This window comes from Chamaea fasciata, unplaced genomic scaffold (assembly GCF_029207755.1).
Source record: "Chamaea fasciata isolate MVZ Bird 193981 ecotype frontalis unplaced genomic scaffold, bChaFas1.0.hap1 SCAF_11, whole genome shotgun sequence".
Taxonomy (NCBI): domain Eukaryota; kingdom Metazoa; phylum Chordata; class Aves; order Passeriformes; family Sylviidae; genus Chamaea; species Chamaea fasciata.
The window spans coordinates 19791804-20368519 of NW_027094096.1; the positions used below are offsets into that span (position 1 = coordinate 19791804).

The window sequence follows — 576716 nt, forward strand, 5'->3', positions numbered from 1 at the left end:
TTATCCAATGCTGCCTCCCACAAACAGTCTGCAAAAGCTAGCAGGCACAAATCCTAGACAGGAAATTCCTGGAAGTTCTGAGCAGAGCTCGTTGGCTTGTACAGGAAGCCACTCTCCCACCTCTTCCAGTCGCCACAAGGGGTGTGAACAGCGTGGCTTGAGTTGCCATGGTCACAAAGGATATCTGTGATACAGGAGAAACCACAACCAAAGACCATTAATTAAATTTAGACTTCAGAAGCTCAACCATCTCTACATTTCTTATCACTCAACATGTCATATGTCCTCTACTTCTATGTCTAGGAGTGTCACTGAGCCCAGCAGATTTACCTCTTACCTCTCCTCCAGTTGCTGGACCCATGATCCTATAAAAAGTTGTCACCCCTCAGTCTTCTTTTTCAGCCTGTTGCATCTACCAGAATCCCAAAAGTCACATTTCTATGTAAAGTCCATACATAGAATGTGAGGGAAACAGACTTTTCCTTTACTGAGCAGCAGAGGAAATTTCTATATATATGAGGAATTACAGACAAATAAAGCAAAAATTTGGGGTTAAACGACAGCACTATTCCACACAAACATTGCCAAATCTTGTGTGATCAAAGAACATCAACAGGCCTAAAAGTTAAAAACAAACAATCTAATTTAAAACCTGCTTTCTATTTTTTTTTTCCCCATGTTGTATATCCACTCAGGGCATGGAGATTTTACTTTTTTAATACACAGAAATGCCAGGAGTCACAGGAAATCAAGACCCTCACAAACCTCTCTGTTCCCTATGCAGGGTTTTCTTAAGTAAAACACCAAATGTGACCACAAAGAGTGAGGGGCAGCATCAAAACACATTCTGTCTATTCCTCTTCAGCTGGGACAGGAATAAAGAAGCAAGAATCCACACAGTCACCAGATGTGAGAATATTTCTTTTTAATTTAAAACAGTTGCAACAATGTCATTCACAGCCTTTCTCATCTCAGACAAATACTCTCCAGAAAGTTAACAGTGCTTCAAACAAACAACTCTGAATGGTGCAAAATAAACCAGGACAGACAATTCCAGGATACAACAGTAAAACCACTGAAGAGTGAGTAGAAATCAGACACCAGTCTCAGCCATTATGGTAGGAAGGGCGACAGGGAAAACAATAAAATGTCCAGTTACATATTTTGCATAGACTTCCAATGCATGGAAACAGCAAAGAGGATAAAAATGGCTGCTGCCAGGATGGAGAACAAAAGGAATCAGTTGGAGAGGTTTCTAAAGAAATCTAATGAGTTCTGGATGCATCCACATTCTGAATGTGTGTTGTGACCTGGTGGGGGCTGCCTGAATCAAAGAACTGGGCTGATGTTGGTTTCACTTACACCAAAGTCAGCCAGGGGTAATGGCACTGAACTCAGTAGAGTTACAAGTGATTGGAGTTCAGAAACAACTACACTTGTTTTAAAACCACAGCTCTGAATAAATTAATTTTTATCCTAACGAAATTTTAGCTAGGAAGATTAAATAGGAGTTTGTGTCTACATGTGTTTTGGAGACTCAAGATTGTGACTCAGAATGAGGAGTCTGTGGATCCAGCATGCTGCTAGGAATGAGAGGAGATGAGGAAATCAAGGAAAAGTTACTGAGTTTGTCTTCCTTCCTATCTCCTAATGTAAATGGATCATACAGAAAAGTAAAAATAAGTCTGAGAAATAAGAGCATTATTTACCACCAGGTCCTGGCTTGCCATGATTCTCAGGGTAGATTGTCTCGAACAGCTCACAGTGATTTTTCTTCCTCCATTATTTTTGGCCAAGAAGCTCCCAGCTCTCTGAGCCCCCAGCAGCTCCTCCAGCACCTGACACAGGGAGTGGGCCCAGGCTGTGCCCCTGGCACAATTCAGCACACTCAGACTGCAGCAGGCACAGCCTGGCAGACCAGTCTGTTTGAGTGGGGCTTCTGCAGCGCTGGAGTTTAAAAAAACCCTAAGCCCACCGAAACTCCTCTGCGCCCCATCAGGCTGAGGATCAGCAGTTTACATCCTGCTCCTCCAGGTTCATGATGTTCTTCACACAAAACCCAGCACAAAAGGGAGATGACTTCACCTGACTTGAGAAAAGGAGGGAGGCCACTGTTTCGGGAGAGAATAAAGTAATTCCTCAAGCACCTGACTGAAGAACTTCTAACATATTTTTAAGTGCTACATTTTAGAAAACCTTCAATCCTTTCCCCCTAAACTGCTCCCTGCACTCCTGACTAACTTTAGCTTGGGCAGGTAAAACACAAAAGTGATGAACTGAAAAGAACTCCAGGATCTGAGCTGCTCCAATTCATTTACCACAGCCAGCCCAAAAGGGCCCTCCCCTTTCAAGCACCATTTCCAGTTTATCACCTTCCAAGTGTGCCTCCTGAGACCAGGCAGTTCCACAGCCATCACAGTTCTGGGATGCACCAAACAGTTTGCAAGATTCCAGCTCCATCCTTGACCCTACAAGACCAGCCATGCTTCCAGCTGGGCAATGAACATGGGAGTTACTCAGCTGGCCATTATTTAGCCAACATTTCTAAATAAAAAGGCAGTAGCCACCAGAACTTGGTAGTTTCTAAATAGCCCTTTAAGTTCATGAGGCAAGAGGGAAGCTGCTGTGTTGAACTTCCTTGGAATATACATGGGAATTTAAAAAAAAAAAAAAATTAAAGGAAGAGGGGGAAAAAAGGCCTTTTCTCCTTTTTCTACTGCCAGAATGAAATAAACCACACAGATATACAGAAGTTTTGCTCTTTCACTTTAAATAGATGTATCACTGCATAATTTGCTGATCCCATTTTCAAACCTGTCACTTTCTGGTGAAGTCCTCAAATATCCAAAATCTGGAAGAAGGAAAGAAATTCCTGGCAGCTTTTATTTCATCCAGAACTGGTGGCTCAATAAGCACAAGGCAGATGAATCTCTCGGGGGCCTCTCATTAATGTGCAGGACACTGCACTAACATGTCCATAAGAGATCTAAGTGCAGGCAGCTTTCCCAGCAATTAGACACCTTTACACTCTACAGAATTATTGCACTGGAATTTCTCTCACAATCTCTTAAGATCAACACCTGAATAAAATACCAACAGTGTTTTTTGGCTCTATGTGAGGTTTTATGACAAGAGGGAGAATTATTTTCCCCAAGACACTGCAAAAACTAAAATGCCCTTCTCATAACCAGATATTTGATTTGAATTCTCTTCTGTAGTGTGTAGCTGCCTGAATTTTGCTATTAAAACTTGCAGGCACTAACTGCAGAGAAAATGTAATGACATCTCTCTGGCTTTCTTGCAATCTGCAAAAAAGGAATTTCGTTGTTTTTTTTTTTTTTTTTGACTGCTGCAATTTATTTTGAGGGCTTGGGGTAACATTGTACAAAGCAACTCCAGCAACAGCCTCTAAGCAGTGTCCAACACTGTGACCCTATGGGCTTCTTTTTTTCAAAATCATGAAAGATTTTGCACTCACCATTGTAATTTTTCTAGAATGAGTGTTTTCAAATATAATTTTAAAACCCACATTTGTATTCTCACCTGTGAAAAACACTTAAATAACACAAAAAAAAAAAAAAAAGAAAAAAAGACAGAAAGGCCAGCCCCTGCCTACCCACCCCATCATCCCTGCCAGAGATATCAAACCCCTTTTAGAAGGTGTCTGTGGAAGAGATCAGATTACTGATGCATTTGGAAGTTTAAAGAAAGCAAAAATATCAGTTCAAGGGCGTTTTCTGTTGTTGTTTTGTTCTTGTTGGTGGTTGTTGTTTTGGTTTTTTAAGGGAGGGAGAGAGGGGTAAATCCATAAATCAGCAAACTTACTAAGCAATTTCCCCCACTCAGATATGAAAGTCAATGTCAAAGAAATCTTTAGCAGAAAGCAGGATTGCACTGCAAGTACTTTGTCAGGGAGTTGATTTCAGATGGAATATGAGTGGTCTAGATACAAATTTCCCTGACATAAATATAATGGAACATTAAACTGTTCTTTACCTCCTCCATAAGAAAACAAAATTTAAATAACAGCCTTGCCTTTCCTGAGGGTGTGTATTTAATTTCATAGTCAGAAAGTCTGCTGCTTTTAGCCAACTGTAATCCTGAATCTATTGGAAGACCTTACAAAATGAACATTCAAGTGAAGATGAAGAAACCTATGTCTGCAAAAATAAAATTCCTCTTTGGCAAAAAATGTACAGGGCACTGACAGGAGATTGCTCCTGTCTCCAATAGTCTCTTAGGTTTATGCATGGAAAAGTCAAATCAAGATACTGTACCACTGAATTCCAACAGATATAACTTCAGCTGACTTTTCTCACTGCACTGAAAATAATCTCTGAAAGAAGACATTCTGCTTTGAAGAACAGCCACAAACCCCCTCCCTCCAAATGATTTCTCTACATGATCTGGACTCTGGATGAAAACACAGGCTCCCAGTCACCAAAGACACAAACATTTGTTTGTGGTCTTCAAAGGATGCACGGACAGGACAGGCAGGAGCTGGGCTGAACTGTTCTTGCTCAACACTGAAGCTTCCATATTCTCCACACACTAGCTGCAAACTCCACCAGAAATCCACATGGCCTGTAAGGTGTATAAATTTAAAACAATGTCCTATACAGCACCTAATAGAAATCTTCCGTCTAACACTTAAGGCGGCATCAAATGATTGGTTTTAAATACATTATAAACATCCCATGTTTTCCTTTGCTTTTTGGCAGTCCAAGGGTTAAGGGGTCTTTTGTTGGTTTTAGATTTTTATTGTACGCTTTTTTTTTGGGCAGATTAAAAAGGCTTATGGCTTCTTAAGGCCAGGTGATAGATTTGAGGCCTAACTTGGTATCCTGTGGTAGAAATAAATGTAGCCCAGGTCTTTGGGAGGTCGTTCTGAGGCACAGACTCTAAGGTCGTTGTAGATCACCCATCTGAAAGGAAAACAAGATTAATTATATTTCATGAGTATAAAAATCACCACAGGTTTGCCAGGGACTTTTCAGACCAAAACCTCAAAGAGTTTAAAATCTAAAATTAGGCATTGCAATGAGAACAAAGGATCAGAGAAATGGCCAAACCAGCTGGCAGAGTCAGGAAGTGAAAAGGAGGGATGTGCAGAGGTATGTGTAGTTCCAGCTCAAATGAAGGAAAATCAGGGATTCCCAATGCCAAAAAATGGGAGCATATCAAAATCCCAGCCATGATCAGCACCACAGTACCAGCAACACTGGTTCAGCCCATAGCTCCATGGGTTCCTATTGATGGGCAGCAAAAGGAAGTTGGGGACAGCTCAGATAAACTAAGCCAGATACAGAACCAGTGGCCTAAACTGAGCAGAGATTTGGAATGGCAGCACAGGAGAGCCAATGGCACATTTCACCACAGACTTCAGTGGGACCAGAACTGACATCACATCTGTGACAATTTTCATTAGTGGGAAACCCACAGATGGTAACAGCCTGTGTAGTCTGCCATGAGCATGCCCTGCTCTGTACAGATGCTTCAAATCAAACATTTGCTCATCCCATGTGTCTCTCCCAGCCGCACTCACCTTCCTTCCTTTCTGAGGTGACAAACGTAGTGGCCACTCATTGTGGATGTTCCCATGTGGCTGATGAACCCGAACAGCTCATACCCTGTTTTAAGAAATAGAAATGGCACCCTAAGCCTTTTACTGCTACCACTGCAATATGACTCCAGGGAGAATGTTCTTTCTAATATTGAAGAAGCATCTAAGCACTCCCAACTCAGACCCTGCATCCCCAAACTCAGTTTCTGTTAACACTGCAGCATGTTCCCAGCTCAACTAGTGGCTCAGATCCACTGTCAAACATCAAACCAATCCAAATCAAACCCACAGAGACCTGTGTACATACAGCAGGGCTGTGACCACAGCCCCTACTAGGAAAGAAAACAGCAGATTCATTCCCAGTTCACAGAGAGCACCACAGAAAGTGCCAAACAGGGAGTTCACTCTGCACACAAATTAGCTAAGTCTATATGAGTGATCACTGATCTGTTATATATCAAAAAATAAAGAAGTTTGTTTTTCAGCAGACCATAGAAGAGAGGACAGAAAAGAAAGCTCTTCCTTTAAAACAAGGACAATTTTTAATGCTTAAAGTCTCTGGAGAACTCAGCACTGGTTCTTGATCCTCACCCATTCATGCCATTCACCTGAATTACCACTAAAAGTAAAAGGGTACCTTCTTTCAGGATATTGCATAAGGACATGGGCCTGGATTTTGCTGGAGAGGGCTTTCTGGAGCCATTTTACAGAATCATGTTGGTTATCAGGATTTCAGGCATTCTGTAAAGGGTCTCAGTCTACAGAGGGCAAGTACCCCAAAAAATAATTATTCCAAGTTTGGATTGTTTTTTTTTAAACCTTGCGATAATCAATGTTTCCCACGTCTCCAAAAGACTTAAAGTTGATATTTATAACGTTAATATAAGAGTAGCAACCACAGACACAAAAATCAAATTGTCTGGTTTGTTTTTTTTCATAGGTCCTTTACATTCAAGATCAGAGGTAGAAGTTTAGAACAGTTATTAGAATTGGTCACTAAAGACCCTTCAAAAAACTTTCCGTGACATCCTTAGCACCGCCACTGGGCTTGTGTACTCCAGCGCTGTGGCACTTCCAGGGGGTTCTTCTCAACTTTGCCTGCTGTACATTAGCCCCACCTTGTGGCTCATTTAGCAGAAGTATGACAGAGAATCTCAACCAAAAGAAAACAAAACATGCAGGACACCAACTATACCTGTGGTATTGTGAATAAGGGACTCGGTTGGAGGGATTACCAAATCGCCCAGCAGACCACAGGAGGACAGAAACTTGGGTGGTCTGTAACAGCAGTGTTGTCTTTAGGATGCTCAGCCTTTGCAGATTTAAACATTCTAGCTTTTCTTTATCTTATAGCAACAGAACAGAAAGTAAACCTAGGCCAAGACAGATTTGTGTGCTCTGGTAGCAAAAAACTTTGGGCTCGGGTTATTCAGTGAGTCCAAGGAGAGAGTTTTCTGAGAAAACACAGCCCACGGAACTCAGCGTCCCACAGAGCTGGATCCAGCCCCAGAAACAAGACTGGAAGTAAATTGTCTGGACTGAGTCCAAAAACACCCACAATAACTACTTTTAAAACAGGAAGGAGCTCTATGAATGGGGCGGGGGGGGGGTGACACAACAAAATGACATCCAGGTCTAAGCTGAAGCAGAACTTACTTCCAGGGCCATCTTTGATCCTGGGTCCCTCTGAGCCTGTCTCTGCAAGGATATTGGCATTAGCATTGTTCTCCATATCCATGGTGTCCAAAGAAGGGTCACTTTCTTCCTCAGGTTCAGGGTGGCTGAAGATCCACTCCAGTGCACGCTCCAAGTTATTGTTCTGCCAGTCAAACAATCAAAAGAGCAGCCTTTAATACACTCTCTTAACATCACGCTGCCACTCATCAGCCTTTGAACAGAGCAAGGATCATGCATACAGCACTTAAAAATTGTAAGACACCTCCACCTCCCTGGAAAACAGTATTCAGCAAGCACTCTGCAAAAGCTTGGTATATGGAAAAGAAATAATCCCACGAATAAGACCCACTGCCCCAGGTTCTTGTCTTGCAGACACACAGTCTCCAAGCATCCAGGTTATTTTTCAACGGGTATTAAAAGCAGGTAAGTTTTCCTCACTGCCTTCCACACTTTACCATTCCAGTGAAACACACAAAGCACCTTCCCCACTCCAGAGAAGTCAGGCATCCCACACTTTGCCAGGATAACTCCAGGGTCATCATCCACTAACTGGATTTTTGTACAGATTTCAAAGGCATCTGAGCATGAACATGCACAAAGCACAGAACACGAAACAAAACCCCAGTGCTACCAATAACCCATGAACTCACTGTTGCCTTCAGCGCCTGAATGGCTAGATTCCTTTGGAATCCCATGGAAATGATAATTGCAACCATCTCTTCAGGAGGCTGGTTATCTAGCCCTACAGCTCCCAAAGCAGCTGCCCCACTGGAAGCAACTTCTCCAAACGCAGGTATGACCAATGGCTCAGCAAAGTCTGGAACAAACAAACATTCATCAGTTCCTTCTTTTGCCTCACTTAACTGGAAAGTCAACAACAAACACAAACAAACAACACACAGGACCTCAAAAGCAGTCCTGAAATCAATGTAAGTTTATCTCACTAGCATCTAAATTCAGACTTACATGAGTGGAAAGCCTTAAAAACAACAAGATGAATGTGCACATTACAAAATATCTAGGTGCACATGCTCATACTGAGCAGACTGGAACAACTCGGCACATTGCAGAAGTGAAACAACTGGAGGAAAGCAGCAAAGATTGGTATGGAAGCAGTGATGGCATCAGGATCATAGACAACCCAGTGCATAGATGTAAAATGAACTGATCCCATATCTGAAAATGTCTGCTAAGCCCAAGTGAAACTCATTCCCCATTTACAGAAGCAACACAAAAGCTCATGGTGAAGCGTGAACTCAACCAAATCTGGAGTTTCCTGGCAAGGGAGTACTCAGATGCACTCAGTGCTGAATCATGAGTCCAAACTTTGCATGGATGAAACACAGGAAGTGGAGAACATCTAGCAGCCCTGTCCATCACTAGACAGCCCAAGTATGGCATGAATGCTCCAGCCTGAGCTAGAGAAGGCTGATATGGAAGAAAAGCATCCAGACCACAGGATTCTTTGTACTTACACTTGGTCACAAGTCAGCTTCCCCCTTAGCAGCACGGACCTAAGCCAAAGGGTGGAAACAGAGCTGGCCCACACCAGTGGTGAGGACAGGACTTCTGGTGTAGCTTAGTTTGTTGTCTTCTTCTAGGCAGAGGATACCACATAATGGTCAAGATCTGCACATCCCAGGAGCAGCTTAGGAAAATTCGCTCACACCTCCAGGTTTCCCAGGTGGGGAAGGGGGGCCGTAGTTTCTCTGTCACACATTATAAAATTTCTACTGACTGCCAAAATCCACAACCGGGAGCTGAGTTTAACTTACACCCTCCAGTCACTGACCTGGCTCCTCCATGTGTGCAATGATCCAGTTGAAAGCAACTTCAGCACCCAGGTTGCCTGTATAGTACACAGCTTTCCGACATGCCTCCAGAGGAAATCCCATCTCTGCCAGCTGCATGACTGAAGACTCATCAATATCTAGGGCTACAAGAAAGGACCTTCTAAAATATAAAAGCCTAATTTCATTCATTGTAGAATATTTCTTATTGTTACTCACGGTGCCATATATTACAATGCATATTGCTTGGATTTGGTTTAGTACTTCAATAAACCCACAGCCATCAGAAAACAGCCTTGCACAAAGCATTACAGTAGTTGTTATGGACTTACTGATAATCTTTTGTCTCAGTAGGGATCCCCGTAGATCATTAAATCTTGAGGAATTCCTACAGGACTTTTATTTATTTTATAACACCTCAGCCCTGGATTTCAAGGGGGGAGGAAGTCAAGTGATGAGCTCAGCTAGAGATGGCAGCCAAAGCCAAGCACCTCTCAAAGGCAGGATCTTGCAGGTTAGAGAAATAACAGCTGCCAGGTCTGGCAGCCTCTGAATGACAGGGTCAGACAGTTTTATGTGAGATCAGAGTGCAGAGGGAGCCAGGCTGTGACCCCCCCAGAACTTCCAGATCCCCCTGAGGAGCAGCAGACAGAGGAGCAGCTGATATTCTGGCTGTACTAACTCTCAAAGAGAGTCCTGCACACATGGAAGTAAACACTGAGCAAGCACAGAAATCAGCTTTTACTTGGAAGCATGCAGGGCAAGGCTTCATGCATCTCTATGAGGAGAGAGAAGCCATTAGCTGAGTAGAAGCATAACAATATTTTGAGCAGTAGAAAAGTGAGATACATACACTCCACGAAATGGTTCATCATGCGATCTGAAAATTAACAATGGGGAAAGAAACAGAGAAAAGTACTTATATGAAGACTAAGTAGATCCATATGGGTAAAACAATTCCATATTTTTAAACTCATAGAAATAGTTGACCTCATGGAGACAGGGCAGTTTCATCCTTACTTCCCTGATGTTTTTGCCATGAATTAGAGCAGGGATATTTCTCTAACTCAGTTCAGAGAAAAGTGTCACTGATACTATACACTAGTAGGAAATAAAGCCGATGGCTGATCTAAGCAAGAATCTTAAAAATAAAGTACCATCACCCATGCATTTACACTAAAACTAGGTCAGTCCATTCAGCAAGAGGGTAAGAAGGTACAGGCCTTTGTGAGGAACTTACACAGATAAGGGATGGAATTAAAACCTTGAAAAAATTGAAGTTTGTCATATCCTTGCTCTGCACACAGTATCAGGTAATAGCTTTCTTTCACATACATACAGCATGGTATTATGCCACCATTATTATAAATATCCAAGCAGATGGGGGCACTTGTGTCACGAGAGCAGTTGCATTACTGCCTTTGTATTAAATACTGAGGCACTCAAGCTTCAGTCATCTGGGGAAAACTGCAACCACCTGGGTCTAAGGTCACACCATAAAAACGTGATTTTACTTGCTATAAACCATTTTATTCTCCAGAGAAATCCAGGAAATAAAGAAGGAGGATATTTAATATTCTTGTTTCTGAACTTTAGCATAAAAGAAAGAGCATTTAAGAAAAAAAAACCATCACAGCATTTTAATCACTCCTCTTTCTTTCTGCTCCACAAACATTATAGTCAGCTGTTTGCCATCTTCACCTTGAGACAGAGCTTTTTTTAATGGGCTGTGCAGCCCATGTACATCCAGACAAGAGGATTGTGCATGCAGGCACAGCCGCGAGGACCTAACAATTCTTGTATTTTTAAAATGAATAACATCTAGAGTTTTAATCTATGCCTGGAAAGCTGTTCTCCTGAACTGTAGTCCTTTGTGTGTTAAGTATTGTGCTGGAGCTGGGAAGTACACAGTCGCTTTACTCCAAGGGAGTCGTGGACATGCAGTGAAGCTTCTCTGGAGAGAGTCAAGAGCAGCAACATCAATTATCAAACCTTCTAGGGAAAGCTGTCCCTACCCATGGCAAGGAGGTTGGAACTAGATGATCTTTAAGATCCCTTCCAACCCAAAACACTCTGTGATTCTATAATAAATCCTCAAAACAGAGAAGCTGGAAGAACTAAGGTTGCCCCAGGAGGGAGGCAAAAAGGCTGTGGGGTGTTGTAACAGCCTTCAGTTGCAGAAGTACAGAGCTGGGGTTTTGTTTATAGTTCCAAATGGTGAAGATTAAAGAGAATCCCTGTGCGCTAGAAGGAAAGGGGAATACAGGGGAGAATAAGACAGTAAATACCTTTTGGGTCATCAGGAATGACAATGGGAGGAGCAATGTCTGGGAGCTCCTCTTCTCCTGGCTGGAGCCCCCTGGCCCGAAGGTGACTGATATCCAGGAAATCTGGCATGTCTATAGACACATCTACAAAAGCAGAGAAATGGGCTAAGCTTCTGCAGCCACCAAAATGACCTTATGGTGCAACCTACCCCTTCAGAGAGGGGACTGGTACTCAAGGTACAGGAACAGCCAGGATTCTTCTTCTGAAAAGAGTTCTTAGAGAAATTTGGAATGCCAAAGCACAATTCAACTAGCTCAGATCACATGAAACCGTGTTTTAACTCCACAGATCTGATGGATTGGTTAAATTTGTTGGAACAGAGAAGAAAATTCAATTAGGATCTTCACAGTACAAACTTAAGACTTGAGTCAGGTCCTCACTATAGTGTGCAAGTCTTATTATTATCTGGGATAGAAAGGTAAATAAAAAAGCACATACCAAGCTTTTTGGGTATCCAGTCAAGGCCAAAGGTGAATTTCTTTATCTGCACCACTAAATACTCAGGAAAGGAAGCAAAACGGGAAGTCCTGGGAAGAACAAGAAACGCAATTCATTGAAATCAGAAACAGAATCCCCATCAGCACAGATCTCAGCACCTCATGCACACTGAGATGAGCTATTGATGGTGGATACAAAGGATCCAACCCTACAAGCATTTAAAGTTCAAGCTCTCAACAACCAGACTGCATCACCTCTTGGAGTCTGACCACTGAGAACAATTAACTTCCTGCTCTGTTCATCGTTACAACTCTTGCAAGGCTCGATCTGCACATCACATTGATGAGCTCCAACACTAATGTGAGGCCAGAGCTCACTGTGCATTTGTGTGTTTCTCTCTGCACCATGTCCAGGTAGCAAGATAAGCACAGGGCACAGTTTTTAACAGGCAGCCAGACACACACTTACTTAACTCCTGCAGATTTTGCTTGAAGGGCACTGCTCCAGAAATCCTCCACGTTGCTTGGTTCAGAAAAGGCCTGGAAACATGCACTAAATGGGATCTTGGCACGGACCAGCTCTGGCAGAGGTCTCCTTGCAGCTTCTGCTTCTCGCCTCTTCAATTCATAGGCAATTAATTCATCTGAGAAATACACACAACACTAGAAGCTAATGAACATTGTCATGGCTATGTGTTCCTCATCAGGCTTATGTTCGCGAGTTTTAGAAATGCAAAAAACTACTTAGCAATGAAAGTTTTACATGCTTTTAACTAGACATCAAGTCTTTTTGTCTGTCAGAAATTCGGGTCAGGAGTTACACTTACAGCCACATCTCTAAGGTTTCTGTTCACGGTGAAAACACAGAATTGGAAATACCAGGACACAGGCAATGAAAACTTTGCTGTGACAGGCAAAATCCTGTGGGAACATTAACACCACACACCCACTTAATCAGAGCTCAATCTGAGTTGGAAAGTTATTGCTGCCTATCTGTGTCATCTGACTTTTTAGACAGGCCAGGATTATGTATGATCTAGAAAAAGTCTTGACACTGGTAAGCTGAGCAGTGCCATATGGTAAATTCACAAACTAATCTGTCTCCTGAGTCATTACCTGGAAATAACATGTTCTTTTATAAGCAACAGAGTCATCACTGAAACCGATGAACAAAGAATGCAAAGTTCTCCTAAACTTCTTGTCCAGTGCAAGGAGTTGTGGGCTAGGTAAAAAGTAGGTAGAATTGTCTGCCTTGTGGTATTTCATAGGATCTCATCAAACAATCTAAAGAGAACCTTCTGGTTTTAAAATATTTTAAATATTCAGATTATGCAGGAAATCAGAGGCACATCTCCCTTCATGGTCCTGTGATGTCCCCTTCACTTCTACCTCAAGCATACACTTATTATGTTATTCTGCAAGGCTCTTCACCACTGACTGCAGATGCAACAACAACGTGTCAGTTCCTCCCTCCTGCTCTGGGGTCTTCAAGCCTCCTCAGCCATTTTCTGCTTTAAAAACAAGGGTGCTTTTCATAGGCACGAGAAAAAACACTCCTGCTTATTAAATCAACATCCAGTACTTCATCCTCCTTCCCACCCTCCAGAACATTCAAATTGTGTATTTTAGATTTATAGATGACAAACTACCTTATACCCCTGTTCTCTATTACCATATTATAATCTTATAATCTGCTGCTAAAGAACAGAAAGCCGATTTGGGTTTTTGGTTGTTTTGGTCTGGGTTTTTTAGGTGAGTGTGTGTTTTTAGAAGATATTCATTAGTATATTCAGTTCCTCTTTTGTAACGAAGAAGTTTTCACAAACTGTTTCTCTGTCCAGGACAAAGGAGATCCAGTGCTGGTGGGGGTCTCTGGGCACACTGTGGCACATCCCTGGGTCAGACAGAGCAGTTTTCTCCTTTACCTTTGTTAGTTGCTGCCTCCATGGCCACAGGTAACTGCATGATGTAGTCCACCCTCTCCGTGTAGCGCACCTTCCTGGACTGGCAGCACTGCGTGCGCTCCTCCACCAGGAACCGGAAAACGTCGCTGGGGTTTTCCGAACCCACAGGGTTCCTCTGGAAGGAATATTGCACCAAATCACTTCTGTGGAGATCACTGAACTGACCAGAAAACCCAAAGGCTGCAGGTTGTTTTAAGGCAAGCACAAAGACACTGATCTGGCAGCTCAGCTCACGCTGGATTGCATGCAGAGCTCGGGCACCTACAGAGAAAACCAAAATCTCTGCACCCACAGCAGCATCTCTCTAAACACAGGAGCTTGCAGGGTATGCACCCCAAGAACCTGACTGAGTCAAGGTGAACAGAAGGTAGGAAGGTGGCAAGTTATAGTAAAGACAGAAAGCTCAGATAAATAACATGGGGCATCCTCTCAGCAAAAAGAATTGCTGCTACCACTCTGAATACGCACTGAAACAGAACAAGCAACTTGTAGTTCATTATCCAGATGGGAATGTCATGCAAATAATATACCTCCTCTTTGTTGTTCATGTTAATGTCTGTTATCAGGCAAGAAACAGAAAAGTCTCTTCTAACCACCCTATAATCAGTACATGCATTTAGGAATGTGGAACATTATGCATACAAATGCGAGTAACTTCATCTAGAGACTGAACACACAAATAAATAGCCTCAATTCTTGGGGAAAATGGGAAAACGAGGGAGGAAGGGTAGACAAGAAATGCTTTACATCAAAACTGCATGTATTTATAAATTCCTTTTCAGAAAGACAGCATTAAAATTCACAGTATGATTCCTTCACACACAGCACTGAGCTGGAGCTTGGTGGAAATAAAGCTTCATACAGAAATATTCAACTGACAAACAGCTACTGCTTTCAGTGGGGGAATCCTTCCTCCCATGATTCAATAACATACAGCTGGGATTTGTAGAACAGCTGGACAGGGTAATTAATTTGCTCCCAACAATTATATGAATTTGGAACAATAACAATAATAATCATAATAATACCCGATTCATTAATATTCCATGACAGACTTCAATATGGTAAACAGGAACAGCAATTTAAAAGGTCACATATGTTTATGAATCTTATAGCCTGTACAGTGATGCTTGACCTCTTCGTATTTATTAGCAGCATCACTGGCCCTGTTCATGGCCATGCAAGAGTCTGAAGTAAAGAAGAGGAAGAATTAAGGAAGCAAATGTTTCTAAAACAAAACACGTTTTAATTAGTCCCACCTTCTACATATCCAAGGCTAAAAATAATATAACTATAAAATTAGCCACTCATGTAACAGTTTTGCATTCACTGTCTAATATAACCAGAAAAAGAAGCAGCAATTCAGATTTTCTCACCTCTACTAGATTTATAAGATGTAGGAAAAATTCCTGTGCGTCTTGTTGTCTATTAGAGGAAAATTCTGGGTGGCCTTTACTTATAAAAGCCTTGAACATTCGAGGAGATATTCCATTGTGTTGAGGCTAAATAAAGAGAGAAAAACCTTTTTAAAAGGGATTTTTATTCAATCACAGACCAAATATCTCAAAGTTACTCCACTAAATCTCTCTATGGCCCACTTCTGGCACTGGAGGAATGATAGTTTCCATTTCACCTATTTTTCCATTTTAATAAAAATGGGAAGGGTCCTGAAACAAGAGTTACAGTATGTTTTATGGCTTAGTTCCTACACCATTCACTCTACCTGTCCTTTGGCAACTGGCATTTTGAAGAGATTATTGTGGGATTTTAAAGGTTAGTAGTTTTCAGAAAGGCTGAAAGCCTACATTGTTATATAACATTACATACTGCTTTCAGAACCCTGTGCCAGAGCATTGAAGCCCTTTGGTGTATCAGCTGGCAGCTTTCCTCAATAAAACCTTTCCAGACAGCTGTGCAGAACCAAGCAGAGAACAACTAATGTGTGCAGCATGCATTCCCAGGTGGGTTGTTAAGAGCAGACATGAATTTGCAATTTGCAGGTGTTGTTCATGTTGAAAACCTTAACTTACTGCCTTTGGGCATCCTGCTACATCAGGAGGAAACTGCCCTAAATTAGAAAATCTCTGGCTTCCAAGATAGTCCTGGCTTTGACTTTCTAATCCTTTACACTGTTTTAAGAACCTCTCACACCATTCCAGATCCTCACGACAAAACCAGCTATTATGCCCTTCAAATAACACTTTTGAAGGGGTCAGAATCTATCACTCAGATTTGCCCTCAGCATCCATGAAACCAAATAATTTTCTAGACAATCCAAGCAGAAGTATAACCTTTAGGAGCTCTCAGAGGCTGTCATCCAATCTCATTCCTTACTACACTTGAGCTGTCATATAAACATAAAAATAGAAAAAGCAGCATGAAGTGGAGGCCATATAAAACACACACTGGAAGAGTAATTTTTTCTTTGTTTTACCAGGGTGCAGTATTCCTAGACCTGAAATCAGAAGCAGATTCTCATTTTTAAATGGTTGATCAATTTTTGGCAGTACACCACCAACCACATCAGGCCAAGATGATCCATAAAGGTTCCCATCAAGAGAGAGCCTCAGTATTGCTTGGACAGAGAGATGTTCTAGGGATTTCTGCATCCTGGATTATGTATTGCTTCAGTGTCCTCAACTGCCTTCCACCAAAACCAGGGCTGGGGAGAGAAGTGCATAAAGCAGCTCCCATTACAACATCTCAGGCTTCTTCCTGTGCCAGAAGCAAGAATGTGGCGCACTTGCCCTGCTGTAAAATGCAGTGAGTTTGGAATCAAGCCTTCCTTCCACCTATGCACTTTGTACTCAGCCACTTGAGGAGAGAGAAGAGAAACATGCCTTGTGTGACAGTCTGCAAAAAAAGGATTGAATCTTGCAATCTCACCTCAAGGACAATAAAAGGGAAAAAAAAAAAAAAACAACCAAAAAAACCAACAGAAGAAATGTTAAAGCTCTAAGCAGAAAATCAAGCCCTGGCTGATGACCCTTTAGGCATTTTTAGCCTCTTTTTAATCCTAAAGCGGGTCCAAGAAAAATGCTGCCACTTCCAGGCTAAACTTCTGTGGTGAAAAATTTCAACTCCACAGCACCAGAAATATTTACAGAATACCTGGCATACTTTCCCCATCAACAGTTGCAAAACAGTTTAGCTAAATATAGATTGTGCTGGACCACTGCAGATCTCATATAAATGCTTTTACAGACAACAACTCCCCAAAGGCTCAGAAATATTGAGAACTTCTTTGCATGTAGGAGAAAAAAAAAGCAAAGGAATAAAAGTAAAATGAATAATTGATATTATAGACACAAAGCAGAAGCACTTAAAAACATTTAAGGCCTAAAATGCTATGCAAACAAACAAAAAGTCATTCTCAATCTGAAAAGACCATAGATTTGTATTCCAAGAGTGAAGGAATAGAGAAAATATCTGCACCTGACCTTTTCTGTAAATAAATCATCAATACCACAAGCAACAAAAGCCATAAATGCTGTTTCAAATCCTAATGAATGCTATGAGTTGCTTGATAAGGAAGTAACTTCATGCATGTAACTTTAGGCTCATTAAACTGAACTAATGAACATAAGTTAAATGTCAGTAGATGCCTACTACAACCTGACAGAGTTTTATACCATCTGTCATTAAAGTGTTCTCAGTATCTCATCTAATAGTGGCTGCTGAGCTAAACATGGAGGTGTAGCTTTAATCCAAGGATTCAGATCCCTGAACTTCCAGCACAGTATTTTTCAGCCACATCCTGTATATGTTCAGGAAAGCAGGTCAGTCAGTGCATTAATTCAGTGTATGGAGTTTGCTGAAATCTGTCCCACTATTCCTTTTTCCCAGTGGAATGTGGATTAGTCTCGAACTTTATTTAATGGGAACAAAACAGGATTCATGTGCTGTTCCAAAACAACAAATTGCCACTGTATAAAGCAATCACTTGGGAGACACACGACTTCCAGATCATGCAAACTACTCTGTACCAGATGCTGTCTGTCCAAAATCTTACTGGCATTCTGATTTCAGGAGAAAATCCTTTGTTAATAATTGGCAGATGAAGGTAGAGGAAAATATCTATTTCTATGGCAACCACCACCATCCCTCTGTGGCAGAAGCATGCCTTACTCCTGTGGCTCTGCACGGCCCCTCCAGCACCACCTAATCTTCCATTACCTAGACAGCTTCTCCTGAAATCAAGTGGAGTATTGTCAGACACCCCCTGGAAAGAATTCTTTAGCTCTTTATACTTCTTTCAGAAATTTAAAGAGGGTTTAGCTGTTTGCTTCCAGGTTCTCTGCACAACACTGTTGTTGTTGTTGTTGTTGTTCCTCAGAGAAGATAAACAATGGTTGCAAGTTCTGTGAACGTTTGCACTCATCACTGGAGCAGCAGAGCACTTTATCAGCAGGACCAGTGCCTGCTCTGATGCGCTGCACAAATAGTGCCTGACTAATTTATCCCTGACTTAGTAATCTGCACATTCCACCTTGCTAAGCATCCCATCCATGCTGGACCCACACGTGTTCCTCAATGCCCAGCACCTGTTCCCTTTTCTCAGGATATCACTTGTACCTAGTTACCAGGCTGTACAAACTCAGGCAAATACCTTGTGTTCTTCTTTCATCACCTGCTCAATGAGCTCAGATTTCATGGGTGGCTTAGAGTATTGGCCTGAAAGGAGGCCGTGTCCCAGTTTAGCCCTGTAAGGAAGAAAGTGGTGAGGTGGAAACAAACATGTGAGAAAAACAGAATAGAAGACTCACTTTGAGCAAAAAAAATGAAGTTTGGTGCTTTTGACCCCTTAAAGAACCATCATTACCTGCAACTAAGGGGTCAAACCTTCTCATTCTCCTTGTGCCATATCTCACTTGTGAGCTCATGAAAAGGTATTCTTTTGCTCTGCCATTAAATCACTTAGATTCTATTTAACCTGACCAAGTAAATAAGCGAGAAATGTCACTTACATCTGAGTGTTGAAATCTTGTGTTGGATCAAGAGGGGAGTAGTCAAATATTCGTGGAAGGTTTCCCACATACCTGGGAAGAAAGAACAAAGCAGAAACACCCAAATATTGCAGCTTAATGATTCAATCTATCCCCGATGAGTGCTTCTGTCATGGAAAAATAATAGTAAAGAAATTAAGAAATGGACATTGAGGTTTTACTTGGAAGCTTCTAGCTATAAAGAATATGGCTGTGTTGTTCACCTGGAAATTACACTCTATCCCTCAATCTTGCAAAAGCTGCAGGATGGGGTTGGTCAAAAGCTCAGAGCTGAGTTGAGAACCAGTGTCCTTTCTACTCCCAACCAACGTAGCCAAATAAATTCAGGTCCGCATCAGGACCAAAATATGTAAAAAGAACATTTCTATTGAGTTTCACAAAAGAAGCAATCCTGAGAACACTGAGGGAAATGTTGTTCTAGCCAGCCTGGTGGAAAGTGAAGCACTCAGCAGCACTCTCTGAGCATTGCTGCCCTTGATCACAGGAAAGATCAGGCTGGGTAGGTATGGTCAGGGTGCTGGTCCCTCTCTCGTCAAAGAGCTCCATTATTTTGATGACACTAAGTCCTCCAGGTAACTCCCAGGACCATGGTGTGGAAAATGATCTTCCTTAATAAAGTCCATGTTGATATTTTTCAACAGTGGAGGTAGAAGAGCTGGCACTTAGTGAATTTACAGGCTGTACTGCACATGGCTAACAAAGAAAATAAACATAAGTTTTCTACCTCTTCTCCAACACAAAAACCTGAGAGGGTTTCCAAAATCTAAAAGCTTCACTTCCAGCACATACACTACTGCTGCTTTGGAAGGAAAGGGCACTCTTAAATTTTATTTCAAACCACAGACTGTCCTTTATAAAAAAGCATTCTCCTCGGAGTGAGGTTTTGAACAGTCGGGACTATTTCATATTTTTCTATTCTGCTTTTGTCCTTTTACTCTCTTAATAATTCAGTGGAAGAATACATTTACACGATTCTTATTTTTTAAAATTTTTAATTAAAATGTGCCTCTGATAGCTCCCCACCTTAACCAGACCCGCATGCAACAGGTGCAGTGTTTTTTACCAGCATGGATCAATATCAACATTTTGTGCCAGTTTTTGGCACAAATCACACTGGAGCACAGAAAGACTCCTGCAGTGATTCTGCACAGGCCAGCATAAACCCCCTAAGGTGATACTGATCATACCCTGGTAAACAGAGATATGTGCATCTGTATATAAAGAGCAGAGACTGGGACATCACATTTAAAAGGTGACACATGATTTCCCAGCACTGAAGTTGAGACAGTAAGTTTTTATTTCGAAGACAGATTGTGTTTTTTGTTCCAGCCTGTTCCAGAACAGACCAAAATAGTCACTAAATCCTCCAAGCATCCACTGAACTGACTGAAATAGACCTGTTTGCAGGTGAGACAAAAACTAAAATAACATTTTTTCAGAAAAACAACGGATTGATGCACACAGCAGCTGGTGACAAGAAGTAGTATGGAGCTACTTACGCTCGCTGGAACTCTGGGATGCTGAAAATGGCTTGCATGACAGCATTGAGGTAGCAGCTGTTTCCCAGGTTCTTCATGCCAGTGTATCCTGGGCCATACATGGGCTTGAGTTTTACACCAGCTTCCTGAATCACTTCCCATTCCGAGACTCTTGGCTTTATGTCATTATCTCTTAGCCCATTCTCTGTCTGAAAGCAACAAGATTTTCATCTTAGTCTCTTTAGCTTCTGCCATAATTATGCTGCTGCCATCATCACCACCAACTTTGTGAGCTATACTCCAAGAAATGAAGAGCCAAATCAATGGGCAAGGGGAGGTAAATCCTGCATGTAGGGGAAGGTGAGGGTCAGGAAGCCAGCAGTTTGTTCCTCCAACACACCCTTGTCTCTTTAGCACAGCCACTGGCTCTTCGAGTGCTCCCAGTCGTGACCCCAGTCCCAGCTGGGAGCTTCACTTCTCTCAGCCCTGTGACCTCCAGTCTCAGCATCAAACACTGCACTTGTTCAGGTTTCCTATTCCGTTTGTAATGGCCAGGAATAGCTGCTGCTGTAGAAGCTGCTCATAACAAACAAACCACATGTAGAGCTGCAGATCCAAGAACTCTTCCCTTCTTTCAAATGGTAAAAGCCAATAACTTGTGACACTGAAGTTTCTCCCCTTTACACTCAGCCTTCAGCCTGTAGGTGCAGGTCACTACAGTGTCATTTACTGCTGGCACTACTCTGTCACTTCTCAAAGAATTGTACAGACCAAAGACCACAAGTGAAACCTTTGCAACAGTTAAGACTAGGCTTTCAAGGCTTCTGAGTAAAACAGGCTTTCCAGAATGATTTGGATAAAAGAAACTTTTTATTCACGATCCTGGCAAGGACATTAGTATACCAAAATTACTATTAGTATCATAAAGACTTTTGAAAACAGTTTAACTCTTCTCTATCATTTCAATTATGTTATTTTTTTCACCCACTTGGACAATGAAATACACTTAACCAGTGGTTTCATCCTTTTTAACATTTTCATGTTCTCCAGGTAGTGATACTAGGTTGTATGCTTGGGTTAAAAAAATAAAACTAAAAAACAACAAACCACACCAAACAAAAAACCAACACAACCACAAAAACCACACCTGCCCTTACAAGCATAACCTATTCTGATTTCTTACATCATTTAAAGAGAACTTGCATCAACATCTACTAAGACACAAGTGATTAAAAGTACTTCTTCACTAAAACAAACACACACAGAGAATCCTTTCTTCCCCAGTCCCTTTCTACCATGCCACACCTTTGACCATGCTGTTTTCTAGACTTGAGAGAATGTATTTTTCTCATTTTCTAATGTATTTATTGACAAAATCCAAACTGAAATTTACATTAAGACCTTTCTGCCACTTTTTAGCTTATCTGTTGCTTAGCTTCTTTTGGCTTGTGAACTGTATCTGTTTACACATGCAATAGGCTTTCCTTCACTCACTGTCATTAAATATCCTAGACATTTTTCTCTAACTGAATGAGGTTTTTCCTCTTGAAGACAAATGGTACGTCACAGGAAAAGTGAAAAATGTAAACTAGAGACCACAAGGTACCTCTTTCAGAAGGCAACTTCTGGATTTGAGAGCAATGATTGACTCAGAACTCAGACAATAACCCCCAAATTAGCTGGCTGAACTTTACAGAGCTGAATACGGTCATAACAGTCTGAAGGAATCACAAATAATCTACAGGTGTCATTCTTCTCCTGTTTCTCTCCCACCCCCAAGTGAACAAACAAGTGAACAACAAGCTAAATAAAAGATGGATTTCCTACCACTTGCATCTGCAGCATATCAATCCCAAAGTGTGCCAAATGTTTTGCTATATGCGGATCTAAAACCGGCTCCTCTTCATCAAAGGAATAGACATCTGCAAAAGCAGAGAGAAACCAGTGAGCCCCAGGATCAAATGTTATCCCTTCTCTCTGTTTACCAACACAGCATTCTCAGCACTGGGCTGCCTGGACAAAATGCTTTGTTTATATTCTCCAAGTTTGGTTCTGGCCAGCAGAGAAGTGCACGGACAAGCACACAGCTCGGTAAATATTTTAACACTATTCTCAAAGGAAATTATTTGCTTCCACAGTATTAAAACCTAATGACATTTATAGAGATCATAGTATTTCCTCTCCCCAAAATAAGAAATTTGTAGGGAAAGCAAGGAACAGGGCACACAGAGTTCTCAGATACGTAGCTAGCCCACATCTTAAACATGACAAAAAGAGATTATGAATTTTTGTAGAGCCACTAGACAAAGACAGACCCATTAAAGCTGTGAGTATATCACACCAACTCACTATTGACAATAGTGTTTCAATTTTTAGTTCATTTTAAGAAATTCACTTTTGACCTTTTCACACAGAGATGCAGGAAGAAGAGAGAAATTCTTTATTAGAATAAAGAGGGATTTTTGGATTACACACCACTGGATTGGACTTCCAAGATTAATCTAACCTTGTGTTTAGGGTGAAAGGCTGATATTTTGAGTGAGGTGTCTTGCTTTATTGTATGGGAGATTTAGATTCCATTTCTCTGTGATAGGCCTTTACAGCCTTAAGTAAAAGCCCATAAACATTCTGGCAGGGCAAAGTTCAGACTGTGAAGGGAAGCAGTATGTCTACTGATGACATTTTCAATATGAAACCAAGTTTAATAAATGCAAAAGAAGGACAAAAAATTGAAAGTAAAAACATTCTTTTTTAGAGTTTACCTAGCAAGTCCTATAATGACACTGAGATCAGAGCAGGTTTACCTACTTGAACAAATAATAATAAAGCTGCAGGCATCATACAAGGCTAGAAGTGATAAGACATGCACTTGTAAGACTTGAACAGGCCTTCCATCTTTTCTCTGATCAGGTCTCCACCTCTGTAGTCAATGACTGCTTTGGTGTCTCCGTATACCAAAATCCAGAGCCCCTGTGCCAGTCTCCCTGCATTTCCCTCAGGCAAGTTTCCTTCATGCCCAGAAGTTTCTCACAATGACCTTGCTCCTTAAGACCAGACCTAGGCTGACAGAGAAAGCTTAGCCAGGAGAAAGGAAGAGAAACAAACTCAGGAGGAGACACCAGGAGCACAGATAAAGGCTGTTCACAGCACAAATATCACTTCTGGAAAATCCTTACCCTGGCCTCTCCTGGCAGCTGCAGACCCGGGCTCTGACTCAGCCCATCCCCTTAAACAAAAGGCATTCTCCTTGAGGTCTGCTAGTCCCAAACCCACGCTGAAATGATAGATTGAAGCTTAGCCAAGAACTCAAAGACTAACTTCTAACATTGACCAGCCCTGTGGAAAAGCAGGGAGCTGTGCTTTGAGCAGTGCTGCCAGCTGCAGACCAGCCAGCAGATGCCCCACTAACACTGGTGCCCATGACCTTTCTGGCATGTGCGTGGCTGTAGCTGCCCATCTGCTGGAATTCCACTGTGTGGTAGCAAATGCACCCAGAAGACACGACTGTTCAACCACACACATGGCATCACAACATTCCCATAGTGTTCTGGTGAGCTCACTGCACAGCCAGAGGATCCCGAAAAGTTCAAACACCTGATGGAGTGAGATTACACAGCAACTGAGCTTGGGTGACTGCTTTCAGTGTGGAAGCTTTCGACATTGTTTTCCCTCTGCTCTGACAACTGCAGAGAGCAAATCACCTGGGACTACTGGCCCAGAGCAGCAGAAGTGGAACACAAGACTCATGTTCTGCTCAAGCCCAGCTCGTGTTTTACTTCAGTGCTTCCTGCTGAGCAGCTTAAGTTAATGGGAGAAAGACAGAATTCACTTGTTCCAAAAAATCAGAGACAGAAGATAAGAGCTGCCAAACACAGGTCTGCAGTGCTGTCATACAGATTCTGGTAGATGAGGAATGTGGACAAGTCAGCAAATGTGACACACAAGGACCTGGTGTCATTAGAGTGAGAAAGGGGGAAAAGGCAGTGGAAGGGGAGAAAAAACCCACCAAGATAAATCTAAGATAACAGGCAACACAGAATGTTATTAAACAAAGAAAAAAAATCATAGAATATGCTAAGTTGGAACAGACCCATGAGTATCATCCAGTCAAACTCCCGGCCCTGTGCAGGATGCACAAAGAATCCCACCACAGGCCTGAGAGTGTTGCCCAAATAGATTTTGAACTCAGGCTTGGTGCTGTGACCACTTCTCTGGGGATATTTTTCAAGTGCCAAACCATGCCCTGGGTGGAAAGCTTTTTCCTGATAATAATCATTATGATTCATATTATTTTAAGAAAGTAAAAATGTCAATGCTACTCGACTTCATTTTCTCCCACAGCTCAAGACTTACACCTGTTCTGACTGCGCAGACATCTCTCCTGCCTACTTAGATGGTGACAGGCAATGGTAACACTGTCTCTAAAAAGGAAGTGGCTGAGGATTCCCCTAAAAGTATCTGACAACTGCTAAGATTAGCATCCACAAAGCAGCTCCTTCAAGCACCCATCACAGGGGGTTTCCCACTGCCAGCGCCCAATTCCATGCCTCAATCTATTCCAAACAAGCAACCTCACAGTGACTGGAAATAAAATCAGGCGGCACTGTCAAAAGAGGCAGCAGGTAGCACAGTCTGCCCAGCGCTCAAGCCCACTGAGGCAAACAACTTCTCTGACTCCCTGGTGCCTCCTGTCCAAGGTACAAGAGTGGAAGAGAAGCTCGGTTCAGTTTCTGCCCTGATTCCAGATGTGTCTGCTGACAGAATGCCACAAAATGGGCCCAATGCCTCAGAAACCTTTCACAGTGTACACAGCACAGATTTCTCAGGACAAAGAGCTCTTTCCTCTGTGTACACGTAGGGTGAGTGTCAGTGGAATAGTGGCACCACCTCCTTCTCCTTCGCACTGATGTGAAAAAGGAATAAATTATGTCAGGACCATCACCTCTTCACCCTTAACCCAGGGAAGCAGCAAACAGACAGGTTTTGTGTCACCATCAGTCACAGAGCCTCCTTCTGAAGCTCATCTATCACCCAGCCCCATCGAGGGGTTATGAGTACTGCAGAAATATACATCAGAGACAGAATAATTACTGAAAAGGAACAAGGAAGGTTGGGGGAGGGAAGACTTTTCTAAAGGGAAACCAAGTAAACATCATCCAGAAGAACAAAGGTCTGTGGAGAACAGCTGGTGCCTCTCATTCAGAGGGGAGGATGACAGCCTGTCCTTTGTTATCCCAAAGGCCACATAAGAGAGGAAGCAGCTGATCAGTGGGAGGCACAAGGACAGAAGCCATAAGGAAATAAGTATTGCTGCTAAAGATGGGAAAGAAAAGAAAAAATTCTGAAAAAAGCCCACTACAGAATATCCTGTTTGTTTTGTAGATGCAGTTGAAACCTACAGCTGGGCAAATCCTAAACACCTTCAGTAATTGAGAGATTTGGACAGAAATCATCCAAGACCAGGCTCATGCAAGGAAATAACATTCCATCTGGGAGAGAAAAAAAAAGGTTTTTTGCTTAGTGTTTCTGTGGCACAGCTGGTTGAATCTGACAACAGTCGCCTTTCCTCAACACTGAATAGGACTTTGAAAAGCTCTCAAGTGATGCTTGTTAAAAAAAGGGGCTGCTCTAAACAGCAATTTTTCATCTCTGTAGTCATAAGCACTAAAGCCAAAATATAATCATGCAACGCGTTTTTCCATTTTTATTTCTCCATGCAGCTGCAACAAAAGATCTCTCTGCTTATGACTTTTTCAGCTCCTCATGTTTTTATTCCATCTAATCCTCACACATCATAATCCCCTCCACAGCAACACTGCAGAACATCACACTTGGAGAATATGCAAACAAGGATACAGCTACAGCTTTCTTCCCCTCTCAAGATCATCACACATTTTACAAATGAGCATCACAGCAGCCCCATGAAGATGAGTGTTCATTAGACTGTTTCAGCAACATTTTTTTTCAACAAGGAAAAAGAGGAGTTATGATTACTATGATTAAAAAAACCCATACATGCTGTTACAAACAGACTTTGAAATTTAAAAAGCTCATTACCCTCTTCCTTCTTTGCAGAAAGTTGAACCATTTGTCCTAGGAAATGCAGCAGAACTAAAAAATATTGTTTCTCTGGATTCTGTTGTTTCAGACAAGTACCATTCTCATGTTATAAGCCCAGTATTATGCAAACACTCAAAAAATATTTATAGAAAATACAAAATGAGCAGATAAAACAGGTATAGGCTTTCTCTGAATGGAGTGTGTGTCGTTCCCCTCAACCCTGATCACCATTCACAGTTTCCTTTCACACTCTCAAACACTTTGCACTAGAAGCACAAACCCAGATGGTAGGAGATACACAGTCAGTCTCATGCGCAGGAGGTACTTCTTGTCAGAACATGCCACGGGGCTGACCTGCTCCATCAGGAGTGATGGTTCCCAGCTTCACCGCCAGGGGATAACCTGTCTCCTTGTAGTGCTCCATGGCATGCCCATTGCCCCCACTGCCATCAAAGAACCACTTCCCACAGAGCACAGAGCCATCGGTCAGGTTCAGCCACAGGTTCTCCCGCAGGTCACACTTGGAGCATTTCCAACCACTGCCAGGCAAAACAGGAAGAGACAGCAGGAGCATGTGAGGCAGGAGCCAGTTCTGTGCTTCCCAACTGGGAATACAAGCATCAGTTGGGAATACAAGCATCATAAAGTCACCCCAGGACACCAACCCACACTCCCAGCCCAGAGCCACACACGGGGATCGTGGGCTGAGCTCCTTTAGTTCAGTTACCCTGGACTGAATTAGAGACCCCACAATGAGCAAACCTTATTGCCCTCACCTGGGGGGAATTCTAACACCATTGTCTAACTGCACAAGTGTCTTCGCATGTTTAGATGCCTGCAGCTCTTCTTCCCAGGAGTCAGGTTCCTGTTTCCTGTAGGGTGATTTTGCACTGAGGAGTGCATCACAAGCTATCGTCACCTGGAAGACAAATGGATGTCAGTCAAAGCCTCACACGACTCAGTGACTGCACAGGACCTGGCATTCAGCCTATTGCTAACCACATACAGAACTGCTTATCAGTAAGACTATTTATATACTCAAATATGCATCTAATCTTTTAGACTGTCGTCATTATTTTAGCAGGAGAGTAAGCATGTGTACTATGTGAGCTTTCCTAGGACAAGCTGGCACCATAATAAGGGAAGGAATACAGGAGACAGAAGGAAATCCAAGAAACAAAGATCACTTTTAAAAATGACTGACACTCTGTTATAGCTGCCAAAGAAAGATCTTGTCCAAACAAGCCCTGCACATAAGAAAACAAGGCACCATCTTGATAGAAACAGACACAGGAGACAATTCCTATGGCCACTTCCACACACTCACTGACCAGTGCTGGTAGCTCTTCTATGTTGGGTAATGAGATTTCATAGTGATCAGGAAAGATAACAAGTTTTGCTTCATCCTCATATTCAAAGTCATCACTGTTGAGATCACTGCTTACCTCCAGATCTGGAAAACAAGACAGGGAATGTTAGGAGAGATTGTCCCATGATCAAGGTTCCAAAACTGTGACAGGGGTACCACTATAACCATTGCTTGCCTGGCATCAGCCAGTGGTTTCTCTGGCTAGAAATATTTGTGAAATCCTGATCTAAACTGATATCTCACCATCCTGCATGAGACTGTTCTGAGGCCCAAACTCTCCACTTAATGCCATCCCCAATCACAGATACAGTACATTTGGCCTCTCTGCAAGCAGTGCACTGTTGCAGACATCACATTCTGCAAAGCAGCAAACAAAATTCTGCTCCTTTGGGACAAAATCAGGATGCAGTACTGCTGTGCCTTTTACCCAGAATCTTGAAATGCTATAAAGCATGGAGACCAGGTTGCACTGTGCATGCCCAAATTGCAGAGGACAAATAAAATGAGCACCCCGTATTTTCCAGATCACAGACCTGGCTGAAACGTGCTGTGGCTCCCATCCATCTTGAACCTGTGTACAGCAAGTACAGTAACACCAACAATATCCCTCTCTTGCTAACTCCACTCTTTAACCAGAGTATCCATCGATTTAAAAAGTACTCATTAGCAACTAAAGCTTTCCTTTGAAGATCAAGCCTTCCACAGTGTTTGTGTACATTTTTCTTCCAGTGTAAGAATGATTTATTTTCTTAAATATGAGCCTTGACCAAGCAACATCAGCTTAAATGTTTTCCCAGAAATATGTGGACCCAGAAAGAAGCAGGAGGATATATTGGGAATTAAATGGCTAGTGTTTGTGTCTCTAGCTCCATGAAAAAATATAATTATTGATTAATTATCACATAATGACAAGACTGAGTTAAAATTTTGTTCTGTTCTTCCTTAGACAATTGAAGAAGTTAAGACCAAACATGCATGTGTCAGAAATTTTACAAGATTCAACTTCAAGAATTGCCCAGGCAACAATGGGATTTTCTGGATCCTTCTCCCATCTGGACATGTGGGATCCACTGCATTCTGATGTACCAGTCACTGACAGAATAAGGTTCAACCAAAACAAGAGATGTGTTAGCAGTAGCCAAAGCTGGCTCTTAATTTTCCCCGCCAGTACAAGCAGATGCTTAATGAGTCACTTGATCCTAAATGAGCATTGGCAGCAACCACTGCACCCTGGGAATGCCTGAAATCTCAAATGTATGTATGGGAGAGAGGTGAGGATGACAGAAGCCAGACTCAGAAAACTGAGCTCTCTATTTACCCAGCGAGCAGTAACAGACTGAGCAACACAAATGATAAAACAAGTTTCAAAATAAATCTTAACTTGACCTGGAAAGAACAGCTCTTGAGAGGAACAGCAACTCTTGGCTCACCTGCTGCACCAGCCAGCCCTGAGGTGACAACACCCACTGCCAGTGACTTCCAGCAACATGAACTCTCTCTCACCAGCAACCAAAAAAAAAGCCCTTTCTCATCAGCTCAACATGGACACAAAAGCAAGAACATTTCTCATACTGAAAGCATGACATTTTAAGAGAAGGTATTAATTCATTACTAATTCCCCAAATCACACTGTTTTCATAATGATCCCTTCCCTTATTGCAGCATAATAGAGACGACCAGAGACCTCACTTTACTCCAGGTTTCTTTCTCAGTTTGTATTACAGTCCTGGGTTTGATACAGGAGTGCATCTCCCCAGACGCAGTTTTTAAGAGCTCTCCTGCTCTACGGAACAAGGAGACTGAGTATCTCCAAGCTGATGGAGCACATGGCAACGCATCACAGGGAATTGTCACTTAACGCCAGAAATTTGATGGTGGCCAGCATAACAAAGCCGAAAGCACTGATCACCTCCTAAACAGGAGAGAGGTTCCTCAGAGAGGATAAAAGCTCAGCTGGGCTTGGAGGCAGTGAAGGCTCCCGCAGGGCTGTGGTCACACAGTGCCTCTGCCACCAGAGGGAACCTGGCACCAGCTCACAGCGGCCACCGGGGACGCGTGAGACCCGCTGGTCTGCACCGCCTTGTGCCACGGACATCGACTTGCAGCACCTGCAATCCCCTGGCAGAAACAGCAGAGGTACGGCTGCCTGTGTTCAAAATTCAGACACACACTGCAGCTCATCTCCCCAGCCAGACAGCAGCCGAGCAGTTCAGACTTTAGTGCTGCTGGCCTGACCTGCGTCTGAACCAGGGATCCAGGGATGAAAGAGTATCCTATTAGCAATCATCTGCTGTCACCTAAGGACTTCACACGCTTAGGAGCACCAGCCTCCTGTGTGCAATGGGCAGGGAAGGGAATTTCCTTTTGATCTCCTCAGGCTTCGTGCCATTCGTTCAGCAGAAAAGCAGAAAATAGCGTCCCATCAGCACAGGGCTCCGTCTGCCTGACACACCACCATGGCAGCGTCCCACTTTGCTGTTTTAAAGGATGCACAAAGCTTCATAACAGTCTTGGGAAACACCATGAGGATTTAAAATTCCCCTTTTGAAGGTGACCACCTAAAACTGGTACGCTTCCACCCACCACTGAGTCCCTCTGACCAGGAATGACAAGGCACTGACTTATCCCTCTGAAGACAGTTTCTCAGGGTCTGGACCCAGTACACAAGAGTGGAATGGACTTCTAAGGTCACAGACTGAAGTCCCCCCATACAGAGCAGGTGACCATATGAACTAATCCCTTTTAGGGACACTCAGAGAGACTCCTTAACAATGTCAGTTGAAAACACCCAGATCATCACTCATATTTTTAAATCTGGGCTTGTGTGTGCTGAGAGACATAGCTGGTAAGTTTAGTAAGAAATTGTACCTGCATTATATTCTCTGTGCCTGTGCGAGGGCCAGCAAGGCTGAGAAGGCATGAGGGCAGAAATAATAAAAACAGACGACTGTGACTTTAGAAGGCAATGGAGCCCACACTAAATGTGGACAGAATCTGACCCTGAAGCCACTGAGCCTCATGTGCAATCTGCAGGTAGTTCCTAGTGCAGAATTTTAGGAAGGACTAAGAGTAACTACATGAAAGAGGAGTAGTGTGAAATCTACATGCAAAGGGAACATACTTGATTAAAAATTACCACTAAAGACACTGAAAAGCATGAACTTTAAAGAACTATACTTTATCCAAAATTGCTTCCTGATCAAGGATGTTCTTCCAAGGTCCACGGTGAGTAGAAGGCAAAAAAAAAAAAAAAAAAGGCTTTACTCAGTTATGAGACTGTGCCACAACCAGCCAGTCTGTAATCCTTCCAAGGAGTTACAGCTTTTGATGGTCAACGTCCATAGGACATTGTTTCCCTTCCAGTGGAGTAACACCTTTCTGGTGCCTCCTGAGAGCCTCAGTTCAGCTCTTTGACCACCAAAACAGGCTGTAAGTGCTGTGTTGGGAGGCCAGGAGGCCAGGCAAAGCAAAGCAGCAGACACCTCAAAGCAGAGGCTCAACTGACGCTGTTATTTTGGGCGAGTGGTCAGTAGAGTAAATTTACTGCACCTCCCAAGGCATCACTGAGTGAGGGTGAGAATGCACTGCTGCTGAACTGACTGAAAACAGCAGCTGGGAGAGACACTACTGTAATGCAAACCAACCCAGCAGAGGGGAAGAGCAGGAGTGGATGTGTCCAGATCAGATTTAGACAAGTTACCAACTGACTGCACTAATAATAGGGGCATAAAAGACTCCAGACGGGACCCCCAAGCAGGATTTCCTGCACATATGGATGCGTCTGCATGCGTGTGAAAGGGAATACAAACATGAAAATTGAATGAGGATGTTGACTAGCAAGTCTACAACTAATTTGGAAACCCTAGAAAGACATCTTAGGAATCTGGGCTTGATCCTGTCCTCGCTGAAAGCAACAGACAAATTCATATTGACTTGGAAGTGGAGACCTGGGTCTTTAAGTCTAATTATTTCTTCCTGAATCCCCTAAACAATAGTGAATTACAGCAGCAGCACTGTGCAAACTAGAAGCTACTCAGTTAATTTGTTTTCAGGCACATACAAAATATTAACTTCATCAGATAAATTATAAAACAGTAATTTTTAAAAAATAGAACTACTTTCCAGTCATAACATTTTCTTTTGCAGAAAAAATGAAAAGTAAAACTTTCTACAAGGATCATTTGGCTGATTCACTACTTGTAAAAGAACATTCAAATTGCTTGCTACATCTCCAAAGCATTTTTATGTTGTTCCTATTGCTAGGTAAGATTTCATCCCTTGCATTTCTGGCACAGTCACATGTTAAGCAAACAAAACTAAACGACAAAATTTCAAATTCAGAACTGTTTTGACAGCAGCATTAGCCTGAGTTAACCTAGTCTAATTTTCACAGTTCTACCCAAACCAGCAAATCACTAAGACTCTGTTAACATAAGGTTTCTGCTCACCATCCCATACTCAATTCAAGCATACACGGCAAAGCTAAAAAGCAACAGCTCATCAGTTCTACTGCTGCTGCTGGGAAATAAGCACAGTTTTACTGGGTAAATTGGAAAATTATTGTCAGGAAATGCTTAAATTCTCCTGCATCACAACTTTTCATTCATAGATACACATACTCCATTTCTGCTTACTCACATAAATATAAACTTTAACCACTCACAGTAAAAACCCTCTTCAGAAGCTCTCCAAACAAAAACATCCTTACTGCAAGCAGGGTTCTGCTCCTGCCTAGGAGACCCGGGAGAACAAAGAGAAGCTGTGGTCAAATGCAGTAGAGACCACTCTTAGGAGTGGTCTTTACACTTGGAAACAGTAGCCATGAGTCCCTCCACTGCCATCAGCAGGGAGGTGCCATCCAGGAAAAGCTCAGCAAGTTTACAAGTTCTCCCAGACTCCTCAAGTGGAAGTTTTCCTTTCCAAGGTCTCCTGAGACCTGCTGTGTGTCACAGATACTCAGCAGCAGCCACAGACCTGCTGACAGAGCTGTTCATCTGAGGACTTCAAAACACTTTTAACTGATGGTCTGAGTTAGTCCTGACTTTGCTCAGAACAGAACTGCCACAGCTTGCTGCACTGATGATGCTCTGGTAACCAATCTGAGACAGGACATCTGTCCAGAGACAAGTTTTATGACAGTCACTCTGCCAGCTCTGTAGAGCTGAGAGTCCAGGCTCTGGCATGGATCAAGAGATGCTGAGGAAGAGGGAACCAGAACAAGGCAAAAATGGGGCGATTCCTCCCTCAATGCAGAGTTCAAATATCAACCTGAGGTGTTTTGTTTGCTGGGGGTGAGGGGGAATGGTGCTTGCTAGTTGGTTTAGGAGAAGAAATAAGGGGAGATACTGTGTGTAGATGCAGTTTCACTGTTCAAAAGAGAGGTTTGCTTCCTATTTATAAAGCAAAATGATAGAGAACAAAATATAAAGTGTTGCTTTACTGGTGTTCCACTTAAATCTCCCACTGCTGCTGACAACTGAGCTGACATTTCAGAGAACCATTTGTATCATCTCTCTCTCAGAACCAACTGTCCGATCAGCAACAGGTAACTTGGACCACATCCCTGTGCACATAGTCCAAGCACCTCTCTTGTATTCTTTGTCTCTTTCAGCTACTTCATCTATTGCTTAGTTACTCAGTAACACCTTAAAAATCACGTTCAGATTTATTCTCTTTGTTAATTTTAAATCAACCAGGAAACTCAGTTTCTTCAGCTTTCAATCCCTTTCCAGACCATTTACATTGCATTAATTCTTCATAATTAGAATATCATGAAAGACTCTGCCGATAACTCCTGGGGTAACATGTTCAGGGAGACTCTGCTGGTAACTATGATAACAACTGGACCTCCAACTCCTTCAGCACAAGAATCTTCCCTCTAACTCTGCTACTCCTTTTAACTGGAAGCTCACAAGGATGACCACAATACACTCCATAAACCGAGTTTTTCTTATTCACACATAAGGGCACTGAATAAGACAGACAGTCTGCTTTAAGTATCACCCCAAATTCACTGAAACATTGCACAGCCTGAGCTGAAGCTGTCATGTCCACACTGTCCCACAACACCTAAACCAGCCAGATTAAAGGCAGTTCATGCATTTCAACAGAAAATGCTGTTATGCTTCCTGATCACACAGAACACTCACAGCCAACACCGTCCACCCTTCTCCACAGAAAACCAAACCAAAACGTGCCCACAACCTGATGCACATGTGAACATGCACACACACTTTGCTGTGAATTTTTCCATGTTTAGGAAAAGATAAATATTGTAGTTGACTGGCCCAAGCAGCCTGTATTTCTATTACATTTACTAGATAGCAGCAGTGCTAGAAAGTAATCAGTGAGCATCCAAAAGATGTTTTCCTAATACTAAGGAGATTGAAAAGGGCTTAGTATCTTTAATAGTTTTACATCAAAGAGGATTATAACAAGCAATGTAACAAATGCCCAAACTGGATTGCCTTGGTACACAAAGCTTAAATCTCCTTCAGGGAATTATTGATACGCACATAGAAACACAGGGATTCTGGAAAGGGCCACTGATCCTTGTCTAGTTTTGTACGCCAGGCAAGCCGTGCCTGGCAGGTCACATACCTTGGCTGTATCAGCCAGGATAAATTAACCATGAGCCGGCAATGTGCCCTTGTGTCCTCCAAGAAGGCCAGTGGTGTCCTGGGGGCATTAAGAACAGTGTGGCCAGCAGATCAAGGGAGATCATCCTTCTCCTCACTTGATCTGCCCTGGTGGGGCTGCACCTGGAGTAGTGCATCCAGTTCTGGGCTCCCCAGTCCCAGAAAGACAAGGGACTGATGGAGAGGGTCCCCTGGAGGGCTGCAAAGACAATTAGGGACTGAAGCATCTCTCTTATGGGGATGAGCTGGGCCTGTTCAGCCTGGAAAAGAGACTGAGAGGGGATCTTATCAGTGCACACAAATATCTTAAGGGCAGGTGTCAAGAGGATGGGGCCAGATTCTCTCCAGCAGTGCCCAGTGACAGGACAAGGCACAACAGGCACAAAAATGAAACACAGGATTTCAACGTGGCACATCAGAGACACTCTGCCAGTGCCCTGAGTGATGGCACACCTCAGTGACAGGAGCCTAAAGGTGTATGCAGAAGACCAGCAAGGACAAAATTTGAACGTGCTTTTGTACTTTGTATTTTACATGCACATTGCTAACGTTGTACAAGCACTGCTGCACTGCAGCCAGCTTTGTTTCTGAACCAATTATTTTATAATCATCCAGTGACAATCATGATTTTCAATGTAAACTGGCAGTAAAGGGCATTTACATCTGCGATGTAACAGTCTCTTCCTACAAGTTTAACTTTTTGATGACTCATTTTCAGTCTTCTTTCTTTCTCAGTCCTCCTTGCAAGACTTACTTACATTAACAACAACAATTTAATCAATCACAGTCTGCAGAGGCCTCTTAGGGACACATTCCACAGATCAAAGCAATTCCAGCAGAAGGTCATTCTATCGTTTCTCTTTAACCATAAGAGCCAGCAATCGCAAAGAAAACATTTCACCTTTTCGTTACCTGAAGAAAAATTCACTATTCACTATTAATACAGAGACAATAAATAATAGATGAATTGGAGAAATACCACAAGCTGTGGGAGAAGAGAGAATACAGGCTTTTCATCACATTCTCCTCATCCATATTTATGAGTCCCTCAGGTTTACTGGGTAATCTGAATAAATGGATTTTGGATGATATGGGCATGGCAAGAAAACTGCTTTCCATGAAGCAAGGGAATAGAACTGTGGACATAACAGAATCAGAGATGCTCATGATGTATGTGCAGTTGCATTCATTACAAGAGAGACCACAACATCACTGAAGAACATTTGCCTGCGTAACAACTTTAAAATGGTAACAACCCTTCCTATGACCAGCTGCTGAGCAGAACTGAGCCACACTGAGGCCTTAAACATTAAGTATGGGTCAGTTTTCCAATAAAAGAGTGTTTTGTGGAAATTACAGAGAGGGAATGGACAGAATTAGTAAAAAAGTGCCTTTCAAAGCCTAGGCTGTTTCAGAGTAGTTGAGGATCTATTGTACATTAAAATGTTTCATGCATATGTACACACATCTCTCAATATGCACCAAAATAGTTAAGAATTACTTATTTGCCTGGAAAAAAACTTTAAAATCTAGAACCAAAAGTTAAAAAGAAACCAAAACAAACAGCAGGAAAAGAAAACCGAAAAGGAGCCCCAAAGCCAGACACAATGGTGGGCAGAACCCAAGTACACAGGCAGACAGGGTCAGAAAAGGACTGTGTGAAAGCAGCTGCTCACAGTACCTAAAAATAGCTTAGCATTCCTCCTTTTTGGTAAAGCTCCGCCAGATGCTCCTGGTACCTTCTGGAAAGAGAGAAAGAGACAATTAAAAATCCATCAAGTGAGACAACAGTAAATCTGCACTAACCCCTCCTATCAAATCACAGCCCTTGATGAGCAAGAATGTAAATGCTCTTTGCTCACCTCTGGCATGGGGACTCGACACTGCCCACCACCTCCCACTCCACCTGAGTCCTTCACTCTTGGCTTGTTGGCCAAGGATCAGAGGGTGGCCCTCAGCCACCACAGGTGACAGCTGCTCTGTCACCAAGACAGGGCCACCCAGCACCTCCCAAACCTCTCTCCACTAGACCCCCAACAGTATTTCTTAATGACTAAAGCTGAATTAGAGAGAAGAAAAGGCTTTATCTGCATAAACAATTCAATCCTTCATAACTAACTCCAGTAGGAACACTTTGCTTTGATCTGTTAGTTCGTTTCATTTTCTTCTATCCAGGGAAAAAAAATGCCCTTTCCATCAAGATCTACACCTGCTTCCATTAATCCAAATTACCACCATGTTTTCTAAATATTAGAAAATGCAGGGGATACTCGACAACACCCAAGCAGTTGTTTAGTGGGGGATTTTATTGTAATTTTGAATTTAAGCACCATAGCAGAAAACAGTAACTTCCAAATGAGATTAAGTTTCACTACTTTTCCAGTTCAGAACACTTCAGACTACAGGGGAAAACACAACTCACTGAGGAAATGTCAAAGTCAATGCACTTACTCCTTAAGCTTTTATTAAACAGCCCCATTAAATCAAATTAAATCAAAAAGGCCTCTGTGGCTACTTGGTGCCAACATGATGCATGATGTAGTGTGTAATGTTGGTGTAACTGGTGAGGTTGTTAGGCAACTTTTTTTTTTTTTTTAATAATAATATTGGGATACAACAGGTGGGGAGAAACCAGCCAAGAAGCTGTCAGCCTACAGGGAAAGTTCATGTTCGCCTCTGCCCCTTCGCAGGCAAAAGGGTCACATATTTTGGGTGGTTCCCTTCACCATGTAAATAAAGCTTTGGCCTAAGCAAACTGCTTTAATCATCACTGAGGTCTTATACATCATAGGAAAGTTTTCCATTCTTAGAAAGAGCAGATGCTGACAAACACCCCTTGGCTGCATATGAGAACAGAATCCATTATCCACGTAGAAAAGCCCTAGGGAAAAGTCAGGGTTGCAACTCCAGCAGTTAAAATAAAATAAAAATTCCTCAATGAACTGAAAATAACATGCAGAACATTTCTTTCTTTAATTCTACGGGAATTTAACAAGTGGGAAGGAGGTAGCCAAGAATCTATTTTAAATCTTTTTTAAAAAGCAGTAGCAAGAAACAACATAACCCAGTTGCAAATACATTATGAATAAATTACACATTCTCCAAGGACTATATTTCCAGAACTGAAAAACAAAAATGTTTTTTCTCATTCTAGGAAGCTCCAATTGAATTCTTATGTCACCAAGTGCAATATTGTAAAAGTCATTAAGGCTAGAGACCTCAAAGCGAAAGAATTCACATGGAGTGTTTATATTAAACTCAGGCTGGCAATTACTTCAGTTTGACTTTTCCAAACACAAATACATCAGAAATGAAGATGCTCAATACTCCTGAAACACCCACAACCTGACAGTATCTTCTCACCTTGCCAGAAATCACTGAAAACATTCTCCATTTACAAACCCATTTTTGTTTCTAGCAGACGTGACACACCCAGCAAATGAGAGTGACATGAGGCATCAACAGTGGCATTAAATTCCATTCGTGATGCTCCTTGGACAAGGTGACAGTGCAGCCTGTTCTGCTGTCTCTCACTTTTTATAATACCATCATCCCTGGATAACATCCAGAAACCTATCCCTGTAGGAAATCTTTGTGTTTCTCTGCCCAGTGTTTTCAACAGGGCTGAGGTATCACTACAGCACCAAGCTAAAGCTCTGCCTGGAAAAGAACAGCAACTGTATAAAAGTCATACACTGAAGGAAAGAGGCGGATGTAAAAATTCTGAAGAATGTAACTGTGGAAAAGGAAAAATAAAAAAAAAATCAATTTCCTTTCTTTAACTAAGAATTTTACCAGAGGGTGCTCCATAACTTGCAATTATGCCCATCTCTGATGATTCAGCAGATGCCTCTGCCATGGGCAGATGCTCCAGCTCTACTGGAGCCAGCAGGCTGAAGATGTGACCCTTGTTTCTAATTGAATTGGGACAAGATACACAACTGACATTTATTCCAAACATCTTGGGAAGCAACCCAGGATTTCTGCAGCAATGTAGTGCATTCTGCAAGGATGATGCCAAGGGAACCACGGGCAGGAATAACAGCTTCACTATAAGAATCTTAAGATAGCATACCCAATGCCTTTGGCTTTACTGTATCCTACACCATTAAAAACTTGGCTTCCAAAACCAAAACCACAATGGAGCATGTGCCAGACACTTCATAAAACACTTGATGCTTCACATTGCTCAAAGGGAAACATGGATAGCACTTAAGAAGCAAATCGTCATGGCGAAAAAAAGAAATCCACTGCTAACATAAGAGGAATCCTGGCTATGAGCCCTATTAGATGATGCAATATTCACCTGCACTGTGTAGTCAAACCCTGTTTCCTGCCACATGACCCAGAGAACCAGTGTCTTGGCACCTTCCAGCACAGAGCCAGCCCCTCTGCCACATCATGATTCACCCAGAGAAAAACAGGAACCACTGAACTTCTTCAGTCAAAGGGGCTTCCAACACCAAACAGCAATTGGGATATTTGTTTCTCCATTTTGGAGCTCTTCAGCCTAATCTTTACCAGGAAAGGAAATTTTGAGGCCTCATTTTAACCCCAGTTTACCTTAACTTACTGGAAGAAAGCTATATACAAGGAAAGCTGACAGGATTTCTGCCCACCTGTCTCTAGATAGCATCTTTCCGGAGTGTTAAATTCAGTCAGAAGAACCATTGCCAAGACCTGAGCAGGCTCTGCAAAACCTCACTGAACAGAGTGAAGGAAAATGTTGGTATTGCCTTTAGAAGAAAGGCAATTCTAAAGTATAACAAACATAATTTACCATCTCATCTTGGAAGTCATGCAATCCACCTCACTGTAATTTTGATAAAATATGAACAGTCCTCTACTGGAAATAAGGCAAGTGGTCAGGACACTTTACATAACTCAAGGCCTTCATCACCCAGGGGAAGCATTGCTGTAGAATGAGAAACAAGGATCCTAACCCACTCCAAACAGCTATTTTAAGCCCTTTAACTTGCCAGTAGAGACAGAGCTTATGGGACAGTGAGCTATAAGCCAACCCAGTGCCTTCCATATAGCTCAGAGGTAATCAAGAGTCTTAAAGATGCCAGACAAACCACAGACAGAGGTTATAAAGCACAGGTTACAAGTGACTGCTGACATGCAGTGATGGTAGGGAAGAGCAGTGAACATGAGGCTGGATGTGCACACCCATGTGTGGGGAAAGGCTGAATGAAGGGCAGTGTGTGTCTCTAGAATCCAGCATGAATTTAAGCTAAGCTTAAGATCCCAGGCCAAGTTAGGGTTTAACTGTACAGGAATCTTAGGATGAAAAGCAGTCCTGGCACCCTGAGATGAAACCTCATATGAAAAATAGATCTCAGCAGCTTCCAGCCAAATCTAAGCCAAACCTAGAAATTGCACACTTGAAAGGCAGGTTTCAGAAAAAGTATTTAGCTATGCACAGTGTGCACATAACATGGAGACAAAATGTATGTGATACAAAGAAATGGTAAGTGAAAAACATCAGTGGAAGTCAGGAGGGAGCTTCCTTTAAGGTCTGACTCTTTAGGGCTTTTGATTCACCTCAGAACTGAAGCTATAGGATTGGTTGGGATCCAAGCACTTGGATTTGATATCCAGCCCCAAACCTGAATGTGTGCATTTCAGTCACTCAGGACTTGGTCTGTGTCTGAAATGCATGACCCAAATGAGCACAAGAGACACGAGACTTGCTGGGGTGGTTCTTTGGGAAGCCTCACCTGTACCACGTGGCGTTTGAGGTGCAGGTAGACACACTGTCCTGTTTTCCGGTAATGCCTCTCGATGTGTTCCCTTCCAAATCCCAGAAACGTGTTCATGCACACATAGAGACCTCCTTCTGAATCCTGCAAGGAACGACACAAACAGTTACAGCAGGGAAAGAACTGAAAAGGACAGGAGGGGCCCAGCACACAGGAAAAAAACCCCAAGAATTGCAGACCCTTTCTGTTACAAGGCACGCGCTTAAAATATGGTTTTCATAGCATATTATGGTCTTTACACTAGCAGTCCTCTAAGAAACTTTCCCATCATATCACATATCAGAACACATCATCCCACAGCCTATAGAAACTCTTTGAAATGAGTTACCTTGCAACTACAGATTAGTGAATGTCCAAATTGAAAGTCTAGAGGTTAGTCTCGAAAAATTCCACTTGAGTGCCCAATCCACACAGGTTCATAGGCACAGAAATTTGTAAAGCATAGAAATGAGCATGAGCACTTGAAATAGCAGAATTTCTTGTGGGCATTTGACTGCAGGAACATCACTCCAAACCAGAAGCACAGCAGAGCTGATGGTCCAGGGACTCTGCCACAGCTTCTACAATTGATCACAAGCTTGTCTGAGAAAAAAAGACCTCAAGTGACCTCACAGTCCTTAAAACTGCGTAACAAAAACTTGGCAAGTGTCTCGTGTGCATTCTTCAGTATCTATCAGGGATCCTCTCCATTCATGCAACTACAGAGTTTGGAGACAAGTGCATTACAAAGGGAATATTAAGATATATACTCCTGGTGCTGATCACAAATGATGATATTTCAGTAACATAACTGGCATCACTTTTTGCTCTCCCTAAAACTGGGTGTTGATGCTGGCTGTTACCAGGGTCTTGTTCAATTTTAGCACTGCTCTAAGATCTCTCCTACATCACACTGCCAGGAAGACTTTCAGACATCTGCTCATTGGTGTTGCATCAATTTTTTCAAGCCCTCTAACATGTATTGTTTTGAGTAGGTGGTGCATAACAAAGATTGAGCCTTTCAGAAGCTCTGGGACCTTCCTTCTATTGTGAGCATGTTTGTGCTATTGGATAGCACAGAACATCTTGTGTCAAATCCCCCAAAGAACAACATGAACTACACTCATTCATAGACACCCCAGAAGTAAATTATTATAAATATATATTATGAAAGTAAGGATCATTATCTTCAGAAACAAGTCATATTAGACACATGGATGCTGCCTGCTCTTCTACCCTGCATTCCAAATCCAAATCCTTCTGCGTTACCTCTTTCTGTGAGAAAGTCATGGATGTGTCCTCTACAAGAGGATCCTAGACGCACCCAGTCTAAATAAAAACACACAGGGTCACTCTAGGGGCTCAGGAACTTTGTTTAAAGTTTTGTTTTCTTGGAGATCATTCTGTCTTTTTCTGGAGGGAATCCAAGAGACCACTGAACCATTTCTCAGGCAGCCTATGACAACAATCTGACACTTTCAGTATAGGAGCTAAATGTAGAGTCTGCGTAAGTTGGTTGTGGTTACTAACAAAACAGTTGTTACTCCAAGAGAACACAGGAAGAGTGTTGGAAAGAAGTGGACAGACTGTTCAAAAGCCCAAAAGGTCAAAGTAAAACAGAAGCCTGTGTGAAAAAGACACCTTTGTAGATGGCTGAGCAAAGGATTAGGCCTCTGTTTGGTGCACAAAAAACACTCGACTGTGATCTAAGACAAACTTTGTGCTGGTTAATTAAACCCCACTGAGCAGACAAACAGTTCTGGAAGGAATGATATTTTACATCGTCTGTGGCATGTAAATCTTTGTATTGGACATTCATTTTAGATATGTGTGAAAGTTTATGCTGGAGGAAGGCAGCTTTTCCAAAGAACTGGAGACACTATTCTACACCAGGAAAGTGTCATGACAGACAAACCCAGGAACTTTAGCTGGGGATTCCCCCCCCCCCATTCTTGCTTGAGGATGGACCAGACATGTAGTGTGAAGTTTAGGATAAAGTAATGTATAAACATTCCCTTCCCTTATCACTCTAATCTAGAGTGGCACTGGTGGGGCAGAAGCTTGTAGGTGCTCAGGCTCCATCACTGCCCAGAAGGCCAGTCAAGAGCAGATTAGTCTTCTCATCTTCTAAGCAGAAGGAAAAGGGATTGCCCCTCACTGTTTTTCATCCTCTTCTTTGCTGCTAAGGTGCTCCTGGTATGCCAGGTGCTTTATTCAGAGAGGGGAACACACACAGCCCACACCAGGGAGAAAAGTATTTTAAAAAAGAAAAAAGAGCTGCTCCTACTTATTTGGACACCAATTCATGTTTGGAGGAAGGAAAGAGGCAGAGAATCCACAGAGAAAGAGAGGTAAAATGCACCAGATCTTCCCTCTCAGACTCAAAAGCAGAGCAAAAGCTGGTGGGTGAGAGGCAAACACAAGCACCAGCCTGTGAGGACAGAGAGAGAGAGATCACCCCCTCATTCCACACTGCTCATGGCACCAGACACCAACAGCTTTCAAACACCACTAACCTGATCAGGATTTGAACTAATGACCTCCATCCCATTACCAGCGCTCACGAACCATTTAGATCCCTCAGGGAAATTGAGGGTTTAGCAATTTCAGCCCCTGCAGTGGCTCAGACAACAATGACTTTGTACAAACACAAGGGCTGTGGTGATCTCCTAACATGGAAAACAGCTCCAGACTCAGGGACAGTGTCTCATGCACAGGTGTTTGCTTTAGATCCTCTGGAACAATGACAAAATTTGCTACGACAGTATCGCACAAGAGAGTAAAATGGCACCTTGAGTCTCCACAAGTCTCCACACCCAAACATGAAGAACGAAGAGCTCATCCATCCTGTCATATATAAAGTAAAATGTGCCAGTTACAACACAGAGTCACTGTCTTTGTGCATTCTGTTGTGGTTTCCACAAGAGTGTTTCCCTACAAAATTCATGCCCTTACAGAACTGCTGCAGGCTCTGCTGAGGGTGTCTGTTCAGAAGGAACCACCATTAATTAATCAGACTCTGGTCATAAAAGTCTTGCTGTATTACTGCAATCCAATCTTTAACATATTTGGAAAAGTTACAGGACCATTCCTAACATACACACATTGCACTGAATCCAACAGCAGTCTAACTAAATGACACATATTTCAGGACAGGCTTAAAAAGAACAACAGATGTTCTGGCACTTAATATTCATCTCAACAACACACAATAATTTACAATGAGGAACAAAAAGAAAGCCTGTCTCTCTGTCAGGTACCAGTACTACCTACATTGAAATAAGGAGAAAAAGAAAACCCACAGCAAACCACAAACAACTGAACACAACAGGACGTAGAGATGGCTCCTGCAAACAAATAGTTCATTTTTAAGTTTCCACTGCAGTAAATGTAGTTACTTCTGTGGTGGGGTGGGGGAACCAACACAAAAAATGTGTGCTGAGGCCAAGGATATATCTAGTCACATTCAAAAGAAACACGGGACATGAACAGTGGCATAAGTCTGTCTTTTAGACAAGTGCCCTCTGTCAGCCAAAGGTGACAAGAAAGTAATGGTGACTAAAGGAAAGCAGAAAAGGAATAATGAGAGGGTAAAATTGGGCAGCAGGTAAAAAAGGATAAGAGCGAGAAGCAACAGAATCAGAATAAGGAATGGAAGGACACTGACATACACAAACATTGATGTTAAAATACATACAAGCAGTGAAAAGTGCCCTGTACTACTGTGAAAGACGAGGGATGGGAAAAGAAGAGCTGGGCTGGGCAGACAAAGAAAGGACAAAGGATGTGGAAGTAGGAAATAAATTACAGGCCTTCCAGTAACTGGACTGTTGACATGAAGTGCAAAAGAAATCCTCCCCCTGCTCTTCCTTTACAAAAGCACTGTATGGCCCTGGATAGCACTGGATACTTCCCTACAACCAAATTAATTCACAATTGCTTAACAATTTTTCTGGTACGTCCGTTGTAGCTCCTAAATGGGCACGTGGACAAGGCCAATCCAGTACAACACTTAGAACATTTCTTGGGAAGAAAAAAGCTGTGTGGGCCAGTCAGCCCAAAACCAAACCTCCACTGCAAGATGTGGACTGACCACTCACACCCACATATAAATCACAGTTGGACTCCAGAGCAGCATATATGAATTCCAAAGCAGTGTCTTGGACAAGTCACATGCACAGGGCAGGATCAAAGGCTCACAGTTAGTGAGCAAATACAATGGCAAAACTAATGCTGGGTCAAGAGTACCACTAACCTGCAACCAGCAATAGAGAACTTCCACCCACCCATCAGCACTGTTTGGGGCCAGCTCATCCAGGTGCAGACTGTGTGAGACTTGAGATTGCCAAGCTCCAGCCCAGCACTGCAGCCCCAGCAGAGCCACCTGCACTGCTTCCACAGCACCTTAGATGTGGGGATTTTGCTTGGTGCAGAGACCTGGCTGTACAGCTCTGCTGGTCACAAAAACAGTGCTGTACTTCCAGAAAAGAAAAGCTGGGCAGAAGAGTTGAGAGGAAAATGTATGGTTCCACAGCATTTCAGCAGAGCTCCAGCACTGACATTCATCTGCATCTCTGTATTTATCCACTGACACTCTGGGTACCTCAGAATTCAAGTCTCTCTGCTACCCAAAATATTCCAGTCCGTCACTCTGGACAACAGGATGGTCAGTGGCACATAAAGAGGAAAAGGCTAGTAAGATCCAAATTTAAATCAACCCAAGGAAATGCACACTGCTTGTTCTCCCAAGCACCAGTTATTTCTCATGTGCCAACCACTGCAGGCACAACTTCTGCTGATGGTACCATTCTCCAGCTCCAGAAGACCAGTGGGTCAACTGATATGAAGCAGTTGAGTGTCCTGGTGCACTTCCAGCCAGCAAAACACCTGCCCATGTGACAGCTTTGGTATGACCCTGTCAAGCACCAGTACCACACTGCTCTGACTTTTCAGGTGATCACCCACCACCAAGCAATTTACTGCCTCACTAACTGGAGGACATTTTGCAGCAAGGCCAAAATCCTCATATGGAGTATTCCCTTTGTCTTGGTGTGTTCAGTCCTCTTGTTTCTTCTCTGCTGCTCTCATTCCATCAACAGAAACAAGATCCAAGCCTAACCCTCACTATCACAGGCCTCAGTGACTTCCTGATTTTCCTCAAGAAATATTTACCAAAGGAACCACCAGACAGGAGGTGCTTATTTCTAGAATGTTTTCTGCAACACAATCACCAATATCCATTACACACTCTAGTCTCTCAAGGATTTCAGTCTCAACTGCACAACAAACAGCAGAGCACCAGCTCAGCTCAGACTTTGGGACTTGTCCCAACATAACCATTACAGAGTTCCCGAGCCACAAAAATGAAGTCAGCAAGATTCACAAAGGAAGCTGTTGTCAGCAGCAAGGTTTTCCAGCAGAGCAAAGCCAAACTTCCAGCTGCTCAAACAAACACAGCCCTGCACTCCACAGAGCCAGCCTGCCTGGTCCTGTCACCATGTCGGGCTCATGAGCAGTGCTGGGGTTGTCACCAATGCCCTTTGTGGGGAAGGTTTCAGAGCACATCCATGTGCAGCATCCATAGCTCACATAAAAGCCCATCCTATACTCCAGTTTGTATCCCTTTTTCACCTTTTACCTTTTCCAGCTGTTGTCTCTCCCCCAGATGTGTCAGACTCACCACCAGTGACAGGACTGAGGGAACGGCGTGGAGCTGTGTCAGGGGAGGTTTAGGTTGGATATTAGGGAAAGGTTTTTCACCCAGAGGGTGGTTGGGCACTGGAACAGGCTCCCCAGGGAAATGGCCCCAGCACCAAGCCTGACAGAGCTCAAGAAGTGTTTGGACAAGGCTCCCAGGCTCAGGGTGGGATTGTTGGAGTGTCCTGTGCAGGACCAGGAGTGGGACAGGGTCTCTTCCAACTCAGCACATTATATGACTCTACAGTTCTGTGATAAATGATCAGAGGTTTTTGAGACCAGGATCACAGCAAAAGGTGGTATTTCCAAAGGTGAGTATTATCCTTCTAAAAAAAATCACAGTACAACAAAAGATTATTTAATACAACCTTCGTATCTTCTGCATTCTACTGAACACAAAGTCAAGTTTATCCATCCAAAGAGGAGGAGAAGTCACAGTGGACAAAATAGGAGAGAAGAAACCTACAGCACAGTGTTGGATATGTGGAAAAAGTCAGCAGGAGGCATGACTGCACCTCAGATCTGAATAATGAGGGGTGCAGGACTTTGTCAGCCAAACTGCAGGGAAGTGGTTGGCTCCCACAGCTGCTGGGTCAGTCCCTGGAAGAAGCAATACTCAACACTAGGCCAGGCTTGTGTTTTGTAGGCGACCTGCCTTCCCTCCTCAATTCCTGTACAAAGGAATGGCTAGTGGTAGGAGCCCTCATCATAAAAACACAGTTTTTCTAGAAGACATCAAAAAATCTCAAGAAAGTAATTAAAATGTAAACCATAAACAGCATATTTTTCTCATCTTATGAGCCAAGCAAACTAAAAAGTGTCACTAGGTCTCTTAAGTGCAAAGAAATTTGCCTCCTGTTCCTGCCAGCTTTCCAGGGACCAACCCTAGCATGTTCTGTTGGAAGTAGGCCAAATCTAAGGACATGAATTTCTCATCTGTTTATATTTCTAACAATACCACCTTTCTGACAAGATCACCATGATACAGTTAATCCACAGGGGAAAAAATACACTAAACAGCCACTTGTACTTCCAGCTCCCACTTCTGAAGTCTCTCAGCTAATGACTCTCCCTGTAGCACAACAGTGACATTGTTCTCAGATCTTCATCCAAGGAAGATTTAAAGCTCATGGAAAAGGAACCTCAACCAGTTTTGAGAACAATCAGTGAAGCTGCCTATATCCACTGGGACATGCACTACTCAAACCCAGACAAGATGAAAAAACTGACAGTGATCAACAGGGCTGCAAAAGTCACATCTCACTGCCACGTTCAGCTTTGCACAGCTGGAAGTAGAAGAGGGAGCTACTCACTCCCAATACCTCATTTTCTTTGGCACCCCCTGACAGGAAAAGCTCTGCTTTTGACCCTTCCACTCTGCTTGGTCCTTGCAAATTCGCTGCAGCATCTTTGTCTACAATAATAACATTACTCTGTACCCTAACACTCACAGGTCTGATGGTTTTCAGTATATTTTAAAGATCACAACACACCCTTACAGGAAAAGGATTAATATAAAATTAATATAGCTAAAGAAATTTGAAGGTAGAGCTGCTGCATGACCAGGTATGAAGTGACATGCTGAAGTTAAACTGTAGCAAGGAGCATATTTTAAAATGGCAAAATGAGAAGATGTGAGGAAATACCGAGAAATATTCATACGAGGGAAAAAACCTCCTCCAGCAAAAAAACAATCTGGAATTTTAGTATGGCTAACAAAACCAAGAGTGTGGGTTTTTTAAATTCTTGAACATTATAACAGGGCCAACATCTTTCAAAAAGAGGCAGGTACCTCAAGAGGAAGGGGCTCACTTAGGTAATACATCGATAACCTAAGAAACAAAGTCACCAAATCAACCTCCTACAAAACATAAATATCTCCCTTTAGCCTAGAAACAACCTGTCTGTATCCTTTCACTTTCCTCCTGAATGAAAAACTGCAAAACCACAGCTTCACTATTTTCAATTTGTAAATGACAGTGTTTGACCCTAGAAAGCACACATTACATATGCCCCTTAGAATCTCCATCCTACAAACAATATCCAAGTATCTATTAGATTATATGGGAATTTAAGATAAAATCTGAGGCAAATCTTTCACTCAGCTAAGCAGAGGAGTGGTATGGGCTGAAAAGCTTTGGGTAACAACAGAAACTGAGACTGCTTTATTTTCACTGGTACTGCATAAGTTCAGTCAAGCCTTTTGCCTGGTGAATGCCCATAACACAATTTAAATGTGAAGTTTTTACATTGGAGGGCAACATTTTCCTAAATCTGAAATCTCTTCCTGATAATGTCAAAAGGATGACATTTTTTTATAGTCAAAAGAAAAAATCACACATTCTGCTTCCCACTCCTTTTGCTACTTTTATCCATAGTTTCTGTTAAGTTTGGCTCAAATGTTTTACGTTTTGTTCAAACATATTGTTTAGCTAAACACAGCTTTTGCTGTGTTCAATTGAGGTTCATTGCAGGGGGTGATGATTGATTGTTTTTTAATCTGTAGCAGTATTTTATATCCCTTCCTACTTGTTAAGAGAAATTTTTTATAAATCATAATATCCAAGAAGCCTGAAAGTGTTACTAAAAACATCAACCATGCACTCAGCCAAGCAGAAATCTGAAGGAAAGAATGTGGTATATTGATTTTCCCCCGCCAAAACCTTCTTAAGTATATAATGCAATTATCGCCTCTGTGGTGGAGTCCGATTTGGCAGTTCTAATCAGCCCAGCTCCCAGTACAGTCAGGGCTGCTGGGTGACACTTGAGATCCGAAGAGTGTGGGTAAAAATAACCTCTGTTCAACAAGACATGACGAACACCAGACAGCTGAGTCACCTTTAAAACCAAGTCTGATTTTCTGTATTAAAAGGAATTATCAAAGAGAGGGGGAATTTTCAAATAGAAGGGGATAAAGGATTCCAAAAACGTGTCTGAAATGTAACTTTCAAGGAATATTCCGTAATGTTCAGCTTCCTTCTGATTGCTGCCACTGACATTAACATCAACATATAGTACTCAATCACCTTTGGGAAACCTCAGTCTCCTGTGGAGAAGCAACTTTTAATAAAATTTTCAACCTCTTTTGAAAATGTCTAATTCTTAGGCACCTGTTTCTTACAAAGCACTGCCCATTGATGAAGGCTTCCAATATTAGCAGTGGGGTTAAAAATTGAGTCAGGCCCCAAATCTGCCATGGAACACATGCAATCTGTGGAGCTGGGGGACGTTTTGCAAGACACCACAGAAATCACACCACAGAAAGTCTCCTGCACGTGAAACACTCATCTAACAGCAAACGAACCAAGCTAGAGGGGAAATACTACGAGTTCATTGAAGTTCAGCGATGTAACTGAAACCCTGGGGGAGAAAGTGTTTCAGGGGAACTTTCACGCTGATTTTCAGGATCAGCCTTTACCTTGGAAGTTTTTTCTGAAGATTTTTGAATAGAACGAACACCGAGGCAGTAGGAAAGCAAAATAATTGGCATCTGCTCGCCAAGATACACCATCGAGAAAGCCATTACTCTCCCTTTTTTTACTGCCTCGGTGTGAAAGCAAAGCAGGGCTGCGGGTGGAGCAGACAGATCCCGACAACCAGAGCGAGCAGGGAAGTTTCCCCAAAACCACAAGATCCCCGCGTCCAAGCAAGCACTTCAGAGCGCCTCGAAGGAGGAAAATAAACAAACAAACGCAGGAAGGAACGGCGCTGCCGCGGGCGAGCCGGCAGCGATGTGCGGGGAGCGCCGCCACCGCAGCCGCGACCCCGGGCGTGCGGGGCACCGGGAGGGCGAGGGGGCCGCGGCAGGTGGAGGGAGGGATATCGGGAGGATTCTGAAGCCTGAGGGGGAGGCAGCGGCCCGGGGAGGGGGCGAGGGGCTGCGGCGGGGAGGGGAAGGGGCCGCGGCGGGCGGGGGGCGCGGAGGCAGCCGGGGGTGGTTCGCTGCACTCACGGGCGAGTCGTAGGAGAAGGCACATTCCGTCTTGTAGACCCGGTCCCCTGACTTGGGCACCCGGATCGTGGGCATGTAGGGGACCAGCAGCTCGCCCAGGTCCCCGGCGGCCATCTGCGCATCGCCGCCGCGGAAGAGCGCGGCCCGCTGCATCCTCCTTCCCTCCCTTCCCTCCCTGCTCCCCTCCCGCCCTCGCTCCCGCCCGCCCTCCCGGCCGAGCCGCTCTGCGCGGGCGATGGAGGCGGCGGGCGGCCGGGCCCCGGGCAGGGCGGCGGCGGGAGCCGGGCCCGAGGGAGGGCAGGGGGAGGGAAGATGCTATTTTTAATCCAATGGCAGCGGCGGCGGCACCAGCTGCGGCGGCGGCGGCACTCGGGGGTCCCGGCGGGGGCGGGCGAGGGGCAGGGCAGCGGGGCGGGATTCCCGCCGAGCCCCCGCCGTTCACCCGAAAACCTCCGTGCCCGGAGGGGGAGCACGGAGACTCCGCTCCTGGTCTCCCCGGGTAGCCCGGGGCAGGTTTCCCTCTGACCGGTAATACTCTTTTATTACGTTATTTATTTTTAAGCTTTTAAAGACTACATCTATATATATATATGTGTATGTGTATGTATATGTATATAGGTATCTGTATTATGTATAGGTATACGTATATGTGTGTGTGTAAATATATGTATGTATATGTGTGTATATATGTCTGTATAAAATACACACGGTAAAAAATCTCCTCTCTGTTTTCATTCTCAGCCCCTCGCTGCCCAGTGCCGCGGTGCAGGTGTCACACGGCTCTGTCACGGTCCCGCCGGGGCGGTGCTGGCGGGTGGGATGTCCCCGGTCAAGAGGAGCAGGTCGGTGTGGGAGGATTCAGGGCGGGAATGCCCAGCCTGGGATGGTCGAGAAGCCTGTGGCAGTGCCAGGAGCCAGCCCCCGATTTCATGTCTTCAGGGGCAGTACCTTTACCTTTAAATGCTCTTTTTTGGCCTTTGCTGTGTTTCTCTCTGCTCTTCACTTTGAAAAAATAATGTCAGAGAAGGAAGAAGTAAGAGTGAACTTTGTAGAAAAAAATATTGCTATTGTTTTAAAGCAGTACCTAATAACTACTACACTAACTGCCGTTGCCTGGCAGCAACAGCATTAAAGAAATGACCAGTCCACTTAAAACGAAGATGCATAGAGCAGATGAATTGCCTTCCACCCATCATCCACAATATATCCAAGGAATTCATTGAGCACTTCCAAAGAGGTGATGTGACCTTTGCTAGAACCACTTTTTGCCTCAAAAATAGAAGTTTCAAAAGGTGGTTCTAGGAAAACCTCAAAAAAAAAGAATTGAAAAATGTTTGTACCCAGTTATGAGCAGGCTGGGAGGGTGAGCAGAGTAGCACAGTCTGTTCTCAGCAATTTTTACTACTGAAAAATCAAATGTTGGGAACAATGTGAAACACTGAGGGCAGAATGTGATGTCCATGGAGTGGTTTTATACTTACTGAAAAAGAGACATTACATCAGACTTGTGAGCATCATTGGATGCTGGATAAAAAACACTGATTAGAGGGTCTGACAGATTTATTTTACCTGAGGAGACTTTGTGCTTTTTTAATGGCTTCTCTTATGAGTAGCTCAGCATTTATAAACAATGAGAGCCATAAGACATATGAGCCATCTAACCTGAAAGATTGATTCTAACAAAAAGGACAAGTAAAGCACTGATAGAAAATCAATGTCTTTCTAATGTTTGGCAGTGCCAGGAAACAGCAAACAAGGCAGTTTTTGCTTAAAAGTCCATGCAGTGTTGCCTAACGTAAAAAAAAAATATAGAGAGAGAGCTTTAAGTTTCAAATCACTAGATGACACGGGTTTAGTAAATGGTTTGGGCTTATTTCCATTAAAAAGTGAGGATTTTGAATATGGACAGATAATTTAGAGTCACAAACTGTAAGAGGCACTTTCCTTCACTCTTGAGAAATTTAAAACGAGTACCATGGCCTGTAGAATCTGAGGAAACACATCCCTCTAGTGGCAAAAACCTGCCAGGTGATGAGAGAACTCTTCCTATTCCCTACAGTTGCCAAAAGTGGCGTAGAAAAACAGCTGCACAGTTCTGAAAATGCATGGCACGTGTGTGTGAAGGTACTTTTCTTACTTAGTTCATCTCCCACCAATTACCGGACACAAAGCACTAAGAAAAAACCCTTAGCTTCTTGTATCTTTCACTTAAAACTATAAATACTAGAAATCACAAAATGAAAACTAATGGTATCAGCTTGTTTCGTGCACATATGTTCTGAAGGAAAGGAGTGATTGTTGGCAATTGACATAAAGCATCTTCACTGATTAACAGCTTTAATAGATGTATGAGCTTAACTGCCACATAGTTCCTTTCAAGATACTGGAATCAACACAAACACTGTTTATTCATTTATGTATTTCAGCAAACAGCAGAATGTCTGTTCCACAGCACAGTCATAATTTGTCAGTATGCATTTAAGACCTTGCACACTGCCCTAAAATTATTTAATTGTCAGGTGTAGATTTCATAGAATTGTCAACAAGATTTTTGTCAGGTGTTTCATAATGGTACCAAGGTCCATCTCCCCGGTGTCTCATCAGTCTGCGTGCCTCCAACTCCACCATCCTAAAAAACACCAACAGACACCCTCAGCATGAAGTTTGTTGATGTTGAGCATTACTGACAAAGCAATGACTTTAGCATCAGTAATTTATAAATACTGCTGAAACATAGGTAGGACCAAAATATGAAGGGTTCAACTATGACATGAGCTATTAAATCTTTCTGTTTTGTTTTTGTTTTCTTTTCTTCCTCAGCAAGTCATTCCACAAAGGAGTAATAAAAAATACTGGCAGTTTTATCACAGGTTCTTCTCTAAGCTGTGAGCATGAGCATAGCATTAGCAGGGGCAAAAAGAGCTCCATTTGCTGACTCAGGAAGACAGAGCTATTATACCTTTAAAAATACCAAGTGTTTTGAAGACCCCTTGCCCTTGGATTGTTCTGGTAACCTGAATCCTGAGAGGGCAGCGACAACTGATACTGTGACTCCCACTCTGGCAGCAGCCAGTGCAGGCAGCACTCAGGGGATACATGAAAGCACTTTATGTCAGCATCCAGCTCAGTATGTCATGCAAAATCAAAGAGTCAGCTACAGCATGGATCAGGATTTTAACCCCCCAACTACAGAACATACCTCAGTTCAGATTTCCTTGCTTCCACATCAAGCATGGCCATGTCCTTCTCATAGTTCTTCTCAGGGGGGTCAAGTATGTAACGAGCTATCCAGCGGGTTATGGGGTGCTGGAAAACATAACAGCAGAGATTACTTGTGCAATTTCCAGGCAGGAATGTCATCATAACTGAATCACTTTGTATATCCACAGTGCTGAAAAGATGTCATGGACACCATGAGTGCTGCCATTCAAATCGTAACAGTAAAGTTACAAACATGCACAACTGCTTGTGAGATCAGAATCCTAAAAAGTCTTATTTCTTTTGCAATTCTTAATGCCAAGATAACCTGCAGATGACTGTTCTGTAGCAAAACTAAAATTTAACGGAAGATATAATTTGTTTTCTTTCAGTTAAAGTTCCTTAAACTGCCACAGTAATCACACAAGTGGACTCCAAACCTTACTGTAATCAGCAACATTTCAAAATTTTGCTTCACATAGAGGGCATTTCACTAGGAACAATAGTCTAAATGAGTTGAAACAGTCACAATAATGTTGCTGAATTCAATTACTTCCTATCATAAATAAAACAGTGCTTGCAGCAAGAAGCCAGGGACTAATTTTAAGAAAATACAATTAAATTGAAACCATATAACCTTGAGTTTGTGACTACAAAAATCTTCAATTCTAGATCCAAAAGTGTGTGTGATATTGGACTTTAAAACAATACTGGCGAACAACACAAAAGAAATGTCACTTTAAACTCCAGTTTCTTAAGACATTGTAGAAAAAAATTAAAGACAAAATCTGCATCCTATGAATGCAGAGGACTCTTCTTACTCATTAGGAATATTACAGAAAAATTCTTGGCATACAGCTTCAGCAGTTTACTGCATACAGAGCATTTGCATCTGCTCGTGTCAATAAACAGATTTCCTACAGCCTTTTAAACGTTCCATAAAGCCACAAAAAAGTTTACTAAAATCACAACTGCACTATTTGAGTTTTACTACACTGACAGACATCATCATAGTCCATACATTTTACTCCCAAAAGTATCCTCAAGAGAAAGGCTGTCCATAATATACCCACACTTTTACATGTTGCACTCACTTTGTAGTATTCCCAGTGCTCTGGAACATAACCTTCAGGAATCTCTGCAAGTTCAGCTTCACCTGACAAGGGAAGGAGGGGAGGAATATTTAACTGTCATTATTTTCCAAAGCTACCTTATATTCTGCCTTTCAGATAAGGAAAAGATCATTATTCCACATAGAGAACACCAGAGCTCTCAGCGTGAGCTCTATTCAGAAAAATGGAACTTGCAATTTTTGCAGACACATCACACTGCAAGTATCTACTCACAGATTTTAAGTTACACAACAAAAGGGTAAAATTAGCAGCTCTACAGAAGAAACAACTTGGATCAAGTCCACAGAAATGCCCTTTAAAGTACAGGAGCTGAAAGCATGGACTTTTATTGATTTCTCTATTAAATTAATTATATATCATTACAGCAGTAGATTTAACACACATATTGCCAAGCAGAATTTTGGCATCTTTGCCAGATAAAAATCCAGAGTTGCAGTCTTATTAAAGCAAGTTACTAAACTTCACTGATGTTTGAAAGACTGCCAAAAGAGGGAATGTATATTTTTTTAAATGTGAGAAACTTTTGTTTTAAAAAAGCACCAACTAAAGCAAATACACTGGGAACATTTTCTATGTACTTATACAATATCACTGTATTTGTTACACCTATTCCATGATCTTCCAAAGAGAGAGCCCTAAAAGAGTCCTTTTTCTCTATGCAGCGTGCTTAATTCCCATTTCACAACTCTGACTGTGCTTTGCTTAGCCCTGACAGAGCACTCACCAATAAAGACGTTGATATATGTTAAGAACACGGCCACTGGTATTCCAGTCAGGAATATATAGAATCTCTGTAGAGGGGATAAAAACAGTCAGTGTGGGCAAATCAGAGCCCTGACAAAATTTACATGAGATCTGAAAATAACTGAAAATAGTGGAACAGCCAGTAACTCTTAGATTTGCATTCCTAGGTTGGAAAGGGATGTTGTACATGAACACTGCTGATTGCAGTGACTTAACTGATGAACCAGAACTACAAAAGTGAGGCTGTGAGCAGGCTCATGAGCCTGCTCAGGTCAGTTCCCACTCCCAGCAAGGTCAGTCTGTGCAGCAGCAAACAGCAACACCTCCCTGAAATCTGCTTCAGCATCTTGGCATGACTGGCTCCAGCACTCAGCTGCAACGAGGCACTGACAGCAAAGCAATAATCCAACACCAGTGCAACCACTGTGGGCTCTGTAGCTGTGGAAGGCAGATAAAGGAGTCCTGATCACATGAAGAGAATTGTATCAAATTGGCTGTTGCTGCTTATAATAGCATTTACCCAAAACCTGACTTTGGAGGGGTCAAACTCAGGCCAGGCTTCCTAAATCTCACTTATGTTGTTAGTGGTGTAGATGAGTGAAGGCAAACCCTGCAGAACAGTAACTGATATGATTCAAAAAGGAGGATGAAGCAGAAAGCATTTGTGGGTCATGCTCATATGAACTCAGACATGTAATTTAAGACTTCTACTACAGCAGTAATTTAAGTACCTATCACAACCTTTGCTATATAGCCAGTCTTTGAACTTCATCTGGCCCTGATTTTACAGCACATGACCAAAAAATTCTTAAAGAGGACCTGAAATTCTTGTTTATGTAAATAGTGCCAGCCACGTTTTAGATGCTATCAAATAAACAACAAAGGAAATTGTGTTTTAGACACATTTGCAACTCTTACACCATTTGCAACTGATGCGTTACACTGAATGCAATACATTTATTTTTAACTCACCAGCAAGCTCAGAAACCGAGAATCATAAAAACTTGTTGCCTTGATGATAAACATTCTCTTCCCATGGTCACCACTGTGTCGTACAGGAACTGAAAATTGAACCACAGCATTATGGCTTTATACCCCATTGGTGCTTATGCCAGGACAAGGTCAAACATACATGGGGACAGAAAAAAAAAAAAAAAAAAAAAAAAAAAAAGTGTACAACAGCGGCTGAGTTTTCTGCAGTTCGCCTGAAGTAGTTTCGTATTTTGTCAGCATGAACCTATCTTTCTTCTAACTACAGACAGAGATCTGTGTCTACCTGTAAGCACCAACACGTGAATCAGTGAATGTCACCACACAGGGCCAAATAAATGGACAATCGGAATGCCAGGAGGGTCGGCCTCCCGCCCTTTTCCATCCGTTTTTCCCCAAACCCGGCAGTTTTTCATAGGAACGGGGCCACAACACTGCACCTGCTCGGGTGCCCGCGGCCCTGCCGCGGCCTCCGGGAGGGCACCTCTGCCCCGCTCCGCAAGGTCACCTGGCCCCCGCCGCCCCCGGCCCGCCGCTCCCCCGCCGGGGCCGTACCGAGGGTGCCGGGGAGGCGGGGGCCGATGCCGGTGATGCCGGTGATGCCGGTGGTGCCGGTGGTGCCGGTGGTGCCGGTGGTGCCCGCCCGCCGCGCCGCCCAGGCCGCGGCCGCCCGCAGCACCCGGCTCATGGCCGCCATGGCTGGGACTGGCACGGGGCGGGGCCGGCGGCGCCGCTTCCCGCCGCGGGGTGAAGCCGGGGCCGCCATCTTGGGAAAGGGCAAAGCCTTCCCAGAGCCCCCGGCGCAGCGGGAGGGCATGGGGGGGGGGGGGGGGCGAAGCCGCGCGGGCGCCATCTCTGAAAAGGGCAGAGCCTTCCCTGAGCTCAATGTGCCGCGGGAGAGCGCGGGCTGAGGCCGGGCCGGCGCCATCTTGGGAAAGGGCAGCTCCCGCCCCGTGCCCCCGGCGCTGTGGGAGGGCGCGGGGCGATGGCGGCGGCCGCGGCCATGGCTGCGCTGGGCCGGAGGCTCACGGCCGCGCTCCGGCTGCCCCGGGCTCGGCCGGCACTCCCCGGGTACGCACTGCGCCGCGGGAACTCGGGCTCAGGCACGGAGGGGCGGGCGCGGTTCCCGGGAGGAAGGAGAGCCTTTGGCGGGAGGCGGGTGTCCGTGTGTCCCGGGCTCCGTGTGTCCCGGCTCCGCCAGCCTGAGGGCTGCAGGGTGGTGCGTGGCTGCAGGCGGCGTGTAAGGGCAGCACGAAGCGGTTCCCGGTGCCTGTACAATCCTGCAGCCATTGTGCTGGTGCTTCCACCGTGGGTGGGTTTTGTGCTTTCCCGTGTCCACAGCTTTTGCCAGTAAGGCCACGGGGGAGGGCGTGGATTCTCCCCGTCTGGAGACGCCCCAAACCCACCTGGGTGTGTTCCTGTGTCACCTTCTCTAGGTGACCCTGCTTTGGAACAGGTGTTGGACTGAATGATCTCCAGAGGTCCTTTCCAGTGCTAAAAGTTCTGTGATTCTATGGTGTACTCTTGTACAGCACAACTCAAATTTATTCCTCAATTTTTTAATTGTTATCTATCTTTAAGTCTAGAAAATTGATAAATAGATGAGATGAGGGGGAGGAGAAAACACTTAGATGACGTTTTTGTGACCAACCAAACCCCTGCTCTTTCCCTATGGGTTATGGTCTGTTTGTAGGACCTGCACCTTTGTTAAAGAAACAAACGTTCTCATTTAGCAGAATATTCTTTTTCTTATTATACACAGTTTTCTTTTTAACTTTTATGCAGGATGGTACTGACTCTGTACCACAAGGACCTACCAAAAATTGAGACCCTCCATCAGGTGAAGTTCCTGCACACAACTCTTTCTCGGAGAGGTCTGGAGGAGTTTTTTGATGATCCAGGAAACTGGGGGGAAAAAAGTGTGAAGTCTGGTGAGTTATATTTAGCATTTCTGATAGTGATCTTTGAGCTGAAATCTGACCTGGTATTTTTTCATCATAGGGAGCATTCATAGCTGCATGAAACTTATTTTTCTAGGTACATGTACATACATCCACCCACTTCTCTGTCTTTATGCCTGTTAATTTGTGCTGTGTGTATTCAGTGTTTATGAAAGCAAATAGCGGTTGTGCAGCAAAATGTTCTGCTGTAAATCCTCTGCCTTGCTCTGAAGTGAGAGTGTGTCACAGAAGAGACGTGCTTTGATGAAATAAAAGTACCATGGAAGAAAACTAGTTCAGTGTAAAGATTCATCTGGCAGCTTTCTGCATTCCCAGCCTTTTACAAACACAGATAAACACTATGTGTCATTGCTTTTCTGTATTTTGTTTAAAAAGCAAAGCTGAATAGCCTCAAGGATGGCTGTCCAAGCAGTAGTATTTTAAAAGTGGTCTTTATACTGTTGTGTCATCTGGGCCTAATAGAAGCACTTTTTTTTTTTTTCCAGATTAAGAGAACTTTGTTCCATTAAATTAATGATGGGTTTTTTTTCTCTTTTACAGGGGATTCATGGAATATAAAGCAGCTCAGGGGCAAGAGTAGTGAAGACTTGCACAAACTTTGGTAAGTAAGTTTTAGTGAAGAGGCTTCTCTTCTTTCAGAGCAGTTCTGCACTTCTTAATAAAATGTGGCTGGTGACCTTATGATGCAGTAACTTCAGTCTGCCACAGAGCTGTGCAGGCTCCAACCAGCTTTGGGCTTGGAACAGCCCCAGTCCTGGCCCTGCTCAGAACACAGAAGCTGCACTGCAGGTGGCTGTGGGGACAGCTGTGTCTAGTTCAGAGGGCTCAGGTTTGGTACAAACCCTTCTGGGGGTTGTTTGAGTTGGACAGACTTGGCTGTCAGTGCCTTCTGGTGGGGTGGGCACTTCATTCCATCAGGGTGCTCAGGCCTGCATTAATTCTGATTTTGGAAATCTCTGAAGCTGGAGGTTGCATTGCCACATCAGGCTGAACTTAATCATTACTGTGACCAGCTTTTTCCTTGCTTTGTCTTCTCCTTTTCCTGTGTACATGTAGGAAGATTCTGGCTCTGTCCAGGTAGTAGAAGACAACTTAGTGTTAAACTCTTCCCTCCTAAGCCCTTTTTATTCCAGACTTAACTAAACCTGTCTCCCTCATTCTCCGCTTTTGTTTCTATATGTGAAGCCAGAAGGTGCAGGATTTGGAATTAGAGATAGTAAGTGAATAACTGCTTAGCTATCCCACAGTTAATTCTGAATTACTGTGCTTTCTGCTCCAGGTATGTCCTGCTGAAGGAAAAGAACATGCTCTTAACTTTAGAGCAAGAATCCAAACGACAGCGTAAGCCTATGCCAAGTCCAGAACGATTAGAAAAGGTAACTTGTTCATACTGCATAAAAACTATTACTCTTCAGTAAAATTGCTGAAAGATCAAGTGTTTGTAAACTTGCTAAAGACCTTTTTTAAAAAAAATTATTTCCCTGATTTTAGTGTATGCACTGACTGCTCAAGTCATAATTTGGTCAAGGCAGCTTTCTCATTGTCCGGTGGGCATTACTGGGGCTGTGACCAGACTCCAGTGAAAACTGAAATAACCAACAGCCACTACAAACCATAAGCAAATCTTCTGTTTGCTTCTCCTGCTTCCTTCTGACCTTTGCCTCTGTCCCCTGACTTCTGCATCAGCATTGCATCTGGGTTTATGCATTACCCGGCTGGTCTTTAATCAAATATCAGACTGTCAGTTATTTCATATCTCTCCTGCTCTCAAATTAGGTTTTTTAAGCACCCATTCCTTCCTGTTCTAGTATGCAGGGCCTGCTGAGAGAGAACTCGTGATCAAACTCCAGCATGTTTTACCTTTGTTTTCCCTTTAAATTTTATCTTAAGTCTTTGAGATAATTTAAATTTTCAGCATTGCTTTTTGTTGGTGAAAACTGAAACTTTTTTTTACCATTTCCAGGTAGAAACATCTATGAAAAATATCGACTTGGTTGTCAGAGAAAGAGAAATTGCTCTGAGGCTTTTACAAACAGGCCATGAAAAGCCAGTCCCCGGAGAGTGGAGAAACGACTTCTTGGGACGCACTTTCTGGTATGGAAAACTTTCTTTTTTAATGGGTGGATTTTTCTTGTGGTGTGTCTCTCTCCCAGAAAATCCTTGTCTAATCAAGGAAGCATGCATAGTCTGTACAGAAAACAAGAGAGAGAGTTAGAAACCAAGCCAGCAAGAGCTGGAAAGAAAACCCACATACAAATTCTGTGATCTCCCAGACCGTTTTATCACTGTATTTGGAACCAAGAGAAACGAGTCAAATCCTAGAATTAAAACAATGTGTACATTCTGTAAGCATTTTTATCTCTCTCCAACAGGTACAGTTACAAGGAATGGCCAATACCATGGCACTTGAACAAAAAACACAAAAAGAAGAGATTCTATTACTTACCTCATGTGAATCACTTCATCAGGTAAAAAGATTATTTTGACATTGAAAGTTATCTTTGGATCTGTTTGTATCCTTATTCCACTTCAAAAGGAAAAAAATAGCTGCAATCTTTTTCTTTTTTCAGCTACTAGACTGAAAATGAGGCTTTTTAAAATTATACCTTGCTCTGTTTCTTTTTTTCTGTTCCCACATTAGTTACTAAGGTACAGGGTTATGCAGTAGCACTGTAAAAGTAACTTCAAATGCAGACTTAGGCAAAAATCCTCCCAGAAGCTGAACTTCTGTAGAATTCAGAAGCAGAGTAAAAATGTTACTTGGCAGTGTTACTCTTTTACTTATCAAAAGCAAATGGAAACTGAAGTTGTTAATCACTGAGAGCCACTGTGTGGATTGGGGGGGAGCTCATTCAAGTGCTCACAAGCTGGCTGGAAATGAACCACACCAACTTCTCTGTTTCAGACTCAGACTTGAAAAAGCCTTACGGAAAAGGGCAAGGCAGCAAAACCTGGAGAGGAACAGGCAGAAGATCTTGGAAAGGAAGTTCCCTGACCTTGCTGTGAAATCCCAGAGCCAGTAACATCCTGGAAGAGCACTGCAAGCAATTGGTCAAGTGTCTGTGGAACATGAATCATGTTTGGGAACACAGACAACTCCATGGAGCATTCCAGAGAGTCTCCATCTTTTTTTTTTTGCTTTTAATACCACACTGGACTTTAATAAAACTTGTGATCTGGAATCAAAAAGCAGCTTTGGTGCCTAACTCAAATCATACCATTTCTCATCATTCCAGGAACAAATGTTGGGCTAGCCAGAATTATAAGAGTGAGACAAATATTAGGAACAGTGCAGAGCAGGCACAGAGTGCCAGCTGACAGTAACAAGTGTAGGGGTAATACTCACCTCGTTTAGTTGAACAAATGTGCATTAAAACCAGACAGAAACATGAGAGCATCTGAAGCTCACAGATGAGCCTTTTCCCTGATCAGATTTTTCCTGCTATTTTTCTGATCTCTTTTTCTGAATACTTTCCCTGAGTGTATTTGGTTTTGGCAGCAATGCACTGGGAAATGGGCTCTTTGCTCTGCTCGGAGGAGTTGTTTCCACTGCTTTAAGTCTGGCTTCTTAAATCCTCAGCAGGGGAACTTCTAATCAATTTGTCCTACCTTGATTTCTATGAAAAATTCAAACCTTGGACAATGTTTTTTTGCAGAGTGCAAAATGTTGGAAAGAAGACTGCAATAGTCTTCTAGGAAATTGAAGGAGGTCCTGCTGTTGTGCTCAGTTGATGGAAACACCTTCAGCTCCCACTTCCTGAAAGCTTTTCACCTCCACACGTGGTGGTCTAAAAATCTAGATTCAAGTCACAGAGTGCAGGCTTTCAGGATGTGCTCAGCAGTATCACCTGGTAAAACACTGCAAGGGAACCAGGACTGTCTGCTGGCAGTACCTGTCTCCATCATTAGCGCCTTCACTTCCTCCTCTGCATCACAGAAAATTCCCACACTGTACTCAGAATCTTGACAGTGCAGAGAAAACCTCCAGCAGAGTTTTGCTCTCCCTGTGCTGCTGGACTACTGTACTGCAATCCTTTGGAGAGAAACTGGAGAGAAAAGCTGATTTGGCATCATGAAATCTAAGCATGCCAGAGAAGCGATGTTGTGACAGGTGACTGATAAAAGAAAGGCCTCATTAAATCAGGCCTGCTCTGCTAAATGGCCAAGCCTGTGACTTCTTCTAAGTCATTTTTAAGTTCCCATGCAAAAACAACAATCTTGGTCTGAAAACTCGTTAGCATAACAACTTCTTCCTGGGCTGAAAAGCAAGTGAACCTGCAATAACAAGGGATTTGTCCCAGGAGAATCAGTCAAGATGTAAGCAATCAAAGAATAGATGGATTTGCTGGACAAGTAGAATAGCTTTGACTAATCAACAGAGTAATCGGCAAGCAAGCTATGAACCAGGTTAAGAGTTGCACAGGAGGTCTGTAAAAAGTGTATCGAAGACGTGATGTGAGTAAAGAATTGGCTTTTCCCCCAGGAAGAAAAGGGAGTCTCGGCTGACTGATTGCAATCTCTGATGACCCGAGGCGATGGCGGGAGGCGGCGGCCGAGGCTGCGGCGCAAAAGGAGGCGGGCCGAGCCGGGACCGGAGAGGCGGAATGCACCAAGGGGAGAACGAAGAGCCCGCAGCGAAAGGAGGTGGAAGCAGCGAATGCACAAAGTAGCGAAAGGCTGCGGCTGGAGCGGACGCGCCCAAATGCACAAAGACGAGCGGCGGGCGGCGGAGCGGGAGGCGAGCGGGAAGGGCGCGGAGCGGGCGGGGCGGCGGAGGGCGCGGAACAAAGGCCAGAAACGACCGGAGCTGCCGGGAAGGCGCGACCCGGGGGCAGCGAGCACGGAGCGAAAAACGCGCCGCGGCCACTGAGACGGGGACGGGGGAGAGAGCGGAAAATCCGCCCGCGCCCGATGATACGTGTAATATGAAAACACGTGCGGCGCCCCGTGCTATGGAAACCCGCGCCGCGGCGCGCGGTATGAAATTATGCGCCGCGCTTAATTAAATTATGCTCCGCGCCGCATAGCATGAAAATACGTGCCGCGTAGTATGCAAATTAAGCGCCGTGTAATAGGCAAGTTGTGCAGTTTGCAAAATACATAGTATGCAAATTACACGCCGCGTAGTATGCAAATGACGTTGTATGCAAATGACGCGCCGCGGCGCGTACACGTGCCGAAGGCTGCAGACGTGGGGAGCGTCCCGGGTGTGAGTTTAAAAAAGGTAAAAGACGGGAAATACTAGATCACGACTTTCAGCCGACCAAAAAGCGACCAGACGTGTGCGGGCATTTGTACTGCGCAAACGGGATCAAACGGGAGAAAAGGAAATTGCCAACTTTATTGCTACGGCGCAGAAAACAACGCAGGAGTACATGTACAAAATGCCTTTTCGATCGAAAGCTGGGACGAGTTTTTGTGGGCAGCAGCCATAGGGGAAGATACGGCAGCCACAAAAATCGTTACCTACACGGTATTTTATTAGAAATTCGTTCAAAACTTTACAATCTGCTGAAGGGACCGCGGCCGCTGCGGCAGCCGCCCCTCCCCGCCCCCGCGGGCTCCAGAGACCTCTGGGTCAGTACCTCCTGTGTCTGCAGGTCCCTTTCTGTTCCAACGACGGATAAGTCGCCTTTTAATTCCGTTTTTCATGTGGAAAAGACTATTAAATAATGTTGTGTCCTCTTGGAAACCGCTTTCAGTCTAAGCCATGTGAAGACGCCGGCAGCACCGGGAACCGAACCAAAAAAAAAGCCGGGAGCCGGGATCGGTGTGCGTGCGCCGCCGTCAAATGGTTCAGTGTCCCCGGGACACGGTGTCTGTCCCCGGGCGGCGATGCCGGGTGGCCGCGGCGGGTGAGTTTTACCCTGCAGAAAGCCCCGAGCCCCGGGCACCGCTCGGGTCTCAGCTCCATGCGGAACACGCGAGCTCTGCAGACGGCAGGAGCAGGAGCACATTTCCTGCTCGCAGCTCCTCCCCAGAGCTGACGGTTCCAAAGCCGTTCCCTCGCTCCCTCCCGGGCTCTCCGCGGCCTTTTCAACAGCCCCGGCGGCTCTGCCGGGCCGCGCCGGCCCCGCATCGGCGGCCCCGCTCCGCGGAGCTCCGCCCGCTCCGGGCTGGGAGCCACAAGCGCTTTCTGCCTTTTTAACCCTTGACAGAAAAGGGGGGTTGTTTTCGCTGGTTTCCCCCTTTTCTTACAATAAAGGAAAACTCACAAGCACCACCCACTGCAGTGTGCTGAGGTAGCAGTTCACCTATGTTCCACTTGAATGGAAACTGGACTGAGGCTTTTTCTTCCACAATGACAAGAGCTGGTGACTTGGAGCACTTGGTACAGCTTTGCAGTTTGCCTCATTTTGCAAGAGAAATATGTTTTGTCAATTGCTTTGAAAATCTGATCAAGCAACTTTGCCTGAAGTGCAACTCAAGATTCTCATGAGAAGGCAAAAGCAGATTGGTTTGATAAATTACTTTATTCTTTAGAGGTAATGTGAAAAGTTTTCCAATAGAGGCCTCATAATTATTTCCCCACAAGATCTTTTAGGATACAAAAATGTAGCAGTATTGTTTATTTTTTTTTTTTCAATCAGTTCAATGCTATTTGGTTTTCCACAGCTTTCGAGATAAGGAGCAAAACTTCATTGTGTCCCAAAACACACCATCACACCCTTGTAAATTGAGCTGAAAAGCAACGTTGAGCTCCATCTTGACAGCCCATTCCTGCCCCCCAAAAAAGTCATCCCCATTGCTGTGACCCTGAGTGCATCTTCCCCTGCAAACACAGGCACTTAGACACAAACCCTGCTGGGAGGCACAGGGGGAGCCACAGCAGCCCTGAGCACACAGCACTCGGAGCTTCCCACAGCAGGGTCAAGACAGGCACTGAAAGCTTCTGCCCCTGCTGCCAGCCTTGGAGAGGCACTTCTTTGTCTCAGTTTCCCTGTCTTCAAAAAGTTTTGCTTCTCACCAACATAGCAAAGGCATTCAATACATTCTTAGGCATCAGGTGGAAAACATTGCTTGCTTCCTGAAATGAAACTGCTCCACCATCAAAAAATGAGTAAACCAGTGCTTCATACAACATTCACTCCGTGGAATGTAACCCTTGTGTGACACAGTGAAAGTTGACACTAAAACAGATCACTGAATACAAACTTTCAGCTTTTAAAACAGCATAGTCACTTGATCTGCAAGTACTCACAAGCTTGCTCCAATAGAAAAGACCAACTTTTATTTCTGAAGAGAAAAAGAAGAGCAATTTAAGGCCAAAGTACCAGCAAGGAAGACTAGGATGTGAAAATAGACAAGAAATTAGACAAGAAATAATTAATAAATAAGCATAGGCATTTGCAAGGTTATGCCTCTAGCTATTAGCTAATCTGTCAAGCTGTTCCCAGGAAAAGATACTGGAGAAAATAGACATTTATACAAAATTATAAAAGGCCTGTTACATGAATTATTGCTTTACAAGGGACGTAAACATCCTTCTTCTATAATAGTACCACTTAGGTCTCTCGGAATTTCTAAGGTTTGTTCAAGTGGAACTTGAATGATGCAAAAAACCCAATAGAAACTTTCTACAAAAGAGTCCATCCCATTCCTGAGTATGCTAAAGCTATAAAACAGAAGGAGCACCGAGCAGGCAGCAGTTTTCACAGTGAAGAGCTCTAAGGACATTTTCTTTCTACACACTGTTTCCCTCCTTCTTCATATTCTTGTTTAGAAATCCACATCTGCTGGAAAGTACCCTACAAAAAGAAAGAAACAAAAACAATGCACCATGAAAAAATAGCAGAACACAAATTATGGTTAATTGTAACACCATTAGCTTTCCCTAGGAGGGAAAACCAGCAAGTCCTTACACTAAATGAAGTATTAGGACTTGACCTGCTTAACTCTCTCTTCCTTGAGTTTTATTGCTAAGGGATTCAGCTCAGGACAGGAAGTGCAGCACCAAATGCTGATTCCAGTCTCCCCTTCCCACAGTGATAAATCAACCCCCACAAACCATTTCAGTGCTCAGTAACTTGTAGAATTAACCTCAGGAATATAGTGCACAAACAGGTTTGCTTCTTTCATGGTCTGCTAGGTGAAACAGTCTAGAGAAAGTGCATGTATTTCAAGGCTGCACCTTGCCATTAAAAATGGAAGAACATGGCAGGATATGTTGTCGCTGGAAATGCTCACACCTCTCTTTAAAACGGATTCTCTTCCCCTTCCCATGAGGACAGCCAAGAGGAGGATGATGAAGCACAGGCTCTGCAATGTACACTTCTGGGCAGTCAGATTTCCAGGCGGCAGTGCTGCTCAGCACAGCACCACAGTAAGGCAGGTTTACTCACCAGAGAAGCCAAAATGGAGCCCCCAATCCAGGAGCTGAACCTCCGCTCCACAGTCGTGTTGTTGGCGATCAGCTTCAGGCGCATGCTCTGCACAGAAAAGGAGCCAGCACCAAAGGTCACACAAACTGTCAGCCCTCAGGTGACCTTTAGGGACAAGCAGCACAAGGAACCTGGTGTCTATGCCAATATGCAGCTGAGAAAGGTCCATTCTAGTACATCTGCAATGCTGCTCACCTGCCCTGCAGTTACAATGCAAAACAACCACAGTGGAACAGGAAATGTGGTTTTTACCTTGTCTCCCAACTGCAAATGGTTAAGGCAAGGAATGGGACAGGTGGAGAGCAAGAGTATCACAGTGTAGAGTGTAATCTCCAACACTGCACTGGGACTAAAATGACTTCTGTTGCTACACTTAAGTCATCTAGTCTTTTTTGGACCCATTCATTCCTTTTGCTTTCCAAATGCCTTATCGCAATAAAATCTTTGAATTTCAATGGGCTCCTCCTCAGCTATTTTAAGCAGTGAATACATTTCTCAGTTTCTCCTAACGTTCATCACTGCATAGTTGTCACAAGCAGAACATTTTTGCTTGAATACAAAAATTCAAGAAGTATATCTACTCTCAGATGCAAGGGAGCAATACTTTCTTTGACATCATGTGATTAAAAAATACATAAATATGCTACTCGTAGACAAAACCTGGTGATTTGGGCTGTCTGCAGAATCAAGGAGAAACAACTGTCACAACAAAGTGACCTCAGGCAGAATGAGTGAATGTGCCTCAAGTTAGTGAGCAACACTTCAAAAGAGAGACCAGCAAGGAAAATACTGGCTGTTGCTTGGGGACAATACCAGAACTTAGGATCACAATCTGAAAGCAAGAGTGGAGCAGTAAAATACTCAAGGAATATTGGAACTTATTCTGTAAAAAACTCTTCAAGAATTCTTTCTTTTCTTTAGAGAGGGGAGGTTTCTTAACCCTGCAGAAATCTGTTCAGCTCTCAGGTTCCTAAGAAAGTCAGCACCATGGTATCCTTGTGTACTTATGTGGCACAAAAGTCAAACGTTAAGTACTCAGTGCAGTCATGGAAAGAGATGTTTTACCGGTGGGGTTTTCTGAGACAGCTCTCGGTTCAATCTGTCTGTGAAGCTCTGTATTAGAGTGTTTCCTCCTGCTACAATCACACTGCCATAGAGACCCTAATAAGAGAAAAGAGAAAAAAAATAACCTGGAGCTTTACCTCAGAAATCATTCTGAAAACAGCTTTCTCACAATAGGGAGCAGTGGCACGAGTATGTATAGTCAGCAGCAATAACACATCACTTGATGCCAACAGCATCATTACCTCTCCCAATTCAATTAATTAATTTCATCACTTCAAAATATTGCAAGGAAACTTAATATAAAACTATAATAGAAAGGCAAAAGCCTATGTTCTATATGATTTCACACGATTTCTACTATGGAGAGCCCTCAACCTGCAGATCTCTCCTGTATCCAAACTGTTGGGTTTTTTAGAGCTGAATGCAATCTCAAAAGAAAAGCCCACAGCCCTGCAGCAGATTTCTATCTCACTATTGCTGCACTTGGTGAACACACACCATGGCCCAGCCCACTAAGCCCTCCCAACACACTGGTTAACAGAAAAAAATTTGAAAGAACTCTAATGCAATCTGTATCAAATTGACACCTGAGAAAGATAACACATTCATTTTAAAAAAAGAATGTTTCCCTTTAGAACTTCTCTTCCTTCTGCTCTTTATTAGTTCCATTTATGTTCTAAACATGACGATGCCTAAAAATCTGAAGATAACACTCAAAGTTACAAATAGAAATGCTTATCTGAAGCCAGTCCAATCCAAATTATGCAGTGCCAGCCACAAAATCTGCACATCAGATCTTTAAATACAAGTAAAAACACGAAGTAGAAGGTCCTGATTTAGCATTTTGGAAGACAAAACAGTAATGGTACATATTCCTATCTACAAATATAGAATACTTACAGAATTATTTTAACATATTTATAACGATTCTAGGAAGTGCTAGGAAATTTCTTCACTGTGGCTCTTCTAGTCCCAAAAACACGTATCAGCACCAAAATATCCATGTCTTAAAATCCTGCCTGGCTGACCAACACTTACCGGCCTGATATCTATATCACACATCCCAACGCTTGTTGTGACAACGTGGCTCACACCCAGCATCGTGTTACCAGATAAACCCTGCAGGGAAAATTAGCAATCTACACATCATTGCCTCAAGAGAACAGGGCAGAGAAAAGCCCTGAAGGAGTTCAATTTTACAAGTGTGACTGGAGAGAGAGCTAAGCATTTCGTTAGGGAAGGAAGAAATGTACCCCTATTTTCCCAGTCAGCTCATCACCACCCAACTGGAACATTTTCATCCTTCCGTTCCCCAGCCATAGCTCAAGACATGCAAATTCTACCCCCAGTAAAACCCCACAGTGCAAATCCATCCAAATCACAAAATTAAAAACCTTACACAAAAGAAAGCCATGTGCTGGCCTCATCATGCACAGCCTTCCAATCACAGCTCCCACAGTGGTTTTACCTTTACATTGGAAGGGTCAAACAATCCCTCGGGAATTTTCAGACGCTCAGCACCGAAGTCACAGTTGTAGCCATTGGGGAACTCGTAATGAACTGTTGGCATCTGTGCTGCCACCCTGGAGCATCACACAGAAAAAGCAACACATTCCAGTGCTCTCTAGACAGGATGCAAGTTATCTAAGCACTCTTATCAACTACAGTTCCAATGGCAATACTGTGTGATTCCTAAAACTTACACTTCCAATAATATTTATCATGATCTCATCTTGGAATATTGAACAAAAAAAACTATTGGCTGGGTATATGCAGTACTCCTACTTTCATCAATCAATTTTTAGATAAAACCTTCTTCCATAACAGCAATGAACAGGCTGAGCACCACATGCACAGCTGGAAACTGATTTTACAAGAAAGAAGAAAGTAACATACTGTTCATCATAGGTTGAATCTGATACTTGGAGGACAGAAGCCTGGAAGTCCTGAATGACACACTGTGGAATTAAAAATAACACGAATTTATATGAATTTTAGTACTCAATTTTATAAAATTTATAGAATTCATACTAACTTTTCAAAGATGTTCCCGTTCTTGAAGAGAAAACGGTGATATTCTTGCAAAAAAAGTTATTTATGGAACACTCAGGGGAAGTGAGAGCAGGAGGAATGATCTACTTACATTACACATGTAGTTGTGCCAAGACCTGGTGACCTGGGGCAACTTCTCTTTTCTCTTCCAGTTTGCTGGTGACCCCTCACGAACTGCCTCCTGAGATTGTAGGGTACAAAGTCATCAGGTAAACATTTAAGCTTCCCCCCAAGAAAACACTTACTAAATAAAGTTACTTTCCCACCTTTGAAGCAATCATATATGGAGGAATTATCTCTATGTTCATTTCCTGAAACAACTCCCGGCACTGCATAGTGATAAAGTCTCCTGCAAGTGGTGATTTTACAATACCTAGAAGACAAAGAGGGGATCCAAAATTAAAACCAAAACAACTAACCTGGAAAGTATCCAAATCATGAGCAGACTCTCCCAACTATTTGTCAGTGAATACTATTAGGGTTTTTTTTCCTTTTTAAGGGGGCACACAGAGGTAAAAGCAGTAAAAAAACTCAACCATGACACTGCAGTACTGTTATCCACAAAAGTTTATACCTTGCTGGAGTACATATCCATCATGCACTGGAATAGCAGTGGTGTGTGTTGCTCCGCTATCCAAGATGAGACCTGTAGATCTCCCGTTAGCAAAACTAGTCCAAATGATTAAGGAAAACATTGTAATTTTCACTTTAGAAAAGAAATGCTGCCAACACTATTAGATCATAACTAGGAGTGAGGACCCCAGCATGTTATTCCTTGCCTCTACAAAGTGATTTGTCATTTTCCAGTGTGTATCATCTTTTTGGGAAGTGCACAATCTCATAGAGAGTGCAGCATTTAACTTCCATCTGTGAACTAAGTCAAGCTTTGGATGTACAAGGGTGAGACTTCATGCCACTACTATGCAGCAAGCTCTAAGTACATCCAACTCATTTAGACTTGAAGCTGGAAACCTATTACTAGTTTAAAATAATTACAAATATTCTTCTTAAGGCTATGAAAACTTCAAGCTTTAATTACTGTATTTAGTAGTGTGGACACCACCATTTGAGGTCTGTAACATCCCTATCCACTGTACACAATGGAAAAAAACACATAATAAAAAAAAAATTCTGGGATCCCAAGGACGAAGTCAGATTGGAAGAACTTCAAAAATGAGCTCTAATGCCTCAGAGTTCCAAAACTGAATTTGTTTACTTCTTCCCTGGACCTTTATGGAAAAAAATCAATTTGAACAAACTTAGGCATGCTGTTATACTTGGAGTTGCCTGCAAAAAGTTTACCATCATTTCCTAGCAGGAGGAAAATAAAACCATGCAGTGAAACATTTCAAAGGATACGCTGTCAGAACGGCAGTTTTACACAGGAAAAAGGCCGGGATGTTGTAGTGCTCAAACATCAGTTCCGTCAGTTTTTCACGCTTTGCCCTGGTATTCCACTAAAAAAACAATAAATCCAAACCACAAGTAAGTGACCAAAAGGATGCAGTGTTTGCACACTGACTGCTAACACAATAAAGAAGTGATTAGAAAAACTGCAGCCACAGTTTCAAGTCATACCAAAAATCTACAGAAATGGATTTCTAGTAATTTACTTCTTTAGAACATTTTTTATTCCATTTATACTACAATATGTCCATGCTTATCTATCACAAAAAAGTGCTACACACCTTTTGTGTTACAATAGATTGCTTTACACTGCTAGAGCTCTTCCAGTGTCGGGCTCTCAAAGAACTCTCTAAAGCAAGCACCCTGCTTTTTACAAGGGGAAAGATACATGAAGGAACTTGCCCAGTGGGAAGAAAAATAAATCCAGACTTTCCAGTTCCCAAAGTATCTTTCTACACTTCCACTGCCGTTGTGATTAAGCCATGATATACCTCAAATATTCAGCACATTACTGAAAATGTGAAGTTTTTTCTAAGCCAATACCACAAAGTAAGATGAGGTTTGTAAGGAGAATGTCAACGGGAATGTCTCTATTCAGACACCCACTGAGCCATCAAACATGAAACAGCCATTGCAAATTCATCCCCACTCCCCAAGCTGTGATTCAACACAAGGGAATAATGAAATTCAAGAAAATCCTTTTCACAAGGTTTTATTAAAGAAAGGCATCACTTGTGTATGGCATGTCTGCCTTTTCTACTCTAACTTCAAGATCTGCCCTTCAAATGCTGAGCATTTTAAAACAACAGAAACCTTGTCAGATTTTCCCAGAAAATTTGTATTCATCCCACTTCAGCTGCCTTACAGGACCACTTACAGAAACAAAGACAGAAAAAGTAAAATTTCTCCATTATAAATATTATTCTGTGTCACATAATATCACTTGTAAGGCTGAATGAAACAAGATTTTTTGATGCCATTTTATTAAGTGTAACTTAATATATAAGACATCCAAACATCTTTTCCTTTTTATTCTAGACTGTAAAATTTCTTTTTTTTAACTTCTGGCTTCTTTTCAGTAAGTGAAAAACAATAGCATATTGTAAATACTTCCTAATACAACTCATAAGAGCTATTTCAAATTGAGGGTTTTTTAGACATTTTCCAGAACCTGTCCAAGAATTCCAAAACTGTCATTTCTGTAGCTAAGTTTTAGCACTTGTCACCTACAAGTCCTTGTCAGACTTATCCAGGACTAATGTTTGCAGAGTCAGCAAAAAGACTTATCAAAATGCACAGCTGCTTTTACTCACTGGTGCTTCAGACATAAGGACAGGATGCAAACTTGCTTCAGATTTAATATGCATCTTATAAGTGTGATCCAAAATTGCCTGGAAACTATCCCAGTCTTCAACTGTAACAACATTGAGACAAACAGATTAGTTACTTGTAACTCTTGCTTCATTTCATAAATACACAAAGGCTTTCCAATTTATTTTTTGCATAGAGCTCTTCAGTCAAAAGCTGTTCTCAGCAGACACACACCTCCTTCTAACAGCTCTGCAGGATTCTCTTCCTCCACAACCACCATGACTTCAACAATTACGCTGAAAGTCCACTAACAGTGAAAACCAATGCAATTTGTAAACCACGAATCTGTTCTCACAGCCTCTGTTGCTGTACATAGCATCTGCCACCACAACTATGACTTCCTGCAGCCTGGCAACGCTATTTTTAAATCAGGTAGAAAAAGACAGAGGAGCATACTCATTCCATTTTTTAAAGGTGAAATGGCTTCCATATGCTCCCTTGGAACTCTCAGGGCATTAGTGTCTATGTAGTAAGTCGGGCCCCCTTGTTTGCCTTTGTCACCATCTATCTCCATCAGAGTGCTGCCATTGTCCCTTTCTAGCACCACACCGATGGCTGTTGGAAAATCAACCTGCAAGGCAAGAGGCAAGCAGTACGTGAGGATTAGAAATGTTTTAGAAGTTGGTGTTTTTCTCATAAATTCAGAAGTTTCTTTACACAATACAGTCAGAACAAACCCCAGTGTATTCACAAGGGCTCTAACTTGCAAAGAAGACCTAAGGCATTAATTCATGTTGGACTTCCACCGAGGCAGATTCTCTCACCTTTGGGCAGTCCTCGCCTGCATAGCCTGCTCTCACTGTGTAGGAGCCAATGTCAAAAACCAGAGCCCCAACTTCATCTGAAAAGATTGTTTAAAAAGATAAAGAATGGTTATTACGCTCTTCTGCAACCCTGAGCTTTCCCTGCCCACTGCCTGCTTTACTGGCAAAGGAAGACAAGGTAATCAAGGGATCTTGTAAAAAGCAGGGAGAAACTTCTTTATTCAGAACTCCCGCTACCAGAGAGCAATTGGAAAACTGCAGACAGGCTTTAACTGGGGCAATGCAATCCCTCCGTACGGTGTAAGAAAGAGAACTTTAGCAGAAGAGGGAAAACGTAGCACCAGCGAAACAGATCGCAAGATAAGAGTTTTCAAAAAGTTTTAATTTAACAGTCACATGAAGCCAGGCGAGCCCAGATACCCCCGGGGGTGATGAAGATGAGGAAGGTGGGACTGAAAACATCGACTGTGTGAGGGAAGGCGTCAGAGCACGAAGCGCCCATCCCCACGGGCCCGATCCCCGCTGATCTCTGCACACCCTAAAGAAAACTTGTCGGAAACGAGCAGTGGTCACCGGGGGTGCGCAGAGGGGCTCGCGGGAACCACACCCGGCTCCCGAGGAGCGGGGACCTTCTCCGCACCTCGGTACTGCCCAAGGCCGCGCTGCCAGCGGTCCCCGGCGGAGGCACCTCGGGGCGGCGAAGAACACAAGCAAGGCCCGCGGCCGCCTCCCCACGCCCGGGACACGGCGGGGCCGCGGCGGCGCCGGCCCGGGCTGAGGGAGGCGGGAAGCGCCCGCCGGGGCCGCACGCGCCGCCTCGCGGGGCGGGGGAGGGGAGGGCGGCGCCGGACTCACCTCCCCCGTACACGCCGCCGCTCATGGCTGCCGCTGGGCCCGGCCCCGCCGTCCGCCGTGCCCGCGCCGCGCCGCCCGGCCGCGCTCCCCGCCGGCCCCCGTGTCCGCGGGCCCCGCGCTCCCCGCCCGCTCCTCTCGCCGCCGAGCCGGCAACAAAAGCGCCCCGGCCACGCTCCCCGCCCGCGGCGCGGCCCGACCCGCAGCGCCGTCTCCCGCCCGCCAATGGCAGCGCCGCGCGGGCAGAACCGACCAATGGCGACCGGCGGGAGGCGGGGCATTGCGCGGACAGCCAATCCTGGAGCGGGACGCGGAGGGCGGGCGAGCGAGGGAGTGCAGGGCGGGGGGGGGGGGCGGTGTGAGGGGAGCGGCGGCGGGACGGGACGGGACGGGGTGAGGGCAGAGGACGCGGGGCGTGAGAGGGGTAGGGCAGGTGAGGTGGGGATCGTGAGAGGAGTCATGGAATGGTTCAGACGGGAAGGGTCCGCAGGGATCTGGTTGCACTTCCCAGCGCCAGCAGGGTCGTCCCAGTGCACGTGGCGCAGGATTGCGTTCAGAGGGTCCTGGGGTATCTCCTGTAAGAGGGACTCCGCATCTTCTGTGGGCAGTCCGTTCTAGCGAGCGGTCATTGCCCAGGAAAGTTCTTATGTTCCAGTGGAACTTCCTCTACATCAGTTTCTGCCCGTTGTCTCTTGTTATATTGTTCACCACCACCGAGAAGGGCCTGATCCATCCTCTGACACCTGCCTGCAGACATTGTTGAGGTCACCTCTTCCCGAGGCTGAAGAGGCTCTGCTCCTTCAGCTTTTCCTCATGGAAAACTCCAGTCCCTTAATCATCCTCGTTGCCCTGCGCTGGACCGGCTCCAGGTGCTCCATGTGCCCTTCTATTGAGGAGCCCCGAACGGGACATGGGGAAGGCTGCCGGGTTAGCTGGGGTGGGGACAGGTGGCCTGTGAGTCCTGAGGGCTCGCAGGGTGAGAACTTGCTGCCACATGAGGAGTGGGATGACTCCAGAGCATCGGGACTGTGGAAAGGAGTCTCTGCCCCAAGTCCTACCTGACAGGAGGCTGTAACCCGGTGGGATCAGGCTCTTCCCCTGGACAACTAGCGACAGGACAAGAGGTTATAACCTCAAACTGTGCCAGGCACAGGTTGGAGTCAATGATCTCAGAGATCTTTCCTAACCTAACTGATTCTGTGATTCCCCTGCTGCTGTCACTGCTCTGTTGGACTCTTCCACTGAGAATGAAAAGCTGTTGAAGCCTATCTTGATAGCCCTGCCTCGTGTGGTTCCTTTCTTGCTTGGGGCAGAGCCCTTGGTCTCCTGAGAGAGGCTGGTGTGTCTGCAGAGCTGGGCAGTTCAGCTGCCAGTTTTACAGCTGAACTAGTTGGGATTTCACATCGCCTTGTTTGGTGTTGGAACGCTCAGCCAAACCTGGTGTTCAGCCAGAACAGCCAGAGATGGGTAACTATAAAGCTGTGGGAATTAAAGAAAACAAAAGAAAGACCTCAGGCCTAACCAGCAGTTAGCATGAGAGGAGACTAAAATTTTAACTGGAGAATAGGGGAATTGTCTTAAAGGGCAAGTGTTCCTGGTGTGCACCTTTTTGAATTTTTATGAGGTGGATTTTTTGGAGGGGATGGGAACCTGTGTGCTCTTTTGAAATTTACATAAGATATGTACCTTATTTTTGTAATACTGTCACAAGGATATTCAAGAGATTAGATTTAGCCTGCTTAATATTTTACTTATTACATTTACATTTGACTATAAAGTTTTGGATAGCATAATGAGCAATCTAAATAGCACCTAATTATTGGGCTAGAAATGATAAAAAGATGTGTTTCTTGTATTTTCAACAATAAAAAAAATAATGGCATGAGCTTGCTTTGTCTTACTTGGATATGGAATTCAGAACTTCCTAAAAAACTGAGCTTTTTTCCCAACTTGTGACTTAAGTTTCAGTTATACCTCCCTACTTGCACTGGATTTAATCAGGGAGGTAAGAAGAGAGATAAGACTGACGTTTGGTGCAGCCAGCAGTTTTGTTTTGGAAGCTGAATAAATAAGCTTGGTAAAGCTGTTGAGAATCGAGCGAATCACTGCAAATCCCAGCAAACTTTATGCTGGTGAAGAGGAAAAGCAGCCTAGATGTGTGTTTGTACTGCAGCTCCCAAGATGCTGCAGTTAACACCGGGCTGGTGAGCAGCAATCCCCCTTTAAGGGGGAGGGTGTCAAAACATGGGAAAAGTAGCAAAATCCAACAGTTCCAAGGGACAACCACTTGCGTGGGTTTTCTTTTTAAGCACAGTTATGACAGAACAAGGAGGTGATTTGATTTACTAACTCTCAAGGGCAAGGAACTTAATTTGACACACAGTTTGAGTCTGTTTCTTTAAGGAGTAAACTCCATAATTTTATCATGCAATTAAGAAATTCTTTTATAATTTATAATACAATAAAACTACAACATATAGATGCTAGAATTAGAAAGATAAATCCTGCTGTTTCATTAACTATACATCATAAAGCCGGTGCACCTTCATTTGTGTTATGAAATATTTTCAAGTCAGTGTGTTATCATGACTTCCAGTGTGTGGCACTAATACTCAAGGCAGGGTTCTTTGAGGAGGAGGAATTAATTGCACATGGGAAAAGCGGTTCAGAAAATTTGAAATTACCTTGGACCAGAGGTTCTTCATTTCGCTCCTTCTTTACTTCATTTTGCAGTGATGATTCCTTGTATTCATGTCATAAGTGACACTTCTGGCCAGATCCTGCTCTCTGCACAACAGCTGCTTGTGACTGATCTGCAAGCCAGAAACCAACACAGCATTCTGCTGCTTTAGTTTTCTTCAATATTTCTTCAAGACAATAACATGCCCTGGAAATCATGTCGGTATCTAGAAGCCTCAGGATTTGATAGCCACAAGGAAAAAGCCAAATCCATGCAACTGACAAGAAGTCTGGAGTATAAGGGGAATGAAATATAGACTGACAACTCACTAGGAGCTAGTTTTGTCTTCCTTGTGCTGTTCCAGGTGTTTAAATCAGTGGAAAGTGTGCAGAGCGTCATCACTGTGGTTTGACAGGGTTCTGCAGTGACTTTGCTTTGTAGCAGGTGCATAACCCTACACTGTTCCATGCACAAGAGAAATAGACTTGAGGCATCTGTTTTCAGCAGAGTCCAGCCTGACTTAGAGAGTTGGAAATTTCAGATTATTTCAGTGAACTCCTGCACATCATCCTGTGTTTGCATAAAAGCAGGTGAAATCTCTAATTTCGCTACCACTTTCTGTAGTGAACCCAAATATTTAGGGGTCTTTTAGTAATGTTTGCTTAGTTTCACCTGTAGCAAGGATTATAAAATCAAGGTAGGTAGAAAAAACAACTGTATTTTATCTGGGTTTCCATATTGGTACAAATGGCCATAATATCTTGGCAGGAGCTGTGGATGCAGGTGTAACACCAACCATGTGCTCTTTATGGGAATATCACATACTGATTTACTGTGTGACATTATGAAGTAACTCCAGAGCCAGACACTGGCATAAATTGTTCATGGGAATAAAGAAAAAAATCATTTAAAAGTGAGGCATGAACCAAGACATCTAGTGATGATGCTAAGTCATAAGCAAAAATTAATTCCATCAGTGATAATCTGGAGAAAAACAGAAGTTTCCTAATTATTGCTTTGAGATTTTTAAGACTTCATTGTTTCAAGCAAGTGCATTCACCTTTTGGGTAACATAAAGAAATGTAGAAAGTAATGTACATGTCAAACCAAAACTGTACAGAATGATTTTTTGTTTCTCAACAAGCTGCACTTCCCCATGGGGTGGCTGATGGCCTCTTGCTTTTGAGCTGTGCCCTACAACTGCCAGCCAGTCTCCCAGACTGCAGTGCCAGCAGACTGGCTGTGACAATGGCTTATTCATCATGTCTGGCTTCCTCCTTGTTTCTTGATTGCAAAATGCATGTTAAAGGTTTTATTTTTCCTAGTTTCAGATGAGGTCTTAAATGTTTATGTGGACTAGGAAAGCATCTGTAGATGAAAAAGCAAAATAATCATTACTACTTACTCACTCAAGAACTTTGTATGACCTCTCAGCTTTCCACTTTCTTTGCTAAAGTACCTGGGTGCTTTCTCAATTTAAATATTTCCCTTCATCACAGGGGTGCTGACTGTAAATGTGCTACCATTCTCCTGCAGAAAATGAGCAAGAATAGAAATTAAATCGTGAGCCTCACTAAGGAGCCTCAACATTGGCACAATGACTTTTAGGCTCTTACCTCAGACTGAAGTCCAACCACTGAATTCTATTTCATATAAAATGTACTAAAGACAGACACTCCTTAAACCTGGATAACCACTGTAGAGTCTGTCTGGTATTAGCTATTGAAAATTCTGAGGAAAGGAGATGTGTCTGAAATCTCTCTGTGACTCCAGCAGGGCAGTCCCGAGGCTCTGTGTTCCAGAATCTTCTTTTTGTTTAACTAGTTCTGCAAAAGACCCATGACTCACTCTTATTGTAGAACATGACTGAAGGAAGAGGTGATGGTGCTTGCCATTAATACACAGTCAACCTTCCCTCACCAATGGATGGCCTGACTAGATTTCAGAGAGCATGCTGAGATTCCATCTGACTGGCTGCAATAATAGTGACTAGGATATGCTGGAGAATAGGGGGGAAAACCATGTAATAACAGAACTACTTCATAGTTCTGTACTGTGAATGGTTCCTGGGAAACCACATTAGAGGCCTCCAGACCCTTTCATTGTTTAGAGCAGGCAGAGTAAGGAATCACAGAGCCAGATTTGATCAGTAATGTACAGCAATACTTGCCTGGAACCGGTTCTGAGGTAATTGGTCTTCTGGGCTGAGCTGGCCCTGGCTAGAACTGAAGTGTGCCTGAATTGCTCTTCTCAAATGAGTCTCTTGTGCACATATGTCTCACTTGGCTCAGATCTGGCAGAACTCACTGTTTCAGGCTTAGTGCTTGGTCTGCAGTCACTCTGGATTCTTGCAGGGCTTATTTGCTTGGCAGCTGGGCCAACCCTGACCTGGCTCAGTACCTCTCATCTGCAGAAACAGAGCTCCTTACAGCTGGGAACCAGCTTAGCCTGACAAACAGAGCTTTGTGTCAGCTGAGCCCTGTCATTAATGAGGGCATTGATCCCCTGTGCTTCCCACTGTGACATTGGGAATTTGGTTGTAAGGGCTGAGCAGGTAGCATGGATCACGGCTCTACTTCCTGGCCAGTTGCAGCATGGCAAGGCTCAAATCCTTATTCCCAGCTTTCCAGTGCTGGGGTGCCTCAGTAGCATTTTCTAACTGTGGTGCTGTGCAGCTTAGAACCATGGCTCTGTGCTGAGGTGGGGAATCCAAAAGGGAGCCTTCTCCTCTGAGAGGGAAAAGCCCAAGGCTCTGTGGGTGAAATAAGGGAGTGTGGGGTGCAGAGCTGTGAGGGTGTGCTCGCCGCTGATCTCACAGACCTAGTGACACCTTTTGTGTCACCTTTTTGGAACACCATCAAGCTTGGAATCTTGGTCTGGTCTACTTTAGAGAGCTGTTTGCACTTGGCATCAGGAAATGTTTGCTGCGCAGGGGAGGTTTTGGTGTAACCACATCTGTCCTGTGTGACGTGCTCTGCCACCAGGAGAGGGCACAGGCAAAGCAGGGGCAGAGACACTGGCAATCCACACAGAGCTGCAGGGTTTGGAATACCAGTGAGCACAGCCTTATTTCTGCTGGGCTTCAAAAACCAAAGTATTGGCTTCAGGGGTTTAGATTTATGTATTGCTGCATCACCAAATACATATATATATTGTTGGAAACTAAATTATTAAACAGTAGTGAGGAAAAACAACGGTGTATTTTCTGGATGGGCTTGTTTGCAAAGTGCTTGTCGCTTCTTTCTTGGATTCATTCAGGTCATTACTGTGACAAGTAGGTACTCTGTCATCCAAAATCAGCATGTAGGGCAATGCAATTGCATTGCAGCAAGAAGTCTGATGAGAAAAGGGTGTGTTTCTATTAAGAATTACCAATTTATAGAGGGAAGCTTCGGATTGCAGTGCTTTATCCGAGTATTTATTCACAAAAGACCTGTATTGTAGGGCAGTCATGCTACAGCTGTTCAAAAATCAGCTGCTGAATTACAGCATCAGCACACATCTGTATCATTATGCTCCATTTTAAAAAGTTTTAGGGTGGTATATATAAGATCTTTGCATTTGTTGATGTGTTTTGTTCAATGATACGTTCATGGCATTTTTTATAACTAGTGTAATAATTCTGACTTTTATATCACATGCACATTTGTAATCCCTTTTTCTCTGCTTATGTGGTTATCTTGGAAACTGATTCTTCTCTCTCACCACACTGACACAGTGTCTTTGATTTCAGTACAGCAAAATTGTGTGCATCAGGCCCAAGACATCTTCCTTGCAAGTGAAATGGAGAGGAATGAGTGGTTCCAAGTGTTATCAGAGAAAGATGTGATACAGTGGAGAATCTGATCAGATCTGCTGATGGTGGATTTTCCTTGAGCCCTGAGATGTCAACTCACATGTGTGGGTAGTCTTCATTATTTACTGCTATATATGAGAATTAGGTATGGCATAGAGAATCCTGGCTAGGAGGGTGGTCAGGGATGTTCCTTCTCATGGGGCATAAACAGCATATAAGAGCATCACTCCATGAAAATCTTGGTGTTTTGTATTTACTAATTGCTTGATTTCTTTGAGCAATCAAGGAAAATGGGGATAAAAAACTGTCTAGCACTGTGGGATGCTTATGTTAGGGAGAACTGATGTAAGCAAGTCTCAGGTATTTTTAAACCAGTTTTTTTAAGAAACTGGGCTCGTGCTACCTTTTTGATTGCTTCCACAGATGATAAGGTTGCAGCATAAGCTGCATTATATTAGCTGGCAAGAGATCATCCATGTAGAACACAGACTGCATGAGTATCTTTATCCTAGTAAAAGCTTTGATCAGAAATTTTTGCTTTTTTGAGACACACAAAAGAATCTAAACATGAAACACAACTGGAGGAAGCCAGGCCTTTTAAGCTGTATTTCCCAGAAGCTGCTTATTTTCAATGGCTTCTTTAGATCTGCTCTAATCAAAGCTGCAGACACAGTTTCACTACGTGTGTACAAGTGCTCAGGAGTGCCAGCACAGGGGGAGCCACTCCTGGGCACCTCAGATCTGCTTGAGTTGTAGTCCAAGCTGTGAGGATCCTAAGGCTGTAGCACTTCTCAGGGCTGTGGTTTGGCTGGCTGATGGTCAGTCGGAACCAGCAGCCCTGAGAGTGTCAGCAAAGACTCTGCAGGTGTCCCCTTCACGTGTGACCTTGCCCCTGTTGTGTGTTGGAATGACTGGAGTTGCTGGTGTCCCTCTGGTCAGGACTGCTCCAGTGTTCCTGCCCCAGCATTCCCCATCACAGTGATTGTCACCCACTGGAATGTTTTAGCACAGGGTTTGTAGGGTCAGTAGAGGTCTGGGTCACTAAGGTGCTGGAAGACAAATGCAGGAACTGGGAAAAATAAGGAGTCAGAGAACAAATTCCTGTGTTTGGATACATCTGTGTTAAAATGCAGACTGTGTCTATGGATTTGATTAAAATTGGGTAGTAAAGGATACTGCTACACAGCAGTGTTTCTGTTCAGATGTTTGCATTTTCTGAAAGTTAGTACTTTCTATTCCTTAGCTTATCTCACTGAGTTTCACTGTAATAATGTTCCCAGATAAAGCTAAATTGTGGGAAAGCCAGAGAATGCTAAAAGGCTATAATTTCTCCTCCTAAGGAATGTTGTTATCTTTCAGCATGGACACCCTTGACATCAGCTGGTCTTGCTGCAATATTGCTAATGGAGAAGTGCAAGGACACTAATAATGGATTTGGCATCATCTGGTGAGGCCCGCGTCTGTCCTTCCTCTAGAAGGACAGAGGAGGAGAAAGAATATTTTGTCCTTACTCAACAGGGTATTGTTCAGAATCATATCCATAGCCTGGGAAACAAAAATCATCATTCTTCCTTTGATGTTTACATGATGTGACACTGTAAGGGCTTTTGGAGAGATAATATGTTCTGATAGGTTTGGGATTTTTTCTGTAACTCTGTGGCATAAAAGACATCAGGCCTGCTAAAACGTGAGCTCGATTTCTTTTCAGCTAAAAACCAGATTGGAATAGACACACCTAAGAGAAAAGACACAATTTGGAAAGTGTGAGAAGGTGTGATTTTCCTTTACATCAGGTCACTCCAGGCATAGTTAAGTGAATGGATTCTGCAACTGGATGTGTTTCACAAGCATTTAAATGGTTGAGCCAGAAAAATGCTGAAAACTTTTAATTCCCACTCACTTGAGTGAGCTGATCCTTTTCTGTGATGAATCACTTAAAATCAGTAGTAATTTACTTATTGAGTGATTCCTGTTTCCAGTCTTTTTTAACATACTGATGAATTTTTAATTTAATTTGCTAATGTGTTGGCAAATTATACGAGTGTATAGAAAAGGTCCTTTAAGGACTAGCAACCTTATTTTCCTTTGTGCCTCTTCCTAAGACTCCATTATAAACTTTGTTTCCTGGCTGGAGCTTTGCACCAGTGTCTTCCCCAGCTCCCCACTCATCGACTGGATGTGTCCCTGTTGTGCTTCCCACAACATTCACATGAGTCAATCTCACATGCTCAGACAAAGGTAAGTTGACAGGACTGGGTATGATCTGAAAATAGGAAGGTTTTGTTAAGACCACAAAACACAGAAGTCTCTATGCGATCTGTGTTGCAAAAACACACCAAGTTTTTGTATATTTCAGTACTTTTGGTCTTACATCTACTGACATTTCATACGAAATATTTCCGTGACAGACCACATTTGTTCTTACAAAAGCAACTTTGGGAACACCAGTGGAAGGGGTTTTGTTTAGTTTTAGTAATGAGTGGAGGGTTGGTGGAAAGTTTGTAGTTGGATCTAAATTTCAGCAAAGAGTAATTGTAAAAAAAATTCGGGAAGCTTAGATTTGGAGCATCAGGGAGGAGATTTATGGGAACACAGAGCTTTCATTGGCCATTCACAAATGGCTAAACTTTGCTTTCTGTGGTTTCTAAACACAAAGTAATCCTTGTCCTCCTGTCAGGAAAAAGATGTAATATCAGAGGTAATGTTATACTGAGATTTCACTTTGCTCAGACCAAGATATTTGTCAATTACAACCCAGCAGAACATTTGCTAATATCATGTTGCCAGAGTTTAAATAATTAAAAATGAGTTGTCTTCTGCAAATAAATAAAGTACACCTAATGGAGCATTATAGAATATCCTTTCTGTTCATTACTTCTTTGGTCATAAAACTCAATCATTTCCAATGGCTCATTCAGGCTTTTTGGAAAATTGTTATGGTACGAGTGTAACACCTTCCTCCTGATTGCAATGGAGTAGCAGATTTGGAAAATAAGAAAAATCTGAATTTCACTGAGTGCTAAATTTTACTCCATAAAGCTGTAACTAATTGAATTTAGGCAGCCAGGGACAGAAATGTCCTCGTGGAAGCTGCTGGTTACTTCCATTTCAATTCAGGCTTGGAGTGGGGCAGAGTTCAAATACATCTAACGTGTTTTCATCAGTTCAACAGGAAACTCAGTTGTCATGGTAGAGCCATTTCCATCCAACTTTTACATAATAGCTAAGTGGTTAGAGCAGCCACCTCACCTCACTTACTTCTTCAGTTCTTATTTCAGAGAATTGTGCCCTTTCCTTTAGGTTATAAAATGATCTGAGTGCTAATGCTCTCCAGTACGCTCTTGGCATTTTTTTTAATTTTTTTTTTCACATTTAGGAATCCAGAAATCCTGATGTCTAAAGAAGAGCAAGGAGAGGGATGACTGATCCTGGATTGTAATTGGTGACACATGGAAGCAGGGGTGAAGATGCTTTTTTTTGGGTTTTGAACCCAGAATTCCTTCAGTTTTCCTGAATTGTAGAGTGGTGGCAATGCTAAACAATCGCAAAGCAGATTTCCTTTTTCTCTTACTTGTGCTTTTTAAAATCTAATTGTGGAAGAAGTAACCACACCCAAATTCATCTTGCTCTGTGACAGATCATAGTATGATCAAATTCACTGTGATCATTCTGTGCAGAAATAGCAAAATGCTTTTTATTTTGTCCCCTGGTATTTGGCTAGAGCTACATCTTCTTTAGGGATAATTATCAGTAACACTAAATACAACTGCTAATGTTTTTAATGACATAAACATGAGAACTCTTGCACCATTGGTACAAATGAATTGTTAGGGAAAAATGAGACACAAAGGGAATAAATATAATAATAGGTAACTTTATGTAGCAAAAAATAAGGTGAAAAGGAATAATGAAAAATACATCTACCCTTGCCTGAGTATGACTGTGAGCTATTTTAATGGGAAATTTTAAGAGAATTGGGGGGAAAAAAGAGAATAAACCCAGTGTCTGAATTATTAAAATAATCAACCCCCAATTTGCTTCAATTAAATACTTAGAGATGCTCCCAATGTTTTGATTAAAAAAAAAAAGAAAGTTTCTTATTCACCTCAGCAGGCAGCTCTGCAAAATGGAAGGTCCCTGTGCTCCTCTGAAGCCATTTAATGCATATGTGAGCATGGATTCCCAGAACTATCTATAATGCATATAGTGCTTTCTGCTCCCAGTGGCTTTTTTTCCCACTCTCTTTACGTCATTTGCCATTTGTGAGGGTTGCCAGGGTAATGACCAATCATCCCTGGAGAGATGCCTGCTAGTAAGGACAACATAGGCTTTCTCTTTTTTGGTATTCTGCAGTATGTATTTGAGAGCTATTCTAGCATCGAGATTGCAGAACTTTTGTTTAGTTAGCAGGGAGGGAAAGTTTACAGAGTATGAAATAACAGCTTTGAACTGTTGAGGTAAGTGAGGATTTTTCTATTTTATTAACTGTCCTGTCTGGATTCATTCAAAGCATTGAGCATCATTACTTCTTGTTGTTGTTTTTTTTTATAGTTGTTGTTGTTGTTATAAATGCAGCTGACCTTGAAATTAGAGAGATTTTGCCTAATGTGAACGATGAAATCTTAGTGGTGCTGCATAAATAGGAGAGCAGTATTTTATTCTCTTTGTAATTATGAACCCTACCGCCTCTCTCAGCACTGCAATCACCATATACATCCACTCATCCCCAACATCTTTTCAGAAGAATTAATTTAAAATAAGAAACTCACGGAGTGATGTAATGCAGATTTCAGAGCATGAAGTGTCGTTGCCTCTCAGGCAAATGGGAAGTTCCGAATACTCTTCATTGTGGTGTATGTATATATTAGGCCACATCAACTGGGAACTGAAAATCCAGAAAGGAGTCCTGTCCCATAGGATGCTGAAGATATTGAACTTCTGTTGGTTTTAAATATTGTCTGTTGAGTAGCCACTTGCAGGCTCACGGGTGACTCTTTGCTCACCTATGGACAATGAGAAAATAGAACCTTCAGTCTGCAAACCATTTTTCTGGCACTGGGATCAGTAGTGTAAGCTGGTGGTGGTCATTGCCTCACAGAATGGGCCCAGATTTTGTTCTTTTCCATGAGAGGGCACCTAAATAATACACGAGAAAGGAAGCAAAAAAAATCTATTCAGATGTTCCCAATGACCTCAGAAGTATTTACGTGTAATCTGGGTTATGATGGACGTGACTGAAGTGGTTGGTTTGGGATGGTTTCATTGGGTTTTTGTTGTTGTTTTAAATTACTCCCCTTAGAATAACTCTGGCACAGTTCCTTGCTTGTGATGGCTTCCTGGGAGAGAGGGACAATTGATGAGATGGTTGTACTGTTTTCCTGTAGAATTGCCAATAGATCAAAGTTCTGATTAGTAACTGTCTCATCAGTATCACTGTTTGCTGCTTAATATGTGTGCACCTCCACATGTGCTTCACATCCTGGCAATCTCACCTGTCCTGATGGACATGGTATATATAAACCAGCATAAAGCATATATTTATTTTACTCCGTTTTCTGCTTACTGCAAATATATACAGAGTGTAATCTTGACTTACACTTTTCCCCAGTAGAAAAATATATTGGGGCACTTAATTTAGCATAGTAAGTTCCAGTTGCTAAATCTTAGATGTTGCTATGTGTTCAGATGTGTTTATGATAGCTTTGCATTATCAAAACAACTGGAGTGCAGCAGTGAGTCTGGATGTGTATGTGTGAGAGAGAAGAGAATTCAGAGTGACAGTTTTAAAAGTCTGAGATGAAAATGATCTTTTCATCAGGCTGTTGAGAAAATATGTTTGTTCAGAAAGTTTCCCCTTTCTAAAAATTGTTACTGTTTTTTAATATCTGTGTTCTGAGCATCGCTTTTAAGCAGTTTAGGATATGAATACTTTTAAATGCTTGCACTGTAGAGGAAAAAATCAGTAATGTCCAAGAAAATTTATTGTAATCTAATGTTTGTCAGCATTCCATATGATTCCACTATTTATAGTAATCTGGGAAGAAGAACCTCAAAATGATAGTTTTGTATTATTCTAGGTGGTGTCTTTTGACAGAGAAACAACATGATAATGTTTAGATAGGGCAAATAATTAAGAAAGTAGGTTTTCAAATGAGATATTCAGTGGTAAACCTTCCTGGAGAAGATGGTGGGTAAAAAGCCTCAGTCTTTGTCTTTCTGTCCACCTTTTCCCTGTCCATCTGCTTCACCATTTCTCTTTTCAACTTGAAAATGCTCTGTAGCTGTATTTTTCAGAGAATGGCATTTACTTCCAGACAACTGGGACAGAGGGAGGGAAGCTGCAAGGAGGAAAAAGGAATGAGCTCGCACCATGGATTGTTCACTGTGTAACTGCCAATAATTAGGGCAAGGTATCTGTGGCCCTGAGGAGAGGAATAATTAACAGCACAAACTGATCCACTGACAAAAAGTCAGGCTTCAGACCAGGATAGGAAAGTATGGCACAGGCTGAAAAACAAGGAGATGCTCATGAAGGGGATGTCAGGATGGCCAAACAGAAGCCAAAAGGAGAAGTCTCTCCAGGAGAGACAGGCTGGCTAAGTTCAAGAATGTCTAAAACCATTCAGTAGCCCAAACTCCTCATCCCTTGAGAAACAGAAGGCAAAAAATAAGTGAAGGTGAATAATCATCAAGTGAACAATAATTTCTAAACGTAGTGTATGGCAAAGCAAATCACTATTGATAACAGGGTTAATGCTATCTCTGCACTGGACAGCTCAGCCTGAACTGTGGCCTTTGCTGATGGAGGTCAGTTCTCCTGACCTGATGGATTATTTTATCTGGTAGACGTCATCTGTCCATGATCTGGCATAGATTACTTTTTTTGGTCGGTTGGTTTGTTGGGTTTTTTTAATGAACAGTATCTCTCTGGATCTAGATCTCACAGGAATACTGTGAGTTTTATCTGTGACCATAGTGAAAAGCGAAACCATGAGATGAAAAATTTACTAATTCATTTTTATCAAACCAAAGCCTTATGGTTTTGTATCTTGTTATCACTTGTTTGGAGTCCAGGCTGTTATTTTCTTACCTGGGCCTGACTGTCCACTGCTATGAGTAAGCACAGTTCTGTTACTTCTGGAATCTGGTGATGTAACTCCAAAACTCTGGTGTGAAATCATGGTACATGTGTATTCAGAGCATTAGAGAATAATTTAAATGCATGAACTTAGTTAAAGTGGCCCCCAGAAGGCACAGAATAGTTGCAACATAACTGCCTGGTTTTAAACTGTCAGTTACTGACATTTTTTAAAAAAGAGTGGTGAAAATGTGCTTTATCATCCAAAACTGCAATTCAGGAACACAACAAAGGCGTGCTGAAGGAAAGTGAGTTACTGCTGCTCAACCAGCAACGTGCATAGTTAGGAACGGCTGAAATTTGGAAAGCATTACAGCATTTCCAGTGCCTCTTTTAATGTGTGTGGTAAGGTTCACTTTGAGCAAGTAATTAGAGAGAAAATGTCTTGTGGGTTAAAACAGAAGTGGTTGATAGGAGATGGGCATTTTAGAGCACTTTACTAAAAGCTTCCAATTTATAAATTTAGTTCTACGTATTTCACTTGAGTTCCGTTGCACATCCATAGGCTCTAAGTTTCAAGGAGAGATGCTTTTGAACATTATCTCACTTTTTGCTGAATTGTTATGTAGTTGGTATCTGATGCCAGACAAGTCCATTAAACACTTCAGGGCTTGTTTCTTCCCCTGGGGATTAGTAGTATTTACCTTATAAGCCTATAGGTGTTCCTGGTATTCTTTGTGTAGTGTTTTGAGTAGCCATGTTGTTCAAGGCCTAGTTACTTAGATATGCAAAGTACTGCAGCACACAGCCCTCTGAGACCCCCCAGTTCCATCCTGTTTTTCTGTTGTAGTTACAAGGTCAAGTTGAAATAATCCCCATGGTTATAAGAGCTTGTACGAAAAATTTTCCTGGAGAGCAACATCTGTTATCTGGTGGCAACAGTGATTCAAAGGAGCTCTTTGGGAAGAGAATTCAGTCTGTCTCACATGAACGTGATGACTCAGTAATTCACATTGGGAGAGAGAAACATTCTGCAGGCCTCACAAATGTGATTCTGGAGACTCATTACATGCATTATTGTGGGCTTTTGTGAGGCGCCTGACACGGCGCAGCGCGAGCGGCTTCTGGCAGCCGCGGCCCTGTCTTCCAGCAGCAGGAGTGATCCTCAGCCTTCCTCAGCACCAGGGCTGCACACAAACCCTCCTGCCTCTGCCATTCCTCAGGGGCAGCACGTGGGGCTCTCATTTCTCACAGCTGGGGATAAAGCAGAGTTAGGGTGTAACAGCCAAGGACAGGATGAACGGTTCTGTACCTGGCAGGACTCTGCCACACACCGACCCATTTATTGGTAGGTCATTAACAGCTCTGGGATTCACTTGTTCAGAGAAATGACATTCCTCCTATGGGCTCTGGACACGCACATCAAATTTCATGAGGATTTAATTCTATTTACCCTTTTACTTAAAATTTGAGCCAAATTCAGCCCCCGTCCATACAACTGCCCTTGCTGTTTGAGGCCTTCTCATATTTTCACCTGGATGAGTGAACAGGCACCCTGCCAGAACGTGGTGGAGTTGGTGACTGACACCGCACACCTGACCTTGGTGTGCCTGCTCCAGCCCTGTCTGCTTTCACAGACAAACATTGCCCTGGACAGATGAAAGTACTCCTAGATGCCATGTAGTAACATTATGTAAAAAGCTCAGGACCTGAAATATTTATAGCTTAATTGATTGCAATTCCTATTGACTTCAATGGGTGTTTTATTCAATTAGGGACTGCAGAATTTACATCATTGCCTCTGGCTTACATCATTGCAAATATTATCGATGCTTATAAAGCTTTTGGGGATCTTTCAGGCTTTTAGTCCACAAAGTGACTAATGTGAAAGTCTTGCTCGGGGGTAAGAGGAGTATTTATATCCAGCTCATCTTTCATTTACTTATTCCCGAGTCTCTCTGTGCTATTCCTTTGGGAATGCTCATGGAAAATCTGCAATTTAACAAAGAGGGGGAAAGCAAAATTGTCTCAATACAGGAAGATTCAAGTTTCACTTTGAACATTAAAAGTGCACATTTCTTATTTTCTTGCCTAAAAGGTAAAAGTGAATCTGATTAATTTTAATCTCATGAAACGACGAAATTAAGGCACGGTAAATTTAGAATGAATATTGAGGAAAATTAACAGTTTCCCAGGGGTGAGCATGAATACAGGGACTGGAATTTAAAACCATGCAGATTGGAGCACCAGAAATTCTGACAAAAAGAACTAACTCAAACTGGTGAGAAGGGTCAGACTGGCTTGAAAGAATTTTTCCCCTTCTAATCTACATGTGCTATAAACCAATGTTGGAGTTACTGTGTGAGAAGCACAAACAGGTCCTGTGTAGCTTAATTATGACTCTCAGCTTCTGACTACAGTAGGGAATGTGGATAATATAGAAATCCTTATGCTGGCTCTGTGTTAGGCCTGGAGAGAAAAGGACTACAGCTTCTGCTCCTTTTCATTCAGTGCTTTGGGGAAAAGTGGTGAGTAAAGCATTTCACATATACTGTGTGCAGTTGCATTTCATACTTCAGCCATGAAGCATCTAGAGATATATATGTATATATTTATATGTTTATATATTTATGTGTGTGTGTGTGTGTAAGTAAATGAAAACAAAAGAAGGCACAAGCAGTTTTAGGATGTGTGGTAGAAATCCGATTGTGTTTCAAGCAATATTCTTACTACAGATCTTCCCAGAAAAATCTGCAGGAAGAGCTAGGAAAAGTCACACATATATAACATGCATAGTTTTAGGTCTGTTTTAGCAAAATTGGAGAAATGTATCTGTGGCAAAATTGATACAATTCCCAGGTAGAGCACTGACTTTTTTTAATTCTGTCATGGTATGTGAAGTGAAATTGGACATAAAAGTAAAGGTAGCCTCCTTATAGAAGGCATTTTTTTTGCAGCAGCAGAGAACACAATAAATGTTATCTGTCAGGGAAAGAAGCAGGCTATTTAAATTCAGACAGCATAGCATCTTCAGTTGGAAAGGCTATTTTTAACTTCAGATGTGGCTTAATTTAGAAACTGAGCAGTCCAAGTCTTTTTTTTTCCCACCTCTCCGGCTGGAGATTTTTTATAATGATTATAGATACCCTTGTGTGATGATGCTGAATAGAATAAGAAATACATTATTCTGAGCTTCAAGGTCATGAAAATGCACATCTAAACAAAGCAGCTTTGTGGCAATGCTGGCATACACGTGTAAACACAAAGACCAGATGAGATCCATGCACTGTTTTCTAAGCATAAGGGCCACTTTGGCAATTTGCCAGGAGGTTGCATAGAATTTTCGTATCCATTTATGCAAGATCTTACCCAGATCTGTATTATTTCGTGTAGGAAGTGCTGTAATTGCATATAGTCCTATACAATGTGTGATAAAGAGAGTGTAAATTCCAGTGGTTTCTAAGGCAGAAATATTTATGAGAAATCTGGCAGTGATTTCCTGCATTGATTTTTCTGAGGCAGCTTCTTGTATTTGGCTTTGTTTGCAAGTTAATCACAAGAACTGAGAAGCTCATTTCGTTATAGAAGGTATTCAGAATTAAGAATTGCAGATTTGACTCTATTAAGTGATTACAGGCTTTTTAATGTATTCAGATTCAGAATATGAAAAAATCCTCTCACAAATGGAAGTACTTCCAAGATGGCTTGTTGCAAACACTCTTCTTGCATAATTGCATACTCTATGTCACTCAGCATTCATTGGGTGAATTGCAGTAGCATTTCAGCATAAAGCTCAATTCAAGCTGGATTTTATAGCTTACCTGTTCGAGCTCAGCCAGAAGAGATTCTGAAAGCTGTTCCAGTTGCATAACAATAACAAGGAGTGGAGAGACATGTGCCATTGCGACAGAAATAATGGGGTTATTAATAAGCTGAGTGTGACATGGGAAAGTTGGCTCTATTTCTGAGCATAGTGACACCTTCACCATTAACTCCTGAGCACACACAACTTCGTACAGTTCCTGAGGTTTTGCTTGAAGGGTTGAGCATTTGTGCACATACAGAAAAGAGAACTTTTTCTGTAGACACCTAAAATCCTGCAATTATATGTGAAAGCTTCTGCTGCCATTTATTCTTTAACTTATGACAGCTAAAATTAGAGGCTTTCATTCCATTGTTTTTATACACTGGGTAGTGTGATGTAATGTAGAAAGAACACCATAAAACAAGTTAGAAATGTAGAGTTATAATCATTAATGTTCAATGGAGGCTAAAAGGAAATATCATTTAGAGGCTGAATTGCCTCCTTTGGATAGGGATTCTTCCATCTTCCTCTGAAACATTTGGTTTTGAGGACTGCTCCTTTCCCTGGCTATGTTCTATGTGGAGGCAATATGGGAGTTAGCACAGAGGCTGTTAGAGAGCCACGAGACCCTACTGTGGGGTTTCCTTAATTCTCTGCTGGCCACACAAACCTGAATTAAGGCTGAATTTGGTCTCTGGGAGGCATTTTAGTGCTTCTATCAGACCAGGAAATTCAGACCGTGACGCACAGTTTGGATTGGGAATGTGAATTCACAGCCCTTTCTTAAAGTGGCTTTTCTTTAAAGTAAAGCAGATAAATTGCAGCAGTATTTGCTGACGTGTTTCAGCTTTCAAAAGAGAATGTGTTTTTCTTGTCAAAGACTTGATCTGAAGCTTGTAGCAAAAGAAGCATTCAGCACACACACTTTCTTGTTTTAGGTATGTTGGTATGCTGTCAAGAGGCAGGATTCAGTTTGCCTGTTAAAGAAGTTTAAAAAAAGAGTAAAAACCATCCAAAAGGAACAGGGGGGTTGTCAAGAAAAAGCTGAAATCTTACAGAATTGAGGGCAATATTTTTGGTCTTACAGAAATACAGGGTATACTCAAAATAAATTTCTGAATGGCTTTATAAAATCTAATCAGATAGACAATAAAACTGCCCGTTTGTATCTGCTTTCTTTTCATTCAGTTGGTAGTACAGAGGAAAACAACTGGTGTGAGAGCAAATAGGAATTCTATTTTCAGACATTCAGGCTCTTAAACAGCAAATTTCTTTGAAGAAATATGGTAACACACAGATGATGAGGTGAGTTTTGAGTAAAGCTTGGATTTGTCACAGAGCAGCACTAAAGTACTCTGTGACATAAAAGCTGGGAGGTGGGTGTTGGTCTCTTCTCCCCAATAATAAGTGATAATAAAAGAGGAAATGGCCTCAAGTTGCACCAGGGGAGGTTTAAACTGAATATTGGGAGGAGTTTCTTCATGGAAAGGATTGTCAAGTCCTGGCACAGGTGCCCAAGGCAGTGGATGAGTCACTACTCCTGGAGGTATTTAAAAGATGTGTAGATGTGGCACCCAGGGACACCTGGGTGAGTGGTGGACTTGCAGTGCTAAGTTAAAGGTTGGGCTCAATGATCTTAGAGATCTTTTCCAACCTAAATGATAAGAAGTAGTTTTTATTTTGTAGTTCTCATCCACAGATCTCAATGTGTTTTATAATGAAGGTCAATCATCTGCATTGTGTACTGACTCTTTCATAAGAATTTTATTATAATTTTTCCTTTCAAAAAGTTTCAGCCGCTCTTCTGTGCCACTTGGTACAGGAAAATCTATCAATGTGTTCTATGCCCACAAATCACAGTAGGAAGGACAAGCAGTAAACTGGAGCTTTTATTAATCAGTGTGCTGTCTTCTCAGAAATGGGAAACGATTTTATCAAAGTGTGACAAATTAGAAGAAGTAAATAAATTGATATTCAGGTGAAGCACAGGAGACTAACAGTCCCCGTGTGTCTATAAAAATGCAGTGTGCTATTCCTGTATAAGGATTTCCACAAATTAGGATGAAAGCAGTGCACAAATATCCAGCGGCATCGTCATCCCATGCTCTTTCATCTTGGAGGAGATGGCCACAGACGAGGAACTAAAAATAGTCAAATTTAAGAGCGCATGCTCAGGAGAGGGGATCAAAGACTGAGATGCTGTTTAGGCATGCAAACAACCAGAAGTATCAGGGCAGGAAGAGTGTGGTTGAACCAGTTACTGCTCTGATAAAATCTGCTACTTCAGTTTCAGTGAAATTTGTGATAGTAACAGAATTGTGGTGCAGAGGCACGGGGAAAGAGGTGTAAGGCCAGTCCTATTGCTTAACGTTGCATGCCTAACACAGGTGCCTAAATGAGGAAGACAATTTTTCCTGTACTATTGACAGATTAAATACCAAGGATGTTATTTCGGAAAGTAACTCAGACTCCATAAGTATGGCTTCTGCTCTGAAGTACCTCTGGGAGAGCTGGGCACCCTTCAGTGATTTTGTGGGAAACTTGGGTGAAGCGCCTGCCCTACGCCCCAGAGTTGGTGTTAAACACAGCCCATGCAGGGCCACTGCAAAGGCAACTTTGTGCCCAAAGGAACAATGTTCTTTCCTTGGGAAACTTCCTTTTTCCCCTCAGGCTTCTCTTTCTGATCTTTGTATGAAACACAGGTCTAGTGTGTGGAGGCTGAATTGTTTATCTGAAGGACAGAGTTGATCTTAGGCCTGTGCATTGCACTTTTAACCAAGCCAGAGACTCTCCTCTGTGTTTCTACCTAGACACGGGGGGTTATTTCTCTAATCAGGGTTAACTTTCATAAAAGCCCCTGGCAAAAACATAATTTGTGTTGTTTAGTTCAATAACATCTCTGAAAAACAGAGCAAGGTTCGTAACCAAACCAAGAGCAATAGTTTTTGTGCCATATCTGATTTAATAAGAAAGCAGTATTCATTTGGAAAGGAAGATATGTAAACTTGGCTTTTCATTAAAACAGATAGGTTGGGTTTTTTTACTCTAAAAAGATTTTTTTAAATTTATTGTTAAAAATACAGTTTTCAATTTAATTGCTGAAAATTTTGCATCTAGAGGCTAGCTTTGGAAGTTCTTTGCAGCTGACTTGCAGCACTATTAACACTTCTCATGTTTCTCTGTTGCACTTGTCTTGTTTAATACCAGACAGGGAGCCGTGTGGGTGACAGCTCTATACCAACAAATCCTAACAGACAGATGCTATGATTTGATCCTGATATTCACTGTATGTTTAACTTAGTGCTGCAACCAGGAATTAAAAATATAAGCACGTGCTTTTTTTCCTGTATATATGTCCATTAAAAAGCCTTGATCTGGTGTAACATAATAGTAATAGGAAGCTATTTTTAGACCAAATGAGGCAGGGGAACAATGACAATAATATGTTTCATGGTGCAAGAAAGCTGACATTGGCTGACATTCATCACCAGATCTTGCATCAGCATTCACCATCCCTAAATAAAGCAGTAAGAAGAAATTTCCTCCTCCCATTAAGTGGCCCTTTATGCAGAGGAGATCAGATTCAGCTGATAATGTCACCAGGAAGTGTGTGCAATATTTAAAATCCGGTTGACAGTGTAAATACTCTGTCAATGAGGCAGCTGTGGCAGGGGCACCTCCTGTGCCTGAGCACTGGGTCGAGGTGTGAGGGGGGAATCCCAGAGCCAGGGAAATCCAGGGAGGAGCAGAGAGCTCTGGCAGCTCTCGTGAGCAACCTTGGGAGATTGCAGCTGTGCTGGGAGTGACCAGGAATGCTGTGGACAGGGATGCACGGGGCACTTCGCAGAGTCGGGCACTTCGCAGAGTTGGGCACTTCTTGTAGGGCCCCAGCCCAGGGACTGCTCTGGGTCTCACACAGTGGTGAGCACTTGCCCCACAGTTGAAACCACTGTTCCTTCCGTATGGAGTTCAACAAGGACAAATGTGCGCTCTCACACCTGGGAAAACATAGTCCAGGGTGAGTTTCCTCCATTCATCCAGCAACTGATACCCCATAGGAAGTGGTTCTTCAATTCGGAAGTGAAGGTGATGAACACAAGGACTGTGAGCTGGCTAAAGTTCTATTCCAAAGAAAGTGGCAAGGCTGGAGAAATGTTGCTAGTGGTGTTTCTCTGGGGTTGGTCTTGGGATCTGGTCTATTTAATATATTTACCAGGGTGGTGAGGTGAAATTCCTAGGTAAGACACATTGAGAGGCATTGCCAATGTTGAGGAAGACTGAGTTGATGTTCAAAAAGGATTAGGCTAACTTTTTTTACCAGCTTGCTGGTGATGTCAGATAAATAAGTCTCATACTGTACAAAGCCGATACTCTGGGTTCAATAAAAACCTCACCTGTAACCTGGGGCTTTGTGAACTGGGAGTAGCCAAGGTGGAAACAAACCTGAGTGCACATATCAGTGGAAGGATGAATGTGATAAAACATTGGAATATAACTGAGGTAGAAAACATAATGCAGCCCTGGAAGGTGAGAGGTTTTTAACAATTTGAAGAAAATATTGGTACCATTTTACCAAGAGTTTTAATTTCTCTAGAGTATTTCTACTCTTTTAGAAATAACTGTTTAAAATAGTATTTCTATTTTCAGAAAAACTAGCTTGAACTGTGAGAAGTGTAAAGAAGAGCTGTAGGATAAGCAAGGGAATGGAGTTTCATCTTTTGAAGGGAAATTAGAAATGCCTCATCTACCCAACCAAATGGAGGTTTCTAGAGTGATGAATCATTAAATACACTGGAAGCAAATACTGGTGAGTGGAAAGGTTCAGTGTCCACGATCACTGTAGCCTCTCTGCTGAGACCACTAACAAAGCTGCCATTTGTTGCCTGTTCAGTAGCTTTCTTTGGGATGTGGATAGTGGACTGGTGTTAAGTCCAAAGGTGCACAAAACTTTTGCATGTGACACTGACAAGAGGACGGCCTGTAAGGCTGTGCTTTTATTAGTACTGCAAAAAGTACCCGGCAGCCTCAAGAAACCAAATACCATTTTTCAAATCTTGGCTGCAGATTGCTTACAAGAAAAAAGGATTTCTTTGATTGAGATGAGCTTCCTCCTGTTTGGTGTGTTTGAGCTGGGCTGTGGTGGCGTTAGGCCCTTAGCCCTGCCTGAGGAGCCAGCTCGCCATGCTGAGCTCTGGGTTTGCCTGGGGAGAGCTCCGTAAGTGCGGAGTGTGCTGACATCACGGTCCCCAAGGTGGCAGTTATTAGCTGCTAAGAATAGTTGCAGGCAAACACTGAATAGAAAAATCAAATGTCTGCTTAAAACACCAGTGGATGGGGAGGCAAAGAGCTTGAGCACAGCTGAGGGGCTTTCTGTTTAGATGTGAGGGCAGCAATGCTGGGCATCACCGTGGTGCAGGTGATGCTTTAGGATTTGTGAGCTGGGAGATCTCACAGAGACAAGTTCATCCCTGGTGCAATTCTAGAACTGTCATGGTAAGTGAGCTTTTCATGTTTTTTTCCCACTGTTTAGGTTGTCTGATCTGAGTGGTCTGTGTCTTGCAGTCCTTAATGTAACTATGGGATTCACGAGAGCCATGTCAGTGTTAGTGCCAGTGTAATCTCGGTTCTTTTAAAAGATAATACACAAAGCAGTGCTAATTTTGTGAAATGAAGTGTTCAAAGTTGAGAAATAATGTACAGTAGAAACTACATGAGGGCATAGATGATGCCTCCAGTCTCCAAGTTCAGGAAAGTATCCTGCTCATCCTGCGTTTTGGGGCTATTTGACATAAATGTTACAACGTTTAGGCCTTGATTACAGATTTATGAGCTAGGACAGGCTTGAAGACAGATCACGTTTTCAGGTTTTAACTTACTTCCAGTTTTGTAATGCAAACTTCTGTTTAATGTTTCTGTGGTATCAATAAGGTGCTTCAGATATTGAACAGTTCCAAATAAAAGTTCATCTAATTAAAAGAAAACATATAAATACAGAAGCAATATAAGATGAAAGTTAAGATTAACACAGGACTGGGTGTCTCAAAACTTTTGAAAATCTCGTCTTGGCTTTTTTTATACGAATTAGGCCATGGACAGAAATGTTCAACTAGGTTTATCAGTGCTCTTAGGAGATCTAACCTGAGCTGTTCCTAACAAGATTTTTTACACTTCCTATATTACTGTATAAAGGCAGGCAGGGGTAAAAATATAAAGCTGTGACTCTCCCAGGCAAACGCCAGAGATTCTCATTACAAGTTACAAATTGGCCTGGAGCTCCCTTGGCCAAAGTATAATCCTTGTCCCACCCCTTTGTACTCGCCCACACCAGCTTCATGGTGACTCCAACCCATCAGAAATCACTTGTAACTATCACTGGTTCCCTTAGCAGGGAGAGCAACCTGTTCTCCCTCCAAATTTCGCACCTTGGCCCCAGCTTCCCTGGTTTTGCAGCCAGTTCACAGCAAAACCCACAAGTCTGCTGATCCTACAGAGCCTGATTCACGTCTGTGCCAGCCCCTGGCAGGAGCCTTCCCCAGAGGGGATGAGGAGCTTGATGGATGTGCTGCAGCAGGATGTCAGAGTGTGCTAATGAAGCAACAGATCCATTACAGTATTTAGCCATTTTGCGAGATCCAATTACAGGAACTTTGTGAAGTATAAAATAGCTCGATTTTACCCTGTGCTTAGCCTGTAAAAGATGATGATTCTAAAAGATCCTCCCATCCTATCATTATTTCCGTGTGCTGATTCATCTATGTTCAAATTTGTTTAGAAGTAGGGTTTGATTCTGCCCTATTGCTTATCAGATTTTTGTAAATCTGTTTGATAATTGTTATGGATAAATATGAAGAATCCCTGGGTATTCTGCTTGCAGGGTGTGACATGTAAAGTAGAAGTTTTTCTTGCAGATCAGAAGGCAGGACTGACGTAGGAATTATTGTCTAAAATTACATTGTCTCTGTTATGTAGGAATTCAGACAGTGATTGTGATAGTCCCTTTTGTCCTTTAAAAATGAGAATTTATGACTCAAAAGGTGCTATGCTGTCAGTCAGAAATGTTTCCATTATACTGAATCTTATTTTTAATGGTGTAATATCCTGTTCTTTTAGGTGCAAGTGTGGTGTTTTGAATGCAAACTGATTTACAGTCATTTTCTTCAGTCTGCGAAACAGGCACCAAAAAAAAAAGAAAAAAAAATGTAAGAAATTCTATGTACAGTGTTACTGTCCAGAGGTGTAAAATATAATATTATAATTTAAAAAAATTTTTAGAGGATTTTTCCTTCATTCCAAGGTTTTATGAGTTTTATTTGTTTTAGAAAGAGGACTCTGTTTAGGTCCTGCCTACCTGAAGGAGCAGCATCTTTAAAGAGAATTATAACAAGAAATAGAAATACAGGGAAGCTTTTATGAAATCAAGTGCATGTGGCTCTTAGCATGTGGCCAACTTCTTGTTTAGAAAGATTTCCTGCTGCATTCATTTTTCCTCGCTGTATCCCCCGAGGGCTGAACATCACTATCTCCTGCAGACAATGCAGCAACGCCCTGGTTTTGTACTGCTGAATGATTTTTACATTCACAAGCTGTTTCAGTCTTCCAGAGCATTGCATTGTTCTAGCATGGATTTATCTGGATTTTCTCATAAAAAGATGATTCTCTCTGGTCTGGGGGACGCCATCAGGGATAAAGGCACATGCAGTAGCATGAACAGCTGAGATCTTGTGGCAGAATTGATAATCTGCTTGATACTTTCCCTGATGGCCTTGACACCAATTACAATGTCAGTAGGGTAAAACAGCCTTTGCTGTTTTTGTGATTTTCTGTTGGAATGCTGGCAAAGTAGTGCTGATGTGGCATAAGCTTCCACAGGTGGTGGCACTTTCTCGTATGTTCTGTTTTCAAGGTTAAATCCAGAGGTGTACAGAACACTCTCAGAAAGAGGTAGAAATACCTGAGCCTTGTGGCCTCTGACTTCAGCTGAGCAGTCAGACCCCTGTCCTTAGCTTTTTTGTGTCCAAATGGGCCTGCCATGTGTGGAAATGATCTCAGCTGAAATTGAAGCAGTGTAGAAAACAGAACTGGGTAAATGTCTGTGAATGGATCTACTTGGTTTTTATAAAAAAATATAAGAATGGTGGACCTAAGTAATCAACAGAATAAATCTTTGTAAAACACCTGTGGAAGTACATATTAATCAGTATTACATGTCCCAAACTCTATGCTATTGAAATGATGAACAATTCAACAAAATATATTCCTGGAATGTGCTTAGATCCAATAGCAGGAAGCTGAGTCCAGCTAGAGTCAGACTGGAAATGAGGCATGTGTCCATTAGTGTGGGTCACTGGCATATCTGGAGAAGAAATGTGATGTTTCACATGCACAGTTAAGCTGAACATTTGTCCACGTAAGACTACACATGTGTAATCTGAATTAATATTGGCAGGTCAAGGGATCTGATGCACAAACTTCTCAGGGAACATGGTTGACTGTTGCTGTAAAATGCCAGACTGAGAGATCAGAATAATCCCTCTGGCTGGAAAATCCACTGATCCATAGCAATAAGCTCTGTTCTGTATGTGCACAGCAGACAGAGAGCAAAAAAAAGGTTTTAATTCCACTGCAGAATAAAATATTAATGGTCCTGTCTCACCACAAATTTTCACAAAATTAGATAGTTAGATTGTGTCAAACCTTGGCTCATCACCAAGACTACTTGCCATAAAATTTCTGACATCAGAAGAGGGACACCTGTATTGAAGTGAAATTTGAAGATTCTCCTATATATAGGTTTGTGAGATGGAGCCCTTATCCACAGCAATCATGTTGTCAGCAGTGCTGTTTGTTTGAATTAACGCTGCAGATTGGATCTGGTCGTTGATGCTGATCTCAACTTATATGTAGGACATAAACTGAATACATTACATTTTTTAATGTGCCCAGCCAGAATTCTCTAATGCAAACAGCAAAGCTGAAGTAAATGGGAGCAGGCAGTTCTCAGCCTGAGGTGCCAGGCCATTAGAAATTCCAGGTTCCTAAATGTAAATGAAGTATAGATATCCAAGCTGAAAGGTGTCTCAAAAATATAGCCAAAGATTTATATTATTCTGACAACACACTGGAATCAGCTATTACTGCTGACACTGAGCCAAACCCAGTGAAGGAGTCTTTTGATGTATTTCAAGAAACATGTTTAGTGTCCTGTAACTGCATCTGTCACCACCATCCCCTCAGAAAAAAAAAAAAAACAACCCTGAGAAGGCTGTTTTTGTTTTTTAATCGTTAACTCCGCACTGCTGTGCCTTCCTTCCTCTCCAAGCTTCCCTTTTGTGTGGATGAAACCTGGTGATGCAGTGTTTGCCTATAGGCGTCCTTTTTCCTGCGAACACAGAAAACCCTGAAGAACAAATAAACTGTTTAAGTTGCTGATCCTGCATGTTTGCAAATTCATTGGGAGATTTGGCTCACATGTAAGGACACAAGGATCCGGCTCCTAGGGAATAAACGTCAAAGAACATGAAAAGAAAAGCCCTGGTAGGCACTGGGACTATAAGAACAAAGAGTGCTTCCAAACTGCAGTAGTAAAAACCACTGGGAAATGTGGGATAGTCTGACAGAAGTGGTAAGAATGATGATTCTGAGTCAGGCACTGAAAAAAAGAAAAAGAAAAAGAAAAAGAAAAAGAAAAAGAAAAAGAAAAAGAAAAAGAAAAAGAAAAAGAAAAAGAAAAAGAAAAAGAAAAAGGCTTGATCTAAGTGAATTAAAGCCACTTATACTCCTGGAAATGAATTATTTCCTCTTTATCAAAAAAGGAAAAAAAGACAAAGAGGTTAAGAATGTAATTATATGCCACAGAAAGAATTATGTGGCAATTTCTGTCTCCCATGCTTACATTCAGGGTACAGACCAAAACTCTGGTGCACTGCCTGACTTCTGCAGTGTCTCAGCAGTGTTGCCTGTGCTGCCTATTTATTTTTCAGCACTTCCTCTCAGAGGCTCTCTTTTAGCCCATGTCCTCTGCAGGCTTTCAGAGGAAGCTCTGGGTATTATTCTGTGTCCAGAGTAAACAGAAAGCACAGCACTGTCTTCTGTGCATAACCCCTCTCCTTCCCCTGTGAATTTACAAATACTGCAGAAAACCAGAATGATCACAGAAATAGTTGTTTTAGAAGATCCCTCAGCACTGAGGACTTGGTTCCCTGCTTTGTCAGGGAGTTCAGGCATATCCGTGACATCGTTTACTATTTACGTCGCCAAGGCTCCAAGGAAGTGCCAAAGCCTAGGAACCATCTCCCCTCTTTCCCATCTCAGAATATTTTCATTCCATCCACCTCTGCCTGGACACAGGGTGCCTGGACATTGTGGCAAGGGGTGTTTCCAATGCACACTGATGTTTTGCCCAGTCATATGTCAGGAGGGAGCATCCTCTCGCTGGTATGAACAGCATGACCATGAAGGAAGATGAACAGCAACTGCATTATGTCCTTCAGAAGATGGATGGAAATGAAAGGGAATATGGTTTTGTGAGCTGTGTTTCAGGGCCTTGCTCATCAGTTGCATGACATTGCTGCATTTGTTTCCCACTGTTTACAAACAGAATTAAATCAAGGTTGTAAACCAGAAAACCATATTCACGTTCTTTGTAGATTGATGACAGACAGCATAAAAAGCTAAAGAAGGGATCAGCTCCAATTAGTCTTTAAAGAACCTAATCACCAATATGAAATTGACAACCAAGATTTCAAATAGTTAACCTCCTTCTGTCTTATATGCTCACTGTCTTTTTGGGTTGTGTGGTTTGGTTTTTTTATTTGCAGTTGTAGGGTTTTTTATGGATGGAAGCTGTTTGGAAACCAATATACTAAGATTCAGTTATTCCTAAAACTTTACCATTTAATGACAAAAATCCATTTCCTTATGAATGCATTGAGGTTGGTGCACTGGGCATATCCAGACTCTGCGAATCATCAGAGAGGGGCTCAGTCATTCTTAATTGGCTGAAGGGTAGAAAAGGAGTGGGGCAATTTCCCACAGACTTTCTCCTGGTTCTCCTGGTATAATGCCTCAAAGCAGATGATGCTGCTATATCACAGAGACCACCAGGTTAAATTAAGATTATAAAAACAACCCCGAAAGTTTTATGGAGTTGCAAACATCATTCTCTTATTATCCCAAAGAAAGTTTATTTCCCACCAGTTCCCTTGAGAGAAGAGTTAAAAATTGCCCTTTTATGGGAAGACAACTGCCCAAAAATCCCCAGAAAAAGCAATCTGAGCATGGGCAGGGCTGGCTGGAGCCCAGGCAGTGGGACTGGTGAGCCCCTGAAAAAAAAACAACTGTGCAGCAGAAGCTGCTGCAGAGCTTCTCTGGCAGGTGCTGCTTGGAGAAGCCTGAGACAGCCTGGCCTGTGGGAGTCCAAGATGAAGCAAAGTGAACAGGAATGAAAGAAAAAAAAAAAGGCAGGGGAAGAGTGGGAAAAGGAAATATCCTTTACTTTGTATGCTGGAAAGATAAAACCCCATTGCACTGGTGCAGGGTTTTGAAGGATGTTTTTTCTTAGCCCCTGTCCCCAAGCCAGTTTAAGTCACCAGTTTGATATGCTGTGATGCCAATTGTCACCCACCCCGTGCTTCCCTCCTCACACAGACACACATTTCTGCCAGATTCTTGCTCTTTAGCACAGTGGTGAACCAACACTTCTAAAACACCATCTGTTTTGCCGTGTCAAGGGAACCAGCTACCACTGCAGCCTAGTCATTAAATCACATTACAACCCTCAGTCTAATGACATTTGTATAGATCTCCAGCTCTCTACTATTTGCCACTAATAAGGGTAGTCTGAAGATGATCATGCAGGGACATTATCCCATTTCTGCCTTAGCTACTCATTTCTGCAGTGCACAAATGGGCCAGCATGGCCTGACTTCTCCAATTCCTCTTTCTTTACTTATTTGTCTTTCTTTTAGAAAAAATAATTGAGGATCAATGAGGTTACTGTGCCAGGTCTATTGCTCAGCTCTCCACTACCCTGTTGTGGTGGGATCTTGCAGGAAACTTGGAGAACTTCAAAGAACAGCCAAACCTCTTCTCATACTTCCTCTGAGTAGCCTACCCTGCCTGTGTAATAGGCACTGTTGAACATGATTTAGCCTTAAAAGATTAAATATCTTTTTGTTGCATCCCAATGGAGACAATGCCAGGGTCCATATTAGCACTACTGAGTGCTCATTTGTTCTTTCTGTTTTAGCATTGAAAAAAAAAAATTGGGTAAAGTTTCTTCCCTGTTACAGGTGCTTGAAACTGCAAAAAATTTCATGAAATGAGTGGAATTGTTTTGGATTTTAATCAATAGAGCTGCAGAATTTAACCAGCCTTTTTAAAACCATTGTATTTATTTCCAAGATTGAAAATGTTATATTTTTAATTTAAACAACTGTAGGGAAAATCCTGTTGTATTGACCTTGAAAATGCTGTTAAACATAGTAAATACAAAACATTTGCTTCCTAAAATGAAAAGATAAAATGCTCAGTCACTTAGAGCTTCACATGGAAATCATCAGGAAAACAGCTCCTGTTCTAAATGGAGCTGTCAAACTGACAGGTTGCAAAAGAAACCTATTCCCAGCTGTTCAGTAGTAACAAAAGATCAAGATGATCCAGTTTCATCAGACCATCAAAGAGGGAGACTTGAATTTGTTGAATTCAAATTAGTTTTCTCTGTTTGCTCACTTAGGCTGGTCCTAACTGCAGGATTTAAGAAATTTGTAATAAACTGAGCTGTTACTCATTCCAAGAACATCGAGTAGCTGTCAATTACAAGGTGCAGAGACTTGAATAAAAATGCAACTGCCTTTTTTGAGAAATACTTTGGGTTGAACTCAGCCACTTTGACGTAAGATTCTCTGCATGTGCAATTAGCAACTCATTCTGGCAGTTTCCTTGTGGGATTTTTTCCAGGGATATTTGATGCAAATGTCTCTGAGAATCAGCTGTGGATGCACTATGAGGATCATTTTGAAATCTTCTCTGGAAAAGACACCTTTGTGTCTGCTATAGTTTAAACAAGAATGTACAGCTTTATCAATTCCTGACGCTTTGTCCCTGTCCAGCAGCTCCACTGCTCTACTCCAGCCTTTTCTCCCTTGGAGTAGTGCAAACCTTGGGGTTTTCACTTGCTTGTTAATGGATTTGCCAAGATACTCGGGGCTTCTTTGCAAAGGTGCTGCTGCTCTGCTGCTTGACATTCAGCATGGGCAGGCAGAGCACGCCAAGGAAAGAAGCAACAAGCCAGGAAGGAACAAAACCTTTCAATCTTGAGTCCTTATTCCAAGTGTCTTTGAATCAGCAGCTCTGGGCCCATCCCAGCTCTTGAAGGAATGCCAGTTCAGGGCCGTGAGTGAATAAGGTGTATGCGGGGGCGACTGCTTCCCTGTCATTTGTGAGAAGCCTCATTTTAAAAAGTGCCTCTTCTGCTGCGTTACCGGGGCTTGAATGGCTCAGAGGAGCTGGGAACGGCTCTCAGGCTTTTTGCTCATGGCCTGTTGCCCAGCCCAACCCAGCCCAGGCCACGAGTGACCAGGAGCTGTTCCCGTGTCAGCACAGCCTGATGGATGATGTGAGCTGTTCCAGCAGAAGGAGCATCACAAAAGCCAGCACTGCCCTTGTCCCCAAGTGACTCTCTCACAAGCCAGGGCTGTTTTGGAGAAGGACAGTGCCGAGGCTCCGGGGGAGCAGCTGCCTCCTGCCTCTCATCCTTCCCTGCACTCAGAGGGAACGCCAGCCTTGGAGCTGTCAGGCTGATGCCTTCCCCAGCACTGCGATGACACGCAGTGAAAACAGGCTGGCAACGGGAACAGAAATCAGGAGCATGAGTTAGGAGCACGGATATCTTCTGGTGAAAAATACACACAAGAGCATGAATGGTTTCATTCAGAGTTTTGGACCAAAGCCCTCTGTATATGAGGGAAATCATTAGCACGCCATTAGCTCTCATGCGGTAAAATGGAAATTACTTCTTTATTGTAACCTCTCAGTTTGTTTTATAATGTTTTTACTATTTGCATTTTGCAATTTGCTTGTTTAGTCTCTCATACTGGTCATTTACACTCTGCTTATATTTAATTTCACTCCTTTGTTTGCTCACTTGTTCTTCCATCTGAAAAGCTCACATGTTGGGTAACTTGCTCAGCAGCAAGGATAGAAGGAAACAGGTGGGCAAGCAATCTGAATTCTGATTTTGGCTCTGCCACTGGTTGCTTGGCAAGCTGTTTACACCACTCTGTGCCTTACTTTTCCAGAGAAAGAGATTCATAGTTGAAGAACAGTTCAAAATCTTTGACAAAAAAAGAATGGTGCAAATACTTAGTGCTATTTACTGAAGGCAAACACACGTGAAACTACGTATTTTATTCCATGTGCTCCTTAAAATATCTATCAGTTAAACTCAGTAAGCCTCTGTTCTTTATTTTCCTTTCTGAATTAGTTCTAAACGTTGAGTCACCTTCATTGATGCACACATCCAAACCACTACAGACATCTTAGCCTTCAACCTGCAAAAAATCCCAGACATTCTGGGTTCTTCAGCCCATTTAACAGGTGTGATATGCAAGTAGCAAATCCTAGTAACTATTGAGGCACGGCTACAGTACAGAGCTGCACTGGCACTGCAGAGGATATGAAGTGCTCTCTCCTTAAACTTTAATGTTCTCTCTATTCCCTCCCTCCCCAGTTTAATTTGGATAAAGTGCTCACCAGCAGGGCCCAGCGGTTTGTTAAGGGCACAGTTGTTACATTACTTTATATTACTTACAGCCCTATAAAAGTGTTGCAGATAACACCAGAGACAATGTCATTCCTCTACCTTGTTTCTCCACGGTGCCATTTCCAGTATAATTAATTCCCAGCTGAATCCCTTTTCCCTCAGGAATGGTTGGGGTCAGAGCAACACTGTCAATGCTGATGGAGGGAAAGAGCCAGCAGCAGCATTATGCTGAAAAGCTTCCTAAAAATGGTCTCTGTCTCCTTGCTGACCTGGAAACTCAGGTTTTGTATCAGATTTCCTGATTCATGACCATAAAACTCTTTGGGTAACAGAAGTTTTGTAAGGTAAATGGCAAAACTTCAAAACGACAAGCTTGAGTAGCACTGCTGACAGCTTGGTGTAAGCTCAGCCTCAAAGTCCAGGGGAAGGTGAAATACATCTGTAATTATTCTGAATGCAACCCTTGACTGCAGGGAGTATTTCTTGCTGCACTGCACCCGAGGGTTAGCTTAGATTCCAAAGGTGAATTTGTGAACTTTACTGTAATGCAACTGCAACTCACAGAGTTAAATTCTTGGTTCATTTTACTGATCTTCACCGAAGCATTTGCCAGTGTGGCACTTGGGAGCTTGGTGTTCTTCTGCAGCCTGCAGGAAGCTGCCATGAGCAGGGCTCAAGGGGACAGTGTTGAGGTTATGTGCAGCAGGGCTTCGGATGTGAATGTGTTTGTGGGTGGCACTATGTGGATACACATATTGAAAAATATTACACCTGTGGTTTCCTAAGATTGGGTAGCAGTAGAATGCGAGAATCTTTCATTAAAAATGTGAAAAGCAGTATGGTTTTGTTGTGATTAGAAAGTGGCTTATATTTGTAAGAATTTCTAAAGGTAATTAATGTACCTGATCATGCTTATTCACTTGGCTTCCTGTCTTGTTCCATGAAAAGGCCAAATAATTTCTGAACAGACTGAACAAAATAATACTTCTTTAATACTCCTTTTTTCCTAATTCCACCCTTTTACTACCCATGTCAGTTACTGAATGCTTTGTTAAGCTCCTTTCTTGAGTGTTCATTTTCTCTTTGTCTCCACTCATTACACTGTATACCTGGCACACAACTTTAATGTACATTATACTCTTCCTTTGTTGAGGAAGCAACTGAAAACTCACAAAAAATGATCACTTGCTGTTCTCTGTTCAGCACATTAGTCCTTGTTTGCTCCCTACTGCACACACTGTAAGGTTCTGTGGGGTTGGGATTAGGTTTGGTATATGGTAAAGTGAGTGTAGTTTCCAAAGCAGAATGTAGAAAACGCCATGCTCGGAATAGGTGGGAGAAGACCTACTTGGCAGAAAAAGACTAGGAGGTTTTTCAGACTGAGAGTTTAAAAAGGGATCTTCGTTGTTTCTGCCCCTCCCATCTGCTGTTCTCTGCAGCTGAAAATGGGGCAGAAAGCCAACATCGTGACATTTGAGCGGACAGCACTTTATGGAAGTGTCTCTTACAATTCCACACCCACACCCATGGTGGAAAGGAGCCTTCTCCCTGGCCAGGGCCAGCAAAGGTGCTGCCAGAGTTACAGCTGGTGTCAGGCTTCTTTCCCTGCGTCTGGCATTTGTAGGCAGACTCTTACGGTTTTTTGTGTGGGTTTTAAATAAGATTCCCCTTCCTCTGCTTGCTTACTCCTCTCCCCCTGCAGAAGGAATCGGAGGGTTTCTAAAACACGCTGTGGAGTTTTCTCAGCCCTCACGTGCCATCCCTGCCAGTGGGCTGGGCTGCAGCAGCAGAGAACGTGCAGAGGCACCGTGAATGAGATGAGCTTTGCCTTTGCCTCACCGAGTCATCTCAGACAGCGGTGAAATACCAGGCAAATTACACCACTGAAATACCCTGAAAATTATATCTGTGAAATACCCGGCAAATTACAGCGAGCACGTGAAACCCACGACTGATCCCGGTGTCAAACTGATCTTAGAAGGGAGCACTACAGATCAAAAGGCTTTTTCAGCCCCTTTCATTTCTACCACTGTTCTTTTACAATGAACGCTTTCAGTGGTTCCACGAGTATCCTTCATCATTTTATCTGAAAGAAATAATAATATATCCAGTAATACATGCATATATATAGGCTGCACGTAAAGCATCTATCCACATATCCTCACTCCTCTTTCTTCTATTTAAATAGTGTTCAGTGATTGTTCAGTTCTCTTAAAAGGATGAGTCACCTGCAGCTGCACAATGATCCAGCTGTGTAGCTTGATAAATTATTTTACTGGACCTCAAAAAGTAAATACACTGACATCTACTGTCATTATTTTGGTTTGTGTTTATATTATTTTTTCTTAATTTGAATTAAATATTAGAAAATTAGCATGAGGATATAAAAGGAACTGCTGGATTGGCAGCTCTAGAAATTGAGATTCTCTGTTTCTTGGTAGCACAGAGACACTCGTAAAACACAGCAAGGATGTTCCCCTCCACCTGCCCCATTAAACAGTGATCCGTGAACCAGAGCTGGTGATGAGCAGTCAGTGCAGGTGCCTTACAAATTCCTTCTGGGAATTCTAGAGACACATGGACACAACGTGAACTGAACTCCCACCACAGATGCTTTTCATGTGGAGCATCACCTGGTGTGCAGAGAGCTCACCACTCCCTGGTGCTGTGAAAGGCCACTCTGCATCAGCTGTGGGGTGACAGAAGAGCAGTGGGAGGGGAGAGGATCTGTCCCACTCCAGCTGTGCCCTGAGAAAGCAGAGGGGTCTGGAAGGAAGGAGTGGATGTTAGACTCCTGTGAGAGTAAAACCAGGAGATTGAAGCTAAAGCAGGAAAACCTTTGCTGTCATATTTAGGAATGAACTGAGGAAGGATATCTGAAGGAGGATATGTTTTCCGTCGTGTATATAGAATATAAAGATAATATGTGTAATCCTGCTTAACAGAGTAATTAAATCAGTAAATTAAGTGAACTTTTAAGTCTCGTGCTCTCCATGAGGTTTGAATAAAATGAAGTGAGATTGCTCACTTATTAATAAGGGGTTTAAGTGCCATTTTAGTTCCCAGATCTGGAAAGAAAGATGCAAAGTGAGGGAGAAGAGATTAGCACATCTCACCTGAAGAGCTGCAGACTGCAGTGGCAGAAGAGCTGTCAGACATTAACAAAGAAAGAAGATAAAGCAAAGGCAGTGGTGCAGCTGTGGGGAGGACAGTGACACAAACAACCCTGAAAGGAAACCAGCCTTACCACTGTAGAGGTGTCAGGGAAGCGGACTGCCCTTTCAGTAAATTAATTCTGAAGTCTGAATGAGCAGTTTATTTTTTCTTTTGTTTTCCCGGATCAGTCAAAGGGGTTGTGTGATTCAGCCACACCAGCGCAGGGGATTCCCTCTGGATCTGTCTCTTAGCTATGGCTTGGTTTTTCGGCTTTTTTTTTTTTCCTTTGACTTGTCTCCTGAGCAAACATGACACCTTCATGTGTATCCTGAAGTGTTTTGGGAAGCAATTAGATAATGGGCTAATGAAATGTGGGGGCTTTCTGGTACAGGCAAACTACCAGGATGGCAGTGAACCTTGCATTTCTCTGGAACCAGAGAAAAGACATGCAGAGACTCTGGTGGTATTTTTAGTCATTTAGACTATACTTGTCCCTGTCCATCTTTGTGCCAGTCGGCTTCAGCCCTGCCGAGACTGGGAAGTTCTTCAGAAAATGTCTCATTGCTTCCTCATACCCACTCACTGATCTAACACATTGTTTCACAAATTTCCATCAAGAGGGTGTTTAGGCTGCTGCTGGAGCTGTCCTGCCTGAGGTTTCCAGTTACAGCTGAATCAGCGCAATCTCCAAACAGGCTCCCTTCCTCTGCCTTCCCTTCGGAGGTGTTTCAGACTCATCGGGCAGGAATCCAAGCACCGTAGGCCTCCAGTAGCGTTTAATCTATCAGAAACCAAAGTTGCTGCGTTGGCTGTAGTAGCTCATAATTCAAAGGGAACATGTTAGAGAAACTGATCTGGATATTGATTTAAAAAACTAATCTGGCACTGTGTCCCAAGATTTCTTTTTCACTGCAGAACAAATTGGTGCCTTATATAAATTCTGAAGTAATACAAAGCATATTGCAGAACTGGCGTAAGAATGGCTCCATTAGGGGTAGCTCTGATTTTGCAGAGTGGGGTTTGGCATGTGAAACCAGTGATCAGAAGCCGAACTGGATGAAAGCTGGTGGTAAAACACTGCCAGCAGGAGACCTGGGGATTTCTCTTTCATTAGGAATTTGTAACTTCATCTAATAAATGACTAAACTGACTACCCAGTGGGTGAGTTTTATAGGGAGGGGCAGTTGCTGTTATTTGTATTGGTTGGTCCAAGGCAAGATATTCCTGTTTTCCTTGGACCACCACAGCCACATCAATGCCACCCCTGCAGGATGAGCTCCCCTGTGGAGAACCCTGTCCTGTGTGCTTCATTTTCCCTGCCTGCAACTGAAGAATCTTCCCTGTCTCCCAAATGAGTCATAAGGACAAATTATGTAATTGTAAATGTTTTAGTTAGCACTGGAAGGACAAAACCTGATAATTGAATAATATGTAACTACCCAAATATCATCTGAATTTTTCTAGGGCTTTCCTTGCTGCCTGTTATTTTCCAGAGTTGTTTGAAAACAGAAGATGAGAAATGATGTGCTCATTCTGGGATGGTATCTTGTCAGTAATCACTCCTCAGGGTTCTGGAGATTGTATTAGGAAGAATGCAAGGGAACAAGCATATTTTAAGGGAAAACTCTCCTTGCACCAATTCCTCCCTTTCATAAAAATTTAAGTTACTTATACGGTGATACAGTGACTCTGAGAGAAGTGTATTTCCCTCAAGTATGGTCTAACAAAATCAAACCCATTCCTTGTTGATTTTTGCTGTGTGATCACTCATTAAATGCAAAGTAAACACATCGCTGAATGGCATCTGTCCTTTGGATAAACAGAAGGCAGATGTATTGCAGTGTAGGAAAGCACAACACAGACTTTGCAACCAGGACAGAGCTATTAAAATCATAGGCTTGATTCAGTTAGGGAACGTGCATGTTTTTTAAGACTGATTTAGGGTAAGCAATGAGCTGTTTCATTACAGTATGTACTGTATGTTCCAGCACGTGCTGTCATTAATACTGAGCTATATCGGTAACACGCTAATAGCTCAAAGATTGCTTTACTCACACAAGTTTTGGTACTCATGTAAAATATTTTGCAAAAATTTGACAGTTTGTGTTGCCGAGGGTGTGGCAGACCCGTGCTGAGAAGATGGATGGTGCAAGTGTGTCATGGTTGGTGCTGGAGGGCTGAGCAGGGCTGCCTTACGCTGGCGGTGCTGAGGTTCTGACTTCTGCACTGGTGTCCCTGTGGAATCAGGGTCGGTGGAGCAGGAGAGACTCAGAGGTGTGGTTGGAGCATCCCACAGATCGGCTATCCCATATCTTCCCAGGTCTCTGGTTGGCTCTGGTTGTAGTTTGACAATTTGGTTGCAGTAGGAGCACCAGACGTGGAATGGTCAGACAGATCCACAACAGGACTGACAAACCCCTGGCAGGCAGCCCCTGATGGTCTGTCTGTCTTCCACACCTGGTGTGAGGGGGGCTACACCACTACTGGACGTGGGATTGCAGCTTTGTGAGGAATGCACAGGACTTGAATACCCATTCAACACTTCATATTTTCCCCCCCCACATTAATGATCTGCGAAGTTCAGCGGAGTCAGTCCTTGCTACCAAGCAAAGAGAAACATCACACCTTGCTGCGTGCTGAGGGGGAGACAGGACTTTAATTGATCACAGAATCAATTAGGTTGGAAAAGACCTCTGAGATCATCAAGTTCAGCCTATGACTGAACACCACCGTGTCAACCAGACCATGGCATTGCATGCCATGACCAGTCTTTCCATAAACACCTCCAGGGACGGTGACCCGTCATCACCTTCAATCCCTTTCTTTGAAGAATTTCCTTCTAATGGAAGGAGTGTCCAACCTAAACATCCCGTGGCTTGCGACTGTGTCCCCTCGTCCTGTTACTTGTTCCCTGGGAGCAGAGCCTGACCTGCTGCACCCTCCTGTCAGGGAGTTGTGGAGAGCAATAAGGTGCCCCCCGAGCCTCCTCTTCTCCAGGCTGAGCCCCTCCAGGTCCCTTCCCAGGCCACTCCAGTGGAGCACCAGCCATGGAATACTGGGGCCAGCAGAGGGGCTGCCTGCCTGCAGGTACTCAGGAAATTGAAGGCTTCATGGCAGGCAGTGGTCCCCTTGGCTCCACGGGATCCCCACATCTCACGTCCCCATCCCCACTCCCACTTTGCTCTCCACACGTCTCTCTTGCTCCCTGGACCCCATCTCCATGTCCCTGATGTCCTTCAGTGTCCCCACCCCCAAGTCCTCATTCCCGGGGGCCCTACCCTCAGGTGAAATCTCTGGGTCCCCACATCAGCTCTCCATTCCCTAGTGACCCCATCCTTTCGGTCCTCATGCCCTGGGGTCCCAACACCACGCACGGTTGTCCCCCGCCCCGGGTCCCGTCTCTCTCACGGTTGCGACCCACAGTGTCCCCCTGCCCCGTGTCCCGTCTCTCACGGTTGTCACCCACAGTGTCCCCGTGTCCCCCGCCCCGGGTCCCGTCTCTCTCACGGTTGTCACACGCGGGGTGACAGAAGCGCCGCCCACAGGGGGCGTGGCGCAGGGCGCGCTCTGACGTCACGCGGCGCTGCCATGGCAACGGCCCGTCACGTTGTCCGGTCCATGCGGGCGGGGCGGAGCCGCTCCCGCCCCAGCAGCGCCATGGCGGCGGCTCGGTGACACCGCGCTCCGCGGCCGCCCGGACACCGCAGGTACCTTCGCCCGGGGATGTCCCCGCGGCCGGGCTCGGCCCGCGGGCGGCTCTGCCCGTCCCCCGCGGCTCCGCGCGGCCGCCCCAGGGCGGTGCCCGGTCCCCCCGCGGCTCCGCTTGCCGCGCCGTGACCGGCGAGCCTTGGCCGGGCGGGGCCGCGTGGGGCCGCGGGCCGCGCTTCCCGGCGCGGCGGCAGCGCCGGCCGCTCCCGCGGGACTGCGGGCGGGCGGGAACCTGCAGTGCGCTTCCCGCCCGGCCCGCAGAGCTCGGGGATGGGCTCGGGCTGGCCGGTCCCGGGGAGGTCCCGGTGCCGCGTCCGGCGCTGCCCCCGCGGGGCCGCCCGGGAGCGCCTGGCCCGCCCCGCCCCTTGGGCGGCTCCATCCGCGGCGCTGGGGGGGGGGGCATGGGCGGCACCACCGCAGCGGCGGGGGGGGCAGGAGGGAGGCAGTGCTCGGGCGGCGCCGCCGGCAGCGGCCCCAGCGCCGTGAGAGCCCGGCAGGTGAAGCCCCCGGCAGGGAGAGCCCCGCGGGGCAAGGGCGCGGTCCCGGGGTCCGCCGGCAGCGGCGGGATGGGCGGGCGGCATCAGCCGGTGCCGTCCCGCCCGCCCCGGAGCGCGGGCTCGGCGCCCCGGCTCCGCGGGGAAGGGAGGGGCCGGGGCGGGGCCGCGGAGCGTGCCCCGGGCTGGTGCCGGAGACGGGGGGTGCGGAAGGGAGGGACGGGCTCGGTACCCCGGGCTGGGAGGTGAGGAGCGGGCGGGGCGGGGGGCAGCGACACCCGGTGCCGCCGGTGCGGCTCGGTGCCCCAGCCGGGGTGCCCCAGCCGGGGTTGCGGGGCGCCGCGGGGTCCCTCCGGCCGGGGAGGAGCTGCTGGGGGCCAGGGGCGGCCCGGGCACGGGGCACGGGGTGTGCAGAGCGCTCCGGCCAGCTAGCAGCATCGGCCGGAGCGGCGCTTGGGGTGCAGGATGGACTGCGGGCAGCAACAGGCGGCTCCCGGGCTCGGGGATCAGCTCCGCTGTCGGGTCTGGACCTGACTGGAGCAACCCAACCCACCCTCCTTTGGGTTTCAGCATTCCGTAAATCGGATTCCTGGCCAGGGGCTGAGACTTGCATGCTTTGCGTGGCTGTTGTGGCAAAGGTGATTTGGAAGGTGTTCCCCGTCTTTAGCAAAAGTGCAAAGTCATTAGGGGCTTCGTAGATATTGCTTGTTTCCCCATCCAGATTTATTTTACTTTTTTTTTTTTTATTTTAATCTGCTTTTTTTATTTTTGCACTTGTTGCTGAGATTGTAATCTTTGATTTTTAGTTTGCTTTCTGTTGGGAATTGTGAAAAGCATCCAAGCTCCTACAAGTTATAGGTGTGGTAGACTAGTTTATGCTGTAATACTGTCTCAACTAATGCAAAATGAGCCTCTGATCCGTCCTCTCCTGTTAATTATCCAGTTGAGAATGTTGTCTTTTATTAGACTGGTTATTGTAGCTTGGAAAGTACGTGATTTTCCAGGACGGTTTTCAGTTCTGAAATAGGAGCAGGGTAAGTCCCAAACCTAAGCATGAGCTGAGGAAAAAAGTGCTGAATTTAATTAGATGTAATCAGTTTCTGAAACAACAGAGGAGTAGATGCTCCTCTGCTGGGTGGAGAGTACCGGGGATGGAAGGGGAAAGAATGGCAAAATGGTGCAGAGAGAGGAGACAGGTACCAGCCTCGAAAACCTGCTGTGAAAGCACGGGGAGAGATGAAAACTGTTCCTGTAGGAATAGCAGGGACACGAGTCTGCAAAGTCATTGGAGTGCTCAGAGGAAAACCTGAAGCTGCTTCCTGACTTGTGTTAGAAAAATGGGAAGTGATGTAAAAGGTGGTCACTGACCTGACAATGAAGTGTCAGCTCCAGGAGATGAAATTACTGGTTGGAGCTGGGGGAAGTCTGAAGCTGTGCTAACAGGAGTAATAACTATATCAACAAATTAAGATGAAACAAACCACATGGCAAGCACACACAGTCTTGAAAGTCTCTTAATGGGATGGGAATCTTCAGTGGGTTTTTGCTGTGTTTGTTTGTGATTTTTAAGCAGGATAGCTGTGGTGAAGTTAATTTGTGCTTCCAAAGAACAGACTGATGTTATCTTGGAAGAAGGGGGCTAGGGAAATGAGGGAGATGGTAAGTATATGGATACGTCTCGCTGTGTGTCTGCTCTGGCAAGCTGTATTTTGAATTAATATTTCTCTAAAATGAGCAGTTTTCACAGTGGGTAATGTAGATGGGTTATCCAGATTTAATAGGCTGAGAACTGAGGCTGCTGTAACAGTATATAGTATATACCTTTCACCTGTTAATTGTGAACAGTTGAGGACTAATGCATCTCTTGTTTAATTTGTCCATTTCAATTTTCTAAAGAAAAACGTAGGACTCAAAAACCTCACAAGAAAACCTTGCAAAAATACTTTTGAATACAGAACTGTGTAGTTCTCTCCTGAACCACTATGGAAGTTTAAAAAATGGCACAAAGTTTATGAATATAAAATTTTGAAAGTGAATAAGAGATACAAATAAAAAAATCCCCACAGTATTTAGAAACATGATTTTCTTCAGTTAATCTCTTTTCTGCCAGTCTTTAATTCATGACTGTTGTGTTACTGAAGGCAGCCAGTTATATTTTTTTATATCTCAGAAGTCACTTTGAAATGTCTTATCGAACTAGTAAGAAATTCAGAATCTCTGAGCTTGACGTGCAGTGCATGCTCCTAGAACATAAATACTTCGGGACAGTGATAATGCAGTGATTGTGTTTTGTACTTAACACTGTCTGGAAATATCAATGCGCAGATTAATGCAGCTCCCAAGTGCCTGGAACTGGCTGTTCAGAAAGTATGCATAGTATCGCTAACCAAGAAAACATTTTTTAAGTTCCACCAATTTTTTTCTCTTTTCTAATTGGATGCAGACCTGTCACTTACTTCATCTTCTGAAGTGTGTAATTAAATGTAGTTGTTATTGTTTCATTCTTGTATGAAACTTCTGTGTTTTGCAACCCAAGTTTTGTAATAGAATTTACGTGAAAAATCCGAAGGAGGACTAAAGCAGATGCTCCTGAAAAACACAGAATGTGTTGTGCCGTTCTCTTGGGGCTGTGCTTTGGTACCTGATATTGGTGCAGAGGGCTTCATGGAGCGTTCTGGGTAACAGGAGGCAAGGCTGCCCTGAGCTGCAGCTTTAATTTGAAGGATGGCACTGTTGAGGCTTGGGCGTCACATCTTCAGCAGTGTTTGAACAGCAGGGCTGTCTTTGCAGAGAGCCTGAAACAGAATAGCAAGAGGGGAGCTTCTGACTGCTTTGGGTGAATGTCAGCTTGGATGCCACCAGTGACACTGGATCGTTTTGGATCGCTGGAGTTACTGTGGGGCAATGCCACAGAGAGAGCTGGGCTGAGGCTTTATGAAAGCCAGAATTAACACAAGTGCAGGGGGACGTTGGCTGGCAAATACTTCTGCAGTTCATTGAAGATGCTTTCATTTCCTTTAAGATATCTTGGCTTTGTGAAATGAAAGTTTGAAAGTTTGTGAAATGCTGACACGCACTAAGCCGAATTTTGATTCAGTTACTGTGACTCTTGCAATCTCTTGCCTTCTAAAAGGGTTTAGCCTGGAAAGAAGGGGAAAGATGGAAGTGCTTGATTGTATTGTAGAGCAAAAGGCACTCTCTTGTGCCACCTATTACATGAAATTAGTTCTTTGGGGCAAAACAGATTTGAGTTTGCAGGAACTGTTTTCCCTCTCCTTACGTTAGGTCTCAGACAAATACTAATCATATGGATTTTCAATGTAAGCCAAATGTTTGAGTCATTGTGAATCCCAGTGTTTTGAAACGTTAAAACAGCTGAGTAATGTTAACATTGAAAGTATTTTATAAGGTTTTAATTTTCAAATGGGGTGGGGAGGAGAACAAAATGAAATCATAAAATCAATCCCAGGATTGAATGTGCTTCTTAAATGAGATTGGTCTTGGAGCTGCTTTCAATGACTGTCTTGGCAGCTTTACAAGAACAAATCACCTCATTGCAATCAGCAGCGGGAACTCTTGGACCTGCCTGGTTTGTTTTCATCATGCAGGTATTAATTCAGATGGTCAGCATCTAGCCTAGCACAGAGCATCCAAGCAGTTTCAGGATAACCTGATGATTTAAATTTTTTTTTGTGTATGTTTTTCCTGATATATATATATATATATATATATATATATTTGTAGTAATTATTTCTAACATAAATTGCACTTGTGTAATTTTATGTTTATACATTGAAATGCAGTTCCTGTGGTATATGTATGCATTTGAAGTCTTGCATTAAAATTAAAGATGCTCTTTTATGATCTGTTGTTGAAACATGATATTTAAAATTGGTCTGTTTAAAAGAAATATTTGATCTGAATATTTTTCTGGTGACCCTTTGTTTCATAATGGTTTGCTTTAGGTGAGTGTTCATACAAAACAGTTTAATTCCTAGCTTGAAAAAGGAAGACATTTTTCTTCTTTCAGTTCTTGATTTAAGTGGAGCTTAGTTGTTACTGAGCTGAAAAAAGTATTCAGATTCCATGTATAGATGTTATGCTTGTCAAAATCCGATTTCACACACTAAATTTAGTGTGTACCTAGTGATTTTCATCAGCGTCGATGATTTGACCTAAAGATTTTGACAGTTCAGTGTAATGTCGTGGTACTAAAAATTAGTAAATTGGAGTGCACTAGGTTTTAGGTAGTTAAATTCTATAAAAGCTTTCTCTCCCTCCAAAAAATACGAATTAGGTTTAGGACCATGTATTTATTTATCTTGTATTGCTGCTGGAGAGGCAGAGTGGAGCCCTTCCCTTTGCTTGTGCACCGTGCTGATGGGAAGATCAAGTTTTGTTGTAATCTCAGCATTAACCATGATAAAACAGAGTTAAAAAACCCAGCGCCGCAAAGTTTCCATGACAGCATTAAGTGCAGATGCCCTAGAATTTCAAGAAATTCATCATGACGTTAGTTCCATTTTCCTTCCATTGAATGGTAGGAAGGACGCAGCGGGGGGGTTGGGTGCTCCTGACAGTCTCTGGGGAGAAGAGCAGTGGTCCACAGGGAAGTGTTACAGTTTTTTATAGGACAGTGAATGCCTGTTTTCAATCTCCCTGATTGACACTTGTTGGGCAAGAAACTTCTTAATTGCTTTTTAAAGTAGTTTTAATACAAGGTGTCTAAAAAATTAATTGAAAGTGTGGAGAATGAGATGGCCCAGAAGTAAAACTGTGGCTTTGGTGCTACAAACACAACATTAATTTCTAAGATATGCACCAGAAAAGGAGAAGCTCCTCTTTTGTCTTGAAAGTCTCCCAAAAGAGGGAGCTGGATAATTTATTTTTTTTAATAAAGAAAAAAAAACCTCCAAAAAACCCCTCAAACTCCCCCCCCCTCCCCCCGCCCAAAAAAACCCAACCAAAAAACCCCTAGTCCAGAGTAAATGTTCTGTAAATGAGTATTTGATGATGTGAGCACTTCAGTTGCCTACACTTTGGGAAAAAGCTGCTAATTTGGAAGGTCAGGTGGCTGGAAATGGGAAGTCGTTAAGGCACTTTTTTCCTGCTCATCTATGTTAGACGTTCTTACAAATGCAGACGGATGGGCATCAAAAGCCAAACATGCACTTTGGAAAGGGATGGAGTGAAGAAAGTTGATTTTTCCTGTCGGTGCTGCTTCAGAAGCTCAAGGAATTCTCCGTTCTCAATCTCTACAGAAACCTCATGGCCCTGAATCGTCGAGCTTTGCTAACTGACAGGATTAGAGCTGAAAGGCCGACCACCTCAGCAAACAGCTGAATTGCTGCAGGGTTTCAGAGCTGTGGCTCTGTTTGCCTTTACATCTGTCAGTCACCATTGCTGAGAAGAACTCGGGTGGTGGAATGCAATATCTCAGACATTGAACCCAAAAGACTTGCAAGAGCAGCGTCTGCTCTGTGGTGAGGGCTGGAGCAGACAGGGGTTTAGTGGGCTGATGTCCTGGCTCACCATGCCTGAGACGTGTAGGGTGCACTTACAGCAACAGAAGTCCAGTGCATTGGAGAGACCCTTGAGCAAAGCAGATTGTGGAGCCGTGGGCTCTCTCCTGGCCATGGTGCCTGACTGATTATTCCTGTCTATAACCTTGGGCTTTGTCTCTATTTATAACCTAGTGAGCATCATGTGTTCATAAAAAAGTTATATTTTGTGGAAGACAACTACGGGTGGGAATCAATATTGTACTTCTTTGCAGCAGCAGTTTGTTTCTCTTTTATCCTCTTCCTTCATTTAGGGCCATTTTCTTTCCAGGCAGACAGATAATTTCTGACTTTGGACCAGTTAAAAATTACTGCTACAAAGACAGCCTTTGTTTTGAGAACCCTGCAAGTGTGAAGATAGTTAGGAACACAGTGCTACTGATTTCCTTATTTAACTTCTTCCTTCAATATTGGATGTTGTATCTTCTTTAGTAAGCGATTGTTTGAAAACAGACATTGCTTGAGAAACATCAAAAGCCATTCCCAGGAGTATAGATTAGATATATCAGTCTCATCACAAGTGGTACCAGAACTAGCTGCACAGCCCATGTGCTCTTAATCCCATGTTTGCAGTAATAGGGGTGAGAAAACCAGTACATAGGGTTTTTACTTCCTGGCATTGGATTTCTGATCATTGCGTAGTGGGAGGCTTTTGGTAGATTTTTTTTAAAGTACACACATCTCATACGAAAGTGAATCTCAAAAAACCCCCATTTTTTTTAGAAAAGCCTACCAAGGTAGCCTGAGCTCTAGTCGGGAAGAGAACTTAATTTTCATGGCTTCAAATCACAAGTAATTGACCAGAAATGTATTGAGAACCGAAAGCAAAATTAAAATTACACCTGAGGGCTGTAGTTTTACCTGACCTTTGGATAACTGGTATTAAGAAAAGCCCGTATGTTTATGTTGCCTTGTTTTGGTGTGCAAGGGTGCAGCTGTAAGCTGCGTTCAGCTGTGGGGATGTGCGGCACATAAAGCCTCGCTGTGACTGCCGTACCAAGGGACTGGGGACCGTGGATCCGTCCAGTGCATGGCTTCTCCCGAGCTGATGGCACGTCTGAAAGGATGCAGTGTGTGTGTAACTGGTACTGCTGGGCTTGCTGCTCCTCCAGAGAGTGAGAATGCTCCACTTTCAAAAACGTTCGGCCAGAAATGACTGCAGGCGAGTGAACAGTCACCCGAGCTGAATGGAGGCACTTTTCCTGTCGACACTATAGCTTCTCTTAATGTGTATCTTCTCTGCTGACTTTAAACCTGAAATTTTCTGTGCGCTCGGTGCTTTATATGCAGACTGTGCTGTCTGCTCACTCTCAGATAACAGGAGGCTGCTTCAGTAATCTTTTGTGCCTGTAGGTGCCAGACCAGATTTTATATGCATAGCACTGCTTGGCCCTACATGATGCCGCTTCAGTAAATACCAACGTATTAGCCCCTTAAAAAAATCCAAAGTCAAACTTGCTTAGAGATGGATTTAAATGTAAATGAGGGTCTTTCAAAATGACTTTGAATTGTCACTCTGCAGTAGACTTTTCCTACTAAAATGTTAAAATAGCTTCCGGGTACGGCTGGGCATTTGGAGAGACAAAAGCCCTCAGCTCACTCCATATGTGTGTCCACCTGTCTGTCCCCAAGGAAGAAACTGGACTGGAACCATCTCTGTCTTCTTTCTTAGGGTTATATCTTTCTGCTTCATTAAGATCTTTCTTGCCACTTCTTACATGATTTGAATTGCAAAACCAATAATAATTCGTTCAGTGATGGAGTATCCTGAGGTCAGTTGTTGTAAGCGGGGGGAATATTATCAGTCAGTGAACCAAGTTTTTGGTGGGGAATCATTATTATAGTCAGCAAAGAAAAGATAATTTGAATTTCACATGAAGTTCTGTTTGCAGGGAGTGTGATAAAAATAAATCTGTGCTTATATACACCAAAACATTTTGACCTGGAAATGAACATAATGAATATAAGATGCAAGAACGTTAAATTTGGAAAAATCACTGTTGGACTGTGAAATATTCATGACTAAAAAATTCCTTCCTTCCTGTGCTTTTCTCAGCCTTATGCTTAACGCTGCATTTCTTAAGGCTTTTTTTCTAGAATCTGGTGCATGTGGGGGTTAAGAAGAGTAAGGCCTTTCTGGATGTGTTTTATGAATGTACTTGGCTTAGACTTCAGCTGGGTCTTGGAAATAAACTCTCTTATCTCGGAGCTTAAGACACCAGTCTCATGAGCTGTCAGCCAAACTAAGGGTAACAGTCTCAAGTCAGCAATGTTTTTTTACTCTTAAACTTAAGAATCACTTCACTTTAATTTCTGAACTGATTTCCTTCGTCTGTTTCGTGACTGCTGTCAACAAGGCCGGTGTTTGTCGGTCTGTTTGTCCTCCATGGAAACCATAATCAGACCAGTCAGCAAACCCAGTGTGGGCCGTGCCCTGGTGTGCTGGGGCTGGTCCCTGTGGAACCACAGAGTGGTTTGGGTTGAGGGGACCTTGAAGATGACCCAGTTCCATCCCAGCCGCTGTGGGTTTGCTCTCGGTGAGCCGAGCGAGGCTCCCGGACACGGCAGCACGGTGGGGTGCGCCGGAGCTGCCGCCTCCTCTGCTCCCCTCTGTGCGGAGAAACACTGCAGGGTGATGTTTACACTGCTCAGGCCTGGAGGCGAACGCAGAGGTTTGTATTCCGTTCACAGCTCCAAGCAGTTCTTGTGGCAGATAGAAGTGTTTTGATGTGGCAGGCCTTATTTCAAAGTCCTGTTCGAATCCCTGGCTGAGTGTGTAAAAAGTGTACGTGTGTATCAAATGGTGCCTATTTCTGCTCCTCCTGTGAGCAGGTCTGGGGTGTTCTGGTGGAGGAAGGAGCGATGTTGTTGCTTTGAAACTCTTGTGCCGCCCGGTTGGTGGGTGGGGTTGTGTTCCTGCCGTGGCTGCTCAGGGCGTGTGGGCACCCCAAGAGACCAGACCTGAATCCCACTCACCTGCAGCTTGCTTGAGTTGAGTCTCTCCTGTCACCTCTCCATTCCAGCTGTCCGTGCGGTTTTGAGCACACGCACGCTCACTGGTCCCTTAAAACTGGGGATGGTATCTCTTAGAGGAATGGGTGTTTAAGTGAGCTCTGCTCATACCCTTCCTCTCGAGAGGCGTTGGTTGATTATTTCCTGTTTTTGTACCAAAGCTATAATGGAGACATACCACTTTAAAACACTTCCAAAATGTGCAGAAGTGCAACAATAGCACTGACCTCAGCGAGGGAGGTCACGCCCAGGCTTGCTTCCTGTTTTCTTCTTGGGGAGACCAGAGGCCCTGAGCATGGGAGAGCTCCTTTGCATCTGCCTGGGGATGGGAAATCAGAGTGGCAATGAATTCCTTCTGACAAAATGAACACTTAAAAATCTTAAGGAAAAGATTCAGTTAGGATTTCCAGGCTTATTTTCTAAATTGTAACCATTTTTGAGGGGGGAATGACCATTATTTTCGTACTTAACTGATGTGTGTAAGATGTTCTGCAGTTAGTGCATTCCTCAAAACATACATTAAAGATAAAGAAAGGAGAGAGATGCACTTAAGAGGTTTGGGAGGAGAGATAAAGACCAAGGTACACAATGGGGCAATTACAGCCCTTGTATACTGTTATTTCAACTTATCCCAGCATTATTCTCCTGGGATTCAAGTTGACCAATATAAAAGCTCTTTGCTTTGTTGTCTTTGTGTATTGATGCAGTACTGCTGCAAGTCAGAACAATGAAGGCTTGGCAGAATGGATAGCTGGAAACGTTTCTGAGAAACAAAGGAAAGGCAGCATAGGGCTAAGGTATAGTAAAGAAAAGCCATTAAATATTTCGTTTTCCTCAGTGGAGAGCTGAGTGTATGTGTGGTTCTCAAACAGCTCTGCCGTAGAAAATACATTATGTAAAATTCCACCTGAAATAGTTGCTATATATGAAGGTATGTAACTGCAGCACAGCATTAATGCATTTACTTTAAATGACTGTTGTGCAGGCAGAGATTTCAGTTGGTATAAGGCTTTGTCCACTGTGTCCAGGTTTGTAGATTTTGAATATGTCAAATTCATTCTCTTCTGGCTGTAAGAGATAAAACCTCTTTCCGTTCTTCTCTATTGATGGCTTTGGGGCATAATGGCTGGGCAAAGCTGCCCAAGTCTTGTTTAGTGTCACTAAATGGAGAAATGTTTTATCAAAATCGTCTCTGGCACATCCTGGGTATACAAAGTGTTGGTCTGTGTGTGGTGCCAGGGCTCAGCTTCAGAGCCAGAACCCATTGTCCACAGCCTGGGTGTCTGTGGGTTTCCGGTGTATCTCCCTTGAGAGAGCTGGAGTGTTTCTTGGTGTTTCTCCCCTCTATTTAGTGAAGTGCTATAGTTAGCATTCCTTGTGTTTAGCCACCTGGGTGATCACTAGTAGAGATGTTCACATGGAAGCCACGTGGAACCTCCTTTCTCCTCCTGTCTGATCACTTTGAGATCTTGCTGCATAGGAGTTGAAAACCTGAGGTTGATACGTGTGGGTAAACACTTACTGCGGTTCTGAAGGACTGATTTTTTGATACAAAATAAAATTCTTACTTCAGTGACTTTCTGATAGCTCTTAAGAATCCAGGCAAACAGACTGTTCTTTCTGCAGTCCCTTTAATCTCTATATATTTGGCACGAAAATAGCAAACCTTTCTTGTGGGGAGGGGCATGTTTACACTTCTCTAGTAACTCTTGCAGAGAAAATTATGTTTTTCCAGCCACAAAGTTTTGAGTCCACGGGTTGCAGAGAGAGTACTTTGGAGACAAGACCCTGGGGTAATCTGTCACTGCCTGCCTGTATAATGAAGAATTAAGCTCTCAGCAAATGATGCTGCTACTGAATCAGGAATAGTGTAAGGAGTAATTTATCTGTGGAGCATTCAAGCCTGGCAGTGGCTTTCTTGGCACTAGATATGCTGTGGACTCTGGCTTACTTAATTATTTTGCCTTGGGGAGGCACTTTCTTTTGGTATCAGTAAATTCACTTGTGCAAGTCCACTGAGGAGAAATTGCACAGTGGTGCAGCTCAGCCTGCAAATGGCTGAGGACGAGGATGTGCCTCCCTGGCTGCACAAAGTCAGCCCTCACAACCAGTTCCCTGGGCTGGTGCTTCTGATGGAAGCATCTGGTGTCCTTGACTCCGTTTCCTGCTGGTTTGGGTGTCCTGCGGTGGCTACCAAAGGTACTAAAAGGTTCTTCCCTGTCCTGTTGCTCTTCCCCTCAAGGCCTCAGCAGGTGGAATTGTTCATAGTACATCATGCACATCATGAGTTGTACTTGAAGAGAAGCCTCTGACCTCTTTCATCTGAGGTGCTACCTCTGAATTCTGAAAAGCACATGTCACGAGTATTCTGCATCTGAGAAAACTCAGATTATTTTTTCTCTGATTCAACATTTATTTAAACTATGAATAAGTCAGGGAAGTAGACATCACATTTCCCTCAGTCTCCTGAGATGGCAGGAGGAATCCTCACTCACTCTTTCTGCCCATCCAGGTGCAAGAGCTGATGGCTTTGCTCTATGTATCACTGAGCATGGTTACAGCTGGGCTCCTGGGGAAATTCATATCTGGAATAAGGATTTTTCCAGGCTGTGAAGCTGTGCTCCTTCCAGGCTGTCCTGTTTTGATCTTGGAGGGGAGAGTGAACGGGCATCACGTCCTTTGTAGCCTAGTATGGGTTGGTGATGAATCCACTGAGGTTTTCAGTAACTTGTATGAGGAAAATCCTGCAACACAGAGATCACCTCTGTTCTTGGCAATCCTTGGAAGCCCTGGCAAGGCAGTCCCAGCATCTCATCTGATGAAACCCAGCTTGTTCACCTGATGCCTGGTAGCACGCTTCAAGGTTGTGGTGGTGTCTTGCTTCCCTGCAGCGAGGGCAGCTTTGTTGGATGCAGCCTCTGCTTTGCCAGTGCTGCCAAGCATCTCAGCTCTGTGTTCTTCTGTGCTTCACTGGTCACCTCACTGGTGGGCTTAGAAACAATAGTACAGCAAGTAAATCTAGTCTGGGTAGTGGTCTTCGCACATAACTACCTCTCTTTAACCATACTGCTGGGGCATCGGAAGTGTTCAAACAGACACAGATGCATCCACGGGTTCCAAGCATCCAAGCATGTGCTTATCTTCCTGTGTTGCTGTTGTGAGTCTGGTGACATCAGTAAGATGTTCCCACAGGAGTTTGACAGGAGTTCAGAGATGCTGCTTGCAGAGTTAGTGTGAATCTGGAAATGCATCCGTGAGAGCTTCCTCCCTACCCACTCAGTTTCTGTGGCTTCCTGTGGGCACATGGAAATAGTGCTTGAAAAAAAAAGTAAAAATCCCTAGTGGAAGCATCTTTCTCCCAGTTCTGCTAAATACTTAATGGTGGGTGATGATCTGAACACACGGACCTTTGCATTGGGAGCTGCTGCCAGGCAGTGCAGCGCTGTTGGATACACTTCAGTTTAACAGTTGAACTGCACTTAGTTTGTTTACTGTAGTATCTTGGTGTTTATACATAGCTTAATATCTCAGAGTTAGCTGTTCAAATGCTGCGTACTGGAAAGGAACTTTACTGCTCGATGCCAGAGTGAACCAGTTCTAAAGTGAGCCTGGGTTTTGTGGAAGTGTGTGCTGCTTTGAAGGCAGCTCTGCTCATTGAGGTATAGCTTGACCTTGAACCACTGACACATTTCTACTGAGCAGTAATGCTTAAGGCTTTGCAGATTTAGAACATGCTGGTGCTGCTAGGGCTTTTCCACTACTGAAAAAGTTTCCTTCAAAAATATGAAGGATCATTATCTTTTTTATTCACTTCAGAATTATTTTTAAACTGAAGACATGTGGGTGAGTGAGAAGGCTTCTGGAGTTTGTCCATGTAGGAACTTGGAGAAGTGTAACACGATTTAAAGCTGTGAAGTTTAACAGCTGTGCAGCTGCTGGTGCAGCAGTGGGGTTAGTGGTGAACAGTGCTGGTACAAGTGACAATAATTAACATTATGTGCAGAATTGTCACTGATTGCCAGTGCAGTGCTACTGCTCATTCTCAAATCTGCCCACAGCTTTACCTGTGAATAGAAAACTGCCCAAGCTTTGTGCTTGTGACCGGCCATGCATGCTTCCAGTTGTGAATAATGTCACTTTCTTTATGATCAGTAATTCTCTGTGAGAATTTGGAGTGACTCTCTACAGAGCACTGAAGTGTGTGGCACATCACAGGGCAGAAGCTGACTTCCCTTCTCAGAAAATTAGTGATACATCAACTTCCCTGCTAGGAATCTTTATCTCCTGTTAAAAATAGCACACAAGACTGCTAAACACTGGCAGGCAGCACGCCTGGCTGGCTTTAGACCTTTGAGACCATTGTTTTTTCTGTTACCTTTGTGTAGGCTCTGGAATAAAAGGGAAAATCATACTGAAAAGGTTAATTTGACATTGTCAGAACTGAAAGTGGGGCTCTATTTCATAGAGCTATTCCTATTGAAGGCATTAAGGTTGGCATTAAACTTGATCAATGTATGTGCTAAAGTAATGTTTTTAATGCTTAATCTTTAAAATTGGACACGAGTGTGGATGGCTTGTGTGTTACGCCTGCTGTGCATTCGGCTGCGTTAAACAGTCTGGGCTTCTGAAAAAGGAGCGCAGTAGGAGATGGAGAAGTCTCCTGGCGAATTCCCATATGAATTACAACATCTTTGTAGCTGAACAGAGCACAGGTTTAAGGGAGGGAGATGTGTGAACCTCACAGTTTGTTTACATACAGCTGGAAATACTGGTTAGAGCTGAGTCACCATCCCTGTGACTGATGAGGATGTATTTTGATTTGGAGATGATCCAGCTTAATGTGTGTTTGTGAGTTGGTTCTGGAATGGACTTGGGCCTGTGGGAAGCACAGAGAGTAAAAGGAAGTAGATGGATAATTAGTGGATACTTTTCTTTTTAAGCAGCAATAAACTTTGTAGCTTTCAAACACTTGTATAAACTGTTAGTCCAAGGATGATTATTTTATTGCAAATTGCTTTGAACCAAAACTTCTCACTCTTTTAAATCTACGAGTATGGTGTTTTATAGATGGAAAGAGCCTTTCCAGAGTCAGTCTTTTAGAGCACATCACTACTGAACTGCAGAGAGCCAGTAGCCACACCAAATAAAGGGGTTTCCCCAGAGGTCTACAGCTTACCAGACACACTGTGACCTTTTTTTTCCTCTGTTTTTTGGCCATTTTTCGGTGGACTAAATAGGAAGCGTAGACTAACGTTTTGAATAGGTTCTTCTTCCTGCTTCTTTTCCTTCCTTCCTCAATTTTCATTTTGTGAGTAGTAGTCTGACTTGTCTGTCTTCTGCAGGCTAGAAGTGTTTTGGCTTTTTATATAATGTCATGGGACCACCATCATCACCTTTCTGGTGCACTTTTTCTGTCATGAAAAAATTACAAATAAGTGCCTGGCTTGTCTGTGAGCAATTTACTTGCTAATGTTGCTTTCACTGCAAGGATTTTGAAGTCTCCATGTGTGTGAATAGACTTAAGAGGTCTCTAGTGGTGTTTGGCTGCACTGCTGTGCTGGGGATAAAAAAACCTGAAAATTGATCTGAGGAAACTTTGTTCTACACATTGAAAAAAAAAAAAATCGAATGCAAGAATCTGATTTGAAAAAAAAAAAGTAATTACTAGCCTGGAAGTGTGCCCACATGTGGTCTTACTGTCAGTTCATCTTTTTATTAAGGTTGCTCTGAGTCCTCCTTCAGATGACAGCTGCTTTAGGGGGCTGAGGCTGTATCAGCACAAGGATGCTTTTAGGGAGGGCTTGGTCTCTTTGCTATCCCTTCTCACTCCGTGGGTTTTGCTTTTGAAATGAAAAGATCATTGTGCCTTGCCCAAAAAAAAAAAAAAAAAGAGAGAAGAAAGTGGAGATAATCTGCTTTGTCAGCTGTAGTTTAGGATTCAGAAATTTCATCTTTGAAATTTTTACCTGTGCAGGGTGCCTGTGTCACAGCCCTGTTGAGCCCAGGGGTGAATACTGGGGGCACCTGCAGCCTCTGCTCAGTGTTGCCATTCCGGGGCACACACTGACAGAGGTTTCTGGCTGGGGGAGCAGGGAGCTGCTACAAAACAGGTTTATAAAGTACAGTGGGTGGTTCTGTTGACAGTTGCTTTTATATTCAAAATAGGCTTCACTTAATTCTGCTTTTCGTGGTAATTCAGGAATTGAAATCACTCAGGTCTTGCCACGCTGTACTAAAGGGAATGTCTATTTGGAAGCCTTTTAAAAAGCAGAATAAAAAGATATATATACACACACAGATTCTTACATTTTTTGTAATGTTTTTTAAAGGGGAGAAAAATAACTTTCAGTATCTCTTTCTTCCCTCTTCTTGGCAGGTTTTCTTCACCAGTGGAGCGTGAGAAGCAGAGGCTGAAAAGATGAGTGAGCTGGAGCAGTTACGGCAGGAGGCAGAGCAGCTGCGAAACCAAATCAGAGTAAGAATTGTGAATTGCTTATTTTCTGTGATAAAGTTCCTCCTCCAAGGGAATAAACAGTAAAGATCTATCAGTTGTTCCTGTTTGTAACCCATGCAGAGCTTAAAATATTTTCAGAGTATTTGAGTAAAAATCAGAAAAACCATTGGTATAATGAAGTAAATTGGTAATATTTCTTGAACAAAATGTTTTATTTCCTGTTGAAGTTTGCTGAGTTTTGGTGCTAGGGCTGTATGTGTTTCTGCACGTTTTATGTTTTGGTTTTTTAAAAAACAGAAGGGAGCAGCAAACTTCTAGAACCTAAGCATGACAAGTTTGGCTTAAGGGTCTCAGAAAAGCTTGGTCCTAGGCTAAAATGACCCCTGAGAAGCCTGAGGTTAAAGCAGGGAGTGTGAGAGCCTTCCAGGGTGGATGTCATTTCTACAAGCGCTGTTTCTTGGCTTCCTGTTGAATTTATTTTTATTAAATGCTGATGCCCCCATACAGGCTATTTTTTGGTTGTATTCACTCAGTGAAGACAAATCAAGTATGAGCTGTCATGCCCAAAGTCAGTTTTCCAGGAATCTTTTGCAATGTGCATTTATATGTCAGTGATGCAGTTTTCAGTAAAATATAATAAAGATCCTCAAAGTCTGTTTGTTTTTCATCAAACTTCTCAAAGCATGCAGCATTCGTGGATCTGATTTATATGGGAATGGCCCATTTGCAAGCATTCCTATCAGTGAAGAGTACAGGCTTCCTGGAATCTGTTGCATGCACAGAGGATTTTTTTAGCCTGGCATGTGCTGGCAGCAGTTGTTCTGTGGTGTCTCCTGCGAGGTGTGAGGCTGCTGGGGGCTGTCAGCCACATGCTGAACACACTGCATGTGTCAGGGCTGTGCTGGGGGCAAATTCGTGTTTTGAAAATGCTCATTCAGTGCCATCCAAGGAGAGCTCTGTGGAAAGGCAAGGTGGGCATCAGTCAGTGCTGTGGCCCTGGGTGCCCCTTCCACTAGCTCTGTAAAGGATACAAATTATTTTGAGCTTAAAATACTAACTTTTTTTGGTCCCAGTTTAAGCTTTATTACAGAGTTACACTGCTAAAAGGGGTACATAATTTTTCAGTTCTTCCTCTGCATGCTGTGTGAAGACTTTATCGTTATGTTATCTTGGGGGGAGCCAGTTTAGTCTTCGTTCAGTCTAGGTTAACAGTGAGTCTGCTTTCATGCAAACTTGTGGGAAGAAAGAGCTACCAGGCAAGTTAGAGGGCTTAGACTGTGCTGCAGGGACATTTGCTTGTTTTTTGAATTTTGGAGCATAAAAATCTGATTTGCACTTAGGTAATGACTCCATTTTGGGGCTTTAGGTCGATTTAACATTTCCTTTGTAACTCTACCATCCAAACTTGTCAGTGGATCTATCAGATGGAGCTGAGTAACCATGGATATGTTGCCTTTGGAGTGCCTTGGCTCAGCAGTGGCAATTGGTGATCGCGTCTTGGTATCTGAGTGCAGCCTTGGATACCTTGTGCTTGCTTCTAACTTCAGATTAACAAGCAATTAAAAATGTTCCTGATGACTTAATGTCCATGGAACTTTCCGACCAAATAATTCAATTTCATATTTGTACAGATGTCTACTTCTCTTGCTTATTAAATCATTGCACAGTTTTTGTTTGGGATGGGTAAGAGGATAGGTACAGGATCTGAAAAGTACGGGTTTTTAAGTGTCAAGGGTATCTACTGGGCTGGTTATTTTCAGGAATTCTTTTTGATGCACTCCTAAAAAGAGATGAGGTCACTAACAGCACTGGATGTTTTATGTACAGCTAACATGTTGCTGTCTTAGTTGTTGACAGCTCTTGGGTTTTGTCTGAAATTTCCTCTAACAGTATAATCCCAGAAAATCAGCTTTGTGCCTAGAAGTGAGGTCCAGACAAGATTGTACCCATCAGTGTCCTAAGCTGCAGAAACTGCAGTGCAGAGCTGTTGATTCCCTGATGAACTTCAGTCTGCAATACTTCAGAAGTGTTTCATGGCTTTCAGTTTTAATTTTGCAGTGTCTAGGTGATGTGGGCACCTGTGTCTCCCCAGCAGCTGGAGCTCTGGTCTGTGCACAATGCACAACCTGAGACTGCAGAAGTTTTTAGTGCAGGAAGTTGGAACACTGAACAATGAATTGTCAGATATCTGTCAGATGACTTGATGGTTAAAGTTAATTCTTAGTTCTGTCTGTAGTGAAGTTCCCATGTGATACATGTGTCCTCACTGTGAGAACTGAAATTGAGGATAATGATTTTTAGAACTGTTGCCTACTTGGCACGTTGTCATTTGAACCAGACATTTTTGGGCAAATAACACACTATATTTAAAAAAAATGCATGTAGTTTGGGGAAAAAACTGCAATCTGAAGTGTGTGCTAGGAAAGTCTGGGGGCTGCACACTGATCGAGCAGTTAAATTTTTCTCACAAATTTTACATTGTCTATTGCATGAACTGAGGTAAATGTGCAATTACATAGAAGAGCTTTTTTATGTTTTGACACTAATGATTCTGTTTTGATGATGCATATGTAGAAATACAGTTTCAAGGTAAGAATTAAAATAGCCTGTTGAAACTCTCCTTTTCCTGCAATTTTGCCAATTGTGTGGCAAGTATTAGACAGCCTCAAATACAGGAGTTGCTAATAGCTTGCTCTTAAAGAGAAAAAATGCTTTGTTTCATTCAGAGTTCATTTTATGTTGAACATTTTCAACTATTTCAGGACAACCAAAACAAGTGGTCATTTAAAATCCAGTGTCTTTCTTCCTGTGGATGAAATAGGTCCTGAGTGCTAAGGGATTTACTGCTCTGGTATTTTAAACCCCTCCTGATTCCAGACGTCAACATTTTATAAATATTTCTACAGTTCAGACATTATAAAAATAAGTTGAGATGACTTAATCCACTCTCAGGCTTGCTTCTTGGGAGGAGAGCTATAAAGGGTGGTCAAAATAAACATGCACTTAAGAAATGTTAAAGTTGCAATGTCAAGTAACTCTCAAGCAAGAGCTGGAAAAAAATCGAAGATCCCAGCCCAGAGCGTGTTGAGGCAGTTCCAAAATGTGCGAGCTGATGTTTCTGTTCCTGCTCTCAAAGGGGACGTTGCCATTCCTGCACTGGCTGAACTTTGGAGGGACACACAAAGGGCTGCTGAAGAGGCACCACTGTTTTTGGGTGGCTGCTTCAGTGGTTGCACAAGTTGGAGAAATTGCCAGGAGTTGAGAGGGTTCTGTGGCTGCTCCTTCAATATGGCTGTTGATGGTTTTGACTTCAACTTATGCTGCACAGTTCCTGTCTCATTTTAAGGCAGTTTAAACCACGTTTAACTTGTGCTGCACAGTTTCTGTCTAACTTCAAGCCAGTTTAAACCATTTTCTCAGAAGGAGGTGCTGGCCATGTGCCTGTTTCTGTGTTCTGGGGACGGGCCCTGAGCTGCAGGAGAGCGGTGCAGTCACAGCTGTGACTAAAACCAGGTCTTGCACAATCACTGTTGCAGGTGAGGCTCAGTGGAGCTCACCTGCGTCAGAGGTCCAGTCGGGGAACTCAGAATTCTGCAAACAAAAGTCAAGTCTGTTTTCTAGGTCAGGTTGAATCATATATGCAGGAAACAGGTCCTGTGTCCTAGAGTGTGAGATAAAGAAAGAACCATGGAGTGTGTGTGTGGAGATCTGAACACCACCCATTCCATGAAATGGGTGAGGGTGTTACTGGGCCGTTTTCTTTCCTTGAAGCTGTGTCAAGTACATCATCACTAAGCTTTGGTAATCCTGCTGTCTGTCCTGCTCCCCAGACCCTGCCTTGCTGATTTTCACCCTGCTTCTCCCAGCCAGCAAGGGGATTAATTTGTGCAAGAGCCTCGTGCGGCACAGAGCTTGCTAATCCTGTGTAATATGTGGTTGCTTTTCCAGGTGGATCAGTTCTTCCCTTGTGCTCAGCACACCCTGAGCAAGCACATCCACCCCAGGGAAGGAATACAGGGAACAGGGTAGGCACTGGGACTTCAGGATGGCTCCAAATGCCTTTGAATCCCATAGTCTGTAGAAAGGGAGATTCAAAGGCTGCTGGCGCATGGCCCTTCTTAAGTCCCTCTTCCTCCACTACCCCTCCTTGTGTGCCATTGCTTTTTAGATTCCTTGAACAATAAGACAAGTGAGGGTGACAGAAGGAATATTGGCATGTCAGTTGGTGGTGGTGTGTGGCTTTGAGTGTTGAAATGTAGCTCAAGAGTTACTTTTCCTTTAGACCCTCTCAGTTGATGCTCAGTGTTGCCTTTCCAATTCAGCTGGTTCCATTTTTTGTTTCAGGATGCCAGGAAAGCCTGTAGTGACACAACTCTTGCTCAGGTATGTTTCTGTTCTTTGTGTAGAGAGATCTCTCTTACTTGAGAGATAAAAAATTAAAAATACCAGGTTATGGCTCTAGCATGTTCCTGATCAGTTACTGAAAGAATAAAGTGAAAGAAGCCTTTGGAAATGTACTGTGTTATTTAAAACCAAACAAAGTCCCACCAAAAAAATCCAAATAAACAAAACAGCAAAAAAACCCAACCAGTCAAAATGCCCCCACCATCATAATGGATCCTGCTTCCACTTTACCTTTTAAGTAGGATATGTTTATTGTGTTAAATATATTTAGAAATACTTAAATAAACATTTTTAGCAGTTTTTTGGAAACAGAATTATTTTGCATGTAGAGTTCTGCCATGCTTTAATAAGTAACCGTGCAGTAAATACTGGAGCATTTTCTTCCATTGGTTTAAATTGAAAAGAGATCTTCAGTTTAAACCAAGGAGATTGGTTTGAGATTTGAGATTTTGAGATTTTATAATCTGAAATAGTCTCAGTTTAATGTAGAAGTATTTTAGAAGAGCTTCCTGAAGTTACATTGTAGCCCTTGTGAAGTGTGTTGTGTCTTCTGTGAAATCTGTTTGTGTCAGTGTTGCTGGGTGTACACCAGTGTCCTATTTTTTAAATGGTTTTTGTTGTGTGCCAAGATAGATAATTCTATCAAAGTTCAAATGTATTTTTGTTATCTTGTGCATTAAAAATAGTTCCCAGTATCTCAGGGGTTTTGTTTTGTTTATTTTTAGATCACAACAAGTCTGGACTCGGTGGGTCGGATCCAAATGCGGACGCGGCGCACGCTCCGAGGTCACTTAGCCAAGATCTACGCCATGCACTGGGGATCCGACTCCAGGTGTGTGCAGGGCAGGGCTGCAGGTCACTTTGGCACCTTCAGTTTCATCCCAGCTCCTGGGAGCCTCACGGGGTGGTGTTGTGCCCTTGGCCTTGCCCCGCCACTGCTGGGGGGTCACAGAAGAGGTGCTTTGCCTGCTCTTGCCATAGATATTTTCCATCTTTCAATTTTAACTTAAGTTTTTGAGTATGTTCAAGCAAGAGAGAGTTCGTGACGAAGCATATTTTTTGGAATGTTGAATATTGTACTTTCCAAGATGTTGAATAATTATGTAACTTCTATGGTAGGGATTTAAAAACTTTCTTGACAAGTTTTTATTTCATTGAAAGAAAGATGCTTTTGTACATAGTGGGAAAAGTAACTTAAGCGTTTTGTTTTGCTGCCTTTAGAGCAGCTGATGCTGAGGTGTAAACACTGCCTCGTGGTCTGCTCTGTATCAGCTCCTCCAGAGAGGAATTCATCTAGAATCTGTTTTCAAGATTTATTTTTGCCTAAATTCCTTATTTACTTTTGTATAACTGTGTGGCTATATAAATAATGAAAGCAGTTGTGAAGAGAGTTCATAAAATGTGTTTTCAGTGAGTTTTTCGCTTGTGTTGATTTTTAATCATGAGTCCCCATGGGATTCCTCAGTCAGGTGATACAGAGATCTACATCTGCAGGCTTTTTTCAACAAATGCACCCCTCCAATAAAAGTGAAAAATCAGAGGGTAATAAAGAAATTATGAAACTTCTGAATCACTTGATAATCATGCATGAAATTATGTATGTCTATTTTGAGATTTTTTTTGTTTTATTTTAACGTATTTTATTTTGTGTTCATATTTAGGCTACTAGTCAGCGCTTCCCAAGATGGAAAATTAATTATTTGGGATAGTTATACAACAAATAAGGTAGTTATTTATAATCCTTATCAATAATTCATGTATAAGTTGTGTGTTTGAATGGGCTCATGTGTGTTTTTTACCATGGTTGCAAGTCAGTCTCTTTTGGTTCCTTTCATGGCCAGGCGAGCACTAGTGATGTGTTGTAGGTTGTGTCTCTGAAGCAATAGTTAATTGCGTAGTAATGTGTAACATTTTCACTCTTACTTTCTCGTGCAATAGCTGTAGCTCTCTGCCTGTGTGGTGTTGCTTCTAAAACTGATTTGGTTTTGAATTACAGAAATACCCAACCTCAGAATTTATAAGAGTGCCTTGGGTTTGAGGGCAGAGGAAGGAGAAGGAAGAACAACAGCTGTTAGGAAAAGCTTAGGTAGTGTGGAGTGGAGCTGTGCTTCTGTAAACTCTGCAGTCTCCATGAGGACAACCATCCTGTCTTACACCCTGCAGTTTAAAGATGTAAAAGAGTTGGACAGAGAAATCTTAACTGGAATAGACAAGCATTGTAAATGCTGAAGTTTACGATAGCTTTGCCATGAAATAACGCACTGAATTGTGTAAATCTGCCCTGCAGATCCTGCTGGTATCTGTCAGTGCAGGAGGTGTGGGTGTGTAGAGTGCAGTGGGTTGGATGTGGTGAGCTGTGAACCCAGGCACTGGGGGGTTGTGTGCCCTGACTGGGGGCTTTGTGTGGCTGTGTCTCTGCAGATGCACGCCATCCCGCTGAGGTCCTCCTGGGTGATGACCTGTGCCTACGCTCCCTCGGGGAACTACGTGGCCTGCGGGGGCCTGGACAACATCTGCTCCATCTACAACCTGAAAACGCGGGAGGGCAACGTCCGAGTGAGCCGCGAGCTGCCGGGGCACACAGGTCAGCTCTGCTCCTGCCTCTGCTCTTGCTGCTCCAGGGAAACTGTCCTGCCTGGGGCTGGGCAATGCCTGTGCTGCTTATGGACCAGCTGGGGGAGAGCTTGGATGCTGTCCTTGTGTTTAACCTTCAGTCAATACCCCTGGGTCACAACCTTACACAACTGTTCTGTTTTTAGGATACTTGTCCTGTTGTCGCTTCCTAGATGACAACCAAATTGTCACTAGCTCAGGAGACACCACTTGGTGAGTTTTTGAGCCCTGTTGGCCTTCCCACACTTCCCCTTTCTTCCTTTTTTTTCCTCTCCAGTGCCTTAATTTGTATTTCAAACTCGAACTCTGAAATAATGACAGACGTTGTGTTAACTTGACCTGCAGTGCTTTGTGGGACATTGAAACTGGCCAGCAGACCACCACGTTCACTGGGCACACTGGAGATGTGATGAGCCTCTCCCTGAGCCCAGACATGAGGACTTTTGTCTCGGGCGCCTGCGATGCCTCCTCCAAGCTGTGGGACATCCGCGATGGGATGTGCCGGCAGTCGTTCACGGGGCACGTGTCAGACATCAATGCAGTTTGTGTAAGTGATCCTCCTCTTTCCACGTGGGAAGGAAGGGGGAGGATAAAGGCTACATTTGCATGAATTCAGCTTAGAGTCTACTGAGCTACCTTGATTTAAAATCAATTAGTTAGGGTAGAGAATGGTAAATTGTATGTAACGGAGAAGGTTGTGTAATAACTTACAATCTACTTTGTAACTGAATTATTGCCATTATCTGTGATGCACTGCGCTGTTCCTGGAATAGTTTCACCTGTGTTTTTATTCAGTGACTGAGACATCACTTTTTTTAAGAAGTAAAGAACGGACTAGGGAAACTTTCTGAAGCGTGGCAATGTGTTAAAAACTGAAAATTGTAGATAAATGCAATATACTGAGAGGGTGCAACACAGCCAAGCATCCTCATCTTAAAGTTTTTTTTGTTTAACTAAAAGAGCTTTCAGCGAAATATTCCGGAAGGCAATTAAAACCAGTATTGATGTTCAATATTCCCTATAGATGTTGAATTATTCCTGGAATAATTTGGTAATATTTAGAAACTGGATTATATTTCCCCTCTGTCATAGTAACAGTATGTTCTGATCTGCAAGATCCAGGCTCTGGTAAATAGAGAAAGAAATCTAAGTCGAAACTGCATCTGTTTTTGATAAACATGAAAAATTGTTAAGGCTGAGAAAATACCAAACACATGACCAGTACAAAAATGCAGTTCCTATACTTAGACCTGGACCCTGAGATGTGCTGGGCTCTCTCCATTCCCATTTCAATCAATATTGCTGTTGAGAGAATAACTTGGGTTTGGAGTAGATTTTTTCAGGAAATTGAATTGCTTGTTTGAAGTCTTCTGTCTTGGCTGAGCCAACCTGGCTGACCAGCTCAGCATGGAACACTGTGTTCCACTTCAGCCAGGATGTGCAGAGCTGGGGTTTGCTTCATTTTGTAGGAGTCGGTGGCATCCCCTGTGACTCCTGTTCCAGCACACACAGGAACTGTCTGGCTACAATTCCAGTCACACAGGTGTCCCCAGTACTGTTCCAGAGGTGTCCCCTTGCATAGCTGTGTACAGGCATTTTCAACATGCAGATATTTCTTTAAAATAAAACATTCTGCCTCCGTCCGGTAAAATAATCTGTTGTTTGACTGACACGTTCCCAGTGTATGTTCTGACTGACGCATGCCCGGTGCATGTTTTGGTGCCAATCCCTGTGTCCTGTTGCAGTTTTTCCCCAACGGACACGCCTTTGCCACGGGCTCTGACGACGCCACGTGCCGGCTGTTCGACCTGCGGGCGGACCAGGAGCTGATGATGTATTCCCACGACAACATCATCTGCGGCATCACCTCCGTGGCCTTCTCCAAGAGCGGGCGCCTGCTGCTCGCCGGCTACGACGACTTCAACTGCAACGTGTGGGACACCCTCAAAGGGGAGAGGGCAGGTGAGGACACCGCTGCTGTGGCTGCGTCTGAGCCTCGGCAGCCCTGCACCGCCCGAGTCTGTGCAGAGTGCAGAGCCAGGGCACTGCCAGTGCTGGTGCTGATGGTGTGGGATCTGCTTTCTGTTTTATCTGGAAAGGGCATCCTCTTATTGCATTGGGTTGTGTCTTCCAGAAGTTACACTGCATTTCACTTCCCTCTCCGTGGTGTGAGCAGTGAATGAGTCAGGAGAACAGGCCTGTTCTTGGGCTTCACAGATCTGTGTGCTGGGAGATCCCAGCTCTTGAGGCTAAGGAATGCCCTCCAAAATTGCACCTACAGAAAATGTATTTCACTGAAGTGTATGGAATTAAACAGTGCAAAATGACACCTTTGCATTGACTTTTGCACCCATGAGTGGCAGTAATACAGATGTAGCGACAGGAGTCTTTTTGCTTTGCATTCCCTGCTGTTGGGAGAGAGGGAAAGTGGAAACTTCTGGTCCTTGAATCAGTCACTTTTGTCAGGACACGGAATGTTTATAGCACAGCTATTTCTTTCTCACTTCTTACAGTAACTTAAATGCTTGGGCCTGGTTCAGTTCTGAACATCAGTTCTGCTGTTCAGACTGAAAATAGATCCTTTTCTTTAGTTCTACCACAACTGGATGGGGAACCTTGGGAGAGCAGCCAAGGGGAAGAAGAGGTAGAGAGAAAACAGAACCAAAGCAGGAAAGAGGCAGGCTAGTGCTGCTCTGTGGTTTGTCACAATATATGGGGGATTTGTAGTTCCTAGGGTTTGCAGAACCTAGGAAACTCAAGGTAGTTAATGCATCCAGGGCTTTGTCAGGAGACATCACACTGGATTTTGGAAGTGCTTGCTGGCTGAAATTGTGGACAGCACTGTAGGAAATGGGAAAACCGGCAGAGAGCCTGATTAGGGAGGAGAAGTCATAAGGGCAGAGAGAAAAACGGAGACAATATTGTGCGTAGATATTTTTACATACCTTATGGTTGGGTTTTTTGATAAGGCTGTTACGGTCTGTGTGGTTCCTCAGAGTAAAGAGAGAAAAGGAGAATTAGGATCTTGCATTGCATCTTTTTTAGTACATGTAAGACTTACCTGGGAGAGCAGAGTAACAACCGAAGTCCTTGACATCCTGCAGACTCTAAACTTCCATTGCTTCTTCTTTTGCAGGTGTCCTGGCTGGCCATGACAACCGTGTCAGCTGTTTAGGTGTTACTGATGACGGCATGGCTGTAGCTACAGGGTCTTGGGACAGTTTTCTCAGAATCTGGAATTAACTGGGAGCCAAACATGTACATTCTCCATTTGAGATCTGGAGAGATCAATGCTGCAGCCTATAGCTGTGAAATAACATTTCTACCTTGTATTTGCAGGTGAAGTTTTTCTATTCACTGATTATTACACAAAAAGGCTTTCTGTAAACTAGAAAAAAAAAATCAAGTGAAGAAACAGGGGAGGGGGGAAGAAATCACTGACTTTTTAAAAGGGGCCAGCACACGTAATCATGGTGACCGACAAACTAAGAGCCAGTCTTTTTGTTTTTGGTGGTTTGGTTAGATTGTCCTTGAAGGGTTTTTGCTTGTGCTCAGTCTGCTAATCCTGTACTTTTTTCTTTTTTTGTACATAACAGAATATACACATTATAGCAGTCAATCATGTAACATTTGTCTGTATGTAAAGAAATATGTTTGCATTTTTTAAGGAACTACATTTATAGCTTTGCTTTTAACCCGAGATGTCACTTCTGAGTTTTGTAGTGGGTGAACTAGATTGCTGTTTTAAATGTTTTTGTGAATTTACTGTAGATAAAGTTAAGCCAGTGGTATGTATGTGTTTTTTATAATGGAAGGCATTTGAATTTTTTTTAAAGGCCCTGGAGACTCCCAGTTAATACCTATCGCCTTATTCGCTCCCTTCTTGACCTGCTTGCCTATTTTTGATCAGGGGGGTTCTTCCTTCAAGCCAGTGGTTCCTGGTTCATCCATTGGCAGTCATGACCTCCAAACACCAAGGAGTTAACGCCAGGTAGACTCGCGCCAACAGCAGAAATAATTGGAAAATATAAGAAATCCAGTTTTAGCTTCCTCCCTGCAGGTTTTTGCATCAGTTATTCCATGCAGTCTGTGGGTACAGAAGCCAAGTGGCCAAGTGCTGTGGCTAGCTCTGCTCTGGCCAAATGTGTGGGTTTGGCTCCTCACAAGCTCCAGCTGATCTGCACTCAGTGACTTGGCTGCTGCGCAGAGCCCAGAGCAGTGTCTGCAGAGCTTGCTCGTTCCACACCAGCTGAGAAATTCAGGAGGACTTTGCTTAAATTCCTAAAGAGGATTTAACTGTGCAGTTAATTGCTTGTAATTCCCCTCCAAATTCAAGGGTTGCCAAGGCACACCACAGCCAAAAGTGTTGTCAATTCTGTGCAGTGGGAATTACCAGAGGAATTGTGTAACTGAACTGCACCTGTGTGACCCCTGAAAACTTCCAGGATAACCTTGAGGATATGTGCTTGTTCTCTGTGGTCACTGAGGGCTGTGCCACGGGTGTTTCGAGGTGCCAGATGTTCTGCAGCTCCAGCACGTAAATAGCCATTTCTGCTCCTTTCCTGGTTCTGATTTTGATGTCAGTTGCTTAGAAATACAGTTCAGTGCAGAGGCAGGAAAATCATGTGACTGATGCCCATTTGAAACTGCCCAGGGAGGTTGCTTAACTTTTTGGTGCCTGGCAGCATGTCTGCACTCACAGTGGATGTTCCCTTGGGAATCTGAGCATCTGTGGCTATTTTGGAATGGGGGATTAAGTCTATTGGCTTCTCTTAAGTGACTTATCTTAAAGATAAGGTGAATTTTAAACCACCAGGTTGGAAGATGATGTTAGTCATCATTCATTGGAACTGATGGGGAGTCTGGGTGTCTCTGGGTCAGGTAGGAAAGAGAAGGGCCCAGAATCCTGTAGTATATCCAAATGGGATTTCTGGCTGAGATGACTTCTGTCAAGTTTCTGACATTTTTTTAATCCTAAATTTCAGTACTTCCAGACTGTGCCTGTATACTTGCCATGTCTATAATGGTGAAGGTGCCAATAAATGTACCACTCGATCACGGTAAATTCACTTTTAAAATAAGAAAAAGGCGCTTCTTATACTGGAGAAGGAACATTTCCTAACAGCAGCCTGTGGTGTAGGACCAAAATCCCACTGTATAGTGTCTCACAGGAATTCCTGAGTGTTTTGCTTTGTGATCTGTCTGCATTTACAGAACTACTATGGAATTCTTGTAACTCTCTTAAGTGAGCAGCTCTTTGGGATCTTGCAGACTCAGTTTATTTTTTAGTGGTGCACTTGATTATTTTTTTTTAACTCACAGCTGCCTTGAGTGAATCATTCTGGAAATTTGTTACTAAGGAATTTTAAGAAAATATTCTTTTTCTAAAAAAATTTTTTTTCCATAGAAATGTGTTTTGAACCAATTTCCTAGTCAACACCTTTGCCGAGACAGGTGCCATTTTTACATTCTGGTATTAAAACTGGTTTCTACTTGTGAAACTCCAAAACCAATTTTACAGCTGTATATAACTTTTCTTACCGGTTCAGGTAGCCTGTAACAGTGGTAATGGCTCTTGTACAGGTATTACTGCAAATAACTCCACTGTCACTGTTGGATGGCTGTTGCCTCTTGGATTCAGCTGCTTTTAAAATAAATACTAAGGAATGCCAACTACTTGCTGAGGTGTCCGGCGGCATCAGAGAGCTCTGCCTGCCCCTGCTCCTCGCTCAGCCCAGCTCTGGGGGGCTCCGGTGTCAGCACACGAGGCCTGGGGGAGCCTGAGCACAGCGGGGGAACCGGCGTCTGCGGAGTCTGTGAGAGATCCTGCCCAGGTGACCTTTGCTGTTCCATTCCTGCCCTGCTTGGGGGTTCCTTTTCAAGCCTGCAGATTCCAGTGCCACAGGTACTGTGTGATGCCACAGAACGACTCAGGCTGTGGCATTCCCTTCTTCAAACAGCTGGCAGGGACCTCTGGAGGTTGATGCCCTGGCTGAAGTGGAGGTGGCTTTTGCAGTAAAAGCTCAAACTCCTCCTAAAAGAAGGAAGGTAATAAAATGACCCTTGATAGGTTTTACTTATAAGGTTTTAAGTAAAAAACTGGTGAGTGCCTGCAGTTGATGTGGGTCCAGGTGTGCAGCTTCTGTGACTTCTGACTGCACCATTGCAGTGAACTGGCTCGCAGCAGATGTTGCAGTGTGAGTGGGCACAGCTTCACTGGCTTTAAAAGCTGGTAGTCAGACTAAATCCTTAGCTGAATTTCAAGTTGTGTCATTACAGAACTGGAGTAACCAAGAGCATTGTGCCAAACAGTGGCAGAGTAACTCTAGCCCAGCCTCTCTTCTAAAGGCAATTTGTTACAGCTCGGGAAGCAGAACCATGTGCTCGGCGTAACAAGATTTATTTTCTTCTGGTAGTTTGTCAGCATTTTCTAATGTGATTTAACTTTGCAATAGAGAGTTCTCCCTTCAGGCAAGTACCCAGCCTGGGCTTGTTCCCATGTAGCCTTGGATGGCTGTTTATTGGTGAAGAAAGCAGTTTGAGATTCTGGAAACCACAGAAAGCTGCTGTGGCTTGGTGCTGATGTTTGCTGCAGTACATGAGCAATGTGGCCTGGTTCCATCTGTCTGCAGCCCTTTTCCTTCAGACACTGCTGTGCTCTGCTGCGCTGAACTGCAGCTCCATGGTGGTGCTGGCAGAGCCGACAGCTCCATGTGTGGCAGGATTTGCACCACTCCAAAGGGAAAGTGCATTAGAGAGGCTTTTCCTGCCCCAGGACAGGCCCTGAGCTCACCCTGGCAAAGCTGAGCTGGAGCAGCAGCAGGTCCCAGTGTGGCTGTGCTGTAACTCATGGGGTGGAAGTAGTTGACTCCTTCCTTCAGTTGTGTAACTGCCCGTCCCACGATGAAGTTCACATTAATTACTTTAAGGTGGAATGAAAACGTTGTGAAAACATTCCAAGAGTTGTAGTCTGTCCTCTCTGGGGACACCGTCACCTCCACTAGGTTTAGTGCTGTGCTTTAAGATGTTGGTGAGAGTTTTGGCTAATTGGACTAGTTGGTATCAATGGTTGTGTAGCAGAATGGCTGGTTTTGAGATAGCATTTCCTGTCCAAGTACTTAGCATGGGTTGATGGTGCACTGTGTATCCAGTACTCTGGCATGCATGCTGGTCACACTCCTCCTACACTTCAGAGGCACCAGAGCCTTTTATCCAATTGCTGGTTATGTAAAATACATGCAGAATGTTAATGCAGTGTTGTTATGGTAAATGTGTGAACAGTGTTACTAATTGATATAACCGATAACAGATTACATGTGCCTGACATTCTTATACCACACAGTATGTTTAGGTTTTAACTAATATGGACTTCGGTGGAATAGTCTTAGGTATTTCAAGCCTTTGTTTTACTTACACAATGGTGCTCTCTTTGTGTTTTTTTGGTTTTTTGTTTTTTTTTTTTTTTTAAAAACAAAAGCATCTGAACACTTGTAGTACATATTACATCCAAAGGAGTCCAAAGCAAAGTGCTTCTAAACATGCTTAATTTTACTTTGCCTTTAGTTCCCAGCATCTCTCATCAGCTTTTCTTGTTTTGTTTTTACTTGTTGCTGACTACTTTGGAAAACTTTGGTAATGTTACCAATTATGAAGTGATTCTGCACTGCCTTTGGATTGTGTATGTATTCAGAAACAGTCTTAAAGCTTTTATTTAAGCTATTGAAAAACCAGGGACTTGTGCCATTTGTTCTTTATCAGTGCTGTTGTAAAAAGACTTCCCTGTGACAAAAAAATCACTTGCTATGAACTTTGTTTATAGCTCTTTTTTTTTTTTTTCCACGATGGATCTTTTTCTTTGTATTTGTACAGTGGCTCAGTGAAAGTTGTTGCCATGAGTTGATATTGTAACCAATAAACAAGTGCTTTTAACCAGCCTGGCTCAGCTGTCAGTGTTGTATTAGAGCAGCCCCTGGCCTGGGAGTGGCCCTGGGCTGGGGATGGAGCAGCAGCTGGGCCCCGTCCTAGCTCTGCGTTACCTGTGGGAGCGACGTGCAGGTCCCCACCGGGGACAGAGCTGCCAAAGAACTTACTAGAGCACAGGGGTAGGACTTTTTTTTAATAAATAACTGTAGAACACATGCATTGCAAGTTTTATCTTGATACAATGTCAATACAAATGCTCCACAAACAGAGCATTGATACACAGCTGTGCCCCCACCAACAGCAAGGCTGGGCTGTTACTGCGGGGTGGATGCCACAGGTTCCCTCAAACCCCCAGGACTCCCCATGCACAGTCAGAACAAACACCTGAACACACTGGTGGTGTCTTCCTTCAACACCTTCAGCATTACATCTTACACCTGTTTCCTGATGAGACAGCGTTTAGTTACTGGAAAATAGCAAACTCCTATACCTTAGAGCTCAATCTAACTTAGCCAATGTTAACACTGCCATAAAAATATATAAATACTCTGAAAAGGCTTTTCTTGTAAAATCATTTTAAAAAGTCTAGTTAGGAAAAAGTACATGTTGAATGACTGCAGACAGCAACAGCAGGTGGTTTCTAAAGAGGCTTTGCTGGAGGTGAGCAAAGGCAAAGGTGCCCGGAGTCTGACCTAGAGGAGACCTGTTCTACAGCAGGGGGACTGGGCAGGGAGATGGGGTTTCACCATTTCCTGCTCCCTGGATGCAGCAGCAGGAGCTCCAGGTCCCTCCTGGCACCCTGAGCTTCCCAACCCAGCCTGCACCACTCCTGCCCAGACCATCCCAGCAAACCCTGCTGTGCCTGGCACACACCTGAGCTCCCCTGACCATGGCTCTGGCCCTGTGCTCACAGGCAAAGGAACACTGCACTGCTCTACCAACTGCGGGAAATGGGTTCACTTTCATGTAATCTCTGCCAGAGGAGCCTTGAGCCACTGCATGTCCTTAGTGCAGCTCACCCTCATCTTTTGCTGCCCTTTCAAGGGGAACTGCTGCCCAACACACTGGCACCTGCTTTCCAAACATCTCAAGAGTCCTTTCCCATGCCAGTTTGTACTTCACTAAACAAAATCACACCCACATGCAAAACCAGCACCCTCCATCCCTGGACAATTCCTAAGCAGTAAAGCAGGAGACCGGGTTAAGCTCTTTCCACGCCTAAGGTCCTGGATGCCAGGAAGTGAGACTTGCCACTGCTACATACTCATGAAAACCAGTGAGGATTTGGGGTTTTGTCAAGTGCTCAAAAAAATTTAGTGTTTAAAGGCAATTTTTAACCCAAAATCTGCAAAACGAACATAACACTCAAGAATATCACAGCTCTTCAGTTTGGTTCACCATCCAACTGTCCAAGCTTTACAACTGTCAACAGAGTAATATTAAAAATATAAATAATTTCAAGTGACTCCACAGAATAGAAGTGTCACCTGTAAAATTTCTACTTTGCCCTACAAAGGAGCACCAGGAAGGTTCACAATGATGTTTTATTTACTCTTTTGAAGAAACTGTTTCGTGAAGCGATCTAGTTCGTTCTCAAGGTGGATGGCTTTGTTTCTGTAAAACAAACAAAAGCAATGGATTTACTTCAGTGCCTGAACATCCCAAAGGCAGGATCCACATCAGTGCTTCATTTCTATTCCTCTACTGACACCCCAGCACTAACAAAACGTCAATGCAGGTTTTCAGAAGGGGGGTGTGGGGGCAGATGTTTACCTGCCAGTGGTGGTGGATGTCCCAGGCCAGGAATCAGCAGCCCAGAGCCAGGGCAGCCTTTCAGCAGGTGGAAGGAAGTGGAAACTACAGCCGAGGCTGCTTCCAAATCCCTGAACCAACTGCTGGAAGTTCCTCCTCTGCAAACACCTACCACTGCACTGGGTGACTCAGCACAGCACAGCTGCTCTCCTGCTCTGCTCTGGGGAGGGGGCTTTGCGAAGGTGCCACCCTCAAGCTACCAAGAGGAAACTAAAATTCTGGTCCAAGGCCTGTCTCCCACATGAGGGTAAAGATGATCTAAGAAATAATGTTTTTGGAGGTTAGCTGATTCACTAAGGCATCAGCATGTATTTATTTAACTTACCCAGAGCTGTTCAGGGTTTCTTTGCATCCCCTTCTGCACCTGAACTAACCCAGTTCAACTCCAGAGTAACAGCAAGCACTGATCACTCTGAAGTCAGCAGGGCTAAGAGATGCTTGTGGCCAGTCACACCACGACTTACCTCAGCTGCTTGGAGCTGCTCTGTATGTTCTCCAGCTGATCTATTTCTTTGGAAAGCCTAGCTATTTCTTTTTCCAGATTTTTCTCAGTAATATCCACCTGCTGACAGAGCCGAGCAAATGTAGTGGCCATTTCCCTAAAGTGAAAAGAAGTTTATAATCATCATTTACAGAAGTTTACGCTAAAGAAAAAATAGTAAGAAATAAAATCTCATGGTATTGCAGTGTGCAGAACACAGTGTACAAACCTCCAGCTGTTATGGGATTACAGAATAGCAGAAAGCAAGAGAATCTGGGTGCTTTTTAAATTAAAAAATAAACCCTTAACACACCAGATGCACCTCAGTCTATGCCTACATTGTGCCTGGCCATTTTAATAGAACATTAACAGCTCCAAGTCTGAGAAGGGGCTCTGGCTGTAGCAGGAGGCGCCAGAGCAGCCCCACACTGCCAAGCTCGGCACCCTGTGCCACACTCAGTGCCCTGCTCACAGGAGCAGGAGCCCTGTGCAGGGTGAGGAGTGCTCCAGGCCTGCCCCATCCTACATCCCTCCTTAGCCACGTGCTCCCAACCTGTTCCAAGACTCCTCCTCACACAAAGGGAAAACAAACCCAGTCACCAGCCTGAGCCCAGCACCCAAGCTCTCATTCAGAAGACAAAGCATCCTTTCCTCTCTACTGGAGCACTTATTTGAGTGCAGCTCTTCCATGTTCCCACAGAGCTGCTGGACACAGGGACAGATCTCTTTCTTCTACTGCAGCTTAACTTTCTACCATTCCATTTCTTTGTTTCCTCTTTCCAAAACACTTTCCCACCTGTCTCTGCTAAGTAATGTCTCGCTGATTGTCTTCCTTAGCTGCTTCTTGAAACCATGTGTTTTGATTGAATTATTATTTCAGAGAATTAGGGCTGCTAATGCGCCCTCTAGCCCCCAGGGTGCAGAACACTCTCCTGTGTAGCTCAGGGAATAGAGTAAGGCTAACAAAGTTCATCTCCTGCAGTGCACAAGAGACAGGATTGGCTGCTCAGAACTTGCCCAGAGCAGCCCCTGGGGCAGAGGCTCTGCTCATCCTTCCAGGGACTCCAAGGGCAGTGCAGCTCAGCCTCCACTAGAAGAACCTCTCACGTCTCTACATCACCATCTTCAGAGCACCACACACAGCCACACAGGGATGCGGGTATTGGCCTTTTCAGGTGGGCATTTTAAACTCTCTTCAAACCCCCTCCCAAGGGACACCAGAGTTGCCATCATGCAGGGCAGGTGACAATGGCCTGTCCCAGAGAGGGGCCAGCCCGTGTGACACTTACTGCTGCACCTGGTGGCTGCAGTTGGCGCTGGTGAGGCTGACAATCATCTGCAGCTTCTCGGTGGCATAGTTGACAAACTGCTGCTTGAAGGCTCTTTCCTTGGCCCGGGTGGTCCACGTCAGCCTCTCATACAGGTACAGCAGCCCGTACATGCTCAGCGAGATGGAGATCAGTTTCCAGCCTACGGTTTTCCAAATCTGAAAAACAAGATCTTCATTAGCTTAAATAAGTCGCCCTACAGAATAAAAGTTAATTCCACCCATTTTTAAAAAATCATCTCCACAGCCCTTTCACTGGGCTTAAGAAAATAAATGTTTTCCATATTATGACAGCTACATTCACAGGAGCTGGTCCCCAGTGGCAGAGAGAATGTGCAGGTTACAGAAGCCTTGCTGCTCTTTCAAACTGAAGGAGGTACCATCAGATCACCATTTAATTCAGGCATTGAACACAGATTTATGGCACAGACAATATGCCCAGCTATCCTCACAGTGATTAGCCTGGTTTCTCACTATGAGCTGACTGTGGGTATCCAGGGCACTGCACGTGCTCATCTGGCCCATGGCACACTCTGTGTCACACCCCAGACAGGACAGAGCAGCTCAGCCTCTGCCATCCCTTCCAGCAGGGAAGGGAGTGTTGCCAGTGCTACTTGCCACTCCGCCAGCAACGATGATGCCCATGGAGGTCCGGGATGTCAGCGAGGCCAGACCCAGCACCAAGGGAACCATGAAGTCGTCCTGGGCCGCGCTGTCGGGAGTGCTGCCGGGAAGGCTGGCGGCTGACGGGGTGCTGGCTAAAGGACGAGGGATCTACAACATGGGAACACGGCAGCCTCAGTCAGAAGCATTAAGGAACTACACAGCTGGGGTTTATTTTCATATATTCAGGCTTTGATTTGACTTGAAAGAAAGCCTTCAGCAGAGAGATCTGAACAAGACTCCTGAGGAGCACTGGAGGCTTCGACAGTTCCTCCAACAGAGAAGGAGGGTCTGTGTAGGGTTGGTACCAACCTAAGGGTTCAAATGTTACAAATGGAATAGGCTACTCAATGGCTTCAATCCAAAGGAAAACCAACTTTAAAAGAAGGTTTTAGTTCCATTCTAACCTGAATATAATCCAATAAAAACAACCCCTTGCCACAAATATTTCACACAATGGATCTAGGGAAAGGCAGCAGGAAGCGTGTAAATAGCACTGGCACAGAGTAAAAGTCAATATATTCTCATCAAGGTAAAACAAGGCAGCCCAGGCTCTGAAGGACTCACATGTATGTTTGGATCTGCTAATCCCAGGAGAACTTTCTGAGCTTGTTTAGGACCCAAGAAACGGTTTACAAGAGAAGTCCATCCCAAAGAAAAGTGGAACATGATATCCTCTTGAAAATCTGCACACAGGCTATGACAGTTTAGATCATAGCTAAGGTCGAACTTCCTGCATGGAATTAGCAAGTGGAGCTGATCCTGAACACTAGAAGGCAACAATGGTTTCAGATTTTCTAGAAATAAGAACAAATAGTAAAGATGAGTTAATATTAGAAGAAGAGCATATTCACAAGCAGTATCTCTGCACTGCTGACCAGCTTTGTCAATTTAGGGAATCTATACTGACCAGCTCATTATTTATTTATTTACTTGTAAAATCAGTGGCATTTCAGCAGGATTGACCCTAACAGAGCACAGAATTTACTGCTCTTATACAAGAAAACAGTCATGAAAATCAACTCACCAAGGAAGCACTGCTGGAAAAAAAAAGACTCAAATTAACTGAAAGATCTCTATCAATGGTCAAAAGATAGGGATGGAGTAAGAAAAAAAATTGATTTATCCATCAGTACTGTGGCAGTACTTCTGCCACACAGAAAAGACAATTTTATTACATAGGAGGACAGAGGGGTTCACATAATTTCATGATTGTGCTCTGAATCTTTTATTACCAGGAACAGACTAATAGAGATGGATGTGCAATAAACTTACTACTTATTTAAAAAAAAAAAAAAAAAAGGGGGGGGGGAGTGCACAAATCCTTTGTGAAATGAACTGTTTTGCATTCTGGGCCTGGAGGGACCTAGGAAGAGCATTATACTGCAGAAACATTTTCTATTAATTACTGTATATGGTGTCTCTCTTGTGGAAGCCAAATTTTAAATGGGTTTATAAAAGGATTAGATTCGTTTTCAGAGGACAGGTCCATTACTACTTGCTTAAGCCATTAATCCAGATGCAGTGTATCAGCTCAGAAGTCCCTAAAATGGAGAGGGATTGCTGTATTTACCCTGGTTCATTATTCTTCTCCCCCAGCATCTGTTATTGGTTAGTATCAGGAACAGGGGACTGAGCTAAACACTCAGTCCTGGTCTATCATAGTTTTTCCTTTATCCTTTATAGCATCAATGTTAAACATGATCAGGAAGAAAATTCTTTAAAAACTGAATTTTCTTAGATTGTCCTCCTTTAAATGTGTTCACATTCCTCCTCCCTCCTCCTACCAATCATCTCCTGCTGGGACTGGTGCATTGACTGGTTGACTTCACTGGAGCAGCGCTCAGCCAGGTTCTTTCCCAAACCGTCTTCTATGTGCTTGTTCAGCTCCTGAAGTGTTATAAAGAACACAAGCTCATCAATTTGTGTTTAGCCAACCAGTTACATGATATGGAGCAGGAATATGTTACACACTAAGCACTGTTATTTACAGTGGGAAGAAAAGCATGTTTCCATGGAAATAACACGCTTTTTAACTGGGACTGAAAACCTAACTAAAGTGACACAGGAAAGATTTCCCTAGGACTGTAAACATTAAAATGCATAAGAAGACTTTCATAGGACTTTCAATAACCTGTGACAATGAAAAGCAAACCTACTGCCTTGCAAACCCCTTACTGTATCATTTGATGGGAGCCAATTCCACTGCTCTGCACAGGGATAAACCCAGCCCACCAACTCCCACAGGTCAGATACTCTGTTGAGGTGAAACAGCACAGATTGTCCTGCAAATGCAGCACTCCCAGCCAGGAGTTGGGATCAGCCTGGCTGGAACAGCTTGAGATGAGCTCAGCTGGCTGGAGCATGGTGCTGTTAACACCAAAATTGTGGTTTTGATCCCTGTATGAGCCATTTGCTTAAGAGTTGGACACTGTGATCCTTGTGGGTCCCTTCCGAATCAGAACATTCTGTGACTCCAAGGGGAAGCTGTGGCAGTCATCACTATCAGCAAAGTCTGAGCACAAGAGGCAAACACAGGTATATGTGCTTTAATTTAAAGCACTAAGTTTGAGGAGATATTTATGAAAGTTAAAAAAACCCAAACCAGTTTTTATTAGAAGTGTTTGGTCTTTGCAAGTTCATTTTATTTTTGGATTTATTTGATTTTAGGAGTAGTGAAAATTATTTATGTTAAGTCTTATTTACAGGAAGTGAAGACTTGGAATTAGAAAACACTCTACTACTAAAAAGATGCTGAAAAAAATTAATTTCTTTCTAAAAACAAAGCAGAAAATATTTTCAACCTTTTTCAGTTTTGGGTAGAGATATGCACATGCCAGCAAGCAAAAATCCTGCAATGTTCAGACAAAGTCACATAAAATCTAGGCAAGTTATAAAAATACAGAAGTAGAAATAAAGGGAAAGACAAGGAGTCTGGCTTCAAACCATTCAAAAAACTTACTGTCTTATAGAGCTTCAGTACTTGAGGAGAAGGGTGAAAATCAGAATAAAATTCATCAACTAGAACTGAAAGCCGGCAGATCTCATCAGTCATGGCAGAGGAGACCTGGAAGAACACAGGAAATACATAAAATGTTTCTGCCACCTTTTCCAGACAGAGTGAGAACAGACTACTGCATGAACTGTCCCAAGAAATCATTCCATCACTTGACAGTCAGGAAAGATTGCCATTTTAAGCTTTTGGGCGATTTTTTTTGTATTGAAAAAGGAACATTCTGACACTTCAAACATTATTTCCTGAGATGGGTGGGCTCCAAAAGGAGCTGCCTGAGAGAGGAGGCAACACTTGGATTTGGAGGTTGTTCCCACTGCCTTGACTTACTTTGTTTTCGACTTCCTCAGTAACTCGTCTGATTTTTTCCTTGGTGTCTTCTGTCAAAATGTTCAGCTGATTCCGAACAAAGTCCAGCCTGTCCTTCTGATCTTCTCGCTCTTCCATGGAATGGACTCTACCCCAGCAGAAAGGAAACCACCATCACCACCATGTATTCCCCCAGGAAAGAAACAGGCCCTTAAACAGGCATGGAGCATCCTGCTGCTGGCTTCTGAGCAGCCTGGGGGAATGCCAAGTGACACTGGCTGCCCAAAGCAGAGGCACGAGGGCTGTACATGGCAGCCCCATGTGCACTAGCATTCAAAGGCTGCGCTGGGCAAACACAACTCAAAACCAGCATTTCAAGTCTGAATTGTTATCAACTAAAAAAGGTGTGGGGAATTGGAGGCCTTTAGTAGCTTGTCTACCCCGATTTAAAAAAAAAAAAAGGTAAATCTGATCAAACTGCTGCTCACAAACAACATCAACCACTCCTGAACAGTGATGTGAGTCTGATGACCCTGCAAAGCAAAGGGGCCGGGGCAGAAATCAACCTTGTCACAAACAAGCCTCTTTAGAATTCCTTGACCTATCACCTAAATTCCCCCCAAAAATTCCCAAAAACCTGGAGCAATTTTATCTTGAAGGGCCAGCAGAAACAATAAATAGCAATTCAGACTAAGAGGTGTCATCACAGACATTTTGGTTAAGTCAACTGACAGAGAGAGGTAGACTATTAGAATATTTTCCAACATTTCACAGCATGTTTTCATGGGATCTGACAATGTGAGACAAGTCAGTATGTAAACAGGCAGTCTGTAAAAACTGACATGTTCAGGGGGGTGAGTGCGTTTGACAGCACAGAGAAGTCTGTCGAAACACAGACACATTATTGACAGGCAGGAAGGAGATGGATGGGAAGGATTAATCGTGACAGCAAGTTCACTGTGTACAAGAGACACAAGGTGGCAACAAAAGTGAGGAAAAACCGCACACATACGCAAACCTCAAAGGGTACATGAAGCTACCAGACACAGCAGATGAGCTGCTATCATTAGCACTAAAGGATTACACGAGTGAAGAGAGAATAATGATATTTAAGGATGCAATCTGGAAAGGGCCAGAGGCCAAGCTTCTGTTAGCTTGGGCTCATCTCATTCCTTACAGTGTTCTAATCACTTGCAAATTAAAGCATCTACATACTTCCTTTTTTTTTCTTCACTGTAATTGTTAATGGAAGTAGAGCAGGCATAAACATCACCTCTGAAATGCTGGATACCACTAGAAAAACTTAACATTTTAAATATTTCTGAAAAAAAAAAGTTTGAAAACACACGGATTGCAAGTCAGTAATGAAGAACACCAGTTAAACCAAGATCCCTGTACAGAAGCCACAGACCAAGAACACAACTGAGTGGGCAAGGGAACAATGGTAAGATTGACTTATTGACACACCAGGGAAACTGTCTGTTCCTTACCAATCAGAAAAAGTGAATTTTAAAGTCCATAATGGCCCAAGAAAATCACCAGCACAGAACTGGCTCCTCAGATGATCTGGACAAACCAAATCCGACCAGCCCTCCCACCCACCTACCTTTTCTCTGCTGCTGCCACGTTTATGGTGTCCATTATGTTTTTCACAGTATCTATTATCTGTTTAGCTCTGATAGTGTGCTGTTCAAACTTGGTTTTCACGGCTGACTGCGAGATACACTCCTGCGAGGGGCCCAAGCCACAACACATTACTGCAATTCCATGCCAACACAACCAGGAATTTCACTGTCAGAAAGCACATGCTGCCAATTTTACCATGAACTTAAACCAGTGGGAAGTAAAAAGGGAGAAAGCATAGAGAAATTAAAAGACAACAGAAACTGAAATCTCAAAAGAGTCTATAGCAGCAAATCTGCTTTCCTGTCCATTCACAGTAATGTGCATAGGTTTTCATTCTTTTAAAATAAATGAATAATGTAAAAAAAAAAAAAAAAAAAAAAAAGAAAAAAAAGAAAACTTGGATGAATACATAAGATAAATCTATCTCTTCAGGAAATTTTCAAAGCCATCTATTTGGAATTACAAATGTCAAATATGAATGCTAGCAATATGGCCTGGCTTCAGTTTTCTTCGGTGCACTACACAGTCTTACTTTCAAGAGGCAATTCTGTCAATAAAATTTGACATTCTCATGTCAATACCGACCATCCAGAAACAAAATACTCAATTAGGAGTAAGAAACAAGGCTTTTCTCACAGGATAAGCAAATGTTAAGTAGTCCTTAAAATATCAGCTTGTTTGAATATTATTGAAGCATTAAATGAGTAAGTAGAAAATGCTCTAACAATACAATTTCTAATCAATCTTAAATACTGAACAGCAATTCAGAAATACAGGACAGTGACTGAAGAGCTCTTGTATTTGAGGGTAAGAAAATGAGCAGCTGATTTCCTTAAACAAGCCTGATCGGATTTTTAAATTGCTCTCCATCTGCGGATTCACCTTTCATGGCACAGGTTTAAATTGCTTTTAGAAGACTTGCCTATGACCTTAGCATATGCTGTAATTACAATTTCAGCTATCTAAAAATAATAGATGAAAACAAAATAAACAAAATGGGTAAAACAGTCCCTGTTCCTCGACGAAGCAGATCTAGAAATCAGCAATGAAAGGCCAGAGTTTCTTAAATATCAGCACATTGTAAGAGCTAGACTAGGCACAGAGCAGAGTCTTCCCAACGTTAGTATGTGGCAGATAAAAGGATGACAATCACTCACAACACAATCAGAAAATCCAAGTTAGAGCACTAGGAAAAACACAAAGGTTAGTTAAACAATGGAGAAAGATAAGAGGGGGACAGCAGCAGTTTTGCTGTTAGTCTGTAGTAAGTATTTACTGAAACCAATAAACTGTTTCAGTCTAACCAAAAGCAGGCACCTTCCAGCCCACCGCCAGCAGCACAGGACGGTTGTTAAGTGCCCGGCCTGTTCCCAATTCCATCCCCAGGCAGCGCTGGGGAAGGGCTCTGCAGCAGCTGCCTCATTCCTGCTCTGCCTTCACTGCCCTCTACAGCCAGGAGTACTCTTCCACCCTGCCTCCCTCCTCCACTGCTTCCCACACTACTTCTATTTTTGAGAAACTGGAGAAGCATCCCAATCTAAGGCATAGTGGGCTTGGTTTTATGTAGGAATTCTCTAGGCAGGATACACAGTGCACGGTCCAGGCATTTCTGTGCTGTACCTCACTGTAAAATTCCAGCAAATACACTGACTACTTTCTATTATTCCCCAATATAAAAATTCAGAACTGATCGAAGAATTCAATGCTTTAAGACTGTCTCTCTCCTTTCCTTTGTTGCAATACAGCTGACATACACAGTAGCATCACTTTTTAAAGCTACTACATGAATCTCTAAAATCTTAATTCCCCCACTGCTTACAAGTGTTTCTAGTAATGCCTGCACCATTTTTTTTTTTTTAACAACTTCAACCACCCTGTGCTTTGCAGACAAACATGTTTTATCTAGTTTTGGAATGATTTTTGCCCTCACACAAAAGTCTATATAAATCTTACAAGCCTTTCAAAAATAGTCCAATTTTTTCTTATACCACAAGTAACTAGCACTGGTGGGTTGCTCCGAGATTATTTTTTTCAAAGATTCTATCTATACTGAGCTCATATCAGTCCAGGATTAAACAGGCTTTCCTATCAGGGAACTGATACTAAAATCAGGAATGTGGAAGTACTGGAGAAGTAACAGTTCCTCTTCTCAGCCCATATGGAGAAGAGGGAAAAGCTGTCCAATTTTAGTGAAGACAAAAGCAGGGTAAAGAGAATCCAGGAGGAGCAAACCCAGCAGATACAGCCAGGGGGAGCAAGGCACATGTGGACAGGTCTGGGAGGTGACAGATTACTGGGAGATGTGAAATGGACAGAAAAGTGAGAAGTGTTTGGGAAGTCTGAGGAGGGCACCTGCACAGGACAAGGAGCTAAAGGCAAGACAGACTGAGGCAGGGGAGGAATCAGTGTTTGATGAGGACAGACAGAAGCATCTGTGCTCTCATCCCTTCCTTTTCACACACTGGAATGTAATCCAAGCTGCCGGGACTTGCAGCTCCTGTGTCAGGAAACAGAGTAACTGCAAGTGCTTTAGGCAGAAGGGCTTCAGCTGTATTCAGCATCTGAGTTTGGTCTGGCAGTGCACAAGGCACAGTATCAGCGAGGATTTCAACAGAAAGCTCTCCCTGCAGTCTGAGATTCCTCATTAATACAGAGCCTAGAGCTGGCAAGCAGAACTGATGACAACAGTATGCTGATGGCAGCAACTTTATCAGCTCAGGTGACAGTAATTCGAGTATTAGGTCTGAAGACTTCAGACCTGGTAAATCATTTCAGTCTCAGCCTTGCTTTAAAAGCACAAAAACTGCCACTGTAACTTAGGAAACCGCCAAAAAACCTGAATGTGACAGAGGCTGCAACAGCAAGCACTCAAAATTTAAATTGCTTTGGCAATCTTAATTCAGCACAGTTGTCATTCTCTTTAAATGATGGGATCACACCCCTATTCCAAGCCATTAATAATGACTTTAGGATGAAACACAGCTGAGCAGGGAAAAACACTACAGAATCCACTCTCACTGTTGGAGTCAGGTGTGCAGCAAACGTAACCCATTGTGAAAGAAGAAAAAATGTAGAAATAAGGCCATGCAGTGCTGTCACAGAATTGTTCCTTGTCCCAGCCTCCCCCACAAACTTGTCATGGTTGTGATCCTGTGACAGGTATTTCTCATTGTGGTGGCCAACTTCAGCCTGTGACATCTCATTTACAGATGTGCTGAGCACTCACAGCATCACATCATTTAATAAGTTCATCATCCATCTTCATATTGTAATATTCTAAGCACTGAGTGCCTAACTGTAATTATAAGAAATTTTGTCAAACAAGCTTTGGGTACAGCAGATGGCAAAATCCAATAAAGAACAAAAACTGATTTAGAAGCTCGATTTTCACCTTCTTCCTGCTGGCTCAGAGTTTCCTACTACGGTTCTGAGGATGAAAATTGCAAAAAGCATGCACGTTTGACTAGAGCTAGTGACACAAGAAATGTCATGTCTGATGGAGCCAGGCCTTGCCAGTGCCCTGAACCCACCATTTCAACACTTCAGCCACCTCTCATATGAGTGTGGATAAGGATTACATTTAGTCTGACATTTTCTTCCTCATGCAAGACCGTATCAAGCTATTATTTTAAAACCTCTCTGATATACACACATCACTACATAATTCAGCTTTGCTAAGGTTAAATGAGTGTGTTGTAATGCAAGAACAAATACTTTTCAGAGGAAGTTTGTTTTTTTTTAAAACACTCATATACAAAACCACTGAGGGATACCCAAGAGGCCTCCTTAAGATATCCAAGAATTGCTTTAGTTAATAAAAGTTATCAAATTCAGTAACTCAAATGGATCCTATCACAAAGAAACCACTCAGTCTAGCCAGTCCTACTTCTGTAGAAACCCTGAACTCCAACCATGAAAATGGCTAAACTGAAGTGGAAGGGTGGATTCTGTACAGTACAAAGGACACAAGGAAAGTGTTAATACTCAGAGTAACAGAGCTAAGAGGTACATAATGGTGATAGATTCAAAACTCTGGCTTTAGAAATGAAAGCAAATTCTTAGATTTACATTGATGAAACTGAATTTCTTACTGCAAACATTCACCAGCACATGGCTGTAAATGATACAGATGTTTCAAGACCATAATTTCTTCTTACATAGACTATATTGATCTTAAGATCTCAAAACATGAGCTAAGAGTTTTGGTTCCTTCCTTCCCTGATATAATTCTCCTTTTCAACATCTGCTACTCAAGGTGAGGAGGTTTGAACAGAATCCACAGAAAAGGCAAAGCTGCAGATGGTTTAAATACCTTACACTCCTCCACTTGCTAGTATGGTAATGCTCAGTATAATTAAGCTAAGCATAAGAAAAAGCTACCTCTACAATAAAAAACAGATAGTCTAAAGAGCCCATCATAAATACCTCAAATATCTGCTCAAAGTGTTGAAATTCCTGGAATCTTGTCTGAAACCCTTCAGCAAGTGCTCCACCTGTGAAACAACAGACCATAAGGAAGACAGCAGTACCTCAGAGCAGGGACCGCATCTTAAATACATTGATGGGGTTTTATAGTGTTTTTCTGTATTTGAGGAGAAGCAGGAATTCCTACACACCACCCTCTGGCATTCCTTGGGCCTTTTGTCTCCTGGCACTCAGAACTTCTTTAGCTGAGACGAAGAAGATGCGGTTCCTGGCTTCCACAGGATCAATAACTTTGAGCTCATCGACCAGGAAGGTGAGGCAGCGCTCCATGTGCTGCCGGCGCACCTGCGGGAGAGGGGAAAAGCTCATGAAACTGAGCCAGCAACACCTCACAACAGCAGTCACCCCTCTGACAGCAGATGCCTGCCAACCCTACAGGCAGCAGCTGTTTTTACTCCTTTGAACAGACCTGGGCACAACAATACTTTCTCCTACAACTGTATTTACGTAGGCCAGAGATCTCAGGCAGTTACTGGGGTAAACCCGTCATTCCCCATACATGGAGAAATGATTCTCACTGTCTGAAGATCCAAACTGTTCCCATCTAATGCTGCACTTTCCAAGCTTCTGCATGCACGTATAAATGTATGAACTGTGCCCTCAGGCTGCACTATCACTGCAGAAACAAAAGGTAATACAAATCAGATTAAAACCCAAGCTTAACTGTGGAGGAAAAAGGTGCTAAAGTAGTCTCCCATTTTACTACTTGCCTGCATATATTGTCATTTGAATTTCAAGTTGCTTTTTGGTCATAACGAGGAATAGGTTATTTCCATTTTCTGACCATGTAACTTAGCCTTTTATTAATAAGACAAAGCTGGTGTTTCCATATTAACACATATTAATTGTCAACCCATGTAAGAGCTATCAATTCACTCACATCTTCCATGTATTCTGGTTCTGATGCAGAGGCATCCCATCTATTATTAAGGATGAAGATGTTTGGCTTGGAAAGTCGTTCGTTCACTTTATGGAAAAAATGTTTCTCCTAAAAATTAAAGCACAAACAGAAAGTTCCCTAGACACCCAAATCAGAGCTAAGCATTCTCTAACAGATTCTGAAATTTACGCAGCTTTTTAAAAGATTATTATAAAGAATTCATTGGTATTAAAACCCACAGGTGTTCAGCACATAACAGGCTTGGGGTAGTTCAAAAGTCATCAAATGTCTTAAAACTGATGCCAGTGCTACAAGTCAAAGACAATACAACTCTTTAAAAATTGGTAAAAATACAAACTAAGAAAACTTCCAAAAATAGTTCAAAAAACACTGATGCCTGACTAAAACAATGAAGTCTCCCTTATCTGAAGCACCAAGATGCTCCCCCTAACCTGTAAAATCTGGATTTATATCCAGATAATAAATACCTCATCTAATTATTCTTCAGCTAGGCAACATCAGCTTGAACTACAGAGAAGGAACATTTCCTGCATGAGGAGGTATGGTTGAGACATAGCAAAAAAAAGTCACTGATGAATGTCTTAATTTAACAAAATTAGGCGTATTTAGGTCTCCTGCCTGCACCTACCACCCATTATTGCTGTTTACAGAGTGGTAATGGGTAAGTGGTGATGGAGTGAGTCCCCAAGCAGCAAAGCTGAAACACAAGAGATGTCTGGGCTGCCATAAACTTTCCCAGATTGCAGCAGGACACCACGAAACATCCTGCACACAGCACTGGGGATCCACTGCTCTCCATCAGCTGAGAACAAGCATGTGCAAACCAGATCACTGCTGCAGAAATCAGGATTTTGTCTGAGGAGAATTTATGAGGGAATAGTAGAAGAATCACATTTTCACTAAAAAAAAATCTCTGGTAGAGTGGCAGAATAATGCCAAGTATTCTCAAGGCTGCTATGGTAAGAGGCAAAAACAATGCTTAAGGAGGATGAGAACATAGTTGTCAAAAGCTTTATCTGCAGGATAACTTAAGTTATCTATATAGCAATGAGATCTTCACTGAAATAATTTTTCTTTTTCCTTTAATTAAAATAGCCCAACAACCGTGTTATACACATAACGTAAACAACTTACAGATTCTGTCCATATTAAAAAAACTAAAAATGTCACTCATGTGACATAATAGAGAAGGTCTGGCCACAGTGGTGCCAAATCCTCTTTGCCTTGAATGCTTTAAGAATTTTTTTTTCCTTCTGAATTACATCTCTTGTATTTGACACTTTGTGGACTCAGCTCAGAAGATGAAATGCAATGTTTTTAAACTTATATTCTTCCTCAGCCTTCTGCCAAACTATTCTAATCTGCTAGAATGAAAAGAAATACTGTCTTTGCACTCTCAGTTCTTTATTGTATTAAAAATTGTCTCGACAGAAAGAAAGTTCAGACCTTTCAGGTCAGAACTATGTTCAGAACAACCAGACCGTATTATTTGTCTGCAATAGGCTTAATAAAAATCAAGAATTTTCTCAGTAGCATTACTCTGTATTCAGGTAGTCACACTTGCAACAATTCAGAAACCTTTTATGCTCAGCATCCACAATGCTTAGTTTAGTCAAAACTGGAGATCACTACAAAATTACTCCACAGTTTCTGTGATAATACAAGTGTTTTCAGGTAACAAACACCAACAAATTGCAAGGCAAGACAAGCACTCTGTCACCCATTTATCAAAAAGACAAATGAACTGGAAAGGACAATTATGATGCTCAAGGCAGAGAAAGCCAAGCCAGTAAGAAATTTAAATGTCCTTCTCCTTTTCCTAGTGAGGGATATACATTATTTCTTGCCTCCCACCACCAAATCCGATTCACAAGATCTAAGTGCAGTGATTCACCTTCTGTAAAGGTCTCAGCTATTCTAGTTGTGGAACTGCTGAATATTTAAATGAATAAGTAGCATGAAATCATTGCACATCATACCGTGTTCATGAGAGTTGATTCAGAATTGGCAACCAAAACAAACACATCAGCATCTAAGCAGAACTTGTCAATCCAGCTGTCCAGCTCTGTAGTGACATCTGTGCCAGGGCTGTCGACAATAAAAACCACAAACTCTTATTTACACAGCAAAGAAGTAGTTGATTTTTATAAACTGATAAAAATAGAGTGGAAATGCCTACGGGCCTTGCAAGAACTTACAGAGGTTTGTATCTTGAAGCTGAAGCTTACTTCAAACTGAAGGTAAACATTGCACAAGCCAATTACCATCTAGAATTTATCAGTCACTTGATCATTAGGCTACCTACTCATTCCAAAATGCAATTTCTGATTAGTAAGTATGCACATACAATTAATTGCCAAGTGAAGTGACAGGCAGGCCATCAGAAACCCAGAGAGCCCCACACAGTGGTTCCCCTCCTCAGATCCTAATTTTAATCAGAAGAGATCACAGTTCATAAAATAACTTTTTCATTAATAAAGTCCAAGTTTAAAGCAATATGCTATGCAAGCTGTGCACAGATTTAAGAAGAAACCAAAACAAAATTAAAACTGTAGTGCTATATGCTTTTTAAAAAAAAATCAAGTGGAATATGAGCATTTAGTCATGTTTGCAACACCTAGATTATTGCTGGTTCAGATTTTCTCAGTTTAACAGTAAAAGGATGATCTGCTCTTTTCAAGTACCTGCTCTCTCAGAAAATATGCTCTTTCCCTTTCCCTTTACTTTCTTTCTTTAGCAACAGAGGCTGCGCAGATCCAAAATCATGCACCCAAGAAAACAGTAACAAACTCCCAGTGATTTCAAAGTACAAGACAGAGATGGAACAAAAACCACTGCAATTCATTAGAATACACACTGAGTGCTGTTTTCTTGAAGAAATCATACTTAAAAATTCACTGACACCTGTGTGAATTACTCTCAAATTCAGTATTGATTCACATGTCAGGTACAAATCACCTGAAGGTTTGAAAAGCTACTACCAGGTTACAATGCAGTGGCCAGATATAAGAGCATTTGGCGTGGACAAGCAACCACTTCCAGAATTCTTTAAACACATCAACACACAGGAAGTGTCAGCCTAACACAGGGCACACACAGCTGACACAGTCTCAACTGCATTTTGAGGTCACCATTATGTTGGCAGGTAGGCACTGCAACTCTTATCAGAAGCTTTTAAAAATGAACTCCATGTTGTTTATACTCCACATGATCAGTCTGAAGCGTTTCAAGAAAGGAAATGGGCAAAAGGTTGTTGCTGCACCAATCCTCTTCACACTTCCATACTGTTTGTTTTAGAGTATCCTCAGCCAAAAGCTATTCCCTTTTTCAGCTCAGTCACAAGACACTTGTCTGTTCCAAATGCTACAAGGGCAGAACCAGGAGGGTGATGACAAGCAGTACATACAAAAGAACAAACTCCGTCCTTGCAAACAAAAAAGCCTTTCAAGAATTTTGAATCTAAACCAATCTCTTTTCTAAACATTGCAATGGCTAATATCCTTAAGAAAAAGATCTACTAAAACAGAAGAGATACCTGTCCACTATAACCAGATCATCTCTCAGAAGGGCACACTTTGACTTGGGCCAAAAGACATGGACGAGACAGCCAGCCTTCAAATCTTTATCCATGTGAAGGGCATGAGCCAGCTGATTGACTGTCTAGAGAGAGCATTAAAGAGAAGACAAACGTGAATATGCACCTCAAACAAGTCTGTAGGCCACTCTAATTCAGTTCCCAAGCAAACTTGGACAGGATCTGTCTTGAGGAGGGTAACAGAGTTCATACTTTGTTCTGGTCAACAGCTGTGATTTTTTTTTAAAGCTCTTCAACTCACCAGTATCTAAAGAACAAGCTGTGCCTTGAAACTCAGACAAGAGTTTCTTTTGAGGCACAAATGTTCCCTACAGGGCTGGACTATGTGCTATGGAGCATCATCATGAATTTGCCTCAGAGATGTAACATACCAGTGTAAGCAGTTCAATAAGACGAACACCCTAAGTCCAAATGAAGGGCACATTCCAAATCCTTAATCAGTAACAGGACATAGTCGCATAAAAATAAATCATTCAGCACACGCTATGCTACAATGAGACACACATTAGTTGTTTCTCTGGAACAGCCAAGAAAAACTGCAGAGCAGACCATTTTCATCAGTTCCTTCTTCCCTCCTAAAAAAGATCTTAAAAATGCAGAATGAGTGATCCTTATACTTCTGTTGCACTTGAAACTGCTGTTAAAAAAGAGACCCTTTGAGAAACAATTCCTGTGAAAACTAGCATGAAGTCATCCAAGAAATGTACCTTGACACTCTTCTTTTCATCTGATCCTTCCGTCATAAGATAAGCCTTATCTCCATCAGTCCCTTCCACACTGAGGAAGCAGTTTGTTGTATGGCCAATCCCACTGGGCAGTACCTTATCCCACAGCATTGCATTAATGACTGAACTTTTCCCACTGCTTGTTCTGGAGGGACAGAAAACAAAAGCACTTTGAGCAGAGCACAGCAGCATCAGGCACACCTTTGTGCAGAACTGGAGCCCATGAGCCCCACAGAGCTGGTTTGGGTAAAAAGCTGCAGCCAGGAGAGAGTTCGGAGAGCTAATTCACAAGAATTGGTCACTAACTCCACCTTCTGCAACAACCTGAAGTCCCTGAAGTAGGACAAAGCAGTGTCCTACTTTGCACAGACCCTCTACCCCTCACCCATAAATATTTGACGTTTAACTATTACACAACAGCATGAAGTTACACAGACTGTAACTCGTTTTTGGGCTACTTCCAGAAAAAGTTCAGTGCTCACTGTATAACAGTTCACAAATTTATTCAAAATGCCAGAGGGAGAACTGAGTTCTCTTTTTCCTGCTCAGAACTTTTTCCCTTTGCAAAAGGGAAATTTTTATCACAATCACAGCTTGTATTCAACTTTTAATTTTCAAGGCTGAGAGATAGCTGATTTCCTTATTCCAGAACTTTTTATAGTTTTTCTTTAAATTACTAAACTACTTTTAGCAAAATGAAGGCAAGATCACCATTGTGCACATTTTTTCCAATACTATTACAGAATTTTTAGAACCATGAAGATTCACACTCCAAAAATATGTAACTGTGTGTTTAAATGTAAGCACAGAAAAATCAATTTCCCTGAAGCAAAGTGGACTAGCAGAGCACATTGTTACTGCTATCCTTAAAATCATCACACAGATCTGTCAAACTGATGTCACAACCAACCAGGCAACCATCTGTGTTTCTCTTCAGCTGCTTATAGACAGAAATATGATCAGATCCAAGTTTAGTTCTTCAGCACTTCTGATCAAATACAAAAAAAAAAGTCCTCAGCAGGAACAGTCCAGAACAAAAATAATATATTAAATAAACAAAACCACCAGCCTAAAAAAACCCAAAAAAGCCATTCTGGAGTACACGACAATCTCCAACTTTCCTAAGTTTAAAAAAAAAAAAAAAAAAAAAAAAAAAAAAAAAAAAAAAAAAAAAAAGAGAGAGAGAGAATAAATTAAGTACTGGTAATTTCGTTCATTACCTGCCAAAAAATGCCACTTTCATGTGTCTCCGTGAAAGCACCTCTCCAATGACTGCCAGCTTCTTTTTATATGCTTTTATTTTTGCTAGTTCATCTTCTGTTGCTATCTGATCAAGCTCTGGGTTCTTGTATGTGGCTACACACAGAGAGGAGAAACAAAAAAGCAATCACATACAGAGAATGTGTTCTGTGATACACAACATGTACTGAGTACTTAACGTGCCAAGTGCAAATTTTAATTACAGTGGTTAAACCAAACAAGCAAAACTCCACCACAGACACTGATACCAGCCCTTATCATTTGACAGCTGTCACAAGCACTGGTGAAATCACGACATGAATCACTTCAGATCAATTGCCAATGCAACCACTGATCCTCTAACCCTGTGAACACAGCCTGATGGGCTCACTTGCCCAGCTCCTTGGGACACCTGTTTCCTTCAGAAAGGAAAGCCAGGACCTCTCATGGATGCAGCTAAGCTGGGCTGTCTTCCCCCTGCAGAGCCCACTGGGATGGATGATGAGCAACCAACTCTGTGTGGCCACACATGTCCCCACGCTGCTAAAACTTCCGAGGGTGTGACCAGTGGTTCCCTGCATTGCGTCACTGATGCACCTTTCAGCTGAAAAATGGGAGAATCTGTTTGTCCTTCCTTCCGGGCAAAAGAAACTGCCACAGAACTACAGGACCAGGGTGGTTAAGCTTCTGCCCTCGTGGAAAGGAGAGCAGGCTGCCAGTCCAAGTGACCTAATCAGCTTTTCAGGTATGTAGCCATGCCAGGCATTCCTTCCAGCACAAGCTGAAAAAAACCCCCCTAGTGTCAAATGAAAAATGTGACTATTTCTAAAGGTGCATGTTTATATAAACAGCACAGTAACAGATAAGATAAGGTACATTATGCTGTTGCAAACCACACTCAAAACAAAGGACAACGCTCCGGTGATTGAGGGGAAAGCTCACCTTCCACAAAGGCTGCTCCCTCACTGACATAGTCGAGCAGCTGGTCGAAGATGGCAGTGATGGTCTTTTTGGCCTGCACAAAGTGCTTCAGTGGAGAGACAGAGGCTTCTGCCATGCTGCAGCTGCAAGGAAAGGTGCATAAAGTGACCAAACACTCGGTACGCCCAGCTAATTAAAACTCATACACTGCTCACACAGACATTAAAAAACAAAACAAAAACGCCCGAAGCCCCAAACCAAAGCTCTCAACTCCTGAGGGCAGTAAGCTCAGTTTGCGCTGTTTACTCTGATCTCCTCACCACACGCGCCAAGAGCGGCTGCCGAAACTCAGCGTGAGGTTCGAACCGATCTGGTGCTTTGTGTCCCGGAAACACGAGGCTTTGCCCTCATCAAACACGGCTCCCGCCTCCGCACCGCCCGCGGGGCGGCGAGGACGGGCCCCGCTCGCTGCCGGAGCCCCGGCTCGGCGGGCTCAGGCCGAGGCGGCCGCGGTCCCTCATGGTGCCTCACTCAGCCGCGCTCTCTCACGGACCCGTGGCTCAGCCCCGGTGCCGCACGGAGCCCCGGCTCAGCCCCAGTCTCCGCGGAGCTGTGCCTCGGCCCCGGAGGGAACCCCGACTCAACGCCGGTCCCTTACGAAACCCCCGCTCGCCCCGGTCTCTCACGGTGCCCTGGCACAGCCCCGGTCCCTCACTGAGCCCCCGCTCCCCCCGAGTCTCTCACGGAGCTCCCGGTGCCGGCCCCTGTCCCTCAGGGAGCCCCGCTGGCCCCGGCCGTGCCCGTCACCGCCGCGGACGGGACGGGGGGGGGCGTCACTTCCCCTTCCTCCTCCCATGAGCCCGCTCCGCGCCCGCCCCGGCACCGCCATGTTGAGTGCGGGCGGAGGGCGGCGGGCGCCATCTTGAGCGCGGGCAGGTCGCGAAATGGAGCCGGGCGGGAGCGGCGGGATCGCCAGGCGGGAGCGGCGGGATCGCCGGGCGCGGGTTTGGATAAACCCGCAAAGTGACACCGCTCGGGGCTCTCGGGACTGAAACAGCACCCAGACCTCGTGCGTTTGATATTGGTGCCCTAGGAAACGAGAACCACAATGAAAAGCGGCGACAACAGCATGCTAGAGAACGCGTTATTTGAGGATCACTAATCGGCTGTATTTTGAGATCGTGCGATGATTTGTGGGATGTAAACTTTGTTTTGAATTCAACAATCTTTCACATAAAAAAAAAAAAAGTCTTCTGCTCAATAAGAAACATGATCCAGGAATCTGACACACAGATTTGTTAAGGTTGGAAAATACCCCTAAAATCGAGTCACACATCGAAACTAATTGTTCAAGAGTCTGAAAAGCAAAGAATCAAAACCAGATTTCTTACAGATACAAAACACTACCAAAACCAATGTCATGATTTTGCATAGCTTCTGCTTGGAATGCTGTCCCTGAGACAGCTGAACCTTGCAGGTACCAGTGAACAACCAGAATTTGCTACTTACTGCCTAGGAGAAAAGTAAATCCTGGCACAGTCCTGGTCCCCAGAGTTTATTTCGCTGCTCGGGCTCCGGGGGTGCTCGGGGTGACAGATCCGTGCTGGGGCCAGAGCAGCCGCACTCCGGTCACAACACTCGCCTTCTACCTACGTGCTTCACCCAAATGTCTTCCCTGTCCTCGGCAAGCTCAGCCATGCCTTTCAGCCTTCCAGACTCTAGGCAGACTCATTGCCTATTTTTCCTACTGCTAACTTACTTTCATTAACATGCAGATCACGTGGAAGCTAGCAGTGTGCTTGTGTTCCCTTTAAAAATGAGACATGCTACTCCTGTACACTTCCATTTACTCCCTGACAGATACTAAAAAGAAAATAGTAACGTTAGTCCCTAATTTATAAAATCCAACCTAAGATGACCTTGGATACAATGCCTCTTCAGACCCTGCATTTCAGTTTGGAGTGGTTCGGCTTCACAACATTCCTGTGGGGTATTGTTTTGATTCCCAGTTTAGAGAACAGAAATAACCCAACCCAAAGACAGCCATGAAATTACTGATGTCAACAAGCAAGTTTGCTGTGTCACAGGGCTGGGTGCTGGCACAGGACACCACCTTTCCTGCTGGGGACACAGTGTTGGTCTATGCAAATATACACACTTCTTAAGCTCCCTTATTTATCTTGTGGGATTTTTAAATGCCTTTTTTCTCCTTATTGTCACTGTCTCCCAGAGCAGCTTTCTCTCCAGAGCTCAGCTGTGTCATTCCACCTCTGTGCCATCAGCAGGAGCAGAGTTTTCAGAGAACCAGCAATCCCCCTTTGAGATTTATGAACAAAATTAATTTTCCATATAGAAAATAATTCATCTTAGTGTTTTGTTAAGTGTATTATTGCTATCATTTTAAGCCAGCCAGGAAGAATGTGTTCAAAATAGGAAATCAGCAATTCTACCACAGATACTGTCATTCTCTATACAAGGGAGTAATAAAATACAGCAAGACACCCTCAGGTTGCCCTTTTCAATGACAAACACAAGATCTAGTAGTAAATCAACATTTCAAAGTGACAGAAATGGCCTTGCCTCCCACAACAAAATAAACACTAAGTGGTTCATTGACTTTCCAGAAATACTCCTCTGGAAATCAGAACTTCCATTAATTGATAATGTTCAGCCAAGTTTTATCCGTAGCTTTGAAAGCCAAATCCAAATACCCTTGCATGCCTTGAAGCTGGTAACACCAAATCTCACTGATCAAGAAATGTCTGATACATTAATTATCTCTATACAAAGCTTGCATTAGACAATCTTACATTACAAATTTACAGTCAATGAAGAAAGAAATGTGAAGTCCACCAGTAATTCATGGGTATTTTCACCGTGGTATCTAGCATAATCTAAGTGACCCCACTCTTGTTTTTTTATCTGTCCAAGTATCCACTTTGAAATAGAGCTACAGAATGAACTGTAAAAACTCACTGCCAATGATTATAATGGCAGGATAGTGTATATATAATATCAACAAATGTGTGAAATAATTTCAGAGTGAGTAGTAAAAATTTTGTAATGTACTGGTCTTTTAAGCCCATATATAAAAGTTTAAAATTTACAGAGTTAAAATAACATTCCTCAAGTTACTAGTGGTGGAAAGATAATTATAAACATACAGAATTATTACAATAATATAGACTACTAGAAGTTTGCTCTAGTCAGAGGTTGGTGACACATAATTTCAGTGAGAGCTAAATTAGGATTTTACATTAGAAATTCATTTTGTACATTTTCAGCAGGATCACTGCAATTCCTTTTGCAATTAGAACATGATCCAATCCAAACCCAAGCAATATAGGTCTGCTCAATGCATTAAAAGACAGGAACTGAGGGTAAATGAAGGGAGTATCATGTGGGAGTCGTGTAGTGTGTGTGTGGAAGAGTGTGTTCAACATGTGTTGGGACAGTCCCACAGAAGGGACTTAAACATGGAACAAAGTCAACAGTGAGGTCAGAAAGGTATCCCAAGAGAAAAACAGGACAATTGAAAAAGCTGATCAGGACCATGAGGTGGGAAATGAAGGCTGGTATGGACATGTCCATGCCTGGGAACTTTTGGAACACCCTTATCTTTGGCAGGCCAGTGCTATTGCTGTACACCAGCGCAAAGACCTGCTGCCACACAGGGTAACATCACCTGGATGTGGAACTGAGACCACTGTTGGGTTATTTAAGCATGGAATTAAGTACTTGCTTTGTTTTTGTGCCTTTTTAAACGCAAGAGAGCTGGTCTTGTACACTAGACATGAAAGATCAGGATGACCATCAGAACTGATATCACAACATGCAATTACTCCCACTGCCCCTCCCCCCAAAATCTGATCCATCACACTGTAAATGTGATTATTCCTACTGAAATGCCTAGACAAGGAAATTCACAACACCAAGTGCTATACATGCTTTACTGATATAAAGATGAAAACATTAGAAATGTAAAATTGCTGTTAAAATTGTATTTAATATCACATTCCAGTGACTGGAAATTCATTCCAATTCTAACAAATTGATTACAGGGCAAGAAAGCAATCACACCGTCTCATGTATCTGAAGATGACTTAAAAGATCTTTCTCATTCCCAAACCTCATTAAACAATCAGTACATTTATGAGGCAAATCTGCTGAATGCCTGAAATCCAAATGTGTTTTAAGGTCTTCAATCTGTCCCGTTGAATATTCACAGTACTGACACAAATAAATCCCTTCAGATAAATGAGAGCTTAGGTGCTTGCAATATTCCAACATACCTGAAAATCCCTTCCCACAGTCATCACAAACATGAGGGAATATTTTGGTGTGCTCAATAGCTACGTGCCTGTTGACGTTTGTGTGCAGCCTGCTCCTAAAGCCGCACACCTGGCACACAAAGAAGTTTTTGCATTTGTCAAAACTGATTTTGTTGATGAGGCTGTACTGGCCACGCTCCTTGTTGTTGTAGCTGTCGCTGAGCTCGATGAGGCGGCAGGCGTGCTCGTTCACCACGTGGCTGTGCAGGTCCTCGGGGTCGTTTGTCTCGTGCTCACAGAACTGGCACAGGTACTGCTCGTCACAGCTGTGCTCCTGGAAGTGCAGGTACAGCTCGCTGCTGGAGGAGAACTGCACATCGCACTGCTCACACCAGTACAGGTGGTCGTTGAAGTGGGTGTCTGCTATGTGCTGACTCAGATTCTCAAAAATCACCGTTTTGTAATCGCAGTATTTACAGATGTACGGATCTTCCTCGTGTAGTTTTACGTGTTCAATGAGTTGTACTTTGCTGGAGAAACTTTCTTTACAAACTTTACAGACGTGAGTTTCTGTACATGTCTTATGCTTCAGGATCATGTGCTGCTTCAGATCAGAGAAGTACTTGCTGTTGAATTCACAGAGCTCACACTTGTACAAGCCGCTGCTGTTGGCTCTCAGCAAGGGCCATTTCTGTTGAGCTGTGATATTCAAAGCCTGGTTCTTCTCAAAGATTTTACATGTCTCCAGAGGGATTTCCTCAAGGTCCTCAGCTTCCAGCTTCTCAGGTGACACAGTCTGTGTTTCTATATCATGAACTTCTACAGCATTCACTTCTGTTGTAGAAATTTCTACGGTTTGGATATCTAGAGGTTTCTCTTCTTCTGTGGGGCTGTCACTGAATATAGGTGAGTCACATAAGTCTCTGCACATTCCATTGTTAGTACCTTTATCTGCACAAGAAAATACAGAATAGAAGGTTGGAAAAAACCCACTACAAAACACCTGGGCCCATTTTTAACTTTTCAGCCAGCTGCAGCAGCTTTCAGATCCAAAGACCAGTTACTTTTCCCCTGCCACACTACGCTGTATATTCAGCTAACAAAACAATTCCAGAAACTATAAATCCTTCACCATTTCTGTCAAAACAAGGAAGTCACATGAAAAGCCAGCAGCAGCTGTGCTCTCCAACCTGCCAGCACCTCATCTGCAAACACACTGACCTTTACCTTTATCCTTCCTTTTAGGGTCTGTACAGTGCATGCCAAGGTTGGAGTGTGCCCCGCTCCAGTGAGAGCTCCCGGCGTGCACCGGGCTCCCGTCATCATCCGTGTCCAGGCTCTGCACAGGACTCTGGAATCTACCTGCAAAGGGGAGGGAAGCATCTCCTTGTCATCATCTGTCACATCATCTTGATTCCTTGATTTAGTCATAGATCTGATTTATTTATTTATTTATTTATTTATTCTACTTGCATGAATTTATCGTTATCTACTAAGCACATTATAACCTGCATTTAAAAAAGTAACAAAAAATACCTTGAAAATTATTTCCATACATGCAAAGAAAAACAAATTCAAAAAGTAGCAACTCTGTCTAGAAGATTTCAGCAGAAAAGAGGCAGCTGATTATACAGAAAAAAACTTAAAATCCTTAAATTAAACATTACATTTAAAAGACACAACTTAAAAACATATTCTTTAATATTTCTGAACATTACATTTTAAAATATGATACTTTCTAAAACTTCTGCAGACTTTATGGTTAATTATTAAAGTGAAAATAAACACACTAAAAATCCACCATCTCATTTACTCTAACTTTCCACCCACTACTGGATATTTTATAAAAAAGCCTTTTGTATTGCCAGGTACAATTACAATTCAATGCAACTGTTTCCATCTGAGCTCATCAACTTTGTTACCTAGACGGTAAGTACTTGAGGTACTTTAATCACCATTATAAATGTAAAATTGAAGGGTCTTTTTGTTGTCATTTTTTCTAATTTGAAAACTGTATTTCAATTGTAACAATTGAACAGCCTCCCACCAGTCTAAGGCACAACTGATCACAAGGACGCTCAGAAATCACCAGCTATACATTGTGTATTCTATTTGCTTCTATGAATAGGAACATGACACATTAAAGAACTGCAGAACAAGACCCCAAAACATAGTCTTACCTCTGTTTACATCTGGCTGTCTCATGGAACAGACGCTATAGCAGTGGTCAGAAAAAATGCCACTGTTGTCTATGTATCTGCTTGCACCTGAAGAATCTAAACCAAAACATCAACAAAAAATGTTTAGGTACTCATGTCTTGTTGTAGCTACAGATGTATTTCATGTTCATCAAAATTCTTTTCACATTTTTACTCGTTATTTTGGAAGAATTCCTGTTGTGATAGACACCTTGCAGCTGCTGCCCTGATGTTTGGAGTATCAGGTCTCTGCTCCCACTGAGGACATTGACCAGTGTGTCATCTGTTCAGTCTGAACACTCCTCTCTACCCCTACCCCAACTTTTACAGAATTCCTCCCCTCTGTGGAAGCAGAATCACCTTCATTTGCAGCTAAAGCCAGTTCCCCCACGTGCAGGGAGTACAGAACAAACCCTTCAGGTGCACTGGCTCCAAGTGGCCCAACAAAGGAGCCTGCAGAGTGGGTGCTGCCCCTTCAAGCCACGATTTCTTATCCCACCCTTCAGGTCACTGCTTTGCCATGTGTTGGCACATGTGGACCGTTCTTTTAAAGTTATTCTGAGAAAAAAAGTTCAACTTACTCAAGTGTACAAAACTCAAGCTCTAGACTGACCTGAGTAACGAGAAGGATGCAGAGTCTTCCTTTTCCTCTTTTTAGGATGTTCATTCATTTTGAACAGTCTACATGAACTGTAAAGTAAAAACATTAAAGAACTAGACTTGTTTGTATCTCGTTTATCCTTCAGAACGTTATGGAACAATACAAGCATTTTGAAAATCTGCATATCAAATACAAAAGTTTTTTCCTACTCCCCCCTCTTGCTCCTCAGCCCATTTTGATACAGTTAAGAACCCACCAAATGCACACAACTGCTGAAGTCCAGTTTCACATTCCTGGAGGAAAAGAAAATTCACCCTAAAGACAGACAAGTGAGAACTCCAGGTATTCCAGCACTCAGGGTAATCTACAAGCCTTCCCTGCAGCACCCTTTTTGTCAGGGACAGGACATTCTGAGGCAGAGCCCTTCAGAAACAAGTTTTAGTGTTTAAAATACTAACACATTCATGCTCTCTTACCAAAAAATCCTAGACTCTTCAGTATCAGGAAGCAGAGCAGCTAAGCTAATAGCTGTACAGCTTCCAAATGTAGTGAATGCATCAGCTCAAGAGGATTTCACCTATGGAGTGATAGCATTTTAAACCACTTAAAACTTTAGCACAAAATAGAAAAAAGACAGAATCAGAGACAAGTGATACAAACACTACAAAGAATGAATCTATGGAAATCGAAGCTAGAAAGCAACACAAGAAGTTGATATTAATTTTGATTTAGAGCATCAAAATTAGTAACGTGGATACTGGTCTATTTCTTTTTCTTTTGTCTCAGGTTAGTTGGCTTTTGCTGCACTTGGCAGCTCCTGAGAGCAGAAAAATATTTGGAAACGAAAGACAAATACTTGAGCTATATACGGGACAAACGGCCTTGAAGAAGAAAAGGCTGCGAACAAGGAACGTGATGTGGGTTGCCATAATTGAAGAGCACTTGCGGGCCCAGGATCTTCTGCAGTCAGTGCCATGCACCAGGCGTGAAAGGAGGAAAACAGGGCCCTGATCAAGTCAGCTCTTGTTTTCCTGAGATTAAATATTTTCTGAACTAAAATTTTATTTCAAGGGATGGAAAAATCATAGATTCTAACGTTATATCATGATCTAGAAGTATCAGTACCCTCACCGTTTTCTGTGATTGCAAGGGAAGAACCGACAGCGCACTGCCTCCGCAAGTCTCACCCCAGGTACGCGCTTGAAAAGCTCAACCTTTTCTCCACGGATCGGACCGCGGGGCAGCAAGGCGGGCTCGTCTATTCCAGCGGCTTTCCCTGGCCCTGACGAGCGGGATCCAGGCCCCGAGAACGGGGATCCCGATGCGCCCGGGGGCGGCGCGGCCTGCGCGGAGGCCGCACGGGGGGGAACGTGCGGCGGGAGCGCGGCGGAGGCAGCGCTCCGCCCCGGCGGCACCGCGGGCAGGAGCGAGGCCGCGATCCCGCCCGGGCGGCGGGAGAGGGCCCGGCCCGGGGCCGCACCGGGACAGCCGCGGGCCGGGCCGTGAGCCACAGCTCACCTCCCCGGCGGGGCCGGGGCACGGGCGGCTCCCCGGGCGCTGCCGCCGGGACTCACCTGCCGGCCGCCGGCGCCGCTCCGCTCCTCCCGGGCCCGGCGCGGCCGCTCCGCCCGCCCCGCTCGGCGCGGGCCCGGCCCGGCCCGGCCGCTCCGCGGGCGAGGGGCGGGAAAGCGGCGAGCGGCCGCCGCCCGCAGCGCCCCCTGCCGGCCGCGGGAGCCGCCTCACGGGCGTCGCCACAGCGACGGCGAGGGGCCTAAATAAACCTTTGGTTTATATTTCATCTGGAGCCGAGAGCGTCGGCACAGCCGCGTTTTCATCGACAGGCCTCGTCCAGGGCTTGTAAGGCAGCTGGCAGCATGTAAGCCTGCTTCAGAACAGTGTCAGCGCTCAGGTTTTACACAAATGAGAGGGTCACGTCAAAGCCGGAACCTCATAAAGCTCAACTTCACTTTTTGTGTCAATGTAGAAGCTGTCCCTTAGAGCTACTGTATAGGAGAATCAATATAAAGTGTATCGTAAATATAAACAGTGCAAGAAAGGAATATATACGTACAAGAGAGACAAGGAGTTAGTGGAGAGGATCCAGCAGAGGCACAAAGTGAGGAGGGGTCTGACATCTCTTGAGAGGAGACTGCAGGACCGGCCCTGGTTAGTCTGGAGAAGAGACAGCTGAGAGGGGATCTCATCAAAGCGCGGAAATATTTCAAAGGCAGGGGCCAGAAGATGGGGCCAGACTCTTTTTGGTGGGTCCAAGCAACAGGACGAGGAGCTATGGCCATAAAGTAAAACACAAGAAGTTTCACCTCAACACGAGGAAAAACGTCTTTACACTGAGGGTGGCAGAGCACTGGAACAGCTGCCCTGGGAGATTGTGGATTCTCCCTCTCTGGAGACATTCCAAACCCACCTGCACATGTTCCTGTGTTACCTGCTCCAGGTGCCTTGGACTGGATGATCTCCAGAGGTCCCTTCAAAAACTAACAATTCCAAATGATGCTCTGAAATTTGTATAAATAAGGGGTTGAAAATTAAAGTAAGCAACTCTCCCTTTTCAAAATTTATAATCACATCCCTTTTTGCTGATTTCGTCTTCACTTTTTATCATGCCACAGGAAAAAGCACCAAATTGTACTGGCTCACAAAGCAGAACACTCCAAAGAGCATCTTACTATTAAAAAAAAAAACCACCAAAACCTCATTAATTTTGAAGACATTAGGGAGGCCACTACAGTCCCTTATTTCCATGACTTAAAATAACTTATGGAATTTTGCTAAGCATTTTATTCATTGATATGTTTTGCTCTGGCTTAGCCTGACTACTTCTAAGAAAAACTTTTGAATTAGCAGAGAATCCACAATATCCCTAATGGTGTTGCTCCACTGATTAGTGAAAAAAGAAACTATACCCTGCTTCGGGCCTTAGTTTTATTCATTATCTGGCAGATGAAACTGGACTTACTCTGTCTATAGAATCCTATCTTTAGCCTTTGTCCTGAGGCTGGAAACATGCCTTTAGGGTAATGTCATTTGCTTAGAGCCAGATGGAAAGAGCTTCATCCTCTGATCACACAGGAGTTTTGGTGGTAAGCAGCAAAACAGGACTAAAGGTGTCCTTTTGCTGGCACACTGCTGAGCCCTCAGACATTAAATAAATGTTGTATGTCTATGATTTCCTGCACGGAGTTACCAATCAAACAAGTTCCTGGTCTCCCAGTTCAGTTTGTTCTCTGCTTTTTTTTTCCAGCCATGGTTGCTGAGGTTTCCCCAGGTCAGCTTGTGGTAAAGGTCTCATAAATTGGCTATAGCCACCCAAATGGGCAGATGCCACATACTTCTCCCTCTATTCACCGAAATATTTTCCATACAAGTGTTCCAGGAAAGCACTTTCCCCAGTTCCCAGCGGAGGGCAGTGTTGAGAACCTAAAATCCATACATAGCAAAAGGGAGAGGGGAAAAAAACCCAAACCCAAGCCCAAGCCTTTGCTTTGAATTCAGTCCTGCTTGTGAGGCAAACTCAGGCGGACCAAAGCATCTTCTGTACCTTTTGACTGATTTATTCTCCACCCAAAGCAGCACAGCCCAACACCACTTATGTCAGATAAAAAGACAAGGCTTTAAGTGAAAGAAAAACATCTGAGGAGGATCCCCTTTGAAGCTGCAGATGGAGTTCAAAGTCGCACGCATCAAACAGAGCTATCAATGCTTTAGAGAGAAAAGCCTAAATGAGTCTTGTTTTCTAAACCACCACGTGCTTGGGATGTTGAGAGAGCTCTGAGTGAGGTTTTAATCAGTCAGAACAGATTCCAAATGAAAATACAGAAAAGCCTATGCGATATTCACATTCATGTTTAAAGGGGCAACATAGATGATGCTCATTTCAATTACTGGGGATGTATCCTGACCAAAATAAGCATGGGATAAACCCTTTCTTCAATGAACGCTGTTAGCATAGCTCATGAGGATAATCTTCACTGGAGGTAGATTTGTTAGTGTTTGAAAGGACATGTAGGAGGTTACTTGACATATCTTGTCTAGCATCACGTTCTTTGCTTTTTTGTTACATGGGTTCAGGCTTCAGATTGAGTCCTTCCAAGGCAGGCTGGAAAACAGACTGATTTCTGAGCATAAAATCAGGAGGGTTTACTGAGATTCCCATGCTGAAGCAAACTGCCCACACTGCAAATCCTTCTTGTTTCACCAGCATTATTTTGCAAATTTTCTGTGATTTTTTCATGTTTAGACTTAGAACTACCACAAAAACCACTCCCTGGCACTAAATGGCAGTAGTCTAAAATTTGTATTTGAACAAGAGCTGATGATGCTCTTATCCTGAACCATCCTGTGCAACTAGCACACAGTTGTAACCACTCACAACCATTTCATAGTTATTAGGAAAGGTAAATCTCACCTTATGAATAATAAACACAAGTTTAACCTGTTAGTTCATGTTACTGAAGTAGCTAGTTCCAAACCCCCAGCCATACTTTTCAGATCAGAGCTCCACTGAAGCTTCAAAATAAATATAAGGATGATGATGTCCATCTTTTATTATAAAGTTGATCCAGCATAGACTGGGCACTTGGTGGAACACAGCCCTTCTCAGAGCTGGGCACTGTGACCTGAAACAGAACTGACCACTGTACAAAGTTTAGAGCTGACTGGGAACAAAAATGTTTTGAAGGAGCCTGATTAAAACCCCTGACACTTGCCTCATCCCTCCAAAAAGAAAAAAAAAAAGGTGAAATCCTCACAAGAGAACTCAAATCCTTCCCTTTGTTAGCAACTGGAGTCCAAAGTAGGCCAACATGTCCAGAGGAGTTCCTTTGCAGCCTCATGCTCTTATACTGCCAGTGAGAAATTTCCCCAAATATGTTTGTCACTCTTTCAAAATTAGTATTGGATACAAAAATATAACCTTGTTTGTTTGTTTTTTTAAATTATAATTTTGGTAATGAAAGCATAAAGCATATTTTTCAAAACCAGATGGATTTAGCAGGGACTGTAAACCATCCAGCTGAAACATTTCAGTAACATCATCTCTCTTGTCACAGCTTTTTACAGCCCACGTCTAAAACTAAAATAAAATTACTTATTTTGAGGATCAGCGTTTACAAGAACAAATGCCACATGCATATTGGACTTTTCACCCCTAAATAATGCAAATTCTATTTCTGTTCCCCCCAAATTAACTGAGGTATGCAATTCCCATTTCCTTTCTCCTAGCCTTTTTCAAAGGCAGAGCTGCAACACCAAATCACACACAGAGACTGAATATTCCTTAAATTCTCGCTTCACAATTCACAAGTGTACCAACCATATCATTTTAATTTAGTTGTTAGTATATACATTAACACTCAAAAGTGTGATAAAAACCAAACAAAAGTATTTTTTTTAATAAACAGCATGATACAGACCGCGAAGATAAATAAAAAGCAGACTTTTTACAGTTTCCCATGAATATGAACTACAATACGTATCACAGGCCAAACTTTTATTACTTGAGTAGCACAGCAGAAGGGTTAAAAAAGGGGTTGTGGTATTTTTTATTTAAAGTACTGCAAGACTATTCTCAGTATGACGACACATGCATCTTGCTGCATCTTAAATACTTTTTGGCCCATTATTACTAAAAATGTCTTGCTTTCTACCTACTTTACCACAGACCTTTATCACAGAATGACACACACACGGCAACATCCCCCCCTGCCCCAGTAGTGGTTATTTCAAAGGTAATTGTCTCATTTTTAAAAGATAATTGAAGCACTGGTGGGGGTTTTAACTTTCCCTTTGATGCAGACAGGTAACTGCTCCCAGCTTCAATGAAGTTACACAGAAGCATCAAGAGCTGACACCCTCCTGGGCTCTATTTACCCAAAATGCCAAAAGGATCCTGGGCTGCCTTAGGAAGAGCAGGTCAAGGGAGGGGAGCCTTCCCCCTGCCCCTCTGCTCAGCACTGGTGAGGCCACACCTGGAGCACTGGGGACACAGGACAAACCTGATGTGGATGTACTGGAATGGGTTCATGAAGGGCTATAAAGGACAGGAGAGGAGGCTGAGAGAGCTGGGATTGGTATCCTGGTCAAAGAGGAAGCCCAGGGGGCATCTGGTCAATGTACATAAATACTTGATAGGGAGGAATAAAGACAGGCAAGGCTTTTCTCAGTGACCGCTGAAAGGGCATCAGGCAATGAAAGAGAAGATATTTCATATAAACATTATGAAAAAAAGATTGATTGCCAATTCCTCTTTCTCAGACAGACTCTAAACCCAGCTAGACAATGTCCTGGGCATCCTGTTCTATTCTGACCCTGCTTTGAACAGGGTGTCTGGGCTAAATGAACTCCAAAGGTCTTTGCCAGCCTCAATGGTCTGTGAAAATTCTGCAGTTGTGTTGCCATTTACAATGGCAACAATACTTACAAAATTTCAAGCCCGAGAATTCAGGACTTCAATCTGCAGCCATATATATTTAAAGCCCTTTTCTCCACCAGGGAAGTAGATTTTTAAAGTGTAGTGGATATTCACAGTAAATACTTGAAGAGGTGCCAGGGGCAAAGAGAAAGGATGATACTCCCAGATAATGAATTACACATTTATCTTCACATGAGAAATAAAGAATTTGGACCACAGCTCCTATAAGACAAGAAGAATTATCTATTCCTTTTCTATTCCCAGCCCCAAATAAAACAGTAAGACAATTCTGGACAGCCTGGGACAGCTGATAATTCAGGATATAGAACATTATTAATAAAGCCTGAAAGTAGATTAAAAATAGTTAAAGAAACAAGGCAGAATGAGATTCCAACTATGAATATCCATATTTTGGCTCACAAGAATTAACTAAACTACAACAGACATAAAGGTTCTTGAAAAAAAAAAACCAGCTTCTGTCTGATTTAGGTTTTCAGTAACTTCAGCAATACAATTAAGTCAGGTTTAGCTGTGATTAAATTTATTACTGGAACAGGAGCCTAACAAAATGGATGCAGTTACACTGAACTGAATGGCTCCTGAAGCAGTTTAATAACTACTGGGAATCAGGCACCAGAATTTCAAAAAGAATCAAGACAGAATAGTGTATTTTTTGCCTTCCTTCTGCCGCAGGAATATTGCATCACATACAGAAGTGACAGTAAGGACACTTAAAACACACTTACACAAACCAGTGGGGACACTAACTTCAAAGTACAGGCAGAACATTGCTTCAATTGATCTTCTCATACAAATATTTTATGATGTTCTTATGCTCTGGGCATGTCCCAGAGGGGTGTTGGAGAGAGAAGAGAAGGGACAGAGGGATTCACCTCTGGCTTAGAGTCAGGAGCACTAACACAGCAAGACCTCAGACTTTTCAGAGTCTCTCCCATAAAGCTCAGAAGTCCAGAACACTGAATGGCAAATGAAGAACAATGATTTTTCCTGAGTGTGACTTCAACAAGTCTGTATGCTACAAAAGAGTAGGAAGAGGAAACATTTAAGCTAGCAAGGAACAAAAATACTGAAGTGTCAGGAATGAAACAAACTGTAGACAAGATTACTATAATTTTGGAGAGCTGAAAAGACTACTTTGTTAATAAAGACTATTTCAAAGTAAAATTATTAAGTGTTTAACTGAGCTGCTACTAAACATTCCTCTTGTTATGAGAACCTTTCATAATGAATCACAGGAATAAATAATCTGGAGCTCTGATATACAGAAAGCCTAATTCTGATTTCATATGCTGTTGTGAATCCAGAGCGATTCTGATGAAGTGAGTGTTGTATCAGCATGAAGTGAAATCAGAATTTCTCAAAGAGCAGAGCACCTATAGGTTTGGTTAGTGTATGCAAATGTATTCCCTTCATTAAAACAGATTTTAAAAAACAGTAAAACTAATCAAAGAAAAATCCCAAACCAACACCAGCTGCAGGGGTGGTGAGCTACACATCACTTTGGACAGATAGAGCCTTACCTAAACTGAGACAACTTCCAGCACAAAATAAAAAGATGCAAATCCATTATTTGTATGAAACATGTATTGCAAAATTAAATTGGGATTCAACAATCTGCAACAACATCCACAGCTATATAGTGTTTTTAAAAAACAAGTGTGGTTCTTCCATTCAAGTAAAACTAAAACAAGTGAAAGAAGTTAAAAAAAATCCTAGAAGCAGCAAGTTACAATTCTTTCTGTAATACCACACCATTTTCATTAACTTGAAGTATTTTCAGGATGTCAAAGACATCAACAAAAATAGTAATTTCAAGTGGCTTTTCTGATATTTGTTTTTTGAATGGGTCCAGCCCAGGTCTGCAACCTGTACAGACATGCAAAACAGGAGGAATTCATAATTACTATTAAGAACAGACATTTGAACATGCCAGTTATATGACAAAGCAAAGACAATACCTTCAAATTGTGAACAAACATGGGCTACTGACCACTGAAGGGCATTTAATACTTTACAGAAAAAGGAAAGTTGGCATAAAACCCCACAAACAACTTGCCAAACCACCGACAGCAGGGTAATCATATACAAAATTCTTACAAACCTGGTAATTTCTATATTGTCCTCAATATGTGGGCTCATGTCTTTTCCACAAGATACCAAACCACTTACAATTTTGGTTTTATTTAAAAGCCTTCTTAAAAAAAATTAAAAATTATACTGGAAGTCTGTTTCACCTATGAAAAAACTGCTAATGCACCTTTTCAGATAAAGACATATGCATATATAAAATCAGTACAGGTACTTTTTCTGCTACTCTTTAGGAAAGCAATGAATGTAATTCTAGGTAAAACTAATATGCAGCAGCCTGTTCGGTCATTATATCAAACACAGTTTCACAGCTGAAAAAGTTACTGGTTTTAAATTTTATTTCACTAAAACACCATTTCCTGATGCTTTGTGATAAAATACATGGCCCAGTCCTGGGCTGCTTGCTCTGGCAGTCTTACAAGGAAGTTCTGCAGGAGCAAGGTGCCCAGATTCAATTCAAGCCCACAATAAACTACTTTAGTATTTTGTGCAGCTGATTCCCAGAACAAAGCGAGCATTTTCAAATCCCTGTGAAGTGGGAATAGTTAAAAATAAGCCAAATTCCAAGTTATTTCTGTAAAAATCTAGGACTCAGTTACAAGTGCTTTCATGGTGTGTAAGCAGATCTTCTTTCTGATACTGAGAGCAGATGACATCCTCTCATTTCCACCAGGGTAAGCAAACAGTGCCTCCACTATCCTCAGTGAATTACATCAGCACGGAACTGCCGTGACAGGATACAGTAATTAGGGTTCAACACTTTGAAGCTGAGAAAAGGATTGTTGTTTTCTGTGAAACACTGGCAGAATGTTTTTCAAATGCCCATCCTGGTTATGCAAAGAACTGGTTAAAGCCCAGGATCTTCTCCTACTTTTTAAAAAATCTGTTGAAAGGCTACAATTACTCTGAACTGTATTATGTCTGTACCACTCTGAAGTTTCCTTTCTTTTACTATTTGATTCTCATAATAACTGCTACAGCTTATGCACAATATTTAATTGCAGTAGCTTCTGGAAACAGAGCCTGACTCCTCATACCTCTCTGTCTGGGCAAAAAGGGTGCAGAATACTGTGCTTGAACTGAAAGACATTTATAGTCATATTTACAGAAGGGCTAGGAAGGGGCAAAGTACAAACAAATTTGGCCTCATAACATCTGATAAATTTGAGTTAATCTTTTCACCCAGGCTGGAAAAGGCTGACCATTTCTTGCATAAACGAGGTAAAGCATTGTTTCAACACCAGATAAATATGGATAATATAGCACCTAATGTGATGTCTGTGCAATAGTTTTACTCAGTTAAATTAATAATTATAGCCAACAGGGTTTCAGATTTTGTGAACTAAACTTAAACTGAAACTAACCAATTTTAAGAGCTAAACCATTATTGTGTGTTGACTGCAAAGTAATAGATACAGGGTAGCTTTACTCTAGAAAGTACAACCAAGCTTAGCTGGAGTTAAAATATTCATACGAACAAAAAGGAATATGTAACAGTCAATAAACAGAGCAATGGGATGTCTGTTGGACTACTCCAAAATATTTCAGAGAGCTAAGGAAATAAAACTTCACATTTCCCATAGTATTCTCGGAGCTTCTGTAGTTTTCACAAAACCAGGTTTCCCCCCACAACATCAAGTATCCGTGAGTGCAGTAATCAGCTGCAGGATCCCGACTTTGAAAGTGTCTTGAAACACCAAAGCCTTGGCTTTACAATCCCCGAAGTCTTTCATAACGTACTTGATTGCACATTTTTAATATATTACAATTTGCTAAATGAAGCCAACCACTCATTACCTCATCAGTACAGCCTGCACAAAGTACAGTTTATTTATATGCTTATATTCTAATCTAACACCAACTGTCAGCATATTTTATATTACACGTGGTATTGCACTTTCTGAGTGGCACCTCGGTGCGTGTTTGCAAGTGAACAAGCTGAACCCCCAAAAACCCCAAACCTCTGAAATTCAAGTGCTGCCAATCTAGCAAGTTTAAAATGTCAGGGTGAACGTCACCCGCAGAACTATTATGGGCTTCATTAACTTAAAAAAAACCTGTTTAGGAATTAGAAAAACAGTCCTACCTGAAGTTGTGCATAAGGGCAATCTGAAATCCTCGGTACTCTGAACAGTTTCAAAACATGGTGCCAATTTCATTGATTGCACACATTGTAATTGTGATAAAGGACAAGAACTAGATTTACAAATATATATTACACACACGCACAAAACAGACAAAGCTATAAAATGTTTGGTAACTCCACATGCTTCGAGCTAGCCAACATATCTGTCTGCTGAACTGCTAATTATTGATCATATTGAAAATCTAAATTGCTATTTCTGATGTATCTTACTGGATTCAACAACCACTTCCAAGGGAGGAAGAAAGAGGAGAAATGGTAGACCCAAATTTTGAGGGTTTAAATGAGCATTCTTGGAATAGCCAGCATATCGCTTCAGTAATGTGAAGAGTGATTCCCAAAAATTTTCAGAGACTTAGGCCAAGTTCACCTCTGGCTTTGGTGGGTATATTCCCACTACTTCACTGGTACTTGTGTCCTCTTTCACTAGGGCTGAATTTGGTCCTAGGAGTATGTCTGGTCACCTTCAGTGACGTTAATGAAAACGGGAGTCTTGGACAGATAGAACTGGGTTGCAAAATTAAGAGAGTTAATATTGGACAAATCATGTAAATAAAGAATATATATTAATAATAGTTCCTATTATATAAATAGCCTTTATAAAAAAATAATCTTTCAATAATTTTAATAACTCACCTTTCTTTAGGTTCTGGAAAACATGTATGAAAAAAATCTATTCAGTTCAAGTTAGATTAAAGCAAACCTAAGATGAACACTACAGCTCTCTGTTGCACTAAACCCAATTCTGACCATTCAATTTCCAGGTTAGTCAGTTTTTGGGGATGATAGGGAGTTTCTTTGTGAAAGTATGAATTGCACACCTTGAAATACTGAGCAGAAGAAACACCATACTGAGTGGGCCTATTTCCTACTGCTTTCAGAAACTGTGCAGATGACGGACCCAGAAATCGAAGGGCCACCCAAATCCCAAAAATGTTCATGCCTCTGAGCACATTTAAAAGGCACTGTCCTCTCACTATTGTTTTTAGATCTTTGAGCTTCAAAATCCTTCCCTTTAAACTATGCTGCATTTAAGTATTTGCTTTCACTTGAGTTCTCTTTCCATTCTTCACAATCCAGCATAGTCTACCTGCTGTACCAGATCTAAGGTAAGACGTGATGGACTCTTACGTTCGCACAAGCACTGTTTTCTTTTTCCTTCTAATTTATCCTATCAAATGAGAAAAGGAAGCATTCTTCCAAGTTTACCTTTTTGAGCCTACAGCATAACACGAATCATCGAATCATAGAATGTGCTGAGTTGGAAGAGACCTACAAGGATCATTGAGTCCAACTCCTGGCCCTGCACAGGACACCCCAGGAACCACACGTTTCTGAGAGCCTTGCCCGAACACTCCTTGAACTCTGTCAGGCTTGGGGCTGTGACCACCTTCCTGGGCAGCCTGTTCAGGGTCCAGCCACCCTCTGAGTGAAAAACCTTTTCTTAATATCCAGCCTAAACCTCCCCTGACTCAGCTCCATGCCATTCCCTCAGGTCCTGTCACCGGCCACCAGAGAGAAGAGATCGGTACCTGCCCCTCCACTTCCCCTCGTGAAGAAGCTGCAGAGCCCGATGAGGTCTGAGCTCAGTCTCCTCTTCTCCAGCTGAACAGACCAAGTGACCCCAGCTGCTCCTCATACGGCTTCCCCTCCAGACCCTTCACCATCCTCGTGGCCCTCCTTTGGACACTCTCTAATAGCTTAATTTTTTTTTTTTAGACTGTGGCACCCAAAACTGCCCACAATATTCATGGTGAGGCTGCCCATGTGCCAAGCAGAGTGGCCAATCCCCTCCCTTGTCCAGCTGGCAATGCTGTGCCTGATGCCCCCAGGGCAGGGTTGGCCCTCCTGGCTGCAGGGCATTGCTGGCTCATGTTCAACTTGCCATCAACCAGGACCCCCAGGTCCTTTCTGCAGCTGCTGTCCAGCCTCTCCTTCCCCAGTCCATACAAACAACCAGGATTGCCCCATTGCAGGTACAGAATCTGGCACTTGCCCTTGTTAAACTTCATACACTTGGTGATTGCCCATCTCTCTAATTTGTCGAGGTCCCTGCACACATCGTACTAAAGCTTAAGTTTTGAAGTTTATAATTTTAGTGCTATCTGAAACCCTGCTTTACATTATTTTCCAACAGTTGTCTGAACAATTCGTTTCTTTTCTTGCCATAAATTCTAATGTTGTTCATGGTTTGTGCAATTCCTATGCAACCAGTCTTTGCTGCTAACGGGTATTAACAGTGCAGTACCCACAAAGTGGGGTATCAGTTCTTGTTTTCTTTGCTGTCAGTTCAGTTCAAAGCGTGTTGCTTTATTGTGTGGAAGATCCAGTCCATTTTAGTTGTCCAGCCACCATGGTGAGCATCATTCATTTGCTTCATGAAGTACTCAAGAGCCTCCTGCTCAGTTTTGTCCAATGCAAGGGTCTTTCGAATGTAAGCAATATCATCAAAGGACTGCAGTTCTGGCATTCCTGAGCCAAGCATCATGGAGAAAAGATTGATGAAGAGGTTGGCATGCTGCCGAATTGCTAGGTAAGCCTTATAGCACATCTCCTGAAACCTACAAGAGACCAGGGGAAAAAAGCTCAGTGCATGTCTCTGCTGAATGCATATTACTGCTTCAGCTCCAAAATGGTTTTACAGGTAACCAGACAGTAAAAATGTGAACAGTCTTAGTCTAGTAAGAACACCATAATGTAGCTGAGAAGATGCATTCATTTTCCTACTTAGTTTATCTTCATTTGTGTAAGGATTAATAGTAGTCAGACTAACACAACATCCAAAGACAGGCTTTCTAGCCTTAAACCCCATCTGCAATACATACAACTGTTCAACACGAATTTATGTGAGCTCACAGGGCCATTTTTGTCACTGCTACTGACATTTCAGATTTCAGAAGATATTTCCTGACACTGTGCTAAAATCAGTGCTTCCCTGGCTATCTTCAGAGTTGGATTTCTCCTGCAGTTTTACACGGGCAGCAGCTGTTGGTCCTTAGGTACTCTGAAGAATGTGCTGAAAACAGGGGCATTCCCTGTATCACACTGGATAAGCAATACCCAGGTTAAGGGAAAAAATGCAAAGAAAGCTTCACTGCAGTGTTCAGACTGACAGTATAATTCAAAATCTGTCTTCCACTGCCATCAACATAATGAAATTAAGATTAAAATTGAAACCTCTCAAAGACTGGATTGCTGGAAAGAGATATTAAGAATGACTACAGCAACAGATTTATTTCTTTACTGTTATTATTTTAAAGGTCTTGCTCAGCAGGTTCTGGCCATTGCCACAAACTACACAGGCCAGCTGAAGAGCTGGTATCAGAGCAGCTATAGGAGAGACAAGTATGGCTGAATGACCAGCAAGGCTCTGATGCACACAACACCCAACTGAGAATTAAAGAATTCTCAGTAGCTGCAGTCCTGCCATCTCAAGAGGATTTTAAGTGTAAAGTCAAAGAATTTTCAGGTGTTTGAAAAATTACCATCTTTATCCACATCTATGCTGATCCTGCAAATCTCAAGTGAGATTTCATGGACCAAAGGTCATGTAAGTGCTAGGATTACCCACTGACTTACAAGTGGATGGCTAGCCTACAACTGAAGAATTAGAACCTACCCACTGCAAGTCAATTGGAATACTACTGTTCACTTAAAAGGTCTAATGATTAAAGGTCACCAGTAGTAAAGCACATATTAGGTACAAAACACTGTGGAGGTTAAATGCTTCAAAGCAAGCTCACCTTTCAAACTCCCTCGTTTTGGTACATTCTTGGGCTCCTTTACTAATCACTATTAAGAAGTCTTGTGTTAAGACAAATGGCACACGCTCTCTTTTGTAACCAAATTTTTTCTTCTTGTGATCGAGGAAGTGCCCAAAGTCAATGTGAAACAGCTTGGAAAGACAGAAAGGTATTTTAAGATTAATAATTCCTTGTTTAAATGAAGTTACAGTAAAATTGATCATTTACTTATAGTTCTGATAGAATTTTTTTTTCCCCCAAAACAAACTCATACCAAAGTGAGGATGACCTTAGGGTATGATTTAAGAAAAACATCTCTTACTTGTCCATCATCTTTGACCATGATGTTACTGTTGTGGCGATCACCAATGCCCAGGATAAAGGTGGCAACACAGTAGCCAGCACAAGAACGTGTAAACAGGTCAATAGCTGCATCATACCTATTCCAAGAAAAAAGGAGACACTTTCCTCAGATATTCTAATAACACAGAAGTGCACATTTTTCTTTAGCAAAAGAGCTACCAGGCAAACAAGGACAGGTAAAAAAGAAAACAAAACCAAAACCAGATGGACATAATCATTGACATAATCTCCCACTTGATGAACTTTAGCTCTCTTGACGTTTCCATCAGAAAGAAGCATATGGCCAAGAAAAACAGGTGACAGGGAATCTCACATGTCTCCTTTGTTCTTGTCCTTGAGCCACTGGTGCAATGTATGGCTGTTGAACTGCAGTGCTCCTTTTAAACCTCCTTTGCACTGAATCTGCATGATGGTGTGAGAGCTCCTCACGACCTCAATGAGTCCCACACAGTCACCAATGGACAAACAGCCATAAGGCAACATCCTGAAAGACAAAGGTTCATCAAAGGTTTTTCTTCCTTTATAGAGAATGGCGGCGACAGGTGGGAGAGGATGTATTTTTGCAGATTCCTGGCTACTCTTTAAGACATGGGGAACTGTAACCATTCTGCAAACCATTCTTGGACAAAGGCTTAGTTCTGCCACTCATTACAGTGACCCATGAGAGAGAACACAGACCAACAGGTCTTTTTGTCTAGATAAGGAAATGAAAACTGGGAGTTTCTAGACAGTGCACAGGCAGCTCCTTTGTTCCCACCCAAAAATGTACCGCACAGCAAACACAAATTTGAAGGTGCAACCTGTCTGGGATCAGTTTTCCAGAAGCAGAACATTTATCCTGAATGCCCTGCAGAAGCTGCTGCACCCACAGACTGTCTGGAGGTGGAGAAGCTCACACAGACTGGGCAATATCTACTGTGTGGACTGAAGTGAAGATATCAACTACAAAGAGTCACTGCTCAGCAGAGCTGAGGGTTTGGCACCTCGTTCAAAGCCAAACCTACACACAATCACTTGGCCACAGCATGGCCACTTTCCTTGTACATAGCTCACTCAGACCCACTTGAATGAGAATTAAGTATTTTACAAGTATGATCTTATGTTTATAAAATCAGTGGTTTAGTTAACTGAAAAAATTAAATGTTGTTCTAACATGCACAAAAATGGCTATTTATAGCTTTTCATTTATAACTCTTGGGAAAACAGAAGCAATCTCTGGGAACAAACCAATGCCAAAACCATTAAGATCAGCATTACTTGGGAATGACCTCGAATGCTTACCGAAGATCAAGACCCTGATTTTGCCAGATGTTTTCCATAATTCGAATTATCTGAAGTGTCAGCATGTCCTGACGCAGGTCTGAAATAGTCAAATACATTCAATTTTCAGATTTTGTAACATCAGAACCGTTGGTTAGGTCTTACTTTCCTTTCCCCCCAAAACTATGTCTAAATATATCTAAAGATAATGAGGTTTGCATAGTTTAGTGCAGGTTTTGTTCCCTCAGTAGAGAAAAGCAGGTTTTAAATAGTAAAAAATTAATATAAACTTGTGGTGGTGATTATAAAAACATACACTAAAACCAGGACAATGGAATCACAGATTACACATCTTTTTTATCTTGAAGACATGCACAAGTAAAAAGAACAAATATTAAATAGTATCATGTTCCACCTTGACAGACTGAGCATTTCAGAACATATAAAATTTGTATTTGACTGAGAGAAATACTTATTTGTCTATGCTTAATTTTTCTGGAAAAAAAAATAGCTTTGCTCAGCTGATTTTTTTTTTAATTTATGTAATTTATAAGCTTATAAAACATTAAATAAAAGGTTAGGAAAATAAACAGGTATGTAGCTTTTGAATTACACTTATTTCTTCTTACCATCTCCATTTTTAAATATTATCTCATTGTTCTGAAATAACAACTCAGACATAATATCTGGGTTTTCCCAGTTCAACCACAGCGGCCTTTTTGCAGATGACATTATCCTGCACTCCTCAAGCCTAAAAGAGATAAGATTTCTATGAAATAGGCATGATTTGATTCATATACCATGTTTCTCTAATACTGCTAAGTTTTCCCTAAGTTTTGGTCAAACTCTGAACTAGCACCAAATTCAAGATGCAAAGATAACTGACAATCCACCATTTTCACTTTCAGACTCAAACTTAAATTAGTAAGTGCTATGTGAACCATTTGCTAAGACAACAAAAGAGTTGTATTTTAAGGGAATATTGTAAATATTCCTTTGGAAATATGAGCCCCTGACAACTGGAAAAACGACTGCAGTTCCTGGCACTTTAAAGGAACAACTAAAGGTCACGTTGTTCCCTGATCTGTTAAACCATTAGATTGAAATGACTCTACTCTTTATGGATTACTCTGCTACAAATTCTATTCAGTGCACTTTGAAGATACTGACATTTACTAAGTCAACCTCAACACTGTTATTGTTACCATTATTAAACATTTGCCTAAGTATCTAGACAAACTTCAAAACTGGATACAATACCGAAGGTTTCCCAGTTGATGTGCAGGATTAAGAGGAGAGATAAAACCTTGCAAGGCATCCATGAAATCTGGCCGTCTCATTTGTTCAACAAGAAACTTCATCTGTACCTGATAAATAAACACATTCAGGTCTTGAGAAGGGTATTTATACATAAATGAAGGTATCAGATTTTAGCTTTGGTTTTCAAGCATGGTTTTGCACAGGTCTAATGTGAGTACAGCTCAGCTACATATTAACAAATTGAGACATTTAACTTTAGTCCTATTGCCTTGAGAGCTGGACAATGGCATTGCACAGAAAATACTGCAGCTCCCCAGAAAACATACCACCTACTGAAATTAGCGTTAACGCTTCCCTCAATGATCAAACAGAACTGTTCTAAGTAATTCCTGTGATTCAACAGCAGCAGTTTTAGTGAAAGGACAGCTTTTGATACCTTCTGGGTCTCATCCTTTTTTTCTTGCTTGAGAATATCTGTGAGGTTAATCAACTTCTCCATGGCCTCCACCTGCCTGCTCAGGTGCTTCAGGTACATTCCACAGGCTCGACAGTAGGACTCCAGAAGTAACCCAAACCTCTGACTGACAGTTTTGTTGTGCATTTCAGACCTACACAGGGAGGAAGAACACTTACAGCTTAGAGACAAGACCACTTAGAGGTGCCAAAAATGAAGCTGTACTTGTGACATCTTCATACAGTCCTAAAATACATCCCCTCAAACAATCCTCTCCCTTATCCTTGATGACACCAAGGCAAGTAGAAAACTGAGAGCACAACAAAGATGCCTTGCTTCTATTTCCGTGTCTGATTACACCAGCTTAGAACAGAATTTTTAGGTGACCTCTAGCTACAACCCAGTATGTCGCAGAATGAGCTATCAAGCTCTTAATAAGGAAGTAAAAATAAAGTTTTTTAATAGTGTTTTTCAAAGCTTTACCTTGTTGAATTGGGTGGCTTTCTTTAGGTCTCATACATTTGTAAAGTTTTTCTGGAAAAACTGACAGGGCATCAGGCAGCTAACAATATGGGAGGCTTTCAGCAGTCTGATTATTTAGAATAATCATCATTAGACAGAAAGAAGAGCAAATTTAAATACTATTAAGTAGCTTTTGAAACTGCAAGGCATGATTTTTATCACCAAACTATGTATTCAAACTCTTAACCAATATAACCCAATCTTTATTTTAAGTGGTAATACTTTTCTAAGAAAGGACATTTAGTATGTCGAACCTTTAGAACAACTAATTGTTTACAGTTAACAGGAAGCCCACCACCCCTTGACATGACAATAAGCTTACTTTAAATGCCAAAAGAAGAAGTGTCCTATCCTTTGATTGGTCAGTGCCTTCTTGAGTAAAAATCTCACAAGCTGATTATCTAAATACTGCTCATATTTCAGAACCTAGTTAAGGATAAAGAGAAGATGTTAAAAAATCAGATGCAGTTATTATTTCTATGAACAATATACAGACTAAAGGCAGTTAAACAAAAAGCCATGTATGTTTTGAATTATTTTTTCTGGAATAACTGATCTTGGTATTAATATTTGCATGTGTTAGGCTCTGAACAATAAATGCCAACTGTGCACTGGCTGCCTCTATTTCAGGAATTTACCATCTGATGCTTGCTTTACTGTTACCAAATATTTTAGCCTTAATTTGCTCAAAATTTTGAGAAGATGCTTCTGCTCATCCTTTCCCATATGTTAGGACAGCTGAAATAGCTGCCTGTTCCAGTTGGTGAAACAGTTTTGCATCTCTGCAGAATTCTGACATTTAGTACCAACAAGCAAAACCACAGCACTCCAGAAAAACTAACATGTCATCTCCTCCTAAATAATCCACAAAGCAAATGCACTTTTGATGACCACTTTTTCACAGCAACTAAACTTTTAAGCCTCTGTGATTATTGAATATACACAAGACAACAAACATGCCAACATATGTTCAGTACCTGTACCAGCTGGATTAGGTACTGAGACAATTTGTCATCTGTCAGGGACTTCTCCAGACACCGAACTGCAAAAGCTCGCACCATTGGGTCTGGGTAATTGCAGTCCAGGAGCTCCATGGCTTGCTCTGGTTTGATTGAGGGCCAATCCTTCACCAAACAGTACATCTGTGGGCAACAAGGACAAGCACATTAAACCTTTGCACTGGTTGGGAAGAAGCTGTAACACACAGCCATTAGAGAAGGCAGTGTCAAGCAAAACTACATCTGAGGAGAAGCTGTTTGCTTGCTGGTCCTCTCAATCAACAATCTGGCATTAGTTGACAGTTGACTTTGTTGTTTTATCCACTCTAAAAAGAATGAAAACAAAACCTCACATTTAACTGTAATTGACATTTAACTGTAATTGACAAGTTGGCAAAGTAAGAGGTATTCAAGTAATGCCAGCAAGAGGAAATCTTAAGACCAGACTGAGCTAAAGAACAAGAACTATGGACCAGAGACGCCTGTCAATCATAGTGGCAAGTCCAACTACTCCTTCAATGTATCATGCACACATAATATGTCTTCATATTCCAGAAGTTTTCTCTAAAATAGCATATTTTAAAGGTTCGTTAAAACCTAACACTTCTTCAGTGCTTTATGTTACCTGAGCTACTTCATCTCTAGAATTCCACTTGACAGACAAAAGTAATTTGGGCAGAATTTCTGGAGTATTCACACAATAGTGTCTGCAAAAGAGGAAAAAGTTTCATGTACAAAACAACACTTTCGCTTTGATAACCATCAACTATGCCCCCACAGCCTTGCACCTTTTCCTTCCTTTGTCACCAAAGTGCTGTCAGGATCCATCCATGCAGATAAAAACCACAGTAATAAGGAAAATGGGAACTCATTCAACAACTTACTTTTCTCCACAGGACTATAACCAAACCACATGATGCAGAATGCTTTACAAGCCTTGTCTAAAACACCAACTCCTCAGCATGGAAGAAAGGGGAGCAAAACCCATGACAAATTTCAAATGAATGGGCTGAAATTTGATTATGCCAAGAAGGCTTTTCCTTTGGTTTGGTTTTCGATTTGCAGTACCTGTGTCTCCAGAGGAAGTCCTTCTCTTGCTCAGTGATTTCAGACAAGGGGTCTCGGGTACAAATGGCTCGCAGTTGCTCCTTGTCACTCTCTGTTAATTCACTATCCCGAGCTATTCTGTTACTCTGCAGAGACAGTGGCACATTAGCCCTCCACGCAACTCCTTCTATTGCCAAACCACACACATGAAATGCAGTATTTTAACAGCACAGCAACCACTACAGCCTATGCAATACTGCCTTGTTGTATCCCCTTGTTATAACTGAGAGATTAAAATTTAGAAAGAAGATGAAAGACTACGCCTTTGGTGTCTACAACTGCTTTTAGTCACTGCTGGCACAAGAAGAGGTACGTTTCAACTAAATCAGCTGTGTGGAGAAATAGCAGCAGTTGACATCTGATAAAAGACACAATGCAGCACAAAGTGAGGCTGGTCATTTCTGACCCCACCTTGAGATTGCTGAAGGCTGCTGAAAGGAGTGAAAAGGATTCAAAAGCAGAACATGGGGAATGAAAACAGGTAAATAAGGGGTAGAATGCTGTAGGAAAGCCCAACTAACAGGAAGATGGAAAATACTAAATCACAATTAGTGTAAGACATTCCCCACAGAGCACAGTAAAGAGAACTGCTACAAACAGAAATTACCTACGTTGTCAGTGAAGTGAGTTTATCCTCCTAACCATTTTTCCTTTGTGCCAAATGGAACAAAACAATGAGATGAGAGGACAGAAACCCAGGTAAGAGGCTGGGGAATGCTATTTACCAAGAAGACAACTGTCCTTAATCATTTTTTAAGAGCCCTGCTCAGTCAGCATAAACAGCAGAAATGCTACTCTGTGATGGACATCCTGCTGAGTATCAAGAGAAATGGAATGCCCACAACCTGTTGCTCAGGATACACTGGCACAGGACTGCTACAAATACCCCCAGAAGTTCCAATCTGGAAGCTCCTGCCCCCTCTGTGCTCTCTGGCACAGCCCAACTCCCATCACAGAGCTCCTCTTCACACAGACCATGGAGATCTCTTGGGCAAACCCAAGGCTTTGAACCAGCCTCCAGCAGAAAATGTAAAACACACCAACCAATTCCACAGCCATGGCTTTAAATAAAGAGCATTTTTAGCTTTACTGCTTTTCTGTTTTTACTTCCTTTCATCATCCAAAAAAAGTGCTTTGAAGAAAGCTCCAAACCTCACCAAAAAGCCAATTGTAATGCACAAGTTCTGTTTGTGGAAAAAGTGAGATAAAGGACTACACCCATGTGTATGTCCATCAATTCCCTTAAAATTCCCTGTGCTTGTGGCCATAACCAGACCATAAAACGGACAGGAAAGAGTTCTAAGCACCTTTGGGTTACTCAGGAAAGCCTAACTAGAGACACAAAACTGCAACAAAGAAAAACAGTATCATTGAGGAGAATTGCAACTTTGGAAAAGTTAAACTAAGCAGCTTAACACCTGAATTAGTGATACAAAAATGTCAAAAACACAGCAAAACAGTTTCTTTTTGGAGTGTTTTGGTTGGTCAGTGAAGCATTAGGTCACTTCACTGGTCATATAAGAAAGGATAATATATTGCCCATTTTACCAAACGCACAACAAAAATTTGATTTCTTGATTTTACAGTAAATGAGGATGTAAAAAAAGAAGTTTTGTCACTGACACACTGAGTAAAATAAAGTAGTAAATGATAGTTTAATATTTGAACGGCTAATCCTGGAGGGGGAGTTTGCCTTACCTGCCCTGCGTAGCTGTAGTTGAATCCCAGTTCCCGTGAAATTGTCCAGTTTGCATGTTCTTCAATCACTGTCATATCTGGAAACTTTACAGGGTTGCTAAACCAATCAAATTCCAGCTCCAAGCATGGAGTTTCCTAGGCCAAGGGAATTAAAGTTACTTTTGCTGCTGAACGATAGCAACCGGAACACAGCATATTTTGAAAATGTACTCTTAAGGGGGAAGCTGGCATGCAAATACCTTATTTGGATTTGATCCAGTAACACCAATAGGATTCAACAAATCCTCCAGCCCATGAGGTACTGCCCAAAGATTCAAAGCCATTTTCCCAGATACCAGAGTGTCTGTGTAATCGAACATGTTTATATTTCCCCAAGCCAATGGACAGTGCTCCTTAAAGAGATTAAAATATCATTTTTTCGGTGTCATCTATGGATTACTGCAGAGCGAGTCAGGAGAAACAACATTTTCAACCCAGATCAAGTTGTTACATTCCCAGATTAGCAGAAAGCAAGTTGTGGAAGGTGTACCATGTTTTTCTATGAATGGCTGTCATGACAGTCCTTTAACAAAATGATACTAAAAGAATTCTAAACACATGCACATATCTTCCTCACACCAGAATAAGTCAGGATGATAGAGAAGGTTTTTCTGACAAAGAGATTTTTTACCGAGTACTGTAGTGACAGAAGAAGGGGCAGCATTTTTAAACTTGAGGCTAATATTTTTAGATTGGACAAAAGAAATACGGTTTTTTATGATAAGGGTAGTCAGACACTGGCACAGGCTGCCCCGTTCCTGTAAGTATTCAAGGCCAAGTTGGATGGGGCTTGGAACAACCTGGGCTAGTGGGAGGGGGGTGGAACTGGATGGTATTTAAGGATCCCTTCTAACCCAAATCATTCTGTAAGGTTCACAGACCTGCTCATAGACAAACACCCTATATATTAACTTTGACACACACTCAAACTCACAGTGTAAGGATGCTGCTGCCTAAAAATTAAATGTTGCATGTAGATTCTTAAAAATTACTATTTGAGGTCTTGCATTAAATGCTAAAGGAATACAAAATTTCTTTACTTGAAAATTCAACTCTAAAGGTACAACTAGTACTTTAAAATTAAATGTCCTTTAAAAATAAATAGGTTAGTAACATGGGTTTTGAAAATTAATTTTAAAAGCACCTCTACCTCAAAACACTAACAGTGGTCTTTGTGTCTGGCAGTGAGCACAGGCATGATTTACAGTGCTGAACTGACAAGCTTTTTTCTGTGTTGTTTAATTTCCCAACACAAAAAAATCCCCCAAGAAAAGAAACACCCCTATTTTAATCAGATTCAAATCAAACATTGCACTGAGACTCATTGCCAGGACAGCATTTACCAAATATCTTCCCAAACTTGATTTAAGTAGCTTTGGCTCACAAGTGCAATAAATCCCTGAGGTATTTTACCTCCTTAGCACCCTTCCGGCCTTTGACAGAGCAGATGGAGAGGCAGAGGCGAGCAGCCCGTGGGAGATCAGGAATGTACATGTCATACAACAGCCATTCATTCCATCTGCAAGATCCAAAAGGCAGAATTTAGATCAGGTTAAAGGAGACATCATTCACTCAACCAAAAGGCATCTGTTATATTCCTAAACTGTATTTGCATACAGAGCACACTTCCTTACTGAAAAAGGGTCCCTATTCAAGCATTTGACCACATTCACTGTTTTTGGGAATGGAAACTTCCCCAGTAGCATTTTAACCCCAACACTGTTTAAAAAGCTATGTTAAGTTCAATTCCTGCAACCTAAAGATAATGGATTTGCATATATGCTACACTGATGTAAGGTTTAGCTTGTGAAACCGTTTTCCCTTCAGGGGAAAAAGGCAACTGGAAAAAAGAGCTTTCAAAACCAAACTAAACTTGAACTGTCGGAACATAAAAAGATGTCTGCAAGATGGGAATAGAATGTAGAAATCCAAAGCAATATTCCTAAGTCAAATATTTTTCTATTTACTGTAGTTATAATAGCACAGATTGGTTCTACAGGAATAGTTTGATTTTGTTTTCATGAACTTCTCTAAGCAGAATTTAGCTCTCAGTTGGTAGAGCTGTGCTTTTGAAGAGGAACTTCTGATCCAGTTTCTTCCCCTAAGCAGATTGTCATACAGAATTTTCTCAGTTGAAAGAGACGGCAGCTTCCAAGGACAGCATTAATTTTTCAATGTATCTGTAGCTACTGAAAGCAATTTTACAAAGAAATAGCTGTGAAAGCCCTTCTCAAAGAATAAAGAAATGGGCAGATAAACTTTAATTCACTTTTCTTATGTGTTCATTTCATATAATACAGATCTGTGTGACCATATCCATGATTTCAAGGCATAACCTTCACCACCTTTCCAAGATTTTCTCTCTAAAATAGTTTAAACTATCAGCTCAAGTACAGCAGTATTCGGGGCAACTCAGGAAGAGAGCCTATTTTTCACCAGCTATGTATATTATTAGTCCTTTAATTATAAAACCTAATCATATTCATAGAAAATGTACAGATAAAAGTAAGAGTTTTAAAAATTATTATTTAAGACACAAAGTCAGAAAATGCAAGCAAAAGAATTACTTCTGTACACATCTAATCTTAGCACGTGCTGAAATTTCACACCTCTTCATTTGTCAAAGTTATGAGAACAGGTAGCTAAAAGATTATCCCTAATGTTTATGTATGCTCATATAAAACTTTGTTTTGCACTTGTAAGTTCACGTGATTAATCTTTTCCAGGTAATATTGATGGTTTGTCAAACATCCTGAAAATATATTCTATACTATACTACTATGTGCAAGACAAAATGCTTATGTTTGAATTAAATTTGTGCTATTTTTATATATAGGGTTATGTAATATATTTTTGGAAAACTTAAGGTAAAGGATTTCAGGCAAGGAGCTCTACCTGAGTAATGGCTAAGCTGAGCCTTTACTCCTTCAGTGCTATCATTTATGATGCCCTGAAAGTCAGGTTCTTTGCAGTCACACAGGTATTCATCTTACCTGGGATTAGAACAAGGTACCCTCTGAGTATTCACATTGTCACACAAAGGTTCCCCTCCATGGTAGATACCTGTCCTAACATAGATCTGAAAAAAACATCCGTATTAGTCTTTGAAATGTTACTATAAACAAATTTTTTCATTGCAGTCAACGCATACCATGATTACAACACATAATCCTTTCATTTTCAGCAAGTGAGAAACAAAACCAAAACTGAAAACCAAACAGCCCCACCACTCCTCAAATTGATTCAAGCTCTGTTGGGTGTGAAGCACAGTTTACAAGCATGTCCTTCTAGAGAAAGTGTTTTGGTCTTTCTCCTCATCAATTGCAAAACTAGTTCCCATAAAATACAGTAACAAACTTGAAATGAACACTAAAAAAACACCTCTGGAATTTATTCTCAATTCTTTCTGTGCCAAGGAATTGTGAAAGGAATTCCAAGGAAAGAGAGCCAGGGTTGTAGATGTCTTCAATGGAATTGAACCCTACACCTGCCTTTTGCTCCCCACCACCACACCTTTGTTTTCATAAACAAAGATAGCATCCCCTCATCAAAAGCGCTCTCAGTTACTGTAATATTTCTTAAACACAATTACTTAGAAGACTGATAACAACATTTCTTTTTCTATCCATTGCATACTCTGCTGAAGCTGTTAATCAAACTGAGTCCTGCTCCTACCAGGCAGAATATTTAGCTAACTACCACAACTCACACTTTTAAAGCAGTATAGAAAAGTTTCCAGATGCTAAAACATGGGTGAATACAAACGAATTAAATACTCCAATGTAAGTAAGAGTGGTACTGTTTTCTAACGTGTTAAATAACAGTTCTTTTCCAATGTCAAAACAAAACACTCAGGAGGGAAACCACGAGCTGCTGAGAAGCCACATGTGATGCCATACCTTGTCTATGTCCCTGATGTTCACATTCACATAGGTTGCACAGAGGATCCTTATTCTGAGAGCACTGTTTATGGTCCAGAGGGATTTGGTGGTGGCCTCCCCGTTCATGTAGGGCGTGGCAGTGGAGATGCGCCTGGAGTAGGAGGGCATGGTGAAGGTGTCCAGGGGCAGCTGTGTGTACAGGCTCTCCTTGGCCATCAGCATCAGGTTGGGCATGCGGCCAAGCATGATACAGCTCCTTATGTACTGCAAAGAAACAACCAAAATGTGGACCCCGTATTTTCTGAGCCTGAAAATTGCTAGCTCTTCCCAAGAGAAACTTCTCAACCATTTTCTTTTTCCCAAAACAACCTTGTGTAAACAATATTCCTTTCCTATAACAACTGGTGTTGTTTGCTAATTTTGTTACTTAGCCAATGGGAGAGGTGTCAGTCCTATGGGCCAATAACGTGTCTTCTTAGCACAGCATGTTATAAAAGGGCTGAATGAATTGTAAATAAAGCCTTCTGATTTTTCTACTGCCTTCTGACTGGAGTTGAGCATCTTTATTTCGTGTCCTATTGCGACACTAAAATGTTCTGTCTTTTCAGAGCCTACACTCTTGGTAATGGACACCTAAAGATACTTGGGAAGATGGAAAAGTGAAAGAGCTTATCCTGTCCTGCATGCACACCCTGTACAGTGACGGCAGGTCCAGCACCCAGCAGTCTGAACACGTTGTTGGGTAGGGTCACACAGCCACACTTCATGGTTTTGAGGTGTGAACATCAACAATGGAAGGTTGAACTGGAGAGAAAGATGGGAGCTGAAAAAAACACCAGCTGGGTTTCTTGTAGAGCTCCTTAGCCCCAGCACGGCACAGCACAGAGCAGGTGGATTTTTCCTGGATGCAATTGAGCTGTTTTGGAACAGCAAGGGCTGTACCAGCCTGCAGTGTAGCAGAGGTGACTGATACTGCCAGTCCCAGGCAGAAAGCAGAAGGCAAGCAGCAGACACGCTCATCTTTGGCTCAGTTGTGCTCATTACCCCACGCTCAGCACTGATCCTGACACACTGCACCTGTCCATTCAGGTCTGAGTGCTGGGAGCATTTAGTCTGGCAACACTACCACAAAACACAGTGTGTTAGGACAGGTCCAGCCCGGAGTTAATGAGCACGTTCTGCTGGGGCACAGCAAAGGAAGGCCAGATGCGTCTGAAGAAACCACGCTAGATCAAATAGGTCTGCTGTTTGATCTTCAGATGACTCTGCAAAATTATTCATGTATGCCTGCACTTGTTCCCCAGCTCCCAGAGTACAGAGACACTTTTCCCATTATTCAGGATCCCCCACCCCTCCTTCTCTCCTCCACTGCTCTGAAGATCAGATTGTCAACCATTTTAGCCAAAGGAATGGGAGCAGTTTATTACAACAATACATTCCTCCAAGAGGAAGCAGCAGCAGCCTGTCAGGAAGTCTACAGGGTAATGTTGTTGTCTGCTCCAGAGAGGGCTGCTCAGATGCTCTTCTGTCCCATGTTGTGTCTCACACTCTCAGCACTAAAAAACCCAGGCAGTGAAGGACAGACAGACACAAGGAAGGCTCAGCAATGATTTCTGCAGTGCTGGAAGTCTACGTTTTTAATCTTATTAAAGTAACGATAAAGCTGTAACAGGAAAACAGTTTTCTCTTTTACCACCCCTTCAGGACAGGATTTACAGTAGCAATGGTTGTTAATTTATAATCTGATCAAATTTCCTGTTCTATTACATCAGCACCATTCAAATATGGCTCATCTCTTGCCATTAAAGATCTAGGATATTTCTGAAAGTACTTACCTTTGATTTAGCACTAACATTAGAGGGAAACTTTCAAAGAAAAATTACATGAGTAATATAAATTCTAGTTCAAACCACATTTTCTCCCCCCTCTCCCTTCTGAAGCATATGGATTAGCCAATTTGTGCACACACTGTCGCTTCCCAGGTTTTGGATTAAGTTAATGAAAAAGCCAGACCTAATACTAATCATTTTCCTCCCCACAAATTTGGATTATTTTGGTGTAGTTCAAAAGAAATCCTTTATGTTACTCACCTTATACTGGCTCAGTGGACATTTTTCCAGCAAGTATTCATCACAGCCACAGACTTTTAAAATATATTTGCCCTGGTACTCCAAGACACAAAGCTTCAGTTGTTCAGATGACAGCAACATACTTCGAGTTTTCTTTCTAATTGCTTCAGCAATAACTTGCTCAGGCACACAGTCATGATTGATTTTTAGGGTGTATTTCTGCTTATCATTGTTTGGCGAGACTATTACCCAAATCACCACTATAATTTGCCCTGGAATAAATGCAAAATAATGTCAGGCCTATCATTTTCAATGCAGTTTCCAAACAAAAAGCAGAAACCCAAAATAACCCCCAAACCAAACAACTCCCATGCCTCCCCAACACAGAGATTTGCTTTTAGTATTCAAAGAAGATGTAAACAAGATTCATTGCCCAAACTGAGAGAGTTTATAATTTCTGCAAGGAACTAAATGTATTAAGGTTATTTTTGACTCCAGTGGAAATTCAAACTTTTAGCCCTGAGGTTAATAATATTTTTATTAACTGAATACTAGTATTTGGCCTTCAAGAAAACAGCAGTAACTCTTTCATATTTGAGGACTGTAAGGTAACTCAGTGAATCAACATCATTTAATCCCAGATATCTGAATGCCACAGAAAACTGCAAAGCCAACAAGCTGCTCCCACCCACCAAAAAATTCACCTCTATTTACTGAGTTCTATTTCAAGATTCAGTTAGAATAGCACAATTTTGAATATCCTTTTGAAGGCAGAGTCCACCAAGAAATTACTCTGAATAACTTAAGGTGTAAGATATTGCTGGAGTGTACTAAACACAGCACATAAAACAGTGATCTAAGTCAACACAGAAAACACATTCTGCTTCTGCCGTAAACATTGCCCTTACCTTTGTCTAGTTTGTTGTAGATGTGTTTGGGGAGTTCAGCTGAGGACTCTACATTTGGAGGGTAGACATACAGTGCTCTGCTGTGCGGGGCATTGGCATCTCGCAGATCCACGGCTTCTTTACAGACATTGAGAATGTTTCTTCTGAAGTCCTGGACTTCTGGATCCTTGACCATATCAAACTCACAGACAGGCATGCCAATAGCAAAACCTACAGCATTGGAGCAGCATGAGGATATAATTGTAACTGACAAGTAGAGCTCAAAATTTCTTCAATCGGTCACAAAAAAAAAAGGCAAAACACAGCCTAAAACATGTGCCAGTTTCTACATGCATACATAATTGTTTTATATCTTCAAGAACTACATAGTTCTAAATTGCACTCAGCAGACACAGAAAAGGTTAGAAAACAGGTGTACATTCCCTGAAGATCGTGGAAGCCTTAAATCACTGCTCTCACAGCCAACATTCATCCTGGAGGAAAAGGACCAGGACTCAACTTCCTTTGAAGTCAGCACAGAGTTTCCTAAGGGGACCAGAGGAGCTGTGAAATCTGATTTTTTCTCAAACCCTGGCAGGATTATTGGTAGCTATTAGGACCATAATAAACTTTGCTTTCAACTGAATGACAGCTATTAATTTTTTTTAATGACCTACATTATTCAAGAACTGCAATGAGCACTCCAAGAGACACTGAATTTAAGCTATTTGACACATACTCATATAGTAACAGTGCATTTCTTTCAGGTGCTCAATCTCAGATGCAATTCCATTTACTTTAATGAGATTACTTTGATAAATCATCATTTATGCATGAGAGTGTTCAAATGGAAACTTTCAATTGTTGTGTTGCACGGTTACCTAACCACTGCTCTCCCCAAGTCCTGAACATGTTGAGCTTTACAAAACAGAAGTAATTTACTTATTATGCATTCGTCACAATTAAATCATTTAACAATTAGTAGTACCTCAGAACAAGTATTTCCAGTTGACAAGTCTCTGCCACTGCAGTACACATTTGTTAGCAATGAAGCAGGAGTTGGGTATGTTTGTACTGCCTCAATTTAATACTTAACCAAGATGTTGGAACAAATGCCAGATTCCCTGTGCTTTCTCAATGGATCATGGAAATCATAAACTACTCCAGAGATGATTCAAAACAGCACAGTTCATCTCACCTTTGCATCTCCAACCTCAGGTATTTTTTCCCTCCTCTCCCTATGCTCTTTTGTCAGAAGGGGGAAGAGGAAAGGTGAAAAAAAATCTAATTTCTGAAATCTGACTTTCTAAGCAAGCTAGAGCAGTATTAAAATCTGTGTCCACAAATGTGGTTTAAGATTTGTAGTTAAGTCCAGAATTTACAATTCTGTAAACTTCAAAATAAATTCCCAAACAATATGACAGGTGTTGCTCTGCAATAATATGAAATCACGCTAATAAAAGATGAGCAAAGATACCCTCTAACCCACAGGAAATTAAAAATACATTTTACAAAGCCAAGGTGAACGAAACAGATCAGAAAAAAGAAGTTTAACTCACTGACTATAAATAATGGCTTTACTATGATCAGCATCTTTGGACATTTGATGGAACAACTGGCAGTTATGAAACATGACGGATACAGGTGACAAACACGACCCATTTCAATTCTTTGTATTTTGAAGAGGATAATCAGTTAAACAGATTATGTTTTTTAAAAAAAGATCATCTCACCTATTTCTCTATTAAGAATCTTTTCTTCTCTGTTACCTACTGGTTCAATAACTTTTAGGAAGGGCTGAAACAGTCGCAGGTCACAAAGTCTCCGTGTTTCATCGAAAAACTCTTCTCTCTCTGCTTCCTGTGTAACACTTACAAAAATGTAAGAAGATTCATCCTGAAGGAGCTGATAGAGAGGGTACTTCCTTGCTTCTTTAAAGAGTTCATGTTTAATAGTCAGTAAGGTGGCCTCACGGAGGCATTCTAGAGTCACTATCATTCCATTTGGGAGGAGACACTCCACCAGGATCCTGGGGGGCATCAAGTGGATGCCCCATAATTCACCAGACGACGGCCGCGGAGGCATTTTGAACTCTTGCGGTGACTTTGTACTTCAAGCTTTTCAAGCAGTGATTCGTACGTGTAAACCTGAGTGAAGATCAGAAAGTTAAATGTCAAAAATTTAAAATACAAACACCGTCAAGGATTTCAGATAAAATGGTTCAAACGCTGCTTGTAATTGCAGACGAATATTCAGGGCTGTATTTTACATTCATAAAAAGGACTTGATAAAAATAAGCCTAAGAACTTGTATTTGAATCTAAATATCTACCCAAACAAAACAGTTAATAGAACACACTAGCTTGGGAAAAAAGCCAATATACATATAGTCTTAAGAATAGAGGATATTTTTTTATCTGAACTTTTAATTCATTAATAGAACTTAAATAGCAGGGGGATGAAAATACCTAATACTCAAACTATTATAGAAATTTTTAACCAAAACTCAAGCCAAGTTCTCCAGAGTTTTAATTCGGAAAGTGAAGCATTTATTATAATTAGGAGGATACAAACCATCAGGTCTTTTAAGTTTAGCTAAACCAATGCTTCCACATTTAAGTTGTTTTTTTTTTCTCATCTCAAACCTCTAAAGTATTCAAACAACACTTACATAATCGTTATAAACATTTACTAAAAGCTCTAAACTTGATTTTAAGAATTCATGTACACACAAGACTTGGCCATAGCCGTTTCAGATCAGTATAAGCTACTTACTCCAACAACAAACCCTTTTTTCCATGAATGAGACAGAAGAATTGAGCCCCACTAACACTTTGTAGTTGGGCTTGTTTAATTTAGAGCCAATGCCCTGCTCCAGTTCCCTTTGGCAGCTGCATGAATGTCCCTGCCAAGCCAGAGGAAAGGAGGGGAACACGTGTGACTCTCTAGCTGTGCTGCTCAGGCCATCTTAGAGCAGAGGAAATGAGCATGAAAAAGAGAGAAAATGAGAATGGGACAGAGTATGAGAAAACCAGAATCTGGACAGAGCAGAGATGTTTTATAGCCCAGTGGGTGAGGGGAGAGCCCAAAAAGAGAGCAGAACTACCCAGCAGGCACACAGTGATTCTCCACCAATAAACACTCCTAATCCCTACCTATTTTTAATTTCCTTAACCAGAGGCAATATTTGTGTATTTGCAAAAGAAATCCAGTTTGTTCAGACTGTTTTCACATATAAACTGTTGGCCTCCTGTGACAAGACTGAAGAACACTTCATGGTACAAAAATATTTTGTTTTCTTTACTGGAATCCTGATACTTTCACACAGTATCCTGAGCTTTTCAGCAATGAAACGAAGTTGCCTATCATTACCCTTAATTTTGGAGAGATCCATCACAGAATGTTAAGGGTTGGAAGGAACCCTAAAGACCATCTCATCCCAACTCCCCTGCCATGAGCAGGGACATTTTCCATTATCCCAGGTTGCTCCAAGCCCCACCCAACCCAGCCTTGGACACTTCCAGGGACGGGGCAGCCACAGCTTCTCTGGGCAACCTATGCCAGGGCCTCACCACTTTCAGGGTCAATAATTTCTTTCTAACATCTACCTAGCCTAAATTCACCTTCTTTCAGTTTGTACCCATTCCTCCTTGTCCTATCGCTACAGTCACAAACACTCTTAGGACTGCCCCTGTATCTCAGTTTTCTTAACAACAGAAAGGAAGGGAAACCCACAAGCCAACAGCTTCACATCTCTTCTGCTGGATCAACTTCCTGAAAGCCCTCACTGTGGAAGAGCAACGGTTGCAATGCTCAGCAAATTTTCAAAATATGTATTTATATAAAAATACATTTCTGAATATATTAATTAAATCATGATAATATAAAAATAATATGTAACACTTTATATATATATATTTTAAAAAGTGATCCTCCTTGCTGCAATACCATTTCTTTTCTAAGAAGTTTTCTTCCAAGTACATCCAGTACCTGCTCTTGCCACACTTCAGTTCTTACAAAGAAACATTAGAATGAAAATTATGTTTTCCCAGATCCACTGCTTCCTAAGCAACTCTGAGCAGCAATAGGGTCGTCTTTTTTAATCCCTCCTTTGTAGTTGTAGTTTAGGCTTTTAAAAATATCCATGAAAGTATTGAAGTGCCACTGCAGATTTAGAAAAATGCTTTTCCACTACCATCTCATGCATATTTAGAAACGCTTTGCAACTGACTTCTTTTCAAGAAAGAGCTTAAAGAAGCTGTTTTATTTCCCTCATCATTGTAATAGCCTCAGTGAGCGGATGCTGAAATGGAAAGCTCTCAGCACACATAGTGTATTTACAGAGACCAACTTGGGAAGCTTACCAATTACAAAACATTACCAGTGAACCCAAATAACACCATTCAGAGTAACTTGGAGGGTTCCAAACCACTGATAACTATCCTCAGCTCACAGATAAAATGAAATACTCAAGTTAAATGCCATCTTTTTGATCAGGCAATGCATGAACGGGGTTCCCTCTCCATATCACTGAATCACATGCCTATTTACATTTCTTAACTGCAAACACAGGCAGAAGCACATCACTGTTATGGCACAAACTAGCACAAAGCCCCCAAACAAACAAGGATATGCAGTCATATGAGCTCTCCTGTCCACACACACAATGATAATACAGATGGATGGCAACCAAACTAAATATTCACAACACAGACTGAGTTTATACCAGCAGCCTTTTAATTTCAGTTCCACCGTCCTGCTGAGGCTCTTCTGAACCTTGAGGGCGCATTTTCACCCGGCCCAAGGTGTGTGTTCTCACTCCTTACCCTGCTGGCACTGGGGCTCCCTGAGCCAACTGGATAGAACAGGCAGAGAACAACTCACTTTCCCCTCCTTGTGCTGCCTTCTGTTGCTGTAGCTCCTTCCGGAGACCCCCATGGAGTCAGCCTAATGCAGGTCTGCACTGGGACTGCCTGACTGCAGCACTGCTGGGCAAGAGCAGCTGCAAGGAGGGTGCCTCCTTCCACTGCAAGTCTTCCTCCCTACTAACCAGCAACAAAGAAACAGAGGCAGGAGTGGGGGACACACATACATCAAAAATGTAAATCCTTTTAGCCAAGCAGCTCTTCAAAATAAACATCAGCCTTGGCTTCCTTAAAGAAGTCAAAGCTTAAATGACAACTCAATACCTTTTCTTTAAAAACTTGCAAACGGTCCAAATGTGACATCCCCAAATGTACAATTTTTGGAGCATCTGTACCAAGACAGCAGCTTTTGTTTCAAGCTGGGATACAGGCGTGTGCTGGAGTGGTGCATGCAGTGACTCTGCGGGCACATTCATTTCACTTGCACATGTAAGCACGCCTCCAGGGTTTGGATTTGGAAAGCAAGAATGTAAACAGAAACAGTTTTGAAGTATAGCTGGCAGCTTGTGTTTCTGTGTACACTTTCAAATCTGGAAGGCTGCCTGGAATAAATAGAATCAATTATGTTCTTCGACAGTAAAAGGACTGTAATTTTAAGGGAATTCTAGCGAGATGTTATTCAAATCAAACTAAGGGGACATGCAAACACTTCAAATGAACACTTCATCACACCTGCAACCCCTGACCTTCCTAAAGCACCTTAAACATTCTTCCCCCTGCCAAAAGCTTTGGGACATCTGGACTAGTGCAAAACAATCTCTAGTTTTGAGATTCCATTCGAAAAGGATAAACACACATGAGGGAAGACAGCAGGAAGATAAACATATCCTCCATAATACAGACTCCTACTATGCTTCCAGATACATTAGCATATGAATGCTAATTTATACAACTTCTTTTCTTACAGGATAGAAATCAGCTATCATCTGATATAGATGGAATAGCTCCTTATTAAGAATATGACATTCCAAGTTTAGAAAATTTGGTTTCAGTAAACTATGACAGTTTTATCACTCCACAGATGAAGACACTCTGCAGGTCAGGAGGGGCAATCTAGGGGAAAAAATATTATTGTTCACTTTAGCAGACACAGTTTAGCCTGCCCGTCATCAGTCCAAGTACCTACAGTTACCCTTGAGGCTCTGCAAGTTCTTCCCTCTCTAAAGTACCAAGTAGCAAGAGATGTAGTGAGCATACAAGGAAGCAAGAAGTGCACTGTGCTGTAATATTGTATTGAAGTACAGAGTATGGGATGCTTATGCAAAAAGGTACACACATCCCAGTGCCTGAGCACTGAATAATCTGCACTGCTGTATACATCAGCCAGTGTTTCAAAACCCATTCAAAGGACAGACTAAACACTCGATACAATTTTATCAGCCCACGTTTGAAATTGAATGAGTCATTCAGCAAACTGCTACAATTTAATTGAAGTCCATTAGTTTTTCCAGTCACAAGACAAATCCCATTACACTGTTTCTACAGACAGGATGTAGCAATGTTTTATAACATTTTGTGGCATCTTTGGTATCAGAGAGCTGCCCATTAGGATTTCTGTCTGGATTTGATTTCTTTTCCAGGTAGAAGTTTCCTTTAGACTCCTAGCATTGCCATCTATTCATTCAACAATCCAACAATTTATGATCCTGATTTACTGTGCACTCATGTGTAGGTTAAATGATTTTCCTGATTCTCTAGCACACTGACAGAAGTATCAATTACAGGTACGACCCCCAAATAAGCTTTGATAAAGTACTGTGGAATCCCCAAAACAGAAGCTGTGAGTTTGCGCAAATAAAAGAGTTATTGGAACAAGAAAAACACTTTTCAGAATGCAAGGGACATTTCAACCTTTCTAAATGCCAAAATGTTTTATTCTCACCATCAGACAGACCAGACACTCTAAAACATGAAAAGAACTGGGCGGAGTTGTGTGTCTAATTTTGCTGCTGTCCAAACCTGCTGTGTGGTGACAGTAAGACTGCCCCAGACTAGGTATTTTCAGTACTGTCCTTTTGTTCTTCCTGTTTGCCAAGTTGGCACTCTTCCAGAACCCAGGAAATCTAGAACAAAGATGTCTGAAACTGTCTTCCATGAAAACACTGTCACACACAGATTTAACTGGGAAAAAATATTGCTTTGCTCAGAATAGAAAACAGCAGACTGTTGCATTGCAGGCGTGTCTGATTTCATACGTATTGCTTTCGTCCTTATTTCCCAGAAAACCAGCAGATACCCGGAACTCCTTATCTGATCACAAACAGTAGCCCCAAGGGAGGCAAACAGGAGGATTTAACACTGTCAAAAACATTTTCACATTTAGTTTCCTTCAGGAACAGGCAAATATTTCCAAACACTACCAATTTTATTTGTAGTTACCCATTTCTTCCACCCTTCAAAAAACAGTGCTGAGTACATTTGCCTTATTCTAGACAGAGCTAAAGCCCTTTAAAATTACTGGCAACATCTGTAGAATAGTTGTACTGCTGAAATACATGATTGTTCTTTCCTGTGAATGCAAAACCTCACTAGAAATTAGTGAAAAGCAGTTTCACTTTAGTTAGATATGAGACTATGGGGTGGCTATGTTTCAGAATTGTTCTCTTTAAAGTTATCTTACATCCAGATTTATTTTTTCAGAATACAATATTCTCCTACTGACTTTCAGACTCTATGAATAAAATTTATGGTGAGGTCATCCTGAAAAAAGAAGAACTCATGACAAAGTATTTCCCAGGAGGAACTATGTGTGTTATGTTGCTGCAGGATCAAACAGCTGAAACAAATCCAAGATGATCAGTTTAAAAAGATTTACTATTGCTGGAATATTTTTTCCTCTCCAAGTGAACCAAAAGACCTTTGTGAATTCTTATTCTGAAATCCCCTTGCTCGCCCTCCCCCATCCATGCAGGCATAATGTTTATAGCTTCCCTCACTGTCTGGGAGCCATGAAAACAGGATCACGAGAAAGAAGCATTTTCAAGTTGTTGGTGACCTCCAGAGCTCCCACTACAACTGTGCCTTCTCCCTAGGGATCCCATGACATACCAAAGGCAGAATATCTGTCCTAGAACATTTTCTTCCAGCTAAAGGCAGAACTTTTTCTCCTAGTTAGACAAAGGAAAGTATGGAATTAAATTCTCCTTTTTAGTGCAAAATCATTCAGTAATTCCATCTCTAGCTTCACCTCAAAGGACAGGATTTTGTTACTTATAGAGGACTAGTAGTCATAAAGCACAACAAAGAATTAGAAAAGCAACATTTCATCTATTTACACTTCACATATCTGCTTACTCACTATTTCAACCATTAGCTTGGCTTGCTGTGTAGCAGGATGAGAATTACCTTTCCACTTGGCTCTGCGCTATTCCTCCACAGTAGACTGTGAGCTCTGAAGGTCAGTGAGCAGCAGCCAAATTCTTTCAAGCTGTTTAAATCAAAAACTTTAAAGTTTGGCAACAAAATCAGAGCAACATGCCATTTTGTACCCATAGAAATGAGGTTTTCCTCTGATTACCTATTTTTGTTTAATACTCCCCCTCACATGGCTGACAAACATTGTTTTATGTGAACATCAAGGAGAACACGAAGCCAAAGCACACCACAAAACCTTACTCTGCTGCTTGCTGCAAATATTAATGGTTTCAGTGTCAGCTTTCACATGCAGTTCTGCTTTTAGAAATTAGTGCCAGATGATGTAAACAAAAGTTTGCTCTAGAACGTAACTAATGAAACCAGGTTTGAAAAGTAACAAATGCTAGTTACGTAACTAAATATATCTATCTATCTATCTATATATAGATATAAAATTTCCACCTTAAATAGTGCTGTTTACTTTTCTTTCCATGTTTCTTCCCATCCTCCCACCTTCCTGGGGTATTTGGAATGCAGACAGTAAACAGGATCTTTAAAAACAGGAAGTGCTGGCACATAGACAAGGAACCAGAGCAGAGCTAATCCAGGTGTTCTGCGCTCCGGTCTAGTCTGAATCCCCACCCAACACGAGCAGCTGTGTAGCTGATCTGTAACTCAGATCCAGGACCTTTCCCAGTGCTGATCTCCCCGGATTTGTCACCTTGGCTTTTCGAAGTAACTGCTGCAGCACGACGAACCTCCAGCTGCATTAAGGAAGAGGAAAGATTTCCTCTCCCAACTGTCCCTACCCAGAAAGACAGGGAAAGAACTGTAATAAAACTCCAGAGGTACTGCACACCTCACACGGCTACACACTTGCCTCTCTAGCACAAGCACCCGTGTCAAGAGGGTTCAATTATTAATTTACATTCATCTTTACACAGAACAGTCACCCTGTGTGCCCTTCCTTTACTAAGAAGCAGCTGAAAAAGACATCAGGCTCAGACTGACTTACAGTATCTTGTTTACTTCCCGTGTAACATTTCTTAGGATGCAGTCCGGCAGCAACTTTAAACTGAGATAAAGTCTTTCTGCTGTACTAAGTTACTCCAGACCCTGAAAGTAACCAATGTGTAAAACCAGAAAAAGCTTTTGGAGTGGCAGTGGATAGCATCATTCTTGCATCTTCACAGATTTTTAATAGTAAGCCTAGAACAGTGAGCTGGAAACAGGAGTTTCAGTTCTCTAATCCAAATATAAATTAGCTTTCCATTTATGCTATCTTTACAGACTTCTGTAGCCAAATAGTACTTAACAGGAGCATGGGTTTAGTCTGCATGGACTTACTAAATTCAGTTAGCAGAAATCATTATCTTTTATTTACTGCCAAACAGAGGATAGCATGCAACTTCATTTTTTGTTAGAGGATTTGTAAGGAACCACATGTCTCAGCAAAAGCCATGGAAGTAGGTCGTTTTATTTTTCTCTTTGTTTAAACTCCCCAACTGAAAAACGAAAACAATGCTTTCTCCACTGAGCTACTCCTTAGCTCCCTTTTCAAAACCATTTGTTGAGCAAAGGAAGTTGGTAGCAGAGTTAACACAAAGGATCAGCCACTGTAATGAAAATACTCAATCCTGCAGCTAAATGCACTCGTCCTATAAAGAGCTGAAACTCACACAGTTCTTAGCAAGTTATCCTATACAAAGACACATGGAATAAAACAGCAGCAATCAAATCCAGCTCCGTGCGAACCCTGTCCTGTGGAAGCTGTTGTCTACTTCCACACAAGCTGCAATAACGACAGGAAAATACCACAGCTTTTCAAGGGTCAGTCAGAAATGAAGTCCTACTCCCTATCACTTGTTTCTGACACAGTCAATGGTGATTAACTAAATATTTATTTAGCAGTAGATGATAACCTCGCTGAGAGGTAAACAGCAACAGTTTTCCATAAAATATTTTCAACAGACCAAGACTGTCCTGCCTACCCCCCACACCAAGTGGAGATAATATTCATCTGCAAAGAATTTGGCACCACTAATAGCTCCCATCAGGCTTCATCTCCCTAAAGGTCACAGATCACATTGGTGTATTGCACCTAAGCACACAGGAAAACGGGGCCTTCTGTGTGAAACAACGCTGCAAGACTAAATTCCCATTTTGTAAACTTACCTGACTGCTTCATGAAAGTTAAAAAAACCCCAAAGTTTCTCTGAAACTTCAAGGAGTGTTTATTCTTCTTGCAGCTGTTGACCCTGGTTGAACAGCACTTCTCCCTGATTTACAGGTTGGACATCACAATCCTGATGCTCAAGACATCAATACATTTGCATTTGTGTTCAAGTGCAAACAAACATTTTTTACTGTGACTGTGTGTGTCAGTACACAAGCTGCATGTGGAGCTGCATGCTCCAGACTGAAGCACAAAACCAGCTCTGGTAAATTGGGACATGGTTCTTCAGTGTCCTTAATCAAAAGTTTATCATTCCTGTACATGACTGTTAGAAGCATCTGTTATGATTTGATGTTAAAGTTCCCTGCACAAATTAGGCTGCAAAGGAGACCAAATGCCTGTTCAACAATTTCAACATTATTCTGCCACATTAAGTTTATAAGGGAAAGATGAGAGAGAGAGAGATGGAAGCAGGAGAGAATCACCATCATGGATCCTGTGGTGTCCTATTGGTCCTCCAGTGCCCTGGGCTTCTTTGCAGTGGTGGTAGGATCCCACCTGCTTCACTCCCAGTCAGTTTTAAACCATCTCACTAGCATGAGAAACTTGAGTGGTTTTTGGTTTTTCATTAGCATGAGAGGTGAGAGTGGGTGTGGTTTTTGGTTCTTCATTAGCATGAGAGGTGAGAGTGGGTGTGGTCTCACCACTTCACATGGTCAGGTCTTATTTTGGTGGTCGTTAAGGGCCTGCTCTGCGGGTCATACAAGGCACACGTCCCCCAAAACCAAGTGTCTTCCTTGCGACCCCACTCCTTGGCTTGTGCAGCTACACACCACAGTGGAGCATTGCCGTGAAAAGCACTGCCTTTGGTCAGAAATGAAACTCCCCATTTTTGTCGCTCACGCAGAGGCAGCTCTGGTGTTTCCGCAACAAGTTTCATCACCGAGCAAGTGTTTAAGGCAGATGCTGCAAATGTTATTGTCCCTTTCCTTACAGCATCTGCTTTGCAAACCATGTTGTGCAACACCAGCATGGCAAGCAGGGGCTACTGAGACAGGAAGCTGTGTGCTGTGCATCCCTTTTCTCTACTACAAGCTGCAACCCAAACTGTTTCCCTAACAAGGTCAGTGTATCAGCAATTTGTGGTTGATGCATCAGAAAGAAATGGAGAGTGTTAGTCTAAATAGATACTGTTTATAGTGAACATGAACTTCCACAGAAGTGACATTAACTCATAAGTATTTAAGCAGTGACTATCAGTCACATCTCTGCAGTAATTTAAGGATTTCCCAGCTTCCCAGTTTTTCACTTTCATATCCAGATTAAATGGTTTGAGACTAAGGCACATGCAGCCCACTACTACAGTCAGACCTCTGTAAGAAGGATATATTAAATTGAAAGGCTTTTATTTTAAAAAAGATACTGGTAGTAATCAGTCACCACTGTTGAGAGGATTTTACACATTTGCACGAACAAGGAAGTATTTTTTAAACACATGGATGGTTCTTTGGAAACATTTCATTAATGTTTTTGTAGGTGTGTATATTCAAAAAGATTGAAATCAGTTCTCAGCCTGGTGAAGTTTAACCATGGATTAGAAGAGAAGACCACAGAAGCTCAAGTGTTTCGGATTTAATTTCCATCCACTAAAAAACACCAATTAGGGAAGCGTATCTATCTTGCAAAGCATCTTTTTTGTTGTTTAAATAAATAACCTGCTCACATACCAGGAACACGAGAGAGTGGAATCTATAATCATGGTTACACTTCTCACATCACCCTGAAGCTGTTTGTGATATTGCACTATCTGCTGATGTACCATGAAAAGCTTGGAAAAGAGGTGATGAAAGAAGACTTGAAGAGCTGGATTACAAAGCACTTTGACAACATATTTAAGAAGAGTTTCCAGAGTCAGGAATAGGTTTTGCTATCCTTCTCTTCATGTATAAACTCTGCCGTTTTATTGCCCGTTGGCTTCTGTTTTCATCTTTATCTCTTGGTGGTAGTTTTTGCCATCGCTTCCGAACAGAAAAAACATTCCAAGCTGGAGCTATCTGAGATCAAGGCAGTGCTGTTGAGCAGTGATAACAACATCAGTACTTTATCCTCCATTTCAGAGCTACTTGAAGAGGAAGGCAAGTTATTAGAATTTCAGATGTTCAACCTTGGTTGAGCACAAGCAAAAGAGTTAATCCCTACCTTCTCAAATAAAATGTTAAAATCAATTTAAGCCCTTTCCAATTACAGCATTACAATTTCATACATTACCATTTTACACTAAAATACAAATGCAATTTATCACAAATCAGCCTTTGTAAAAAACCTGCTGGACTGGCAGTGGAACTCACAGGCATATATCCTCCATTTTACACCACAATCAAGACTATTCCAGATGTCTTTAAAAATAGCTCTGAAACACCAGAGGTTTTCTGGGGACAAGTGCTCTTTCACAGTACTTAATACCTTAAAATTGAAGATTTCAGAGGTGTCAGCATCAAACTGCAAGAAGATAAAACACAATATATTTATCACTTCCCTCCCACCAGTGGAGACTGCCTTGATAGACTGGTAAGTGGAACTGGTTGTTCAACATCCACAAAGGCAGAAGAGCAATTTTCAGTGTTATTAGTATCACTTCCACTTTTATTATTAGTCACAGTATTTCCTGATTATTCCGTAAAGAGCTGGGAATATAAATAAAATAAATGAAGACTAAGTGGTATGTTTTAGAGTCTAAGCAGTTTAACGATAACACAGGCATATTTTGGAGTATTTGGAATGATAGCCTTGACTTCCCTTTTCCCAGAGGAAGTTAGCTCTATCTAGAAACTTCTTATGTTAGCACTATTAACTTCCACCTTTCAAACTGTGCCTGTAGTCAGGAGTTAAGCTAAGTGTTTTCCAGATTTAATGAAAAGTCTCCTAATGGCACAAGCACCCAAGCTGGATCATAACATCCCTCCTCACAGTAAGGATATTTATTGAGTTTTGCCAGAACTGAATAGTTTGGGAAATAAACAATTCCTCTCCACTCTGCTTGCCTGGTAAACAAGCCTTTACCCCTCTGCTCATTCTCCCTCTTTCGCACTTGTATTTTCAAGCATTCCACATTTAGTTTGCCAACGTCTTTGCAGAGATCAATCTCCTCACTTTTCCAGCAGGTCAGATGTCAAAGTCCCAAGGTACTGGAAATTTTGTTCTATTAGATTCAGATCACAGAAAAGGCATGTATTTCTACTTATGGCTGATTAGTCTCAGAAGAAATGCTGAATCTTGAATATTTTCCTTTCAGTGATGTTCCAAGTTTCTTGCATTTTGAGGATGTTCGAGAATTTTTTTCTTTGTTGATTGCTGACAGCTAAGAGGAGGAATAAGGTTGCAACAGGGAGCAATTTTTTATTCAACAATTTAGTGTCCTCTGCAAGGATCCACAGCTAAAGAGCTAACAGAGATGGGCACTTTTCCAAGACAAGTGTCATTTCACCAGAAAATTCATGGTTTTGGAAGGAGCAGGACCCAATTTAACAGGAAGAGTTAAAAATCAGGAACAGTCTTGGAACATATTGGGCAAGAGTCATCCATCACCATTAACTGCTAGATTAAGTATTGGCAAAAGACTGACTAATGAGTATGAAAAAAAGAAAAACAGTGAAGTCTTAATGACAGATAAGTTTTTTGACATGTTGTACAATCTAGGAGGCAACCATCCAGCTTTCTCTCTTTCCTGTTGGAGAGAAAGTAACCCAAGGGACGTTTCTCTACATTTCTTTGTCGTAGAAAAGGGTCAGAATATACAGATTTTTCACAATAAATGTGACTCAGCTGTCCCAAAATTCCAGGGAATTTACATCAGTCTTAGTCAATTCAATAAGTCTCCTGTATTCAATAAATATACTTTGCGGTTCACAACCCTCAAAAGCTACATTTGCAAGTGTTCCTTTAATCAGAAGGTACAGGCAAAACTGCCAAAGTTTTTCTGCATAAAAATCCATGAAGGTAAGTTAACTAAAGCAAACGTGTTAACCAGTAGACAAAACCCCCAAACGACAAACCCCAGTCTCTTTGGGATATATCTAACCCTCCACTGGTGAAAAGCAACAGGGCACGAAACCAGAGATCACTGAACCTAAAGTTGTATGTCTGACCCAACAGTTTGTTCTTAAACTTGACTGAAGTAGCCACTTCTACTGCTGCAAGTCAAGGCAAAGCTTCACCAGCGCTCCATCACTTCACCCTGACAAAGGTCAGCTGGCCTCTTAGAATTTCATTTTTACATTTCTGGAGCTCAGCTATGTGAGCACAGTTTTCCAAAGACAGACTATAATCATTCCCAGGCAGTTTACCTAGCAGACACAATTGACCAAGTGCTTTTATCCCCTGTTTTGCTGGCTTTAAAACCACTGGAAATAGAGAACAAGTGATGATGTCCACTGTCTCTCACATTTCTCCTTTGAAATACACAGGTGTCCTAGACTGCCTTGCACAAAATCTGTGCCCAGAATTAACTAGAAAAATACTTTTTTAGAATTCAAGTGTAGATACATGCCATATAAAACAACATATGTGCTGCAAAATCATTAAGTATTGCTTAGACTGAGAAGTCAGATCCAGAATTACATAAACTTTACTCAGTCTGCTGTATTTTCATATGACTACAAGTTAACATACAGGATTTATTAAAAAATGCCTCTTTTTCTTCTTTAAACCAGTTTAATGCCCTCTACCCCCAAGCTGGGCTTGGTTTTGTGCTGGATTTTTTGTTTGTTTGCTTGCTTGATTGATTGCATAGGTTTGTTTGGATTTTGTTAAAATTAATATAGAACTATACCAGTTCTGCAAGAGGAAAAAAAACCCAACAAAACTGAGCAGTTAATACTCAGAGTATTATTTCTGGTTCGTTTAACACTTCATTAACTATTCAAAAATAGATCTGTAGAACAAATTCAGTTGGGAGGAACCTCTGGAGCTTATCCTGACCAACTTTGTGATCAAAACAAATCGCATACATTTGTTGTCCAATTAAATAGAGAGAGAAACAAATGTAATCTCACCACTGCTCCCATTTGGATTAGGATACTACAAAGAGACAATCCTAACAGAATTCTTTGCCATGACACATTCTTCACTTCAAGAGCAAAAAGAATATTCCCATCCAGTTTTAGCATAAATATTTTTGTGGCCTCTTCTAGTCATAGCTACAGACAGGCATCATCCCCCTGGAGCAGCTGGATGTCTGGCTTTTTAAAAGGATGAGACAAAACTCCCACAAGCATGGAATGCAATGTATAACATAAAAAGCTGCAAAAACCCCAAACCTTAGCCCACATCTGTTCTCCAGTTAGTCAAAGTGCAAACTCTTATCCTCCCCCTCCAACTTCATCACACACACACACACACACACACAAATGCAGATATGGCCCACTTTTTCTCAGTGGGGAGGATTTACTAGATCTCACATATTTTTTCAGTAATTACAAACCAGTAAGACAAAACTTAGTTTTATAATGGTGTTTAAAGACTAAACTAGAAAGACGAGTTTTTCAGTATTATTTTTGTCCAGTTATGAATAACACAATCAGTTTCTGCATCAGTACTGAAGTTAAAAGAAAGTACCTTAGCTTCCCCTCACCCAAACACAACACCCCTCAAAAAAGTCCAATTAACTACAATCTTTGTTAACCTTCATTAATGTACTCAACCAGGCAAAGCTACATGACGCCAGTCTAGAGCTGCTATCATTTCTTGTGTGATGTGGAACTAATGTACCATCATCCCAATTTCCTCTTACCCCTAACAGGCAAACAAAACCAATAGCAACAATCTTCCCTTTGGAACCGAGTGAAATTTGCCAGGTGGTCAGGGTAGTCCTGACACCCAGAGAATCCGCACCAGAAATCTCCAAGGTTTCATAGTGAGTTGACATTTTATGTACAAAACATAAGAAAGCAGTTTTTGCTTGTCAGCCTTAGGCTTGTTGTCTAATCATTTATAGACAGCTTTAACTCAGAAAGAAATTAAACTTATGATGATCATCAAGGTTGTTCCAAGCTGTATCACACACAAGCAGGCCATCAAAAAGCACACCACACACAGCAAAATCTGAGGATCTGTGGATCAGGAAGTCCATTCCTCATGCCACAACACCTTTTAAAGGTGTGCTTTTCCTCTAGTGACTGCAAACCTCTTGTGAGGTTACTTAGTTTGTTTTGTGAGACAGCATGAGGGTAAAGCATGAACTCCCTGTTGGTTGCAGAAATTCATATTCTAAAGCTTTGAGCAACTTTTAAAAAAGAGTTATCCAGGGAAAAGTATCCTCCATTTGCTCACAGAAAGCAGGAATAGCCTGATTATCAGAGAAACAGTTAACTAAGTATTGAACCACTTTACGACTTCCAATAAAGCACAATTGCTTTGTAAACAAATCAGCTACACCCCCTTTCCCAAAGAATACTCCAGAAAGAAAAAAAAAAAAAGAAAAAAAAAAAGAAACAAAACCCAAAAAACCCCCTCTCAGAGCCATCATTCAGGCAGTAAATGCAACAACAAACAGAATACACTTGTCATTGACACAGAATGACAATTTGGAGCAGCCAATTAAAACACTTTGGCATGGATTTGTAGGCTGGGATTCGCCTGTCCTGAAAAAACACCTAACACTGTCCTCAGGTTGCTAAGAATGGCACCAAGTTAACACCCAGGAAATGCAGGGCATCTCACCAGTCAAATTCCAGCTGCAGCTCTGGAGCTGCTGCATTTATTGTCCTAATGAAAAAGTGGAATATTTCACAGATCCCATAGGAATTGTGTGGTTTCATAAATTCCTCTGTGAACATTGTGAGCTTGGTTGATGTGTGGTTTCCTTACATCAGCTAAAATATGCTTCCAAATAAGTAACAACTCTGAAAGAAGTTTTCCAATGCTCTTCTTTGAGAATAAAGTTATTTATTATGAAGCTTTAAGTTCACATGGGGCTTTATTTTAGAACAGCTTATCCAGTCAGTTCCTCAGAGCAGAAACACTATTAAATCCCATCACTCAGAAGACTGGAATATTCCCAGGAACTAACAAAGTTTACACACAAGAAGTGGACTTTGATTATTACATCGCATTATAGAATTGCAGCATGGAAGCAACAAGTACGAGTACACCTCTATAAACTAACTGTGAGGTGCAAGAAACTAAAGAATGACTCAGATCACGATGAGAAAGTTTCTAACTTTACCCAATGTGATAGATTTGAATGCCTGGGAGCAGGGATGTGAAAGTACAAACAACTAACAGGACAGAATAGATTTTTTTTTTCTATTAGGTTCTACAAAATCTAGACTCAGAACCCAATTTACCACTCCTTTATAGGTTTGCTGCATAATTAAATCAATAAAAGCATCACACTCCCTACTGTCTACTTTTAAAGTATATATCTTTGCCTCCTGTTTGTCATGAATAGGCACTGCTTATAAAGTAACGTTTGTTCAACCAGATCTTCAGTCAAAAAGAAAAGAAATACAGACAAAAAAATTATAAAAGTTAAACGCATATCCACAACAGCTACAGAAGTAATTGGCCTGATATCTTAATAACTTAAGGAATACTGAAAATAGCCACAAAACCCCCAAAGAAAAACAAACAGGCAGCTTGTGTTAGTTTGGCCAAAGTTTTGCTAATATAGAGTCTACCAGAAAACACACAAATACTGGCAAGAAACAGCAGTTTCCTACGTAACATCAGTCCAAACCGATCTCTGGGCAGCACGAAACAGGGAAGATTTCACAGGGATGAGACACCGCCAGTGTCAGCCGAGCGCATCTGGGAGCAGGAGCTTGTGCGGAGCCAGGATCCGCGCACACACACCCCCACACACCCCCAGGGGAGAGGCTCCGCTCCCGGCGGCATCACCCAGCCCCATCCCCAGCCCCGCCGGAGCACACCTCCAGCACACAGCTCCGCTCCAGGGGTGGAGGCACCCACGCTGCAAAACAACAAGCCGCTATTCTTCCTCTCCCCGGGTCACGTCCCCGCGAGCACCCCGAACGCGGGATGCGGCGGGGCGGCTCTCCCGGCCCCGCGGCCCCTCAGCCCCCTCAGCGCTGCCGCCGGAGCCCCCTCAGCCAGCGGCGCCCCGGGAGCGGCCCCTGACGACCCCGCCGCGCCCGCCTCGCTCACTCACCGCCCGCCGCGGCCTCCCCGGGCCGGCCGCGCCCCGCGCCGCCTCCCGCCGCTGCGGCCGCCCCGCTCGCCTCGGCCGGTGCCTGTGCCCCGGGCGCGGGCGGCAGCGGCGCCGGCAGCCGCTCCCCGACAGCCGCCGCCTCCCGCACGGGAATAACAGGAAGGGAGCGGGGCTGACCCCGGATGGGGAAGGCACCGCCCGCCGGAACGGGAACCGCGGCGGGGGGAGGCGGGCGCGGGGCCCGCGGGGCCGGGGGAACGGGGTGTGCTGGGGGATCGCGGGCTCGTCCTGCCCCCGTTGTTGCCCCAAAGCCACTGACACCCCCGTGCCCTGCACATCGCAGCGTGTCTGACCCGAGTCTTGATCCTTTTCCCCCTTGGATCACCCGCTTCCTTTACAATCAGCTGCCACCGGCATCGAGTCTGTGTGTACGTCTGGCTGTACGTGAGTCCGGTGTTTCGCTGCAAGAGTGGCCCGCCAAGCGAATGGCCGTACAAATTAGAAATCGAGGAGAAATAACACTTTAAATACGCACTCCCGAGTGGCGTGGGTTTTCAGGGTGTGAAATGAGAGCGCCGGGCTGCGGTACCTCGGTGAGAGGCAACAAGATGCAACAAGTGAGGGTGGCACTGAGGTGCTGATAGGGAGGAGGGACAGGGATAACGTGGGTGATTAATTGTCAGGGCGTTTTGGCAAATCGCTCTATTGTCAAGGGATACTTATCCTTTCAACAAGAGAGATGGCATAAGCAAGTTTTGGGGCCAGGTGCGAACATGGCGAGGGCGTTGGTGAATTCTCTTACTTGGAATAGTTCTCTAAGCCCCGGGATTTAGCATGGGACCATATTGGCAGCCGTGGCCAGGCTGCGATGCTGCAGTAGGTGGGAGCAGCAGTCCTGCAGGGCATGGCAGAACGCACCCAGCAAACATGGGGCAGAGCAGGCTCTGTGAGCATTCCTCCTGTTAGACTGCCCCTTTGCTGCTTCTCTTCCACATCGCCACGGCTCCTCATTCCCACCTGCAGCATCGTTCCCAAAAGGAGCCTACAAGAGAGACTGGGACTTTTGACAAGGGCGTGTAGTGATAAGACAAAGGGGAATGGCTTTAAACTGATGGAGGGCAGATTTAGATCAGGTATTAGGAAGAAATTCTTGACTGTGAGGGTGGTGAGGCACAGGTTGCCCAGAGAAGCTGTGACTGCCCCATCCCTGAAATGTCCAAGGCTGGGTTGGAGCAACCTGGACTAGTGGAAGGTGTCCCTGCCCGTGGCAGGGGAGTTGGAACGAGATGATCTTTAAGGGACCTTCCAACCCGAACTGTTCTATGATTCTATGAATCTGGTAAATGGATTTTTTCAAAAGATCTAAGAAAAAATTGTAACAATCATTGGGTCTAACCAATGGATTGCCGAGCGGGTTGGCTGATGGCTACTGTAAAATCTGGGTGATGGTTTCAGCCTGTAGTGACTTCTCAGCACTTTCCTGTTCCAACAAAAGGGGAGGAAAAAATCAACAGAAACTCCATATGCTTTGAAACAGGGTGGCCCAACCACGCGGGGTGAGGCCTTGGTGGCTCGAGGGGAAACCATTACTCATTTTGGCTACGAGCAGCATGAATAAGAAGATGTTTATATATGCAAATCAGCTTCATTGTAACGTCCGCTGTGGGGAAAAAAACAAAAAGATAATTATATTTTAAAAAAAAAAAAAAAAAAAAAAAAAAAAAAGACGAAATGCCCATGTGCAGAACCACGGGTCAGGAGTGAAGACTATCCGAAGCAGCTCCTGGAGGGTATTTTCCCCGGCGATGCCCAGCAGCGGGGCGGTTCGGAGCGGCGGCGGCCCCGCCCCGGCCCGGCCCGGCGGGCGCAGCCCCGTCCCGCCCCCGCCGCCGTCACTTCCCGCAGCTGAGTGCGAGCCCGAGCCCGGGCCCGGCCCTGCTCGCCGCGGCTCCGCGGTAGGTGCGGGCTGTGCGGGCTGTGCGGGCTGTGCGGGCTGTGCGGGCTGTGCGCGGGGATCTGGCAGGGCCGGGGTCGCGGCGGTGCCGGGGGATCTCGCCCCGGTTCCGCTGCCGCCGCGTTCCGAGCCGCTCGGGTGATGCGGATGCCTGTCGCTGCCTCTCGGCTGTGGTCTGTGCCTTCCCGGAACGGTGCGGCGGTGCCGGGAGGTTGCGGTGGTTCCCAGGCAGTAAGGTAGCAGGGCTGGTGTTTTTTCAGTTGTTCTCCATCCCCCAGACTGCGAGGCAAGCGGCTTTGCAGGAATGCCTGCGAGGAGTCGGGATTTACACCCCGGTTTCTGATACCCCCGTTGACGTAAGGGATGGTTCTGAGTTGCTAAATGTGTGTCCTCATCAGCGGAGGGTCAGCGCACCTTGGGGTAGAGCTGTGCATGCTGTGTGTTTGTTTGGTGCTGCCTCCAATCCCTGCGGCGTTATAAAACAACCTGCCTTTCAGGGTGAAGGGTGTAGGCCCAGTCCGTGGCCAAAGGAAACTTTCTGGCACATTTACAGTAAGGAATGTCCATGTATTGATAGACAAGTGAACTCGAGAAGAAACGCTTCCTGTCTTCAAGACGGGGCAGTGAAACTCTCGGCTTGTTCACCATTTCTACAGCTTTCATCTCTGTTGTTAGTTTCCTCAGCTGCATTTAAAAAACAGTTCTGGTGGGAACACGTGGATTTCTCACTGTGGTTTATTCTTTTCAGCAAGGAAAGTCACGCCGCGCCTTCCCCATCCTTAGATTTGAGGCCAGACCAGCTCCTTTCCCAGCGCTGTTGTCAGCTGGGGAGGTTGCTCCCCTTTTCGTGGGCATTGCCAGGCTGTGGCCCTCGGGGCATGGAGGCTGGGTCTCCTCCTTCAGTGCTGCCCTTGGGATGCCCCAAAGGAAAGGAGGGAGAAGGGCTCTGCACCTGTCCCCCTTTCACCTGCTCAAGGACAAGTGGCATGGGGTGGAAATGTGTCCTGGCATGGCTGAGCTCGGAGAGGTGCTGGATGACTCCTCAGCCCAGCCTGGAGAGCTGCAGCTCCTTACCCTGCCTTGGGCTGTGCAGATTGGGGCTCCTGGTGATGGAGTTACCTTGTTCCTTTGCTGTGTTGTAGGGGAAAGATTTAACAGCTTCTCGTGTGATGGGAAAGGAGGAGTTAAAAATGTCCTTTTCCCTTCTCCTGGGCAGGGTAGCTGTAACAACCAGCAGTGGAGGATTAAAGGGACCTGTAAATAAGCTGAATTTCGGTGATTTTTTCTTATAAATAATGCCAGTAAGAGAGAAATGAACGTAACTTGAGCAATTTCAGTGATTAAAGATCACTGTCAGAGGACAATCAGAATTACATATATTGCATAAGCCAGATCAAGAAGTCTTACTATTGAAATTGCTCCTGCAGCCTTAATTTTATCTTCAGACAACTGCTTACTTTCAGAAATGCTAAATGACCTTAAAGATTTTCTAAGAATATTACATTATACCTTTCCCCCCGTAGATACAGATCCTGTAAGCACTGTGTCCTCTTGTATATGACAAATCCCATTTGTGACAGTTGCAAGAAAATGTGATGCAACAAACACTCATGCAAAATTAAGCAGGTGAATCTCAACTGCCATTTACTGTACATCTCTTTATGTAGCTCTCTGAAGTATTTGGCTATAATTTACCCTCATTTTAAGGTAAGAGGCCCATTATACTCATGTAGTAAAACTCTGAAATTAGCTGGCATGCTTACCTGCTTGCATAGTTTTATTTAAACTACCTTGATAGACCTGTGTTATGAATATGAAGTTGCTCCATCTGTAGATCCACAGAAATTAATTTGACTGTCTACAGATTACTAGTTGAGGAAAATAAAAAGTTGTCTCCTGTTCTTTTTAACCAGGGTGATATGTGCTGAAAATAGGAGAGGGGTTAGGTAACACTACAGAATTTACACTGCTGGTGGATGATTTGCAGCACCATTCCTGTGTGTCTTCTTCCTTCTTTGTGGTGAATTCCAGCTCTGAAATTTTGCAGAGCCTTGGTGGTGGAGGAATAGTATAAGAATGAAAATTCATGGTGGCTCTGTTACTGCCTTAACACATTGTCCCCAAGCCAGTGCATGCTGCCCTTTTTTTTTTCAAAATATTTTTTCTTTTCCTTACCTGTTGTTATTAGTCATAAGTGAACTGCTTCCATTCTAGCATTAGAATAAGTCTGGGTTTGAGATAAACGTTTCAGAAATGTTTTTGTCACTTGAATGCTTTAGTCCCATTCATTTAAATTATGGGGGGTTTTTTTCCTAATAGAACATAGATCTCTCTGGGAAGAGAGATCCGAAGATAATACAGTACCTAAAATTGCAGGCATCAACTGGGATTTTCTATAGCTTGAGTGTAGAAGGTATTTATCTTCAGCTAATTTTAGCAGATTGAAAATCCCGGAAGTTATCCCAGATAAATGCTATCTGCTTCTTCAGGTTCCTAAATGCCTTTGAAGTCCCTATTTATAAAAGCAACTCAGGAGCAAAATTCCTTGGTGGCATTTCATTTACTTTTCCCTAATTTTCCACAAGTGTTGTTTTAAAATGCAGATGTGTCTCATTATTTGCTTAAACAAATGAACAAAGCCCAGAGCATAAACATGGTTGGTACCAACGCAGCCCTAGCTGGGAATGATCTGCAAAGGCCAAGATTATGCTTCTCTTGATCCCAGTGTGGCACTGAACAGGATTTGTTATGATAAGAAGCTAATAAGACATTAACAAAAGTCGCTGTGCCTTAATTCATAATGTGACTCCTCTGTATTGTTCTAGGGATGTTCATCTGGGCTGTAGATGTGATTTATAAACTTTAATTAAATAAATCTCTCAGAACCTCTTGTTGGAAATGTGGGGCTAGTTCTAATAACTCGAATTAACTGAGATATAATTGAATAAAGGTTAATATGAGATAAGTTCTCCATTTTGCAGAAGAAGATGTAGCTTTAAATGTTGCATTGCTTGTAGTTAGTACTGGAAACGTGAAAAATAGCTCAAGGTCATTCAAGAAGACCATGGGAGAGAGCCCTTGGGAGCTGACTGTACAACAAGGTGTGCTCCAGCTCATTCTCACTCTTTCTCTTTTGTTGACTTACTGGAGAAAAGCTTTTCCTTGGGAAAATCTTTGTGAGTATTTGAGAGATAGATGTATTTATGCATTTTGCATCTACCTACCTATATACAATGAATCTGCTTTGAAATATTTGGATTCTTTGCAAATGGTCATTGCAGTAGTTCGCTGTAATATTTGTTTAGGTCTTGGGGAGTGAGCTTGTCCTTGGGGCTTCCAAGGGAGGGTGTGGGTAGTGGTTTTATCCCCCCACTGACACAGCTCTGTGTGCTGTGCATGTTGTGTGTCCCCACCTCTCGTGGGCATGGAGCAGTGGGGAGAGTGTGCTGTTGTCAGGTGCTGTGGGTGTTAGGAATCTTCACCTGCCAGGAGGGTGCCAGGGGACCCACTTCTTATACAAGTGTCTTGTCATCTGGCCCTGGTTGTCTGGGATGCTGCCGTTCCCGTGGGCGGTAGTGTTGCAAACTGACTTTATCCTGCTTGGCATTTTGAAAAGCCTGAAGAAGAGGCAGTGGAGTTACAGGAATTGCCCCTGGATCCTCGAGGTTCCTGTTCTTGTTGCTTATTTCAGCATTTGTGTCTTTCTGGTCTAGATCTGAAGAAGACTCCTCCTCCTTCAGCAGTAGCATGCCCGTAGTCTTCCTGGCCAATGATTCTTCTACAGCAAGCAGGACTTCTTCCTCATCCTGAGAAGCCTTCATCCCTTCCTATGTCAGTGGCTACAAGGCCAAGAGCCAGCTCACCACTGTCCCCACCAAAGTCTCTTGGACTGGGGCCTTCCTTTCATCACCCACAAGAGGAGGAACTTGCCAAGGTGGTGGAGCAGGATCCTATGCTGGAGGAACTGTGTAAGCCCCTGTGCTGTAAGCTTTGCAATGTCACTCTGAATTCAGCCCAGCAAGCCCAGGCTCATTACCAGGTAAGGAGAGCAGCAGGAGGCTCAGCTTTTGGGGCTGCTGCATCTGCAGCTTGTGGAGACGTTCCTGTGCCAGCATGAACACTGCCAGCAGCGTTGCTGTGGTAGCACAGAGGGAAGTGTGGGCTAATGCAGGAGGACTCACTCAGCTTCTCGAGGGGGTTTTGAGTGCTGCGCACCAGCAGCAGCATTCAAGTTGCTCGTCTGGAGCTACCTCTGCACCACCTCATGGGCTGAAACTGCTCTGTAGACATATCTTCACCCTGCTTGGATTTGCTGGTTGTCCAGACATGCTGCAGTGCTTTCATTTAAGGTGGTGTTACTATAGCTTTTTGCAAAGACTCTGTCCATGGAGATAGAGAAGTGATGCCAAGATGGCATGGGTGATAAAGCAGACACTTGTGATTTTCCCTTTGTTTTATGCAACCTGTATTTTGCGTCTACACTAATTTAGTAAAATTGACCTTCTGATTCCAGACATGATTTTGTGAGGCCTGGACAGGTGTTTTCTGCTGAATCCAGTTGTGCCATTAGGAAAGGGACTGCTGCCATGTGTTTATCAGAGTCTCTTTTCTGAGGCAATGCACAGCACTGGTCTGCTGAGGCCTTTTATGCAAACACTCTCATCAGCTGGGTTGGCTCAGATCAAATTTGTTTTGTTTGAGCTGGTCTTTGTTGACTTGTCTGAAATAGGGTAAGAACTCTTTGCATATGCTTCTTGCCTTGAATTACCCCATTTTACTACACCCTCTTTGCCTAGTGCTGTGTTTTCATGAGTATTGGAGATAGTGATTTTCTCCACCAGTGAATGCAAAAGGGTGGTTGTCCATAACCTCAGGACACCAGACCCAGATTTCAGATTTGCCGTTGGCCCTGAAAAAGAGTTATCCTGCTAGTGAAGGGGTAGGTTGGATTGATGTTACACTTTTAACATCTTATTTCTGCAGAATTTCTGCCATGAGGGGACAGAAGTGAATTTGTACATAACTTGCATTTGCCTTTCTATGCGTCCACAATGCATGTACATAGTCTCATGTTGTTCTGTCAGCTTTTCAGAACACCAAAAACAACCATGGTATATGTTTGTCAAGAGGAAATAAAATACAAAGTGGGGTTTTATGTTCAGTCTCATGTTTTAACTCAAGCTTGGAGTCTCATGAGTTCTGTGTGTGTTCAGGCTTATCAAAAAACTGCAAAGCAGTTGATAGTTTTAAAACACAAAATACTGGTTTTAAGCGAAATGGAAACAGACTGAGAAACTAATTGTAAACTTCCTGAGAAAATCAGCTGAAGATGAGGCCCAGTCATTCTATGTTGAGCATTTTGGAGAAAGGGAGGAATGCCTGCAATCTGTTAAATTCTGAGCTGTTATTTTCTGGATGACAGCTCCTTTACCTGAGCTGCCACCTTCATGAGCACTTTCTCATTTCAGTCTCTGGATCCTTAGTCTTTCAGAGTAAGATACTATTATTAGGACAGTGATTAATCTGGCTTGTCTTTGCAGGGTAAAAACCACAGTAAGAAACTCCGGAATTACTATGCTGCCAACAGCTGTCCGGCACCTGCCAGGATGAGTAATTCTGTTGAGCCTGCCCCACCTCAGGTTGTCTCCCTTCCAGCTCAGGTAAGGCATGGGAAGAGGACTGAGATCATGCTTGCTTGTCACCTAACCCTCAGTAAGGATAACCAGATCTCAGGCTTTGAGGATTACCATGGGAGTTGGGAAAGAATTTTCCTTGTGGTGGCCCAGGATGGTGGAAATGGCCTGTTGTGAGCTGTTTGCTTTCCTTTGAAGATGCAGATATTGATCTGCCCTTGCAGCACAATGTTGGATTTCAAATGCTCTATTTCTGCCTGGCAAATACTTTCGATTCCTGGTTAAGTCAGATGTGCTGCTGATTATAGCTGTATAAGGGCAGGTATAAAACAGCATTGCTGGAACTGGATTTGGATGTGAGGGTGTGGTATCCACTCGGCACAATCATCCCTCTGTTGTGTGAGGGAAGCCTACATGGAAAAAGTGCTTTGGTGCTCCTACACCCATTGCCCAGGGCTGTTAGCTAATTCCTCTTTTGTTGCTCCTTTTGAAGTGCTCATTCCTGTGTGCAGAGTGAATGGATTGTTCCCTCAGTGATCCAGATTAATTCTGTTTTGGGCACATTAGAGGCAGAAGAGATGGTTTTTGCTTTCTCCTTCTAGAATTCATCCCTTGGGATTGTCATGAGATGTGACAGCTAACCTGGCTTTTGCCTGTGACTGTGCAGGGAAGCACAGCTGGGCCACAGGGATTGAAGCTGTGCCTGTCAGTCCCCGCAATGTAAGCCTGTGTTGTCTGTAGGGAAGCAGAGAGCATTTGCTGAGTGGCAGATTGTTCCCGGCCATGTAAATTGGCTTTGCAGCTCAGGGCTGTGAACTGGGGTGGGTGGGGTCCAGCCTGGGGCATGGGGATGTGGCTGCTGTACCTGCCAGGGTACCTGATGGTGTGTTTTCTAATGGAGGAAACGGCCCATGGCAATAAAAATACCACTCTGGGGCCATGTGAGGGTTCACCTTGTAAGCTAGAAGTCAGAATTGTGTGTTTGTGAGTTTGAGCAGTATCAAAGGAGATGTGAAAGAATGTTGGCTTGCCAAGTGCTGCAGTGACATGGCTGCATGAATCACTGCTGCTGCACTGTTTACAAAACACTTTTCCGTGGATGTTCCGTGCTGAGGAGGCATGGTTCCTGCCTGGATCACTGTATGTGGTCTGGCTCCACAGGCAAGGTGTCCTTCATATAGCAGGAGCTACTCATGTGAGACTGGGTCCTTCCTTTGAAATCTGGATCCAGGTGTCCTCCTACCTGAAGGTTAAGGATCAGAGGTTTGGCAGCTTTGCTACTGTTTTTTTTTTTTGTTTTGTTGTTTTTTTTTTTTTTTCCTCTTGCTGTGGTCAGGGTGCTGTGTAAAGACGGGGTACTGTGCAGAGATTAGGTGGACTGTAAATAGGAGAGAGAAGCGCTTCTGCATTTCAGTGGATCTTCCTCAGTGTGCAAATCACTGTTCATCAGCTCCCAGCAGTTAGGAGGAGTTAAATCCTTGCTGTGATGTAAACAAGCCTCAGTGCCTATTGCAGAGCTGATTGTTCAGATTGCTTTTCTCTCCACCTCAGGCCAGGAATTTGCAGGCTCTCCTGGAGGCTGAGGCAGGAACAATGCATTTCTTGTAAGAACACTTTGGGGAGAACTTGAGAGTGTCCTGATCCATGGGCTTTAATTCCAGCTCTCCTGCTGTCTGATGAGGACAGCAGTGGTCTCAGTCCCTGTGATTGAAATATTTCAGCGGTTTAACCTTCTTGTGTTTCATGTGCTGTCTCTCCCTTTGCTGCTAGATGGGATCCAGTAAACCAGGTGGCCGAGTGATCTTGGCTACAGAGAATGATTACTGCAAGCTCTGTGATGCCTCATTCAGCTCTCCAGCTGTGGCACAGGCTCACTACCAAGGGAAAAACCACGCCAAGCGGCTGCGTCTTGCAGAGGCACAGAATAACTCATTCTCGTAGGTATTGTTCAACCTCATGCTCAGGCTGAAAGCGTGTGGCAGTGTCCCTGGCAGTCCTTTTGTCAGAAAACTCCGAATTGCAGCTGTTCATATTTGTTTAATCTGCAGGGATGCCTCGGAACTAGGCAAACGAAGGGCAAGGAAAGAAGGGAATGAATATAAGATGATGCAGAACAGAAGAAATACATATACGGTTCAGAACAATACAGGTAACTTGGAGCTTGCATCTATTCGTAGTTGGAATAGTAATTAATAATAAACAGACTTCTTTTTCTTCTGTTTCTGAGGTCTGTTTTAGCAGAGTCAGGTCATGAAAGGAGCTGATACAAGCTCTGCTAATCCTTCATGTCTGCAACCTTTTTTTCCTAGCTGCTAAAGTTGCTTTGTTTTGTCAGCCTGCTTGTTAGTTCTTTTTCTCAGTTTGTAACTTAATTTACCATCTGCATGTCTCTAAGGCTGCTCTAAGTGGTGACAGTTTTCCTGCTTTATTTTCTTGGCAGGTGGCCAGGTGCTTTGACTCCTGCTGTGGCACATCAACCTGTACTTGCACTCCCATGACCAGAATGAGAAAGCATGTTAGCCTCCCTCTAGGACCATCTGTTCCTAGCATAGAGTCCTTCCTCAGGTGTTAGATACTAACTTTGCCTCTTTACTATGATTTAAAGAGTGTATTACGGTCTCCAGCCAGGCATCTATTTCTCTTTTTCATTTTAAGTTGTTTTACAAGCACACATTAACTGAAATCCTGATTCCTGGTGAAGCTTGGTTTGTTTAATCGTGTCATTCTAATCACTGCTGTGTGGAAAAGATAAATCTTTTAAAGTTCTATTAAATATAATTTTTTCAGTTTTAAACTGAGGCAGCTTATTTCTAATCAAAAGACTGTTCCAGGTCTGGAATTAGATGGTTAAGAAAAAAAAAAAAAAAGATTCATTACTTAAACGGTTAGACTCTCGATTTTGAATAAGACTAGGGCATTAAGCCCAGTCTACTACTTTATGAAATTCCAAGTGCTGCCCTGCTGTAAATCTGGAAATGAGCAGAGCAGTTAATAAGGCTTGACTCTACTCAGTTAAAGAAGCAAATCTTTGTCTGTTTCTCAGTCGTTCACTGGGCTTGGGCGTTGTCACTGAGCTGCCGCAAGCCCTGATTTCCTCCAGGCCAACCCAGGCTTTTCTGTTGCCTCCCCAGGCCCCTACTTCAACCCGCGCTCCCGGCAGAGGATCCCCCGTGACCTGGCCATGTGTGTGACTCCCAGTGGCCAGTTCTACTGCTCCATGTGCAACGTGGGCGCCAGCGAGGAGATGGAGTTCAGGCAGCACCTGGAGAGCAAACAGCACAAGAGCAAAGTGTCCGAGCAGCGCTACAGGAGCGAGATGGAGAACCTGGGCTACGTCCAATGACCACCCTCGGTAGTAGTTTGCAACTAGAGCAGCTTGTCTCTCGCCTGCTGTTTGCCCACATGCCCTGCTTTGTGCTCCATTGGGTAGGAGTATGCTCTCGAGCTGTACATGTAACACCTGCAAACTTTACTGGTGTGGTTAGATTTTTTTTCTATCATAGTCGGCAGGATGACGCTGTGCAGGACATGAAGTGTTTTTGGTGTTTGTTTGCTAATTATCTAAGGCTCTTCATTGTGTTGAGTGGCAGGGAGGAACTGTGTCTTCTCCCCAGCCTTCTGCATGAGTATGCAAAGCCCAAGAAGTGCTGGGAACTTCTGTGGTTCTACCACATGGGTGGACCATGTGCAAAGCCCGCTCCCCTCTTGGCACGCCACAGAGCAGTGCTCCAGAATGCCTCCCTACAGCAGACTGTATCTCTGGGCAGCTTGTAAAAGAGGGGCAGGAGTAGGGCCTGTGAATGTGTGAATTACGTGGTGTACTTGTCCACACTTTGCTGCTTCTGGCCCCCATTACAGTCCAGAGTAGGTTCTTTCCACATCCTTGTAGAAAGGCTGTGCATACCTCTTCTCCTTGGAGGGTCTTGCCTCCTACTGCTTCCTCTGCGATGCAGATTCCATTCTGAACATCTGACATGGATGTCAGCTGATTAGCCCCATTCAGAAATACTCTTCTACTCTTGATATTGTTGCCTGGACACCTTAATATACCATGGATGTAGATCATCTCCCTGAAGAGAGTCTCTGGGGTTCTCAGTGGCTTAATGAAGTGAACTGGAAAGCAAACCTGCTCAGGTGAGATGTGCTGTGCTCTGATTCTGCCTTAGATTCTGAGTCAGATTGAGAATAGATGGAAGGAGCTGTCAGCTGTAGTTTTGTTGCATGTTGATGTAGAAGAGATCAAGGTCTCTGGCTTGCAGTCCTTGCTCTGGAAGAACAGGGCTGCTTGGGCTCTGGGTAGCAGATACTGGTGTGTCCCACTTCCATGCCATTCCCTGGGCAAAGCCTAATGGGGATTTATAGAGCAAAGATGAAACTTCTAGCTTTGAACTAGAGCTACCAATACTGGTTGACTTTCCCCCCCTCTTTCCATCTAAGGATGGGTTTTAATTCCATTCTTTGATGTGAATTTGACAGTTCTAGGGACCATCAAAAATCCAAAGTTATGTAGGATTTAAATGTCAGGGTGATGATTGTTTGAGTAACGGCTTTTTGGCCTCATGGAAGTATTCAAGAAACTTGTTAAGCAACTTTTTAATTGTAGACAAACTCAAAAGGCGTGTGTGTTTGTTTTGATATTCCTTAGCAAAAGTAGGAAGGGGATTAAGAGCAGAAGTAGGGCTGTCAGTTATTCTTCTGCTTGCTTGGGTAGATGTGAGGAGCTGTGATTGGAGTCCAGTTCACAGTGTCATTAAAACATGGTCTGCAGTGGCAAGTGCAGCATGTAGGTGGCTTTTGTTGGACCTGATCCCCCCACGGTGCTGCTGGAGCTGTGCACTGTTGTGGCTTCACTGACTTCAGTGGCAGGAGCAGGGAGAGGGTCCAGGAAGCACCATGGCTCATCTCTCACCCCTCTTCAGGCAGCTGGAATTAGGTGCAGCTCCATTAGTTTCAGTAGGATTTTACCAGGGATAAATTGTACCTAGTGCATAGTGTTGAAGGTAGCTCTCCCACCTCCTTTTGTTGCCATTCTGATCCTGCCTCTTGCATTCCAGAAGGACTTTCTGCTTGCCTTAAAAAATGAAGAATGAGTAACAAAAAAAATCCAGATAGTCTTTATTCATCTTCCTAGTCGACCTTCAAGAGGTTTGTTGCACTTGGCTGCTCCTCAGAAATTGAGTATTGTATTCTTCAGCTCCCTGAGTGAGTGTCAGGGAGCCATACCCCCTGAATGCAGCCTTCCTAAATCCAGGCAAGGTGAGTGTTTGCAAAGTAGTTGAAAACAACCCCCTAGATCGTTCCATGCTGATCCTTGTCCTGCAGATAGAGGCAGAGGACTAGGTGTCCTCATGACTGGAATTCCTCCCCCTCCTTTGTGCAAAACTCAGTCAAATGGGGTTTGTTCCCTGGAGCACGTGAGAAGGTAGAACAGGTGCCCAGGTTGTAGAGCACTCACTGAATAGTTCTGACAGCTTTGTAAGTCTGTTTCTTCTGTGCTTTCCTGCCCCTGCCTGACCCTCTGTGTAGCCTTGAAGAACACTTGCCTTTCCAAAATCTCTCATCAGCCTTTCCTCCTCTTCATTTGTATTGACAGAAGGGCTCTGGTTTCTCTTTGTGTCCTGTCCTTTGGTTTGCCACTCTGACACCACTGTCCAGAGGGACAGAGGGAGTTAGATGAGCCTTACCACAATGTGCTTCAGCACAGGGATCCCTGCATTTTGGTTAAACATCCCTCTGGCTGTAATTTAAAGCGTGGCATTTCCCACAGACTGCAATTAGTAGCAGAAAAACAGCCCTTTGTGAAATACGAACTGGAGGAGCTGTAGGTGCTGGTGCTGCCTGGCTTATTGCTAGGGATGAGGAGGCATTTTTGCTTGCTTTCAAGTGTCCCAAAAATCAGCTCTTCACCACTTAGCTTTGGTTACTGCTCCTACTCCCAGGCCAGCCATCTGCTTCTCATTTGGCATTTCCAGTGACTGATGGAGATGTCAAAACCTGCTTTGCTCCAGCTTTGCAGATGTGCCACAGCACAGCAGTGTGCTGGTACTTTTGGGAGGGTGCAGGGACGTGCAGGGGGCTGTTCTTGCAGGCTCCTCTCTGCTTGGGGCTGAGTCTGGTTTGGAGTGGTGGCTTCAGACTGCCCTGAACAGAGAAGCCTGAATCTGCTTTGTTCTGTTCAAGGGAGTACAAGTGAATGTGGTTTTCCTGGTGATTTCAGAGTGGTGGCTTGTAGAGCAGGTGTACAGCAGGCAGTGGGGCTCAAGTGACAAGGCAGGACAGATTTCCTCCCTGGAAGGAAAGATGTCTTGCTGGGAGAAGCAGCTGAGACTCACTTTGCCCCGGTGCCCTGTTGTGGCCTTCCTGCAAGCAACCAAAGCTTTCCTCTCCCTTTTCAGGATTGCCTAATGGCTTGTGATCTTCCCACTCTCCTTTCAGCTTAGGAAGTTGCTGACTGCAAAGAGAAAACACCCAACTTCCCCATTATCCTTAGGGTTCAGGACAATCCAAACTCACACATGTCAGCATTAGATACTGACTGGATCCTGATTTTCTTTTTGTGAAAGGTGTTCTCCAAATCACTGTTGAAAAAATACTGAAAACACATTCTGGGCAAACCCTTTTGACATAGGTGGGCTGGGGAGAACACTGTACAGCTGAAGTGCCATTTTCCAGACCCTATTAATCTTCTTCTCATGTTAAACCAAGTACCAAACTCAAGAAACAGGACTTCTGTGAAGCTGTCACATTGGCCAGTAGGTTAATGACCTTTGCTGCTAGACACAAAATGTAAATCAATGTGTTCATATTTATTTTACTGTGCTGACCACTAATTGATTTGTTAATATTTAAGGCATTATGCTGTAGGTTGTTTATAAGTGGAAAAATTCTACATTGCACTTTGCTTTTGGATCAGAACAATTATTTATTGTATTTGTGAAAATGTTTTTCCTCCCACATAGCTATTGTTTTCTTTCCCTTGATGCAAAAACCCAACCAAACCCAAACAGCAAAACCCACCCCAACCCAACCCCCCCCCCCCCACCAAATCCAACCCATGGATCTTTGTTTCTCTACATGCTAAACAAAATGGGGATTTCCTTGCAACGTATTATTAAATGTCCATTTCCAATTTCTTTTTCCTCAAATGATTCCTCTGCTAACTCGGGATGTTATTTTTAGAGACACAAAGTTCATGCTTCATTTAAACATTCATTTCTTTTAAGGCAAGGAAGTAAACCATGTGGAATCCATGAATTTGTGAGGAGTATGAAAGTGATACTATTTTGTTTGTATTAAGCATTAGCTGTTGTTTTGCATTCTGCACTAATGAGTAAATCTGTTATAATCTTGCCTAACATTGGTCTATTTTTGACTTTTTGCTTTCTTCATGCACATTAAAAGGAACCCTGAAAACTTCTGTGGAGTTGCTTAGGATGGTCATCAGTGTAACAAAACGCAGATTTTTTTCTGTAAAGCTGCTCATTTCCTTTCCTAGATGCCCATTATAGGGCATTAGAAGGGAAAGCTATTGCCATAAGCATGGATTCATATTTTAGCTTACTAATGCATGTTGTCCTTTTGCTACATTACTTAAGTGATGCTCTCACTGTAACCTATGGGAATCTTGCCTGGGTCAGGAATAAATGAAATACCCAAGGCAAAGATATTATGTTGGCTGGGGCCAGGTAAGGTACATTGCTAAGTTTGTCTTTTACTCCTCCATTTGGATTACAACACTCTTATGGTTTTGCTTTTTGAGGACCATCTATCTGGTTCTGTAAGGATTTGGTCTTGCTCCAGCTGAAATAGTTTGAAGTACCTTGACTTTAGTTGAGTTAGGAGCAAGGCTGGAAAACATTCAGGAATTTCTCACTGCTGATGTTTTGTATGTGTTTTTGTTTTGTGATTTTTTTTTAAATTCTTTTTTTTTAATTTTACAACAACATATACAAGGGTGCTCTGGATGAGATGGAGATCTGTTGCTGATTATGGAAAAACAAATGCCATGGTTGCCAAAGGATAACAAAAAAGGGAGAAATGTGGACCTGGTTTCTTTGAAGTTAGTGGCTGAGCTTCTTTTATTTTGAGCTGGGCTTACCACCTTCATGAAGTTGGAAGGGAAAATAAAATCCAGTTTGAAATAAATGTGGTCAAATAGTAGTTCTGGGAATCTCTCCTTTGAAAAATGTATCACAGCTAAAATTGTGTCAGTTTACCTGAAATATCTGCAGGTAAAGAGAGAATTGAATTTTTGCGAATAAAATCAGTTTTTCAGTTTGTATTTTGCAGGGGAAAAATTACTTGATTTAATTTCCTTCTGCATCTGTCCAGCAACATCATTTGCAAGTGCTTTGAACATGTTTCATCTGGAGCCTTCTTGTCAGGTTGTTTTGTACATTTTTCCTTATTTCATTTATATTGTACTGACCCCCGTGAGGGAATACTTGATGAAAATGATTTTTTTTTTCTTCTTCATTATATAATAAACCATCTTGCTCTTACCATTGTACAGCCTTGATGTTTGGTATTGCTACTGCTCATGGGTGGACTGGGCATGATTGAGTTAGCCCAGCACTGAGTGCAAATACACAAACATGTTTTCACACACTGATAAAGGAGTAAAATTCAGGGTAGAATTTGTTACTCTGGGGGAGGGTCAGTGTACTTCCAGCTGTTACTGAAAGCCAGGTGAGAGCTCTCTTGGCTTTGGGAGTGCTCAGCATCTGGCAGGACAAGAGTCAGGAGGGGCACAAAAAGCTCTGTTTCTGTCTGTGCTTTCCCCTTGAGTGGACATCACAAGCTCTGCAACAGCCCCAGGCTGAACCACGGACTGACTTTCAACTCTGACTGTGCAAAGATGGGGACAAGCTGAGCCTGACACTTACATTTGCACTTTTTTTTTTTTACCAGAGTGCTGTTTCCCCCTTTCATTACTTGAGGGCTTCAGAAGAGCACATGCTTGTGCAGCATAAATGACTTCCCAAACAGAAAGGACATTCTGAGTGGAGCCAGAGAAAATCTGGTTTTTTTTGAGTTCAGCTCAGGTAAGAGCAAAGCACTGCCCTTCTGTGGTGCTGCAGCCATGCTGTTGGTGCAGTGAGCTGTTGACCTCAAGGTCAGTTTCCTGGGGCCACACCAAAGACATTTGGGGGTGTGACTGCTGTTGGGGCACAGATTTGGGTGTAAAGCAGCTGTGAACAGGGATGTGTCCCTGCACTCCCTGTCCCCTCTTATTCCAGGCATTGGGCCCTTACAGAGAACACTGACACTGGTGGAATTATCCTGATTTACCATTTGGGATGAGAGCTGCCTCTGTGCTTAGGTGACTTCTGTGCTAACAGGGACGTGCTGGAGGCTTTATGTGTTCTCACTTACAGTAAATAGGGTCATAAAAACTTGTTAGTGCAGTTTAATGTTGGATCTCACCCCAGCCCTTCACTGTTTATGTTCATCCAGGCTGTGTTCGGTCATCCTGGAAACCAAACCCCTACAAAGCAGCACATTCCCATGGTCAGATTTCTCTGATAAAGCACTGCCTTTTTAGTACTTACATGTGGTAATTGTATTTTATATCAATTCTACAGCAATTTGGTACAGCCAAAAACCATAATGACACACAGACACCTGGGCGACCTAACTGAAAGTCACAGGCATTTGCTGAATTACTCAGCAAATAAAGTACTATAAAAAAAAGGATGAAAAATCAAAGACTAAATGTATAATTTGAAAGCATAAATAGACCTCTGTCTGCTTGTACAATTACCCTGCTGTCTAAGGATTTCACATAGTTGTCCTGTAACATTTTACAATTGAGGAAGTAAAATTTGGGGGGGAAAAATGATTTGCCCAGAAAGTCCATGGCTAAAAAGGAAGATTGAACTCAATGCTTTTAAATACCAAGCTGCTGTCCCTGCCTCATCTCCATCCAGCCTTCCTGCTCCCAGGATGATGAGAATGACTGGATTTTAAAACCAATTTGATTAATAATGGTTGGATTTTCGTTGTTCGTGTAGTGGCTTTATAATGCATTAGAACTTTAGCATGTGGTTTAAAAATAATGAATCCTGGCAGAGATCTTCCAATATTGCTTCTGCCATTAAACCTTAGTGGACACTTGGACAAACAACAGCTTTTAAGAGGATTGTAAAGGATGCAGGTTTGTAAAGCAGGTTTGGAGACTCTTCTGTATTCATTTATGTCCCCTTCACATAAATTCCCTTTATTCCTACATCTAGTTCTCCTAAAGCATTTGGAGTGAAGGCTGCTTCTCTCTTTTGGAATAGTAATAAGCTGCTGTAACAGATAATATCAAGGATTTATTGGCCTATCCTTCAGGGAATGACGTGCTCTCGACTGGCCTTATTCCACTGGGCTTCCTTCACCTCTCTGCCTGTGTGAAACAGGAGCAGAGCTGTGTAAAATCACTGGAGTTACATGAGGGTAAAGAGAGATGGGAAGATTATCCACAGTGTATTATCTGAGACTAGGGAATGTGGCAGGTGTTTGCAGTACATATAAAGATGTTAAAAAGGTATTAATCTAAGGCTTGTTTCACAGTATAAAGGCACAAAGATAATGTGAGTGAAAGAACAAGGTGTAGGGTTCTAAGAAGAAATGAACACTGTTGCATGAGAAATAAAATAGGCTGTGTTTGGTGTGTCTGGAATTTTGTGCAGGAATCCAGGATTCACCTGAAGAAGCAGACTATGTACTTTGCTAAATGCAACATGAGCAGTAGTGTGAAAAACACAAAAGTTGAAACATAGGTACGAGAACAAAGGCAAGTCAAGTCAAATCCCTGTGCACCAGAAGAGATGATGACATGCAGTTTTAACATCTGATCTTTTGGGGGGTCTGGAAAGAATACTTCTGAATAAAGAGACTTGTAGAAACATTATGATGATGCCCAGAATTTCTTCTTGCAGCTGACTGGAGAGTTTGGGGGCTGAGATGTCATTTATGACAATAGCTCCTTTTGCTCTGTGTGAACCTGTGTAGGTGGGAATTGTTTCAGCAAAGGGGGAGGCTCCTGTGCGAGGCAGGGCTGTGGTCTCATTAGCCTCCAGGGACAAATTCTGCCATATATGTGCTTGCTTGTCCCTTTAAGGACTCCTCCTCCTTGGTCACTAATTATTAAAGATCATTTTCCAGTAGCTCCTAGTTGCAGCTTCCTCTAACACTTCACAGCATCTCAACAGCAGCTTGCTTAGGAAATGGCCAAACCACCCAACACATGAGATCTTGGACAAGCAGCTCCTGTTTGTAAAAGCTGGTGATACTCAGAGCATGTTTGGATTAGCAGGTCTGAGTTCTAACAGAGGAGCAAAGCCATTCATCTGCAGGGTATTGCATTTATTTATGTCAGGTGGGGTTGTGGGCTGCCATACATTCTGCTGGTCTGCAGCTGGCATCAAGGTACCAGGCATGAGAGCTGGATTCTTCTCATGCCTCCTTTTGTGCCTCCTCTCAGTGACTGTGTCTTTGAGGGTCTGTTTTTGACCAGTGTATCTTTGGTTTGCCTTGTCACAGTCACAGAAGTGCAGTTAACAGGACACCTCCTCAATTTAACGTTTACGTGGGTGAGGCACAGATTTTTATTATGCAAACCCCAGTTTCTAGTGGATATTGTTGAAAAGTACAAAGAAAAGGGGTAACAGAAGAAGAATATAAATAAGGTGACTTTCAAGGTTGTGGTGACCCTAGGCACACGAAAGTGAGGACATAGAAATGGCAGGCAGCTGTGGATAGTTCCAATCTGTCTTTTGCCAGTCCCACAGTCCCAAGACACCCTGAGGGTTCAGCTGCTGTACTTGCAATTATACCCTTGAAATAAAGTCTGATAAAATGCGAGCTGCACTGCTGACCACTGGAATTACCCTTTCCTCGAGGCTGATCTGCAGTTGCAGACAAGAGGCAGGGTGCTGGAGGCTCGGGATCGTTCTGCAGAGCCAGGCAGGCTGCTCCTTCCCCTGCACTACCTTCCCACAAGGGCCAAAGGCAGCAGGCTGGGTAAAGCCCATGTCCTTGAGGTGGGCTGTTAGCCTGGTATCAGCACAGAAGACAAGACAACCATTTAATAATGTAAGATTTAGCCACATAACTGGAGCTTTGAAGCATTGGAGGCTGTGGGTGAACGGAACACAGAGAGAGGCACTGGGAGCTCAGGGTGGCTGCATGGAGCAGCATCTCTCCTCTTAACAGAGCTCCTGACAGACAGTTACATCAGCCTGGACTCCTGTCATGCATTGCCCAGTGTCCAGCACATGGCACAGATTTCTGCAGACACCTTGTTCACATAGATTGGCACTGATCTTCACACAGTCCTCACAGCTGCTGGGTAGTGCAAAGGTGGGGCAGAGCACAGCTATGGGTATAAACATACTGGGGATATATTAGGGCATAATAAGCTTTCAAGGGAGGAGTTCTTAATTTGGGTACAGACTGTATATGCTAATTAAATGGCAGCAGTCTTGGCAATTAGCATACATGCTTTCAACTTGTGTTTCTGATCGCTGTAACAAAGCCAGAGCTGCCTTCTCCACTCACTGACTTCAATGGCTTTGTCTTGATTTAAGAAATGCTGTCCTAAAGCTGTTAGGAGAAAATGAAGCTGTGGTACTGCCACTGTCAGGCTGCCCACTTAACAAACAGCGTGGTAAATGGATGAGCAGCCAAGCTCCCTGCAATGGTTCATGAGAGCTTTGAGGCTGGAAAATGCCAGCCAGCATTTATTGTCATTGGCATACAACATAATATTCCCGCAGTGAATACAGCACAGGTCTTCCAAATCAGAGCATGCATCCCTAAAATATCGGCACCCTAAGATACACCTTGGGCCCAGATCACAGGCTGTCATACTTACAAGAGGATATTACATACACATCCCAGAAGGGAAGGTAATAATCAGTGGAAGAAACAAGAACAGAAACAAGAAGAAAATCTGGAGTTCTGTTGGATGATCCTGCCAACCCTGGGGCTCAAGACCAGCTACGTCATAAGTAACATTTAAAAACATTTGGCACCGTAATCTGCTTGGGCATTTTCATCAACCCCAGCAGACATTTTAAATTGCTGTAGCATTTCTGTAAATCTGGTTGCAAGTTATCTTTGAAAACAAGGCTTAAACCCCCAAGCAAGCTGGTCTTTTACAGAATTTAGCCCTAAAAGGAGAGTCATCAGCATGTGGTTTTGCAGCTGCAGTGGGTGAAGTTGCAGCCTTTGAACCTGGCTAGAACTCTCCAGGGCAATTCCCTGCAGAGAGCCGAAATTGCCTGAACTGCCTACAACCAAAATTAAGGATTACAGTCCCCTGTTGCTGCCAGGGTATTATTCTGTGTAGAAGCTCATCGCAATGTTGCAGTGCCACAGTCAAACTGCAAGTATTTGAGTGTCTTTCTAGAGACTGGTCGAGGTCACGCTGTGCTCAGCAGGTGCTGCTGAAGTTGATCTAGATTTCCTCCAGAAGGAGGTGAAGCTGTGTCACATCATGCAGGAGCATCACTTACTGATTGGCATTTGGAATAAAACTTAATGTTACACAATTATAGTGTCAAATGGCTGGAGGCAATTTTGCCAGACAAATACCACGTGTCTTTCCAAGAAGGATTCAATCTTTAATATTGTTTCGATGCTGGAGGCTTTTCCAATTTCTGTTTATTAGAAACGACTTCTCTATGTTGGAAGTGCTGCCTTGAACCCAATACAGCTGGTTCCACCTACAGCACTGTGAAAAAAATCCTGTCAGCAGCATTTTGCTTCCATAGAACTGCTGTACAACCAAAGCAAATTGTCACCTCGCAGAAATTAGGCCTTTGAAGGGCTAAAAGAGTGATAGCTCTTCATCTGCTTTGTGTGCTTTGAGGCTCTTTCCAAAGAGTTTAGCTTTTACACCCTCAAAGCATGGAAATGTATTGCTGGCAGGGAAATGTGGAAAGTTAAGTGGTGCGGATGGAGAGCCCATGGAAGGAAGAACGAAACAGGGGCTCTGAGATGCCAGGGCTGTGCCAGTCCAGAGCCAAGCTGAGGAGGAGTGCAGCCACCTAGCTTCTCTCCCCTTTTCTCTATCTTTCTGCTATTGCCTTTCTGAACCCAAATCACCAGCTGCAGTGGAGGTTCTTGCTATGAACCTAAACTGGTGAGGAAATGCAATATTTTGGGGGGCAGCCTTGTTTATCTGGAGCACATGTACAAGGCCACATGCCTCAAGTCCAGGCAGGCTCCATCACTTGGAAAAGATTTCCACTTGCATAAGAGGAGGACAGTTTTAATCAGCATCCTCATGCCCAGATTTCCTGTAGAGCATAGAACAGGCAACAGCTGTTTGCTCCACCTTCACCTATTTGAGCCGCTGCTTCTTCTTCTTCTTTTTTTTTTTTTTTAAATGGGACGTTGGTGAAGCCATTATGTTTTTCTGTCTCAGTGGAATCTTTCCTGTCCCTCTGGGGAAAGAACAAGTGTGGGATGACTGGATTCATTCCTATTTTAAGGAAAAAGACAGTAGTCAAGGTGTAATCCATAAGTGGCAAATCTGACTGTCCTGAACGTTCATGTAAATGCAGTGATACACTTGAACCTTCTTTACTAGGCAGTAAAGAAGGCATTTTTATTTTATGACGCATTTTATGGGGCCGAGGAGATGAGTGAGCAGTCGTTTTGTGAGGTGAGGAGTCACACTCCTGAAATTCTCTAGCAAGTGTTTAATCTTTGTTCCCTGAGGGGGTGGCTTTGGTAACTGGAAAAGTGAGAACAATAGAGGATTGAGGTCAGTTTTGGCAGAAATGGGTCACAGTAATTCAGAGGTCAAAAATGACTCATATTAGTCGGTATCCACTTTCTCAGCCTCCAGTTCTGCCACCTCCCTGCAGGTCCAGCAGCTTTGCTGTGGGCTGTGGTGTCCTGCTTGGGCAGCACTGACCAGCCTTTCACCCACTGCACATCCAGGCTGTGCTTTTCTAATCGGCTTCCAGAAAATTAAGAGGGAAAAAATTACAAAAGTCTTGTAGCCCCTTAGAAGACTGCACCCTTCCATGTGTTTGAGCCTCCCGGATGCAGAATTCCCATCAGTCCTCTGCAGGGTCAAGGCTCTGAAGTGCTGGCTGCAGCCAGAGAGGTGCAACAGAGGTGGCAGCACCTTGTGGCGACTCTTGCAGGTACCTGGAGCTCTCGGGATGCTGCTGTCCCTGGGAAGGGGCACGTGGGGTGCCTCCCCCCACATCCATGCTCCAGTGTCTGTCCGTCCTGGTGGCTGTCCTGCCTCACCCAGCCGGCTTGGCCTCAGCTCAGCCTTCCTATGCTGTGATCACGCCTCCTGATGGCACTGCAGACATACTTTTAGAAACCCTGAACAACTCCCTCCTTAGACCCATATTTCAAGCTCTTATTTAATATTGCCCCCTTTTCAGAGGTTTTAAGAAAGGTGGCAGTGCTTTATTGAGATTGGGTTGTTGTTTTGAGGCAGGCAGAGCAATGGCATTTTATTTTGATTTCAGCAGCACACCCATTAGGATTTTGAAAGGTAGTAATATTCCCTGGAAACAGAAGAGGGCAGCTGTTTTTTGGGAAATGAAGAGTGCATTGACTATTTTTGAGAATGAAATAGCAGTCACTCAGGTCTAGATGAGAGAGCTTTTTTTTTTTTTTTTTTTTTTTTTTTTTTTTTTTTTTCCCTCCCCCCATGAATGAATAAAAATAGCACAGTATTTCAGGACTCATGCTGGTGTAATTAGTGTGTGAAATAGCTGGACCCCCATCACCTTCCACTGAGTCCCTGGGTTTTGTCTGGCAAAATTAGATTCCTTGCAATTTTATTGCAGTGTAATTAAAAAGTAACCAAGGGAATACAGAACTTGGTCTTCAGAGATGTTCAGCTTCAGACAGAGTAAAAAGCATCTGCAGCTCACTGGATTGAGTCAGTTTCTTTATTTCCTGCCCATGGGGGAAGAAAATGCTGTCAACTGTCTGTATGCATGGAAAAATCAGGTTTAGTAAATGTTTTTCAACCCCCCAAATGCATGGGGGTTTCTTAACTGAAAGAGGTTTTCAGTTTGCATTAAACAACAGATGCATAAATTCCAAACCGAAACATCCTCCTGGAGTGAAACCTTCATTTGTAATTTCTCAGATAAGGCATCTTGATTTTTCAAACTTCCATTTCCAATGTTAACAATTACACAACTTTGACAGGAGATTGCAGTGAGGTTAAGTCCATCCAAATTTTTATTTCCTTAATATTTGGCTGAAGACTACGTAGCTGCTCTAATGTGCAGCCCTAAGCCCTGACTTCAGGCCCAAAGCAGCCCTGCTCTGGCACCAGCCCCAGCCTGTCTTGCCTTCAGCCTGTACAGCTATTTTTCAGTGTATGCAAATAGCACATAGTGCAGCCTTGGAGCACAAGGTGGCCAGGTTTTCCATAAGAAATCTCCCATACCTGATTTTCCACATGATGCCTGTTCCCCATCCAAAACTCACAAGCCTTTCTCCCAGGTCACCGTGGCCAGGGCTGTGCTGGGGGCATGGCTGGATCCAGAGTCTGGGAATTTGGTCGGTTTTTATAGCCAAAATAATTGTACTGAGTCCCATGGAAACACATGTCCTGGATGTGTTTGCCCCCAGGCTATTGTGTGTTTCCTGGATGCCACATTCTGGATGTGACTCTTAATGACAGGGGCAGTTAATGCCCTCGTTGGTCGAGGCAGGTAATTTGGAAAGCTCAAGAATGACTTCTCCCAGAACCTTTCCAGTACCACAGTGACTTCTTCCAGCACCTTCCCAGTGCCACTCTGTCCTTCCAGCTCTGAAAACAAATGGGATTTTTTTGTATTTGGCTGCACCAAGAAGCATGTGAAAACCAAACTGTCTTTTTTTTTAGTAGCTCCGAGGCAGAAATAATTAGAGACCCTCCATAATGAAACAGTACTGACTGAAAGAGTAGCCCAAAAAAGACTGCTCTTTTGATGCAGGAAATAATGAGGGCTGCCCTAAACTTTTAATCAGAGGCTCAAATTTTTATTTTTTTTAATATATTTTTTTTTTAGCTCCTGACAAGGATAGCATCCCTTAATAACGCTCCTGACAGTTCCAAACTCCTGAAATTAATATGAGAGCAACGAGGATTTAATGGAAGTGCTAATTACAGATGCTGGAATTATTCTGCCGCAATTCAAAACCTCTGATGTGGAGAAACTCTTAGCACGGTTGGGCTGTCATCTAATTTCTATGAAGTTTTGCTGTGGAAGGTGACCCTGGCTTTACACACCTTCCTTCTGCGAGGTGTGGGCATCCTTCCCTCACACTGACTTCCACATCTTGCAAAGAACTGGGATGCAAGCAATTAATTCTTCCTGCTCTGGAGACTGTACTGCTCACACTCCTGAGTGTTCTTCCCTCTATTTCCCCCCTCATGATCAGTCATAATGTCCTAGTCGACTCACATCCAGGCTTTTTGTAAAAAGGCTGACTGGTTATGCAGGTGGATAAAAGGCAGATGGCTGTGGCAGTTTGTCCCTGGAGTGCCACCTCTGCAGCAGGGACAGCTGAACCTCACATGGAACAGCTCCTGCTTCTCTGTGCTTCATGGTCTTGTTCATTTGACCAACCGGTACCAACAGATTGCTGCCACTTCACGTGGTCCTTCAGGGGTTGGTGGGACATGGAGGGAAGTGGAGGCCAGGCAGCCTCTAGGTGAGAGAGGACGATCCATGGGGTGAAGCCACCTCAGTCTCTAACCCTGAGTGCACCTCCCAAAAAGCACAGATCTTTGGAAACCATCTGACTTTATCAGCAGATGTACTTATGCCTTGCTCCAGAGCCACTTTTTATCCCAGACTCCAAATCTCGCAGAGCTGCATGAAGGTCCTGCCAGCTCCCAGGGGCTGGTGGGCTGTGGGAGGTGGTCCCTGGCTAGTGAGTCCTTGGCAGGCTGGGCTGGTGGGCTCCACCTTCAGCACCCACCTGGCTCTTTGGAGCCTTCATGATGGCAGAGGATTGCTGCTGGCCTCACAAACTGCTCTGAACACCCTGAAGGACTCTCTCATCCTCTTCCTAAAGGTTTTGTTGGGGTTTTGGAGACTGGCTGTATGGCAGCAAGCCCAAATTGCCCTCCTTGCATCTCCTGAAATTGTTCTCTCTGGATGTTTAGCATTCAGGAGAACAAGAACTAAATTTGAAGGCTTTAAAGGGAGAGCTTCGATTTCCAAGATCAGAGGAAGTCACAGACTGAGGGACTGGAGAGGGACCTTCCCCAAAATATGAACATCTTTTGATCTATGCTACTTTTTCTAGTCTCTCTTACAGCCAGCTGTGGAGCCTGAATCTTGATATTAGTTCCAACTGTTGAATGGCATTAGATGATTCATCTCTGCTATTAACACAAAAAAGTAATACCATTTTCTGCTTTGCACATAATGCCTTTTGAGAAATAGATGAAGACATAAGGGACACGGAAGAATTATTTAATCTAAGCTTTTTTCCTTCAGCCCTGTGTTTTGTCACTCTATTGAATGATTACACTCTAGTTTCTGCCCTTCCCCAGTTACTCTGGAGACAGTGACAAAGGCAGGAGCCATCTCATCCTGCTTCAGTGCCCCTCTCCTAAGGGAGGGGTGTGCATCTTTTATCAAAAAGTAATAAATGTTCTTTGGTATAACAGAGTGAAAAGAAGGAGGGGAAAATCACCAAGCTGGTTTCAATATGCTCTTTTAATAAGCCAGAGCCGCTGTCATAAAAATGCCAGCACCAGCATTGAAAATCGAAGTATAATCTCAACGATTCAGCTGTGAAATCTAATTTGGCCAAAGAGAGGGCTTGGAGATTTTTCCACTCTCTCTGGTCAACATGGAGTCATGTGCATAAATAAAAATATTCCTGGGAAACTTTGCAAGGAATCATATGCTCTGGGGCAATAAAGATGGAGAAGTTTTTATTGTTGTGGTAATTCTTGGCATGGGATATGGATTTTGCAGCTGAAAAATTATGGACAATTTTTATGGATTTTTGAGCTCTTACTTATTTGTTAGGACCTTGACAGACTGGAATTTGAACACCCCATTCCTCTCCCCCTCTGCTATTAAAAAAGGGAGCAATAAATGAAAGAAGAATTGGTAGAAGTAAAAATGACAGGAAAAATCTTACGGTGTTGAATTTTTGGGAAGGATATTTGTAAATCAAATACTTAGTTCCAAATGCCACTGTAAAATAATGCTCTCTCTAAATTTCCCTGAAATTATGGACCATGTGCTGACTTGTGGATGCTGGGTGTTGAGCTGACCTCAGCTCACACTAAACCTATGAAAAGTAAAGAATTTTTGAATCAAAATTCTGTACTAAAAATTGAGAATTTTGAATGCTGTGGGTGGGGAGAGAATGACATTTTACACAAGCATCTTAAAAGCTCCAGTTGTCCATAGTGGTTGGTGGGCTCATAACATCCATAGTTGTGTTTACTGGGGTTTGTAAGCGCTGTTATAACTATGGTAAATTACACAGTATGAAATGAGTTAACTTCCCAGGGCTGGGAACAGAAAATCCTTTCTTCTTTAGTGCCATTCTTGCTGCTGTTAAGGGTTTATTAAGAGGAAGCTGCATTTTTCTCAGCACATTATTATTGTGATTGTTTCCCGGGCACTGACAGCAACCCCAGTACTTTCTCATTATGTGGTAGATGTGCAAGAGCCTGCTCTGTCTCCCATTAAAATCAATAACTATCTCCCTTAATTAGCATTCAAATTACAATCAGTCTTTTAACATTACTATCAATTAGGCACAGCACAGCCATGCCCTGTTGTTTGTCTGAATTCCTCCAAGTGAGCCAGGCTCGCAGAGACTGGGTGGGATCATGGGCAGGAGCCAGACCCCAGGGATTTGGGTCATGGGCTCTCTGTAATATTGCTGCAGGTGGAGGAGGGGGAGCAGGTTCTCCTGAAAGAACAGACACAGCCCAGCTGGGTTGATTGCCCTGTTACAATCAAATGAATAACTTGGAAGTGTCAGAAATGTGATTACATCCACAGAAAAGTGAGCCTTTCCTCCTTTTTTCCTCCGTGCTGGATGCTGAGGGCTGGAGCAACCTTGGCACATGCAGTGAACTTTCCCCAGGAGCTGGGCTGGGGCCCAGAAATCAACACATGCATGTTTCTAAGGCAAATTACAGCACATGGGAGCAAAGGATAACTGGCTGCCAAGCCCCAGGTTGGAAAACCAGGGCATAATAGTGCTGGGCTTATTCTTCTCTGAGTGCTATATATCAAGGAACTGATGTAGATGTTGAGGAGGCACCAAGGGAACTTGAAATGATTGATGTGTCATCATCACTCCTCCAAAGCACCTGCCAAGGGGGGACTTGGGATGGGGCAGTGCAAGTTCCAGGGACTGAAGCTTGTGTTTGCTGTGCAAGATTGTTTCTTCAGATTGGGATCAGAGTATTTGCAGTGCTTCAGTCGAAAGAAGAAAAAAAAATAGAAAGAAAAGGAAAGAACGAAAGTGTTTTGATGATGTTAAAGCACAGAACAAACCTGGTTCCCTGATGGCTCTACCAAGGTTTGCTGAAAATTAGCTGCTCAGCACATGGTAATATTTGCTAGCAAAACAGACTAAATGATCTAAACCAAAGCACATGGGGCTGTTATAAACCTCCTATGCTTTAGATCAGAAAATTGCTTAGCACTGGCAATTTACTCTAACATCCCTCCTCAATCTAATAGAGATTATCCTCTGGAAAGGTCTGTTTTCTACCCCGAAAACTCAGACTGCCACCTATTTCCCCTCTGTCCTCAAAGCTTATATTAAATTTGCGCTATTTAAACTCCTGACTGTTATTTAGACTATTGTGTTTTACAACCACATGGTACATTTGAATTAATTCTGCATGTGAGAAACATGACGGAAAGACAGAAACCTGTTCTTTGGAAGTGAAGAGTATTTCCCCTTGGAGTTCTGTACTTCACCTCCTCTCTCCATTTTCCTTATCTGAGTTGATAGAAGACCCTCTTGGCAAGGATAGCAGTTGTCCACGTGGAAAAGGGACCTTTTAATTTATATTTTTCGCTTTCTTGGATCCAGTGAGCATCTGGAAGAAGGAGTGCAGCTAGTGCTGCTCTGCCAGAGGGCTTTCAAGGGCTGCCAGCAGCTGGGCCATGTAGGTAGGGCAGGCTGCTCCAGACCAGAATGAACCTATTAGCATTAATTAAAACACAGAAGCATCTAAGTGTGATGGAGCTGGCCTGTGTAGCACCTGGAGAGGAATCTCAGTCTTATTTATTAACCTCTTTGCTACACATTGAGGGACACGCTTCAGACATTCCAGCACAGCCTGGTGTGACCACATCAGTGAATATGGACAGAAACCGGGGCTTTTCCTGCAGGATGGAGGGTGTGAGCTGCCACAAAATACAAACCTGGTATCCCAGTGTTCAAGGCCAGGCTGAGCAGGGCCCCGAGGAACTTGGCCTAGTGGGTGCCATGGTTGAGGAATTGTAACTAAATGATCTTTAAGGTCCCTTCTAACCCACACCATTCTGTGGTCCTTGTGGCCATTTAGCCCAGACTGGCTGTCAAAACAGGAGAAGGGGATTCAGGGGCAGGAAGGAGAGAAACAACTTCCCGCCTTCCACCTCTGATGTCTTTATTCATTTACATCTTACAACCAGATTTAATGTATCTAGATGTGCCAGCTCAGTGAAACTTCAGTTTCTTCTCTTAACTGCTGCGATAATCTCACCTCTGCTGCCTTCTGAAAATAGAAAAAGCCATGCAGATAAAATGGCCCATTTCGATGAGTATCGTTGAGATCCTTCGGCTTTCTTTTCTTCACATCACAGAAAACTTCAAACTTCACCTCAGCACCCGAGGCTCTGATTTCAAATTTACATTAATTTCAGACAGCACAAAGTGATTCCCTGATAGCTGAGAGCATCATTAATGCCTCTCCTTTTTGAGGTAAAGAAAGAAGAAAACGGTCTAAAGGAAATTCATATATTGTTCATAATAATAATTTGCAATGAAGCAAAACCCTTTATGTCCCTATGAAAGTTGTTGCAATAAAATACATACACTTTCCTGTTTGGCTCTTAGTTCTTATTTCACGCTTTTTATTTGCTGAGCTTTTCAATTTTCTGAGCAAGATGGGATAAATGAACTCTTGGTGCTCAGTTCAAAGGAGCATCTCATCAAAGTGAAGTGAGTTTCCTCCCCAACCCTGAGTAACTCACCTGCCTTCCACAGGTAAGGTGGGGAATGAGGGGAAATCCTCACTCTGTGTAGGGTTTTCCAGTTACATCACAAGGTGGGATGGGGAGTCTCCAGAGGAGAACTTCAAAGACTGGTCACTCGAAAACCCAAAATCATGATACATATTCCTACAGAAAGATTGTAACTCTTGCTTTAGCTTGAGAAACTGAAAAATGGCTTTATTTAACAGCAGTGCACTTATCCCCCTTGAAATGAGAATGAAGATTAATCCTCGGTCACGCTGGGAAAGACTTTGCTTTGAAATGGCTGTTATAGTGATTTTAAATTAACATACACAGCACGCAGAGTGAATTCTTTTCCTCTGAGTGTGTCCACACTGGGCACTTTTTACCACAATTTAATTGACTGCCAATTAATGTAAAGCAGTCAGACATTTTTAAGGCCAGGGTAGACATTTTCCCACATTAATCTGCAAGCTGGTTGATAATTAATCTGAGACATCTATCCTCCCCAACCCCAGAGATAGGTAAAACTATCAGATACCAGACACTTGTTACTAAAAACCCCACAATTATATCTTCATTTATAACAGCTGAGGAACAATGTTTAATTAGTTATGTGATATTATTTGTGGACAACTGACTTCCATATAGACAATATCTAGGGTGCCTCAAGTCATATATTTGAAAATCATCTCAGGAAAACATTTGCTCCTTTGTGATTCTCTTCTGACCTCCTACTTAACACCAGCAAAAGAGAATGAAAAAATGTTTTATCAAAGGTAAGATGTATTCTTTTTAATAAACAGTTTGTGGATTTTGTTTCCACAAGGAAATCTCAAGAAATTATGCAAAATATTTCTCTGCAAATATTTATTCAGCCTGAAGTTATTTGTGATTTTTTGGGGGGGGGAAAAAAAAAGCATTTTTAGAAGAGACAGGCTTCTACAAAGGATGTTGTATGTGTAGACACCTGTTTCATCTGCCATCCCTTGAATTTGGATGGAGTGAAGGTACAGCTGCCTTTGCATTTACCTGACATTTCCATTCCCTCTGTACACAGACACAGGATAATGTCAGGCTCACTGCAAGCACAGGATCTGTTTGGTCCTTTCACTCTTTGCTTCCCTTGTCTTGCAGAGATACCCCAGCACCCAGGGAAAGAGCAAATCCTCTCTGTACAAGGCTCTTGCCTCTTCACAGAGCCCAGCCCTTGAGAGGAGCTCTGCTGTGCATGGTGGAAGGTACAGGGGAACGAGCAGCTCACAGAAGTGTTAAAACCACTCATTCCACATCTTATCTCATTTCCAAGTGAGCACAACCACCTCCTTACAGCTGCTGGGTGATGAAAACCCTCCACTCTGCTAGCTAATAACAGTGGTTGAGCCAAGCTGGTCCTTGAGAGAGAGAAAGGAGCTGGCATTTCTGCCAGCTTTCTGCTGGTACCCACCCAGCTCCCAAAGTGCCACTGACTCATGCTTAGATAATCCAACAACAGACATACTGCCTGGTGCTGTTCTGACAGATGCTGCCAAAACCTTTGGGGCCACTTTTCTTTGCCAAATCAAGGCAAAATATCTAAGTGAGTGAGACCGAATGGAGTGTTCTGCTCCCTAGACCCCCGTTGAACTCACTGCCTCAGGACTTGCACCAACACTTCATCGAGAAGTTCTGCTGGGCCCTCAAAGCCCCCAAGCCTCAGACAACATCTCAGGGTGCTGCAGGAAAGCTCAGAGGGGTCTGGTGACCACAGCCTGGACTGGGCTGGTCCCTCTTCCTGAGCCTGTCATACCAAATCTATACTGGTCATACTGGGGGCAGTGCAGCCTCTGGAGCTGATGCTGCAACACAGACAACCCTCACGGACACCTCCACCCCCAGCTAAGAACGATAAAACCACTGTCACCTTCACCTGCAGAGATGAGTTTCAGCTTTGTGATTTCTCCCCACACCCCACCAAAGCCCCTCCAATTCTGTAGATACCCCTGCAGCTTAAGGGCTTGAAACTTCTTCCAGGGAGGCTGGTGGAGAGCCCCTGCACAAATATTGGAAGGTTCTTAATCAAAGTCGGTAAGTGCCAGAGCAAAACGAATTGAACTTTGCGGTGAAAAATGGCTTTTCTTTTTAAGAAAGGTGGATATTTTCTATTGATTTTTTTTTCTTTACTTAGGATTTTGCAGCAAATCCATAAAGAAACTTTTACTGCAACATTCTTGGAAATAAATGGTCCACATATTACACACATTCATTTACACCCAGCAGATCTATCTAAAAAGAATAGGAACTGATTGAGTTAGCTTGCTGTAAATGGAAAGGGGCTTGGCTGTACCAGTCTTTTTGCAAAGTAATTTATCTACTTGAAAGTTGGATCATCAGCTGTAGTTAAACCTCATTTTGCTTTCAAGATGCTTGCTTTGTGCTTCCAGTCTAGGCTTTTTCTAAACCATCACGAGCTCAATTTTTAGCTTGGATTTGCACAAACTTCAATGAGTTAGATCTCAACAAGGGATGAGCCTGGCTGCTGGTCCAGCCTAACCACTACGTGACCTGTGACGGCAGATGGTGGGACAACCAAGGCAGCTCCTGGGAAACAGCCCTTGGCAAACAAGTATCACCAACGTGGGCCATAAGCTCTGAGGAATTCTGGTTTTTTAGTGGGGATGCTAATTAGGTAGTCAATTATGCTTCATGAACCTACAGCCTTCCACATCCTCTTTGTTTCCTGTCTCGACAGCTACAAAAACTATGCAAAGAGGACGAGTAGCTTTTGGACTTTGGAAACTCCTCTCTCCTTTTCCCATTGCATCCTTGCAGAGGTGCTTCACTCCCAAATCTTTCACCGCCAGTAGTCATCTGTGTCTCCTTGCTGAGTATTTTCCTCCACCACCACAGGTCTTGGATATTAGCTATCCTACTGCCCACTTGCTTCTCTTTGATATCAGCCCTCTCAGACAGAGGTTAATCCTGAGGAAAAAGCCTCCCACGGGATCCTCTTTCCTTTCTGCCCACTCATATGAATCAGTGAGCGGTTCCGAGAGTGGGATGGGGCAGGTCGGTGCTCAGGGCACATCCCCGGGCCCCGGTACGGGGGAGCTGAGACCTCAGCATTCCAGGGATGCTTTGCTGTCCGGAGAGCAGCAGCCCTTTGTTTTCTCTGCCCTTAGCTCTGGGTGGCTGCCAGGAATGTGGCATCCTCTCCCCCCTGGCTTTAGGCAGACCTGCCCCAGCTCGCAGGGATGTCCATCAGCTCCCCCTGGCTTTAGGCAGCTCTGCCCCCGTGCTGTGACACCGCAGGGAGATCAGGGCACCCCAAGGTGCTCCAGGGCTGCAGCAGTTTGCAGGCATAGCTCAGGCCACAGTCACTCTAGCAGCGCTGGGGACATCTGTGTCGCCCACCCCAGAAAGGAGTTGAGGTGTTGCTGCTCAAGCTTTTCACATCATTTAGTGAATGAGGAAGCAGGAAAAAGGCACTGAAAGAACATCCCCAGCAGCTGGCAGCAGTCCTTTGAGTGAAGTGGATCCAATCCATGATGGATCAGGATGAACAGAACCAAACCAGCAGCTGCTTTGTTAATGTCTCCTTACCTGCAGAAACGTCTGAAAGCCTGGCTGGGAGGTGCAGGAGAGCCCCCAGCCCACATCAGCCATGCTGGGTCCAGGGGCTCTCCCCAGGGTTGGTGGATTCTGGCAGAGGTCTGGAAGAGATGCTGACCACAGGCAGGGGTGTGATGCCAGGCCCTGACAGTGTCTTACCTGATTTGCAGCCCTGGGGGAGGAAAAGCATTCAGAAATCAATATTAGTGGATTTTAAATTAAGTACTAAATTATCTCGCCTTCAGTCACAGTGGATTTACTCCAGAATGTTTCCTAAAAAAATTTACTGTTTTCCATGCAAAAAATTATGTGGCAAGTACAGCAGACCATGTATTCCCCTCTCCCGCTGCAAAAGGAAACAGTAAAACTTCCTACTTCCTCCCTAAATCTATGTAGAGACATCCAGATTTACCTCACAGCAAGCCACTGGTGAAAATATCACGATGTAACACTATTTGGGGAATAAACCCCTCTTACTGTTGCAGGAGGCAAAGATACAACAATGATACAATACATAACTCTGGTGAGCTTATAAATATATGAATAGAAAACAACCTGCAAGTTGTTTTTCCTCCTGGCTGTGAGATCAAGTGCCAGCAGCTCTGATCAGTGTACACTTACATATTACTGCAATGAAGGGAATCTTTTTTTATGCCAGGAAACACCTGTGATGGAAAAACAGCAATATAAATACTTCATCATTTCAGCCACAGCTGCTCTGTGGCTCTTGTGCTGAATTCTAAGAGATAGTAAAACCCGTAATCATTTCCCTCTTCTGCAGTTTGTAGCCAAAACATAATTACAGTAAAACACTAAGCTCTGCAAAACGTAAGAGGTGAAATCATGACCCCCACATTGAGATGTTTTCAGCCTTGTCTGCCACGTGTGCCTTGTTTCCTGTTCCTAGGGGTGCTCCTCAGGTACCCACAACATGCCTGACAGTGGGAAGCGAGTTTGGAGTTCTGGGTGAGCTCCACTTGGAGCTCTTTGTGGTGCTGTGCTGGGGCTGTGGCCAGAGATGGGGCTGCTGGAGGAAAAGCTCTTCTGACAACACATCAGGACAGATGAATTTCTTAATAAATTTTTGTAGCTGTAGGCTCTTGGTTTGACTCCATCAGCCGCTGCTGAAGGCTCTAGATAAGGATGTCCCAGCCAGCCTGGTGGGTGGTCAGGCACCCCAGAGGTTCTCCTGATGCCAAATCTGCCTGTTAATTGATGGCTCACAACCAGTCTGTCAATGCCCTTTTGTTTGGTGTTTTTGGCTGCATCGAACTGCTGTGAGGAGTTATGGTCCTGGGAGAGCTGTGTGGCAGCTCTGGGAATAGGGAGGAGCTCTGTCCCCGCACGACACCAAAGGTTTTTGTGAAGAATGGGGAGCTGTAGGTGCATGGAAATGCTCATGGATGGTCACATTGTCCTAGAGAAAGTGTCTGTGACACTGGGGGTAGTGCCCTAGTGTTGGCCTCATTCGCTCCATTTACACATGGGTCAGGATGGTGTGGACAAACTCACATTTGCAAATAAAGGAGAATTATAAACTCTGAATTCCATCTATGAACTGGGTTCTCTGGTCAGTACTGGGAGGCTCTGGCATCTGCAAACATACTGGGCTTGGGCTGGGTCAGATGCTCATCCCTTCCACTCTCTTTTTTGGATTCCCCTTGCCTTTCATGTGGCAAATAGCTCCCACCAGTGAATGTCAGGATTTTTTACTCATGAGCAGTTACAGACATGTTAATTCTTCCTTAAAGAGACTTAAAGAGTCAAACTCCATACTCTGGTGCACACATTGTATTTAGTAATTAAAAGCTCTTATCACACCAAGTTTTGGTTTAAATAATAGTTCATAATTCCCTCTGGACTACAGGAGGAAAAAAAGTGATTCTAAAGCAATGTATCATAGAGCAGCCTGTGAAATTCATATCCCTTCTGAAAGCTGAGTGGGGAGACTTTCCCAAGGAGAGTTGGAGGGGGGAAACTGGAGAGACAAAGAGAGACAAAGGGAAGAGAACAAGAAGACTCAAAGCAATGAAATATTCACCCCTTTCTAAATAAATACCGAAACTCATCTAACATCCCAACTGGATGGATGTGGAAAGATACCCTGAGGGAGGAGAAGTGTAAAAGTTTCACTCTGAATGAACCCACTGTGAAAGGTGCAGAAAGGCTGGCAGTGCCACCAGGGTCTGACCCTGTCCCTCTGGGCTTTGTGGTGTTTCTGGAGCTCTTTGCTATAGGGACCACTAACATACCTGGATATTATCTTTAGCTCAAAAAAAGAAAATTTGGTATGCTGAATGGGAAAATGAGGGTTTCTACAATAGAAACCTGTCTCACACCTTGCTCTCCACAGCCCAGGGCATCTTCTGGGGATTCCCTGAGTGCTCTCTTGCCCAATGACTGAAAAATATCAGCATTTTTTGGGAGTGTCCGTAATGCTCTGCAGAGAAACCCAATGCAAGAAGATAATCAAAGAATGGAAATGGGTGTTTATTTCTTCACTTTTCTATCCATCCAGCCTGACAATGCACTGAGGGGAAGGTCACCCCCTGTGCTGCTGGTGTCAGGGGGATGAATGGCTGGGGTGGACCAGGTGAGGAAGGAGCACCCTCCTCCTCCTCCTGGGTGTGCTGCTGGAGCCCGTGACACGCTGCAGCATCCCCAAATTACACACACATCTGTTCCAGCACCAATTAGTCATGTGATGTTTGAAACATCAAATATTCTCTCCCTGCTTATCAACACTGCAATTATGGCCTGTCAGGGTTTTATGCTCTACTCAAAATAAACACCCAAATGTTCACATTAACCCTTTAGCTCTCTGGGACTGTGGGGTTGCACAGCAGTTTGTGGGGTGAGAAGGGGACACGGGGCTCCTGCTGGGGGGTAAAAATGGGGGAGAGGGGCAGTGAGATGTACAGGGTGTGTGGTGCCAAGGCCAGGCTTAGAAGAGAAGCTCTCAACTATTTACTGAAAGGCTTTCATAATATTTCACTTTTTTTGCCATGTGATGTTATGAATACAATGCAGCTACCTTGGCTGTGGCAAAATTTTGAAGCATCCTTGGAAGAATTGATGACAATTTTTTTAGAACCTCTTTTTCTCCTGAGTCGTGGGATTTTTTTCTGTGTAACTGAAATTTTTCAGGAAAGAAACACATTTTAAGGGAGTTTTCATTTTCTCTGTTAAAGAACAGTTTGCTTCTGATCTGCCAACCAAAGATGTTTTGTGATTTTATTTTACGAAAATAAATAATAACAATATGCAATATTAAATATAATTTATTCAATAAATTTCTTTAATAATAATAATATTAATATTAAACCCTTATTTTTTTTTTACAAAAAAAGTATTTCTTTCTGCATTTTCACTCAGGAGAACTGGGGTTTTCTTTTTCTCAGCTGCTTGAGCCTATGTTAATGCCAACATGGGACACACTACAAAATCTGCCTGGACAGATTTTGCAGAGGCTTTTCTTCATTTTGGTGGCCAAACAGATCTTGTGTGCTGGTCTGCACCACTCACAGCCTCTGCTGCCCTCCTCAAGCCTTACCCAGTAGCGCTGTGAAGGCAAAGAGGGCTTGAGGCATTTTGGGGCACAGGGAGGAAAGGTCTAGCTGTGCTCTGAGTACATCCAGTAGTTTACCACTGCTGCAACCTGAATTTTTTAGACACAAACAATCTGAGTCATTTTTCCCAGGCCACTTCTGCTCTTTTTGGGATGATCTTGGCAGCCAATGCTCAAGAAAGACCCTTGGCTATGTCAGGTCAGGAGCAAGGGGCAGTGGCAGAGCCAGCCTTGGGAAACCTGCCCTGCTCCTGCCTCTGGAAGTGCTGGGGTCTCTGTCTGCTGTGAATTTGGGCTCTGAATTCCTCACTGAATTCACCCCCAAGTAGCAAATGAGCAGAGAGGCTGCAGGAGGAGTCACATATGTGACCACTGGCTCTGAGGGACAGACCTGACTCTGCTCTTCCTTTCTCCATGACCTTCCCCTCTCCACACTTCCCTTGGCTTCACTGCACAGGTTTTGTTTGGAAACTTGGAACTACACAGCAGACTGCAGGTAATAGTAATGATGTGCAAGCTTTTTTTCTTTTTCTTTTTTTTTTTTTTTAAACTCTCGGCTGCTGCTTAATGACCTAAACATCTTGAATGCTTTTGTTAAGTTGACTGAGGTGTATAAATTAAATTCCTGGAGTTTCTGCTGTGAAGGGCTCCTAGCAATGAGCAATGTCAGAGCTAATCTGCAGCTCTCAGGGACTTGCTGCAGCAACGTGAGGAACCACAGCCCAGCTCATGCAGAAGTCCAGCTTGATGGATGCTGCTCCAACACCTCCCCTGCAGAAAATGCCAATGTCAAAGAGAAAAGTGGTAGGATTGACTTGGACTAAGAGAAGCTCAGCTGTGTCCCAGCCTGGGTCATTCATTATCCAATTTTATCTCTGCCTTGGGATTACTCATTTTTTTAAGGGAGAGCCTGCTTCTGATTTTCATCTTGAATTGCAGTGCTGATCCAGTGCAACATTCCAGCTGTTTAGGTAAAGCTACCCAACTTCTACTTTCGCATCCATCTTTCAAACAAACAAACAAACAAACAAACAAATCCAGTTGTGGTTATAAAAAAGTTATTTATAAGAATACTTCAAGAATTGATATTTCTGAACAGTCCTTTTCCTACTACTTATTATTTTGCCTTTGGAGGATAATGTTTGGAAAGTTTCCTTTCCTCCAGGACGCTGCCTTGCACTGGCTGTTGATGCGATCTGGAAGACAAGCCCTTGCACAGGCTCGGTGCTGTGCTAGACAGGTTAGCTGAGTGGAAACCTCCTTCCGAGGTCCCTCACAGCCTGCCTGCTTTGCTCAGTGGCTCCTCTGGCAGCAGTGCGGCAGATGGAAACACAGCTGGAGTGCAGAGGCTGAGGGATGCTGCTAATGGGGGGTGTCAGCCCGGCACAGAGGGGCAGGGCTGCCCAAACTGCTCGGCTCTTCAGCAAATGGTTCTGTGCTTTGGAAGGGCTTTCAGGGCTGAGTGGCCAAAATGGCCTCAGTGCAGCCTCGAAAAATGCTGCTGTGATATAGCCCTGCTCTTCTGAGCCCTTCAGAGACCTGAGTTTTGCGTGCATCCGATATTTCTAAGGCAATTTAGGGAGTCAGAACAGGCCATAGATGTCCTGTTGCCCAAATCCACGCTGCAGCATGAGCTGGGCAGAGCAGCCAATGTTTTGAAATACTCACAGAATTTTCATCTCCACACAGGCATGGGCAAATTGTGACTGCAAGGGCGCACGCTCAGAACCTGGGTTTGAAAGTGTGCCTCTGTAAGATAAATATGTATTTTCCATGCCTGAGGAGAGCAAGCCTCAGTTTCCCCTCTCAGGCAGGCCAGCTCAGCTCCCTGGCAGGCCCTGGGATGTGCAGCTCTGCCCATCACACCCTTGCTAGCCCTGGCCTGCACACCAGGGACAGCGAGGAAGTGGAAACAACCCAACTCAACTTCAGCTTTCAAGCCCAAGCCATTACCCAGAATCTGAGTGCTTTCCCTGCTGAGCTGTTACTGCTGCAGGTTCTGCTCCACACCAAAACCAACTGCCCCTGACAAAGCCAAACCCCTCAGGTCTCCCAGGCCAAATACAGCAGTCATTTCCCTGCCCCTTCTCTCTCTCTCTCTCTCTCTCTCTCTCTCCTGTGCTCTTGCCCTGTATTTCCCACATTCCCAGAGGCTTCAACTTCCCAAATTTTTCCCTTGTGCCCAACAGCAGATTTGTGTGTTCTGGGGTGTTCAGAGCATGAAATTCCTGCTCTGAGTGCTGTAGCTGGAGTCTGGAATGTGTTTCTCTACAGCACAGTCTGGTTTGTGATTTCTCTCAATGTGATGATTCAGTTTAGTGCAAATGCCACAGTTGGGTGAGATCTCATTTCCGTACCAAAATGACATTTGATTTGTTTATGACAGAGAGTAAATGGAAGTATGAAATATGTTACTTTGAATTTCAAAGGGGAAATCCTCATCTGAAGAGATCAAATACTTTCTTTGTATCTTTTGAGATAAAATGCTTTTGATACTATCACAATCCACCTTTGGAAATTTTGGGATAAGGAACATTATTATCCAGTAGAAAAACATTTTGCTGAGAAGTCGGTTATTCTGCTTTTGAGCGAGATATCTGACACCTGTAGGAAGATGTGTTACTGGGAAAGACTTTCAGTGGTTGTACATGAAGCCACAGCTGCTTCTGGCTTGCCTGAGTCAAATTCCCAGCCCAGCCTGGCAGAGCTGGAGCTTGTGGCTGCTGGTGTGTGCTCAGGCACCCAAGGACAGCAAGGATGCTGTTATCAGCTCTTGTCCCTTGCAAGGCATGGGCGAGCTCACGCTGGCTGCTGCTGGCAGGTACACAATTAACCTTGCTAATCAGCAGCTCTCTGAGGAAGGAAGTGTACTGCTCCTGCAGGGAATTCATTTATTTTTTTTTTGCTTCAGGTTGATTGATATTCATGTGCTTCAATATTTCAGTGCTCCTCTGCTAAAAAGTGTCAGGTCTGGCTGGAGCAGGAGGGATTTTTCCTCTGCTAGGGCAAGGCAGAATTGCTCTGCAGGAGCTGGTACTTCTCTGCAAATCTGATCTGGGCAGGGAGTTGCTGGAATGCTTAATAGCACTTGAGGAAATACAGGGGAAGGAAGATAAGGGATCAAAATCTACAGGGGAAAACATCAAGTGAACTGAAGTACCAGAGGGAAAATAAGGATTTGAGGCGGGATTTGGTGGATCCCAGGAGGCTGGCTGCGTTGTGCTGTCAGCTGGTCCCATGAGCCTGGGTCTAACGTGGGTCTTGCACTCGTGGTTATTTAAAACTTAAAGACAAACTGAGTTGGAGAGTGTTGGTCTGTCCCAAGTGAACAGAGCAGGTTTGGCTGCCAGAACAGGCTGGAAAAGCCTGGATTCCAGCTGTTCACTGTCAAAGACAGTGCCTGAAGGAGTGGATAATTCCTGTGAACCCCTTAGCAGTACCTGGCCCTGGGGTACACTCACTGGCAGCAGGCAGATGTTGTAGTAGGTTTTAAAAGCAAAATTTGTCCCAAACCATGATGTTCTAAGCTTGGATTTTCTCATTACTAATTTTTCCAGACAACACCCTGTGGAAGGAACTTTTATTAGCTGTAAACCCCTTCTACAAGACAGACCAGCATTTTTCTATATGCCATCCTCCAGCAACGAAAGTGAGTCCCCATATTTGGGGAAAGATATTTCGCCCACAAGCACAATCATATACATTAATGGGCTGTATTTATACAAGGAAATGTACTGTAATTTTTAAAGGCTGTTCTTTTGCTAGGCCATCTTATGAAAGACCATCTGAGCATGCAGATGTGGTGCTCCAGCTCTCCAGGGTGCTGATTCAAGGCAATGTAGAAATGCAGTTGGAGAGGAGAGTGGTTCTGTGTCCCAGCACTTGCTCCTCTGGATTGGCTGTGGCCTGAGACATGCTTGTGCTCTCTCTTTATTTAATAAAATCGTCACTCCTTCTCAGATAATTTTCCCCAGTTGAATCTATCAGTTGAAACAATTCAATTAAAAGGCCAAAAAAAAGTCCTTAAGGGCACTGCCTTTCATCACTGGTGAGATGATGAATGCTGCACAAAGAGATTGCAGAGATGTGACATATAGCATTGCAAGTAAACCCTGAAAATAAAAAGAAAAGGAAAAAAAATTCCCAAGCAAATATCTACATCTTCTCTACGTGTTACCCCAACCAGGCCTGGCAAGACAACACAACTCCTTGTACCCTGGGTGTGCTCTTGGCTGATGGGTTGAAATTGCTTCCCTGTGGGTCATACAGGGGTGTTGTGCTTGTACCCTCTGCAGTTCCCATCCTGCAGGGATCCAGTCCAGGGGAAAATTGTCCAGACACCCCACCTGTCTCATGCTCCAGGCCGCAGAGAGGTTTTTTTATTAAAAAAATATTGTTTTTATGGATAATCAGCCATTAAGTTGCCACTGAGACTGGTGGTAACCAAGGCAGTTTCAGCTGTGTGAGTCAAGGCTCAGCTGCGCTCAGCCCTGTAAAACCAGAGCAGAAGATGTGTTTGTGTCCAAAGAGCTCCTGGTCTGTGATGGGACATCCCAGGTGGACACCACTGGGCATGGGGAGCAAGCAGCTGGTACCAGCTAGCTGGGAGAGACAAAAATTTTGCTGTACAACGGTTTTCTGTATCACTGTTCTGTGGAAATGAGGTCCTGGACTCCCAAGAAATTTTGCTGGATTTATTATTTCTGGGATTCTGCCTCCCTTTTTTTACAGCTACGCTCTGAAGCACAAAGCCAGCAATAGGGCTTGTATTTCTGGAACCCCTCAAGGATAATTGAGTCAGGAATGGAAGGTAAGGCTCAGGCCCAGATTGAAACTCACAGTCATGAAGAGACATAGGAATGTCTTGAGCTGCTGCATAGCCCACATCTAGACTGCCTCATCCTCCGTAGAACTGGGAATTATTGAGAAGGTAGATGTAATTAATATTTTTTTCAGTTCAAAAAGCTCAAGCATTTGTAACTTGCGTACACTTTTTTGTTTCCCAAGAAACTGAGGATGCTACACAGTGAAAATATGTTATGCATTGAGGTTGCATTAATTCTTTATATTTCCTGTGCTGGAGATATTCTGTAATCACTGAGCAGGAATTAGCCAGATTCAAAACAAATGTTGAAAAAACCCAAACATGAAGTCATAGAGAGCAAGGACCATTGAGAAAGTCTGTTCCACAGTGATGCTGTCGTCACCATGGGAAAGAAAAAAAAAATTGAAACAACCCAGGTGAGACAGTTAGCTTTGCCTCATTTCTTCCTGATTATTGCTTTGCCTTAGTGTGTTTCACCACATTTGCGTGGAGCATGGTGATGTGCACCAGGGCTGCTGCTGGTTGATAACTGACAGTAAATCCAGGTAGACCCTCATGACTTATTGTGGGTATTGTCTGGGAAGAATCCACTGTGAGAGGAACAGGATTTGGTGTATCTATGGGGCTGATGGCTGGCTTTGCCCAGTTTCAATTTCATTGAGTGCACAAACACCCTGACCTTTGGCCTGGCACATGGGGAGGCCAGGATATACTGGAGGAACGTGGGTTTTGGTGGGTACAGAGTCTCTGTGTCAATAGATTTTAGTTTCATTTGAGGAACAGGCAGAAATAGGCTTTCCCTGAAGTCCCCTCTTTGGCAGTCTGATTCTGGGCTGTCTGCTCAGCCTTGAAACAAGTCAAAAGACCTTTCTGGGGAGAGCAGAGGTAGCATTTGTGGGCTCCTGGAGCAGGGCTGGTGGGGAGCAGCATCCCCCTTTGCTGGGGGGTGGGTGGGTTTGGTGACACTCAGGTACAGCAGCCATCCAGGGCAAAGGGTAAATTGAACCCTGCTGCTAGGGCATGGCAGGGGAGTAAGGGAGGCTCCAGTGGCACTCTCCTGGAGTTTTGGCACAAAGGAGCTCAAAAACTAATAGTAAACTCGCCCTGCTTCCCATGGGTCAAAGACGTCTGAAGATGATCAGTTTGGAGCTGTCAAATTGTTTCCTTCCAGTTGTTTTCAACAGGAAGATGATCTGCTTGAGCTGAGCCCTGCTCAGGGCAGAGCCCCAGTATTTGCTCTGCTCCAGCCTGGTGGTTTCACCAGATCTTGGCAGAGTGGAAAAGGAAAGGGATCCATAGTATTTTGGGGAAAAGAAGGCTGCCCATCAGCCTCCCTTAAGCTAATCTCATCCATCCTCACAGACATCTCAGCAGCGTTTTCCTCTGGGGAACATCAGTCATATCTCCCTGTTCCACCCTTGCTCTGCCCATATGGTACCACGGTTGTGACCCTGCATAAAGATAATTCACTAGGGCAGGGTTGGGGTCCTGTGGAAAATGGTAAATCCCTGGAGAGTTAGAGCCTGTGTCATCATTCATATATATATATATATATATATATATACACTCACACACACACACACATATATATATATAAACTCACACACACACACATATATATATATATATATATACACTCACACACACACACAAGCAGTGCAGCATGGAAGCTATTCAGGCAGCTCTATTTCTGGCATTTTGTAACTTTGGAGTGCCTGCTTTTGCAACCTGAATAATGTTCTTTTAAGTATAGAGTTTAGGAGGGTTTTTTTGGTGGTTTTTTTTTTTTTTTTTAGGATGTAATTATAATCTTGTTCTACATAATTTAACAGCATCAGGGCAGGAGATTTTTATCCAAGGCTGGAAGTAATTGTCAGGCTAGTACTGAGCAGCCAAGCAGCTCGAGGGAAGGACAAAGCTGTGCATTTCCCAGTCACAAAGTGGAGAAGAGGACAAGCCCACCCCTGGGTCTGCTCACAGAGTCTCTGCAGCGGGCAGGATGCCTTGTGAACTTTGAAGTGGCACATTGAGGGGTAAAGATCATCACCAAAATATCTGCACCACAGATGTAGAAGAAATGAGTGACGTTTGGGACTTTGTTCCATGGGCATGGTGGCATGCCCAGAGCTGACTGCCACCTCCTGTCCTGCTCTTGGTGTGAGGTGGGAAAGGTTTGAGGCTTATCTCAGGCATGGGGCAGCAGGGTTTGGGAGCTGGGGGTGTGGGTCAGCTCAGCAGGAGTGTCATTGTCCAGAAACTTCGTGAGAGGGCCCTGGATGCTCCTTCCTCACTGTCCCCTTTGGGACCTTGGGTCATTTGTGGTCATGGGTCCATAACAAGCGGCTGGTGGCAATGGCCAGCACCAAACTCAAAGGGCTGCTGCCATCAAAGTCTCCTTGCCTAACTATCTGAACATGGGTTAGTGCTGATCCAGTTTACATAGCTCTGACAGTGGGAAGTGGATGGAATTTCATCTTGGCTTCTCCTGCTCTCCTGCATGTGTTGATCCACATGGCCAAGGTCTCAGCTGGAGAGAGGCCAGAAGGGGTGGGACAGGACTCTGAAAGGGTATGAGGGAACAAGCGATTTCCTAGATCATTAATTTGCTATTTGCAGCCAGAGTGTTATTGGCCCAAGATGAAGGACTGCCAGGGACAGCAGTGGAAATCTGGGACTGCAGATGATTTCTCTTCTTAAGGTCACTGCTGAGTGGCACAGAGCTAATGGCACGACAGTGGAGAAACGGGAGCAGGGCCTGCCTCCCAAATTCCTGTGCACAGACCATGTCCTCAGAGCTGTGAGTGCTCAGGACAAGGCACGATGTGCCGGTGGTACAGGGACACCTGCAGCTGCCTGGTCTCCCCTGTGCCCTTCTCTGATTTGGGTTGCAGTCCCTCTCTGCTGGCTGCTGTCTCAGGATTCACCTTCTGGTTGAAGTTATCGGGTAAAGCCTCCTGGTTTTGACAGCAGAGGGTCTCGATTCCCTCTAAAGCCAGTTCTAATTTTGGTGCTCTTTAACAGGGGAAAGCCACCTGGATAGCTCTGCCAGCTCTGCTTCTTTGTCTCTCACTGGATGCTTTGAGTTAAAAGAGTCAAAAATGGAGCGTGATGGAGTATTAGCAGAAAATCAGGTTTTTAAATGAGGTTAACCAATTACTTCACTCAGAACCAAGTCCATCACAGCTTCTGACTCAACTCCTGTTCCTTTGGCAAGACCTGTACTTGGGGCACTTGCCTACCAGGTGCTGGGATGTCCAAACCACTGCTCCAGCAGGTTCCCATAGAGCACATTACTCAGGATTGTGTCCTGGTGGTGTTCAAATAATTCTGTTCTGATACTGAATACCCAAAACATTCAGCATCTGGTTCAGTGGGCTTAATACGCAGCTACTCCTTGGGAAGGAGAGATTTGTGAAGGGCCACGTATTGTGCCCATGAAATGAAAACTTGGATGTTATGTCCAAACATGATGTGTCTGCCAACAGAGAATGAGGCCCCTGAACGCCTCCTGCCCTGGGAACCCTGTGTGTGAGCAGATAATCCTCATTTCTCCTGAGAAAAGCAGAATAGCTCATTTACTCATGTTTGCTGTTTATTTTTCCCTCTCCTTCCTGGTGGCTGTTTAATAGAAACCCTGGATCAGTGGCACTTGACATGCTGTGGAAAAACCTGCTCTGGGACAGATTTCTTGGCCTCTGTTTTGCTCTCAGGTGGGAGATCTTGTCTGGTACTTGGAGGATGAGATCCAGAAACTCCTGTGTGAGGCTGGGAGCCAGCATGTGCTGGGGAGGAAAGGGAGCTGCCAGTGATGGAAAACAGGCTGCTGCTGCTGGTACAAACTTGCCTTCCCACTGTCTTTGAGCACATGGTGAAGTGGTGCCGAGCAAGTGGCAAGAAATTACACCTAGACTCCCCCTGTGTTGGGTTTTGCAGCCTCTGCAGTGTTTGCAGCCTCCCGTTGCATTGTTCAGCTGTCTTGCTGTATTAATGGCTTTGAACTCTTGCTTCTGAGGGGAGTGATTAAGGTGCTGGTGCTTAGTCATCAGACTTTGCTTCCTATTTAATTTCTGATGAATATAACAGAGAGCTTAAAGTGCACGGTGATGGAAATCACAAGTGCCTTCCCTGTGGAAAGGTTTCAAGGTGCTCTTCCTTTTTTGCCCCCTGGATTTTGGGACTGAGCTGCTCAGCAGCCTCTGGCGTAACAGAGCCTTGGCTTGTGACCTGGAGTTAGCTGTGCAAGTGGCTGGGTGTTAAAAAGTGCTTGGTAACTGAATACAGAGCAGTACCTGTGGTTATGCCAAAGAATTGCCAAGGTGGAGACTTTAGGAAGAGGAGATGAAACCTCCCACCTTCCTCACACACATTTTCACACGGTGGAATCATAGAATGGTTGGGTTTGGAGGGGACCTTACAGATCATCTAGTTCTACCCCCTGTCACAGGAAAGTACACCTTCCATGTGATGTTTTAGAAAACTTCTCCTAGGAGGCTTGAAGATTTTAGACTGAGCTGAGTGGGAAGCATGTTTTCAATTCCATAATATTTTTTTTTTTAGCTGCGAATGGGAAGAAAATCTTCAAAATATTCTGCAGACTTAAAAACCTGAAAAAAAAAATCAAGTCAGGTCAGAACAAAGAATTAAGTGAGATAGTGATCGATCACTCCAGGATCAGATTTTTGCTTTTGCATTTTTTTCCAAGTTAAAAAAAAAAAAAAAAAAAAAAAAGAAAAAAAGAAAAAAAGAAAAATGTATAGTAGAAATGGTATCTTTAGAAAGGAAGCTAGGTCCTGGGTGCGCTGAATGTCACAGTGTTTCAGCAGTTTTCTAACATTCTTTTGTAAAATATATTGAAAATTGAGTACACTCCTGGACAAAAAAAGCTCTTTTTTTTTTTTTTTGCAACCTATAGCAGTGTCTGATCCTTCTGTGCTATACTGAAGGGTATGAACATAAATTTATATGGTTCCCTAAATCTGACCTGCCTGACTGCCTCTGGAGATGCTTCTAACTCTCACCTGCTTTTCTTGAACTTCCAGATTAAACAAACCTTTTCTAAGTGTTAAGTGAGAGCTGGTCCTCCATCTCTACCCATGTTTTATGAGTCATTTGCTGAGCTTCTGCCTGGAAATGGCCATGTTTCAACAGAGCTTGCAAAGCATTTTATAATGAGCATCTCTCAGCCTCTAAATTACAATAAAATCACTAGGCAATGAAATACACTAAATTCTTACCTAAATAAGTGTAGTGCCATTTAAAATAGATACTCACCTACCAGCTCTTTCTATGAAAATGGAGAACTAGAAAAAATATACAGGCTGTATGGAGGGCTCTGCTAATATTGACACTTTTTTTTCAGTGTTTAGAGAAAACTGATTTATTAAAAAAATCTTGGTGTGAATTCACCAGGCAGCATTGACGATTTATTTTATTTTTGGATCTTATCCAAAGGATAAGATTGTGTCAAATGAAGTTTGTTTTACATTTAGCAGCTGCAGGTCAGGGACAAAAAGTGGCTTGTTGGGGGACCAGCAGTTGGCCAAAGGCAGCATCAACCCCTCCTGGTTCACTGGGATTTATCAAATACAGGAGAGGACAGAGCTGGGGAGAGCCAACTCATAATGGGACAAATGCTGTGCTGACCACACTCCTGGGGATCACAGGACACAGAATCCCCTCACCCAGGGCCTCTGCATGCAGAGTCCTCCCTGAGTTACAACAGCTCAAATAATTGAATCACATGGTCTGACCGTTTTGTGTTTAAAAAAAAAAAATCAAGGTAGCTTGTTTTAACTTAAAGACAGAGCACATCCACAGAAACAGCCCAGTTCAGTTGCTGTTACGCTCTTTGAGGTCGGTGCTGTGCTTTGTTTGCCCATCCTGGTGATCCCTGAGATGATCATCACCCACACGAGCCTGGCTGGGCCCTGGCTGGGGCTGCTGCTGGTGACATCCTTGTGATGGATCCTGCACTTCACTGCTGGGAGATAAAAATGAAAGAACCTTGCCAGTCAACCTCACAAAAACCCCCCACCTCAAAATATTCAGTGAACGGAACAATTGCTGATATATTTTTTTCTACATCAGAGGAGCTTTTATGTTTCTAACTATTATTTTTCAAGATTTCCTATATAAAAAGTTTCCTCATCCCTAGATTTTAAAATGCTTCTTTCGTTCAAACTGAAAAATGGAAGCATTTTCTTTTCAAAGCACTGAGACAAAATAATTGAAGTTTACTCCTGCTTTTCACTCTGTCCTGCACAACAAAAGGAATTTGGCAATGTTTGTATTCAGTTGTGAGATGTTTGGGAACTCCAAAAACTGTGTGTGGTTTTCCTCTCAAAACTGAATGCTGGGAAGTGATGAGTGCTCAGTGGAGCAGAAAAGTGACGGATTTTCCCAAATCTTTGATGGATGATGAACAGTACAGTGGCTTACGGAGAGAAGATGCTCAGAGTCTACGGAAAAATTGTGTTGCTGCAAAGGTATTGGGTAACACCCTTGGATGCCTGGAGCTAATTTAGTACCAGCATGACTGTATGAGAAGGGAAATTAGCTGAAAAATTATGAAGGTGGTATTAAATGGACAAGGTCACTCAAGACAGAGTTTGTACTGCTGTGAGGTCAGAGGTCTGGCAGCCAAATGAGAGCAGGAATCCTCATGGAACAGAATTAACACCAGCTAGTTCTTTCTCAGCAACTCCTTCCATTGAACTGACATTAACCCTAACCCAAACCCCAACCCTTACCCCAACCCTACTTTTCAAACAGAATTAAAAAAAAAAAAAATAATTACCCAAGTTCACTTCTATCCTCTGTACAAAAGAAAAAAAGAAAGTCACAAGGTGGGACTTTATTCCTTATTTGTCCTTCAGGTGGGAAATCGCTGCCTTTGTGTCCCCTTGAGATGTGTCTCCTCCTCTTGCGTTTCCTGAACCCTCTCTCCTTGCTGCATTCACCTAAGCTCACCCTGGAGATGAGTATTCTTCCACTGGGTACATTCTGTGAGATAAATTGACATCTCCTCAATGAAGAAAACGAAATCAAAATAAACTCTCTGTTGTCCTAGCTGGTGACATTTAGTAAATCTGCTGCAAGGTGCCAAATTTCAAAGCATTATAGCAAGGATGTTCACACTTCAGCTTCAGATTTAGATGTTCCAGAATAGGAATAAGACTTGACATATACAATCTAATTAAGAAAATAACTACTAAAAGGCCATGGGAATTTGGGATCTGAAATGCTTATGAATGCTTTAAATCATTTTAAATCACACAAGGGTGCTTGTCATGGGCTTCTGATGCCTGGAAATACTGCACAACCTTTTTCATATCGCACCTCTCCCTCCCAGGGTTTTCCAGGACAAGTTTTTCCCTGCTGTCCCAAATGCCCATCTGGGGCATCAAGAGCTGAAATACTTGATCTTGGAGGAGTCAGAACCAGTGCTAGAAACAGGGTGGCTTTGCCTGGCTGCTGAATTGCATTACATGTTTTTCTCATTCATTTGAGCTGCCTATAGGAACATCAATGCCTTTTGCAAGGGAAAACATGATGTTCAAACAGAGTAGAGAAAGAAATAGGATGGGCTAACATCCCTGCTGAAACACCACCTCTCCTTGGGACAGCGGGAGTTGTCAAAAATCCCATTTGCAGTGCTAAAACTTCAGTAGGGGGTTAACAGTGCCAGGGATCAGATGGATAATTCCCTTCAAAATTATTGTTTTACCTCACTCCATCCAATTACTCAAGTTGTTTTGCTATCCCACAGATCTCTCCCTTAACGTCAACAAAATGATTATAGCCTACAACAGCAGCAAGATGTTTCACCCACAGGAGCTCTGGTGAAATGTTTTATGGCACGATGGGTTGAAAGCAGCGTTTGATGTGCAAATGTCAGGAACAATCAGCTTCCCTGTCCCCGAGGGAAAATAACAAAAAACACAGGCACCAAAAATGTCACCAGGCACGTAAATCAGTGTGCAAATGGGCCAGCACAAGTGTTGGTGATGGTGAGGAAAAGCCGCCACGCCAGAGCTTGATGCTGGTCTGGGAATTGTGATTGGCAGCACCATCCAGTCCCGCTGATGTGGAGGTTCCCAGATCTCCCAGCGCCGGCTTCTGCAATTCCAACGTATTGATCCAAACAGAGCTTCTGCAAATGAACATTTATGAATTCCCTGGTGCACCAGCACTCCTCTTTCCTTGGTAATGGAAGTTACAGAAAGCAGTTTGATGAAACAAGCCAGATCTGAAGGCAGAAGATACTGAAATCTGGAAGATTTAATTGAATATTTTTATTACATATTTTTGGAACCTTCATTATCCCCCCACCCTCCAGGAATTTAATTACCTAAGGAAAATTATACTACTGATTACAAGATTGCAGGTTTATTTTCACTGCTGAGAACTTTTTTTTTCTTTTCTTTTTTTTTTTTTACAGCTCACATTACACTTGCATGACTTGTTTTGTAACATCTTGAAATTTTTAATGCTATGATGCGGAAAGGTACTTATATATATATATAGATGAACCAGGCAGAATACTTGATTTGCAGTCTTTTTGAAGGGAAAATGTTATTTTCTTGGTTTGAGTAGGCCTGTGTACAGTTACTTTGACCTATTGGACAATGATTTCACAGGATTGCTCCCAGGATGTGCCTTGTGTTTGTCCTTCAGGCCGGGTGCAACATGAGGATCTGAGAGAGGTGTCTTTAAAACATAAGAAGGAATGTTTTCTATAGGGGAATAAAAATAAATTATGCAGAAATTGTGACTACAGTGTGTATGAAATTAAACTGGCAAGTATACTGTGGTAAATATTTGAGAGATAGGACGACAATTTAACCAGATTCTCAGTTTTTCCAATAAATCTTTGCACCTGGGTCTCGTAAATCCTAATTCACGTCAGCCAGCACTGCATAGTGAGTTAAGGTCAGGAGAGATTTCCAAATGTGTTATGATGATTATCTAACAGTTCAGTTAATAGAGACATAGAATTGGATGAGATTTTTGTCATTTCCCATGTCACAGCAACAGAGACCTTTGACTGAAACAACATCATGAATATTAGATAAGATCCTGCAGTGCTGCTTCTCCATGTTATGATATTATCCAAGGATGAAGGTTACAAATACATGAGTTGTACTGCTCATTTTCCAGTGGGTAAAAACAAAGAAAAAAACCCCCTAAACAAGTTTCAATACACAACTAGATATAATATAGCTTTTTCTTTCTTTTTATATATATATATATATATATCTGTATATATATCAAGTAAAAAAATCTAAAATAGTTGGAAGTAAAAAATGAAAAAATAGCTGATAGTGTTTTTTTTTTTTTCCTTTACAGTGATATGGTAGCAAATACAAGACAAATGAATAATAAACCTTTACATAAGGAGTTCTGGTCCCACCTCCATCAATAGGGCTCAGACTAGAATACAAAATGGAACAAGGTGTTTTTTTGCTTTTTGGCTACAGCTTCTGCAAGTGACAAAAATCATGTTGATAAGACAGAAGAAGATTATAGCACTACACAAAATAAAACTCCAAAGTGTTTTCCAAAGGACCTTATAAACACCATAGGATACAACTGACTTCTGAACTGAAGGAGTAAACACAAAGCATCACCAAGTCCTACTGAGGCTGAAAATACTCTATGCTTACCTCAAAATACAACCTTTTTGTGCCATCTTACCAATTAAAAACCCCTAATTAATACTTCCCGCCCCCCACCAAATTAATAAAAACCGACATTAAAAAAGCCAAAGCCACAAATCCATAGAATGGACTGAGCCAAGTGTGAGACCTCAATGATGCACGAGTGGTTGGCTGCCCTTTGTCCAGCAGTGAGTTTTCCCAGAATCTTTTACACCAAAAACATCGATTGACTAAAGCTTGGCCGATGGTCACACTGAGCCCTATCTTGGCTGTAGAAAAGAAAGTACTAATCCCAGCATAAAACAAGATCATAGAGACGGTCAACACAAAACAGTGACTTTTTCAGTTGTCTGCATAATAATAACATCATGTTTGCATATAGAACAGCTTTTGCATTATTGCTCTACTTAGAAGAATATAGTAAGGAACTTATACCAGACTTGCACATTACAAACTTAAGGTTCTTTGGTGAAGAATGAGAAAAAACAGTATTTTCACTGTCAGCTGAGTTTCGGGGAAGTCTCCTTTCCTATCTGCTGATCCTTTGGATCCTCTCACAGAGCAGGGAAAGGTACTGAGTCAGCTTTACCATGGCCACGATGGCCACCCCGCCGATCATCATGCAGGTGGGCCAGAACAGGGAGTGGAACAGCACGTTGGAGCTGTACAGTTTGGTGAGGATCACGTTCTTCTGGACGCCCTCGGGGTCGTAGAAGCAGGAGAAGCGTTGGTACTTCCGGAAGTTCTCCATTACCACGTTCACCAGAGACATGGATTCCTCGTAATTCTTCCCGCACTTGGGGATGTACGAACACTGGGAGGAAAACAGAGGGAGAAAAAAGGTCTCCAAACCTGTTACAGTGTCTGTTTTCAGGTGGCAAGTGGGGAAATCTCGAGATGATTATGCTTTTCATAGCAAGAGTGGAATACTATTACGCTAATAATAAATTTATCACAGCAAAACTCAATATTTTGCACATCTACAGAATTTCCCATTGGAGAACCTCCAAGTGCTGTTCAAACATTAATGCTTTAATCTGCACCGTGCCTTGTGAGATAGGTGAATATATTATTATTGCTAATTTACACATGCAAAAATAGAACTGATGAAGTACCTCTTCAGCTTAAGTGGCACACATATGCTCACAGTGAGATGGGTAATTGACTTTCTGTAAATACAAATCTGGTAGTTTAGCTCTCATTGGCTTGGATCAAAGCGATCACAGTGGGCACAGGAGCTCACTCAGAGTGGAGAGGGATGAGGAGAGACCTTTACACAAATATTCTTATTGGGGTAATGCCTCAGTTAGAGACAAATCAGTAGTCTAGGTTTCCCTACTGACAGCCCAGAGGACTTCCATCCATCCTCTAGCTGAAGATCAACCTGTTTTCCAGGGTGGCTCTTAGTGATGCTTTTGCTTTAGACCCCAGCCTAAGTCCAACAGCTCCTGCTCTCTGAAGGTGATCCTGGATTTTCAGTTTTAGTCCCAAAGGATATAAGATTTGGGGGTGGCTCTATCTAGCACAGTTGCAACCTAGATTTCTAGAGAATACTAGAGGCAAGTTATTTTAAAACCTGCCTTTTGGAGTCCATGCATTGAAGATATTCCATGGGAAAGGTAGGACAGTAACCCTGGGCTTGCTGACCACTCCCTGCCAAGAGCTGGTGTGGGCTGGTGAGGTGCTAGGCAGACACAAGGATTGAGGCCACATCTGGACATTTTTTGACCTAGAGCAGAAACCCCTGAACTTGCTGTTGCTCCTGCTGGTCTGGAAGATGATTGATGGGAGCAGCCCACCTGCTCTCACTTTCTTCTCTCTTCTATGCACTTACACCCCACCAAATCTGAAAGTTTTCTACACCTGCACAGGATTTTGATTAACTGCTTCAAGAGGAGTGCAAATCTGCTGTTTGACTTCTCGTTGGACATGCAGCGGGGGGACCCAGCAGGCTGCTTGTCCTGTTGAGGACCTAAAGCAGCCCGGGATAATTTAATGAGAAAGTGAGTTTTGCAAAGGAAAAAAGATGATTTCATTAAAATAATGTGACCCATGGGCTTTGATTATTACTGTTTTAATGTACATGCTTCACAAATGTCCCTCCGTTCTTTTTCGTGACGTGCTCTGACTTCCTTTTTTAACATACTGCAACAAATATCTAGTCCTAATTATGATCAAAGGATTAACCTCATAACAGGATTTGATTTATTCATTGGTAAGTTATTAACACAGAGTATAATTTGAAGCATGGCAGAGAGATTGTCTGTCGTTAGCAGACTGGAGCGTTAATGGTGGAGCGTGGCCGCAGTGCCATTATGAATATTTCATAGGGCTCTAGAAATTAGAGATGAAAAATATCAGGGCATTAATATCTCATCCATCTTGCTGCTGGTGTGTGTCTGCTCCCTATAGGATATTCTCTTGTACTCTGACCAAATTTGTCTTAAATGTCCAAAGTCAGGAGCCCTCTCCCAGTGCCCACGAGTCTTTAATAGATCATAATCTACTAAGTAGGGGAAATTTCTCAGTGGAGCATTCCTCATTTTCCCTTGATAAATTATCCGTTACCACTGTCACAACAGCAGTATTTCCAGTTCAAACGGATTTGTGTTGTGGTTTTCTGGGGGAATTTGGTTTTTTTTTTTCATCTAAGATATCTTGGTCTTAGCTTTGAGAAGGTCCTGAGCACAAGCACATTAAATTTTGGTTATGGGGTGCTCCTGGCCTCCTTCAGCATTTCAGTTTCCCAGTGAGATCCCAGAGACAGCACAGGGCTGTGTTTCATAGGTGTTTGGCAAACAAGTAGGAAGATTCAATAACAGGACGTATTGACTTTTTTTTTGTTTTCCATAGTTTAAATTTTCAGTAGTTTCCTCCAATGCCCGGCAAGGAATTTTATATCCACAACTGTTATGCTGTACCTGTGAATGCAGACAATTAAATCTGTGCTGGTTTTTGGCACTTCTGCATTCTCAAACACTTGGAAATCTGCAAGTAAATGATGTCTGGTACTACCTCTGGTGAAGATTCTGTGATACAGCATGAGAAAGGTGGTTCTTGTGTTCCTTGCAATCTGAGCACAAGAAGGATCTACCCAACAGTTACAAACAGAGGTTATTATTAATGTTTTCATCTCTATTTTCCTAATATAAAGGATTGGGTAAGTATCCTGTCTGAACTACCTCTGGACACATCCAGTCCAGTGCCCTGCTCAGTGTGGAGTTGCTCAGGGACTTGTCCAGTCAGGTTACGAATATCTCCAAGGATGGAGATCACACAACTTCTCCAGGCAAGCTGGAGGCAGTTTCCCTTAAATCAATGAAGATACACTAAAAAAGACTATTGCCAGAAAAGCCCCCAGTTCAGGCTGGGCACTGAAATACACAACTCTCATCATATGTCTGTGGCTGGGTTTGGTGTCCAAGCTGAGCCTGGAAACTTAGACAGGACATATTGTGGCAGTCTTTGTGAGAAAGTGGTCAGGATGTCAATTTACGTCTCTTTTGGAAAGTGCAACAAGTCTGGAGAAGGGTTGAAGGAAGAGTTCTGTGTCTGAGTTGGCCTGAACTGATTCCTCCAGATGGAATTCTCCAGTTCCAGCCTTGAAATAGGTCCACTGGAATCCACAGCTGAACACCTCTGCTTCCCCTCCCTGCACCAGGCAAACTCCTTCCTGGCTTGTAAATACCTGAGATTTCAGTGAGAAACCCTGAGAATCCACATAATTTCTGAGTCTCAGGCAGTTACAGCTGATTTTGGTGATTAAATCCTCCTTGTTATCTCACTAATGGAGAACCGATATAAATCAGCAGTAGTTCCAATGACATGAAAAGAGTCAAAATTACACAATATAAGATCAAAATGGGGTGTCTCTAATTGCTTTAACTACCACAGCCCTTCCTCATGGTGACAGCCTGGCTCTGTGGATGATTTACCTCTTGCAGAGGCTGTTACAGCCTGCGGCAGCTGAGGAAGGGAAGTGCAACCATGGAAGCATTTAAACTGTTTTGTCTGTAGTATTGACAAGGGGATGGGCTTGTCCTAAAGGCTAGAGATAAAGTAGGCACAGCGAGAGCAATGAAAAACCAGAAAAAATCTTCTGTGCTTTTCTTGGAAAGACTTGAGCAGCTTGACAGGCATTCACTGACTTCCCACTGATTCCCACAGGAGACTGGCAGCAGCATGCTGTAGATCTCAGTGTAAATTGTACCTACTCCTTACTCCACCTTCTGAGCTGACAGCCAGGTTAGACAGCAATTCTCCTGGATAAACCATTATTTAAAATCAAAGTGGATTTTGCTCTGTCCATGCTGGCTGGGGAGGAGAAGAGAGAGACAAGCTCCAGATACTTCTCTGTCTGTGTGTGTGGGTGCTCAGCAGAGCAGAGAGGTTGGTGGAGGGGTGCTCACCTTTTGAAGGTCACTGATGTTGGCCTTGGAGTGTCAAGACTGTGCTCTGGGTTTTCCCCAGTAATGTCAGAGCTCAGTGAGCCAGGCACTTTTTTTTTTTTTTTTTTTTTTTTTTTTTCTTTTTTTTGGCAAGAGTGAAGACAGGGAACACAGATCTGAGTAAGCGGATGGAGAGACACAGCTTAGCACCCAGCTGGAGCATCACCACCCAGTACTGCTCAGGACTTCTTTCCTGGTGTATGGGGATGCTCTCTGGCCAGGGAAGAGGGAAAGTACATCTGGAATGCTCTGATTTGAGCTTGGAGTCTCTGCTGATCTGAGCCATGAGCAAGAAGACAGGTTATTTTGTAGACATTGCAAACTTCCTCTCGAAACTGCTTTTGTATTCAGGTCACATAGCAGCATGTCAGGAAAACCTAGGAATCCTCCTGAGAGCAGAGCTTAACCTGTAAAACAACCTTGGGCTGGAGAAGTATTAACTGTGCCTACACTAAATTAAGAGGAGGTGGCATCTCGGAGAATTTCAAAGTCCATTTCAGCAAGCAAAAATGATCAATAGCAGAATGTGGAGATTTATGCTGAATCTCTTGATTTCTTTGAATCAGTGGAGCATAGAGATTTATCTGATCTCTTTTAATCAAATTGAGGCGTGAACAGCACAGTTTTGCTTGTGACCCTGTAGGAAGCGGGGTCTGTCTATCTGTCCTGCCTCAGGCTTCACAGACAGTGAATGCCTCTTCCAGCACTGATGCCAGAGCAGAGGGGAAAAAGGAACTTTTCTCCATTTCACACTTCAGATCCAGAGTACTCCATCTCTCAGCCACAAGAGTTAATTATCCAGCAGAATAAGCAGCCTAGTGCAACCATGCCACGCTTTCACTAATTTTAATATCACTTCATCTTAATATGCAGAAGTAATCTGTTCTACTGAACGGCTGCCATAATTAGAAACACAATAGGTTACATTGTCAGCAGCCTGGTCCGGGGCTCTGCTGTTCCGGGGTGTGCTTTGCCAAGTTTGGGGTTCAGTGACCTTGGATAACCAAGAAGTTCAAGAAAATCTGGCACTTGTAAGGCTAATGATTCCAGTGGGTCCAGCTCACTCCAGTTTGCACTCTGGGAGACACAGGCGCTGTCAATACGAAGAAAGGGAGGTGGGGAGAGGGGCATTTCCCCGTTGCCGTCTCGCGTTCCTGGGTGGAAGCAGCGCGGAGCCGCCCGCAGGGCCGGGCGCTCGCCGGGGAGGGACGCGCGGCAGCGCCGCAGCTGCGCTGCCTGCTCTCGGCATCTGCTGCCTCCTCACGGCGCCCAGGCTGGAGCTCTCTCCGTCCCACCTGCTAGGAGTTACTCTGGAGTTGCAGAAGTTACGCTCCTTGCAGAAGCAGGGAGGGGAATTCTTCAGACTTGCTCCAAATAATTCCGTCAGTTCAATGTCTGGAGTCAGGGGAGTTGTGCTGTAAAGATGGGGTGACTCCTTGTCTTATTCGTGCCCCAGAGGCAGGCCTTTTGTATCTATGCTGCTGCTTTTATCTTGCCATTCCCCACTGAGCAAACTTTCAGGATCTTTGCAGGGTAAACGCAGTGGCTGGAGCCCCGCAGCACCGCTGACCTCAGTGGAGCTGCTCAGGCACAGTCTGTCACCAGAGATGGAGATGGGCTCTTGTGTCTCCCCACCACCTTGCCAGGCCCTACAGAAATGGTGCCATTTCCATTCTCACTGCCACAGGGATGCTCCCTGCACTTTTCTAGGGGTGTTCACTGTCGTGGGGAGCCATCCCTGGGTGGGAAGTGACTTGTCCACAGCTCCACATGAATATCAATGTGACAAGTGCTCAGTGATCCCCTGCTCCTGTAAAGCACTTGAAAAGGATGAGGGAGGCTCCGGCCCTCGGGGCACTGAACCCCCTGTGAAATGGATGGAGGAAGAAAGTTATCCCTCTCCAGACATGTGAGCTGGGTTTGTGCACTGATTTCTGCTTTCTCTGCTCTCTATTTATCAGTGAAGCAGGAGGTGGAAGCCTTATATTGCTTTAAAGCGAGGAATGGATGTAATGAGATGAGAAGCCCTCCAGAAACCCATTTAGGAACAAGTTTTATTCTGTGCTCCTACCTCAGAATTAATTTTCATTGTTTCCTCGGTGTGGTAGAGTAGAAGCTTCTGGCCAGAAGAGGTGAGATTAACATACACCTGCAGGCAGGGATACTGAGAGATTTTCCAGCACTCTGGACCACAGTTAAATGAGCAGTTAAAGGTTTCTGTGATTGATGCATTGAGAAGTGAGCACTGAGTCTCTTCTGTCCAGACACTAAACAGGATAAAAAAAAAAAAAAAAAAAAAAAAAGACATTAGAGCATGGCAAGAATAGGCAAATAAGCACTAAATCCACCTCAGGATTCCCATCAGAGATATACTGGGGGCATCTTGTAGGAGAGGTTGTGTGTTGCAGCAGAGCCTGGGCTGTGTCATGTCACACATCACAGACAGTGTTTTATTCTGTAGTAGTCACAGTTCAGCCTTTGGGCACAAAATTACCTTACTCATTTATGTCTGTGTATAAACGGAAAATGAACTGGAACTCTCACGCTGGAGAAGGTACATTTGAAAGGGTTTCAGCAGAGAGAGAAGAAAACTGAGCAGCCTGCACAGGAGAGAGCACAACACACACAGGGCTGCGTGACAAGACACCCTGAGCTAAACTTGAGGGCTAACTCAAAGTCCAGGTCAATTTAAAGTGAAGGTTGAGGACAATTTTGAGTTAGCAGGGTATGGATTCTCACATACATGAAGACACAGGAACTCTCAAGTGGTACCTCATGCATCTCTACCTTTAGGGAAGCTTTTCCCGGTGGCAGCTTGCTTGGTTTTCTGTAATTCAAGTCAGTGGTTGTAACTTTTCCTGAGGATTTCATCTCATCTCCAATTCACCAGAGGCTAAAACTGCAATGATGGAGCCCGGCTGTGCACTAGCAGTGTTTGCTGGCATGTATTTAAAAATCTACAGCTGTGTTTTCCTTGGGGAAAGGGTACACTGAGGGCTCTGCAAAAAGCCCTTTGTGGTCTGGGAGAAGGTTTCACCCTTTAATTGTGCTCAGCCTCTCAGGTCACCCCCAATGTGGCTCTGTTCCCCTACCACGAAGGGGACGAGGGTCTCCTTGCACCTCAAAACACCTGAAAGGCTTTACATAGTAAGTGATATCAAAGATTTCTGACTAATTCTATTGCTGCTTTACTTTGGCAGTAATTCTGCTTGTATATTCTGTTTTAAATTTATATTACATTATGCTACAGTTTCTGGGGGGAAATTGAATGAAAGGATTTTTTTCCCCCTTCCAGGCAGTATTTGTTGGAGGGGTATTGCTGTAAAGGAGAATAGCCCCCGAGGAGATCTGTCTGTGTGGAAAAGTGACAGCAAAGGCTCCTGGGTTGCCTTTGCCTCATTTTCACCTTTCTGGCTGCTGTTTTATTCATGCAGGGGGGGTAATAAAGTAACACCTACCTACCACAGACTTGTGAAGATGGAATAGTTGATACTTTGGAGGTGCTTTGATATCTTCTGGCAATTTTTTTTTCATATATCTTATAAAATAAATCAACTCTTTCCACATGAGCAATTTTGACCTTAGCAGCCTCTGCAATTGACCCTGATATTGCTGAAAGATCTGGGAGAGCAATTTGAAATAGCAAATGCTCTTGGATACTTGATCTCAATTTTCAAAATCTAAATTTTGCCTTGATTTAAAAAGGGACAAATAACTTTATCGCATAAATAAGAAGCTGAGAATCAGTACAGCTCATCCTCATCTGTATTCCTTATCACTGCAGGGTCAAGAGGGAATATTCTCACGCAGGTGCACCAGTATAATTGAGGATGTTCACACCAGTTAACTGTAGGCACTTCTTGCATGTGCCTAAAGAAGAAGCCTGTGGTGTTTAACCCAAAATGTTCCAGGTATTTGCCCCTGTCTTAGCGTGGTTTGGGCATGGCAGATCAGTACTTTGATCCCCAGTTACACATTTTTCATTCTCTTAACTCCACCAACCAGGGCAGAAAAAACCCCATCACTGACACCCTTATTGCAATCTGCGCTGGATTTTAAATAGGGCTGATGCTTGAAAACTGATTACAGCTGTTGTTAATGAATCACAGGCCAAGCTCTCTGCTCAGTGGCAGAGGAGGAAGCCAGAGAAAGCCTCAGAAAAATTAAGTGCAGTGCAAGAGGGATGAAAGATGGTCTTTCGTTTTCAGCAAATTACTATCTTTCATGAGGATTTCACTTGTTCAAATGAAAGCAGTAACCGACATGGAAAACTACATGCTACAAAGAGCTTGATTTCTTTCCCAAATTAATTCTCCATCCTTCATTTGGAAGTGTACTGTTTCTCAAGGCTGCAAAATATTTTTTTGTCCTGAGTCTGGGCTTTGCAGCGACAGCCTCTGAGAAGCTTATAAGGTACAGCAGGCTGCAGGCCAGCTGATACGGATATTATACTGGTGTAAAACTGTGCCAAGTCTAAAGCCTGTGGATTGAGATTTTGGCAAACAGGGATCTAATTCTTCCCTCACTTTATGCCAGTGTTACTCAAATTGCATTCACTGTGGCTGTGCCTAATTTATACTGGGACGAGGAAGTGCAGAGTTAGGCCTGTGTTGACCAAATGAACAATTATAAAACTTTAATAAAAAGAGTCAAGAGAACGTGCCACATGAAGTCAGCTGGAGCAGGGGGTGTGAGACCAGGGACGACCATGAAATTACCTTTGCATGTAGGAGCGTAGCAGCGTGATTCCCAGCAGGAAGTACATCATGATAGAGCACACCATCATGGCCAGCCCCAGGAGTATGGCCCGGTCTTCTCCAGCTTTTAGGGCTGTCACTGTTTTCCTTTTGTCCAGTAGGTCGTGATCCCTGATTTTTTGGTAAATATTTCTGAGGTTGAAAACAATACATTTTTATGTGAAGTTTGTATTAAATCATCAATTCAACCTCTACAGGGTGGGCACTTCCACCTCCATACCCATCTCACAGGAGAGAAAGGCTTAAAGGTCCTCAGGTGTCCTTTTTCAAGGGATTCACTCTGACCTGGTGGAAACTTATTCATCTCCAAAATAAATTACCGCAATTTCTGAAAAGGTAAAAACACCTTACAGCAAATACAAATATTAGACACTTGTGCCAGCTCAGTAAATCCTTCTTTGGTACAGCCTCGTAGGCCCAGTAGAATTATCCCAGGCGTGCGTTTGATCTGCCAGTGCCATCCTAGGCCACTCGAAGATGTTCAGGTGTATGAGGTGTCTTTTCTCCAGCTCAGTGGGGTAACAGGTCTTATGTTACCACGGGTAGGAAACAACCTGAAGAAAGTCATCATTAACATTATCTGAAAGGACCATGCTCTCTTTGGATTCACTACAGGCTATTGATTTGGGCAACTTTCTGCCCTGAGTGTGACTCAAAGCTCATGAAACCCTATGGGGATTTTGCAATTGATTTCTGTGGGTTTTTTTGATTGGGAGCTTATTTACTTTATTCATAAAACAGCTTTTTGGAAGCCCAGTTACTCATTACAGTGAAAAACCCTCACAGAGAATTATCCACCAGAGCTATTTGTTCTGGGATTTAAAAAAAAAAAAAAAAAAAAAAAAAGATACAACAAACCATTCCCCCTTCAGCAGAGAATCCTTTGCATTTTCTAACCATAAGTCCTTCTTTCATCTCCGAGCCTTTGATGATTCAATGGGTCATGAGGACACAATGGTGGAGAAGGAAATATTTGAGTACATTTCAAACACACTCAAACTTTGTGGGTTTAAAATGTACTTACAGACCTGAGGCTGGTCAAAATCTCCTGTGTTTCCTGTTATGGTTCTTTTGAATCATCCAGGCAGCACCCGAAGCATGTGAACCGCACACCTCTGAGCCCTGGCACCACCATAACATGGACACAGTAGTACACGTGGGAGAAGTTCCTCTTCTACTGTCTGCAAAATGGCAGGTGAGCAACATCAACGTCACTGTGGGCTCTGGCAAACCCACCACTCCTTTAAAGCTGAAGCCACCAAGTTTCACTCACCCGTGGGGAAAAAAATAAATCACTGAGTCAGGTCAACCAGAGAACTTACGTTGACTATTAAGGATAAAGAAATAGAGATAAGACAGATGTGAAATCATACATAAACACAGTAGAGGCAACAGCAAAAAGATATGTTTAATCATAGACTCCCTGAGACTGGAATTGAATTTCTATTTAGGTGATGAGTCATAGTCAGGAAAAGCACATATGGTGTGGGGTTTTTATAGCAAAAATCTTGCTTAGATGGTACTGCAGTCAATAGTCTCCCGTACCTAAGAATCTAAGAGGTTTTTTTATCCAACTGTGGTTTACATCTTTAGGTGTCCATGGTTTCTCTTCAAAACCCTCCTTTAAAGCTTGTCAGTATTTTCCTAGTTGGAAATGAAATGGTAATTCAACCTGTCAAGATTTTCTCTGCTGTTCAGGAGAAAAAAACATCTTGTAAACTGGCAGATGCAATTGCCTTCAAAGAAGTAATGTAGAGTAATCATCTAATGTTAGTTTTCTATTATTATTTATCAAGCTGTATTTAACTGCTGCCATCAGGATTTGCATTGCTCCCAAATGGAAGCAGACAGGAAGGCCGAGATTGTCATGCAGTTCCAGCACATTAAACGATCACACAGCATAACTTGTGTCAACGTGTAGGCATAAAACAGGCCCAGTGCAATCACTCACAAATGTCATAGGACATAAAAGGGATACAAGTGGACGATTTTTAAACAAATGGCTAATTGAGATTGGTTACAAGTGCTTCCCATGTGGCCTTGAGCCAAGGAACATGCCATCAGAGGTAAAAAAAGGATGGACTGAAGGGTGTGTAAGTGAAAATGAGTTACCTGGCAAAGGTGACTGGTCACCACCTGCCAGGTGCATCTTCCAAGCTCCACTACCACAGGAAATAAAACTAAAGAAAGCTCTGCCTCACAGGTCAGGCTTGGAGCACTGCTTCCATTGCTCTTTTGTAAATATTTGTTATCCAAAGCCCTGAGCAACAGCAAAGTGATAGCCTGGTACACCTCACTGAGGGCTTTTTCCCTCTGAATCCCTGCCAGGAGCCAGCCTGGTGACCCTGCTGGGGTGGGTGATGTTGTGGGATGTGCCAGCCCATGACAGCAGTCCTGCCACAGCCCAGGAGACAACACTGAGCAACCCTGCCTCCTCCTCCTCCTCACGCCTGTGCCTGCACTGGGGGGATGCCAGTTCTCTTTGTGTGATACTGGCAACGTCTGCTGTTACAAAACTTCACATTTTTGCCCCTTAGAGCCCTGGTTTGGGGAACACAATGTGTTTTGCCCAGTATTTGGCCATAAAGAGAGCAGTCTCAGCACCTGCCTCACATGAGTGTGCAGCTGTGTCAGGGTGGGCTCATGTACCTGTGAACTTTTGGCCCAGCTCAGGGACCTCTCTCTGCTCGGTCAGCTGGAATAACACCGTGCTTAGCTGGCTGATTTTGGATCCCAGGGCTGCACAGCCACAGTCAGCTGCCTGCTGTGCTGTGTTGAAGTACAGGTCGTTGCATCCCAGGCACTGCTCATCAAGTGACATCTAATACTTGTGATTACCTGTGATAACTCCCTGCACGACATCCAGGGGGGCTGTTGGTTTTTAAAGAAGCCTCAGCTGTCAGAACACGGGGTCTCCCTGACTTGTGCAAAGGCATTTAATGAGAAGCAAGCCCCCAAGCACAAAAGGTCTTTGTGCCCTTGATCATTTCCAAACTGAAGTTCTCCCCTGCTAAGTTTCCATGTCCTTTCTGCCAAGCTGCTCAGAGGATAAAGACTGGCTGCTCTCCTCAGGCTCAGATGCCAGAGTGGAGATCTCAGCTGTGACTGTGCCTGCTGGGGACAGAGCAGAGATTTCCCTCTGCACAGCAGCAGTGCGGGAATGCCTCTGCAACGTGGTCAGCAGGTTCTTCTGTATCTCCTGCTCCAAAATGAGCAACACTAAGAGCTCTGTAAAGACTGCTAAGTGTCCTCATGGGAAAGCTGGAATAACCAGGCACGTGCAATTACTTTATTTATTTCAAATAAACACAGATTAGCTACCTTCAAAGCCCTCCCCTTGCAAACAGACCATGGTGTGACACTGAGGGAGACAGGGCCTCCTCCGGCACCACGCAGTCATGGGGCTTGTCAGACAGGGATGCCTGCCTGAATAATTCAGAATGACTTTGAATCCACATTAATTTCTCTGATATCACAGTTGTTATGCAGATGTCACTCAAATTACCTCATGGTGAGGAGTTTAGTGATATCAGAAATCCTTGAATGCAAGGGTCAGAAACTACTCTTGTATCTTACCTGCAGAATTCCCTGTGTCCAGGGATTTTCTGCTCTGAAGCCACCTTCTTTACATTTTTCTTTACAGGTATATTTGGCTGCACCAGTTTTTGCTAGTAGACCTATGGCAACAGGAAATCTCTCTGGAGCTCTCAGAATAAACTCAGTGATGGTTGTGGGTGGATTCCTACAGATACTAACAGATTTGTTCACTCAATTCCTTCTCTCTTCCTCACCAGGCTGGACAAAACCAAACCAAACCAAACCAAACCAAACCAAACCAAACCAAACCAAACCAAACCACTGCTTTGTTTTTCCAGTGGTTGCAACGGTGTGGGGACCCTTTGACAGCTAAGACAGAATGAGGGCTCAACTAGTTTTCCAAAGCATAAAATGTGGCACCTGTGGAATTGTGGATGGCTAAAACAGCAATGAAATACAGATATTCTGGTGCTGATCCTGCAAAAAGAGATTCCTGAGAGACACCTTCCACTCAGGAGGAGGTGATTCCTTCAGAGCAAGTGGCTCATTGCAGCACAGTTAATATTATGGTGGTTGTAGCATATGTTGGGTGACAAGTTTGCTGATCCATATGATAATCATCCTATCTGAAGTTTAAAGAACAAGGTTCCTGGGAAAGGGTCATTTAAGGTGAGTCACTTCTCTAAAAGGCACCACTTGTTTGATATAATGATGGCACTGGTGACCTTACATGTGTTAAAATCACTGCCAGACACTGGAGGATGAATTTCTCCCACTAACAGCACTTGCTCTGTGTTCACACCTCTCCTCTGCAGTCCTCAGGCTGCCCTCAGCACTCTCTTATTTCCATCTTCTTTTCCTCCCTTTCCCTCCTGCATTTTATTAATCATTCACAAGGTACAAAGAAGTCCTTCAGTACAGCTCTAGAGAACTCTTGGGAAATAAACCCACCCGAAGGCTTGTCAAGATATCTGAATTTACCACGGCTGGTGTGTAGGCATAGAGATACTGCTCCCTATTCCCTGATTCTGCAGGCAGGCAGGGATGAGCTCTGCCTGGATTTATACTGACCAGACTCTGGTGAGCCCTCAGCCCAAGTTAATAAGCCTGCCTTCAAGGCATGGTGAGAGTCAAAGGCTGTGCTAATCAGGAGCTTCCAGCCAGCCCAAAGTGTGGGCAGGTATCTCCTCCAAATGTCTAACCTCGGACCATGACAGCATTCTAATGCGGAAGGACATTAGCCTGGGGAAAATTCAGTTAAAGAAGAGACTGGCAGAAGTACAGGAGCCATTTAGACAACCAGCTCCAACGAATGTTCATGCTGCAAAGCTGGCCTTTTTGTCTTCAAAACATCAGTTTGGGATCAGATAATCCAAAGAGCTGAACACCTATGCAAACTTTGCAGAAACATTCAGCGAATCGGCCAATTCTCCAAAGGATCTCAGGGTCCTGAGGGCAGCTCTGCTGCCTGAATTCAGGAGTGCACATCCCCGAGCAGATGCCAACAGTAATGTCTCATTTGAATTACTGAAGAGACTATTTTGCTAATTGGCACTGTAGATACATTGATATCTGGTTTTGTTTCACTGGAGTGTGATTGTTTGGGATTACATTTAGTAGTGACTGCAAGAGGAACTGAAGGAGATGTGGGAAGGGGCAAAGGAAAGAAAAGAAAGGCAAATGTGTCCTTGTTGTGACAAGACAAGCTGTCCAGCAAATCTTACTACAAAGGAGAGGGATTTTGGAAGGATGAATCTAAGCATTACTGACAATAGTTCTTTCATCATTGATATTTAACTTCTTTTGTTCCCAACTGAGCACTGCCTTTGTCTGTGGACTTCAAAACCCTCCTTCCCTTTCCTTCTCTTTGGCACATTTCCCCGCTCCCCTGGGAGATCCAGTAATTCATTCCCCTGTCTCCTTCAGCCTGTTCCCTGCAGCAACACCACTCAAGCGGGCTGGTGAGCCACCAGCTCACTTTCAAGCAGCTAAACAACCCCCAGCTACCGTGCAATGTATTGCACACACGCTCATCCTCACACGTGCACTTGCATAACCAGAAAACACCTCTGGCAGCTGGATGCATCGTTCAGATGTGCAACAGCTGTGTGGGGCAGTGATCTGGCTGGGGGACAGTGTGACCGATGGCTGGAGGCAGGACACCTGCAAAAAGCATGAAGGCTTCACAGGGCTCAGGGCTGCAAACCTGTGGCTGGGGATTAGTGTGCTTTTAAACATAAATCAGAGATGCCAGTGTGCTGCTGATGTCCTGAGAACAAGGAGGACTTTGGCCATGGCTCTGGCACTGCCCCTCCACTCTGCTTAGGTGTGGTAACCCTGGCACTCCTGCGCCTGCTGGAGCAGCAGCCGGGGCTGTGAGGCACTGGGAGGGAACCCTTTGCATCCCTCCTGCTTCTCCAGCGCCACACTGGGGAGAAGCCGCGGGCCACACTCATGAATATTCAAACCCATACGAGACAATCGGCGCAGGTGCCGTTTACCTTTTCTCATCATGTCTGTAAGATGTAGATCCCCGGCCACTGGTCCAAATAAACATTTTAGAGGGTTGCCCAGGGTTGGTTCTGCTCGCTGCAGTGGGACGATGGAAGGACCTGGGGGAAGAGGGATAACTTTTGTCACTGCCCATCCAACGTGGCAGAGCACACAATATCCAGCGTGCCAGATCCCCTGTGGCCATTCCCAGTGTGCTCTGAAGATGGATCATTTGTTAACTCGAGGTGAGATGTAAAATAATGGGGGTGAGAAACCAGTGTGTTAAAATGGAGAATAAATCCCATTAGCCCCACTGGCAAAAGGTGAGGCTGGCTAATCAGGCTGAGCTCTGCTCCACGCTGCAAAGGATTCATACCATGGGCAAGAAATCATCAGTAGTTTAAGGAAAGGTAATAGCTGTGTCCAATGTTCTTACGGCAGTATTTTTCAGGGACAAAATGGCTATTGTTAAGCATATACACACACTCATTACAGGTTTTTGGTTGTTCTGCAGCTCTCTGTAAGGTAAGGGTATCAGGGAAGGTGTCTGAATGAGGCACAAGTATGAGATGTAAATGCAGCATTTTGTGGAAATGTAACTGATATGAGAAAAAAATCTTTTCCCATGAAGAAATTACTATCCTGGGGCCATTTGGCCAGACCAGTCGGATACCTGCCCAAGGACTTCTTTGTTTTGCTTCAGGGTGTGGGATCTGTTGCCTTCTCTCAGGGTCTCAGGACATGTTGGACCTGCTAGTGGGGCTATGGCTTCCTTTGTAGCCCCGTTTAATTTGTTCTGGTTTTAGTGAGGCTCAGTTAAAAATCGTGCTCTCTGAGAATTAGGCCATTCCTATGAAAGCTGCATTTTGCATTCTTCCACAGCACAACACTTTGTGTTTTTAATGCATTCAGATAAAAGCTTAAAGAAAAAAAATATTCCAGATGCCAAATACTTCATCATGAAGTTTTCATACACTGGGGGCCATTCTTTAGCTCACGGAAAAATAAACCTGATGGCTGATGCTGTCAGCACAGAAGGCACATGATCTGAGAAAGTCTCTAATGTCACTGTCTCCATAATCATGCAAAGGGCTAATTTCAATATTTGCATAGTGGTGAACCAGGAGAATACCTAAATACTGTAGAGGTGGCTGCAGGGGAAGACTGACATGGACAGGAGCCAAAATCCATCTGTGTGCCGACAGGCTGATGGGTGCCAAGGGACTGGGTATTCCACCAGGAGTCAGCCCAGAGCCCCCACCACAGGGTCCGTGACACAGCCCCAGGCCAAGTTCACACTCTGGTTGGGCAGCTGGATGGACAAACTGGCCAAACTGGTGTTCTTGTCACCTCCTCCCTGCTGGGATCCTGCTGCTATGCTCAGATCCTGGCTCCGGACTGGGACTAGCAGACAAGGACCTGGCTTAAAATAAGAGGTGGCAATATTTGATGAAGCTTTTGGCTGCATTTGTGAACAGCAAATTGTGCAAGAAGGTGGTCCAAGAGAAAGGAGGAAGAAGGAGGGTAATCTCCCCCAGCCCTTTCCCTGATTCTGTAGTCATCATTGCAGTCTGAATGCCAAGAACAATCCTGTTCTCTCCTTACAACCACTGTAGGTAAGTACTGGGGAATAAACAAGATGAGGCACTACGTCCCTGAAATAACTACAGTTTAGAAGGTAAAGTAGCATCTGCTGGGATCTAATTAATATAGCCAACAACTAAGTGTTTTGATAGCAATATTGGTCAGAAATTTCACTTCTAAGACCTTGAGACAAATCCTCACACTGCTGGATAAGGTTTTACCCACATTACCACCCAGCTGGTGCTTCTGCCCCAAGCCATGCAGGAGGGGTCACACCAACTACCCAAGGCCCACACTGCATGCTGCACTGAGCCTGTCCCAGGCTGAGTCCCTTAATGCTGGAAAATAAAATTATGTTTTTGCCATTGCACTCTTTAGGAGGTCACACACCCTACAGGAAAGCCTGGCTGGTTGTGCTGCCACAGTCTGAGTGGTCCCAGAGCCATCAGGAAATGGTGATCAAACGCTATTAGAGAGCCTTTTCTTAATTAAGCAAAACTTGGGCACACATTAGAGGTCATCAGCAGCTTCTGCCACCTGTCTGAGCCTACAGGGACACCTGGGCAGGACTCCCTGGGCAGGGAGCCAGATTTATAAGCTCCAGAGCAAATTGCAGGAGCACTGCTGGACTGGCAGCTGGGTGAGGGGGTCATCCCCACTGAGGAGATGCCAGAGAAGGAAAAGGGATGCTTCTCCTCCCCGTGAAGTGGGAGTGATTTCAGACTCCCTTGTAGTGCCAGTGCCCTGGAGCAGTCCATATGTGGCAGCTTTAATGCTGCCTGCTTTGTTAGTTGAGCAATCCAGGCTAACTACCACTATTTAACACACAATTGCACACCTAATTTTGTGTAAAATTGTAACTCTGATGACATCATAACACTACTCCAGAGGTCGACATAAGTGACTGAAGTCCATGGTTCCTTCAGGTAGGGGTTAGATGTTAGGTAAGAACTTTTTGTGCACCAGCAACCATACAAACTCCCCAAGACCCTTCTTTGAAAGCCTTTGGAGGATTCAAAACCTCCAAAGTTTCAACCTTCACGAGCATGGTCTGCCCCAGCAGGTCAGTTAACAAACTTCCATGCCTTTCTCCCCTCCTGGGTAAGTCTCTAGGCGGGACTGTGAACCGTGTTTCTTCACTGCCCCCTCTCTTTTTTTCTGAGAAAACAAATGACACTACTTTCTCTTGGTTTTTTTTCCCCCCCATTGCTTCTCAGAGTCAGCTGCTGGCAACTTATTTTTATCATGCAACAAGTAATCAGCCTGTGAAACTCATTACTGCAGGATGTCAGCCACGCATTCAGAGTGGATTGCTTGAACAGACGGAGCGCCCAAAGTCACAAAAACACCTATTAAAAGCAGTGGAGAAGAGATACTTCAAGCTGCTTCTTTGACTACCAGGACCCCGTGGGGCATATTCCTATAGAGCAAGTTACCCACAGGCTGCTGTAGTTGGTGTGATTTTTGCTAGTCAGGATGCTGGGTGGTACTCTGGGCTTTCTGCCTGACTTTGCCTGAACACCTCTGTCTCCTTCTTCACTATTTTCACAGTGTGGCATCAACGCAGTTGTCTCTTGACACGGTTGCCACAGTGACAGGCAAGGAGGCCAAGCTTTGGTTTTTACAAAACACACCTCATCCTTCATATCTACGTCTATTCTGAGTAAATGCTCAAGGTTAAGGGCAGAAATGCAGAGTAAAGGGTGCACAGTCTGGTACAAATACTTGAGTCTGTGATGCTGTCCCACTCCTCCCATCTTCTTTTGTTCTCACCCTCTTCTTGAACATTACCTGCTGGTGGATTTCATAGAACTCACTAGGAAACCTGTCTACTTTTTCAGCCATTGCAAGGTGAAGATTTGAGATAGCTCTTATAAAATTAGAACTATTCTGCCCTGTCCTAAGGAGTATCAACATGTCCACCCAACAGTAACCACCTGATTGAGGATTTCAGTGTGAAGAAAACACAAAAGGGCAGCATTTGCATCAAATTTCTCCAAAAGAGGATGTAGTTCGGAGGCTAAATCACAAAATCCCTTAGCTGGTACCTTGGGGAGTATATTACATACCCTATATCACCCTGTATTACTCCTTTGTCCTCACTTTCACCCTGGGTTGGCTACTCTCCTTCCTCTGTCTTCAGTCTGTGTCATGGTTGGTATGAAAAGTCCCTTACCTCTATGTCACCACAGCCGTGACCAGCCAAAGAGAGATGTTGCAGACCATGGTTTTAGATGGAAAGCTGGGTTTTATATGTGTGTTGGCTTGTAATTGCCTCTGTCTATGTTTATGTTAATCACAGGGTTTCTGAGACCTTGGAGAACCATTTATGGCACCAAACTAATGAGCTTTTCTCCCCTTATGACATTTCATTTCCTGGGCAATGTGGCCTCTGTAAAAAGAGAAGCACTTGCATTAATTTTGCCTCATAAAAGACACCCTGATTCATCAAAAGGCAACAAAAGATAAACATTCACCTAAAGATACAATCACTGACCCCCTCAGCTCTGTCTGAATACACCCACATCCCCCACTCTCCATGCTGACAAGTGCTGGATGCTTTATCCCAGTACTTCCCAGCCATAAGGTTCATTCAAACCCCAAGGGAAGTCTCTGGAAACCCCAAAGTTTTCCTGCTAGTCCACATGTTAATCTCTCCCCGTGCCAACCCACAGCTGTCAGTGCCAGTTCTTGGACAGACGGGTCAGTTGCTGTCGAGTGATAGGAAATATTTGGTCTCTCTCATGCCTGGACTGACCCTTTTTTTGAGTGGTCCCACCCACCATCACCCATGAGAAAAAGAAGAGACTGTAGCCAGGCACCAAAGACAGCCTGCAAGGAGACAGTCGCTCACTTTGAGGTGAATTTACTGAATATCGACAATTAGACTTTGTGTCCTGGCAGGTCTTACCTGTGCCTCTGTCTGGTGATAGAATGTTCTCCTATGGCTCTGATGAGCCAGAAAACAGGCAAAAGTAGTGTTTGATGAAGGATGGGATAAGAAATAAAACAGCCTGTTGATTTTTTAATGCAAAGTGTAGCCTGACTTGAGGGTAGTCTGGCTTTCAGGTGCCTTAGAGCATGGAAGAATTTCCCAGGCAGAGTGGTGGAAGTAACTACTGTATTAAGATACTCCTATCTGATTCAGGAGATGATCCAGGGCAGTTTTCTAGTCCTGGCATTAAATGAATAAAAGAACTGGACCAAGGACCCTTGTTTGCATTGAAAACAAGACAGCAAGCACACACCAAGAACACAATTAAGCTAACTCACAAAAGAAATGCATCTGCATTAGCAGAAGACAGTCACCAGTTAGGGAACACTTAATGCCCTGGCAGCAGCAGCTCTGAATTGAGGAGCAGCAAAAGCAACATCAAAGGGTGAATTTGCGCCTTGTGACAGAACTTTGCTGCTGCACAGCTGCTGGGCACAGAGCGGGACAGAGGGACACAACTTGCAGCTCTTGTTGCAGTATCTCAGGAGCCCCAGCTGTACCAATCCAAGCAGATGACCTTCAGTCTGGGGTTCCTCATTATGGCAAGGGGAAAATGGACACTGGGCAGCTGGTGCTAATGTACTGACAAGAGTATAGGAAGACTGATGGTTAATGATGCTTCATGAGTGCTTTGCCTCTATTCCTGACCCTGCTCCAAAATCTCCCCAGAGCTCAGAGCTGAGGTCTCCATCTAGATTTTAAGTTGAATGAGGGAAACACCCTGGACACACAGTTGTCCAGTTGGATTCCCATGTCACAGGCATGTCTAGGACATTCCACATCCAAAGGAGGAGAACAGGGTTGCCAGTGACAACTGAAGCCATCAGGTCGAGGTGCAGATTAGCTGTGTGTGGAACGCAATGACACGTGGGTCTGTTTTCTAAGGCAATATTTCTTTATACTTTAAGTCATCCTTGACAATTGGTAGGTAATTCCCTCTTTCCAGTATATGCAGGAGAAAGAGAAGTATTCAGAAAGGCTGAGGTATCTGTATCTCCCTGCTACATAACAATATGTCTACACTTCAAAATTAAATATTCCAATGTAACCTCTGAATCTTCCAGGTTTCCATCTCATGATGTTTTTCTCTCCAGTACTGGCTTTCTTTGTTTTGAAAAAGCTTTCAAGCCTTGCCATTTAATTATGCATTTCATCCCTAGGCTTCGACTTTCCCAAGAGCTACCTTCCTATTCCACCCAGCACGTCTGTAGACTTTATAGCCTTTATTCTTTGTGACCTTTTTACCGTTAACTTCCTTCTGCAATTTTCTTTTCTTGTTTTTTTTTTGTTTTTTTTTTTTTTTTTGTTTTTTTTTTTTTTTTTTCCCAAGTGCCTCCTCTTTTACTATCCCGGTGACCACTTGTTTCACTCACCTTGGCCACACCGTGTTAGTCTCAATTACTCTGATTTAGTTGATTGAAGCAGCAAATTTGAAGAAATTCCTGCGTCTCCAGGTCAGCTGCAAAGGAGGGAGCTACTGTCTGTCACTCCAAGCAAGAGACTCACAACTTCTCTTCTTTGGTGACCTTTTGGTTGCCTTGGAGCAGCCTGGCATTTTGGCTTCAGTTTCATTGTCTGTACAAGAGAATTGCTGGTGCCACCACTGTACCTGGCAGAGGACACCTTCAGACCATCTTCAGGTGACAGAGCATGTAGAGAAGAGCCAACCCTTGTCACCATCCTCATGTTTTGGTGCTGGTGAGTTTGCAATCCAAGCACGAGGCAATGCCTCTCTTGGCACGCTGCAGTCATGAGGATCAACGTTTGTGAGGAGCAGCTGAACATAATTGTCCACTTTGCCTGTCAGGATTCTGCAAACATTTTTAGCTTTCTGTGCTGAATTTGAATTTACGTAGCAAGTGACACATTGGACAAGCACTATATTCATCATCTCAGCTGCTCCCTGGCCTCAGAGAAGGGCACAATCTGCCTGTAAAACGGGGTTGGCTCTGGGAGGGGGTGTAGCAGTGGCAAGTGCAGGGTCACCTGCCTGCAATTTGCTTCCGTCCAGCTGAGCCAGGAGAGTTTTATAGGGAGATCTGCTCTGCCAAAGACCAGGCAGTATTACACTGATGGAGAAGGATCCTGGGGGTAAGGAGGAAGGCAGTGAAAGTGCTGCACTACCTCACTTGATGCTCTCCTTTAAATCTTAGCACAGTCCTCTGCAATTGCAGAGGGATAGATCACCTTGGGTGCTGCACTGCACCACAAGAGCTCTACAGCCCTGGGCCAGGCAGGCTGGATAAGAGCACGTGGGTGGCACTGAAGAGGTTCTGTGGCTCTTGGCTATGCCCTGATAAACCCAGTGGGAAACAGAGATGTGGTGACAGAAAGGAGATGGAGGCATGCTGCTCCATGTTGAGGTCAGTCTCTTTGATGGCCATCAGGAGGGAATGACCTTCTCCCCAGTTGAGTTTTTGTAGACACCTACTTGACCAGATCTTAAGGGATGCTGTTTTGGATACTAATTAATCTATTTTTAAGAGCAATTTGTTGCACAGTGGGAGCTGAATGCCTCTGTTTGTGCTGAAGTGAAGTGGCTTCAGACTTGGCTCCTATGTCCTTTCAGTGCTGCCATTTGAGGGACCTGAGGTTTACACCCCAAAGTGTGAAGTAGCAGGGTGTTAGCAGTGCTGTTTTAGGGGTAATGAACAGAGGCACAGAGGCTGCTGAGATTTGACCAAAGGCTCCCAGGAAGTCTGTGGTGGTTGTAGTTGAATAAACAGCCTAAAAAAATGGTGGACGGCCACCTTCCACCCAGGAGGGAAGAGAGCCAAGACACGTAGATGTTCCTATGTCACAGAGCAAAGGCAGAGCTTTGCTTTGTGGTTGTGCCAAGTCCCATCCACGGGGACATCCCTTCCAGATTTGTGCAACTGTGCCTCAGCTTTACACCCCTCCAGAGAAGCTGATCTGAGAAGGACATGGCTTTAAAATGTCCCTGAAGAGAGTTTCACTTCAGACTAAAATACTGATGGATTTGAGGGTAGGAGCACAGGGAGAGGAAGGGTGATGTGCTGCTGGGGACACTGAGGACACCAGCAGCTTTTAGGGAAACCACAAAGGAGAAGCACATTGCATGAATGATGTGGCTGGGGAGGGAGGTGAGGGCAGAGAAAGACAAAGAGATGCAGAGCAGCACCCAGAGGAGGAAAAGCACAAACAGGCAGGGCAGATATGGCAGGAGTGGCTTTTCTGTCACCTAATTCCTTGAGCAGGTCAATCATCTTTTATCTCCTTTGAGTCAGTCCCTGTGCCATGGAGAGCACCAGCCGGAACAAAGCAAAGGCAGAGGAGAGCTGAAACTACTGCCCAGCGGGAAGTGAATGCTCTGGCACTATTTATTTTTGAGTCTGCATTTGGATTAGCTGCAAAGAGCTATGTGGATAAGCAAGCAGGCAATTACAGCAGGGACGTGCTGCTCATGAATGGAAACAGCTCCAATCTGCTCAGGACATATTGAAATTCTAATTCAGTTAGATTCCTTTAGTTACAGCGCTCATCACAGACACTAAAGGAGATGGGATTAGAAAATAAATACAACTCTTCTGTTGCCTTTGGTCTGTCTTCTGTGCCCCCATTTCCCTCCTCCCCTCCCCAGTTTTTGCTGTTGTTTGACTTTATTTTCTGTGGTAAAATACAGTACTCTGCTCTTAGTCTTGTTGTTAATTTTTATGAGCATCTAGCAGAGCACAGCTGGCTGGACGTATGCGCTGCTGAGGGATGGACAGTGAGCACCAACACAAAGCCACTGCTGCAGCTTCTCATGTCACATCTTACCAAAGCTCACTACCCAGATACATCTGCAAAGGTACAGGGGTGACACAGAGACTCAGAGCAGAGCAAGGACGTGATTTGCAAAAGCTCTTCCCTGGCATCAGCCCTGATCCAGACAAGAGCTCCAGCCTGCACTGCTCACCCAGTAAGCAGGTTGGATCTCTGCTTTGGGTATTGGTGTAAAGCTCCTTCACCACTGCAGGCAAACTTCTGCACTGTTTGTGCAGGCAAATTCCTAAAGATCTGATTAAAAGAAGTGATCAGGGAAGAGGACTGGGAGTGCTGGATCAGCCCTGCCAATGCGACCTGGAAATTCAAGAAAGTTACTTAACTGTGAGCTGCTGGTTTAACTTGTCTGTCTGTCAGTGAAAAATGTTGTGTTGAAGCTGCTGACATGCAAGGAACAGATAATTGAGATCTAAATGCCAGAGACTTCTGGATTGGAGAAACAGGAGGAGCTTGAGTGTGTCTCTGCAGCTGACTGGCAGTTGTGTTCCATCACATGTGGTCTCTTGGACCTGCTGGAGGACCTCTGAAAGCAGAGGAATGTCCACAGGTAGGTTGTGAGTAGTCCAGACACATCAGCTTAGAAACCTGGTTGTGGCAGACACTGGGTAGGAAGTACTTGTCTCCCTTGAAACTAAGGAAAGGACTTTGTGGAGAAAGACAGTTTCATACCCAATATTACTGATACTGAGTCATGGAGCTGTGAAATAAGCAGCTCTCTGGTAAAAACAAACACCCAGCTTGGTTCTCATGAGCATCTTTCCTCTTTGTCTTATTACAAAAGGGTAAAATTGGCATCATAAGCACTCTGCAGTGGCTTGTCATCCTTTCAGAACACAAACTTCACCATCTGTAGCCCTCTTAGTTGAATATGATAAATTGCTCAGATTCGCAAAACAAAATTTGGTGCCCACGTGCTGTAGAAAAGCTCCAGACATTTTTTTTTTTCCTGCACACATTTAGCATACTTTTCACAGAATTTAAAAATTTTATTTCCTTATTTTTTTAAAATGTAATTCTGTAGGTGCAGCTGCTTTTTGGCTCTTGAGTCTAAGTTGTGCAACATGGCTACAGCTCTGTGGACCTCTGAACTCACACATGTGTCCTCTGGAGATCCCTGTTTGCTTTGCCTGATTGCTTTTTGCTGACTAGTGGTGAGGAGCTGTTGTTTTAACAATGAGCTCAATATTAAGATAGTAATTGCGTAGAAGAGAGTTCTCTTCATTGAGTAGTTCTACTATTCACAGCAAAATAGAGCATTTCCTGGGAATAATGTGGTAGAAATATTTCTAATGATCTGTAAACACAGCTAATGCTCACCATTTGTGGACCTGTGCTCATATATGACCAGATATCTTCTGTCATAGTCTGTGGAGTGATAGTAAGGATGTCCAAGCCACATATTAGGGACAGAAGCCAACTGGCTGATTGGAAGAACAATGCACAACCCTAATTTCTCCTGGGCAGCTACATGCCCCAGAGAACCATTTCCAGTGCAAGAAGAAAACCTTTCTAGTGGAGTCATTCGTGGTTAGGACACCATCAAATGCAGCCTGATGAGCAAGGCAAGGGGGAGAGTTAGGAACTAAGTGGGTCACAAGAAGCCAGTGTGTTAGAAAGACAGGGATCACAACCTAAAAGAGAGTAGTGATGTGACTGCACTAGAGAGAGCAGGAACAGCAGCATATGCAGCAAGGTAGTAATGAAATGCACAGGGCAGCTGGGATGAGGTGGATGGAAAACCTGATTGACTGCTGAGAGGAGGCTGATGCACGGGGCTTAGCCCAGCGCTGCACCAGCCATGAGCTGAAAACCCAGTGCAAACTTTAAAGCACCTGCTCTGCAGATGAGTTCAGTGCCTGATATGCTGGATGATGCAGATGCAGATTCAGCCTCTTTGGAAAACAATAGCTGAGGAGTTCATGAATCTCTTTACAGATGTGTTCTTGTAGTATAATTTTTAGCATAAAACCAATTTTTTTCTTGAGAGTCAGGAGAAAAAGATAGGGAGAAAGAACAAAAGCAAAGTCTCTCTAAGACAGAAGAGTGTGCATATGTCTTCCATGCAGTCATGAACCAAAAAAAGAGAACAAAATCTCTGCTGTTCTCTGAGGGCAGTGAAGCATGTTGAACAGTGAAAAGGCCATGTCCATGAAACAAAACCCTGTATATTTTTGGTCTTATAACTGGTCTGGAAATCAAAGCAATGGTAGGAGCAGTCACAGATGTTTCCATTCCCCATGTGACAATAATCTATATTAATTACTGCAAGCATCCAGCTTCAAACAATGTCACTGCAGTGCTATTACTGTTTAAAAGTATTGAGTTTCCAAGAAGGTGAATGTCTTTTTCTCTCCCTAATCATGATTACTTGGCTTAGTACTTGGGCCAAGCTTCTATTTAACCAAGATAAATGGATATTTCCAAAACAAGCAAGTTAACACTATACATCACATTATTACTCTCCTCACAGATTTCTTGCCTCATGTGCTATTTTACTCAGCTGCTAAACACAAATAACAAAAAAGAACAGGAAAGAGGAACTATGCAGGATTCTATATGTATTAATGGTAAAATAATAAATAAATCTGGTTTTGACCATCACTTTGTTCTATTCTGTAACAGCATTTTCCCTTGATCAGTGTAACAATACAACATTATTTTGCCCTATAATTTCTCTTCTGTGAAAAATGGGCTTCCACACCACATTTCTGCAGACACCACCAGCCTATCTGACTAATATTTTGTTACTTCCTGCTTGGAATTCTTATTTATCATTTAAGTTGATGTGCCAGCACTGTAGGTTAGCATTCAGAAGAGAAGATGGGGAATTAGAGACAAAACTTCTGTCAGTGATAAGGGGACTTCCATGCTTCATTTCCCCCAGGGCACAGCGAGTGTTTTCCTTTTCAACAGTGCTGGGCAAAACTGCCTTAAGGAATTGGTGACAGTGAAGCTGTGAGCTGGCAACACACTGGAATTGTCAGAATGCAGGGACAGATTTTGGGTTGCTGGGCTATTTGTGGGAAGTTATATTGTAATAGCTCCTGGGAAGATACCCATCTCAGTACTGCAGTTCTAGTGCAAGGTACCCAGAGAGAATTCACTTTCTGGGAGAGTCAGTGAGAGGCCTGGCACTGAACAACTCCTGCACAAGTGGGTTCACCTGACAGTGTCTGGCTGTGCTGATCAGGGCAGGCTGTAGATCCATGAAAAGCACAAATTCAGGTCTCCAAACTCTCCAAATCCCACTATTTCAGCATCACCCTGATCCCCACTGCTGCTGGGGGGAATCTCAAGGCTGTGCACGGGCAGCTCAGTGAGGGTGGGTTTCCTCCTTCCCACCTCCCGCAGCTTTACACAGGGGCAGTGTCCAGGACAGGCCAGGACTGTCCTTGTGTGCAGGTGTGTGAGGTCCACACAGGTTGTACTTTTCTTCAGGGAAAAAACTCCCACTTTTCTCCAGCAGCTCTGGGCACCACACCCATTTCCAGGCTGAAGGGAAGCCCGTTTGAGTGTTGGGGATCTGCACTCAGAGCAGGAAGGACCTCCCAAACTGAGAAGTGGTTCATGTGTTGCAGGCTCAGAATTCCTCACCACCAAGGCGTCACAGCCAGAGGAACATGTCACCTCTGTCTTGGGGACACTCCCAAGCTGGAGAGCCCCGTGGCACCTCCCTGGGATCAATCACCCCCCCACACTGCTGGCTTTGTCATGGGCTGTGCTGCTGGTGCTGGCCACAGGCCACCCAGCATTGCTGAACGACAGGAACCATCCGGATCAAGGCAGAAATCACTGTCCTAACACACCAAATGTCACAGGGGAGATTAGAACCGGATTCTGGCTGCTAAAATGTGCACTGAGGACACATAGGAGACCTGCCCAGAGAGCAGGAGCTTGCCCCTGTCCTCCAGTGCCGCACAGATGGGATTTCCTCAAATAATTGCCACAGATACAGCCTGCACCATCTCACCTTCCCTGGTTTTTGTCTATTAGGTGTCCATCATTTGGCCAGCCTCACCCACCTTCTTCCAAACAACAAAAGGCTTTTACTAATCATTTGATATTGCCATTAATGAAAAAAGGAAATAGATGTTGAAAATCACAACATGTGTTATGTCTTTATTCTCTGCTCTTTAGGACAGTTTAACAATTACATGTTATTTTTCACCCAAATTGATGTTTCTATGGATATTCTTCCTGCCTTCATCTCTTTTAAGAATCTCTGAGCCTCAGTAATCATGTGAATTAAATTTGAATCAAAATGCAGAAAAGCCGTGTTGTCACGTTGACCTTGAAATCCTGAAGACCATTTCTATTATGAAGGTGCTTTACAGCAGAGCTTGTGACTGAGGAGGCTGCTAAGGGAAGTATAACCAAAAAGGTTTTTCACATGCAGATTTTCTCAGGATACTACCTCTCTCCTAAAAGCTGGTGTTTGAATTCTTCAAATTGTTTGGATCATTTAAGCTGACTTCCAGTCGGGTAACTTGTAAAGGTGTCAGCTAATGCCCTGCTCATGTCTTGAGCTGTCCCTGTTCTAAAGTGTGTGCTTTTCTGCCTAACACGGTACTGTAAGTAAATAAAAGCTGGTAGTCTTCCTCTTAATGTGTTCAGTGGGCTTTTATCCCTTATAGATTTCATAGTAGTAATTCAGTTAGAGAAAATATCATCAGGAACTGAATTTGTATTGTATAGAGTAAAAATTTAAACTTTCATCTATACTTGCTCCACTTCTTTACACTAGAGCTGCTTTTTAAAAATTCTTTTTAAGCTGCTGTACAAGGTTAATGAAGTCCATCATTTCAATTGTCTTTGGTATGTACTCAGAACAGCCTGGGTACTTGATTTTCTTCTTATTTACACCTGTGAGGTCAGCAGCTGAATGCAGAAGCAAGCAAAGGGCCAGAGAAATGTCACAGAGCCTGTCAGCACCACAGCAAAGGCTTTTCTTCAGTGTGCAGTGGTCCCTTGGGAAACCCTGACAGCTGTACTAATGTTGGATGTAATTGAAGAAATACGCTCCTTAAACAGGCAGGAGGTTCAGTATTTAAACGTAATGCCTGTTGAAAGAATGCTTGCAAGCTGATTTTTGACCTTCATGCAAGGCAAAAAAGAGAATTTTATTTTTCAGTGTCTGTACAGATTTCAAAAAATTATGTGGAACATTTTGTCCAATAGTAGCTTTTTTATTTCTTCACAGTGTTTGTATTTATTTTTACATTTTGCCACAATGGAAATTCAATCAAAGTCAAGGATTTTATCACCTTTCCACTCGACTGCCTGAGTCAGATGCTTAAAATGTAACACCAGCAGCCCTGTGAGTAGTCGATTTAAAAAATCAACCTTTTGCACTATAGCTCAGAGAAGTGCCTTTTTGTTTTTTCTGTAGCCTGGTGGAGTAATTTTCTACCAAAACACATTTTCACCCCAAATGTTCTGCTACTGGCACATTACAGGGGCTGGAAATTGTTGCTACTGGAGTGTTTGAGTTAGCAGAGTGCTCCCCAGTCAGACCAGTTTGCTGGTGCAAAGTTCTGGGCTTGTAGCAGGAGTTCTGCTATCAGACACATTTGCTGACTGGGAAGCAGCAATTTGCTTCCTCTCACTCAGTGCAGAGAAAAGCCAAGTTTATTTAATCTGGAAAGTAGAAAGCAGGAGAGGAACAAAAATGACTATTGCTCTGCACCTTCCCAGCTTTCTTTTATGCCTCCAGGAACTTTGGTTCTTTGTCTATCACCACCTCCAAAGCTCTCACTTTCATCACCACAGCTGCAGCAACTTTTGGCAACCGGGTCCTCCTGAGGCTCTGTTGTCCCAGGCTTGTTCTGGTGTGACAGAGGATGCTCACCCAGCCCATTGTTGCTGCCAGTCCCCCAGAGGACACCAGCACTGGCACTGGGAGAGGAAGGGCTGGCCAGGAGACAGCACATCCAGTTCTGTCCTGCAGATTTTGATCCACAGAATAAATTCCTGTGGGGTATGGGTCACTGAGCAAAGATATCCATGTGTGGGCTCCTATTCCATGTACCCTGCTGTAAACACAAACCACCTGGCTGAGCTAGAAGGTCAGGTTGACTCCAGTAGTGCCCTGACCCCCCTTTCCTCTCATCTTTGTAAGGGCATCCCCAAGTGTTAGCTTGGCAGTACTTGGAAGAGTATCAGCAGTCACAATAAATAACTGATACGATTTCCTAAGTGTCTGTATTTTCACTTCTATGGAAAACATTTAGCTGATCTAGGAGCACTTAATTTGGGAGATGCAACTCAATCCCAGCAAAAAGCAGCACTTGGAAGACCACCCGTGGATTCCGGCAGATCAGATCCCCCGCAGTTAAACTAAATGTCATCACACTGTACACAGCTGCTGATTCCAGGTTTGCTAATTTGTAAAACAACGTGAAGAAGATGCTGCAATTGTGAGCAGGGCAGCTGAATTATAGGTACTTAAACAGCACTGTAGGGATATGAATTCTGTTTATTGCACAAACCTGCCTCTATAATTAATAGAAATTGTACCATTCTCTTGCTCTGTTTTCATTAATGCAGACTGATAGCATCAGAAGACCAGAACAGATTAGGAAAACACATTTTGGAAGAACAAGAGAGGACTAGAAGACTTGCTCAACTTTTCAGCATCACTCCAGATCTCCTTCATTGTATGAGGAGCAGAATTACTAGCAATGCTCTGGGTGTGACAAACCATCCATCACCATAATTGTAGCCTTGTTTTGCTTTTCCCTGCTCCTGGGAGGAAAGATCCAAACTTCCCTGGCTACCTGTCTAAATTGAACATCATGAAATGTACTTTAAACCCTTAAGAAACAGCCACACTCAGTCCAAAACATTCTTAAACCCCAACTGTTTTCTAAGACCAGCGCCAGCACGTCCCAATAAAAACAGGCTGCAGGGTTTACCTATCAAGCTGCAAATGAACTGAACAGCCCTGGCTCCTTTAGTAGGAGTTTTATGGTCCTCTTTCCCCTCTCTCAGGAGGTGTAAACACATCAAGAGTTAACATTATGCTTTATTTATCTCAGTGGTGTCGTGTGTTATCGTTCCCACAGAAGCACTGGTGATACTTTATTGTAGCAGAGAGGCAGTCTCTGCATGAACCAGAGCTGCTACAGGAGCTGCCTTAGCCATGGCCAGAGACACTGAAACAGAGCACAGGCCTCAGTTTGGGCGCTCTTTCATTATTTTGGATGCTCTGGGGACTGGATCAAAGCGTGCCCAGAAATGTGCATGAAAATGAGACAGCGGCAAGCTTTGCCCCCAGCCCTTTCCCTCTCAGGGTGAGACACACAGATATGTGTATGTCTGAGATGACTTACTTTCCTCATGATTAACTGAAAATAAAATTAATCCTCATACCTTTCTAACACAAAGTGCATAGTGACCACAGAACTGCTCTGGCTAAGGAGGGCCCTTTATTGATGTGACTCCGTGGCCAAATGTAATGCAATTAAATGATTGGATTTCGTTACATATATTGACATGGTGTCAGTGACAATTTCCATTCTCTCTATTATTTCTATAAATAAAGTCATCTGCCATAATTAGAAAATATGAACGTGCTAAGACCTCCATTAATTCTTCACCATATTAATCTAAGAGCTGGGCAGATGTTTATTAATACCCTGTTACACTGCGTTCATCAGCTGTTACCAAGAATAGAAAGATTGAGACCTGATCTCATGCTGAAGGTTAAACAAGAGCAGGTCTGGCCAAATCTTGGCTTCTGATTGATATTTTGACAATGCCTTGGTTTTTTATCAATTTTTTTTTTAATTTTGACCCTCTCTCGGTTCCTCTTTCCCTAAGTGTCCTTTGGACCATGTATGAAACAGCTTGGTGGCTGCTGTGAGCCGGCCTGGGATGAGCCAGGGTTGCTTCACATCTGATGTTCCCAGTAACAGTGCACAAGATATTTGTCTCTTCTACTGCTCTGGGACTGCAATGGAGCCTATTTCTTGACTTAAGGAAAAGTTTAACTCTTTCTGGCAAAACTTGATGAACTTCTCCTGAAAGACTCAGCTTTCCCAGGCTAAACAATTTTTTTTATTCTCTGCTAGTTATTGTAGGTTTTGCAAACTCTTAACACTGGATGAGATAAAAAGATATGTCTTGTGACCTTTTTTCTACAGAAGACCACACTGTTGCCATTCCTCATTTAAAAACAAGCAAGGCAGGGCTGTTCACAACTGGAATTCACTTTATAGGGTAAGATGTAATGCACTGAAGTGGGTGAGGCAACACTTGGCCTGAACCTGCCTGTTTATTTTTCTCTGGGCCACACCTGAAATTAAACTAGAGCATGTTGTGAGTTATTCAGGGATGAGGATGACCTTTCTTTACTGCTGTACCCAGCACAGCCCAGTTAGAGCTCCTGGAATTCCTAAGGCCTTGAAGAAAAATTTGAATAACTTCAAGATTTCAGGACAAGCATGACCCAAACCCTACCATACAGTCATCAGCAGGAATCCTGAACTGATGAACTGGCTGACATGTACTTTAAAGATTGGTGGCCCAGACCCGTCCCATCCCATCCCATCCCATCCCATCCCATCCCATCCCATCCCATCCCATCCCATCCCATCCCATCCCATCCCATTCCTTGGCAGCTTCAGAGACAATCAAAGTAGATGAAAATGGCTCAGCAAAACAGAAACAGGTTCCATGTCAAACTTCTCTTGAACTCAAAACAGAACATGGGTAAAAAATTAGACCTTGTTTTGTACAAAGTCATTTTAAATTCATATATATTAAAAATAATTGAAAAAAAAAATCCAGTGTTGCTTCCACCACTTCCTAGCCCTTGTCCATCTCCTTTGCTCTGGATACTGCTTGTCTCTTCTCTTGTCTACCACCTTGAAATTACTCCTTTTTGCACTCTTTTTCTCTTTCTTGGAATTGTGTTTGAAGAAATGCACGTAAAGAGCTATTCTTTGGGTCAGCATTTCAATTAGTTTTAAGTCTTACATTTCTATTTCCTGAGTCTGTACTTATTTATTATTTGCATTGAATCTTTGCCTGAGTGTTTGCATTGATTCTGATAACTCTGCGGGATGCTTATCTGTACAAATAGATCAGTAGATTTGGGCTGCACTTTCTGAAGCAATAAACTGAGAGACTTGCTTTGAATTTGAAAGCCTCTGTGCTGCATTTACTAATACAGCAAGCTATTACAGATGCATGATCCACAAAATTACTTCAATCCCATACTAAAGGGAGTAGATTTTCTACCTGTTCTTCCTGGTCAATTTTTCTTTGAAGAGTTGCCAGTCTTACACCTCCTTTTTTTTTCATTTCAGTCACCCTGAATTCATCAAGGGAAAGAACACCACTGATGTCATGGTGACATTCTTTCCAGAGTTGGCAGGTTTGGGTTAATTGCTGGACCCAGCAGGCCCAAGTGTGTGGATCATCTGGGGGACTAATCTAGAGAAAGGATCTAATAGGAATCAATCTCCTGCCTCAAAAGAGAAATGCTCCCTTCTCTTAAAATGCAGTAAAACAAACCCCACTCTTACCTGATCTGAATTAAAATCAGGAACAAATGAAGAATTTAATTTCTATTTCTAGTTTGTTCAAGTAACTCTCTACACTGCCTCCCTTCAAGCCAATTTTGGGCTAAGGGTAAAAACACAGTTCCAGAAAGTCTTTGTGGGAAGGCACCAGGAATGCAGCAAGATAATAGTGCAGCAAGATAAGGGGGATTAAGATTACTTCTGGTCTTTTTTAAGTCATAAGAGGTGAAAAAGTTAATGGAATGCTCAACCAAGAGGCATTGCTGAGACCTGCAAAAAGTGATAAACCAAGATAGCTGGGCAAAATATCAGTGAGTGGCTGGAGTTTTCCACGTACATCACAGCCTGCTGAATTCCACATGGATTCTGGCATGGAAAAATGCCTGGCAGAAGAGGACGTGGGCGTACAGGTCAACAGCCAGCCAAATAGGAGTGAGAGGTGGCCCAGAAAGGCTAATGGCAGCTCACTTTGTATACAGTGGCCAGCAGGACCAGGGCAGAGATTGTCCCCCTGTACTCAGTGCTGGTGAGGCCACACATCATGTGCTGTGTCCAGTTTTTGGTCCTTCACTACAAAAAAACATTGAGGGGCTGGAACAGGTCCAGACAAGGGCAACAGAGCTTGGAAAGGATCTGGGGCATGAGTCCTGTGAGGAGCAGCTGAGGGAGCTGGGGATGTTTAGCCTGAAGAAAAGGAGGCTGAAGAATGCGTGTGCAGGGGGCATTTATTGCTTTCTTTTTATTAACCTGCTCAAAGGAGGTTTTAGCAAGGTGAAGGTTGGTCTCTTCTCCCAAGTAAGAAGCTAGAGGGCAAGAGGAAATGGCCACAAGTTGTGCCAGAGGAGGTTTAGAATGGTTATTAGTGAAAGTTCCTTCACCAAAAGGGTTGTCAAGCCCTGGAACAAGCTGTCCATGGAAGTGGTTGAGTCATCATCCTTGGAAGGGTTTCAAAGAGATGTAGAGGAGTCATGTAGGGACATGGTTTAGTGGTGGACTCAGCAGTCCTGGGTTAGTGGCTGGACTTGATCTTAAAGGTCTTTTCCAATCTAAAGGATGTTATTAGTCCATACTGAGAATTTGCCTGTGTTGTTGTGGAAATTGGGCGTTACTTTAATCGCCATGGCGAGTTTGAGTGGATTACTCTGTGGAGACAATAACAGCCACTGACAATCCAAATCCAGTGGACACCTGATCTGGCTGGTGTTGAAGCTGATGAAGTATTTCTATTGTGCTTAATGGGCATTGGCCTCAGCCTCAGAAGAGTGCACTTCAGATTGAACTTCTCTGCCTTTGCAGCGATTTTATTAAATTTGCGGAGTTGGTATTAGATTTGCTCTTGGGTATGAGAACATTACTATTCTGCTAAATTACTTTTTCAGTTAATAATATATTCTTTTCTACAAAGGTTTTACTTTCTTAAGTCCTTTTCCCCTCTTTGCCTTCATCTGGTTAGGGAATTCATTCTCCCTTTCTGCCTTGAGCCACTACATGCTGTTATCTGGCAGGGTTAAACAGCTCTCGTCCACTTCTCACAGGAGTGCTCTGTTTGCTAAACTGTATTTTTGCTCCTTGGGCAGGCTGTCCCTTTCTAACTGGTGGAACCAAAGCAAGAAGAGCCTCATGAACTATGAGGAAACCTAAATGAAAACAGGCTCTTGACCCCAAGTTCTTCCAGGTCAAGGCTCAGCACTAACTTCTGGGAAAGCCTTCCTCATTCCTGAGCCTTTTCTGTCCAACAAAGAAATGGAATCACTTTGTGAGCCCATTCCCAATGAAACAGATCTCTGGGATCCAAACTGTATTATATTATTTGTAGTATTTACACCTGTAATACCAGCAGCATGCTAAGGGCTTTGAAGCACTCTCAGAAGACAAAGTCCCTGCGTAAAGAGCTTAATATTGATATTTTATTCACAATATAAAAATATACATACTCTGAGTCTGTAAGATACCGGATTAAAAAGGCTTTTCTCCTTAAATTAGCTCACAGAAATCTAACCCCCTGAAGAGAGCGAATGAGGCAGCTGTGGAGGGAAGGGAGCCAGCACCACTGAGTACAAAGTGTCCCTCAGCTGCCTCATCTGGAGATGCACTTTCAGCCTCAGCTTGGGGTCCTTACGGGCTCTTTTGATCCCTGTGAGCCCAGGTGGGATCACAGGGTCAGCTCCACTGTGGCCCCCCTGCATGGTGTTCTTTGCCAGAAGTGAGTCCCAGCCCCACTCCATCTGGGGGAATGTGCAGGAATCTGGGAATGAACCAGGGCAATGTGCAGGAATCAGAGCCTTTGCCTCTGCCTGCCCAAACGGCAGCCCTCCTCAGTGGAACAAAACCACATCTCTCATCCTTTTCCTTGGGACTCAAGAGTGTACAACACACAGTTTCTCTGTTCAGGCTGCTGTGCACAAATCACACTGCCCACAGCATTTCGACGCAGTACAGTTATTTGCTATTTCTATGCACAACACTATGGCCACACTGTCAACACTGAAATGTATTAAATTATTTAAGACCAAAGTAAACTCAAATAAAAACACATGAAGAAATCCTTTTGGAAAAAGTTTTGTTGCTGCATTAGGTGTCCTTGAAGTTTAGTGGGGCTTTTGCCATAATGGACAACAGTGCCAGTGAAATGGAGCACAGTGCTCAGGAAGGGATTGGTGACTAACATGTTTGTGAGGAGAGGGAGTCAGACCCACCATTACACGTTGACAGTTGAGAAGCAAAGTGACAAGAGTTCAGAGGCCATAAGTTCCAGTCTGTTGCAGAATTTTAATGTGTTTCCACATGAGTGATATTCGGTTAGATACTGTAAGCACAGTGCTGGAAAATTAGGATTAGCAAATGACTAAATTAAACTGAAAATTGGGTAAAGAGATTTGGAAGTAAATGTAAATGCTTCAGTCGTAATGGACTTTGCCCTCCAAGGAATATATATTTTTGAATAGCCTGTTATTTCTTATTGGATTTAAATTTTTTCCCATTACAGACACTAGAGATTTTGCACAGAAATCTGAAGGAATTATAGAAGAACTGTAAAAGAACAACAACAGAAGAGGTGTAGGTTGAAAGTGATGCAACGACCTCTTTTTTGTGAAATGCGTGTCATGGATTCCTGGAAAATTTTCTGAGATTCATTCCTGACCACAACGCAATGACAAAAGTACTTAACACAAACCTCACCAACCCACTCCTGGTTCTTAAGAAAATATCCGTTACAAGGTCAAAATCCACGTCAGTCTTTGCAGGACTAATTATTTCTGAAACCCAAGTAGACACAAAGGGAACTGAACACAGGCACAGGACATAAATAACTCTGGGCATTATCTGCAAACAGGGAAAACCACTCAGAGGGGGCAGGCAAAGGAGATGGTCCATACTGGACCCCAGGGTACACCAACATGCTTGACCACCTTGCAAAATACACAAAACTGAATCCACATCTGATCAATGGCACTTTGAACAATACAGGAGTTGGGATGCTCCACAAACCAGCCTCATGCTGACACCGAAACAAGCCAGACAACTCAAATGCCCAAAATGGGAAAAGCAAAAAGCATTAGTGAAAGAGAAGAGTGGGTGGTGCATAGCCCCAGTGACTGTCTCAGTATATTGTTTTTCCCACGAGGATCTGGAAGATCTGACACTTCTCATACCAATACCCAAGAAGTATTACAGGAGCATTAGAAACAGGGGGAGAGAGATGCAGAGCAGTCTGATAACTTACCATGGCAGTAGCTAGCGAGTCAAAATTACACCCAAGGCTTCCCTCTTCAATCTATGAGGTTTGATGATGCTGATTTTATCAGCAAGGTCATTTTAGCACCCAAGATTAATCCAGAATCTATTCTGATATTTGTTTAGGAGATTTGAGTAATCTCTTTAAGAGTATTAACAAGTGCAGGAGTCCTAAAGAACAATCTTCTCTCAGCCATTACTGGAGCAGAAGGATTTGAGGTCAAAGTTAGGTGAAGGCTTTTTTAAGGCAATCTGGAAGCAAATAGAATTATCTTTAGAGCAAGTCACGTTTTGGAGAGTAGAGCCACAAAATTTGCAGATGAGTTTAGGTTGATTTTGGGTTCAATTTTCTGGCTGCCCTGGAGGCAACCCATGACCTGCTGCATGATTCAGGTATTGATAGGAGGGCAGAGGAGCTTGCTCTGAGATTTCCTCTCTGAGCCATGTACAACTGCATTCAGTGACCAAAAACCACGTGAAAATTTATTGCCTTTTCCCAATGTCACCATATGCTGCCTGTTGGCCCTTCATGACACAGAGCTGGCCCTGGAGCTCTGTGTTGGGAGGTAACATCTAGTTAAGGGAGTGGGTGGGAAAATTCAGTGAAACAAAGTCACTGATGCTCAAATGCCAAGCTGTTAAACCTTCAGTAAGTCTTGGTTCAGAAATCAGTCATTGTTTTTTATAAATCATTAGAGATATAGTCAGTGGATGTAAAGTCGAATGTTCACTTGGGGGCATTGGGTTAAATTTTGGGAGGACCTTTGAGGAACTGTCCTTGAATCTTCACACCCAAAGTGTTCTGGTGGTTACATGGGTGTTGCATAAACCATTTCCACACTGTCTCATCTGAGACTATGTGGCTGATATCACATAAGATTAGACCTTCTCTTGCAGATAGGCTGAAGAAAATAAGGAAAATATCACAGAAGCAGTGCTCCCTCAAGAGTCCCATCATGACAGGCAGAACAGCTTGTGGCACTCTTGAGCTGTTAACCCTTGCACCTTCTTCCTTCCCAGAAGGCTGATGGATTGTTGTCTACATCCAGAAACAAGAACAACACCTTGGCTGGTGGGGCTGAATGCTGTGGATGCTCATCTCAAGCTCCCTGCTGTTTCACAGCTGGCAGCAAAAGATAAATTTATCATTTGTCTGAGACAAGGTTCGTCAGATGGAATTAGGTCTCACTTAGAGGTGCTGCCTCGAGAGCAGAGGTAGGTTTGGGTATTATCTCACCTTCCAAGCTTTGGAATGTCTGAAAATTTGGAACATAATTTGGAATCCTAAGGCCAAACACCCCAAGCTTAAGAGGGGGTACTACAGCTCACCTAGCAAAGGTTCACAGTGAGCTTTGCTATCCAAACCATTATAACTTTATGTTTGTGTGGCTGATAAATTGCAACAGCAATTATTTTACTGTAAAAACAAATAAACCTCCTGTTATACTAATGAGAAGCACTATTAAAACTCATTCTTCTACTTGTCAGAGACTTTTATATAGAGGTCTAGAAATGTTTTGATGTTTGGGGAAATGGCAGTTTTTATAAGCAAATGGGAGCACCTAACATAGCATATAGGAAATGTCCCTGGAAAGGCCTATAAAAGCAAGGGTAAATGAAGTATTTTATGTGTTTGCCAAAGTACATGTTCACAAAAGACAATAGAGAACATGGAAAATATTTTAGGGACATTTAGAGGTGGACTTGGCAGTATTGGATTTATGGTTGAGCTTGATGATCTTAGAAATCTTTTTCAACCTAAATGAAAGATTAAAAGATTTTGTTGATAAATTCAACACATATCTGGCAGAGGGAATGTTGTAGGGGTGTGGAGGACCCTTGACCTTAAGACACTCACTGCATTTGTTGAGATCCACAAATAAATAACAACTCAGCATCCCCCCTGGTCTGGTGGCTGCTGCAAAGCAGGGAGGTGAGCAGAGGTGGGAAAAGAGCACTGCAAGACTGTCCAGCCTGCGACTCACAGGGTTCTAGAATCCCAATTGCAATGCAGGTCCTGACATGACTCCTTAAAATGAATGATGAGGACTTGCTGCAAGGCAACCTGCCTGGAGGAGACAGTCAGATATCTATCAAAGGCCCTGAGAAGGTCCCAGATCAGCCAAATGCTCACTTGAGGGTCTTGAGTTCGATTTTAGTCCCCAAACCCAGTGCTTAAAGTCACTCAAAATGAGTTGTCCTGCTGGGGTGGGTGCTGTGCTCCTGCAGACGGTCTGACCATGCTGAGCACAAGCCCTGCAGGATTAAATGCTTATCTTGGCACTTGTAAACTTCCATAGTAAGAAGGCTTTAGAAGAAAGCAGCCATATGCCTGAGAAAAGGCATCATGGTGTGATCAGGCTGCATTGTTTACCAAAGCAGAGGCCAGGAGTCAAGCAAGACAGGACCAGGCAGCCTAAACCCTTGAACTCTGCCTGCCTTCAGGCTCCAGAGCAGCAGCTCAGCCCTCACCATTTCTTCCCAGTGATTTATATGCACAAAATAAAACCTGCCTGGCTTCCTTGTGAGGGTCCTCCAAAAGCCCCAACAGGAGGCTGGAGCCAGAGGTCCTGGCACTGAAATTGCCAGATCCCTGGATGAGGGCTCTGGCAGGTGCCAAACTGGCAGCTCCATCTTCCTGGGTGACTGCCAGTGGTACCTTGGACTTTTCTTTTTTTTTTTTTTTGACACTTTCAGAACAGTCTGACAGCAGAATGAAGAAATGGGCAGTCCAGCTCCTTCTGCCTGTGAAAACGAAACAAGCCCCTGACCAGGAGAACAGGAGAGGAAAGAGGAATGTGGCATTTCCAGCTTTCTCAGTGCTGTGTGGTAGCAGACATGAAAAATGACCCCCGTTGCTTAAGCCCTTAACCCTTAGATAGTTTCTTCTATTAATCTCAGATTAAAAATCTAGGAGTCTGGAAGTGTAGATGAAATCTGCATTACAGGAATTCATGTGGAGTGAAACAAGTCACTGAATGCTCATTTCTTCAGTTCAGTACAGCTTGATGAACTATTTGATTCATCAGAAAGCCTGCCAGGTCACTGGCATTCATTCCTGACCTGTTCCAGGGCAATATTGAACAGGTATTGCCCAAACTAGGGGACCCATGAGGTTGCTGAAGAAAAGCACTGAGATGAGAAATACCAACTGCTGCTGTCTGGCTCAAAGGTTTGATCAGAACTTCAAGAAGGAGCAGAGTAGGTCCTGATTCAGACTTCTGGTGAGCACATCTTCCCATGAGCAATCAGAACAGCTTCAGGTCACGCTGAAGACCAATGAGGCTCTGAAAGCTCAACTAAGCATTTGGATTATTATCCAGATGGAGCCTTAAGTACAAAGATACAATATCTTTTATCATTAACAAAAGTCTTGTAGGGAACAGCTGTAATATCCACACTTCGTGGTAGCCTAAAAACACCTGGTCCTGTGTCAAACTCATCACCATTTGCAGAAACAAAATCAAAATGTGAAAAACATGAAACAAAACCAGGAGGTATTTCATTGGTGACTTCTCAGAGACAGGGTGCACAAGGGTGTAAAGGGACCACAAAATTTAAAGGTGAGAGTGTATGAAATGGTCATATGTGTGTCACATTCTTGCACCAGCACCTTCCTATATGCCAGCACACCCAACTGGTTTGGTAAAGGCTAATAACCACTCCTTTCTTCTTTTGCAACCACTGTGACAGAAAATTGAAACCTAAGGTTAGCCACTAGTGCTACTGTTTTCACAGACAAAAATCTGTTAGTGGTAGCTTCAGAAATGAGTGTTGGTGTTGAATAACTCAGATTTTGGTTGTGTCAAGTGAGGGGAACTAGAAAGCCGTGTTATTCAAAGTGTCGTGACATCAAGGCATTTTTGGCATGATGTACCCTAACACTGACAGGACCAGTAAAAGTGTGTGGAAAAAATAGTTTTATTTTTCCTGTGTATTTGAAGGGTTAGATACAATTGCTAATATAGAGCATGTGACTACTGATGAAAGTAGTTATACAGATTTGCTAGAGATTTTTATTATAAACCACTACTAATAATCTTTATTTTCTCATGTGAGTGGAAGCACATGACAAAGGCTTTCCTTAAGAAGTTTGTGCATTTACTCTCCAGCCATGACTCACCCCTTACTCAGAGAATAAAAGCCCAAGTGACCCAGCTGTGGTGAGCACAGAGCCACCACCAAGGAAGTTTCCTTAGCAACAGGAAAACATCCAAAACCTCTTCTACCTTCTGCTTGCTGTTCCTTGAAGTTGTTCTAAGTAAATGGATGCTAAACCTCATACCTGAATTTCAGAGGTACTACCAATGTATCACAAAGCAAATCCTTTTGCTTGCAAGCAAGTTAACTTTAGCTACCACCCTCCCAAATTCGGGGTTAATAAGGAAAACAACGTGGATATTTTTTATCTACAGTCTCCAAACACCGCCTGGGCTCATAAACAAATAGCAGAAACAGCTCCTGCATCCTCAGCTGACACTGATTATCATTAGGGATCTGTTGAAGTTAATGCAACCATGGCAATTCAGAGCAATCAGCCCAGCATGAGCTGGGTGCTTGTAGGATCCAGGTGCCCATGATCAAAACTGATGAAGAGCAGAGGAATAGTTCACCCAGGAGAGAGGGAGTCTTCGGGGTTTGTTCTGTGGCATCTCTTTGTGAGATGTTTTGAAGAAATTTTGAGTTTTTTTGGGTTGTTTTAAGAGGCATTGGACCAAAGAATGGGGAGCTGCAAGCAAGTGGAAAACTGTTCTTTGTGTTCCAAGCTACCGTGTACAGATGTATTTCCTATTTATATGTACATTGCGTCTTAAAATATCTTTACTCCCTCTATTGCACTCCTCTGGGGTGAAAGGTGTATATTATATTGCATCAAGATACCACTTTTTGTGTTCACTGTGATCTACAATAAAGTTCAATAAGGCTCAATGTGCGCGCTTCCCTCCCTGTTGTAGGCATGCAGTGACGGAAAAAGAGTGCAGAAATGCATGTATTGATTTATGCCTATCACTGTCTGACAGGAGCAGATGGGGGTCTGGGAGTTTCAGTTTAGCTGATGGACTGCACTAAACCTGACTTGGTTCTGGTGCTATTGCATGTGAGATATCTTTGATGCAACTCAGTCACTTTTGAAGTATTGTAGAAGGTGAAGCAGAGCCAGCTTTGCAGGCAATAACAACAGAATGAGATTATTTAGGCTAAAATGAGTCAATATTTGGAAAATTCCACTGTTAATAATCAGACCTTGCCTGAGGGAAGCTGATTGATGCTGCCTGTACCAGATGGTTTGCAGCATGAGGCTGAGCCTGAGTGCTCCTGTGAACACCCCTGATGGGGAAGCAGCCTGGGGGGAAAACATGAGGGTGCAGCCAGAAGATACATGTGGGCACCAAGTCACCTCACTAGAAAAAGCACAGTCAGGGGTTTCAGTCGAAGGTGGAGGAAGAAAAAGCACTTTTGGGAAAGATATAAAAGTACACAGATTTGAGCTCTGGCAGGGCATTTGAGCTCTTGTCTGTGGTGACCCTCAATGGTGGCCCTGTCCCCAGCTGGTGCTAAGCATGAGGGTGCCTGACTTGCTTTTCCGGGGCTGTGAGCTCCTGCTGGCATCAGAAACATGAGGCCTTGGCTGTGTTATGCTGACATTTGTCCTATAAAATTGGCAGCAATAATGAATGATAGCCCATATTTCTGTAATATCTTCTTCCTCATGACACCTAACAACATGCCATTGATAATGCTTTTTAAGGGCTGGATTTTGGCCAGGTCCTTGAAGAAGCAATAGCTTGGCCATGGTCCCACAAAAGGGAGCTCCAGTCTGTAATGCTTCTGAGCAGGGACAAGGGACTTGCTTTCCCTTCTCTCAGCTGACTGCCTCCCCTAAGGAAACAGCCTTTCCTCACAGCAAATGCACGACTGACTAGAGGGTATTTAAAGGTTCTAATGGCCTGACCTGAGTACCTGGTTGTTCTTGGCCTGATGCTCAGGCTCTGAAGGCACTGCCTCTAGCTGAACAAGTGCATGTGCTCTGATGGGCGATTTCGGGTGGGAGCAGCTGTCTGTAGTGTCAGACAGCAGATCTAATGACATACCACTGAGCTGTTCTGGGCTAGGCTATAGCAATAACTCATTAAATATAATTCTGAGGGAGCCAATTTTGGGAGTGTTGGAGTGATCACAAACGACTGAGGCATAAACGAGTCTTCTTTCCATCCTTGGTCCGTAGCACAGCTCAGGACTTCTCTGGTTATTTGTGAACAGAATTTATTGATGATTATTGTATTCCTTGGCATGAACTGAGATTTCAGCCTCCAAGTTCGTGGCCATTAACCATGGTGAGGACAAGTGAGCCATTTGTCTCACATGATGTGTTTGCCTGTGGAAGCTGCAGATGCTTTGACTGACTTATGAACGTGGCTGGGTGCTCGTGTCAGGTGCAAACAAAAAACCCCAAAGTGGCCAGTCTGGAATGGGTGTCTGTGTGTGTGACACGATGGTCTCTCCGGCAGATACTGGGCTGGGAGCAGTGCTGTGGTTTCCTGGTGCCCTGATGGAATGCACTGCTTCTGCATCGAGTGTGGTTGTAAAGATAAAAAGGAGACGGATTAAACTCATCCTGATGATTTACAGTGAACCCTGGTAGGGCCTTTCTGCTCAAACTTCTTGCCTTGCTTTCCCTGACCACTCTGACACCAGTAATTTGCTGGTCTTTTTGATTCACCAGCATGAAAGGAAACGCTGTGATTTGCACCCCAGGGGCAAGGATGGGAGCCTTCAAGCACCCCTTAAGTGTATGCAAAGGAGTCTGATGCATCCGGGGCTGTGACTCCTCCAAAGACCACTTCAGATCCTCGAGTGTGGGCCTGAGTGGAGTTTGAACAAACTGTGTGCTTATGCAATTAAAACCAAGCTGTGCTGCTTCTTGAGCACTTAGAGCACTCGACAGGGGTACGCAGAGCTCAGACACTGCTGTGTGGGCATCTCTTCAATCCCCAAATGGAGGGAAATTGGCGCCTGTGCTGCAGGAAGGAGGCTGTGGGTTTCTGTCTCCGGCTGTGTAACCACAAGCTTGGATTCTGAGCAGTCACTGCACTTTTCAGCAGCACCTGCGCTCTCGTTTTGCTTGTGGTGTTGCTTATTTTTATGGATCAGGAGTCTGCAATCAATTTCAAACATACCCACAGTACAGTTTGAGCCCATAAGATCAGGAGTTGGTGTGTACTTCAAAGAAAGCACTGAAGAAAAAAAACACTTTAAATGCAGTATTAATTCTATAATTGCTGTAGAGGATAGACACACCAAGGCTCTGTTTCTTCACTGAGTGAAACAGAAAAATGAGCAATCAAAACTTCTATATCCTGTTCCATATTTTTCATTAACTTCTATTTGGAAGCAAGCAAGTGCCTTCCTTCCCTGCTTTTGCCTCCTGTGGGAAAGACAGAGCTGGGAGCAGAGCTGTCTTGTGGCTTTAAGACTTAGTGATAATGGAAAAGCCTTGGTGAATGCTCCTATGGAGATATAAAATGATTAATCTACAGGCATCTGAGAACACTTATGACTTAGCTTTTGGTCTTGTATCTGTTATTTCACTTATGGGGCTGTTAATAATCTCATAATGCACATCAGGGCAGATCTTAATGATTAAAAAATGATGAAAAAGGGTCTGTTTTATCTGTAACTGGTGAGAAATGCAATCATTTAAAGTAGTTCAATGCCTGTACCAGTCAGATGTGGTATTAAATGGTTTTAATAATTTGGCTGGAGGGTTTTTTCGAGGTGCTGGAAGCGCACTATTCCTCAGACAAGAATGTCGTGACAGCTCTGGAGCTGGTGTGGGGGCAACGCAGGAGGGCAGGCAGCCACGGGATGGAGAGCAGAGGGAAGGGAAGAGAGTGAAAATAATGCAGTTTGTAGTATCAGACATAGTGCCTTAACTGAGGACAGCTGGGGAGGTAGAATAAGGTGCCTGGATGTGAAATCTAATGATGACAGAGCTGGAAGGAGAGAAGGACGGATGTGTGCTGAGTGGGAAGTGAGAGGGCTGGAGATGAGGTGAGGGGGAAAAACTCTTTTCCTTCTACACTAAGGCCTTGTGCTGACAGAAAATCCCAGGAACAACCTTTGCCTCCTAAATGCTGACCTGCTGGTCCCTGGAGGGGAGCCTGCAGTGCTGAGACCTGTCAGGTGATCTGGCAGTGCTGGAGTGCTTCCCAACAGGCTCCCCTGCCTCTGAAATGTCCAGGGCTCCTCAAAACCTTACAGCTTCACTCAGAGATAATTAACTATGTCATTAGCAGGCATCAGACTTCAGTGTTAAGCAGAATAAACCCGACTGTAAGCATGTGGGTGGGACATGGATGGGCTTGAAATATTTCTGAGGTTTTTCCACTTGTGTTTCCTCATATGGGATGCGTTTCATCTCCCCATAAGCCTTTACACATCAACAACAGAGCTGAGAATTAAAGCAGAATAAAGAATGGACAGTTTTTCAAGTTTGTCTCATTTCTAGTGTGGAGGGCTACTCTTCAGCTCAAATCCAGCAATGAGGCTGAGAAACAGGGGGATCTTTGAAAGCCCCAGCTGAAGGCAATTTAAAATCTCCATTACTATTTAGGAAGAAAATAACTACTGCTGGACACGTACCAGTTAGCAAGACCAGCTTACCAACTGAGGGGTACAACTGACTTGTTTTAGAAATGGGCAAGGCTCTGCTGAGCAAGTTTTAATTAAACTGACTGGTATTATACAGAAATTTGGCTCTTATCCCTCCTCCTGCACAGCCCAGCAGTACAGCTGGGAGGTGATGGTTGGGCAGTAAGGGGCAGGTATGTGCCTGTACTGTGCTAAGTGGAGCCAACTTCATCTGGATGCAGCCCAGCAAGGAATATCAATGTGCCTGATGCTCCCACATCTGCATCAGGAAGTGCAGATATTCAGTTCTGTACTGTGGAAATGTTATATAAAGGACGTTTAAGTAATTTTCTGCCTAATTTCTGGTGAAACACTTTGTGAAGTTATACTGCCTCATACTTTTTGTTAACAACCAAATATTCCACCTGGCAGTGTTTGCCTGGACACACAGAAGTGAGTCCCTGGCCACATGGGAGCCAGAAGCAGCTTTGCTACGAGTTCAACTGGCACTAAAGCTGTTCCTGTAAAAGTGCATTTCCACAGTTGCACTGCAATACCTCTGCTCTAGGCCTCCAGTTAAATGCATGTTAAAGTCTAGGATCAATCTGCCTGGCAGTAAGTTAATGGTCCATGGTGTAGCTACTGCTGTGATGCCTCTTTTCCATTAAGAGAGAGGCAGTGTTGCTCTAAGTGGCTTGTATGTCCAGAATAATGGTGCTTGTGGCTTGCACCTGTGTAGGGGAGGATGCTTGTTGCATTTAAACTAGATGATATGAGCCAAAAGGGTTGCTCAGCCCGAGGCACTGCAGAGCTGCAGAGCTCCAAAGGGACACTCTTGTGGGAGTGGGAACCTCTGGCATGTCCCCCAGGCATTATTTCAGGAAGCTCATGCAGACCCCTTTGCTGACTGGGCCTTGCTGCCTCTGCATGCCCTTCACCTGCAGGTTGCTCAAGCGTCAGGACTTCTGTGTTTGCAGCCTCTGAATAAGCATGCAAAAAGCTAGGAGACTTCCTTGCTATCCCTGCCCTCTGTTGGCACAACATCCTGCATCTGGCTCAGGGTACACTGACCTGAAGTGGTCCTGAAGTGTAAAGGAAAGAAATGTTGGTGCATTCTGGATACATGCAATGCTCCAGGTTGCCTCTGGCATTTTGGATAGATAGCCTGAAAGGCACTGGACCTGGAAGGTTCTGTGCTTGGTGTTGGGATCTCCCAACTGTCTGCACCTGGCATGCAAATCAGCACAGAGAAGCGGTGACTTCTCCAGCACCTTTAAAAGCAAAAGTAGAAAGGGAAACAAGAAACAATTACCAACTTTGAAGGTGGGAAGGGTGCTGTGGCCTTTTGCTTTCCTTTCCCATGGCTGTGCTCCTTGTCTCTCTTGGGCCCCATGCTGTAAATCCTATGCTCCCATCTGAAGAGTGCTGGCTGCAGGCTCCCTCCAGAGCCCGGTGGTGCAATCTGGGTAATTCAGAGAATGTTGTCAGGAACGATCCTGCACCTTCCTGCTGTGTCAGCACACAGCTTTGCCTTCCAGGGCAGAGGAGGTGCTGGGCTAGTCCTGAATCCAGCTCCTAAACCTGGCTGACTCAACCCACTGCAGACTTGGAGCTCCTGGGGTGATGGCTGAGGTCAGGCAATGCTGGGACACCATGCTGGGGACACAGGGAAAATGCCTTGTGGCATCTATCTACCCACTTTTTTTGGGTGGTGAGGACTCAGTGACTGAGGCTGGTGCAGGGCATCCATGTGAGGCAAACCTACCTGCCCTGCAAAGGGGGCTGCTAGAGAATAAAAAGATTTCTAGTGGGGCAATGAAGGCCTCCTAGGATTTCCTCCAGTGGGACTGAGGAGATTATGACAGAGAGCTAATCTGTATGGCTGTTTCATAAGTTTCCCCAGTGCCTGGAGTCTGTGCTCAGCAACAGACACTCTGTGTGCTGAGAATAACTGATTGCCCAGAAATACCATGGAAGAATGCGTGGAGGTCTGGAGCAAGCTCTGCCAGTCTCTTTGTATTTTAGTGTTATCTAACAAAATCTCTCCTCATTCCCACACCAGGTTAGTAGGAGGGACCAAATGTGCTGTCAAGCACCACTGCTTGGTAGAAACCATCCTTCCTTCACCTGGCAGTTTGCACTCCTCATGAATCCCCACCTCTTTCCTTGACCTTATTCCCCACAAACAGGCAAAGGTTTGTGGTGACAAACCGAACTCCAAAGCCACTGTTCAGACCACGGTCAATCTCCTACTCATTTACTGCAGTCAAAATTCACAAGCAAAGGCAGAATGCAGGTACTGCTCCAGCCCAGGGATCACACCACAAGAGGATTTGCTATTGCTGGTCCCTCTGCTCAGACCAACTGCGCTGTGCAGCAAAAATCACAAGCAAGCAACGTCCAAGTCTTTCCAGATTATGTCATTACAAAGTGCAAGTGAAGATTTAAGTTCCCATCTGGACACTTGTTCTATTCAGCTTCAAGTCTTTATCCAAATTATTTAAATGCTCACTGCCTTAGTTTTTCTGTTCATAAATCCCTAACCTGCCTGTTTGCTATTCTTGGATTCAAATCACTGTGTATAATACAGTTCCTGTTCCAGCAGCTTCTGCTGCTTGTACACATTTGAACAAACAAACTCTGAATGCATTCTGAGGAATGTGGATATTCCCATTCAGCCCAGGGCTGGAGTAATGACTCTGCTGTGGTGTATCACAATGCTTGGAAGCTGGGGGAGAGTGTGGAAGTTTGTGCTCTGTCAATGGGAAGTATGTGTGCAGTTACAGCTTCCTCAGTATTTTTTTTTTAAATGCAAGCATATAAATGACTTCAAGTCCACCCTAAAATAAATAAAGATCACTAATATGAAGTCAAATAAGACCCAAGCCACCAATAAGTGCATTAAAGCTGGCAGCCTGCTTGAATTTGTTTCTCCTACCCCTTTAGTTTGCCTGACACAGCTGGGGAGTGCTGCCAGTGAATGCTGTATGAACTCCTGTGTGTGAAGTTGGAGGGGAATGGACAGTGAGTTCCCCCCTGGCCCTGAGCCACTGCCTGGAATTTTCTGACAGTTTTTCTTTGTGGTTCTGAGAGCAGCTTGCTGTCAGGGAGTTTTTCTTGTGTCCCTTCCCTACCCCATATGCTGTTTTCAGTATCTATTGCAGCATTCTGGAGTATTTTGCTTTCCAAATGAGGTCCACAGGGTACACTAATAAGTTGAAACATCACAATATGCATCAGTTAGACATTACTGTAAGCCTCTAGCTCCAGCCCACAAATGCTACCAACAGCGAAATCATTCCTCAGATGAGCCAGTGTAATTTATAACTCAAAGCAGCACTTGAAACTCTTTGACTAATAAAATGTCCCTCACTCGACTCCTCAGTTAAAGCCTGGCTGGTGCCAGCCTCGTCAGATGTAATTGCTCTAGGAAATCCTTTTCCAGTGTGCAGTTAGCAGTAGAACCTGAATGTGCTCTAAGACATGCTTTAGTCTCCACTCCCCAGTACTTCCCTAAGTTTTCCCACCATCCCCATCCCAAATGCCTTGTCCCATCCAGCAGCTTCCCCCCCAAAGGATCAGGTTTACCTGAGCAGCAGAGGAGCAGCAGTGCCTAAAATGGAGATTTCAATGGGACGTGACAGGGAGATTTTCCCTCTCATCTACGAACTTCTGTAGTTGCCACCTTTGGGAAAAACAGCCTATCTACCAGCAGAAGGCTTCCAAATATCTTGTCTCTCAATGTGTCCAAGTATTTCTTGCTGCTTTCACAGTTCCCAGGAAGTTTTAATTACTTTTGGTTTTTAAATAGAGGCAAAGCACCAGAATTCAGCAACTACACAGAAACAAGCTGTCAGAAGGAAGTGGGTGTGAAGACCCTCTGAATAAACTCAACCCAAAAAAAGCCGAGCTTTCTCTCTCCCAACTTTATTTCACGAAGCTCCTTGTTCTCCCCACATTTATAAAAACTCTCCTTGAAATCCGCTCTGCCTGTGCATCCCTGGCTGCCGTGGCTCCTCTGGGGCATGATGGCCATTTCCATGAGGGCAGGATGCTCCGTGAGGAGTAGGCGCCTTCTCTGTCATTTGGCAAAGCTCACCCCCCTCCCCTGCTCCTTGGAAGAAAGCTGCAGGAGTCAGGCAGGAGAACCAGAGCAGGCTTGGGGCAGTCCCAGAGCTGTGCGGAGCCCGTGGGCAGCACACGGACGGGCAGCACCCTCTGCTTCCCGGCGGGATGTCAGGGCTGTGCGGGAGCGGGCGTGCGGCTCTTCCTCCAGTGCTCGCTCGTCCCTGAGTGCCCTTGCCCGTGCTGGTGTGAAATCAGGGGCTCCCCAGCCTTTCCCTCAGTCACCTCCATCGGACCTCTCTGTCCTTGGGTGGTATTTGCTTTTCTGAGTCGAGAACGTGCTGGAGAGACGCTCCCGCTCGTCTCCGGCTGCACACTGATTCCCCACGCTGCGCTCTCGCTGTTTGCTTCTGTGGCAAAAAGAGAAGCTGCTCTCGCTGGTGAGGTCCACAGTTAGTTGTGGTAGGATCTTTTTTTCCCTGTTTAAAATGTAAGGTCTCGCAAATTAAGAAGCTCCAGCCTGTCTAGGTCTTATACCAGTCAGTCTCTGATTCATCAGAGAATCTCCTTGGTAACTAGCAGTTCCTCTCTGATGATTTGCTACTAAAAAGCTCTCCCAATTTAAAGATAAAACACGGTGAAAGCAGAAAGAGGAGCCACACTATATAGATACCTTATACAGAAACATATGCTTTGTGTGCACACAGCTATACTGGATATTTTCTGATGTGTGTGGGAAGCAGCCTCTCTGTGAGACAGCACGGTATTACCCTGTGGATGGCAAATGTGCCCCAGTTGCCTCATCTCTGTTGAAAATCCTTTTTGCTACTCCAGGGTCAGTAACCCCATCTGTGGGGTAAATAATTCCCCAGGAGAAGATGAGGTTGGCATTTAACAAGGAGCTCAGCAGTTCATGCTTTAATAAGCCAGATTTCTGGCCTTGCGTGGGACTGATTGCCAAGTGCAAAGATTCAGAGATGGGGTGACTTTCTGCAGGAGGTGTGCTTGGTGTGTTTGATGCTGCCTGGTTGCCCTCTGGCTCTGGTAATGAGCTCCTGCTGCCTGACCCCCTCCTCACACATAGCAAAGTGCTGCCTGTGCTCTGGTGCTTGCTCAAGCTGCAGGGAAGGTGCTCACTGAAGATTTTTTTTTTTCCCTAGGAATCAGTATTGCTGGAAAAGTTGATGCAAGGTGAGGCTAAGAACGCTCTGTGTTTGAAATAGTGAGTAATTGTGCTCAGAAAGTCAGTGTAAGTGAAGGATGCCGGAGGCCAGGAAGCTCTGTGGTGAGAGTTGCCTGGGGTTCCTCAGGGATGATTTTGGACTGGAAGTGACTGTTCATGTTGTGCATGTCTGGTTCACCTGCAGCCAGAAAGCTCCAGCTCCCTGTGCATGCTGTGCCCATCCCAGCAGGACTGTCCTGCTCTGTGCGGGGCTTTCTGTGACACTGAGCCCACCGATGCAGTGAAGGGCACATCAAATTCTAAAGGAGTGGAACTGAGTTGCTTCCAATTCTTTTTTACCAGATAAATCAGGAATTATTTTCACTCCTAGACTTCTCCTGCAAAACGCTTCCAGCAGCCCTTGGCAGAAGTGAACAGAGGGAGGATGAAGAGCAAGGCAGGCTCTCAAGGCAGACACTGGGCTACCCACATCCTGCTCTATATTTCCTCACTCGCCTTATGTTCCATGGCACTAATTCCTCTGAATCATTGCAACAAACAGCAACAAAGCACCAGATCCGTGAGATGTTGTTCCATTCCTGCAAGAGGGTTTTGAGCTCGCTGTGAAAGCTTGCCCAGCCCTGGGAAGCACCAGCAGCTGCAGGAAGGCTCTTCCAGGCAGCTCTGGCAGTAGGGAGATCATACTCCATGGATGTCAGCAATTTGGGACAAAATCTGTGTTCCCATAGGGTGGTGTGGCACCTCTAATATCTGAGCAGGAGAGTTCCAGCGTCATATGTTCTGCCTGGGGAGGCCTGATCCAGCCCTGCTTAGATTCAGACCTATGGTTCCAGAGTCTTTAATTTTAGCAGGAAAAGGCTTGAGTGTAAATGTGCTGCCCATACCAGCAAAGCCAAAAGTGCTCAGACCTACATTAATCAAGGAATATGGGTGACAATAAACTGGTTCTAATAAATGAGGGCTGATATATTCAAGCCCATTTTTGATGCAATTGAACATGTCAGGAACACGACCTCATTCTGATTAAGGGATGAGTTTTTAGATAATCAAAGTTCTGATAAGCAAGGCCGGACTTCCACCTCAGCCAGGAAGAAAAGGGGAGATTGATGCTCATCCTTCCCCTTCCCGCTCTCCTGCTGCCTCTGTGGGTGCTGAGGCTTGGCATGGGCAGGTGAGACCCTGCTGTGCGGGGTCAGGTGCTGCTGTTTCAGGCTTGAAGGGAAATTACAAAGGGAAACCTCTCCTGCACCTCTCTACTGCCTTTCAGTTTCCTTCGTGAAGCTTGAAAGCCTTTGCTGCTGTCAGATCTGTGAGTCTGTGCCTCTCAGTGGAAGGGAAGCAGATGGAGCCCCTGATGGGAAGGATGTCTGCAGGCATGTCCTGGTTGGCTTCATCTCCAGGATTCCTTCATGGAGGGAAGGATGGAGAGAGGTCAGCTCCAGCAGCACTGTCACCCAGTGCCATTCTGTCACCAGAAGCCACCAGGCTGGGAAAAGCAGGATCACTTTTGCTTTGCCCAGGGGCAGCAGGAGCTCGTCTCCTCTGGGGTGCATCAGAGCAGAGCCTGGGTGCCGTGACCCTCCACACAACCCTTCTGGAGCAGGAGATGCTCTCTTGAAGCCTGTCCTGACCTATGGAGGCCACAAGGAGACCCGAGGATGGACTGTTCACCTTTGCTGAAACTCTGAAGCGGCCAGATCTCAATTTTTCTGTTGGGTATGTTAATCACAGGGTTGTGACCTGGACCATGTCATGGGCAAAAGTGGAAAAGCACCAAAACCTGCTTGTTCCTCACCCCCCACCTGGTGCCTGCATCCTTCCATTGGTTCTCCTGCAGATGTCTGCAGACAGCATCTCCTCAGCTGGGCTATTGCCTACCCTGCGTGGGTTTGGTTACAAATTCATATTTATAAATATAAACGCAGAGCTTGTGTGCAGTGTTTTGCTTTTCCTATCTCCTTTGCCATGTGTCTCTATTTTGGGAAGTGGAACAAAGGTGTCTGCAGCTATTTATAGCAGGGGATGGTGCACAATGCCTTCAGCCTGGGTGGGCACAGGGCTGTCTGGCTGAGGGTGATGTGGGGTCCCTGCCATCAGAGGCGATGGCAGGTTTTTTCTGCTTTTCTGTATTTCTTCCCTTTTTTTTCAATTGTTGGTCTAACACTGAATAAGAGATGAACTTAAAGGACTGCTAATGGCAGTTAAAAAAAAAAAAAGAAAATGGGCAAAGCCTTGGCAAGTATTTTTTATGAATTGAATCTCTTGAGATGAAGGCTTCATTACTGTGAAACAATGAACCTGCTACACTTTTAGCAGTACAAATGGGTTTCATTTGTATTAGGAAGATACAAGCTTATTATTTTTAGTTTCTGCCTGTAGTACCAGGAATATTTAATGTGATAATCAATGTAATTGAGGAACTGAAAGTACAGAAAATCACAGCACTCAAAGCAATAATGACTGCAACTGCAGCATGGCCAAAAGGTCTGGGACGTGGTACAGGAGTGGTTAAAACACACTCCTATCCCAAGTGTGGCTGATGCTTTGTAGTGCTGGGATCTGGGGCAGGACAATGCAGCCCTTGCACCCTCCCCAGTTCTGGTGGGATGTTCCCAGTCCTGAGCACCCAGCAGGAAGCTCAGAGCTGTGGGCTGCACTTGGGATGGCTCTTCTGGAAGGACACAGGGAGAAGGAGTTTTTGCTTTTGACCCCCAAACCCAAGGACGTGGGAGAGAAAGATTCCCCTCCTGGGATCTGGGGTGTCAGGACATTTGGGAGCAAGCCTGACTGCAGAATTTGGCTCCTATGTTCGAGCAGGTCTTTACTGAGTATTTGCAAAGCTGGATAGGGTCACAGTTTGGCCAGTTTGGCTTGTTTTTCTTTCTTATTTTTCTCCCCAGAAATAGCAAAAGGCACACATTTGACACCAAAAACCTACTGTCAAATTCCCAGCTCCTCTTCCTAAGTACAGGGTTGCTAAAGATTTTCAATTAAATGCTTCAGAGCCTTTAACACGGAGAAAACACAGCATTTCCTCTCCAGGCCACTGCTCATAAACTGTGATGTTATTTTGTGAAACTTTCACCCCAGAAACCCAGCAGCAGGCACCCACCACACAACTTCAGCCTGAATTCTATGAAAAGCATAAGCAGCAAACTCATGGGAGGACCTAACAGCAATAAGTTGGTCGCCTATAGCAAAGCACCACAGAGATCCTATTCCAGCTTTGGGGAGCTGCTGGTTGCCATGTACCAAATCCAGCCTTTCCTGCACCTTCAGGCAATTTCCCTCCTCATTTCATTTCCTCACTGATGCAGCTGGGTTGTTTTTTTTTTTTGTTTTTTTGTGATTTACTGTGTCTGTTAATCCATAAAAGAGATGAAGGGGAGGAAGGCAGCTCCTTGTGTCTGCCCTGGCACCTGCCCCTGGGGTAAGGAGGTAGTGTGGGGCAGCTGGGCCCCACTGTGGGCTGCTGGACATCAGCTTGGGTGGTGATGGGTGAGGCGGAACGCAGAGAACCCAGGGCAGATCAAATATATTTTAGATGCAGCCTCTGAAGCTTCTCAATTCAGAGCAAGTCTGAAAGAAACAACAGCTTGCAAAGGTGCAGCCAGGTTGGTTTCCAGCCTTCTCAATTTTAATTTGTTTCACTTTGAGGAGGGAAATTTGCTGTGTTAGAAAAGTTGCCTTGTTCTAGTGGTCTCTAATAAATCATGGCTGTAGACACCTAAAAAGGTTTAGTGGCCTCTGGAAATGCTGCTGGAGTTCTTTTTCCATGCCAGGAGAGCAGCATTGGGGCTGGTGCCCAGCCTTGCCCCACAGTGCAGGACTTCCTCCCTCTGCCAGTCTCGAACAAGTAACCACAGAGAAACAAGGTTTGCCCATTAAATGAACTCACTACGGCCCTTGCCATGAGTTAGATTTAACCTAGTGCAATCAGAGTGTGTTTTGAGGGAAATGACTGATGGCAGAGCTGAAAGTGCAGCCGTGGTGATGCATGGGCTGTGCTGTTCATGCTCATAATGCAACTGCTTACATTACAAAGCAATTATCAGAGTTTAAAATTCCAATAGCATTTAGAAAGGCATATATGCCCAGGGGTTTTCCATTTGCAGAGATGTTTCTTTTATTGTACCTACTTGCCTAGTAAACTTCACCGTTTTAAACACATTCAAAGTGTTTTAGAAATCTATTTGTGATCTTTGTTGAAATACAAAGGCAATCCTGCCAGGTCCACACAGAACACCTGCTCTGTTGCAAGTGTGTCTTAAGGCCCAGTATAGGTTTTGTGAGGTTTAATGAGGTAAAACCTCCTGTACAGCATTCCCTGCTCCCTTTGGTAAGTTTTGGCAGCACATCCTTCAGCTGGGGCATCACGCTCCAGTGCCCTCTTTATCACTGCAGTGCCATCAGCTTTTCCCTGTCTGTCCAGCTCCTCCAGGAGCAGCAGTCACTCTTGCAGTAAATTTTCTCCTGGAATAGCACATTATTCTTGTGGCCTGCTCCTGGTGCTCTGCAGACAGGCTGAGGGGGTGGGAAGGGCAAAACTGCTCCATCAGCTGCTGCGGATGAAGGTTCTGGCTGATAACTCGAGGTGGTGTCCAGCAGGGCTCTGTGCAGCTTCAGTCCAGCCCAGGAGGGCCAGGACTGAACTGGTACCTACTGGAGGAGGTAATTCAGACAACCATTATCACTCAGCAAGGGGCTCTCTACAGGGAGGGAGGTGTTCAAACCTGACAATTCTACACCTCCCAGCAGTGCTACAGTTCCCTCAAACAGCATCCACAGACTAATTGTTTATCACCGTTTATCACATGCAAAATGCATGTGAAGTTGCGTGGGTAATTTCCATAGTAACCATAACCATCACCTTCCCGTGCAGGGGTTGGAGTGTCAGGATGTTGTATACTTGAGAGTACCACATGTACCTGTGTCCTTGTGCAAAACGCATCCTCTTCTGGCAGCCAGCCTTTTGTTTTTGGGCTTCCACTGCTTGGCTTATGAGCATTTGTAAAGCCTTGATTGCTCATCAATACCCTTGCACTAGACACATGCTTCTGTAATGTCTTTAAGGTTATGTGGAATTCTATTTGCAATCCCTTTCATAAAAAAAAAATAACACAAACCACTTGCTGCTAAATCTGGCTGTCAGCAAGCAAATGCCAGGAACCAAAATGACTATTATTATTACTGTTATTTGCACCATTCCAAAATCCATTAATTTGCTTGTTGCAGTGTTAGGTAATGAACACTTCTGCAGCAAGGTCACACCTCCATTTTACATCAAATAACTATCTTTACTCATGTTTGATATATGAAGCATATTTCTTGCTTAGGGCATAATGTTTTATTAACATTATTTTCCTTTGTTCTTTCTTACAGATTGTCTATTATGACTCTAAATATTGCCTGCATGACATCTCTTTTTAAATTCAATGCATAATTACATAAAACAGAAATTCATTTGATGCTACATTAATAAATCTCTCATAATTTTCTTTGAACAGGGGGACACGCTGCTATTATTTACCAGAAAACATGGATTTAGTTAAGCTTTGTGGAATTTTGCAGTCACTGACACACGGATTGGATATGGGCAGAGGAATGACGGAAATAATGTGAAGGAAAACTGTTCGGTTCAAGCCAAAAGGACTGATGGAAATAGTACAAATAGTAGAGGTATGAAAGCAAGAAGTACTGAAATAAGTATCTGGCATGGGAACTTGCAGGAAAGGTTCACTGCAGCTGCAGCTGTGCCTGGCTGAATGTCAGCCTGGGTTAATTTGCAAGGTGACAGATGTCTTGGGAACGGGCAAATGCTGAAGAACAGAGCTGGTGTCCTTGGGCCAGGGCTGCTCGTGGAGCTGAGCTACTCTCGGGTGTCCTTGGAGCATCAGTGGCTGACTGCAGCTGTGGCTTTGGTTTTTGGTTCTTGTCTTTCAGGATGATTGTGCAATCCTACACCTTCGCAAAAAAAATGCCCCCCCCCCCCCTCCCCCCCGCCCCTGTTCTGGCAGCACAAACAAAGTTTTGGCTGACTGACCATATCCTGCTTGACCTGCTTCACCCACTTCAGCTGCTCTTGGCTCACCTCTGACTCTTTGAGCCAAATTTTCCCCTGACTGGCTGTGACCACCCATTGCTGGGCTTCTCAGTGCTGTCAGCCATCGTGTCCGAGGGTTTCTAGTTACCCCAGCTCCTCCTCCAGCAGGGCTGCTCCTAAATAACTCCCAGGTGACCTTGAGTTGGGATTTCACTGTCCCCTTGATGTAGCTGAAGGAGTCCTAAGGGTGTTCACAACCATTATAGAATCCACTGTGCAAGAACAGAGTAGAAAAGAGGTCCTCATACCCTAAACTTTGAATTTGCAGGAGGTAAGACCTGCTCTTACTGTTTTGTAGATAGAAAACCAGCTGGTTGGCAGATATGAAGCGTTTGGCTCAAGGTCACAGTGAGTATCTTTGAAGTCACTTGATAAACACTTTGTTCTCAGCAAAGGATGTGCCTTGGGCTGTGATCTTATCCTGTGACAAAAGCTGAGCTACATTCCTCCACGTTTATTCTAGTCTGGTGGTATAAGTTGCTCACAGTTAATAATAAGTGGAAGACCATTAATTGTGCCTTCTGATGTATGTTTTTAATTTCTTTATTCATAATGAGCTCATTGCTGCAGCAGCAGGAGTGAAATATGTGATACTACTGGAATTTCTTTGCAATTCAGCATTAATTAGTGTCCACTTCTCGCACAACGTTAATAATAACGTGCCTAATGTTTCAGAGGCTGTTGTGGAAAATTCTTCTCTAGCTGGCAAGAGCTGAGATTTGCATTTTAGCCTTTTGTTTAAAAATGCCTCTGAAGGGCTTTGAAGTATTAGAGTGAGGTTGGATGTAGCACCCATGTCCAACCCAGCTCCATGTAATTGGAATTCCGGTCTATCCGCTCCCCTTGTCTCTTCAGATTTACCAGCTGGTGCAGGGAAGGACACCTCATTTCCACAGAGGCCATGATGAACTTTTTGTTAGGAGAGCAGGTCTGTCAGCCCTCATTCCTGCTGTTCCAGCAGAGTTCTGGTTAAATGCACTGTGGCACTTGCTACCTCTGACATCATTTGTGTCCCCTTGCGTGGGATGGGCTCCTGGGTCTGTGTGGTGATTTTCCTCACCTGTCTGTTGCAATAACAATGTGCTGCAGGTTTTGCTGGTCTTTGTCCCTCTGGAGGATTAGACATGCCATTTAGCAAGACTGGCCATCCAGGGATAAAAATACACCACTAAATTAAGTTGCTGTTTGCCTGTACTGTGAGATTTGTGTTAATACAATCACAAGGTTAAACCCCTTTCTTCACAGGTTAAAGAGGACGGATTTCTTGGCCTGAAATGTTGACTTTTCAGCATACCTTGCTGCTGTTTCATGCTTGCTCACTTTCTCAGCCCTGTTCAGGGGAAATGAGGGGCTGGGTTTTGACCTGTGGCTTTTGACAGAGACTGGGGAACAGTCAGACTGATGGTTTATGGCTTACAAACAGAGTGTATCCCTCTGCATTTATTGATATCCCTAGTTCAGCAGCAGGACTAGGTAGATTTTAGGCCCTCAGCACCACAGTGAATGTCTCTGCTGTGAGGGTTAAAGGAGTAACTTGCTGTCAGAAGTCAAAGGCTGTTGCATTTCCTATTCCTGACCCTTTAAAGCATGATGTGACCTTTTGAGTCTACAGAGAGCTGAGAAATTCATAAATGCACACAGATTTAAAGAAGAGATGGTGCTTCCTTTTCTGAGAGCCCTGTCAGGCTGTGGGAGTGGGATGATATTGCATGTCAAACTTGGGAGTTTCTGTGTGACCTTGCTGCTAAAAGCTTCATCTTGTGGCACCAGAGCATAACACTGAAATTGTGCATGGACTCTAAATTTTTGCTGTTTTTAGGCTGCTGAATGAGCAGATGTGGAAACTGGTGCTTCACGCTGCATGCTTGGAATGGCATTCCCAAAAGCTCTTGCCATGGCCCAGGTTGGGAACGCCCTTGTCTAAGGGCAGCCTGGGCATGGAACAGCTGAGGGGTGTGTTAGAGGTGTGTCACCTTGTCCCCATGGTCATCTCTGACACCTTGCCTTGTGCACCATGTGTGTCTGAGCTTGAGAAGCAGCTTTATTGACTGGGGCAGATGCAGCTGAAAAGTCTTGCTCCCCAGCAAGAGTCACTTCTTTGCTTCTTCTTTTCCAGCCCTGCTTTGCTGCAGGTTGGAGCTCACCCAGTGCCTGCTCAAAGCAGCAATCACAACTCAAACCCTGGACAGGCTGTGGGTTGGGAATGGGGAGACACTCCGAGGTCTCCATGCACGGGGGATGTACCAGGAACTGTGTTTGGCTGCTTTGCCCCATGAGGGCAGCTGGGAAAAACTGCTCCTTTTGTTCCTCTGGACTCTCACATTGGAAAGGAAATGGGAGGTGACAACTGTTGCAGTTCCCCATCCTTGCTCAGGATCCTGGCAGGGAAATGGCACTTGTTGTCACAGCCAAGCCTGCCATCTCCTGACCCAACAGCTTTGCTGGGAAAGTTCAGAGGGAGGGATGTTGGATCCTGCTCCATCCTGCTTCACTGAGTTGCCATTGGGAAACTTCCTTGATTTTGGTTTTGTGTCTAATTTGGAATATGTGTAGTTTTTGGTCAAAAAAAAAAGAAAAGTGAAGAACGCTGATTACTGCACCATGAGGGTAATGGCCTCAGTGTCCCTACATTGCATCTGACTTTAGGATTAAGTGAGTGGCTAAATACAAATTCAGACGGTAGCACGGGCTCTTCAGTAATTTACCATTTCATTCACAAATGTGCTTTGCAGAAAAATAACTACTTAAACCTTTCTCTTTGCTACACCCACTGACAAATATAGCTCTCAATTGGTATAATGCTGTCTTTCCAAAGCTCTCCTTCACATCTGTCTGTGTTGAATTCATACGCAGAAGTTTTTATGAAGAAATGAATTGCTAAAAATCCTGTTGAATGTGGTTATCAGAGAGGCCCTTCTAATAAAGATAATATACATCAGCAGAGCTGGCAGGTTTTTATTGGGGCAGTTCTTCATTGAGTCCAGAGTAGATGCTGTGTGATAAATCTTGTTAGTGCTGTCACTCTTAGTCCTAATGGTGTGAATAGCCATTTAGCTTGCAAATCAGCAGAGCCATTCAGTGGCTTGTGGTTTTTGGCATCATGCTCAAGTGTTCTCCAGCCTTTCCGGTCTTTTGCCAGTCTCTCTGACTAATTCACCAACTCTTTTATAAGGCATGTGTCTCTCCTGCAATGTATCTTTTAATCTGTGATGTTCAGACTCTCATGATGCATGCTGCCTGCTCTCACTGCAGATACCTGGCTCCATGGCCAGGGATCCAGGTAACACTTTGTTCTTAGAACACCTGTGTGGTTTGTTTTATATCCTTCCCTTTCAAAACCTTTTGAGCTGGATTCCTCTCTGGCTTTCACAGTTATAGCTGTGGACTGAAATGGAGACCAAGAGATAAGCCAGATTCTGTGGGGCTTTTGTGCAGAGTACAACTGGTTCATTCATTATAGAGGATGTTCTTGTTGAGCTATCCCCAATCAGTTGGGTATTTCATGAGCATCACGGTCTGTCTCATGGAGACACCCACAGCCTGAGGCTGTGAGTCCACAGCTTCAATGTTTGCTTGCTGTCATGATGACAATGACCTTGTTTCCCTGGCTGGGTTGAAGCTGTTGCTGTGTAAGGCAGGGTGCACACCCTGCAAACAGGGACAAGCAGGAATTTGAAAACAGCCTGGACCTGGGACTAGTGCCCATGCTCCTTCCTTGCCATGTGCTGAGCAGGACCACTGGATCTTAGTCCCACTGTGCCAGCTGCGCCCTGGCAAGTGGTGGAAAGATTTTTACATTTCTTCTTTTAAAGTATCTATTACTGATTTTATGTGTCCACAAACTCAGGTGTTAGCAGCAGAGACAGTATCTTACTGAGTTGTTTCGCATCAGTGGAGATCTCAGCAAAAACCAAAAAAATAGAATAAGTGCTAGAGAGTTTAGTGAGACCTGCACCAGCTTTGTCTAATGCTAACCTTGTAAGAAGTCCTTGGATGATGTGAACTGGCTGTAATTGCCAGCAGAGAAAATAAAGTTGCAGCAGTTTATACCAGCTGAGCACCTGGTCATTATATCTCATGTTGTAAAAGCCACGGTGGAAGCACAGGTTAAAATGGCTATTCATCTTTGATCCCTTAGCAATGTGAGAGTCTGCAGTAATCTCTAAGATTAGGGTAATAGAGAGCTCAAATTTTATATACAGCCTGCTAAACTGTGTTTACAAATCTCAGTTCAAGGAGGGAAGTGCTGCACGTGCAGTGTGGAGTGGATCTCCCTCCTCCCTGCCTCTGCTGGGATTTCAAACGTGTGTGTGTGGCGCCCTGAAAGTCTGACTTGGCAGTGCCTGGGTGCTCTGAGCTGAAGGCTGGCACTGCTGGCCCCAGCACCTGGTATTTCCAGGGGAAAAAGGGTAGCTGAGGAGGGGCTACCAGATATTTATGGAATTGCCCATTCTTTGGGAATAGCCATGGAACCAGGCTGCATTTGAGTGACAATGTAAAATAAAAGCTACAGGAATATACTATCATGCAGGACCAGAGTCAGTGGTTTTGCTGTTGCTCATGTTTCCAGGTGACTTGAATTACACTCCTATGCAGGAGAGGGTGTAAAACATGATGGCACAAAGAAACAAAACCATCCAGCTAACAGGAGGCACAGTTGCAGATTAGTTTCTAATCCAACATATGATCCAGCCACTGTTTCTAGGTTTTTCTAATGCATTAATATATGTCTTATAAAAAAGTAATTAATGAGAAGGTTTTCAAATGCCAAAGCAGAAAGTTACTGAGACCAGGAACCAGCTCATTTTTGGCTGTCTTGGGCTAAGCCTGGGATTGCTCACCAGGCTTCAGTGGACTGATAGTGGGCTGGCCCTGGGAGAAAAACAGTTTGTCTGACCATCAAGAGAAAACATAATTCAGACTGCAAAGCAGAACAGAGTAAATTTTGTAGCCTGCTTGCTAAAATCTTGTTCTTTGAAAATCTGCTCTGGTCTTGTGTAGGAGATAGCGAAAGAATGGATTTGGTAAAGGTTGGGGTGCTTCAGTGATGAATGGAAAATTTTCTTTCCTCTCAGCCTGCAGTAGTAATTCTATGTATCTGTTCATAGTTTCTCAGAAAACTATTTTCATCCTTCCAGCAATATTTGATACTCTGTGTATCCTGCAGACTGCAGAAAATGTTTACCCTGTCTTGTTTGCCCTTCTCCCAACAATGCACATACACAAAGGAGAGTTTTGAAGTGTTTGTTCCTTTTGACTGACAATAAAAATCTTTTGCTATGAATTCTGGCAAAAAGTTCATGGTCCTCAGAATGCTTTACAGTTAATTCTCATTTCATTTGCATGAATAAACAGTGGTTCTGCATCACTTCATCACAAAAGATTTGCAGAGCTTCGAAAGTGTTTCATTGCTGGAGAAAAATCCAGCAGTAAATCCAGCTTCCATGTATGGTTAAATTGCTTTAAGCTAAAAACTGCAATAGGAACAATTCTTTTTCATAGAATCATAGAATGTTTTGGGTTGCAAGGGACCTTAAAGACCATCTTGTTCCAACCCCTGCCATGGGCAGGGACACACTGCATGAGCCCAGATTGCTCCAAGCCCCATCCAACCTGGCCTTGGACACTTCCAGGGATGGGGCAACCACAGCTTCTCTGGGCACCCTGTGCCAGGCCCTCACCACCCTCAGGGTCAAGAATTTCTTCCCAATATCCATTCTAAACTTATTCTCTTTAACACCATTCCCCACTGTTCCATGTCTCCTTTCCCTTGCCCAAAGTCTAGCTCTCTTGGAGCCCCTTTAGCTATTGGAAGGGGCTCTAAGGTCTCCCCTGAGCCTTCCAGGATGAACAACCCCAATTCTCTCAACTTGCCTCCATGGCAGAGGTGCTCCAGCCCCCTGAGTATCTCTCTGGCCTCCTCTGGACTCCCTCCAACAGATTCTTGTCTTTCTTATGTTGAGGACCCTAGAGCTGGATGCAGCCCTGCAGGTGGAGTCTCATAAGAGCAGAGGGAGGAGAATCATAGTCAGGTCATGTGGAACTTCTTGTCAATCAGCTTTCCCAAGCCCTTCTCAGGGCTGCAGGTGCCTTTTACCCCTTCAAATGCAGCCTCAGGTAAGGGGAGCCTGAGGCTTCAAGCCCCAGAAGGATCTGGGTGTGCATGTTGGAAACAATGAAAGATGTCTTTGTGTAAGAAACCATCCAAGTTACTGTCAGCATGATGATGTGAAACGCTGGTGATTCACTGCTGGAACTTCCTGCCACATCAAATGCATTGCCATGAATTATTTAGCAAGCCTAATTGAATGTAATTTTGCTATTGGAGATAAGTAGCCACTAAACTTAGTCTGAAAAATCAATTTGCATACGTCACAGAACTGATCTCCCTTAGAGCTGGCTTGGGATCATCCATGGTGCTGCTTCCTTCATGCTGCAGTTTTGTGCCCTTCTTTTGGTGTTAGTTTGGCCTGGGATGTCCAACAGCCCACAGCTCTCTGGGATTTTACACACAGCAGGATGTAAATCTCCCTGGATTTTCAGAGTGACACACATCTCAAACGTTTCCCTGTCCTTTCTGGAGGATTTATAATGTTTTGGGACAGGATGGCAGATGCACCCAGTTCATTGAGTGGTGCAGAAGGGCCGGGGTTTGCCCAGAGCAGCTGGCAGGACTCACAGTGGATATGCCATGGAACTTCTGAGCAAGTGAAAGCAAGCCAGGAGGTAACACAGCTGGAAATATCTCTGCAATGGGAGCTAGGAAACACTGTAAAGGGGTTGTGTAGGCTAAGAAACCTAGATTTGGTCTATCGAGGTCAACATCATCTACTGGGGATTAGGTAGGATCAAGTAATTAATGAAAAGGATAATTCATACCAGTTTTCTAATCCCTGCAGATAGTGTAGATGACACACTTCTGCTGCTGACCCTTCTAGATATGTTTTCATTGTAAAGACGTGCAGAGAGGGAAAGAATGGGCAACAGGCTGCAGAAGTTATCATTAGCTCTTTCCGAGTGGAATTTTTTCAGAGGAATTATTTTTCTGCAGTGTTGCTCAGACTTTTCACAAAGATGTCCTAAGTTAGAGTGATGCTTTCAGCTGCAGAATTTTTTGCTTCAGAACTTCCAAAACTGTTTCTCTCTCTGTTTTAAAGCTCACAAGGTACTGTTTCAATAATTTCAATTAAACTCTTGGACTCTGTTGTGAAAAATATTTCCAGTTTTAAAATGTCTCTTAGTTAAAAAAAAAACAAACCCCAGTATCTTAAAATATTTAAAGCAGACTTGAAATGAAATGTGGATTTTATTAATTACATGGATAACATCCTTTTCAGATCGACTGCAAGTAAATTTTTCCTCTCCGACCTACTTTGTCCATCAGACTGGAAACTCCATTATCTGTCCATTTCTACAAGGGATATTGGATGCTCAGCGAATGGAAATGGTGATCTCCAGAAATGGGTGCTGCTTCTGCCAGAGCCCACCCTGGACCCAGAGATGAGAGAGAGAGAGCACAGCTGGGCTGGCCACAGGAGGAGTTTGCTCCAGGGATTCCCTGCTGGGTGCTGCAGCAAGGCGGGATGTTTCAGCACACAGCTGCATTGCCTTTCCTGCCAAGGAAGTGGAGCCTGAGTGCTCTGCTGCTTGCAGTTTCAGCATGGCACTCTAAGGTTGTTTCCCACTACGTTCTCACTTTTAGTGTTGAAACCTGATCCTTCAAATTACTCGGCTGAAGGGTCTGGAGATGTTTAGCGCTGTGGGAGAGAGCGTTTCTGGGTGCCCACTGCAGGGCTCTTCTCTGCCACTGTCCTGGTGCCCTGGTGCGAGGGTGTCCTCCAGTGGAGGACAGGATGGAGAGGGAACAGAGAGGGCTGCTCTGGGTTTTTCCGGAAGCCAGAGTCTGGCAGGAATTAAAAAGAGGAAGAATTGGACAAGGTGGTAGAGGAAACTGTAACAGCCCCTGTCCCTGTTTTCAGAGATCCATGGCTGACTAGGATTGTCCTGGAGAGCTAATGTGGGGTTGGAGCTCCAGGAAATCAATCCACGGGCGTTTGTGCATTGATCTGTTTGGAAACATTAACCTGAGGAATTTCTCCGTCTGCACTTGTTTTCATTTGGGTGCATGTTCACAGGGATTGATTTTCGTAAGATCTGAGCATTGAATCAGATGTTTTTCTGGATGCACTGGTTCAACCTCAGCTTTTGTAAGGAGGCAACAACTGGGATTTCACCTAATTTGGCTTTGTTTTTGAGATTCACAGTAAGCAGTAGGTTTGTGACTGCATTTTCCTCAGCAGCCCTTGAAAGGGAACAGGGCTTTTATCTTTAAGGCTGAACTCTATTTTTACTCAAATGCTGTGGGAAGTGGGGGCCAAAACCAGCTGTGTGACTGGGTCATGCGGCATGACATAAGGGTGGATTCCAACCCCAACAAAACACAGTGACCTCTTGACAGGCAAAGGAGACAATAAAGTGTCATCTTTTCTTGGGAAAAGTGGTGTGTCTAGGTACATAAGTTGTGCATGTAAATGTACCTGTGTTCACGTATTTTCTCATCAAACTGCTCTGTTGTCCTCTGACCACAGAGGAATGAGAGTGAAGCCTTAGATAAAGTGAAAGCCAGGTGGCCTTATGCTCTGCAGTTCTGGTGAAAACATTTTTGGGGAGAGAAGGCGGTCCCAAACTGCACCAGAGGACTACAGGAGAGGCGTCCCAGTACATCTGCTGGGTGATGGTGCTGCCCATCTTCCAGCTCATCTCATACGGGTGCAAGCACACCTGCCCTTTGCTGTGACTGTCTGCCAGGGCCAACCTCCTTTAATGAAAGCAGTGGATATCTGTACCTAAATTGCTAAAACAGCCAATACTATGGGTTTGTTTCCTCTGTTTCCACCCTCCCCACAGGATCTGTGCACTGTTTGCCACTTAACCCAGCATGGACCACCCTGAATCACAGGGAGACTGCTCCAAAGCCAGCTGCAAGTGGAGCTGCTGCAAAGTTACAGAAATAAAAGTGGCTTTGTCCCCTGCAGGCTAAGAACCTCTTTACCTTGAACCTGGGCAGAGCTTGACTTCAGGGGTCAAGTCAGAGTGAGATAAAGTACAATTCATTACAGTGTTATTTTGTATGCAGGGACTGAGCTCAGGCACTCTGTGTTACCAAAAGCTGATAACAAATAGATATGAAACACCTTTGAAATGTTAACTTATCCTAAAAAGCCTATTTCTTCAACACTTCTAAGAAGCATAAAGCTTCATCCTAGACAATCTGCTCCCTTCTCTCTATTTTAATAAGCAAGGAGCATAGCATCTGTCTGGAAAGAATGCAACAAATACTTTTACATTCACACAGCTCAGGAAAGAAGAGATGTCGCAAAACTTGAAGAAATCCGAGTTTCAAAGTAGAGAGATGAACAGACAGAAGAAAAAAAAACCTGAGAACAGAGAGGTTTCAGGCAGGATTGTGCTTTCTCCCAGCTGCACTGTCCCATCTTTTCACTACGGGCTGGAAGGGGCTGCTCAGACTGTGTCCTTCCAGGGGATATTTTATTTTTGACCTGCATGCAAGAGCAGCCAGAAGCCCAGGTTTCTGCCATAGCAGGCTCTGTTTAGCGCAATATGCACTTTCCCTCCCCAGCTGCATTTTCCCTGGGCTCCCTCTGAAGTCAGGTTTGCTGCTGAACTCCTTGTGTGGGTACACTGTGACCCATTTCAGTTCAAATGAACTAGGTTAGCTAAAGCAGTGGAAAATGTAGGTTTTTGCTATTTTGCCTCTCTTTGAGTGAGATCCGTTGGATGTGGGAGACCAGTCCCTTGGCTGATGTAAGTTAGTGCACCTCCTTTGACTTTGAGGGGGGCTCATCTCTTTGTTCCAGCTGCTGATCTCCCCTGGCATCTGGTACAATCTATCCTGTGTGGTGTTTATTTTAATAGCCAGATAAAACTATTATTCTCAAGGGGAGGTAGAGGCTGCTGGCTGTGTGTTTAGACAAATCTGCACCCATACAGATTCCATAAGTGTTTGCTTCAAAGATGTAAACACCACATTACCCAATTAAAAGAGTGTCCTTAATAATTTATCAGGCAATTAAAACGTTCATTGCCCTTTATCCCAGAGAGCTGCACCAGTGATGTATAATCTGAACCGAAGTTAAAATGCCATAATAAATGAACAGTGATGCAATGCATCAAACATAATGGGAACATTAAGGCAACGAAGGGTGGTTTGTCGAGAATCGAAGGTATAACACAGTTAGTGGAGCTAACTTAATTTCTGGAAATACCACTGCTCCTGAGGAGTGGGGCATGGCAGGGGGATGTCTGGCAAAAAAAATTTCAGTAATATGTTCCAGGGAAAACTTACCCATTGCAAAGTTAGAGATAGAAAAGGTCTCTGTCCCCAGTTATTGTTAATAATCCTCTTGAGAATGTCATGAGAGGGAAATGAGCAACTGAAAGAGAGGGATTATAGCAGGAGCAGAGTTTCAGCTTAGCTCTGGCTGCTTGTCATATACAGTATTTCTTCATACTTGTGTAATGGAAAATGCAGAAGTAAAGGGGGGATTTAAAAAAGGCAAATGCTTTTGTTACTAATTCTGATCTGGATGTTTTAAAAAAAATGACCCCAGAGGTTGGGAGTCCAATTCACACTGAGCTAGAATCAGATCTGGACGGTTAGTTTCCCCTTTGAAAATGTCAGTCATTATTGTAAAAATGCCAGAGCTTTGGTGATGCCCAATCCCCTGCCTGTGCTGTTCTCTCTGCTCCTGGGAGTATTTTGTGGTGTGAATGTGTACCCAAAGATGTGTGGGTCATGCCAACATTCAGCTGGTACGTGTTGCCCTGTGAATGAAGGAAGGATGATAGTTTCATCTTTCCTGTTTCTAACAGTATCTTAAGGTGGGAGGATGATTAAGGGCTACTGTTACTGTTTTTGAAGAACTCTTGAGCCCTTCAGTTCTGGATATGAAAAAGGATGGGGTGGAAGTGAATGGCAACATAAAAATGATGGTCCTGTAGTTCCCCTTTCCAAGCTCTGAGGCTCAAACATGTCAAGTGACTTTCTTCAGTGGGGAAAACCCAAATGTGACTTATTCTGTGGGCAGAGTTTTGAGGCTTCACAAATACCCACAGCTGCTTTGACTGCATGCATGAAAGTGGCATGCTTTGAAAACAGGCTCCCATGATAGGGCAGGAAGGGCATGGGATGGGCTTTATTCCTGCTTCAGACTTCCTGCCTAACCCTGAACAATTTGTGCTGTTATTATTTCCCTTTGCCTATTTGGTCCCTTGTGGACGCTTTGGAGAGGGAGCAGCTGCTTGCTGCAGGATTGAGGGTGCTTAGTGCCATCACTATAAGGCAACTCGTAACAATAGCAGGGAGAGCTATTGGATAGTGAGCTTTATACTGACTCATTTGGAGTGGATTATATGGACTAGAACAGTGTAATGGAATGCAGGGCTCATCCTTTCCCCTCCACTTGCAGCATACATTAACTCCATTTACTTATACTGCCGCTCTTTCTCCTTTGTGTGATGCAGAGGAGAGTCAGCCCCCTGTTACAAACTCCCCAAACATTTTTGGGGCTGGGATCTACTTTTTACTATGCATAGGAAACTTTTCTGGAAAAAGTTGTGGGAAAAGCTGCTTCCAGCTGCACATGCAGCTCTGCCATCCCTGCCTGCACAGCAGCATCTATGCTGGTGCACTGCGCTGCCTGCCTCCTTGGAGTAATAGCCTGGGGGGCTGGGCACTTCTTGGCAACCCCCTGTCCTAATTTAAAGGACATCCCCATCTGCCAGGATAAAATATTTTGGTTTGTCCCATCTCTTCAGACTAAATTTTTTCGCTGAATAAAATTTAAGGACAAAAGGATACAATTAAACAGAAGCACAAGCCACAAAAACAACAGCAAAATGCGCTTTTAGAGCGGTACTTTACTCCAATGGCTTTTCATTAGTTTGACTCTGCCAGCTTTTAGTTCTTTGTGATAAGTTAAAGCAGGCATCTCCCTCTCTTAGCCTCAGAAAGGCACACAGAAAAATTGATATCCCCATTTCTATCATCAGGCACCTGCTTGTCCTTGTATTTTCACTCTTGCCTTTTGTGCTTGGTTCCCTTCTTTTTGCAAATGAGCATTTGGATGCTGTTCAGCCCCATGGAGAACTACAGCTGTTCTTTCCCTCACTGTTCTGGTCACCTGGCTGACACTTCTAGCACCTAAACTTTCCCATTCCTGGATTCAGTGTGCTTTTCCTTGCACACTTCAGAAGACAGGACAGCAAGAGCTTTTGTATTTTAAATTAATATTGTATTAATTAAAAAAGAGATTTTAAAAAACTAATCCAGTCTTTTTAGGACACTTATAACTATTTTCTCTCGACTTTAGATGCTTAAATGAGAATTGGCTTGTATAGTTTACTGATGCTCCACCTCACTGTGGAGTTATAGGGACTGCTGAAGGTCCCTCTGCAGTTAGATGCTGCCATTACTTTTTTTGTTTAAGTGCTTTTCTTTGGCAGAACACCTGAAACAAAGCCAGAGATCTAATATCCCATCCTCAGAAAATCAGGAAAATGTCAGCTCTAAATTTGCTGTGAAAACATTTGATTTGTGATGAGTTTCTAGAGGAAAATAAAAATAAAAACTGCTGCCTTGCAGAAACCACAAGAATTTCAGTAGCTTACAAGAGAAGTGTTCTTTTTGATGACTGCCTGAATCCTCCTAATGTCATATAATTTATGTTAATTAAATGCTGATGGAATCTGAATAAGCATATTGATGGAAGATGTATTTGAGATACTGTTATTAATTCATCATTCAGTAGCTAGTGTGTGAAATAATGCATTCCTAGGCTCTGATTTAGGACATTTCATTTTCAGTATTACCAAGATGTCTGTTTCCAACAGAAATAACCCTTTAATCTACTGAAAAAACCCAACCAAAGCAGAGCACAACAACAATTAAACAACAACAAAAACTCACCAAAAACCTTATTGGAGGCAGCCCTATTAAACAAGTCTGAAGCAGTAATTATTTATGCCTTTCAGAGTTATGGCACATACTGACCCAAATTCTCCAGGCTATGGACATAAAACAGTTATTCAAAAATAGTTCTAGCATTCAAGTAGGAAGAAGGAGGTCCTCTAAACTCAACAGCATGTGCTTTATTGCACCCCAAGCTTGTGTTTTGGCAATTGTAAGGGCATGGCAACCTTTCTGGAAATGTGCTTTGTACCTAAATCCTCACTTTGGTGGTAGTGAGACGTGGCCAGGACTCAGCATCCTCCATCCAGCTGGGTGAGCTGAGGCTGGCCAGGAACTTCACCTGATGGCAAAGTGTTCCCCACCATGCCATGACATTTACTGCTGCTGGAGATGGTTTCATAGGTCATCTCTAAACGTTCAGCAAGTCTCTTATAAATTCATTTTGGGAGTCAGCAGTGCCTAAGGACATAACTGCTCCCATTACTCTGAGCTTTACTGGAGGAAGGGAAGCAGTGTCACCTCCAGAGGTTACTTTCCTTTGCTAAAGGGTGGATCTGTGACCTGTCCCACCAGTCGTGCTTAGTGACCCCGGGGGGAAGGAGTGACACATGCACACTGAGGTTTCTGCAGCTCAGGGACGGGGGAGGTCTAACCCCAAATCCAGGCAGAGGCTGGAGGGAGGCTGGGACATACAATTCCCACCTACACCATGGCGTCTCTGACTGAACTTGGCTGGTTTTGTGGGATCACGTGAAATCTGGGTCCTGATTTTTCTGCAAAGGTTTTCAGGTGTTCACCCAGGGCTTACAGCTCTGTCCCCTCTGTAAAAGAGTCATTGCCGCGGGAGGTGGGGGAGCACTGATGTTGGCAAGAGCTGTTGTTAACGTGTGAGGCTGTTCACACTTTCCCCATCGCTGCATTGAGCCCTGGGGAGGAGTTGAGAAACAACGGAGAAACGTAATGATGAGCTTCACTGAGAGAATTACAAATGTAATTGGGAATGGAAAACCAAGGTGAAATTTCCTGACTAACTGAAGCTGAACAAACTGTGGGCACTGCTGAAGGAAGCTGGCTCATCTCCTAACTCTGCAGGCTTTGCCACTTTCTTCACCCAATACCCTCACATAGGGGGCAGGCTGAGTTCTCTTTAGACCTGTGGGGTGAGTTTTCAGGTGGATCACTGAGTGCAAGTCAGTGGGAGATTTTGCTCACGTTTAAGATGAAGTGCAGTGGCAGCGTTGCCAAGCTGCTGTACAATTGGGAGTGTAATGTGGAAAGGTTGGATATACGGGCATACATGACGAATATGCTCTTTCTCTGCAGCGGGGAAATATCGGTTTCACAATGCTCACAAATAACTGAAAGTATTTAATATCAGGTTTTAGATTCCAGTGACCTTTCTACTGAACCATCAAGAGAGAAATAAAAATCTGGGAAGAGATTTCTTTGAGCACCTGCAGAGACAGGACAGAGGTGTCCCAGATTGCAAACAGCCACCTTCCCCTTCTGCTCCCCAAGACTTAGCAATGCCAGACCCATTCCACGTTTTCCTCATAACCATTCGGATCAGTGAATTATTTAAATGTTACGCCTGTGGCTGCTCAAATGGTAGTTGGAAACCTTTCTTTGGGTCGTTTGGAAAAAGGTGCTTTTAGACTGTTGTGTTTAGCTAAGGAGATCCCGCTATTCAAGTGGCTGTGAATGGGGTTTGGAAACAGTCTGTGTGTTAAAATAGTCTGTGTGTTTGTGTACAGCAGGGAGCAGTGGCTGCTGACTTTAATTCCCAGTTCAGGCTGTGCTTGGGGGTGGCTCTGGCTACCCCAAGGATCAAAGGTGCCTGTGAATATAACCTGGTGCTGGGCTGCTCTCTGCCAATGATGGAGTCTGGCCCAGCTATCAGCAGTTTCAGTGCATGGACGGGTCTGTGTAAGAGGCACAAAGCTGGAAATACTCAGGAATTGCTCTTTGCCCCCCCCCCCCCCCCCCCAAACCATTTGAATTCCCGGAGGACTGACTGAAAAAAGCCCTCATGGGAGACATGGCCAGGAGGTACATGCATCTCACACCCGTTGCTTTCATGGATTCAGGCACCTCTGGAACCTGCAAACCTGTGCTTTCTTTCCTAGCCACCATTCTTTAATGTTTAGATGGTTTTGACAGTAAGGCTTGTGAGTATTTCTTGCTAGGTCTGGTATTTGCCTTTGGTTTTGGCTTTTCCTCATCCCAGGGTAGGGCACAGCGCACCATCAGGAGCTGTGAGCTCTGTAGAACAAAGCACAAGAACTTTTAAGCTCCTGCCTTCCTGTCCTCTCTGTTGTTACATTACTGTGGGTTTATGTACATCCACTTGCCTGGGGACTTGTCATCTTATTTGTAATCTATTGTTTTAATTATTTTCTGTGAAGGTGTCCAAAGACCTTGGGGCATTGAGACACAAATACATTATTTATTCATTAATTATTCATTACTGCTAACTACTCCCTACAATGTAGCTGTCTGCAGTAACGTGCCTGGGTGAACCCTCTGCCCTGGATAAGAGGGTAGCTGCTTTATTTGCCAACTATTCCTTGGTCAGGTGTAACATTGTTAAAAAAATTGGAGGGAGAAATATTTACAGTTGGCCAGTAAAACATTTTCTTATGTGAATCTCTAAGAGTTGACCTAAAAAATCATCAGATGGAATGTAGGCTTCCTAATACACCTCTGGGGTTTATAACCTATTGTTGATTTGTCCCAGAACTGCCTGGAGGTGGATCTACCAGGTGGGGAAAAGTGATTTAATTTCCTTGGTTATCACTGGCTTTTCCCACTTAAAAAATGTCTCCTTCTGCAGCTTCACCTGCGTCTGAAACCACACCAGTTACCTCTGCAATTCAGTGCACAGGTAGTTGTCTGCACTGCATTTTGTTTGAGAGGCAGAAATAAGCACAGAAATGTTAAAAATAGAAATAACCCTGAGATGAAATGATTTCCCCTTCCTGGCTGGCTGCCTTGCACACCAGACTTCAGTCATAGATCATCTGAGATTGCTGAGACTGGAGCTACCCAGTGCTAATCTCTGCACTGGTTTTCTCAGAGAGATACCTGGTCCCAATTTTTCACGGGCTTTACTTATTCCTTGTCCCTCAGTGATCTGTTTTCCATGATTTCCCTGCACCCATTGCAACAAAGGAGGGGACTGCAGCAAACCTCCAGATGCAGGTGGTGTTCTTGGAGAAAAGTCAGTGACTTCAGCCTGCCTTCCTCCCTTCAGTGCTGCAGTTCATTGCAGCCCTTGGCACCACGGGGTAACTCTGTGGTTGGAGCTGAGATTTTGGTGTGAGACCCAGCCCAGGCTGTGGGTCAGCTGGGGTGACACTTGGTGAGCTGCTGCTGGAGCACATGCTGCTTTGGAGGTGGCTACATGGAACTCTGAGGAGTGACAGCTTTAAAGAGGGTGCTTTGAAACCCCAGGGAAACTTGAACAGGATTTTGGTGTTTTGTTTGAAACGACTAATAGTTGAACTTTTGATTTTTAGCTTGAGGGGAAAACAAGCATCTAAGAGTTAGGTGATCCTTGGGGGTCCCTTCCAATTCAGAATACTCTGTGATTCTGGGGATTGTAAACCTCTTGATGGGTGAACTAACTGGTATCAGGTCAGATAAGTTGAAGCACCTCAGATGGATTGATCAGACCAGACTTTCTGGCCTGATGGGAATGCAGACTGGAGAGGTCTGAGGTGGAAGAGAGCTGTGTGTAACACACAGTGATAGCGTTTTGCCCTCCTGAAAAACCATCTCCTCAGGGACTATCGCAGCAGCCTGACTTTTGGTGAGCATTTCTGGAAATAAAGCTCACCCACTCAGGAAAATCAATGCAGGCTGCCAGGCACTGCTGTGACTACCAGGTCTGTAGAATTTTTTAAATGTCTTAAGATCATTTCTGGGAGCTCTAAAACTGTGTAAAAAACCTTTCTGGCTTCATAGTCTTGTCAGGAATCTCTCTAGGACACTGTGGTCACAGTGACTGTCTGCTCAAGAAATTTTTGCATCCGCTTGATTAGTTGCTACACACTAATGTTGCTGTGGATTGCTACAGTAATCAAGGAAAAAATGTGATATGGAAAGACATTCTAACAGTCCTGGAGAGGACAAGAGAGGAACTTTGGGTAAAAAATCCTGATATTGGAAGGGTAAGTCAAACACCCAGTGTTGCTGCTAGCCTTTTAATGGAAAGCAGCTCAATCACTGGCAGGATCAATCCCTATAGACTGAGCCTATGGCTATTATCAACTTTTACTCTGTCCTTGCTGCTTGTAAATTTAACTCTGCCTCTCAGTAATTTTAAATGAAAGGCACAGCAGCACTGCAGAGAAAGGAAACAAAATGCTTCCCTAACACATTGCTCTTTGAATACACCCCTTCTCTGTATGAAACTTAGTTTCTGCCTGCTGCTTGTACTTGAATTTGTACCCCTCTTTGCTCTCTGCTGTGGTTGAGAGCAGTCCCAGTGTGATGCACTGGGAGTACCTGTCTGCCCTCCCACAGTCACTAAATCCAGTTTAAAGAAAGTGTTCGTGGGAGAGCAAAGCCCATTGCACACAGCTGTGAGTCTCTCTAGCAGAACAGCACGTATTAAATCGTAATCATCTCAGATGTGTTGAAGGGTAGTTCTCCCTCTGCTGCTCTCTCCAATGCTCCTGCCCTCTTGGAGTTGTGTGGAAGCGGGACTCGAGTGCTTTCACTCTGCTGCTGATCTGCCTGGAGAGGTCTGGGAAGCAAGGTGGGAAAGTGCCTGTCAGCCCTCCTGCTTGCACTTCCCGAGGGGTTTGGAGCTGTGCTGCTCACCTCCCTTTGAGAGAACCACAAAAAGGAGTATCGGTGACCATTCCAAAGCTGTCAGGCTGAGTGTGGCTGGCTCAGATGCTGGGGGGAAATAGCCTGGAGCCGGGATAAGAAATGACACAAAATCTGCCTCATTCAAGCTCCGAATTTGGCTGTGGGCACACAGTGAGTGTTTTTACAGTGAGTATTTTTAGCTTTCACGCTGTCCCCACCCCTCAGGTGTTATTTTTGTAGCCCTGCAGTGTGTTTGCCTGCCTCACACAGCCCCGTGTCCCCTCTAAGCACAGGCACCATGCCAGTGACTGGAGCCACTGGATATGGCAGCAACAGGAGCATCCAGTGCCAAAACCACCTCCTAGGCCTGGGTTAATGGAACACTGATCAAATGCTTGCTCAGTTTCACAGAAAAAAACCCCAGAAATGTCAACATGTGCTGGCAGCTGAAAGCCTTTGTGTGTGACTGTGTAGTGACTACAATTGTGCAGGAAGTGACAAACTCTGAGGGTGTCGCGGCATTTATGGGAACAAATGAACATACATTATTATTGGGCATTATCATATAAATGATCACCTTCTCCATGCTTCCCAATTGTAATCTTTCACAGTGCTGCTCCTTACTGTGCAAGGAGCAACAAAGGAGCAGGTGCCTCACACTGCTTTTCACAGGATAAAAGTGCAGCATTGTTGTGACAGCATTTGTCGAGTTGTCCCCTGTGCCTGGAGCATAACCAGAGCCATCCTCCCCACACCTGGGAGACGAGCAGAGCTAATCTGACACTGCATCTGCCTCCTCTGCCCAAAGCTCCTCATAAACACACAAACAATTCACACCAGCATCTGTGGAAACTGGATCTTACAAGCCTTGCTGCCACAGGTATTTCAATCTTCGCTAAAAGGACAGAGGAGCAGAAGTCTGGAGACTTCTGTCTCTAGAGACAGAGAAAAGATCCTACCTTTGATGCACGGTTGCCATAGTAAAACCAAACTTGTTTCGTGCAAAGGGTGTGAAAAGGTAAAAGTTTGAACTTAGACCAAGTAGGTTCATTATAGGAAAGAAAATAATAGAGGTAAGAGCTGCAGGGAAGGAAAAATACTCCTTCAGATCATCTCACTTGATCTGTGATGAAATAAGGAGCCATTGAAGAAGGCTTTAATGCATTTCAATTATCTGGCTTTCAACAGAACTTGCCAAGTCTGAAACCACAAAGTTTCAGTAGGAATGTGATAATGATGGAGATGGGGCTCAAAAACATAAACAAGGGAAACTGAATCTGATATGGGCAGTTTGCTTGAGGTTGTTTATAAAAGCAGAATTTCTCTCCAAATCCTGCCTGTCTTAGTCTGTCAAGAAGATGTATCTGTGTGTACAGGATGTGCTCAACACCAGCATGATATATCACTGATGAATAAAGGACTTTGTAGATGGATTCCTGCAGATTTAACACATAAACAAACTCTCTTTCCATAGTCCCCTGCTACCTGTTGCAACCTAATGAGCAGAAATATATCAGGGAATGCTAACAGCATTTTTCCCAGCAGCTTGTCTTCAAATGCCTAATTGGTACCAAGTCCTGACACTACAGAAGCTTGCAAAAATTGTAACTGGAGATCAGAAAGCAGTGTTTGCCAGACAGAAAGAGATTTCTCCCTAGGTTTGTAGTCCCCGTTGAGTTAATTTAGTGACCATGTAGGGTGGATGAGCACTGCATCACCTTATCAGAAATCCCCAAGTGCCCACAGAAGCATGTTAGTCCCTTGACCATTTCTCATGGGTAGTTTGATCCCAGAAATATTTTGCAAGCCCTTGAGGTGGTTTGCAAAGTGACGTTGCCCCTTACTCAGGAGAGATGCTTGCCTTCCCTGCTTGGCATGGGAGCACAGGGATGCAGGAATGGAGCTGTGAGGACATTCCATGGAGAGGTGTGGGGATCTTTCCATTGTAAAAGCAAAATGCGACCCAACCTCAGGTATTTTTCCTGTAGGAAGGCAATTTTTTTCCAGTTTTTTCATCTGCCACAATACACAAATGAACAAGGTCACTTCATCCAGCATGGGGCAGAGTCTGGGGCTTTTACTCAGAATTTTCTCTTTTTCTTATTTCACGACAAAGATCTCCTTTAGACAAGCCATCTGTAATTATAGCTGAGCTAATGTTTACACCATTCCCCCAGAAACTCTCTGGTTTCCACAGCCCCTGGTTTTGCCTTGCAGAGTGTGCCTGGCTCAAAACTTTTTTTTGCCTTGGAGGAGCTCGAAGGAGGCCAAGGAGATGCTGTGATTTGACCTGACTCTAGCTGAAGTCAATGCAACTTTCCTTCCTATCATCCTGTTCATTTAACATGCATCAGGGCAGGGTTTTCCATGTGGGGATGAAATTTGCAACAGTGCTGTGATGTGGTGAATAAACCTTAGCCCACTATGACTATGGAAAATAAATTTATCACAGTGAAGTCACTGTACAGGGCAGAGGTGGCTGTGCTATGTTGTAAAAAGGCACCAAATACAAGGACCTGGAGGTAAGAATAATAACCAAGAAACTCTGCTCTGCATGTACACTGGAGGTTTCTGATCAAAAGCAACACATTTTCTAGATTATGGAAATTATTTATGAACAGTATCTGGGGAATTCTAACTGGTACAAATGAAAGGAGCTTGTCCTTCCCTCCCTGCAATTTGTCAGTCTCTAACTTCTCACCTCCTGGCTGCACAACTGAAAACCGGGCTTTTATCTGAGGAAATGAAATTTAGTAAAAAGTATTTTTAAGGAAGTGATCTGATCCCTGAGACTGGGGGAAAAACATTACAGCTGCAGTATTTAATATAATTTTAAAGCTGATTACTCCGCATGTGGAATAAGTACTTTTTATAAGGCCTTCTACTACATCTGGTATGCACCCTAATTTGTATTAATGGCTCCTAAGGAGCCATCATAGTTTATCAAGAAGGTAATATGCATTTTAAAAGCATTCAAATAAAGATTTACATGATAAACCTTAATAACTCTGGAATGCATTATTAGCTAACATATACTCCCAGAAGCAGTCACTCATTTCTGGCGAATTAGATAATTCAAGAAGCCATGAAAAACTTTAGGTCAGAACTAAGATGTTGCTTGGTCACTCTCTAAGATATATTCAGTGCATTAAAGGGCACTTTCCATCTCAACCTTTGTATGGTAAGTGGTTATTTTGTGCATAGGAGAACTGATATGATTTCTTCTGAAGAAAACAACCTGTTAAGCTTTAAAGCTCATTATTTATCATGAAATGGCCTTATATCTCTGGCAATATTTCCCTGCAATTGTCCTGTCAGCCAGATGCTAAGTAAGATATCAGTATAAACCACTTTCCCAATATCTGTGAAATATGGCTGGTAGATAACAATGTTACTGAGATGATGCTTTTAAATCATGAGAAAAGCCAGACAGTAAATTGATGGCTTCCATAAAACCAATGGAAAAATTAATACTGTGGGGGAGCGGGGCTGAAAACTGCATTTACTCCAGCAAGATGAGAACAAGGCAACAGTGCAAATGAAAATTCAATAACTCTTAATTGTGTTGAAGACTGGGACCCCTCTGATACAAAAACTTGCATGGAACAAGAGAAAAATACATCCTAGGGAATAGCTATGTGCTCCAAGGAAAAGGATTAACTGACCTTTCTCTGCTGTAGTCGAGATAATTTAACTTTAAATGTACTTCTTAGTGAGACTAGTCATGTCCTTAAAAATGAGTGATTTACACTTTTTTTCCCCATTGGTGGTTCTGAACTGACATTTTCATGCTGTCAGCTCCATTTTCTGGCTATTCTGTATTTGCAATTTTTCTTGTGTGGACAGCCTTAGCACTAGGGACTCGTTTTGTGCTCCTTGCTGGTCAGCTTCATGCTGCTGGCTGGGCAGGAAAGGCTGCTGCCCAAAAAAATAGGAAATATTTAACTGCCCAGACCCATCTTCTGCATCTGTATTGTATGTATTGACATGGTGCTGCCTAAAAGTGGGGTTTGGGTTTTTTTGGTCCTTGACTTTGCTTACCCTGTGGACTTGTGCTCTGTGCTTGATCACCTTCTCTGAAGCTTTGGAGGGACTGCAAATATTTGTATATTCCACTGTCTGCTGGGATTAATGAGAGCAAAAGAGCAGGTCTTAAGTGTACTACATTTTTTAGATGTTTAGATGCTGGAGAGTCTTAGCTGGAGCAAACTCTGATAGTGAACAGCTGGCGAGGCAAATTGTTCTGAAAGATTAAAGGCCTTAACTTATCTTGAGTGGCACTGTAAATGTCCACCTGCCTTCATGGGGCATGTGCTGCTAAAGATCACTCCCTCACTGCGGTCAGAGGAAGGATATAACAGCAAAGGAAAATGGGATGGAAGGAGACAGGGGTAATTCTACCAAAGTGATCTGCTTTTTGCCCATGTCTCTGAAAGTGTGTGCCAAGGTGAATTATAGCTGAGCAGGGCAAGCAGGAGCTGGCAGAGCACTGGGCTGGCTGTGGCAGGGGCCAGTGCTTGCCTGGCAGAAGGGATATGGATTGTACTAGCCAAAAGTCATTATCTGCTGGAGTGCAGAGCAACTGCTGTGGCAAAAGCACACGGAGCTGGGTTGTGACAAGTGGTTAGCGCAGGGCTCCTCACCTGGGCTCCATCCCAGCCAGGGTGAGAGCAGGGCTGGCTGGCAAGGCACAGCTCAGCCAACCCTTGCTGACAGCAGAGTCGTGCTGCTCACATGCCTAACAGTGAAGGAGAAGCTGGAAAAGGCTTTTCTGGGGATTTGCTTGGATGGTTTGTTGTTTTTAAAAGGCTGTATAGCAGGGGCTGAAGGAGCAGGGTCAAGTTACTGTCTGTGAGGGAGTTGTGCCATCTCTGTTCTCTTGAACAAAAAAAGAACAATTTTTGGGGAGTTCTGTGTATCTTGTAGGGCAGAGATAACTGAGTTACTACCTTTGGAGCCCTTCTGCCAAAACTGCTCTCAGGTCAAGCCTGAGTTCACTGCAAGGGGAGTTTTACTGAGGGAAAGAAGCTGCCCTGGCCTGACCTGAACTTATTACCTATTTACTAAACAGCTAAATGTCCATGAATGAAATTGCAAATCTGAAAAACTGGGCTGTCCCCAAAGAAGCTGCAGCTGCCACTGGGGTAAATGAGACACAGCTTTGTTTCATGCTGGGGAGTGGAAGGGAAAAGGTTTGGGAAGTGTTGCACTCTCTGAGATCTGTGGAACGTGGCTGGGATCTGTCCCTGCCTCCCCTTGGACAGGGTGTCCCTGAACCACCACAGCTCTGCCTCAATCCTTGCCTGCTTCTTACTTTTATTTTACATCTCTGTGTCTCTAATGAGGCACCTAAGAGAAAGCATGTTCATGGTCTTGGCCATACCCTTCTTCTTGTCTAGCGAACGCCCCTCACAGCCCGGGCTTGGGGTGGAGGAAGACTCCTGGTGAGACCATGGGAGGGGGCAGCAGAGTGGGGGCAAAGGTTATCCTGGGATATTTGGAGGTAGCTGGAGAGGGAGTGGTAATGGCGGGTGAGGGCAATAGGGTGGGTGACCCCCATCCTGGAGTGTTTTTCCTCAGCACAGGAAGGGGAAATAATCGACAGGGAAACACAGAGTCTGGACTCGTGGTCCCCTTCCTTCCCCTGAGTGTCTCACTAATAGCAGCCTGGGATGGATTTCCAGCTGGGTTAATTACCTCTAATTGCCTGCAGCTTTCTGGCCAGCTTCACCTCTCCCCAGGAGGTAATGGCCCCAGTGGGAGCAGCTGTGATTTGATGCCCAAGGAGCTGCTCCTGCTGCCTGTGGCCAGACACCACCTGCACACCTCCCCTGCTCAGCACTGAATTGCTTTGGGCATCCTTGTAAATTCAGGCACTTGAGGGAAAACAAATGTTTTGGTTCCCACCAGTTTGATAAAAACTTTAGAAATACGCATATAAAAATAGTGGGTTTTCCACATGGGTTTGTTGTCGCAGATTTCCTTCAGCTGCCTGATGCTGTTCATCTCCACTGCAGCATTATGTAGTTTCTGGGAGCTGTAATGGGGAAAAAAATGACCCTTGAAAAGAGAGTTCAAACATTCCTATAGGGACGCAACAAAGTTTTCCTTTTCTTCCAACTCCAAAGCTAGGCTTTGTTTTGTGTGCTTCGAAAAAAAAAGAAAGCTGATTAAGAGGTTTAGGTGCATTTGGTATCTGTTTACGCAAAATCCAGGGCTTAGTTGTGATGAGATAAAAGCAAATCTGGCTTTATTGTTTCTCTTCCACATTTAAGTGATCACAGAAAGAGCAGCCATAGCCCAACTGCTCTAATACGCTATTTTCACGTTTGGTTGTTGTTGGTATTAGAGTTAAGTCAGACTTTGAAATGAATTTTCTGCAAATTTGTTTGTATGAAGTCAGGCACAATTCAAAGCTTGGCATGGCAACAGCAAAGGGGAAGCAATTCAGAAATCCAGGGAAACGAGGCTGGCAGCATTTCAGTGTTATTTACCTTCCTCTATAATCTCACTTGTGAATACTGGGACTAGTCAAAAATATGCTGCGCTCCTCTCCATTCTCCTCCTTCATTAACCTGTGGTACTCATTAACTGACAAACCTCTGGGTTTCACGTGATCCTCTAATGTCTTTCACGAATAACTGTGTTAATTAAATGGGTAACAACAGCATGGTTTGGCATGGGACTGCAATTCCTGAGATGGAATGGACACGTCTGGGAGCTATGAGAGCGCTTTGAGCAATAATATTTAGCACTAACAAATTAAATTTTGGAACTCTATAAAAATTCATGCTTCAAGGCTTAAAGTTAATCTCTGTCAGGGTAAGACCACTGTTGGCATAGATTATCCTGTGTTTACCAATTAAGGAACTTCTTGTAGCTTCCTCAGGAGGCTGTTGCTGGCTGGCTTGGAAGGCAGGATTGCATCTAGGCAGAGTATTTGTCTAACTTGGGTGGCAGCTCTTACACCAGGTGCACTGACCCAGGAGAATAAAGCAAAAATGGACACGATTCCATGAATACAGGAGACATCAACCGAGCTGTAGTCATTGTGCCAGGGTTTGGGAGAATGACTGCTAACTTTGTTTTAGCCTTCCTATGTGTTTTGGTACGATACAGATTTTCTGTGCCTTTGTTCATCTACATTCAAATAAGAAAATACAATTCCTCTTCTGACACCTTTTCAGTTGAAACACACACCCTTCACTGAGTAGGGGTCAGTTCCTGCTGTGGGCTGGTACAGTCAGTACCTGGCATCGTGGAACATTGAATTTGAGGATTTTCATTTTTAGCTGTGATGCTGCTGCCATTCTTGATGATAAGGATGACAGCTGTAGCTTTCCTTTCTCTGAAGATTATTGGTTTCAGCATTTATTTTTATGTTTCATTTTCTTAGAGTAAAAACTGCTTTTCACATATAACAGCCTGTTAGTTTGATTTTTCAATTGTGAGGATAGATGGTAAAGACAACCAGGAGTTAGCAGAAGGTGAAGTAATTTGACAATATCTCTAGAATCTGAATGAAGAAATGAGGGTTAATTTATGCTAAAGCACTTCTTTTGCAACACATATTCTGTCTTATTCACATAGATTTAGTGAAAGAGACACCACAGCACAAGACACATCTGAAATCTCAGGAGCTGGGGAGATGCTGTCGTATAATTTGTAGCTGTTTTTTCATGTCTGGTAATAAAATAAGTTATAGATGAAAAAGACGAGTTAGAAAAGAGATTCTGTTTGGATAAGCAATGTTTTGTAGTCATGTGTACATGAAAGCCAGAAATATAACAGATGAAGAAACACATAGGAATAAATAGGAAAAAAGTGCTATCCTGGGAAATGGGAGCTTGAGGATCTGAAAGGCAGTCACTGCTTCAGAGAGATGTGGTTTGTTTCTGCAGTTACTATGAAACCTCATGAATGAAAATGTCATTCTGCTGTATTTGTGCTATTTTACAGTGCAATTCACTGGCAGGTAACAAGCTCTTTGAAAGAAAAGCTGATGGTCCTGTTACACACACAGCTGATGCTGTAAACACACAACCCAGAAAAAAAAAAAAAAAGCCAGAGAGAAAGAGCTAGAAAATGGTGTGGTCTCTAATTAATTATCCCCCTGCCTTTCACTCGCCTGGCCCAACCACTTTGCTCTCCCTCTCTCCACCCCAGGGCATTACTTATCACCCATCCAGCCTCTGGGAGCTGCAGAATCATCACTCAGTACCTGTGATACAGCAATTCGTTTGCAGCTGCTACTGGCCCAATCTTTCACTCCTCTCTGCTGCTCACACAAGAGTTCAGAAATTTGCCTCCAGGAGGCTGAGGCAGGCAGGGAGGATGCGTGTGTGTGATGTTGGGGTGCTGGGATCTGTGCAGCCCCCCTTTCCAGACACCAACCACGCTGGCTCGTGTCCCAGCACGTTCTTGGGCTGCATGTTGCACTCGTGCAACCCCCTAAAATGCATTTAATTGATCTTTATGGCTGCGTGTTTGTCTTCCACCTGGCTCGACACGAGGCTTTAATTGGCCACCGTGTCACACACATTAATAATAAATACTGCAATTAGCTAAAATTGGACCGGTTATTTGGGGAACTCCTCTGTGCTAGGGATCACGTATGAAGGCACAAGTGAACACACGGGGCTGGTGCTGGGGATGGGCTCCTGTGCCCGCAGCAGTTAATGATGCCAGTGTTTCATCCCAAAAAACAGAGACTTTGGATATTAGGCGACACTTACAAAACGGGTTTGTGTGAGACCTGTGAAATCCCTTAACGAGAAATCAGTTGCCCACATCTCGCCTGTTTTCTAGCCTGTAGGGAAGGTGTGAAGGCTGTTAGTTGTTTTGTAGGCTGGGAACAAAAGACCAGTGCCCCTGTTCTCAGTTCTGTTTGCCGGGGAGGTCTGAAGGTCCTCTTGATGATGAGCTGCTTTGAAAAATGTAGCCCTTAATTTTGGCAGCTCTTTGAAGATAAAATGTTTTTATTATTGGTGTTTCCAGCTTCCAACAGACCCCCAATTTGTGATATTGTATTTCTGTCTCCCACCAGTCAGAATAAGGCAGGGCCACAACCACCTTGTAATAAACAGAAGAAAGGCAAGTGGCTCTGTCAGGCCTCTGATGAAATACTTGTGTTGGATTTTGTATCAGCTTTGAGATGGGAATTGGGATGGTTTTTGTTCCTCTTTAGCTGACAAACAAGATTAAAATCCTATTTGTGCTCAGTCTCTGGCTATTGTTGACACTGTCCTGTATAATCCCTTATGTTGGGTTATCAAACTCCATCACAGAAGTAGTCAGGGTTTATTCCCCCATCACTGAGAGTTGCTTTTCATATTCTAATCCTTTTAGGGTAAGGTGATTTGACACCTAATATTTCAAGACAGAATCTATTATGAAAGCAAAATTAAGCAACAACATTTATTCTCTGATTTCCTTTATAAACTCCAACGTATCTTGGCACACTTCACTTTTGTATCTCTGATTTATGCATAAGAGATGAAAGTTACCACTGTAAAAAATGTTAAAATCATTAAAGATGCTGTCACAGGTGACTATGATATTTATTCATGTGCATCTGGGGAGCTTCTAAGGCTGATGATGTGGTTCAATAGAAATTACAGAGTGGGAGTTTTTTTTAGTATTAACAGTTGTTAAGTGTGTCAAAGCTGGTGAAGTCAGAGGAGCTTTACAAAGACAAATGCACAAGAAGCATGACAGCTGGTGAAATTCATTGATGAATTCTAGTAAGATTGATTGGAGAGAATCACCTCAACTTCTTATGTGTTGGCGGATTTTAAATTAATTATATTTTAACTGCTTTGGAAACAGACCTGAGAACAAATTTGTGGAGCCCAACGTAAGTGGTGGTTCAATAAATGAAAGATGTATAGAAAAGTAATCATCATTTTAGCTGTGTACAGAATGAAAAAGAAATCAAACACTGAAAATATTATTACAGTGCCATTAACATAAATCAATTGCACACTCTATCCTCAGAATCTTTTTTCATTTCTGGTCATCCTATCTCATAAAGTCTTAAATGGTTATAAAAAGAGTGCAGAGATTGACAGTAAAAATGATTAGAGACGTGTAAAGATTTTTGTAAGAGGGGAGGCAGCGGCCTGGAACTGCTTAGAAAAAAGCTTTAGCAGCACTAGGAGGTTTGAGCAGCTCAGCAGGACCAGGACAGGTTGCAGGTGCTGAACGTGGTCCCTCTATCACCTTGCTCACCTCCACGCTCGCCCTCAGGGCCCCTGACCTCTATAAACCATAGAGATTTTAATTCAAGACCCCAGAGCTCAGGGCTGTGGCAGCTCCTGCTCCAGCTGTGGGTCACACTCTGCTTTGGGACAGGCCAAAACCCACAGCCCAGCCTGGGCTCTTCCTTCGACTGGTGGTTATGGAAACAGTCAAAAAGGATAAAAACGCTGTTTTAAAAGTCACAGTTCTCTAAAACACAGATTGAAGATGTCACCCTTGAGAGCTGGTTCCATCCCACATACCTCTTGGTGGAAATGGGATTTTAAGCCTTTCCTGTCAGGTCCTTGCCCAGATCCCTTGGTTTGGGAATATCCAGCACAGTGTACCTGCTGGCTCTGGGGATTTTAACTCCCTGTCCCCTCCAGCGCCAACTGCTACAGTGAATCTGCTGGAACTTCTGTTTTGTGGTAAAATATTTGCCACATTGGATGCACACCAATTGCTTAATAGGATTTTAGAAAACCCCTAGAAATTTCTGCAGGTAAAGAGAGCGTATATCCATTTTATTGGGCAAGCTAAATATTTTCAAGGATATGTTATCTCATGCTTTAAGGTATAAGTCAAACATGCAGCTACAGCAGATTCAGGCAATAATTCCCTTCTTGGCAGGGTGCTCTGCAGTTTTGTGCCATTCCTGGGAGGATGAGCCCTGGCTGCAGGGATTCCCAGACCTGATGCAGCTGGGATTTCCCCGGGGCACACTTCTCATGGCATTTCAGCAAAGGGCAAGGAGACCTGTCTCCCCTGCCGTTGCATTTGGGGTGGGCTCAGCCCCCCACTCCCACAGGTGCTTCTGGCACCTTTCTACCTTTCTCCTGATGAAATGGAAGACGGAAACAGTGTTTCTGAGGTGTAAATAATGTTTAACAAGTGGGCCTTGGAGTTGTAAAGGAACTCCTGCACTTATGCTATGATCATTTCGGTGGTTGATTTAGAGCCAAGTCCTGCTGGCCTGACTGAAGCAATTAGCCTGATTACTGCCAGAGGGATGCTCATGCAATTAAGGTGAGCAGTGTTTGCTCTTTATTCTGGAAACCAGTTGTCTGTATAAAAGTAGTTGACACAGTGCTTTAGTGCTGAGGCAGGAGGGTGATGGGCTCTGGGACAAATTTTTAAAACCCTGAACAGAAGCTGATGCCTTTCACAGAAGAAGGATGGACAGATGGACACTGTCTGACACTGCTCTGAGGGGAAAGCTAAAGCCTGACAGTGAGAGTGTCACACAGTGTCCTGGTGTGTTTGCTCTGTGGGATTACAACTGTTGTTGTTTCCCCAGCTTCTCAAAAGGATGGAGCTGTCTAATTAGATCCACAATTGCTATTTATCAAAAAAGAGCATCTCAAGTTTTCAGTGATATTTCCCCCCTCCCCTCTCTCCCTGCTATTTCTAAGGCACCTATCAATGTGGTGCAGAAGTACCATCTGGATACCTGGCTAGTGACCAGCAGGCTGTGGTATGTGAGGGTTTTAAATTGAGACAAGAGAACAGAGAGTGGAAAGGGTAGACAAACAGCATCTTTTAATGGAGGCTGAAGAGGCTATAAATGAACTGGAAAGCAAAGAAGGGTGGGAAAATACATTTTGTTCAAATTTTCATTATGAAAGAAGCAGGGTATGTTAAATCTTCTAGGAACCTCCCCAGGAATATTTAAATTGTTTGGGGAGTGTTCCTGCAGATGAGCAGGGCTGCTGCATTGACTCTGTGGGGATGAACACTCACCACAGAACAGGAACACTCTGCAGAGGAAACTTCTTCCTGCCCTGCCAGGAGAACCTCTGCACCTTGCTCTGGATGCCAGCACTTATCTGCATTCACAGCTCAGATGTTTCACTAAGGGCAGGCACAGCTTTGGGGTCAAGAGTTCTGACTTATCCCTCCCCCTGAATTCAAGGAAATTTAGAGGTTTTATTTGATTCCAGAGGAATCAAATACACTTTACAACGTGGGAATTTGCCTTTTTGATGGATCTGAAGGGTTTATGAATAGCCTAGTCCAAGGTTTTACTGTGAAGCCACTTGTGTCGTCTCAGTGATGATGAATTCACTCATATCAATAGAGTTTACTCTTTGTGTTAGCACAGTCCCCCAGGTGGGTGCCTGTGTGTGCATAAAATAATGGCTCAGTCTAGCAGAATATCTTTGCTAAGAAAACCTCACTCGTCAATTACTGGGAATTTTCCCTGAACTCTAATGGTTCTGGAGCAGAGTTTGGGCTTCTGGTGTTATGATAGAATTTTGCAGGTTCAGTGATGGCTTTTGACAGCTCAGGTCCCAGTAGGGAAAGACTCCTCACTTGAAATCAATCAGCTTTATCACACAGGAAAAAAGAAAATTAAAACCCTCCTGAAACTCAAACCTGTTTTAACAGGGGGCTCCTCTCTGTCCAAGCCGTTAGTGCAGATATCTCTACACAACAACCATATTTATGTAGGGAAATATCAAAAGGTAGGTGCACCTAACAAAGACATCCTGTTTGTGCTTAATGCACCAGATATATTGTTTTAAAATGCAGAGGGGTTTTTTTGAGATTTTAGTGAATAAGCGCATCCACATATGCATCTCTGAAGAGTTTTTTAATTAATTGCTTTCAGTCATTTCCTTTCATAAAATTAGAACAATGATGGAATAGACTAGCTGTGGAGTTTGGCCGAGGAAAGATTATACTAATCCACTTGAAATAGGACTAAAACAGAAAGCAAGGAGAGATAAAAGCAATTTTTTTCCCAAAGCTTGTTTACCTGTGACAAAATCCTCCCAAATCAGCTGCACACAAAGTAGTGGATCATCTTAATTAAACTCGACCAAAAGAGATTTTGCTTTGGACTTTGGAATATTTCATATCCAGAGAGTTTGTCCCATGATGCTTTTAGCAAGATGGGGGAATATGTGTTTCATGCAATTAATAATTAGGAGAGCAGCAAAGCTTTTAAAGAGCAGACTGACACCCAGATCAACTTGCTATATGGAAGCAAATAAAAAAGGGGGAATTTGTCAGAATTTTTTTATATACCCTGAGGCACCACTGAGAGTGGTTTTCAAGAGTCAGGGGACCTTTCATTTGCATATTCTCCAGTTAATAAAAGGCTATGGTTACAAATGAACTTCCTTTGTTCCCTCCATGGGTTAGTGCTCCTTAAGCCTTGAACTATATGTTCTTTGTTGAAGGAATAAAAAGATGTCCTAGTTAATGTGTTGCTTTCCACGAAGACTTTCTTTCCAAAACTCTTATTTTCCAGAGCACTAGACTGCCAAACCACAACAGCCCTCCATACACCAGCTCCGCAAGGACTGGTTTTCACAGTTGAATCAATTCTTTCCCCATCACCACAACAGCAGCTCTGGAAGCAGCTCTGGAATTCCACATATAAGCTAAAAAATGGTTCATCAATAACCAGATGGGTTATGAAGACCAAAGACCAGTGAGTGCAGACACACTGTTGTCCTTCTTTGCCCTTCAGCCAGCCAGCCCTGGGCTCTGCAACACTTTGGTGAGGTCAGCCTGTGGTTGTCTGAAGCCTGTTTCTGCAGCACCAAATCACTAAGGCAGAGCAATTTAGGGGTGCTCAGCTGTGCCAGCTGTGGCTGCTCCTTGCTCCCTATGCTTGCACCTGACTGGGCTCTTCTCCTGCTTTTCCTGCACCAGCTCTGGAGTTCCCAGGTGGACTCCCCCATGAGTCAAAACCAAAGAACCATTTTCAGGAGTTTCCATGAGCTTGGAGGGCCAGGAGAGCCTGGAAGGTGTGGATGGCTGGGTAGGAGTGGAAAGGCAACAAGGGGCAATGCCAGCCCTGGGGCAGCCTGGCTGATGGGTTCCATGAGCTGTCACCCCAGAATAGCCCATACACTCCTGACTGAGGTCAGGGAGGCAGTGAATTTGGCAGCTGCACTGAGGAACACCTGGACACAGGTCTCCAGGAGAATTTAATATTCCCTTATTCCCTCTGACTTTGATTTAACCATGGGCTGTGATGCTTTAAGTACCAGATATTAATTAGAAGTGGTAGTAGGTCCCAAAGGGACCATACTCCAGATCTTCTCACCATTCCTAGTTTGACTTATTTCAGGTTACTACTCTGAAACATTATTTATGCACTCAGGAGCCTGACATTTATAAGGCCTAACTAAATTTGCAAATAACTTATGGCTGTCCGTGAGGAGTACCACTCTGCTGAGGTGGAAAATAGCTTGCCCACGAGTAAAACAAAGCCAAGTATATTGGATGTTTCCTGCAGCACTTCTTCAAGGTAGGCAATTATCTTGTCCTTTCTTTGGTATCACACCTAAACAGGCACAAAGGAACAAAGATATCTGGAGGGGTCCCACCAGGATGGCAACCTTGGAGAAATGAATCACTTTGGGCTTAAGCAGAAGCTTCACTCTGAGCTCTGATCCTCTGGAAGGGAAGTGGGGAAGCGGGACAAATGCTCTTTTGGCTCCACTGGTCTTCAAAACTCTTCTGGCAGTGGTTGATTCAGGACAAGGCAGTGGCACAGAGCAGGAGGAGCAGTGAATTCAGGCAAAATTGCTGGGCACCTGTGAATGGCTGGGGCATCCCATTTGGCACAAGCAGAGATGACAGTTATTTATGGGCAGCAGGACAGCTTTGTATTAAGAAAGAAAAAGTATCTGAAGACATAATAGGAGTTTTAACAGTATCTGGGGGGAATTTCAAGTTGGGATTTCATTTCAGACTACATTGAGTCAACTCTTATCCTAGCAAAGAGTCTCTGTATTTGCTCTGATTTTAGTTCCTCTAATTCCTCTCATTCTCTTACTCTCCCCAGGCAGTATCAGTCTGGTGTTACATGTGCCCTACAGAATATGAATACACGTGTGTTGCCTGTAGTGACTCTCACTGTGTGACTCACAGCACTTGCAATTTAGACTCACTTCTATTTTTAGAATTAAAAAAGGATATCTAGGATCATTGGACTTTAAAATCATTGAAAAGGTAAAAAGGGGGCATCTGACGGGGGTGTAACTGCTGGTTGCCTCTATGAAGTCTTAGTAATTTCATTGATTTAGCTCACACCAGACTTTCTATATAAAGTACGTGGACAATAGAGCTCACTCAGTGGGAGACATGAGGTTTCCTCCTATATGACATAAGTACAGTGCAAAAATATCTCAAAAGGCAAATATATTCATGTTTTATAACCTTCTCCCCTTGATTTGTTTCTGAGTAAAAGAGCTTGGTGTTTTGACAGCTGAAATTTTTTTGTGTCTGTGAGGAAATAGGTTTGACAGAAATTCTTCACCCAACTGGTTTTGACTGCTTTTAAACCATATATCAGGTATTAGTTTTCTTCTCATCTGCTATTTTCACAACTCCTCCATACCTCCATGGCACATTATCAGACCCTTGCATGACCAAAAGCAAACTGTGTCACGCCCTTGCTTGGTGGCATTTTTGATGAGCACAGGGAGGGACTGGGAGCAACATCTCCAGGGCTTGGAATGGGCTGAGTCTGGTAAGACCATAGACCTTGAGGTTAATGACCCAAATTCACTAGATTCAATGTTAAAAATTGTATCTGTATATTAGGCGTTCCTGCTGTTCCCATTCCTGCCTCCTCTGTACCTGCTCTATGTGCCACTGATCCCTCCTTCTGCCAGTCACCCTTACTTTTCCTCTCTTTCAGGGTTTTCTGCTGCACTCACTGTCTCACTGCTGATGCTCTCTTGCTGTCCTCCCTGCTGGCTGTCTTCAAGTCACAGAATGTGCAAGACAGGCACAACAGGAGAGGTTATATTGTGGGAAATTTAGAAATCTCCATTATGGTGGTTTTTTTTCCTTCTAAATTGACTACATGAACAGTTTCCACTGGCACTGTGGACTTACACCAGAGATTTGGGGAGACTATGGGGACATAGCAGGTGCTGTGAGAGAACGGCCCATGCAGTGCATGATGGATGATGCCAACTATTCATTTGAGCAGAGCTGCAGGAATTCAAACAATTTTCATGAAATTGAAAGCTGTTTAACCTGGCTCTCACATCTGTCTGGTGGGAGCATTTCAGCGCTTATGTGTTGCTGGTATGACTGCTTGCAAGACGCGAATTTTAAACCTGACTGCTCAGAGTATGATGGAAATCCAGTATGAAACAGTACACTTGGTTGTGGAATTTGCAATTCGTCTTCTGCCAGTTAGCTGGACAAATCAGCTGATCAAGGAACACCACAGGACTGATCAAAGAAACACAGTATGAATTTGAAAACATTTGCCATTCCCAAAAGATCTGTAAGCCAAGAGTTGTTTGCTGGAGAAAGCCCTAAATAATATCAAATAAATAAATTAGAAAATTGCACAACCTCCACAGACAATTCATAAAAGAAAGGGCAAGTGAGATGCATGGCAAAAAGTATTCATTGAGCTCCTCAAGAAAACAGGGAAATCATTCCTCAGCACAGTGAATCAATCTGATGCAGTTTGCTTCACTATCTGCTGCACATTGATGGAATGATGGGAGATTTGGAGTCCTTTCTGACAGGTTCTCAGATGAATGGGTATTTGGTCCTGGCAGAAGTTTTTCTAAGTCACCAATTTGTCTGGGATAGTTTTGAGAGCAGATTTAGTTTTGGATCACGGGATTTGCGTTGTGTCATATTTTACAGTTGAAAATGCCTGAAACATTAACCTCCTTCTGCTACACAGTTTGGCTTTGCATTTTGCCCTATCTGGAGCCCTGTGCTCAGCCTCATTCCCTGACCACCACGGTCTGTATTTCCATTGCATCATTACCACATTAACCTTGTTGCACTGCCCATTTCCCAGAGATGCTGAGGGATTTGCCCAAGTCTCCCAAAGAAGTCTGGGCAGAGTCAGGGAACTCAGTCTCCCACCCCCTCATGGTTTTGTGCCTTCAGACCTTTCTCTTAGAGAGGCACTGAAGTAAAAAAAGTAAAATTGCCTAAGCTTCTGGACAAAAGTGAGATGGAGAAGAAAAAACATATACTTGATTTCCACATGCATTACTCATTTCTGGCACAGATTTCATATCTCTGCGTAATAACTCTTTGATCCATATTGAAAACTGCTACAACAATTTCTCTGGAAGAAAGTTTTCACTGTTATCTTTATGTACTCAGTAGAGTACATAACACGGGTTGAAATGATTTCCCCTCAAATTTGCAATGCAAAGTAATGCAGTTAACTGAAAAGTTCTTGCTTGGATCAAATGGGGAATATTTATGTTTCTTAAAAGCAATTCTTACCCTTCCTGATCCAATATTGCTTCTTTTTGGCACAACCAGTATTCACTTAGACTGCATGCATTTAGCACTTTTGTTGTTAAATTGTCATTGGTGTTTTGTTTTTAAATGAATTATATCACAACCTATTTACAATGCAGTATAACACACTGAAATTCTCCTTCAAGAGAGCATTAGTTAGGATGAGTAAATTCAGATTACTTGGTAAGTCCCTGCTACACAGGAATTCTTTTTCTGATGAAGATTTAATGAAAACAATCACTCTAACAGAATTCTCGAAGTTGTGAGCTTTTGTTGTGATACTTTACAACAGCAGTGTTGTAAAGTATCTTTAGTGACATCCACATTAATGTAGATTTAAAATGGCATCATAACCTGAATTTTAAAATTTAGCACAGCAAGTGACTCCATACCTCTTGCTGCAAGATGTGACTCTCAGCTTCTTTAAGTGCAATTTTAATGGGACCTGTGAGAAGCATTTCCACAAGCAGAACATTTTATTGTTACTAAATACCACTCACTCTGAAGTCTCTCTGTTGTTTGGAAATGAAACTTTAATGAACAAGTCGAAACCATTCATCAACCCAGGGAACATCACACTCAGATCAAACACGCCAAATGATAAGGGCTCTGCATATGCATGGAAATATGATTTTTCATTCATTATGTTCCTGCTGCTCATCCTGGCGAGGGTCACACACACAAAAACATGAACTCACAGCCCAGGACCCCGTGCAGACCCCACTGTCCTGTCTGGCCACGCAGACCTGACCCTGATGTTCAGACATTTTCTTGTCTAGTGAAGCTAAATAGGCGCATCATAAAAAAGTACATGAGGCTTCTAACTTTGCCTGTCACCTCCTGGACTTCTGTCTGGGGAGAAACAAGCTTTTTCGAGGGGAAGCCTTCCTGTTATGCTACTGGGCGCTCATTCTCCCCCTCAGCCCTTGCTCACAGCCCTTTCAGCATCCAACTAAACCTTGTGTACATCCTTCCCCACACTGGTTTCTCGGGGGGAGGAGGGTGTCAGGAGCCTGGCAGTGACACGGGAGGAAATCGTGCCTTTTTTCTGTCTGAAACTACGTTTCTCGTCCAGCAAAACAATGCCAACAGTGCAGAGAAAGCTTTGATTATGCAAAATGGATGGACACATCACGCCTTCTTTTGCAATAACCTAAGGAGTCCCTCACCCGGAAAATTCCTCCCACCACCTTCCCCCGCGAATGTTTTCCCCCTTTCAAATGACATCGGTGGCACACCAGACATATTTTACGCATTAATAGCATGTCAACATCATCTTACAGGCTCCATAGCTTTCCTCTTCCCCTTTTTTATTTTAGGGCAGCTTCCCGCTCTCCCTTCTGCCATCTCAGAAACAGCCCGGCTGGCTCGGCAGAAAAGGAGTAAAGTGTTTTCTTGCATGACCTCTACGTGTTTTACTCCGCGGGAAGAACAACGTGGAATGCACACTCAGCGGGCAGCGAGGTTTGAGCCGGTTTGTCCTGGCGGCATTTCTGCCATAAAACACAGGGCTAATCCACAGCATTTCCACCGCCCGGCTCTCCCCCACCATCCCAGCGACCCCTCCCCAGCCGCACCTGGCTGGGCTGGGAGAGCCGGGGAGCGCAGCGCGAACGGCGGGCACCGACCAGCAACAGCTCCCTTTGTTCCCCGTGCAAATCCTACCTCCGATAGCTGTCACATCTTCTTCCGAGGCGAAGCCTAATTGTTAGCAAACAGAGATCCAGCGGAATCCTCCGAACTGCCACCGGTTGTTAAGGGCTGTCATGGTTCCCTCCCGGTGCCCGAACCTTTTTGGACCATTAGTGTCACAACCCCTGCTAACTCATCGCTTTACTACACGCTGCTCAAAATGTCTGAAATAGTTTGGAGGGATAAGAGGAATGACAGGCACACTAGACAGCCATGCTTGAAATTAGTTTTCTCCAGCTGACTTAAGGCTGTTTCGTAGCGCTTTTGGGCATGCACTCCGTAGGGTTTATTAACCTAGGCTAGACATGCCATTCCTGCTTTTATTCAGGGCTGTAATAGGATGGCTGCTAGGAATGCAGCGATAGGTCTAAGTCCATTCATCCCTCCGTAGTTCTTAAACCTCCCTGCGAGAGGAAATAGCTTCAGTCATCCTTAAACTCACTGAGGCTACTGTTTCTGCAGAGCAGGCTTTCACACATTGTTTTGAAACTAAAGAGAAAATCCCTCCCGGGAATGGAAGGTGCCGTGGCTCTCGCGGCTGATGCGAACAGCGAGAGGAGCCGGCAGCATCCGCCCCCGCCGCAAGCTGAGGCTGGCGCAGGACTCGGTGGAAGTAGCGATTGGGAGCTGAAAGTTCTTAAAACTCTGCCGAGGCAGCTGTGGCATAAAGAGAACGAGGCGGATGTAGGGACCGTGCTGTGCTTTGTGTGCACCGAGTCACAGATGTACACCGCGCTCCCCAAAAGGCAAAATACTCTCTGCAGATGGCACGGGCTCTAAATCTCTAAGTAAGCAGCACCTGGGGGGATGGTGGGCAGAAGAAATGGGAGCAATGCACAGCACTCGAGGTGATGTTGGAAAGAGGGGCGGTGAGAGATGCTGCAGGACACTGCAGTTTTCAGTAAAGCTGTGCTAATCACCAAATTCCAGCTCAGAGACGTTTGGAGCCTGTTTCTTCTTGGTGTTCAGGTAATGACCAGCCCAGGTCAAGATGCAGAGAGGCTTGTTAACATCTGCTATCGCTGGTGTTGCTGATCTCAGTGTGGTCCCTAGTGGACAAAAGTAAGAGCCACCAGCACAGATGTGTCTCTGACAGCAGCAAAGGCACACATGGGCTGAAGGAGTGGAGAGGCACCCTGGAGCCAAGGCAGGCTGGGACAGAGCAAGTGAGGAGTTAGTTCTTTTCCTGCTTGTTCCACACCTGCCTGCTTTTTTAATAGCACCAGGTTCACAGCCCTTTGCTCTAAATGAAAATGCCATTCAGGAGACATCTCAGAAATGAATGGTGTTGGGAGGGATTAAGGAGGAAAGCAGCTCACAGTGAAACCCCAGCTACGGCTGCCTCAACACCCTGGGAAGGAAAGGGTTAGGATAGCACTAATGGCAGATTTGCTTTACCAAACAGCAAATCGGTCGTCGTGCATGGCATGGGCCTCTGCTCTCTCCTTCTGCACTGGCCTCCACCGAAACTATGAGTGACAGCAAGCTTGTTGCTTGTTGCTTGGTGCAAGCCAGCCATAGATGGGGACATCTGGAGGGACCACGAGCATGATGTTTGCTTCTGAATCAATCCTGCTCCTAACAGAGCTGCCTTTACTCTCTGTGCTTCCCCATGCCCACACTTGCTGTTGCTCTTGGACAACCTCCCTTTCCCTCTTTACCCGCTGCACCTTACACAGTCAGTGGGTTGGAGGGGAGGGCTCCAGGCTCCAGTTTTGTTCCTCACTTTACAGTGGGCTATTGTTAGCACATCCAGCTTCTCCCAGAACTGGTGGCAGCAAAGGGGACTTTGAATTTTATAGGCAGGAACCTCAAGGTGGACAACTACATGCTGACTGATAGCAGGGCTGACTGAACAATACCTTCTTTCTGAATAATTTAAGGAATTTTTTTTTGTGTGTGTGTCACCTATCTTGCATCTTTCATGTGCCCTTCATTCACCTCAAGGCAGAAAAAGAAAAGGGAAAAAAAAGAAAAGTTCTCGCTGTCCCAAGAAATATATTTCTGTTTCAGTAAGGGTCTCACTGTGCCAAGGATTTATAAGTGAGATGACACAGCAGTTCAAGAGACATAAGATTCTGGTTGGAGATACCCAGGTCTAGGAGTCCTGGTTTTGCTGATAGATTTTTCTGAGAGATTTCCGTGCTGAACTAGACACAAGAACATTCAATGCCGGCTTAAAGCAGGTGGTCGTGGTCACCCATGTTCACAGTTCCCCAGCTGTGTATGCTGAATATAAGAAGATTCATAAAAATCTCCCCCAGCTCCCTCTCCTTCATGGGCCTCTCTGCCAGGGTGATCCCAAAGGCCTCAGTCCTTCACAGTAAGTTAGAGTCACTCAGACTTGGGGGCCAGCAGGTGACATCTGCCTGTGAGGGCTGTGTGACTGACTGGAGAGGAGAGGTTCTTACCTTGGGTAGTAATTGAAGGGGGAAATAAACTGTTTGAGGTGTGCAGCATAGGCAGGGAATGACCAGAAAGATCTTCTGGAGCTGATTAGTTAACATGACTCAGTCTTAGGGAGAGATTCCATGATCTCCATGATCTCAGGCTTTTTCTAATCACTGAGCAGCAGCAGTGGCTGCCATCAGTGATGGGACTGGTGAACTCCCTATCCTTACTACAGCTCTACTGCTGTTGTATTTTCCTAGCACACCAATCTGCTCCTTGCTGGAAAGAAGATACAGGGAGCAGTGGAGCGGTGATCTGATCAGGTATGCCAATTTTCTTTCTGCCTGGACCGTATGGATGTTGCAAACAGGATTGTCCAGGGAAGCAGAGGGCTCACATGTGCTTTCACTCTGCTTTCCATCTGGAAAATCCTATTCTGTAGGAGAGGAAATTGCTGCTCAGCTGTACAGTAGTGGACCCTCATTGAGAAAACTCTTTGCTTGCAAAGGAGTTGCAACAATTCAAAATGCCTTTTCGGTTTCTGACCAGTACTTAGTTAGGCAATGGCCAAGGAAGATGAAGGACAGGAGGAATTCAGGAGGTTTGCAGTTTGCATGCTGAGAGTAAGCCAAATAATATAATGAACAGAGCAACTACTGCATAATTGCATCATGAGTCATCCTCATTATAACAGGAATTTGATAGATACGTAACTAAAAAGTGTAACTATCAGTTACAAATACACATTTCTACTTGCAAAAGGAAGGACATGATATAATTAAAGCCTCAGGTTGCACATACAATAACCTTTTCTTCTCCTGTGGTCAGGAATTCTCTAGGAACAGTATGAGTATATTTTGAAGTTGCATACCTATCAGACAGCATTTCCTTCTACCCACTTGCTGAGTCTTTTTGAAACAGCAGCAGGCAGTCTCACTAATCCATAGATGCTTGGTGTGAGCGGTGTATTAAAGGAATTGCAGGAATGATCTGTCGATGACTCTTCCATGCTGGGTGTCTCTGTAGAATGTCAGTGTTCAGTGCAGCATTAGCCTGGCAGGGCTGTAGGTGTGGTGTACACAACAGGTAACAGGTTGTGTTCAGGATGTATAATCACAGCGCCAGTGAAAATTAGTCTAGCAGGAAAAAGGATCCTCCAGAAAGGGCCAAATTCTGTCATACACATCTAGATACTCTTGGGTGTTGTGGAGCCTGAACTCAGACCTGAGTTTTCCAGGGGGCAGCTTTCCCTAAAAAGGATGAATCCAGTGTGGGGGAAGATAAATTCCTAACAATTATCTTGACAACAACCATTAATCTCACCTCTGTCATTTAAATGAAAAAAAAAAAAAAATCAAGAAACCCTGTTGATGTCAGTCCCCAGATTTACAGCTCTGCCTGGTTTCCCTTCTTTTTCCTGTGGCAGAACAGGCAGCACCTGTATGAATGCAACCCCGTGTTTGGCCACAGTCTTGCAGTCTTGTGCTGAGATCCACAGGACACCCAAGTGTTCATTTAACTGAGTTACATCACAGTGACTGGCTAATTGCTTCCACATGCTGTTTGATTGTCCCCCTTTATATGCCAGCTCTGCCTTTTTCTTGCACAGCTCTTTTTGAGTCGCTTGCCTAAGAGAAAATAACTACATCTGGAGTGTTGTTAAATGACCCAGAAGCTGCTGTTATGCAGACTGACAGTGTTTGATGCAAATAGATGGCTTCTTGCTGTGAAAATCTCCTTGGTTGACAATCCATCGGGTACTTTCGACGATAGTTGTCTGAATTAAAACACAGGCTCCTCTTTGTATATTCCACTATCATTCTTACAGAACTGCTGGTGTTAAATTCTTCCTGTGCAGTTTCAGCGGAGGCCTCTCTACTCCCCATTTGTTCACCAGCTGCTGGTGCACATCGCTCCCTCTCTCTGCCTTCAGCTTTTGCCATCTGCCACCATCAAGTTGCCCAGGTGTCGGAAATCTTCTTGCTCTTCTCTGGCAAACATTGCTCTGCCTTCTTCTTCACTAATCCAACCTTCATTTATATGGAGGCTGATAGATCGGGATCAAACATCTGCTGCATTTCATACTTCATGGGGGCAGATGGGGAACAGAGCACATATAGCTGCTGGCAAAAATAAAGGCTGGTTAACCCTTCCTTCCCTTGCTTTCCATGCCATCTTTGAGAGCTTACAGTTTTCCTGCACTTCTAGATGTGCCAATTATTTAATGCTTGCCAGTTAGGATGTTACCCAGGGCAAATATATCCTAAAGCAGAGCTAATTTTCAGAAACATCAAAGCTTTCACGTACTGCAACAGTGTCTAGTCCCGAGGTATTGAGGAGCAGCAGAGTTGGAACATATTTAAGACAGTTATCAGCAAAGACACAAGAACAAACCTTTTTTTCCTCTTTAGACTGCTTCTGCTGGTGCAAACAGGGGCCAAACCACTGACTTTGTTGTGCTTTCTACAGAGATACAGGTCAGGCATCCTTCGTGATTGCCTGCAGGGGACATCCAGACTCACTAATCATCTTTCACAACAATGGGTGGTGTAAACTATCGAATTCTTTTGGAAGAGGTGATGAAATTAAATGATTCCCAGTGTGCCCAATCCTCTTCAGCAAATCACTGAATATTGACTGCAAGTTTGAACAGCAACAAACCAGAATCTAACAAAACAAGTTGCTTACACAATGCTACTTGCTGGGCCCAGGGAATGTTTCCTGCTTAAAGACTGGTAAAATATGTATCTGAGGATGCACACCCAGCAGCTGGGGCCGGTCTCCAGTGTGATTGTTGAGTAATTCCAACAGGATTTCACACTTCAGCAATTTTGCTCTCCCCAGCCTGGTTCTCAGTAGCAGTGCTTTCTCAGCCTGATATTGTGTGAGACTCTTGGGCAGAGATGGTTCCCTGCTCTGAGCAGTTCTGCTGAGCAGCAATTGCTGCCTGCTGCTTTCCCATTTGTTAAGCAATGGATTACTGCTCAGACATTTGCAGGCCACGTTGGTCTAAGCCCTGAGTGCAATCCTGCGGATTTACTCCTCTCCTGGAATGCCACGATCAGAGGTTGTTTCTTGCTTGTTCAATAATTTCCTGGAGCACTGCTTCGTGACAGATAAAGCATTGTGCTGCTCACCTTTCACAGAAACACCAAATTGGCCACTTTAGATGCTCACTGATTTTACACACAGTGCCTGGCTGTTTCTCCGACCCTTGATTGCTTTTTCTGTCCACACTTTCCTATTCCTATGTTAATATTACTTCTCCAGCAACTTTAGCAAAATATTGCTAGATAATTCTTTTGCCTTTTTTTTGCCACTCCCCTGCAAATCATTTGCTATGCAGAACTCTCCTTTCTTCAGGATTCAAGTATCTCCTTTAATCTGTTCTTCCTTTCATTCTCTACTCAGCTGCTGCTGCCTTGCTTTGGTGGAATAGTTACTTTTCTGATGCAGCTCATGCTTCTATTCCTGTTCCCTCTCTTTTGAAAGGTCCTTTGCATCAGTGAGATACCTCTTTGGATTTCTTTGATGATTTGGTGCTGTATACTGAGCTCTGCACTCCAGGAGTGAAAGATCAAGTTGGAAAGACCCAGCTGTGGAGAGAGAGTGCAAAGGGGGAGGGAAGGGGGTTTTGCCATGCCCCAGTGAGGGAGTTTTCAGTGAGGCAACAACAGAAGCAGACAGGTAAATGGCCAGGAGCAGGACTGAGGAGAGGCTGTTTAGTAGCACCGTGCCTCAGTTTCCCCACTTGTAAATGAAGAATAATCCTCTGCCTTTATAAATTCCTTTGTGACTTTTTCCTGAGAACTGAAACAGGATGACCGAAATTCAGTCTTGCTAAGCTTATATTGTTGTTGTCTTGCTGATGAATTTTAAATCCAGAAGAGCAAGGGTCTAAAACTGCCCGAGAAGCCTCCACATTGCACAGGGTGTTTGGTGCTGTGTGATCACACACATCCACTCAGGAAGGCACAATGTCTGATGTCCTTTGGCTCTTCTGTCTGAGAACACCACAGACTCTCCTGGGAGATGCTGTGGGAATGCAGGCCTGTTTGGAGGGTGAAGGAGGGGTTTGGTGGCAGCTTCACAGCAGCCAGGGAGCAGGAGGGTCATTTCCTGGGCCGGATTCAAAGCCCAGCCTGTTTGGAGAAAATGCCTCCTGGTAGAGACAGGAGAAACCTCACACAAGATGCCACTTTTTAATTTTCCTGATCTCTATTCTGCAGCAGGTGCTTAGAGTGGCACATAAATCCACCAGCACAGGATTTATGGTTGTGAACACCTAATATTCACCAAAGCTCAAAATCTCTTCTCAGTTTTCCTGCGGAGTGACCAGAGGGATTTGATTATACTTACTGAAGCAGAGTTGTTTGGGATTTATACCACTGAGGACAACATTTGGTCCTGAACATACATCTCCACATATATATAGGTTTTGTACAGAAGTTCTTTCTTCCCCATAAGGAAACGCTTGCAGTGACTTTACAAACCTGCCACCTCTTCCCCATCACCCCAGCAGCTGAAGACACAGGATGTGTTTATGAATAAATTAGTTGGGGGAAAATGGCATTTGAAAACCAAGCAGAGGCTTTCAAAGAGGAAATAGGCAGAATGATAAATCTTTGCTTTTAAGACAAGCTACAGGGATACTCCTCTGGCATAAACACACATTTTTTTCATTGATAAAACTGATCTCTTTTTTCCACCCTCTCTGATGAATTTTTCAGTTCTGCAATATGCAAAAATATCAATGTCTCAGCGAAAGTTGAAGTGGACTCCAGAGGAATTTCACCAGTCAGTTATCTCTGGTTTTAATTACCTAATGGTATTTGTTTACATCTGCTGGAAATGATTTTATACTCATTATGGGTATTGAAGTAATGTTTCATTATTTCTCCACTTTCATGAGTTTTTAAAACAACAACAACCAAAAAGGAACAACTTGTCCACAGATACACCTGTAATCTGACCTTTTCACTGCTCTGAAAAGTTTTAGGAAGATTATTTAAGTTTTTGTGTCTGTACTTGCTCTATTTTCAGAGCCTTAGAAGTAACCTTGACTCGAAATTTGGCCTCTGAGAGAGGCACAGAAGATGCATTACAAGCTGTGGAGTTCATCCCTACTGGGATGAGGGGCCATATCCTCACTGCATGAGAATTTCTCCAACAATACACAAACCCCCGTTGCAGCAGCTCCCAGCTGGAGCTTCACACCACAGAAACCAGCAATGTTTTAATGGTGGGAATCAAACAGACCTGGAAATACAGTCCCAGGAAGTCTGTACCTCTGCATCTAATGTCCCAGCTGCATTGTGACCAGGATGTTGCAGGATCAGGCTCTGGCGATGCATTTGAGCACACCCTGTGTCTCCAACCCTTGGCTCACTCCTCTAATCCCCTCTCCTCCCACCCACAGCCACTGCAGGAAGGATGCTTTTCTTCACTTGATTTCCCTGCTCAGATTCCAAATGCCTCTTGGTGCGGTAAACTAGTAAAAAACCCCAGTCCCTGGGAATGAAATACCCTTTGGGGGAAGCATGATGGATCTGGCAGTGCAGGAACAAACATCCCCAGGGTCTCGTTTATCTCACACACCACGTCTATTTACCTGGATTTTTTCCCCTCAGAGTCGCTATTATTTTTGCACAGATGACTAAAACAACTCTCCCCTTTCTTGCCTCGATGCTCACTGGCTCCTGCTTGCTCTCCTGGTAGTCCCAGCTGGATCTTTAACCCCTGCCAAGCTGCTGGGCTTGAGCAACCCCCAGCAGCCAGCTCCAATGCAATCCCTCAGGACAGCAAAAGTGACTCCTTGGGGTGCCTGCCTGGCTCTCCAGACAGGCTGTGCTATTTGCACAACAGAGGTGAATAACAGATCCCCAGATGCCTCCCCAAACCTAACGTGGGTGCAAAGAGCCTCTGTCCCTCTTGGTGTGATACGGAACCCCTACTCCGCTCAGGTTCAGTGGGATATATGTGAAGGATCAGGAAGCCCATGAGAGCAGGGAGGTCTCTGAAGCTGTGAAGATGTGGCAGGCACCTGTCAAGTGTGAAAGATGCTCCCTGGAATGGAGGTCTCTGTCTTTGCAGATGTCTGTGAGGCACTGTGTGGTGTAGCTGCTGCAAAGGAGCACTGACAGGATGTTGGGGGTGGCAGGGAAAGCCCTGGAGTGTGAAACACCCTGTGATGGGGATTTGTTTTCCCAGGCTTCCCTCCTGAGCCTGGCACAGCCTTTCCCAGGAGGAGAGCACTGGAACTTTCCCAGACTGTGGGGTATAAGAGTCTCAACACCCTACACCAGTGAGGGGCTCCGGCCTTTACAGAGCCTGCAGGATTTGAAGTATCTGTGTGAGGCAGCTCCTACAGGAGCCACTGGCCTGTTCGGGAGGCAGACAGGGCCCTTGTGGGCAGTAGTGTGGGTGTGTGTGCAGGCAACAACATTTGTGGTGCCATCATAACTGCTGCCCTCTTGTCTCTGTTAGAAAACTCAGGGCAGAACCAAAACAGGGGCTGCATTCGTATTTGAGGTCAGAGATACTTCAGTGTTTGTCAAGATAGGATTTCAAGGCAGAAGGAATCCAAATTATACCTATCAAAGGGATAAAGAAATGGTGACAGGATTAACCTCTCAGCTCCACCTGTGTAAATACAGAGCAACTCCCCAGCAGTGAGGGAGATGCTCCCACCTGTGTCAGTGTCAGGCGGAATTGGGCATGGCTGAATGCAGGATAGCTTGAAGGAACACTGATGTGGAGCCAAACAGGAGCCCAGTGTTACTGGGCTGATTGCAAGTGATGTCTCTCCCACACACCACAATGAGAAATACAGGTCTGGGTCCAAAAGCAGATGTGCTTTTTCTGTCCTCTCTTTTGCAGAGAAAACAATCGTGGGCGTTAATTACTTTGGCCAGCTCAGTCCTTTCAGGGTTCTTTTCCAGAGACTGCTCTATTGTGTCAAGAGCAGTGCAGCCACTGAACGAAAAGGCATTGTGTGCCCAATGCTATTTATGTGCTTTATTTCAGTAACTCTCAATATTTCAGTTATTAGAATTTCCCCTGGAATATATGATGTGAAGAAATTTCATGCCATCAATTTTTCGTATAGCTATTTCTAATGACATAGAGGATCAAGATTCTACATTTATGTACTTATATGATGTATATGTTATATTCTCTACTGTATGAGTAGTACTATCTGCTCTAATTTCTATCCCCAGATATAAAAATACATTTTGCTTTGAAAAACTTCAATCCTGACACTGGATTTTTCTCCAGAGATCTTTTGTCCATTAAATAATGACAGTCAATAATATTTGAGTATGATGGGAGAACCATCTAAATGTAAGTATAAGCCCTGTTACTGTCAAACAATATAGTTTTACAAAGGAAGTCTTAAACTTTCCTGAAGCTCTTCTGATTTCAGTGGTTTGTCAAGAATATAAATGAGAAGGAAATTTCCCCCTTTGCTGGCATCCGATTTCTGAGTTGGATTAATTATGATGAGAGTTCTTTCCTGCACAATCAGATTTGCTAAAATTTCCTTATTAGGTTTCAAAAAAACTGTTTTGTGAAACAGAAAATTAAGTGGGGATTTTTTTTGCCACCAAGCTCAAATTTGTCTGAACTTTCAACTGGACTCTGGTATCCTATTAGAGCCTGTCTTTGATAATAATCATGTTTGAATTTCATTACTTTCTCTTCTAATTCCATTCTCTTCTAACTGACCATTTTACTTTTTTTCTAATAGCAGTATGAGGTAAATTACCCATGCAAGGCTGTTTAAGACGGTCCTAGAACAGCTCAAGTGAAGTGCCCTCATTTTTCTTAATTTTCATTAACTCGCCATCTTTATTGTGTGTGTGTAGTACAAACAGTTAGTAAAAATACCTTACTGCAGACCTGCACACTCTGGCTTGGAGATCTGTCTCACTAGCTACTGGAACAGTCCTGATGGATACTAAAACTGAGGAGGAGGGAATGCAGAGCCCTGGCCAAGGGCTGTGCTGGGAAAAGGAGTAGTAGAGGAGCAAGCAGTGAATGATAGACTCTTTCTCAGGCATGAGGATGCGAAAAAGAATCATAAAGATGTGATATGACCTGCAAAACCCACGGCATTTCTGGCACTGAAACCCTTCCAGCTGATGGCCTTCTAACCCTCCTCTGCCCCCTTCTTCCTCCCTCACATAAATTCCATGTTTGTGGGTAAATGAATCTCTTTAGGGCTTCCTCACAGACCAGAGCTATGAAAAGCTGGCACTGCAATCACATCTGCTCATCCTGAGAGGGAGAAACATCACCAAAATTAGGTTTCAGGGAGAAAAGTGAAAAAGGTGCCCTGGCTGAGGCAAGAACAAGGAGTTTCTCAGTGGGTAGGATGAAGGGAGGAGGGGAAACAGAGACAAAATATGTTAATGTGGATAACTTAGTAATATAAATTTAGCACACAGGAGCCCACCAGGTCCCCAAAGCCAGGCCCTTTTTCACAAGTGAACAAAGGATATAGAAATGCTTAAAAATTAGATTTCCAGCCAGAAGGCTATGAACATCTAATAGCCCATTACCTGCACTGTCCAGAAGCCTTTGGAACAAACCCAAACAAAACATGTGTAATATTCACAGTTTTATTTTCATTTCTAATCACCTGCTTCTATGCACTCCTAAATTCTCTGGCCTCTTTTAGGGAAGAGATTTCCTCACTGCCACAGGAAAAGATTCAGCATTTTGTTTCCATGGGTCTTGTGAAAATCCAGACCTTACATTATTTTTCTGAAACTTGGTCGGCTTGACTCCTAAACCCATGAGTCTGTACTTTGACACCGTAAAAGCACGATTTCAAACCTCTTTTGAATTAAAGAATGGAAAAAAGCCCAAACATTTTTTTAAAAAAGGTAGAAAGGCCAGTAATAGAGGTTAGGTGTTATTCTGCTGTGGCTTTGCTAGAGCCAATTTGTATGGAATCTGGCTCCAGATGGGGCACAGTTCCTGTCACCCCTTTGTGTACTACTCACTTAGTATATTTTTTAAAGGAAAAATATGATCTATGTGACTAAAGGCTGGTTTGCCTGACCTCAAAGTTATACACAGCTTCAGGAAGTAAAAGGACTTCTTTTTGAAGGGAAGAATGCAGCAAAGCTTTACCAAAGCAATGTTGTGTCAGATGCATTTGATGATTTTATTTGATAGGATAATTGATTTTCTTAACAAAAGCAGTGCAGTAGATCTAATCTCTCTGGACTTCCATGGTGCATTTGACATGGTGACAAGATTAGTCAAACTGCAGAAAACAGGGATTAGTGGAATTGTGCAGGAAATGTCTGGAGAACTACAGAGAGTGTATTTTGGGAGAGTTTGGGGTGTGGTGGTGACCCTGGTGTCCCTTTGGGGTTGGTGGGGGAGATTGGCTGCATTTATAATTCTAATTTTCCTGGCACAAAAGGAGACTTCAAAATGTGTGGCTGAGATGAAATCGGGGTGGATAAGCACAACAGTGGAGGTTCAGAAAACTTCAAAAAATGGGATGGACTTGAAGGCTGCAGCAGGAGAGATGGAAGTGTGAAGAAGGATGTGATCATATGAAGGGCAAGGCTGGGCACAGAGAGAATCCTGACATGCACTATTTCTGTGAAATGTGGTTTATCATTTTGAAACAATAGAGAAAAAAGTGAGGTCAGATGTTCTGGCATGCCCCAAGAGACTTCGTGAATCTATGATGATGCATCAGACATCCAGTGTGAACACCCCTGCTCCACGGCTTGATGGGATCTTACCTGGAGCACCAGGCAGTCAGTCCTGGCACAGAAACTCAGAAAAGGTCTATTAAAACAAGAAACAGGTGCAGAGAAGTGCAGCAAATGCAGCCTTTCCTTTCTGTGGCTTTGAGAGATGTCATTACTGTCTACAAATGGGAGGAGGGCTGAAGCTGGAGAAGAGCTATTCCAGCTCTGGAACAGCATTGACACAAGAACAAATAGGTAGAAGGCTGGAAATTTTGGGAAGATTTCCAGCCGCCGGAAGAATGAGGCATTAAATTAGTCCTCTTGACAAAGAGGTGGAGGTAAAGAAAGTAATCTAAATAAACTAGGTAAAAGCAGTTTTATGATAACAGCCACAGTGCTGGATGAAGGGGATCTTATGAAACGATGGTCTGTGACTGCAGGCAATTGGGCTCAGTGATGCAGAACCTTCTCTCAGCCCTCTGTTTTTCTGCTCCTGTCAGGAGATCTCCAGTTTTGCAATGATTCTGTGAAATCCTGTGCCTTGCAAGGCAGTATCTGAGGAGGGCACAGAAAAGAGACTTTGCACCAGTCAGGGACACAGACAATGTGTACTGAAGGCCAGCTCTGGGAGCCCATGCCTGAATACCCCTGGCGTGCACGTTTGTGGGTGTCAGCATCTTTACGGCCTCTGGATGAAGGAAGCAGCTTTCCCTGAGCTGGGCACTCCAGCCAGGCAGGACAGAGCTTGGCAGGCACAGCAGAGCAGCTGCTCTCTTGTTCCCACCCCGCAGGAAAAACGGTCAGAATCCCTTGTAGCTGAGGGAGTCATGACCTGTGACTGAAACTTTTATCTATATCCTGAAAATAGAACTGGTCTGATCCTCAACTCCCAGGAACGGCAGCAGCAGCAGAAGCAGGAGCATGCAGGCATCAGCTCAGCATTGGCAGTTCTTCTCCCCTTTCCCCCGCTCACTCCCTCAGCAGGTAACCCCCAGCTCTGGCTGCTCTGCTCGGGGAGCAGCAGTGAGCCCAGCCAGGTCCCTGGGAAGGCTGTGGCATCCCCAGGGGCAGCGGGGATTGCTGCAGGCAGTGCTCTGCTCTGCTCTGCTCTGCTCTGCTCTGCTCTGCTGCAGTGCTGCTCACAGCCCAACGCTCCCAGGACTCACAGGCAAAGGCTCCTGCAGAGAGTTAGCAGCTCCTTCTACCCCTGGCCTGATCACACCGAGCCCTGCAGGGCTGTGTTAGCCCAGGTGTGGCCTCCTGCTGATCACACCAAGGCACAGGGATGTGAGGGCTGGTCAGGGCTGTGCTGGTTCATGACATGTCCTGAGGCTGCCCTGGAACTTTGGCTGGGCTCATATCTGTTGGAAAATGCCACAGCTCCATGCCACAGTGACATTCTCAGCAGAATGACACCATTCTCATGGGGAAAGGTTCTCCTTCTACTGGCACAAAGCAAGTATCTCTAGTTCATGTAAAGCAGGCTAGCTGGGAAACAGCGTGGCTAAGGTGACAGGTTGCCCACAAAAGTACCTCTTGACACACTTTCAGTGGACTGACTGAAGCAGCCACGTAGCCAGTCAAGGAATTGTTCTCGTCTGAGCAAACATCTCCTCAGTTTCCCCTTTCTGAGGGAAGAGGAGGGGTAGACACTTGTCTGTGGTGAGCAGCAGTAGGACGCAAGGGAATAGCTGGAGCTGTGTCAGGGGAGGTTCAGGTTGAATATCAGGAAAACATTCTTCACCCAGAGAGCGGTCAGGCACTCAACAGGCTCCCCAGAAAAATGGTCACAGCCCCAAGGCTTCCTGGCCTCCAAGAACATTTGGACAAGACTCTCAGGCACAGGGTGTGGTTCTTGGGGTGTCCTGTGCAGAGCCAGGAATTGGACTTGATGACCCTTTTAGGTCCCCTCCAACTTAAGACATTCTGTGATTCTGTATTAAAACTCATCCTGCAGCTCATCCTGCCTTCTGAGCATGAAGGTACTTGCAAAGTCCATAAATTTACTATGATATTCAAGTCAGGAAGCAAAGGGGACTCTGTTCCTGCAAATGTCTGGACATTTTCTTTTATAAAGGCCACGAAGAGTAAGTGCACTGTGTCCAGGGGGTACTATCTGAAATGGAAGCAAGTGTGTGTGTGAGTGTCCAGATCCTATATGCATCTGAGAAGTCCTGGTACTTCAGGAGAGGAGAGTGAACATTTACTTCTGGAAAGGTTCTTAATGTCACAGGGTTAAAAATGGGAAAATAAACCTGCCCAAAGGTAAAGAACTTGGACCAAACCTCCCTTCCTCTGGTGCTGTGTGACACCTAATAGAGTTCCTCCAGCAGAGAAATCTTCCCTGTAGTCCTTTGTAGCTGGCACTGATATGTCCACAGCTTCTCCTTTCTTCTTTTTTCCAGACGAGCTGAAAAGACTGTGCCACATAAAAAGCACAAATCTTGTCTTTGACAAAAATAGCAGAGAGAAGAATTAAAAAGACCCAGAGGACAGAAAATTAGTGTTTAAAAGAAGGAAAAAAAATTGATACAGGCCCATTTTTCAACTTGACTGAGTTGAGTTTTGGCTCCCATTTTCTTGCATTCTCTATGTGAAAGCCAGCATTTCTTAGAGTCAGAGCTGCATTGCTGGCTCTGCTACCACCATGAAGAATGCAGACACTTTGGGGCAGCTCCTGCACCCCCAGGGTTATGCAAGGAAGAGACTTGCCCTCCTGAAACTACCTGGGATTTTCTTCCAATGATGAACTTCTCTAGAGAAACACTCTTCAGAAAGTGCCCCTCAGGGAAATGGCTGTAGTGCTTGTGACTACCATTTGGAGTTACTCTGGTGATGAAGGATTCGTGTCCCTCTTTTGTCAGTGACTTACTGATACTTTCCCCCAGCTTACTCCCAAGGAGGATGCAGCTACAGAGACTGGCAACCATAATCTGTCACTGCTGGATGTGCTGTTGGATTGATTCTTGGCCATTCCCTTGTGTTTCTGTTTGCTCCTTTGTAAAGCAAGTATTTTACCTGATGCTGAAGATATTTGTAAAATCAGGTGGTGTCCATGGAATGCTCTGCATTCCCTGACTCCACTGGAGAGGATGGAGTACTGCTACTCAAACCCAAGGTTATGCTGACCTTGATTGCTGCACATGACTAAGCCACCCCTTTTTTTATTTTTTTCTTGCTGCTAAAATAGATGCACTGAGAACAGTTCACTCATTCCTGCCATTTCGGCAGATTCCCTTTTACTCTGAGCACTTTCTTCAAGTCAAATGGTCAAACTGTAAAAGGTTTCTGTGCATCCAGTGGATGCCTCAGAGTCAGAGGAAGCCAGCAAAGGTATCACCACAGCAGACAGAAGCTGCCCGAACTCAGCTATTACAGAAGACTTTTCCCCATCACCTCATCTGAGCACTAAGCAGCTGAGAAGTAATTATGCCTAATGTTCCCTGATCTCTTCCCTCTCTGCACATGGCAGGATATTCTGTTTCTGAAACACTCGCCTCATGTCCATGGCATTTGGCCTGTAGCAGCCAGGTTGAGTCCAGCCCCAGAATGTCTAAAACATTTCCTTCTAATGATGGCTCACCATAAGCTGGAAATGCGTCACACACCAGCCAGTTATTTCCACATCATAAACTCCTAATGCTTCTTTAGGCTGATGGGGTTTTGTATTTGCTAAGACCTGGAGGCGTGCCAAATATTCTTCCATGCATGACGCTTCTTTTATTTCAGTCACTGCTGAGTTAATCGTTGGGTATTTCTGATGCTTGAAAGCCCCTCCATTTGCTCCTGGGCATGAGCTTAAAGCTGCTCCACAGCTCGCGGTGCTCTGCCCAGCAGGGACAGAAAACATTTGTGCTGAGATGTGACCTCCCACCCTTGGCCGTGGGGTTTGCATTGCAGGCATTCCCAGGACTTCAGGGAATTCCTGGGGCTGGGACCTCAGCTGTCCTCTCATCCAGGTTTCCACTCAGTGAACTCCTGGATATTTTCTTCAAGCTCTGCATGCCACCAACCCTATTCCCTCACTGGTCTGCTTTTTTTTCCTCTTTCACCAACCTTGCCCACTAAATTCCCAGTAGATCTGGGAAGTTCAACTCATCAGCGTTTGCTGGAAGGAGAAGTATTTGGGAGGGCAGTGAGCATAAGTGCAGATTTTCAGCGATGGCTTGACTTCTGTGTTCAGATCTCTGGTGATCCCGTTGGGATGCAATTGACTGTTCCTCCCGAGAACCAAAAGGCAATTCCGTTCCATTAATCACTCTGCTAGCTGGCTTTTAATGGTCTTATCAACACGCTTTCTTGTCTGCAGACTGTTCTATCTTTGAAGTGCTCTGCCTGCTCACCTCTCCCTTTAATTTGTTCCTTTTATGGCAAGACTCTGGAAAAACTGCAGAATTCCCTCTTTCTCCCACAGACTCCAAGTCTGAAGTGCTTTCCAGATTTTCCAGCTGCTCAACACTAGTTAAGACTGTGCCAACTCATCAGATAACTCGTTTAGTTTTTTTCTTACCACCCACCCCCCCCTCCCCGCCCCCCCCGAGGTTTGTATGTACAAAGCCTCAGGCATAAAAATTGCTTTGGTCCTGAAACTTGGCACACACACCTCAGGACAGTAGCAAATAGCTTTGCCAGGTTAAACACGGTGATAATACTTTTGACCATTTTTTTTCAGTACTGCGAGTGTAAAACTCCTAGTTTGTATGATGGAGGAGTGTATGAGCTTATTTAACTGAAGCGTGTTTGATTTAGCACGAGGATTTTGCAGGGGATTCAGCCTCAATACAGCCTTTTGCAGTGCTTTAAATCCCTCCTCTTTCCCTTTTTTGAGGTTAATGTAGTTGTGCTTACACGAGGAGGAGTGTGTATTCTGCAACTGGACTCTTTGTTTTCCAAATGCACCAAGGAACGAAGAGTTAATTACACCCACAGACCCTCCTGCATATGCACATGCATGCAAATACACACAGGCAGTGCGTGCATGGTTTGTTTTCTCTTTGCCCTTTCTAAAGGCTCTGACCTTGTACCAGCTCTTCTGTAGCTACAGAGCCGCTCCTTCCAGAGCTCTGCAGAGCTGTTCCCCACAAACAAAAGCTTTAGCTCCTCACAAAGTACCTGTGAGCCGCTGTTCATGAATCCTGGCTTCCCCGGCTGACACCAGACCTCACCACATGCAGGGAATCCTTCAAATGTCAGCTCCCACCGGGGCTCCTTTGAAAGGACTGCAATAATAGTGATGCTTTTCACTTCTGCCACGCTTCTCATCACAGGGGAGCAAAGCATTTCGTCAGCACTGGGTCCTGACTACAGAGGGGCACGCTGACATCCTCTACCCTAAAAAGCACAAAGAAGTTCTTGGCTCGAGTGCAAACCTCATCAGAAATGCCCACTGTGGTTGTGGCCACTTTGCACGGAGCTGTCGAGTACAGGTCTGGACACTGCTACGGGCAGAAGGATGTCATCCATGGAGAGAAGGATACCTCCTTCCCAGAAAGGGTAAGGCAGTCAGAGCAATGAAATCCTGCTTTTACTGCACCCAGGCTATGTGAATTAACCAGATTCAGCCCAAAGGATTTTCAAATCACGGCAAAATACCATAAATAATAGTAAACATAAACGTCTACAAGATCACCCCTGCATTATCAGCATACCCCCTGATCTGGAATCTTACAGCTGTGTAGATGTGGACAGAATCTCACACTTCAACACAGGCAAAATGTCTAAGCATTTTGTGATGCCTAGAAAATCGTTTAAACAATGCAGTAGTTTTATTCTGAGTCATAATGCACAACAATTAATGACAAGGGCACGGTTCCTGCCCAAATCCCTAAAAGCACAAAACAAAAGCCTTCCCGGTATAAACACAGAATCAGACCATATTTCTTAAGTCCACTCCGAAACCTTTCAGATCCCCAGTCCCACTGGAGAGCTTTATATTTATCAAAAATCCAATAGATGAAACAATAAGGCATGGCAGAACCCAGCCTGTCCAAATTAAAGCCTCTGAGATTCTCTGTAAATCCATCACAGAGGATAAAAATCATTAATTTATCTCCTGGTTTCACATCCTCCTGACAACCTAGTATCCAAATGCATTATTAGTGGCCATTTCTTTGCAGCTGGTAGCTAAAAGGGAATTGGGAGGGAAAGGGCTTGTGGTTCCCAGCACAGACCAGGGCACCTCCAGGAGCTGCACTTGGCCACAGGTTGCTGTATCCTCTTGGTCAAGTTGCTTAACCTTTTTATGCCCCATCTCCCTCTCTGTCCCGGATAACAGCTGCTGATTTACTACACAAGACTTTTGTGAAGCTCCATTTGTCAGTGCCTGTGATGTATTATTTATTGTCAAAGACATAAACAATCACATCCCGAGGATGCTGAGCACATCACCTGCATTTTGATTTCTGCCAAAACCTGTCTTCCACTCAGGACAAACCCTCTCTCCTTCACTAGCATACTAATATTTTATTAAATTATAATGTAATTTAAGCAAGTCAATATGCATGTTTGGGGCCATGAAGCCAGTTCCCAATTACTGACTTTCTGGATCAGGGGAGGCTCAAGGGAAAGCCACTGGATTTGTGATGCAGTGGTGACAAAATTTACTGTTAGTTTTGAGGGCTCTTTGCAAGATGCATAAAATTGGTGGTCCTGTCAGTATCTCCAGCAAGGTGTTACTCATGTCTGAAGGACAGATTTTAGGGTGAGGAAATGCCCTGCACAGAGCAGCAGAATAAACATATGTGAAGAAAAGTTGAACAAAACCCAGATAAAGCACTTCTATCTCTGGTAAATCTGAACGGTAAATGTATCTGAGAAAAGGCACATAAAAAGAAGTAGATTTTCTATAAATCTTGGTAAAAATATTGACTTGGTTTTCGTATTTTGTCTTCTGGGGATTCTGGACTATCAGGCTTCCTTGTTCCTGTTACAAAATGTGATGACAAACTAGGCAGTGGCTAGATTTAACATCCTGACTGACCTTATCTAACTGACCTTGCACCAAAACAGCACAGTGTGCTGCCAAATTTTCCAATTCTCTTCAGTATCTGAAGTCTCAGGAGGTCCATTTCCTTAATAATTCTGCATCTGCTGACCTTATCTCACTGCCCAAAAGCAGAAGTCCCACTCAGGCACTGGTGGTCTGCTCAGAAATGCTCAGAAATTTCAGCCCTCTTAGAAATGGTGAGGTCTGGGTGCAAAACTCTTCTCTGAAAATACAGCAGCACTCATCTTGTGGGTGATGGGCTTGTTGTAAATCATGGCAAACAACAAAGTCTGTGTCACTAAAGCACCTTTAGCTTCCAAATTCAACCAAGAGCAAGTGTTTAACTAAAATCCTGCCAAAATCTGGAAGACTGAATGTGGCTTGGATGATACAAAGTGTTGCAATTATAAAGATGCATGGCTTCAGTTTGGGGAGAACTCTTCTCAACACTTAAAAATAAACCAGAGAAAGTTAGAAATGTATCTTGTGACTATCCAGAAGGTTTATGTTGTTTCACTTGTTATGCAAGCCAAAAATGGGTTTAACACAAAATAGCGTTGACTTTTCAATCATTAATGGCACAATCAACTAAAATACATAATCTGTTGCAGTGTTTGTAAACACGTGCAATTAAAGTGGAATAAGATTCAATTATAATGGATTATGTGTGCATAATAATGCAGATCATGCAATTCTTATTAGTAGGGCTGTACCCTGAGCTTGGTTCGGGAGGAAATTATATTGAAATGCTCTATAATGAAGAGGAAATTTTAATGGGAAGACAAGGTTGAAAAAATATTACTCAAAGCAAGAGGAATGGAAGTATCCGGAGGCAGAATACAAATGACAGTAATACAAAGTCATTTGACTCCATCTCCGGCTTTATGCAAAGATTAGGAATTCACACTTGACAGCTGCTGGGAACGAGGTAGGCACAGCTCGCCCCACTGGTTGCCTCTGTTCGTAGAGCAGCTCTGTGCTTCCTCTCCTGATAAGCTCCCTACAAGCTCTGCTCGTTTCAGGAGTTTCACCTGGTGCAAGAGACAGAAGAATTCAGCTCTCTGTTTTAAAGGAACCTCTCCTCCTAGGCTGCTACGTTTTGGGTTGGGGCAAACAATACTCCCAAAGATGCCTTAATTTAATTAATTTCCACTTTTTTCCTCTGATCTACCAGCTTATATCCAAGGTTGATATGCAGCCATCCAATCTTTCCCTTTGCTCATTCATGGAAGGTGGTTTACTTCACATGAATTGGTTTAATTAACTATCATTAGGAGTGGGGGAGGGCCAAACTACATTTTCTAATGCACAGAAAATTACTCCTGAGGAGAGCATAGGTGATAGAGAACACAAGAGCTGATCTCAGCTAAAACATGCAGACCTTGTCTCATTCTGGAAACAGATATCTCATGTGCTGCTTTACAAAACCAGTTACACTGGGCTCGTGTGTATAACAATGCAAACTGTGCTGCACTGATTAGTACAAGGCTTTGGCTTGACTTAATCAATATTTGAGAGGTGAAAGCAATACTGCATATGAAATAAAACAAACTAAATGAGAAACCCAGGCTGCTGTGCTGCATCAGGCACACAATCCTTCAGTAAAACCCTGAAACCCTGAAGAAGGATCTGTATTGGCTTGGACAAGGCATAAGGGATGTCTGCTCTGAGTTTGGTGCTGTTGGCACAGAGCATAAAGGTGCATTTCTGTAGAGTGATGACAAGTGACTGTCAAAGGTGTGGGAGATTAAACTGGAAATTTTACACGGAGAAAAAATCCCTCTGTGTGTCTGATCCCACTGTACCACCAAACATTAAATCTCTCAGATAATCAAGGGAAAAATTCCCCAGAGACCAGAATCCAGATTCTCCATTCTGAACAAATGCTCACTGGAGGAAATTTGAAATTATCTGAAGGAGATGATACTGTCACCTCAGCTCACAGTGAACAATAGTCTCATACATATTCATACATTCATTGCTCTCATGTCACCCCCAAAGGGGAATCTGTGCCCATCCCAGGGAGAGCAGGGGGCAGCACGGCGATCTCCTGGCTCCCAGGGGGACTGGGTGATCACCCTCCTTTGCACATCTTCTGGATTTTTCTCCACTTTAACTTCCAGTGTTACAACACACGAGAGTTCCCTTGTCAGGAATTCTGTCCGGATATTTAATGTTTCCCTTTCTCATTTCCAATTTTTATACTTCTTTTTACACCCCACCACTTAATTCTTCCCTGTCTTTGGCATTTGTACCTTTCAGCATTAGATTGTAACATCTCTCTGTAGCCATTTTTCTCTGAGTGTTTTACAGATTCAGTTCCTCCAGTACTGATTTAGTTCCTTTAATCTTCCTTTATAAACGAATCTCTCTATCCCCTTGATAATTTTTGTTACTCTTCTCTGAACTCACTACAATTTTTCAACATCTCCTTGCTAATGAGCTTCCCAGAACTGAACACAATGTTCCAGGTGTAGAAAGAGCAGAAGAGCACAAAGGTGACATGAACTTGTTCTGCCCCAAACTGCACCGCCCTTTTGCTGCCATAGCTCACTTCTAGCTTGGCTCTTACTTGTGCTCACAAGTTTGAAGAGGGTAGATGGAATTCACCTACTGTTCTGTTTCAGATGTTTAGCAGGCAAATTCTAAAGTTTGTTTTTTTAAAAAAAAATTTTAGCAAGTATTATTGAGTATGCACATCTGTCCTGAAGACTGCAGTCTGAAAATGTCACCCATGTGGAAGTCAAATCCTACCTTATGCCACTAACTTAGAAAATATCCCAATTGTACAACATGCAGAAGTGGATTTTCATAAGCCTTCAGGCTCACAAGACTCACATCTACAGAAGCAGACACGCAAAATTATGAACCCAAACCTCCTTTCCTCCTACCAGTGAAAACTAATGATCTATTTGTTCCAGTAAACAAGAAAACTGGCCACAGTCTCCTGCTCTGTATCTAACCCTGAATGCATTTTATACTGTCGTGACCCAGCTGCATCTCTCGCTGGATCTGTTTGCATCTTTTGTGGAGGCTTTAATTCCTCCAAATTCATCTCATCTGCATATCTTATTAAAATGTTGTTTCCTTCACCATTTCTAGATGAACACTGAAGATATGAAATATAAATTAAGAGTAAGCTTTGTGGTTCTTCTGCAGTCTCCTCATCTTCAACTCCATGCTTTGCCACTCCCTATCAGCCTCTCTTTATGGCCTTCCAGCCTGTTTTCAATTAAGAAGACAGTGCTCATCTTCAAGCTGATTTAAATTAATTTTTCTAGAAAGATTTCATGAGGCACAGTATCAAATGCACTGCTCAGATGCAAATACATCACAGCTCCAGCATTCCCTTCATCCGTTAATTTTCTGTTTGTATCAGAAAAGCAATCAAGTTTGTCTGGTGAGATTTTTTCTTGCTAGACTGGTGCTGCTGGAGGCTCTGTGCTGCTGGGCCCAGCTCTCAGGTGCCAAATACCCGTGACCAGAGTTATCTCTGAGGTAGCTGGATGCGTCAACACCTCCAAAAATGGGTGTTTGAGGGGCACTGTTCTGCTAATTCTACATTGTGGGCTCAGCTAACTAACTGGCAGCTCTGTCATTACTGTACCAATGCAAGCCCAGGTGAAAATACTGACATGTGATTTGTCCCAAGATACTGGGATCCTGTACAGCAACCTAGGATGCAGTTTCCCTCCTGGAGGGTTGCAGCCAAGGGCTGTGGTCCCTGCAGCTGCTGAAAGCAAAAGCCCTTTTGTCATGGTGAGGCCACCCAAGAGACTCCAGAGAGCTGTGTGCTGGCATTTCTGCCTCAGCACCACCTGCAGAGCATCCTGTTCCCTATCCTGCTCCCTATCCTGTTCCCTACCCTATTCCTTATCCTGCTTCCTATCCTGCTCCCTATCCATTCCCTATCCTGCTCCCCATCCTGTCCCTTATCCTGTTCCCTGCCAGCTGGAACTCCCAGGGCCATGATCTTGGAGGTCTCTTCCAACCTAGTCATTCTGTGATTCTGTGATTCCGTATTCCTCACCTTCACTGCCTTCCAGAGCAATGATGATTCATTTAGAAAGGGTACTAGGTAGATATGCAGGAAAAAAAGTGTTTGGGATAATTTATTTCTCATTTTAAGTGTCTGTATAGCCTTTTCTTTAGTCAATTCTTAGTCTTCTTGTTGCTAATTAGGAGGAATAATCACATGCAGCATGGCATTTTCATCACTTCCCCCAATAACATAGGCTGGTCTGTATCAGCTGATTCAGATATCAGCTCATTTTCCTTGAAGTATTTTCTCATATGCTACTAAGAAAAGGTATTTTATTGGCTTTTCCTCGTTTCTGAGTTGTTCACATTTCTTTTATCTGTCTCATTAAAGATAGATTCTATTCATCATTATTTTCATACCAACTTAGTTTACTAATTAATGGATGTATCGTCTGTCTAGGATTTGTGCTTGTTTTCCCCTGATACTCATCTAATAAGAATCTTTCTTATTCCCTTTAAACCCTTTGACAGCGTTAGTTCACTCTGATTTTTTTTTACTAATCTTATCATTCCCTGATGAGCTTTAAATGAATCTGTATTCTTGTTTGATTCCCCTCCCACCGTTTCCTATTCCAGCACAGGATTTTAACCTCACATCTTTGAGCAGTCCCTCGTGCAGTGACTGTAACTGTGGCAGATAAAACAACTTTCTGTGCACACTTATTAATCATGCAGATTGTGCATCCTGGCTGCCAGAGGGACTGGAGGGGTTGTTTCTGGAAATGGTCCCTTGTGAATTATGGGTGCAAGACCTCAGTCAAGACAGGGACCACTGCCACTGGGCCTTCCTAAACTGAGCATTCTCCCACGGGCCAGACAAGCTAAAATCGTGCTCCCACCCCAAAACATCAGCCATTAACCCCCCCCGAGCAAGCTGCAGTCCCAGCAAAATCATCAGGGTCCTTCAAAGGATCCCTGGCATACAGCTGATGCTCAGAAAAAGCAGTAAACCTCTTGCTGCCAGTAATTAGTTCCTCAAATAATTATTTCCTTAAATAATTAGTTAATATTTGTATAGTACTTTGAAGGTGTTAAGTGCTCTGGAAGTGCACACATTATTTTTGGCATTTAAGGGGCCTTTGCAGAGTCTCTGCTGGCAGTGTCTGGTTCTCAGCATTAATGAATTATGTGACATTGCTTAGGGGTAGATGTGTTCAGCAGAAAGGATTAGTTGCTATCTCTCCCCACACTATAGGGAAAGAAAAACAAAAAACAAACAAAAAAAAACCCCCAAAAAAACAAACAAAAAAAATCCCCAACAAAAACCCAAAAAACCCCAACAAAACTCAAACCCAAACAAATTTACTGTTTACCAGGAAAGGGAATATCTATCTTTACCACTCCCTCAGGGCAGCAGAGAGCCTCATCCTGGGCCCCTGGTCCAAACGGGACAGTTGCTGTCCTGGGAGTGGGGAGCAGAGCTGAGGTAGTCTGCCCCATTCCATGTTCCAGCTGCAAACCCTTCCCTCACTCCATTATGGCTTGGTGGGGTAGGGGAAAAGGCAAATTCTCTTCTTCAGGCCCTGTAAATAAATAGTTTTTTTGCTGCCACCTCTTGAGTGGGAATTCTGAATATGAATGATTTTGTTTTTTAAGATACACTACATTTCCAGCAGGGACACTGGTGAAGTTATTGTCAAAGTCAGACTATCAACATATTAAGTAGCCTCTTGTTGTGATCTGTCTAAATCAAGTGAAAGTGTTGTTTGTGTTGGTACTATTTGTATTGTTCCTACAAACTTAAAGTTCCTGGCTAATTCATTATTCTGGGAGCCTAATGCAAGGCAGCAGGTACTACAGTTCCCCTGCAGAGTCTATTTTCAATATTAATTATCTTGCTGTGCGTTAAGTAGTTTTTGTTTTTGCGTTAAAAGGTTTATGAAAATTAGATTATTAAAATGATAAAAACTAATTTTCTCAAGTGTAGCCACTCCGCAGCAGTCGACTAAAAAGAGAAAAATATGTGCACTTAGTTGTCTTGGAAAAATGGCACCGTAACTAAATTATCATATGTGGAGGAAGGGAACAGAGGGAAAACCTTCTTAATCACAAATGTTGTTGCTGTCCTGCTGGCCACACACTTGTTCTTGTGTTGATGGGTCTGCTGCTCATTTGCATTCCCAATAAAGCAGATTTTTGTCTGAGAAATTAATTTCAGTATATGACAGGAATGGCTATCACTTGCAAGCATACCACATCTGCTGTGAGGCTGAGCCCAACGTGACAGCAGGGTGTGTTCTGACTGCTCCTTCAGGAGGAGTGGGCTGGTGAACCCTCCCGGGGCTGGTGAACCCTCCCGGGGCTGGGTCTGGTTTCAGGGCATTAAGCTGGGCTGCCTTCTCACAGGGGCAGCTGTTCCTGGAGGATCATCTTATGGCTAAAGGAATCCCTTTTACCAACACCACTGCTGTGCCTTGGCTCCCTTGCTGCAAAATGATGAGGAAGCTCTGAAGGAGAGGGATAAGTCACAGCCCTGCCTTCTGTGAGACGTTGTTATTAGTCTGCTAATGCTGACAGATATCTGGTTTCACTCCTTTGCTCTTTATCCCCGGTGACACCCAGAGGGACTCTGCAGAGCTGGTACGGCTTATTAAAATATATATCTAAATTTGGGGCTGTTGGACCTCAGCAGATTTGTTGGTTTAATTTTGGCCAAACAGCGAGCTCTGAGGTGAGGATTGGATGGTTAAGGAAGATATATCCATCCCTTTCCTCTTGGAAAGCCAGTGGGCTGGAAGTGTGATCCGAGTGGTGCTGCAGCAGAGCTGGGTGCAGCCTTTCCCTGCAAGGCTGCCATCCCCAGGCACCCATGCTGCAGTTTGCAGTCCTGTCACCTCTGCTGCTTCCATCACCCTGTCACCTGTCCTGCTTCCATTTTATTTTAGGTGAGAGAGGACCAAGAGGGCAAAGCAGCAGCAGAGCCACCCCCATCCACTGTGCTCCACACCCTCCCTTGTGACATTGCCACAGAATATCCTTTCCTTTCCCCTCTATCATTATGAACACTTTCAAGGAGCATAACATGTCTTGTTATAACAAAGTTTCCTGCCTGTCAGGCAGAGGGATCTGCAGAGAATTTGCTGACTCCCAAAGCCATGGGAATTAATGTCACTCTTATCTTTAGCAGTTGTCACCCCCATTGCACGTGCGAGGATGAAACCTAAAGAGCAAAAGGTGCTTTGTGAGATACCAGTGTAAGCCAAGAAGCTGACGAACAGCAGAATTGCTCTGATTATTTTTTGTGCTGCAAATATCCATTTTATGTGGTCCTGTAGAGGTTTCTGCATTTTGGAACACTTTCTTTCAATGACTAGCATTCTAAATAAAATTTTTTTCTATGAGGTTGTTATTGTTAGTGTTATGAACTGTTTATTTGTTGATATCATGCAGTTTTTCAATGTCCTAGAATTTATTATGGGTATTAGAGATGCCAGTGTTTCTCCATTTCACACCTTCATTATCCGATCTAGCCCCATCATTACTCCAGATACATACAATGGCATTATCATTGTTGTCTTGTTTCATTATAATTCCTGTTTGTTTGGTGCTTTATTTCTAAGAAATAATTTGTTAGAAAACATGCTGCAGCATAATCAGCCCCCATATTACATATGTTTGGATCTCAGGCATTTGACAGAAAATATCTGTGACTGAGAGGTGGCACAGCATCTGTTTTACATCAGTGTTCACACACTGGGCCAACAAGCACATTTAATGCTGGATTCCAGCAGCCTCTGAGAGCCTAAAATACCTCTGGTGGATACTCCAGCCTCTTACATATCCATGGGGAAGTTTTCCCCCCATGCTGAGTATAGTCTCTGTTCTCAGAAAATGAGCAATTTGTCATATGAATATATGCCTCACCTACAGTAAAAATGACTGATCTGTATTTGGTCTTTTTCCCTTAGTTCTTCTGAGCTGAACCTCTGTTGTGTGAGCCTACACTCGGTTTATAGAGGGGAAATGAGGAGAGAGGGGTAGGAAGAAATTAAAGCAGGGTTCAGCTGCCTCTGGCTGAGATGGACACACATGTCACCCTGTCGTGGTGGCAACTCTTAGATTTTTATCCTGAGAAGGATTTTAAGGATCAGCTCAATAAAAAGTAAAGCCAATATAAGAATGCAGAACATAGAGGGGCCGGAAAGACAGCTGTGACGTGTGTGACATGAGGGGACTCCTGATAAAGGAATCTGCCTGTCCAGCCTGGGCAGAGAAAGCGTGCTCCCAGCCTAGGACAAATCACTGAATGTCCTGCCTGAGAGAAAGCAGTGAAAAAGCTGACCTCAATCCATTTTTAGCAGTGATTGTTCTTCTGACTCAAAGTGTTTTCCAGCTACAGGGAAGCTGCACTCAGCTATGAGCAGATTCTGCCTTTCTGGATTCCCACCAGGTCCTCTGTGTGAGGTGGTGGGATGCCACCAACCCTCGAGGAGGACAGCCTGGGTTTGCCCAACAGCCCGGGCTTGTTCAGCAGCCCTTCCTCTGATTGCTCTATGTAGCTCACGGCAATCATTGGCCACAAGTAACACAGAGTCACAGGAGGCCTTGTAAGAGCATCTGCTGCAATAAAAGCAGATAATTGTATCTGTATTTTAGGGAAGCTTGCAGTGAGTCTGAGTTAGTAACCCCAAACACAGCCCTTCATTCCTGTTAAAGGCTGGAAGGGAAAAGTCCCAGTTTCTCAGTTTGTGAGGTGTCATTAATAAACAACGCTTGGAGAAAATACCAGAAACAGTGTTTTGGAACAAATGACATGATTAAAAAAGTATGTTTCATCCAGCAAGCAATTATCACACCCGCTGACATTTGCTAAGATATAATTCAGTGAAAAATAGAACCTGTGTTTCTGCTATAAATTCTGGCTCAATTCCCACAGATACCAATCCTCAATCTTTAGCCAAAATTTGCTGAGGCATTGTCTGACACAGAAAATGGACTCTGAGTTCTAATGTAAAAGCTAATTACAGGAGGCACTGCAAGACAGGCAAGAGATGATGCCTGTAGTGCTTAAGAATGGGTTTGGTACCAGAAAAAACCTCCCTGGTTTCAGTAACACTGCCTTAGATGCAAAACATGCCCACAGACACATCCTACTCCAGTGCTGAAGAGCATAAACTGCCTTCTCTCCTCTTAAACCCCAAACACCTGCAACAGTATCAACAAATACCATAAAAAATAGAAATAATATTCCAGTTCCCAATGCAAAGAAGCTGCGGTATGTCTGTGTGCACACAGGGGGGAGTGTGAGGATTTGGCTGAAAGGTGAGAAGTCAAGATTGATTCTCTACATCGTATTTGGAAAGCCTGTCTGTCTATTCATCAGGAGTGGCTTCATGCCTGGGCAGAGATGGCAGCTGGGTCACTCAGGGCAGCAATGCCCGTCTAGGGACTGCAGAATATTGTGGGGGGCATTTATGTCCCTGCAGGCATTAAGACCTTTGACATCAGGTCCGGGTTCCCCAGCTGCCTTTACCCTGCTTAGCACCAGGAAGCTGCACTTTGCTTTGACAGTTTTGCCCGGAGGTTCTGTGTTCGCACAAAGGAGAAGTTTGCCATCGGCTGTGTGAAGCAGCATAGGAATGAGGAGGCTGGCAAAGCCAGGGATAACAGCGTGGCTGTGGATTAGGCTGCAGGGAAAGTGCTGCAAAATGCCCCTTTGTGGGGGAGCTGCTCAGCACTGAAGGCGCAGTGTGCAGGTGGTGGGAGCTGTCAGTGGCTGAGAGCATCAGCTCCCAAACTGTGCCCGTGCTCAGGCATCGAGAGAGAACTCAGGTACCCACAGCCAGCGCTCTGCTTCCAACACAACCCCGTGAGTGACTTGGAGCAAACGTTACCATTCTTTACAGAGAAAGGAGAAAGAGAGCTCTCAGTTCTCTAGCAGGTGCAGGGAAGTTGTCCAGAGCTTTTCAGGGAGGTGGCACAGCCTTGTGGTTTAGGCTGTAAGGTACCTCTCGCTCCCTGCTGTTTCTCGAGCACCATTTCTCATTTAGGACATGGTTTGACACAGCAGAGCAGTGGGTAGGGGCCATTCTTTTGTAGGTTCATCTCCATGCAGAGCTGTTGTGTGTACCTGACCAGGACCTCTTACCCACAGTTTGATATTCCTGCTGGATTGCCTGGACACTGCTGCAGCTAGATCTGTGGTTCCTCCCAGGCACTATTTTCTCTATGCTGAAGTGGAAAGAGCTAACGATGCCAAGGTTGACAAGGCTTTTCCTCCCCTGAGGTATTGCCCTCTCAGGATCACCTGTGTTGGACTATGCTCCAGAAGAGCACCTTCGGGTTGCTCCCATCACTGCACCCTAACACAGCTCTCTGCCACCCAACTAAGTCTCATGGCATGCTGAGACCTATCCATCCTATGGACAGCATCACACAACTCTCACATTTCAGCATGCAAAGACCACCAGACACCACACAGAGGCATTAAATGCATATGTCGAAAGGAGGGCTCCCAGATGGAAAAATTAAAGAGCTGTTCTCCAAGGTTTGTGCCTGATCACCCTGTCCGAAGGTGAGATTAGTGTTTCACAGGAAATACAGAGTGCTGTGGGCACGTTCAGAAAGGTCCTGCAGACCAGCTGAACCAGGGTAAACTTATAAGAGGCACAATCTTCCTGCTTCTTTCTCTCTGCAGTACATGTAGGAATAAACCACTTCTATAAGTGTAGATGTGCAATTCAGGGATGCAATGTGAACTTTGATAATTCTCATAACCCAGGGATGGGGAGGTCTGTTATCCCCTGTTACAACGCTAACACCATATTTGTGGGAGGGTGTTGAGGGTTCATCTGGCCACAAAGAACTCATGCTAAGTCCTGCACATCATGCGACATACACAGGAAAAGTTAATACAACACCTCTGGATGGTGGGGAGACAAAATCCTCTTCCTCAATTGTCACAGCTGGCATGGGATCAGCTGGGTATGAACACCTTGAATTTGTGTACCTTGGGGCATCAGGAAAGGAGGAACACCACCTTACCTTAACGCAAGGTGAAAATCATTGTATGGCAGTAAAGAGGAAAACTGAGATCGCCCTTGGTAAACAAGGGAATATTTGTCACTCGTTTAGGAAACAGCAGGATAGGACTCGCAGATTGGCTCAATGTCTGAGTAAAGTTCCTGGAGGAGAAGGGATTAATGTGTTTTCTGGTACACGTTCTAATTTTCCATCACACTGTGGAAAACTTACGGTGGTCATGACATGCTTTGTGATAGTGATCAATATCTAATTAGGCAAAATGCTAATTTGCTAATGCCTGAAGCCTTAAACCTCACCCTCCAGAATCAGCCCCATGTGCATTACTGCTGTCTGTGACAAATCACTCGTGTCCTTGCTCTTGACCTGGCAGGGTTAACTCTTATCCTGACAATGCCACTAGTGGAGTTTAACCTCTTCGTTTTCCTTTGTGTGAAAAGCTAAACTACAGCTGTCCCTCAGCCAAAACATGATGCAGAGGGTGACACTCAGGCTTGTCCCGTCTGCTGCAATCCCTGCAGGAGATGTGGAGGGATAGCTGTCACCGGTGTGCTGGTTTACCCAAGAACTAACGCGACGCTTTAAAAAAAAAAAAAAAAAAAAAAAAAGGCACGTTTTGGTGATCCAGAACTGCTGCAGTTTCCTCCTGCAACACGAAGAAGTTGCTGCCATCCCTTTCCCTGTTTTCCTGCCGGGAAATCCATAGCTGGTAGTATAGCAGCACCTAGAGGTGGATTCCAGGGACAGCCCTGCCAGGGGGGTCTGCACGGAGGGGGCACAGGAGGCTGAAGAGAGGCGCTGCGGCGTCCCAGGGAGCACCCACAAAACTGCAGGGCTGCGGCAAGGAGTGTCCCAGAGTTTTCCCAGTGTTCCAGAGGATCTGGGGTCAAAGCAGAACGGACCCAACCCTCCTGGATCTCAGGACCATTCCTACCTTCTATATCAGACCTGCCAGGTCTGTGAGACCAAAGAGACCACCAGAAATGATTTCTGGGGGATCCTTCTGATCACTCGCCTTCCCAGCAGGAAGGGAAGGGGAAAGGGCAGCCAATTTTTATTCAGTGATTCCTCCTTCTCTCCTTGAACCAGAAGCTCCCTGTTTGCAATCCCTGCACCCCTGGCCTGCCTGTACCCCTTTCTCTGCTCATCTCCTGCAGAGCCTTTGCTACAACCCCAGCTCCTCTGCCTGCTCTGTTCTCCCACATACTGCCACTACTCCAAGGCAGCTCTGGGCTCTTCAGGGGCAAGTTATTCTAGAAAAGTCATGTGAACAGCTCTGCCCCATGGAAGGCATGTCTGCATGGAAGCGATCACGGCCTTGTCACTGAACAATCCTATCCACTGTAAGGGACAGCTGTTTTCAAGTAACACTTTTTATGTGTGTGTGCCTAAGGATCTTGAAATAAAGCAGCTAGAACTTCTCTGGATGTCAGGCATGTCATCTGAGCCTGACCTGGTCAGAGAAGGGAGAACCTTGCCCTCCATGCTGACATGGTGGGTCATTGGAAGTTCCCCTTGCTGCTCACTGGGATACAGCTGGCTTCTAGATGGCTGTTTCTTCCAGCTTCTTCTGAAAGATTAAACAGCTCTTTCTACCTGACATTTTCTTCTTTACCTCACAAAACTAGTTTTGTATTCAAATTAAGTCACTTCTCTGACATTAGCTGTTCTATAAGCCAAGAAACCGACTCATCCTTTGCAGCCTTTTGCCAGTGCTATGGATCTGCACTTGCTTTGGTATTTAAGCATTCTGGAGAAAATAGGGATGCTAGAAATAGTGCAGTGATTCCCTGATGCTAAAAATTTAATATGAGTGTGTATTTTATCAAACCTATGAAAACTGATAAGGGCAAGTAGCCAGCTGGGGTGTGTCAGTGCAGCTCCACAGCATTTGGCTTGCACCCGTTGGTCAGGCGCTGGCCATAAGGCCAGAGCACATGCGTGCCAGAGGGGGTGAGCTGCTGCAAATTAGGGGCCCTGCAGAGTCCCTGCTCACCAGATGCTTCATGGAGTCCATTAATTGCTTAAAGAGCAGCAGATGAACTGAGCGTTTCCTCAGGAAACACGGAAAGGACTGAGAGCATTTGCAGTGGAGCTTCACTGGCAGCTGGAGCAGCTGGTGGGCAGCAGGATGGGCTCTTTTGCCCACACCACTTGGCATTAATCAAGTCTGCTGGGCTTCTCCTTCAAAAATTCTGTGGGAGATCAGGTGTGGCATGTCTTTAACTCTTTGAACTGTGGCAGAGAGGCTTGTCTGGAAACGGTGCTAAAAGGGAAATTCACAAAGCATGTCCCTTGTTTTTGCAGACTGTGAGCAGCCTTGTCTGATTTTTCAGTAGGTATTGAGTCTGGTGTTGTGCTCCTGATTTGCAGAGGAAGGGATACAAGTAATAGCTGTCCTGTTCACTGTCATGAATGACTATTGAAGTCAACATTGGCTGTGAGAGGCATTTCCCTTGCTGAATTAATTCTGGTGTGCAAGGTTTCATTAAATACAAGAATCAGACATTGACCAAGTGCTGCAAATCCTCTCCTAACTGCAGTTATTCATTCTTGTCCTTTATTTATAACCTGAATCCATACTGGAACTCTATAAGTGATAATTCACTTAAAAACTGACAGTAACTGTTCTCTTTGCAAACTCACAAATAGGAATTATTTAGCTTCCATAAAGAGAAAGGTGGAGGTTTGAAGCCTGAACCTTGCCCTGAGTCTCTCCTCTTTCCTAAGAGCCAGCAGTAAGATCTCCTGTACTCCAGCCCAACCCTGTACCTACTGGGCTATTCTCTAATCTCTTATTCCTGAAAGCCATTACTCTATAAACATGATAAATTGACTGGTAGAAGTGTTTAGCATTGAATATTCCTGAAGCATAATTATTCCAGCCTCCCTTGGCAGCAGAAACATTACTCTTATGTCAAAGATGAGGAAACAGGGGCACAATGCTTTGTCCAAGCTTGTAGGACTGCTCAGCCCTGGGCTGTGGCCTCAGGTCAATCCTGTGAACTGTGTTCCAGTCAGTGCCAGCTACTGCCAGTGAATTAAATAATAGCTCAATGGAAGAGAAAAATGAAGCAGTACTGCTGAGGAAGACAAGGTATGCTTGTCAATGAGATTTGAAAATTGAGACAGGAGTTGATTAGGTTCATATCACTGTGCAATCTAGAGATGTTAAATAACCAGCTCTCCACAGCTGGGCTGGTGAGAATATTGACCACATGGAATTACTCCTCCTGAAATGTAGTTACCTGCTAGTACTGCAGTGCAGCTTGGTGGGGGGTTATTCTGTCATGGGAGGGAAGAAGCAAACCTTTCCTTCTCTCAGCACCAAATCTTAGGGAAACCTGATGCAATAACACAGCACTTAAATTTTCCTTGACTGCTTCACAGAGAAGATAACGTCAGAGGAGCAATGGAGACGCAGTGGAAGAGAGAAAGTTTAAAGGTATGTGTCTGCTAGTTCTGCCTGAGTTAATGGGGTACCTGGAGGCCAGGAGGGTCCCCTCCTGGTGAATCCTCTGCAGTTCACATTCTGAAGTATTGTCTGAAGCTCCATTCCCCTTTACACACCATGCTGTTCTCCCTAATTGTCCAGTGGGATGAGCGAGCTGAATAGAGTTGCACTGCCAGTGCACCTGCTCCTTTCCAAACTGGAAGAACCCATTTTGTTTGAATGGAATTGCTTAGGGACTATTTACAAATATTCCAGCTCCCAAGGGTTTGGGAAACTTTGCAAGTTTATTTGGTTGCAGTATGGTCTCTGTCAAAGCACCCATTCTCTCCTGTGCCCTGCTCTGCCTTTAGTGCTGTTGGAACCCTGTTTCCTCTGTGATGAGGAACCTGCAGAGAGCAGTCAGGTTCCTTGCTCTGACTGCTCCCATGGGTGCTCCTGCTGTCCAGGAGAAGCATCCCAGGCCTCAGGAACCCTGGCAGTGGCTCTGCCTGGGGGGTTTTGGTGGCCAAGGGGGACATAGCATGTGAAGCTGGAGACAGTCAGGGTACCAAAGGTTTCATGGAACACGAGCAGGATTTCTGCATGGCTGTGCACATTGGTGAGATTTTATGGATTTTCTGCTGCCTCGAAAAGGAGAACAGGCAGAGAAGCAGGGATGAGGGGGAAAGGATCAGCATTGATTAAGCTGACAGTTGTGCTAATGTCACTGTGGACACAGCCAGTTTCCTTTCCCTTGCCAGCAGCAACTTCAATAATAAGATGCAGAGGGAGAAGGAGGGAATGTTACTGCTCACAGTGCTGCTGGCAGTATTTAGATGAGAATCTGGTGGTGTGATGGATGGCCATGATGCAAAGATACATAGTGATCAGTGCTCTGAAAATGCAGGCAGATTAAGTAGGACTGCGCCTGACTGGTCTGAAGGTGACTCTGCTGAGAGCCAGGGGTTGGATGCTAATCTCTTTTTGCTCCCCACAAATAATATTTGTGCAGAACTCACAACAGTCCTTGCAAATGTGCTGGCAGGTGCTGCTTTCTTACTTTAGACTAGATCTGCTCACTGGGCTCTGGGGTTCGCAGGCAGAGGAGAACTTGTTTGGTCCTGACAAGCCAAGGTGCACATCAAGCCCTGGCAGAGCAGAGTGATCTAGCTGTCCTGTCTCCTGCCCCTGGTCCTGCACCCAGTGTCCCCACTGAGCAGGCTGGCTGAATGGCACTCCTGTCTCACCGTGGTCTGCAGACAAACTCAGTTCTTGCACTCTGCACTGTTCTATGGGAGTCTTTTTCCTAATTCCTTCCGGCAGCCAAGGAGGGTTGATACAGCTCTGCCCAAGCACCCCTGGCTTCAGTGTAAGGCAAGGTGTTCCTGGTGGGTCTGGAATGAGCTTGCAAGCTGTGTGGGATGGGACAGTCTTTCTCATCTTCACAGACACCACCTAATGGGCTGGATTGAACAGGGATAAACCACCACTAAGGAATGGGAATCATGGTGACTGTGCCCCACAACTGTGTCAAGCCTGAGGAATTAAACGAAAAATTTTTACACCCACAGTTTTAGCCCCAAACCACCGCCTTAGAAAAGGAGGAGGGTGATGTAGAAATAGTGTCTAGGCTCGTTGGCGGTATCATTATCATCAGCAGATGGATTTGCACACTGGGTTTAATTGTAGTGAAGAGCAGTGTCCACCAAATCTTGTACCTTACATGGTGGCTCTTAAGCCTTACATTAGACTGCTGGACCAGGATTTAGGGCTCATTCCATCCATTTCCATGGACAGATTCAGATGAAGTAAAAGATGTTTCTGGTTTTATAAACTTCATGTGTTTGTCAAAATTAGCTGTAATGGGCAGTTCTGAGAAGAACCATTCATACAGATACCCAGACATCATTATTTGGATCCGTATCTCCAAGGTCATTATGAAGAGTAATCTTTGACAAAACACCAAGTCAGGCTATTTCCAAGCAGGTTTCTGCTTGGAAATGAGTATAAAGGTTTAGTTTTAATTCTGTAGGAGTTAAACTGAAAATTATTAACATCTCCAACACTAGACTTCACATATAGAGCATTGTGGATATCTATCTCATGTCTCCACTTAGCCAGGGGCACTGTCTTTGCTGTCTTTGTCATCCAAGGACAAAAGGAATTTGTTAGGATGGCAAATTTTCTTCCCTTCTTGCAAATTAGCATTAGAGCATCACTATAGAAATTTTCCATGCTAACTGTATTATGGCAATTAAATTTCTGTCAATGGAAGCTGGTTTCTAAGCTAATATTTAAAGAAGATGAGAGATAGACGTCTACATGAGGGGCATTATTAAACAGATTTTTGTGTTTATTTTTCTGACAGAGATTCTGTTTCTCCTGAAAGGGTAATGTACATCTATCTTGCAAGGAGTTTCCTTAGAGGGTTTAAATGAAGAGTGAAGCTTTGAGAACAAAGTGAAAATGGAAGAAGAAATATACTGCCACAGGAAGATCAAAAATGAGGCACTTGGGGCTTCAGAGAGTTATCATTAATCCCCTCCTGCCCAGAGGGCATTCCTGTGTGACCATCAAAGTGACACAGATGCAGCTGTCTGGCAGTTTGCCACATCTCCGGGTTTGATGGACTTTGCTCTGGGGATGGCTCAACCTCCAGCTGTTCAGAATGGCAGCTTGTTTTCCTCCACAAATTCGCTCCAATGTTTATCTGACCTATCTGGAGCCAAGAAAGTCGATTATAAATCGTTTCAAGTGTGTTTTCGACACCTTTTCCTTACCAAAACCTGGAAACACAAGCACCCATCAAAACCTGAAAGCTTGTCCTGCCTGAGCACAGCTTTGCCTTTAGATTAGGATCAATGTCAAGACTGGGTGGTGCTGCCTAAAATTGCTGTTGTACTCATGGCTTAGCAAAATGTGTAATAATGTTCACCTTATTAATGGGGGGGGGGGGGGGGGGGGAAGTGCAGGTGTGTATCTGTCTGGTGTGCTGATGAGGCTGTGGGGGTGGCATTTATCCCCAGGACAGCACAAAGAAGTCCCTGGCTGGTTCTGTGAGGCAGTACTGCCCAAGGAGTCGCATGGCAAAAAAATATATACTTCAAATAGGCAAAAAGAGGCTGAAGTCAGAAATATACTCCAAGAGGCAAAGTGAGCTCTTCTTCCAAGTGACGGTGAGCTCGGGGATAGAGCTGAGCATCTCACTGAACCAGCAGTGCCTGAAATGGTTTGGTTCTGTTCACCTCATTAGCTTGGGCATTCCCCAGATCAAGGGATTTAGAGCACTGAAAAACTGTTTAGTAATAACTGACAAAAATGTAAGCATTGATTTTGAAAATGCTGCACAGGTATGATAAAAGAGTAGGTACGTGATGGATGACAGAGAGACGTGGGAAGCACTTGTTTGGCTTTGTTTGGGTTGAGTAAAAGATGAGAGAGAGAGAGAGAGAGAAGGATATTCTAACATGAGCATCAATATGAACAGTTTAAGACACACTCAGACCGTATTACAAATTTCAGAGCCTCCTTTCCCACCCTGTGCAGCTGCACACAGATACAGGGATGGTTACTAAGGCAATCTGATGCCTGCAGATAAAATGTTTATTTGCTTTTATATAAAAAAGTGAGGTGGAAGTAAGCTCATGATTGCAAACTGGGAAAGAGGATAGATATTTCCAAAGCTACTGCCAATCCCCTTACAAGGACAAGATTTGACTCCTGCACATACTGAAGAGGAACCTGTGACTCAACATGTGGATCTGAATTAAATTGCATTCACACGTTTTTAGTCATTGTGACTCCTAAGCTCCAAAAATAAGAGCCTTTCAAAAAAAAGAATTAAAAAGACACCAGGGGGTGATGTTAAAAAACTACCAACAAACCAGCCCTTCTGAAATAATGGGAACAACTGTACATATTTCTCAGCAGTGAAAGAACTAAAACACAGGTGTATTCAGAGTCAGATAAATCTTAAGTTTCCCCTGTGTACAGTCAAGACTGTAAACTGGAGTAAGACTGATGTGGGGAAATGAAAGTTTCCTCGCCAGATGAGGGCTTGGCTCTTCCTGCTCAAATATACTTATTTTCAAGACTATTTGCTTTGTGATAGCTCTAAACCAGGGCTTTCAATCTCTTAACAAAACTCTTGAATGCAGTGATTGCACTGCAATAGGATTCAGGGGAGCCATCACTGGAGACAGCAGGACCTGCTGCTGCAACTGATTCCACCCAGTGTGGGTGAGAGTGGAAGGGATGGTGTTTCCTCTCCCTTTGCTCCTTTTCCCAGTGCTGCCAGTAACACACAGACCAGTGCTGCATCATTTCCAAGCAGCCTCAACCCCTGAAACTGGTGAGCTCATTATCCTGCAGGCAGGCAAGGCCAGGACACCATCAGGAATTCAGGGTTAACTGCATTAACCTGGCTCATATTTGAACACGCTGATAGCAGCCTCTCAAAAGAGACCAAAGTTCTCAGGGCTCAGCTGGAGGATAAGGTCAGGAGCCGACATTTTTTATAGTAGTTTTCAGAACTTCTGCCTCCAAACATAGAGATGAAGTCCACTCCCTCACTTAAAAGTCAATATTGTGATAGGAATTCTAATGCAATGGAGGAATATGTGCCATACTAGTAGTATCACAGACTAGGGTAGGCAATCGGGTATTTTCCATAAAAGCTGTGAAATGGACAGTGTTTGCACGCACAACCTTTCTTTTGCAGGGAGAGATTTCAGCTTTTCAGTTGTCTGAAAACACAGACACCAACTGGCCATGCATGGAGCCTGTTAATTCCCATCCAGAGAGCATGACTGCTCAAGAATGCAAGAAAAAAAGTCCAAACTGGCCTCATCTAAGCCATCCTCCATCATTGGTCTTGTTTGTTGACTAATACAGAGCCAGCTGTCTAGTTAGTGAGACAGAAGCATTAAGACAGAGAAATCATAGAAAAGAAAGACTGGGAGACCCCTCAGGGATCACTTGGTCCATCTACTCCCCCTTGGCAGGTTCAGCTTTACCTGCACCACTTCTCTGTGTTTTGCCTAACCTGTTTTCCAAAAGCGTTTCCAAAATTCCCAAATCACCCACCGCTCCACTAGGTATAAAGTGAAAAATACAACTGTTCAGCCAGCAGCTTCTCTCTAGGATGTTAATGTGATGTACAACATCCACTGTGTGGTTTCCTAATGCTTTCAGGAATCACGCTGATCCTTTGGGGACATGCAAATCTCAGGACTGGAAAATGGAAGATAAAGGCTATTGTTTTCCTCTGATGTTATTGGTAATGTGCATAGGTGAATTTTGGCTAGATGGGGTTTTGATATAATGTACTTCTGCAGTTGCCTTTAAAACCTTCACTGGAACAAAAGGGATTTTTCACATACTGAGCAGGTGTCAGGTAGTGCTCTATTAGTCATCTCGTTGAGGTTACTCTCCTCTTTCCTTGCCTTCCCAGGGCATAAGGTAAAATTGGACTCTCTATCAGGTTCATCCTCTTTATTTGGTTCATCCTCTTCTTTTCCTCCTGCTTTTCATCCTTGAGCACGTTTTTATGGAGTGCATAAACGTGCCCCACAGAAGGGACCCCCCAGGCTCAGTGCCATCGTCACTGGGAGAAGGTTGCTGCATGTTCCATGGTGAGCCCCTTCCACACTTCAAATCCAGGGACTTCTCCCCAGGACCTGCTGGCAGCAAACCTGCTTCCCTTCAGCCCAGCATCCCACCAGAGCTGTCAAACTGGCACCATCACAGAACTCATTCCAGTCAGTGCCAGGGTAACAGAAGCATTGAAGGATACCACCAGCACATTATGGATTTTAAAAATTGCTTTTAATATCTAATGTCCACATCTTAATCCCAGTCAAATTAGCTGAGCTCCTAAGCACTCTTGCAGGGACTGTAAATGGGTGGAAAGGAAGAATGTTTGTGAATGGATATGAGGAAACAGCAGGGAGATTTCTCAGAAGAGGCAATTGAGAACTAATCCGAGGCTCTGCTGTGTGACAGTGCCTCCGAATGCTCTTTTATTTACTGATGAAGAGCAATTGACTGAATTGTACTATTTATATGTTTTAAGCATTTTTCAAAAACTGCATGTTTCACAGGAGTGTGTGGGACAAAGTGGCAATGGAAAGGAGCAATTCTGAAGTAGTTAACAGGGCTGACTGTCATTTTTATTCAGCCTGGAGATGTAAAGCTTTTTAAAAGCAGTTTTAAGGAAAATGAGAATCAACACTCTTGAGCTTAGATTGTCTCTTACAGTTTGAGGAGCTAGCACAAATCTTGTATCCCCTTCTTCACTTCATGGAATGTAAATCAGAGAATATTATAATTTTAAAAAATAATTCTGCTTTGGCTAACAGTAGGAAAATCCATTATTCCAGCGATGGAGAGTAATGCTGTTAAACTTATTTATTCATATCAGCTACTGCAGGTTCTACCATCCATTCCTGACTTGCCAGCAGTTTTCTACATTAGTGGGACTTTCTTCATAGCCTCATATTCCAGTATTTTCCTAGACTGAAGATTCCCAATTGGGAAGATATGGCTGGACACTGACCACACAAAACAATCTTTTCTCTGGCAGATCAACGCAGAGCAGACACACATACACCACTGGTTTCCTTACCCAGGACTTGTAGAGTTCTACTTTTTGGCCTCACTTCAGAGACTTTAAGATTAGAGAAGGATGTAAGTCAAAAGATTTGAGGCTCTCTCCTACCCAAGGTTGCGCTGCAATCTGGGTGTTTGTTGTTTGTTTGGGTTTTGCTGGTTTTATTTTTCTTGTGTGGTTTTCTTCCTTTTTTGAACCTTATGCAAAGCACCTAAATGTGGTGGAATTAGAGACAATGCCAAATTGCTGGCCCAACACTTGTTATCTTTTTCTCCCTACAACTTATCCTCCTGTTTGGTAATTGCTCTTCTTTGAGAAGATTTGGTTGGGTGTAGCTTTTGTCTGGGTATTTTACACTGCTCTGAGAATAAGACCTCAAAAAGAAACTTGAGGAAGAAGAAATTCCTGGGGGTAGAGAAATTGAGCTAAAATACTATTCTCAGACTCAGAACGTTCACAGATGCCTTTAATATCATATATCCAAAGAGAAACATATTATCATGGGTTACCTCTGCCAGTATTTCTCAATAGATCTCCAGAAACTTTTGGTTATGCAAGAAACACAGAATATTTTCCACACTTTATAAAACATCATAGTATCATCAGAAATAAAAAGATTACTGATAGTTTCAACATAATTTCATGCTGTCCAGAAGTAAGATGGAAGGAAAACCTTTAAGGTAAAAGCAGAAATTTCATTAAGAAGCAACATGTGAAACACTTTCTTTGTTAAGCATAATTAGCAGTTCAAAGACACTTGCCTTTCAAAGTGTCTGCTTTGATTCCTGTCAGATGCAGAGGCAGTGATATATGTCATGACATTCATCAACTAACTCTCAACATAAAATGATGTGATGATTTTTCTCTAATTGATGGGATGGGAATGCAAGCCTTTTTTTCTCTTTTTTTCTTAAATGAGCTTGAGAAATAATTTAAGTGGCTGTCAGATCTCCAGTAGCAGGTAGTAAAACACTGGATGGAAGATTTTCTAATTCAGTTTTTGCCCATTCCCTTGTTTTACGTTTAGACATATTTTACTTTCTGGCATGTCAGATATTACTTATAGGAATAGTTTTCCTCTGTTTTTAAGGCATCACCTGTTCAAATTTACCTGCTGACTTCAATTTGCTGTTCTGACAGCTTTCTTTGAGACTAGGTGGTTCTTCTGAATTGTATTCCAACTGAGAGGTTTCAAAGTAGTTTCATTTTATTTTTGATCTTCCTGTGACTATCAAGTCTTATGCTGGCCTTTTTTTTTCTAGTTGGCTGCTCTGATGTTTCTTTCTCTTCACTCTCCACTGACTCCCCAGCACATTTTTATTTTACAGGTGGATATTTTGTGTACTCTTCCTCACATGCTATTTTTTCTTAGTCCCTGGATTCTACAATTAACATGATCCTGGGTTGGTTTGTTTTTTTTTCAGAGTAGAATAATTATTAAAATAGTCTAAAATAACTAATATAATAGCCAGCTAGGATGACTCAGTAGCAGAAGGACTTGAGAGCATGAAGTGCTCACAGTAGAAATCCCAGGTCTGTGCTCCAGCTGAGAGCTCAGGAGAGAAGGAGTGACTGGTCCTACACCACCTTGAGTACCTTGATGTAGCTTTGATGACTGCAGTGGGTTATTTCCATGTGCCCAAAACCTGCCCCTTCAGATTGTACACAGGCTGTGGGCAGCATTTCGAGCTGTCCAAAAAGAGAAACTGAAAAGCCAGTAGAAATATCTCCTTACATAAAATCAGGTTGTGAAAATAACTTTCCAGGTTATTTTTAATTCTTTTCCTTGTGTCTGTGGTTCAAGGTTTTAAACACTGAGCCAGGCCTCCCTTCTAGGTTTGTCCCTGGCACAGGACTTTCTCCCTCTTCCTTTCTCCCCAAGTGTGTAACACTGTGTTTTAGCCTGCGTTTTCATCTCAGTGTAGAATATGAAAAGCAAAGTTCTGCAGCAAGAAATGTCCTGGAAGCCTTGGTGAAAGATGAAGGTTGTATTTTGGAGGAGCAAATGTTCAAAGCTGCTGCTTTGTGTTCAGTGACTCAGCTGTCTGGGCTTGGGTTTGCCAACAAAAAGGCAGGTAAAGTCAGCATTTCCATGAATCCAGTGAACAGTCATACTGTGAGCTCTTGTAAGGACATGTAAAATCTTCCATCAGCTGCAGGGAACTCTTTGCTACGGGCAGGGATGAATAAAGCCAGAGCACTGTATGAACACCCAGTCAGGGGAGGCCCCTGCCCCAAGGAACGTTGGGTCTGTCTGAGGGAGGGGGGAGAAGCAAGAGGTAATGACCAAGAGAAAGATAATTTTTATATCTCCAGTTCAAGGCTGTCCCTCTCTGACACCCTTTCTGGGTTAGTGTCCCCTCAGAAGTTACATTTCCTTCATGCACCAAAACACAACTCTGCTTTCTGGTACTGTGCAACATCAGGAGCAGTGTCGAGTCTCTGCAAACTGAAGAGGAAACTGATCTAAAAAGTTTGTTGATTCTACAAAATATTTTAGGGATATGTTCATTCTGTTTCATGTATGAACTAGCCCGTGGTCTCTGACCTGCAATAATTTGCTATCAGTATTTTCCTAGAAAACTTTTAAATAGACATAAGATTAAATTATCAGCAAACAGGAAATAACAATGTTTACTTTTCTGGAAGCTGAGTTGGGAAACCTGGCTCCAAACCCCATGAAAAAACAGCAGGAGACCAACGTACCACAGGTGTGCATGCAAAACTAACAAAACCTAAAAGTTTGATATTAGAAAGACTCATTGAACAGTTCAGAAAAAACCCCTCCATCTCAGTAAATTTCAAAATTCTTAAAAGATAACTTAGAAAACAGAAAGAAGGAGTGTCAAGAATTTTTTGTCCTTAATTGCCTATTTTTGACTCATGTGGAGTCTTGTTGGTACAACACGAAATCATTTTCATCCACCCAACTGCCAGGTATGACACCCTATGAGTAAAAGATCTGCGTGACATCAAATCCCATACAGAGTAATTTTCCTTCAAAGACACCATTTTTAATTTATCTCCAAGTCCAGCTTAGCTCTCAGTACCACTTTTATGCCAGTGCCACCAAACTGTACCAGCATTATAGGATTATGAACTGGGATCACTTACCCTGTCAAGGCTGGTTTCACACTGACACTTCCAGCTGGGCAGGTGCTGTATTTTATTAGTTACAGAGATTCACTGTGCATCCAGAACCTGCCCTCTGCACCCTGCTTTTATAGCAGGATTCAATACAGCTCAGCAAATACAACCTCTGCATTATAGATGAGGTACAGGAAGGTGATGGGAGCAGGGTAAATGCTCTCATCAGGTGTAGTGTGCACAGGCAATCAGAAACACAGAGACACTCCGTGAGACCAGGGAAAAGGAGGAGGGAAAATGTGTCTGAGTCTGCCATGGAGGCCCAGCAAACCCTGCTCAAAGGATTTGTGTCCCAACCAACTCTGTAATCCCTACCCAAGGCCTGGATGCAATTACAACTCCACTATGATCCCATGCCTGACTTTAGTTAAATTCACAACATTGCAGCCAAACAGGGGGCAAAACCCCAAACAAACCCAACGCACCAGTTGCTAATAAACTTCTGAACAGCAAACCAACAGCAACTCCCCAGCCCAGACTCGCTCCTACTCACCTCCATTTGTCTCTGGGATATTTAAGGCAAAGGCTCATTTTTGTCCTGCAGGTTCCGTGCTGCTGCTGCTGCTGCTCAGTGTTGTTTTGCCAGGTCGTAAAAAGGCTGCTGACCAAGAGGAAGAGGAAAAGCAACACGCAAAGCAAACACAGAAGCCCAAGAGGAAAGCTACACCCTACGGACCAGTGCTAATAGCAACGGCGAGGCTCCCAGGGAGAGAACACTCCCAGTTAGTAACTTTTTCCACCCATACATCTGTTACAAAACAATCGAGCTGCAAACTTCTCTTCCTTCTTGCAAGCAACGCTTTGCCACGGGGGAGACCTCAGATAAACTACATGATGAATGTGGGGCTTGTCAGGGTTTGTTGGGTGGGTGTTTTTTTTTTTTGGTTTTGTTTTGGCTTTTTTTACCAAGTAAGCAAATTACTGAAGTATAAACTAGAAGCTCAGCTGACTGCTTTAAAAATACACTGCTAGGCAGTAATTACAACAAGGTGCATTTTGTCTATACTTCAGATTTTTTTGGTTTGTTTTTAATTCAAAAGTCTTCAACAAAAGCAGAGTCATATTTGAAATAACCACCTATGGGAGTTTCTGGCCAGCGAGTGCAGCAGAGGTGAATGTTCAGATGATTAATAACTTAATTTTTTAAGAGCTTGATGGGCAGAAAAGGAAAATATGCCAAACTGTCCTTGCCTCAAGAAGGATTTTTAGTGCCAAACCAGAGCTGCAATGAGAGGGAAAACTCATGATTTCACCTCTAAAGACTTTCAGGGTAGAGTTGTGTGTGGAGGGGCAAAGGGATTTACTGCAGCAGCAGAAGCTGCTGGGCCCAGCTGTGTTTTCACATTCTTGCCTCACTGGATTTGAGCTTCTCCAGGAGCCAAGGCTGTTCCTCAAAATATGTCATAGGGTAGCTACGTGTGTGAGCCCACAGAGGCAGTGTGGAAACTTTTGTGCTGACAGTTAATGTGTGGCTTGGAAGAAATAACAAACTATTTGGTTTGAATTAAAAAAAAAGTTTGACAGGTACATCTTGCCAAATGTTAGTCGGAAAGGAAAACTGATGGATATATCATGTATGAAAATTCCCACCGTGTAGCAAATTCATCTGTTTTCCAAAACCGGTACCAGGTTCTTCCCTTGCCTCAGAATAAACCTGCAACTACTTCAGGGATGTTGAGAGAAATTAAGTTTCCATTCACCAGGGTAAATGAAGTCTGCCTTGAGCACAGAGCCAGAAAATGCTGAATGCAGTAGCCGAGGTGTGAAAGAACTGCTGCAGGAGTTGTCCCATTAAATATAATATTAAGCCCCACCGCAGTGCCCCTGTAACCCTGCGACACCTCGCTTTGCTCTTTTCCATCTCCACGGGCTGGTGGATTTTTTAAAGTGGTGAGTTACGTGAGGAGACACACAGATCATGTAATGAGGTGGTAAGGCAGATCATGGGAGAAAGGAGTCATCTGGTTCCCATCTGGAATATTGAAAGAGACCCGAATCCACTTGGTTCCCAAATCTCCTCAGACCCAATGGAGCAGGTGCCCCTGTGCCCTTGGTGCTCCTTGAAAACTGCAGCCAGCATCTCCTCCAAGTCTTGTTTTCTGGAGGAGTGCTGCCGTATGAAGTCCTCACAGCCAGGAGCAAACTGAAAGCCTTTCCATCCTCACTGCCAGGCCAGGTAAGGGATGGCCTTGGGACACAAATGTCCCCAGCCCTGGCTGGCCCATTGTCTTCAAGCTGAGAACTCCAAGCTCCCTGGGCAGGAGTAACCTGCATCTTCCCCTCCAATGCAGTGGTTGTGCAAACTTGGGGCAGCATCTGGCCAAGGTTTGGAGACTGAGTTTGAAAACACTGTACAAGAGGTGGGAACTGATTTTGGAGGGGCAGGGAAATTGATTTACACCACTTAAGTCCCTCTCGATAAAACCAGACCTTTAGAAGAACAAAGAACCCTGGTTTTTTAGTATTTTTGCGTTATTCCTTTAAGAATGTTCCTTTTGGTCTGGCACAACATGGAGTGACATGACAGCACACTTTCCCCTCCTTTATAATTTTCTCTCAGAAAGAGCATCTGGCCTTGCTGCCTTTGTAGCTGGTTAAAAGCTTGACATGTCAACTCTGAATAATTGAGCCAGGTTAATGGCAGAACATAATTTACAAGCCTCCCAGCATACAAATTGGTTGGTACAGCTGTTTGGAGTAATTGCCAGCAATGGATTTGTGCTTTCTCACTATTCACAGAGCTGGTCACCTTATGAAGGAAAATCAAGGGAGCACTTCCAGCACAGTTATATTTAAGCTACTGGCTTTCAAAGGGCCTTTGAAGGGAAATGTTTTGTTCTTCACTATTAAAGCAGCACTGCCAGAAGCATGGGTAAATTCTTAGGTATCAAACCTAGCTCTACATGCAACAAGGACGGGGTTTATGGTCAATCCAGAGGCTGGTTACTACCCAAAATACTGAAATTGTCCTGCTGTCCCCTCTCTGTATCATTCTATATATTAATTTTATTAATATTTGAACAGCACGTATATTTAGTTTTTGGAATTAATTACAATTAATTGTATAATTGCATCTCAGTGTGTGCACACCCTCCTTGCATCCCTGCATGCCCTTGCACAGGGCTCTGGTTCAGGGGGCACCAAAGTCACCCCATTCTCTGCCCATTTCACTCCCTGGCTGTGTCTCTAAGAAGGCAGAGAGCAACAGACCTTTCACCTTTCAGTGACATTTGAATTTTGGGATTATTTTTGACCTCTCAGTGATCTTTGACCCTCAGAGGGAGTATTTGACCCTTTGAATGAACTTTGACATTTTGGGATGACCTTTGGCCTGTTGAGATGACCTTTGATCTCTTGGGATGACCTTTCACATTTGGTTGGTCTTTTACCTTTGGAATGCTGTAGTGACTTTGACCTTTCAGGAAAAAAATTCACTGTCAGGGTGACCTTTGACCTATCTGTGACCCTGATCTTTTTGATCACTTTACATTTCAGGAAAATCCTTGATTTTTTGATGACCTTTGACATTGTGAGAGACCCTTGTGTGACCTTTGCCCTGTCCCTGATGTTTTACCTTTTTGTAACCTTTGATGTGTTGGTGACTTTTTGCATCTCTAGTGACCTTTGAGATTTTAGTGACCCTCAAACATTTCTGTAACCTTCGACCTTTCTGAAAACTTTCTGCTTTTCGGTGTGACCTTTGACCATGCTGGATGACCCTTGAGCTGTTTGCACTGCCTCTGAGGATTGCCTTTGGCTTTTGATGCTTTGAGTATGACCATTTACCTTTCTTCCCCTATCTATTTCAGGTTATTTTATTTCTTATTTAAAAGACAGACCCAGAACACCCTCCACTCCACTTTCTCTTCAAGAAAATCCTCTTCACATGATAGGTTTGTGGTGCTTGACTAGCTGTGCTTTCAGAGGATAATATGTATCTTGTGATAGAAGTTGTGTTTCAGCACTTACAGTAATTCCCTCTTACATTTTATTCATGGTTAAAAGTATCTGGATATTCTTATTGATAGAAACAGCTGAATGTTTTTGAGTCCTGCTAATTTGACCTCATAGTAATTCATAACAGATGCATCACAAATTAATTATGTGTTCTGGGAAAAGAAGATTCCCTATCATCCCTTCCTCTGGTTGTTGCCATTTAATTTCACTGGTGCATCTCTTGGTGATGTTGTGTGAGACACAGCAAATCTTTACAGTCTCTTTTCTGTCCATTGTTCATAAACATCTGTTGGTGTCTGTTTTAATTTACTTTCCCCTTTCACTAAATTTTATTTGATCTGTATCCTTATTAATGATTTCTGCATGTTAACAAGTGATCCTGCTCTGTTTCTCCATTCCTGTTTTATGGTTTGTCAGCGCTGGATTCTAGCAGAGACAGCAGTATTAAAAACATGAGTGTGGATAGTGGAAAGGGTTGATGTAATGCCCTAATTCCAGATAGGCATTCTGTACAGGATAGGGGTGTATCCCCCTGCAAGCCCTATCTCAGTGCCTTTGGTGCCAAGTCTTCCTGGCAGTAGATCCAAATGCATGTTGAAAATGTGGGAGGGAAGAGACACGAAAACACTGAATGCCTTGGAAGACCTCACCTGCAGGGATAATTTTCAAGGTGACCCAATCTGTTTAGTTCTAAGAATTGAAGGGATATTTGATTAGTCTTAAGCATCCTACAGAAAAAAATACAAATGTAATAATAAGGAAATCTTCAACCTGCTAAAATGAATGTAAATAGATAGTGAGGAGAGTCAAGTTCAGATTTGCAAGACCCTGCAAAATCCTAACAGGAGAATTTGCTGTCACAACAATTCTCTGGAGGCTTTCTAGGCCATCTGTCCTTGGGAGTTTAAATGTGACCTACCTAAAAATCCTATAATGAAATGGGCTTGAGGACATGATGTGTCATCAAAACCACCAATTAAAACAAAAATCAGTCTGGGCTTTGGTGGATAGGCCACCTTTACACAACCTGGAAAGGGACCATAAATAAATATAAAAATTACACATTAACATTACGTACAGAAATTATGGTTGATAAATAACATGTTTCCGCTACATTTCCTGAGCATTTCTGTTTAAAAACAGGACCCAGAACCAGATTTTTGAAAATGCAGTTTGTTCCATGTAAGATCACCAAAGCAGCCAAGCAAACACTTCCAGGGATTAGGTGCATAAAAGGAATGATGTGTCTCATGGAAATAATATTTAGAACAGCTGAGATTAAAGAAGTGACCCTGGCCCAGAGGCTATTCTAAGATATTGGATGATTCCTCAGGCAGCCAGATTTCCTGGGAGGTTGTGAGCAATGTTCAGTGGTCACAAAGTGTAGTCTCACCTCCTTTGGATAAAAAAACACTCTTAAACCCACACAGTGTTGGGTTACATTGGGAAGGGGAAGGCATATTTCCAAACCCAGTGAGTATTTCACTAAAATTGCCTTTGGTGATACAAATTCGCCCTGTGATTTTACACCCAAAAGCAGATAACTTAACTAGGATCCTTGCTGATTCCCTCCCAGCTCTGTCTGTTTATCTAGATCAATCTATCTATCTATCTATCTATCTATCTATCTATCTATCTTTTATCTACCCATCATCATCATCATCAATCTATCCATCATATCTAGTTTAGCCTGAGGTCTAATATGTCAGCTTTTCCCATGGGTAATATGTGGGATGCACTTCTTCTCAGCACAGCCTGCAGAGGACTGCTCTCTCCTTGGGTAATCCTGGGAATATCTGCTGTACTTTCATCTGTTTGTGGCATTTTGTTTTTATTTGGTGACAGGGGAAGGAGACACTGGCAGTGTAAGAGTGGGAGGGAAGCAGTACTGGGGGGTGTGTGTCATCCCAAATTACAGCAATGCCAGCCCCCAGAGTGAGCTCTGGTAGTGAGTTTGTGTGTGCTGCTCTGGTGCAAACCAAACCCAGTTTCCTGATGGCTTATACTCACCTCTTTTATGCAGCACCACCTTGGAGGAGGCCTGCCCAGGGAAATTTTACACCTTGTTTTGCAAACTTTTGATCAGCATTGCTGTACAAGGTCTCTCCTTGCAATTTCCACCCTACAAGGGCTGCATTTTAATAGGGAGGAAACTGAATCCTGTAACTCAAGCTGTCTGTGATGTGAATGAGGAAACCATGGGAAAACATGAGAGGAAACATCGGCTACAATATGAGAACAAACAAACAAACTTGATATTTGCCTTCCCAGAGAAACAGGATAGAATTTAAGATTCTTTTCTTGCTATTAGCATACAAAAACCTGGGCAGACCTGACCAAATCTCTAGGAGGTAACAGTGTGTTATTGCCCAATTCCTCTAGGTTTTCAGCATCGATGCAACAGGGTATGTGATTGCTCCCAGTGTAAGAGTTTGGAAAGGAAACAAAAGACCTATTAATGCCTTGAGAAATCCATGTGTTTTCTGCCTTGGGCCTCTATGCTCAGCGTGACCTCCTGGCTGTCCTTTATTCACACGGAAATGTTCTTGTCCTTAGCCCCGTTGCCAGGAGTTAATTTCTCTGCTGGGCTCTTCTGTCAGCCTCCTGGCATTCCTAGCCAGAGGCACTTCCATTGCATGTGCCTCCTCTTGGCACCCCATCCTGGGAACTGAGGTCTGCAGCACACCGAAAGCCAGTCAGATCTTCTGTGATGGATTTTTCCGTGTATTTTCTTCCTGTGTTTTTTTTTTCTTTTTCTTTTCCCCCTGTGCTATCTGTCTCCTATCTTCTTATTATCATAAGGCTGATTTTTTCTGACCTCATCTCTAATCTGACACTGCCTGTGTGCTTTTCTCTCTCTCATTATTGCTGTTCTAAATGTTTAAGGGTTTGTGGCTCTGCTTTCAACTTCCTTTTGCTTTGTCCCAGTGCATCTTCCATCTCTGGCATTTAGTTTTGGGGTATAATTTCTCGTGAACCTGCTGGCTTTAAGCCTTGTTCCCTCTGGTTCTGCCTGTTTGCTCCAAGGAGGTGCTTTCCCTGTAAAACCTCCATCTGTGGAATGAAATATCTGTGCAACGCACACGTGTGAGAGGTGGGCATGGAGGGCAGCCAAGGGCTAATGGGGCTAGGACAGGTTAATCCAATTCTGCCCCAAGTTTCTGCAGCCTTGGCCACTGGGGAATGGCAGTCTCAAACTGCCATTGCAGTTTATGTTGGATACCTTCCAAATTGTCCTTTTGTGGGACTGAAAATGGCACTGAGAGGTTCCATGTGGCTCATGCAAATGCCATAAACATTTTAATACAACTAAAGCATCGAGAAGACATGGCTACCATATGGTATGTCCGAGACATGGGCACTTATCCAAACATTAATTCTCTCACTGCACTTATTTCTTTGGAGTGACAATGATGAGGGATTTCCTTTAACATCCACAGAGGACACCTGGGCCAGCAATGCTCTTTTTAGAAAGGTTATTTCAACAATAGATATTTTCTAATTATTATACACAGTACAATATCTGCTTCCAGAGTCATTGCTTTAGCAGAGAGCCATTTTATGGAAGTATTATTCATTGATAATGGTCACATTCTTGCAGTTTATTACCAAATAAATATAAAAATAAATGAGCAAATATTGCCTCAAATGTGCCTGTCTGAGCACCCACTGTCACTGAAGGTTATCGGTGCAGACAGACTGAAACAGCCAGGCATAAACAGCCTCCTCTGTGCCTTTCTCTTCTTTCAGGTGTGTGTATGACCCATTCCTGTACTACCTTGGGGTGTTCTTATGTTGATGTCATTTTGTTAATATTTTCATGGGAAACGACGCAGGAAAAAAACTTAGTTCACTTATCTTTTTAACATATATTTATCTGTAATGTGCAGGTCTGGTGTCTTTGTTCTTGGACAAAATCACACAAACCACTACTTAGGTTGGGATTCCTCCAAAGAGGCAGTTTCACACTGTGGTCAGTGGAGGACAGGCCCAGCTGCTTATTGCTTCTTGTCAGGTGCCCAAACCCCTTGGCATCTCTGGCTGGGTCTGCTGGACGTGTTTTACACCTTTGCTGCATTATGAGTCCCAAAACACAGGCTCCGTCCCCCTGGGCCTTTCCCTCTCCCTTAGGTGCTGTAAATACATTTTCTTGAAGTCACGGTGCTGTCTGCAGGAGCTGCAGGAACGTTCTGTAATTTGCTGTCCTGGCGCTTAGGAGGTGTATAAAATAGAACCTTTGTTTGTGTGTCAGAGCAGCCTTGAACAGGCTTATAGGCTATTATAATTTCCAATCTGTTGAACTCACATTGTACTGTAAAACAGCCTGCCAGAAAGGAAGCAGTTCCTTGGTTTGTCTATTTTGGCCAGGCCATTTAGGATGAAATGCTGCATGAACCCTTGTGAGGTGATGCCATAAATTGCAAAGCAGGTGTATTCCCCCAATAACTACTGGTACTTCAGCCAGATGCACATGTCAGAAGATTGATGTGGTCTTTCTGTTCTTATTGGCACATGAAGAGCTGTTACTGCCAGGCAAGAGAGGTTCCAGGACATGGAGATGAAGCCTGGGAGAATTTAATTTTTTTTAAATATCTTTGGTCAGTAGTCAGAAGATGAAACTTTATTTTGCAAAACATTCCTCCTAACTTCAGAGCAATTCTGACAGTTTTCTGTCTCATTTTCTCCATTGGAGGCAGGAGGAGCTTGTATATTAATTATCAAGGCAGGAAAAGGAAACGCACCCCACTCAGATACCCCAGCCTAGAATGAGGAATCAGTGAACTACACTGACTTGAGCTCTTCTTCCTTGCCCAGATTTCTGCAGAGGGAAGGGAAGGAAGGAAAGCAGCTCCCTCTCAGTGTTGTATAATCCTGATTCAAGCCTTTGGTGTAGGGAAGTTGGCACAATTAACCTTGACTGTCAGGTGAGCCTGAAGGGAAACGAGGCTCTCCGACTTATTGCTTTGACCCCCTAACATGCCAGCCTAGTTCTAGTTTAATTCCAGTAAATTCAATACAGTTACACCAGAGATCAGTTTGTTCTGAGGTATTTTTGGTGCGTTCATACATAGAAGTGTCAGATATTATTGGCAACAGAAGTTTATCTTGCGAGATAGTATTAAGAACCTGATAGAAGTGTGATTTTGTTTCATACTGGCAGCGAGTGTAGGAAACGCTGTTTGACTCTCTTCACAGCATGGATTAGTAAAATTAGACTTGTCTCCTTTGCACTAACCAGCTCCAGAACAGAATGTGAGCCGTTAAATGAAGGAAACTCCTTTCAGACACACACACAAAAAACTGTGGGAAGAAAATCATCTAGGCTTCCAGGAGGACAGATTATTACAGAGTTCGTATCTGTAGGGCATCCACTCTGCAGGATTTTTGTGCACAATGACATGACTTTATGTTTTTATTTACATTTTCTGAAGAGTTCACAGGATGTTGCCATGGGGAATGCTGCAGTTGTCTGGGATACCCTTTTATATTTACACCACAAACAATCCTCCCTATATACTGACTTGATGCTGTTTGACAATCCGTAACTATGGTGGGGCTGTTAACAGTTTGAGTCAGGTTTTTATATAGTTAGGGTACTGTTGTGTCTTTTTTTAATTTCACCTTCTGTTTATTTTTCATTTCTTTGAATTTTGCATGAGCAATGCCTTTGGATCCCAGGCAAACCTGGAAGCTGGCAAATCCTGTTCTCTGAGGCTGTACAGAGCACTGCTTGCCCCAGGCAAGATTTGCAGAGAAGATCATTTCCATATAAGCACCCAAATAAGTGACCAGATTCTAACTCAGCCTTCAGGGACAGCCTGAGCCTGGGTGCCAGGTATCCCCATGTCAGGTGGCTGAGCATTTCTGATAACAGCCAGGGATAGTGAACACTTGAAATTTTCCCTGGAACCTTTTGAAAATCTGCCCTCAAGGCTGAACCCTGAGCTGATGTAGTGAAAGAGAGACACTTTATTAATTTTCATCTGGTGGGCCTCAAATCTGGCCCAAACTAGTTTCTCTTACAAATAAAGCTCAGTTTCTAGTAGAAGTTAGGTGAGGACAAAAAGCACAAGTTTCAAATCTGTTTCAAAGCATGTCTCTGTGGAAGTTTAGTTCACAGGCTCTCTGTTCACACAGTGAGGAGTAAACAGTAATGTTTCAAAGTATTCCTGGAAATTTCTTCCCATGGCTGTCACTATAAGCACACACTATCCTCTGTGTGGTTTTAAGGAGGATTACTCTTGGATTCAGAGCTTACACCTCTGGCAGCAAGACCTCAGGATACAATGACAAAATTGGCATTTTTCACCCAACAGATTCTTCTGGAAAGAAGTGGCCCTTCCATGACATTTTATGTTTTCCCCTCTTCACTGCTTCCTTTCTTTGCCTCCCCCTACTCCCTCCGAACTTTTCAAGATACTTGGCTTACAAATGTCAGAAAGGAGCCTGACACTACAAAGCTTTGGAACTTCATAAAGCCTCCAGAGAACTGCTTGAATGCCACAAAAGCATTGCTCAGGTCCAAATGACATTATCTCAGTCCTCGGTGACTGTGCATCTTGGCCACACTCATGATCATTACTGATTCATCTCAGATGTTCCCACCAGACTTCTCTTGCTCACATACATGTTTTACGAATTACTGTCTTTTGGAGGAATTGAATTATTTGACGTTTGTTCCCAGAAAAGGTATTAACTGCCTGTCATGTATTATCTGTTATTTCATTAATTATTTATCCCTTGTAATCCTTTTTTAGGAAGTTCTAGCTATTCATCCAAGAATGGTATCATGTAACTTGTGGCATAATTGTGCAATCATATAAAGTAATGAAAAGCTGTCACTGTTTCTGGAAGCTGGTGCTGCTGCCTGCCCGTTCTTGTCCCTCATACTACAGGGTCCCTTCTTGCTTCTCCCTCAGAGAAGGAGGCCAAGAAAGTGGTCTAGGTTAAAGCTAATACTACAAAGGGAAATCTTGGCCAGACAGATGCTTGTTTTGGTACAGAAGGAAGTTGATGCTTGTTTTGGTACGGAAAGAAGCTGGCAGCACAGGGAGTTTCTGGAAGCGAATTTGACTTTGTCTTCTGGCGGTCTGTGCAAACTGATTTAATCTGATTGAGAAGTGACAATGTAAAATGACTGTTACCCATTCCTGAAGAGGAACTGCTGTGTAGCCAAAACAACAAGTTTGTGACTGCCCTGGATGTCAAGCATGTTTTAACTTCTCTGAGATGTGGATGCTTGCCCTTGCAGGGGCAAAGGGATCTCCTGCTTGCACTTGGCGGGTTTGTGGCACCAGTAGTCCCCACCATAGCATCATATCCTCTGTATTTTCAGGGGGGATTGAGAGTGTGGCATCACATAAATACACTGGCCAGTGGTTCTCTGTCCCCAGTAGAAATATTGGCCTAATTTTACCAAAATTAAAATCAATCAAATAGTGCCCTCGTCCAGTACAAGTTGGGATATTCCTGTTCACAAAATGGCTTTGTCCTGCCCCACTCCTATGTCCCCAGTGCTGTCACTTGATATAATTTTTTGTACATTCATAACCTGATCTAATCATATAAGGTGGCAGCCAAGTGTGTGCCCCTGCAGAGAGAGGAGCACAACTGCTTTTTAACATGCAAGTTATTCAATAAAGAGCAGCATGGCAGAGCATAGATACAAACCCAGCACACTCTGAGGGTCTTACAAGCAAATGCAAAACACAACATCCAATGCAGCGTCATCTATATTTATATTTTCTATCTATATTTATAAAAACTTTCTGGCAGCTTCCCCCAGCTTGGCCCATAGGGCTTCAGCCACTGCCCTCTGCTCCTCACTCAAAAGCCAAGCATTTACTCTATGAGAGAGTCAATAATGAATAATAGCAGCAGGGTTAATTCTTTTCATTTCTGGGTCAGCAGTAGACTGAAACACATTTAGAGATGTAAAACAAAAAAAAGACAGAAACAGCATGGTGGTTAGAAGGGAAACGAAGAAAGCCCAGCATAGTGTCAATTACTAAACAGCCTTTAGGCTTCCTCTTGTCTGCTGGTCAGCCAAGGTGCTCTTGAAACAGATAACTGCATCTCACATGACAGCAGGAATGAAGGCTCACCCTTGACCTGTGTGCTTGCCCCATGCAGAGTGTTTCCTCCAGTTCCTGATGAAACTGGAAGATCTGGTCTCCCCCTCTTGACATGCCTTGTCCTCTCACTCTCCCTTCTGTTTTTCTCATTGTCTTCTGGATTGTTGACTTCTGGTTAATATTGACTTGTCCCCCTCCCAGTGCTGCCCTGGAGGATGCACACAACGGGTCGGGTCTTCTGTTTCTCTTAATTCTGGGATTAAAAAACAAAGCAGCACACCTTGACAATGCACGTTGGTTTTTGACCTTGACCAGTGTGCTTGTGAGTTTGGTTTTCTGCCTCCTCCTCCTCCTCCTGTAACCTCAAGTCTCTGGAGCACATCTCATCTTCTCTCCAAGGTCTTTTCCTATTTTGTGTTCTGTTTATCTGTCTATCATGCAGGCAAGGGGAAGCATCAGTTTGCTAGAAAGGGAATTATCCATTTAAACATCACTAGTCTGACACATATTGATTTTTATTTCAGGAGGTAGCATGTAAGACATAAATAAAATGCAGGCTTGGGTGGCTTCCTCCTAGGTCAGGTTGCAGCTGTTCCATCACTGATACCTCATTACGGCAATTTTCAGCAGCCTGTGCAACCCAGGTCCCCACACTGACCCTGCTGTGAACCTTCTCTGAAGGTGTAATTTGCATCACACCCTTGTGTGTGTGTGTGTTTAACTCCAAAGTGGCGCAGTGACACACCTCCAGCCCTCAGTACTGCTTGTCTCCTTTGAATCCACATGCTGAGGGTGACTCCATGCTCCACTCCTGCCATGATCAGCCAATTGCCCATGCTTGTTCACCAGCCTAAAGGTGTGCTAAGGCTTGGGAGTGGGAAATGTCAGCACCCAGGTACAGAGACACCCTGGGGCTAGTGGGAGGCTCACACAGGGAGCAAGACCAAAAATGGACTCAGAGAAGAGCTCTGTGTATTGCTTCAGATATGGGACCCTTCAGAAAACAAAATGCAGTTTAAGGTCCATCAGCTGTAGGGATGATGTTAACTTCGCTGCAAAGCCTTTCAGATTACCCCAAAGCACCTGCAGCCCCATTGTAGTGGGTGAGAGAGTGTTTTGCATTGTCTGTCCACAGAGTTTCTCCCTGCAGCACAAGGACGGGGTTACCTGTAACTGCCCAATAAGACCTTCAAGGGGATGTTTTACAGCTCTGAAAGGGTCCTCAGGGGCATATGGTGGGTGCAAGGATGTGTTAGTCAGGGGGATTGTCCCTGAGGGGTCTGATTCCCCTTGTTGCCTTATTCTTCTGCCCCTGGGAACAGCAGAGGTGCCAGCTGTGCTGCAGGGGGATGAGTGACTGTAGCCTGTGCTCTGGGGATGCTGTGTTTGCCTGTTCCCACAGAGCAGGATGGTCTCAGCAGGAGCTACTGAGCCCCTTCTGCTGGAAGCTGCCAGGTGCTTCCATCCAGGGCTCGGTGTAGTCTGGAAAAAACAAAAAAACCAAAAAAACCAAAACAACAACAACAACAAAAAAAGCCAAAAACCCCACAACCTTATTGCAGAAACATGTTTTACCCTTTATTGCCTAACTCTGCTCCCTGTGCCTTAACACCAAGTTGGCTGGGGCCCTGCCATTGCACTTGCTGCTCATGCTTAGCTCCTGGCTGCTTGAAATACTTTAATGCTGACCTGTATTTACTGACAATTGAGCTTTTCAGGGTTTTGTGGAAAAGTACACGCTGCTTTTGATCCTGAAGGGAATTAATGCAGAAAATCAGCACAAGTTGTGTACCTTTTGAAATCTTAAGCATGAGGCTTTCTTTTCATTTAACATCTCTTTGGAAGTTGCTATTTTTAAAAATCATAGAAAAGCTTTTTGTAGTGCCACATACATCTTGGGAGGGCTTTATAAGTATCAACATAATTCTTAGAGAATCTTTTTTTTTTTTTTAAATAGAAAAACTTTTACTAGTGCTGTTTTTAAATTTACTCTCAGCTTTGCTGTAGTAATGGAGAAGATCAAAGACAGTGCCTTTCTGCCTTCCAGTCAGCAGAAGTTCAGAGGTCTTGCCTGTGACTATACCTGTTTATAACAGATTGGTCTGACTTCACCTGAGGGAAAAAGAGAACAGAAATAGCTGACATAAACTGAAAAAAAAAAAAAAAAAGAAAAAGAAAAAAAATTGTTGCTGGATATGAGAAGCTGCTGTAAATTGTTGAAGGTGACCACTGCTCAAATCCATCAGACTAAAATATCTCTAGCTGATTGCGAGACAGCTTCAAAAGTCCAGAGAACTTTGTACTCAGGATGCAAAATGAAATTTGGAGGCATTTGGCTGACAGTGTAACTCAGCCAGCTAATTTTGCTGGCAGTTCTTGAAACTGGCAGGCGTTGTCCATATTGCTCCTGTGGGCTGTCCAGAGCCTGAATGGGAGCCATGTGTCTGTTAATGGATTCTCTCAAGCTTAGTAATGTGTTCTTAGGCATTTCTATTCCTTGACTATACCTAAGAGGCAGTCCAGTCACTGTGGTATAAAGCAGCTGTTTTCTGCTGACATTTCAGTGCTTTACCAGCAAGATCCATAGGGGTTTCCTGAAGAAATCCAGGTGAAGACAAGTAAAGCCAACTTTCAAGCTGAGTCTTTTTGGAATATGCTTTTGAAGTCTTGAAAAGTTTTCCTGAAGAGAGCTCACTCATACTTGAAAAGTATTGTAACCAATATTTCAGCTGAGTGCTTAGAAAAAGGAAAAGAGAAGGCGAAGGAAATTGATCTCATTAGAGGAAACTGTGAACATATTTTTATTGCTTTTCCTAGAGGAGATATAGCTCAGAGCCTGTTCAGATCTTAAAATACTATTGTTTGAAAAGTGAAAATGAGAGTAAAGAGCTGGAGCTGTGTGAACCATTGCCAGTCTGTATGAGCCTGAAGTTTTCTAATCCTCAGGACGTGAATCAAGACGTAAAATTCTGCATGGTGTGTTGTGAGAATCCCGGTCCTGCTCGTGAAGAATAAGGCATGGGCAGAACCATAATCCATATTGTCAGCTGAACCAGATCCGTTTCAGCCTCGAGGGCCCGTGCTGTCCCAGTGCCTTGCTCCTGGGACCTGTCCTGAGGGCAGACAGCTTCTGAGAGACCTCATATTATTTTCTTCCCTCCGAGCTACCCAACCGATTTGTCAGGTGTGCAGTACTTCTTACTCTAGAGGTCAGTATAGTGTTAGGAATGGAAATGATGCATAGCCAATTCTTTTTCCCCGATGAGTTGTTCCAGGGTGAACTCTGAATCATACTTCTTCCCATACAAGATGGGAGAGAAATTTCATACTGGGGAAATGTATTTGTAAAAGCACAAGAGCCAATATGGGAAGCTCAGAGGGCGTTTAAGAAAACAATCATTGAGGCTCTTTGTTGAATGGAAGTTATGCATGCACTAGTAGTAATTTTCTGAAGCCATAGACAATAACATAATGTGAGTGGGTGATGGCAGAAATTACATAGGGTGAAATTTAGGGAGCTGACAGCAGCCTATGCATCACTTAAAGACTATTTCTGAGGGCTTAATTGTGGCTTAAATAGCCTTGTGCTCATCTTCTGTGTAGAAACAAATTCTGTCTAGAATGAGCACCACGAACACAGAAAGTGGAGTCTGATCATCTGTAAAACTCCTGCGTCAGGGGAGGGGTGGTCTGTGCTGAGAACAGATGTGGGCAATGCAGATTTATCTCGTAGCCTGCACACTATCAAGGTCTAATGCTGTGTTTTGCCATGGGACGTGCTGATGTTCGTCCAAAGAGAAGCCATGAGAATACCAATCTTTATCAAATGGGAAAACTGAGCAATGAGCAGACCCCAGGCATCGCGGGGGTTTACTCCATTTGTGTAGGAGCCGTGTGGCTGAGAACACCAAAAGCAATCCCACTTACCAGTGCTTCAGAGGCTTTTACTTTATTTTTGGGTGGGCTTTCTGCAAACAGTCAGACCTGGTGTTAGAAATGCTCACAAAAATAGCTCTTTTTTAGCTCTGTTATGTGACTTCAGGAGAATTCAGAACTGGACTGTCACATCTACCTTGGCTGCAAAATGGTTGCGTGCTGGTTCAGTAAGAGAAGAGGCTCTGAGAGAGATCAAGCTTCCAAGCCTCTTTGCACAGTGCATATTGGACACTGAGTTTTTCAGACAGTTCTCAGGATATGTTTTAAAAACTATGATGGTCAGAATTAAAGCTGAACCCATCAAACTCTTCCTTATCTTTACATACTTGTATTTCTTATAATATTTAACCTTTTTCTTTGCATTTCCTGGACTTAGAGATCTTAGTTCTGAGTTAGTCAGTATTCCCCTGTAATGTGTTTTGTCGTATTTTCTCAATAAGCATTTTCAACTTGAAGTCCTAATAAATGTTATTTTTGTCAAAACAGAAAAGGTAAATTGAATTAGTCTCCTGAAAGCCACTTTGAAAGCAGAAATATAGATGAAATATTAGGATTACAATAATAGCACTTTTCAAAACACAAAGCTTGATGGATTTAACTGTTCCCTTTTTAATTAAGAAGCAACCTGCAAATCATTGCTGTTGTCTGGAAAGAGATCTGTTATTCAGATGTCTGCTAAATTGTTCTCATGAATTCTATTCTGATTCTGGGTTTGTTCACAAATTGTCTACTCTTATTATTCACTGTGTGTGATTGGGCATGTGGTATATTTTCTGCTCTCTGGTTTAATGACTGAAACATTTTGACAGGGAGTAGCAAATGGTGAATGACAACTAGAAAGCAACATGCAACTTGGGGCATTTGCAAACATTTTCAAGAATATTAACAGTCAGAAGAACACTGCTGAAGCCTGGGTAGTCTGACCTCCATGAATGATAATGATTCACATCTCAGCCATTTAGTTACAGATGTATTTCAGTCGGTTTGTCATTTGTCCAGATCCATTAGGTCTGCAAGCAAAATCATTGTCTATGAATGATGTGTCTTTCAGTCCATCCGAGCTTTGATTTACTTGTAAATAAAGCCTAATTCTGAAACTCGGCCACAGGGGAGCAAGTTTTCTGATTTCCATGTCAGGGAAGTGTACTAAAATTATGTATTTGTGTCCTCTAGGACTGACACAGAGGCGGGTACGGTGTTCTTGTTCAAAGAGTTATAAATGTGCTGCTCAAGTCAGCGTGCCTGCACATTAGCATGAGAAACACTGCATTTCTGTGGTATAGAACTAAGCTAAGGTCATTTAAAAATATCCTGACACTTTTATTCACGAGTAAGGAATAACTTATTTTATTTGATAAACTTCATTCTCTGTCACCGTGCAAAACCCATCAAGTTTCTTTGCTTCTTCAGCTTGGCAATTGAAAAACAGCCCTATTCCAGTTCAGAAGGTTTTGAGATGGTGGATGGTGTGATTCTCACACAGAATATGTGCAACTTTTTTTTTTCTTTTTTTTTTTTCTTTTTTTTTTTTTTTCTGCAGCCTGGGGTTCTCGAGCTGGATGAATGATTAAGATTTCGTAACACTGCAGGCAAAATTCCTTCCCTTGATCCACGCTGTAGATATCGTTCGCATTGTCTGCACACATGGTACTTTCATTTACATCAATGGGAATTCCACATGCTGAATTAAGGAAGAAATATTTGCATTCTGGATAAGTGCCTTATTTGGGCACTTATTAATACTTAACTCACGGGAGCAGAACGCCCACTGACTTTGATCTTGTTGGCGAGCTGCCCACTGGGTTTGAGGCCCTGGTTTGAGGAGTTGCTAAATGGCATTTTAATGGCAGGGGTCAGCAGTGATTGCCATAAGATTTTTCTTGCTTTCCCCATCACAAAGTTATCATCCAGAGTAAGTCATTGCAGTTCTTTTTGGAAGATTAATGGCTCTCCACTAGTAACAGAAAGCAGTACACCCACTGATGAGTTTATCATTTGAACTTTGAATCCAGTCGGGAAGTTGAGACGTAAGCTCCTCCATGGTGGTGATTTGTGGTGTATTTCCAGTTTCCAGGGTCAGGTTATTAACCAGAGTAACAGTGATATAAGCACATGTCGTAGAGAACATGAATCAGAGGAAGTGTCTGACAAAGACTTCACTGTGCAGGCAGCTTTCCTGGGATGCTGTGGAAGTCTGACATGTGTCATGAAGCTCCAGGTGTCAGGCTTGAAAATACCACAAGTATTAACAACCTGCATGTGTGGATATAAAACTTTCCTTTGCAGAGTTCTTGGAACTCTAAAGATTTTATGCTGTGCCCTGTCTATGGAAGGATTTAATTTTCCTCTAGGATACACTGTTCCTAGAAATTTTCTTTGCTTTTCCCCGTCACTTAGAGGGAGAAAAATAGTGACAAGAAACCAAGCCAACCACCTGTATTGGGTAACTCGTATCTTTTTATGTGGGTAGAGTGTTCCTCACTTTGTATTTAGTAACAATTCTCTGGGTTGCTATCAAAATTAAGATATCAAAAGAGCATAATTGTCTGCAAATTTCTAATGCTTGTCCTGTCATCCTGAGAGTACTGAAACATAAAATATTCTGCAAGAAAACCTGTCCTGTAAAATATAAATATTATTTGAGCTATGCCAACACTGGGAATCATTACCCATAGAAAATTCTGATGTTCTGCCATGTTTCTGTCTTGAACTGAAATAAATACTGAAAAAATTTATGAACAGGGAGTACTGAAGAGCACTGTAGTATAGAAATACTTAACCTTTTGTTTAGACCCAGTGCAAGGTTATGGGAACATGTTGTGGAAAATGTAGTTCAGGTGTCTCTTGCCTCTATCCAAGTGGAGGATTAGAAGATTCTGCAATGGGGTCTATTGCATGCTACACTCCCTTTAACAGCTTCCACAAACTACTAAACAGAGAGAAGAGACCAGCAAGTGCTTCCCAAGGCAAATTTCAGTCTGGGAAAATCTAATTTTTTTTTTTTTCTTAATTGACTTTTTTCCCTCATTGCAAATCACTTTGGGGAAAAAACTCTCAGTCATATCTAATAATAATAATAATAATAATAATAATAATAATAATAATAATAATAATAATAATAATAATATGGAATTCAACTTCTCTAGTAATAATAATATGGAATTCAGCTTCTTTTTTAATAGTTGCACTCAGAGTTATGGTATGGCAAGTTCTCCTTCTACCTGTGCTATAACAATCTGTTCAAATTCACTGTGATAGTGGAAAAAGTCTATCCTTCAACTGCATCCAAAATAATTCTGAACCCCCTTTCTGTAGGGGCTCTCACTCAGAGAGATCTGAGGGTAATTCATGTGCAGTGAAATCACCCAGGTTTTATGGGCTGGGTGAATAGCCTGTGAGACACAAGGAGCACTTGGGTTGGTCTTGAGAGGAGAAACATTTGTCTTCTGCTCTGGTGGCTTAAGCCACACCTGGGGTCAGGAGGTGAAGCTTTTAACTGAGGAGGACCTGCCTGAGTCCTCTTCTCTGTGGCAACTTCTGCTTTCTACCTTATAAGGGAATGTAGTTCCCACAGAGGAGCTATTTTCATATATTTAGGTATTCATTAATATCAGTACTCTAAATAAAAAATGCCCCCCCCCCCGGGAAAAAAAAAAAAAAAGAGAAGCTTCATATTGCATGCACTTAATTCTACTTAATTCTGTGCATTATTAAAGTGAGACACAGAAGCACTGGGGGAAGAAAACCTTTCTCAGGAGTGTCCTTGCTCCTCTGAAGGCTTTGCTTTAGCCACTAGGTGATGCAGCAGCTTCTCTTTGTGTCCTGGGAAGTCGTGGAGGGAAAGGCTTGGAGAGTCTGGCATATGAATTAGGAATGAGTAATTGGAGAAGATCTCCACTCCTCTAGAAGTGATACAGACTAGATAATAGCCCTTGGAAAACTAACGAGATGATAGGATTTCCAACTTTACATTTTCTAATTGCTTTAAATGAAACCCCATTAGAAACAGCTGGTCTGATTCTGAACTGATACAAGTTGTCATATATTTTTAGATTTAAATAGCACTCGGCTGGTCTACACCAGATGTAAACTTTGGCCTAGATTATGTGATTGCTATCAGCTTGGAATGGAAACTTCAGCACTACTTTTACAGGCAAATTTATTTTAATGTATTATCAGGAAAACCCAGCATATTTCCAGGTATTGTGTATCTGAAAAAACAATCACCAAGACAACTAAGAAGACACTTAGAGTAATGCACGTATCCACATCATCACTGCTCAGGGCAGAGAGATGAAACTTGAATTCCAGCCACATGCTGGTAACAGGTAATCCAGGGCTGGGTGCTCTGAGCCAAGGAGATCTTCAGCTCCAGGAATCTAAGGAAAGAAAAAGTCTTTGTATTTTTCAGCATCTCTGAGACACACACAGAACTGGAAATATGTGGAGTAAGACGATGGAAAATCGCTTTTTAGCAAAAGTAGAATGAATCACATTTAAACAGATTAACCCATGAGATGTTGCAATTCTTATTTGAAAGGAAATTAAGAAATGATTTGTTGTTCATTCTGGGCCGGATTCTCATCTATGTTAAATTCGGAAAAAGTCCTAAATCTGGCTCTTAATGCCTTTTCATTGGAAAATGAAGACTTTGAACAGTCCATTGCTACAGCCCCTTCCAGCAACATTGTTTTATAGATCTTTGACCTGTGTTAGAAGAATTGTCTTAGTCCTGGATCTAAGGCCTGAGGGAATTGGGTAACAGTATCTGAAATCTGCAGTGATGCAGAATTATAGGGGTGGGGAATTTTAATTGTCTCTTGTTTTTACTTTTCTGTGTTGTGTTTGTTTTCTAAAGAAGGAGGAAAAAAACCAATTAGAGCAGGATTAAAGAGGGAGGGAGAAATACTTTCCAGTAACCATGAGCTAACCACTGATCTATAGTAGATAAGACTTTTATAGGCAATAGGTCTATTTCTGATCTAACTTAAACTAATTTCAGAGCAGTCAATGCCAATATACATTGCTTTAAAAGAAAGACTTCAAATGAGCTCGCTCAGGGAATGAAATAGCACTGAAGTTCTTAAATATTTGAAGCTGTGGGAGTTATTTTGAGGAATTAATTGTCTGAAAGAATTGGATTCCAGATTCCTTTCCAAATTAATGACAACTTTCCTACATGCTTGTTGTTTTAAAGAATTAGACAATTAAGCAATATAGAGCTTTCTGAATCATAAAGGTTAGAAACCCAAAGTCCCGTACTGTTGATATCAATATAAATATATTTAGCAAGAAAGGATTGTCGTGTTAATCTATATATTGATCAGCTAAAATTATTAAAAACGCCGTATTCAAAACCACAGTTTGTAATGGGACATTAGTTGATTACAATTTTCACATCACAGATGGCAAATGTTCTTTGGTAGTAAAACGTTAGGTTGAAACTTGGAAAATTCCGAAAATATGATGGACTGGCTGCTTACATTTCTCTCAATGCAGACAGCATAAAGCACTGTTCCCATTATTGTTATTTGCATATCGCTATTTCCTGTCATCTGTTTTGGGTTAGCCTTGCCCCGGCTCATGTTTGAATCACCACCTTGGCTGGAGAATGTTTTGCTACAATTGTTTCCACTGCACTTAAAACATATGAGGAGTTATTAACATGGACCTTGGGTTTTTTGGATGAGTTGTTCTGTCAAAACTTAAATCTGGGGATGCATTTTATTTGCCCTGATGGAAAACATGAAGGCAGTGCACAGGAAATCAAGACTGGGCAGAAAAATACAAAACAGAGGGCTGGCTTGTAGGCCTTGCAAATTGAAAGCCCTCAGTGAAGTTGGACTCAGTTGTTTCAGTACCTTAGAGGTCTCATGCTTTTGTGTCCCGCCTTATGCCTGAAATTTACGTTCTGAAAATACGAAGGCCAAGGTTTTCACAGAGTAATATGCTTCCAAGAGGAGTTTCAACCATTAATCCTGTTAAACCTGTTGTGAAGTGGGGTGGGTGGCCAAGTGGAGGGAAAACACACTTGCATATATAGATAAGATTCTATTTCAGGAAAGACAGTAATCCAAAACTGACATCACCTGGCCATCTGTCCCAATAAGAATTGTATTGCATTCCAGGTTAAATGAATCTAGAGGGACTATACCTATTTCTGGACATATTTAGTGAGATTTTTTCACTTGAAGCTTATGTTGATCCATTGATAACCATGTTTCTGAAACCAGCTGAATTGAATGCAGATACACTCTCATTTCTTTCTCTTCTCCCTTTTAAAAATTTATTTTATGCTGATGAATACTGATGCTTTTAGTGAAGTTTCATCAGATAGTTGCTGATATTGCTAAGATGTTTCTTCATGTGCTGTAAAAAATCCTACGTACGTTCATTCAGTTCACACACTTCAACCAACTCTCTCTGTGCTGAAAACAAAGGAGTTCTGATGCCAGGGTTTGTGGGTCTGGAGAGCTGTGGAACTGGTCTTTGGGTGGATATCATCATGGAGGAAAGGAATGAAAAAGTAGAGAAAGGAAAAGCAAATATGTTACAAAACATCCTTCCCTACTTCAGATCTGTGTTTCCTTCTACCATTCTCAGAGGATTATCCTCTCTGTCATGGACAAAAATGACAAGTCCAGTTCATGTCAAAGTCTGGTAATAAATCTTCATGCTTATATTGCTGCTTCTAGCTCTTTTTTTCTGGACACATTTTCAGAGGAGCTGTCAATGCCACTTATCAGTGAGTAGGGCTGAGGAGTGAGAATTTGAATAAGGTGTCTGCTAGTGGCAAACGTAGACCCTTTTAAATGACAGACCCTGTATTGTTCTTTGTTTTAGGACCTAAACTGGAACATGCATCTTTCAATATTTACTGGTTTTCCACCATGGGAGAGGCTGACTGTAGCTGCTTATGGCTTCTACTCTTTTTAATCACTCCAGACTTTAATCATTTGGGCTGAAAGTAGAAGTTACACTCCAGATTCCGAACAGCAGAGATTTAGGAGCCATTCACTCCAATGCTATCACCTAAGGGTAAGGGAGGGATTTGGGTTTGCTGCCTTGGTAGCTGATAACATTTTCTGACAGCCTTGCACGAGTAATAAAGTGGCAGAATGCAAAGACACCACAGCTTGACCTGTCTTCCCCATGGAAGGAGGGTCTGCCCGCTTTGGGAACACCGAATCCCTCATTCATCCTTCTCACCCATCCTTCATGCTGAGTGAAGGCCGTGGGGGACCTTCTGGAGATGCTTTCCCAGTGTCCAAACACAGAATGTGCCAGAGAACGTGCTCCTGTGTGCACACAAGCCCCATGGAGGCTGGTAGCTCACGGTTCTGGTGCTGAGCCTGCCCTTCCTGCTGCAGGGACAACCTCACTGATGGATTGGAGGCCATTCAGCTGCTGAGCCTTCTGCCACCAGGCACCAACAGGCTCCATTCCTAAGGCCTTGTCATAATTTCATGTGTGTGGAAATTAATTATCCTAAAAATGCAAGGAACAAAGGGAATTGGTTTTTTTTTTCCCTTTTATTCCCCTCACATCTCAGTTTTGCATGTGTAAAATGACAACACTATACTGCTGCTCATAAAAGTGAAGATGTGTGTTGTATTCCTCATGAATCATGCAAGTCCTGTGTGATGTCCCATATTCTAGTTAAGTGTACAAGGAAACAAGCAGTGCTATTGTCAGAGCTCAGCCTCCAGAGAGGTGAGAGGGAAAAGGCTGTGAGATTTTTCCAAGTGAGGGTATCTAAGGAAAGCACTGACTACCTGCTCTTCCAGCAAACGATTTCTCCCTTTTTCACTTAATAAGCGGGGGTTCTTGAGGGATGGTGGTGTATCTGAGAAGGACAACATTTATGTCCCCACGCATAGCAGGAGGGAATGAAAACAATGATATCTTTGGCGTTCTTTCTGAGTATGCATTGAAATGGGATCTGCATGTACCTTTCATGCTGAGTTCAAGCCCCAGGACTGACATGGATGAGGAGGTGTGGTAAAATAGGTGTTAGTGAGTTTTGGAGATCCACTTGGTAAAGGAGGTGACTCTCATGAATTCTGCTTTTTTGTCAGATTCTCCTTTGTCTCCTGCTTGTAGCTGCATGCCCACTGGTGTCCAAGCCTCTTTTCCAGACTGTGCCTACAACCAGGGCCCCAGCCCTGGGTGTGGATGTGTTTGTGAGGAGGGGAGGGCTCTTCTCCTTTGGCTCACTTGGTCCTGTGCTCTCCCAGGCTCCTCACACAACCCTTTTTGTAAATGCAGACACATTGCCTGTGTGATGCAGAAATATTTGATTTCCCTCCCAAGTGTTCTGCTCTCACAATGGAAAGCTGTGACAGTGCAGGTATCCTTGGGGTGAGGACGTTCCCATTGTACTGATCCCAAGGCCACAGATGAGAGGAGGTGGTATGACTCAATCTTATTAGAAAGTATTAAACCACTTCATCTTTTATCCCTACAAGCATAACCCGAGGACAGCTGTGGGTGGCTGTAACCTTGCTTTCTCATTTTTCTTTGTATTTCTGTTGCTCAATAAACATTAACACGCTGTAGGAGAGTTAGAGATTTTATTTAGCTGGAGCTGTAAAAATTCTTCTTCCCCTTGAATTTCATCTCCTTTTTTTCTTTTGTTTCACTGATGACTGGCATCATCTGTTCATCTCCTGGAGGGTTTTGAACTCTGTTATTATGGTTGTCTCTTGCTACCCTTGTTTTCTGTGCACAGTTTCTGTATTCCCATTGTCTTAGATTAAATTAGGCCAAATCCCATCCCTAGCCTTAGCAAATTTAAGCCTCAATATGGGTAAGAATGTTCCTAATTTTTAAGATGGGAATTGCCTGGCTGGCTTGGGAATTTTTGAAGCTTTTTGAAAAGCAATGATATTGTTTCTTGCAGGATCTCAGTGGATGTTCTTTCATTTTCTGCTTCTTTCCTCATGTTCTTGTCTGCCCAAGACACACAACTCATGTTTTAGCACCTTGGTTTCACAGTTCGTAAAAATTGGCCTAGCCTTGCAGTTTTCACTTGAACAAATATTTTTTTACACTTACCTAAATTATGATCAGGTCCCAAAACATTGGGGTATTCTAACTATAACAGCATCTGCCTTTTCCAACAAAGACGGCTTCTTTACCCACAAACCTTGGAAAATAATTTTGTTTGAAATTAAGCTTTGACCCAAAATGCAGGGAGGGAAGACTTCTGCTTACAGACATCTTGGAATATCTTATGCCAAATGCAAAAGAAATAACATTGATACAAAACAGAAAGATGAGACTTGTTGTTTCAAACTACCCAAATAAAATATGCACTTTTTTTTTTTTAGAAGCTTGTTTTCCCTTCTTTTACTTAAACCACTGAGGCAATTCAGTGAATTTAATCTGCATTTGCAAATCATTTCAGTTGAGAAGTAAGTTCCTTTTTTGTGAATAAAATATTTGCCTGAAAAATATTTGCTTGGCTCTGGCAACGTGGCATATGGGCCCGTGTAATTCCTCTCCGTGGGATGCGTTTAACCCTGGGTGACTAGCATACTGTCAGTGCTTAATAATCCTCAGTGGAGAATGCACTGGGAATAACGTGGTGGTTCTCAGATCTCAGTTTGTTCTCTCCTCAGCTCCAGCCAAGGAAGATGGATTGCCTCAGGGGCTCCTTCCCAGGTGCAAATATCTCTTGTAGCTGAAAGTTTCTTTTCACACTCTCCAACTGCCAGCCCAAGAAACACACCCACAGGGAGTCCTGTACAGCAGAAATGTTGCTGAACCAGGCTTCTTTTAAAATTCCTTACTGCCTCCTTGTTGCTGATTACCCTCCCATGGAGAGGGGGGAATGGTGTAACACTTGGTAGTACATGGGAGGAATGATGACCACAGGGTTCTGCATCCCTTCAGAACATTTCTGCTATGCAATGATGGAACTGTTTTTGCTCTAGGTCCAGCCCTACTTCAGAGTATGGTAATATATTCATTTTAATGACTGAAGAAATGAAGGGTACTTGGTTAGCTGAAGTTCTAATACAATATGTAAGACAGAATGAAAAATAAATTAATTTTAAATGGTTTGCAGACATACAAAAGGTTCATTCGCTGCATATAACATGCTCAGTAAAATAATATCCTTTAATGTGCTGAACTCTTCATGCTTTTCATGAAGCTGCATCTAATTGTAGTATTCAGAGTTGACTTATTCTGCCACTGTCTTCCTTTGAGAAAAATGGCATTTTAAGACATGACTAGCACTCTAAGTAGTCATTAATTCTTAATTAATTCAGAATGAAAATTAAAATTCTGTACTGTATACATGAACCTGAATACCATACACAATACATACATTCAGGAGAATTACCCTAGAGAGCATAAATGCAAGGTGAACACCAGTGTGTGCGTATCTATATATATGCACACACCTGGATCTGAATACACTGATATACCTGCATGTCTGTGCCAAGGCAATGGCGGGACATTTTGATGTTTGCTTCTGAGGAAAATTCAGCTTTATCAGTCCTGTATGCCTTTGATTTTCCCATCAGAAGTGATTAAATAATGAAATCTGGAAGAGGCTCTTTGGGCATCTTACATACAGCAAGATATGAAAAGGAAAATTGTCTTTGAACGAAGGCATGACTTCACTAAGAATTATTTGTTAATATAAAAAGGAGGTAAATTAGTTTAATCCATTTTCAATGTAGTACAGTGAGAAAATACATGAAAACCAAATGAAAATGGCTGTGACAAACTGTCCAGATGGTGGGGATAGTTGCAGAGGAGAGGATGTTCAGCAAGGGACAAGCGTCTCCAGAAGGTGAGAATAGAAAAATCACTTTGGGAGTAGGCTAATAGGAAGCTTCAAACCCCTGTGAAGACATGATTGAAAACACTCCTTTTGAAGATCTGGAACTGAACCCTAAGCCCATTTGGACATTTTAGCACATGGCAGGTTACATTCATTTTAAAACCCAACCCCTTGCAGCCTCTGAGCATCAGACTGAGCAGCTGTTTCTTTCTCTTCGTCCTTTCTCTCTTTGCCAGGACAGGGCATTATTTATCCCGTGGGCAGCAGTCACTGAAAATAGGTTTCCTGACCCCTTGGAAACTAGAGGAGAGTGGTGTCCTGAAATTTAAAGCTTTTAATGAAGAGCTTAGGAGAGGCATCCAGCCTGTTCAAAGGCCTTTCCACCTATTTATTAGACACAGAGCTACAGAGAAATCTGTGGCTGTCAGACTGCCAGCCAGAAGACAATGCAATTCTTTCTGAGCCCCTGACCAATTTTTGTTCTGTTCCATCTCTGGAATTGGTTGTTCCTGCCTCTTGCATTCAGTCTCTTAGGGAAGAAAAAAAAAAAAAAAGAGAGAGAGAGAGAGACAGCTGAATTTAAAATCACAATATCAGTGCAGCTCTAGCTTCTGTGCTGGTAATCAGGACACAATGTACTGCTGAGGATGCACACTGTATTATGCAACTCATTCAGCCCGTAATTATCCCTGATTCCCCTCCTGTTGTGGCAGAACAGCTCCAGACTCTTCCATGACCATTCCAGGCTGTGCAGCTCCTGCTGTTTGTTAACTGCTCAGATAACAAACTGTACTGGGGGTGGTGAGCTGGCCTTAAGGGATACAAAAGTCTTTAAAATTCAAGTTAATTTATTTTTAGGGTTCTCATTAGCATGTCATATATCTAAAATTCACAGACCAGGAACAGAATTTCTATGGTTAGGATCTTTTAATATTCCCAGGTGTTAAGTGCTGGAGTGTTTTAAACTTTTCCACTTGATTCTTCAGTAGAAGTTGGTCTGGGTACTTCTGCTGTTTGAAACGTTAAATGGTTCCAGTTCCTTTCCAATTTGGGGTCACTCAGAGGTCAACAGAGAGATGGATTAAAGTGGGGGGAAATGCGCAATATTGACTGAAACTATCTACAAACTGCAGGGAAAAGCAAGGGCAGCAGTAGGTATGGTCAGAACTACTTGTTTGACTGGTGTTACAACAGACTGGAAGAGATATACTTCTCTTTTTTAGAAGTGTCCAAGTGCTGGGATCAGGCTTTGGGCAGAATTGTTGGTCATAGAAAATGAGGAGAAATTATTTACCTGCCTTTGTATCTAGGACAAAACCCGTGCCTTTGGCAGCATTGGGCTAAACTCTGCACAAATGCAGCCCTATCCAAAATTTCAGGAATTCATTGAAACACAGTTTCATTGATTTCCCACAGCTTCTTAACCTGAATTTCATTCAAATAGAGCCACTGAATTGCAATAGTGACACTTGGTTATTAGTAGGAAAAGTGAGTTTCTGCCTTCACCACCCAGACCTTGAATCTCAGTAAAATTACTATTAAACTGTAGCCTTGTTAGGATTTGTAAAATAAATGAGGTGGGATAAGACCACCCATCCTTAATGTATTGGTTTGCATATTTACAAGAAGGAAATGGTAATGGAAGTCTGAACATCCGATTTATTGCTGCACTTTCTTTAAAAGAACCATTTTATATAGAAACCAGACCTGCCAAGAGTACGTACCTGCAAACCCAGCAAGGACACCCCTACACAAGCTTCTCCTGTGGGTATAATTATGGTATTTGCCTTTTAAATCTCTACATGTTCTAGCACGATGGTGACTGGAATAATAATAATTGGAAAATCTCATGTTACCTAGCAATGATGCAGTTTATGCCTTACCAGTGTCTTCTTAGGTTATGCCTAATAAAAGATGACAAGACTTGCTTAAAGTCTTAATCCTGCAGCAACGCTATAATCTGCTCGGGTGAGCTGTATTTTCCTTCTTGCACAGATAAATAGCATAAAAATTGGATCCTTTGGAGAAAGTTGAAGCAATGTTGTGAAACAGTTACTGTGTACACTGGTTTTCTTTTGTCCTTCGTGCTTGGCCCAGCTTCAGAAAGAGCCTCTTCACTGAGGAATTTTGAGTTACTGTAATTGGGGCTGATTTCTCTCTGAAGAGAGAGCTCATCTTTTTCTTCTCTGTGATGAGAGGGAGGTGCCCATCCGAGACCAGAAGGTGTGGCTTCCATGGGTAATGTTTGACCAAGGGTGAGGGGCCAGATATTTTTGCTTTCTCATCCCCATTCCTTGTTATTTAGGTGGCCAACCCTCCTGGGCAAGGACTATATACATATACTAATGCCAAATGAAAATGCAGCAGCACACAGAGCTTTGTCAATGACAGTCATTTATTTACTTACCTGTCCAATGCAGGACATGACACCAGCCTTTCTCTCCTCTAAAAGCCATTGCACTGGCTGGAAAATGTGAATGACTGTGAGGGAACCACAGTGCCTATTTATGTCTGTGCTCAGTCACTGATGGCATCATTCTTTAAATTAAAGCTATGGGCAGTAACTTCACCTGCCAGCAACATGATTTAGTCACTGTAGAGCACCAGCTCCCCTGATTTGGTCCCAGAACTAAAGATATAATTGTAGAGAAGCATTTGAAAGGTCAATTAATTTTCCCAATCCTTAATCTTGAAATATCTGTGTTTATTTGACCTACCAGTTCAGTCAGAATTGGCGTGGGTTCAACCTCCAGCTAAATGAATGCTGCCTATTGATTTCACACAGACCGACACCAGTGCAGGGGTATTCAAAAGCCACTCCTTCAGCTCTCTGAGGCTCATCAGTTGAAATATTGTAAGACTGCCAGGGGTGGGTTACCAGGACAAGATATAGCAAATGAAAATCCTTTGTGTGGATGTTTCTTAACAAATAATATTTTTCATGAGGTAAGGTGCACATCCTGGGTTAGGGGTCTGACTGTGGCAGTCTGGGTCATCAGCTCATATCAAAACTGGTTAAAAAGATTTTGGCTAATACCTAAATGCTGGAAAAGTTCAAAACATCTTCTGTTTACTGCTGGAGGAAAAAAAATTAGATTCCCCCAGTAAAAGAAAAAAAAAAAAAAAAAAGAAAAAAAAAAAAAAAAGAGGATTTTATTCTTGAATGAGTTTTCCTTATGGAAAAGATGTTGATTTCCTGCCTGGCATTCTCCTCCATCCTAGCATATGATTCTTGCATTGCATCATCGTAATTTCTGGGCAGGGGCTGCATTTCAATGGCAAAAAGATGGACAAAGCATTTAGGATGCTCTGTGCTGTCCGTGTCCTGTGTGAGGTGAGAGGAGATGCCTCATTAGAGTTTAATGAGCGGAGTCAGGGCCAGTGTGTAGCAACTGAGAACCTGATACAACAGACCTGCAACACAGGATCTCTGTTATTTTGTAGCTATTTAATTCAGCCAGGTTTCTAAATGTGATGTTACAGCAGCAGTTACATACTTGGCCTATTTAATCTTGTATTTTTAGTTTAACTCTCCCTTCTTGAACACAACTATAAAAATCTACTTATTCTTTCCCTCAGTTTCAATATTTAGCCTTAACTTTTTAAATCTGTTCTCCAATGACTCACTTGTGAATTGGAAGGACATGTTACTCTGTGCCTTATTTCATTCCTTTGGTGAATTTTGAAACTTTACAGGAATTACATTTTGTGCTTCTAATAATTACTCGTTAATTTCCTATTGTTCTTAATCTACCATGCTACAGCTTGGTCAGCCATTCTTTACATCTATTACTGCGTCTATTTTTTCACCAATTTGTCCTGAATACAAGATGCTTTACTTAATTATCTTTCTTCCAGTTCAGGTTTTCTCATCTACATAATGTAAACAAGCTGACCAGCTGATGGGAAATAGTTCCCTTCACAACTTCAGCACAGTTTTTTATCATTGTCCTTTCAGTACCTGCAAGACTATATCTAAGAGAGTGTGAAATCCTCCAAAAATTGCCCTTTATCTTATTGATTGGTTGATTGGTTGTATTGATATTGAGAGACATCTCACGTATGTGTGACATAGCAACACAGACATACTGGCCACTAAATACCTACAGATGACATCCTGACACTGTCTAGCCAAAAAAAAAAAGACTGAAAACTCCATATCCAGGCAATTTTCAGCACCATTTTCCAGCATATTCAAGTAGGTCTGCTTGAGTCTTTTGTTTGTTTGTTTGTTTCCTCCTCTTTGTTTAAAGCTTCCGAGGTCTTTTAGTCACTTAATCTGTTTGATTGGGTCTTTTTTTTCCATATCTTATAATAAAATACATGCTCACCCTTAGAACTGCTTATCTCAAAGGAAGGCTTAAAATTAAATTATTTCATTTATGAGGCACTTATTGAAAAGTATATTTGCCAAATGCTACAAGATTAATAAGCAAAGCTTAATGATGTTTGTTGGCCAAGTTTATACGCCGTGCTGTAGGAGCTCAGTAAAGTTTTCATCAATGTTATTTAATATATGGTAACCAACTATTTTGGTTGTGTTGAGCTGCTGTGTTTTCTGCAGCTTAAAGGCCAGGGAGGGTTGTGAGTCTGGGACCAGTTTAGTGCTTTAATGAAGCTCTGGAGCTGTTCAGAGATGCTACTGAATCCCTCTCTGTGATGGAGGAGCAGGCTGCTCAGCTTGGAGAGGTGTGAGTCAGCTCCAGAGTACGATTTCACTGTGTAGAAGACCCTGTGAAAACGGCACATTTTACTTATGTGGAATAGCTCCACTGTGGAGAAAGAGATGCTGGATTTATGTTTTTGGAAAAGCCACATAAGAGCCGGGATCTGCTGGGAGCTACGTGTCAGCTGTCCCATTTGGGAAGAAACACAATTTTAGGAAACAAGAAAAACATTAGAATTAAACATCTGACAAGTAATGGTTGATCTGCTTGGTTCTGTTATGAGCGATAGGATCTTTTAGACTTTGAAAGTTACTCTCAGACCATTCTCATGGAGTGTGTTTAGATTTGAAGCGTGGTCTGGCAGAATGAACTGGAGGCTGTGATTTTTATGGACTGGGTTTGGGGATTGTGTTTGGGCACGAAGTGGTGTTTTCCAAAGCACTAAAGGAACTCAGAAGCCTTAGTCTCAGTGTAGAGGATAATTTAAGCAAAAGAACTCCCTAGTGTGTTGACTTCTATATGAAATGTGACTTCTAATTTCTTGAAGGCCATATCTGCAAAGGAATTCAGATGTTTATTACACTTTTAAAGAATACATAACTAACCAGGATGCCTACTTCTCTTGATTTCAAGTAATTTTGTTCTAAATTATTCTTGCTGCTCTCCTTAGATTTTATGCTACCTACTAAACAATTTAACTGTTTTGGCTGAACTTCTCCCCAGTGTAAGGGCACTTACTTAATGTACTTGTTCTCAAGAAAAACCTTGCATTTTGTTCTTCATTTCCAGAACAGAAAAAAAACCCCAAAACAACCCTTAGATTGTCTCTTTGGAGCTTCCTACCTTTTTAATCTGTGCATTTTAAGATTCACAGAGAGTATTAGATATTTAAAAGTCCTCGTTATTCTGTGTTTGTCAGCTTTGAACTGTCTTTGCTATTAGCTTCTAAATGATCTAAGTCTTTCTATAACTGACTGGAGTGTTCCTCATTTACTGTTCCCTAGACTTTAACACTATCAATTTATAAGCACTTCTTAATTTGCTTCTGGTTACAGTGCTTTTTGTATTCTGGGTCGGCTTTCTCCATCTCTTCTGCCACTTGAGATATTGCAGGTATTTACTATTGACCTTGAATTAGTGTTTTATTTAAAAGATCAAACAAACCTAATTTTTTGGATTAGAAGAACCCGTGCAGTCATCATTATGTCATAGTACAGTGAAGTACACGGCTGTTTCAGGCATTAATCGTTCTGCCTCCCTCTGCTCCCAAACTCCTCCAGGCTCCTGGAGGCAACCTCTGGCCTTGTCAGCAACACAATCGTGAGTACAGGAACGCTGCTGAAGATCATCTGTTTACCAAAACTCACCCTAAAATCCCTCTTACCAAGCTGCCAAGCCCCTGCCATCACTCCTGCACTTGGCTCGTCTCCTGCTGTAAATGATGCTGTTGTCAGGTCAGTGTGGGCAGGGAGGAAGCAATGGCATGCAAAAAGACCTGGCTGGCTGTGTGTCACCTCTCTCTGACGTCCTGCACCTCTTCCTGTCTCTACACAAGAGTTAAATCTGGGGGAGAAAACTCTCTTTAGGTTGAAAAATTTGCACTGCATCAAGATAAACAATATATATATATATATATATATATATATATATATATATATATATATATATATATATATATATATATATATATATAAATTTTTTTTCATCCATGGCCGGATCTTCTTGCTGAAAGAAAAAATCTTGGATAGAGAAGTCAAAAGGCAAAGCTGACAGCTCTCCAACTGCCTAATGCATAGGTGATTGTGTCTATTGTATCAGCGATTGTATCTATTACAGCAGAAGGTGTTTCCATGGTTTTCCTCCTTTCAGTTAGCACAACTTTTCTAACATTTTTCTAATAAGCTCCCAACAATGGGGGAAATTGTGTGATAATTAGGTATGAATGCTACATTGGATCCTATTTTGTACCAGTTTAAGTTTTTCTCCTTCTAAAAAAAAAAAAAAAAAAAAAAAAAAAAAAAAAAAAAAAAAAAAAGACAACAAAGGAAAAATTCCTAGCAACTTTTTTTTTCCCAAAACAAAGTAAAAAATTGAGTATTGTACTTGTTAGTGTTCTTTTTTTATTCTCCCTCCCCCCTTCTCCAGATATCCCTGGAACAATTTATCTGTGGAAAAGACATATACTCTATGAAACTGCAAGTAATGATGCTGCCCACCACTCTTGAGTAACTTGTTGACAGCCCTCTGATTAAACTTTCTTCCTTCCTCCCTTTCAGCCCAATTTAAATCAAAATATCTGTGGAAACAATTTCTGTGAGAAAAATGGAAAAGTTCTTAGGGTAGCTGAAGTCCCACAGCCTTCTCCATTAACGCTCCTGGGTGCTTGTTCCATTCATGTTTTATTTATCATGCTCCTGAGGTGTATCATGAATAGCGTTTGTAAGGCATTCCTGCTAGATAATGTGAGTATTGTGAAGAAGTAATACCCCATATAAGACCAAGAAATTTGCCATGATTAGTTCACAATTATTGTTGGACACAATAAAATACTGTCAAATTAGGCATTTCTTTCACTTCTGGCAGAGTGGCTCGTGGTATCAGCAGAGCTCCAAGGGTGAACTCAGCAGAGCTGTGTTTCCAGCTCTGGCAAACAGCCTTGCTTTGGCCTTGGGTCAATCACTTCACCTTCATTTTTGCTCCCATCTCTCTCTGCTTTGATATTTGCTGAGCACGTTGGTGCTGGGACTCTGCTTGTTCCTTCACCCCGGTGTGATCCTGCTCCCTTCAGCCTCTGCAGGGACCTCTTGGCACAGCGTTAATGGAAGCAAAAGTCACACCTTCCCTTTCCTGGGGTTGCAGGGGTGTTAATAAGCTGCATTAATTGATGCCCCAGCATCCTTAGGTGCAAAGTGCTGTGCCCTCACCACTGTTTTCACCTTTAGGCCAGGGTGCCCAAAACAGAAATGCAGTGGCTCTGTGGCTGGTAAACCTCGTGCCTTTCAAAGAGGAGTCTGTCCTGCCTGGGAGCATAGATAAACCTCCTTGAAAGCACCACACTTGTTTTTAAATGTAAAAAAATAATAATGCAAAACTCTAAAAAGGCAGTGGAAGAGGCCTGGCTGTAAGTGGTGAAAGCAAACCCCCCGGCAGCTCAGTGTCTGCTGGCTGGAGCAGATGTTTGCCCAGTCTGGGGCTGCCCTGAGCCCAGTGCTGCAGGATGGCCATTGAGGGACCTGCTCTCCAGGGAGCCAGGTGATGGGGGCAAGGCTGCTTTGGAAAAGGTGTGAGCCAGCAATGACAGGAGCAAGAGAGGATTTCTGCCGATTTTGGTGGTCCAGCTTCCCTCTGTCTGAGCAGTGACCCATGAAGGAGCAGGTTTCCCCTTTGCCGCTGCCTTTCTCATCCTCTGGGACAGCAAAAACGCCACTTGTGAGCCAGTGCCAGAAGAAGGCATTGCACAACACCTCCCATGGAAGAGGGAAAATACTTGTTTTGGCAAGCAAGCCAAGGATTTCAAAGAGAAAGAGCAAACACGTGCAATAAGCTAAGTAGCTGTATTTCTTCTTACAGGTAAGTGCAGGTATGACACAATCCCCGGGCTGAATAACACTCCCAGTAATGCACAGGTAGCTCCATCAGAAGCAACAAAGTTACTCCAGATTTATGTCAGTGTTCCCAGGAGTTTACTGTGTTTTTCAGTCATCTTTAAGAACAATCACTGCAATCTCACTGAGCTCATAAAAAGGGTAGAAAATATTTTTGAAGCCTAACACAGCACAGACATCAGTGTGATGTTAAATGAGTTTTTTCAGTAGCCTCTCCAAAGATTTATGTCCATTTATCAATGCCTTCTCTAAGTTACATACATAAAATCTTTACATGCAACATAACAAAAAGTCATGAGCAGTATCAGTATTCAGATGGTATTAGTGACATTCAGCATGACAAACTGCGTAGGAAGCTGGTTGTCAAAGCCCTGTGACGGTGAAAATGGCTCTGCTCACAGCACCAAGATATTACCGCTCTCTCCTAAAGTCTGAAAGGCTGCTAAAAAAAAGTCTGATATATTTTGTAATTATGTTAGAGGCATCAAGATACCATTAAAGTGTTCAGTGTTTGGTATCCATTGCTCCACTGAGGATATGTGGGTGCAGTCCAGCCTTTCCACGTCATCCCACTTCCCCAAGAAAAAAAACTCCTAAACTTGGGCAACTAAAACTGTCTGTTGTTTTATTTGTTTGGGTTTTTTAACACAGCGCTAAACACAAAGCAACGTTTAGCATCTTCTATGAGAAATCTGAAGACACTGATAATAAATTACTGAGAATTACTACAAATGGCTGATTTCCACACCTGGAAGCACACTTTGTATGGGAGTTCAAGCCTGAATCTGCACAGCTTCTGTCCGGAATTAGCTGTAAAAAGGGAAATCCTGAACATTTCAGGATGATGTATAATAGAAGCAACAGACCCATAAAGATTTATCTTTTGTTTACTTTAGTACACTTGGAGATTAGAAAGCTCCCAGAAGCACAGGAACCAATAGAGTGGATTAGGGAAAGGATTGAGGGGTTTGAGTTCTGTTGGTTTTGATGGGAGATTGATACCTCAGCATCTTTGTCCATCAGGTCTAAGGTGCTACAGGATGAGCAACTTGCCAAACAAATTCAGCAGGTGCCCAGGGTGGGCAGGCACCTGATCAGAGTTGTCCTGGAGCAGCAAGGGGATGTGGACAGCAGCATTCAGCACATCCATGCAGGGTCTGCACTGGGGATGGGCTCACAAATGATACCTGAGGTGAGTCAGGGTTAAGCGTGAGCATGGTGTGCTGAGGGTCCTGGTTTCCACATGAACCTGAAGGTTCCTTCCATGCCAGAGTTAGTGCAGGAAAAAACTGCAGATGCGGATGTTACTCTGACTGGGGATTCAGGAGCATTATTGACAGCCACAGTGTGAAAGGTGCTTCTCCTGAGTCACTCTGGGTTGTAAGCAGCACCACAGCCATTTTTTTCGTATTTATCCAGTGTTGTTGTTCAAGGTCTGTGGAACATGCCCGTTGAATCAGAGAGACAGAGAAGAGGAACAGGGGGAACTGCACTGTGTGCTCTGCCAACCTGCAGCTGTGACCTTCCTGTTTACTACATTTATATACATATATATATATATATATATTTAATTTTTTTTTTACATTTGTTAAAGGAATGAAGCAGCAAATCACCACCAACAACAGGAAAATCAATACCCGCCTCTGCTTCTTTTGTGAGATCTGGAACATGGCCTCAATCTGTCAGACTGAATTACAGAGAGTGTGGGTGTCAGCAAGGGCTCAAACAAATAGACCTGCCACGCTGCTCATTGATAAAAGGCTTCGGTCTGTGCCAGTGACACCACTGCTGCTGCCTCCAAATGGCACGGAGAGAACACGAGGCTCTCAGACCAGGGTTACAGAGCCATGAATGTGTTCACTTGCACTTTGCATGTAAGATTGCACTAATCTCCAGGAAAAAAAGGGTAAACAAACAATTTGAGGAATACAAGGCTCTGGGGCATTACCTTGCTAATGGATGTTAAATCAAATGGATGAATTTGAATGGAAGGTGATATATCAACACAGGAATGTCATCCCAAAATAGGCCATTGATCCACTAGCTGAGAATCCAGCCTTTGACAAAAGGTCAATGCATCAGAGAGAGGAACAACCTCTTCCAAACTCATCATTTTCCCAGGCAACAGTATAAGTCTGTATCAGTATATAGAGGAAAGCTTCCTCCTGTGACTCCAGATGGTAATTAGTTTATACCCTGGAGCATGAAGATTAACATCCCTTATCACTTTTAATTTTGCCAGTGGATATTAAGCCACTGCAATGAGCTTTTGAATCTTTGAGAAATACACCATGAGATTTTCAACTTACAAAAAGGAGCTGTTGGGGAAGTCCAGCACAGTGTTTGTATTGTCCCACTGCCCAAACAGACCAGCAGGACAGCTGCTTGTGCCACTGGTGGAAGAAGGTGGTGCCCAGCAGTGCTGTCAGGAGTAGAAGGAGGTAATTCAAAAGTTAGCACTGGGGATTTATAGGCACAGACACAAGTTTACAAGAGGAGCTAAGTGTAACTTCACTGATACATTTACTGAGAGAAAGAACATCTTTAATTTTCTTTATTAGAGGTGCTTGGCACGGTGTAGCACAGTGCAGATTCCCCAGTGATAAAGGTGGCACTGAGGAGTTTGTCTTGCAAAATGCAACACCAAGAGCAGGGCAGGGCTTGGGCTGCCACTGGACAGAGCTGCCTGGCTACTGGAGGACAGAGGCTCAACACTCTGCCCTCTCTGCCCCTCTTGGCCCAGGCAGTGCCAGCTCAGTGTCCCCTGCTGTTCCTGATCCTCATCCTGTGCCTCACTTCGAGGCAATTCTGACTTGCCCCAGCCATCCTTCCCCCTGTGGGATAGACACAGCTGCCACTCCTGCTCCAGAGTCTACCTGGACATCTGAAGGTCTTTGGCTTTTTGGCTCTGCATGTCATCCTTGCCTCCAGGGGGATGTCTTTTCAAGCATCTTATTCTAAGCCTTCTCCTCTTAAATACGTTGTTAATCCAGCCAGAAAAACGAAAGTTCCCACAAGGGCCTTATGCAGACCAATTCCCCCTGTTTCATACTTTCTTTTAACTAAAATATTTCCTTGCTACTTTATTTCAAAATGAGCTTTGATGATGTGAATGTCGCTAGATTCCACATTAAAAAGAGGACACGGAAAATATGATCTTGTTCTTCCCCTGCTCTTGAGTAGGCAGCAGTTAATTTCACAGACTGGCTATAAACCATGTTTAAAGAGGAAAAGTCTTCCTTTTAATCTGTATCAGCCTTTGCAGCCTTTCTAATTTCATGAAACATCTCCTCATTCTTGTCCTGTACTATGGGCAGAATAGGAAAATCCAAGGGGCTTTCATTGCATTGTTCATTATTTCATGTGCCTTTGTCATTCTGTATCTATCTATGCAGCGATGAAATATTGTTAATAGGCGAGCAGAAGCCTTTTGTTGAGGACAGGAGCTGATTGCCATGGACAAGTAACTAATAATATATGTGGTTAAGACTGTAATTTGGAGCAAGGCTAGCACAGGAGAAAGCAGAGAGGAGCATACTGCTTCTCCTGATGAAAAGAGTCAATGCCATAAAGGAAGCAAAATAAAGATGATCATTCAGGAAGGGGGGGGGAGGGGGGAATCCTCTTTTTGAGATTGTCTTCACCTCCACACCAAACGCTCCCTTTTTTGCCTTTCTTGTTTCAATTCTCAGTGCAGCAGCAGTGCTCTGAGAAGGGTTAGTCTTGCAGTATCCTCATTTTCAAGAGTCTTGTGGTAGCGTTTGCTCCCGCAAGATGCAAAAGTCTTGGTGATTTCATTTATTCAGCAGATCTAGACAAGCCTTTGAACTTCTGTGTGCCTGAACCAAACCTGAATTCACAGCCTTCATTACTGACCTGATTCAGCTTCCCATGAAGTCAGTTGGAGTCTTTCCATTTAAGTCAGTGTGGCCACTTAGAAACTAACAGGCTTGCATAGGTTTGTACTAACTTGATTTTGGGTAGCTTCTTTAGAATTGTTTCTACACAGACCCAGGAGAGGAAATGACAAGCAATAGATATTCAAAATAATATGTGATGGAAGATCATGCGGTCTAAGAGTGCTTGGATTTTCACAGAAGTCTATTGGTTAAAAGTCAAGCACAGATATTTGACAGAAATTTGAATGCATAATTTCTACCCCAAGACCTCCAAGTCCTGGCCTGACCAAACCTGAGTGGGACATCAGATCATACTGAAACACAGCCTTCAATCACGTCTTATCCTTATTTCCTGTGGAGATAATCATCTATAACAAACAAGGATCTGGCTGTTATTGTTAGGTATAAACCTGTCTAGAGGCTGAAACTCCTGTTTGAAACCAGGATGTAGGAAAAAAAAGATCAAAAACCTGTCTGCTGTGAAGTGCTGAGGAAACTCCTCTGCATAACCAGAGACTTTGCAGTGCCCAGTACCTGGGAGCCACAACCTAATTTACAAAGAGTTGAAAGAAAGTGGGATTTTTAGAAGGTAGGACACCCAGACTGGTGGGCAGTGAGCCTGGCAGGGGGTTTGTGGGCACTTAGCAGACAAGCTGCTCTCTGTGTTTCTACTGTACACCTCCCTGATGTGCCTTGTTGCCACAACCAGCATGTTTCTGCAGAGTGGTTGGGTTTCCATGCACCAATGTTAGAGCTCCCCTGGCCCCGCAGAGCTTCCCAGCTCTGTTTCCGAGGGTGCAGTAGTGCTGCTTCCAGGCAGTGAAGTTTCCTGCTCAGGTTATGTGAGATGCGGCTGGAGGTCTCTTGCAGGCACAGCTAATTCCCTGCTGCTCGTTTGCCAAGGCCTTATCAGCCATTTTAATGTCAGCAGAAAGCCCAGTCTGTCATCTCCAAGATCCACGAAGGATCGTCTTTGGAAAAGGATTATGCTGAATTTTCTTTTCATCTGCACTTATGAATTTTTTTTTTTTTTTTTTGGCTTGGCTTGGCTTGGCTTGGCTTTGCACTGTGCCAATCTTGTGCTTGCCCCAGGGGGGCTATGAACTGCTGCAGTCTTCTTGCCAGCTATTTCCTGAATACCTGTGGTAACAGTTTCCAAGGGGCCGTGCCACTTATTTGTTCCTCTAAATGGAAGCATACTGCAGTAGCAGTGCTCACTGCAAACTGGAGGGAATTGAAGGAGAGTGAAATTGCTACAAATTGAAGAGTTAGGAAAATATGACTTAGTCTTGCCTGGGAAATAAGCCACAACACATAGCAGACCCTTTTAAATGAAGCATAGAAATATGCAAATGCCAGTGTGGCTGAGTGTCTTACAGAATTGTTTTGTGAGCATATTTCTCCTTGGCAGAAGCATTACATGGGCCACATTCAGTCAGTTTTAGGAGAGTGAACAGTTTTGCAGAGTGATGGCAAGGCATAGGTATCCGTATGTGTCCATAGCTGATTCCTACACTGCATGGATGTAGGATCTCAGTAGCTCAAGAATGGCAAACAAAATTCGTATTCACCATGCACAGCACTCTGAATAATTCACAACCCAAACTATCTGCCCTGAGCACCAGGAAAGGTGGTAAGCAGATAATCAGAGGTATCCCATGCAGGAAAGCCAGCCAAGTGACAGGAAGCTTCAAGGATGTGTGAGATACACCAGGATTATCTTACATAGCAAAGGGAATTAAAAAGAGTTACTGTTCTTACTCATCCACACAGGCTTTTGAAGTCAAGCAACTTAACGCTGTGGTCTGTGGCTCCAAGAATAAATCTGTGGCACAGAGCTAGGGAGAGCTGTGGTTTTACTCGTGGTTCTACTCGATTTTAAAGAGGTCACTTCATTGGTTTCCTTCTCTACCTTCTGTAGTTTAAGCAGGAAACCTCCACAGACAGGACATTGTTCTGCTGATCATGGGTGCCATTAAGTGATCCGGGGATGGGTATTTAGGGAAATCCCTCCATCTCAGGCTGGACTGGCAGGCAAAGCTGGGCCCCTGTGTGCTGGGCAAGAGTCACGGTGCCTGGCTGCACATATCCGGGGGAGGTGACACGTGGAGAAGCCAAGTACTGTCCTCTGTGTGGCTGTTTGCTGTGCAGAGCTGTAAAACAGTGGGAGCTTCTTGTGTTGGGCAAGTTTAGGGTAGCAGTCTATTTTCATTAACAGAGGGGGATTACCTGCAATGTCAACCTGGTGTGAAAATTTGTAGTTCATGGAGCTATAGAGCCTTATGTCCCCTTTGGTCCCCAGAAAAATAACGCCACAGGCACCCAAGTAATGGCTCTTGTCTGGCAATTGATTGGTGTCTGGCTTTTCATGTGGTCCGGCTCTTCAGCTGCTGTGTCTTTGGTGGCACCATGCCAGCAGTTATGCTCCTGTAGAATAATCACATGCAGCAATGTGTTTTCTTTTGTTTGGTTGGGAGCCTTTTATTGTTTGGTTGTGGGGCGGGGGGTTGTGGGGTTTTTTGTGATTTTTCTTTTTTTTGTTTGTCTGTTAGACTTGCTCATTTTTGGGGGATTTTTTTCCCCACCACCCACTCTTGTAGTTGTTATTTTAAAAGCAGCAAATGGTTTTGCTCTGGGAGCAGCTTAACAAAATCCCAGCGCCCAGCAACACACCATTTGGCAGGTGAAGTCCAGGCCACAGAAGAAATGTAGAGAGAAATCCTCCAAGCAATCACAGATGTTTTGTTCTTCTCAGGGTCAGCAAAGGCTGCAGAGATCTGCGACTGTTGGGTTCTCCTGACCAGCACACAGGAACAGGGTCCAGGCAATGCCCTCCAGCACTGGCTGTGCTCTTCCACTTGCTGAGATGTTTTTCTGATAGAAGATAACTGGGGGAATATAATCCAAACAGGGAACAAATGCATGCACCAAGAACTAAGGAATATTTTTTAGCATTAGTTTGCCCTCTCTGAGAGAACCACTCTGAGGATGAGTGGTTTGAGGTGGTGTAGAGACAACCACTTCCTCAAGCTGACTCAGGCCTCCCCACCCAGCATGTGAAAACCATGTTAGCTCTCCTTTAATATTCTTTGGAAAAGGCTCCTATTCATGTTGGTGGCAGTTTTTGTTGTTTTTTTTTTTTTTTTAAACTTTTTTTTCCCCCTGAGGCTCTGCAGGCACAAGCGTGTCTCACAGCTGGTTTAGCAAGGATGCATCTAATTTAGAGGACATTGAGGGTTCCCACAAGCTGTAGTGACACTGATCACATGGGCAAAGCAAAGCACTGTGGAGGGTCTCTCCTGAGGTGTCTGCCCAGCACACTGATGCTGAAAGAGGGATGCAAAACACTGAGCAGCCTCAGAGCAGCTCTGAGTGCCAGCTCAGACCTGGGACATGCTGGATTCTTTGCTCTCCACTTAAAGAAGTTTTCTTCTGCCCATGGTACCAAGCTTTCCACCTTTAATTTTTCTTCAAAGCCTTTCCACAAGCTTGTCACTTTAACACTGGCGATTCACTTCCTCAATTCCCCCTTTTCCTGGTGCCCAAGACACATTGCTGTGTGACAGCTGGTGCCAGCCCACCAGCCTGTTGGCTTTGTACTCACAGTCCTGTGAGTTTCCCTGCACCCTGCACTGGCCAGGCTGACTTGTGGTGGAGGGAAGGGACCTGTGAAGCTCCCCTCGGGATGTGCAGCCCATGGTGCAGCCAGGAAAATGAGTATCCAGTGTGCCATCAGAGCCTGGCAGAATTGGCCTGAGTTGTGAGGCTTTGAAATGTAAAGGGTGAAAAGATCATTGATGAATGTGATCAACAAATGCAAGCAAAATGCCAGGTGCACAAGTGGCTTTGAGAAGAGGGAGTGGCAGGGTTGTGTAAATGACTCTGAGCACAGGCCTGGCTTGAGCAGCCCAGGCTCTGCCCCTGCTTTGGTAAATTCCCAAATCCTCCAAATAGAAACAGCTCTTGGACAGGGACAAGACGTGCACAGTAATGCAGCTTGAACTTTGCTGTTCTGCAAGAAGGATGTGGTTTCTTGTGCCAGTTCTGGTAGTGCTCAGTTAAGCCTTGGGGAGATCAGGAGGAGCTGAGGACTTCCCACCCAGTTCATGTCTCAATTGTGGCACTTAGTGCTTTTTTTGTCTTTTGTAGTGTGGGTCACATGTGGTTTTCATGTTGAACCAAAACTTCCACATGGTTCTGTTTTTAATCCTGAGCAATGCTATCCCAGCAGTGGCAGCAGGACAGCCCCACAGGTCTTCCCATCATCATGTGAGGGGACGTGTGGTGCTTCAAAGCAGCTGAGGAACACGTGATATGAAAAGGCCTTTGTAGCCCAGAGTCACACAACAATAACTCTGTGCTCAACAACAGGTTGTGGTTTGAAGAAATATTGCTTCTGTCAGCCTTGCATAATGGAAACAGTAATCAGCCTCCATTAGGTCAGAATGCATTGTCAATCCACAGTGAAGCAGAAAGGACTACATCTCGGAAAACCTTTTCATTAAGCAAAGAAAATTGATACCAGTGCTTGGCTCAGCCTAACACTTTGTTCATGAGGCCAAGTGTGGATAATGGCTGGGTTTGTTTTCCTTTCATTCGTTTCTCTATGCACAGTTATTTTGATTAGGAAACATCCACCTTTCATTCTAGATGAACAATTCTAAAAAAATTTCTCCCAACATTTATTATCTTGTGTACACAATCAATGTTTGTGTAAAGAGCGGTGTTAGAACACAGTTCAGGAAAAAATATTTTGGCTTGTGATTGAAGTCACACAGTCTCATTCTAGTTGAAAAACATTTTTTTTTTTTTCCTGCATGATAACTGCAGTATCTTTTGGGGGTTTTTTTTCTTTGTGGGTTTTGTCAAAATAGCTAGGGGTCATGTTCAGGGAGAATATTGTGCCTCTTAGTAACTCACAACTACATGTGTGCATTAATGATGTAGTACTGGCTGCACAGGGGCCTGCATGGTTAACTGTGCAGCCAGTGCATAAAAGGACTAAGGTTTAAAGGGTAGATACAAGACGTACCCAAAATAATACAGCATGATAAAATATCTTTGTAGAGGCGTTCTGTGAGAGTAGCAATGTAAATGATGCTAAGCCTGATTGGTTAACCAGAAGTCATTGCTGTGTATCTGCCTTGCAAACATCACTATCCCCTCACCAGGATGAGCTGATGATGATAATGAAAAAGAGTAAATGGATGGGTGGGCTTTTGCATAACACTGCCAGATCTAATTCTAGAAGTGGTGAATCACTGCTACTCCTATTGCTAGAGGATTTTCTCTCTCAGTTTTTTTCCTGTTGCAATTAAGATTCTCTTTGTAGAAATGAGGATCCTTTCAAGCCTTCTTTCTAGCCCTTCTAATTCCATGTGTTTTTTCCTGCTTGCCCCAAACCCCCTTTGTCTATGAGGATGTAATTAGGAGTAGCTCTTTCCCTCACATTTATACTATCAATAAACCTTCTGGGTTAAAAATTCTGTCTCATTTCAGGAGACAGAAAAAGCACTTTAGTTTTTGCCCTGTTGCAGGTGTCTTTGGGAAGCACTGATATTGTGGGTAATGAAACATAAAACAAGAGGTCAGGGGCTGGGAATTGCAACGCTCTGTGCTATTTGCAGTATCACTTCTTCCTCTTCCCCTGTATAATTCATGAAGGATTGTGGAGAAGGGAGTTTGCTGCTGGGGTCTCCCCTGGGGTCTGTGCACTTTTCTCACTGGTGGGCTGCCTGGGCTCAGTCAGGGTGTCCAAGACAGGAGGCAGAGCTGGCAGTGGCATGGGGTGGTCAGCCGTGACCACCTTTGCTGTGGTCAGCTCATCCTGACCCCTTGATGGCATTTCCTCAGCTGCAGTGTTGGCCACACAATTCCATCTGCTCTCCCACACCTGCAGGACTGCCTTGTTTGCCGGAGTTAGACAGGAGGTGAAGTGTCCTGCAGTCTCTTGTTGTGGGCATCCTTTGACATTGGGCCTGGAAATAACCACAGTCCCACGCTGCTGTGGAAGTTGCTCTCCCCTGGATCAGGCTGAATCCAATGTTTATGAATGTGAAGAATGAGCATGAACATAGGGAATATGCACAGGAAGGATTTGTACTGATATAAAGTGTAACATGATAAACCATCACCCTGAAGTAACTGTTCTTTGTACCTAGAGAAAGTCATTCCAAACTTCTCAGTACATAAAACCTGATTTTTTTGCTTTTTTCTTGCATTGCCTCCCCCATTGTTTGCTTCTCTTACTGCTTGCCTGTCTCTAGATATAAATGGCTCTTTTCACTGCAGTAACTGAACATCATGAATACAATGAGACTGTAAATTCCTGTAGGGGACATCTAGCCCACAGCCAGGTGCTACATAAATAATGACCCATCTAGAAAAAGGGGCTAGAGAAACATGAAGTTATGGTGGTTGCTTCTGTAGTACATACACCTGATACTGGGTCAGCTGGCAAAAAAAACCTGATTAACAAGTCCCTGATCACAGAGGTCTGGAACAATTCCTCCCCAGACTAGACTTTCTTCTCTCCCTGTGCATTTATCTCTTAGCATTTTGGACCACAGTCATCTATTAGGCTGTCAGCTTTATACTTCCTTTCCACTATCACTCATAAATTATGCTTAGTCATAAAATTGCAGCTAAGGAAAAAATTAGCGCATCTGCTGTTGTTAGGAGGCCTTTATGTCATCATCTGTGCTCAGTGTTTCTTTGATTCCTCCTTCGTGACCTATCACAAATGTGAGGAAAGATCTTTCTGGTAGAGAAGATTTTCGCCCTTATCTGATGTGTCCATTGAAGGAAGCAGCCCATTCTCCATGCTATTCCCTTTTTTGGCTATTTACAGCATGAATCTGTCAGGGATGCAGCACTTTTGAGTAGGGGGCTTTTCCACGGATTTGACCCTGGGCTGAGATGTGGAAAATGAAGTAATTCCATGAATTCTTGAGTGAAGGTGAGGACTGCAGTAACCTGAAGCTCAGCACAGACATGGAAATGTGCAGCAGAGCTGTGGTGGGGGACGTGTCTTTGGGGCTGAGAGTGTCACAAGAAAGATATACAAAATATAATGCTCCTGTCCCAAAAGATGTAATCCAAAATAAGTACTGGAGGGGTTGCTCTGGTTTTAATTTTAATTTTTATTTTGGGGCTTTCTTTAAAACTAGCATCTTTTAATGGCATTGAGTTCCTACTCAAGCTCCCAGAAAAAAATCTGCATGAATTTTCTAAACTTTCCCTACTTAAATTATTTTTTTAACTAGACCAGAATGTCTTTGGTTTAACTTTGATTAAGATGCTAGATAAAAGAAAAATGCCAAAAGGCCCCTCAATAATGTCATTAGTCTGTTTCAATATTTTAATTATGATTTTTCTCATCTGAAAGCGTTTGTCTCAAAATCTTATTTCAATTGTTATTTAAACAAAAACCAATGTAGAAAGTTAAAAAATAGTAAAGTTTTATTCCTTTGCTGATTGAAGTTTTACTTTCTATTTTGGAATTAAAAGGAACTCCCAAGTTTATGGAGTTTTCAGCAAATGACAGAATTCTACCACCTTTTCAGAGATTCTCCCATAAGAAATGTACTCTTAGACTGGACAACCTTGCTCATGGAGTTGGTATAAAAAGAGTGTCTAATTATGGTTGAAGACTGGTAAGGCCTTAAGGAGTCTACACTGCACCATTTACACGGTGTGCCCACAAAAACTAATTGCTACTCTGAAGGAGAGCCCAGACCTCCTCAGTAAGGTCTGGCCTAAACCAGACCTTGCTTCACTTCCCTGGGCTTTTCCCATCGCCAGTGTCTTTTTCTTTCACCTCACCTTGAAGCTGTCTCTGCTGAAGGAAATGACACAGTCTCTCCTCTCCCAGGAGAGTGTTGGAAAGGGAGAGACCGGCTGTAGGGTGAAAATTTAATTTTCCTTCTTAGGTCCAGGAAAAGCAGATTTCATGGCTGATCTACCAACTCCAAAATTGTGCTGGAGACAAAGCAGCTTTTTCTAAGACTCACTCAAAAAAAAAAGAAAAAAAAAGAAGAAAAAAAAAGAAAAAAAAAAGATGCATGTAAAAATGTAGAAAATGTGGTATTTGCTGACTACCTCATGCTTGGAGAATGCTACTTTTCTTTTGTGTTTTGGCCATTATATCATCAAAACCTGGCACTTTTTCCTCTGCCTGCAGGGTCTGACAGTACAGCAAGTCTGTACCTGGAGGCCTGAACCTTGCCTTAACTATTTAATGTTGTGCAATGATTAGACCATGTCTCCAGGCCCATTTACTCCATCAGATTAACACATCTGGGCAAGAACACATACTTAGAGAGAAGAATATCCTGACAGATATAATCAAACACCATTTAAATCAAGGGAGCTGATGGTGACATTAATCTGCCCTGGTATAACAGCCCATTTAAATGAGTAGGAGGAGGGAGGTGGTACAAGTGAGGATAGATGGTGTGTTTAAGTAGAGAAATGAAATCTCTAGAATGACTTCAGTGGAGATAGTTTTGATTGAAGTCAAGTAGTAAAATGAGCAAGTGAGAGTGATAAATTTCTTTAAGCTGGAGACACTTCAGGTTAACAAAGGTGTGTGAGTACCAGGGATCTGTACCCTGTTCAGACCCACAGAGATCTGTGCTCTTGATACAGATAAATTAACAAACTAGAACAAAATGGCTCAGATTCCTTGTGGAAGCCTAAAAAATTGCTTTGTACATTTTAACAATCATTCACTGTGAGTTGGAGTTTAGTAGATTAAGGCCAACCAGATTATAAATAAGAGGATTTTTTGGGACTAGAGGCCAGTTTCAATTGCCAGCTGTGAAGGAAGGGAAAAAGGATAAAGCAGGTTCATAGAGAGCTATGCCAAACAATGCCACTGATGGTCCTGAAATGATGCCATTTTTTATCTTTTTTTTCCCATATCTGAGTCTATCACTGTACTTTCTCAAGAAGCTTGAGGTGGTGTGTGCCCTCCTGCCAGGACTCTGCAGATCAGAGCCCAGGTAAATCAGGCTGTGAAGAGACAAAAGCCGCATGAAGCATGAGTAGCTCTTCAGAGTAGCATAGGAAGCAGTTCATGCTCTGCTCTAACTAAATGCCACTATAAATTGTACAAATAGAGATTAGGATTGAAAGGTACTTGCTGTGCTGTTCTGGAATGACTAATTAGCTGATGCAAATCCAGTCCAAAGTGCTTTAAGGAAATCAGACCTTGGAGGTAGGTATGAATATTGTGTAACTCTCACCAGGAAGAACACTAAGACTAGACTGAGCTTGCTACATACAAACACTAAAATTTTTAATCATAGCGAGACATAAATAATCCTGAGATTACAGCCTTTCTATTAAAATCTTACCTTTTCAAACTCAATCAAAAATGTATCCTGAAGATAAAACTGCAAATCACTATTACACCTCAAAATAATTTGTTGGATGAGCAGAAATCAGCCAAGGAAAGGTATTTTTAATAAAGCACCTTACAAATATAGAAATTTTTGTCCAAAACTTTTTCTTTTCTTTAAAGATTATTTTAGCTACTGTCTTCCATTGACCTCAATAAAGGTTCATCTATGAACCTCAAAGAGGTTCATAGAGCTGAGGGTAGAGGATTCATGAGAATCAGAAGGGGCACATGGCCTGTCACGTACCTCCAGCTCTGTTCAACAGGATTCCTTAAAGTTGGACATGCATGAGCCTTTCCTTTCTAGCTGTCCCTTCTGTTTCTCTTTCCTCTATTTTAGGGCAGGGGCACTGTTTGGAAAAAAACATATCTCAGTAGGTTTGCTCTCTTTATTAGGAGTTTTTCTCTCTAACATTTTCACTTATATGCACACTACCCTTTTTTATAACACGATGACTATTTTGTCATGCTGAATAAGTTTTCCTACTCTTCATCTTCCATTTGGGAATTTGGTCTAAACCTTACTACAAAGGACATGATAAAAGACAGGCGTAGCACTTTCATTAGGAGGACAGGGAGCTTTTGAAGTACAGTCCTGAAGTCAGCAAACAGAATCTAGGCAGCAAAGTGTGCTGCCTGTTACAATGTGCTTCAGAGACGAGACTAGACCCAAGTGAAATATTATGCTTTTTAGTTTCAAGTCCTGCTCCCAAGTGATGAAAGGGATCTGATGACTTTCTCCTGAGTCAGAGCTTTCATTGCCCCTGAGAAAGGGATGCACTGGTTATATAAATGACAATTAATTGAAGTACCCCAGAGCCTGGGAAACTCCAGAGCAGAGACACCCCACCCTTTGTAGGTGGCACATAGAAGCTATCAATCAGGAAAGCTGATTTCTTTTTTCTTTTTTTTTTTTTTCCCTAGCAATTGTTCCTGCTAATATATTTATTTCTGAAATCCTACATCCAGCCCCCGGAGGCTCAAAGATGATGTGAAACATCATTACAAAACCAAACTCTCACATTTGAAATGCACTGAATATAATGAGGAAACCCTCATCAAACTAGAGCAGCCACTCTCGCTATTTTGCCTGAAACTGTCTCTGTATCCCAGATGAGAGCTCTTCCCCACGCTCATCTTCTAAAGATGTAAGACCTACTTTAGAGAATGACATTTCCAAGTAAGGAGGGCAGAGCTATGAAAAGCCCTCGGGATATTGGACTGGCTTCAGATTCCTCTCCATCGAGTTTGTTCCACTGTGCTCTATCTGCAGTCTATACGATTAATTAATGTGTGATAGATTAGGAACTCCCAAACAGGAAATCATGTTTTCGCCACAGGCTGTAGCAGAAGTGCACAGGGGCTTATTCTGACATTGCTTCTGCTGATAAATCCTGGGAGGAACTCTGCTGAGTCTATCAGGCAAAGTCATCACAAGGAAGATCTGATAGGGCACAGTGGGCGAGCAGAGCCACCCATCATCCTCAGATCTGAGTCAGCCACTGCCAGCGAACAGACACACAAATGCTCTACTTGGCCTTGATCCTTTTGTTTAATGGGATGAAAAATCATAAGCATTCAGGGAATAGCACAGCTAAAAAGGCTTCGGGGAGATGTTCCAGCAGCTTTCCAGTACCTGAAGGGGGCTTGCAAGAACGCTGCAAAGAGGGTTTTCCAAAGGGCATGAAGTGATAGGACAAGGGGGAATAGCTTTAACTGGATGAATGATAGAATAAGTTCGATATGAGAAGAAATTCTTTACTGTGAGGGTGGTGAGGCACTGGACCCAGTTGCTGTGCTTGTTGTGTTCTTGGAATTGTTTAAGGCCAGGTTGGATGGGGCTCTGAGCCCCACCTGGTCTAGTGGAAGGTGTCCCTGCACACTGCAGGGGAGCTGGAACTCGTTGTTCAACACAAACCATTCTGATTCTAAAGAGCAGAGAAGCAGGTGCACATAAATATTAGTATTTTATTCAAAATCTTAGGAAAATGCAACCCTAATTACAAATCCACCCACTACTATTATCCCATAAGCAGAAAAGAACTGTGAGTAGGCAATCCTTTGAGACATATCTTTAAGCACTATACTTAACACAGTTGCTCCTAACAAAATAGATTGATTTGTGCCAAATCTGGACATTGGACTCAAGCACAGTGTATTTTTTCTGGAGAAGGTTTCAATAAAAGGTCAAACTACATCAGTATTGTGGCTGTGGTCTGCAGCACTATCACCCTGTAATTTTGTCTTCGTGAAATGCCAATTCATTTGAATTTAGTCACACCCAATCTTGAAATTTTATCTCTACCAGAGGGTGGAAACCCATTTATTTCAGTGGGATACCAACAATGTATGTGTGGCTTTGTAATATTTATCTTGTATCAGCTCATGATACTTAGAATTTATAGGAGTTCTTTCTCAGTAAAACCCCCATGCATTTGTATGTCATTTTTTCCCCTCTATCTAGATCTCACCTTGTTAATCAGTGCATTACAATGCTTTTAGCTTGCTGCAGAAACATTGCTGAGTTCAGTGACTTGAGTTGATATTTTGCCCAGAGACCACCCAGCTGTGTTTGGGTATCACCTTCCACACAGGCACAGCAGTTTGGGCTTATGGGATCTGACACGACTGTGTTTCACTTTGCTTGGATCATGTGTTCTCTTCCATTTTCCTTTGTCACTATTTATCATTTTCTGAAATCAGCTGCACAGAATCTCTCTCTCCATCCGCTACCTTAACACGAGAGGGCTCTTTGCTGAATATATATGTTTAAGGTTTGCTTTCCATAAACGTTTCTCAGAATTTGGCAACATGTGCAGGCGAAAAACAATCATGCCAACAAACCTGTTTTGAGAATAGCTGTAGAAATTTGCATTCTGTCCCAGTTTCTGACACAGACTTCCCTTCTAAGGATGGAAAATTGCTCAGTTCTTATCTGTCTCAATTCTCCAGCTCTAAGGTGGGAATAACAACATTTCCTTTCCCCAGTGCTTTCTCTGTATATTTAGATTAGAAGCACAAAAGGGACAACGGCTGCTTGATTATTTTCTACGGTAGCTGCTGACACACAGAATTGCTTTTCTTGCTTAGTATTAACATACATAAAAATAATTCTTTCAAATACAAAGGAAAATTAGTTTAAAATTTGAACAAATACTGATTTGCAGTATTATCTGTAGCCTAATTAGTTACAAATAAGTAGACTTCCTCCTTCACGATGTTTGTATCATTGTGCTGCTTTGCCATACAATGTTAATCCTGGTGCTAAATCACTGTGTTTTCCATATATATCCTCCAAGGGGTTTTTCTAGGCTGCTCCTGATATGGTATAGCCCTCAAGCCTGCAAATGGACAAGACCTTTCTGGTTTGCCAGCAAATATCTTGATTTATTATTTTATAGCTATTCAGAAAGAGGCTTTCATTGTAACTTTCAGTTGTAGTTGCAGGCCAGGCCAATAAGTAGTCTGCCATTCCTCGAGAGTATTTCCATACTGTTTCCATGTTCCTGTTTTGCTTTTATATTTATGCATTCTTAATAGTGAGGGCAGCTGATTAGGAGGCCATATTTCCTCCTTGCAGCAAAAATAAAATAAAAAAAATCATCACCATCAGGTTATCTGAAAAATTTTTCAGTTTCTACGTACCAAGATGGTGTTGTTTATATGAAGGGGAATACTTTCCAGTTTAAACATGTGGCTCAGATGAGTACTAAATTCTCCTCTGCTTTTGAAAGTGTGACTAGTGGCCATTTAACCTCCTTTATTCCTGTTAACTGTCTGCAGTATATCTAATTTGCTGGGTTTCTAAGGTGCTTTCTTTGTTTTTAACAAGTTTTGAGGTACAGGTTAAGCGATGTCTTTATAGCACATCTGACTGCAATCTGCCGAGCTAAAATTTGTAGCTCAGCAGTCTCTTTCCATATCCTAAGCAATTCACCATTTTTATGATTTTACCCCTACTCTGACCTGGGGGGGAAATAACTTCTCTAGATCCCCTTGCAGTCTGAGCTTTGTGCCTGGCAAGGAGCTTTTCCTGCTAATTACCAGAGCTGTTAATTCTGTTGTCAGGTTTGACAGTGGAGAGACAGTGGCTGCCAATGTCCATTTCCTGCCAGAGGAGAGAAGAGGTACGAGCAGCGCTGTAAAAGGACAAAAAGCAATTTCAAAGGCATTTCTGCCTTTCTTATGGTAATAGTGCAAGATTTCAGTGATATGCTGTTTCCAAAGGAGGGATCAGCTCCTGTTTGCTGGGTATCCCTGCAAGTGACCTGTGTGGTGAGGGGGTTGCTGCAGGTCATTTACTGGAGCAAATCTTCAGAAACACAGCACAGTAACTTTGAATGGATGGACAGTAAAAACCCAGCAGCTCCTTGCAAACAAGAGTAACCACGTGGTTATCTCGTGGCAATACTGCTGCTTTATCTCCTGGTAAAATGACAAATAATTCATCTGGATCTGCAAGCAGTGAATTCAATCCAGGGCTACCCCCATGCTGGATGTTAAATTCTAGGTTTGACTGAAATACCTTTGCCTCTGCACATTGCTTAGAAGAGATGTGAATGTCCATCTCTGTATCCACATTGTGGCACTTCCTCCTAGGAACCAGCGGCACAAACAAGGTCATTTCTTCTTGCCATGCTCTCTGTTGTCATCCTCTAAGCCCCCTGCCTTTTCATGATTTCCAAATCTGGTTCCAACACCTTCCTTTGCACCTGATGCACACAAAAATGTAACAGCACATTTGGATTAAGGAACAGGCTTGTGCTCATCTGCGTGCCACAAGCATTGATCTGTTAAAGGAAAGGGAATTCGTCTCGCAACTCAAGGCACTGGGGGGTTGGAAGAGGTAAAGATGTTTGTAAGCACAGGTTGCCAGGGGACAGCACTGCAGCTCTTGTCACTGGAGAGTTTTAGGAATACTCAACAGCATCTCCGCCCTTTTTTTGTGAGAAAATAGAAAAACGTTGACATATATTCACACACATGTTCCGTACAAGAGGTCTGTGATGGGAAGCTCTGCATTTTTGACTGCCAAAATCCAAAATCTGGCACAGCTTTGGACGTACTTGGCAAAGTCTGAGGATACCCACTGGTTTCCTCTTTCCCAGTTCTGAAAGAAGTCAGTTACTCCCCTGTTTTTTAAACACCTGATAACTTACAAATGTGGCTGCTGCCATTCAGTTCCCAGATCAACACAGGTGTCCATCAAAGTTTTACTGATTGTGTTTAGATTAATTTTTTTTAACAAATCATTTCTTTCACTATCCCTTAAGCACATCAATCTTTGAAGTTAAAAGTCTTCTCAAGCATAGCTAGTGAACCTGCTTCAATCACAGAGCTGATCTAGCTATTGATCATCAAAAAGCCTCTGAAAAGCTTAATTTAACCTTCTTAAAGAATCTGGACATCTTCAAATACTTTAAAGTTTATTAAGTATTTATTTTTTTTTTACATGCAGAAAAAGTGGAGATGATATATATTTTACAGAAGCCTGCGGCTCTTTGTACTGATCTGGGAGGTTTAAAACATTTCATTAGAGCCTGGTTCCACTTCTGTGGAGCAGATGTTCTCTCTACAAATTATTTTTTACAGATAACTTGTTCCCTGAGTTTACTTGCCTCAGCTTTCAGCAGGCAGCACACTGTTAATGGAGCAGAGAGATGCAAACAAGAACATCTTGAAAAGTTAGTCATTATGGCTGGACCCTGCATTCTCTGCTTTTCTGTAAGCAACTGGAGCTTCCTGTCCACATGAGACAAGTATTTATGGGGAAAATATTCCACTCTTGTTCAATTAGTTTTATTTGCATAAGGCTGGATGGGGTTACTATGGAAAAATGTGGTCTCTGAACTTCTAAATAGGAATTTAGCATGAAAATGTTTATTTTTCCTCATGAAAATACTCTAAGAAAGTCTTTTTCTTTTGTTTTTCCCCCGTATCATTTTGTATCCTCAACTAACCCCTGCCCCGAGGGGTCTATATGTCCATTGCCAACCACGACAGCTTCTCTGCTTCTCTGTTCTGTATCTCGCTTTCAATATCTTGCCTAATTCTAGGAGATATTTCTCTGAGGAGAGAGTCCTGAGGGGAATGTCTCTTGCTCTTCAAAACAAAAACTCCTCTGGGGCTTGAAGGAGCTACTAGAACTGAAAATAGTACTATTGTGTGGACGTCCTCAAACCTTGAATCTGTTCTTTGCATTTTTGAAGGAAAAGATGATGAAAAGCTTGATATTTCCCCCCCAGTGATATTCCACTTTGAAGATGTATTTTTCTGAATACTGATTGAAAAGCAGAGCACAAGATCTCAAAATCAAGCTACTCTGAACAGCAGAGCTACCCTGTGAACCACTTGGAGCTAAACCCATGGTGTTTTTGTTAATCTTGCCACAGAGGATGAGGAGAGCAGGGGAGCCTGTTACACTGCTCCTGCTGCCTCTGGACACAACCATGTTTTGCCTGAGCTGTCAGCTTATCTTTGTGGAACAGAGATGCTGCAGATTTTTCTTTTTTCAAATTAAGGCTGTTCATATACTGAAGTCTTCTATCTCCCTGCTGATAACTGGGAAAACAAAGCCTGCTGATGGTTGTCTCCCCCAGTGCAGAATTTAGTACATTTGACCCACTTGTCATATTCTTGGCATCGCAGCCTATGTGCTTTACAGAGGTTGTTTTGGGAATGAGGTAATGGTGAAAACGGGGGATTTGTGGAGTTGCACAACTGCCTGGAATGAGAGCTTTAGGAACACGGAGAAGAGCTCTGTGGTCTCCTGCTTGAAATGTAGAGCACAGCAGGGCTGGACCTATTTAAAAATCACCGGAGGTCTTGCTAGTTAACTTCCCTTTCATGTAATAGAAGAAAAGGTTGAATGAGTCATGTGAAGCCAGCCATGAGATTAATATAGACAAAGATGTCATATCCTCATGCATGCAGCTGTGAATGGCGTATCTGCTTTGCCATCTGCAGATTAAATGGACACAGTGTCTGAGTGGCTGCTGCAGGGCTTGGTATAACTCGGTTATCATCAGGCAGATTTCCTGTTGCCTAATACCCACACACAATGGTTGTTCAGCGTCAGACTTTGGTTTCTGGAGCGGTTTCAGAACCCGACAGCCACAGTGTGCAGCTTTATAACAGCACCACCGTTAACTAATTGCACTCGCTCACAGAATTATGAAACCCGAGAGGATAATTTGGTGCATCATGAGTACATCTTTGTGAATTTTTCATGGGGTTATTTTCCTGCAGATCTGTTTGCTCTCATTTCTTTCCTCCTGGTAATTTGGGGCTTTCTTCTCCAACAATTAGAAAAACAACATTCTGTTTAATTACAATATTTACAGAAACAGCTTTTTTTCCCCCTCATATTCCAAGCTGTAACTTGTTTGATGTCGATTAACCTCTGTATTTGCAAAGACACACCTGTATTGACCCTTTAAGTGTCATTCATTCAATTTTCAAATTGGGCAGTTGAATGTGAGCACTCAATTCATAAAAAGCATTTAAGGAGGTAATATGTTAAGCATGCACTTAATCTTGACAGGATGATACGGTACCTCCCTCAAATCATTCTGGTTCAGGGCTGATATCACTGAGCAAGTCTATCTCTATCTAAAATCTTCATCAAAACTTGTTTGTGAGTTCTTTCCAAAAGGCCAAAGCTGAGAGAAAATCTGTGCTCTTCATACTGAAATCTTTGATGCAGTCACGTAATTCCCATTTACTTCAGTGAGTCACCCGTGTGCACAGAGATGAGAATTCTCCCTTGTTAGGCCTTTAAAGATTTCCATGGGAGTTTGCTTCCTTGAATATTTTATTTTCAGCTTTGTTATGGTAAGATGATTTTTCTGACATTTCGCTGATCACAAAGCAGCTGGCCCCATAAAAAATAAAGCACACACACAAAGAAAGAAATGACTGGGTGTCTGGGGGAAAATGTTAGTTCTGTGTCTGAGCTGCAACAGATCGTCATCATTAAAACAAAGCTCCAGTAAATGCTGGAATGATGGGCATGAAAGAGTGAGAGCATTTTCTCAGATTGAAAGACAACAGAGAGGCGGTGCTTTAATTAAGTCATTGTTCATTTTGAGCGTATCACCTAGCTCTGATGTTTTTTGAAATTCTAAAACAATGGTGTTAAAGACAAGGAAGAGAACATGCAGAAATACTGTAAGGTACACTTGATCTGGGTGCAGACCACACCGTCCCTGCTGCAGGTCTAGAAGTACTGCTGTACAGACCTGCTGAGATTGGAGAACCACAAAATAAAAATAAAAATAATAAAAAAACCCACCAAACAACCAACCAACCAAACAACCAAACAAACAAACAAAAAAACCCCCAAAACCCAAAAAACCCCCACCAAAAAACAGATGCTTGTCCATGTTAGGGACTCTTTCACAAAGGAGAGTTGAAATACCAGTTTTAAAGTGTAACAGAACCAAACCCAGACACAGATATTTTCTGCTATGATCTCTCTTCCATGTCTGTAGTATATTTTTAGTAGATGTTCCCTACTCTGGTTCCCTGCAGCAGCCTTTTGTCAGCATCTCTGCTTCGAAGAGAACAGACAGATGAGTGATGGAGAGGGCTCTAGTTATGTGTTTGAAGGAGACACAGGAAGAGTCTGGACTCCTTATTGCATCAGCTCCATCCCCAGAGGAAAAGAGGGAGCTCTACCAACTCCCAAAGACCTTTTCTGTCATAGAAAAAGACCTAGGCAAAAGAAATGGCCCATGAAGGGCAGAAAAACCCCAGGCAGGAGTGTTACTAGCAGTGAGGAACCAGTTCATTCCCTCCCCTTTCACCAAGTTTTTATTAAATGCTTTTTCTTCTGAGATTTCCATTTGTTTTCTATTTCTATTGAATTCCTTGATTTGTTTCTGCTTATCTATATTGCATGAGTCGTCATGCTGTTAAAAGGCCCTTATTATGGAAAATGAATAATCCTGTGGAAGTTACTTATAGTGTCTCTGTTCCCCACTTTTATTGTTGTTTCCTCCTTGGTTATTGGAAATTAAAGGCCAGAAAATGGGTTTGGCATGGAATTTTCATGGGAATTTTTTGAGGTTTTCCCTTAAGAGCTTTTTAATCAAAAGCTGGATCTAAAACTCAAATGACTTCTACATTTTCAAAAGGAATAGGTCAGCACTCTGCGTTTATATCAAATATTACATTTTCAGAAACAAAGAATTGTAACTTCAAGTTCAATAAAAATGTTCTTAGGCAGACAGCATCCTGGCTACTGGCCCAGGCAGCTGCATTGTTTCTCCTGGGGCTGGGTTTCTGGGCAGTCAGAAGTGATGCAGAATCTGGAAACCAAGACTTCAGAGCAGAACAATGATGGAAATGAATGCACAGTCGTGTGGGGATGATTTCTTTGGCCTCTTTTCAGCAGCTTTCCTGTATTTGCTTTCATTTCCCTCCTTCTTAATTTGCTCTTCTTTCTTTATTGTTCCCTTTCCCCTTGTCTCTCTCAAATCACTTCCCCATCCTCTCCTCCCCTTGTTGCCTTTGCTGTTCTCATGTCTTTGTCCTTGCAGTGATGCACTGACTTGTCCTAACACTGGCAAAACTTTGTCAGGGCACTTTTCCGGCAGAAAGCCAAGACATGTTTCAAGACAGGCACAAAGTGTTTCTTCTCACAGCCAAAAGAACTGGGTCCATCCCCCAAAACATGCTCCCTTGTTTATGATGCCATTGCTGAGCTGGTGCCTCACAAAGCCAATATTAATTTGAATTCATAGTGGTTCATTAGGAGGGACTTTTCAGGTCTTGGCATGGTCCTGTGGCTTTTCAGAGCCTCACCCTTTCTCTGTAGCTATCTCTCAAAAGGGGTCTTTGTTATAATTTCAGTTCTTGTTGGCTACTCTCTGTTTGCCTTATCATCCGAGGAGAAGAAATGTGAAGATGTATGTCTGATCAAATATTTAAACTTCTAATACCAGCAGCTCACAGGATACCATAATTTATTTCTGTTTATGGCACTTCTGCTGGAAGTAGCCTGCTAATCTACCTAATGTATGTAAGGAAACGCAGACATGCCAGGATTTGTTTTATTATGACTATCAATCTTCACAACAATATTGTGAAGCAATAAGGAATGGACTTTTCTGGGGACTATACCTCCTATTTATTAAAGACAATGCTTCTTTTTATCTGTCAGGGCCCTGTGTGCAGCTCTGGGTGACCTTTTGGAAGAAGCCCATTTGAGTCACGTAGCTTTAGGTGTAAGATTTTGTCACTTTTTGTACACATGTGCGTCCTGGAGTGAGACATCCCGTGACTGTTGCCCTCATGGGAGTCATAGCACCAAGCACATCTGGACAAACTGCCTGGGGCCAGTGGAGAAGAAACAAACATTTCCCACACAGTCCTTTCCTCAGGTCTGATGCTCAAGGGAGCAGGTATCAGAGAAAAGCCCGGGGACTAAATTTCCACCTTTCCAGAGGGGTCAAAAGCAGGGTGGCTGAGGTCTTTCAGCTCCATGACAATCAAACCCCACATCCCAGCTGAGCCCAGGACCTAGAGGTAAAAATGACCCTTCCTACTGCCCTTCTCTTTCTGCCTCCAGTGGCCAGCAAGCCCAGAATAATTGTTTTGTAACCATATTTACCTTTGGTTTGCTTCCACTCCACCCCCAAACAAAAGATTTATAACTCTGATGCTGATCACTCTTTTTCCCCTCGTGTACCTCTCGGTTAAAAAAACAAAAAGAAACGAAAAGTAAAAAAGCATCTTCTCCTTGGAACATTACCTTTTTCTCTGGAGGGTTCTTCCCACTTTTAGCTCCAGGTGGATGTGGTTTAGCCCTATCTCTTCCTGTAGTGCTTTCTTGTCTGTTGTTGCAGTGGCATTAGCAAGGTGTATTTTTGTGCTCAGAGACTGTCAGTGGATGCGGTGTTTTGCAAGATACAACTTTAGAAAATGAATTCTAGCTCTTTTCCCTCTTTTATCCTAAATGGGATCCAGTTAACCAATGCTCTGGTGACTTCCTGAGGCAAGAAGCCTGGCAAGGAAGGCCGAGGGTGTAGTCAGAGTTAACCCCCAAAGCAGGGAGCAGGATCAGAAGTGGAGTCTGTGTCCTGACTTCTGAGTGACGAATCTTCTAGCCTTCATAGCCCTGGTACAAATAGGTGCACAGTTAAAAATGAAAATGCAAGTGGACCCCAGGATAAAGGAGATGGGCAACAATAACATGCTTGACTGGCTGAGGTCTGCTAGATTGTTTCTAAGTTAACTGGATGCTCTGCTCTTGGCTTCAGTATAAAAGATCAAAAAATAAATCCTAATAATACTTTTATTAGAAACAGTCATTCAAATCTTAGTGGGCTGAGCAGCCCTAAGCACCCAGGTTTGCCCAGGATTACTCCTGGCATAAATTGCATGGATATATCAGAGGTATGAGAATATCAAGTGAGTCCATTTAAATTAATGGCATTAAAACAAATGGAAAATTGATTTTTGGTGATAGAGGGCTTGATTTACCCTAGCTTAACTCCATTGAATTTGATGGATTTGAACCTACTTCACTTTGGCATAAATCAGGGGAATACCAAGTCCAGGGAGTGTAAACACTAAGACCAAGTTAAATATTTACTGTCTTATGTCTTATGATATTCAAAATATTAGAAAATGTGTTTCTTCTGGTTTATTCTGCTGAAATGCAGATAGTGGCCAGGAACAGCAGAAGTAATGATTTGCCTTATTGCAGCACTTGGCCTTAAATAACTAGTACCATGCTAACACAAACGTAATTACAGATTCAAATTGAGCTTATATTTAAGATATTTATACAGTAACAAGCAGAACTCCGGTATTGACCATTCACAGACAGAACTGGTTTCCAGCCTCTGGGCTCAGCAGCATGCCAAGGTCTGTAATCACTTGGGTACCTGACTGGAGTCCTTCCTCCCCCTTTCTAAAGTGCCTCCTTACTGCTCCACCAGTGAAAAATTAATGGGCCTCCTTTCGTTTGCTTTTGTGACGAGAAGGAAGCACTTCCACTAATGACACTAAGAATAGGATTTACTGTAACTTGGCCTCAAATGGTATTTGTGGTTCCCACACATCCTGTAACAATAATGCTTTCTAAACTCCAGCGGATATTGCCACACTGACTGTTAGAGAAAAGCAGAAGGAAGATGATGAAGCAGCTTCTCTGAGCTATTTTTTTTTTCCTTTCCAAGGCAGATTTATTGGCCTCGTGTTCCACACCTTGGCAAGGAAAAGAAAAAACCCAACATGAAAGCGAGATGGGCTGCGACTGTATTTTACCAGCGTGTCTGGAGTAGGATGGTTTCCTGCAAATAATTGCTGATGTGCAGGGACAAGTGGAAAAACAGATTTCTACAGCTACTTTTTCACTCCTGCGTGGTGGTATTATCTGACAAGGGTAAAAATTCCATATTCAGCTCTACTTTTTCCCATTCCCTGGTGAAATCTCTCCTCCACCTCCCTGCGAATTCTTCCAGCAGCTGTATCCTCTAGAAACCTTCTACTGATCATTTGGCACACACACCTCCCCAGGCAATGCTCCTCTGGGGCAGCTCCAGCACCCGAATGAGGAATTGGTGGTGTTGAGCTCCAGATGGCAATCAGGTGCCTCTGTTCCTTGACCTCTTTCTTGCCCAAGGCTGCCTGTAGAGCTGTCTGTCAAATAAATAGTTTTTGTGAAGTCAACACTCTAAGCAATTAAGGATCTGTATGTAGGCAGCCAGTGCCTCTTGCATGGTGCTTGGGCCAGCTAAAACTTCTCTTACCAGCAGCCTCTGAGTAAGCCAGTCCTGTATAAAATAGAGAAATGCCATCCATCCATCATCCCCTCCATGGCTTTGGAGTGTAATTTCATGAGCTGCCTGTGTGGGAGAGAAGTGTGAGAAGATGCTGCGTCAGTGTGTGGGCTGCGCAAGGGACAAAGAGGTGACTTAAAATTTATACTGGAAATAGAGAGTGAGTAATAATGTGCCCACAATGGACCTTTCTTCAGAAGAAATATGCAAATGAAGAATTATTTGAATGATGGGTTTAACTACCAGCTGAAAATGAAGCCGGGAGGCTGAGGTGTGAGCCAGCCCTCTGGCAAGATGGTAGTGAACAGGAATAAACTACAAAGTGAAAAAACCACTCTGTTGTGTGAGGATGAGGTTGTGTGGCTTGCAGCTCAGAAAGAGAAATTTTCTGTGCACCTCATAGGTTTTCAAATTTTCTTTGTGGTGCTTTACCACAGCTGATGGACCCACGAGGTGATACTGACTTGATGCTCCAGAGGTGAAATCTGAGTCCTGGGGGAATTCTAAGATGAATCCAGACCACAGTATTGGATCCACAGGGTTATGGGAAAGCTGTTGGAGCTTGTGCCCTGGACCTTAGAGACAGATGGATATGAACCAGACCACCAGATCATACCCTTCAGATTTTGGAGGGATTGTAAGTAGGGCTCATATCCAAACATTGCTGCATGACATTTTCTCTAGGAAAAAAAAAAAAAACAAACAAACAACTACTAGGAAAACCTAGAGACTATATATATCTATTTGAGCTGATGGAATGTTATATCCTTTTGTGGTATTTTTCAGCTGTGGTCTCCTGAATTTACCTTTGCAGTTCTCCAGCATTCAGCAGTCAAGCTGAAACATGTTTTCAGCAATAAAGAGAAGACTTTCTTCAAAGAAAATCTTTCTTCATGCATATAATCTGGAAAGAGTGTTTCTTTATTTTCCCTATTGCCATTTGGGATGAATAAAATATAATATTTTTTCTTCTGTCCATTCTTATGCATCTTCCTGCATGAGATCCTTACAACCACAAAGTCAGTTTGGTGAAAAACATCTTTCCCATCCCCGTCCTTAGTTTCCTATGAAAACAGATACTTTGAAAGGCGTGAAATATAATGCCAAGTGCTGCCTTCGTAAAGAACGTCTAAAATTCCTGCGAGACAATGTATTGTTTCAAAACAAAGCTATTTCAGGCAATTCTATCCTCATCTGTACAAAGCTATTCATCTGAGAAACTTCTTTTCCAGCACAAATATTCTTGCTCTGGGGTTTTATCTTTCAGGAAGAAAAAAGAAAGTGTTTTGGAAGATCAGTTTCATATTGTTACAATTTAAAATAAAACAAACAAAACCGGTTTCTGAAGAAGTTCAATCCATCTGCCACTCTTGCTGTCTGTGTCTAGTCAAAGACAGCACAATTCCTCTGGAACTACTTTTACAAACATTATTTATTTGACAGCTTGTGTTTTTTTATTTTTGTGGGGGCTTTTTTGGTCAATTTTTTACCAGGAATGCTGTGCCACACATAACTTTTAAAGGAAGGGGATAGTGGGTTAATTTTACACACTTTAGGGTTTTACATGGACCGTGGTGTGGTGGGGACTACCTCCAAATCTGCTGATTTTCTCCGTGTCCCCATCTCCAGCCTGCTTTTCCAGGGAATTGTTACAGCTGTTTGGTGTGGCTGGAGGGAGGTTCTAGCAGAGTTCAGGCCTGTTTCAAGGCATTTTCTATGAGCAGGGATTTCTTCCAGCCTATAGACTTTTACTAACTTTAATTCACAAAATCTCAGAGCTGAGCCCTGTAGCAGCTTTGATATTTCCAAATGAAATACTTTATGGAAGGCAGAAATACTTCATTTGGCTAAATAGAGAACCTTAGCTGCTGTTTTATGTACATACTCTCCCCATGCATGAATGAATTCACTGTGGTCATGAACGAGGAAAATCTGGCTAAACTACCATGGGAAAGGACAGAATGAACTCAAAAGCATGGATGCCTTCATTTCTTTTTCCTTATTTTCCGAAAACAGAGTTTCATACCATTAGTGATACCTCCTTTCCAAGCATCCAGTCTGCTTACTGAAATTACAGATACAAAAGTATTTCCCTAGCCCCCTGCATTTTGACTTCAAGTCATTTGTTTTGTTGCTGTTGAGGAGATAAATATACACAGAGCAAAGGTAGGATGCTATTCCATTATAATGAGTCACATTCTCTCTGTGAAGTAAACTTGTAGGTGTTCCCCTAGATAAAGATTTAAATATGTCCCTTTAAATTCCAGTGCTGATGGTAACATGGATGAATCTTTAGCAACTATTGATAATTAGCCAGTTTGTGAGGTTGTCAGAAATATGTGCTTTTTCACAAGAACAAAAATACCCCAGAAGCATCCTTTCTTAAAAAATATCTGTGAAACAAAACCAAAAAGTGGAAAAAAGAAAATTAGCAGCTGCTATTGCAGTAAACTTTAACATACAGACACTGCTTTCTGAGAGCTATCATTAGAGCCAAATTAAAATATAGCTGAGATTTTTTCTAAATAAAACTGTCAATGAAGATAAAAAAGTTTTTATGTTGACAGCAAAGCAAATGATTTTTTTTCCACTCTGATGAGGTTCTGTAATGGTTGCAGTGTATCTGGGTGACTTATGGCACTCTAAAGACAGATTAACAACTGCAGGAGACACGACTGCTCCCAGCACTGCCCTCGGGCAAGGGAAGCTCAAGATCTCTGGGCAGGGGCTGGGTTTGGGGGCAAAAATGGATGGAGGATTTACACAAGGTTACATATTGGTAAGATATGGAGGAATATTGAAAAAAGCACTCAGGGATGTGAGAAGCAGCTCCTCGCCTGGGGGAAGCCCCACGTTGGAGGTAATGTCTTGGTATGGCTGGAAATGAGGTGCAGCGTCAAAGCAGCTGAATTTGGGTATTTTCTGTAAGTTAGGGGAGGAGTGCACCAGCAGCAGTGATAATTGCTGGAGATATAAAGTAGGTTAAGTGAGAATTATGATCTGCTGCAGTCTTTTAATGCATTGCCAGCATGTTCAGCCAGCACAAATATCCCCACAACCAGCCTGAAACAGCAATTTCCTTGGGTGTTTCCCTGAAATATTCACATAGACAGAAAAGGTCATGGCAGAGGATTTTTTTCTCTTCTCAGCACCCAAAACTGAAGGCTTTGTTCCCACCTGGGGGTGTAAAAGGCTCAGAGGTCAGCTATACCATGGTCTGGCAGGAGAAGGGGTCCTGCCATGGTGGGTAAATGCTGACCTGTCCTGCTGCTCTTGAGGGTGCTGCATTCTCTGATGGGGAGGTGTGAAACGAAGAGAAGGCTTTGGAAAGTTGCCATCTTGGTGGAAACACCCTTTGGATTAAGAAATCACTCTGAAGAGCTCACTAATCCACCACAAGTTTATCTATTTGGAATTTGTGTTGCTTGTTGCAAATGAGGCAAGAAGTTTGAAGGTCACGGTTTGAAGCTGAACAAGCATCCGTCTGCTTGGTACCTCCACTGTGCCATGATGGCAGCGGTGGTTGGGGGTTTATCTGATACTCTTTGGAGTAAACAGATGGATAAAGAGGGGCTGGAGTGGTGCAGCAGCAGAAGCCATTTGTTGCCTCTCTGTCCTCTGTGCCCACGGCAAATGGAGAGAAAGGGACTGTAAATTCTTGAGCCATAAATCATGCCCAAGTCTCCAGATGTGCTGGACCTGCTCCCTTCATTGTACAGTGCTGTTTTAACTTTGACCAAGGCCAGGGATTATTGGCAGCTGTACCAGGTCCCCCACCCTTTAGTTCCTGTGTCCTGAGTTTCACCACTTCTAGCAAAAAAAAAAAAAAAAAAAAAAAGCAAAAAAAAAAAAAAAAAAAAAGGCACTTTACTCTCCAAAACTACTATAACTTGGAGATCTTTGGATGCCTCCCAAACCATATCTGTGTTAACCTGAATTCACTCAGAGATATCTTCAACATTTAATTAGATTAGTTATTTCAGCAGGGAGGAGGAAGGTAAAAAAGCAGAATGCTTAGAAAAGAACAGTTTTTCCTTGGATTGTGACATCTGAATAATTTAAAGAGGTTTTGAGAACTATGCTTTATTTTAATTGGTTTCTGAATCAGTTTCTGCTTTGCCTATTCTTTCTCCCCCCTCCTTGTACTGTTTATTTTTGATGACATCTGCAAATCCTGGAAAAAAAAAAAGAAAAAGGAAGCAAATTAACTTGGTTCAAGCCACATCAGCACATCCCTTGGAAGATCACAGCAGTCAGCTGTAAAAAATGGGCTTAAGCTGAAAGAAAATGAGGAGCTCAGAGGGCTGAAAATGAACTTACCTATTTATTAACTACATCTATCTTTATTATTTTTGTACAACACCAAGAAACGTTCTTGGCACTTCACAGATGTGCACAGAGGATATGAGGTGAACTGCTTTGGCACTATTTTATTAAGGCCACTCTGCATTAACATTTCCCAAATCAGGAACAGAGTCCATCCTTTGACAAACTCTTCAATCTGAATGGGCACAGCCCAAGAGAGCTGTGGGGGAAGAAATGAGCTGCATGGCTGGGATTAATGCTGTGGTTAAAGAGTAACACAGCAGTTACAGAAAAGTCTTGTTTTGCTTCTTGCAGACCCCTGCCTTGTGATATTTTGTGTTTTGCTAGCAGTCCTTCTTGTGTCCTGTTTCCACAAGCAATGGGTGAAGGGTGACCCAAGGAAAGCAGAGGGAGTGAGACTGAAGGAGATGATGCTCGCAAAGACATAGGAGAGGGAAGAGACCCAGCAACCCAAAGCTGAAGGAAACAAACGCCTGATCAATTGGTTGCTCTTGACACAACTATTTTAGCTGCAGCTCTGTATCTTTTCAAGCAGAACAAATTGTCCTTGTAGGACGTGGGCAATGCTATTTGCAAACAGAAGTTGCCCATGTAAGGAAGGAACTCTCTAAGTGCATGAGGAAAGGACCTGCAGCAGCCTTCTGATAAACCTGAGGGCTGCAGAAGTTGGTAGAAAGTTATTTGTGTCTTTGGTCTATTACTACCAGCCTACATTCAATTTTATCAATTCCATGTGCCTCCTGGAAAGACAGAATGCCTATGGAGTAAAGAACCATGAAATGGAGTTGTAATTTCAAGATAATTTTGGATGAAAAATAAAGCATTGCATATTTTGAAAATTAATATACGCCTCAGATAATATTTCAGTAAGAAATAAAAGTGCCAAGCAACCAGCCACAAAAAAAAAAAGGCGGAATGACTGAGATGTTTCATTTCAATATTTTTCAAAGTACAAATTTTGAAATTTTTATTTGAAGTAAACATTTGTGGGTTTAAAATTCATGCCTTACCTCCTTTTACCAGAAATCTTGAAGCAAATGATTTGTTTTTTCATCGCCAAACAATTTTTATTTTCAAACTTTTCTAAATTCCAGGCAGGACAGAAAAAAAAAAAGTTATTTGTGCAACTGAGATGTGGTTTCTGAACAAAGTGGGTTGTGATGAGACCCTGAACACTGTTCTGATCTGAGTTCAATATACAGTTCGTGCAAGGTGGGCGATGGAGGTAATTCTGTTATCGTGTCATTCTGTCCTGCCAATCCTCTCCTGAGCTTTATCAACTAATGTGTGACAGTTATAAAGTGGATTATAGCCCATTCTGTCTGATACAGCTCAGCTGAATCCATCAAACATGTATCATTCAGGATCTCAAATTGGACTTCAACCTCGGCCTGTGAAGGTGTGGATTAGAAATTTGTCGTGTTTGGCTCACACTTTTTCCCTTCTTGGCGTGTTCCTTGTGGTCCCACACTGCACTTCAGCACACTCATTTTAGTGGTGTTTTCAGGATGTTCTGTGAAAATTACCAGGCATCATGAAAAGGTCAGCTCTGTTAGACTCATGGAGAAAGTAGGAGGAACGGAGTTGCTCTTAAGATATTAATCATCTGTCATTAGATCTTATTCATAATCCCAAACAAATCTTGGACTGCAGTTCAGCAGAGAGTGTTTGTCCTACAGCTGTCTGGGGCAGGTGCCGTTTTTGCTGTATCTTTCTGACTTTTTCATCGTGTTAATTACTGAGATTCTCATTGTGGCTTATATACTTTCAAAAACCACACAAAGGTGTTCCTCTGTTAGGAAAAGCTGGAGGGAACAGCTGTGCAGAAAGGTGAGAGCTGGCCTGAGTGAGCAGCAGGGCTGTCTGGGTAAGTACCTTCATTCGCAGTTCACTTTTGAAACTAAGCTTAGTGGTTTGACAAGCTTAAGAGATCCAAAGCATTGTCAATACGAAAGAAATGCATAATGTCAAAAAATATTTGACAAGCCTGGTCTAAAGAAGGCATTAGACAGCATAATGATGGAACTATTTAACTCCATGGCACAGCCCAGTCTGCTGCTCCCAGCAGAGATGCACTTTTCTTAAGAGCTTCCTTTGAAAGAACTGCTGAAGCCAAAATGGGCTTTGCACAGACAGATTTGATGGGGGAAACCCTTCCAGAGGAGTTTGACTGAAGTAATGTTCCTTATTTTTGGGATTCCCAAGCAAATCCCAAACAGCAATGGGGGGGGGGGGGGGGGGGGGGGAAGGAGTGTATGCAACTGAAATATTAAATTTATTCATGTAGAGGAACAAACACACCCTTCAACACTTCAAAACAACCCTTTAAAAGGAGCATGCAGATCCTGCCACTTCAGAAGGGTTGAGGATTTAAAAGGCTTAGGTGAAAGTGCACTGGAATAGAGTCAGTGTTCAGGAGTTATCCTCCTACTAATTTGGAGATTAGAAAAGAAAAAAGAGCTTTGTGTCTTCTTAATATTCTACCTTCACATCTCATATGTGAAAGTTTAAGCATTTCTTTTTGCTCTATGTTTTTTTGATGGGGTAGAGGGGAATAGAGGTGCAAGATTTATTGGAAAGGCATGTTCCTTTTACTGCCCCTTTAAATGGGAATAGTGGTTCATGTTCTTCCCAGGTGAGAATGTGCTGCTGAATTTAATGGAGGTCCTATCACTTGGTTGTCCAGGGAAAGTGAGAACTGGAACTATGTGTTACAATTTTTTGTTGTTGTTGCAGAAATTGCAGGTTTTGCAGAGAACTCATTCACCTGCTTTCCAGTATTTTTTTTTTACCTGACTTTGCAGAATGCTGAGAATAAAACAACAGTCTTTCAGAATCAGTTGCCAGTTGCTTTTTTGAAACCACAAGACCAGACTCCCCTCTTGTGTAAACAGGCACAGACGTGTGAGATCGCTGGAGTTATGCAATTCTGCTCCACTCCAAAGGCTGCCCTAACTCTTTGGATGGTTCTCCAACAGCACAAAGCTTCTGATGAAACACTGCAAAAGACAAGGAGACTGACCGATTTGCCTCTGACCAGTATTTCAGCTCAGCTTGCATAATGCAGTGATCATCTTGTGCAAACTGCTCTGGCCACACCTGCAGTGGTTCCTCGTGCCCCTTTGCTAAGCGGATTTTCAGTATTCCTCCCACACACGAGGGTTTTCTGTGGGACAAAGCCAAGTGGGGCAGAGAGAATGACTCTGCTGCCAACCAACCTCTGATCCTTTCCCCCACTGGCTGTGGATGGTCACAGGCAAGGAAGAAATGTGTCCCGGCTCATGGTGGCACATCTTACCAGGCTTGTCAGATTTATTATTGAGAACACTTCATTCCATAAACAATATTGAGAGAGAAAAAAAGAGTCTGTGGGAGCTTTGCTCCTTGGTAAGTTGGATACTGGGAGTGTAAGGCTTTGCAGATCCAGGCCATGGATCATGAGCATCACCACACTCCCTCTGGGAACAAAAGATAGGACTCAGTGCTGAGTCTGTGCACTTAATCTGGGGATTTCCTTAGAGCCAGAGGGGTTTGATGCATCGTGACTTAGAGATGCCAAAGAACAGGAGCAGCTTCGGCTTTGACTAGATTCTTTCCTTATGTTAAGTGCAATAAGTGGGATAAAGACATTGGGGTTGTACAAAAGGTGAGCAGGAGGAGTGCTGGTCCCCAGGAAGTGGTGTCACAGTCTCTAGCTCAGTGATGTGAACTAACCCTTGTCTTTGCCTTCTGTGCTCATAGAGATCCCAACACATAGGAGTGTGCTTTCAGAAACCACTGCAATGGTTTCTGAAGTAAGAAAAGGGTAATAATGGATTTTGTTTCCATCTTCTCCTGCGGAGTTTGGCCTATTTTTATACATTTATATGTAAGATGAGCCACATGGAGAGTTTTTCAGTTCTTTTTCTATTTGTCACACTTCTGGTAGATTGATACACAGGGAAAAGTTTATAATTTGGCTTTTTTACCCCCCAGATCCAGTATTCCCATACAGAAATCAAATCAGTCATTCCAGATTAACAGGAAACCATCAGATGATTTTATGATTACCATGGGAGCTCAGTTGTGGGGGTGAAAGGTGGACATGCACTATGGTGGTTTTTTATGCATAATCCCTTAAATAAAGGAGTAGTAGTAAGAGCAGATTTCTTTCACAGGAGGTTCAAGAATAGTGTGTTTCAAGGGTCTCAGGTATTTTCTGTGCGGAGCATGGAAGGCAGATCTCTGTGCACAATTTCCTGCAGTGGTGTGGGTGCAGGACCAGGAGGTTAAACCTGGCATTTTTGACCATGAATGAGCAGCTCCTGGCTTTGGGAGCTTCCAGGGCTTTCTCAGGAGCAGGGAGTGGCAGGAGCTACCTCTAGAGGGTGACAAATGGCCACACTGAATGTTGTCACCATGACTTTGTCATGAGATGCTGCCAGAAGACTGAGTCACGAAGTCATATGGCAACTTTGTCATAAGAGTCCCTCTTACTGGCACTCCTTTGCAGGGGCTGGTTGCAGGGAAGCTGTGGAGCAGGATGAATGGTGAGCATCAAATGAAACTGATGCTTTCCATGCAGTTGGAATGTGGCAGTCCTTGGTCTAGATTTTTTTTTGTTGACTTCACAGGTAACATCTAGAAAGTCCTACTTTGGCAGACATTTGGAAGGGAGGACAGTCTAGGGAGGCAAAGGAGCTTTTCCTGTCATTTTATTTGCTCCTGGGCCACAGTAAGGCATTGGGCTTGGGCTAGAATGACCTTTAATCTGAGCTGGTAAGACAATTCTTGTGCTCCATTGCACTGCAATGGAGCAAAATCTAACCTTTTGCAAGAATCCAGTGGTTTTGTTCAGTAAGATGGAATGCACAGGAGGGCTTTGCAGCAGCATGGCCAGATGTAACACAATTCTCCAGGTCAGAAACAGGAGGTGGTAATTACCACCAGGTATGGGAATGCAACATGAAACCAAAACCAAAGTCGTCAGTGGACCTTTCAAAGAAAACTTCTTTCCCTCCCCAGAACAATGACGAAAAAATTAAGCAAAACACCCACTTTTATATGTGGAACTAATACTTCAAGGAAGTACTAGTTTCACATTCTGGAAATCAAAAGAGTTTCTACCCAGAAAGAGAATAAATCCTGGTAATCCTAAAGGGGCAAAATGATCAGTGGTGCAGGGGAATGACGTGATGTGCAGACTTGTGAGTGTAGAGGAAAGGACTTGTGCTCATGTGTCAGCCATGAATAACCTGAGAATCCACTCCCAGCATGAAGATATTCCAAAGCATACTTTCAGGATTAGTATATTAGATAACCAGAATTGAAGGAGAAACTCTTTTTATATAGGAAAGTGAAGGCAGGATTTGGGACCTGATGTCAGGAATTGTTAAACAAAATGCCAGTCAGATGCAGCTGCTTTGTCAGCAACATCTACACATCCATTTTTCTTTTGTGAGGTACTGCAGAGATGCTTATGATAAAATTTGATATTACGGTGCTATTGTTGCATACAGAATATGAGAGGGGAGAACATTTGGAAGGAGGAACTGGAATAATAAAAAAATAAATATTAAAACCATCAGGACAGCCAAGTTGAATAAAACCAGCTGAGGACCTGACTCATTTTGTGATGTCTGTGGCACACCAGATGCATGCGCATGTATTGTGCTTACTGCCCTGTGGGAGTAGCTGAAAGAAAGAAAAAAGACATTTCCAGAACAATACTGGCATGAGACATGTATTGTTAGACTAACCCCCTGATACATTCTGGTTTTAGGGCAATTGTGTGCGTGTTTGGTGTTTGAAGGAGAAAGGAGAGATACTGCAATGAGTCACTTCTTCTTCCCCTGCTGGCTTTGCACCATGGGAAAGGCTGGTGCTACTCCAAAAGGTTTTTCTCACTGTACCACAAAGATGTGCATTGACCTTTGAATACATTTTAAGGTCACGTGGGACCAATTTGCTTCACTTGACATAATCCAGTCCAGCAAATGCTCCCTGAGAGAGGGATGTCCTGACGGCCCAGGGTGAACCAGCCACCCCACAGCTCCCCAGCTCTCCCTCCACCTGCTTGCTCTGCCCTCCAGCACAAGCAGCTCATTGATTCTGATGTCCTTTTCCTTTGTTCTTTTGGGATTTCTGTCTTCTGTAAAGGACAAAAGAGCAGCCCACTTTAGGCCTGACTATGCAGGAGATAAGCCTGAACTGTTGGAATTTCTCTGTCAGGATGCAGGTACCTGGGATTTTTCCTCACAGCGTGCCTTCCTGGAGCTATGCTCTGGACCTGAAATCTTGGCCACAAGGAAAGTGAAGGGAAGGTTTCCATTAAGTCTAATGGGGATAAAAAGCCTTAGCTGATGAGGCAAACACAAAAATGATGTATTCTTTTTCTACCCTACATGATTAATATGGGGAACCAAATGTCTGTATCAAATTCAGTGTCTGTTGTAGTTATGCCAAGTTTCAGGACTCAGCTGGCAACCAGTAAGGAATTTGTTTGGAAATTCAAACCATTCACAAATGGCCTCAATTCTTTTACTGCCTTGCCCCTTTTCTTAGCCATTTTTACCTCTCCTTTTATTTATTCCTATTGTGTTTGCAAAGGATTTTTCACAATTATTTTGAGACATTTTGTTTTGTACTGCAGAGGAGCTAGAGCCCTGCTTGGCTGAGGTGAGCAGCTGCTGGGGATCCCGCTACACCTCACTGCCCGGCTCTTCAAAGGGCAGCTCTGGTGAAATGTTTCTGTGGCCAGAGAGCAAAATGAGTCCCATGGGAACAGCTTCGTTTCCTTTGATGTTTGGTGGACTTGGCAGTTCAGCATCCCTTGATTCACCAGCTTGGCAGAGAGCCGGGATGCCTCCAAAGCAGGTCAAGGCTGTCATAATTTGCCTGTGGAACAAACCCATCCTCAGATGTGTTTCATAACAGCAGCTGAGCTGTTTCCCTGCCCTGTGGAGAGGCTGGGTCCCAGCAGCACATGGCAGAGAGCTGGGGAAACCCTGGCTCAGCATTTTCTGCTCCCCAGCCCCATCTCAGCTCCCAGCTGTGCTCACACAGGCACCACAGCTCTGCAGCCAAGCCCAGCACCCTCGCTGTGGCTGGTCAAGTGGGAAAAAAAGGCCCACAGGAGAAACAAACCTCAGTTCTTTTCTGCAGCAGGACTGCTGTGTGGCTTAGGAAAATCTGCATCTTGTCAGCCCCTGATGCTGTTTTTGGGTCAGGCTTGCTCAGGAGAGCCAGCTTGGATGGCCAGGGAGTGGCTGTGCAGTAGTGTCTTCTTTAGGAAGGAAAATATCTCCCAAATCTGCATTGACTGCATGGCCACACCTCTCTGAACAATAATAGTGATGAAGAGAGAAGTGAAAGGCAGAGACTGGTTCAGCTGAGCTTTGGTGGGAAGCATGTTTGCCTCTATTCCCCAGAACTGGTCATTGCCATAGGGCTTATTCTGGGCTAAAGTAACCTAAATAGACAACACTGTGAGGAGTGGGGATTTTAGGGTTCAAAGGGGTGTTACATCAACAGAAGTGTTCAGGGGTTTGTAGGGGTAACTGTGATGGTGCCTGAGCCCATGGAGGCTGGTCAGCTCCTCACAAGTGGCTCCTGTCTCCAGGACAGCCTGTGTTGGTGCTGGCTCTGCACGCAGTGAAGGGAAAGTGCTGCTCCCCCAGCTGAGCTCCTGTGTCCCCCTGTAATGGATGGATGGACTGCCTGAGTGTAGTTCTGTGCTGAGAGATCTCCTTTCAGGCTTCCCTCCTCATCCTACAAGGTTAATTGGCCTGAGTTAAAAGCCTCAGGGTATAAAAGCAGAATTCCAGCATGTCATACGTTGGAACTAATAATAAAAAGGGTTAATTATCTTGAAACTGGGAGCTGTTGGAGCTGAATGAAGTGAGATAGCAGCTTAGAGTGTGTCTGCCTGCGTGTGTGGGAGGAAGGTGTGGAGGATGTTTATTTACAATTATCCCCTTTCTGGAGAGCTGGTGCAAACCAGCAGTGTTCCCTCAGCCTGTTCAAAAGTCAATGAGAATCCTTCTTGGCTTTGATTTTGTTGCTGTTTCACTTAACCTTTAAACTTTACCTTTTGGGTAATCCAGAAATCAGTGAATCAAAACAGTTTGGACGTGTCTGAGTAAAAGTCAAAACCCCGAGGCTCAGCTGTGCTCTGTCTTGCACTAGAGCCCTGGCTGGGTTTGGTGCTCAGAGGTTTGCAGCACTCAGGTGCCTGCTGAGACCCTGGGATGCTGCAGCATCCCAGGGCAGCCCCACTGATGATTTGCATGAGCAGTTTTTGTAAAGTCATCTCTGGTTTTCTTATGTTCTCCACAGAGCGGGAAATTAGGCTGTGATATTGCAGATTTTTTCCCCCTTTCATCTGAAAGTGTTAGAGGTCTGAACCAAAGGCATTTGTCCACTTTCCATGCACCCCACAGGACCTCCATTGGTCTCATCCTGGCAGCCCTTCCCATTGTGTTCCAAGCACAATCCCTAAAATAACAACTTTTCTGTTGCAGCCTCTTGTGCTGCCCTTCCTGAGGTGATTTATCTGGGGATCCACCAGGGTCTCTCTGTGTTTTTACCTTTCACAGGTTTCACTGTGATCAATGGGTTAAATAGAAATTTAAAGGAGAAATCCTATATATATCTATTTAAAATGAGGTGCAGGGCCTGTGACTGCAGAGCAGCTATAACTGCCTGGAGCTACCTGTGAGCAGGATTAAAGCCCTGGGTGATGGGCTTGGCACAGTCATGCTGGATTTAAAGGTTTCCTGGGTGGAGAGAGTGAAGTAAGCTGTGAGGCTCTGACTTCAGCCTTATTTCTGAGCCAGGTAATTCCCTTTGAATGAAGTTTTGGTGCCAGATACTATTTCTGAGAGCTGAGATTGCTGAAGATTTCTCCGAGCATCTGTGTTGCTGGGGTGTTTGGTGGAATGAAACTAATTTTTCTCTGCTGGGGCTTGTGCCAGGAGGGACACAGTGGTGGGGTAAGGTTGCTGGAGTGCCTTGGAGTAAGCATCAGCCAGACTGGGAGTTTTTGCTAAGAGAAATATGGTAGAAATATTTGTAGATATTTAACCATTATGCTGTGCTGTGTTCCTGCTGCCCTAAACACACTAAACACCTCATCTTTAGAACATGCTCAGGGTGAAGATGAGCAGAGAAGATGAGGCAGCTGTTGGAAGGGGATGGGAGGGAAATGGAATTGAGCTTGGAGCTTCAGGAAAGAGCTATGGCCATGATAGTAGGAGAAACTGAGTTTTCCCTGGCTACATTTGGTGCCCACGGCTGCAAGTGGAAAGGTGTTCTGTTACATTCGTGCCATCCTTGCTAGTCATTTATCCAATTTTCACCTCTTCCTAAGCTGTCAGCTTCACAGTATACATTTTCAGGAGTAAGCACTGTGCTCACAGCTTCTGTGCTGTGAAAATCTGAAAACTTGATGTCAACTTAAAAAATGTTATTCTGCAAGAAAGGGGGGGGAATGGGGGGGCAGGGGGAGGAAAAAGAGAAGAAAGAAAGAAGGAAGAGGTGTCCAAATCATCTCTATCTGTGGAAATAAGAGCTTAAAACTATGACCAACCCCTGTTAGCTCCCTCAGGATGAACCCAAATCTAGAGGGTTACTGGTTTTAGTAACATGTTGAGATTATGTAGCAGAGATGTGGGTGCCATAATTTCTTTGCAGAGAACACATTAAAATCGGGTATTTTGGCTTGCACCACAATGCTGCATAATGACAGTGTTATGTTCTGTGCCAGCAAATCAATGGGATGCTCCTTTCTTTGGATCACATATCTGTTATTGCTGCAGACAATGAGTATCTGATACAAAATAAAAGTGATGGATGCCAAGTGAACCAGAGAGTGGGGAGAAGATACTGTGGTTCATTGACTAACCAAATTACTTTGGGGGTATTTAAATGCATCTCTAGCTTTTTATTCTGCATGGGCTATTATAGATGAATTCTGTGATGATTCAGCCTTGGAAAAATTAACCTGTTCGGTTCCATGTGAGATGCTGGTCACCGCATGAGTGCGGTGATGTGGTGACAGATTATAAAGCACTGTCCAGGATAAAAAAGGTTCTGATGATTTTTTTTAACATTTATGATTTCATTTTAGTAGAAGAGTATAGCTGTTTATTCTTAAAAACTGAGCTAAGACTGAGGAAACAGGAGCTGAGCTACATAGCTTTAAGCAGCAAACAGTGTGCACTACATTATTGCATTCACTCGGCTTTATCCCCCATTTCACTCCTGGGTTTGCCATTCCACCACAACAGAAACTGAAGCTGATGATTTTGCTGCAAATGAAGCAAAGCAGCTGCTAACTGAAGAAGGGAAAATCCCTCACCAAGTTATCTGTAAATAAGTAAATAAAACCCTGGATTTGCGTGGCTGATGCTTGCACCCATCTTGTATTTTGCTCTGAGGAGATTGTAACAGATCAGTTTGTTTGCAAAGACTTTGGCATAAGCAGGGAAGTAGAGGTTGGTGGCAAAGAATGTGCACAAAAAGGCATCTTGAACTTTTACATGGAAATACACTGCAAACTTTTTCTGTGAGAGTGGCCAAAACAAGACACTGCCATCTGTGTGTATCTTGTCCAAAGAATTGAACAAGAGGCTGCGTTTCCAGTATCAAATACCAAATTCCTTATGAACTGCTCCAACTGTCACGAAAAGCATTCAGACTGATGGTCAATCTGTTTGGAAAATGTGATGCTGCTTTTAGAGAGTTCATCCCTACAAGTGATCTAATGCTGTCCAAGCAATCAGCTCAGCTTTTCACACAAACTTGCAGAAAGTAGAAGCCATCTGATTATCAGGAAAACTCCCTTAACCACTGTTAGAAAAAAATTTCTAAGCAAAAAATTTATTTTAAAATAATCTTTTATATTGGCGTATAGGGTGCACAGACCAAGGCAATGCAGGGGCTCTTTTGGGGCACTCTGGGGTTTTTCTGAGAGCTGTTTGCAGCTGGATTTTGCTGCAGGCAGCTTGTTGTCATGCAGAGGCTGTGACCTGGTGTTCTTGTTGTTGCCTCAAATGAGTTTATGGTAGACCATGAACTCTTTACCATGTTTGGCTAAAACCCATCAACCAGTTAACCTGGAAGTTGTTGTGTGTTCCTCTGCAGCTGTTGAATTAAGATGAAGGCAAAATAAAGTTGAACTTAAAGACACCAGGGAGGCTGAGGAGCTGAAAATCATAAATATGGAGAATTATTTTAGCAGATATGCATGTATAAGCTACAAGTAAAGCCTTTAAATTGAAATGTGCTGTCAGTGAGGTGTAGTCAAATAATTATTGAAATCCAAAGAGTGGGAGAGTATATAGGAAAACAGGAATATTGATTGGCAGGAAGACAACAGGGGACAGTCAGAGCCTTTCCTGCCCACAGCTGTAACCCACCTCCAGCCACTGCCATTAGCCCGAATTGCTGTCTGTTGGACTGTAAAGTGTTACACGTTCCATTTAATTAACACCTTAAATTTGATCTTGATGGCGTGGGAGCTCCTGGAGAAAATGAAACAAATTTACAGCTTGCATGAACAAAGGCAGCCTTTGCGAGGGGGCGGAAAGCACCAGAATTGCCATGGAAATGTTAAAAGTGCTTTGCTGGAGCAAGGGGGAGAGCCAGGTGAGGGCTGGCTGTGCAGAGCTGGAGGTTCTGCCCTGGTTTTGGTGAGAGCCAGCGTGGGTGGGTGGTGGTCTCACTGCAGACCTGCCTGTGCCCTGAGCTGTTCTCCAGGTGCTGGGTTGATGTTGTGCCATCCCAAGCTTTCTCCTGCCCAGGGGGACGGCTCTCTGCAAACTTAAAAGCACCAGGAATGACACTGTATCATTGATGATTAATCAACAAACTAATTATCATTCCCAGTGCAGACTCTTAGGAGCATTCCTGTCAGGAGGAGCAAAGGCTCAGAAAGGAGATTTAGTATGCAGTGAGCACGAGCTGTTTCCCACGCTGCCTGCCACCAGATGACATTGGAGAGGGTTCTGATGTTCCAGAGTGGGAGAACAACTTCTGTGTGTAATTGTGGTCTGGTGACCAACGACAAAAATCTTTCAAAAAAGATGAACTTGAATTTAAAACCAGAATGGAGTCGATTTTCTGTGGACCAACACGTGTATCCACTACTTTAAAAACATGTGGGGACATTTGACAAGCATGTACGTAAGGTTAGGTCTGCTTTGGGAAGAATGATGGACTAAGTAATTCCTTCTTTCCAGCCCAGTATCTGATTATTACCATTATTCCCACCAAAGATGCCTAGGAAAATTCCAGATTATTTTTATATAAACACGCTATTCTTGCTTCTTTTATTGGGAAATAGTAATTTCTTAAGTAGTTCAACGTGCAGAATATATTCCATGTGGATGCATCCTGGCTTTAGGAGTCAGGAATCTCAGGGGCTGCTTTGCTCCTTCACTGGGTGTTCCCTGGTGCTGTGTGTTCCCCATCGAACTGAGGACACACCTTGAAATTCCTGCCTCCTTCCAGCTGCTGTGAGCTGAACTACCTCCGCCCTTCTCATGTCTCACCCTGGATTCCTGCTCGTGTTCCACGATGGACTGGCTCTCTTCGTGGCTCAGCGAAACGCCTGCCCTGCTTGTATTCCCCACAATACCAATTTTCTATCCCCAGTATGTACCACAGCCATAGGACCAGCGCTGGCTGCTTTTTAGGGAGCAGTTTGGGTGTTTCTTTTAGGGAAATATTTTCTCTGTCTGCATGTCAAGTTTAAAATCGGGGCTGCAGCTGAAGGAGTGCGAGGATCGGGGTCGGTGCCACAGCAAAGAGCATCCAGCGGGTGAAGCCTGCGGTGTCGTAGAGGAGATATCCCTTTATCCACGCACACAGATGGGATCCGCGGCTCTGGAAGGGGACTCCGCTCCGCGTTGGTGGCATCAGCCGAGTCACCCCCGCCGCTGGCACGGCGGAGAATCCTCGGCGTATCCATGGGAACGCGGCTCTGCTGCAGCGCCTGCGGGATGCGGCTCAGAACGAGCCGGGTGATGGGGTGAGGGTGTGGGGGAGAGCAGGAGGGCTCCTCCCAGCCTCCCTCTACCCCCACGCTAATCAAACGGAGAAAAGTCGCCTGAATGAAGAACTACAGTTCCCCTTTAGCTCCACAGTTTTTCCGGGGTGCTCTATCGCTCGATTATCACTCCCGCACTAAATACACCACCACAGGGCTCCTTTTCAAAATCTGATGAGGTGGGTGGGGGTTTTTTGTTTGTTTGGGGTTTTTTTGGTTTGTTTTTGGGTTTTGGGGGTTGTTTTGTTTTGGTTTTGGTTTGGTTTGGTTTTTTTATGGGTAAATCAGCGAGATGCTCTGTGCCCTGGGAGCCTGGGGCAGGTCCACGAACACCTGTGGGATCCAAGGTCCATAGGGGCTTCAGCTTTCCTGGAGTCCAGGGGTAGAGCACCATGACCAAGGTGTCCACTGAAGACAGCAGGCAGCATCTAATGGCCACAGCTGTGACTTTTAGAGGTAATTTTTAGGGGGTTTGCTGCTGGTAGAGTGAGGTCCATAATGGCAGTCTTGGTGCCTTCCTTTTTGTATCCTGTACCTTTGCCATGTCAGCCACAGAGTTGGTGTTGTAAGTAGGGGGCATACAGGGGCAACAAATTTGTTACTACAAATTGGTAAATCTCTCTCCAGGTTTCCAGAAGTGACATAGGTGATACCAGCTTTAGCTGCTTCAACAGATGTGTAACAGAGCTGGCTTTAGTGAGTATGTTCCGTGGCTCCCAGAGCACCAAAGGCAAACTGTCTCACTTCCTGTAGATCTTTTCTCCCAGGTTTTTCCATGATAAGAAGCCAATGTAAGATGGAGCTCAGCTGCACATGGACTTCTCTGAAGTTTTCACTCCCCCTTGACACAACACCCCAGGCAACTGTAGGATCCAAACCACTTCAAGCCTTTTCTCCCTAATTAATGGCCATGTTCAAGGACGTGTTCAATCACAGGTGAACAAACATGCTTCAGTGCTACCCCAAGGAGAGGCTTCCCTAAACCAGCTCTTGCTGCCCTGGTGTTAGTGGGAGCTGCAGGAGAAATGCGCTTTTCAGAAATGTTGATGCAAGAAACGTTCCCTCCTCTCACTCCTTGCACACCCTTTCTTTCGTGTGAATATTTTTTTTCAAATTTTATCATCTGCATGGCTAAAGGATGAACCAAAGTCAGTTGGGTTGGCAGATTCCTTCCCATAGACTTAAAAGGGCTTTGGGTAACCACCCAGAGCACTGGGGTGCCAGAACTGTGCTGAGAGGTCTCAGGGCACTCAGAAGTGAGCTCTTTGGCTATCAAATGGCAGAGCATTTTGGATCAATGACTTGCTTTCATTCCCTTCATCTCTTCTGTCCCCTTCAGAACAGTTGCTATTTCTCACTACTTTCTCTCTCTTTTTTTTTTTTTTTAATTTTATTTTGTCTGTTCCTTATTATTGTTTTCTGCACATGGTGGGAAAAAAAAATCCATCTGAAGCAAGGAGCATGCACCAACTATTGCCTTCCCCCTCAGCAGAAATCATTTGGGAGCACTGTTTTATGTGTGTGTGTATATATATATATTTATAGCTATCAAGCAGTGAACTGAGACAAAACTGAACTTTCATCTGTGTTTGCTGCTCAACATGTGTGATAATTGCAAAAAATATACTTCTTGGAGTGAGAAAATGGCAGAGATTTAGGCAGCTGGATCAATTATTTTTCGCAAATTGGATTGGTCTGTTCTGATATCCTGCCAGGCTGCCGTGGGCAGGGGGGTAGCTCACTTTCACGTGGGGGTGTGCAAGTCAGACACGAATCTGTGGAAAATCTCTGTGGGATATGCACATCCTCCTTCAAACTTCACATCTCCACCATCACATCGTGAAATTGAGTGAGAAGATTGATCCATTAAACCAGTTTGCTAATTCCTTCCCCTGAAGCTGAATCTGGGCAGAATTCCCAGTCACTAAACTTTGTCACCTAATCTTTGGGAGTCCTTTGGGCAGAATGAAAACTCTCCCCAGCTTTTCACCCACAGGGCCCAGCCCTCTATAAACAACGTTTATGGAGAAAGTCTGATCATGCAGACTTTAGGGAATATTGTTTTGCTTTCACAGTCACACCCAGTATGGGAGTGGGACCAAAACCTCAGAGCCGCAAACTTTCCATCCTTTGGGATGGTGGAATGTGCATTTGTCTGTTGGTGCTCAGGCTTCCCACCCATTCTCCAACCTTGTCTCCACATGGTCTGAAGCTGGGCAGTCCAGGGAAGGGAGGGTTTGGTCACACAAACTCTTTGCCTGTCCATGGACACTCGCTGTGAGACACAGAGTGTTTCCCCTGCTCTTCTCTGGATCCAGGCAGAGCTTCTGGGAGGCAGTGAAGGTCTGAGAGGGACCTGGGGTGGAGCTGGGTTGGAAATTCAGGGTTTGGGGCACTGACCTCAGGGGAGCTAGTGGCATTCACGTGCCATGTGCTTCAGCCCCATAAGGAAAACATGGGAAAGCAGTATTGACGTGGATAAGAATACTTTGTCCATCCGAGGATCCCAACGGCAGTACATTGAGGCCAGTCTGTTCCTTGTAGTCAGCTTTTGGTTTTAGACTCTTTGACAACAAGCAGAAGGTACAGTTTAGCTCAGTTTTCTTCCTCTTCCATCAGCACCAGCCTCTGTTCTCACAAGCCCCTTGTTAGGAATGAAAATATTAGCAAAATGAGTTGAGTGTGAGAGGAGGCTTCCAAGAGATGGTTTTGTTGTCCAACCACCTCTTTGCTAATAGTTTCCTTGCAGGATAAAACAGTTTCCTTGCAGGATATCAGGCTAGATATCCTCAGTGTATATTTGCACTTCTGGGGACAAAACACACTTCAAGACCCTTCTGAGAAGGGAGAGAGGAGAGGGAAAGAAAAGCATCCAATTTCACATGCCCTAGAGAGCTGCAACACCCTTCCTTCCTTCCTTCCTTCCTTCCTTCCTTCCTTCCTTCCTTCCTTCCTTCCTTCCTTCCTTCCTTCCTTCCTTCCTTCCTTCCTTCCTTCCTTCCTTCCTTCCTTCCTTCCTTCCTTCCTTCCTTCCTTCCTTCCTTCCTTCCTTCCTTCCTTCCTTCCTTCCTTCCTTCCTTCCTTCCTTCCCTCCTTCCTTCCTTCCTTCCTTCCTTCCTTCCTTCCTTCCTGACAGGGGATGGTTTGGGTGCTTTCAAAGCATCTGTCGCTCTCTGGGATTGTATTTTCCCCCACTTGAGAAAAAGCCTGAGACTGTCTGACATCTCCACTGCTCACGTCATTGTGGCACATGCTGGACTTTGCAAATAAAAGAATCATGGCATGTATCCTCAGCAGGTGTACCTCTGTGGCTGCCCTGAAGGCAGTGGGAGGAGCTGGCCCCTGTGCCTGCTGCAGGAGAGCACGTGTGGGTGAATTACGTGATCTGAATCTTAACCAAAGATTATTTGCATCACTCAGTGATGCCTACTCAGCCCCTGTGCTGCATTTTCCTCTTGTTTCCAGGCCTGAAATGGGGAGGGGTCCTGTTTTTGTGTGGGCTGGGACAACAGGCAGAGTCTGCTGTCAGACTTAACAGAGAAAGCAGAGTTTGGAAAGAGAGGGCGCCTGGGACAGGGCTCATTCCAGCTCTTTTCTAAGCCCATTTCTATTTCACCACACTGAGCAGTGGGACAAAAACAACGTTTGTCAAGATAATGATGCATCTCCTGTCTAATATCATGAAGACACCATGTGATTTTTTTCTCTTTCTGGTTTTATTTTAGCTTTACCTTATTAAAACAAAACAAGCCTGTTAGTGAGCTGATGGTAGTGTTGTTTGAAGGTGGATTCAGGAGATTCAGAGAGTTGGACTGCATCCTTTTTTTTCTGACAAGCTGAGTGATTTTGGCCAAGACTCTTGCCCTTATACGTCATCGTATCTTTGCTTGTAAAATGAAGACAAAAGTGCTGTGTTCAGCTGAAAATACCTTTTCTATTCAAAAGGTTTTGCAATACAAAGAGTAAAGGGCTGTGGAAGGACAGATAAATGGCAAGTGGTAAAGCTAAGTAAAAGACACAAGCCTTTGTAACCATATGCAAAAAAATATTTGGAGTCACCAGATGGCAGGATTCTAGACCAAATTTGTTTTTGTTCTGCAAATCAAAACATAGCATCTTTTACAAATGTCTGTCAAGTGAGGCGTGGATCTTATTAAATGTCAGGAGTGTTGGAGTGTCACCACAAAAGACCCAGGTGCAGATAGTCTGGATGATATGACGAATAACCAGTACCTTGCTGCTAGGCATGCTGGCTGTGGCGAGTGCAGATGGCTTCAGAACCAAGCAGCACTGGGCAGTGCAAGCTGTGTGTTCCCAGGACTGCCCCCGAGGCGGGGTGTTTTTCTGGAAGAGGCGCTACAGCCCAAGCAGGAAACAGTGCCTGGAAGTGCTCTAGCTGGAGATGAGGCCATCAGGGCAGCTAATTGCCATGTTCTCTGCACCCTTTCCTGTGTGCAGACCTGGGGTGTGTCAGCTGTAGACATGAACAATCGTTTTTCTAGGTGGCAATAAAACAATATGCATTTTCCAATTAACGGTGCAGGCAGCGTTATTTCATTTTTCATTACCTACATGAGTTAGCAGTGCTCAGGTCACCGTGGCTGTTCTAAAGAGGCAGGAAAAAATGGATGGGCCTTCTGTGGGATGTCTTTGTGAGCAGCTTTCCTTCCTTTTAATAGAAGAGATCAGAAGAGATCACAGAGAACTTACAGTAGAGACTAAATGTGCAGCACCAGGATAAATAAGGCACACAGTCTTTTGGATTTAGAGGACATCCCTTCATTTTTTGCTCAGTGCAGTCCAGTCTCTCCTTTTCCAGTTTTCATGACAGATCTGACAAAGACAATCTTCTCTTTTAGTGCTGAGCTGTGAGCACTGCCAGACGCTCTGTTCTGTAAGCGCACGCAGTTCTGATCAAACCAAACCAATTATCCCACCAGACTGGTAGTTTACCATGTGGAGAGTGTCCATCTTACAAGACCCTGCTGGAGTCTTGGTTTGTTGTTTTGTTGTTGTTGTTTTTTAGGTTTTTTTTTTTATTTAATGTACATATGTATTTTTAGCCCTACACCATTATTACTCTGCTAGAGAGCAAATGACATGCTGCTGTGCAGGTAAGCTGCCTTCAGCCAAATAAAGACTTAATTGTGGCACAAGCAATTTAAACACATATCATAGAAGACAAGTGCATTCAATCTGGAAGATCGATGATGTTGACAGCTTTTGAAAATTGTAAAATGTAGCTGTTATTAGAGCAAGGTGGTGGGTGAGAAACAACATGGCCCAAAGTAGATTTTGTCAGCAAGGCAAAAAAAAATATATGTCTCTTGAATGACTTGAGAGTTGTTGAGGAGGAAACATATCTGGTTTGGATCTCCTGATCAGGTGTGAGATGCCTGGGAGCTGGTCACAGAATACCTTTTGGAAACGTAAACTTGCTGGGCTGTAAAAATGAGAGTGAAATCAGGACAAAGCTTGGCAATATTACAGTGTCAATTCTGTAGGGCTCTAAGCAGCACATCAGAGGATTATTTATTTTCTCTTTAATTGCTGAAGAAGTGGTTAGGCTGGTGGGGTTTATTCCCAGGTACCAGAGAGGCTGTGCAGGGAGGGCTGTCAGAGGCATTGGTGTCAGCAGACCCTGTGAGCAGGCGCCTGTAATTGCATGCAGCAGGCCTGGGAAAGGGACTTTCAGCCCAAGAAAGGAAGGAGAAGGACATTGCAGTAAAAATAATCTAGGCTGCTTTGCAAGTCATTTAAAATCTTAAAAAGAGTGGCTTTTTTTTTTTTTTTTTTTTTTTTTTTTTAGAGCCTGTTGGAAAGCGTTCATCAATGGAATATTTTTAAAAGTCGCATATTTCCTGAAAGGAAATTACTCCTCATTCTGAGACTCTCAAATCCACTGTCACTCCATCACTCTCCTAATGTGTGGCACTCTTAAAGGCACTTGGCTTCAACTTTTCAGCTCTTCTGAGCAGCATTGCCCTCTTTCCTCACAGTGCTTTTGTGGTTTTTTTTCCAGCCCTCTCCAATTCTTACACAGTTGTAGGCCTCCTTCACAAGGAGCCTCCTCTGACTCTTCTCCCAGGGCTCCCATGCGAGCAGCTCTCACTTTTACACCTCATGTCTGCTGATGAGTCCTTCAAGACATCTTTTTAAATGCCTTTTGTGCTCCTTGCTAGCTCTTTGCTCTGAGCTCCTCTCCACTGTGACCCTCTGCCTTCCCTGCTGGAACCCAAGCACGCTCCCTCTTGAGTCTTTCCTACTAAAGCTGCAAAAGATGATGTGTAAAAGTGATATACTAAATTTGAACACACAAGGACTTGCATAGGGCTGGCATTTTTTAAAAAATCCATCTCAACGTTATTATTTTTCTTTGTTACGTGGTCTTTCTCTTTGTTGTGGCTTTTCTTAATTAGTTTACTTGCTGCTGTAAACACACAGAAGAAAGGATCCACTCATCTCTGAATTGATTTCCACACATGCAGTAGAAAGCATGGTGGAAATTACTCTGGAAATCGAACATTATATGGTGTGATAAATAGTAATTTGGAGGTATATTAACCTGCTTCCTTTAGGTAAAGGAATATATAATAACTGTCCTCATTCAGGAGCTGACATTTCCTCCCGATGAGGCATTTATCTTATGGCTTGATTATCTTTCTGTGAAAACATTTCAACTCTGACCTTTCCAGATGCTATAGTGGGCTATGCTTTCACACTGACTGGCAGCTTGTGGTGGCACGAGGGCAACTGGGAATATGAGGTGTTCTGCCTACCCTAAATCACTGAGGTGGTGACAACTTGTTGAAAAGCTCGTTGATGAAACCTAATTCCCTTCCTTTCACTGAAAGATAACTTATCTAACAAAGTAAAATGGGTTGATGCGAAAGAAAATCCCGTGGAAGTAGGGATTGGGATGTGTGCTGGAGAGAGGGATGCAGTGCTCCCGGGGTGCTACTGAGGGTAATCCCTTCTGGGGGGTGACAGCTCAGGGGGTGACAACCTGCTTGTGCCTGAGCTTCAGGGTTACCAGAGAGACCTGGACACATAACAAAACAGTGCTGAAACAAAGCCAGGTGCACTATTGGTGTCTGCTACTTAGGGAAGTCAGACTTCCTCTGGACCTGACCTCTGATGAGCACAAAAACTGGCTTATTTCTCTAGGAAATGTAGAAGGTCATGGGAGTAGGCTGCAACATTTTTATATTGTGATTATTTACTGCTAGAAAAGGGGTGAAGCAGGACTAGGGATGACTCATGGTGCCCCAGCCTGTCCCAAGGGCAGGCTGTGAACACAGAGCCTTTTCTCTCACCCTGGTCACTCGAGGGTGAGCTCTGTCCCTTGCACAGCTCCTGCTGAAGTCACTTTGGGATCTGACAAAGTCAGTATACCAGCACCTTGCCCTAATTCCTTTTGCAGTTCCGGCCTGACTGGGCATAACATAAAGGCTGTCTTTAAAGTCTCTACTTACGAGGAAACATGTGAAACGTACCCATGCTCTTGGGAGTACTTCAGATCCAGCCAGTGAACCCTTCTACAACAACTGCAAACATCCACAGAAGATGCATCTCTTGGTGGTTTGGATGGTTTGGTGCCATCTGACAGAGCCAAAAGCCACTGGGTTTCATGGCTTTAGTGCCCTGCATTTCCAGCATGGCTGCAGAAGGCTTAGGGGCAAAGGCTGTCTGTGCAGATGGACCCTGAGTGAGCCCTTGTGCACCCATGCTAACAGCACCACGAAGTCACTGTGCCCCACATTTGCATCTGAACCCTCCCAGAGAGGTAACTTTGACCTTGTTAGGCTTGGTAGCTGGCTTGCATTTCCTTTCTTTGTACACTACAACCTGTTTTATCCTCCTGTCATGTCTCTGAAGAGACCAGGATTGGGTGCATTGTTCACTTCCCATCTCCTGCTGGAGGGAGAGCCTGGATTCTGCAAGAGGGAAATTAGGATCAGGAGAGGCACGTGTCCTTGCAAAGCTTTCTCTGTAAGGAGAGAGGTAGGCTGATAGTGAACTGTTGAGTCTCATTAGAAAGAGCCCAGACAAAGTCACAGGAATGAGTGAGACAACTGGATTCCCTCGGATTGTTGTGCCCTTGAGCTTTGGCTGTGAGATGATTTTCCTGCTGTGGCAGTGGGGGCACAGCTCCTGCACTGTGCCTGCCTGCACCTCCGTCCCTCTGGAACAGCATTCAGAGAGAGAGTGCTCAGTAATGCTTGGCTTTGGAGGAGTTTTAGGAATATATGTGTGCACTTTTTTACATTAGCAAGAGCTAATTCTGGAAGATGAGCCTTGAGCCAGAAGGGTTGCATTGCTTGTTCCCTCTAGTTGTCTGTTCCACCGCCCCCAGCTGCCTCAAGCAGAGAATTTGGTGTTGCAAAGACAAACCCACCACTCAGACAGCATTTCATTGTGCCAAAGCACAGTCATGTGGGAAAAACCTTGTACCTGGAAGCTAAAAATATCCCTATGTGTGACCCAGGTTGGGCTACTGAACACTTCAGAGGTGAGAGCTGGATGTTGAATACGACTCCAGATTTTGTGAAAGGCTGGTGCAGTGGCAGAGGGTCAGATGGGATGTGTTTGCAGGAGCTGTGCTGTTGAAGATGCACAGAGCAGTTTTTTGTGCCTGTTTCTGTATGTACAAGGCAGCTCATTACCCAAACCAGAGCCCTGGGTTTCTCTCAGTGGAAGCAAACCAGCAGCACTGCTGGTGCCCCGGCAGCTCATTACAGCATGCGTATGGCAGAGCTGAACACATTCATCACGCTGAGATTGGATCCCACATCCCTGCAGGGTCCTGCGTAGTCACTCAGAGTTGTTTAGGTTTAGACCTGTTATTCTCACCCAACAAACAGCAGCCTCTAAGGAGAAAAGGTCTCTTTCTTCCTCCTGCCTACTGCTTGGTCACTTCCAAGTATGTATAGTATGAGGACAAGTGAGTTTTAATCCTATAAAAGAGTTCTCTGAACTACACAGAACCAAGTCTAATTTCACAGAAGATACCCTGGAGGTCTTACAGTGGTTACTGTGGTGTGGTCATTTTGGGTGGAGGACAGTACCCTCGGTACACCAGTGCTGGGGGCAGCTCAGTCCTCTGTTGCTCAATCAAGGCACAGAAAACCACAGCAGGGAAATGCCAACGTGGTGACGGCCAAAGGCACGTCAAAGCTGAATATTGAGGGAACAACATAATTATAGCTGTCAGGACAGACCTGTAAGCAGAGGATTGTTGCTTTAAAAGGGGCTGTGTTGGTGGTGCTGAGGGGAAGTGTGTGTGCAGGGAAGTCTGAGCTTGGGACTCGTTTGCACAGCAAATGCAGCAGTTTGGGTGTGGAGAGGATTCCCCACAAGGGACAGTGCTTGCAAACACAACCAGAATTAATAAATTGGGTAAATAGACTCCAGACACACTCTGCTCTGGATTAAATGATCTGCAAGAGAGGAGAATCCTAGAGAGTTGAAAATGGAAGCAAAGTTCTGGGCTTGGTTTTACTTATGCTAGTAAGAATCACGAATGTATCCATGGAATTTGATGGAGTGATCCCTATGTGAGAGTTGTGTAATTGAGAGGATTTGGTCCCTGCAGTCTGTGGAAGGAGAGTGTGATATTACCAAGAACTGTCCTTTATGAGCTTTTTCCACATGTTGGAAAAGTCTGTTAACAAAATGTAACATTTTTTGAGAAAAATAAATCAATTGGGCCAATTTTCTTTCTCTTATTTTTTTTAAATGTTTATAGCAAAGGGTCTCCTTACTCCCTACACTCGCAGCACTCAGTAGTAAGTGTGATGATGACTGATGATGAGACCCGAAAGTCCAGATTCCTTGACAGGCACAAGCAGCTCCTTGGTGCATGGTCTGCTAGACAGGTTTCCATCTGCCCTTCCTCCCCCAGACCATCCCAGAGCTGCTCCAGGGCTCTCCGAGCTAAGCTGAGCTCCCAGGCTGATTGAAAAGACAGGTGCCAGCAGCTCTTTCTGGAGTTCTGTTTCAAATTCAAAGATCCCTCAGCACCCACATCCAAGTATTGCTGGGGAGCTGATCCAGCTGTGTGAAGAAGCATCAGGCTGTGTGTTCTGTCCCAAATCAGCACGTGGGGGTTTGCCACCCTACACATTTTGTGAAGCTGCAATGGACCTGTCCCCACCACTCTGACACATGGCACACATCAAGCACTGCCAGCAGGGCTGACTGGGTTTTGTCAGTGTTTTTTTGCCTTTTCTCCTGAGGCACCACTGAGGGGAGTGAGAATTGTAACCACTTTCTGCCCCTTCCTTCCAATTAGTGGTCTCCCTTTAGTGCATCCTAAAATCAGTCCCCTGTGACATTTGCATGTCTAGATGGCGTTAACATTTCCAAACTGGCATGGAGCAATGCTGTAGCTCAGCAACACAACCACCTGATGTGCATGTTTTAGCCAAAATGAGGGTACATGTGTGTGTGCTGGGGGGGTGCAGAGGGGAATGCCTGAGATGAGTAATTGCTTGGGGATTTTAACCCAATTGAGACCAGTTAATGGACTTAGGAGGTGGATCTTTTGTAAATATTATCAAAAGTCAGAACTATTTATTTGAGAAATCAGGAAGATCCTGATCTGAGTCGATACGGGCTCCTGTAGCTATAAGGTGTCTAGGGAGCAACAGGATTTCATGTAATCATCCCTTTCCTGTACCTGATGACTGAGCACATTTTGTTAGGGCTGTCCTCATCCTTTGGAGCAGATATGAAGCTGAGGTCCTGACCACGTGTGGTCAGAGAGGTCCCATGGCATTTGAAGCAGCGTTGCTCTGGCCAGGTTCCAAATTGGGTAATTACATTACATTTCCCTAAATTCCCCCTGTAGCTTCCACTGGATATACTTCTCTTTTTCACATCCTGCCTGTACCAATACTTTAGCTCTGCAACTAATTAATTTAAGTGCTTCGAAAGTATAAAATGCTATGTCAGGGCTGTGAGTACTATTATTACTGATGCCCCAGTGTGATGTTGGACAGCTGTTAAGGGCCAGCCCCAGAGGTGGCTGTATCAGAGAAGGGAGATCCTTTGCAAGAGCTTTGAGACTCATTGCAAGGACACTGTACAAACCTGCAACAAAATAATACCCCTGGAAAAAGGAAGGGGCATGTAGACAGCATTTATTGAACTTAAAAATTTAATAATAGTACAATTGTCTTCTCTTAATCTCCTTGAATGAAACAGTTTAACTAATATATCCTTGTGATGTTGATTTACTCTCAGTTACCCACACAGAGATTAGCATCTCCTTACACTAAGAACTGTATAAACTGTTGTGAGGGTTGGAGTTTATAATCGAAATAAATCAGATGGGCAAGGAGATGAAAACAGAACTAGGAGCTATGGCTGCACAGACCAACATTTTTTACTCCCCTTTGTGATCCAGGCTTCAGGTTAGCTGGTTTGCAGAATACTCACAGGCAGCATTTCAAGGTGGGGCTTCTCAAAGAACAGGAGCAGCACATTAGTTGGGTTAAAACTCAGTAAAAAGCTGCTCCGGGAGAGGCAGTGGGTAGGGGCTGATGCATGGCATACTTTTAGTCTTTTGGCTGCACCTTTGGGAAGACGAGCAGTTCTCCTTTGAGGTGCACACCTCTGGCCATGCACCACCCTAAGCCAGGGCAGCCGTGGTTGTGCCATAGCCACATGGCACTTTTTGGCACTAGCTCAGGAGCTTGGCCTGAATTTTCAGAGGTGCTAACGCTTGGAGGTCAGAGTTTACACTGCAGGGTCTGTTGATATGACCAAATACAGCTTTATTGGTCTCCCTTCAGTAAGCCACGCTTGGAGCTGTTTTTTCCAGTGGGAACAAATGTCTTTGCTCTGTAAGGGGCTTACAGCCTACACTGCTGGGGTGAGAAGGTCACAGCAGAGGGACATTCAGTTTTCTCAATCATTTTTCTGAACAGAAGTGGGGAGAAGGACAGCAGAGGGGTTATGGGGTAGGGGGAACAGAGCAGGGCTGGTCCTGCTCAGGATGAAGCTGCCCTGGTTTTGTTGGCACAAGGCTGCCCACACCCCAACCCCAATAATAACCCCAATTATTTACACTTTTTAGACACTGGCCAGAGGAGGTGGGCTGCAGATTAGTTTTCCCCCAGAGCAAAAGCCCAGATCTGAAGGCACTCATGTTTCTTCACCCATTTTCCTCCTTCGCTTGTTCCATTTCATGTGTGCCTAATGCTGCCTCACTGTTGTGAGGCTCAGCTGAGGTTTTTAGGCCTAGAGGGAGTGAAACACAAGGGCCACACTAGCAGATAACAGAACCCATGTCCTAGGAGCCTCTACATCACCCTGGAGCAGCTGTGGCAATTGTCCTCGGGCTGTGGGACAAGAGGGTGTGAAGGCACGTGTGTCAGCCATGGCAGTGCTGCTTTCCATTTCTCGTGCTGAGATATTCACTCTTTCCACCACTGTGCCATAAGGAATTGACACGGGGAGTTGAACAGCCCCAGACATGCATTGCTCCAGTGAGTCTAAACACAGGAACTTAAATTTGAATTTAGTTCTTAGCATATAGCCCAGACCACCTTGGGTCAGTGTGTGTAGGACTCTCTGCAGTCTCCTTACCTGCTCCTGCATTTATTTATCTTGCTCATTCAGTGACTGAGTGAATTGCTCCGTTGCCTTTGTAATTATTATATTTCATGTTTTAATACAAAGGAGCATACTTACTTCAAGGGGAGCTATATTTTTAAAGGGATGAAACCCCAGCCTGAGGAGATTGCAGGGATGCAGTCTGCCATCTGTTTAGCTGCTTTGGTTATGGTAGGCTTTATGAAAGCCATTTTGCTCAGGAGGATGAACTGGATGTGAGTGGTTGACAATGACATTTAGAAGAGACAATCTGGCAAATAAGAAAGCATGAGAGTCTCCTGTGGACTGTTAAATGCGGAATAAAATATGAATAGTGCTGTGTTATTACTAAAATGAGCTATTTTTAATGATCCCACTTATAACCCACCAGACCTCTGATGTGACAGTTAGCAGCAGCACTCAAAAAAAACATGAATAATAAAGAAAGCAGTTTAAAAGTTGGACTATATATTAATATATATTCTGGCATGGGTGTCAGGTGTCTCTAATGAGGAAAGATAATTGCACAAAGAGCTAACAAGAAAATCAGGGATTTCTCCCTCCCACCTGAAAGTTATTTATTTAATTTAGTGTAATGATGCAGAGAAAAACCAAACAAGTTTGATTAAAATTTTCTGTGCTGTTTTGAAACAGCAGCAGAGACCTGTGCTCACAGTAGATGAGGGAAAGGAAATAATTTTCAGATTAATAGCCGCTAAAGAAAATGCTCAACAAGATTTAGTAGAGTTACACTTTTTTTGGTTTAGCAGTCCAGGGTAAATGGCACTCAAGAATTTTAAAAGTCTGGATGAGATTAGTGTCTCTGGTTAACAGATGTTAATTTTTAATAAGCCTTGAATTAACAATAAGGACTAATAGACCACAACAAATATGGGAATACAATGTTCTAGTTGAGAGAGAGAGCTGAAAGTTGAGGAGTTCTTTTTGGCCCCAGTCCAGATTCTAGCTGAGCAGGTTTGTCTCTGCACAGGTTGCTCCAAAAATTTTCAGCCTGGAAAGTCTCTCATCTCCTTGCCAGGCTTAGCCCAAGGGAGAAGGTTGGATTCGCTCAGTGATTTGGACATTTTCTAGGTAGCTGCCACCCTTTCTGCCATTTGGTAAGACCCAGGGTGACATCAGTGTCCCAGGGCTGGCTGGCTTCTCTCCTGCACAGTGTGGAGTGGAAATCTAGGCAACACCTCCAGCCTGGAGTGAGTGAGCCACAGGATATACCTAGGATACACCTAGTATGGGACTCTGCTTTAAATATTGTCTGTGCAGGCATCTGCATCAGGCCTGCAAGCAGACACCTCTCTCCAGCTGGATCAGCATCCTGGTTTGCTCACCTAGATTGTGAGCAAATGACAGAAAAAAAAAAAAAAAAAAAAAAAAAAAAAAAAAAAGAAATTAGACCAAATATTGTCTTTTATGTTTGAGTCTCGGTAGAGAAAATACAGAAATTGTGCTGGAAGCAAAGATCAGGACCCAGGAGTGGGGTTCGGTGCATTGCAGGAATTGCAAAACGTGTTGTTGGAGGCCCAGAACAGATGTCGGTGCCTTTACTGCTCCTTTCCCTGTGGTGGTGGGGCTCCTCCTCCGCTGTGGCATCGGCAGAGCGCTCTGCTGTGCTGGCAAACACAGCTGTCCCCCGGGGCAGGGAGGGCTCCGGGTCAGCAGATGCCAAAGCCTTCAGCCAGGAAAGCAAAGGGTAACTGCGCCAGGAAGCAGCTTGGGGATGTGTTAGTGCTCGGGAGCATCCTTAAGGAAGAGGAAATCACCACCATGGATAGATAAAGAGCCAGGGATAGGTAAAGAGCCATGGTGACTGGCTGCAGGAGCATCAGCACTCTCCAGGAGACGCTCTTGGAGGCTTTGAAGAAATTATTCCTTGCCACTGGGACAAAAAAAAAAATGCACTTTTGGGTCTCTTTCCTGTTTTCAGTCCTTTTGTGTTTGAGAGGGTAGAGGCCTCCACATGGTTCTGGAAGGGAAGGCAGGAGCACTGTGGAAAAGGAGTGGAGGAGAGGAGAGGAGAGGAGAGGAGAGGAGAGGAGAGGAGAGGAGAGGAGAGGAGAGGAGAGGAGAGGAGAGGAGAGGAGAGGAGAGGAGAGGAGAGGAGAGGAGAGGAGAGGAGAGGAGAGGAGAGGAGAGGAGAGGAGAGGAGAGGAGAGGAGAGGAGAGGAGAGGAGAGGAGAGGAGAGGAGAGGAGAGGAGAGGAGAGGAGAGGAGAGGAGAGGAGAGGAGAGGAGAGGAGAGGAGAGGAGAGGAGAGGAGAGGAGAGGAGAGGAGAGGAGAGGAGAGGAGAGGAGAGGAGAGGAGAGGAGAGGAGAGGAGAGGATGCTGAGTGCTGGGCTGCCCCCAGCCCCTGTCTGTGTGGGACAGCAGGGAGACAGAGCTCCACGGGTGTGTCCTCTGCCCCTCCTTGGCTCTCCCTGAGTCCCTCTCCTGGTGCACCCCTTCAGTCCCCACTGCTCAGCTGAGAGAGCCACGTGTGGAGTTGAAATGACAGAAATGGGCCAAATCTCAGCCCAGGATAGCTCAGAGCAGAGCTGTGGTTGTTGCAGCTCCTTATGGAAGTGCAGTTTCTTCCACCAGTTGCAGTTGGTGATCTGGTGATTTATGCACTAACCTACATTTTTGCAGAGCTTTGACCAAGACCTTGCCTCCATCCAGAAAAATTAAGGGGGATGATTTCCAAACCAGACGTTCATGAGTATAATCCTTATTTATGTGAAAACTTCCACAAGCCTAAGCTTTTTACTGCCATTGCACTTGTAGTGCCTTTAATGGCTGTAGATACATAGCAGGCAGACCTTCAGAAGAACAACATCATCACTCAAGTTCAGTAATCCTTTCCCAAGCAGATGTTGAAGGATTTATCAGGACCTCATGATATGTACACCTGGAAACCTCTGAATTTAATTTAAAGGAGTTCACAGAGTTGTAATTAACTCAGAACTGCCAAGCACAAACACAGTTTAAGGAAATAATATTCCAGCTTTCCAGCACTTAAATGGAAAAATGAATTAGTCCTTGGCAATTACTGAGTTAAAAGACTTAACTCATGACTTGAAATACTCCCACACAATCTTGTTTCCAAAGCTTTCATTAACTGAGCTAATAATTACTACTACAATTAGAGACATGAGGTATTAAAAAGTCCAAGATAATAAAACATATGTAGTTATTAAAAAAATTTACCATTCAGTTTTGCAGTGTGTAAGAAATTCACCTTGTCTCTTGTTTGGAAACGTTCCATATCCACACAGTTCTCTTTTTTTTTAACAGTAAAATGGTCTCATCTGCTGTCACAAAGCATCCCAGGAGAGCCCCAAACCAGTTCTTTGCTCTGTCTCCTTTGTGTTTACCTGGGGCAGCCTATGGTTGAGATCAGAGGTCTAGATTTGTGGGAAGGTTATTTTTTCTGGAGGACATGAGTGAAGATGGAATGTCTGATGGTTTCTGATGGGGTCTTGTATCACCACAGATGTGATTTTTCATTCATTTCCTTGTTTTTGTCCTGTTTAGCACAAAGGCAATTCAGTGTGGGTAATTGAAGGAATGACATCAAATGCTGAACTAGGCCAACACTGGGATCTCAAACAATCGCGTCTTTATGGCAAAGCATCTCCCCCCAGAGGGGCGGGTTCTCAGCAGAAAGGAAAGCTTGGAAAAAGGAAGATGTGGGTGGGAAGGGAGTCACGAAGATGCAAAGGATGCTTGTCAGTGAACAGTTTGGGAGTTTGCCTGGTGGAGAACAAGGGAAGGGGGGAAGAAATTGACTCCTGTTTAAAATAATCGATGTGCTATTCTCATGTACAGAGCAGCCCAGCTTCAATCAGGCCAAGGGTTAACAAATGCAAATGGGCTGTTTAGTCAGATCTTAAACAGATACCCTCTTTTTTCTTCTTTTTTTTTTTTTTTTTTTGGCTTGTTACCATAATTAACTCTTGCCAAGAAAACATGGAAAAATGCTGCTTTGCATCAATGCAAAGTGATTTTTTTTAATTTTCATTCCCTAACTTTTGGGTTAGACACAACAGGAGAAGCTGTTATTTGCAGGCCTGTGGTGTGTCTTGGATATCCTCTGGCTGCCCGAGGATATGCACACTCACCCAGCAGGGTTTGCAGAGCTGCTCCCCCTGAGCAAGGGACCCCGGAGCAAGGCCAGTGGAAACTGGGATGCAGCCTTTGGGAGCAGTGGGGGCTTGCTCTGTGATCCTGTAATGCCATCCATGTTTGCGCAGTGTTCCTGGGTCCATAGCTGAAGGTGTTTGCCGTAGTTTTGTACAGACCCTTTTAAGAAGAGAAGGTGAAAGCACTGATCTTGATTTTGTTTAGCAAAAAGCAGCAAGGCAGAGGACCAAGAGTAGGATACCTGGAGAACAAAATGAGTGAAATGAGTTATTTGGAAGTGGCTCTGCAGCTGGGTTTTGGGTTTTTTTCCCCTCCTTTGAATGGCGTGTGTATGTGCATGGGCATGCACGTGTACGTGACTCAGCAGCCCTGGGCAGGGGGAACTGGGAAATTCACTGGGCTGTGGAAAAAAGCAAGAAGTTAAAAGGTGGAGACAAATGCATCTTGAGGTCCTCTCTCCCTCCCTGTCCATGGGCTGATGGACACTCTGGGATACAACTTTGCTTTGCAGTGGGAATGAACTTCACATAAAATCTATAAAATCTTGTCTTTTTGGCTTGTCTTACCTTTTTAGCTTCTCGGTGATGGCTCGTGCCAGAAATTCTCATTGAGTGGGTCTCCCAGCTGCAAAAAGCCCCAGTTGCTGGTAATTTTTTAGTATAAAGCTTCAAGGTTTTGGGGAGCAACAAGAGAGGAACAGGCTTAAACCAAAATCAGAACGTGTCTAGGCACTGAAATCCTCTGCAATTGTTTTTCTTGGACACTGCAGCCTGTCTTTGTGGTAACAGTCATTAGGCAAAGCATTTGCAATAATTTATTTGATTCATTTTGTCCAATTTTACTTTTCCTAATTGTACTAAAGGAGTGTTTGATGTCTCTGCATTTTGTTTTTTATATTCAAATCAGATCCGAAGCATTATGCCAGCATATTCCTGCCTGTTGGGGCTATGGATAAACTATTCACTCTGACTATTTACCATTCAATAGTCATTTTTCCAACCCCATGACTGAGAAACCATGTGATCTAATACTAATTTTGGTCCCTTGGCTGACTCTCTGAAAACCTACAGAGAGGAAAAGAGATTTCCAGCTTTTCCTAGCAGCCTAACTCAGTAGGAGTCCTTCCATGAACTTGCTTTTCCAACCTCAGCAATTCTGTGATCTGTGGTATCTCTAGAAAACTTTTCAACTAACGTTTTTATGAACACCAACCTCTTATAAATATTTGAGGAAAACCTATAAAAAGGGTCACAAACTGAAGCAGTTTCATGGGCTTTGCTCACAACACTGAACATTGGTATATGTTTTCCAAGCTGTGATGTTGATGGCTTTTCATCTGATTCATCTGATTTCCATATAATAAGAAAAAGGAATTGTTTTTGTCTAACTGTAGGCAATTGGATGAGCCATAAGTCAGAATTAAAATGTGATTATCTGTTATGAAGATCTCAGATTCCTTTCAAACTTTCATTATTTACAATCCTTTTCTTGGTGACATTTCAATTCTCTGGAAATTATGTTCTAAATTGTACCTAACATGCTCACCACCCACATGTAACACATGCAATAAGCTTATAAGACAGAAAAGGTGAATGTTTCCATTTCAAATTTGATTTTTAATGAGATTTTGGAGTGTAGGGTGAGTATTTTGCTAAAATATATGGCAGAGATTGCACAGCAAGAGTCTAACAAGGCCTTCAATGGCAGTAATCTGCAATGTCATTTTTCTGCCATCTGGGTAAAATCCACCCCATTCTCTCTGAGGCAGTGTAAAGGTTCTTTGCGTGGGAGAAGTGTACAGGGTCAGCAAAGCAGGAATCTCATCTCAAACCAGCCCTGAGGCTGCTGCTGTAGCTGGTACAGGGGGAAGGAGTGGCTGCTGAATGGGAGAGCCCCAGATTTCCTCCTGGTCCCCAGTGTGGTGTGGAAGGTGCTGGGCTTTTCCCACTTGGGTATAAATTGTTTAGTAATATGAGTGTAACCTATGGGAGCAGGGTTATGTAACCCTAACAATGTGGGAAAGGGCATATTATGAATGGATTTTGCATTCCAAGCCCTCGCAGCAGTGGTGAGCTGGATCCATGTAGAGCCTCAATTCCTTCTGGTCCCTCCCTCCCTCCCTCCAGAACCCCGGTGGTTCCCCACAGCTTCATCACCAGCACAGCAGGACTCAGCTCCTTACGCACTTCAGCAGTTTTCTCAAAAATGAAACCACATCCTCTTTCTCAGAAGAAAACATTTGTTGAGGGGAAAAAAGAATTAAAAATTTAAATTGGATCAAAGTCTGATCTCTGTTGCTTTGGCTTGACCCTGAGGTAACTTTGTGGGACTGAAGCCAAGGGCTCCAGTTATTCCACCTTTCCTTAGTTGTAAAAGAGCACAGAATCTGGCCTATCATCTACTGGGAAATGCATCACTGGTGGTGATTTTTGTCTTTCTGGATTCTCTTTCTGGAGAATAATTCCCTTCTTTACTTACAGTGGGTCTGAAAATCAGAGGTCTATAGATGACATACTCATAATCATAAAGGATTTATATAAAGATATTCCTTTCTCATTTCATTCCAGTAGCACAGCCTAAAACATATTTCTATAGGCTTACAAATCTGACTTCTGAAACTAGTATTTAATGCACTGTTCACTGCTAAGTCCTTATGGGATCTGGCAATATTGAAATTACACTATTCCCATATAGCAATTGCAGCTTTTCCAGCGGGCTGAGAGACTTCCTGGAAAGACCATACAGATTTCACTTGTCTTCACGTTAGGAAAGTATTCCCATTTTAAACACCAGTGTCCAGATTCTCAGCAAGCCTCTGCTGTTTACAGCCACAAAATTTGTCAGCTCGTATGTCTGAATGCTGTGATACCGTAACAGTGGATGCTCTAGAAATTCCCCAGGCAGCTCTGCAGTTACATCTCCCGTGTCCAACAGACAGCTGCAGAATGTGCTCGTTACTGCACAGTTGTGTTCAAAGAACTACTGCACCCCAAATATCACAGATGGTGCTGCAAAACCATTGGGCTTGGTGTTTGTTGACAAAAACGTTTTGGGAGCTGTGGCTGGTGTAGGGAGGGACAGCTCTGGCTGGAAATTTTAGGGTCAGTGTTGTGTCAGGAAAACATGTAGGGACAAAGCTAGGGATGAACTTGCCTGGGATATTCTTTGTGCCACTGTGACTCTCATAGCTGGCAGTGAAGATCAGAGCCCACTGAGTGCAGAAGTGTGCCAAGGCATCCTAACCTTGCAGGAGGGCTGGGGGGAGCAGCAGGGGGTTGGTGGGTGCGGGGATGCACTGAGCCCACATTCCTGTGTTTTAAATCTTGGCCCTGAGGCAATCCTTCCTCGCTTCTAAATTTTAGAGTACCCTCATCTAGATTTTCTCCAAGCCTGCCTCTGATCCACTGTCTATAAATAGCCTTTGCTTTTAGCAGCTTAAATTAAAAAAAAAAAAAAAAGGAAGGGGTATGCGCTTTGCTGCGGAGCTTGCAGAGCTCGCCTCTTCAAAACACTCTTGTTAGTGGGAAGGGGAGGAAGTAATGGGCGTTTGACTAAGTTAATGTACTTGGTGAACCATTGGAGAGCTGCCAGCTCTCATTTTTAAATAAATGCCAACATTAATTTTTAAAGTTTAAATGCATATTCTGCACGTTTGCTCTGGGCTCTCCTGGGTTCTCCGGCGCTTTCTGCGGTGCGGGAGCTGGAGCCTCCCTGGGGACCTCCTCATGGAGGCAGCTGGGAATGGGTGCTTGGAGCTCCTCCATTCCCATGGCATTTGCTACGTGGGTGTAATTCCTTCCTTGCAGAGAAAGCCTTACCTGCTGCTTAACTCACTTAGGAAAAAAAAAAAAAGAGAGAGAGAGAGAGAGAGAGAGATTTTGCGTTTTCCCAGTGCTGTTTATTCCCTTCAGGCGATAAGAAACTGAACCCCAGCAGAGTCCATGTTACAGATATCAGCACAATGGCATCTTCTATAAATAGGGTCACTGTAGCTATGCCAGAGCTTTGCTGAGCACAGATTTAATTTAATCAAGGTATCTCTTAGTGTCAAGGCCATCTGTTTAAAATTAGCACTATGATCTCTCTAGGCCCTCTTTAAAATTGTGACGGCCCAGAATCCGTATCCCTTGAAGGCTTTTGCCAGGCCAGCAGCATCCAGATTGCTGAGGGGAAGGATGTTTTCCTAAGGCTGGAGCACTCTTTGGAAAGCTCGAAGGCAGGCAGTAAAAACAAATCAGTAACGGGGGAGTTGTGCCGTTCACCGGGGACTGCAGGGAGGAATTTGGCAAGAGGGAGGGCTATGGAGGGTAGTGCAGAAGCAGCAAGGTGTAAGCAAGCTGTTCCTTGGCACCAAAGCGGGAGGAAAGGTATTTCCAGATGGCAGTCAGAGGGACCAGCTGCAGAGAGGAGAGGGAGCAGCCCTGAGTGTGGAGGATTCCCCTGGCCCCGGCTGAACCTCCAGCACAGCTGTGGCCACGGGAGAGGGGAAGGCAGCTGCCCCCCCTCCGTGAGCTGCTGCCTTGGCTCTGCAAGCTGCAGGATTTGCAAGGTTTTCCCCCTGGGGAAGACCTCACTGAGCACGAGTGTGCAGCAGACTGAATTGTTCATGGCCCCTTTCTCCTCTTCTTGCTGCATGGTGCAGGCCAAGGTTCCCAGAAGTGATGTCCAGCTGCCAGGTCTCACAACCTGAGTCCTTTCAGTCACCCCACTGAGGAGAACAGGAATCACACAGGGTTGATTTTATTGCCATGGCACAGTAACATATGAGCCTACCCAGGAACTGATTTCAGTATAGATTTGCTAAATATTTTTTGGATTAAATGAGTCTATAACACCACCTGGGAATGTATCAGTCAGCACACAAGCTTTCCTTTCTGTGAAAAGCAAACACTACAGGATTCTCCCCCAAATCAGCAGCCATATCAACTCCCTTGGTCACCACAGTCATCTCCTTCACCCCAGGGAGAAAAACACACTGTGCTTGCAGCCATTTCAGCCTGGTCTGCCTGGAGATGCTTCCCAGCCCCCATTGCACTCCCTCTGTGCCTGTCCTTTTCAAAATATCAGCAGAATTTAAAGGCAGAGCTTGCAGTAAAAAAGAGCTGTGTCTTAGCAAAAAGAGCACCTTTAATCACAGTTTACTATGGAAGCTTGCACAATAAATAATAGTTGTCTTAAAATTGTCTTGCTCCTGTTCAGTGCTCTCTGCTGTGACAGGAGTGCCTCTCAAAAGGCAGAGGTCCAGCCAGGACATCTTCATCCATATGTGCTGCTTGGGACAAGTATCAGAAGCCCACCTGCACCCCACAGTCATGTAAGCACAAGTTGTCTACATTTGGGGTCAAAGATTTAGTGGACCAATGCCACAAAACATTTTTTTTTTTTTTTAGGGTGTGGGCATTTTTAACTCATCTAGTTGAGAATTCTCTTACTGACAAAGAAATCATGTCCCCAGGCACATGGGTCAGAATGTCAGGAGTTTCTGTCCAGCTTTGCATGTGGTCCAAAGTGCCCTGGAAGCCTTTAGTCCCCAAAGTTTTCCTGAAAAAACTGCCTTCTGCAATACTGGCCGTAACTGCACTAAATGCTGCATTTGGGATGATGCAGCATATCTGGTTTGTGTTGTTTTGGTGTAAAAACACAGCCAGGCTGAGACAATGACCCACAGACACCTTGGCCACCTCAGCCCCATGCAGGCTTGTGGGCTGAGCAGAACCACCTCAGCTTTTCCCATCGCCACTTCCCTGCCTTGGCTGAGCTGAGACATCTCCCTGAGCACTTGCCTGTTGTCAGCTCTGGCTGTGATGCCTGCTGCAGTTTCTGGGAGCGGAGGCAGCATTAAATTCGGGATGAATTACCATATTTCTGTGGCTGATGGCACAAGGGACCTGCCCAGGGGAAGACAGGGCCATGCTGAACCCCTCTGACTCTTTGAGTCACCTCATTGAACTGCAAAGGCTGAATAAATTCCTTAGCCACGATGGAGTTTACCCCAAGGACTCAGGGCTGCTGATGTTTTCCATTTGTCTTTTTGAACTTGCATTTTAATATTAGCCAAAGTCATTCTTAATTCCTTTCTTAAGCTAAAATGAAGATTACCATGAATGGCAAGTATGCACTAGCATTCCCTAAAAGTAAGTATTTTATATAGCACCTTCAGATTAATATATATGCAAATAAGGTGTTACAGATTAATTAGTATGCAAATTAAGCCATGTGTTATTCGTGTATACATATATCTTTCCAAGCCTGCTGCCTGGTTGGGCTGGCAGGTAGCTGGTGTCCTCATTTATGAGCTCATCTCTATTACTCCATGGCAGCAGGGAAGGTGTGCATGTTATTTCACCTGCCTCTACCCAAAGATACAACACTGAAAGTTCTCACATTTTTCAAACTAAATTTTCTTGCTTGAAAATGTTTATAACTGGGCTGCTGACCTCCAGCTAAGTTCATGCAGTTAGATTTCAAAATATCATCTTTCTCAAGTGAAATCATTATCAGGACACCATTCACCAAGTTCAAGTCATCAAAATCCCTGCGAGATGACAGATTTACCCAGGTCATTATAACAACAGCAGCAAGAGCTGCAGGCAGGTCATTAGTAAGTGCAGGGAGGAAAACCCAAAGCTATCAAACCTAAAATGACTCAGGAGCAGCTGTTCCCAAAAGAGCAGGTCAATGAATAACAGTGGGAATGACATGAGCAGCTGTGCTGGAGGTCCTGCATGAGAACCACTTTCTTCCTGGTTTCCCTTGGATGGGCAGGGACCAGATCCAGCTGGTGGCTCCTGGGAAACCCCACCTGGGCCACAGGAGGTGCAAGGAGTAGAGCTGGGAGCTTTGAGGATAACTGCCCTGAGAGGTGCATTTCCATCCCATTTGTCTTTCCCAAACTCCAGGTCATGTTCTCCACTCCACACAGGTTTGCATGCTACTTATCCCAGAGAAATATGGAGCTTGGATAGAGATATTAAAAGTCAGGAGCTCAAGGAGGGCATTCACAAGGTCTTCTTGTGGTCTGCGGAGCTGTCGTGGTATTTCCTGTGTCATTTTCTTGCTCTTTTCCAAAACAGCATGGCTGATCTCTGAGAGCATCTGGAGTAGCAGTAAGCTTTTCCAAAGCCTTTTTCCCCTGCTTTGCATCACTCAGCACACAAGCAAATGTGGGGCCAGTCTGGTGGGAGGCTTCACTGCAGCCAAGTGTAATGATGAGCCGTGGGGTGGACCAGCCTTCTGTTCAATTTAAGAACTTTTTTCCTCTGTTTTGAGCCCAGCAGTGAAATCCCTTCATCCAGCTGCATTTCACTGACTCATTACTTCATAGATCATCTCAATAATCTGATTCCAGAGCTCCCACACTCTATTCCCACTTCTCCAACCATCAGCCAAGTGAACTGGGTTAAATTTCTTGCAGCACGGAGGGGACTAGAATAGGCTACGCAAGACCTAATTAGCAGTCTTTTCCCTTTACAGCATATTGAAGTTTTCTAGGCACTGAGCCATATTTTTTCATAGCCTTCTCTTTCCCTCCCTCGCTCTTTTTTTTTCTTTTTTTTTTTTTGTAGCTTCTAATTTTTTATTAAAGGATAACAGCATTATTGACAGTACAAGATACTTTCTTACATGCTGCTAAGCAATAAAAAGGAAAATGTCAGATATACAAGATAAGAGAAAAGTGGAGCTAAGGCAGTCAGGCACATTACAGGAGCTATACTTACAGCCATTATAAAAGCTATACCAGTAATTTGCTTTTAGCCGGTTCCTGTCTTGGGGCTTTCCTCCAAAGACATTCAGTATCACCTGCCTTGGACAAGCAATAAAACTTTCCAATTTTCTTCGTTGTTCCAGGAGTGGGACTCTTTGGCTTGAATTTCCTGCTACTGGGGTTGTTCCCCAGAAAAGTGGACTCATCTCTTTCTGCCTGTGCCTCCCTCAGGTGAACAGCAATTAAAACTTGCTTGGGCATATGGTGTGTGTTCAGCCGCAGTGCAGTCACTGTGATTTCCCTGGAAACCAGAGGGAAACCCTGGGTGTTGCACTGTGAACCTTTGAAAGATCTGTGTTTGGGTTTTGAGAGCTGGTCACTGACCACCTGGAGCCCGTATGATCAGTGTGGTTCAAGGGTGGCTGTTAAATCAATGAGGGGAGTGAGGAGATGTGGTTCAATATTTGGGTCTTTGCCACGGGAGTTTTCCCTCTCCCTGAGTGTGTTGAAGGAGAGTGACTGTGGGAGGTTCAGCTCCATGCCCTTCATCCACCTCATGTGAGACTTTAATTCTCACCTTGAAGCCTTAATGAGTGCCCTGGGCAGCCAAGTTAGAGGCTTTTCCACTGTCCCAATCAATGTACAGCTGCTCCCACCAAAATGACCCAGGCAGGCTCACCTTGAAGGGTCAGTGCTGTGTTGGGCCATTTCCAACTCCTCTCTGTAAAACAGGACCTACCTCTTAAAGATTTGATTAAGTTCCCATTGAATTAAGTAGGAAAACTGATAATAAAATCTGTTGGAGCAGGTCACATGGTAACAAATGTTGGATTTTAATTTATTATAATAATATCAAAGCTAATGCTGGCTTTGCAATGAACCCCTGGAATGCTGGCATACAAAAGAGGTAAAAAAGAGCAGTGAAAAAAATGCTATTAATTCAGAGACAGATATATTTATTTCAAGTAGATTATTCTTAGAAACACTCATAGCATTATTTACAAGAATATTTAAAAAATTGCAGTGCTACAAAACTGAGATTCATCACTGAGGTAAAACATTTCATTATTATTTCTCAAATCAATTCCCCCAGCAGAATATGAATTACAGGATTTCAGCCAGCCTTTCCAAGAAACCTCTTTTAAAAATTTACATAGCTTATAACAGATTGCCAGAAATATTGCAAGCAGCCATTAATTTACTCCTAGCCAATTAAAGCCTATGCTAACACATGCACTGATATGCACACACTTGTTCCTAATTTTTCTTCTGCAGTTAAGCATGAACAAAAAATACATGCCTTAGAACTAAAAAGAATTCAAAGGCATTTTCATGCTTTTCTTTTTCAGGCTCAAGGGCAAATGTGCCTTTGATAAATATCATTCTGGTTTTTTCTTCCAATGAAGAAACATCTTTACAAATCACTATATTTTTTTTTCTGCTGTTGATTGGCAGGCAGATTTGCAAACAGCAGCATACCCTCCAAAATAATGTCTCCTTGAGCTTTTACATTTAAATTGTTAGGGGGTTTAATTTAATATTTTACAGACACTAGGTTGAAGAAAGACATGAAACAGAGGGATTTGGGCTTTTTTTATGCTACTGAACCGGCGAGATGATTTACAAAAATTGTGACAATCACCAATGTTCTCAAGGGAGTGCTGAGTGTGAGCCCCTTTATTTGCTCTTTTTTTAGTGGGGATGGTGCTACTTTAGTTAAATGCCACCACTTAGTAGTAGTCTGCATACCCAAGAGGTTTGTGCAATAAACTTTTATCAGCCATGATATCAACTTCCTCATTAGGGGAAGCAGAGGGACAGGCACTGATCCCTTGTCTGTGGTGACCACTGGCAGGACCTGACAGAGTGGCCTGGAGCTGTGCCAGGGGGATTTTGGGTTGGAAATTAGGAAAAGATTCTTCACCCAGAGAGTGGCTCCCCAGGGAAGCGGTCACAACCCCAAGCCTGGCAGAGCTCAAGAAACATTTGGAAAACGCTCTCAGGAACGTGCTGTGATTCCTGGGGTCCTGTGCAGGGCCAGGGACACTCTTTGTGGGTGCCTTCCAACTCAGGATATTCTGTGATTCTGTGAACTCTGTCTGCAGGCTGGGATTTTTTTACATACCTGTGAGAAAGAAGGGATTGCAAGGAGAAACCTCTGCTCTCTCAGCTGCATATCCCACCACGTGTCTGGGGTGCTCGTGGTTTATTCCATTAACATCTCAGGGTGCATCCTGATACCTGTGGAGCCGAGATTCACCTGGTCCACCTGAGCCAGCCTGGAGGAGCCTTGGCTTGCCCTGCAGCTCAGGGAAGGGGTACATCTCTGAGCCACTGCAGCTCATGGCAGAGCTGTAGGAGTGCATGAAGGCTCACATGGCCATTGAGGCTTCATCCTTCATACTCACTCTCCTCGCCAAGGAAAAGTCAGTATGAAAATTGCTCTGTAAAGCTGTGGTTGCCCCTGAGAATTATCCATCTGAACTGCTGGCTGTGTTCCACAGGGCAAGAACTTGAGCTAAGCATTTTCCAAATTATAACAAAACCCAAGGAAGATAGATGAGGTTTAAAACATTGTGATCCATGCTGTGAACTTTCCACTGTGTTTCAGCTCAAGCCGTAATACGATCAGCATAAAAAGGCTTGAAATGCTGGATTTACAATGGAAATTCTGCCTTTTGCACAGGAACAAACCTAACTCCCAACAGCACACCACTAAACCTGGAGGTGTTCACACACTCATATACTGATACGATTAAAAGTGTCACAAGCCTTTTAGGAAGGCACCATGATTATTTTTCCTTCTCCTGTGACAAGGCTTGCCACCCTTCCACATCTATTAGTGTTACAAATTTCAATAGGAAAAAGAAAATCAATTCCACTTGAATATTATTTTTGATGGTTGCTCTAACTCTTCTGATGGGCCCAAACAAAAGACTCCAGTTTAATGTGTGTGTATTTTGAGCTGTGCCCCTTGCTGACCCTCCAGTTTAATTTCCGTCCTTCAGATGAGATGAATGAAGCGTGAAACAGGTCATATCTCAAAACACTGACACATGGGTTACAGACAGAACTCACAGGCAGGAGAGGCAGCCAGTTTGTAGATTAAATCAAAGCAGTGCTGAATAGATGGGAGGTCAGCGAGGGCCAGCTTTGACATTTGATAGGACCTTGTGATCAATCAGCTCTTTCTTGGGTCTCACAGATTTCTTGATGACAACACTTCTTAAAATAAATGAATAAATAGATAAATAGGCAAACAAACCCAAATGCAGCTTCTTCAAATCTGCCAGAGGACTTCTGGATTGTGTAAGAAATAAGGAGTAATTATTATCAGAGATGATAATAGCAGGAGTTGTTTAAAGCAGCCAGCATGGAAGTTAGTGCTTTTTAATTGCAAGCATTTTCTCTACTTGCAGTGGTAATAATTTTTTTGCGTGGTGTGTATTATATCACTATGATTTTGGTAATAATCCAAAAGCATGATAGCAAATCCTGGTTGTTTATGGCACTTGGGAGTAATCAGAAGGAGTCCCTGATTAAAAACCTCCTGTTACACTGAAAGGAAGGATGAAGTGATATCCTGGCCCCTGATGAAATTTATCCCCTGCTGAGTCATTCCTGCCAGGATGATTTATCTGGAGGGAGTAGGAACATCCCTGAGAAACAAATGTTTGGCTTTGGGCATGGACCATATTACAAGAAAATAAGCATTTTTTCCCACAGGAGGAAGCTCCTCACTATCTGTGGACTTGGCCACATCAATACACTTGGGCACTAGAGCTTGTTAGAGGAGTATTTGCAGCACCACTCCACATCAGACCTGGTTTTGCCCCTTTGATGTACATGAGAATTTTCCTACAGGTAGACCCCAATGGAAAAATAATTTATTTCAGTGGTTTTGGAGACAGAGTTAAACTTTCAAGGAGAGTATGCAGCCTAGGAGTGTTTGCCATGACCAAATGGAGCTGTGCTCTCACAAGGTTTCAGGAAGATTGTTTCAGTTGTATATTTCTGTCACTTAAAAAAATAAATGATATGGTTTCTTCCTCCCCTTCCTTACTTCATGCAAGAATTGGAAATACAGGATCTGTTTCTGGGGTTGGCTGTGGAATCTCATTAGAGATCATTGTGAAAATATAGTTTTTCAAGAAAATATTAAATTCAAGAAGGACTGCCAGAAGTTTCTTTTTGGAACATAAAAGAAAAATAGATGCAAAAGCCTTATTTGATGTCAAGGGACGTGCTGCAATGAAATGGAGAAGAGCTGATGAGGAAAGCAGGATTTGGAAGTTGGTTTAGAGAGCAGTGAATTTCCCCAATGAGCCACAAACTTCCCTGTGTGGTCTTAGCCTGTAGCTCAAGGTTCATAGGCTAGGGCTAACATTTCCTTACCTTGGGGGATAAATTTCTTTCATCTACAACAATATAAAGACAGTAGGTACTGCAGTGATGGAGAAGCATATAAGTGACTTGACAGGCAGAGTAATGGGCCTGTGTTTCATTGTTCTGCTAAGTGAGACTCCCTGGGCATTCCCAGACACAGACTTTCAGGAGAAATGGAAGCACCAGAAGCCCTGCTGGCAGGAATTCAGTTGAGCTGTGATCCCAGGGACACAGGCTGGGTGGGCAGTGCCCTGTGAGGGCAGGACTGGGCACGGCCCCTGAGCCAGGCAGTGACCATCAGATGTTAACTCTCACAAAAAACCACTGAAAATTAGAAAGTAGGAGAAAGGAATTTGCCAATGATAGCTGAAGAAATAGAGCTAGAGGCTCCCGAGTTCCTCTTTTACCTCACCATTCTGTCTCTTCTCGACTCTGCACAGCTCTAGTTCTCTGTGCTTTTGTAAATCCTGTCAGGAGACTCTTGGAAATCAGGTCCATTTGCATGACTGCCAGGCACCCATTCTGTGCCAGGCAATGCCCTCTCAGCTCAAAAAGATCTAGGACTCAACACTAGGATGTTGTATACAGGATGATGAATTATTAGGTTTACACGCAAGCACTGGCTATAGCTGACGAAGAATAAATTAAAATGGTGCTGTAAATTAGCAACTTACATATATTTCAGTCACAGAATCATAGAAATGTGTTAAATTGAAAGGGCCCCATCAGGATCACCAAGTCCCACTCATGGCCCTATGGACACCATGATAATCACACTGTGTGATGTCCTCCCTCCTTTATAACTATTTCTTTTACTGGAGCCCCTCAACCTGTCTCACTCACAAAGTGTGATGTTGGACTCTTCTCTAGTGCTTACCAATCTCTTTTCTCTGTGATAATCCACATGCTTCTTGTTTTCATCAGTCATTTCAGTATAATGATTTGTAAATGGCCATTTTTTCATCAGGACACCCCAAATCAACACTAGCTCTGTGCTTGGGAAGAAAAAGAAGGTAACAAGGGTGGTATTGAGAACACCAAAATGCCAAATACATATTCCCTGTGAAGAACACAGTTTGGATTTCATGAAGAACTCAAAGCAAATGCTGTTCATTTAATAAGAAATGCATCCAGGGAATGCTGCTTGTGATCAATGATTTGGTAACGTTTGTGAGAGTCTTGCAGCAAGAGCCTATTTTAAGCTAGAAGGATTATCCTGGCAGAGGGACAGAGCACCCTTGGCTGGGAGAAAAGCCCCAGAGCAGCCAGCCCTGGATTGGAGCTCAACCACAGCTTCAGCTGAGGCTCTGAAACAGCTCAGAAGGAATCTGATTAAATACAATGTGTAGCTGCATTTTATTGCTTTATTTCACTTTATAGGAGCCCTTCCCTCAGTTTTATAATTCACAACTTAACTCTTTGCCCACTGGAATAGGGGGCTGTCTTCCTTTCCAAGCTGGCAATGGTGTGCAGAGGTAAATCCAGCGTTTCTCATGGCTTTACTCCTCAGAGGATTTCCAAGGAAAACAAAGATCAGCACTGCAGGCAGATCCTCAGGGAGCCTCTGCTCAAGGGCAGAGCAGAGGCTGAGGGTGGGGATAGCAGGAACGATGGATCGTTTCCTGCAAAACTAAAAGAATCAGCTGGTAGAGGTCAAATACTAAGACCTGGGGACAGCTTTTGCTAGGGAATAATGTTACTGTCTTCCTGGAAAGCCAGGGATGTGCAAAGACGTGCCCCAGCAATAGGAGCCTCTCTTGTGTCACGATAGCAAGATCCTTGAGCAGCTTGCTGCAACACTTTTGCCTCTTTGCAGCTCTTGGTCTTTATAGTGGAAAGCCTGAGGCATTTAACATGTTGGCTCCCAACACTGTCCTTTGCTCTCCTCAGGCTTCAGGAGATTGAGGTCTGGCATTAAAAGTGAGCAATGCAAACCGTCTGCAGGCTCCTCAAATTCCCCCTTCTTCCATAAAATCCCCAGTCCACCCCATCTTCAGAGACTGCTACTAAAAGTATTTCCATTTTTAGCGACCTGTGAGAAGCAAGTTTTCCTGAAACCATTACATATTTTGTTCCTATTCCAAGTGCTGGCTTTGATAGCTAAAGGGCAGCAACCAGAAAATGTTTTGAATTCCTTCCAGTGGAGGGAGGAGCAGATGTAGACCTGATGTGACGGAATACTACATTTGGTGCATACACGTGCTTGCATCAAGTGCTAGCAGTGAGGTACAAGACTCCCCAAAACCTTTAGGACACCCTTTTCCCACACTCCCCCCCAGTAAGTCTATGCCTGGTGTAAGATCCATCTCTTGTCTGCCTCATTGTAAGGAGCTGCAAAACATAAAACCCACTCTTTAGATGAAGTCTAATGTTGACAGATGCAGAAAGACATGAGGCAGGAGAAAAAGAAACTGGTAGAGTTGATCTTTATTGCTATGGTTTAGCAAAATATGTCTGAGGGAAGCAAGAATGGTCCTTCTGAATCATTTCTTGCATTTATTATACAGCCTGTGGGAGAGAGGAATGCTTGAGGCAAGCTTGCTGCACAATTTCTTGTAACAGTGCCTGCTCTGTCTGTATGTGATGGTGAGCTTGCTCATGTGGGAGAGCCCAATGTGATTACAGCCACTTCTTTCCTCCCTGAGATTTGTCCCCTCTGAAAGCATCTTTTGACTTGAGCACCTGGTCTGAGATAAACCAATTTGTCACCACAAGGTTTGGTCATCCACTCTGAGGAAGGACGATTTTGGCAAAAAGTGCTTATTCAGATAGTAGAATCAATATTTAGGAGTTTGGTTTAACCCTTGAGGTACTGAATTGGGCTTTTATTTATTTTGGCGTTAAGCAAACATTTACTGTACATATATCATGGAGCCGTGGATTTCCAACCATGTAGCCATGGGTTACAATCTTTTTTCTTTTGTTGTTTTTTTGGGGTTTTTTTTACCTGCAAAATCATGAAAATTAAAAGGCAATTGAAATGCTGTAGGAGGAATTAAAAAGTAGGATCGATATATAATTAGTCACACCATCGTTTATTTGGGAAGTTTCTGCCCTATTTTTTAATTTTAAAAAATCTTGCTCTCTCCTAATTCAAAGACTTCCCAGGCTCTACAGAACACTATTTCTCCACTTCTATTCACAGTCTGAGAAGGAAATGCCACTGCAAGCTGCCATGTTTTTCATGCTTCATTATTGTACATTTTCTAGTACGTAATGAACTAACCCCATGAAAATTTGCAGTGAATTGTCTTGTAATTGCCTAGATATGAGGGGAAATGTGGTTAGAGTAAAATAACATTAATGTTAAAAATAGGAAAATTGCAGTTAATCCATGTGAAGAGAAATAGTACATTTCATCACAGAAAGAAGCAAGGATGCTGGTGGAAACAGGGAGCTTGGCATACCTTTGGGGTCTGGCCTTGGTGGAGGAAGGATGTAACAAAGGCATTATCATAGGGGCACAGCTGCCCAGCGGCCATGGGGAACCTGCTCAAGATGCCACTTCCATCCTTTCTGCATAAGGAAGACATTAGCTAGTAGAAGTAAATTCTGAAATGTAATTTTCAATTTCTCAGTCATTGTGAGGAAATAGATCAGTCAACTTGTGGAAAATCCTACAGCAGGGCCAAAAAAGGAGAAGGAAGGAATTAGTGAGAGGGTATCCTAGAAGTGCATTTAGAAAAATAAGGGTAACTTTAAGAAAGATACAGAAAATAAAGATGTAAATGTAAATGTGAAGACAAATGTGCAGTCCACAGGGAGGTGATCCTTGTGCTGCGGGATTTTGCAATTTGGACTGGAGAAAACTCCAGGGGCTGTCACTAAGGAGCAAATCATTTGCCTAACAGTGAGCAGGACTGAGTGATCTAATAAAGCTTTTCCGTTCCTTGTGTCTGGGGCTGGGAAATTAATGCTGGCTGCGATGCCAAACTATGTATGTTAAATGTGTCTCTGTCAGCGTTGGGGAGAAGTTAATTTCGTATGTTGATGATAGCACAGCCCGTACCACACTGTACCAAAGGAAAGGCAGGCACTTAACCTGGGAGCAGGGAATGTTTATTTCATGCTTGCCTTGGGGTAGGAACTAATGGTGAATCTTGTAGGAACAGCATGCTAGATACCATCTTGTCTTTTATTTAAGTGCACTGATTTATCTCCTACGGGAGGTGGTGGAGTCCCTATCAGCTCTGGAGTCATTTAAAACTGGAATGAACAAAGCGCTCATGAATAGACTCTGGGGAGCAATCACGAACTGCTTGGGGATGGACAAGATTAAATACCAGGTTTTTATCCAACTATCGTGCAGCAGATATGGAGCATTAATCGCTGGGGTGAGAGCAGGGCACTGAAGTGAGAGCCTGGTGGCCCCTGGCTAGGGTCTCACCCCATCTCAGTTAGCAGTGGTGACAGAAGTCCCACCATGCTCCCTGTCTGTCTTGGTTTGGGAAGGCAGGTATCTGCCAGGGAAAGCTCAAGTTTCTCTTGGAATGCAGAGTGTAACATCCCCCCCCTTTCCAAATTATTACAATTTTGCAATTAAAGGCTTTTCAGACAAAGATTTGGGAATAGGAATAACAGTTCTTTACTAGAAATATTAAGAATACAAATGTAGTAGTACAAAAAGCGAGCAAACAAAACAAACAGAAAATCCTAGAAACCCTGACAGAGTCAGAAATACAACCTGACACCCTGTTGGTCAGGGTGTTGGAAGCAGTCCAAAGTAAGCCCTCCCGGAGTGGCAGATGTGGTTCTGTTGGAGTAGAGATGGCCCTGTAGAAAAGGGTTCAGCAATGGCGATATGGATCCGGTCTTCCTTCAGGAATCCAGTGGAAAACCAGAATACCTGGTGTTCCTACATCTCAGTTTTTATCTAGGTAGGAACGGTTTGACTCCCCCCACTGGGTGGAGCATCTCACAATGGGATGATGTCATGTTTTCAGTCATGGGGTGACCCTTGATGGCCCATTGACAGAAGATATCCCCCGGAGGGAGGATGTGTCATGGAAGAGACAAGGAGCACTTCTCCACCTGGTTTTAACAGCTGACCCATTATCAGAAGGCAGCCACCCCCTCCCCGCTGGAGTTACAAGAGATAAAGAAAACACCTCCCCAACCGGTTTCAACAAATGGAATAGAATAAAAAATTTTTGGTTACGTAACCCAAGACACTGTCACACAGCATTTAAACCCAAAACCTTCAAGAGCATTCCTCAGGTAAAGTAAGCACACTCAGGGTATGGAGCTGTGTGTGCACTTGTTGTGACCCCACATCCACATTCCTGGGCTCTTCTCCCACCCTCGCTCTGCCACGGCATGAGGCAGTGTTGGGAGGAGAGCTGCAGAGAAAGTGCCTGCTTGTCACATGTCTCCAGCCATAAATACACACGGCTGTCAGCATGACAAGATAATTACTTTATTGGTGAGTTTTCAAGAAAAATGTGGGCCAAAACTTCCTTGTTCTGCTCATCAGAGAAACTTCATTGAATTTAAAATCACCATTCTTCCAAGTGAAACAGATTTGGCCCTAAATCATAATTCATCAGTTGTTGGCACCCTGCAATTTAAATCTTTTCTGCAACAAGGAAATAAATCTTTTTAAAAGTATATTAAAATCAGTATTGATTATTCCAAGCAGGAGTGCTGCATTCAGAGTTATAAATTTTTTTTTTTAGGATCCCAAGTTAAAATATTTCAGCAAAACTGCTGTATTAAAAAAATCACTATGGTTTAATCATGTGGTAAATTGCTAGAATTTTTGTATGTGGAATTTATAGGGCACCATTACTTTTAGATTAAATGGGAACATTCCTGATTTAGCTCTGATTACTCATCTACAGATGGGGTTAATGTCATGTGTCTCTTTGGGGATGTATCTTCTTAAGTAATGATGTCCTTATTGTGTGCTCTATGGATCCGTTGTCAAGATGTCTTTAAATATATCCTGGATGGCACATGGAGGTACCAGTAAATTATGTGTTGAATTAACAGGTAATTCAATCCACCTTGGTGTTAATCTTATTGCAAAATAACAAGCTACGTAAAAGCCATTTAAGCGCAATTTAAAAAAGAAAAAAAAAAAGCTCTATGAGATATAATCTCTTTAATCAAAAACAGATTTTGTTCAATTACTTTTAGTCTCTGCTGTAAAAACAGTGAGGCCAGATCTACTGTATCTCCAGAGATGCTGTGTCTGTGCAGCTGGATACAGGAACTGGACTGAGGTGCCGCCAACGCAAACTTGTGCTCCAGAACCATAGGGGATGGAGCAGGGCTTGGAAAAACAGCTGTTCCTGCTGGAACACCTTCCTGGCCTGTCTGATGTCCCTGGAACAATGCTGCGTTCATGGCTGATGGAACCTGCACCTTGTTCCTGACATGTCACCTTTGCAGTGGCTTTGTTGACCAGCTCAGGGCAGATGTGGGTGTGAAAATGCTTCTCAGCACTTCAGGCGGGGAAGGCTTGCTTGGAGTGGGGATCAGCAGTGCAGTCTCCTCAGGAACCTCCCCTGCTGGGGCTGTTTCTTTATGGGAGTGAGGGTACCAAGTCCAGTGTTTTCGGCCCCAGGAGCATCTCACACTTTTCTGCAGGGCCAGGGCTCGTGTCCTTCCCTTCTGCTTCTCGGGAATCTGTGTTTGAGGAGCCAAAGCAAGGGTTTGCACCAGCACTGAGCAAATTATAACCCACAGAAGCAAGTTTCTTTGTGCTTTCTCCTTTAATTTTTTTGGGCTCATTGGCCATGCAAAATTATTTGCTTATCCACTAAAAATATGCCTTTCCATTGCATGAATAATTGCTTGGTTTTCTAAGAAGTGTGCACTGTTTTGGTTAATTTTCAGGCTGCCTGGTTTGCTTCTGCTCCGACTGCTGCCAGCAAAAAGGTTCTCAGCTTCGGCTGGCCTCCTGCTCTGTTGCCATGCATTCCTAAAATTAGTAGAATTACAGGTTTCACATCTTTAAGTCAAATGCAGGATTCAGAAATGTGGTTTTTTTCCCCACGAATGAAGAGCTTCCTGTTTGTGAGTGCACATTTTGGGGGCCTCACGCCAGGTTAATTTTAATGGCTGAAATTTAGAATTAATTCCTGGAAAAAAAGTGCTTTATTCTTGGAAATGCTCTGTGCTATGCACTCCTCTCTTGGAACAATTTTCAGACCATCCTGTCACCAAATAGCAGCCAGCAGATGGGAAATTCAGAGCCTAGCAATCCCTTTTGTTCATTCCACTGCTTTTCTGTACATAGGCAGTGTTAATCCCTTTTAGGGATTTTTTTTTTTTTTTTCAGAGGGATATGGAATCCCTTTCTGAGAAACGGCTACAAAAATATCCCAGTGTGAGCCTGCAGTAGGACTGTAGAAGCAAAGGTATCTCAGTTTAAAATCAAGGACCTCAATCTGCTAAAAATGCATCTGTGGTCAAGTCTTGTTACACTCAATTTGTTCAGAAGAGGAATTAGTGATTACTGGTATCCCTTGCCCACAGAATTTAATTCAGCAGGGAAGATGGGCAACTATGTTAGCTTACACACAGGTATAAGGTCCAAGTCAGGGCACCACACTCTGTGGGACATAAGGTGTGACTAATAAGAGCATAAATGGACAACAAAATAGTTTTTGGAGCAGTCAGAACTGCAGAAGTCCCCCAAGCACATGGTGAACAAACCATGTTTCTTTTTGTATCAGCAGCTCGCTAAGAGGTGAGCACCAAAGAAGCATTCCTAGTGCCCAAATCTCTTCCTCCTGACCACTGTACTGCCATGAGCTAAATCCCCTCTTTGTATCCCATTAAATACTGTATTCCCTAAGGAATATGGTATCGAAATTGTAGCCAAGGAGGGAAAAAGCAACAGTAACTTTATAATAACTTTGCTCCTTCGAGCTCCTGGCTCACGGAAAGGCCAAAGTGACACATGATATGTGTCAGCACAGCGTTTGCAGCTGCTCTAACAGCTCAAAGGAGGCTTCCCAGGGCTGCCATCCCCTTGCACAGCCCTGCACACACAGGGTCTGTGCCTTTGCCCTGTCCTTGCAGCACCCTGCAGCTCACATCTCAGTGGGACACCCCGGACTACCAGTGCTGGCTCTGCTCCCCCACCACAGGGACATTGTCACCGTGTCCTTCAGGTGTCCTGCAGAGCACACCTGTGGCACCAGAGCAGCCGGACAGAGCCACGAGCGGGGCAAGAGTGAGCTGTACTGTCTCTGTCCTGAAGAAAATCTGCATTGTGAATACAGCTCTGCACAATAGATAAGGCTTCTCAGATGAAAATCTGCTTCCCCTTCCCAGCGGAGTCTAAAATTTCTTCTGATGGTGATGACGCCTTGAACAATGACAACCTCCATTCATCTCCTCTGGCCAGGGGAGGGCTGAGAGTTCACGTTTTAAGCTCTTTCACAGCGCTGAAGGCACATAAAAGCCTCTCATCACTGTTCAAACACAGTTTCCTCCATTAGGAGTTATTTAAGCAGGAACTGCTTTCCCTGCTCCAAACCTCTTTGTATGAAATCCTTCCAGCTCCGCGTGTGGCATCGGCCGGCGGCTGATCCGGGGTTTGCTGTGCTGGACACACCAGTAATGGACAGTTAATTAACCCAATCCATCAGTCAGTCCCTTTCCAGGGCTGCAGTGATGATTTTAAAGCCTAAATGTCATATCTCCTTTCTACCTTTGTGTCATAGTCATATGTTCAAAAAAAATAAAATAAATGAGACTAGAAGCCCCTTTTGATTGCTACAATTTTTCTTCACATGCTTCATTTGCTGAGCCATTCTTACCAGCCAAGTTGTCTTTATTTGGCAAACTGTCCAGGACTCTGCGGTTGCCCTTCTGGTGAAATGTTGTTTGAGCCCACATTTGTTTTCATCTTTTGCCTCAGTATCTTTGTTATTTTCCCAAAAAGCTAAAATTACACCAAAGAAAAAAAATCAAATAGAAGATTTGATTTTAGTTGCCGAGAGTGCATTTGTTTCTCCTTAAGAGCTCTTTTGGTCATGCAAATAACAACCTTTTCCTGCAAAGAAGGCACTTTTTTTCTGCTGGAGCTAACACGAGAAGAATGCAATTAAGGTGATTTTGAGCAAAGTTTAATTCATGCCTGACTTGTCCCAGCCTTCTTGTGTGACCTTGGATGTATCCCCCAACTCCTGACCATTCTTCTCTCACAAAGGTGTTGCCAAGTTAAAGATCAGGCTTTCAAAAAAGATAAGCAGCTTTGTTTCTCTGACTCCATCTGCAGAGGCTGGGTAGCCCAGCAGCTCTGAACATGAAGCCCCATTACAGAAATTTGCAGTGCAGAGAGGCATCTAAAAATGCAGGCACATAGAATAAATAGTTGCTTTTGAAAATCTTGGCCAACACCCACGAACACTTGTAAAGTACTTTAACATCCAAATGTTGAAGAATGGAGAATGATTTAAATGTTTTGAAGCTATTCCCAGGACTAGAAGTTTGCAGTACTGTGTCACAAAAAGGAAAAGAATTAATATAGCAGATGTAATGAGGAAATTCTCAGAAGTTCAGGGAAAAAAGCATATTTTCCTAAAATGCAGTTGATTTGCTTTAGTTTGGTCTGGTTCCCTTCTTTCAAGACTGACATAAATCTTCTGAGCAAAGAAGCTTTCCTGGGAGCTGAGCAGATGCCTGCTGAATCATGGAATTTAACTCTTTCTGGGCAGCCTGCAGGCAGCACACATCCATTGCTCTGAAGGGTACGAGTCTGGGGACAATTCCCTGACCTACACCCCGTGAGGGTCTGGCCTGTGTCATGTCCATCTGCCTGGTGTCTCTTCTGCACGCTGATGTCCAGTGGGGACAGCCCCTCCTGCCCTCCCAAGGGTGCTCCTGGCAGACACCTCCCCTCACACCTGAGCAGGGCTTCCCTGCTCCAGCTCAGCACCATGCACAGCTCGGTGAGGGTGGCTGCCTTCCCGTGGGTCAACAGCGGTCCTGGGGCAAAACTGGGGTGAAAAGGGCTCAGAAGAGAGTCTCAGCCTTGGCCAAAAATGACCCTGTTGTTCAGGGGCCGCCTGAGAGGTGGGATCCCTTCTGAGAAACTCCAGTGAAAGGTGAGACAAGTCTCCTGAATGGGTTATTATCTCGAGGAGACAAATCCTTCAGCAGGCTGGTCTTTTTTTTTATTTTTTTTTCGTATACCTCAAGCAAAGGGCCAGCGTATTCAAAGAGCTGTAAGATCTTTCTTTTTCCTTTTTTTTATCTTCTTTTTTTTTTTTCTTCCTGCCTCTGCCATTCCTTTTCATTTCTGCTGCCCACAGAAACTACCGCGCCTCCCTGTCTTGTGCTGAACACACATCAAATAGGAGGTGAAGCACTGGCAGTCGTCACAGGAGAAGCCAGGCGGTGAGGGGGAGGGTGTCTTGCATGCTGTGGTGTTTCATTAATTTATTTTTCCCCCGCCTTCAGGGAGAAAGCAAATGTGGGTGACCCAGAGCAGACTGAAAAATGAAAGTGACTCACAGGCTGGGAAGGAGCCTGAGAAGTGTGAGATGAGTGCAGGTTGTGTGCTTCTGCTGCCGGGCTAAAGGGGCGCACGTCTGTGGTGGGGCTGTGCTAAAGGGGTCCAAGGGGCTGCCAGGACCCTCCAGGTCAGGATTAGTTGCTGCAACCTGGTTCTCTCTTGTGGGTAACAGAGGGATGCCACTCCTACCTATTCCTGGAATGATCTACCCCCTCCCCTCTAGGAAAATGGATTTTCTTGAACGCCCCTTAAAACCAGGCCTTACCTCAGGACCACTTCAGGTTACTGTATTTCCCTGTGCAAACATTTCTATCTATTCCTTCAGCCTCACCTATAAGGTGTGATTTGCCTTCTCATACCAAGGCTGGCACATGTTCCCTTCTGCATATGCATCAGATAGGATAATGGCAATACGCATTACTTGGCCTGGAGAAAAGAACTGCTATCAACTGCCTTTATCGTGCTGTTTATTAAGCATGAATTAATCTTGGAAATGATATCACAGAGGTCACTGCTGCTCTTGCAATGTGCACTTGCTTTTTGAAGCCTTTGCTTGAGGGGCTGCTTCTAACATTTGGCTAGTTTTCTTCAAGGGGTTTTGTTGCTAGTTATCTTGCTTGCAAACAGGATTCACTGACTACCTGGCAGTAGATGCCATACTTATTTTAAGGCAGATCATCAGCAGAGGCAGGTAGAAGAGCTGTCAGATACAAGATGACTGAATTATACTTGCTTTGCTCACGGGTCAGACAAGAATATCTGCAGTTATGTAACGCCTGGAACTATCACAGAGACCCCGGGGGCTTGGGGAAACCAACACCACAAACGCCTTTGTGCCCCAGCTTGTTGTGCTGGGAAACAGCCTTGGAACTCCACCTTTTTGAGACCAAACCTTTATACATGTGGATGTCAGCCAAGCCTTGTTCTGGATCTTACACTGGAAGGTGAACTGAGAGCACGTTTTGGCTCAGGTGCTGTAATGTGCTTTTATTGCTGTGCTTTGAAATACATCTTTTCATTTCTCCCCAGAGCATCAGGCCTCTCTGGCAGCTTGAACAGTCTCACGTAGTGTTTGGGCCATGAAAATATCTGGGGGTTTTTCCTGGTTTTTGCATTGCTTTGCTGAACACCTCCAAGGACCACCCTGGTGGGGCGATGCTCACATGAGAGACACCCACATGAGTGGTTTCAGGCTGGGTCTCAGCCCACCCTGGTCCTTCTCTCCTTGCTTGATACTGATGACCTCCAGAAGTGGAAAAGGTGCATTTCCCTTGCTCAGCTCCTGGCAGGTGAAAATTTGTTTTTTTCTTAGGTTTATGTTTCCACCAACAATAACTTAATGAGCCCGACCATGCTTGCTCTCACCTGAGGAAGGGCTGATAGATGTGCACTGTCCCATACAGCAGCTTTGTGTCGTGGGGAGCTGACAAATTCATTATGTAGTGCTGGCTGTGACTGGAACACGCTGCTGCAGCTCCAGGCTGGCACGTGACAACCTGAGGTTGTGGCAGCATAACCCTTCCACAGAATTTTGTTTTATTTGTAAGCCACAGATTGCAAAGGGAGTGGCCTCGTTTTTAAGCTCTGCTACTATAGAGGTAGCCAGATGGTTTATGGCATGATAGCAGGTCACAGAAATGTCTCTGGAAATGCTTATGTGTCATGTCTGTGTGAGACAGGTCATCTGCAAAGACACAGATGAGATCCTCCATTTAGAGCAAACAGCAGCAGCCTGATTTATATGGAACACGCAGCAAAGGTTGCAGGCTGTGAAAAAGCAGCTCTCCTTTTTTTTTTTTTTTTTTTTTTTTTTTTTTTTTGTAGATAGCCTCGATTTCACTGCAAATAACACAAATAAACCAGACAAAAAGGGTGTACAGTTCTCAAGTTGCTACACTACAGGCTTATTTATTCTGTCTCAGATCCTGAGGTTCCTCTGTGAAGCCGTAGACAGCCCTGGAAGGCTGTCGATCTTCCCCTGTCACTGGTCTGGTTTTATTTAGACCTGTCATGTTTCTAAAAGCATTTCGGGCACGCTGCTGCACTGAGGCTGTCGATTCATCAACATACATCCTCCAAAAGCCACATCCAGCTCTGTGCCCCTCCCGGGGTGGGGGGGCTGGAATGTCCTGTCCCATATTGACCCTCCCTGGATGCCCTCCTGGGCTCCAGGCATTGCAGACCATGCTGCTGCTGCTGCTGCTGCTGCTGAGCTTGGTGCTGTGCCCCTCGTCTAAGAATAGCCTCACTGTCTTGAACGCCTGCCAGTTCCTGAAAGCTTGGCAAGCAGAGGGAAGAAACACAGCCATTATGTAATGGTTTCTCCTGGCCAAGAAAAAAAAAAAAATCCCATTTATTGATCTCCTGTCTGAAAACCTCAGTAACTCTGCGTAATTGATGACCAGCTGTTAGGAAAAGCTGTTTGGAGGAAGAACATTTATAATTAAAGAACAGACACTTCAAATTCAGCTCTCCCTCCATTTTCTCACTGCATTTCTCTCTGCTGTCTCAAGGAACAGCCAACCTGCCTGGGCCTTTAAGCTTCTCATTTCAAACCAATATATGCCTCTCCCAGAGAGCAGCGCTGTGCTCTCCAATTTCACTCCCTGTGCTACAGAGGGGAACTATTCATGGAGCTGTGCAAGAAAAAGAGATTAAGGAAATATCAAGACTAACAGATGGGAAGCAGGCAGTGGATGACGTGTAGGCAGGCTGATGTTACAGCAAGCCTTATCTTGTTAGCAGAAATATGTTGCCATAAGAAGAGTTCTGGGAGAGGGTTTGGTTTTGAGCATGGAATAGGACAAGACCTTTCTGTCTGATGAGGGGCCTGCTTGTGTCTTAAAATGTCATATTAAGGCCCTGCTCCCCCTGAACATTTTGATCTTAATCCTGTTTTTCCAGATCTACCCATCTCCTCTGTGCTTTTGGGGTGAAAATGTTTCTGGGTTTCTCTGCTGAAAAGTGATCGTCCCCGTTTGTTTGAGGGAAACCAGAAAAATAGGTCGCTGAGCTCAGCTGCACAGCACAGCTTCCCCCAGACCAGTGGCCATCCACAAGTCCAGCTACAGCCTTCCTCTCTCCCCTCCCACACACACTCTGAGTGAGGCCTACATTGGAAATAGACAATTTAGCATGAGAATTACATTGTGCATTTAAATGTAAATTGCTAGGGAATTGACAATTGCTTTGTTTGAATTGTAATGATTGGAGTACAAGTGTGTTGGGTTTTTTTCTTAGAATACATTTTAACTGGTATTTATATCCTTTTACATTCTTCTCAGGCACAAATATATGCACGGCGTCCTTAAGCTTTCATCTGTAACTCCTTGAGCTGTAACATCCCTGTTAGGAAACCCATTTCTTTGACCTACCCAGCAATTGTAGGCTGGCACTCTTTTCCCCCTCCCCTTGTTTGCTTTTTGGAAGAATCTCTTGTTTTAACTCAAGTAGGCGAAAAGCTCAAGTCCAAAATGAAAATACAGCTTGGATCCTCAGTGGCAGTGATCCCACTCCTTTCCTCTCCCCCTTGCTGCCCACAGATTAGATCACAACCCTGACAGCCAGGGAGAGCCTCTGCGGGGTCTGCTAAGCCCAGAGATCCCCTTCCAGCCCCACCAGCTGAGGGTGACAAGCCCATCTTCCAGTCTTGGCCACCCCTCCCACCCTGGTGCTCACCATCAGCTCGGGCTTGGAGTGCTGGGGCTGAGACTGCATCATGCAGGTGGTCTGATCCCACTGGCAACAGAGACTGAGCAGACAGTATTTTTTCCTTTGGTAGGCAGGGGGAGAGGTTAAAAACAGATGTACACAGATCCGTTCACAGATCTGGTTTCATCCATGGATGCTCCTGTCCCGTTAGGGGGGTACTGAGCCCTCAGCATGGATGAAAGAGACTAAAAGGGTGGCCAAGTCCATCCTGAGGCTTGTCCCAGAAAAGGATTGATTTTTTTTTACCATCCAAAGAGCTAATAAAGTGAGGGAAGCCGGGGTTAATCAGCTCTGCCTTCCCTATCAAGTGGCTAGTGGGAAAAGCCTGGGTTTCAACTCTGTTTGCAGGGAAGGGAGCAGTAAATACCATTATTTGCAGAGTTTTTCTGAGGTGCAGCCAATTTTGAGGAATGCTGTATCTCAGTCCAAACAAAACCTGCCTGTTTCTCCTTGGCCTGGCCTTGTTTCTTGAGACTGTTTCACTGATTGATACAGGAGATATAAACAAAAATTGAAATAACACATGCCTGGTAATATAAACAAAACACTTTCACCAGAGAGAGAGGATTGCAAAATCAGCAGCTTGCAGGGCTTAAATGCAGCCATCCAGCACTGAAACTAAGCCATTAAGAAAACAAATAAATAAATAGAAGTAGAACTGACTGCCATAAGCCCCTGACCTTAATTGTGTGGATGTATGTCTGTGAAAGCTTGAGTCAAGCTTTTCCCTCCCAGCCCCCACATTAATTCCTTTGGCCTCAGTGGCATAAAATGCTCAATAGACCCGTCTGGCCACCCCCTCTCTCCCTTATCCACACAAGCAGCCAGGAGGTCAAATCTGTCACTGTTCCTCTGCAGAGGAGACCCAGAGGTTCACCCTGCCAGTCTTGGACTGCTGTCTCAGTTCTTACCCAGCTTCCAGCACTGGTGTCTGGAGCAGCAGCTGCTCATCTCCAGACCTGGATGGAGCAGTGGGTGACAATCCCAGGTTGCTGATGAGTTTTCCCTCACTAGCACAGATCAGCTTCATGGGTGGGGAATGGCTACTGGAGAGTTGGAGAAACCTGATGTGATTTGTTGAGCCACAGAGGTGTAACTATAGTGAGTTTCATGCAGTTCTTTTGGAATTTCTCTCATTGGAAAAATCAGCCCCTGTGATGGTTAACATTTATGTAGGGTTCCAGGTGAGAATCATAGAATCAGTAAGGTTGGAAAAGACCTCTAAGATCATCAAGTCCAAACATTTACCTAACTCTGCCAAGGGTTTTGAACGTTTCTAGGAACAGTCACTGCACCACTTTCCTGGGCAGCCTGTTCCAGTGCTGGACAAAAGCTGTGTGTTCAGCTTAGGAAAAAAGCCAGGGCTGCATCCCTGGGTGCACTCCACAGGTGGATCCCCATTGCACCCCAGGTCCATTCCTGGGCTCATCCTTTGGCTGCACAGCTGGATTCATCTGCAAGGCCATGCAAGAGCATGGGGAACTCAGAGGCTCTCCAAGATATAGAGAGCTGAAGGAGGCCCTGAGCTGTTCTCCATGGGAAAGAAGGTGCAGGGTCAAGCCCATGCAGTTTCTCCGTGGTACATTGAAATTCACCCTTGTGGCCTCACTCGTGGACCTGGCAGCACATTTCCCAAGCAGTAGCTCCTGTCATAGGCAGGTGGGAATTCTCCCCAGGGTCAGTTGTTTCTATCTTTAAATATCTCAGTCTTCGAATTCTCTTTTTTGAGCCTCAGACAAAAATATGACAGCTATCCCACAAATCAGCCATCTGAAAGAAAGAAAAAAACTCACATTTAATTACTCCTGAAGGGGAACTTATACATGAGGAACACTTATTAGTGCAATATATTTTTTCTTTTGTAGTTTTGAGCTGATCTCTAATAGCACCAGCAAAGTCCCAGTGTAACCTTGGAATGTGTTTCATTATCATTCAGATGGAAACTGCTGTCCTATGACTGCAGTTTTAAAATACAGTACATTTTTATAATTTCTAAGTAGGCAATCAAGTGGACATAACACATGAAATTATGTCCAGTCTTGGAACCAAACCATGCCCTTCACTTGCCCATGCTGCTCCCAGATATTAAGGCCTGAATAGAGCTGGGAGCTGGATTTCAACCCCAGGGTGATCCTGCAGTCCCCTGCTCTGACAATAACAATGCAAAGATGTGTAGGCATTTATGAATTCACTCATTTTAATTTTAAAGTCACTGCGACTTTTAAAGTCAAGCTCTGGAGCAGGCTCTCTCCCTTCCTTCCCTTTCTCACCATGGAGGCAGCAGGGCAGGGGCAGCAAGTGGCTCCAGGCTGGAGAAAAGGTGACCCATGAGCTGCTCCTGGCTGGGAGCTTCAAGAGCTGCTGCCTGCTGTCAGCACTGACCTGAGGGTACCAATGTCTTCGGCTGTTTCCCTCCCTTCAGGCAGCTCTCTGGATCTGCAAATCCATCCCTTTAGCTAATTAGCAGATGGCAAAGGCAAAACTAATCAATCATTTCCCAGTGGGGCTGCTGGTAGCCCCTCAGTTCAGCAATCAGAGAGGCTCTGCCCTGGCCCCAGTGTCCCGATGTTCCCAGGTGGGCAGCTGAGCATCCTGTTTCATCTTGGGCTTTGTTTCAGGCTCAGGACAAAGGAGGATGACTTTTTAGCCGGGAGGACACAAAATCTGTAGGAAGTTCAGTGACTTTTTGTCTATATTAGAAACCTGTTCAAAAAAATCCTGTATTTCAAGAGAGAAGAGTAAAAGAGATTTAGGAATGTCAGGGTGATGTTTGAAAGCCAAGAAATATTTGGAAGGACAAGCGTCTCTTTTCTGCTGATGACAGAATTAATATATATACATTGTTATTTAATGTATAAGCAGGGAAGATTGCAAAAATGGGAAAACTCCCCTTGATTTTACCTCTGCTGGGTACTCTGGACATAATGAAGTTAAGCTACAAAATGGGATGTCTCACATGGATATCACTATATTGATTTGGAGCTAGATTTACCACCAGAACAGGAGGCACAGAGACATCTCCAGGAGTCTCCCATGGCTCCCCAGTGCCCAGAGGCAGCCTGGGCCTGTCTCCATGGGCTGCCTGAGGTGATTATCCAGGAGCAGTTGGCACTGGAGGGGCTGGGAGTCTCTGTGCTGCTGAGCGTGGGCAGCTCTCTGCCAGGTCCAAGCACCGGGAGCACCGTGGTGCCACCAGAACAACCTGCAGTACCTGAGGCATCACTGTCAGCTCCCTCCCAACCTGCTGGGAATCCCAAATGTTGGAGCCACTCACTGCAGATGAAGAGCAGCCAGCACAGAGATTCTGGCATTCCCTGCTGTTGCAGAAATGAGTGTGCTGGTGATCTGCTGTGATGTATTTGAATCATGGAATCACAGAGCATTTTTTTCCTTCCTGTCTGTAGGACATACCTGGCACTAATGACATGGCTTCTGGGTATCCTGCAATTTTTAATGTATTTATTTTTATAACACATACAGGAGATAAGACATATGTCCATGACCTGCAGAGGGAACTGAGTCACAGAGAGACAGTACCAGCTGTTAAGAAGAGCTTGTTGGGGGGAGATGCATTTTCTTGTGCACTGGGTCTTGGCACTCTGGAACAAATTCCATAAGGCTCCTGAAACGTCCACATGATCATCCCACGAGGCACATCTGCCCTGGTAGACACTTGTGACTCTCTCAAGGAGAGCTGAAGTGGGGTGGAGACACGACTTGTTGGATGGGACACCTCCACTCCACCGCATCCCTGGCACTCCGCCCCGCCTCGCTCCGCTTCCATCTGCCAAACTTTTCCATGAGCCGTCTGCATTGCAAGTGGATTAGGTTTCTCAGACTCAAAAGAGCTTCTTTGTGGCAGAAAAATGCCTCCATTTGTCAGTTAAACCTCAGAAGTTTTCCCCTGGCAGAAGTTCAAATATGTGGCACAGGAGCAATGGTTTCACTGCTGTCTTTGAGGTCTCTCAGGTTTTCCAGGTCTCTAAGCACAGCCATATTGCTTTTTTTAGGTTTCCTCTTGGTATTTCCCAACATCTCTATCCGGGATTTTTGGAGACCACCACCTTCTGAAAGCCATGCTTTTAACCCAAGAATCCAGCAAGTGTTGCCCGAGATGCCCAAGCCATGCAAGCTGCCCAAAACTGTGAGCAAGAACCAGCCTGACCCTCTCGGGGCACAAAAAATAAGAGAAGAGAATAAAAGTCAGGTGGCTTTAGCAGGGGTTAACCTCCTATTTCTCCCTGCCTTCCTAGCAGCCTTGCTGCCTGAGATGAAGCCCTGCCAAAAGCCTCTGGGGACAGCAGGCACTGCCACGTGCTGAGGCTGGCCAGAGCCAGGGTGATAGACAGTCTGAGATGCTCTCCTTCTCTAAGGAAGGGGATTTAGTGAAGCTCCAGAGTATCTGCCAAAGCCATATTTAGCACTGGGAGCTGATTGCAACACTCACATTGCTCGCTGCAGTTTTATAAATATAAACAGCCCAGACAGAATCTCTCCTGACACTGAGTGAGGAGATGCAAGGAGAGGCCCTGATATACTGCCTCACTAAGCTGTTTGAAGCTTTCATCTCTAGCAAGTCTCCCTTAGCATACAGACCATGGTGGGTGGGTACAGGAGCAGAAAGAAAGGCCAAGGTGATCTCCTTTGCTTTCCCTGTCTGCCCAGAGCAGGAGGATTTTCTTGCTTGTTTTCCACGTTGCCTGAGTGGGTGTTTATTCCTGAAATTTGCTCCCAAAATTTGCTCCTGGGCCAAGTTCGGGAGTCACAAGAAAGATTCCCTGTCCCACACCCATCTGTGTCTGACCACAGGCATGTATCTTGGGGCAGAAACCTTGGGCTGTCCTAATGCATACTGCAGAAGGCAACACTCAGAGACTGCTTCCTTAAATACCTACTGATCAGAAAGTGCTGCTAATCAAGGGAAGCTCTTTCCCTACTAACGAGCTGACACCATGACATTGAAGATCTGTGGTGATCACACAGGGGTGAAGGTCTGGGAGAGACACTGCTGCCGTGGCACAGTATCAAACAGAAGCTGGGTCCATGCTCTTTTAAAAAGTGCAGATATTTTCCTGTGCAAAATCAGGATTTGTCAGCAGCTGCTTGCAGGCTCACCTACAGAGTATCCTAAGGTTTGGTCTTTTTCTCCTTAAGTTTAAAGGTGAGTCTGAGTTTTATTGATTGCAGACACTGATTTCCAGTGGAGCTGCAGCTACAGTTGCAGTAAATCCAAGTCAGCTGAAAGCAGAATCTCTGTCTTTAAGTTGTCTTGCACAAATGTCCCCAAAGCAGTCGATGGAGCCCAAGGAACCACAAGCTGTGAGGTGTTCTGTGTGAGAGTGGTCCCTGCTGGGATCGTGTCCTTCCCAGTTGCCACAGCCAGAAGGACCACGGCACTCCTGGTGCACTGTTCATCCCAAAGTGTCTGAAACATTGTGGGATAAATGAGAACATTTAGGCAAAAAGGAGAGGAAGTGGCACGCAACCACAGAAAGCTTCTTGCTCAAATACATGTACCTGCTTTTAATGCCTAATGGAGAAAGACACCTAATGGCTTCCAGAGCTCAGTGCTGGATAAAAACAGAGTGCAGAGGTGGTGGAGTGACAATATCTGTTAATGAAAAACCAGGATATATGGCAGGGGCTGTCGGGCACTTGGCCCAGCACTTGGCCAGAGCCAATGGGCTGAGCCACGCTGGGATCGGCACCAGCGGCACTCAATCCTCCTCCTTGTCAAGAGCTGTAAATTAAAAACAGAATAAAAAGCTTTTAAGGGATGTGCTCACTGACAGTTTAATATAAGTGGCTGTGGCATCATTTTCTGCAGATAGGTTTATACAGGGAAAGAAATTGCAACTTGCTTCATAGCAGGTATTTTACTGTTATTGCAGAGTTCCCTGCCGCGCTTATCCATAAGGGGAGATTTTCCAAGTGAACATCGTGTGGAATTTGGGAGGATAATGGGGATAAATGTGACCTGTGCCAGGCTGAGATGGGGCAAGGGCAGCCTAAAGGTCAGCAGGGCTTCTCTTTGCTCCAGTGGAGCCAGCCTCTGCTGAGGTACACAGCTCAGCAGAGCTCCCCAGCCTCCAGGCAAACCCTCATTGCCACCTCCCCTGCCCCCTGTCCAGCTCAGCTGACACAGAGCCCCTCATCCAGATGTGTGGCAGTGCCCAAATCCACTGCCCACTGCACATCTTACAGTTTGGTTAAGAGCAGAAAGTCCTCAGAAAATAAAATTTAAATGGACAGAAGCTGTGCGTGAAAATTAACTTCTAAATTTTAAATGATTTGTTTTGGCACTCAGACATGAAAATTTGATTCTCTTCTTTGCAATATTTAAAATTAATTAGTTTAAAAGTTTCTATTTTTAATTCCTTCACAACCTGAAGCTGAAGATGGGATGAAACAGACTTTAGTCAAGAAAATATTTACTTCTAGACCTTTGGGGTTTTGGGACTTTCAGGGGGGAAGGGGAGAAAGAACAACTTCATGACAACCTAAAATATTTCCCCTTCAATTTTCCAGTTTTAACATTTTGCAAAAATCACATGGGTGAAATCCCTGAATAATATTATTACATTTTCTTGGCTGTTGATACCCAAGTCACCAGCACAAACCACTTATGATCTGTGAGGCTGTGGTGAAGTAATTTGTGGTTGCTCCGTGGAACCTACTCCTTTCACTGTGCTCCCATTCAGAATAAATGTAATAGAATTTCACCATTTTAGCCACATTCCTGCTGCTTTTTTCTCATTGTAGACAACTTCATGGCTAGGCAGGTAGAGCCATCTGAACCAAAGTTTAAGGAAAACTACGGTAGTGTCAAATTGAATTTTATCGTCCCTGGATTTATAACAAAGGTGACACCACTCATAATGTTAATATTACTATCTAAGAAATTTCATTAGTAGTATGGACTTGGCTCAGCGCTGATGAATGCCAGAGGAAACCCTTCTACTGAGTCCAGCAGGCTTCACATCAAACCATATTTGCATATGAAGATATATATCAGCTAAATACAATCTAGAATAGAAAAGGGTCAGCTTCTCTGGAAGGAAAAGATTAAGGGAGTACATCCTTCCTTTTATGCCTTTTTATCCATAATTTTTTTAAAGCACATCATAAGTAATCTTACTGCAGATTTGACCAGTCCTTTTCTGCCTGGATTTTTTTTTTTTAATTGGCGTTAGGAGAAAAATATTAAGAGATATTTGTTAAAAGTGTCTAGCCAGGAAAAAAAGAGTTTGAGTTATTTTCCAGTAGGTAAGTGCTGTAAGTGAAAAATCAAAAGATTTCAAAAAATGCACCAGAGAGAATTCCCTTTGCAAGGAAAAGTCAAACCAGCCACCTTCCTTGGCATCTCCTGTAACTGCCTGTGTCACTGAAATTTCTGCTGACTGCCCCTCCTGAGCACTGATGTTTCACCTAGATTTGCCTTTGAAATGCTTTGGCTTTCTTCACTTTCAGAAGTATGAACCCTTATAGCCCTTGCAATCCTTACTCTTTTTTTAATTAAAAAAGTTATTCTGACTGTTTTGTTGGCATCCTCGTAAATTGCGAAGCACTTCTTTAAACACATGCTGCAATCTGGATTTTATTTCCATTAGTTTAATGGAAATAGTGGTGCAAGTAGGAATTTGCAAGGAGACAAGCCTGGAAAAAGCCAAGCTGCTGCCAGGGATGCCTGGGAGTTGGTGGCGTTTGTGCTGCTGACATGCTATTTGTGTTATTAGAGAATTCATTCCTCGTGCCTGACTTGTACCTTGTCTGCCTGGCTGCAAGTTAACGCTATTGTCACTCAGTTTTGGTTGTGTTTTTTCGTGATCCAAGTTTTTTTTTTTAGACTAAGCCCATTTTTGCCATCCATTGCTGCCCCTGCCCTGGAAGGGACCTCTCACCCTTTGTTTCCGTGCCTGCTCACGGGCATGCTCGCCCGGGATGGGAACTGCTGATGCAATTATTACTATTCCAGCTTTCAGCAATGCCTTAACCCTTCCAAATGGGATAATCAATACTTGGCTGGTCTGGCAATGGCAGTGACTGACTGTGCCACTCTGTAATGTCAGATGAATAGTTAAACACCCGTGTGTTTTCATCTGCTGCAGCCCAGGGCTCCTGGCTGCCAGCAGCTCCCAGCTCCTTGCTCCCCTGTACGTGAATTTTCCACAAGCCTGTGCTGTACAATGACCATTCAAGGCAGAGATTCCTTTGTTTCTTTTGTGTACCCTTATCCGTGTTTGTTTGTATTACTCATTTTATGGCAATCTCTGTGTGATTCCTTCTATAAATAACATTCTCAAATCTCTCTCCTATCTTGTTTACCGTAGCTAATTCTTTAAGATGGGTGTCTCCACCAGAGCTGTAGTCTAAATGAATACAGATAAAAATCATAACATTGGCTTGGTTGTAGTAAACCAGGATTTTCTTGGTTCTGCTGCAAATCAAGCCTTTCAAATAATCTTTTTATTCCATCTCCATAAATACTGTACTGTGGTGACAAAAGACAGGTGATATTTTCAGCCTTAGCTATCATGTTAGTGGCTGGCATTAAATACATAATTCCTGCAGTGTCTGCATCATCTCTAAATGAAAGTCTCTTGAAGGAGAAGTCTCCGGGGGGGGGAAGAGCTGTGAACCAGTGACTGCAGAGTGTGCCTTGGAGATATGAAGTTAGGAGGAGAAGCTGAAAATGTGATATGTCTTTTTCAGTTTGACCTCAGCCTCTAATAGTGTTTGGCAAGTCAGCCTGGCAGATAAATTGGTTCATATTAGAAAATGGGGTTGATTTATTATGAAATTGATTGCAACCCTGTCCTGTGCTGAAGGCATTAGCGATAACAGCATCAGGTGCCTCAGCTCTTAACTAATGGGCTTTCCCCAGGCTCTCCCCTGCTGCCAGGCTTTTACCCACAGCCAGAAGCATCCAAACCACACACCTCTGCTGGTCCCTCCCCACAGGTGCAAAACCCTTCCCAGGCAGGGCTCTGTCAGGAGGCTGTGGTGCCTTGGAGGGAGCTGGCATTTCCCAGAATATACAGACTGGCAGGAACGGGGCCAGTGAGACATTTGCAACCAGCACCTTGAAATATATCCAAGCATAATATCTCTTCTTCTTGCGACTGTTTTCTCAAAGTGGGAAGAAGTTACTGGAAATATGGGAAACTGTCCACTAAACTCCTTCTGTTTATAGAATGACAGAATGTTTTGGGTTGGAAGGGACTTCGAAGATCATCCAGTTTCAAACCCCCCTGCCATGGGCAGGGGCACCTTCCACTTGACCAGGTGGCTCCTGGCCCTGTCCAACATGGCCTTGAACGCTCCCAGGCATGGGACACCCAGAGCTTCTCTGGACGGCATGTTCCAGTGTCTCACCACCCTCTCAGTAAAGAATTTTTTCTAAATACCCAATCTAAACCTACCCCTTTTAGGTTTGAAGCCATTCCCCCTTGTCCTATCACTACACACCCATGAAAAAAAAAGGTTTTCTTCCTTTCTTTGTTTTCTTTGGAGAAGTTAAAAGCTCTTTTAGTCACAAAGAAAAGCCACAACCAAATGTAATGAGGGAGTTTCGCTACTTTTTCCAAAGAAAGCCATATTCACCCACAATTGCCACAACCTGCAGTGCAGTAGCCTCAAAACCCTCAGCAGACTGGGGAATAGGCTTTCCCTCTGGGACTGATTAAACATAAATGAACAAATGAAACATAGTGACTTCTGGGACCCTGTAAACTATTCAGGATGTATCTACTATGGGAAACTCTAATCTACTACTTGCTGTACGGTTACAGGTGCAATAAATGAGTAAAAGAAGGAGTATGTTGGGTGTCAAAACCAGCCTCTTGGAAAAATTGTATTCCTGCCTTTCCCTTTGGACACTTCTGGGCCGTACCCTAAAAGAGCAAAAATTTTCCAGTTAATTTGCTGTAGTGGTGGTTAAGACTCTATCAGCAGTTGTGTTTAGAAATCACTGAATAGCAAACCCTGGAATATTTAGTGGCTGACCTAAGCAATAATTTTTCAATATTTTTGAAGGAAAAGAGTTTTCAAATTATTGAAATGCACCTTTAGACATTTTCCAAATGAAAAATTTCAATATGAAAGCGCTGTGCTGCTTGAAAGGAAAGCTCATTGCAAGAACACCTGTAATTGGACCAAACTGAAAATAAACTTTCCAAAATAACTGAAAACAAATTGGTTTGGGGAATGAAGAAAGGTTACATTTCTATAAATGTTTTCCAACAACTCCCTGCCAGTCAATCTCACATTGGGTCTCTTTTGACATAAATTACTTTTCAGGTAGAGATGACATTTGTTACGCCACCCACATGACAGTCCCTGCTCCATACAGTGGCACAAGCTTGTCTGACTCTGCTTTTGCCATCAACTTCAGCAGCATTTTGAGGTGTGAAAAAGCCATACAATGTAACTGGCCAGCAGTAAGGAAGAACTGCACAACATTAACGTTTTCAGAGAACAGCTATTTCTGCAGGAAGCCCTCAGTATATCTTCAAACCAGCTCTGAAGATAATGTCTTTCTCTTTCCTATCCTAACAAAAAGCAGGGCACATCTGGCAACAGCTGCTGCGAAGCCAAGAGACAATAAAGTGTGTATTTTGAAGCAAAATATTTGTGTGGCTGAGAGCCACAGTCATCCATTCCAACACCCAAATCCTCTCAAACCCATGCCATACTGTCCTCTCAGGGTCTTTGCTAGTGCTCACTGAGGGTGCTGAGCCCTGGCTGAGTTCACCATGAATTGTTTCTCTCCTGTATGGGTTTGCCTGAGCTGGAGGCCCTATAACAGCCAAACCCTCATTTAACAGCACTCCGGGGAAGAATTCACCACAGAAGAGCAAAGGGCAGCTTTCCTTCCACCAGCATCAAGCAGGTAATTTACAGATATGAGTAAGACGTCTCGGAGCCCCGTATATTTTCAAATGAATTTTTATAGGAAAACACCTTGGCCTGAGAAACACTTCTGAATATTATGAGTGATCGTCTAACATGTCACTTTTCCGGGCTTGTGCTTTTATCATTAACACCTCTGATTAGCAAAAACGCAGACTCTGAGATGTTCCTTTGATTTAAAAGGTTATAAATTTTGGATGCAATGTCAGAGAGTAAATTTTACAATGCAGCCGAGCTGTGGACTAATTAAAAGACTACCCCAGTACTCTTCTTAACCAATACATCTCAGATTTGTGACAGCCTTCAGGAAGAGTCATGAATTATGCCATGTGCACCATATGCAATCTATTGATCTCTCTGTGTGTACATATGTTGTGTGTGTGTGCATGTGCACCAGAGCCCGTGTTGATGATGGCTTCTTCACAATTGTGTGAAAGTTCCTCATCCCAGAGAATTTATGGCAGTGCAATTAATGATTGCAGTCAGTTTGCTTTCTTGCTGCTGCAGGGTTGCTACTGCGCTTTGATTCCAGATGCCCTTGGAGTCAGAGCTGGATATCAACCTTTCCCATGAAGAGGGTTTCCCTATGGGCACAGGGGTGAGTTTTTATCCATCACTGAGCTGTTCCTTGGGTCCTGACTGAGGTACCCTGATCCATGCCTTGTGGGTGTCGTTGATTCTGTATATTGTAAAGTGAAAAGAGGAAAAACACCCATGTTTCACATGACACCATTCATTGAACAGTGACATATCCTTTAGGCGTGGCAGTCAATGTTCATGGTCAGCAGCAGTGTCTTCCTTGGTGCTCCACCTGACACAGAAAATCAGGATATGCCTGGGCTGACTCGTGTTTGCCAGGGCGGTGTGAAATGGCTTTCTTCTTGCCAGGATCTCCTCCTAAGTCAGTGCATGCAAAGGACAAGCTTCACATGACAGCTGGAAAAACAAATATATAAAAAGCAAAAAAACAACGTGTTTGAAAAACAGGTTCTGGGGTGACCAGGTGCAAGTGGGAAATTATATCAACCAGCTTTAGGTAGAAAAACCCGAAGGCTTTTTTTCAGAAATCTCTGAAGTTTCATGGATCAGGTTTTCCTTTTTCTCAGTGATTTTCCTCCTGGCTGTTGACGTCAGTGGATTTGGCACAAGATCAACAGGGAAACAGAGGGACAGTTTCCCCCCTACACATGCAGAATTAGAGACTCCTACCAAGATAGAGGAGCTAGATTTAGATGAGAGGGAATTTCTGGTTGAGGGTGTTCGTGTAAAAAGTATTATATAGTATTAGGCTTGTGTGAGCTCCCGGTGTCATAAAGGAGAATTGTCTAAGCCTTGGCAGGAACGTATCCCTAGGACTTTGTTTTGATGAAAAAAACACTGGAAACCTGCACTTAGCTTTTCTGCTAGCTGTAATTATCTGGCTGTATTGATCATGGTGCTAAGGTTATCTGATGGGTAGGATGTAAGCAAAGATCAGGTTCAGTCCATGAATTAGAGCTGCAGACTGTCAGCTCTAATTTACACACACACAGTCTGAAAATTGTCCTCCTGCAATGGCAGAGCTCCCAGGAATTGACACAGATAGGCAGCATATGGAGCCTGTGCAGCAGGAATCCAGGCACTGGCACTTGGCATTGCTGCTCTGTTTTATGCAAATATCTGGGTTACAGAAGCAGGGAACAAGGGCAGAATAAATTGGGGGGGGGGGGGGTGGGGTGTCTGGTACTGGCAGACATAAACCCCTTGGTGGCATCAATGAAATTCACAGGCTTGCGGAAAGCAGGACAGGCCCCTCAGCTCTGATTTCAGCCCCACAAGCAGGCAATACCTTGAACTGCGGTTCACACGCGAGGATTTGCACAGCAGGGGAATCTGTGCAGCCAGCACAGTAAAATATGGTATTCCATGTTCTCCAACACCACAACCGGAGCCAAAGTACAGGAACCAGCAGTTCCAGGGAGCAGGGCTCTCATGAACATACCATTATTCTCTTTGGAGACAAGCCTGTCCTTTCCACTGCTGAGCTGTGAGATAGGGAGGAGGCTGGAGGAGAAGCAGGAGATGATGCCCCTCCCGGCTGTGTTTTGTACCCTGCACTGCTGTCCTGAATGGACAGAACACAGAGGGTCCAACCTATCCCCTTCAGGCAGCTGTTCCATCAGGGTGCTCTGTAAGGAACATGTACAAGTCAAATTAGATGTGAAAGATCCCCACAAAAGGCATTCACATCACCAGGAGAAGTGACAGAGCAGACCTGAGACCCCACCCCACTCCACGGCTTTTATTTGACTTTCACCATGACTGCAATGCAGTTGCCTGTCCATTCACAAGCATTTGTTGTGGGCTTATTTGGGCATATCTTGGCATTTGAGAGGTGTCAATCTGCTAAAACTGAAGTGGCAATAGCTAATCACAGCTTTACTCTCTGCAGAAGATAACAGGAAAGCATATGGCTCAACAGCATAACTTTCTTTCTCTGGGCTAACAGCATGGTCAGTTCTGCAAAAAAATTTTAAAAAACTAACTGACAGGGGTATAGAGTCCCTGGTCCTTGCTGGAAGCTCCAGGGATCCTGTACTCAGAGATACCTCTAATAAAGGAAAAATCCCACCCTCCCTCACATCATTATTCATTCAAAAATTGGCAACACCAGGTTTTCTTCTCACCTCTGATATCTTGAGAAAACACTTCGCTTTCAAAAGTGAATTATTTCTGCTGGGTCCTTGAAATTCAGTGCCACTCATTTTGGATTTGAAAACTCTCAGTAAAGGTTTAGAGATGGAAATTTCAATCCCTGGGCTCTAGAGGCCATGCAGAGTGGGTGCTGTATTGTATTCACTCAGAACACAGCCATACCCACCTGTCCATCAAAATCACAGGACTCCATATGCGTGTGTGTAGTACAGTAAGCAAGAGCTGCAAACAGTATTTACAAGACTTCCATCATCATTCCACAGCAAATTCGCTACAGCACGAATCTTTTCCATCATAATTTATGTTTCATACCTGTTTTCCTAAATTTTCAAAGTCAGATGAGCAAATCCCTCTTTTAGCAATGCTGTAATGAAAGCCACTGACTCACAGGAATAACCAGAGCTCAGGATTTGGCTTAGCTTCTTGGCTTGATGCCGATATAACATTTCATAGATCTTTTTTAGGTGTTTCCCATTGTCATGGCAACTCTAATCAAAACCCTTTCCGTGAATAGCCCTGTCAATTGCAGTACAAGCTCCTGGCTGACTACAGCCTGCAGTTCTGCTCCAGTGTGGTTTCACAAGCTCCTCTTGCTTGACCTTTCATCTCCTGGCTTTCCCCAGATCCCTTATTGCTCAAGCCAGGAATATATCTTTTGTTTTGCAAGAAAGCTTTAAAAATCTTTATAAGTAATAAGTAACAGCCAGATCTTGCAGCTGACTCCAAGGAGGGAGTTGCCTTAGGAGGGATTATGGGCTAAAATAAGCACCTCTCCCACACAAGAGAGCACGGACCACAGTAAATCCCTATGATCACGGGCTCTGGCAGAGCCTTGAACTCTGCACCTGCCCAAAACTGCCCTGTAACACAGAGGAATGAGCTGATCTCTAGGGAGGGGATGGGTTTGGTAAAGGGGATCCCACTTGGGAGCAACAAATCCGTCAGCAGGATTCTCTGGTAATGCCATGGAAAAGAGACACCACCTGCGCCCCCAAAGTCTGACATCACCCTCCTTTCCCAGCTCTGGGGCAGCAGGTTGGGGAATCCACACTGCTAGGTTTGCCTTTTTCTAATATTTTTCCTAAGGTGTTTGAACGGCCACATGGGAACTCGCATAACTGTGGAAATCAATAGGAGTTTGCCCTTGGATTTCCATGGGGCCAGGATTTCACCAGCTCTCTCTGAGGTATCATTCTTACCAGGAGCTGAAAGAGTTTATCAGAAATAATGCACATTTTGCATATGCATCTTGTCTGAAATCGGTATCATCCCCAGACATGGAAAATCAAGCGGAGAGAGGTGTAATCTCATGCCTAAAGGTCAGTTCATCCATAACCCAGGAATACAAAAGAGGTCTTTGAAGTTTCCACTCCCATGTGGGAGCCACTGCTACAATTCTTTATTTTAAGCACTCCCGGGGGGGGTGGGGGGGAAGGGGGGAAGGAAAAAAAAAAAGAAAAAAAAAGGTAGGAGGGAAGGAGGAATAGAAATTACAGGGATAAAAATCCTTCTTTATATATACATATATATTATAGATATTCTATATATATAGTTTTGTCTCGTCTTGTACCTTCAACCCTGCTTTAAATAAAAGCTCACAGACTTGTCGGTTTCCATCAGGCAAAAATTATTATTCGGCTTTAGAAAGAACATCTTGCCAAGTGTTGCAGTTCAAAAATAAGGAAAACAGCTCTGCCAAAATGCAGCAAATGTGATTACACAAAGCCAAGAAGACCATAATTAGATCATTACCATGGAAACAACCTAATTACATGTGTAATGCAGCAAGGTCTGAGCTGCGCATCCGAATGTGTTTTGCTATTGTCTAGCAGGGCCATAGCACTGCCATTTGCCTTGTGTTATTAAGCCACCTTGATCATTTTGGATTGGGTTTTCTTGGAATAAGTCCCCCTCCCCACCATGCAAAGAATTAAACTGTGCATGAAATGACTTGAGCGAGACTGCCTGAGGCTCGAGCTGTGTGCAGGCAATCAGGATCCTGCCTGCACCACCACGGGCATGGGCAGCCACCACTGGAGAGAAACTCCCTTGCAGCCAGACCTGGAGCTCCCCAGGTAACAGCCACATGCAGGAGCTGACAAATGATCCTAAATGCAACCCTGGACAAGAGAGCTGAGCTTCCCAGGAGCTCACTAATGGTTGCTACCTTCCTCTGCCTTGTATTAATTTCTCCATTGCTGCAGTAATTCACCACCGTGAATTACAGTGCCCTGTGGAGATGGCATGGACTGGCCAGGCAAAGATGTCCATGAGGTCTCTGTGTACTGATCCACAAGTTGCTTTCTTGCATAACTGGATTATTTTGTGGAAATGGGGGTTCAGCAGAGCTGTGATATTGTCTCACTGGTGGAAACCAAATCGCTCCTGAAGGACCGTGTCATGGATCATCTCCAGGCAGACAAAATGAGGCAAGGTCAAAGAACATGTTTGTCATCTTGGAGGATCAAAGCAGAATTGTGCATAAACTACATGTAATCCAAAACAGTTTCAGAGAGGAAAGCCAGACCCACACATACATGACTTCATGCCTTGCAGCATAAAATTGGATACACAGGGAGAGACAGGGGAGTCATCACTGAACCTCTGCTATTATGTCCATAAGCCCACAGCCCACTGCTGCTGAATCATGTGGTTGTAGTAAATATGACCTGCAGGGTGGATACACAAAATGATGGCAAGAACTGCCACCCCCTCTCATGTACATTGGATTTCTGTGCCCATTCTTGGTCAGACTGGCCTCACTCAGCAGGAAGGGAAGAGGATGGCTCATTAGCTGAGGGGCAGAGTAACAAGGCAAAAGCCAATGGGACTGTCTGGCAAAGCTACTGCTCCTGCTAATTAATGAGGAGAGGTGGTTGCTGGGCCAACTGCAGATGTTGCTGCAAATTATGCCATAGCTATCCCTGCCAGCGAGCTCTCTCTGCAGCTCGCACATCTCCAGGTGTTCTTGCCACAACAATAGTCCCTGCTGTTCGTTTTGTCTCCTTGCAGGGAAAATAAAATACTTCCTTTTCATGGGGAGAAACGCTCATTTTGAAGAGTTTATCAAGCCCAGACTCCACTCCTTTAATTTCTGTCCCATTTTCCTTCTGCAAACTCTCTTCATTTTCCATTCAAATTGCTTTCCAGACCACAGAACAAGGCTGGAGAGGAGCACCCCGGGTGATGCCAATTTCCCTGCTCGGTTTCCCAGCCAGGAACATTGGGAGGATGTCTTGAGGAAGCTGCTGACACCTCTTCCCACCCCAGCTCCCTCCCCGTCCCCCATGGGACAATGCAGACCAGGCTGGCACCGTTCTAGCTCTGAACAGTCTGTTTCTCCCCCCCACATCTATTACACAAACTCCTGTAAGTTCACTGGGTAAAACCTGATGTTCAACTTTTGCACAAAGTCAGCAGAACGAGAGTAAAAGGAGGAGAAGCCCAACCCCCGCCGCATTCCCGGGTTTTGCTCGGTATGCAAAAACCTGTCTGTGCAGTTCTGCTGAGCGCCGATGCCCTACTTTCATCCCTCACAGAGCTCAACTAAAAATACACTGAGATTTCAAGCAAGGTCCCTGCTGTGAGCTGTCTGAGTGAGCAGGCGTTCTGCAGCCCCAGCCCCGGCCGTGCCTGCACCATGCCGTGCTCCGGGCACAATTTACACCGACCCGGGGCACCACGCAGGATGAGAGAAAAGCCAGCAATCTCGAGGAAAATCAATACCCCTCCCTCCCATCAGCTCCGGCAAAATGTCCTGACGTGGTGATGCAAGGGCAAAATTGAAGGAGGAGATGAGATAACTTAAGATCTCCTGGCTACTATCGCTACTATTAGTGGTGTTTGTAACACAATGGTCCCGACGAAGCCCTGCTGGTATCGAGAGTGGATTAGAGCAGCAACATCTGGGGCTCTGAAACAAGCCATGAAAATAAAACCATGGCCAAAACTTTGCTTCATGGGCTTAAACTGAAAAGAGACTATTTTTTGTCTGATTTGTGCAGTCCTGAGGAAGCAAGATAAATAAAAGTTTGTAGAAAACAAGTTTGAAAACAAGGGAATCTAATGGTGATTATGTGTGTTGAAGATTTGTGTCAATACACTTTTCTGCTCTGAGAAAAGTGACAGAATTTTAGCAGCTGGTTTCTCCAGTTATCCTGAACAATGGTGTTTTCTGGCAAGAATGTGGTTGTCTTAGAGGGCTTCAGCTTGAAATTCCCTTCAGCTGTCTTCTGCCTCATTTTCTGTTACACAAGAAAGAAAATGTAAATTATTCCATGACACATATGGATTATTTGCAAATAAGGATGTACATACTTGGGCCTAATTTATTTGAGGAATGGCCATTACTGCTGTGACAAGTCAGCTGTTTCCACATGCAGAGCATTAACCCCACAGGTTCTTTGCATGGGGACATTCCCTGGTTATGACCATCATTTGCAATACCTGGGACGTGACCCCAAATGTCCCAGCTGTGGGACTGATAAGCTGATAATCCTGTGAAATGTGGCATTTGATTCCTGCTGGGAGCACAAATCTCACCCAGGGACAAAGGAGCTTCCTTGCCCACAGAGAGGTACCCAGGTCTTTGTTTAAGAACAGGAATCAGGTTCTGAAGGAAAGCCTGATGGACAGTGCCCTTCCCAGGGCAGAAAACACCTATGATGCAATTCCTTGGCAGACTAAATTATGAGTAAAATACTTGCAAAAGCCATGAAGGCACCCACATTTAATTTAGACTTCAGGATGTTGTTGCTTTTTTTTCCTATTAAATATTAATTCCCTTTAAAAGAGTACTTTTTAGCTGTTTTGAGAACACAACTGGTAATCTTATGTCATCTAATTAATTAAGAATTTCATACTCATATGTATTAACAGTCTGCTATTATTGCCGAGGACATTTCACTGGTATTTAAATACATTGAACCAAACATGAATTGCCTTTAAATGGCAATGATCCATACAGCTTCCTGGAAAGGCATGGCTGGGAGATAAATGTGGCTTTGCCTGCCCGGCCTCAATGTCCTGACAGTACCCTTAGACAGCTCAACTAGGATTTCAGCCTATAATTCAAGAAATGGCAAGGAAACAACAGAGTTTCTCCTGAAACACAGAACGGACAGAGTATTTTGTGAGCCCAGTGGTGGCAAACAGAATCATATCAGTCACTCACATTAACAGCCCCACCTCTCTCTTCTGCTATGCTGTTCTTTCTCACCTGCCTTGCTGATTCTTTTGACATAGATTTCATTAGATATGTTGGCAGGACTCCTGTAATATGCAGAGTCACAGATGCAGAGCCAGACCTGGTGGGAGGTGAAGATTTGAGCCTCTTTGTCCCCTGAGTCCAGCTCCCATCAAGCTGAGATGGGTACCTTTGGTGCATCCCTGTCTTCTCCTGTCTCCAAGGATGTACTGGGTCAGCTGGAGAGAGCAAGGGTGCAGAAAGCAGAAGATGGGGTGTGGGGGTTTAACCACGAGTAGTGCATCAGTGGGATGTGCTCTCTTTTAAAAACCATCTCAGTTGTTTCCACTTCCAGGATGAGTTCCCAGCACTTATGCATTACTCTTACACTTGTCTAATACGGCACACATCGATTTTTCCCCTTACTCTCTGCTGACTGCACAGTCTGAAACACCAAAGACCTTAGAGTCAAGGTCAAGTTTTTATTCCCTGAGTAAATAAGCTGTGGAGAAGGGGAAAGAGGGAGCAAGCACTTATACAAAAAGATAGAAAACTATTGAACAAATACACTCCTTCTAGAAAACATCTCCAAGGAAGAAGGCATACAAAAAGATTAATTCTTTCAGTCTGCAAATTCTGCATGAAATAAAATCCTTACTCCTGAGGAATGAATGTTAAGAGCAGGCCAGCGTGCACGTGATAAAAACAAAGCCATTCTCTAATTAAAGTCAAACATGACGTTAAACACTGTGGTGCGTATCTTGTAGTCAAGGTACAGTGATGCATTAAAAATTGTTTCCATCTTGCTAGCCAGGAAGCTTTTCTTTTGCCCATGCACTGAAAACTTTTATTCTCATCACTGTATCTAAGCATTGATCCCATTACATCAAACTCCCAGTGTTATTTTTGAGCAATTAATGACTCCATCCATTATGTTTGTCTACTTGTAATTAGAAGCAAAGTTAGATAGAAAATGTCTGGCTGCTTATCTGTGATTCACGGACTCCCTTGAGCCCACAAATTTGGCTGGAGACTTGGTTAGAAATCATTTTGGCCAAAGATTTTTGGATGATTCTTGCTTGTCTTGAGCTGAAAAACAATGAGTTCAAGTGTTTTGGGGCTTCTGCTTTGAGTTTCTGCCAGACAGAGAAATGGGTCAGCATGAAAATAACAATGCAGCAAGGTGGAGGTACAGGATCTGCCTCACTGGGACAGACCTGAGTCCCATTCAGACCCAATGCTGGCACCAAGAGCATCCCTTGCACAAGTAGGGCTAGACAAAACCCTTGTCAGCCTCAGCCCTGTCTCTCAAAGATTGATTCAAGGCCTGAAGTCTGATGCTTAATGCTCTTTCTGATTTTCATTATGCCTTACTTGATATTTTTCATTAAACCGAATTAATATGTATCTGCTAATAATTGCAAACTGATGTTCCAGCTCTCTTTGGAAACAGAGGGTCCCATATGGAGCTGACAGCATAGGTTTGGAACAAAACAAATTATCTTCTGCAATTTAGTTTAGCTGTTTTCAATGCTAATATAATTAAATGAGACAAATTCTACAAGGAGAGGTAATACCTTTTATTAGAACAAACTGATGGTTTGGGGAAAAAAAGCAGGTATGCCTGAAAAAGAGGCACACAAACCCATTTTCAGGCTTGTATGCCAGAAAGCCTGTCAGTGTATCAGCTGGCCCAACAAATGATATTACTTTTCTGTAAAAATAGGGCTTCAGTCATATCCTTAGATGATAACAGCAACAATAACACTGTTGACATAATTAAAAGCAGTTGGGATGATTGAATGCCATTTCACAGCAGCGCTGGACATGAAGTTTCCCAAGAATAGCAGGGTGGAGCCATGCTGCAGACACAAAAATATTTGTACTTTTCTCTTTATCTTTACTCTGAAATTCTGATTTTCCTCACACCAGTGTAAATAGAAGGCATGGCAGTGATCCCCTTTGGATGTTGGATGTGTTTTAGAACAGCCTCACAACCTTGTATCTCTAATGCAGAGGATAAAAGTAGGTCATCCATTTCCTCCACCATCCCGCTCTCTCGGTAACGTTCCCCAAAAAGAACAGTGAGGGCACATTTTAGCCGGTATCACAGTCACCATATTCCATCAAATCATGACCCTCCGGTCCCACCATTGGAGCCATTCCCAGAAAACAGCAATAATGTGAATAAGGCAATAATGCAAATGATGAAAAAAAAAAAAAAGAAAAAAAAAAAAGAAATCCTCCTAAGGTGGAAAATGGATTGACAATAAGCCAGCTTAGCTTTCCCTGATGTTGTTTATTTTCTTATTATGTTTTTAAAGCAAATTTTCCCCAGGCACCTCACAACTGACTTCACAGACACAAATAGAAACAATTTGTACGTCGCAGTAAATCTTAAAAGAAGCAAATCAAGACTTACAAGAAGGGAGTCGAGACAGGCAAGATAAGAAGTAGAGAATGATTAAACAAATTAATTTTGGAAATTTAGATATTAGAATTTGTTCTCTGGCTGAGAGCAAAACATGCCATCAAAGAGCAGGGATGTAAAGGAGTTTCTACACACAGGATTACGCGAGGTGTGGAAAAAAACATTTTCCAGAGAGAGGAGACAAGAAGGTGTGCAACAAAGGGGCTGGAGATTTATGAAAGCTGGGTGGGAAAGAAACAAAACCAGGGAGAGAGCTGATGGCATGTGTGGAAGAGCACTTGTCTGCTGGCTGGGATTCAGGGGATGCTGTGCCACATCCAGCACCGGGCTCTGCTCCCGGCTGTCCCCAGGAGCCACCAGGACGCCTTGGCTGCAGTAAAAAGCTGCTGTAGGTGCCCCATGCAGCACTTTGTCTTATCTCCCCTTTTTTAAAAGCACAGTTTCCAAGCCTGCACTTTTGAGTCACCAGACAAAATTAATTGCAAGCTCCACCATTGTGGGAGAGAGCGTGCTGCCGACATGCGCAGAAACGCTCCGGAACACCGTAAATAAGCACTGCCAATGTTTATTTCTAAACATCAGAGAACCAGGGAAATAGAGTAGCACTTTGACTGTTTTGGTTTGGAAACATTTGTGCAGATTCAACACTTGTCTGCAGCACCCTTCTGGGATGAAACCACATAGGTGCAGCAAGTGCCAAGAGTGCAGACAGAGAATTTGGAGGGGAAATTCCAAAACTCTGTGCAATTTTGAAGAAAAGCCATCTAAAAGAAGTCTGATAAGGCAGAAAATTTTTATTTCAGACAGCTCAATCCCTCCATAGGCATAACTCTCCCAGGAGCCTCATGCCTTTGTTTTGTCTTAACAAAAAAAGCCAGTAAAAGAGTCACATTTAAAACTATTTAACTATTTTTGACCTGCATTTTAGTTATTACCTACTAAATACCACTGCAGGCCAAGAAAATAATTTTAAATGATTGATTATTTGCATATAAATCCATATTTAATAATAGCTACCTTCATCTCTAAGGGAGGTAACACAGAACAAGGTTCCTGGTGATTTCTACTTCTCATTATAACATCAATTTTGAAAGCAGATTTGCCTAATGGAAGGCCTAGCACTGAAATTCTCTATAAAAAATGTATGAAGATCAGAAATAATAACCATAACTGTTAACATTGTGTTATTAATCATTAATTTTCATTACTACTATGGATCATAATTATTATGTAGCCACAATAAACACATTGGCACTGGCAGATCCAGGGCGTAATGACAGGGGGCTTTATGCCTCTTCTTAAGGACTTTGCTGAGTTAAAAGTAGTTTTTCTAGGTTTTCCTTCTCTGCAAAGGCAGTTTGCCCATGCCAGGGGCTGAGACTTTTCCCAATCTCCGTGGCTCAGCCCCATCAGGGATGTCCTTACCCCATGGCAGCACACACAGCCACAGCTTGGCATCTCAACATTATGGATTAGCATCAGGGCAAGTGTTAGGAAAGAATGAGTTATTTGATGTTTTCTGCCTCTTTTTAATCTATGGGTTATCCTGAGATAATGGCCCTGAGGATAATCCCGAGACTGGTATGGGAAGTGGAAAGTGAAAAATCCCACAAATCGAATCACAAACCTCCTCTCTTCATTAGCATCTCCATCTAGGAGCAGATGTTCATGGAAAACAAAGAACACAGAGAATATCTTTGGAGGAATTTGTTATTGCACATTTACCAATATAGCATTGAGGGGTCACTCCAACACAGTTTGCAAAGTTCTGGACGTTTTTGGTGTTCATCCAGTGCCTGCCATTCTCCAAACCCATCCTGACTCTGCTAAGAGCTGCAGCAACACTGCTGTGCACGGATCTTCTGCAACTATTTTCCTTTCCCTTGCTGTAGCTTGGATAATGCTCATTCCTCAGTGCTGTGATCACAGCAGAAAGCCCAAACTGACCCTTTTCCCCTGAAACATAATTCAGTGGGATATTATTTTATGAAAAAAAAAGATATGGCTGGTATATTTTTGTTTCACATGAAAAAGACTGGGATTCAATAATGCAGACATGGTCTCACGGGAATGAAATCCCTGCCTATATTTGGCCACACAAATTTAATTTTTGTTAACCCTACAGTGGCAGGAGAACTCAGTATATTTAACAGGAGTGACTGGCAGAGCTGCCTGAGCTGAAGACCACAGTACAATTGCCTTAGGCTGAGAATAATAATAGAAGTGGAAATTATTTTTGAATTGTGATGTCCTGGAGAAAGATATTTTAAAAGCAGCTATGCATACTCTGAGTCACTGCAGCAAGGCCACCGAGCCCCATGCTGCAGATTTGTCACTGCTCCATTCCAGGCACTGAGAGTCAATCTGCACCTGGGGTTATAGGAAGCAGAGACAGATAGGAAGAAAGGGGAATAGAATAAAATATGGAGAAAGGAAGGCTCTGGCGACACCTCACTGTGGCTTTCCCAAGACTTAAAGCTAATAAAAAAGAGGGAGAGCAACTTTTTACAAGGGCAGATAGTGATTTGTGCCTTAATGGTCTTAAACTAAAAGAGAGAGATTCAGATTAGATGTTAGGAAGAAATTCTTTACTGCGGCATGGTGAGACACTGGCACAAGCTGCCCAGAGTAGTTGTGGCTGCCCCATCCCTGGAAGTGTCCAAGGCCAGGTTGGATGGGCTTGGAGCAACCTGGGACAGTGGAAGGTGTCCCCGCCCATGGCAGAGGAAAGGAACAAGACGATCTTTAAAGTCCCTTCCAACCCAAACCATCCATGATTATGTGAAAACAGAAGGAAACAGCCATTCACAATGCACAGTGAATGAATCAGAATTTTCTAATCCCAGTGCTGGGCAGGGCACTGAAATGCATCTTGATTTGCTGCTCACTGGTGTAGCAAATGCATCCCTTTCTTCCTGCAGAGTCTAGAAATAGACAGAAAAAGGCTCTTGTGTCATGAAGGGCATGAGAACCACCTGTAGGAAATGATAGTTTATTAGTAATTCCTCGCTATCCTTGTCCTTGCAGCAAAATCCCAAAGAGCTGCAGGGAAGAAGGTAAAAAGTTGTGGATGTAGTTCTGTGGCAGCAGGGTCCAGCTACCCCATCATGACAACGTGTTGTGCCTGTTGTCCAGATAGGCTCTGGGCAAAAGAACTTTTAAATCAGTTAGATGAGGAGGCCAAGGCCCAGAAATAGTGAGATTGAAGAGGTGTTAAAGGAGTACAGCTGCAATCCTGGCTCCACTCTGTTGACTGGGATATGTTTCCAATGATGTTCAGACTGCCCAACAGGGACGTGTGAGTGTTGTAGGCAGCTCACAGCCTCTTCCCACAAAACTGTCTTGTCTGTGGGCATGTTAAAACCCCAGATTCATCTGCTGCTAATGAAGAGACTTCAGAACAAGATACCCCACGGCCTTGAGTGGCTTCAGGTGTTTTGGGGAGCTGCATCACCTGAAGAGCTCCACCACCACGAGACGTCCCTCAGTCCTTTGGCTCTGCAGCACAGGCTGCCAGGCTCACCCACCACAACATCCTGAGCACAAGCATGTGCCTGATGGTTGAGAGGGTCCCTGCTGTGCAGCGAGCACCACTGGGGAGGAAGGTGAGCTCAAACACCAGCAAAACCATGGTCTGAGTGTGCCAGAGCCAGAGCAGAAACAGAGCCGGCCATAAACAGGGCCGCTTCCTCAGCGACTGTGTGATTAAGGCTATTTTTGGAACCGACACTCAGGGGTGGGAAGGGAAGCAGAAAGCAGATAAATTAGCCTTTCAAAGCCACGCAGCCACGTTGCTGAGCTCTCTCAGCCTTTTCAGGCGGTGAGGAACAGAGGAGAGGATAAATGCCTCTTTGTTCTTCTGCCCCCTCTGTGCTCCCGATGGGGAGATAGGACACAGCCAAGGGCTCATTTTGCTGGAAGACCATGGGGTTATTCATTAACCTGCTGGCTAAATAAAGCCCTGATAAGGGCAGAGTCCTGGTGGGGGCAAACCCAGGTGCAGTGGGGCCTGAAGACGACCATGGGGTGGGCAGGAATTTCCATGTCCTGTGCCAGGGCCACCGAGTCACCCGTGGCCACACATGCTTTGGGGCACAGAAAAAACCTCCATTTCAGCAGCCCTCTTTTTGCACAACAGAAGCAGGGATGTTGAGGAAAGGCAGTGATGCACTGTTGGATGAAGGCGTTGCTTCCTTTTAGCAGCTGGAGATGAGACAGGAGTGATAACAGTGACAAAAGTAGATGAATATGGATTTTCTTTTAGTTTGGTCGTCAAATCCAAAAACAGGGAGAAAATGAGTAAACTCAAGTCTTTTCCTCAACAGGAAGAGAAATGGTCTTTTTTTATTATATAATTCTGGTTTTAAAAATCTTTTCTAAAATTCAGGTCAGTTTTTAAACAACAAGGCTTGTTTCCAAACAAATAGTCAAAATATTTTGTTTTGATGATGTTGAAACAAAATGTCTCCGTATCTCCAAACCATTTCTTTTTGACATGTCAGAATGAAACATTTGTACACTTTCTAATTTTTTTCACAAATACCGTTGGTTCCTGCATTTTTCAGTGAACTTATCCATTCGAGGAATGTCACTCAACTCTAAAAATTACCATACATATAGAGCTACCTCTGTTACCACATTATGTCTCATGCAAGCATGCCAAATGTGAATTCCTCACAAGGGAGCTGGTTAGACTTCAAAGCTGACCGATAAAGCCTGAGAAGGCACAAGGCCAATTAAAAGGGTCAAAATGTTCCTCAACTTTCCTTCAACCCTCCCCGGGGTCCCACTCTGCAGGGCAGTGCTATGAGCCACAATCAGGTGGGTCGTCCTGCTGTCTTTGAAGAGCATATATTTGGGGGTCAAACCAAAGCTCACAAAGTCAAACCAAACCCCCTCACCTGTGTTCAGATTAGTCCTGTAACTTCCATTAAAGCAGGCTGTCTAAATCAGAGCTTCTGGGAAATGCATTTGATGGCTCATTGCAGGGACCCTGTTGATCTGCAGGTATCTAAAAAAAACCCTGCTGGCTTCTTGCAGGGATCTAGCCATAAAATCATGGAAACTCCTGGAAATCTGTGAGCCCTCCAGAGCCAGAAATTTTGCGTAAGGAACCATGAAACAGAAACATCTCTCTACACAGCCCTGAGGAAGGAGCTGCCCAGGAAGGCTGGTAGGTAGCTGCAGTGTTTGTGGTGACTCGTCTTGTCTCATTTGTCTTCAGTGCATGATTCTTATGCCCCTGGTGTCTGGGTGGGTGAGAGAAGCCCAGGTGCTGGTGGGCTGGTGGGGTTTTATGGAGAGTGGGATCCTCTGAGGTGCCAAACCCTCCTCAGCACACGCCACGGCACATCCGTCTGAGGCCGCAGCTGGCACACACCAGGGTTTCATTAGCTCCCACTGATTTAAATAAAAAGCCCCTCTTTGTTGCTAATCACTCCATTCAGGGTTGGAAAGCCCACAGAACCAAAAATATACCCAGTTAGTCAGCAGGTTTGTGAATATTTTGAGATAGTGTAGGTCAAAAGTCAGTTTGCCGGCATTATCTTGATTATCCTATGGAAGTCTTTACTCAAAAATAGTCTCCAAAAGTGCAAGTTTAGCAAAACTTGGAGCTGGAATCATTGGAAAACGTTAAACGTACTCACCAAGCTAAATTCACATGAGGGCAGTTACTGTGTAATAGGCAGATGCTTTTAACTAACCTTTTATGTTTCGGTGCTTATTCACATCCAGGAACAATATTACAGGTGTAAGGTTAGAATAAAAAATAATAACTTCCTAAAATCATAATGCAGGGGTTTATATTCAGATCTACCAGGTGCATGCAGAATCACAGAATTACAGAATCACAGGATGGCCTGGGTTGGAAGCAGCCATTAAAATTATCTCATTCCAACCCCCCTGTTCTGGACAGGGACAACTTCCTCTAGACCAGGTGGCTCAGAGCTTCATCCAGCCTAGCCTTGGACACTTCCAGGGATGGGGCATGTGCATTTATCATTTTTAAAAACAAATGATAGGTTAAAATGATCTACAGAGGTTGCTGGTGTCAGGACAGGTGGAAAACATGGCACATGGAGAGATTTTTTTAGAGAATCTTTTTCTCCAGGGTATTTTCTTGGTTATCCATAGTGATCAGGAATGCAGGGAATGCCTGGGCTGGGAGCACAGACTCCCTGTGTTCTCTGTGCAAAGTGACTTCTGGCTGTGGAAGGCACCAAAATGATCCTCCAGCTTTCCTTATCTGCCCACATGCACACAGAGACAATTTGTACACCTTCATCTCGTTCTGCCGTGCTCCATTGCAGTGATTTATGTGCTGTCTGTCATCTGGAGCACTGCAGGAACACAAGTGAGGGAAGAGCAATAAACAAATAATAATCAACAGAGATAACCCAGCAATGAGTCCACAAATGCTGGCCCCAAACAGGCAGCAGTGTTAAGCTCCCAAGGACAGGGATATTAGGGGGGCTCTTAGTTCTCCAGAGATGGGCAAAAGAGGGAGCCTTTGGCAGGGGGTTAAATCCGATGGAGGAGTGATCCAGCACAGTGTACTTTGAAGGGCACAGGCAACACCAGAATGGATTGGCTGTGGACACAGAAAAAGAAATGTGATATCGTGAAATGGGAAAAGGAGAGCTCCTGGCAGGGAGGTAAAGAGGGAGATGGATAGGGAACAGGGTGGGATTGGCTGCAGCGCTGAATGTGGAGTGAGCACTGAACACCCTGCCCAGCCAGGCAGATAGAGCAGGTGTTGTGCGTGCCACAGAGCTGATGAGGCCAAAAAATTTCCATCCCTTTTACCCTTGTGAGCATGCCTTTGATTGCTGCCTGTCACCTCAGGGCTCTTTGTCACAGCCAAAGCACAGCACTGTACTGGAGGCTTTGCCAGGGCTGCAGGAGTGTGACATGCCCAGGTCTGTGACAGCTGCGCAGGGAGGCAGGGGGCTTTGGGAAAGAGTTCGGGGTGGAAAGGACAGCAGAGATGCACCACCACCCTTACCCATGCCAAAGCTCACCTGGCCCATGCTGGGGTTCTCAGGGGGGTCTGTGCAGGGCCGGGAGCTGGGCTCGATGACCCCTGTGGGACCCTCCCAACTCAGGACATTCCGTGATCCTCTCCACAGTTTGTGGCACAGAACCCCTGGCACTGTGCTGGCCCCCAGGCCAGGACACACCCCAGCAGCAGCCCTGGGGCCTGTGTGGCTGAACAGGAGCCTTTTGCTCAGCACTCAGCATTCCTACATGATGAGAGAAGAACTGGGGCCCTTTTAGGTATTAGCGGATGGTAAATTTTTCCCTTCATTTGTTATTCGTGATGAATAATGAATTATTCTCATAACATTTACTATGCTGTTCATTTATTATACAGGACAGGGGAATGTTTAGAAGCTAATTATTGCTAGGAAGGCTCTGCACTTGCAAAATATGTGACTTTTGTGTATTTTTACATCCACGCTTCAAGTGGGGGAAGGGCTGGTTGCCTGTTTTAGCAGGTTTTTGCCCCTCTGACACCCAGCCTCACCACCTGCCTGCAGGCAGGACAGATGTCTCCCTCATCATCAGCTGCCAAGCTGCTCTTCCCCTTTTGCAGGAGGAGCCCCTGGAGTAGGCCTGGAAATTAAATTGTCACTTTTCCTTACACTCAGCAGTAAGGAGGAGCTGGCTGGTGGGGCAGGGCTCCACAACTGCATCACCGTGGCCATCCCATCACCCTGTCACGAGGCTGCCACTGCTGCCAGTGCCTCAGCAGCTGCATCCAGGCAGAAATCCTACACTTCAGAGCCATGTCAGCCACGAGCCAGGGGCTGTTACCTGGGAAATGCCTGAGCAGTGAGTGATGGCAGGGCTCAGTGCCAGGCATTGCTGGAGAAGCCAGACAGCCAGGTCCTGGGGAGCCAGGAGGAGATGGCCTCCTGAAAGGGGAGAGGTTGGGGACACTATTTGTTGTGCCCTAAGTACTGTATTGGGAGACTAAATGAGTAATATCCGTAACAGTGGTCTACCAAGGGCTGTAAATTGCCAGTTGTCAAAACTAACTGTGCTGCGCTGCTGCTCACCCACAGATTTATCCTGGCCATTTACAGCTGGTAAATAATTTATCCATTATTTTGAAAAATGCTTTTAAGGAGACTCGAGCCTCGTGTCCATCTCCTCTCCCCTGGGTGCAGGGCTCAGCTCTCTGCTGGCTCTCCATGGCCAGCTGTGTCCTGCCCATGCACAGAAGGGTCATTGCCCTGATTTTACCTCAGTGTCCAGCTGCAAGAAGCAGAGCTGGCAGAAAGGTTGCAGAGTCCCCAAAGCTTAGCCCCGTTTGTTGCTCCCAGCTTGAAAGGGATGGATGCACCCATGCCCGTGCCTTTCCAGGTCCTGTGTGACCCTGTGTGGGTCCAACCCCCAGCTGGAGAGAGCTGGCAGAGATACCACTGACCTTGATGGAGCAATATACATTTACAGCAGGAGACAAGCTAGTTCTGTGCTGTTTAATATCCTCCTTATCTTCATTATGTGCCTAACATCAATGTCCTCTCGTGGCTTCTAGAGATACCCTTACATATCTCTGGATAACTGTTACCAGAGCTAAGCCAGTGAGAGGTTTATAAACCCATGGGGAAAGATAGTTCAACACCATGTTTCTGAATAATTGATTATCACATGCTTCAGTATAAAACCGATCTTCAGCGATACCCTTTTGGCTGTGCCTCATCATCCCTTTTTGTTTTATTTTCATTCCCCTGCAGAATTGTCTCTCCACCAGCTGCCTTTGTAACCTGGTAAGAGCATTGTGAGCAGCCAGTAAGTGATCTTTTATTTTATTTTTCATCCTTGTAGTGGTAAATTATTGTGTCAGCACAGAGACGATGCAGGTGACTAACCTCATAAAATGTAGTAAATGATTAATAAAATCTCAAATAACAATAGCTCCATGGGCAGATCATAACTCCCCTCTCAAGCAGCCCCATGCCTTTAGAGAATACTGGCTGATTGCTCTGTGGGTGAGAATTTTTTTGCCATGAGATGATAGAGAAATGCCAACAGAGGAACAGCTTGTGAGCACTGAGAAGAGAGACACCAGACCCTGATTTTCAGTCAGAGGGACACCCCCCCACCCCCTGCACTGAGCAGTGTCAGCACAAGCTGGGGTCCCACAGGCAGGTGCTGTGCTCTGGTGCCACTGGAGCCAGGGCTGGCTGAACACAGGGACACCAGGAGCACGTCCATCGGGGCAGGGGGACCTCTGTGGGCATGGCAGGATGCTCACACCTGTGGGTGATGGAGGGAGCCTCTGCTAGACCACAGCCATGATCCCAGAGACACAGAACAACTGCTCCACAGTCTGCTCCAAGGGGCTTTTAAAATTCTTTTTCTCTTAAGACAGCAGCTTTTGACAATTACTTTTGTTAAGGTTAAATTAGCTACTTCAATGGAAAGGCTGCTGGGTTGAAGCTCACTCTCAGATTTCAGAGGGGATGAGGGTTTGGCACACAGTGACAAAAGTGGTCCCCACTTACTCAGAGATTTCTGGAGCAAAATAACTGTCCAGAGGCAAACAAGTGCTAAACAGGAGCAGATAAAACCCTTCAGAAAAGCCTTGCCTGGATCCTTGCCTGCCCTGCCCAGAGGGAAGCTGAACCACCAGCCAGCAGGACTGGGAAAGGTGTGCACGTGAAGACACTTTCTGATCATGTTTAGTTTTACAGGACCTACAAAACTCAGAGCTACAGAGGCTGTGCCTCAGCTGCATCCCCATCACTCTGGCGCTTACCTCCACAGACACAGTATCCTTGCAGCACACACACACACAAAAAAGCCTTTCTTGAAGCAACTCTTTATTTCCTGAAGGCACAATACGGGATAGAGACCTCAGAGAAAGGGAAACAAACTGTACTTTTCCATGTGACTCCAACTATTAATATTCCAGTATTGGCCAAGCACTTGTAGAGCTGTAACGAGAACATCCTCTTATGTGCTGTTTCCAGGATTTATGCACAACAAGCAATACATAAATATCAATTAATGAAGCAACTATAGAAAAATTAATTAAAACATGAGAGGATAGAAGCCTCTATTCAGCCCCCTAAAAAGGAACGACATGTTCACAAACCCCTCCCTCCTGCTCAGAAGAAAGCTCTCAATTCCAGAGGAAGGAAACCATTAATTTTTTTTAATTGCACAATACTTTTAAATTAATTTCCATAAGCACCACGATGGAAACAGCAATTGGGGGAGGGAAAATCAAAGATTTCAGGCTTAAATTAGGACTCAGTTGCTGTCTCTTGCCTGCTGGTTCTGCTCCAAACTCCCTCTATCCCTTAATTTCCCTGTGGTGCAAACAGCAAGGAGCAGCGTGGCTGGGGTCCTCCATAAAGTCCTTAGTGTCAGGGCTTAACTAATGGCACCTGAACCTATAAACCTAAAGCTATAACCATTAATGCATTAATTAGCCTGAATTAAATTTAAAAACTATTAATAAAGACAGCTGAAGGTGAAACCCCCACATTCACGGCGAGGTTGCTTTTTTTTTTCCCTGTGCAGCGTTCCAGCCACAAGCTGGACATGGTTTGTTGGTGGAAGGGAGCAGCTGAGTTGAATCCCCTGGCTCCAGCACAGCCACAGGATTCTCTCCATTGGCCATCCCAGGATGGAGCTCGTCCTGCTGGAAGGAAACATGGAAAAAAACAGGGAAATGGGCAAGGAGCATCTCACGGGCCAGCCAGGCAGAGAGCCATGACTGTGCTTGGCAGGCAGTGTGGGCATCCTGGAAAACCTTTTGCAACCTGTTCACCCCCAGATGACATCTGTGACTGTATTTTCCTTTTTTCTGTGTCACAGTGATTGTCCCTTTGGGTCCTGCAGAGTTCTGGTGCCAAGGAGCTGCCAGTGACTGTCACGGCCAGACACTGGACTTGAAGACCATTGGTTGCAAACCATAAAACACTCTGATCCTATTTTTCCTCAGGCTTTTCCAGCTGAGAGCCAGGGATATCTATTCACTTTCAGTGGAGAAAAAGTGGATCAGTGTGACTGCCTTTTATAGAAAAATGAAGGGAAAATAAGACAACTCAGCAACGCTTTTCCTGCTTTTCCAAGAAGTGCCCTAGTGATCTGCATCCACAGAGGGGATGAGCACAGCAGCACTAGGATAAATGAACTGCAGCAGTGTCTGCTGCACACGTCAGTGCCCTACAGAAACACTGGTTCAGGGATACACAGCCAATCTGTCACACACAAACACCACACACACCACATTATCCACGGGGCTGCGAGGGTTGGACCCTCATTAACACCACCAACCATAATAACATCCTCCTTTGCCAGCACCCAGAGCTGAGATTCTACTCTTTCCTCCAGGCAGCACCTGGTTGACTTTGTGTGCAGCTGGAGGTTTGCCCAGCTTGGTTTGAACCAGCACTTCAGGAACTGATCAACGCTGCTCCCTCCCAGCAGCTCAAGGTGCAAAGAGCAGAACTTCATCTGATCTACAAAACACAGGATATTTTACAGCATCTACCTCAGAGCTTGGTGAACAGATGCAGATTTTCTAAAAATGTGCAGGTGAGCCCAGGTGGCAGGAAGGAGCTGCTGAAGGCACCAGTCTCCAGGCCACCCCTCGTCCTTCACTGTCCCCTCTCAGGCAAACGTCACCCCTGCCTCCCTAACACTTTCCCTCCTCAGTAGAGGAGCTTTTCCTTTGAGTTATTTTGCCTTCTCCATTTATCAAAAAGATCATCCATTAGCTGTAACGGGTAAAAATGATATTTTGCACATGTCTGGGGTTGCCTCCTTGAAGCTCCTCACAAACAGTATGAAATCAGTCCTTACAGCGAGCTGGGCAGGTCAGTGCCTACATAAATGTATCTGTATTCCCACAGATGGCTGAGGATGATGATCAGAATTTACAACAGGGCAGCAGGGGGGCCAGGCAAGATCTGGAGAAGGCAATGGTTGGGTCAGGAGCAGAGCTCAAGGTTACCAGAGTCCCCAGCTTGATCGAGGCTGTAACCTAACACAAGGAATCCCATCGGATGCTGTAACAGAGGGGACTCAGCCTGTGGATTTACTACGCCCAGACCACGTTGACTTGCCCTTTTCCCTTCTTTCCACCCTTCCAGCAATACTTAGAGCTGTGCTAACAGCAGCTGGTTCATCACTTCCCTCCATGCTGGGGGAAGGAGTTCTGCCCAGGGTCATGTCTGAGCATCCCAGTGGAGACCAGTGAGCACCACCACAGCTCTGCTTTGACCAGGGACCTCGACGCCTTTGCTGCCTGCAACTCCACCTGGCACCAGCTCCCACAGCAGGACAGAGCAGGGCACACAGCCCGTTTCCTCATTTAACAGAACTTGTTAATTTTTCTCTTTTATAACCTGCAGCATTATCAGCAGCAAATTACTGCTATCGATAACTCATTAGCAAATAAAATGAAAGACAACGCTGCCGACATCTGTATGAAGCCATGTCTGAGTGGCTCTGGCTCCTGCTTATTGGGCTTTTAGTATTCATTAAGGCTGGTAAACGGTATGTGTTTAAAATGCTGATCTCTGCAGCATGTGTTGAACTCTCAATCTGCATTAGCTGAGACAGCGGCTCGTACCAGTTCTGCTTCCTAACGAACTTGATTTATCATAGTTTCCTAAGCCCTGTTTATGAGGCTGTTTTCTTTGTAATGACTTGGTATTTTTTTTCACATGGGAGAATTTATCAACATCTGTGCATCACATTGTGTCGGGTGTCCATGTGGCCTTGGCTGTGGCTGTAGAGCAGGGCTGGGGCAGAGCTGCTCTGCTGGGAATCCTGTGAGTGCTTTCCAAATGAGGGCTAATTTAAAAGGTGGTGCTTCCTCTGGCCGTTTGTATCAAAAGAAGGAAAAGCCAATCACCATTTCCTCTCCTCTCCTTTCTCTGTCTGGTGGAGGAAAAAAAGGAGTGGGGCTGTGGGGCTTGGGAGCTCCCTGCCACGGGCTGCCAGCCAGGTTGGGCAGCAGATGAAAAGATGGGTTGGACGTCAGTACTGATAAAAAAATGATATTTGTGCACGTCACTAGGCACTGAGCAGGCGGCATGTTGTTCTGACATTGACTCTGTCCTCTCCAGCAGGCTTGACCCTGACCAGATAATGTGCTCTGTGCTGTTCTGTTTCTTATCTCTAAAGGCTGCAGCCCCGTGACATCACAGGTACACAGAACTGTTCCTTAGCACAATTACCCAGAACATTTTCACCTGGTGCTCTCAAAACCTGGCTCACAGTCTGCCAAAAGCATGACTTCAGACACTTTGTGCACAGCGTGCTGCTATTAAACAAAGACTGGGCACGTTATACTGTCTTAATGATATTCTCAAGCATCTTCCAGTGGCTTCTGGATCTCCTCTGGTCTCCCTTTTGCAAACCAAAGCAGCTCCCTGAGAAGGAATTCCCTTACAGGGAAGATGTCTCTATGCATTTGAGGCTTTGTTGGTTTTGTTTGGGTTTTTTTATAGTCATCTAAATAAACAAATATTTTAAAGCTAAATATTAAAACATTAGAAGCTTTCTCTGATAAGGGGTTACATCCAGCTTTACCAGAAATACGTGTGGTTTCCTACTTACCTGTCTCTGAGGGTGGAAGGTGGACATCAGTGTCTCCAGAGTGGCTGGGATGGAAAGGTAGTTGTGAAACACTTAGGGCTTAGGGCGCACAAGCCCTTGTGTGCCTTGCCATGGCTTTGGGAGCTCAGACATGAACCCAAACTGATGGACTCCCCACCATGTTTCACTTTTAGAAAATTTCCCACTTCCTGGGAAATATCTTTGGCTGAACCACAGCCAAAAATCGAAGAAGATTACATCCTACTGACTTGGAAAAAAAAATCAGTATTTGATGTTGCTATTCAAAGGCCAATAGACCTACATGAAAAAGCCACCTCTGAGCTACACAGAGCAGCAATAGGGGGAATTGGGAACCAGGGTGCTGCTCATCCAGGTTCAGGTCTCCTCATGCAGCAGACCAGTGTTACAGCAATGGTAGCAGTAGTCCTCTTGTAAACACACTTTACTGGGTCACACAGCACATTTGTTTCAAATTTGTTTATTCCTGGAATTTGGCGTATAATTTCTCATCCTCAACATCTGCAGAAATTTTTATTAGAAGGGAGAAAGCAGTGAAAAAGCTCTACCAGTCCTGGATTTGATTTCTGGCTTAGCCATTAACTCAGGCCATCATTATGCAAACAGCCACTGGGTTATCTGACTTCATGCATAAAGACTTGCTGTCATGAGGGGCTAGGGCAAAAATACTGGACTTTGGGGGAACATCTCTCTGTCTCTCCACCTCTCTGCATCTAAAATATCTCTAAGAATACTTCTCTCCCAAGGTTGAGCCGACTTTTATGGCTTTACTTGGAAATCTTGAAGGGGAAGTGCTATTAAAGCACAGAGAATGATTATTAACTGATGGAGAGGTATTTTAATGAAATATGCTGGCAAGGTTCCCTTTACTGTGCAGTGCCAGTGTTAAATAGGCTGCCTGAAGAGCTGCGTATCTTCACTTTCTGAGTGAATGGCTGAGAAATAACCAGAGCTGCTTCCCCCAGTGCATTTGTTGCTGGGTCATTCTTTTTTCTTGCCATTTCTCCTTCACCTCCTCCCCAGTAAATTCAGTGTCAGCTGAAAAGCTGAAGGAATCCACAGCATTCCTCTCCTGAGTTTCTCATTGCAGGGAAGCCTTTCTCTGTGTGATCCAAAGAGCCCATATTCCCCCTGTGTAACCATCCCCAGAAACTCAACCAGCACTGACTCCCCAAAGCTGCCACTGGGCCCAAATTCTCCTTGGTATCTGTGCTTCAGCTTATCCCACCCAGGATGAATGCTGTGGGGATGCAAAGGGAGTCAGAAGAGATGCAGAGATGTGGTTTTAGACCATGACGGGTTTCTTGGAAAGCATCAGCAGCACTGGACACAAAGCTGAGCTGGGGTCTGGGACCTTCATCTTAGTGTGGGGAGATCCCTCACCCTGGGCAGGGACCTTCTTTGTGAGGTTTGGGCTTGCTGCACTCCCGTGAAATTGGTTTTGGCTGCAGAGAGCGGGAGGACGCAGCGATTGTTCACAAAGGCTGATGACCACACTGGCCATAAGTGGCCAAGATCTCTCCAGCCCTTGAAGCAGCTGTGCTTGAGACAGGGAGCTGCTGCAAGATCTCCCCACAAGCATGTTAATACCATTTCCCTGTGAATGACCTTTTGTGCTGAAATTGGACTGAAACGTGCTCTGCTGAGAGGACCACTCATTCCCCTGAGCTGTCTTCATCCAGAGGCAACACATCCTCACAGCCAATGACTGCTGCGGAATGAGAAGGTCCCTTTGCAACCTGGTCAAATATTCCTGTGTTACAGTCACGTCCTCAGCATCAGCAGGGCTAGCAGGTGTCTTCCTTCAGGTGGTTTTTTCCCTAGGTCTGCAGAAGGAGGTGACTTTGGAGTTCCAGTTTGTCCTCCTGGGACCTTCAGGTTACCTACAAATTCTGGATATGGGCTGATATCTTCTTTGCTCGCACCAGCCCTGCTGGGTGCCACAGAGAAGTGAGAAACCAGAACTTTGTTTAGTGGCCATCTCTAGCACTCATCACATCTCCTGGCAGGGGAATTAGGTTGGCAATTTCCCCCCGTGTTCATTGAGCCCCTGCCAGTGTGCCATGTGAATGGGAAACTAAACAAATCCTAAAGCCCCTGTAAGGAGAGATTGCTGTAGGAAGATCGACTTCTGCAACCCAGGGCTACCTTCGAGGAACACAATGAGAGCCAGCCAAAGACACCATCTGTTTGTAGTGGAACGTGTAAATTTACATCTATTTCTGAATTCTTGCATTATGAAACTGGAAATGTCTCAGCTGCAGAGTGCACAGGACGTAGAACAGCATGGGGATCCACTCAGAGTTTGAGCCCAGGACACGTGGAGAGCCTGCTCATACCAAAACCAAATGAGGTCAGGCCATGGGAGGCAGCAGCAACCATTGCAAAACTCCTGTCTCCCAGAGCCTCTGCAAAGCTCTTCCAAAGAATTCACCAGGCCTCTCCATGGAAGAGTAACAACTGCTTGATGAGCCAGTTTCCCACATTATGTATCTGGCATTTCCAGTGCCTTGTCCCCAAAAATAGCTGGATTTCTGTCTGTGAATCATTCAGATTTGCATCAGTTAGAAGCCTGACTGAACAGTTCTATTTTTTGCTTCTTCTGTTATCTTCCAATGGTTCACCTCATGCCTCTTCTCCTTCTCTCAATGCCTGTTCCTCACATCAAAAGGATGACTTCTTCATCTCCAACCTCTAAATGTTTTTCAGGAATGTCTGAATCTCTGGACAGAGAGATCATCCACCATAGAAGGCCAGCACCCATGGCACAGCAGGCAGAGGCTTTGCAGATTGTTCTGGGCAACCCAGAGGTGGATCCCACTTAGTGACCATGGGCTGGAACCCCCTGATTTTGAGACCAGCACTCAAGGTTAACATGGGCCCTTGATCTGCTAAATCCCAGCCTTTGGGAGTTACCAGCCTCTGGTATTGGTGTGTATCAGCACAGTGAATGACAGTGGTCATTCTACAGGGCAGAAATGCCGTTTTCTAGCCCAGAAAGGCCCAAATCCTCATTGAATTTTCAATGTGCTCCTCTACAACAAACAGTGATAAAGATGTTAAAGAAAGGAAACTGCCACCAGAGTGTGGAGTATTTCCATGAGCTACTGCAGAAATGTTAAATATTATTAGCACAGAATGTTTACGGTGAGGTTTGGAAGTGTGAATATCCTTAGACTTCGGTGGCCAAGGTGAACATTTGTTCAGCCACGTTAAAGCCTATTAGTCAGGTTGTGTATTAGAGAGCTCTGTCTTTCTAATGTAACTTCCCTGCTCATTTGTCTCACAAAACCATTGCACCCTCCCCTCAATTAAAGTTGCATGGAGCCTTCAGCTCTGTCAATGGTGTAATTTGCATTTTCCTTGGCTTGTGAGCCTTGGGGCTTTGTCTTGTGTTATATAGGATATGCTATACAACAATTAGCCTGGAACCAAGACAACATGCGTTTACATGATAATGAGCTATTTTCTTCTTCAAAGCCTGACTCGTGCATTCCAGTCATCTTCCAGTCATTTAGCATGATTCTAGCCTGTATTTTTCAGAAGATTTAGGCCAGCCACACAGGCAGGAACATGGCTGCTGTGACCATTTGCTACCAGTCCTCAAGCTGGCAGGGCTGACTGAGAGTAATGTAGGACAGGTGAAGAGTCAACTGGGTCCTTCAATTATCATTCTGTGGTTGCCTGCCATTACCTTTTTGAACTGATACTAATTTTACTTTTTAAAAGTAATATATTTTATAGTTTTAATGCATTAGCTGGATGCTGTGAAACACTTTTAGCAGCCTTAGTGTATTCTTGCTGCTTTCTGATTTCACAGGGTTTGGGCTCATTCTTATTTATTAATGCTGCCCCTTGGATAATTACAGCTCTCCTCCTCTATGATCATCTCTGATCATATTATAATTTCCTTTAATCTTCATATGAAACTTCCTTAGATTCAGGATCCAGAATGAATTTAAGTATTATTGATCAAAATAATGTGCCACATCTTAAAAGAGCCCTTACTACATGGTGTATATTCTTGCAGCTCATTACAGCAGAATCACTTTGAAATGCAGTCGTGTCCTCTTCCCTGTAATGGGAAGAAATGATATAGTCTTGATGATGCTATTGTTCCCCCCTTTCGGTGTAGGATTAGCATCAATCAGCTGGACAGCGTGATTGATTTTCTAATTAATAAGGCATTTGTATCAGCTTGCATAACCACACAAAGCTTAATGGGTTCCCTACTGTATCTGAAAACTGATTTTGTGTGTGTGAATTTACTCCTGCACTTGGAAGCTTTTTAACCATTGGAAAGGCTGGTTGTAGAATCCTTTACCTAGAGCTCCACGGCGTAGTCAAGGATTTAAAGCGTGTTTCATTAATCACCACAACCAGATTTAAAAGCCTATTTTGAATGAAGGCTTTTGTTCCAAGGCTCAAAAACAATTGAGGGGTATGGAAAGAGGAGAATTAATGCCCTTCAAGGTGAGCTCAAAATACAGTTGGTGCAGCATTTCTCCACAAGAGCTCCAGGGGTGGGGGCTGTCCAGGGGCACTGCCCTGCCCAGCTTAGCATTGCTTTGTAGCATTGTTTGATTTATCCTAAAACAATCCCTGGGCTATCAAAATGACCCATCCAGCTTTACCCGAGCTCTGTGACCTCTCCTAGGGAGACTGTGCATCCCCCTGAGCACTGTAGCAGCTGTAACCTCAAAGGGATTCTTGAGTTAGAGAATTTCCAGCCCCGCCCCAGATCTCCTAAATGTCAGAGATAGTGGCCAGGACAGGGAAAGGCCAGTCAGTAACCTTAACTCTGCCCCATGCCAGGAAAATCTGAGTCCAGCTGCCACAGACACGAGACTGGAGGGTCACAGTGTGACCAGGTGGTGCTGAGGAACTGGGGCATGTCCTTGGTGAATAAATAAGCAGAAAACCAGTGGAGAGCTGTCCCACTTCAAGTACCTATTCTGGGTTACAGCAGCTAATTGCTGTGCCAGCATAAATGATTTAGGGTGTGAGAAGCTCCCACCTCACCTGCATTTGAAGGGCTGTTTGCAGCCAGAGGCATGGCTGCATCTGCAGCAATGCACCTGGGCCACGCTGGATTCAATTTCCCTGGGAGGATGGGGACAAACCATCAGGCAGAAGCTGAGCAGAGAGGGTGTCCTGTGGGACCTGGCTACAAGAAAAACACTGGCTTGAGAAATTCTCATCTGATGCACCAGTTTCTTGCACATGTGGCCTTCCTGCACTGCCAGTCCCAGGGGAGCACAGCTGAAATCAATGAAAAGAGCTGGCATCTCCTTCAGTTGGACTTTGATCTGGCTGCACTGAGAAAATGGTTTAATTCCCATTTTGCATCATCGTGTCTTTCAACAAAAGGAGAGAAACTGCGGGCTCTGCTCCTGGTATGAATCTCCCCTTGGCTGCATGGTCCCCAGGAGCAAAAAGATGAAACAAAAGCTAAATCTTGCAGGCAACCCAAACCAAACGAGGTCAAAGATGTTCCATTATTTTAATCTACCCTGTAAATTAAATGCAGTGCAGATGGGAGCATGCTGAAGCTTCTTCTCAATCTTTTGCCCTGGCTTACACTTCCCCGGCCCCCTTGCACTAAATTATAAATCTGATGGAGAAAGCTATACATCAGCATGGGTTTTGGCCCCTAGCCCTAACACACTGTCTAGAGGATGAACAAGCTTCACAGTGTTAAAATAAATAGACTCACATGCAGGCCTGGAATGATTTAAACCAGCTCTCAGTGAGAGAATCAGCGGCCACCCATGTGGTAGTTACAGCATCTGGGACAGACAGTCAGGGATGGCAGCTCACAGGCTAGGGTGGGATTGGGGGGGGGGGGGGTGTCACACCACTCACAGCTGCCAGGAGAAAGGGAATGTAAAGCTTTGGGGGGAAAAAGACAGTGGGAACAGGGAATGTAAAGCTTTGGGGGGAAAAAGACAGTGGGAACAATCTGCTGTGTGAGCTGTGCAGGCTGCTGCCAAATACCACGCACAGGGCTGGGGGACTCCTGGCCTGGCCCAGCTGATGTTCTTTATACCTTGAATAGAATCACAGAATATCCTGAGTTGGAAGGGACACACAGGGGTCATCAAGTCCAGCTCCTGATTTGGCAAAAATTATGATACTGGTTTAAAAGGAGGTGGTACTTCCATTAAATTGAGAACACCCCAACCTGGCTTTAAGCAGCACTAATCCAAAGTGATTTACTACACGTAACATGACGGCATCTCATTCTCTGTTGGGATATAATGACATGCATTTGGAGCTACATGGCAGACTATCCCTGGCATTTCAGGTCAGTTTTGTCTCCCAGAGGACAGACTGGTTTGCTGCTAAAGAGAACCCCAGTCTGCACCAGCATCTCCACACACCTCAGAGCTGCAGCTGAGGAGCCAAACTCACAAAGCCTTTTGTAAAGCAACATCCCATTCACATGATACAGAAAGTGATGTGATTTTTCTGCCTAGGATCAAAAAACAGCAACAAAGTGGTTACTGGAGAACTCTGAGGGTAATGAGGCAGGACTGACTGAGCTCCTGTAGCAATATCCCAGGGCAGTGGGGCTTCCATGGGATGCTGTTGGTCAACTGAGACTGTGCAATCACTTTAAACCCTCAAGGATGAAGTTTACACTAAAATATTTCAGCCCTTCTAGATGGGGTTAGAAAAGCACAATGTTAGAATGACTCAGCTGATGTGTAATAAGGGAGGAGAAGATGGAATGCAGGAGCTTTTGCCTTGTACCTCCATCATGAGAGACTGGCACAAGCCACAGCCTGTGGGGACCTGCCCTGTCCTGGTGTCCCAGCTGAGCAGAGTGAATTTAGGGGCTGGAATTGCCCCGTTTGGCCACAGGCAGATGCCTCCCTGGCAGAGCAGTGGAAAGTACTGGGTGTGGGACTTCCTGCCCTTGTTCAGCTGCTGGAGGAGGATTTCCAGCTCTTGAATTAACCTTGGAGGTTTTCTGCTGCTGGAGGCAGTCAGCTGCAGGCACGTGCAACCCTGAGACACAGCTCTGCTTTGAGAAGAGCAAAACCCCATCACCTGGGCAGGCGCCTGCCTCCTTGGCTTTCCCTTCACCTCTCAGCCTGTGACACACCCACTGATTTTTTACATCTTGTATCACACAATACACGTGTCCATCTTGGAATGCTCAGATTTCTGCTGTGGTCTTTGATTGGAACAACATGGGATGATGGAGCACCAAGTGAAAACAGCTCCTCTTGCAAGTTGTTAACTGGATTCTCATTTAGATTTCATATTTGTCCTATGTTTTATCCTTCTGGGGAATTTGTCATCCCTAATTAATCTTGGATCATATAATATCTTGTGTAACCACCTTATTGATTGTTCTAAATGTGCAATCATTTATTATTTTGCTTACTCCATTGGCTAAATGGTATTTTGTTTTTTGAGACCAGCTCATCCTTTGCTCATCAGTTCAAACTCACTGGAGTTATTCCATGAATTCACAGGTTCATTATATCTTATTAACAAAAGGGGATAAAGCTGCCTTCTGTAAATAACTTTATTTCATTTGGTTTCCCCAGAATGGAGAAGGAGATGGAATATTATCCAGGATTTCCTAAGCAAGTCCATCTGTATTTTGGCTGAGTGGTGAGAAGTGACAGCGAGCACAACTCTGCCTGTGCAGCAAGCAGAGTCAGGGCATGGGGAAATGCCACCCTCTGTGCACTCAGAGTGGGACAGGAGCATCCCCTGGTAGCAGAGACTGTTCTGACTGCTTCACAAAACCTGAGGAAAAAGCTGCTGGAAAGCAGATATGTCTGATCCTCCCCATGAAGGCAGAGTTATGTCATTTGGACATCCAAGTTGTTCAGCGTGTTTCACACATTGGATCTCTGAATTTCAAATATTTCACCTGTAAGTAAAAAGTAGCCCACTAATATGTTACACCACAACGTGGTTTTTTTACTTCATTTTTTCCTAAGAATGTTTTCTCAGTGAAAAGTGGGACTTGAGCATGGTCCCTGGTGGATGGCAGCTCCAGGGTGGCAGCCCAGGTGCTGTCAGAGCCACGGCACTTTTCCAAGTGAAGTTACAGTCTGTGTTACCTAACTCAAAGCTGATAGTAGGTAAGAAGAGAGATGTTTTCATCTCAATAACTGAAAACAATCTCACTTCTTATCTATAAATACACTCATCAGATTTCCCCCTGCCCTCTCTGTTGCATTACACAGCTCATGCTATATTCCAGTTTCTGACAGTGAAGATGTAGGACATTTTATGATGTAGGACATTTTATAATTCTCCATCATCTGTCCAGAAATAAAACCCCGCTGGGTTCATGCACTGTGTGGCCATGCTGTGTCTGGGATGGCCAGGTGCAGCCCCATGTCAACACTGATTTTGGTGGTGTTACAGAGACCTCTGATCCCAAATATCACCCTTTTCCCAGTTCTTCCTTGTCCTTAGAAATGCCATTGCCTTTGTGGTGAGATCTACCCATAATATCTCTGACAACATACGCTTTGGGAAAGTGACCACACTTAGTAGTTGTGGCAGAGTGTTCACACATCAAGACCTGATCCCAAATCCGTGGCAGCAGTGGGGTTATTTCCACAGCCTCTGCTGGCTGTAGTTCAGGAGGCTTCTTTGATCTAGACCAAGTCTTTCCCTAGAAGGGGATATTAGCTCTGAGCTGTCTCCTTCTGTCTTTCAGAAAAAAATCCCAACCTTAAAGGTGAAATTACTTAACTCACTCTGTGTCAGAGATCAAGAAATGCTACATCTGGTTTTTTTCTCATGCAGCCTGTAGCTGCAGAAAGGACAGATTATCCAGGGTTAGGCAAACCCCATCCCCCAGCTGGAGAGCAGAAGAGCATTCCCAGCCCTGCTGGAAGAGTTAAGGATGGAAGTATCTGAACAGCTGCCTGCTTAAAGCCTCTGGCTCAGGCAGAGATCAGGGCAAATATTTCTCATTTCTTGCAGAAATGATAAAAGGAAATAAAAATCTGAAAACATCTTGTTAAACGCCAGCTAAAAGCAACATAGATACTTGTATAATTATTTTTACTAATTCTTTTTAATTGAATGCTGCTACATTCAGTCTCAGAGGACCTCTTGCAACAGCAGCTGAGAAGTGGGGGGCAGAGCTCTGCTCACCCTCTGCTCTATGCTCCAGTACTCCCCAAAACAAGCACAGGTATTGAGATAGAGAAATGGTATTCAGGCAATATTAGATAATTTGGAAAGCGCTTGGGAACTTGGGAATGATTCATGCTGAACAAGGTGAGAGAGTGGCAAATTTCAGGGCGGTTATTTGACTTTTCAGTCCCAAAACGAGGGCTATTATTTTTAACATTATTCACTGATGTCAGTGTAGCAGCTGCTTGAAAGCTGGTGGGGTTTTAAATGACCTGGGGAAAGGGGAATATATGCAGGTGTGTGGCACACCGAGGTCGGGGGATGCATGGCTTGGTCAGACACCCTGTGGCCTGAGGGGGTTAATAGCCCACGGCATGATGCCCAGTGCAGGAGAATCCTCTGGCACAACATGGACAGAAACTTTTCAGCTGCTGTTTGGGAGGAAAGCCTGAGCTTGCAGAGAGATGCAGTGAGACTCAGGCTCTACTTTTCGGTCACAGAGGTGTGGCTCACCAGCCTCATGTGGCAACAGTCAGGGGAAGAGCAGGGCAGAGGGAAGAGCTGCAGGATAAATGTCTCCAGGGTCCTTCTCTCTTGGATTGCCTCCTCCTCTCACCCCTGAAATATTCCAGAGGAAGGTTTATCTTTAATTGCAGAACGTTGTGCGGAGTCTCTGTATTATTAAAATGACTCCTGATTTTCTAGGGGTATTCTGTTAATTAGTAGGTTTCTCCTCCCAACTAGGCTGTAAATGGAAAGAATACATACTAAACCGATTGCCCTACTTATGCAGCTACTCGGAGGAATGCTAAGATGGATTAACATGCATAGCAGAAGGCTTATGACCCTGGGAGACAGAAGAACCTGGAATAACCTTAATATCCTGTCAACTTGCATTACTGAACCTCAGTGAACAAGAAGAGCCTATTTAGCAGTCTGTCTTGGAGGAAAAATTCGTATCTTTTATCTGCTTTATTCCTCCCTCTTTTCAAATGGAAGTGTTTTTTGGGTTTTTTTGGATCTCTCCTGAATTTATTTTTATGAGGCATAATAAAGCTGGGTCCCCCCCACACACATCTCCCCATCCTAAATGACACCCCCACTGCATGGAATGGCTCAGCTGTTGAGAGCTGCCTTTCTCATGCTGTTGTGTGGTGAAAACCATCTGCAGCCAGCTGGGCAGAGGATGCTGAGCTGACCCAACATGCTGCTGTCACCAGTGTTACCCGCGTGTGACACCAGCAATGTCACCTCTCTGCTCCTGTGTGCCTGTGCTGGGCAGAAGAAAGGTGAGCTGCCTTAAAATTGTACAAATCCCCCCCCTTCCAAATATTTTGTTCTCCTTCATGAATCGCCGTTGTGGATTTCAGATCTGCCCCAAGCTGAGCCCTACCACCCAAATCCCAGATATTTTACTGTTCCGAATCTTCCCAGTCTGGGTGTCTGGGTTCTTCTGAATGTTCGATCCTACCGGAAAGATGGTAATCATCACACGCCTCTTAACAGTGCACATCTCAGCCCTTCCAAGCCCCTTCCATCACACAAATAACTACTAAGGGTAGCAACACCCTTAATGGAATATCCATCCCCTCAGACCTCTGTTATACATTTAACACCTGTGAAGATCCCTGGAGTCCGTGTAGGTAAACACTCCCCTTTGAGCTGAAGTGACAACTTAAAAGTCCCTTAATTGCCCCCATGCTGGGGACAGCTCAGCTCCCTCTGGTCCCAGGAGCATCATAGAGGGGGTTCCTGTGCCAGAGGGGTAAACTTTAATGGGAGATGCAGCAGTGCTCCCATGGCAGGCAGAATCTTCATCGTCATTAATTATTCCTCCTTCCCTCACCTTTCCACTTGGGTTTTAGCTCAACCTCGATGAAAAAGGGGTTATTTCTTTAATGGGGGGGGAAAAAAAAAAAAAGTCATAAATGCATCTCACAATTACAGAGTTCAGTCTAATTAGGACTGGAAAACACACATGTAATTGCCTTACGTGTCTGCTCCTGAGATTCCCTTTCAGTGTTAAATATGTGTGGAGCACCTTCCCTGATAAATGACATTTTTCTTACAGTTCACAGGGAGCTAAGGAGAGAGCCCTGTGCTGCTGCCCCTCGGGAAGGTCTGTTCCCCTCCAGCCCTGCTGCAGGGGCCATTCCAGAGAGCTGGAAGCAGAAAGTAGCCCCAGGGCTTGGGACAACTCTTCATGTCCGTGGAGAGAGGAAAATGTGCTGAAATAGGTCAGGGCTGAAGCAATGCATCCCCCAGTTGCTTTGCTTGCCTCCCTTAAATAGAGGAAACACCAGAAGCTTCATTTCTATTCAAAGTGAGGGCCTTTGGGCTCAAAAACCCTCATAGCAAATGCATAAGGAGGGAAAGCAACAAACACAAGTATTCCTCCTGTATGAAGGAAATTAGAGAATATAGTGAGGGGAAAACCTCATCTGGGACACATACAGTATTTATTCCAGCTACATTTTTCAAAAGCAGCAATCGAACTCTGCGCCTGCTGAAGGATATAATTCAGTTCTCACTGGGGGAAACAGTAAAACTCTCATTTAACAGGATAACTGCTCCTACCCCAGCCATTGCTCTCTGCCTGTGGGTGCAGTGATCTCTGCTTGGGCTGCCCAGCTCCCCCCTCAACAATCCACGCAGTGTCCGGTGCCAGGGAGATCAGGGTCCAACCTTGCCACTCTCCCAGCATGTCCTTCCCCGATGGAAAAATACACCCATGTGTACTAACAACAAGCACTAGCACTGCAGAGGATGTATTATTTCATAAATATATATATCTGGAGCTGCAGGGTGTGCATGTTCTGTGTGAATAGACTGGACATTTTACCCCCTATCATGACCAGAAGAGCCATGAAGAAGGGGTAAGGGGGGATGCAGGATCCAGGACAAGTGTTCCAGCACTTGTCCCACAGTGCCAGGAGAAGGGGACTGTGTGGGAAGGGGCAGAAGAAATATCAGAACCCAGTTAAAAGGTCAGCCAGGCTCTCTCAACCCTGGGTCCTCCCCCAGTGAGGAAGTGACAACCTCCTTTACATCACAACCCATCAAAAATATAAACATGATGTATCAGCCTGGATGTGTCAACTAAAGCCAGGGAGAAAAATGTCTCTGGGACGCAGCCAGACTCCAGGGAGTGCCTGGCTGCAGTGCCTGAGTCACGCTTGCACATTGCAGCACACATATTTCACTTGAGTCCAGTTGTCAGGTTTTGTGTTTATTGTGTCTCACGTCACCCAGGCGGGGTGAAGGCATTACCAGGATGCAGTTATGGCATTGCCAGGTGTGTTTCCACCGTCTGGCACTGAGGGGAGAGTGGTGGCACAGCTCACACCATCCCGGGTCAAGGGCTGACTGCAGCAGGGCCTTATATTTATGGTTGAGGGTCCAGAAAACTGTCACAGTAGAGAGAAATAATAAAAGAAAAACCATAATGAACGAGGACGATGCAGAGCTCAAAGTATGAGATGTCAGATTGTGAAATTGCCCACGTGACAGAGGAAAATGGAAAAAGATGGAGAAACTTCTCTTGACTTTGTTTGGTTAGAAAGGGGGTTTTGTACCTGCCCTTTCTGCTCAGATCTCCTTCAAAGACCCCAGCAGGACCATGGGGAAAACCCTCTGTGAAAATTCACCCTAAGTGCATAATTTTCTGGCTTATTCTCACTTCCACTGCAGCTCCAAGCAACAGAACTATTGCTGGACCCTTCACATTGAGGGACATGGGAAGCCCACTAGTGGTCCTGTAAAATTGCTGGAAAAATTTGGAATGGCAAAGAGACCCGTATGTGACTTTTCTCCTTTTTGTTTTTTTAAGTTAATTGTTTGGCAAGGAGGGGCTGTGCACATGTGGAAGCAGAAACACCAGAGCTGCTGGCA

General features: G+C 43.7%; 10 protein-coding genes across 29 annotated transcripts; 3 read left to right on the forward strand and 7 right to left on the reverse strand.

Annotated features, from left to right (window-relative positions):
• Positions 1–908: 908 nt before the first annotated feature.
• Positions 909–49864, reverse strand: USP13 (ubiquitin specific peptidase 13). Of its 2 annotated transcripts, none has more exons than XM_066193548.1 (21): positions 49704–49864; positions 40034–40159; positions 35992–36049; positions 27635–27756; positions 27080–27222; positions 26658–26842; positions 22071–22165; positions 20265–20452; positions 18727–18798; positions 18369–18462; positions 15136–15261; positions 13721–13874; positions 12265–12439; positions 11797–11885; positions 11319–11441; positions 9884–9910; positions 9033–9176; positions 7891–8057; positions 7220–7382; positions 5546–5630; positions 909–4925 (listed from the first exon to the last, which is right to left on the reverse strand). In XM_066193548.1, the coding sequence occupies exons 1-21, from the start codon at positions 49854–49856 to the stop codon at positions 4832–4834; spliced, it is 2583 nt and encodes an 860-aa protein (XP_066049645.1). In that variant the 5' UTR covers positions 49857–49864; the 3' UTR covers positions 909–4831. The 2 variants fall into 2 exon arrangements, with proteins under 2 accessions (XP_066049645.1, XP_066049644.1); XM_066193547.1 differs by having other exon boundaries at positions 35992–36052.
• Positions 49865–52023: 2159 nt separating this feature from the next.
• NDUFB5 (NADH:ubiquinone oxidoreductase subunit B5) lies at positions 52024–56489 on the reverse strand. The gene is made up of 6 exons (XM_066193556.1): positions 56324–56489; positions 55751–55839; positions 54759–54825; positions 53996–54057; positions 52903–53009; positions 52024–52332 (listed from the first exon to the last, which is right to left on the reverse strand). Exons 1-6 carry the CDS (start codon positions 56463–56465, stop codon positions 52212–52214), a joined length of 588 nt encoding a protein of 195 aa, XP_066049653.1. The 5' UTR covers positions 56466–56489; the 3' UTR covers positions 52024–52211.
• A 164-nt stretch (positions 56490–56653) lies between these two features.
• MRPL47 (mitochondrial ribosomal protein L47) lies at positions 56654–60918 on the forward strand. Its single transcript, XM_066193555.1, has 7 exons — positions 56654–56839; positions 57554–57699; positions 58270–58330; positions 59009–59105; positions 59693–59823; positions 60102–60197; positions 60635–60918. Exons 1-7 carry the CDS (start codon positions 56754–56756, stop codon positions 60750–60752), a joined length of 735 nt encoding a protein of 244 aa, XP_066049652.1. The 5' UTR covers positions 56654–56753; the 3' UTR covers positions 60753–60918.
• A 3375-nt stretch (positions 60919–64293) lies between these two features.
• On the reverse strand, positions 64294–73768 carry ACTL6A (actin like 6A). Its single transcript, XM_066193557.1, has 14 exons — positions 73625–73768; positions 72770–72846; positions 72402–72576; positions 71948–72048; positions 70587–70684; positions 69802–69896; positions 69494–69600; positions 69319–69408; positions 69072–69133; positions 68644–68758; positions 68214–68294; positions 67176–67271; positions 66072–66158; positions 64294–65477 (listed from the first exon to the last, which is right to left on the reverse strand). Exons 1-14 carry the CDS (start codon positions 73647–73649, stop codon positions 65397–65399), a joined length of 1290 nt encoding a protein of 429 aa, XP_066049654.1. The 5' UTR covers positions 73650–73768; the 3' UTR covers positions 64294–65396.
• A 38755-nt stretch (positions 73769–112523) lies between these two features.
• Positions 112524–143075, forward strand: GNB4 (G protein subunit beta 4). 5 transcript variants are annotated; one of them, XM_066193559.1, is made up of 10 exons: positions 112524–112604; positions 128049–128147; positions 132471–132509; positions 133256–133362; positions 134192–134255; positions 134952–135114; positions 135290–135356; positions 135489–135690; positions 136889–137105; positions 138280–143075. In XM_066193559.1, exons 2-10 carry the CDS (start codon positions 128091–128093, stop codon positions 138384–138386), a joined length of 1023 nt encoding a protein of 340 aa, XP_066049656.1. In that variant the 5' UTR covers positions 112524–112604; positions 128049–128090; the 3' UTR covers positions 138387–143075. The 5 variants fall into 5 exon arrangements, with proteins under 5 accessions (XP_066049656.1, XP_066049659.1, XP_066049657.1 ...); XM_066193562.1 differs by lacking the exon at positions 112524–112604 and adding an exon at positions 113056–113102; XM_066193560.1 differs by lacking the exon at positions 112524–112604 and adding an exon at positions 113111–113344.
• A 165-nt stretch (positions 143076–143240) lies between these two features.
• On the reverse strand, positions 143241–164994 carry MFN1 (mitofusin 1). Its single transcript, XM_066193558.1, has 18 exons — positions 164908–164994; positions 164185–164306; positions 163224–163359; positions 161986–162148; positions 161219–161343; positions 159663–159771; positions 157663–157770; positions 156914–157067; positions 156723–156790; positions 152278–152399; positions 150693–150819; positions 150312–150416; positions 149137–149239; positions 147917–148146; positions 147305–147460; positions 146649–146845; positions 145343–145477; positions 143241–144680 (listed from the first exon to the last, which is right to left on the reverse strand). The coding sequence occupies exons 2-18, from the start codon at positions 164297–164299 to the stop codon at positions 144611–144613; spliced, it is 2223 nt and encodes a 740-aa protein (XP_066049655.1). The 5' UTR covers positions 164300–164306; positions 164908–164994; the 3' UTR covers positions 143241–144610.
• A 1535-nt stretch (positions 164995–166529) lies between these two features.
• ZNF639 (zinc finger protein 639) lies at positions 166530–172898 on the reverse strand. Of its 7 annotated transcripts, none has more exons than XM_066193570.1 (6): positions 172808–172832; positions 171710–171810; positions 171246–171322; positions 170615–170710; positions 169656–169796; positions 166530–169385 (listed from the first exon to the last, which is right to left on the reverse strand). In XM_066193570.1, the coding sequence occupies exons 3-6, from the start codon at positions 171301–171303 to the stop codon at positions 168238–168240; spliced, it is 1443 nt and encodes a 480-aa protein (XP_066049667.1). In that variant the 5' UTR covers positions 171304–171322; positions 171710–171810; positions 172808–172832; the 3' UTR covers positions 166530–168237. The 7 variants fall into 7 exon arrangements, with proteins under 7 accessions (XP_066049667.1, XP_066049664.1, XP_066049662.1 ...); XM_066193567.1 differs by lacking the exon at positions 172808–172832 and adding an exon at positions 172421–172737; XM_066193565.1 differs by lacking the exon at positions 172808–172832 and adding an exon at positions 172365–172737.
• Positions 172899–180643: 7745 nt separating this feature from the next.
• On the reverse strand, positions 180644–218920 carry PIK3CA (phosphatidylinositol-4,5-bisphosphate 3-kinase catalytic subunit alpha). 5 transcript variants are annotated; one of them, XM_066193575.1, is made up of 22 exons: positions 211136–211203; positions 208466–208547; positions 201930–202343; positions 200218–200427; positions 199331–199581; positions 197259–197504; positions 196353–196438; positions 194773–194878; positions 193560–193712; positions 193321–193455; positions 191584–191708; positions 191141–191222; positions 190495–190659; positions 189840–189943; positions 188978–189149; positions 188542–188648; positions 187911–188032; positions 187303–187381; positions 186335–186505; positions 185981–186098; positions 185659–185810; positions 180644–184476 (listed from the first exon to the last, which is right to left on the reverse strand). In XM_066193575.1, exons 3-22 carry the CDS (start codon positions 202279–202281, stop codon positions 184206–184208), a joined length of 3207 nt encoding a protein of 1068 aa, XP_066049672.1. In that variant the 5' UTR covers positions 202282–202343; positions 208466–208547; positions 211136–211203; the 3' UTR covers positions 180644–184205. The 5 variants fall into 5 exon arrangements, with proteins under 5 accessions (XP_066049672.1, XP_066049670.1, XP_066049673.1 ...); XM_066193573.1 differs by lacking the exon at positions 211136–211203 and adding an exon at positions 208937–208972; XM_066193576.1 differs by lacking the exons at positions 208466–208547; positions 211136–211203 and adding an exon at positions 218818–218920.
• Positions 218921–219093: 173 nt separating this feature from the next.
• Positions 219094–237287, forward strand: ZMAT3 (zinc finger matrin-type 3). Of its 3 annotated transcripts, none has more exons than XR_010722598.1 (8): positions 219094–220772; positions 224485–224810; positions 226312–226431; positions 228175–228341; positions 228453–228553; positions 229536–229756; positions 235315–235448; positions 237081–237287. XR_010722598.1 is itself a non-coding variant. In XM_066193579.1 (6 exons), exons 2-6 carry the CDS (start codon positions 224541–224543, stop codon positions 229745–229747), a joined length of 870 nt encoding a protein of 289 aa, XP_066049676.1. In that variant the 5' UTR covers positions 219094–220772; positions 224485–224540; the 3' UTR covers positions 229748–234905. The 3 variants fall into 3 exon arrangements, 1 of the variants encoding a protein (XP_066049676.1); XR_010722599.1 differs by lacking the exon at positions 219094–220772 and adding an exon at positions 220868–221007; XM_066193579.1 differs by lacking the exons at positions 235315–235448; positions 237081–237287 and having other exon boundaries at positions 229536–234905.
• A 32530-nt stretch (positions 237288–269817) lies between these two features.
• Positions 269818–407969, reverse strand: LOC136295176 (calcium-activated potassium channel subunit beta-2). Of its 3 annotated transcripts, XM_066193580.1 has the most exons (5): positions 407870–407969; positions 285475–285585; positions 279398–279568; positions 276751–276946; positions 269818–271045 (listed from the first exon to the last, which is right to left on the reverse strand). In XM_066193580.1, the coding sequence occupies exons 1-5, from the start codon at positions 407905–407907 to the stop codon at positions 270761–270763; spliced, it is 801 nt and encodes a 266-aa protein (XP_066049677.1). In that variant the 5' UTR covers positions 407908–407969; the 3' UTR covers positions 269818–270760. The 3 variants fall into 3 exon arrangements, with proteins under 3 accessions (XP_066049677.1, XP_066049679.1, XP_066049678.1); XM_066193582.1 differs by lacking the exon at positions 285475–285585 and having other exon boundaries at positions 279398–279547; XM_066193581.1 differs by lacking the exon at positions 285475–285585.
• Between the last annotated feature and the right edge of the window lie 168747 nt (positions 407970–576716).

What these genes read in the sequence shown, in the direction of transcription:
- USP13 (XM_066193547.1), bottom strand. Translation starts at nt 49,856, where the DNA reads ATGCAGCGGGCCGCGCTCTTCCGCGGCGGCGATGCGCAGATGGCCGCC. An exon ending in TCAAACGCCACGTGGTACAG is followed by an intron (nt 36,053 to 40,033) that starts GTGAGGCTTCCC and finishes CTCTCTTTCCAG; the next exon opens with AAGGTACCAGGAGCATCTGG. An exon ending in TAGAAGAGCTACCAGCACTG is followed by an intron (nt 27,223 to 27,634) that starts GTCAGTGAGTGT and finishes TTTGTCTTCCAG; the next exon opens with GTGACGATAGCTTGTGATGC.
- NDUFB5 (XM_066193556.1), bottom strand. Translation starts at nt 56,465, where the DNA reads ATGGCGGCCATGAGCCGGGTGCTGCGGGCGGCCGCGGCCTGGGCGGCG. An exon ending in CCGCCTCCCCGGCACCCTCG is followed by an intron (nt 55,840 to 56,323) that starts GTACGGCCCCGG and finishes TTCAATTTTCAG; the next exon opens with TTCCTGTACGACACAGTGGT. An exon ending in GCAAGGAAATCTGAACTGAG is followed by an intron (nt 52,333 to 52,902) that starts GTATGTTCTGTA and finishes GGTGTTTTTTAG; the next exon opens with GATGGTGGAGTTGGAGGCAC.
- MRPL47 (XM_066193555.1), top strand. Translation starts at nt 56,754, where the DNA reads ATGGCGGCGGCCGCGGCCATGGCTGCGCTGGGCCGGAGGCTCACGGCC. An exon ending in GAAGACTTGCACAAACTTTG is followed by an intron (nt 58,331 to 59,008) that starts GTAAGTAAGTTT and finishes TTTCTGCTCCAG; the next exon opens with GTATGTCCTGCTGAAGGAAA. An exon ending in GTCCAGAACGATTAGAAAAG is followed by an intron (nt 59,106 to 59,692) that starts GTAACTTGTTCA and finishes TACCATTTCCAG; the next exon opens with GTAGAAACATCTATGAAAAA.
- ACTL6A (XM_066193557.1), bottom strand. Translation starts at nt 73,649, where the DNA reads ATGAGCGGCGGCGTGTACGGGGGAG. An exon ending in GGCACAACTACATGTGTAAT is followed by an intron (nt 69,134 to 69,318) that starts GTAAGTAGATCA and finishes TTAATTCCACAG; the next exon opens with TGTGTCATTCAGGACTTCCA. An exon ending in GCTCCATTTTGGCTTCTCTG is followed by an intron (nt 65,478 to 66,071) that starts GTGAGTAAACCT and finishes TTCTTTTTGTAG; the next exon opens with GGTACTTTCCAGCAGATGTG.
- GNB4 (XM_066193559.1), top strand. Translation starts at nt 128,091, where the DNA reads ATGAGTGAGCTGGAGCAGTTACGGCAGGAGGCAGAGCAGCTGCGAAAC. An exon ending in AGCTGCGAAACCAAATCAGA is followed by an intron (nt 128,148 to 132,470) that starts GTAAGAATTGTG and finishes TTTTTGTTTCAG; the next exon opens with GATGCCAGGAAAGCCTGTAG. An exon ending in CCTCAAAGGGGAGAGGGCAG is followed by an intron (nt 137,106 to 138,279) that starts GTGAGGACACCG and finishes CTTCTTTTGCAG; the next exon opens with GTGTCCTGGCTGGCCATGAC.
- MFN1 (XM_066193558.1), bottom strand. Translation starts at nt 164,299, where the DNA reads ATGGCAGAAGCCTCTGTCTCTCCACTGAAGCACTTTGTGCAGGCCAAA. An exon ending in GATCTGGTTATAGTGGACAG is followed by an intron (nt 159,772 to 161,218) that starts GTATCTCTTCTG and finishes TATTGTCGACAG; the next exon opens with CCCTGGCACAGATGTCACTA. An exon ending in CCAAGGAATGCCAGAGGGTG is followed by an intron (nt 156,791 to 156,913) that starts GTGTGTAGGAAT and finishes GTTGTTTCACAG; the next exon opens with GTGGAGCACTTGCTGAAGGG.
- ZNF639 (XM_066193564.1), bottom strand. Translation starts at nt 171,339, where the DNA reads ATGTTTTTACTTTACAGTTCATGTAGACTGTTCAAAATGAATGAACAT. An exon ending in ACAGCCAGATGTAAACAGAG is followed by an intron (nt 169,797 to 170,614) that starts GTAAGACTATGT and finishes TCCCCTTTGCAG; the next exon opens with GTAGATTCCAGAGTCCTGTG. An exon ending in AAGGAAGGATAAAGGTAAAG is followed by an intron (nt 169,386 to 169,655) that starts GTCAGTGTGTTT and finishes TTTCTTGTGCAG; the next exon opens with ATAAAGGTACTAACAATGGA.
- PIK3CA (XM_066193576.1), bottom strand. Translation starts at nt 202,281, where the DNA reads ATGCCTCCGCGGCCGTCGTCTGGTGAATTATGGGGCATCCACTTGATG. An exon ending in TGGTCAAAGATGATGGACAA is followed by an intron (nt 185,811 to 185,980) that starts GTAAGAGATGTT and finishes TGTCTTTCCAAG; the next exon opens with CTGTTTCACATTGACTTTGG. An exon ending in AAAACGAGGGAGTTTGAAAG is followed by an intron (nt 184,477 to 185,658) that starts GTGAGCTTGCTT and finishes GGTCTCTTGTAG; the next exon opens with GTTTCAGGAGATGTGCTATA.
- ZMAT3 (XM_066193579.1), top strand. Translation starts at nt 224,541, where the DNA reads ATGATTCTTCTACAGCAAGCAGGACTTCTTCCTCATCCTGAGAAGCCT. An exon ending in GCACAGAATAACTCATTCTC is followed by an intron (nt 228,342 to 228,452) that starts GTAGGTATTGTT and finishes TTTAATCTGCAG; the next exon opens with GGATGCCTCGGAACTAGGCA. An exon ending in TACGGTTCAGAACAATACAG is followed by an intron (nt 228,554 to 229,535) that starts GTAACTTGGAGC and finishes TTGCCTCCCCAG; the next exon opens with GCCCCTACTTCAACCCGCGC.
- LOC136295176 (XM_066193580.1), bottom strand. Translation starts at nt 407,907, where the DNA reads ATGAGCCTTTGCCTTAAATATCCCAGAGACAAATGGAG. An exon ending in TACAGACATGATGAGAAAAG is followed by an intron (nt 279,569 to 285,474) that starts GTAAACGGCACC and finishes TTTCAACCTCAG; the next exon opens with AAATATTTACCAAAAAATCA. An exon ending in CAATGAAAATTAATTCTGAG is followed by an intron (nt 271,046 to 276,750) that starts GTAGGAGCACAG and finishes TTTTCCTCCCAG; the next exon opens with TGTTCGTACATCCCCAAGTG.